The sequence below is a fragment of the Ascaphus truei genome, chromosome 6 (genome assembly GCF_040206685.1).
Source record: "Ascaphus truei isolate aAscTru1 chromosome 6, aAscTru1.hap1, whole genome shotgun sequence".
NCBI lineage: Eukaryota > Metazoa > Chordata > Amphibia > Anura > Ascaphidae > Ascaphus > Ascaphus truei.
In genome coordinates, this window is record NC_134488.1 from 111,181,287 (window position 1) to 111,726,296 (window position 545,010).

At 44.0% G+C, this 545,010-nt stretch overlaps 2 protein-coding genes across 6 annotated transcripts; both read right to left on the reverse strand.

The window, feature by feature from the left end:
- Nucleotides 1–100,179: 100,179 nt before the first annotated feature.
- Nucleotides 100,180–105,444, reverse strand: LOC142496624 (uncharacterized). The gene is made up of 3 exons (XM_075603286.1): nucleotides 105,309–105,444; nucleotides 101,541–101,618; nucleotides 100,180–101,177 (listed from the first exon to the last, which is right to left on the reverse strand). The coding sequence occupies exons 1-3, from the start codon at nucleotides 105,442–105,444 to the stop codon at nucleotides 100,180–100,182; spliced, it is 1,212 nt and encodes a 403-aa protein (XP_075459401.1).
- Nucleotides 105,445–170,943: 65,499 nt separating this feature from the next.
- Nucleotides 170,944–487,159, reverse strand: LRRC4B (leucine rich repeat containing 4B). 5 transcript variants are annotated; one of them, XM_075605780.1, is made up of 2 exons: nucleotides 486,566–487,159; nucleotides 170,944–174,264 (listed from the first exon to the last, which is right to left on the reverse strand). In XM_075605780.1, the coding sequence occupies exon 2, from the start codon at nucleotides 174,203–174,205 to the stop codon at nucleotides 172,283–172,285; it is 1,923 nt and encodes a 640-aa protein (XP_075461895.1). In that variant the 5' UTR covers nucleotides 174,206–174,264; nucleotides 486,566–487,159; the 3' UTR covers nucleotides 170,944–172,282. The 5 variants fall into 5 exon arrangements, with proteins under 5 accessions (XP_075461895.1, XP_075461897.1, XP_075461893.1 ...); XM_075605782.1 differs by lacking the exon at nucleotides 486,566–487,159 and adding an exon at nucleotides 315,249–315,434; XM_075605778.1 differs by lacking the exon at nucleotides 486,566–487,159 and adding an exon at nucleotides 266,288–267,755.
- Nucleotides 487,160–545,010: the final 57,851 nt, after the last annotated feature.

Sequence of the window (545,010 nt, forward strand, 5' to 3'; positions counted from 1 at the left end):
GTCAGGACGAGTCACATGTGCAGTAGAGAGATATCTTTATTCTGTTCCTGCTATAATTCAAACAGTAGGGTGTTTTTTTTCTTTAGACTCTATACCCAAGACCTATTTTTCTGCAGAAGCGCACAAAATAACAATATATCTAAAGTCAATCATGCTGCAATGAGCTTGCTGCTCATTACTTTCGATTGAGAAGAGAGGAAGACTTAGCAATATTCAGAGTTATTATTATTATCAATTATTTCCCACATATTTCACACACACTCCACGATGCCGTACAATGGGGTGTAGTCACTTCTACAGTAAGTAAGAAGGATACTGATCAAAGGAACTTTCAATCTAAAAAAGTAGTTAGGGATTGGAGGAGAGATATGAAAGGTGATACCTGCGAGGCACATGAGAAGGCTGGTTCAGAGAGAAAGAAGAGATGCTTTGCAGTGGGGCTCAAGACTCAGAGCGAAGACTGTTTTACTGAAAATAGGGTACACGTTCAGAAAGAGCAAACTTCGAGGCTAAGGACTCAATGGTGAGCGAATTCATGCATGTCCAACAAGGGCTGCCAGCTCTCTTATTATTATTTTAAGAAAACTGTATTACAAGGTCTATAATCACCATCTAGGGTGTATCGGGCAAAAGTGGACACTGCATTCTACAATAAAATGTTCTACTTTTAAAAGAAGATGTCATTTTGAAATACACAATTATTCACTTTTATTGAAGTGAACGTTACATAGTGGAACTTTCAGGAATTTAATTTCTTAAAAAGCTTTTTATATATATATATATATATATATATATATATACAGCTAAACCCCGTTATAACGCGCCTCGTTATACCGCGATTCGGTTATAACGCGGTTTTCCCGTGGCTCCCCTTTAAAAAAAAAAAAAAAAAAAAATTTAAATTTTTTTTTTTTCATTTTTTTTTTGCACACTGCACACACTGCACACACTGCACACACTCACTGCACACACACTGCTCATTGCTCACACTGCCACACTGCACACACACACTGCACACTGCACACACACTGCTCATTGCTCACACTGACACACTGCACACACACTGCACACTGCACACTGCACACACACTGCACACACACTGCACACACACTGCACACACACTGCACACACACTGCACACTGCACACACTGACACTGCACACACACTGCACACACACTGCTCATTGCTCACACTGCACACACTGACACACTGCACACACACTGCACACTGCACACACACACTGCTCATTGCTCACACTGCACACACTGACACACTGCACACACACTGCTCATTGCTCACACTGCACACACTGACACACTGCACACACACTGCTCATTGGACACACTGCACACACACTGCACACTGCACACACACTGCTCATTGCTCACACTGCACACACACTGCACACTGCACACACACTGCTCATTGCTCACACTGCACACACTGACACTGCACACACACTGCACACACACTGCACACTGCACACACACTGCTCATTGGACACACTGCACACACACTGCACACTGCACACACACTGCACACTGCACACACACTGCTCATTGCTCACACTGCACACACTGACACACTGCACACACACTGCTCATTGCTCACACTGCACACACTGACACACTGCACACACACTGTACACTGCACACACACTCCTCATTGCTCACACTGCACACACTGACACACTGCACACACACTGCACACACACTGCACACTGCACACACACTGCTCATTGCTCACACTGCACACACTGACACACTGCACACACACTGTACACTGCACACACTCCTCATTGCTCACACTGCACACACTGCACACACACTCACACACACTTACAGACACTCACAGACACTCACACACACGTACGCACACTCACGCACACTCACGCAAACTTACGCACACTCACGCACACTCACAGACACTCACAGACACTCACACACACTTACACACACTTAGACACACTTAGACACTCACAGACACTCACACACACTTACACACACTCACAGACACTTACACACACTCACACCCACATACACACACCCATATACACACACACACTTTCTCTCCCATATATACATACACACACACACACTCTCTCACTCTACACAGACGGGGGGTGGGGTCGGAGCAGAGGAAAGGCCGCGACCAGCACACCACCCGCTCCCCCCCCTCCTCCCGCGCAGGCAGCGGGAGCGCCAGGGACAGCGGTGGGGAGAAGAAACCCCCCGCTACCACCTCCATGCAGGCAGCGGGATCTGAGGTAAGCGGCGACCTGAGGGACATCCCCGCTCCCATCTCCTGCCCCGCAGCCTGTCCCGCGGTGACAGGGGGAAGCGGGGACAGGAGGGACATGCCCGCTCCCATCTCCTGCCCCGCGGGCTGTCCCGCGGTGACAGGGAGAAGCGGGGACAGGAGGGACATCCCCGCTCCCATCTCCTGCCCCGCGGCCTGTCCCGCGGTGACAGGGGGAAGCGGGGACAGGAGGGACATGCCCGCTCCCATCTCCTGCCCCGCGGGCTGTCCCACGGTGACAGGGGGAAGCGGGGACAGGAGGGACATGCCCGCTCCCATCTCCTGCCCCACGGGCTGTCCCGTGGTGACAGGGGGAAGCGGGGAGCGGAGGGACATGCCCGCTCCCATCTCCTGTCCCGCGGGATGAATATGCGCTAAAGCGCGGCGGCCATTTTTTTTTCTCGCGACCCCGTTAGTAACGCGGTGGTCTCGGGGTGGACCCCGAGACCCGCGTTATAACGGGGTTTAGCTGTGTATATATATATATATATATATATATATATATATATATATATATATATATATTCATGTAGAGGTATCAGTACTGTGTTAGCCGAGCTTCAATAATCAAAAAATAAATAGATGATACCGTTCTGTGGCTAACGAAATGCTTTTATTTGTGCGAGCTTTCGAGATACACTGATCTCTTCTTCCGGCGATGTTACAATGAATGAAGCAAGCAAAAGCTATACTATAAACAGTGTCTATTGGAATGTTATCTGTGCTAGTCCTTCCCCCGGTGTGGATGTGTTTTATGGCTGGAGGTGTCAAAAGGTTCCTGAAAGCAAGTGATGAAAGAGTGTGTATGTGTATCAGTGTGAATTAACATGAATGGAGAGCCCACAGTATATATAGTGCTTTACAAAAGGTGTGTGTGGAGTGGGAGCGGATATACATTGTGTGCGTGGGTGTGGAAATGTGAGAGTTAGTAGCATAACTAAAAGTGTGTGTGGATACTATGTGGTCCCTATATGATGCTACTAACTCTCACATTTCCACACCCACCCACACCATGTATATCCGCTCCCACTCCACACACACCTTTTGTAAAGCACTGTATATACTGTGGGCTCTCCATTCATGTTAATTCACACTGATACACATACACACTCTTTCATCACTTGCTTTCAGGAACCTTTTGACACCTCCAGCCATAAAACACATCCACACCGGGGGAAGGACCAGCACAGATAACATTCCAATAGACACTGTTTATAGTATAGCTTTTGCTTGCTTCATTCATTGTAACATCGCCGGAAGAAGAGATCAGTGTATCTCGAAAGCTCGCACAAATAAAAGCATTTCGTTAGCCACAGAACGGTATCATCTATTTATTTTTTGATTATATATATATATATATATATATATATATATATATACATACAAAATTACAAAATAGAATTTGCATTCACCACTTTTCTTTACTGTATGTCCTTTCTTGTGCTCTGGCCCGGTACCCTCACCTCTGAGTACATATACAGTACCTATACTAAGGGTCATGTCATGTAATCTATGTAAGGAAGGTGACTTTTATGCTTCTAGGCTTTACATATGTAGACAGGTCCTACTAATTCTCTGGCCCCTCTTGCACTGTATGTCCCAGTAAAGAGTGGGCAGTGTTGGGAGCAAACCCTGCAGGGCCTGAGTATGTTGTTATGTGTGTTACCTAATGCAGTTCAGGAGTAGCCTTTTACAAGGGGGCCTATGACTGATAGGAGGCCGGCTTACAAGCCACTCCCCTGGGAAGGAGGGGGTTTCCCTCTAGAGGTTATTGTAAGGGTTCTGGGAGTGCGTTCTGTGCTGCCCTCCTTGCTATGAGAACGCAGCAGTAAGGCCTCGGGCATGGTCAGCGCTTAGGCGCTAACCCGTGCTGAGGTGCGCTGCTGCTCGGCACTTAGCCCCTGCAGCCGCAATGAGAGCGGCTTTAGCAGGGGCTCGCGCACACTTCTGCACGCCTGCGGAAGCGTGTGTCGTACCAAATTTTTAGTTTCTGTGCTTGCCGGAGCGCCGGGCCGGTCACGTGAGCGGTTCGCCCAATGAAGGTGAACCAGCTCCGTGATGTCGCTGGCCCGCCCCCAGTCACGCCCACGGACGGCGCGCGCTCTAAGGCCAGGGAAAGCACCGCTTTCCCTGAGCCTAAGCGCGCCTCCGCACGGCTTCAGTCTCTATGGACTAAGCCTAAGTCTCTCCTGGACAGGAGTGGGCCAAGGCCTTGCCCTGTAAGGGGGTAAAGTATGCTGAGGAGGGGTGACTCAGGCCCGGGGTACTGCCTTCAGGGAATGGAAACTGCAATGATGTACTGAACCTAATAAACTCCCTCTCTGGTGTGATGTCTGGAGTATGAACACTAAGGCCTCGGACATGGTCAAAAAGACCGTTCTGAGGCGCGCTGAGCCGTGTTGAGGGGAAACATTATCCCTATCAGCACGGCTTTAGATGGCGCTTCCGCAGGCATGCAGTTGGGTGTGGAAATTCAGGAGACAGGCAAGTTTAAATTTTGCCGCTCATGCAAGCACAGGGCCGGTCACGTGATTGCCAGAAGCCAATGGCAGTCTGTGATGTCGGCGCCGTGACGTGGCATCCTAGCCCCGCCTCACGGCCCACCTCCATGCCCGCCTCCTGCCCGGCTCCCACCCTGCACACAAGCGCGCTTGCTGACGCTCATGCAGGGACAAGAATAATCTTCTGCATGAGCAGGTGAGCATGAGCGTCAGCACTGCCCAGCGCCGCTCCCTGCACCATGTCCCAGGCCTAAGAAGAGTTGCCTATGAGTTTCATCCTGGCTGCACCAGGATCCTCCTGGGCTGGAGGCGCTGCGCTGACTGAAGAACCATCACTGAGACCCTGTCCTGATGTCTCCTGACACCATCGCAGAGATCTCAGGCCTTCTGTTCTACCCAACAGGTTTGTACCAGCATCAGAATACATCGGAAACTATATTCCCACAGTCACGTGACGTGGGACATTTAAATGCATAGGAGATACCGGCACCCCCCCGGGGCCTGTATCTTGGGAAGCAAGGGGTCCCCGGACCTAAAATCAACGCAGTTCTGCTCTGGAGACCCCCTGTTCACCTGCACTAGTATTAAAATTAATATTAAAAAAGCTTCATTACCTTAGCGGCTAGGCTAAGGCAATGAAGGGGTTAAACCTCAGAAGCCTGTTTCTTGGAGCAGAGGGGGTAGATGAAGGTTTTAGTAGTCCCAGGGTGTGTGATTAGGCCTGCCTGGAAGGTTGCGGGAGGAGTTAACCCCTTCACTAACATAGCGGTGGAAACCGCTATGGTAATAAAGGGGTTAACCAGTCCCGCTACCCCCCGGAAGGCCTAAACATCCATCCTTGGGGCTACCACCCCCTTCACCTAATCCCTCTAACTCCAAGAAACAAAAATAAACACAACAACCCTACTACCCACCTCCTCTACCCCCAACAATCCCCCCCTCCCCCTACCCAAATACAGTACAGTAATGGGTAAAATTACTATTATCCACATATGGATAGTAGTGCCTTTGCCCATTATAAAATCAAACACCAGCCAGCACAAATAAAGTGAAAAAAAGTTTTCTTACCCCTGCCAACATGAAGGGCTTCCTTGTCGGCATACTGCAGGTCCATGTCCTCCGTTGCCAGAAAAAATACAATCTAATGGCCCCTAACCTCTTAATAACCTTAGCAGGTGATAACTGCTATAGTAATTAAGTGGTTAACCTCTGTGCCCCGCTTCCAACCCGGGAGGCCTAACCAGGGCCGCCAACAGAAATCTTTGGGCCCAGGACAAATGCAGGGAGCAGGAAAAATAGTGGCCACCCTACGACCCACTCCTTCTACCCCCAACAACCCCCCCCCCCCCAACACATATAGTACAGTAATGGGCAAAATCCCTATTATCTAGATCTGGACAATAGCGCATTTGCCCATTAAAAATAGAACCGTAGCCGGCCAGCATATCGTAAATTCAAGTTGTACTAACCCTGCCAGGATGAAGTCCACCTCTGTCCTCCGTGTCTTCCGTGGGCAGCAACATTACAATTTAAAAGCTAACTACTGGCCACCAACCCCTTAATTACCTTAGCGGTTATTAACCGCTATAGTAATTAATGGGTTAACCATGCCCCCTACCCACCCGGGAGGCCCAACCACCCTCCCTAGGGCAACTACACCCATCCCCTCTACCCCCATCAACAGATATACAAATGGGCAGAGGGCTAGTAGCCAAAAATGGCTAATAGCAGCATTGCCCATTTATTTGTAAAACAAAAGAAATACACAATAAAATAACATTGACATAACAGTACAATACATTACAGTTGAAAATAAGCCCATTTTGGTAAACCATAAAAAAAAACAAGCAATCAAAATACATGACATTTTAATAAAAACAACCTTTGCCAAAAAAATGCATTGAGTGTCAATGTGTTCATCTACAGTATACCCTGAAAGGGGCATAGATAAACACATTGCCAGTCAATAGGCAACCTAAAAAAATAAATACACAATTAAATAAAATCCAATCAATGTATTTCTTACCCTTGCCGGGATGACAATTCACCCTCCTCATTGAACTGCGGCACCAACTCTTGCCTCACGAAGCAATGATCCTCAACAGCAAGATGTGAAGAAGTTCATGATCCTCAGTTGCTTGAAGAATAGTCTCCGGTGAGTAATGTAGTTCTTTCTTTCTTTTCTTCTTAATCTTATCCTTTTCTTCTTTCTTCTCTTCTTTCTAATCCAACAGGTCCATGAGATTGGTGGATGTACCAAGTGATGTCTTTCCTTTTTGGTGGATGTACCTTGTTATGCCTTTCCTTTTTTGGAGTGTTGTGACGTCATCAAAAGGGGAGGGAGGCATGCTACTTGATTGGCTGGCTTTCCTCCCTTTTTGATGGTGTCACATCACTCCAAAAAAGGAAAGGCATCACATGGTACATCAAATCCGGGCTAATAGGAAGCCATGACACCCTCCCGTGTGGCTTCTTATTGACCCATATGCGCGCAAGCATTAAACCCCCAAAGCTGCTACCGGCGCTCCCTTGGAGGTATGCATTTCTGGAAGCAGGGGGTCCTTGGAGATGATTTGAATGCGATTCAGCTCCGGGGACACCCTGTTTTCCACCTATTACAAAAAAATCCCGTTCTGCTGCTTTAACGCACAATATTTATTACTAAGTTGTGAAACGGACACAGATATTGTTCATGTTTTTTCCCTGCACGTCACTGGAAATGAATATGTACATACACTACATTTTTATTGAGCGTAAATAAAAATGTATGTTTAACCCCTTTGTTGCCAGAAGGGCCTGCAACATATTGCGAAATAATGAGTTGCAGGCTCATATGGCAGCAAAGAGTTATTATGTAGTCAATCAAACTCCTGTATTACACGATAATTACAGTTACATGCACATCAAAGAATGATTTAGAATGGTACTTAGATGGGGGTTTCTTGGGTAGATTTCCAGTATCCACGAGACCTTCAAGGATCATGTATGCCTGGGAAATCAGTTCCGTCAGCCACTCATATGGAGTGACCTTTCATTCCACCTGTGGTCTCCTCCTGTATTGCGACTATCCCTGGAACGTTCTGCCGTCATCTGCTTTCATTACCTATTGCTCCCTGCCCATGTCTTTTTCAGCATTTCCATTGTACGGTGTTTATTTATAAAATGTTTTACCAGTAAATAATACATTGAGTTACCGCCTGTTTTTGAGTATGTCCTGGGCACAGAGTTATACCTTCAATTTACAGATATTTCATGGACAGTTAGAGATACCATATGTTATGGGCGTATGTAACGGTTACAGGCAAGATTAAAATATGAGACAGCTGAAGTCTTGAAATTACTTATACTGGAGACAGTTTGGAGAGTCTCTGGTAGGTTGTTCCAGTTACATAGTTACATAGTAGATGAGGTTGAAAAAAGACGTAGGTCCATCAAGTTCAACCTATGCTAAATTTAGACAACAGATACTTTATCTTATATCTATACTTACTTATTCAGTTAATATTGCACGGTAACAGAAGCAGGAACGTCCTTTCCAGTGTGTCTGCAATAAGATATGGGATGTGGCGTTTCTCCATGATTCCACCAACAGATTTATAGATATCTGGGAGCCCTGGTTCACACATTTTAATAAACAAATAAGATTTTAGATTATATATAGATCTGTTGATGTCCCGTCACTGAAACCGCAATACCAAGAATTTAAAAGAAAAATAAATGTATACATTTTGACAATATCATTTTATATCTCGGATTTATCTTATAACCCGCCTCTTCCCTTTTCCCTCCCCCCCCATCCTTCCCCAATATTATTTAACCCTCATTCTTTGTTCTGTAAAATGTGATATATGTTGACAATGTTGTGAAACTGTTTTAAAAATGCAAAATAAAAAGTAACAAAAAAAAAAGAGAGAGAAGGAGGAGCGACTGGATTTCTTGTTGAACCTTGGAACCGTGAACAGTCTTTTAGAGCCAGATCTCAGGTGATAAGTGTTGCGTGTGTTAGGGGTGAGGAGTTTGTTCATATAAGCGGGTGTGTATGCCCCAGGGAATTAATATCCTGGAGAATAGCATTTCAGATTCTGTTCTCTGCTGCGCTTCTTGTGCCATATTTAATAACCAGAGGCACTGGACGCTCAGCAGTAAAGAACTTTCTTAATGGTAATCTGTTTATTTTTTAAGTTTATTATAGCGCATGGGCGTAACATTCAGCTAAAGCACATGCATATTACATTTCTCATCACGCATGTGTGTTTTTTGTATGTCAATGACCACGTCTACTTTTTAATTTTAACACGCCTATGTGAAACTTTAAGCCTTTTCCTGTATGCAAATGAACTTCTGTACACTATGTTACTTTTGCATGGAATTATTAGAGGTAGGAGAACGTGTCAAAATTGGGGCCGCAGATTATTCGCAGGGTGTTTGTTAGTATTTGATTTGCGGCTGAATATTCTCATATTATTATTATTATTATTATTATTATTATTCCAGCAAATACTGTATATGCAATTCTGTCAGCAGTCACCATTTGCACATTCGATTCCCTCTCTGCCGCCCTCTCCCTCTCTCCCTCTCGGCATTAACCTGAAAGCAAATAATGTTAATCTCGGTAACTTCACATTATTTGCACTGATTTAATGAAGCTTAGTGAATGTGGGCCTTGATATATATGGCCTTAAATGTTCCTATTGCCCTTTTCAATACATAAATTGTATTCTGTCCTCTTTAAATCTGTATTTTAAGACTTAATGGGGGTTATTCAATAAACTGAAAGTGCTGATCGAGGCACTATTACATGGAAACCCCTATTGAGGACAATGGGAGTTTCCGTGTAGTAACGTCCCGATCTGCACTGTTGCAGTTTAACCCTTTGGAGTGCCCAAAGACGTAGCTACTAGATCATAGGGTCTGGCTCTCCAGGGACCCCATGAAACAGCAGCTAGGTCATAAAATAATTGCTCGTTGTTAGAGGGGAGATTGCGTTCTACGCATCTAGCGGGAAGAGAAGCAGTCACCTGATCAGGATACTATGTCATTGTGACAGGTGGCATAGAGGCATGTCTTCCATATAATAATTTTATTTACATGTTGCTATCGACATTTTTGAAGGGAGGTCCAACATAACGTCTAACGCTTTGATACGAGCATAGTGTCACAAAATAACATGTTTTTTCATTTCCGTTTTCCTTCATCAGCCTCTTATTTTCTATTGTGTGACTTTTAATAATAGAATCTAACTTCTTCTTCCCCCACAAAAGCAGCCTTCCAGCAAGCTCTGATTCTCTCTTATTACTCCCACAAGATCCAGCTGGTTCAGTCTTTTTTATTGGCATTTTTATGTTGCTCTTTTCTGTCTTACATTTCTGTAGTGTGACTAGCAATAGTATTCTTTTTTGGGGGGGATGAGGTTTGCTGAATTTTCTACAACAGGTTGATTGATCGTGCAATGTGTGTGCCTGTTCTATCCATCTTTGAACACAACACTTGACATACTCTACATGCTTTTATTCTCTGCAGATTTAATTAGTTTTAACAGTCCAAATGGCCAACATGACTTCTGAAGAACAGACTTGTGAGGTCTTGAAAGCTTACATACAAACTGTAGCTATGAAGAGCTTTAATGTTAGCTCATTAAACGGCTTCATAACCTGCCAAATTATCGACAGGGCATGAGGATCAAGCAAACTGCATTCAAACATTTTAGCATAAAGGTTTATTACTATTCAAATTTTAGAGCCTAGGGTTTAATCTAGTGTAAGAAACTTGTTTTTTGTTTGATGGATTTCATACATTGATCTATTTTGTCAAATATATCCATGGTTATCATCAGCTGGGAACTGGCAGTTTCCTTGGCTCACAAGAAGTGGAGGCAAATGATGGAAAGCAATGCTTTAATTCATGTATTTCCTATATATATGCATCAATTAACTCCTTCCTTAACTCTTCCTCTTGATCATTGTTTTTGCATTGAAAGTACATGATGGACTACCACTGAACTAAACCAAACAGGGTCCATCAAGATATGTGCCACCCTGAGGCTGTAATCTCGCCCTCATAACAAAGTTTGCTCACGCCATAATTTCAGTGGGACCATCTGCTTACTTGAAGAATCCTGCTTGTGTTAACACTTCCATGAGAAGTTGCAAATGCAACCACGTTTTCACCATTTGTGTATTGTAACATCGTTGTTGCCAAAGGGCAGCAACTGTATTAATTGTATTTTATGGAAATCTAACTTTAAAAATTAAGAACTATACCCTTTTTGGAACAAATGAACACAATATACAAAATGTTCACTGTGCTTAAAATGGTTCTCAATGTGAAAACTTCTTTAGAACTTTTACACAAATATGATTGTCACGGTAGCTCATGACAAGATATAATAAACACCAAATATCTGGGTTGAACTGAACGAGGCTTAGATATAATAAAATATATTTATTCCTTAAAAAAGGTGAACACAGCAATATAGTACAATTAACAGACAAGAAGGTAACACTTGCTTAGGGTTGGGGGATGGAGATGTATCAGCTAGCAATTGTCCAGCAATCCGGTGAGATTCCAGGTGGAAACAGAAGCACAACTAAAATCTGTAGGGTTGACACAGTCTATATAACTGTGTAACCCTATTCTTAACATTGAATACAGACTATTGGTGAACAATTATCTGTATCCAATCCCTAATGTGGAGACACAGATTAACCCATGCCCCCCAGCTAATTAGCCCATGTGTACTGGGACTCTATGGGTAGCCCCATAATTAAATCAGGGGCGACGACCAGTTTACCAAATTAATATCTGCATTGTTTGTAGGTGTAGACATAATACTTACAAACCACTCCAGTTTGATGATTCTCCACCCTCAGGTAACAATTAGAGTGGCAGAATCTGTTGGTTAGTACTTGGTCTGTTGATTAGTACTTAGTGTAAACAATCCGGGCAGTTAACTTTTGATCACAGTGCTTAGGCTCAATCAGCCGGCTGCCCTTCATGACCTATTAGCATAGCAGATGGTCTGCATTTTCAGAGCAGATCCAAAATACCATACATATATACTTTAATATCTACACATATTAATAAGTTCCATTCTGGTGGGCTCAGTGGGTCGAAATTTGCCAGTTCTTAATGCCTACAGTGACTCCACACATTGGCCAAATATCAACTCTCTGCGACCTCCAGAACTGGAGATACAGAAATGCACTTTAAAACATTAAAATACAGGATTATAATGAAACATGGGAACAGGGGAACATACATTTTTCATGACATGACAAGGTGTAAACCACATTCCTGGACCGTAGTCCAGTTAACCCCTTGCCTCCCTGGTGAGGTCAGGGGGTGCCCATATGGGGGGCAAACCCTTTAATTCCAGGCCAACCCCCCTCTCCCTCTACAATGATGCACAGTACTAGTGTAACTTATAGGCACAATAAATCCTGACCTCTAATTGTTAGCACTTGGTGCTTTGGGCATACGGTATTTAGATAAGGTGACTTGCCGAAGATAATGATGAACTTATAAAGGGACGTGAAGCAGCGTTTTCCATTTAAGTGCCAGATCTCTTTACTATGAGGCCACCCTCTACCTCTCTTTATAGTGACATTATATACTATTAGGGAGTTTAACCCTCATTCAGTCAAATCCAAGAGGAGCAATTATTTGACTCTAGAAAATCTCAACTGAACGTACAAAAAAACTTGAATGTCAGGTCAAACATCTGAAAATTCATGGATGTTATAAATTAGCTTTTTGTAAAAGGCACTTACAGTATTTTCAATTTTATCGAGATCCAAATGGAGTGCACAAACCAGCAACATCATTACTGTTTTAAACACAAATATACCATTATTTCCTATATCTGAGTAATGTTCAATAACCATTGTAAAGGCTGTTTTTTTTCTGTTTTGGATGCAAATGTCATTTTACAATGTTCTATTTTTTATTTACATTCTTTCTCTGTACATTTTAAAGACAGACATGTCTTGATGACTTTAAACATAAATAGTTAAAGGTACTGTATGTATCAACAGGGTCGTTGACAGTGGGAGGGACCTGGGGGAGTAAGTTGCACAAGTGAGCATGTAGACCACATGCCGAATTCTGGAATCTCCCCACTGCTCATCAACTCAGACAGTAATTCTGTTAGCAGGACTGTATATCAAAGTCTTCAAGTTGGAAAATGAGTGTAAAAACACAGCATCAAAATTGTGAAGGAAACATCTCATTGACTCCCATCCTTTCATCAGTCTGGTACTTATTTATTTATAAACTGTTTTTCCAGGAAGTAATACATTGAGAGTTAACTCACGTTTTCAAGTATGTCCAGGGCACAGAATTATGATGACAAATATATGGTTACATTAAGTGAACAGGGTTATACATTATATATAAAGACATTGCATGAACAGTTTAACATATTTTATCTTTTAGGCGTATGAAACAGTTACAGACCAGATTAAAATATGAGACTAGATTTTAAACTAATACAGCTGAACCTCATTATAACACAGTCCTTGGGGTCCACATATTGCCACTGCATTATAACCAGGATCGCAGACAAAAAATGGCTTCAGGGGGGATGGGGGAGGGAGGAGGGAGGCAGCGTTGGCAGCAGCATGGACGATCCCAGAATCCAGAGAGGTAGGAGATGTGTGTGTCCATGTCCGTGTCTGTTAGCAATAAAGCATTGCATTGATATGTTACAAAAAACAAAACAAAGGCAGCTTGCATGGTGGTGCCGGCCAGGGGAAAGAAAGGCAGGAGACGTTCGGGTGCCACGCTCAGACCGCGTTATGAGTGGATCCGCGTTGTAGCGGATCGCACTATAATGGGGTTGAGCTGTATTGTGAAAGTCGCAGCCCGGAGAATTTGATTCCCATAGAATCAGTTTTTCCCCATACATGATTGCACATACTTACAATTACTTCACTCCCTCCTATGTAAATCTGTTTTAGTTTCTCTTCTGCAGAAATCAAATCCCTCTCCTGACTTACCATTAAATCATTTATTACTTACAAAATTCTTCTTGTCTCTTTTAAGACTATACACTCTTAGAGATGGGCCCATTTTTTTGTGGATTTGGATCTGCCTCCTTTGGTCCGCAAATCACTGCCCAAAAGAGCAATCCATACATTTTGGATTTGACAGAGAGAAGCAAACAAAGGATTCTGCAAGCAACCAAGATTACTAAAGAATAAAAAAGCAATTAAGAAGGAAACCAAAACAGGCCCTGAAATACCAACAGAAACCCAGACAGAAGAGCAAATGGTAAGAATCTACCTATATTACTGCACTTACAGTACCACCAACACAGGAAAACACACAGAATAATACAGAAAATGTAGATACAAATATAGAGCTTTTGCACAAAAATAACAAAAATAGAAAACTTATCTTTAAAAAATCAAAAAGGAGGCGCATGCGCGAGGAGGTGCATGGAAACTTGAAGTTTGAGCTCCTGCCCGCCAGCGCAATTATTTGATTAAATACCGCCATTTTCAGCGCAAATCTCTGCAACAAAAGCAGCCTCACATATTCAAACAGCGGGGGATGCCGCTGACCACAAGGAGGGGCAGAAGAGTCACCTCGGTCACAAGTTTCTTCCATAAGACCCCTCACAAGACCCCTGCAACAATGGCGACAGGCGGGAAAGGAAAGGATAGCAGGAGCAGGGACATACCCCCCACTATGGTCAATGATACTGGCGACGAGGACACTTAAGTGGAAGCTAGCAGACCACCATCAGGGGCTGGAGACCAAGAATGGGCGAGGGTAAAAAACATTAAAGAACTATGCGGGGAAATGAGAAGGTTCTTTAAATCAGAGCTTTGGGCTCTGCGTAAGGACCTGGATGCCCTGGGGGAACGGACAAACACAGTAGAAGTGAAATCAGACGACAGCCTTACCCCAAACCAAAGACTAATTAGCCTCTCTGTCTGCCCAATTAAGAGATATGGGGGATAAGCTAGAAGACTCCGATAACAGAGATAGGAGAAATAACCTACGCATCAAAGAGGTTCTGGAGCTGTAACGGACCCAGAGGACTTTGTTACACGATGGGTAGAACACCTAATACCGGATGGTACTGACATGGACAGACCCCTAGATAGGTGCCATAGGGCCCTTCGCTCCCGCCCCAAACCCGGAGACCTTCCCAGGGATATCGTTGTCCAGTTCCATTTTTTAAAAACTAAGGAATCCATCTCCCAAAGCACCAGGAACCAAAAATATGTCAAATTTGACGAGGTCAAGTTTCAAGTCTTTCAAGACTTAGCCCCATCTACACTGGCCAGGAGGAGAAGCCGGTAACGAAAACACTGAGGGACAATAACCTCAAATACCGCTTGCTGTTCCCCTTCGCATTGCTAGTAATAAAAAATGGCAACTCACATACCTTACGCAGGCCTGAAGATGGGGACACATTCCTCTGCAAGCTTGAAGTAAGTGAGAAAAGAAATAAAGTGCGCAGCTACTAAAACGTGACGTGGTTGATAGTGACAAAAAAGTGAATAGAATAACTTAACTTAAATGGAGCGTCTGCAGCTGCGATGGAGGGGGGCTTAGGGACCCCCTAAAGCTAACAGATAAATACAAAAAAGACACAGCGCACAACGCTCATAGTGCATTAAAAATATTTTTTCATAAACAATACATAGGTGAGTAATGTGCGTACATCAATTGCAGTAATAACAAGCAGTTTCGGGATATGTTACCCAACGCCTCCGGAGACCGGATTAGGTGTCCTCACAAGGGTGGAAACGCTGGTCCCACTGGTGCAGGGTCCTATTGGGGTAGGTTCACAACCTCTGCTGGTTCTTGCTCCCTCGAGCACGAGTAGAACGGGAACTGCTGATCCTTGCAGTGCTTCAGCAAAGCGAATCTGGGCATCAGCTGGGCGCTGGCACTATCCTCCGTGTGGAGCACTTCCTGGTTGATAACGTCACCACGGGGATTCGGCGCCGTTCAGACTCGAACAACTCGCGCAGTAGGGTGCTAATAGAAGGATAGAGCACTTGTCCAGAATGTCCTACGCGTTTCGAAACCGAAGTTTCTTCATCAGGGACTCCGGAGGCGTTGGGTAACATATCCCGAAACTTCTTGTTATTACTGCAATTGATCTCTGCAAGCTTGGCCTGGGACAGTCTTCGGCGTCTCCCCAAGTCTCCCCACATGCCTCCCCGGGGAGGTCCCACCGCTACCTGGAGCAGAGCTGGATCCGCTGGGTCTGTGTCTGCCCCCTCTGGTGCCAAGATGTGATCCGTTACAGATCAGCCACGGCTGAGCCCTGTGGACCGGGTCGTGGGCTCCGGAGAGGCGGTACTTCCCCTGGCTCATCTAGTCGCACCATCCCTGTGGGTCCTGCTGAAGAAGCAGCGCTTTTGTAGCGCCATCTGGCGGTTGTCACATGGATTCCCCTTCTGATATACCTGTAATTTTGGAGCGGCCGCCATCTCCCAAATTTTAAGGTATGTGCCGGGACTCTCCCCGCTGTGCCCTCAACAGTGCGGAGAGTCGGCCGACCTGTTACATATGCTGTGGTCTTCCCCATGGATCGCCCTTCTGTGGGAAGAAAATTGAGATTGGACTCGGAGGATCTTGGGCCTCCCGATTCCCCTAGACCCGTTGCAATTCTTACTATACAGACCACTGGGGGGGCTCTCCAGAGCAAACAATACATTAATCGTGAACCTTGCCCTAGCAACCCGGTGCGAGATCGCAGCAGTATGGAAACTTAACGAGATTCCTTCCATCCCCAAGATTCAGAACAGGATTTGGTATGTCTGCCAGATGGAAAAACTAACAAGTCTGGTTAACGACACTGGCATCAATTATCTAAAGATCTGGGTACCTTGGTTGGCCCAAACTGACATCCACGGGGTGGAGCGTTCCACAATATGGCATTAATAGCTCTTGATGCATTCTCCTCTGGTTGGTCCAGAACACATCTCATTTTTACATTGAGACCACCGAAAATACAAACAACAGAGCTAGAAAGATCCTAGTTGGCAGAGAATCGAGAACAAGCTCAAATAGGCTGGTTCTTGAAGCTCCAACCAGAGAGGTACCTCCATTGGCCCCTCTCCTTTACTAGAGGCTTGCCCACCCGTACCAACTCCCTACTCCCCACCCCTATCCCCCACCCGGCAGTGCGTTATGTATGGTACTGTATGTATGTACGATAGTTGATGATCCACCGAGAGCTGGGTGTTGTCTATGTTCGTCTTGTCTTGTGTTGTCCTGTTGTCATACCTAGCACAGGGTAATATCTCTGTTGATTAATGGAATTATATTCTCACCACATATGTCAATGCTACGTTATAATTTGTATCTGTACATTACTTCAATAAAAATACAAGTTATAAAAAAAAAATCAAAAAGACAGCAAGACAAACACCCTAAGGAAACAGACCAGGCTACTAACCCTCTTCCCTGCGGGGGTCTAACTCTTCTGAAATGAGATACTCTGAGAAACAAAAGAGCCAACATGCCAAGAAAAGATTCAAGGAAAATGAAACAAGAGAACAATCAGAAACTCTGTTTGCTGATTTTACCTATATAGAGGAGAAAAAAGTAACAACAAACATATTTTTCTTTGCTGAATACTATAATACCCTAAAGTCTGGCACACTGCAATGTGCAAACACTATGCACACATACAGTATCACAAAGAGAGGAATTAATTCTGTCTTTTAATAAATGTAGAACTTTTTAACACACTTAGTTAGGTTAATACATAATGGATAAATTAATGCAATATAATGTATCCTCTCTTTTGCAGCTCTTTTGTGGTCCTTTCTCATTCTTTTTAATTGTATATGTATTAAAAGTTACTTTGTCTCATTTCCTATACATCTCTAAAAGGGTATTTTACCCACTTGAATATTTAGGAGTACACCTCATCTTAAGGATTGCCTTTCTCTCTTCATAGTCTAATAGAGATGAAATAAAACACGTTTTCTGACACACACAATTAAAAACAAGGTGAATCACAGCTAAGACAATGATGCTTGCCATCAGCTGGTTTGGCTCACATTGCTAGAGCTATGGCCTAGAAAAGCAGTGGTTGTGGGTTCTACTCCTGTTGGGATATACACCATTCTACTAGGTTGGCTCCTTAGGCTTATTATGAACTCCATATAGTTGGTATTGAAATTCTTTTATGAAGTGTGGGACAGCAGTCCTTTAAATATACTTTGCATAGGTATTAGCATATCCCCCATGCATTTACCTGAGGTGCACCTTTTACAGCACAGACATGTCTCCCAAACTTGTTTGGAGGGACGTTTGAGGGGTTATATGTACAACCAGCAACATGTCTAAAAAATTAGAAAGGTGTGTGTTCTCGTTCCTTTTTTAACAATCCACAACTTTTAAAAGTCCGGATTGTATTCAATGACGGATTTGAATGAATCCGTCCAGATTTTTAAGTACACTGGCGACACACTTTATTCGAGCTCGGCTAGTCCCACGAATTCGGGTATACCCGGGTGTATTGAGGTTTGTGACTGGTTTCTGCCCGAGTGCATTGGGTTATTTTCCAGGCAGGGATTGAAGCATTTTATTCCCACTGGCTGCAATACTGCACAGTATATATATATATACTGCATTACAATTCATGAATTTATGCCATCTGGTAGACACGCGAAGCACTGCAGCCTATTAAATCCTAATCATTATCATTTAACAGATCAGCCGCCCGTCAGCCAGGCATGAACCCAGGCTGGGAAGGCAAACGCAACGGGGCTTGTCAGAGGTGAGGAGCGGCGCATTCCAGGTATCTGCCAGGTACATACTGGGTATTTGCTCGAATAAAGTGTGTCGGTGCAGTATGTAATCCGCATGCGGATTTTAGTGTGCGGGACAGATTTTTTTTTCTAAATGATCCACGGAAACAGATTGAGACAGTTTCGTCCATCCCTATGCATGTCTCTGCCTGTTCTTACATCTTAGCCCTAATTTCTTGCTATACACCTGCTCATTTCTTACGTTCTGCTCAAAGAGTTCTTCTGTCTAACCCTTTTGTATCTAAAGCCCTCTCACCTAAAACTCTTCTCACTTACCGCCGCACACCCTTGGAATGCCCTTCCCGCCCTCAATATACAACAAGCACTATCGGAGTAGTCTCATTTACAACACAAATAACTCCCACGCTGTTGGCTGAGGGATATTTACAGAATGATCTATGTTTACATCCACTTAATAGTGAATTTGTTCTGAAATCTATTCAGTATATCCTCTCCCACAATTATTTTCTGTTCCTTTCGCAATGCTATTTATAGATTTGTGGGACAGCTATGGGAACACGCTTTGCCCCTAACAATGCAAATTTCTATATGGGTGCTTGGGAGCAGCACCATATTTGGTCCAATAATCCATTTGCTAACAGAGTCATGTTATGGCAACGCTTTATAGATGATATACTCTGCATATGGGAGGGTGATTCTAAGTCTTTGGAGCAATTTACATTATACCTTAACATCAATGAATATAATGTTATCTTTACTTAAGCCAATGATGTCTCTTCCATTGATTTTCTAGATTTACATCCGGAGATTCAGGGCAATGTAATAACCAAACTATAAAAGGGGTGAGCCCGCTCATCCCATTAGTATGTATAATGTAACACAAAATGTAAGCAGGTGCTTCTAAGGGTCAAGAAACTGCTACTTAGATCAATGCTTATACACCAGAAATTGAGCCAAGCCAAAGCCAAAGCCAAATGAAACAAGACAGAGGAGCTTGCTCACAGCTTGATCACGGCGGATCAAGTATTACACGAAAAATTCTGTGGTAGATACAAGCCTGACTCTTTCGGCATTCAATTACTGCACACGATCAGAGATGTCGCAACTTCTAATGACGTCAGCTAGTGACGTGTATTCCCGACGATCGTTTCGCATGTCAGCCCCGCTGAAGAAGCGGGGATGACACGCGAAACGATCGTCGGGAATACATGTCACTAGCTGACGTCATTAGAAGTGGCGACATCTCTGATCCTGTGCAGTAATTGAATGCCGAAAGAGTCAGGTTTGTATCTACCACAGAATTTTTCGTGTAATACTTGATCCGCCGTGATCAAGCTGTGAGCAAGCTACTCTGTCTTGTTTCATTTGGCTTTGGCTTGGCTCAATTTCGGGTGTATAAGCATTGATCTAAGTAGCATTGATATTTAAAGTGTTTCTGCAATTTATGCATACAGGCATTTATGACCTATGGCCACTACAACTCCACTGTAGAGATACCTATTGTGATATACACCTCTAGCATTGAGCATGGGTTCTTCGGACAAGTATATTTAGATACTATATGCCTTACTAAGTAAGAACTATACTATTTTCCAGGATCACACCACTGTTCCAGTCACCATTGTGTTTGAATTTGGAATTGATGTTTTTAGACAGCAGCTTTTTTCCATGACACATTAACACATTCCTTTGTGAAAGCTGTCTGTCTACAGCCACTTCAATATGGTTTTTTATAATGTTTGAATGAATTTATGTGTGTTTTTAATGAGTATTTGAACAAATAAAACTTTATTATTTTCTGATCTTTTCGGTGCCCAAAGGTCAATAGACCTAACAGCAATTACCTGTTGGATCACTGTTATCCACCTATTCTAATCCAGCATTGCGTGCTATACTTAGAGGGTACTCTTTTTGATCCCCTTTGGATCATTAACTGCTACTATGAATCTAATAACCACAAATACCTTTTAAAAAAAGGTGGATACAAATAATCTACTTCTTGCCTCCATTAATCATAAAAAATCATGCACCCACAATATACCCCGGGGTCAATTCAAGCAACTAAAGAGAAATTGTAGTTTAGAGACAGATTTTGACCTTCAGTTCCAAAACATGTTTGAAAAATGTGTTGAGTTGGGTTATAATACAGATTTGTTATTCGAAGCTCTGTAAAAGGTCAGGAAAATGGATAGAAAATCTTTATTATACAAAAAAGCTACAGATATAGGTACTTGATGATGGTACCATTAGGGTGACTTTTGTTACAAATGTTAATTCTGGTAGCCACAAAATATAAGATATCATCAAGAAAGACTGGAAAATACTATCTAATGACCCTATTTTAGGTCCACATTTAGATGTCAGACCTAAATGTATTTACTGCACCGACACACTTTATTCGAGCAAATACCCAGTATGTACCTGGCAGATACCTGGAATGCGCCGCTCCTCACCTCTGACAAGCCCCGTTGCATTTGCCTTCCCAGCCTGGGTTCATGCCTGGCTGACGGGCGGCTGATCTGTTAAATGATAATGATTAGGATTTAATAGGCTGCAATGCTTCGCGTGTCTACCAGATGGCATAAATTCATGAATTGTAATGCAGTATATATATATATACTGTGCAGTATTGCAGCCAGCGGGAATAAAATGCTTCAATCCCTGCCTGGAAAATAACCCAATGCACTCGGGCAGAAAACAGTCACAAACCTCAATACACCCGGGTATACCCGAATTCGTGGGACTAGCCGAGCTCGAATAAAGTGTGTCGCCAGTGTATAGGAGAGTGAAGAACCTTAGGAATTTCCTGGCCCCAAGCGATATAGGACCTAGCCTAAATCCATCACTAGGCAAGACGTGGTTAACTTCTAGACCCATGGGTAATTATGGATGTGGTAAATGTAGGTCATGTAATTTGCTTCATTCAGATAGAAAGTCCTTGACATCAAAAGTCACCAATGAAAATTTTCTAATAGACGACTGTATTTCATGCAAGACTACATATATAGTATATCGTTTGGAGTGTCCCTGTGGGCTTCAATACATTGGCCATACAAAACAATCCTGAAAACTAGGATTCTCTAACATGCAAGGAATATTAAAATAGGCTTTAACAAACATAACGTATCTCGTCATTACAAAATTCATCACCATAACGACCCAAACTTATTTAGGTATAAATGAATCCAAATTGTCCCCCCTAATAGGAGAGGAGGGGACAGAATACATTCTCTCTCTAAGCAGCAAAGCTTTTGGATCTATAAAATGAAAGCATTGGTCCCTATGGGACTAAATGAAGAAATAGACATTTGATCACTTTATTAGACTCAATTTAATATGTTCAATAAATATTCAACGTTACCACTGGCCTGTTGCCATTATTTATTTTTTATATGAAACTATTTTTTTTTATATATCCAGTATATTTTATCTAATATTACTAATATCAATATACAGTAGGTCTGAGCTGCAATATACAGCGCTATACCAATCAATTTCAGGCTACATTGCTGGTTTTGTCACTGTAGCTTGACTTTCATGGTTCTCACATCTTGGTTATTAATTGTACTTTTGTTCCAATCACAATGTTTATAACATTATGTTTTTAACATTATGTTTCTTTCGTTCCAGACTTTCTAAGATATATGATGGCATTTAGAATATATTTGTGCATACTTGTTACGCCGGTGCTGCGCTCAGACCAGACCCATCCCCTGTGCTGAGGTGGGACGTAGGGATACATGCACCCGCAGCAAAGGGAGCGTGTCCGGAGTGTGGTGTTAGTGTTGCCAGGCCAGGTATAGTAAGGAAGACAATACTTGCCGGTACCGGTAGTAGAGGAGGAGTAGTTATAGCCATTGCCAAGATCAGGGATTGGAGAGTTGCGGATGGTCGAAGGTATAAGCCGTGTTACAGGGATGCCAGAAGTCACGAAGTCCAAGTAGAGCCGAAGTCGAGAGCCAGAGGGGGTAGTCGTCCAATCCGTGTCAATACCTGAGGAGTCACTGAGAGAGTAGTCAAATGCTTCCCTACAGAACTATGTCGAGCGACAAGTGATGGGAAGCACAGGCATAATAAAGCTGGGCAGGCCAATGGGAAAAGGGGGCAGGCCTGGAGGACTGCAAGGAGTCCTCCCTGATAGGAGGGAGGTGTTACAGCCCAGCTGAGTGTAATCATTGATTTGCATGGAACTGTGTGATGCTTGGGGGCGACGCCTCACTGCAGGAGCAGTGGTTAAAAGTGCTCTGTTAGGCGTGTCCTCTGTAAGCTGGGACTGCATGCACATAACGTCTGGGGCTGGCGTGCGTGTGTGCGTGGATTCGGTGACTGACGCGCGTATGCGCATGGGGACAGAGACAGATGCACGTGTGCGCATAGAGCGCGGAGCTGGGGACACACGCAGAGGCTGCGGTTCAACAGGCACCTCTTCGGTTGGTGCAATCCTGTGATGGCGAGGAGCAAGAGTGCCAGTGGCAGACAACGGAGGTATGTGGGAATTGCGCTGCAGACGCTTGGACGCCTGAGTACCGACGGGAGGTGAGTAATGGTCGCGCTGACGGCGCTTAGACACCAGTTTCCTTACAGTACCCCCCCCTTCAGGAACGGCCTCAGGACGGTCCTTAAATGGTTTGTTTGGAAACTTCTTCCTGAAAGTCTTCAGAAGAACCGGAGCGTGGATATCACGAAGTGGAACCCAAGACCTTTCTTCTGGGCCGAAACCCTTCCAGTGCACGAGGAACTGCAGTTGACCCCTGGATATGCGAGAATCGAGCAGGGACTGGACCTCATATTCTTCCCTATTCTGGGTAATAACCAGATCAGGCCTACGGTTATGGTTGGGGAAGAAATGACTGGATACGAATGGCTTGAGTAGAGATGTGTGAAACACATTTGGTATCTTCATGCTGTCGGGAAGTTGAAGCCGGAATGCTACCGGATTAATCTGTTCAGTTATCGGAAAAGGGCCCAGGAACCTCGGCGCCAATTTTGGGGAAGGTACCTTCAAATAAATGTTTCTTGAGGACAGCCATAACCTATCACCTGGCTTGTATCTGGGTGCCGGACGGCGGTGGCGATCTGCCTGATGTTTGGCCCGTTGAGAGGCGGTAAGAAGAGCAGACTGAATCTTGGACCATGCTGATTGCAGAGATGTGACACGGTCGTCTACAGCCGGGACTCCGGAAGGAATGTTGGAGACGGGAAGACATGGGGGATGAAAACCGTAATGATGAAAAAAGGCGACTCTCGGGTGGACTCATTGGTAGCGGAGTTAAAAGCATATTCGGCCCATGGCAAAAGTTGTGCCCAATCATCCTGAGAATTGGAAATGAAACACCTCAGGTATTTTTCCAGGGACTGATTGACCCTTTCTGTTTGACCATTGGACTGAGGATGGTAAGCTGAGGAAAAAGAAGAAGAGATCCCTAGTCTTTTGGTAAAAGTTCTCCAAAATCTGGATACGAACTGTGACCCTCTGTCAGACACAATGGACGAAGGAATACCATGAATGCGAAAGATGTGATCAGTGAAGATATCAGCAAGGGCGGGTGAGGTGGGAAGTCCTTTGAGCGGGATAAAGTGAGCCATCTTAGAAAAACGATCCACCACTACTAAAATCGTATTCATCCCTTTGGACCTTGGCAACTCCACAATAAAATCCATTGATATGTGTGACCATGGAAGTTCTGGGATGGGCAGAGGAAGGAGAAGACCGTGAGGCCTTTGATGAATTGTCTTGTTTTGCGCACAGACCGGACAAGCGTGCGTATATTCGAAAATGTCTTTGGACAACTTGGGCCACCAAAAGTTGCGACGTATAAGGTCCAAAGTCTTTTTGTAGCCAGGATGACCAGCTGCTCTCGAGACATGTCCCCAATCCAGAACCTCGGGTATGAAATTAGGTCTCACGAAGAGCTTGCCCCTGGGGACCTTCAGGTTCTTTGGAATGGACCTTTGTGACTTGATGATCTTGTCAAAGCTTCTGAAGGAAGATGCGGCGAAAATCTTCTCGTGAGGTAAAATGGTCTCCATGGAATCTTCTGGTCTCTCTTTGGAAGAATGTTGTTTTGAGAGAGCATCGGCTTTGACATTTTTAGTCCCAGGAATATATGACAGTTGGAAATTAAATCTGGAAAAGAACAAAGACCAGCGGGCTTGCCGTGGACCCAGACGGCGAGCGTTCTCTATATATAATAAATTCTTATGGTCTGTGAGGATGGTGAACGGTACCCTCGACCCTTCCAGGAGATGTCTCCATTCTTGAAGTGCCATTTTAACGGCCAGTAACTCTCTGTTCCCCACATCATAGTTCCTCTCCGCTGAGGTAAATCTCTTCGAAAAGAATGCGCAGGGATGCAATTTTTCTTGGGGTGAAGGTCTCTGGGATAGAATGGCACCGGCGCCAGAATCAGAGGCGTCCACCTCCAAAACGAAAGGGATATCAGTGTTGGGGAGATGGAGAACCGGTGCGGACACAAAAGCCTCCTTAAGTATGTTGAAGGCGGTATTGGCCTCTGGTGACCAAACCGACGGATCGGCCCCCTTCTTCGTAAGGGCTGTGATAGGTGCAACAATTCTGGAGAAATCACGGATAAACTTGCGGTAGTAGTTCGCAAATCCCAGGAAGCGCTGGATGGATTTAAGAGAGTCGGGTCTAGGCCAGTTAGTAACGGCATTTAATTTGTCCGGATCCATCATGAAACCATCGCTGGAAATAATGTAGCCTAGAAACTGGGTCGAAGTCTGATGGAAGGTACATTTCTCCATCTTGGCATTTAAGCGATGTTCACGAAGGTGAGAGAGCACGTAAGATGTATGAAAGATGTGGTCCTGTAAATTCTTCGAAAAAATCAGATTATCATCCAGATAGACGATGACGAAGTCGTTGAGTACTTTGCGGAAGACATCGTTAATGAAATCTTGAAAAACGGCCGGAGAATTACACAGTCTGAAAGGCATCACAATGTATTCGTAGTGGCCACTACGCGTGTTGAAGGCCGTTTTCCATTCGTCGACAAGATTATAAACTCCCCTGAGGTCCAGCTTGGAGAAGACTTTGGCACCTTGCAACCTATCAAAAAGTTCAGTGATAAGGGGGAGTGGGTAGCGATTCTTTACGGTGATGCGGTTAAGCCCTCTATAATCAATACAAGGTCTTAAAGTTCCATCCTTCTTCTTTACGAAGAAGAACCCTGCTCCAGCTGGTGAAGTAGATGGACGAATAAAACCTTTCTTCAGGTTCTCCTGGATGTACTCGTCCATAGCCTTAGTTTTGGGGAGAGACAGAGGATAAGTCTTGGACTTAGGTAATGTGTAACCAGGAATCAGGTCAATAGGACAGTCATATGACCTGTGTGGGGGTAGAAGGTCAGATTGTACCTTATTAAATACGTCCAGAAACTGGTGGTAAACCGTAGGGAGGTTCGTCTCAGGAACGGTGGTATTCACTAGGAGTCGCTGTGGTTCGCCTGACCTTGGCTCCCAAGTGATGGGGTTGGTGGATGTCCAATTGATCCGTGGGTTGTGAAGTTGTAACCATGGCAAACCTAGGGTTATGGGTGTTCCCGGAGCCTGAATTACGTCGAGGGTCAGGGTTTCCTTGTGATTATCAGAGGAAAGTACAACCGGAACAGTCTCTAATGAGATAAATGCCGGCGTGAGTGGATGTCCATTAATTCCGACCAAGGCAATGGGGATCTTTTTCTCCACGAGCGGTATCTGGTAGTGTTTGGCGAACTCTTGATCCACGAAATTGCCTCCGGTTCCGGAGTCTATGAAGGCTACTGTGGAGACGCGGAACTTATGGCCTGAGAGGCACACGGGTATAGTGAGTTTCTTAGGGAATCCTTTATGTGGAAGGGGACGAGGAGACATAACACCCACGAAAAGCCCCTTCATACTCACTGGGTGTTCCCGTTTTCCAGAGATGGAGGACATTCTTGGGTCAGATGTTTTTGCAGGTCCGCAATAATAGCACAATTCCCCGGTGCAGCGGAATTGCCGTATTGGTGTGCGAACCCGTTGAACCCCCAACTGCATCGGTTCGGACGAGTCCAAGGAAGGACGGAGCGGTGAAGTGGACCTGGGGACTGTAGTATTGCTGAGAGAGAGAGAGACAAAGAGGTTACCGAGCGAGTGCGCTGGCGCTCCGTGCGGCGTACCTGAATACGTTGGTCCACTCTAATCACCAGAGTGATGAGATCCTCCAAAAGACCTGGCCTGGGTTGAAGAGCAAGTACATCCTTGATGCTGTCTGACAGTTCTTGCCAGAATACGGCGACGTAGGCCTCCTGTTCCCAGTTGGTCTCTGCTGCAAGGGTCCGGAACTCTATGGCATATTCAGTCACAAGTCTTCGCCCTTGAGTAATCTGTAAAAGAGAAGAAGACGCCACCTCCCGACGTGCAGGGGAATCAAACACTTGCCTGAATTCCGTCTTGAAGGCTGAGTAATTCTGGGTAAGGTCATCTCTCCGATCCCAGATGGGGGAGGCCCAAGCCAGTGCGCTACCCGTCAACAGATTATAAACGTAGGCCACCTTCTTTCGGCCAGTAGAAAACTGGTGGGGGGCCATTTCAAATTGTACCTCACATTGATTAATGAAGCCCCGAAAATCTTGAGATTCACCTGCGTAAGGTTTGGGGTTAGGAATCCTCATATCTTATTCAGTCTGGTCTGCGTCTTGTGGGCTCGACATAATGTTACTCCGGTGCTGCCCGCAGACCAGACCCGTCCCCTGTGCTGAGGTGGGACGTAGGGATACACGCACCCGCAGCAAGGGGAGCGCGTCCGGAGTGTGGTGTTAGTGTTGCCAGGCCAGGTATAGTAAGGAAGACAATACTTGCCGGTATCGGTAGTAGAGGAGGAGTAGTTATTGCCGTTGCCAAAATCAGGGATTGGAGAGTTGCGGATGGTCGAAGGTATAAGCCATGTTACAGGGATGCCAGAAGTCACGAAGTCCAAGTAGAGCCGAAGTCGAGAGCCAGAGGGGGTAGTCGTCCAATCCGCGCCAATACCTGAGGAGTCACTGAGAGAGTAGTCAAATGCTTCCATACAGAACTATGTCGAGCGACAAGTGATGGGAAGCACAGGCATAATAAAGCTGGGCAGACACATGGGAAAAGGGGGCAGGCCTGGAGTATTGTAAGGAGTCCTCCCTGATAGGAGGGAGGTGTTACAGCCCAGCTGAGTGTAATCATTGATTTGCATGGAACTGTGTGATGCTTGGGGGCGACGCCTCACTGCAGGAGCAGTGGTTAAAAGTGCTCTGTTAGGCGTGTCCTCTGTAAGCTGGGACTGCATGCACATAACGTCTGGGGCTGGCGTGCGTGTGTGCGTGGATTCGGTGACTGACGCGCGTATGCGCATGGGGACAGAGACAGATGCATGTGTGCGCATAGAGCGCGGAGCTGGGGACACATGCAGAGGCTGCGGTTTAACAGGCACCTCTTCGGTTGGTGCAATCCTGTGATGGCGAGGAGCCAGAGTGCCAGTGGCAGACAATAGAGGTATGTGGGAATTGCGCTTGGACGCTTGGACGCCTGAGTACCGACGGGAGGTGAGTAATGGTCTCGCTGACGGTGCTTAGACACCAGATTCCTTACAATACTGCATGCATTTTTTTTTAATATATATTTTTTAGTTAATCAACATTGTTAATAAACAATTTTTGTGTATGTGATTCTGATTTGAATTATGTTGGTATCTGTGAATGGTTGCGGCCAGGCAGCAATTAATCGAGCAAGCCCCCCTTTGAGTGGATGATCGTATGCAGGAGCAAGGTAAAAAAGCCATCTTTATTCTTGTACAATTTGTTCCCTGATTAAGTAGACTTGATCTAGGAAACACGTAGGACTGAACTGTATGTATCGGGGCACTTGCCTTATCACTCTGTGATCACTGTTAGCTTATACTGTGCCTGCGGTTTTCCCCATTGAGTTAGCACTGGTTGGTGACTTTCAGTGACGCGATCCAGTGATGTCATTGGTCAGTGCCAGATGCACTAGGAGCATTTTGGCTTACATTGAGGGTACTGAGTCCCTCAGCCGAAAATGTGGGAGTTATTTGTTTTGTAAATTAGACTACGAGTACTCCGGATCCCCACGAGCCAGGAAGAAAGCCACCGCTACACCATTTGATGACTTCCGGTAGCATATCACTGGATATGAGTACACCTGGACATGAGGACTCTTCACTCACTCGGTTTGGGAGAGAATGACGACGGCCGTTCATGAAGTGGGAGCCGGCTGTTTGCTGTAGTGGTAACATGTACCCTAAACATGCCATGTTTTAAAGATTTAAATTTTTATATGTTCAATACTTACCAATATCACCCTATCACAATTTATCAAACTTACTATTCTATGAGAGTTGTGCGCTGTCTCTTTTTCTTCTTTTGTTAGTCCCTGAGATGATGAGCCATCTTTATTGACGAGCAGCAGACACTCAGTTCATGTGTATGAGGTTATTCAGAATATAATCACAGTCACAATATGTACTATATCACAAATAGATACTTCGTATACTAGCTCTCATAGAAAGGTGTAATATCTTACCACAGATAGTCTCTCTGAGTTCATTAAGCACTTAACGTAATACTTATTATTTCTTTAATACTCTATACAATCTGGTGCACGTTTTTTTTTCTATATTCTAACTAAAAACACCACTTTAATTAAGTTTGAGTAACTCCAAAGTGCTTGTTCATTGCATACGACCCTTGTGATGAAGGGTGTACTTGCATACGGCCCAACAGTATCAAAACACACAACTTCTGCTATTCTGGGCAGCAGCTCTAGCATTGAACTAAATCAGACGCTGGGAAGCTCTCTGTCACAGCATATTTTTGTGCTCTACTACTTACACCTGTAACCCCCTCCCCCTGGCTTCCTTTAAAAGCAGACCACTTCCGGGTTGCCAGTTCAATGCGAGTTGTTTGAAGCGGAGATACTAGAATTTCATTGAGTTTGCAGAAATGCGAGTTTTATTCATTCCGCTCGGATTTGGTGGGCCGGAATGAAATTCCTTCTAAAAAGTATTTTCCTGCATGGTTTGGATATGCGAGAGGACTTACAGAATACCAAAAACTGCAAATCCAGACAGAAAGGGCTCTTTCTGCCCAGATATGTGCAACTTGCAGCAACTAGAATATGCCCCATAGACTGTGAGGGCATACTGTATGTATTATATGTCTGGAGAGCTTATTCTCATTATTTATCATATTATTTTGTGATGTGTGTCACTGCTTTGAAGCGCTATGTACATGGATGGTGCTACACAAATAAAGATACACATAAATACACATATTTCCTTTACCACAAAGAGCAAGGTACAGTCATTGAATAAAATAGTCTTAGTGGCATGAAATAATAACTTCTCTTTTCTTAACTTTTGAGTCAGTAACAATGCACACCTGAAATGGTTTATTGAGTGATATATACATACTGTATTTCAATCTAAAAAGAGGTATAGAGGTTGTAAATCCATCAATATAGTCACAAATGAACAAGATTTCAAATGATAAAGTGTTAGACACACATTCAGGAAACTGCTGTCCTATTTCTATAAATATAATCATTTTCTGCTCTAGCGACAGGACATTCTGTTTGAGAATTCACACCAACTGGTTCAGCATGATATAATTTGTCATATCCCATCGTTAGAAACACATCCCCCTCAGAAGTATTTATTATGAAAGTTACACTACCAGACTTACAGAATAGCAATGCAACCTATACTGCTATGACCAATATTAGGGTACAAGCTGTTCTTTGCTGGTAGGACCACTAATGAATTGCAAGCCGTGAAATGTTTATTAGGTATGCAAGGAAATTGTGTGAGTAGTCTGAACTTGCCATGCAAGCAGTTTCCCAGTGAAAATATGCTGGCATCATCAGTATGACATCAGCAGGAGCCATTGCCATTCAATTCAGTTTATTTGTATGTATTATAAATAGAAAGTCTGACCATTATGTTTTGATGGCATGACAAAAGTCAGTAGATGAGAGCAAAAAGTGGCACATCCACTGTTTGTCATGATGAGTATCACAAGAAAGGCCTTGTCTATCCCAGGGATGGCCAACTCCATTCCTCAATGGTCCGTAGTCGTTGACTAAGCCACTGATTTAGCCACCTGAGCTGAAGCAGGGATATCATTAAAACCTGACCTGTTGGTGGCCCTTGAGGACTGGAGATGGCCACTCCTGGTCTAGCCCATGAGTTTTAGGCACCTTTGTTAATAAGTACTGAATGGAATCATACCATCTAACTTTATGATAGAAGAAATTGAGTTTTGGTTACATTTGAAACAATATTTGTGGGGTTACTCATTCTTGTGATGGGCAAAGGTTTACTCCAGTCTTGACTTTTTTGGCTGCTTACCCATTGCATCATGGAACTTTTGTTATTCAAAACAAGAAAGCAAGTCTTAGAATATCTTGGGATGGGATTGAAGAAGCCTCTTGAAATTGGGCACATTGGATAATATATTATACCATACCATCCAAAAAGAGGAAAGAACTGTATTATTATTATTATTTTTAAGTCGTTTATGTCTTCCTAGAAATATATCATAGTTAACTACACAATTAGTTATATTGGCTGCAACACCATTACAATTATGAGAGGACACAGGTGCCATGTTTAAAAGTAGGTGAAGAAAGTGTCAGCAGCACACAGCCAAGGGAGCCAGGTAAGTTGGTATAAAAAATCAAGTACTCCTTGATAAAGCACCTTAAGGTGCGAAACATGTAGGAGGTTTTCACACCTTCTTAGTGATGTTTTGTTAATAAAGTAATTTGTTATACCAACTTACCTGGCTCTCTTGGCTGTGTGCTGCTAACACTTTCTTCACCTGCTTGGATCCACTTACCTGCGGCCAGTCACGCCACCATCGGACACCAAGGCAACTCCAGGTGTGGGTGAGGAACTTACAATTCATTTATTTATAAGGACATTCTCAAGACGGAAAATTGTGTGAGTTACCTTTGTCTTATTTGAACCATCATTGTTTCACCAGCAATGAGGCTGCAGCACTGCGGGACATCAACACTGGCTGCTACCTTCAGGAGGGAATATTATATTTGCAAGACTTCTCACATTCCTATTTTATAACCCACTCCAAATTCATGAGTTTGCCTTGTTCTTTGTCCATATATTACATGTTGGAAATTATTATTCCAAGGAAATATCATGTTACTGTTGGAGCACCCACTATCTCTTTCTTTAAATGTTTTAAGTACTGTGTACTGTAGAAGAAATATCTGCAGACTAAAATAAGAGAATCACTAGAATAATTGTTAATGTACATATTTTGTACCAAGCAACGATAATTTTTATTATACTGTTTGACTGAAATAATAAAAATTTTATGAAGCATGATAAAATGTCCTCCTGTTTATTGCTACCTGTCCCATGAATACTTTATTTACATAAACTATACTCTGTTGCATCATTGTCTCTTTCTCCTGCTCTCCATTGTGACAATGGCTAGTAATGCATGGTGCAGGCATCCTGATCTAGCACTGACCTAAAGGAAAAAGCTTTCCGGGCAATTGACTAGTGTTGGTGGCAATTATTCCCATTCATAGCTGGTAAACCTCTACGGTTGTGTGAACTGCAGATGATATGTGATGCTAAAATGACATTCATTGCTGTAATATTGTCATACAGTATAATACTGCACCGACACACTTTATTCGAGCAAATACCCGGTATGTACCTGGCAGATACCTGGAATGCGCCACTCCTCACCTCTGACAAGCCCCGTTGCATTTGCCTTCCCAGCCTGGGTTCATGCCTGGCTGATGGGTGGCTGATCTGTTAAATGATAATGATTAGGATTTAATAGGCTGCAATGCTTCGCGTGTCTACCAGATGGCATAAATTCATGAATTGTAATGCAGTATGTATATATATACTGTGCAGTATTGCAGCCAGCGGGAATAAAATGCTTTAATCCCTGCTTGGAAAATAACTCAATGCACTCGGGCAGAAAACAGTCACAAACCTCAATACACCCGGGTATACCCGAATTCGTGGGACTAGCCAAGCTCGAATAAAGTGTGTCGCCAGTGTATGCTTTCATTCTTTGGATGAGCTTGGTTATCATCAATCATACAAATGAGTCATCACAGGACATTCATCATAGAGCAAATCCTGCATGAAAAATCATTACCCCTTAAGGATGCAATGATTTTGATGATCTCATGATTTCCAAGATGAGGCAGGAATAGAACCAACACACCACTGTACACCAGCACTAACTTCTTGCCCAGTACAGCACACTTCTTCGCGTCCAAGGAAGTTTATCTACTATAGCATACAAACGGGTGAATCATCCGATTAACCCTCCAGGCGCTCAGAATATAGCATAGTCCTGCTGGTGCAAGATAAAGTAAATCTTCTAGACCCAGGCGATACACAACCTTAGTGTAATATGAAGACACATATAATCATTCCCCCCAACCGGCTCACCGCGAGCACTATGAGGTTGGGATATGGGACACTCACGTGTAAGTCTTTGTAGTGGTTAGTGAAGCCTGTGCGGGTCTTCTCAGTATAATATATCTGCTTCTCCTGGCTGAAGTCAGGGTGTCTCTGCTTGTGATCTTTGCTCTTCACCGCCAACCCAATACCCGCAGACGCGGAGGGCGGTCACCTGACCGGCGGCCTGAACGATACTTGCTGATAACGTCACGGCAGACTCAGTGAAGGAAACCGCAAGCCAGCAGGAACTCAGCGTGCAGACGCTTGATGCAGCAATGTAAAGGAACTTCTCAAGGAGAGAAAGATGCGTCGCACAGCACAAAAATAGATGAAGGCTGATGTGGGATAAAAAGAGGACTCGCTTGCACCTTGTGCAAATAAAGCTTATTTTTATCCCACATCAGCCTTCATCTATTTTTGTGCTGTGCGACGCATCTTTCTCTCCTTGAGAAGTTCCTTTACAAGTTTATCTACTAGGAGGACACATTTGTTCAGCAAATTAAAGGCTTTAGGACTTGGCCTACTGAAGAATTAATGCTATTCCCAGTAAGTAAGTCGTGAAAATGTTGCTTCCAATGAACAACTTGCTGGGTATCGTAGTTAGTTTTCGTACAGCAGGAGTGGCATGTCTCACATGCTCCTTTCTTGTTCACTCTTTAACTCACCCTTTTCATGCACCTGGATTCTCTCCATCACAAATAATACCTGCTTACAGTACATTAGATTTCTGCAGTTACAGCTGTTATAAGCACAAGCTTCTGGCTGAGATTTCTCTAGCAACACAATCCCACACAGCCTCATGTACCTTTTGTCCAAGCTACAGGTGTGATCTCCTCCATCAGTGCTCAATGCTGCAGAAGATTGGAAGCCAATCGGCAGTGACCATTAGGACATGATGGTCAGGGGTTAATACACATTGACAAATACATATTGAGGGAGGTTTACTGTATTAATTGAAAGATAATATTTAGCTGTTATTTTATTTTCTACTTGTTACTTAGTCAAATGCACTATATACTAAGTGTAACCCTCCTTGCCCGACTCTAAAGGAGTTTACATCAAATTGACTAAGTACATGACAGTGCTCAGTCTCTCATACTGTACTTGTTCAGGGTGCTGGGTCGTTGCAGGCTGGGCATGGATATGTAGATAGAATACAGATGGGTGCCAGGAACTTTTATAGTACAAAATGGTGCTTTATTCAACATTCGTTTGTAAGGCTCACCATAAGACAGACTTAACATTAGATATATGAACTGGTAACAAATCATCAAGTTATTCTGCTGCTTCTTCCCTGGTAGCTCTCACTCCTAAAATGGGGAGGTGCTCATGCTTGTTTCCCTTAGTATTGGTTAGATTAGCAATCGTCTACATAGTGTCAATAATGCCTCATCTCAAGCGAACCCCCGTTGGGAATACACTCTGATTTCTGGAATCAGTATCCCATTACTGTATATGGCATGCCTCGTCCATGCATATTGGATCGGAAGTTTACAAAGGACCTTCCGGTCGAACCGATCTGATTATGCTCCGGAGCTACTACTCTGAGAGCTCCTGCTAAGCAAATGTTTACTCCTCGTCCCTGTAATGCTTGCGCTGCCTACAAACAAGACAAGACCCCGGCACTGAGGTGGGAACGTATAACACCACACACCTGCAGCAGCGGAGGCGTGCCTGGAAGGCGGATAGTTTAGCGTTGCCGGGTCTGGGTTGGAGAGTGTAGGAGATACGGTATACTTGCCGAATTCTTGGATTGGAGAAGACAGGATAGTAGGGGTCCGTAAGCCGTGGTCTGGGGTTGTAGACAGCAGCGTAGTCTGAGTCTGTATGCCGTGTTCAAGGGTAGGAGAGATCGCCGTAGTCGAGGGTATGCCAAAGTCCAAAATCCAGAAGGGTCCACAAACAAGATGAGTCGGTACACAAGAGGTTAACTGCAAACGAGACTTAGAGCACTGCACAACAGAAGTGAGCTTCACGAGGCTATATAGGATTATGCTGAGCAAAGTATGGAAGGAAGCAGGAAGTATTTACAGACAGGGCAGACCAATGGGGACAGAGGGCGGAGCAGAGGCGCGGCCCCAGCAGAACTGGGTTAGGCTTCAGGCAACAAGGCAGGGAGCAGAGACTTGCCACGCAGCTGGGGATCAACGCACGTTATTGCGTGTGCGCGCCGTACGGGAGAGATGCGCGACGCATGCGGGAGGCGGGACCAGGTTCCGTGCGGCAGCTAGAAGAGCTGCGGGTGCGTGCGCGCTCTGTAATGAGAGCGGGAGAGCGCGCATGGGCAGGAACAGTGGCCGCGGCGTAAGCAGCAGCAGCAGGTAAGGAGGGAACACGCAGCAGGAGGACAAACTTGGGCCATTACTATAGGCAATAAATATATAGGGCACGTTCCTTAACTGAAAATAATATACATGGGCAGGACCTCTTAAAATACCTATCTATACAATGTAACATATTTACAGGACTCACGGTGAGGTCCTCTGCCAGAACTTTTTCTAGAACATTGGATGGAGCTATACTGTATATACCCTTTAATCTCCCTATGGTGACATCACTGGTCACAAGACATACAAGACAGTGGCAATCCCTTCTGCACAGTCATCCTACATCACATGATGGGGAGGGGCAATATCAGAGTGATCCCACCTGGTTATTCCATTAATGCCATTAACCCCTTACACTAATTAGTAGTTCCCAGAGGAGGGCTTCATAAGCTTTTTCATCTACAGTAGTTTTTTTTTTTTACATATGACATGTTAGCTGTAGCGGTTTGTGACACTTTAAACTTGACATGGGGAGACAATGATGAACTGAGATGCAAAATATGATGCAGTACAATCCAATATAGTATGCGGGTCATGTAATTTTCTAATTATAGTCCTCACATTGCCAGCTACAGGAGCACAAATTTGGCAACATTTTAACTAACTACCATACTAGACGAATGCTAAAAAATCCCTGGTGAAAATGCCTCATAGCATACATATTTCTCCAAAATTGCATTGATACATCACCCCACATAATAAAGGAATATTAATAATGAAATATTCATGCAGGAGAAAAAAAATACTATGAATGTCTTTTTAATAGTTCGCTATTTAGATATTATTGTAGGTATTTGCATACATTTTTCTGTACCACAGTGTATGACCCTATCAGTCAAGTGCCTGAAGATCTAGTGATATTTCAAATAATCGCTCACAAAGCCCAGTATAGATACCTGCAACATTCCACTGAGACAATGAGCAGTCCAGATAGATTACTGTTTGCCATGCGCAAGATTTGTACTAGTGCTATCAACTGATGTGTTTAGATTCGCATACTGCATGGTCATCTCCTAATGTTCAACATCTCCCGAATCAGAAGATTCCAAAAGATATGATCAAGGCTGACATACTGTAATTTAGGGCTGTTCACCTTAAGGCCTCGGTCCCGCTGCGCTCGTTGGCGCGGGCGGCAATGTAGCGAGTTCCCCACCAGCAGGGGAATCCTCGCGAGCTGGTCCCGGTCCCCACTGGCGGCACAGCTGACTACACGCTGTCGCGCGTCAGCCGCTGGAGACACCACAGAATGGTGTTTTCTAGCTTTGACGCGTGACGTGTGTGGCTGTGAGCCAATGGGGAGGGGAGGCTTCGGGAGGAGGAGAGGCTTCGGGGAGCGGGGAGGAGTGTGGAGTGAAAGCAGGTGAGTGCCTTTCTCTGTGTGTGTGTCTGTGTGTGTGTGTGCCTGTCTGTGTCTGTGTGTGTATGTGTGTGCCCGAGTGCGTGAGTGCCTGCCTCTGTCTGTGCGCGTGTGTGTGTATGAATGAGTGCCTGCGTGTGTGTGTGTGTGTGTGTGAGTGCGTGAGTGCGTGAGTGCCTGCCTGTGTGTGTGTGTGTGTGTGTGTATGTATGTATGATTGCCTGCGTGTGTGTGTGTTTACCTCAGAAGCTCCAGCTCCTCAGAAGCTCCAGCTCCAGCCCGAGTCCGTGGAGGGAGGGGGGGGGGGGAGAGTAGCGGGTCCCTCCGCTCAAGCCACGCCCCCCCTCCCTGTCAAACCGCCCACCACCCGCCCACCTCCCGCTCCGGCTCCCGCTCCCTACAGACCGCATATCGCGGTCTGTGTATCTCAGCGCACCGCCTGTCAGCAGTGCGGGTGCGCTGACTCTGGGAGCGGGGCCTTAGCCTAATTCTACTGAAGTACTGTAGAGCAGAAGGGACATTTGCTGCCTTAAGATTCACAGCTGTAGCATCTGACATCAGAGAACTCCCACATCAATACTTGGCCTTTCAGAAAAACAATGTAGGGACAAGTACCATGTCATTATCTGTGTCTCTACACATGTTCTGTTCCATGAAGTAGGTTGTGTAAATCTACTTTCACTGTCTATGCAGCTGTGAGCAGCCAAGCAATAGATGATTGCGCTGTAATAGATAACCATATTTTCTCTTTTACTGCATTAATGATTATTGGAAATATACATAATTGCAACTTGTGCGTTAGCTCACATATCATAAATATGACCTTGGCATATTTTTGCCGCAATATAGCCTCTTAATCTTATGAAAGACAGTGTAAATGTTGGGGTACTTAACATTCCCAACAAATAGGTCCCAAATGCCTGAACCAGCGGCAATGAACTGTCAGAATTAAACTGTGAATGTTTATGGCTGTAAGAAGAAAAGCCCAGTGATAACCATCTTAATTCCTTCTCCTCCGTCAACTTGAAAATAAATATTTGTTTATTGATGTTGTTTTGGAATATGCATGATGATGCTTTTTCCAGTGATTTTTTTTCCAGGCTAAGCACTCCAGAAATGTACAAGATGTTAACCATTTTTAAGGGCTGCCCCTGGGTATCATGAATGTGACCATTTTGATCAAATGGACCTTGATAATTTAAAATGGTAATTGGAAAGGAAGAAAAGAGAATGTTATATATTTTTTAACCGTTTCCATGTGTGGCCACCATGGATTTACCCATAGTAAGTTTACATCCCCTCCTTAAAAGGAATCAGTCAAGTTTAGGGGAGTGTTTTAAACTGGGATTACAAAAGGGAGCTCCTCCCCTATACAGGGCCATGGACAACAAAGAGTGAAACTGGAGCAGAAGCACCTTGTGTTTAGTGCCTATGGTAATAAGGCTGAGTGACCACCTGGCTTCCCACTGGGAGGACTGGATATCCAGGTAACCAGTGAGTGGAGGGGACCTGAAGCGAATTGCCCTCTGCCCACTAACAACTTCCCTCTTCTAGACCCAGTCATGTCTCCACCACCACAACACTCTTTAAAGTGGCAGACCAAGTAATATCCTACATCTGTGTTGTTTTTTTTTAATACATCAGTTCTGTACTATGAGAACATACTTGTAGCATTTAAATAACAAACAACAGCTCTAAAAGACTTATAGCATTTAAAAAAAATCTCAGACCGACATTTTTAATGTATTATAATGTAACAAGCATTTTTTGTTTCTATAGCAACCATTTACAAAGTCACATCCCCTTCCTCTTCTGAAACAGGCTCTGGCACACCCCTTTTTGAGCCCTGCCCTCTCTAGCAGTGCACCTCTTGTATCTAGTGACTGCCTGGTCACATGATCTTCCCCACAGAACTTTGCATTTCTTCTGCTGCACTGACAGACATTTAGTGAACCCCGGAGCCGAATCTTCGCCGATCGATTACAGGAGAACGGATCGATCTGCAAATTAGCTAATTACTTATCATTGTGTGGATTGTATTGATGCACATATTAAAGGGGAAGGGGGGGCGGGGGGACTGTGCATGCCAGGAGGAGTTGCATTGGACTTGTTAATATAAATCCCTTTTTATATAACTTGAATGTTACATTGAGCATCTTTTCTTCATGGTGGACTGGAACAGGTTAGTGACTCCAACCCTTCGCTCCTCTCCAAGGTTAAATTTTTTGTTTCACCCCCATTTTTTTAATATTGATTGTATCTTTAAAAATGTACAGTAGGTGCATTTTAAAACCCATATAACTATTTATACAGCTGCAAAGAGTTCTACAACGACCATTGGTACTAATGATAATTGTGATTCATAGTTTACAAATGTTAATAATGATGTTGGATGAAAGAACATTATAGGGGACAAATGTACGTACAGTATGTACTGTATCTATCAAAGTCTCAGGAGCTGGAAAGTATTGCACCTGTTTCATCTCAAATAAAAATTATGTGCCTTTCACATATGTCTCTCTTGCTTTTTGCTCCAGTTCTGTTTTGTGATCCCACAGCCATACATTTTCAAGTTGTGTTCGTAGAAGCAATCATCTCGTCAAATTGGATGTGTTTGTGTCACTTCTATTAGGAATTAGACATATTAAGCTAAGCAATGTATTTTGAAGCACACAGCATCAGTGTCCAGAGGGATTCAAGTATAACACATAATGATGCTGCTGTAAATTGAAATAATTAATATTGACAGTAAAGAAAGGTTAATTGGTGTGCTTATGGGTGGCTCTCAAGAGAGCATCTTCTGCCACTGGGGTTTGGTGTTCTTGTGTAATGATGTTCTGCTCTAGAAGTAACTGCACAGCCAGCATGTAGAACTTTATTAATTTGCAGACAGACATTCTGCTGAGGATTTATTCAACTTCACTCTAATTTTTGCACAGCATTAAAAAGACAGATTGATCAATTAAAACATCCCTTGATTTTCAGTGTGAACAAAACGCTAGTACAGGGGTTTCTCGATCTCATCAATAGTTAACTTCAGTGCTGTTCCTATAAAACAGGTTATAAATTAAAATGGAATACCTAATTACTAGTAAATTTGACATTTACAATTCCATTCACAATTACATTGTTCTCATTGTGAGTGTTCTTAAGTGTAAATGTGAATTTCCATTTTTCTATTATGTTAAATGTGATTTACAATCTTGAATCAACAGTATACTGCAATTGCATTATAATTTGTTTAGCCTTCAGGTTATGCTAAAGTACCACCAGTTGACATGGCACCTTTTTGCACTGTGCTCGCATACAACCGTACTGTAGATACTAACCTAGAAATATGTGAATGTCTGGGGAAGTCTTTTTCAACCAGAGTTCATAGGAACCCTTGGGTTCCCCGGGCATCCCTAAAGGGTTCCCTGCAATGTTCTGGTCATTTACAAATTGTATCAAATACAGAAGAATTTACAATGCATCTGATCACGTAGTTGGTTTTAGAGAGGGTTCGGGGTTCCTCAGAATTTCACTTAGGGTTCCTTAACAAAAAAATGGTTGGAAACTACTGGTCGGGGGGGCAAACCACAGGGGGATGGCACCTGTTGTCAGGGGTTGGAGGAGTGGCCTAATGCATAGAAAAAAACTAGGTTTTGGTTAGTTACGGGCCCATAGATCCAGGCTGCATTTGGTACAACATGAATCGAGAGAGTTCAGGGGGCCCCTCCAAACCTGCCCGTCTTTAACATGAACCCTTTAGCTGCCAGAAGGGTCAACAATGCAGTATCCAGCATTTCAGTGTGTGTGCCATGACACTGGAAGACTCAATGAAATTGTTTAACCTGTATCACACATGGCAGCGATCATATAAAAGCCACACCCCTCGCATGGGTGCTGGACTGGATAGGACTGGATACGAGGGAGCAGGAGATCCCATGAAGAAAAAAAGAATGATAAACGAAAAGAAGAAATTGAGAAAAGAAGACTAACCTTCAAGCAACAGAGGATCCATATCTGAGATCCACATTGAGGCTTGCACATTGGAGGAGCAGGATGTCGACAACTTAAAGAGCATCATTGGGCCCATGGACTAGGCTAGGGGTGCGCAAACTTTTTTTCCCTGCGCCCCCCTGCCTGCTTTCCCCCACTGCTCACATACCCCCACCCCCTTACCTTGTCTCAAGCATCAGATGACGCTGCAGGTTCATGTGACGTCACGTTAAGCGACACCCGCGGTGTCATTTGACGCTGCATTGCCATGGCGACACGTTGCCCGAAGCCGTCTGAGTCAAGGTAAGTGCGTTACAGAGGCCTTGTGCGGTCTCCCGGCATTTAATTTAAAAGTAAGTGCTGCACCCTCCAAAAAAAAATCTCACGCCCCCAAGTTTGTGCACCCCTGGACTAGGCCTTACTGGTGACCGAAGATTTAATTTATTGCTTTTTTTTTAAACATTTAATATTTGCATTTTTAAAGATTTTCTGGGAGGGGAGGGAGGGGTTAATATAAAGTTGCTGATTTGTTTCTCTTTTCTTGTAATCACCATGTAGCTTGTAAGCTTTTTAAATGGGTTTAAGTTGTGCCTGTTATTGTTAATGAACGCTGACAGGAATCATAATACATTATTGGCATGTATTTCATCTGTTTAGCACCAATGTCCTTTCCTGGCTCAGAACAATAAGTACTTAATAGATTAATTTAAGGATCACTGAAATTGACTCTGAGCACTGCTTAGCATTGACTGGTCTATAGTGGTGAACCCACCCCTTATATATTTATTCCTTTTATGTCATGACCAGTTGACTAGGAGCACTGCAATAGTCTTATTAAAAAAATCTACAACATTTATTCAAAAAGATCAACTTTTTCGCTCCAACCATGGACCTTTGTCTTGACAAAGGTCTATGATTTTACAGAAACATTGATGTTTTTAATAAATGCGATATATTTGGTGCATAAGACCATTGGAATGCTTATTTTTCTTTTCATGATGTGTACACATTTCCCTGGCTGGTTGACTTGATCTTGATATGCACCCTTTGCAGTATATTGTATGTCCAGTTGACAACAGAGGATTGAGCTTGGAAGTGCCCTTGCAGTTATTCTGCACTGTCATAAGGTGACCAAACTATCAACCAGTCCCTTTTTTCAACTTCTGTTTCATTGAGATGAGTGCAGTATCCTCGTAGAAAATCTGGGTGGTCATCCTACGAATACACCTATGCCAATATAATGAATGATGTGCACAAGGAACAAAAGGAAACCACACATATTCATAATGTGTGTACTGTATATGTATGTGTATCTTTATTTATATAGTGCCATTTATGTACATAGCACAGCAGTAATACACATGACATAATAGTATAACATAATTTGGAATAAGCGCTTCAGACATGACAGTAACAATTGGAAAGGAATCCCTGCCCTGAAGAGTTTACAATCTAAGTGGTCATTAGGGAGAACTTACCAAGACAGGAGGAGGGTGTTATGGTGAGTGAGTCTGCAAAGGGTCGGTGCATCTGAGATGTATAGCATCAGCCAGCGGAGCTACCCATAGGATTCGTTAAACTGGTGTGTTTTTCGATAGGTCTTAAAGGTGGATAGAGAAGGTGCCAGTCGGATATTGAGAGGAAGGGCATTCCAGAGGTGTGGGGCAGTGAGTGAGAAAAGATTTAGGCGGGAGAGGACTTAAGAAACAAAAAGGGGTAGATAGAAGACATCCTTGAGCAGAATCATTTATCAGCAGTCTCTTTCCTTTTACTGTGATGGCAATAATTGCATGATATGGTGGTGATGAGTCATAGCTTTATGAACAATTAATGAAACTGGACTGGCACTCAAAAATAAATAATAATGAAAATAAATTCACATTCTTGTCCGTTTTTTTATGCTTTTTTCTGTTTAATTTGGATATCTTTCAGAGTTTTTAGAATGTAGAAAAAAGTAGATATACGAGTGTAAAAAGTTCAGCAATGTTGAGGGCCCTTGCAACTTCCTCACCTAAAATATTGCTCTCTAAATAAGATTTTGATGTTTGGCAAAACTTGCTATGCGTGCAGCTTTCGTGTCAGCAATTTCATTGAATTTGTTTTTCATTTTTCACATTCACATCTCCAACCCTGCATTTCCCATTATCTCTTAGCATACAGTGCTTCCACTGCAAAGCCTGGAGGCCCGCACTCTTGGGGGGCCAGCTCTCCCCCCCCCTCTGTCGGCAGCACATTGCATGGCCCTAGATGTAGGAAGGAAGCACAGAGGGAAATCCCGTCCTCTGTAGGTGGGCGTGGCCTGGATCAGGGGGCGGGGTTGAGATGCAGTAGGAAGGACAGAGGGGAAATTCCTTCCTCTGCAGAGCTCCATAGGTGGGCAGGGCCTATGTCAGGGGGCGGGGCCTCAAGTAGTGCAGCGTGAGGCTGGAACTGCTGTCTGAGAGACAGGCTGGGAAAGGTAAGAGGGAGGGGAAAGGTTAAATCGCAGGGGTAAAAACAGACATGGAAAGGATACAGGAAGGAAGAGACACAAAGAGAAAATAAACTACAAGAGACAAATACATAAGAGAGAGCGGAGAGAAGAGAGAGCACAAAGAGAGAGCAAAGCAAGAGAGAGGAGAGAAGAGAGAGCAAAGAGAGAGAAAAAGAGAGGGAGAGCAAAGAGGGAGAGCAGAGAGAGCAAAGAGAGAGAGCACAGACAGCGAGCAGAGAGAGAGAGAGAGAGCAAAGAGAGAGAGAGAAAGAGACATGAGGGGGCCCTGAATTTTTTTTTGCCCAGGGGCCCGCACATATCTAGCTACACCACTTCATTAGCCCATTAAAAAATAAAATATTACCCAGTCTGCATATAGAAAATAAAAGTTATTGTACTTAACCCTGCCAGGATGATGGTCGTCCTCTTCCTCTTCACTGGGCACTGACAGTAAAATAAAAAAACTAACTGCTGACCTGTAACCTCTTAATGACCTTAGACATTATTTACCACTATGGTAATTAAGGGGTTACCTCCCCACCTACTACCCACCGGGGAGGCCTATCCACCCTCCTTGGGGCAACTAACCCCAAGCCCCACCCTATCTACCAATTGATTGTCACAGTTGTAAACCATGCCCACAATATGGGCATGGAATGCCACAATGGCAATGAATGGGCAACCTATAAATTAAAAAGAACCACAAAATAAAATACATCAAAAAGGGAGGGAAGCCAGCCAATCTGGTAGCATACCTCCCTCCCTTTTTGGTGATTTCATATCGCTCCAAAAAGGAAAGGCATCACATGGTACATCCACCAATCCAATTTGTGGATGTACCAGATGTACTGTAGCCATGCCACCTATGGCTACTAACCTGCCCTACTCCTGGCAGTAAGCCCTGGTAAAGCAGGCCTGCCAGTAGTTAATATGGTTTTTCCACACTCACTGGTGCTTCCCTTGAGTGACATCAGGCCTGAGCATGTCCAATCATGGGACAGACCGATGCCCTCTTCCTGGCTGTACTTAAGGGCAGTGCCACCCCAAATTTAGTAGTGCCTCTACCCCCTTGAGAGAGCCAGGTCACACAGCCAAGAGCTTGACTATTGGGCCTTCTCTAGTCCTCTTCCCTTCGGGGGAGAGTGAGTGTGGACCATATGTCTGCCTCTGCTAGAGGGACAGGAAAGTGCTGGGACTGCTGCGGATGCCCTTGGCCTCTAGTAAAAGTCCAAGGACCATCCTTCAGTGGGTAGCTGAGAATGGAGCTGCATTGGGCAGAAGATTGCTGTGTACTGCTGTTGGTGTACAGACAATAAACCGTTCTTGTTGTTATACCTCCAGCCAGGTTATCGGTTCTACCGTGGAAGATCATCTTCAGTTCCCTGGAGCCTACGCAGATGGAGGCACTGCACTGCTAAAGATATGTAGGGTATGAACCCCAGAAGCCTAGTCCTGTGTCCCCACAAACATCGGCGGACGACTCAGCCCTCCTGTTACCAGCAGGTATCATGCACCACACGACCAGTAATGGCAGAATCTCCCACAGGGTGGGGGGAAGCACCGTTACAGATTTAATGGCTTCCATTTTTCTTTGCTGAAGTGACATCATCTTAAAGGGAGGGAAGCATATAATACCTGATTGGCTGGCTTCCCTCCCTTTAAGATGGTGTCACATCAAAAAAAAAAAGGAAGTCATCACATGGTACATCCACCAATCATACTTGTGATGTACCATTTGTCACTCAAATGTGATGTCACAGGCCTTGTGATGCCTGTGTGATGCCACAGGTCTGTCACGTCTGTCAGGTCAAATGTGATGCCACAGGTCTGTCACGTCTCATTTGACCACAAGAACCTGTCATATCAACATCTCATGGACCTGTTTGATTAAAAAGAAAAGAAAAGAAGAAAGATAAAAAGAAAGTAAAGAATAAAGAACTCACCAGAGACTCCTCTGCAATCAACTAAGGTCATGAACAAAGTGCTGCTCCGCTCCCGATGGAATTAGAGAGTCAGCTCCTCGGTCAGTTACCTGTGATCTCAGGGTTCCCACTGGCAGGTTCAGGCCTTGGCTGTAATGGAGGGTAGTTGGTAGGTTGGAGGACAAGATAAGAAATAGGGCGCCAGGATCTTTTGCAACTCACAGGTATTTTATTGACAGGCACACACCAGCTCCAGGCTTGCACAGGATCAATTATTATCATATAGAGCACAATACCTCATTAGACAGGTTCCCTGTATAATACTCTCTTTAGGGCAAGTTCCCTCAGTGCCCCTTCCCATTCAGGTAAGTACTTCTGGATCTGTGTTGGCCTCTAGTCCACCACAAATCTTTTGAGCTTCCTAGCTTCTAGCACACTGCATCCCAAAATACTGCTTCAGCCTGAATATCACTCAGGAAGGGCTTACTTCTATTCTCTTGGTCTTGTTTGTGCCTCCCAAGAGCTGGGTTCCCAGGCAGTCTTCCCTTACCCCCTCCACCCCCAAGGGGAGGAATGAACCTGCACTTCCCTAGGTGAGGGAAAGACTCCTGCCTTTTGCAGAACCCACACTATAACATACAGCAGGAGAGGACAAAATATTATTTATTTATTTATTTTATTTATAAAATATTTTACCAGGAAGTAATACATTGAGAGTTACCTCTCGTTTTCAAGTATGTCCTGGGCACAGAGTAAAACAAATAATACATGGTTACAAGTACAGTTACATAAATGAACAGGGTATACATTATATACAAGACATTGCGTGCACAGTTAAAGAAAATATATATTATGAGCGTATGAAACAGTTACAGACCAGGTTAAAATGTGAGACAGCCTTAGATTTGAAAGAACTTAAACTGGTGGTGGATGTGAGAGTCTCTGGTAGGTTGTTCCAGTTTTGGGGTGCACGGAAGGAGAAGGAGGAACGTCCGGATACTTTGTTGAGCCTTGGGACCATGAATAGTCTTTTGGAGTCTGATCTCAGGTGATAAGTGCTGCAAGTGGTAGGGGTGAGGAGCTTGTTCAGGTAGCTGGGTAACTTGCCCATGAAGAATTTAAAGGCAAGACAGGAAAGGTGAACTTTGCGCCTAGACTCTAGTGTTGACCAATCTAGTTCTTTGAGCATTTCGCAGTGATGTGTGTTGTAGTTGCATTGGAGAACAAAACAACAAATTGAATTGTAGAGGGTGCCAAGTTTGCTAAGGTGGGTTTGAGGAGCCGAGCCATATACTATGTCTCCAGTCAATAATTGGCATTAGCATCTGCTGTGCGATACGCTTTCTGACCAGGAGACTTAGGGAGGATTTGTTCCTGTAAAGTACCCCTAGTTTGGCATAGGTCTTGGTTGTCAGGGTATCAATGTGCATCCTGAATGTTAAGTGGGAGTCAAACCATAAGCCCAGGTATTTAAAACTAGTGACATGTGTTAGGGTGGTGTTAGCGTTGGTTCTAATCAGGAGCTCAGTCACTGGAAGCTTTACAAATTTAGTCTTGGTCCCAAATACCATTGTTACAGTCTTGTCAGTGTTTAAAAACAGTTTGTTTTGGGAAATCCAGTTTTCGAGTCTCAAAAAGTCAGACTGAAGTATGTGTTGAAGGTCAGAGAGGCTATGGCTGTGTGCATATAGGATTGTGTCATCTGCATACATGTGTATTGAGGCTTCCTTACAAGCTGTGGGAAGATCATTAATGAACACTGAGAAGAGTAGGGGCCCCAGAACAGAGCCTTGCGGGACACCACAGGTGATATCCAGAGGGTTGGAGTTAGAGCCTGAGATGGACACATGTTGGGATCTTCCTGATAGGTAGGACTGAAACCAGTTTAAAGCATGTTTCCCTATTCCAGAGCTCTGGAGTTTGTTAAGCAGGATAGCATGATCAACTGTGTCAAAAGGCTTTGCAAAATCTAGGAATACTGCACCAGTGAGTTGTCCCCGTTCCATTCCACACTGGATTTCATTGCAAACTTTTAGCAGGGTAGTTACGGTGGAGTGTTTGGGACGAAACCCAGATTGGAATTGGCTAGGGAAATTTGTCTTGGTATAGAAATCGCTTAATTGGGTGTGGACACATTTTTCCACGTCTTTGGATAGAATTGGGAGAAGTGAAATTGGCCTGTAGTTTGAGACAGTGTTTTTGTCCCCACTTTTGAAGATTAGGACAACCTGGCAGTTTTCCAGGTCTTAGGGATATGGCCTGCAGACAGGATAGAGTTAACTATGGACGCAATTGGTTTGGCAATGGCTGGGGCACCAAGTCGTAGGAACCTAGATTATAGTAAGTCGGGCCCCCATTGGCTGCTTAGTTTTAGTTTGAGGAGCGCTTGTATAATCTCCTCTTCAGATACTGGGCCAAATTGAAAATTGTGGGCAGTGTTGGGAGGGGGTGGGACTGTAGGGTTACTCCCAGGATGAGATTCAGGTTTGTGGTTTGGGCTGCGTTTCACTAATAAGTTAGTGGCACACCCCACAAAGTAATCATTGAATGCATTTGCAATGTCAGTGGGGTTTGTCAGAGTAATATCCCCCTTAGTGATATTACTTGGTTGTTGATGGTTAAGAGGCTGGAATATTGTTGATAACCTTCCAGAAGTTAGCTGGGTTTGATGTATTTTGGTGGAGATTGTCAGAGTAATATTGTGCTTTTGCATGCCTTGTTTGCCTTGTGCACATGTTCCGCATGCATCTGTAGTGATTGAGATCCTTCGTAGTGCCAGTTACTTTGTAGCTTTTCCACAAGGCATCCCTGAACTGGTAGAGTGCTATAAGGTCAGGTGTAACCCATGGAAGGTGGGCCCCCGTACCCTTATTTTGCGTAGTGGAGCATGGGTATGGCAGAGTTTTAAGAACTCGGATTGGAAATAGTCGAGCGCAGAATCAGGGTCGGGAATTAAATCGATTCTGTGCCATGGGCAGTTGGTAAGGTCATCCAGAAACTGTTGTGGGTTACAGTTTTTAAATGTTCTAGTGAGGAGAACTTTAGGGCTTGAATGGGGCGGTTTAATTTTTCTTACAGAGTACACTATTGCATGGTCACTGAAAATATCAGGAAGGATGCCAGAGGATTGAATTCTGCTGGGGTTTGAGGAGAGAATCCAGTCTAGCAAGGAATGGTTATGCGATTTCAGGTTTATCCGTGTGGGTTGGGAAATGAGTTGCGATAGGTTAAGTGACTTGAGTTGTATCTGGATTTTGTGGTTTTTAGGGTCAAGCCAATTGACGTTGAAATCCCCAAGAGCTAGCAGCTCACTCTTCTCATTCAGAGAGGAAATGGAGCCAAGAAATTGGGTGATATCAGTCAGGGATTGTAGAGTGGCGTTAGGGGGGCGGTAGATGCCAGCAAGCAAGATGGGCTTAGAAAAGGGGAGGCAGATTTTGCCAACTAGAATTTCAAAAGAGGGTGGGCTCGGTTGGCAATTTAACAGTGTAAATTGTAATGTGTCTGCAATATAAAATAACACCCCTCCTCCTCTCTTTTACCTATCTCTCCTAAAAATGGAGTATCCCTGAATGGCAATATTTGCATCAGGGGTTTTAGGGGATAGCCATGTTTCTGTAAGAACGATGGCTTTGGGTTTATGCATAAGGCACCATGCCCTTAGTTCGTCCAGTTTGGGCAGCAGGCTCTGGAAATTTATATGGGCGACAGATAGCCCTTTTTGGAATTTAAAGGTGGAATTCTCAGTGGCATGGGACAGAGCTGAAATGGGAGGACCTGGGTTAGGTTCAATATCACCTGCTAAAGAGAGTAACAGTATGAGTAGAAATTTGGGTAGTTGTTTGCAAGTTGTAAATTTGTGGTGTTTGCCATTTGAGTGAGCAGTGGTTGGTGTGCTGGTTTTTAGAGTTCACCACCAACATTCAGTAGATAGTGCAAGGCTTCTGAGTAGTCCAGGGTATATGGTGATGTTGGGTGTGGGCCAGGATGGAGGAGTTTGTAGTGTGTAGAGGGAGTAACATCTCCATGAGGCCAGGAGAAAGAAAAAAGTTAAAATACATAGCAGGTTCATGATGCCAGAGGTAGGCAGTGCTGCAAGGAGCTGTTGTGAGCAGTGAGTGTGAGCAGACTTAACAGCAGGTGTGTGCCTGTTCCTTGTCAAATGTTTAGCTGTATTGCAATGCTAGAGTCAGTTCAGGGTTTCAGTGTATTGTGCAGTCAGTTTTGGGAGAGACTGCAGTAAATAAGTTGCAAAGTGGTGGGGGGTTGAAATAGGCAGGTTAGCAAGCTTGGGATCATAGTGTGATCTGAATAGCTTACCGTTTGTTGTCTTGAGTAAAAGAGTTTACAGTAGATCCAGTCCCCAGTCACCTCTAATCAAACTATAGTCTAACTGTATTTATCACTTAAAAAGCTCACTTTAAATGCCTCACTGTCTAATGCCTAATGCAGTTCCTGCAAAGATGCAGGAAAGGTGTTGGTATTATACAGATAAAGCAGTCACATGACCCTCCCCCTCCCCAATAAATCAGCTTGTTCCAGTTGGTCAATTAACAGCACAGAGTTAAGAGGGAGAAAAAAAAACACTTTTTAAATTCAAACATACTAACTTATATCAATTCTACAAGGCCAGTGTCACTCTTTTACACAGGATTTGCACATCAGGAACATACTTACAGTATATCAATTCTACAAGGCCAGAGTCAGTCTTTTACACAGGATTTGCACATCAGGAACATACTTATATCAATTCTACAAGGCCAGAGTCAGTCTTTTACACAGGATTTGCACATCAGGAACATACTTATATCAATTCTACAAGGCCAGAGTCAGTCTTTTACACAGGATTTGCACATCAGGAACATACCTGTGAAGAGAATGCAATTAGATCCATGTCATATCAGCTGAGGTTATTGGTCTTGCATGAACAAAGTGAGTATATTAACTATAGTCTAACTGTATTTATCACTTAAAAAGCTCACTTTAAATGCCTCACTGTCTAATGCCTAATGCAGTTCCTGCAAAGATGCAGGAAAGGTGTTGGTATTATACAGATAAAGCAGTCACATGACCCTCCCCCTCCCCAATAAATCAGCTTGTTCCAGTTGGTCAATTAACAGCACAGAGTTAAGAGGGAGAAAAAAAAACACTTTTTAAATTCAAACATACTAACTTATATCAATTCTACAAGACCAGTGTCAGTCTTTTACACAGGATTTGCACATCAGGAACATACTTACAGTATATCAATTCTACAAGGCCAGAGTCAGTCTTTTACACAGGATTTGCACATCAGTAACATACTTATATCAATTCTACAAGGCCAGAGTCAGTCTTTTACACAGGATTTGCACATCAGGAACATACTTATATCAATTCTACAAGGCCAGAGTCAGTCTTTTACACAGGATTTGCACATCAGGAACATACCTGTGAAGAGAATGCAATTAGATCCATGTCATATCAGCTGAGGTTATTGGTCTTGCATGAACAAAGTGAGTATATTAACTATAGTCTAACTGTATTTATCACTTAAAAAGCTCACTTTAAATGCCTCACTGTCTAATGCCTAATGCAGTTCCTGCCCTCCCCCTCACCTTGCAACTCCACAATCCCAAACTTTGTGCCTGTAAAACTGCTACACTTTAGCAACTGAGGGGAGGTGATCTCACAGTTAACTATTAACCCTAGCACTGCCTCCTCTTACCAGGACTTATGTGCCAGGCTGGGTGGAAATTATTGAGGGGGCTATATATATAATTTGTCAATTTAGATGTAGCACCGGCGCTTTCTTTCTTAATTAAAAAATGGTCCATGTACAGTAGCTGCCTGTGCATATAGTGGACTGCACAGATGGCTTGATCCTCCCTCTTGCTGTCAAGATACAGGAGGCAGATAATGAAAGAGCGGGACTCCATTAGTTCAATGTAGAATCGTGACTTTATAGACCAACGTTTCGGTCCCAATAGAGGACCTCTCTCGCTAACCTTTTTTTCCCCGTTTCTTAAAGACTGAAACATCGGTCAATAAAATCACTATCTTGCATTGAATTTATGGAGTGCTGCTGTTTCATCGTCTTCCGACACATGTGACCTCTTCCCCGGAGTTTTAGCACCTCGCAAGTATTTATTGCTACTATTTTACAGCGCTTGTATATCCCACTTACATAGCAAGACAGAGGAGGCAACATTTTACAGCTCTCGTTGGCAAATCATTCAATCCTCTGCACAGATGATTGAGAAAAGATTATGTTAAAATCTGTATCTATAATTAACGCGGTCACAGAGGGTAGACATGCACAGGAATTTTTTCTCTATATCCTAGTTTAATCTGGACATGATTAAGGCTGACTAAGAAGGCAGATATTTAATACTAGCAGACAGATTTGGCAACAGCATAGTTACTTTGGCTAACATTAACGCCCCCAATTCATCTAAGGAACCAATTTTTGATAGATTTTTCTCACACTTAAACAGCCTGAAGAGCGGCGTTTCTTGGAGTTGATTTTAACACCAACCTTAACAAAAACCTAGACAAATCTAACCCTTTTACTGATGGATCACGGCAGCATTCTATTTCTGAAGACTCAAACTATTTTCCAAACTGCAAAAGAGGTCAAGCTTTTAGTTTAGGGCAGTGGCGGATTTGCCATTAGGCCCAGGCCGGCAAAATTTTGGGGCGGCAAAAATGTCTGCCCGCATATACATTTGCCGCGCTCTCTGGTCTATCGGGCCTGATGGGAAGGCACTTACATGTGATGACCGCCTCTTTGTTGCCGCCCTCCTTCTCCATTCGAATCCCAGCGTCAAATGACTCCGCGGGTGTCACCAACGTGATGTAACACAGCGTCTCGTTGCCGTAGCAATGTGACGTCGCGAAGTCAAGTGACGTCACGCTACTATGGCAGCGCAGCGCCGTGCGCCGTCACGTTGGCGACATCCGCGGCGTTATTTGATGCTGGGATTTGAATGGAGAAGGAGGGCGGCAGCAAGGAGGAGCCGACCACGTGTAAGCGCCTAATGGCAGCGGATTTTCAAATCCGACGCTCGTTTAGGGGGTTCCTCTCAACAGAGACTATACATTTTACTCCTCAGGGTACAAATCTCATTAACTAACAGATTATTTCTTTATAAATGCAAAGAACAAGTGAAACAAGCTAATATTCACTCAATTATATGGTTATACAATGCAATGATAGATTTACAGTTTGAAAATGTACTCCCCCTCAAAATGTCAGCTTCTTATTAAAACAAAAAAGCAGACAAAAAAAAAATCACAGTTCTCTGCCCGCGCCTTGGAAAATGACAGAACCTCGATAAAAATAAACTTTTGATTAACCCTTTCAATAAAATAGTAAGTCAGTGGAAAGCTTAGCCAAAAAAATAAGAGCGGAGGTTGACAGCACAAATATTTATTCAAAAAAGAAATAAAGCAGACTGCATTTAGCCACAAGATTGAAAGAGAAACCATCTTCACACAACATACATTTAATGTTGCAAAAAACAGGTGTTTAAACTGTAACCCTCACTCCCCCCTTTTCCCAATCTCAGATAGGGTCTCCTAGGGAGTCTAATGCTCAGGCTACATGTCTCAGTGTGGTGCATACCTGCTGGCAACAGGGGGCCGAGTCTCCCGCGAAGACATGGGGGAGAACAGGACAGGCTTCTGGGGTTGTGCCTCCGTCTCTTCTACTGGTGCAGCGCCTCCATCTCCTGCAGCCCCCAGCTGTATGGGGTGAAGAACCTACAAGAGAGTTCTCTTTCCCCTCCTCCCGATACACTTCACTCTCAGGCAGGAGTATAGATAAAAGTGCAAGATCTTTATTGGTCTCTTCTCTATTCAGTAGATAGGTTCCACTGCAGGCTGTCTTCCCTCAGGATGTCCCTGACCTCACTCCCGGCCTAGGCACCAAGAGTGAGTCTAGCTCTTCCCCTACCCTCTAGGCAGGGTAGGAGGTATGGGGTGCGCACTCTCACTCCCCGGAGGGAGGCCTCAAGCCTGCCAGTCCTGGCAGCTCAGTCTGTGTCACGCTTGTCCCCTCCACTCCAGGGACAGACTCACCTAAATAGGAAATGGCATTACCCTAAGTAGCTCCAACAGGCACCTGTGTCTTCTGATTGGACACAGAGCCTGATGACCTGCCTTCACTGCCTCAGTGTACTGCCTGAAGTGGGGAAAACCCATGATTGATCCTGGCAAACCTGCCCTTACGCAGGGATTACTGCCAGGAGGAGGGCAGACCTATAGCCCAAACCACACAGGGCTACATAACTTTTGGTCCCAACTTATATTATTCTAAAATAAGAAGCTTTTCCTGAAAAACGTTCTGGTGGCAAAAAAGCTATTCATGCCGAAGACACTTAAAAGACATTACAGTACACACTTTTCTTAGTTCTTCTCATCTACATAAATGAAAGCAGCAAAACGTGAAAAATTCTATATGTTTCTTTTAATAAATCAGTTCTGTAGTATTAGATAACACACTCTGCATTTTTTTTAACTCTTAATGCAATTTTATATGATATTTTCCTTCCTCTTTTGAATCTGGCTCTCACACACACCTTTATGGGCTCTGCCATTTGGCAACAAAGTATCACAAACAGATCGGTTGCTGTGTTCCAAACAGCATACTGTTATTACTCTGAAAATTGTAACAATAATGTAATATAATGTTACATATCGGCTGCAGCATGTATGCGTAGCTGCTTATTGGAAGTCAGTGTGCAGGCCACATGATCCTATATTCAGATCACATGACTCTTTATATACAGTACTATCCCTTTTTCAACGTTCTTGCAAAACATGGTAAAATTCAAACAAAATGTATACAATTTTGAGCGTGTTGCCAGTTTGTGAAAATTTCCCCAAAACACAAGACATAAGGGAAACGTGAAAAATAATTTGGCAAACCGCATTGGAAGCCTTTCACAAATCTCTAGTACAGTATACAAATTATAGGGTCACCTGAATTGTGAGGAGGAGATTTGTCAAAATTAAGAACAAACTCTATCAGAAAGTGGGAGCTGTGCTGTATTTAAGATGGCGAATGTGTCAAAATTCGAGCTGCAAATTCTCTGCAGGGTTTTGAACAAAATTCAATTCACAGACGGATTCGTAGGCGGTTTGGATAGAAAAAAAAATTCAGTTTAATGCCATAATTTACCCATTGGGCAAATGTTTATACATTCGATTCGCCCAGAAGTTTCAGACTCTGAAGTATGAGAGAGAGATGGAGACAGATAGAGAGAGACAGATGAGGACAGATAGGGAGAGAGAGACAGATAGGGAGAGAGAGACAGAAAGGGAGAGAGAGACAGATAGGGAGAGAGAGACCCGTGCACTCTCACTCATTTTCTCCTGCAAAACCCATGTTTCAGGATCTGGAACTTCTGGGCCAATGTTATTACATTCACAATCAAAGGTGTGGTGGTGGCGGCCAGTGGTATAGCATATGTTTCCTGTTAAACCCAAGCCGCAAATATAAGAGGCCATAAAGAAACGCCATATTCACAGTGAATTCAAATGTCGGCGAATAATTTGCCTTTCTCCAGATGCATGCGGCCAGCTGTTTAGAAAAATTAATCTTAAATTGAAAACGAAATAACAATGACTATTTTGTACTTTCCTATTGTGCTGTGTGCAAATAGAAAAACAGATTACTGGAAGGATGGCTGGCCAGTCAGCATCTAAAATCCCAGCACTTGATTGCAATTACTTTATTGATCTGTTAAAAGTAAATAACACTCATGCTTTGTGCCTATTTTAAGTTAATTCCCAATATTTGTCTTGCTGACGTCTCAGAGCTCTGAAAAGGGAAGGGCTAAATTCTTGTAATCCAGGTGCATATATTTCTGCTGAGTCCAATTTGCTTTATTTTGTACAGTAACCTCGTGTGGAACCGTATCAAAAGCCTTTGCAAAATCTAAGTAGACCACATCAACTGCATTACCCTGGTCTAAATTCATAAATTCCTACTTACCCCCTCAAAGAAACAAAAATATGGTTAGTTTGCCATGATCTATTCCTCATTAATCCATTCTGGCTATTACTAATAATTTTCTTTTCCATTAGGTATTCTTGGATATTATCCCGTATTAAACCTTCAAGTAACTTCCCCACTATTGAAGTCAGGCTTACAGGTCTGTAATTCCCCTGTTGTGATCTACAGTAGCTCCCTTTTTTAAATATAGGCACCACATCTGCTTTACGCTAATCTTGTGGCACTGAGCAAGCCGCCGACATCAACATCACGGCGCCGTGACGTTGACGCTGATTCGCTCTGATTGGAGGTTTTCAGCTGACAGCGCGCTCAAAAACAGGTTCTGCTGTCGGCTGAAAATCCCTGCACCTCAGCATGCCTGCGGACGCTCGCGGGAGCCTCCTCTCAAGACATCCTCATTGAAGATGACTGGGCTCATCGCGGAGCGTCCGCATGGCTCAGCGCTGACTGTCCTTCTATGTCCTAACAGCCTTACACTGTTCAGATGTCTTTCAATAGTGCTCTTATCCGCTAATGTAAAACTCACCGAGCAGAATGCAGCATCACTCTTCTCAAGAATACAAGTGGTAGTGAATAACTCCAAACTAAGATTCACTTTTTATGAACAAATTGTTCTTCAACCCTCCTAAACCTTAAGTACTCAATCAGAAATTCTTGGGAGTTTGGATTGAAATAGATTAAAGTGAGCATGTTATTCTTGTTTTTGTTTAAAAGAAAATAGCATTCAAATGCAGCATTGAGCCTGCCTGCTGCTTTCTCAGTGGAGGCGGCTTTGCAGAAATCTCTGGAAATAAACGTTAAATTGAAATCCCCCTGTGAAGATCAGACCTTTACTTTTTTTTTTACTGTTCCTCTTTGGTACAATTTTCTCCCCGGCAACTCCTATGTCCACCATCTCCCCATCTTGTTCTGCCAATACAATTCTATAAAAAGTTCTGCATTGTAATTTGTTTCAGTTCTGAGGTTTGAAGAAAGTATGTCCATATACGCCCTGGTTGTTTCAGGTTATCATTATTTTGTTCACTCATTTTGTGAACTGTTTTCCACACAAAATGTTTTTTTTTAGAGAACCACGACTAAAATGACAAATTGATGTTAATCAGTCATAGAAAAGCACACTTATCAGTGTATACCCTTGGGTAATAAGTATAAAAGAAATAAGTCAAAACCAATGTGGCTAAATAAACAGGTAGGGGAGGAAATGGACAAGAAGAGGAAGGCGTTTAGATTCTTTAAGTCAGAAGGGACAGAGACAGCGTAGCAGAATTATAAGGAATGTAACAAAAATTGCAAAAGGGCAATCAAATTAGCAAAAATGGATAATGAAAAAAGGATTGCAATAGAAAGTAAGGTCAACCCTAAAAAGTTCTTTAAGTACCTTAATAACAAAAAAATGAGAAAAGAAAATATAGGACCCTTTCAGTCTGAGATGGGTAGGCAGATTATTGGAGATAAGGAAAAAGCTGAGGTATTAAACAAATTCTTTGCCTCTGTGTTTACCAGGGAAGAATCAAGTTCAATAGTAGTGCCGCAGGATGAAGCCACAACCTCCATATTAATGAACAATTGGTTAACTGAGGAAGAAGTTCATAAGCGACTTGAAAAAATTAAAGTAAATAAGGCACCTGGCCCCGATGGCATACATCCAAGAGTTCTCAAGGAGTTAAGCTCAGTAATAGCAAAACCATTATATTTAATATTCAAGGACTCCATTTCCACAGGCTCAGTACCACAAGATTGGCGTAAAGCAGATGTGGTGCCTATATTTAAAAAGGGAGCTAGATCACAACCGGGAAATTACAGACCTGTAAGCCTGACTTCAATAGTAGGGAAACTACTTGAAGGTTTAATACGGGATAATATTCAGGAATACCTAATGGAAAACAAAACTATTAGTAATAGTCAGCATGGATTTATGAAGGATAGATCATGCCAAACTAACCATATTTGTTTCTTTGAGGAGGTAAATAGGAATTTAGACCAGGGTAATGCAGTTGATGTGGTCTACTTAGATTTTGCAAAGGCTTTTGATACGGTTTCACACAAGAGGTTGGTGTACAAAATAAAGAAAATTGGACTCAGTAATAATATATGCACCTGGATTGAAAACTGGTTAAAGGACAGACAACAGAGGGATGTCATAAATGGAACTTTTTCAGGTTGGGCTAAAATCGTGAGTGGAGTACCTCAGGGATCGGTACTGGGACCCCTGCTTTTTAACTTGTTTATTAATGACCTTGAGGTTGGGATCGAGAGCAAAGTCTCCATCTTTGGTGATGATACTAAATTGTGTAAGGTAATAGAATCAGAGCAGGATGTAATTTCTCTTCAGAAGGACTTGGAGAGACTGGAAACGTGGGCAGGTAAATGGCAGATGAGGTTTAATACAGATAAATGTAAGGTTATGCATTTGGGATGCAAGAATAAAAAGGCGACTTACAAATTAAATGGAGATACATTGGGGGAATCCTTGATGGAGAAGGATTTAGGAGTGCTTGTAGACAGCAGGCTTAGCAATAGTGCCCAATGTCATGCAGTAGCTGCAAAGGCAAACAAGATCTTATCTTGCATCAAACGGGCAATGGATGGAAGGGAAGTAAACAGAATTATGCCCCTTTACAAAGCATTAGGAAGACCACACCTTGAATATGGAGTACAATTTTGGGCACCAATCCTAAGAAAGGACATTATGGAACTAGAGAGAGTGCAGAGAAGAGCCACCAAATTAATAAAGGGGACCCCTGCTGTTAATCCAATGGGCCATTAGTCTGTCTGCAGAAATGTCACTGAAATGTTGCAGCATGTACCCAGCATGTACCTGGGTCTTGTTGGTGATTGCCCCAGATTTGTTTTAGAATACTCGTCAACACTACAGTGCAGGACTATTTATCAAAGTCTTCCGGCTGAAGAAAAATGAGGCAGAACCAGTGCAAAAATACTGCACCGGATTTATTAAAGAAGAATATCCTATTGGTTTTAATGGGAATGCTTTACTTTGGTAAGCCACACTGATGCAACTGGGAGACTTATAAATGACCCCCAAAGAATCTAATCTTATTTTTTTGAAGGTCATACCGTAAGGGGCTAATTACTAAAGTACTGTATATCAGCTGTAAAACTGGGGCAATAACAGAGCAAAATAATTGCACAAACTTTTTTTAAAAGCCTCATGGCTTTCAATGGGATTTCTTTACTTTGAGCAAAAAACACAAGATCAATACACATCCAAATTCACTTCAACCTAAATGTCATCACTATTAACCATTTGTTATTACTTATATCATGCTGCATAATAGCCTGTACATTCTAAACTCTTTCTAACATTTAATTTAAATTAGGGTTTTAGTTATATAATTTGGTCAAAGTATTAGGCGGCGCTTATAGTGCCGTTGCCGGCGACAGCAACACGACGGCGATGTCACGCTGCTGTCGCTGGGAAAATTAAATTGAGATGACTTCAATCATACAAATCAATACATTTGTTTTGCCGCGACATCGCGTCGCTGTCACCGGCACTATAAGCGCAGCCTAAGTTTGCCCACCATGCCAATGCAGCCCCAGATCAGGCAAGTCCTAACTTCTAATTTCATTTATTTTTTTTATTTTTTATTATCTTGTACTCTGAGCTGGATTCCTTCTTCTTATCCCCTTCATTTTCATGGAGGAAGACGGACTTGCAAACTTAAATGTCTTTTATGCCCTGCCATTAGCAGATCATCTAGGAATAGAGAAGTACAGAGCTTAAACCATTACAAGGTTGTCACCATCCTCTCAAAAATACCAATTCAGTTCCATGTGTTGTGGTTAGCTAACATAATATAAACAGTGTTATAAGACACAGCATTACACACAGTGGGGCACAAAGTCATCCAAAACAGGGAATGCGGGGGGGAGGGAATCCAACCTCAACTAGGTGCCAGGTGCTGCTTCCAAGGCTTACATGGGCAGCTTCCCCTCTATGTCTGTTTTGGGTACTGTAGCAGTCCAAGGATGCGATTTGAACTATAGCAAGTTCAAATCGCCCGCTCGCTTCCACTGCGAGCCTCGCTTTGGCAAAAACCTTGGATGACACCTACTACGCTATGACCAGATGTGACAGGGCTGCTTGTACTATGGTATAAGTTAAATGAATGTTTGCTTTTTGGCATCAAGTGCACCACCTTTCTTTCTTTCTGTTTTGCTTTTTGCTGGGCCCAGCGATCTTTTTTGTTTCCTTTATCTGAAACTTTACTAACTTTTAATGTGGTGTTCTGAGGTCAGTCAGTATAATGCAGGTATAGTTAATGTTAAACACAGTTTGATGTTACACAGCCATGGGCGGTCTCTGTTAAAAAGGAAAAGGGTGTTTCCTTCCTGCATACCATTCAGGGTAGATTATACCATGGTATGGGGGGGAGGGGGTTAAAGTAAGTGATACTGAATGTCATTTATTTTGCAGAGTAAAGACATGCATGGGATGTTTGTGAAAGGTACTAATTGTTGGGGCTTGCTATAGAAAATTGTATGTTGTGTGAAGTGTATTATGTTTTCTAATTGTGTAAGTTTTGGGAGACAACTCCCCTGTGTGGTTTACTTTATTTGGTTTTGTCCTAATTAACCAGTAATAAAAGGGAGGGGGGTTTCTTTTCTTGGAGCCTTCTGCACTCCTTGTTGCTGCTATGTGATATGAGGTTGTTCCCTTCTGCACTCCTTGTTGCTGCTATGTGATATGAGGTTGTTCCCTTCTGCACTCCTTGTTGCTGCTATGTGATAGGAGGTTGTTCCCTTCTGCACTCCTTGTTGCTGCTATGTGATATGAGGTTGTTCCCTTCTGCACTCCTTGTTGCTGCTATGTGATAGGATGATGTCTGTGGAACTTCAGTGAAAGGATGCAAACTTTCTAATGTAGATATTGCTGGCTACTCTGTGGCTGGAGACATCACGCTGGGGGAACTGGTTGTTGTACACCTGAATGTGGAATATCTAATAAAAAGAAGGTTCAGAGAACAGCAAAAGCCTCTTTCATTCTTCCCAGGGTCTGATGCTGCTGCTTCTTTAAATAAAAAGGCTGAGACTCTACCTTTCACACCAGAATAGTCTGTTGAACTGGTCGGCAGCCCTATACATAGGCTACCCGTCTCCAGAGGAGGACATGGAAGACAGGGTGTCCACCAATAAGCGTGCGGATGCTGCGAAAGACCAATCACAGAACGGAGGCTTGTCTCTGATGGGCTAATCCAGGATGTATGGGGTGACCGTGCCCCCAAGCCGGCCAACAGAGGAGTGGAAAATTCACACCAGTCAATAGGAATCGTGCCTACAGGCTCATACCCAGCAACGGTTTGCTCAGCCAGATAGGTGCTTCAGAGTCTGGGCTGAACAAAGGCTCAGCTCAGAGAGGCATTGTTCCCCAGATCTGAGTCAGCACCCCTCCCCACTCCTAATAATGGCTGGAGCACTTCACCACCCACACCCTGGAGAACAGGACCTTATCTCTTTTTGTGCAGGCTGGTTGAGTAAATTACCAGCCCTGCACACAAAGAGAGCAGCAAAACAGATTAATCTACACCATAACATACACAAACCAAATTATGTTAGGACCAGGGATACTCATGGTTAACCCCTGAGTATCCCTTTAAACAGGTAGGGGCAATGGCCAGGCTTAACCTTTATTAATATGAGCCACATTGCCACTACTGTCACAAACAGAACTTACATTTTTTTTTTAAATCATTCCCTGCAGTGCTGTTGGTGTGAAAAAAGCTCAAATCACAATACACCTGATTAACGCACATCCAAATTCTCTCAAATCTAACATATTTTTAAGGTCATATTTTAGCAGGCTCTTTACTAACGTCTATCAGATTTATCAATCTCATTGCTCTGAATAAAATTAATTTTCTTTGATAAATCTGATGCTGCATTTCCCATTCGTTTAGCCCACGTTTTGCAGCCAGGTGATGCAAGTAGACCCCTGTGTCATTATATACACTAGAGTAGCATGGTTTATTTCAGGGAAAAACACTTCTCTGAACATGACATTTCCATATGATGCAGCAGTCAGTGTTACAATTAGGTTAATGAACAGACCACTGCATAGACCATCAAGTAAGAACCCGTTCCTAGAGTATATTCATATTAAAATTATAATGTAATCATTGAAACACCTTTAAAAAAGCAGTCTTGAAATGGGATTCCTTTTTTTAATTTCAATCTGGTGCTGTTTTGCCACCAGCAAGAAAGACAGGGATTCCCACATTCAGTCCCCCAAGAGCAACCAACACGTTAGGTTTTCAACATTTCTTTAACACTTAATTAACTAATACATTTTTAAGTGACTATAAGTAAGACAACTTGATTACTTTTATGTGTCACTTTGAGTGTTCTTGAGGGTTCTTCATTTCTGTGGGACAGAGACAGGAAAGGGAATTCCTATATCCTTTAATTGGTCTGATCCAGGCCAGGATTATAGAATTGCTGTAGAAAGAGGTTGGCAAAACTGCTTGCAGAAAGATCACATACAGTATAAATTACAGTAGATCACCAATCAATCCTAAAGCCTGTTAAAAAAAACCTACAGTACTTAACCCTAGGACGTCTCTCCTGTTATGCTGCTCTGATGTTTCATTGGCCACACAGGTTCTCTATGTAAAAGCTACTATATTATATTATAGGTCTGTGTTGTGAACAGATGAAAACTAAGAATTAAATATTCCTTCAGATACATTTGAGATTTTACTTGTGAGACGAAACGGGCAGTAAGGGCTATCCTCGGCTGTATTACTGTAGGCAACCAAAGGTTATTGTTGGGCACATGGGAGATGCCTAGATAATTTCATATGGTTTGAACTGCAAAAGCAGTGATACAGCTCTGTTTAGGAGATTGCGGACACTCAGGGGTTAACCCGACTTTTTTTTTATATAAGAAAGAGACAAGGTGTGCGCTAGTCCCAGAGAACTTAAAGTATTATCCCAGAATAAAATAGTGTTCCTCCTGCTGCTCAATATTCTCCTGTGATCAGTGGGGTCAACTGTGGCAACAAAAAATAAAAATAGAAGCGCAAAAAAATGAAAACACAATAAATATATATGGAAAAAATACATAAGTATAAAATTTACATATGCAATCAAGTCACAAAAAAGTCCTCCACCCCAGACGGGCGAGTATAAGCACAGCGGGACAGGCAGATGTTGGAGTTAAAGATGAACAAACTCACAGTCCCAAAGTAGAGTCCTCGGTATAAACAGGTAAAGGATCCTAGCCGGTCCTGGTGCCTGCACTGCCATCCTCGTGGGAGGGGGTGGAGGATTTGCAAGTCAGGCATCCGTCGTCGCAGCGTCTGACGTAGCAAAGGGCGTATTGACCTCCACGTGTTTCGCGTCGACTGTCGATTCATCAGGGGGTTGGTCTAGGGATTCGGGGGGAGGCATTTAAATACCCAGGAGGGGTTATCTCCTAAATTGAATCCAGAGCAGATCAAATAACCTTCCAATTATTATTCAAAAGCAAACTAAATAATTAGACTATGCACAAATGTACACACGCATAAAAAAAACATATTGCAAATACAAATATAGAATAAGCATCTGACAACATTGACAAACTACTATAAAACTTGCATAATCACATATCATAACCTATCACAAAAGCACGATAAAATACAAAAACAGACATACAAATTAAATAAAAGCAAACCAACTGGACATAAAAATAAGTGATAGCTCTAATGTGTCTTCATATGCCAATGAAAATTGAATCTAGAAAAAACAAAATATATAAAATAGGATATTAATTGAGATAATAATTTATTGTAAATGTAAAAAAAATGGCTTGATCCACTATATACATGTCAGTGCAGGATGCAATAACTATTAATTAGCGTTGAAATATATACAATGTTAATTATAGTTACTAATTATAGTTACATAAATTGCAGATAATTATCTTAAATTGGAAGATATTCTAATAATGGGTCCTATATAGTACACATCATATACATTACCACTAAGATATAGGTGGACCATATGAGTTCATATTCTAAAGTAAACAGCAAAAAGAATGTAAGGAATCATACTATAATAGATGTCCATGTTGGTACATGTATGGAACTTGCCTATACACTAATCTCTAATACCCTGTTTGACCCTTTTGGGACTTATTTATATGATTGACATGTGAGACAACCAATAAGATAGGTTTTATTATACCCCTTAGTATATACAGATACATTTTTTAACCATTTGGACATCTATGTGTGGGGTGGAGGACTATTTTGTGACTTGATTGCATATGTAAGTTTTACTTGTGTAACCCATGTCCCCCCCCCCCCCCGGTCACAGATTGTACCTCTAGGGTGTAGTGAGGGCTGGCTACATGTACTATGGTGGTGCATACCTGCTTGGAACAGGAGGGCCTGAGTCTCCTGCGTTGGTGTAGGGGATGACAGGACCAGGCTTCTGGGGTATATGCCTTCATCTGTAGTGGTGGTGGTGCAGCTCCTCCATTCTCTGGCGAAACCTAGGGGATAGGTTGGAATCTTCCCAGAGAAAGCCCTGGTCCCAGGGTGAGAGATTCCAATCTCATACACACTGTCTTTTGTATAAAAGCAGTAATGTCTTAATTGTCATTTTACCAGTGATACAGCACACAGCAGCAGTTCATATGCACCGCAGCAGTTCATATACAGCATGCTTCCAAATGTAACTGAACTATTTCTCCACTCCTCTCCTCCAGGCTGTACCCTAGCAAGATGGGCTGTTTGGGGTTTCAATACCCCTACCTCCACCCAAGGATAGGCCCTATGGGTGAGGTTAGATCTCCCCCCTCACCCCAATCTGCAGGGTGAGGGGCATTGATCCACCGCACTTAGTGCTATCAGCTCTACTCAGTATGGCTGAGTGTCTTCTCTTCTGTCTCCTTGAAACTCCCAGACCATGCTCTCTCTGCTCCAGCACTCTCCACTCTCACAACTCCAACAGAGTGACCACTCCAACAGACTTGTCCGGGATGGGAAGGGAGCGAAGATAGCAGGGATACACCATGAAAAATAAAAAATAAATGCATACAATAGTGTAATAAGTTCTTTTCAATCTGGATAAAACATGTATGTCTTGGCTCTATATATAAAACATACATGTTTTATCCAGATTGAAAAGAACTTATTACACTATTGTATGCATTTATTTTTTATTTTTCATGGTGTATCCCTGCTATCTTCGCTCCCTTCCCATCCCGGACAAGCTACTATTGAAAGGAATCTGTACACATTCCTGGAAGGTTGAGAATTTGATCAGTGATCACCTTGACACATTTTATTTTGAATTTTAATTTTGTGCACTATTTTATCACAGATTGGGTGTGGTTAGCGCCAGTAACAAATCACTTTAAGTTCACTCCAACAGACTGACAGACACACACAGGAGCAGCCCACTAAATAGATACAGCCCTGCCCCTTATGATGTCAGCAGGACCTCCCCTCTGTCTCAGGCCTGCCACAGAGTCAGGGGCCTACCTCTATCACAGCAAGGCAGGGCTTGGTGCGGGGAAAACCCATGATGACTACTGGCGCCTGCCCTTAACAGGGCTTACTCCAGTAGGAGAAGGATAGGTAGCCCACTATTGTTTACAGGGTCTACACTTGTTTATTTTTTCCATACATTTTTATTGATATACTGTACTGATGCAGCTACCAGTATTAGAACACTTACCTGAGAAATTCCTGGGAGATTCTGGGGCAGTCTCACAGTAAATGCCTCAATATTGCCTCAACATTTCTGTGAGATTCTTAATGGCCCATCAGATAAACACAGCAGGGGGTCCCTGCAGTCCCATTCAGTTTGCAGGGACCCCTGCTGTGTTGTGGGCCATTAAGAATCTCACAGAAATGTTGAGGCATTTACTGTGAGACTGCCCCAGAATCTACCCAGGCAGAATTCTAATACTCGTAGCTGCATCTGTATATTGATTGTTTTTTCCTCTTTGTGCTCTTCTTTTTTTAGTTTTTTTTTCTGATAAGGGGCTATTAATCACTGTTTGTGTGAATATCAGGGATTGTGTGCCTGGGGAGGGGAGCCCATTGTAGGGGCATGTAGCCTTATGTTGTCTGTATGTGTTTGGGTGTGTTACCAATGTGTGTACTGTTGTTGGTGTAACAAGATAGGTTGACCGCCTGCTGGGAGGACCGACAGCAAGTATCCAAAAACATCAGGGTGCCTGGAGCTCTGAACCGGCCTGATGCGGCTGAGAACGGACCTCGTAGGCCCTCCTTGTATTGGACAGATTCAAAGAGTCCAAGATCGCTAAACCTTGGCGGAATCATGTGGAAGTGACCAGGTCTTTATGTGAATAGTTGCTCGTTTGTGTTTTATTTTCTGGGGTGTATGATTAACGTTTTGTACCCTGCAAATAATAAATCCAAAATTCATTAGCTTCCTTTGTCTGGTTAGTTGTAACCTGTGTCCAGGGGCAGCTTCCTTTAGGGGAAAGTGTGGGGATAGTGAAGGGTTGAGCCTACCCTACAGGCTCTGGTGGCAGCGGATAGTGACCTGTGTAGGCACAGGACGGGGATCACTGGCAGTGAGGTACCCAGTGACGTGACATCCTGGGTTTAGAGTTTCCGTGACCACTCAAAATCTTCAGGTTTCTAGAAACAAAATCCTATATGAATGCAAATACATTGGCATTTGGATAAATAATATTTGAAAAGCTAATCCTTCTAATAGCATTATGCAGAACTAGATTCAAATGTACATTTAATATTTTTTGTATGTAACACTGAAAGGCAGTAGGAAAGGAATTAAGCTTTTCATCAACTTAACATTACAGTATTTAATTGGTTGTGATCCTCTTAAATACGTGTTGGCATTTTGGCCTTAAGTAGTAAAATGTCTTAGCAAAAGGTTTCTTTGGAAGACAGTGTGCAAGGCAGGGATAGCACATTGCAGTCCTAGGGGACTGCATCCACGCCAGTTCATCTCTGATATACATGTACAGTATGCATTTTATTTGCATATCATGAAAGCTTCTGATGCTAATGTGCTGGTTGGAGGGCCTGTTCTGATGTAAATGTTTGAGGCATACCCACACATCAAGAATTTCAGATAGCTATAATTTAAGTCTCTACTGGCATTAATTAATGTCAAGGCCCCAATACTTGGTATTCATAAATTAGCCACAGTAGCATGGGGGAAGCATTGAGTGGGGGTGGAAGAGGATGTCTTCCTTCATCCCAAAGTGAGGAGAGGGTTTTATTAAGGAATTAAATCAGCAATTTTAATATCATCCTTTTAGAACCTGCTTTCGTGTTTTTAAGCACGCGAGGGCAATTTGACTTGTGAAGCCCCTATTAGCTTTTCTGATGTCTTCAGTGTTCCATAGTGGAATGCAGGCCCATCTAAAACTACAAGGATTTAATTGGATTGGTGTTATTATGGTAACTTGGGTTGACAAGTCTAAGGCACCATAAGAATGGGGTATATTGTTTATAGTGAGGGCGAAACTGTCAAATTCCATTCCCTTGAACATTTTGACAAAATCCATCCTGCACACTAAAATTTTGCATGCGGATTACATATTTAAAAATTGAGGGAGAGAGAGGAGAGAGGGGAGAAAGAGGAGAGAGGGGTGAGAGAGGAGAGAGAGGAGAGAGAGGAGAGAGAGGAGAGAGAGGAGAGAGAGGAGAGAGAGGAGAGAGAGGAGACAGAGGAGAGAGGAGTGCGTGGAGAGACGGGAGAGAGACTTCTTCTAGCCCATTCCCACATCTTTGTGGTTCTTCCCTGATAAATTGTCCTCTGTGTCATATGTAGAAAATCATCTGTAGATAATCCAATGTACCTGGTGCACAGCTTTTTCTGCACAGGCATACTTCCCTCACTTATTTGGCAGGAAGTTTGAGGGGACATCTATACAATCGGCGACTACTAAATTGGAGCTCCCCTTCTCAATCTGCAGACAGATTTGGTCGGTCAAGTCCACGCATTGGATTTGATTATATACTCATAATTAAAATGTTGAATTTTGTGAATGACTGGTAGAGTGGGATACGTGACCCTTATGGTTATAGGATGACCAGCCACACAAATTAGCCTGCTCATTACTTAGGTTTCCCAGGAGTGGTTTAAAGATAATTATGACCCCCAATCTGATGGAGCTTTAGAAACTATAAACAATGGCACACTCAGGGGAGGTAGAAAGCTTGAAGTAAGCAGTCCTGCAAAGTACAAAGCTTGCTTGAGCACAGAGGGTTATGGTATAATCTGTAAAGCCTGTTCTAAATTTACATTTGTAAAATTCGCAGAGTGAGAGCATAAAGATGCCATTATTGTCTTTATCTTGTGTTCCTGTATGAGCATGATGGTTGAAGTGGTATTGATTGCAGGACAGTTCTTGATGAATGTGTTGAAATGGTATGCAAACAACCTTAATGATCTGCAGAAATAGTCTGTCAATCGCTTTCTGGTGGGGGAAGCAACAAAAGGTAGAAGGGGAAACATATGATGATCCTTTCTGTGCTTTCCTAATCTAATACAAAATGGAAATCCCGTGGATGATTGTGAGTTTCTGTCAGTGACCTTTTGAAGGGTGGCACATTTATTTCACTAACGTGTCTTTGTCTGGTATTCAGTGATTGAAAGCAGAAATATTGCAATGCCTTATAAAAGGAAGGTAGAAAAATAACTGCTAGAGACGGAAGACACAGTCACTACAGCACTAAACAAAGACTTTTAAACTATTAGCGCTTTCTATTCTGTAACGGAGTAACACGAACTATAAGAGGACATCCCAATCAAAGATGTTCATCAGTGGTTACCTATATAATGCCCATATTCCCTAAATCAAGTGAAATCAACGACAATTGTGATATGGGTGGGGAGAGCGGAGGCGTGCTAACGCTGAGGCTCGTCTGCTTCAGTCAGCGCGATTGCACGGACTTGCAGGCGAGCCAGCGTGCGCGAAGGGAGCCGGGGGGAGGTGGTTGGAGGCGGAGCAGTGACGTCGCTGGGCCAATCGCCCGCGACGCACTGACGTCAATGTCATGGTGCCGACGTCACGGCGCCGTGACATTGACGCTGCTGTGCTGTGATTGGAGGTTTTCAGCCGACAGCGCGCTGAAAAACAGCTTGGCGCTCGGCTGAAATCTCCATCTCGTCAGCACGCCTGCGGACGCTCGCGTGAGCCCCCTCTCAAGGCATCCTTATTGAGGATGCAGGGGCTCAGCGCGGAGCATCCGCACGCCTCAGCACGGCCTGTCCGTCTATGGACTCTGCCTTATCTTCAACTTCACCGCTACATACTTACAGTATGTACAAATATCAATTAAAAAAAACAGATTAGTCAAGATGTGCCAAGATTCCTTCGGGGGGTTTGAGAATATGCTTGTTTCTATAGAAATGTTAATAGTAATTCATGAAAAAGTGATAATGTAGTTCATGTAAACTTTTTGTTGATTCACAGCCACTAAACAAGTAAAAAAGCATTGAATGCCCTTGATGTCTTCCTAGCACTGTAGGATGTGCTAACAGATTGGGATATGTCAGATTGAAAGAAGACAAGATAAGAAATGTGTGAAACTATATAAAATGCTAAACGTTTTTGCCAAAACTCAAAGGGCTAATAATGTTGCGGAATGAGGTCTATCTTTCAACAAAATATTGCCAGACAGCGAGCAAAACATGGTACTGTATCTGTGCCCTACTCACTCTGTACTAACCTTAAGAGAATCTAGCGATTTTAGAGAAGTTACCATCTTAAGCAAAATTGCCATCCACATTCACGTAATGATTAATGAATCTCTTGCGAACGCTGACAAGCTTCTGATGAGTTTTTGCAGTTGAAACAATGGTAAATTTAGCCAGGTCTATTTTTTTGAGGAAAGTTTTACACATCTCTAGACAAGTCCCCATTATAGTAACACACTTAGTGCTATTGAGCCATGGAGGATGTACAGTATGTATGTACATCTTTATTTAAATAACTTAATTCCTTGTACGTAGCGCTTCCTAGCAGTAATAAATGTGACATCATAATATAAAAATAATAATGGGAAAAAGCGCTTCAGACATAAAAGTAACATTAGATAAAGGTCCCAGTTCCGAAGAGCTTACAATCTAAGTGGTAACAAAAATGCAAACGACCCAGGACGTGTAGAAAAAATATATAGAATGGTACAATACAGTAAAAAAACAATTACTGTTGGAGTCAAGTAATGTAAATATTCTACTCACATTTTCTGTGAAGACCTTAGGCAGTGAGGTTATCTAGAGTAACCAACTCTTATGGACATCCATGCATCCTCATCAGGCATCCATCAGAATACAAAGGAAATTCAGTGGTACAGTATTTGCTGTAGTTGGCAGTAGAGTTCGTTATACTAGATAACCTAACTGCCTAATTCCTTCACGGAAAAAGTGAATGAAATATTCACATTACTTGACTCCCACTTTATTTTTTTTACTGTATTGCACTAATCTATATATTTTTTATCAACATGTCCTTGGACTTATTTGCGCGCCGGAATCCATTTTTTCTACCACTCTTCTGGACTTGTATGAGTCCTATTTGGGAGCAGCACTATCTCCAGGGACCGTATATGCGCTCTATCTGCACTTGTGGGGAGCAAACTGTGTTACATATATATACATATATCTATATCTATATCTATATCATACAGAACACCTACAAGCTCATATTGAACCCCCAAAATACCCACAACATATATATAAGCATGGTTTGGAAAGGTACCCGGGCGCTATCTCAATAAGGCGTACATAAAATACGTCAAATAAAGAAATATAATACAGCCTGGAAGGAATGTTTCTCAAGTTGTCCTCTTGTGACTCTGAACCCCAGCAGGAACTATCCAGGATCCTTATTGACAATGTGATACAAAAAGAAGATGGGGGAGCACAGTTAGTGGTATGTCAAATATACTAATGATCAATATGATGGAACACACCTCTATTGTAGGCGCCAGTCTAGGTGGCAGACTCCATATAATGATGGTGTACAGACGGTAGTGTGTATAAGTGGGTGGGAAGAATATAAATAAATGGAAAACTTATCAAACAAAGAAAGTTGGATAAATAAAGAAGAAGAGAAGCGACGACCGCAGATGAAAAAACCCTACAAAGAAGAAAACCATTCCAAAGAAACCTTGATGGGATAGAACTTACACAAGGCCGTGTAAGGTTTCCATTTATTTATATTCTTCCCACCCACTTATACACAATACCGTCTGTACACCATCATTATATGGAGTCTGCCACCTAGACTGGCGCCTACAATAGAGGTGTGTTCCACCATATTGATCATTAGTATATTGGACATACCACTAACTGTGCTCTTCCATCTTCTTTTTGTATCATATATATAAGCATATAAGTTTCACAAAGGAGTGCTACTGAGCATGGCAATATATATATTTAAAACCAGAGACATAACATAAAATACAGACAAAGTTCAGTGCACATCCAGAAAATGCCATATGGTTAAAAGCTCACTCCATGGCATCTCTCACTATCAGGGAAACTTGCCTGCATGCAGTGTGATTGTGACAAATCTATTACAGAGTGCTTTTCCTGGTAATGTACAGGTTAATAAAAGCTTCAATCAGACTTAGAACTTTTGCAACCTATATTGACAGATTTATTATAAATCATTCTTCCTGGCAATGCACAGGTTATTAAGAATCTATATTAGTGTTAGGGACCTTTGAACGTGGTCTGCCGTGCAGTTGGCTCAAGGGCTTACAACAATTTGGCCAAAATGTTAAACTAAAAGACCATTTTATTTATTAGTTATTTATACATGTATATTTAGGCACTGTACCATATATAAGTTTTTCTGGATGTGCACTGAGCTTTGTCTGTGTTTTATGTTATGTCTCTGGTTTTAAATATATATATATATATATATATATGTAACACAGTTTGCTCCCCCCAATCGCAGATAGAGTGCATGTGAGTGGAATCTATATGTATTACCAGGTGTGGTGCTTTACCTGTCAGGTTCACAGGTGGCCTGAACCTCCGCCAGTGAGAGTCTGAGGGTGTATCCTCTGGAACGATCTACATAAACAGCGCTTCCACCTGTGTAGGATTCTAAGGGTAGAATGACCCCCTGACACAGGACCGCACATAGTAACCACATACACCAGAGTATATATATAAACAGTTTACTATAGGGGCAGATAACACAATACAGCATACATCAACAATAAGATAGTGTCCCTCTATAGCACTACTACGCACAACTACCCGGTCACCTCGCAGGGCTTTAACCCACACACCCTGTGTACTCAGGAGTGCCAACAGTCACCAATAGTCTTGCACCCCCACCCAAGTGTGGATCAGCGCTGCCCACTAAGATGAAGTGTATAGGTGGTGCACTTGGTGACTTGACTGTTACCTGCCAGGTGTGTCCATACCTGGGCACACAGATGCTTGCTTGGAATCCCTTGCTTCACGAGATGATCCAAGAAGCCTCCGCCTTTTCCTCAACAGTGGGTAGCTCCCGCATGGAGTGATCCACCTTTAGACAGTCTCTGCCTCTGCTCTTGCAGAGAATGCTTCACCATCACAGCAATAGCCAGGATATTTACGTTTCCTGACTGGACCCTCACTTGTTTAGCTCTACAGGACCCTGTCCCTATCTCAGGGGAGTCTCTGCAGCAACCACAAGCTGAGGTGAGTAGGACCTAGCTGGGCCTAAGGGGAAGACTTCTGGCCTAGTGCAGGAGGTTACTTTCCTCCCTGCACAAACACACCCTCCCCTCTCTGTGTCCCAACTCCTACTGACTTGCATGGTCTGTGCACATCAATGTATCCTTCTCCAGCAGGAGAATCTTGCAAGCCTTATTGGCTGCTGTGGCATCACCTGAGCTCCAGCCCTGGGGCTGCTGGGTGTTGCGCAGACATGAAAAACATGGCGGCGTCCTGCAACAGAGGCCGCTGGGAGCCCCGGGCAACGCGACTGCCCCCGCAGCTCCCCGACATACCACGGGGGTCCCCGTTCTCCTGCCGAGGTAAGGGGGGCCAGGGGGAAGCCTGCTACATATATTATCGTGACAGAGCAGCTAGCACATACATATACTTCTTAGAAATCCAGATGCTAGTCCCATAGAAAATAATAGAGGCAATTACAAGATTATAGTCCAGCAAGGAGAGGCAGCACACAAGGGGCAAACTTCAAAATGATGTACTGAAGCGATAGACACTCAAAAGACCAACGTTTTGGTTCCCTAACCTGAAGAAGGTTCCATTTGTGCAACCGAAAAGTTGGTGTTTTGAGTGTCTATCTCTTCAATACATCATTTTGAAGTTTACCACTTGTGTGCTGTCTCTCCTTGTTGGACTACAATCTGGTAATTATCTCTGTCTCTCTGTCTCTCTGCCATATATTTTTCTTAATCACAATTAATTGGTTCTTCATCATATTAGTGCCATTTGTGCTTCAATTTGTTTTTGGTTTGTAATCTAAGTGATAAGTAGGGAGAACTCACAGAGACAGTAGGATGGTGTTCTGGTAAGTGTGTCTGCAAGGGGTGAAGGTCAGTGCATATGAGATGTATTGTATCAGCAAGCTACCAATATACTTCATTAAAGAGGTGTGTTTTAAGAAAGGTCCTAAAGGTGGAGAAAGGCTGCCACTCAGATATTAAAGGGAAGGACATTTTAGAGGTGTGGGGCAGTGAGTGAGAAAGGTTTTAGGCATGAGAGGGCTTTAGATACATGTATGGCAAATCTTTTTTTAATGGTGGCAGTGATTATATGACCTTACTATACAGTATATCCCAGATAGCCCCATCCCTAATCAGTAAGTGAGAAATTATATTTATTAGAAGGGTTTATAAAAGGAGCAGAGCTCCTTCTTTTTTTTAATATCAAAATTTATAGAACATTTTTTGAAGTTCACATTGTAAAAAGCATGCGTGTTAAATTTATCTTTAAGGATTGATAAAAAATAAATTAAACATACAACCAGTAACATTTAACATTTTCCAAAAGTCTTGTAAAAATTGCCAAATATGGCAAATGCTGAAAAAATATTTGAAAAATGATATATAAACATTAGATCTCTCAGTAAGATACTGGTGTTCTTGTGTATTTGCTGATTTTCACCCATGTGCACACACTAGGAATTAACAACGGTAGACTTTAACGTGCAACCCATATATTATCATTCAGCCCTTGCATAACAATTACATCACATGCTACTGTATGCACATATAACTTGGACTATTAAAAAAAGTAGTTGCTTTGTGCCTTGTTGTTAGTTACATTAAACGTTATTGCATAGGAAATTAAACAAGCAGGTCTGCCAAATAATATAATTATGGTTGATTATTCTCTCTACAATGGTGCAGTAGTATAGTTCTGTATTCTTTATACAGTATATAATTATCTTTTCTGTTTGCCTCTCCTTTATCGCTGTATCGCTCCCAAGCACATCCAACCAGGTCACACTGCCAGTCTACAGAAGGTTAAAAAAAGCAATATCTTTTTAAGTGGTTCAGTTATCAAGGCAATTGGACTGAATACCCATCTTTGTATTAAATACTCATTTGTATCCTCATTTACATCTCCACAGATAAAAATCCCACCGTGACCATATCAGCATACAGTATGTTAACCACTAAAGCTGTTAGTGAATAAAAACAAGAATACAACAGGCGCTGATAAATTATAGTATCCAATCAAATTAAATGTGTAGCGGGAATGAATTGGGGAACTGTCACGGTTGTGCTCGCCACAAACCAGGACCGGACCGCGGGGCTGAGGTGGGGTTATATAATCACCGACCTGAGACCACGTAGTCGGATCCGGAATGCGCAGTTCGTAGTCCTACGTATCAGGGTCGGGACTGGAGAAGGCAGCATGGTCAGTGGACGAGCCAGGGTAAGGATTGGAGACATCAGGGAGAATGTTATCCAGGTGGAGTTTTGGCGACAGGTAGTCAAGTAGGTCCCGCTTCAGCGTAATAGCTGCAGGGCAGGAGCGGGTTCTGCCTTCAAGTAGTTTCCCCACTATTGAAGTCAGGCTTACAGGTCTGTTATTCCCTGGTTGTGATCTAGCTCCCTTTTAACTATAGGCACCATCTGCTTTACACCAATGTTGTGGTACTGAGCTTGTGGAAATGGAGTTCTTGAATATTAAATGTAATGGTTTGGCTATTACTAAACTTAACTCCTTGAGAACTCTTGGATGTATGCCATCGGGGCCAGGTGCCTTATTTACTTACATTTTTTCAAGCCGCCTATGAACTTCTTCCTCAGTTAACCAATTGTTCATTAATATGGAGGTTGTGGCTTCCTCGTGCGGCACTACATTTGAAATTGATTCTTTCCATGTAAATACAGAGGCAAATAATTTGTTTAATACCTCTGCTTTTTCCTTATCTCCAATAATCTGCCTTCCAATCTCATACTGAAAGGGTCCTATGTTTTGTTTTCCAATTTTTGGTTATTAAGGTACTTAAAGAACTTTTTAGGGTTGATCTTACTTTCTATTGCAATCCTTTTTTCATTATCCATTTTTGCTCTTTAGATTGCCCTTTTGCAATTTGTGTTACATTCCTTATAATTCTGATACGATGCCTCCATCTCTTCTGACTAAAATAATCTAAACACCTGCCCCTTCTTTTCAATTTCATCCCCTACCTGTTTATTTAGCCACCTTGGTTTGGACTTATTACTTTTATACTTATTACGCAAGGGTATACACTGATAAGTGTGTTTTTCTAAAAGTTTTAAAGACTGCCCGTTTATCTTCTACATTTTTCCCTGCAAAGACATCATCCAAATATATTACTTGTAGATTAGTCCTTAGTTTAAAATCTGCTGTTCTAAAGTTTAAGGTCTTTGTTGAACCCAAGTAATCTGTTTTTTGATCATTTATTTCAAATGAGACCACTGTTACCCAAATGTTCCAGGACTTGAATATTTGCTATTACTGCTACATTGTTTGATATTACCAAATCCAGTACTGCCCCTCTCCTGGTTGGTTCCTCAATAATTAAACATATAACAAATAAACATATAATTGTCCTTAAGCACCCCCAAAACCAGGTTTCCTTTTGTTGTAATGCTAATCTCATTGCCCCAGTCTATGTCTGGATAATTAAAATCCCTCATTATGCAAACATGTCCTAGTTTTGATGCCTTCTCCATTTGCAAAAGTATTTTAGCTTCCTCAAGCTCACCGATATTTGGTGGTTTATAGCATATCACTAAAAACATTTTCTTTATACTTTTACCTCCACTGTTTATTTCTATCCACAAGGTCTCTTCATTTTCATATACTCCTCATAAACATCTCCCTTATAATAGGTTTTAGATCTGGTTTAACACATGTAACCGTGTTTCCCCCATACGTTGGGAGATTTGTCCATTACAACGGTGTATGGTGCATACACCTGTGGTCTCTGCGGCATATAGATTAGCAGTTTATCAAGAGTAGGTTGTACCCCAGGCTAGCAAAGCTCCATCTCGATATGCTGCACACGATTTTAGTCCATCACAAGCACTCTGTGGTTCCACAGTCTGGCTACTGGCTAGTAGTGAATACAAAAAATACAAAAAAGAATGGGGGAGCACAGTTATAGGAAACGGGCAGCTAATATGTCCTACTGGACTGGTGATCAATATGGTAATTGACACATCTATTGAAGTGACAGTTCATGGAGCAGACTCCAAATGCAAAGGGTATACATACATTGATGTGTGTATGTGGGTGGAAAGGTAAGAGAATAAATAACTTATACGGCCTTGTGTAAGTTCTTTCACATCACAGTCAAGGTTTCTTTGGGTTTCTTGTCTTCTTAGGGTGATGTATTCTTCTGCGGTCAAGACTTTTCTCCTTGGTGTGTTTTCAGATTTCTTCGTTTGTTGGATATGTCCCTCCAGGGGGGTTTCCTCTCATGAAAATGAAAAAGGAGGCTAGATTAAGGCAAATATACAAAGGCTGCGATATTTGTATTCATTGCCAACAAGGGTCCCGGATAGATCCTGCTGGGAGTCACAGGAGGACATCACAAGAATACTATTTTCAGGCAGTATCATACCCCCCTTTTTTTTACATCTTTACATCTTTAATACGCCATATAGAGATAGCGCCCGGGTACCTTCTCAAACATACTGGCTAGTAGTACTTTGGGTTCTTCCCTTTTAGTACCCTTACGCCGCCCCTATGGCTGCCGACATCGCGGACCCTCTTCAGGGGGACTTAGAACAACAATAGCCCTCTTGTCTCCAGACCATTCACCCGATAGGGCCATCTAGGGCGTTCTTCACGAGGAACTATCCCCCTGACTACACCTAGCCTCCCTTCTTCATTAGCACTTGTTCTGGAAGCGTACCTTGTTACTTCCAGCTTTGTTTCGCTGAAAGCCTGTGCTGTTCAGATCTCAGCAGAGCCTCCAAATATAATGGTGTTTCCCCCACCCTGTGGGAGATTTGTCCATTACTACGGTGTATGGTGCATATACCTGCTGGCAACAGGAGGGCTGAGTCATCCGCCAAAGGTAGTGGAGACACAGTATCAGGCTTCTGGGGTTCATACCCCACATATATCCTTAGCAGTTCAGCGCCTCCATCTGCCGTAGGCTCCAGGAGCTGAAGTTGATCTGCCACGGTAGAACTTATTACCTCTCCCCCCAGTAAGTTCATGAACCAGGCAGGAGGTATATAACAACAGGAACGGTTTATTCAATCTGTACAGCACAGTTACATGGCAGGCTTCTGTCGAATGCAGTACTCTCAGCTCTCATTAAATGATGGTCCCCGGACAGTCACTACAGGCCAAGGGCACCCGCAGCCGTCCTAGCTCTTCCCCACCTCCCTTGCAGAAGCAGAGGAATGGTCTACACTCACTCTCCCCCAAGGGGACGGGAACTGGAGAAGGCCCAATCTCAGCCTTTCCACTGTGTGACCTGCCTTCCTCAAGTGGGGGAAGGCACTACTGAATTTAGGGCGGTACAGCCAGGAAGAGGGCACCCTGTTCGTCCCATGATTGGGCATACTCAGACAGGGTGTCACCGCCTCCCACTGTCACTCAAGTACAGCTCCTTCAAGGGGATTTCTTGGCACAACAGGCCGGTCACGTGAGCGGTTCGCCCAATGAGGGCGAACCAGCTTTGTGTCGCCCCTAGGAACTCCCCCACGGCCCGTCCACCATGGTCAGGGAAAGCACCTCACAGCCTCCGCGCAGGCGAAGGCACTATGGCCCCAGCCTTAGTAGTTCTGAAAGCTGCACTCTTTTTAACTGCTATTTAAATACTTCTATAGTAGCTTACTTTTGTTCTGTCTACTTTACGCGGTGACACAGTACATTCCTCTACCAGTGCTCCATACATTGAGGTCCTTTAGGCAAATCTCTGACCTTCTGCAAAAAGGAAGGGCACAATAACACAATCACAATGAACTCTTTTTATACTTTCCAGTTTCTACTCTATCAGAAATCCAGAATTCCCAAACCTGGCCCTGTTTACCATTGCCATGTATTTTAATGGACAATGGGGAACTGGAGATTGGACAATCTTATGGTAGCATTCGATGCATCCGGTAAGTAGCACTGCTGCTTTCACCCTTCAGTCCCAGCAGGCCTATCTAGGCTTAAAAGAGTTAATGCTTAGCACAGATACTCTGTATCTATATGTAAGTGCTTTTATAATATGGAATGATGAACTATGTAATTAAAAGTCAGAGGTTATAAGGGAAGTGCTCACCAGCTCAGCCCTTTATGTGAAGTGATGTAGTATTCTTGTCAGTTCACTTACTGTAAATACATAGAAATAAAAGTCAGCAAACAGGCTACAAGTGATACTGTTTTATAGCACTGATCAGAATCTCTTCACATACAAGCAACCACTGGAATGGACTTTATATACCCTTGAGAGCACTTACGGGCTGCTATAAAGTGGAAGCACTCTTAAACAGCCCTTGGTTGCAAAACAGGGCAACACATGTGCTGCAGTTTCTTGACTGTCACTGCAAACTGTTGGCTCCTTGCTGGAGCTGGATATCCGATTTTTTTTAGAAAACCAACGAGTCATTGTCACTTCATTAGCTACTGTTGGGTTGGTAGACTAGTGTTTTTCAACAGGGGTTCCTAGGAATCGGTGGGCATCCTTAAAGGGTTTCCTGTAATTTTCAGGTAATTTGAAAATTGTGCCAAATATAGAAGAATTTACAATGCATCTGATCTCAGGCTCACTATTAGACAGGCTTGGAGTTCCTTACAATGCATCTGATCTCAGATGCGCTATTAGAGAGGGCTGGGGATCCACAGAATTTCACAATATAATTATAGGGTTACTTAACCAAAACAAGTTTAAAAAGACTGAGGTAGACACTCGGTCAACTGTTCAGAACACTGCCATTCCAAAAATGGATATGCAGGTAAACTAAATGTTAATATTGCCAGCCTAAATTCCTAGTGGGAGGAGTTCCTTGCAAAACATACAATACACACACCACTGGCAAAATTGTCCCTTTACCAATATCCTGCCAGAACAAAAAGGGGAAACACCTGGGAGAGCGTAGCACAGGTCATTGCCCACTCCATACTTCCAGCACTAGGAGGGGTACTTAAAGCATGGAAGTGGCATTTGTGTCCATCTTTATAGTAGCTATTTGCAGAGTTTCCTTCCATAGATTTCAGTAGCTCTGTTCTACAGTTCTTTAAATAATGTGATTTGTTGCAACGACCATCAGTGCCAATATGTTGATTTTGCGCCGAGTAAAATAACGTTTCCGTTTATATTTGCCAGCTGATCATTTTAGCATTTATTCTCTGGTTCGTGTATTATGTGAGTTTGTGAATGTTTATTCCTTATTTATTCTCGCGGCACCATTTAAGATTGTGCAGAGCTCTACCATACAGTATGTCTGCATGTCTTCTTCTCATAACATTGAGGTAGGAGATGTGCTGTAACAGCCAATATCGGGCTATTCATTACACTGAGATAGTGCAGATCAGGGCAACATAGCACAACAATCCTCACTGACTTCTATTGGACTCATGGGAGTTGCTGTTCGATAGTGCCCCGATCGGCACTATCACAGTTCTATGAATAATGCACATGTGTTCATTTTGACAACACTAGTGACTGAACCACTCAATAACACAAGCTCATGAGGAGTGTGACCCCAACCTAAAAAAAAGAGACAGCTAAGCTGCTAAGGGAAGATACAGGTGTATAAAATGATGAATGCCAGGGAGAGAGGGATTATGGAACTGTTATTTACTAATTCCCTTTGTACAAGGATACCCACGGAAATGATCAGGTTGCATATATACAACAAATAATAGGAATACACTTTTTTTTTTACAATAAAAATGTTGAACTCATTACCCTTGAATATTGTGGCATCAATTTAAGGTAAGGGATTTAAGCGAAAACCATAAAGTCATGCATAATAAGTAACTGTACATACATTGTAGTTACAAGATGGACAAAACACATGTCAAACAAGGAGTTTACATATATGCTGTAACGCTTGGCGAAGTGTGTGGGTGACTAAGTGAAAATACAACTCTCTGCTAACAGTGTGTGTACAATGTAAAAATAAATATAATTTCTTATAGCAGAAAATGAATCGCTTTTAGTTTCCTTGATACATGGATACATTGTGTAACTTGAGTGTATGGTTTTAGCTACATATGGGTGCGTGTGAGTACATAATGCATACAGTAGCAGGACCCGTTGGCATTAAAAGTGTTACAGTATCCTCCCCCCAGGAGCTATTTATTAAAGCATATCTGCATACTGGGGCAAAACTCAACATTAAATGTGCATATATCAATAAAACATCCCATTGATTTTCTTTCTTTGATAAATGTGGTGCTGTTTCTTAACCAATAGTGGACGTTGCCTCCGTGCATCTCCGTTAGTTAAGGAGTTAATTTAGTTGGGACCCTGGATATGTCAGCACAGCAAAGCAGCTGTCTGCCAGTGCTTGACATTAAGGATCAGTTTTAATGACAGTTGTCTGCTGCTTAGCACAGTGATGATTACAGCTCAAAGTGGCTCAATGCGCACAAAGGTTAGAAATCTGGGAGAAAATACCTTGGCAATAAGACCATCAGCTGGTTTAGGTCAATGATAGAACTGCTGCCCTTGAATAACAGTGTGTGGGTTCTGATCCTGTTGGGCCTGACACTAAGTGCTCACAAAGTGCTTTAGGCTTATCAGTATATGTCTTAAGGAAATATTTTAGAAGGTGTAGTGTGCGATTTATACAAGACTTTACCATTAGCATATCTCCCAGTTATCAAAGGTGGGGTCCTTATTTTTAGCACAGTTGGCTCTCCATATGTTATTTGGAGGGAGGTTTGAGGAGATATATAAATAGTACAAATAGAACTCTACTAAAATAGGTCCCTCTCCCATTTACTTCGAATTAGCATTTCACTGATGAGATCCAAAAGGTCAAAACAGCTGTGAGGATCGCTTCCCGGCCTTTTGGCTAAGATCAAGTGTAGAGTCTGTCCTGTGAAGGATGGACGCGCATGGATACACTTGATTCTATGTTCATGGCCGGGAAGGCGGACACAAAGAAGCTCAAGCTTATTTAGTGTGGCGCACCCCAGGTCCTGTAAGCCTGGTGGAGGTCCAAGTCGCTGCAACTTCGAGTTGTGATGTGGCTTCAAACACATCACTAGAGCACTTGGCTCCGGCACAGATTAATTTGGCAAGACTTTTACGTTTCCTGCACTTGCACCTCCCATGGCTTTTGGCTGGGAGGAAGCTGAATATTTTTGTACCTGCCTGGCCTTTGTACCTGCCTGGCCACGCACAGAACTTGGTGTCCTGCTATGGTTGCTGTTGCAGTGCACCCCCTTTACACAGCACTTACTTTGTGTTTGTGTGTGGAGGAGATGCAGTTCTGCACGTCTTGTCACCATCTCCCTTCGGAGAGAAAACGACCTGGGTGAGTAGGCTCCGGTCGAAAACCAAAGTCTTTGACTTTCTTGCTGGCCTTCTGGCCGAAGAAAGGAAGAGTAAGATGTCCTGAACCCAGATGGAGGACGGCCGTAGTAGCCCTAGTAGCTTCCTGGCCATCAGGCTGAAGATCCTTGGGAGGAGTAACAGGACTTTGGGAGGACAGCCTCAAGAAAGAGCACCCAAGCCACTGAAGTGGCTTGAGTTCAAGGAGGGAATAAAAAAAAATTACTTCGAATTTGCATTTTTGAGACTGATTCTCAGAGTTTTGTGGAATGAAGAAACATTCAAAATTTTGGGGATTTGAATTTTGGGGGAAATTCTCTCACTCATCTCTACTTATTTCTAAATCAAAGCATCTACAGTACTTTTTTATTTTTAATAAAATGAGGACTTATGTACAAAATAACCTTCCCTAAAAACTTGAGAAAATTATGCTCAGAGTTTGACTCCCTAACTTAAGTGTTCTCTGGCACTCCCTGCTTACTAATTAATGATCCTAAAACCCCTACTGATTTCTTACACATTTTCCATCTGTTGTATATCTGTATTCTAAAGGCTGTCTTTCTACCCAAATATTCCCTTTGCGCTGTAACATTTGTGAGTTAAATGTTTGAGTATTTATTTTATCTTTAAGTGTTGGCAGTAGGGATGTGTTATATAAAGGGTAGGCAAAACATTCATTACATTTCCAGCTCACTGTCTGCAAATATCTCCTCCAGATATTTAATATCTACAACCAAAAGAATAGGTAACTTCCTCATGCATTAACCCTTTTCTGATCATGAACTGCAATGCATTGCTTTGTAGTGGTTGTTCCTTGTAAAGTATGTGCCTTGAGGATAAAGACAATGTTCTAATCCCAATTAGAAAAAAAAAGCAGTGGTACTCGGCGTGAAATACGTAGATGGTGGGCAACTTGCCTCCAATAAACAAAGCAGGGGAGCGGGGGACATGTATCGAGGAAAGAAGGAGAAAATCACATAGGGTAAATCACAGAAAAATAGCCAATAGCGACTGAAAAACTCAAATGGTTATAGCCACAAACCAGCAGAGTAGGAAGGCATTTCCCAAACTGTGGCAGCTGTTGACGACTGTACAATCACGTAACGGAGACCCAGAAAAGGAAGGGCAATAATAGTGCAGATGGTACTAAAAATGATTATGAACGGCACATAGCCAGCAAATAACCCTCCAGATTCGAGGCTTACATCAGTAAAAACCATAAAAGCAATGGTAGTGCTCAATCGGCGATTCCCGCAAGTGAGGTAAGTCGTGTTCTCACCACACACTGCGGAGCTTTGTCTTCCGATGACGTCACTTACTGGATCCGGTTACGGCCTCTCGGTTACCAAAATGACGCTCTCCTCTGCACTGCTTCTCCTGAGTCTCTGATGGGGACGTTGCAAACTCCAAACTCAACGCGTTTCTCTGTCAAGAAGCTTCGTCAGGAGTTCACGCTGGGCCACTTGCTTCCTTTTTACATTAGGATCCATTAAACTTTTAAAATATTTTTTATACCTAAGGGAATGCATAGCTCAACTTTTTTTTCAAAGCTAACATTTTGGTAGTGCTCTGCTTTTTTCCATATCTGCACACAAAAAAAAAACTGAACTTATTTTTGCAGACCACGCGTGTGCCACTGCTTTTTGTTTTCTGGATTGTCGGCGGTTGATGTTGCTGAGTACTGGGGCAGTTACACCGAGTACCGTGAGGGCGCAACTTTCTCAACTGGAATCATGATTAGAGCAGTTTTTTTATCTCATCATGAATTGATTCACATGGGAACAAGAGTTATTTCCTAATAACCTTTGTATTGGATGCACTTATAATCTGTTGCTCTATGGTGGACTTTGAAGGTGATTTATTAATACCTTAGTAGTGCCATGGATGCTGGAGTGATGCTATTTCTGAATATTTCCCGAAATGTGCACCTCTTCTGTTTGGCTGGTTTATGGACAAAAAACCCTAATGACAACGGCGATTTTTGTGCCAAAAATGGCCCAAACTGCAACTTCGGACGATATAGAATTTACCCCTTACTGTTATTTTTTAGGGGCGTTTAGACAATTTTATTGCTGTAGTGGCTTTATCTTAACACACTTTAGTTTAATTAATGATAATAACAATTCATTTAAAGTGTGTGCATGCACACAACACTGTGCATAGAAGAATTTACAAGAAGAGCTAGCAATCTAATATTGAATGCCTGAGGCACATAGGAATCAAATGAACAGCATTAGCAACACTTAATCAAAATGATGCGTCCACACATTTTGGAGCTAAATGAAGCATTGAAAATGTTAATGCACAGATGTATTTGGTTTCATGTCCTCTTTATCTCAGCAGGGTTACAGTTAACCCTCTGCATACTGCAGCATTCTAATATAACCATTGAGTTCTATGGAGTTGGAAACTCTGTGATATTCCGTGGCATGCCTGGGTATGCTGAGGATACGGGTATGGTTAGGGTGCAGGTACCTGGGGGAACAATGAAACCTGCTGCATCTTTGAATCCCATATACAGTAGGATAGTAGTTACATTTATAACACTAAAGGCACTTCAGTTTAGAGTCTACTTTCGCATATGAAAACAGCGTAGAAAAGCACAGAAGTTACAGTAGGCCAAAAAAGAACATTTCATAAAATGTACGTTTTATAAGACTGAACACTTTTTAAAAAGCGTGTGCAAACACCCAGCCATAGAAAAGGGGGCTCTGTATGGTTTTCGAGTGGTCATTTTAGCATGTATAACACTTCTGCAACTGAATCACCAACTAGCCAATGATTGTAATTATACAGTATATATCTTGTAAGAATAAGATGTCTCAAAAAGAACTCAGAAGGTTGAACGGGCAGCTCTGGAACTGTTTATCCCAAATATCCGAGCATTGGAATGTTTCTCTATTGCCACAAATGTCATAAGGCTGCATACCTCACAAAGCTGTAACAAAAGACAAAAGTATAAGTGGAAGGTATTTCAGCGACCTGAAGTAATGTCCTTTTCAATTCAAGTGTAAAATGACTGCCTGCCAGATTTATGTGAGCTGCTATAGCGTATGTTTAAATAGTAGCATTGCAGGCACTGTTGCCACTTAGCTGCAGCTATAAGGACTAGTGATTTCGCATTCTTTATCATTTTGCAGGGAGCCAATCATATCACGACAGATAAGGCGTAGATATATCTGTCCAACTGTCCCAAACATTAAACAATCTGTTGGAATATTAGCAACAGACTACAAGTTCCACATTTTGATGGCTCAAAGTACCTGGATTTAATTTTCCTCCAGAATCGGGCTGACCCACCCCACGTCTGCCAGTTACAATAGTTCTGCAGCAAGAATGTCAAAGGGACGCATTGTTTTATGGCGATGTAAACATCTTCATGAAACATTGATCTGCCTAAAACGAGATTTCCAGCAGTGATCACATTAGTGTGTCAGTCTGGTGTATATAAATCAGCATGGCGTAGCATCATTGCTCTCAGTTTAGACTTTGCTTTACCATCCCCCTAGCCCTGCATACCAGCAGAAGTTTGAAATAAAAAAAACATTACTGCTTGAATTGGTCATGCCAAACTGTATAGTATATTTCTGTAAGACGCATTAAGTATATATATTAAAAGTAGTACATACGGTATTATACCATATTATCCTTGCGTCACACATTCCTTTTATACTGACTTTGAGAATATGATAGTACTAGAGGTGCAAAATACTTCTATTAACAAATGCTGAGTATTTCCATAGAGTTTCAACCCACCTGATCTCTGAATAGGGAAATTGTTAGTAGCCAAAATTATTATAGGTAATTCTTGAGTTATTATAGAATGTCAGAGAAAATTGTCAGTCCTCCAGCAGTCTAAATCATTCCATTAATAGCCTACAACTGGACATACTGTATAATCAAAGTCCAGTAACGTAAGGGGTCCATGTTCTGTCAGATGGGCCAAGACAACTGGATCATACCACTATAGAAAGACAGCAGCACACCAAGGGTTTAGAGCAAAATAGAGTGTATTAAACAAATATGGCTACATTATACCAAGTTCCAACAGTCCTGTTCCGTTCACGGAGGAATGTCACAAGTCTCCCAACTGGGAACGAAATCTTGACAATCTGTATAAGTTAAGTGGTTTTGCTGAATGCTTGATCCTTATTTTGCTATAAGCCATTAGTGTCTTTCTATAATTTTCAGACAATGTATGTGAGACTTTAAGACCACAACAAGTCAGAACTATAGTAAGAGATCTGGAGAGTCCATGTAGAAAATACATCTCTGAAAACACTCATTACAAGATGGCAGTGAATCTGAGAAAGAAGCCCTGGGGGTTTGACGGTATGTACCCGTAGTGATACTCAATATTCTTATACACTGCAGCAGGCTCAATTTCCTTTGCGAGAGAGCCACTTTAAATTCTAGTGTGCTGACCCATCAGCGATATTCATTTTAATAAAAATTGCAGTTGAACGCTGCCTTCCCATTTATATACGTGTATGAGCAGAGCGGATACATGGCAAGCATCTGCACACTTGCCAATCTTCCAGCTTATGCCTGTCATCCCAAATGCGGCTGATAAATGAGAAAGTAACAGCCTCAGTCTCTCAATATCTATCCATCCTCGTTCCCTGTGATGGGGTCCAGTGACCACTTCTCATTGCTGCAGAGGGTTTGTGAGCCAATTGAATAGGTCTAAAATTCATTCAGCCGAGTCTGAATTTACTGCCCTCAAGGTGACCCTTGATAGTATAGAATTCGCCTTTAGTAAAATCATACAACTAAAGCTATAAAGGACAAAGTGCCTCTTTTAGTTGCTATCAGTAAATTCTCTGGCTCACTTCTTTCTCTCCGAAGGGCATGTGCAGTGGAAACTCTAGGAAAAAAAGGATTTAAATAGGTGTGATCTGAGCTGCTCCCATACAGCGGGACTGCAGAGGGCTGTCAGCTGAATGCAGATATATTTTTTACTCTTAATTTAAAGGTACAGGTTTAAAAAAAAAAAAAAAAAAAAAAAGACTGCATTGCTAGTGTTGCAAAAAAGCAGTGCCAAGGTAGAAGCAGTGTGGGACTATGTGATATATACAGGGGACCATGTTATATGGTTTGGAAGCAAAAGGTGGCACTGTGTGCTCATTTGCATGTCATTTCCCAGAATCCCTTGCTGAAGTGGAAGCACTGTGTGCTAGGTGATAATGGTGAAAGGCAGGGTTACAGACCTGTCTAAGACATGCAAATTAGCATACAGTAATATTTCCATTTGATATATATATATATATATATATATATATATATATATATATATATATATATATATATATATATGCCTATAGGAAACCATGTTAAAAATGGTTATTGAGGCAAAAAGTGACACTGTGTGCTCATTTGCATGTCATTTCCCAGAATCCCTTGCTGCAGTGGAAGTGCTGTATGCTGGGTGATAATGGGGAAACACAAACACAGAATGACTCGTCGCTCTCCTAGTAGTAAAGAGATAAAAACCTCGGTGCTTAGGGAAAGTTTAACAAATGAACACTTGGACAAGTGACTAGAAGAGGTCACTATAAGCCCTATTAATAGCACTCAGAGTCACCATACATAAATCTATATGGTGGAGATGGATACACAGTGAAATCACTAGGACCAATAAGGAGGTATATAACCTCCAGCCAACGGACTACAGACACCAATTAAAACCAAAAATAATAAAATTTTATTAAGTAAATGACCGACGCAAACTAAACAGCTATAGTGAACAAATATAAACACACACTGGATTTAAAATCCTCACGGACCGAAGGTTTGGTTTTAATTGGTGTCTGTAGTCCGTTGGCTGGAGGTTATATACCTCCTTATTGGTCCTAGTGATTTCACTGTGTATCCATCTCCACCATATAGATTTATGTATGGTGACTCTGAGTGCTATTAATAGGGCTTATAGTGACCTCTTCTAGTCACTTGTCCAAGTGTTCATTTGATAATGGGGAAAGGCGGGGTTGCAGACCTGCCTAAGACATGCAGATGAGCATACAGCTATATTTGCATATTTGCTTTCCTGTGGAGGGTTTTTGTCACTTTTTTTTACTCACCATAACTTAACTCAGTATTATGGTTTAGCCTATCCCATAGCCTCTCTTGCATTCCCAGTAAAATCAACCCCACACTGATGAGACCCATGCAGATGAGCATACAGCTATATTTGCATATATATATATATATATATATATATATATATAATATATATATAATCTTTATTTGAATAGTGTCATCCATGTACAGTACACATCACTTAATACAGTAGCAGTAATACATGTGACATAAAGTGCCTCTGCCCCAAAGAGCTTTCAGTCCAAGTGGGCAGTAGGGTAGGGTGAACATATTTTTCCCAGTACAAATGTCATGCAGGCGCAAATCACGAGTGCTCCATCGCGCATGTAGGAAAGGTGAGAGCTCGTTGAACATTCGCGAATGGTGAGCGCCCATTGTGCATTTGAGAATGGCACGATGCCAGCCGCTTGTGCACATGTACGATCGGCACTTGCCGGCAGCACAATGTGCGATCGGCACTAGCTGGCTGCACATGCACATGTGCGGCCAGCAAACGCTACAAAAACGGGACAGTTTAAAAAAAGTCGGTACCCGGGACAAACAGCAAAAAAACGGGACTATCCCGGCTAAATCGGGATGTCTGGTCACCCTAAAGCAGGTGGCACTTATAGAGACAGTAGAAGGGTGTTCTGGTGAGTGTGTATCCTTTGGAGCTACTCAAATATTTCATTAATTATGGTGTGTTTTAGGCCGAAATCCTTTGGGTGTTGGAAAAGCCTTGGGGTCAGAGTGCCATAGCCCCTCCAGCACTCGTGATCACATGACCGCTTCCCCAAAGTGGTCAAATGATCCCTCTAGCCCTGATGATGGAACGGAAGGTGAGGAGTCATCCCCTTTTATCTGTCACCATTGCAGACCATGCTGTGAGCTCTATAGGGGAGCAGGACGCGATCTCTCCTAAGAAAGAAAATAAGCATTTTTGGGGGATGTATGCAGGACCTATGATGTACTAGCTACGTCCTAGGGTATGCCAAGAGAAATAAAGTGGAGAAAGAAGGTGCTCGTCGGATATTGAGGAGAAGGGCATTCCAGAGGTTTTGGGAAGCAAGTGAGAAAGATTTTAAGCGGGAGAGGGATTTAGATATGAAAGGGGTAGACAGAAAACATCATTGAGCAGAAAGAGATGCAAGCAGGTGCATTGCCTTAAAAGAGAGAAGTTGCATTTTGTAGGTAATACAGAATTTAATGGGAAGGCAGGAGAGGGATTTCAGCAGGAGAGATGCTGAGACAGCTTTAGGAGAGAGTAAAGTGATTTTTGCAGCAGCCTTTAGAATAGATTGTAGGGGGGACATGTGAGAGGCAGGAAGGCCAGACAGTAGGATGTCACAATAGTCAAAATGGGAGAGAATAAGGGCAAGAGCTAGAGTTTTAGTAGTAGAATGACAGAGGAAAGGGCGTATCTTTGCAATGTTACAGACAAAAAATCAACAGGTGAATGTGAGAGGAGAATGTGAGGGACGAGTCAAATGTGACACCTAGAGAGCATTGATGCTGGATGTATGATAGTGTTGCTAATAGTAAGGGAGAAGGGGGCACCAGGGCCAGGCTTGGAAGGAAGCTCCATTTTCAACATGTTAAGTTTGAGTTGATGGAGGAATAACCAGGATGACATCAGGGAGACATTCAGAGACTTTGGTCTGGACAACAGGTGTAAGATCAGAGTTTGAAGAGTAAATTTGTGTGTCGTCAGCAAGAGTGGATATTTGAACACAAAATATGAGAGGTCGGCTAGAGCGACTGTGTAGAGAGAAAAGAGAAGCGGTCCCAGTACAGATCCCTGGGGTACACTCACAGAGACAGAGACATCGACAAAGAAGAAAGAGGTGAAGGTATGATAGGAGAGGTTCGAGGAAACCCGTGTTAGAGCTTTGTTACAGATACCAAGACTTTAGTGAATGTGAAGGAGAAGAGGATGATTCACAGTATCAATAGCTGCCGAGAGGTCGAGTAATATAAGCAGGGTATAGTGACCTAGGTCTTTGGCAGCCTCAAGTTCATTTGATACTTTGGTGAGGGATATTTCAGTGGAGTGAGCCGTGCAAGAGCCAGATTGTAGAGGAGAGAATAGGAGTTAAGAAAATGGATCAAGCAAAATAATACAATGCGTCCCAGGAGGGAGACAAAGCAATAGTTAGAGAGACAAGTATGGTCAATCTTTCTATTTTTTAGTATAGGCAGTGATTCTTTTCAGAGGGATGGAGTTCCTGTACCTTTTTTCAAAGACCACGTGGTAAATGTTACAAATGTTATAGCATTATTGTGGTAATCTAAATTGAAAAAAAAAACACATTTTTATATGTTTTATAAAACAATTAGAATGTAATAATTATTTATTATAATGTATTTTGAAATATGAATAAATGTGTATATTATTGCGCTTGTCCAAGACAATGTCTAGAAAAAAAAGCAAGAGGAGGTACTGTATAGAATTTGAGGGGGATACAGCATGGATGACTTGACACATGGAATTCAAAAATCAGTTTTCAAATAGTCAGCAAAGTCCTGAAGTGAAATGGAGGAAGAAAAACAGACGGTGATCTGAGTGTAGAGTCAAAAACAGAGAAGAGGTGGCATTGTTTAGACCTGTGAGTGTTGATTAGTGAAGAAAAGCAGCTTTATTTATCCTGGAAGAGAGCAGAGTTGAAACAAGTTACAGCAGAATACATTTGTAGTGGAGGAAACCAGCAAGAGTATGACATTTCCTCCAGAGGAGTTTAGAGAAACCAGTGCAGAAGCCGAGCATGCATTTATGGCAGTTTAACCAGGGACTAGTGTTAGAAAGGGGAGATCAGTGGACAAGAAGAGGGCCATGTACCTATAGTTCAAGAGAGAAGGATAGGACAGAGTTGTACTTTATAACAAGGTTTTCGGGGTCAGTAGAGGAACAGAGAGAGGAGAGGGTGGAGCACAAGGTAGAGTCAAGAGCCGGTAGGTTAATGGAATGTAGGTCTCTTTACAGTTTATTAGGCTATTTAGTTTTAAATGTATTATGTCAGGGGTGCGCAAACTTGGGGGTGCTAGGTTTTTGTGGGGGGGAGGCGGGCGCGGCAGTTATAGAGGCCCCACACTCTCCCCCCAGGCTTTTAAATTAAATACCGGGGGACCGCACAAGGCCTCTATAACACACTTACCTTCCTCCCTCCTAGCGACGCGTCGTCATGGTAACAACAACGTGATGTCACATGACCCCGTGCGTCATTTGACGCCAGGGCTGAGCAGGGGGGGGAAGGCGTGCGAGGCCCCAAAGAGAGCAGGCAGGGGTGCGCACGGGAAAAATTTGAGCACCCTTGCATTATGTAATGGAATCTGAATTTAGATCCAGTACTGTACATTTCCTGTCACTGTTTTTCTCCAATGTTCAAAAACTGTAACAAAAACTTATAATGTTTCTAGGTTTAATGGACACAACTTAGTCACAGACCCTACTGATAAAGTATTAGATTTGAATGTAAAAATCCCAGAATAAAGGAGTGTGATTTATCAATGAATGTGAAATTCCCTGTATACGCTGGATTTTACATTTACTGTATGTAGAGACTACTCAAAGAAGCACCGTAAGAGAATGTTATAAAGATGAAGGGGCAGCGACTCCTTATCATCAAGGGAAGTAATAAGGCAGCAGCTCGATACTGTACATAGATTCACTAAAATATGCCAGCGCTTTTTCCAAGTGTACCCCTGGGTAGTTTTGGGGTTACATGCCTTTCTCCTCCTGTGCAATAATCCCTGTTAAGGGCAGGTTGCCAGGAGTAATCACGGGGTTTGCCCTCACACTCCTGTGCTGTGTAGTATCTGGTGAAGGTAGTGTCATCAGGCTCTGTGTCCAATTACAGTGATATAGGGGTGGTGCCTATTGGAGCTATTTAGTGCACAGCATATCCTATATTTAGTTAGTGTCTCACCCCACCTGAGTAAGACTGGTCTGACCCAGCAAACTGTCAAGGCTTTGGCAGATTTTGTGGCCCTCCCTTAGGGGAGAGGTGTGGGCAGGCTATTCCCCTTACTCCATCAGGGAGTAAGGGAAGAGGAAGGACAGCTTCTAGGGCCCTGACTAGGAGTGAGTGTTCAGGGACTTCTTTTGGGTTGGCAACCTGAGATGAGCGGCTAGAAGACCGGCCGCTATGATGGGCAGTCCGTTAATGATGATGCTACTAAAGGATGCCAAAGATAAAGAACGCTTCTGTCCTGATTGTGGAGTCATTTGGGAAGAAGGTGCACAACGAGGTTCTCTTTCAGAGACTCCTCCCTACTACGCAGGGGGTCTGGAAGAGATGGAGGCGCTGTACCATGAGTGAGTATAACTCAGCACTACCTCATAAGCCTCTCCTGATGCCATCCCCCACACCATCGTGGGAGACTCAGGGATTCTGTAAGCCAGCAGGTGCACCACATTACACTTCATGTAACAGGGGTCAGTGTCCACAGAAGGGGGTCAATATGAGACGGGCCTGGGCAAACACCGTTACACAAGTACAGTACATTCAAGGTTCACTTAAACAGGAATTGCACTCACAAGAGCACTTATACGGTACACATTAGAGGATTTAGCCAAAGGTTCCCTATCTTATGGAAAACCATTGCTAGGGTATCCTAAACGGGAAGTATCCCCAAAACAGTATGTGAATGGAAAGGTCAGCTATTTTGTTGGCACTTTTACATACGAAACCAATTAGGATTACTTGATAATTTGGTGCATACTGTATGCAAGAGATATTTACACCGGGGTGCGCAAACTGAGATTGTCTGCGGGGGGCGCGGGGTGTACAGTGGCCCTGCGCGCTTCCCAAAGGCACTTAAATTAAATGCCGGGGAAGTGGCGAAGGCCACTGTAAACTAAACTAAACTTCACTTATCGTGGCTCAGACAGCTTCTGGAGCCACGTTGCCATGGCAACAGAGCATCAAATGACGCTGCAGGGTCATGTGACGTCACGTTACCATGGCAATATGATGTCATGGTGCCAAGAAAGCCAGAGCCGAGGTAAGGAAGGGGGGCATGCGGAGAGGGGGATAGCAGTAAGGAGGGCGCAGGGAAAAAAAGATTGTGCTCCCCTGATTTACACCACCCAAAAGTTGTCATTGCACATTGCAATTTCGTCTTACCTCAGTTCACCTCTGTCATTTAGGGCAAACTTTGAATGGGACTGAGCACTGTGTTCACCTAGGAGTTAATGAAGATTGCTTTCTAGTCCTGAGTAATGCACAAATAGGAACCAATGAAATTACAAGACTACCGGTATGCCCTTTCTAGGAATGTGCTAGTTATACCATCCTAATATCCGACTAGGGAATAGCCACATTTCAGCTATCCTTGATAGCAGTGCATGAAACAATTTTACTGCACACTTAGGATAAAATTACTAGAAAATGACTAGCCATTTCACAAATAAGAAAACCGTCCAAGATAATATTGATAGCTGACTTATTCATAGTTACGCATCCAGCTTTTCTTGTTACTTTCCCTGCTCACACACAATAAGAGCCGATCCAGAAATGGTTAAACAGAATATCAACTGATGTATCCCTAATCAACACAGTGGGCCTCATGCAGTAAGCGTTGATAAGGGAAATATGGCCATGTTATAGCCAAAATTGGGTTTGAGATTCAGTAAGCGCCGATAAGTGCTTCATATCGCCAGGTTTCGGAGCCGATAATTTGGTTATGGCCAGTCGCCTGCCGATAAGCCTGTTTTCGACACTGATCGCCACTTTTTTAAATCGGCTGGATTCAACAAAAAAAAACAGCTTATCGGGGCTGATCGGCACTACGAAATTGAGATGTTATGGCCGATTTCTCCCGCCAACTAAAGTTGGCAGTTTGGACGGGAGAACGATCGCTAAGGCTGCCGGAACGGCACTTAGAAAAAAAACATCTTCCGTACATCAATGGAAGTCAATGGAGCGGGGACGTATAACAGTATAGTACTGTTTACGTTTCATTGCTCACAATACAAGGGGGATTTGCATTACAGTGTGGGGGCATTCCCTGCATTGTGTCACAGCTGATGTGTCTTATTTGCATAACATTCGACTTTTACATGTTTTCAGCATTTGCGGGTCACATTACTCATCATGTGATGATGTGGCAAGGGAAAATACTATACTACACTCTTAAAGGAGAACCTCACATCATATCACACATTTTACTCAACTCAGCGACAATTATTTACATGATGTCACACATGTCACACATGTCACTCATACACAGTATATTCATCTTCCTTTACATTACACAATGCTTGTAATGTGACACGCATCTTTAAACGTTCATGTACATCTGTCTTCTCATGTTTACATATACTTTTGGGTCCTCCCTATTTTCATGACGTCACTTATTGGACGCTCAATCACATTGCATGTTTACATTGTAACCGTTGCATTACAAGCACTTCAACCTAACTTATACACACATGTACAGTAATTCAGCATTGGGACACCTTGTAAACTCATTCTATACCAACTATCCTCCTTACACAAATGCATGCATATGCACACGACTATTCATTGTTGCCAACATGTCACAATAACATGGATAATTACACATGTTACACAAAACTTTTCCCACGTCAATCTCAGCCTTTTTGTCTCATTACATGACTGACTCTTGCGTTCACAAGTGTTACATGCATTGCACATGCAACTATTTATTTGCAAGCAATCTTTGTACAAAGCTTCACGTCACATCATTGCCAAATATCATCATTCCCTGCAGAATACACACAACAAATACTTAGAACAACAAGTGCACACAGCTTGCCACAGAAGTACTTTATTATGTTAATGTAACACCTTGCATTTTACTATGTCACCTGACATCATCACATACCTATTTAAAGGACGCACATTACCTGCTCATTCACAGCTACTCATTTCAAAATGTTGCGAATGTTTAGGAGACGCAGGAACATTCTTTTCTATGACATGCTTGCTGATCAAGAGAATGATATAGGGCAAGGTAGGGACACACCGAGGGACAGTGACAGTGACGCGGATACGACAGGGACAGGGAGAGGGACAGGCCGAGGGACAGGTAGAGGGACAGGAGATCAGAGGAGAAGACAGAGGAGACAACTTGTGCCTCGTCCGCGTCTGTACAGGGAGAGAACCCTGTTAGATGGGATGAGTGAGGAGGAGATTGTAAGTCGCTATCGTTTGAGTTCAGCAGCAATCTTAGCTCTTTATGAGGAGATAAGGGGGGATTTAGATTTTTTCACAGCCAGAGGTCGTGCAGTCCCTGGGCTTGTTAAAATGCTGTGCTCATTACATTATCTTGCTTCCGCGTCATACCAGACAACTGTGGGCATAGTGGGCGGGGTCTCGCAATCTACATTCTCGCGGGCCTTGACCCAGTTTCTCTATGCACTCAATAGACGCGCTAGGAATTATATTCATTTTCCTACAGAGGCGACAGAGTGGCTGGAAGTCAGGACTGGCTTTTATAATATAGCAGGGATACCATCTGTGCTGGGTGCAATCGATTGCACACATGTTGCTTTGATTGCACCTAGTCAGAGTGAGCATGTGTACCGCAATCGGAAGCACTACCATTCACTCAATGTACAGGTGGTATGTGATGCCACGATGAGGATAATGCATGTGGTACCCAAGTTCCCTGGTTCCAGTCACGATTCCTCTATCCTGAGGAACTCTTCAGTCTTCCATGCGTTCGAAGAGGGACATTTTGAACCTGGTTGGCTGCTGGGTGAGTACATATTTACATGTTCTAACACAAAACACATGTTGATTTAGGAATGTTGGCATTGTACAATTTGATCACTAATGTCAGCTTATGTGTGCTCCATTCATTATAGGTGACTCAGGATACGGAATTAGGCCGTGGCTCTTGACTCCGGTGCTAAACCCTCAAACTGAAGCAGAGGACAGGTACAATGCAGCCCATATATCTACAAGATCTGTTATAGAGAGGACATTTGGCCTACTCAAGACCAGGTTTAGGTGTCTGGACAGAACTGGTGGGGCTCTTCTATACAAGCCTCAAAAAGTGTCTGATATTATCCTTGCCTGTTGCATTTTGCACAATGTTGCACTCAGGCACAATGTACAGTCAGACCTAGCTGAGGCTTTGGTAGACGAGCATCCCACCCATGTAGCTGCTGAAAATGAACAAACAGCCAGTGGTGGCCAGACACGACAGAATCTCATCAATTCATTTTTTTCTTGTAAGTACAAACTCATATGTTCCTAGTACTACTTTTATAGTTTAATTATGTTATATTAACAATAATGTTTCTTTATATAACCTTCTGTTAGGACACAGATGAATATGGGTTGCACACCTTTCTTTTCTCTGCTGTGTGCACAAAGGGATGTGGCACCGGTATGTTATTGTTGCACAGGTTATATAATCCCTCTTCAATTGTACTTTAGTTGTGTGTATGTGAATACAAATTGGGTAACAAAGCAATAATATTTTAGCATTGTGTTATTCCTTATGCTAAGACAAAACACATATTATGCCCATAATCATTCATGCTTCTAGTATGCTTACATACAATGTTATTGGTGCAGTGTAACATGTACATCCATATGATGTGTACACCAGGCTGATTTACATTTTGAATGTCATGAAATATACATGGTGTTGTACATTTAACACCAAATACACACTTTGCTGTGTTGTTTACGGTACTGAAGATGGCATGTCAATGTTTGCAATTTATATATTGTTCCTTTGCATTATAGGTATATCTCCAGTATGACTGATCATGGTATGTATATTTGCTGACATCTCTCATAAGATGTGGCTACCTCAATCTTCCTATAATTATTGGAACTAAAAACCCAACATATTGGTTTAAACACAAATGTTACATATATGTACTTTCTGTATCATGTATATGCATTTAGCTACTCTTGAGCTTTCATGTGCATTGTATTACAAAATGATTACTCACATTTCATCACATTTTATGTATGTTTCCTTATAATTTCCATTAATGTAATATAGAGGTGGTTGGAGAAAAGGGGATAACTGTACTTATTTGTTTACTTACGGGAGCACATTCATCACTAGCATAGACACACTTTTTAAGACAACTGTTTGTGTCTCTATCAATTGGTGTAGGATCCATGTATAACACCGACAAATGATAACACCAGCTTTATTATGGTAGCTTATATCATCATATTGACTATACTATGTATTTCTAAACGATTAATAAACACAGTAAACTATAGTTAGTTAGGTTAATGAAATATACACAGAAACGTACTTCATAACATGATGGTGATGTCATATTCAGAACATCATGCATTGGAGGGGACCATAACATCTGGCCACTAACATTATTTGCTACAGTCCCAAACCATTTTATCTACATACCCATGTAACAAGAGATTTTAAAAATAAATGGCTACTTGGTTGTAAGTGTCCTTTACATTGGGAGAAGGAGTGGCTCACTGAGTAAAGACACACACTGGCACTGATAGTTTGAAGCAGGGGAGTCTGGTTCAATTCCCGGTGTGGGCTCCTTGTGACCTTGGCCAAGTCACTTTATCTCCCTGTGCCTCATGCGGCAAAAAAACATTTGTACGTTCCACGGGCCAGGGACCTCAGGCTGAAACATGTGTCTGTAAATCGCTGCGTACAACTAGCAGCCCTATACATGAACATGCTCATATTATTATTATTATTGTTACATAGTTTCGACAGTCATACGTTCCATTACATATTAGAATACACAAATGTGTTAGCAGAGTGGGAATGGTTGTTATATATAAAACACACCATGTCATAAAATGTTAGTAGTCATTAAAGAACACTCAATAAAAATTCATGAGGCACTCTTTTGCAACATCATTATGTTAATTAAGTGCTTATGCAATATAGGCATAAGGGTATCACATTTTTAATTGTTTGTTAATAAGCGCTGCAAGCAATATAAAATTAGTTCCATATGTAGTATAGTAGTCGGTGGCTCCTCCTCACAATCATCTCATATAAAGGTAGACTCTTCTGAAATCATACATTGATCCGATTGTATCTTCCCCGACATCTCTGAAATACAGCAAACACATGATGGTCAAAGATGGCACCTTACTAGATATGCATCCGTGACAACGCGTTACGCAGCTCTATATGATTGTGTAGATACACACGTCACTCACTTATATGTTAGAAGTAAAACTGTTCATCAGTATGTAATGTTTCTTTAAATTTGTAGCAGGCATAACTATGTATAAGAAGTGAACGTTGCCTGTATACTGAAAGATGTGCGCGCACATCTTTGTGTGCGCACGCACTTCACGCTTGGCTCCACTAACTGTTAGCGCATGCGCAAAACAAAGCGTACGTTGTGCGTTCAATACATGTTGAAAATACCAGTAAACATAACATCTTTATTTCAAATACAATGAAGACGAAACTACATTCGTTCTAAACGAGTACATCTGTATTCTTTTTAAACAGACGTGTTTGAACAGAAAGCACGGCCGATAACACAATGCGCAAATGCAATACGTGTGACGTCATGTTAAGCCAGCGTGAAACGCACGCTAACACTCCTCCCACTCAATTAACATTCGGCTAACGCCCAGGGTACGCCTACAAACACTGAGCCGCACGCATCACACACTGCAGTTACCGTTACTATAACAAAACATGACAGCCAATAGGCTTTGAGGCGCGCACGTCGCTTGGGGGCGGGACTTACATCACTAATCCTTTTTAAGGACGCCTTGGCCCATGACAAGGGTCCCACGTCATACGTGGTGGACCCGGTTTTCAATGTTGTAGATGTTGCATGATAACAAAACAGGTATGTGTTAGAGTAATGGTAAAATGTTGCTAATATGTTTAAAGGGATAGGAAAGTACGTATATTTATTCCGTCAGCAATGTGTACTACTCTTTCAGGTCCTACTATATTGTATTAGGAAACAATTTGTTTGTGATCGCTACATGTTATGCAGTCTGCAATGTTACGCTGTATCCACGCATTGAAAGTGAAAATGGTGGTTACAAAAAAAAAAAAAATTTAAACGCAGAGTCAACGCATAACGATTGTTATATTTACCATTCTTCTAGAATTAACTCTTCGCCTGGCTGCAACTGGTCGCTCCAGAAATGCAAGCCATTTTCATCCACGCTTAACCCAACCGCTGAATCCAGTATGGCACATATCTCCTCCAGGATGCGCTCATAGGAATCGCCACTGCTTTCTTCAAATAATTGGTCGGGAGGTAGGTTCATTTCTTCCGGTTCCCATTCCAATGCAATTTCAGCTGAAAGGCTTGGTACATAATCATAGTACTTTTGTTCTTGTACAATGTGGGTTTCAGGAATGGAGGCTGCAGATATTGCAGCACGTATCGATTCAAACGGATCAGTAGTAGCGGATACATTGCTATTGCCATTAGGAATAAATATGCCTTTCACGACAATATAAGTGCCGTCTTTCAGGATAAATTGTTTTTCCGGGGCAATCTTCCAGAAACCATAGGTGTGTTGTAGCTTATCCTGGTCACGTTCAAAAAAGTCATTACTTGATAAAGTGAATCTTATTGAGGAATTAAAATTCCGTGCATGCTTACGGTCTTGGTAATAAGGATATTTTGCTCGAATGAAATCATCGATTTGGCGTGTGCTTGCTTTCTGTCCGCGACTGTTCAAGATGGCTTCACAGATCATGTACTTATACCCTAAAAGGGGATTAATATTGTTAACGAATTCATCAGCCATGTCTGAGTAGCACAAAAGCTGTGTGCAGGTCTGTGTTATTTGCTCATCAAAATGAATGTGCTGAATGGCTAACAAACTCCTGTTTTTCCTTGTCAAGGTCAACAAAAGTAACTACTTTGACTCCTTATTTCAAACGCCAATTGGATTTGTTTGTCTAATTGGGTTAACAGTTGTGGTTCGTGATATGGGACTGTGGGAGAAACATTTCTCCTTCTTTTATCTCGTTTGTGAAAAACATCCCTAGACTGTGAATGCGTTCACATAGTGTTTTTTTGAAAAATAACAAAGACCAGTGTGTGAAAATATTTCTTAGCCAGGCATATCAGTAAAAACACACCTGCAAAAAGAAATGTTTTTTCCCCGCTTACATTTCTGTGTGTATGTGAAAGTCTGGTTAACTCCCTGTCTGCATGAGTTTAAATACGTGTGTATATATATATATATATATATATATATATATATATATATATAAATATATCTCTTATAAAAATATATATATATTTATATATAATATTTTTTTTTTTTTTATATTGCAGGAGTACACACAACATTGATGGCATTAAGTATACCTTGTATGAAACCTATTTAAATGGTGAGAAACATGATTGAATTAAGTAATAAACATTTGTTTAAGCACAATACTGTTAGAGTCTCATACTTAGGATATTTCTCAAACATTAGGCCTGTATTATTAAAATAGTGTTTTCACAAGGAAGCATGAAGTGTATTAGTTTGTGTATACCAGTTTATATAGTACTATATATATATATATATATATATATATATATATATATATATATATATATATATATATATATATATATATATATATATACACACTCACACACTCACACTCACACTCACACTCACACTCAGTGTGTGTGTGTGTATATATATTATTATACATTCTGAGATGTTATAGAAACGAACACACAACTGATTAAAGGACAAAATTACAATGGCCAAGCAAGGCAAAGGTAAGTAATAATTTACACATAATCCTGCTGTACACGTACAAGAAAGATGTTTGCACTTACTTAGGTGTTTTAATAATTGCATGTGACTAATATGCATATGCAATTCTTACATCAATTAACACACCCAAATGCAATGTTTTGCTGCAAAGTCAATGGCAGCTTCTCTAAACTTAGCAACTGGCTCCTGGTGGACCATTACTGAACAGACGATTACAACATAAATATTTATAACACAATTAATTATGAGTGTTAACATTTCCAAAACTTCACGTGTACAAGAACATAGTTGAAAGTTTGGAAACAACACAGTCTTCAGCATACATACAATAGTAATTAGATAATCTGAAGTCAACAAAACAAGACCAAAGACATATTTTCTGAATTATAACATTTATTTTTTTTGTTCCTTTTGCGAGCGAGTAACAGGCCTGCTTGTTGTCTCTTGAATTTTCCTTTTTCTTTTGCCACCAACTTTAGGCACAACAGAGCCACTTTGAGTGGCCTCTGGCACTTCACGGGCAGGGCTTGTGGCCAGTGACTGTTCACCTACGGGGCTTGTGGCCAGTGACTCACCTACAGGGCTTGTGGCCAGTGACTCACCTACAGGGCTTTTGGGCAGTGATTCACCTACAGGGCTTTTGGGCAGCGATTCACCTACAGGGCTTTTGGGCAGCGATTCACCTACAGGGCTTTTGGGCAGCGACTCACCTACAGGGCTTTTGGGTAGTGACTGTTCACGGACAGGGCTTGTGCCCAGTGACACATGTGAGCAAGTTGGTAGACACTGCACAAGTGATGGTTGGTCTGTTTCATGTGTGTCTTGTTTTGTTTTTGTCGCCTCCTTTGTAGGTGTCTGCTGCTGAATTTGTACAGATGGCAGCGGTAGGATGTCATCAGGAACCTGCACAGCAATGTCTGCTACTTGACCGGTAACATTTGGGCCTGGTGAATGAATATCAGATGAATGTGGTGAAAACTGACCTGCATGAACAGATCCTGGCTGGGAGGTGTTGAATTGTGGTACATTAGTCATTCTCCAGTAATTAGCTTGTGTTTGCTGAACAACTAATGCTTCGAATGAGGTGTTGATTTTTTGCAACTGTTTAGGCACTTCAATGAAGACTCTGTGGAGATGTGCCAATTGTGATACTGTTTCTTCCTGCAGTCCAATCATCCTTTCCAGCACTGTCATCATGTCTGAATGGCGACGATTTTCTGCGTCCACTATTTTTCCCTCTGAAGCTACAATTGCATCGTATGTGGAAGTTGATGGACGATTTGGCGGTACAACAGTTTCTATTGGCACCTCTTCATGGTCACATGATTGTATTTCAGTCTCTTCTGTGGCGTCATCCTCATCATACTCATCATCCTCATCACCATGATGTTCTAAAAAGAAATGTACACATTATTAAATGGCATGTTAATGTATGCTGTGTTACTATGTAATTGTACTGTGTCCTAAGTAACACCTAACATGTTAGCATACGTTTTATAACCTCATTAAAAACTACCTTGACTTACGAATAATGTTTGGACTCAGTATGAAATATGAATGAATGAAAAGTTGCTCTAAACTCAGAAGTCCTACATGATAATTAACATCACTAACACAATACATGTTGCCTTACACTTAATTTTCACTGACACTAAGTAATCCTATTTAAAGAAGATGTGCAAAACAAATAATGCACATGACAACATAACATATAGAAGAGCACATATTATATGGCCAGCAAATGATACACTCACCTTCTAGTAGTGTTGAGCTGGCTGACCCAGGTGAAGACACTTGTTCCATCTCAGGTGACACATGTCCTCCAGGGGCAACTATATATAACAATAACATAAGTTTTACATTTACATGTGTAAATATTGAACAAACACTTATTGTATGTTCTGTATTTATGATTAACTAACAACATCAGTTCCTTAACCGAAAATGTGTGTGAAAGTGAACATAAATAGTTTTAATAACACTGTACATGCCTGTGTACTTAGAATTTTTGAGTTCCCTAACATACAACATACTATGTTTCTGCAGTAATGCGTGAGGATAAATAGATTAAATGAGTACATAAAAATCATATGTTGTGTAGTGATATCAGTATCATAATGTACATAACTATCATGAGATGACCATTCACAATGGTTATCATGAAGGTGGTCATATTGCAAAAAGTGTTGTTTTTGGTAGAGGATATGTGTGGTACATTAATCGAAGATGTGGCACACCTGAATGTGGCTGTGACTCAACAAGACAACACATGCAGTGTGTGATAATGTGTCTTTCATAGTAGTTCAACTATAGATATGAGTGAACTAATGTGTGACGTACGCTTTGATAAGTAATGAGTTGTTGGGGCATTTAGTAGCTAGAGTTAAGCTTTCAAATGAGTGTGATTAACTTCAGTTGTGCTATTCAGGTTGTAAGAAAGGTATTCCCTTCCCCAAAAAGCCTAATCAGCCACACCTTTCAATGACTTGAAACAGGTGCAAATGGTGTGAACTAAGTTGACCGTGAAATGAGGCTGTAATTAGTGTGTGTGCTGAACCCCACCCCCTCTGTTGAAGTGTATGCTGTGATGAGATATTAATTGCAGCTGCTTTAACACAATGGTAGATGAGCTAAGTAGTCATCTGCAGTGTTTAAGTTATGAAAACAATGACATAACATATGATACGTGTGCCTCATTATGCTGTCTGTATATGACATAAAGCAAAAATGGACCTTTTCATAAGCAACTATAGATGTGTTAGTGCCAGTGATGTTTGTAGGCCGTTACATGCAATTTCTTTGATGCATGCTTAAAATAGGCAGTAATGTCATGTTTGTCGGAGTAAAATCAATAAAATACACAATAATATGATACATATTTCTGTTCTGTACCTGTAGCTACTAATAATTTCTCATGAACATGTGTTACACATGTGTACTACCCTGTTGTTCCCCATCTTCGCCCACCATCAATTGCTTCCACTGCAGCTATGCATTTTGGGAATTCACATGTAAATGAGCACGCAATGGCACGTGCTATATTAGTTACTGCTTTTAGTAGGACTACTACATATATGTCTATTTTGAGATATATATATACAGAATCAGACATATACATATATAGATGCAGGTATGCTTATATTGTGAAGACAGTATAAAAAGCAGTGTAAATATGCAAAATAACTGTAAGCAACGACACGCCTAGTACAGTAATATTTATCACCTGCTGGAAATTGTGACGGATAAATTCCAATGTCACGGTCACCAGCCAAGCCTTCCACGACGACGGTAAGTAATTTTGGCCGAAGCAGCTCCTCCAATGGAGTCAATATGAGACGTTGTGGTGTGGGCCCACCTCCAGTGCCAGTAGCATGCACGCGTTGGTCTTGTATTTTCTTTTTCAATTTGGACCTAATATCATCAAATCTTTTCCGACAATGATACTTGTCCCTGACACTATTCCCACAGGCATTGACACCAATGACTATTGTGTCCCACATTTCTTTTTTGCTTGCTGCACTTGTCCGCCCTTGAAAAACATATAAAAGATATGAGGTAAATTAATAATAATATAAGCACCAGTTTCCTACACTGCTAGCTGTTCCAAGAGATAGCAAACATGCTGTTTTATGTGTAATATGTGCAGCACATGAGCATTCACTACTAAACCTATACATGTAAGCAAGGTTGCATTCATATTGTATGCAGTTCTGGCAAATTGACCGCCTGTGTTTATTTGTCCTTGTAAGGCATGATAAAAAGCTGTGTTTCCACACTAATGAACATAGAAAGATATTGTGTACCCATATTTGCATATGAACAAAACTCAGATGACCTAGGATCACATGTATTTGAATAATAAATGTAAAGTTACACTTACCTACTAAATGTCCATAGAGACTGTCATAGTGCTCCAGAATGCCAGTGACAAGAGCCCTATTTTCCTGGTCATTGAAGCGAGGATTACGTGGCTTCTCCACACGTTTTTTCCGAGCAGGTTTAGGGTCAGAGCTTGGCTGGTGCTGACTGGACTCTCCTTCTTCCAATGGAAGAGCCTCCAAAAGCTGGCCACCAGCAAGCACGCCACCACCAGACACCCCATCAGCAACTGCGCCACCAGCAGCACTCCCAGCACCAGCACTCCCACTCACAGCAACAGCACTCCCACTCCCAACAACAGCACTCCCACTCCCAACAACAGCACTCCCACTCCCAGCAACACCACTCGCAGCACCAGCACTCCCACTCCCAACAACAGCACTCCCACTCCCAGCAACACCACTCGCAGCACCAGCACTCCCACTCCCAACAACAGCACTCCCACTCCCAGCAACACCACTCGGTGCACCAGCAACATCACTCCCCTGAACAGAACGTTCACTCCGACGCGTACTCGCACGAGTAGCACTCCCACTCCCACCAGCATCACTCTTCCCACGCTTTGCGGGCATACTTCCAGCACTCACAAAAAACAGACAAGAAATGTACAGGCAATCACACGACCCACTTCCACATATAAAACAAGACAAAGATGTAAACAAAACAACAAAGGACAAAGCTCACCCAATACACAACAAGTCTCTCAGTCAATATGCAAATCTTCAATCGTCCAGCTCTGTGCGTCTCTCTCTCTCTCACTCCCAACAACACAGAGAATGATTAGCAGTACACGTTGCCTTTAAATATGGCGCGCAATCAAAAACATGCTTGTTTCGCCTGATTCAGCAAGATTTGTGATTGTGCAACCTAACAGCACCCCGCCACGCACGCCGATACACCTGTGTGTGATCGGCTCATCATCGTGAGAGTGGGCGGATTTGTTTTCTGGTTGATTTTGAATGTATTCGGCACTTACTGCATACGGAGAGGGAAAAACGCCAATAACATGACTAATCGATAAGCTTGCCGATTTCACATAATCGTCGCTTACTGCATGAGGCCCAGTGAGCATATCAGCATACATCTCTGGCAGACAGAAGGTCAGGCGTGTGTAGAAAGGTTAGAAAGGTTAACAGGGGAATCGACCATTCATCTGTTTTGTAACTGCAGGTTTCTCTTAGGAAGTGATCCTTTGCAGCAGCTGCACTGCCTCGAAGCTTGGGCAGTTGCCTACTTGATGCCATGGGATTTGTATAGCAAAAAGATCCCTCCCTTTGAGTCAGACTTACACAGACACGGTCTTGTTAGATATTTCTGGAGAGATGTTTTTTCTCTTCTTTCTTGAGCATTGCAAGCCAACAATTTGTTGGATACCTCTCTGTTTTCTACTTGTTCGGTTGATTTAACTAAAACCCAAAAGTAGCTCATGCTACAGCCCCAGAGACATTTATTAGGGCCTCTGTGGTCACCGTGTAACACATGGCTAAAGCTTACTGTGTTATTATTTGCTTCATGATATTACTGAAAACATTCCAAGCTAAGGGGCATCAGATTTCCTTGAGGTATGACTTCCTCTGGGAGGATAACTTCATGTGGCACTAAAAGGGTTAGCGCCACTACGCCCAGAGAAGCCAGCCACTCACACGCCCCATGTACTTGCAGACTTCTGACAATGAAGGCGTTAAAGGGGCAATTGATGGTCATACACACTGAGAGTATTTCTATATCATCACAGTGCACTTGTCCAAAGGCTAAAACAGCATTCCCTAGCAAATACATTTCTAGGTAAGATCATGGCAATGATGTAGCCTTGTTCCCCATGCATGTCACTTAACTCTTTTTTTTTAAATGTATATAGATGAAGAAATTATTGATATTTGTATTTTCTTTGGATTTCATTGGTTTTACGCTATGTCAGTTTCTGTCAGCTATTTGATTCTATGGAAGTTATTCATTAAACTGCTGCAGGGCATATCAGGGCACGAGTTTACATGATGACAATTTAATGAATAACCTATATGTCTTAGGATGAATATATGTCTAAGGTAAGTAACGTTTGTAACCACATACCTAAGTACCTTTTCATTTAGCTGTATTTCTAACTGCATCTTTAGTTCCCTATTAAATATGCAGTAGTATAGCCCTCCCCTTTGTGCACAACTTCTTTTTATCTCACTCCTCTTCAGCTCTTTGCTATAACCGAGACTTGGCTTACTCATTCTGACTCTGCACTGGAATCTGCCCTCTCTTATGATGGCCTTTCTTTCTCCTACACTCCGTGCACTGATGGCGGGGGTGGAGCCGTAGGGTCTCCACTCTTCTACCTGTCATTATCAAACCCTTCCTATTCCTCCCTCTATTTCCCTTCGAGGCTCACACTCTTCAGCTTTTTCTCCTCTCCTTCTCCAAGTGGCGGTCATCTATCGCCCACCCACCTCTACTCATCCCTCTTCTGTCTTTCTCTCACACTTTGAACCCTGGCTCTCCTTCTTTCTCTGCTCTGACTCCCCTGTTCTTCTCCTTGGGGACTTCAACTGCCATATTGATGACCCCTCTTTCCCTTGGGTTTCTCACTTTCTTTCTCTTACCTCTTCTTTTGGCCTTCACCAATGGACTGTGGCCATCATCTCATTTCATTATCTCTCCCTCACTTTATCCCTTATCCACCTGCATCGGACCCTCATTTCTGCAGAGACCTGCGCTCTATTAATCAGCATTTGATTCCACTTTATGCTCTTCCCTCACCTCTGCTCCAGACTGACAACCTGGTCAGGAACTACAACTCTGCCCTATCCTCCTCTCTTGATCTACATGCCCCTCTTTCTCTCTGCCGTTCTGGCCCCAGACTGAGGCTAAATTGCCACACATGCATGCCACATTCCTCTGAATGCCTCTGAAGGATATCTCTCACACTCACAGACTTCTTTCACTACAAATGTATCCTATCCAGTTTCAACTCTACCCTCTCCCAGGCTAAACAAACCTACTGTACTATTCTTCACTAATCAACATGCACAAGTCTAACCGACACTGACTCTTCTCTGTCTATGACCTGTTTTTCTTCCTTCATTTCACCTCAGGACTTTGCTTACTATTTCAAGATAAAGGTGGATTCCATACATCAAGATATCCCCTCTATATCCTCCTCACATTTTACACCTCTCCTAACTCTCCTCCTAACTTCCTCAACTCTTTTTCTGCTGTCACAGAATGACGCTACTGATCTTCTCTTCTCCCTCTATCACTTGCCCTCTTGACCCCATTACCTCAAACCTCTTGCACTCTAAACCCTACAGCAGCGGCAGCTCTTATTCGAGCAAATGCCGCTGGCTGTATGAGGCTGGGAAGCGGGTAGCCGCGGCGCGTGGCGGCGCACTGTGACGTCACAGTCACATGCGCGCCCGGCTTCCCCGGCTTCCCCGACACCCCTGGAGTTCAAATCTAGGTAAGCGGGGGTGCGGGGAAGCAGAGGGGCAGAGTAGAAGCCGGGTTCGGGGTGTCTTTGGGGGGGTAATTGCGCGCGATGTGGAGGGGGGGTGCGTGGGGGAAACGCGGCGGCGCGCGTTTGTGACTGGCGGCAGCTGGGGTAGATCCCGGCATGCCGCCGGCATTTACTTCAATAAAGTATGTCGCTACTGTACGTTCACACATATTTTCAACTCTTCCCTCTACTCGGGTACTTTTCCCTCCTCCTTCAAATATGCAACAGTTGTAGCATTTATTCCTAACTATCATCCTGTCTCCCTTCTGTCTTTTGCCTCTAAACTCCTTGAACGTCTTGTATTCTCTCGATTGCTCCCTTTTCTTACTATTCTCTCCTAGATCCTCTACAATCTGGCTTCTGCACTGCTCACTCCACAGAAACAACCCTCACTAAAATAATGAATGACCTCTATGCTGCCAAAGACAAAAGGTCATTACACTCTTCTCATGTTGCTCAGCCTCTCTGCAGACTTTGATACTGTGGATTCTCCTTCACATTCTCCATACTCTTGGTATCCGAAACAAAGTTCTATCCTGAATTTCCTCTTACCTCTTCCATCATACTTTCAGTGTCTAATTTACAAACACCTCCTCCTCTATCGATCTGTCTGTTGGGGACACCAGGGGTCTGTCCTGGGACCTCTATTTTCTCTTTACACACTCTAGGTTACTGTAGACAGACATTCACAGATGTACACAATTTGTAGACGTTTATAATGTGAAATTATAATAGGCTTTATTGTGCCTTTTCCTTTTTATCAGGAAATTATCCAAACACAGGGGGGGGAACAAAGCTTCCATTCACTTTGGAGTATTTCTAGTGAAATCCTTGCAATTAGTTCACATCTCCATTAGTTAAGCATTTCTCCCATCCCAAACACATAACATGAAAATAAGCAGATATAAGCAGTCTCTTAATAAGGAAAGTCTTATCTGTTTAGTTGCTGTAGAGTAAGCTTCTCTGCTCTCCTGGAACCGCACCCGTGCGTGCACAGAAAAATATCAGCATTAAGGTTTAGAAGTCTTATTTGGTGTCTTGCAATCAGCTATGCTGTGTGGCTGGCAGAGCTCAAGACTGGTCAGCTCCAGAGATCTGGGTTTCTTTTGGTCAGTCTCTCCTGGGACTCAAGAACCTCTGCTCTGTCTCTCCAAAGGTCAGCTCTCAGTCAGAGCTAAAGAGAGTCACTTCCTGTCTCAAAGGCAGGCTTTTTGTAAACAATCTAATCAGGCAGGTGGTGTTTAGTAATTAACTACCACACTGCTAGATTAAAGGAACATTACTGAACAGGGATAAGTCCCCTGTTACAGTTACTTTATCACATCTCTTGGGTTTAAATATCACCTCTATGCTGATGACACACCATTTTACCTTTCAACCCCATGGCATACCTTTAACCTGCTGTACAGACCAAAGTCTCTGAATGACTCTCTGTAACAGGGGAGTTATCCCTGCTCAGGAAATGTGCCTCTTATCCGGCAGTGTGGTGGTTAACTGCTGGTAGTCAATTATCCAGCACCACCTGCCTGATTAGCTTCTTAGAAAAGCCTGTCTTTTGAGACAGGAAGAGAGATTGTGCCTGAGTCTCACAACTTGTGAGACTGACCATGGGGACAGATGTCTTGAGCCTGCCAGAAGAAACAGCAGTGCTGCTTTCAAGACACAGGGGAAACTTCTAAACCGTTATGCTGACAAAACCTGAGGAAAAGGTAGCAACCCAGGAACAGAGAAGATTTTCCCTCCAACTACAAGGAACAGATAAGACTTTCCTTTATAAGACTTTTATATCTGCTCATTTCATGATATATGTTTGGGTGCTGGGAGACATGCTTATCTAAAGGGAGTTGTGGACTGCATAGTTTTCCCTATAAATACTCCCAAGTGAATAGAAGCTTTGTTTATCCCTTGTTTGGATGGTTTCCTGATGTTAAGGAAACAGGTGCAATAAAGCCTTATTTAATTTCACCACAACAAGTCTCCCTTGCATACCTCTGTGAGCGTCCTCCTACACTCTCCCTATATCATCCTGATGGCCCTCCATGGACTCAAACTCAACATGTCAAAAACAGAACTCCTCATACTCCTCCCAATCCTGGACCTCCTGCCTCCTTCTACATTACTGTTGGCAGCACTATTATACACCCAGTATCACAAGTACGCTGCCTAGATGTCACATTTGACTCCTCGCTCACATTCAAAATTGAGCTAAAACCTGTCTTTTTTCTTCCACAACATTGCAAAGATACGCCGTTCCTCTGTTGCTCTACTGCTAAAACTCATTCTCTCCCATCTTGACTATTGCAAACTTCTGCTGTCCGGCCTTCCTGCCTCTCACCTGTCTCCCCTTCAATCTATCGTAACGCTGTTGCTAGAATCACTTTTTATTCTCCTAAATCTTTCTCAGCATCTCTACTGCTGAAATCCCTCTCCTGGCTTCCTATCAAATCCTGTATCACAAACAAAATTCACCTCCTCACTTTTAAGGCTATACACGCTTCTGCCCCTCCTTAAATTTCAGCCTTAATTTCTCGCTATACACCATCCCAACTCTTGCGTTCTGGTCACTAAAGCCCTCTCCCGCCTTAAACCTTTCTCACCGACTGCCGCACACCTCTGGAATGCCTTTCCCCTCAATATCCAAATAGCACCCTCTCTATCCACCTTTAAGACCCATCTTAAAACCCACCTCCTTAATGAAGCATATGGGTAGCTCCATGGCTGATACTATACACCTCATACATCAAAATCATTAAAGTGGTGGTGCAGAGTTCCAGATTTTTACCCTGCTAACTATAGAAAGTAACATTCCCGCTGCACTCACAGCTAATAAAAATGAGAACAAATAGATGTATAGCCAAAGAAACGCCTGCTTTTTAATGGGATTGCAGTCAATACAGGTATGCCCAGAACATAATCTAAAGACAGCAGCTGCTTATCAAGGGCATACAGATAATTGAAGGATTTCATAGGTAACAGGGTATGTCTTTTCTGCCTGTCTTTCCCCGCCCTGTTATCCTTGTTATTTTAGTCCTGTTAACTGCAGGCAGTAACAGGTTACATCTGTGGGCTCTTGACCCCCCTCATTCTCCTCTTATGAGTGATAGAAGGTGGTGACTCATGGCCTGTGTAAGCCTATCTGGTATAAGTATAGACCATGAGCCTGCCCCTTCTTGTTCCTCCTAGGAAGGTGTGGCTAATTTAGTTTAGTCCTGCTCCTGCTCTTGAAGAGAGAGGAAGTCCTGTTTCTACTCTGGAAGAGAGAGGTGGCAGAGAGCTGTCAGTCTCTCCTATAGCAGGATGAGCATGCTCACCCTCAGTCTTTGGAGTGAGGAAACATCAGATTCAGCCACAGTGGCCCTGTAAGACCAGCGGCCTTCACCATCCAGTCTGGGACCTCCGAGACTCTGCATCAATGTATGGAGATCTGCAGTGGATACCTGCCGTGCTGAATAAAGACCCTTGTTATGACACTCCTGTCTAGTATCAGTCCTTGGGCAGGAGGGAGAGAATACAGTAGTGGGGGCTGACTTCTGGATACCCTGGAACCCACTACAGCTGAAGGCGCTGAACACCAAGAGAACGAACCTAAGCCTGTCCTAATCTCCATTACATCGCAGATCAGTCTCAGCTCTCCTGACCCTAACAGGTATTGCACTATACACAAGGTAGCATAGGCTGTGTATCTCCCACTGGGTGAAGGGGGGGATGGGGGAAACAGTGCTACACATATATATATTTATACAGGGCACTACAAATGCACTCGCTTAGGGCCAGGTCTCCAGAATTTGGACACTGTCCAGTAAAAAAGAAACGGTGAGTGCCACGCGCATATTAAGTGAAACTTTGTCTTTTGTCACTGTTTTGTCACAGAAATTGTGTTTGTGATGTAGATGTATTTGTGATGGTGATGTTTTTAATTAAAAATCAAAACGCAAAGAAGTTTGACTTAGAACGTGTGTTTTAGCTATTTGCACTTCTATATTAAGTAACTGTGAATTCCTTGTGTGTGTCAGTGTGTCAATCAGTGTGTGTGTCAGTGTGTCCGTCTGCCTGTGTGTGTGCGTCAGGTAGTGTGTGTATGTGTGTGTGTGTGTGTTAGGGTTATCAGGTGTCCGCTTTTGAACCGGACCGCCCGGTATTTTGCCCCAGTGTCTGGTATAAAATGAAAGGTAATACCGGACACGGGAGAGAGAAGCCTGCAGCAGGGGAGAGCCGTGGCAACTGCTCTGACCAGCCGCTGGCCCCCCTCTGCATCCCCTGTCCCCACCTCTGCATCCCCTATCCCCACCTCTGCATCCGCTGCCCCACCCTCTACATCCGCTGTCCCCACCTCAGCATCCCCTGTCCCACCCTCCGCATCCACTGTCCCCCTCCGCATCCACTGTCCCCCCTCCGCATCCACTGTCCCCCTCCGCATCCACTGTCCCCCCTCCGCATCCACTGTCCCCCCTCCGCATCCACTGTCCCCCACTCCACATCCACTGCCCCCCCTCCGCATCCACTGTCCCCCACTCCACATCCACTGTCCCTTCCACTGCAGTCAACGCCCCCCCCTCCCTGCAGCCACTGCCCCCCCCCTCCACCCTTCTACAGCCACCGGCCCCCCCGCAACCACCGGGCCCGACATGACACCACCCCCAAGGTACCGTATGACTGGATTTTATTGGGGAGGTGGGGATATTTTGTATATGTCTTGGGGAGGTGGGGTATTTTATATGTATTGGGGAGGTGGGGTATTTTATATATGTATGTGGTGGGCGTGGAGATATTTTTTTATATGTATTCGTGGGGTGTGGGGGTATATTTTTATATGTATTGGGGGGGTCACATCTTTTACCATTGTGTCCAGTATTTAAGCCACTTGATAACCCGAGTGTGTGTGTGTGTGGTGTGTCATTCAGTGTATGTGTGTGTGTCAGTCAGTGTGTGTGTGTGTGTGTGTGTGTATGTGTCAGTGTGTGTGTGTGTGTCAGTCAATGTGTGTGTGTCATTCAGTCAGTGTGTGTGGTCTCCGTGTCCTGCTGCAGGTGTGCTGGTGCCTTTTGCGCAGACGCACCAAGCTGGAGCCAGCCCCACCCCGCCCTCTCTCTCTCTTCCCCCCGGCAGAGGTGCGTGGACATGGCGGACTGATCTCCCGGCCAGACCCACCGCCTCCCTCTTCACCGGACAGGGAGGGTGATCTGTCCCTGTCTGTTCCCCTGCCTGGAGCAGCCCCCACTCTCCCCCCCTGACAGTGGTGGGGACACAGCGGCCGGATTGTGTGTGTGTCCCCGCTCTCTTCCCCATGGATCCAGCGCTGCCTTCATCCTCACTGGTGCAAGCTGGCAACACAGCTGCGGGGACTTGGCAGGCAGGTGGTGTGTGTGTCTTTCCTTCCTCTCCCTCCCCCAATGTCGCTGATGGCCTCTTCTGCCAGCAGTGACATCACTTCCATCATGGGATTTTTTTACAACACCATCGATTTTTTTTTCTTCAAAATTCTATAGATTCCAGCAAAGAAGTTTCACTTAAAAAATTAGAGGTAATATTGGACATGTACTGTATGTGTCCGGTATTACCTCTCTGTACATAGTGACCTGACCCGGCTTGGGGGACCACGGGATTTCCCTGAGCAGGGTGAGAGCAGGGCTGTTGCTAGGTGGCTGGGCAGCTTCCTCAACACTGATTGCCATCCTGATTGGCTGCATTACCCAGCAGCAGCCAATCATGAGGAGGTTTCAGGAGCCTGGGGGTAGGGCCAAGGAGAGGAGGAAACAGCATGGAGCGAAGAGGGGTGTGTGTGTGTCTCGAGAGTGTCGCACCTTTCACCATTGTGTCCAGTATTGTTGGAGAAGCCACCTGGCTACCCTAGTTGTGTTGTGTTAACGTGATACAGTATTAAGGGTATAAGTGTGTGTGTTGTGTAATTAATCGTACAGTGTGATACAATATTGTGGGTCTGGATGTGTTGTGTATGTAACAGTGTTTCCCCCACCCGATGGGAGATTCTGCCATTGCAGCGTGGGTGGTTCATGCTACCTGTTGGTAAGCAGGAGGGTTGAGTCACGCCAATGTTTGTGGGGACACAGGACAAGCTTCTGGGGTACATACCCGACATAGATCTCTAGTGGTACAGTGCCTCCATTTGCCGCAGGCTCCAGATGTATGGAGGCGATCTTCTACGGTAGATCACAATCTCCTCTCGTTTCCCAGAACGATCGCCGACCAGGCACGAGGTACAGTATAATAACTAGAACGGTTTATTCTTTTCAGCTCAATGTAGTCACAGCAGGCCTCTGCCCGATGCAGTCTCTGGTGTTATATCCAACTGTAGGATGGTCCTTGGACCTGCACTACGAGTCAAGGGCCCCCGCAGCAGTCCTTGCTCTTTCCTGATCCTCTATCAGGATCAGGGGAAAGGTGCAAACTCACTTTCCCCCCAAGGGGAAGAGGAACAGGGAAGGCCAGTATTCAGGCAACCTGTGTGTGACCTGCCTCTCTCAAGTGGGGAGAGGCACTGACTACATTTGGAAAGCAATCCCCTTAAGTACAGCCAGGAGGAGGGTACCAGGTCTGACCCAGGATTGGGTGAACCCAGCCTGGTTTCACCTCTTCACCTGTCACTCAAGTGCACTGCTGGGAGTGGGGAAAACCAATGATAAGTACTGGCAGGCCTGCTCTTAACAGGGCTTACTGCCAGTGAAGGCAGACTGGTAGCCAAGAACCAGTCCTGGCTACATGTAATTAATCGCATTGTGGGATACAGGACATACTTGAAAACGAGAGGTAGCTCTCAATGTATTACTTCCTAGTGGATGTGTTGTGTATTGAATAGCAGTGTGTGATACACTATTGTGGGTCTGGGTGTGTTGTGTGATGTAGTTTTGAGGGTCAGGATGTGTAAGCCTTGGAGTTTACAAAAGAATATATTTTTAATATAAATAATATATTGTTTTATTCTTTATGTATATACTTAATTTCATTGTGTACAGTAATAATATTTTTTTTTTTTTTATAACTTGTATTTTATTATACATAAATGCATGATATACATAAAAAAAAAAATACATCAGGTGCATATTTAGCATATCATATACAATAACAAAAGCATAATAAACTCACGTAGTTTTTCGAGCCCTACTTAACCACGTGAGTGGGAATCGTCATGTGTAAGGTACTGGGGTAAATAATAATAATAAAAAAAAAAAAAAAAGGGGGGTGGGGGGGGGGGAGGAGGTAAAGGAGGGGGTGGGGGGGGAGGGGAGAGGGAAGGTGTATCCAAGGATAACAATACATCTGCCTCCGGGGAACACCTGGACTATGTATCAACTAGTGAGGCCTTTCGGTAGAGTAAGTGATTGGGCGTAAGGAGTATGAGGTTCTAGGTGTGGGGTTGGTTCTTATGTCCCCAAAGGAGAACGCATTTATTACTATTATAGCCAAATTGTGTTACGCTCTACCCCAGGGATGTCTGTTTGGGCAAGCCAGGGAGCCCAAACTTTTAGATAATTGTCGCCAGTGTCATTAACTAAGCTCGTTAACTTTTCCATCTGGCAGATAAACCAAATACGATTCCGAATCTTTGGGATAATTGGAATATCGGGGCGTTTCCATAGTGCTGCGATCTCGCACCGCGTAGCTAGAGCAAAATGTGCAATTAGTTTATTGTGTGATTTTGATAGGCCCTTTAGGGGTCTGTTCATGAGAAACAGCCACGGGTCTGGGGGAATAGTGAGATCAAATATTCTCTGAATCCAATTTCTGATCTTTTCCCATAGCGGGTATATCAGCGGGCAAGACCACAGCATATGTAACAGGTCAGCTGTTCCTCCACACTGTTTAGGGAACAATGGGGAGGACCCTGGTACAAACTTAGATAATTTGAGTGGGGTGAGGTACCATCTCATAAGAACTTTATATGCGTTCTCCTTCAGTGTGGTGCATATAGAACTTTTGCGGCTCCTAGGAATATAGCATTCCACTCTTCGTCGTCCAAGGTCTCCCCTAGGTCTCTTTCCCATTGGGTACGAAATGTAGGTGATTGGTGCTTTGAGATTGCAGGCTCGACTACCTCTCTGTATATCGTAGATATGAGTCCCTTAGTGTCGGTTTCAGCCCGACAGAGCTTTTCAAAATTCGTTAATGGGGGGTATGGGGCAAATTTATTATAAAATGATCTGAGCTGGAGGTATTTATGGAATTCAGCGTGGGGAATGTCTTTTTCTAGTCTGAGATGGTCAAAAGATTTACATTTTAGATCATGACCCTCCAGATCTTTGAGTCTAGTATAGCTTTTTTGTTTCCAAATTGAGTGATTATGACCAATAAGACCCGGTGCAAAGCTAGGATTATTCCAAATGGGTGACATCAGGGAATTTGCTGAAGTAAGTGAGTTTTTTTAATTTTGATGCTTCCCAAACAGATAAGGAGTTAGTCATTGAGGTGAGCGGTAGAGTAGTGTTTTTCCTTGATGTTTTAGGTAGCCAAATCAAATTGTTAAGCTCTAAAGGGGAGCAAGCCGCATGTTCGAGCTCTACCCATCTTTTTAATTTGGGGTCGGAATGCCATTGTATGACCTGGCTTAATTGAGCCGCTTTAAAATATGACAACAGGCAGGGTACCGCTAGGCCACTCGCTAAGATAGGTCTCTTCATAGATAATTTATTTACTCTCGGTTTTTTACCTCCCCAGATAAAATTAGATATTCCAGACTGAAGTGAGAGTATGTCCTTCAGTTTGAGTGGCACAGGTAGTGTCTGGAAGAGGTATAGGATACGGGGAAGTAGATTCATCTTAACGCAGTAATAATATTTTGATGTCATTTTTAATTTTATTATTTTGGTTTTAAACTGCTGATTCAATTAGTCATTAGACTGCCCAAGATTTATCCTATTTGAAGGGGCCACTGTAGTCCTGCTTATTGCTTACATATGTATTGAGTGCATAATTGGGGTTCTTTGATCCTTCTTCGGATCAATACCAAGATAGTTTATATAGATCTGCTACCCCCCTCCCCCCCTGTGAGATTTTGCCTCGGCTACAGGTCCATGTGGTGCTGGTTACCTGTGAGGGTCCAGAAGAGATGAGCTTCCGTGATGTTGTGGGGAACAGGACAGGCTTTAGGTGATCCTCAGGTTCTTTTCATTGGTGACAGCGCCTCCAGTCACAGTAGGCTCAAACAGAGCTGAAGGCCATCCCTACCATGACAGTCTTTTCTCCTATACTTCTGTCCAATAGACTGCGGCTTAGTCAGAAGTATATAAAAAGGATCTTTATTTGGTGCAGCCACTGGGGGGGAAGAGAGAGAGGGGGGGGTGGGGCCAGCAGATAATGTTGAGGCCTTGTGCTATGTAAAGATCTTGGTTCACTCAGCCCCAGGAGGAGAAGAGCAGGACTTCACTCCTTACCCCAGGAGTGGAAGGGATTGACTGACTATAATTTGGAATGCATACTCCCTAATGCAGCAAAGGGAAGGGCACAGGGTCTGCACCATGATTGGCTGCAACACAGACCCAGTGTCACCTCCTCTCCTGCCACTCAGGGAGGCTGCGTAAGGGGGGAAAGGGCGGGTAAAGCACACAGGGTAGCCTGTCACTGTCTGTAGCTATCAGAACTTACGTAACAGGAGGGCAGAAAGATAGTCTGGACCAGCCTTGGCTATATTTACAAAAGAAAGATAATTAATCGCCAGACAACATTTTCTTATCATTTAATTTATTTTCCAAGTTAATAAAAAGCACCCCCCTGCTCCCCACACAGAGCCCCTCTGGGATTTAACACTGAGCAGAGTTGCAACGTGCTTTATCAGACCCCTGACCCTGCATTCTGCCTGCCCCAAATACCACACTCTCACAACATGTTTGTGGGACCTAATAAAGGGTTAATAAATGGGGAAAGTGCAATAACATGTAGCGGTCATGTAAAATGCCTACAGTCATCTCTCCTGCTGGCAGTAAGGCCTGGTAAGTGTGGGCATGCCAGCAGTAATCATGGAGGTTTTCCCTCACACCCTGGTGGGGTGCTCTGTGTATGGCTGGGACTGGTCACATGCTCTGACTCCATGGTTAGTGATGTCAGAGGTGTGTCAGCCTCAGAAGCTTACATAAGGCACAGCACTGTGTTCTAAAAGTTAGTTGCTGTGGAGTTAGTTGCTGTGGAGTTAGTTGCTGTGGAGTTGATGGAAAGTTCTACCTGAGTGCTGAAAGAGTTCTGTCAGTTATGTTATAGTAACTCCATGGGAGGCTGTGTCCAGGGACCTGGCACAGGACAGTGATTCCTGCGGGAATAGTGAATCCCTGATCTAGGTGATATACCTATCAAAAGGGAGCACTGGCGAGATGAGCGGCTGAAGATACTCCTTGTGGAGGGCAGTTGCCCTGCCGTGTCAATAAAGATGAGTTCAGCCAGAAACCCTCTCGTGTATCTATCTGGAATGAGTGTACAGAGAGGAGCACCACGGAGGAGTTCCTCGCCAGGATCATCCCCATGCGGACGCAGGGACCCTGGTGAGGTGGAGGCGCTGCACTGGAACTAGGTGAGACTCAGCACACTACCTCAGCTGCCTGTCTGACGGGTCCTCCCCACACACCATCATGCGGGAGACTCAGGAGTCCTGTAGCCAACAGGTGCACCATCAGGCATATCTACACTGTAATGGGGTCCGGTTAGACCACAGGGGCCAATGTGAGATTGGGTGGGTCAGGCCGGGCCAGAAATACCGTTACATTTGGAGGCGAGCTGCTGAGATCAGATCCGTCAACAGGACAGGCTTTTAGCTAGGTCACTTGGAAACAGGGAGAGTGTCTGCTGCCACTTTGTGCTGAGTAGGGACGGACCTAGGGGTGGTAAGGGGGCTGACGGGATATTGTCAGTTCGCAGGGACAACCTAGGGGCCTGAAGGGAGTGAGGGGTCTGGAGCGGGCTATAGCTGACCGAGTCACCTTGAGGCAGTGCTAGTTGGTAGGATGCCAGAAGGGACAGCCTGTTAACTTGGTCAGGAGTCCTGGAGAGGGTCTGCGCTAGGCTGACCAAGACAGGTAGACGCCCCAAGTACTGCATGGCAGAGCCAGCCAGAGTACCTAGCCATTCCAGACACTCACCGTAGGGAGCACAGACTGGGAGGAAGGAGTCACAGCAGACACTGAGAGAGTGAGCCTAGCCTGAGGTAGTGCAACACTGGGTCACACCTAGATAAGGTACACATGTGGTGGTGCATCTGAGCTAATCTTTATTGTACCGGTGTGGTGGCTGCCCCGCAGAGTGGAGCCTCATGTACGACAACTGTTATGAGAGAGTGGAGGATTCGCGTGGCGCGGAGAACGTAAAATGGCGGACAGAGGCTGATGGGGAGGGCACCCGTGGCGTGCAACCCACTGAAGAGCAGACTGTCGCTGAATTGTCCTTAACGAGTTTGCTCTGGAGCGGAGCAAAGGCCGTGGCTGCCCCGTTTTTATCCTGCCTGGGACAGCGAGGGGCCACCTTTGAAGAGTGTGAGGACATTGCAATAATTGGGGGAGAACCCCGTGAGGAGAGCGAACGAATGGACTTTTTGGGCGCCAAAACCAACCAAAATGGCGGTTCCCGCTTGCTAGGGAAACCGCATGGGCCAGGCGCAGAAAAAATGGCTGCTGCAGGACTTGCACAGAGCTGGCCGGGAATGGCGCGAACAGCAGAGCCCCGCCCTGATGGGGGGCATGGCGCGAAAGCTATGGCTGCGCCGGGATGGACAGTGACTAATTCAGCCCCTGTGCTGAGTCAACCGTTGAGTTTATGGGACCCTCCCCTGATTTCTACCAGGGGGAGTGACTTTCAACTATGGCCTGTGGGAATGCACCCACTGGGCCCAGGGACTGATATTCAGACGGCGCCACTACAGAAAGTAGTTCCGGCCGTGGAGGTGATTTGCAAGAAAGAAGGGTACCTTGCACAAAAAGCTGCTGCAAGGAGAAGGCGGGAACTAGCCGCGGGAAAAGACTCCAGCTCTGAGGAGGAAACTGGCGCGAAAACGCAGACCGCGCCCACCAGGATTGTATTAAGGCCACTGAGGTGGAGGTGTACTTTTGTGATCGAGTTGTCTGAGGGAGGAGCTGGGTGTGAGCTTCCTGTCCCACAGTTGCGAGCTGGTGAACAGGAGAGACCCTTGTGCAAAGTGTCTCCCGTAACCAGCACAACAAAGAGCGAGATGGACATTGGGGTATATCCCTATTTATTGCCAGGAGGCTCCCTGGTAGTCAAGGCGGGAGCGGACACAGCCATGCTGACGGCTGAAGCCCCGCGTGCGGCCTGCACCGAACCAGTTGATCCCGGAGAATGGGGATCGCTCCTAACGAGCAGAACGGAGCCTGAAGAGAAAGGGGTCTACAACCGCGGTGAGAACCCGGAACCTCACCGTCGGTCCCCTGCGGCAGTGCCACTCCCCGAGTCGGAGTTCGGCTCCTTGAAAGAGGAACAAGCGATCCTAACGACGGTGGTGATGCGCCTACCGGCGGACCACTACAGCGGTGCTGGAAAAGAACCGGCACTTACCTGTGTCGCGGCGGAGCGGAGTCTCGTGTCGCCGGTGCAGAATCAACCCGAGAGGCGGAGTCCCACGGCCGTGGTGACTTGCAGCGCGGAAGGAGGAGAGGATTCCATCCCGAGCCGACGGAGCGGTGAGATGCATCCTTACCCTTCCCAGGCGCCGGTGGTGGCAACGGCGGAGGAAGGCCTAGCCCAGGCCCGAGCGGAGCGGAGAGCAGACCCATCACTTCCGGCGGCGGATGTCGTTGTGGAGGAAGAGATCCCGCTTGGGGATCCATCGCAAGATGGCGGAGTATCCGGTTCCGGTGATGACGTCACTTCCGGCGGAGGTAGCGGAACGACCAGAGAGAGAACCACAACGCCTCGGCGATCGGGCAGTGCTTCCCGATCACCTGTGTCAACACAGAGCTGGCAGGCTGCGAAGAGAGCTGAGACGGGTGAGACCCAACCAGCGGCACGTCCGCACAATGATACGGGACTATCCGAAGGCAGAGAGCGGGTTGGAACCCCGCGGGTGCCCATTCCCTGTCCCTATGCCCAACCCCACGCCCTAGCTAATGCCCCTGTCCCAGTCACCTGTTCCCGGGGATCATCATCCAGTTTGGGGGTGTCGGAAGGATCTTTGGGGGTTGGTGAGAACCGGACTGGGGAAAGACTGAGCAGTTTTGATTCCGGGGAGGGCTCAAGGGAAGGAGGACAATTGGGACAGGTATCTAAGTCCCGGTGGGTGCCGGAAGAGGAGGATATACCTTCTGGTGAGGCCCCGAAACACGAGAGGTGGTCCAGGTCCCGTTTTGCAGGGACTTCCGGGGTATCTTCTTGGGGGGATACAGAGGAGGGGGACTCACTAGAGTGGGGGTCTGAGGAACGTAAGGAGACCCGATGGTGGGCGGTGGGGGAATTTACACCGGCCCAGAAGAAGAGGAAGATGCAGGAACGATGGTTTCAGCTATGTCAGCATAATATAGAGCCTATGGGGCCTGGGATATTATCTGACCCCGTGGACACAGACGAGCCCCTGTCATGGGTGTTGCCAGGAAGGGCAGGGAATGCCGAGTTAACCAGGAGCAGCCGGGCCGAGAGGGCTATTATAGCTAAGTACAAAGCGCCCCACAGGTTGGAGTACCTGTATGTCCCTGAACCCCTCATGGAAGGAGAAATTGAGTTTAAAATGGGTTCCACTGGTGAGGATAGGGGATATGGCACTGATGAGGAGGAAGGATCAGGGGAAGAAGATTGGGATCCTGGCGGGTTACATGAGAAGTGTCACCCAGAGGGTTACAGCATTGCTGCTCTAAGCCCGGTGGGCCATGCTGTGCGCAAGCCACCGTAAGAGGGTATGGTAGTACCACTAATGGATACTCCATAAGGGAGTAACCCTGGTTGTTATACATCTATGTTAGGATGTATCTGTAATGTTTATGATGGAGATATGACTGTATTCATGTGTACTGTATTATGAGGAAATTTGTGTGATGTTAATTATGTTTTCTGTTGCAGTGCTTCCTGGAAAGAGGTATGCAAATTTAGGTCCCAGCGAGGACGATGGGATTCACCAGGGGGAGAATGTAGCGGTCATGTAAAATGCCTACAGTCATCTCTCCTGCTGGCAGTAAGGCCTGGTAAGTGTGGGCATGCCAGCAGTAATCATGGAGGTTTTCCCTCACACCCTGGTGGGGTGCTCTGTGTATGGCTGGGACTGGTCACATGCTCTGACTCCATGGTTAGTGATGTCAGAGGTGTGTCAGCCTCAGAAGCTTACATAAGGCACAGCACTGTGTTCTAAAAGTTAGTTGCTGTGGAGTTAGTTGCTGTGGAGTTAGTTGCTGTGGAGTTGATGGAAAGTTCTACCTGAGTGCTGAAAGAGTTCTGTCAGTTATGTTATAGTAACTCCATGGGAGGCTGTGTCCAGGGACCTGGCACAGGACAGTGATTCCTGCGGGAATAGTGAATCCCTGATCTAGGTGATATACCTATCAAAAGGGAGCACTGGCGAGATGAGCGGCTGAAGATACTCCTTGTGGAGGGCAGTTGCCCTGCCGTGTCAATAAAGATGAGTTCAGCCAGAAACCCTCTCGTGTATCTATCTGGAATGAGTGTACAGAGAGGAGCACCACGGAGGAGTTCCTCGCCAGGATCATCCCCATGCGGACGCAGGGACCCTGGTGAGGTGGAGGCGCTGCACTGGAACTAGGTGAGACTCAGCACACTACCTCAGCTGCCTGTCTGACGGGTCCTCCCCACACACCATCATGCGGGAGACTCAGGAGTCCTGTAGCCAACAGGTGCACCATCAGGCATATCTACACTGTAATGGGGTCCGGTTAGACCACAGGGGCCAATGTGAGATTGGGTGGGTCAGGCCGGGCCAGAAATACCGTTACAAACATATCAGGGAGAAAAAGAAATTATGATTGGTCTTTTTTTTAGATCTTATTAGGAATGTATTCAATTTCTTTTTAATTGGGGGCGGGGCCAGGGTTGAGTAGCTTTTTTGGTCGGCGAGTAGCTTTTTTTGTAATTTGTCAAGATATATATATACAGCTCAACCCCGTTATAGCGCAAACCGCTATAACGCGGATCCGCATATAACGCGGTTTGAGCGTGGACCCCGAATTAAAAAAAATTAAAAATTACGGGTTTTTTTGCACACACACTGCACACACTCACTGCACACTGCATACATTCACAGCACACTGCATACACTCACAGCACACTGCACACACTCAGCACACTGCATACATTCACAGCACACTGCACACACTCACAGCACACTGCATACATTCACAGCACACTGCATACACTCACAGCACACTGCACACACTCAGCACACTGCATACATTCACAGCACACTGCACACACAGACAGCACACTGCACACACTCACAGCACACTGCACACACTCACAGCACACTGCATACACTCACAGCACACTGCATACACTCACAGCACACTGCACACACTCACAGCACACTACGCACACACACACTCACAGCACACTGCACACACGCACACTGACACACACACAGCACACTGCACAGCACACTACATACACTCATAGCACACTGCATACATTCACAGCACACTGCATACACTCACAGCACACTGCACACACTCAGCACACACTCACAGCACACTGCACAGACTCACAGCACACTGCACACACTCACAGCACACTGCACATACTCACAGCACACTGCATACACTCACAGCACACTGCATACACTCACAGAACACTGCACACACTCACAGCACACTACACACACACACGCACACTGACACACACACAGCACACTGCACAGCACACTGCATACACTCATAGCACACACTCATAGCACACTGCATACATTCACAGCACACTGCATACACTCACAGCACACTGCACACTCACAGCACACTGCACACACTCAGCACACACTCACAGCACACTGCATACACTCACAGCAGACTGCATACACTCACAGCACACTACATACACTCACAGCACTGCACACACTCACAGCACACTGCACACACACACACTGACACACACACACACAGTCAAATACACACACACACACAGAGACACACTGTCTCTTTAAGGGAACTTGCTCTCGCAAAACGGAAGCAGAAGCAGGAAGCACAGACAGGGAGAAGAGTTTGCCAGATGCCGCGTAAGTGCTGTGTGCTGTTGCCGCTGCCCCACCGGGTCTGGGAATGCTGGGAGAGTGCTCAGCTTTCCCCTCCGGCGGACACGGTACCACCACCACAAAAAAAAAAATTTGGCGGCCATTTTTTTCCGCGACCCCGTTTATAATGCGGTGGTCGCGGGTGGCACCCGAGGACAGCGCTATAACGGGGTTAAGCTGTATATATCTATATCTATCTATATATCTCTTCTATGTCTCCCCATATGGATTTTTCCTTATGCTGACAAGACTTTAAATTCTACTTTAATGTGAAGGTCTTTGCCTTGATACATTACACTCTTCATAGACTTTAGTAACATAACCCTCTTAAAATTAAGTATTACTGTATTGTGTATATCAGCTTTTCCCCATAGTGGGGAAAGATCACCCTCTTAAAAATAAACAATCGGGGTCATTATTACGGCTTACAAAAAATGCACCAATGCAGAGGCCCAAGGCATGGTCCCTGCTCTTAGCATCCCATGTTTTCTAAGCAGCCAGCCAACGTCAGAACATGATGTGATTGGTGATTTATAACCTTTCAGTTTAAGCAGCCGCGTAGCGACACAAAGAGTTTGGGTTTTATTTATTGCCTTCTCAACCGTGGGCAGCTGATATTATGGACTGACATTACGTCTGACAGAAGGTCTTCTGTCTGGCAAGCTGACAGAACCAATTGTGGAGATGTGGTGCCCCAACCTTCCCGAGGCTTTGGAAGCAACCACCTCTTCATTTTGTCAATGTCATTTCCAAGGCACTGCAGTCTGTAATTTATTCGCAGGATAGTGCCACAGTGTGAAGCAAAACGATTTAACTTTTGGTTCTTCTTCTTTTTTTTTTTATTATTTCAGGTCTATGGTAATGTGCCTACGACTGGCCCATAACAATGATGAGGAAGAAAATGCTTATCTGTATTCATGCTCCTCGAGAAGAGACAGCCAAGAAAGTCGTGTGTCTCCTCTTAGAAATCTGCTCTCCTTTAGGGAGGCAACTCCAAAGGCGATTTAAGGTGCTTCACTCAGTCCTTCTGTGCAGTTTACAGAGGAGCTGTCAAAGCAGACTGCATACAAGAGAGAGAGCGGACATGGTGGTCAGAGGATGCTCAGTACTGCAATCTCTCTTAGCAGAGTACACGAGCATTGGACTTGTGAGAGCGCTCACCTCTTCAACATATTGTCTCTTTTTATTTTGGTTTTACAATTCACCGATGGAACATCAGTTAGTAGTATAATAAAGTACCATGCTTAGACGTGTAATCGTTTCTCTACTACTGATGTTTCTTAAGTTAACCGTTTTGCTGCCAATTATGGCATTAGGATATGTAACAGCCTTTCCCTTTTGGGCTCAAATTCAGAAAGAGAACCCAGGAGACATAGTATGGTGGAGGGCAGCATGACTGTGCTTAGGTGTGAAGTAGAACAGCGTGGGCTAAGTGTGCAGAGAACATCTCATCCACCCAAAGATGATAAATAAAAAAAGATGGGGTTTGTCCCAGCATGGCGGTGGACCTCTGGGTGGGAGTGTGTAGTTAGTAGTATTGTTAAGGGTGATACTCGAGGTCGTGGTTAGTGTTATGGTTAAATGGGTACTCATCGGGCTGGGGGGCAGCTGGTGACTCACATGGTGTGACATAAAATGTTGTGGTTACAATTTGGCGGCGGCAATCAGTTCTGAAGATGTAATCTAAGTGTTAACAAATTGTAAAAATAATAAAATTGCTTGGCCTTTTTTTACACAAGGACGATATGGTCTGTGTGTTTGTGATACCATCACTGTCCTCTAGGGGCTGGAACAGTGCAGTAAGTGTGCTTTCCAGTCCACAGAGAGTTAATTCCGCAAAGAGAAGCCAGCAGCAGCTGCCAACTAATGGAGTTAATCAGACTCCTTGAGTGAACAAGGAAGTGGTTTAAAACAGGGGGGCGCAAACTTTTTTCCCTGCGCCCCCCTGCCGGCGGTCCCCTCACTCCCGCGCCCCCCTAATCCCCACTTACCTGCGCTCCGGCGTCATGATGTCACGTTGCCATAGCAACGTGACGTCACGCGCGTTGCCATGGCGACGCAGGAAGGAAGCCGCCGGAGCCTAGGTAAGTAAAGGTTTACAGAGGCCCTGCAGCTCCCCCGGCACTTAATTTAAGTGCCTGCGGGAAGCTCGCGGGGCCTCTGTAAACCCCGCGCCCCCCCGCCGGCAGTCTCGCGCCCCCCCTGGGGGTCGCACCCCACTGTTTGCGCACCGCTGCTTTAAAAGACAGACTGAAAGCTGCTATGGTGAGAGACTGTTTTCCCAAGAGAAGGGGGAGATAGAAGTGCTCCCCAGCTGCGGAGAGGAGAGTTTCTCTGGGCTCAAGTGGGGCTGAGTTCCCCTAAGAAGGAAAGGACAACAAGGCTGTGCTGAAGCAGCGACTTCTGCTCCAGAGGACTTACAAACAGATAAGACAAAAAAAAACCTTTGTTATTGCCGTGTGCAAAGACTGTGTAGATTGTTGCATATGCCAGGGCATGTTTTGAGGGTGGGAACCAGCATAGCTGGCCATCCAACTAGTGAGGGCGAAAGCTATGGTGTAGTTAGCTTTCCCTAAAGGGAAGAGGTGTTTATTTTCTATTATTTGTTTTTTCTTAAAGGGACGGTGGGCCTGTTCCCATATGATTTAATCCTGTAAATAAACCCCTGCATAGAAAATACAGTGTTTCCGGCCTTAAATTGGGATAAAAGAGACTGCAACGTTGTGTGGACATCACAGTGTTTATTTGTGGGAAGGGGTGTTAAAAGGAAAAAGCAGGGTAATGCACTCAATGCTGCAAAAGTCTATCAGACCTGTCAAATCTCACTGACTTCCCATGAGTCTCACTGATTTGGAGGCAGTCTCATTGATTTATGGCATAAGATCTCTCAAAGACTTTAAGGCTCAATTATACTTTTCCATTAAAATGCCATTATAACCCCAACATCTCTCTAATTTCAGTCGTTGATATCATGGCGGCACTAATGTCACAGACAATGTAGTACTGGCTGGGTTTGTTAGGGGCTATTTAGGAGGTTATAACTACTAGAAGAAAGAATGCAGCAATAATGCCAAAGTTGAAGGGCTGGGTTATAATCAGATTGCAGTCATATACAAAAATGTGTATTAATGTTAATCTATATGTATCCAAAATAGAAAACTACTGGATAATTCCACAGTGAAATACTTGGTGGGGATGAAAAATGGAACATTAAGGTAATTTTCAGTGGTTGAAGTGCCTTAAAAAAAAGTCTGCTGTGCCGATTATTAAGAAATTATAAACCTAATCAACAGGAACAAAGCACTTTGCAGTCACGTTTCCTGGTTTTCTGGAAATCTACCAGATTTAGAGGCACAGTCACCGATTTTTAGCATCAGCCATCTCATCAAGTCAAATGGTTCTCACTGATAACACACAATCACACTTGATCTTTGGTAATTTGTAAAGAAAGCATATCTCCAAGATCTGTTGAATAGCTTTTCTAACCTTGACACGTGAGTTAAAGTGACTTAATCAACACCCTACAATGTTGGGTACTGAACTGTGATCTTACTACGCACTGTACTGTTATCCCTCCTTTCTTGTTTGACGTTCTTCCATTTCAGTCCCTTAAGGAGTATAGGGCACGATCTGTGGATATTCCGCAAACAAAAAGGTGCCTTATTGTCTTTTTTTTGCATTCTTAAAGATGTATTATACGTTTTTTTTATTATTATTACTCATTATAATACATTGATGTCCAGGGCGTGGCTCATTGGTTAATGTCATGGCCTTTGAAGTGGGTGTAACTGGTTCAAATCCCGGTGTCAGTTGTTCTTGTGACCTTGGGCAAGTTACTTTATCTCCCTGTGCTTCAGGCACCTACATTAGATTATAAGCTCTGCAGGAGGACAAGGAGTCAGGGCTCATTGCATCTGCAGAATTGTATGTACAGCGCTGCATTCACTAGCAGCGCTATATAAAAAAATATATTATTAATAATGTTGATGGGCATGATATCTGACCGCTCCAAATATCTGACAAGCGCTCCCTTTATTATATAAAGCACTGTATCCTACATCACCTGCTGTAGCTCTGATATCCTCTAATTGTAAAACTGACATGCTGCCTCACTGTTAAAGGAAAGCATAATACACTGCTGGTTTTTAAATTGGGATGGGAGATCTTTAAAAGAACCTGCTGGCTTAATCTGCCCTTGGAGCCATTATCCATATTTAAACAGAAGCCTTAGCATGCTCAGGTTTTAAAATACCACATCCTAATTTAAAAAATAAAAAACCCAGCAGGGGGGCTCAATTTCAGTCATCAAGCTCCCCCCACCCCCCCCCCCCCCCAACAGGTCAGGTTTTCAGGGTACCCTGCTTCAGAGCAGGTGGCTCAATCAGAGGCTCAAAGACTGAGCCTCTGATTGAACCACCTGTGCATGAGCAGGGACTGATTGAACCACCTGTGCTGAAGCAGGGACTGTTTGAGCCACCTGTGCTGATGCAGGAATATCCTGAAAACCTGACCTGTTGGGGGGGGGGTGGTGGGGGCTTGAGGACTGGAGTTGAGCACCCCTGTTCTATGTATGGGGAAGTAGCCAGCTAGAGACCACTGCCAGCCCAACACTTTATCTGCGGCGACAACGTGGTCCTTCTGGCAGTGAGCAGGTTAATTAAAACGGTATTGATGCACATGACCTTTCTGCACCATCTCCTTCCCCTGTACAAGAGTTTCCAGTTTTTTTTTTTTGTTCCACGTTGAATAATTAAAATTGCAGGGTTGGCTGTTGCTATGGAGATGAGCACGGGGGTGTTGATGCAGCAACTCTTATTTAGAGCGCGCAGCTGCACAGAGGAGAGAAGGAGTGGAGGGGGGACCCCCAGACAGATGGGAAGACGTATCAATCACTTGAGTCATCCACAAAAAAAAAAGACTCCGATAACCTCCATGAAAATGCTCGTTTTTCTTTTCCTTCTTTGTAATGGCAGATGGGGAGGTACGGAGGATGCAGAACACAGCCAGAGGGAGGTGGCTACAGAGGCAGATCCATAGCTGTGCAGTGAATGTGTTGCTGACTGAATGAACGTGGAACAACTTTGCAATAAGAATTAGGGAGCTGCACTCATAACTAATCACAAGACCCAAATATGAGACAAGGGAAATAAGCTGCGCTTTACAATATAATTACCTCACTGCCAGAGGGGTTAATTGGAAGAAAACACTCTAAACATTGCTAATAAAATTAATGGAGCTTCCCCCCATTCTTTCTAATTATCTGCCGACATTCTGCCTATTCTTGCTACTAGGATAGAAATGAGAGATGTGCCAAGTTGCCTAAATTCGCAAATTTGCCTACAGCAAGGTCTGGTTGAACTCTCAAAAAAAAAGTAAAAAAAAAAAAAAAAAAACATGTGTTGACCTAAAAAGTTTGGTCGGAAATGGAGACAGCCAAAGCAAAATTCGACATTTTTCAATCGAACTTCGAAAGTCGCCAGAGTGGAATCGACCCTGAAATATGGGTTTTCTGCAAAGGAGAGTGAAGAAAGGGGGGGGGGTTAGAAACAGGAGACAGAGATCTCTCTCTTCACTCTTTCCCACTCCCCTCTTTCAGTACCTTTCTACCCATCATCTCCCCTTTCCCCTTCCCACTAAGCTATGTGCAAATCTTCTGCACGCTGTCGAAATTGTGGAATATCACCTATTTTGATTCGGTACAAAAGTTTGTGGCAGATTTGTTTACCGCTGAAAACTCAATGGAACTTTAATTGAACCTGTAAAAAAACATTTTTAAGTTGCGGGGCTCCTATTTTGATACTTTAGAGAGGTGAAATTGTGAATTTTCACAAGCTCGGTAGAGCTTTTGGCAAGGAAAGTTCAATTTAATTGTTCACAGATTTTCATTTATTTTTTTCCCCTTCAATTTTACTTGTAAGCGCAGTGTAGAGAATCTCGTCAGGTTCACACATCTCTACTTTGCACCTCTCCCTCCCTATCTCCTGCAAACCCCATATTTCTTGATTGGAAATTTGCACTCGGTTAACTCTTAACTTTTAGAAGTTAAATTTAAACAAAAGCCAATTTTGCCAGGGCTGCGAACTTAGGCGAAAAATTTGCACATCAAGAACCACAAGGTGCACAAAGTAATGCAAAAGCAATCAAAGTAACAGCATCCAGAAGCAGAAGGGAATATCAATAAAAAATATATACTTTATATAAACCACAACATTAAAAAATGTCATGCATGCAGGAGTGAAGAAGAAAATAAGATGGGCACACAGACTTGCTAATAATCAAAATCTATTGTGCCCAGAACTCCAACGTTTCGGCTGCGTGAACCAGCCTTTCTCAAGGTGAAGGCAGCCATGTGTCATTGCTGATCTTTTGGGACCTTGGATGCCCCTGTGGATTGGAGTTCCGGCAGATAAGAGTATTTTTGCAATTTTACTGTGTACCCGCATTTTCCCTAGTGTCTGTATATGCAAGGCAGGAGCCCATGACGCGTTTCATGGGAAACACAGAGTACTTTCTAAAAGGATTCTTAACATGCATGGCAGTAACAAGTTGGGTTCTACAATTTCATCAAATTTGAACACATAGGGCCCCATTGACTAGAAAGGCAGTCCTGGTTAAATATAGCTGATCAAAAATTACCTTAAAAAATCAGCTAAATGTTTTTAAACCTTTAATTTTGTCATGATAAACAAAAATTCTTTTGGGAGTTTTTACAATCTATTTATAATGTATTTTGGTGATTAACTCTAAAGCCCCTCTACAATCCCTGACTGATATCACCCAATTTCTTGGCTCCATTTCCTCTGAATGAGAAGAGTGAGCTGCTAGTTCTTGGAGATTTCAACTTCAATTGGCTTGACCCTAAAAACCACAAAATCCAGATACAACTCAAGTCACTTAACCTATCGCAACTCATTTCCCAACCCACACGGATAAACCTGAAATCGCATAACCATTCCTTGCTAGACTGGATTCTCTCCTCAAACCCCAGCAGAATCCAATCCTCTGGCATCCTTCCTGACATTTTCAGTGACCATGCAATAGTGTACTGTGTAAGGAAAATTAAAACGCCCCAATCAAGCCCTAAAGTTCTCCTCACTAGAACATTTAAAAACTTTAACCCACAACAGTTTCTGGATGACCTTACCAACTGCCCATGGCACAGAATCGATTTAATTCCCGACCCTGATTCTGCGCTTGACTATTTCCAATCAGAGTTCTTAAAACTCTGCGATACCCATGCTCCACTACGCAAAATAAGGGTACGGGGGGCCCACCTTCCATGGGTTACAACTGACCTTATTGCACTCTACCAGCTCAGGGATACCTTGTGGAAAAGTTACAAAGTAACTGGCACTACCAAGGATCTCAATCACTACAGATGCATGCGGAACATGTGCACAAGGCAAACAAGGCATGCAAAAGCACAATATTACTCTGACAATCTCCACCAAAATACAACAAACCCAGCTAACTTCTGGAAGGTTATCAACAACATATTCCAGCCTCCTAACCATCAACAACCAAGTAATATCACTAAGGGGGATATTACTGTGACAGACCCCACTGACATTGCAAATGCATTCAATGATTACTTTGTGGGGTGCGCCACTAACTTATTAGCAAAACTCAGCCCAAACTACAAACCTGAATCTCATCCTGGGAGTACCCCTATAGTCACACCCCCTCCCAACACTGCCCACAATTTTCAATTTGGCCCAGTATCTGAAGAGGAGATTATACAAGCGCTCCTCAAACTAAAACTAAGCAGCCAATGTGGACCTGACTTACTACAATCTAGGTTCCTACGACTTGGTGCCCCGGCCATTGCCAAACCAATTGCGTCCATAGTCAACTCTATCCTGTCTGCAGGCCATATGCCTAAGACCTGGAAAACTGCCAGAGTTGTCCCAATCTTCAAAAGTGGGGACAAAAACACTGTCTCAAACTACAGGCCAATCTCACTTCTCCCAATTCTATCCAAAGTCATGGAAAAATGTGTCCACTCCCAATTAAGCGATTTCTATACCAAGACAAATTTCCCTAGCCAATTCCAATCTGGGTTTCGTCCCAAACACTCCACCGTAACTACCCTGCTAAAAGTTTGCAATGAAATCCAGTGTGGAATGGAACAGGGACAACTCACTGGTACAGTATTCCTAGATTTTGCGAAGGCTTTTGACACAGTTGATCATGCTATCCTGCTCAACAAACTCCAGAGCTCTGGAATAGGGAAGCTTGCTTTAAACTGGTTTCAGTCCTACCTATCAGGAAGATCCCAACATGTGTCCATCTCAGGCTCTAACTCCAACCCCCTGGATATCACCTGTGGTGTCCCGCAAGGCTCTGTTCTGGGGCCCCTACTCTTCTCAGTGTTCATTAATGATCTTCCCACAGCTTGTAAGGAAGCCTCAATACACATGTATGCAGACGACACAATCCTATATGCACACAGCCATAGCCTCTCTAACCTTCAACACATACTTCAGTCTGACTTTTTGAGACTCGAAAACTGGATTTCCCAAAACAAACTGTTTTTAAACACTGACAAGACTGTAACAATGGTATTCGGGACCAAGACTAAATTTTTAAAGCTTCCAGTGACGGAGCTCCTGATTAGAACCAACGCTAACACCACCCTAACCCCTGTCACTAGTTTTAAATACCTGGGCTTATGGTTTGACTCCCACTTAACATTCGGGATGCACATTGATATCCTGACAACAAGACCTATGCCAAACTAGGGGCACTTTACAGGAACAAATCCTCCCTAAGTCTCCTGGTCAGAAAGTGTATCGCACAGCAGATGCTAATGCCAATTATTGACTATGGAGACATAGTATATGGCTCGGCACCTCAAACCCACCTTAGCAAACCTGACACCCTCTACAATTCAATTTGTCGTTTTGTTCTCCAATGCAACTACAACACACATCACTGCGATATGCTCAAAGAACTAGATTGGTCATCACTAGAGTCTAGGCGCAAAGTTCACCTTTCCTGTCTTGCCTTTAAATTCTTCATGGGCAAGCTACCCAGCTACCTGAACAAGCTCCTCACCCCTACCACATGCAGCACTTATCACCTGAGATCAGACTCCAAAAGACTGTTCATGGTCCCAAGGCTCAACAAAGTATCCGGACGTTCCTCCTCCTACCGTGCACCCCAAAACTGGAACAACCTACCAGAGACTCTCACATCCACCACCAGTTTAAGTTCTTTCAAAACCAAAGCTGTCTCACATTTTAACCTGGTCTGTAACTGTTTCATACGCCCATAATATATATTTTCTTTAACTGTGCACGCAATGTCTTGTACTGTATATAATGTATACCCTGTTCATTTATGTAACTGTATTTGTAACCATGTATTATTTGTTTTACTCTGTGCCCAGGACATACTTGAAAACGAGAGGTAACTCTCAATGCATTACTTCCTGGTAAAACATTTTATAAATAAATAAATAAATAATAAATATTTCAGTCTTCACAGGTCTGTTTGAAAAGTACTTACGAAGGCATCAGAAGTCTAATAGAAAAACCATAAGTAACTGACATGCTTGAATACAGTGTTCCTAGAAAAATTTGATGAAATTGGGGAATTTGCACTTGTAACATAATCTCCTAGCTGCAAAACCCAGGGCATTGATATTTTGCAACAGTTTTCCCCAAGTTTTACTGCTAGTAAACTTCAATGAACCTCACTGTGGTACAGTATGTATAGTATGAAGCATGAAGTTGTACTAATGCCATGTATGTCCTTAATTCATTACTATCCTGGTACATGCAAGATACTTTCGGCACGTTTTGCACACTTGATAAAATTGCACTAGGATAAAGAAAGACTGTAGCCTATTGGTGGAGGGAGGCATGACTTCATGCCGAGGGTCCCCACTTGAAAGGGTAAGAGGTTAATCGTAGTGGGATAGCGACAGAAAGTTAAGAGATGGGCTTAGGGGCTTTCTTTTGTAGCAAAGTCTTTGGCGGCCCTACATCTTTTCCTGGATGTCGCTGAAGAAGCTCCGCCTTCCCTCCCTTTCGATTAGTTGGGTGGGGAAGGGGACTGATGAGGTCAATGGTGGTTGAGGTTAGGATTCAGGAGGGGTAATGTTGATTTATATGGATATAAGCAAGGTATTGCTGGAAATATTGCGTGAGAGGTGGGGGGGGGTGTTATAGGGCAGAACTTCCCAGTAATCGGGTGTTGCTAATATTTTAGCGCAGCTTGGCAGGGTGGTGTGTTGATATGGGGTGGGGTCCTTGTTAGGTTTGCTCCATTTGATGAGGTTGGTGGATCTCGCCAGATGTGTCATGGGGGAGGCGGTGTCATAATTAGCTGGGGTGGCTGGTTTGGAAGTTTCCTCCCAGGTTCTGCGTGTGTTATTTTTGTCCATCGGGCTTGAGGTAGCAGATGACAATTTGGGGTTCAGCTGTGGACATCCATGGGCACTGTGGTTTTTGTGTGGTGGAGCAAACTGGCAAGGTCAGGAATGTTATGTTATTATGTATCAACAAAGCTGTGACCATGTTTCTCCCATGCAGTAGTCAGGTGTGTTTATTGGGGGTATGGTATAAAGGAGGAGACAACATCGAGGCTGGGAAAGTCATCTCATCTCAGACCTAGAAAATATATAATTGCATAGAAAATGTAACACAGATACTTAGCATGAGAGTAATTACCTTTTTCATTAACAATTTCTCTCCATCACGTTCATCCTGCATGTATTACTAATTTATAGGGAAAAAATGTGAGACTACCTTCAGAAGTCACAGTTAATTCACCATCAGGAATTATAAAACCATTTCAATGCAATGCAGTACTGACACTTCAGCACTAGGGTACAGATTGTGACTTTGGAAATGTCACTTTGTTTCCTTGTGCCTCAGGCACCAAATGTAGAGCTCTTCAGGCAGGAATTTATTATGCCTGTAAAATTCAGTGATACATGCACATTGTCATTGCTATAAAAAAGAAACAACTAGTATTAATATTATGAAGTTTAGTAGTGTTAGATGCATGGCGGGGGTGAGGGTGGATGGGAAGGTATCATAAATGGAGCCGAAGGAGAGCTATCCCTGATAAGTTAACCCCTTGTCTAATGTAACTCCAAAGTGTGTTCCACAATGTACAACAATGTCCAACCCCTAGTATCTACTCGTCTGCGTCAGTCATCTGGTCTACTGGCACAGAAAGCGAGTTAAATCAGTCTACAGCAGGGAGACTCCAGTCCTCAAGCCCCCCACCCCCCCCTACAGGACAGGTTTTCAGGGTATCCCTACTTCAGCACGGGTGGTGCAATCAGTCCCTACTTCAGCACAGGTGGCTCAATCAGAGGCTCAGGACTGACCTGTTGGGGGAGCTTGAGGACTGGAGTTGAGCACCCATGGTCTACAGTCTACAGCCTCAATTGTGTTATTAAAATGTTCCTATTGGGTCCAACTCTGATTGCCTGCCGTCATTGATTGTGTCTGTTCCTACTTTTGGACGTGTCTCTTGACTACTTGTGTATGCACTTTGTGTGATTTACTTTTATGTCTCACTCGCTCACTCACTCTGTCACACTTCCTCACTCACCCTCTCAATCAAAACACCTGTCACACTATGTGGGTTGTCTCAGTTGTCACTAATATTTCTCTAGATCTATCTATATGCGTGTATGTGTGTGCGTATATATATATATATATATATATATATATATATATATATATATGATCTATTTGTATATAATTATCCACATACTGTATACATTTCTCTAAGGATGTCTGCACATCACTCTTTGATAGGCTGAACTGCCTGTCACTCACCCAGATACAGCCAGTGCGGTTGCACATCCTTCCCCCCACCCTGTAATAGGCTGATCGGCCTGTCACTCACCCAGGGATAGCGAATGAAACTGCACATCCTGTGTAATGAGACTACATTGGCTGTATCACATTTTAAGTGTAACATATGAAGTGTCTGTGGAGTTCAAATTGGAGTTGAATTGGAGGTGAAGAATACAAGAAGGACTTGACGCTACACTTCATCATCAACCCTGCAACAGTGAAAACTTGGCTTTCTAAATGTTCTAACAATTTTTTCACATCTAAAGACTAACTTTGTAAGCTGGTGTGTAACCTTCAGTGCTACACTGCCCTCCCAGACCTGACTTATACACCTACACTTTCATATCCTACTCCTTATCTCCTCCAATACCTGGGAACTCTCTCCTCCTACCTCTCTCCCTGCATCTCATTATGCCCTCCTTATTGCTTTTCCTATTTGCAGTTTCCTCACTCCTTTGTTAACGTTTCTATTCTCCCCAACTTCCCCACTCTCCTCCTATCCACATTTTTAATCTCTCCTTCACTACAGCTATGCTTGTGCCCTTACACTGCTGCACTACTATGTACACACCTTTCCCTTCTTCACCCCCCAATAAAAAGCATCCCCACAAATCCTCTTCTCACCTCCTCTCTCTCTCTCTACTCCTTCTCTTTGCTGCTGGGGATATCTCTCCTAATCCTTGACCCAACCATATACACAGCTGCTCTCGCACATACCTCCCTGTCACCCTTTTCCCTGCCAATGGTGTTAATCTATCTAATTTAATACCGACCAACTTTAAAACTCGCCTCTCTAAAGAAGCATCCCAATAGCTTTTACAATAGAGTGCAAAGAGGAGCAGGGCATGGTGGAGGGCAGGAGACAGCAAGGAGGAGAGAGAAGACAGAGTGAGACAGCAGGGAGAGGAGGAGACAGAGACAGTAAGGAGCAGAGAGAGAGAGAGAGAGACAGCAAGGCGGGAGGAGAAAGATGCGATAAATTGAAGAGGGAGTGTAGTGTGCACAGTAAGGAGCAGACAGTAAGGCTGCGATTATACAGAGGAACTGCAAAGCACGTGCGCATCTGTGATGTCACATTTGGAGACCGAGGGACCAGTATCTGAAGAGCACCTCAACACCGGAAGTGACGTAGGACGCCGGATGGAACGGCGATGGGAGTCGCGGTTACCGGAGGAAGAGAAAAGTGCTCATGTTGGTCCCTCAATAAAAGTATACTCTGTTTATGTGTGTTACTCTGATCTTTTACATATAAAGTTGGATATTTTAAGAAGAGGGTTCAGAATCCTTCTGTTATCCATTGTGGGCGCGGAGAAGTAAATAAACCTTTTAGTGCCTGGGCTCAGGCACTTTGATGTAAGTACATACCTTTCCATTCAAACTGCTGAAGTTTTTTGTGAACATGCTTCACAATTTTTTTCTTTTCCTCTTTCTCTTTCCTATTTTTGGTGCGCTGATTCTCCCGGACACACAATCTCCAAATACCGTAGTTGCACTGGATAAGTGATGCGTATGCGCACAAACGTTGAGTTAGCCTCATCATCTCAGCTCGCTGCTCTGGATTAATGGAGATATCTGTGCAGTTTTCTCTCTAATTGATCACTCGGGTAAATACTATGTTCTGGGCCCCATGATAGCTACCTGTGGGCCTGATCAGTGCACTTCAGCCAACACAAATAAAAAATGGCTGCCTCTTGAATCTTATACAGAAAATGTGGATACAGTATCTCAGTTATGTTACTTTAGATTTCATTTTGTGTATCTCTTGCAGTGTGCATCCTTTTAACAATTTGAGGCTCACCCTTAAATCAACCTGGCAGCAAAATGGTTAGAAAGTATGTAGCCTGCCTTATTAAAGCATAGGGAACACAGACAAGAGGATAACAACACAATGGGCATGCATGACTTGGGAGGCTGCGAGGAAGCCCCCCCCCCCTCTTTTCCCAGTACCCACATAAATACATACAAATAACTCGGTCTGGAGGTATAAAAAAGGCCGCAGCTTTCGTATATTATATATTAATAGCGTAACTGCTAGTCCCTGCCAGAATGCTCATTTAATAGGTTAAGTACAGGATCAGACGGGCCTTGACCCGCTGGCCCCATCAACCGTAGTCGTATCCATGTGCGCCGGCCATTGTCGCGAGTGGGCGGTCGGAAATTACTTCCATCCACTCGCCTCTACCCCCGGGTTTTATCAGCCCCGAGCCCTGTCTGGCAAGGACAAGGGCTAACACCCAACTGCCGCCACAGACGGGTCTATTTAATTCCCTTTAAACTAGGCCCTTACCGCCAGACACGCGATGACCCTCTCCACACCCTCGTGTAGCTCATTGCTAAACATATAATAAAGTCCCCCCCCCAATCTTGTTAACCTGAATGCGTGTTCCCGGGACCCGTGCATCCCCTCCCCCCCAATCTATCCTGCAGAGTCAAGTTTAATGTCTAGAAAACTAAGGATGGTTGTTGGACGCAGGTGTGCCGGAAATGGCAGTTGTCGTACTTAGACCTGGACTCGTTAAATGCCCAACATACGCCCAACATACGCCTGGTTGTTTGCCGGTCGTATGACCCCAACCCGGTGTGTGTATGGGTGCTAGATCACCATACTTCGCTACTTTCGCTACTCGCCCCTCCACCAGAAATATGCACTAAATAGAGGTCTACATCCTTAACGTCCCACAATATTTTCCCTTTGTTAGATTCCATACCCCAAATTCTTCATCATATTTCCACCAACCCATGCCCCCGTGTTTTTGATATCCGTCGCCAATCATGCCCTGGTATTTAAAGAGTGCTGAACATAAATGTGGTTATTTTTCCCCCATTACACCTGCAGTATGCGGGGAAAGAATCGACTCTCTACGTCTTCCTTCCTAGCTCCCCTTTTCTGTTTGACATTGCCAAAGCTTCCCTATAGCCTGGAAGCAATGATAAAACCTCCACATTCTCCCCTTCCCAAATATTATCATTTATCTCCTTCAGCATATGTGTGCCCAATGACCTACTGTAGCAATGGTTGTGTATGAATCTCCATATACCACGTCAGACAACCTGTTAACCTCTGGTGTTGTTGTTGACGTGGCTGCTATCATGTTATCAATTAAGGTTTTGGTGGGCAAAGCTGCCGGCAGTGTAGACGATGTGGATGTGCTTGAATTCTCTACTAAAACCTGGCTGGGCAATGATGGAGGCTGTGTTGGGGCTGATGTGGATGGACCCGAGTTCTCACTTAAAATTTGGCTAGGCAAAGGTGCAGGCAGTGCTTCAGCCTCCGCGGGCCGCACCACCTATCACCGCATTTCCCAGTCCTTGCTGGGACCCTCTGACTCTCAGACGCTGTTGTCCCTTGAGAATCACTTGCAACTCCTGGGTTTCCTATCTGTTGTGTAGTTAAAAGTGCTGCCAATGTTGTCAGCACCTGTCTTACACCCTTTATTATTGATTCCAACATTTGTGCCCCCACAACACTGGCTGACTCAGTTTCCCTGACCTGAGTGACCTGAGTGACCTGAGTTGCCAGGGTTCTGGCAAGCCTCTTGGGGGTTACGCTCTTGACCCTTGTGGCTGTATCAGATATTATCTTCCGCTTACCCTTTGACGTTTTCTTTGTTGGCATCTGTGATACTCCGGGCGATGTTGGAAACCGCCTTTCGGTATCCACCCCAGCAAACTCCTCGCCCTGCCTTGTAGCAGAAGGTCTCCCCTGGTATCCGGAGCATCTCTGAGCTGTTGACGACGTACCACGAACACCGGGTGGTGATGTCGACCGCATCTCAGCTGTTTCCAGCCTACCTAAAATTACAGAGTGATGTCGAACCAATCTGGATCAATAAGTAAGTATAGATATAGAATAATGTATCTGTTGTCTCAATTTAGCATAGGTTGAACTTGATGGACGTACGTCTTTTTTCAACCTCATCTACTATGTAACTATGTAACTATGAACCCCCACTGGCTTGTCCGTGACAGCCAATGGCCTTAAATATCTACACGTTGACATGCCACCCTGGTTCACCCTGGAGCTCCCTGCCACCTCCAGCCCCCCTTACATTACAGAAGGAGGCTGGACCCCCACTGGCTTGCGAGCGACAGCCGATGGCCTTAAAAATCTACGCATTGAAATGTCCCCTTGCAACGCTAAAGCAGGTTGCATCTCCTGGCTATGGTCGCCCTCATTATTGATGAGGGCCACGCGTCTGCGCATGTTGCGACATAACAACCTTGTCTGCTCACTCTCCCTTGTCCGCCTATTCGGCCTTGTTCTCCCGCCTGGCCTTGTCCGCTCTCCGCTCTGTGCATGAGTATATATATGCTGCTGGAACCATCCATCCTCGTGGTTCTGCGCCTCTGCAAGTAGTTGAATGGTTCTACTTTCAAAAGACATCACTGCTGGTAATATATGAGAGGTGTTTGCGTGGTAGCAGTTATATTGCTATTGAAGATGAACACTGTATGTGTGATACTAGTTATTGTATTGTAAAGCGTGTGCAATGATTATAGCGCCGTCGATAGAGATGGTCATGAATCCGGGGAAAATTGAATTGATCTTGAACAAGGTAAAATTAAAACTGCAATAAACACGAAATATTATGTTACCATTGGTCCACCTTGTCTCTCATATCAACAAAACCCAATATACCAGATAACCTCTGTAAAGCAATATCACACCCATTTTGTTAGTGCCGGCCTGCATTAAAATGAGAAGCCATGCAGTGATACTATTTTTTTTTGTGTGCGTGTCCAGCCGTGTAAAATTCACAATGAATTAGTAATAATGTTTTGCAATATATAAGGTTTTCCTCCTCACATGGTTTATGATTAACACAATGAATGCCTTGCAATCCTGTATTTGCTCGCTCCTGCATTTGCACCATGCATAACATTCCCTATCTATAGGGGGGGAAGGGATAGATATATATATATATATGTAACCCTTATTCCCCCCCCCCCCCCCCAGACTCATCGGTGGTGTCTAGGGTGTGTGAGGGCAGATTACATGCGTCATGGTGGTGCATACCTGTGAGGAACAGGAGGGCCTGAGCTTCCCGCGATGTTATTGGGGAGACAGGACCAGGCTTCTGGGGTGGTAGTCTCCATGATCTCTTAGTGGTGCAGCGCCTCCATCTTCTATACTCCCAGGAATATGGGATAGAACCTGTATAGAAGAACCCCTTTGGTCCCAGGGTGAATGCTCGTAACTCACACACAGTCTTTGGATAAAAGGATTGTCTCTTTATTGTTCAGAGCAGCAACTCCAAATGTAGTGGTGACCAGCAGCCACAACAACAAGAGCAATGCCTTGCTAATTACTCCGCGCTCCTCGCTTCATATGTCTTTCCTCCTCTCCTTCCCTCCAAGTCTCACCGGCAGGATGGTCTGGGCTGGGGCGTCAATACCCCGCGGCCCACCTCCGAGGTTATCCTCGGGGTGGGGAATGGATTCTCCCCATCACCCCAGACAGGGGGTGAGGGGCATTATTCCACGGAGTCTATAATTTTATCAGCTCTACTCAAAGTGGCTGAGTCTCTCCACTCCTCTCTTTGCTCCTGCACGGCATGCAAAAGTGAGACCACATTGTCTCCTTCCACTCAACCCGACTCTAGAACAACTCCCAACGAACTCGTCACTTACAGGAGTTGGCTGCTAAATATAGAGTTAGCCCCACCTCTCGTGATGTCAGCAGAACCTCCCCTCTTGCTCACGCCTGCCACAGAGTCCAGGCCTGCCGCTACCACTCAGGACAGGGCTATGAAGGGGGAAAACCCATGATGATTACTGGTGCCTGATCTTAACAGGACTTACCACAGTAGAAGGAAGATAGGTATAGCCTGTGCTGTTTACAGGGGGCTACATATATTTATATATAATATATATATATATATATATATATATATATATATATATATATATATATATATATATACATACCCCACAGCTAGTGTACTTAAAGTGAGTGTCCTTAAAACGGGGTATGCCTGTATACCACAATTATTAAGGTTATGGTGGGTAAAAAAAGAGACAAAAGCCCTCCACAGTAAAGCATAAAGCAACTGTAAATATTACTGTATGTTCATTTGCATGTCTTAGACAGGTCTGCAACACTATCTGTCCCCATTATTGCCCAGCACACAGCCTTTCCACTGCAGCAAGGGATTCTGGGAAATGACATGCAAATGAGCACACAGTGCCACCTTTTGTCTCAAGCTCGTATTACACAAGCAAATCCTCAAGCCAATGCATACTGTTTTAAACACAGCTTTTAGACAGAGGCTGGGATGAGATGCAAAGCCAGTAAACCCACTCACATATATATATATATATATATATATATATATATATATATATATATATATATATATATATATATATATATATATATATATATATATATATATATATATATATATATATATATATATATATATATATATGAAACCTATGTGCAGTAATAGCTGCATCTGTTAATGCAACTTTTACTTTCTTGTTGGCGGGCAAGCCATGCTAGCCCAGCACCCAGAGTGCTCCCTTAAGTTAACCAAACAGAAGCACACCAAAACAAGCACAAGTCTCTAGGTTATCAAAGGGAAGTATGGTTTCAAACATTAACGCTGGGTTACCACCTGGCCATATTCTCCATTGTATGCGTGCTAACCAATGTAAAACAACGAAACAATGTTAACTTTTGTAGACTTATACTGTATAAGGCCTGCATTCATACAGGGGTTATTGGAGAGAAATCCTTGTAGTCCTGTATTTATTCCCTGCATAACGCCCCTGCTGTGTGAGAAGAAGAGGGGGAGGGCCACCACGCGGCCGTTGACTCCTAACCTTTTTCGCACTTTGTAAACAATGGAAACGTGGCTATCTGTTGCCCAGCATATGCATTCATTCCCTTCACCTATTTGAACTCATTTGTGTGATAATAAAATCGTTAAATAACCAAGTGTATTAATGCAGTGTCTATTATCGTTTGGGAATGATTTATGACATGCATATGATAGCATTAAGTTTTTTTTATTTAAACACTTAATGTACCGGACAGGACATGCAGTGCGGATCATTGATGTACATATATTTTCCACCAGGCCACGTCCTCTATTGTATGTATGCTAACAAATGATCGGTTACGAACGTTGTCCGTTACTGGAATAACATTTGTTGAATGACATGAGGTGTATACCCTCACAGGGGTTTATGTTAAATAAAAACCTTGTTGTTCAATATTTATTTCTTGTCATACCACCCGTGGTATATGATAGGGAGAGCCTGCATTTTCTATTGATTCTCATGGGTTCCCCCCTCATGATAAATAATTAATTTCCATGTTACTAGTAGACCAACGGAGGGAACCCCCCATCCTCTGCCGACAGCATTCCCGAGCTCTCTTTGCATCGTGCTCCCTTGCCTGTGTGTGCTAATAACAACTTCCCCCCACGAAGGCCACGTGTGTGAAGAGCAGCAGCAGCGCGTGCAGCGGAATGTGCTACACTTACCCCACGTCGTCACTCCTGCCTCCAAACGTAGGGGTCTTCTGCCAAACGGCGGGGGGTGGGGGGGCGGGGGATTACAGCAACTGGGCGACAGCAGGGGAAGATGGGAAGCCCAGGCAATAGAAGGGAACTGTTGCTGTCCGGTATGTGCATCATGCGTTGGAGGCCCATCGCCCACATTATAATGGTTTACCATTGAGAATTTACCAGTTGTCTAAGACCCAGGGCCATTTTATCCATTAGGCACAATAGGCACAGTGTCTCGTGCCTACGAGTCTTTCAAGGGCCTACAAAAAAGTTTGAGACCTGGAAAAAAAATGTATTGACCCAAAAATAGAAAAAGGAAACTGCAAAATCAAAATGAATAACTTTTTAATTAAATGTCCTTACAAAACTTAACATGTTGCAATTCTCAAACTTCTAAGTCAAAAATAATAACTTTTTAGTTACATGTTTATTCACTAAATTAAATTAACAAATCTTTACAAAACCTGAATTACGTTAACTTTGCGGCTCTTTTTGTTAGCACACTGACATATAACAGCTTCAGTTGTAATTTCCCGTATTATATCATTTCCAATTGAAAGTAGTGAAAAGGACGATAGTCATTTCTGCTCAATGGTTGACTGAAGAAAATTCCTTATAAGTTTGAGTTTTCAAAAAGAACGCTCTCCTTTCAAAACTTGTTCCAAAAATGGAAAGATATACAGTATTCTAAAAGCAATATTTACATTTGGAAAACTTGTAACCAGCTTATCCTCTATTTGTGCACTGATCATTTCGGCCACAGATTTCTAGTCTGCATATATTCGCTTCAACAATAGAAACTTGCATGCGCGTCCGACATGACGCGGCATGGGGGCCGACGAATGCAAGAGTGCCTTGGGCCTATGAAGTTTTTAGAATGGCCGTCCTAAGATCAACAAGTCTACAGTATGTGGTCACTTAGTGCAGAGGTGTCTGGACCTGTCAACATTCTCTTAGCCGCTGTTTCGATCAAACTCTTCAAAAAGTTCGAAAAAACAGCAAAAAAAATCTGTCAAACTTTTGGCTACAAAAAGACAGGCCAAATTGTTCAAAATTTGCTTTTATTTTTATTTGTTTTTTAAAGTGGCGAAACAGCAGCCCAGCTACTCTATTTTAAAAAAAAAACAAGTTGGATTGAGTTTTGAAAGCGAAAGTAGTTTAAATTTATCGACTTTTAGCGGTAAGCGCACTTTTTCGCCAAACCAAAAAGAGTTACATTTGCAAAGTTTGCTAATGTATGCGACAAATTCGCACATCTTGGGAACAGCATGTCACAAATGCTATGTAATGTGACACAGAGGTTTCACGCAGTTGTACTGTAATTTCAGTTGCTTAGCACATCTGCCTTCTAATAAAAAGAGCAAGATCTGACTGTTCCCTGTTTAAATATTATATGCAAACATGACTTGGAAAAAATTGATTTTGGTCTATCAAAATATACTTAACCAAATATATTCAGCTCACTGACCTGACCTGTCTAGGAAACAGAAATCTTTGTAATGAGATACCAGACAACTTTGAAATTGCATATAACTTACAGCCTTCTCACGCATGATAGAAATGTGTGCCAACGACTGTGATATATTTTGATATATTGTGAAAAGAGTTGTTTGAAATGTGTGAGAACTGGAACCCACAATATGATATGATATTACACAGTTGTGACTAATATAACATGTATATTACCAACAGTCAAGTAGACTGGAGCTAGTATATGTATGTACGTATGTATGTACAGGGCTATTATTATATGTTTTATTGGGGGAAAGGGGTGTGAATTCATAAGGAAAACATTGTGGCACCTTTCTTTTAGTTCTGGAACCTTTTTATGGATCAAAAAGAGTCTATGAGATTTTTTTTTAGCAATGGGGGTGGAATACTAACTGAGAACAGATCAACTATTTCTCTGCCTGTTGATTTAAGGGTAAATTATTTATTATAGTTTATATATAAATCATTTTTTCTTAGCTTAGGATTCCTGCACTTTATCCCTAGCACCACTATCCACGTGTGTTTTTTTTGTGCGGCTTGTATCTCACGTGAAAGCTTTGAGTGCCCCTTGACCTAGCAACCACGTGATGGGGTCTGGCACTCCTGGGCCCCGATAACGTAGTCGCTACATCATATGCTATTTGCTCCTCTGGAGGAGATCACATTCTGCGCTGAACACGATCTGGCGGGCTGAGAAACGGAAGGACAAGGAGGCTTCCGTTCCGTTATCACTGATGCTGCTATCTCAGTGCCGGAAGGGCTATGGCACTCTAGTGCTGCTGGCCCTCCGGCATGCAAAGAATTAAAGCTTCATTTCTGCTTAATTGACTAAAATTAAACATATAATAAAAATGTCATATAATTGAACTGTAGTATACAGACAGTATGCATTTCCACGTATAGTAATCTCATTGTGTCTGTCTCTCAAAATACTTTTTTTTTTTTTAATTTTTTATCTCAGTGGTTCAAAGGATATCTACCAGTGACAGAGAAGATGTCTGGGGCACTCAAAACAATCCAAGAAATAAAAAGCTAAAAAATACTGTACTTAATATGGTGCAGGCAGGTGAGCCAGGATCACCACCCCAGCCCAGAATGGCATGTATAGAAAAAGGAAAACCCACAGCACTCACTTAGTATAAATAAAAAGATACATTTATTCCATCAAAATACAAAACTTATTAAAAATGGGCGTCGTTTCCGACCAACGATCCTTTGTGATAAATTATTATGTATGGTGTTGAGGGGGGAGGGAGTGTGAGTGGCATGGGGAGAGAAGAGAGTGGCATGGGGAGAGAAGAGAGTAGCATGGGAAGAGAAGAGAGTGACATGAGGGACAAGAAAGTGACATCTTGGGTAGAGTGATATGGAGGGACAAGAAAGTGACAGGGGAACCAGGAGTGCAGGAACAATTTTTGGGAGATGGTGCTGAATATACTAACTCAGTAATATACATACATGACCATCATTTAAAAATGTATAAACCCAGGGGGGGGTGCGGCGGGGGAGCTACAGCGCCTCCCGGCTCCCTTACTTCCAGCCTCCATGTGGGGGAGAAGAAAGTGGCATGAGGGAGTGTGACATGTGTCCCTAACACCTCCATTGCTGCTGTAGAGTTTGCAGGGGTTAACTGCCGCTACAGTACATACTGTATCCCGCCTCTTCTGCTGATTAGATCCCGTGTTAGAAGAGGCAGGGTCAACACCACACAGGAAACATCAGACAGAGCTACAGTATAATTACTAGTTTACTATTAGTATAATTAATCTATAATACAATGTATAAATTGTCATAAATATGTACATGTTTTATATTTTGAAGCAGGTATGCAACATTATTATTATTATTATTATTATTATTATTATTATTATTATTATTATTATTGTTATTATTATTCTCTTTTATCATCAGTTTATCTTAATCAATGGGATAAAAAATAAAAACCATTGTTGGAACCAAATGACTTTCCCTATTTGTTTCCATGTGTACAGTACACTGAAAGTGAAATGACTGGGTATTGAAAATATGGCTTCCATTGTGAAGCAGATTGTGCATTATATAAGACTGACCAACACACTTATTATCAGATGCATTTTTTATGCTTGATTAAAACATTTTTAATATGCTTTAAAATGTGTCTATGTGATGGACAAAAAAATGAAATAAGCACAGATGGGAATCCCTCACCTTGTATATCTTCATATGCCTCAGATGTACAGTACCACTTGGGCTAGTTGCCATATCCTTCTGACCAGGACATACAAGAAAGGTGCTCTTAAAACATGGCACTCCCTGTGTTGTATACATAACTTGTGAGATACCGCTCACCATAATATAGGTATAATCATAGGGTACAGTATAATTCCTGCTGGTGCAAAGAGGATAATGCTGACAAACATAAACACATAAGGAGACAGAGTCCTCCTGAAAGATCCTCATTAGCTGCACAGCAAAGCTAGGAATAGTCTGCCGGGTTTAAATACCCACTATATGAGTAACTTAATTGGCTGTAAGGGTACTGGTAAGCAATCGCTCCCAGCACTGTAGGAGGGCAATTGCCACTAAAAGCCGAATGGCAAAAATAATAAATATTTTATTAATAAACCAAAGTGACACATAGTACATACCACATACTCAAAACTATCATAAAAACAATTAAAACATATATGTAACGGGTGACAACCAGTGCAGGGATAACAGTGGATAAATCCAAATTATTATTAATATCGATCCCTGTACCAGGTGAGTTGATCGTAGTAAATGAGACAAACTCAGTGAATTGATGTCAGGATACAAATACCTATCACGTCTCTTTAACTCAGGGTGGAGTACAATGCAATATAAGCAGATCTATGCCGTCAGGCAAACCATCAGGTCAAAGTTCTCATCGGTATGCTCAAAGATAGATTACAGGGCAGACACAAACAGCATATAATAAGCTGCGCCCAATATAAGCATATATCTCCTTCAATAAGCAAACAATGACTACCACCACATATAGAACGATCTCACCCGTTACTTCCTCCTCCACGACGTCAACGCGATGACGTCATGCTGACGTACGTTTCGCGCATAGGGGGCTGGCGCTTTCTCCAGCCCCCTATGCGCGAAACGTACGTCGGCATGACGTCATCGCTTTGACGTCGTGGAGGAGGAAGTAACGGGTGAGATCGTTCTATATGTGATGGTAGTCATTGGTTGCTTATTGAAGGAGATATGTGCTTATATTGGGCGCAGCTTATTATATGCTGTTTGTATCTGCCCTGTAATCTATCTTTGAGCATACCGATGAGAACTTTGACCTGATGGTTTGCCTTACAGCATTGATCTGCTAATATTGCATTGTACTCCACCCTGAGTTAAAGAGACGTGATAGGTATTTTTATCCTGACATCAATTCACTGACTTTGTCTCATTTACTACGATCAACTCACCTTGTTCAGGGATCGATATTAATAATAATTTGGATTTATCCACTGTTATCCCTGCACTGGTTGTCACCCGTTACATATATGTTTTAATTGTTTTTATGATAGTTTTGAGTATGTGGTATGTACTATGTATCACTTTGGTTTATTAATAAAATATTTATTATTTTTGCCATTCGGCTTTTAGTGGCAATTGCCCTCCTACAGTGCTGGGAGTGATTGCTTACCTGTACCCTTACAGCCAATTAAGTTACTCATATAGTGGGTATTTAAACCCTGCAGACTATTCCTAGCTTTGCAGTGCAGCTAATGAGGATCTTTAAGGAGGACTCTTTGTCTCCTTATGTGTTTACACTCCCTTTTGTTGACAGCTATATACAGTGGTTGACAAATCACCAAAAAATCTACTCGCCACACAAAAAAATCTACTCGCCACCTAGTACCAAACGTGTGCTGCTTGGGCCAATCTTTACTCGCCCGGGGGTTAAATCCACTCGCCCGGGGCGAGCAAATGTATAGGTTTGTCGAACACTGGCTATATACACTCATTTAAATTGTACTCATAGACTGTAAGTACAGGTTTGGGGTTAACAGAAAAAAAAAATCTAACTTCTATGAGTTTTAAGTTGTTCTTAAATGTGGGTGTTGTGGAACAATATTTTTTTTTATCAGTATTATTCACGGATCTGATTGCTGCAGAGACGGCTTCCAACAAGAGGTTCAACAATTGTTCACCTGCATAATGAGAGGTGAGACTTTGGAGTTCAATGCGTGCTTGTAAAATCAGTGAATATCAGACCTTTGTTTCCCAGGAAAAATGTCACGAGACATGTCAACATTAACAAAAAACTTCACGCGCCTCCACCTTATTCAGAATAACAAATGTGCACCAAAATGTGCTTTCTGTGTCATATTGACACTAGATTTTCTTACTCCAGAGCAGTGGTTTTCAATCTTTTTTCTTTTGAGGTACCCCTAATCACAGTGCTCAGTTGCTGAGGCACCCCTACAACTGTACAGGGTCACAGAAAACACAGGACAGGGAGACAGAGTCTCAGGCGACCGAGACAGACAGAGAGTCAGAGGGGGCAGAGTCACAGAAAATACACACACACTGTAAGAGATGTGTGCAGAGGTACGCAATGGAGACCGTTTTAAGGTGAAACTAAAATGAGGCTTTATTGCGCCTGTTCCTTTAACATGGAAAAAACACTAAACATAAACAAAATAAAGGCCTACTCCACTTTGGAGAATATCTACACCTTTTCTCCGTCCCTTTCTAACAGGGTGGGTAGCTAAGCTAGTTACTACCCCCAAACTAATATACATATAGATATACAACAGTCCAACAAGAAAGTCTCTTATCTGTTGGTTGTAGCTGTAGGGGAAGGCCTCTCTGCTCTCCTGAGTTGTCAACCTGGTGTGCTATGGCAATGTCTCGGTCCAGGTATAGATGTCTGGTCCCCTTGTCTTGCTATCGGCATACAGTCCTTCTGCAGCTCAAGACATCTGTTCCTATGGTTAGCCCTAGTTGTGGGCTAAGGAAATCTTCCTGTTTCTCACAACAGGCTTTTTCTACCACAGTCTTAATCAGCTAGGTGGAGTCTGGTTGATTGCCTGTGCAATTAACCAGCACACTGCTGGATTTAGAGACAGTTTTTCTCAACAGTGATAAGTCCCTGTTGCATACCTCCCATTTGTGGGAAGCTCGGGCTTACCATGGCCAAAGCCCATCCTTCCACTTTCACTTGAGATATCTCTGCTGCTCGAATGAGAGTGGCTGAGTACAAAAACCCTCAGCCCCACTGGGATTGGTGCCCTTTCTCCAGGTTATTAGTGTTTCCTCCAGAAGGTGTTTGAGATCAGCACTCCTCAGTTGCTCGAGGAGGACTTTTTCCAAATACAGATATCTTTAAAACCTGACCTGTTGGTGGCCCTTGAGGACTTTAGTTGACCACTCCTGGTCCAGACTCTAAGCTATCACGAGCAGGGCGCTCAGTACCTTTTTGTATCTATGTGTGCATGTTTGCCCTCTCTTGTATGTAGCTGTTCTTGTAATATACATACCCCTGTTCCCTATTGTACCGCGCTTCATAATATGCTGGCGCTTTACAAATAAACGATAATAATGGCAATCCTGGCAAGGGCCAAAATGGCGCTTGTAAGCCGTGTTTCTTTACATTTCATACTTCAAAGTTTTATTTTCAATGGTTACAAATGGGTATTTTGATGACTAATTGGTGATGCTTCGGTGGTTGTTTTATTTTGGGCTTTTACTAAAGTAACTTGGGAGCAAAACTAATAGGAAAACTCAAATTACTGTCAATAGTATTCCTTCTCCTTGTTAAATGTGCTGCTGAGTTTTCCCAGGTTTGGTAGCCTGGAGACTTGGTAAATACCCCCATGCGAGTCCACTTCATGTTGCATTCCTTTGTACAGTATGTATAGTAAAACAAATGGGAAATCAGCAACACCAAGCTGTACAACGTAGTGTTAGAGTATGTGTGAAGTGGTGCATGGAAACCTGAGGGACCCCTAAGTCCCTAAAAGGTATTAATAGGAGAAATAATATATTATTTATCTTGTTTATCCTTTGTCTGTATGCTTTAGGGACTTTATTCTTATCATACATGGAGCAGTGCAACGTGACCTGAACGTGTTTTAAGAAGTTACACGCTCTGAATTTATTTGAAACATTATGGACACGCACAGAAACCATAACTGTGACTCCAGTAGCAATACATGGTACTTTGAGAAGTGTATATATTTAACCAATATAATGGGTCTGTAAACTAAAAAGGTTAAAAGTACAGGACTTTCTTTCGCTCTCGCTCTGTCATACTTCCTTCTCCCCTTCTTTTCCTCTATCTCTTCTTTCAACCTATCATCTTCTATCTATACAAAAAAGGATTGTATTAATCAAGTGTTATGTATTAAAAGTTTTACATTCACTACTATATGTAGTGAATTTTTTTCTGTTATATACTGTATATTTTGTATAAAAATGTATGTTTGTATATACATTATCATTATATACACTTATATAATAGAAATATGTATGTATATAAAACCCTATTGAATAAAAAGATGGGGGGGGGGAAAGAACAGTTAAGGCAATAGGAAAAATAAATAAATAATTTTTTTTTAAAAAGTACAGGACATCAGTTCAAGCACACATGAAACTCTGAATGCAGCCTCAAAGAGGTTACACACAAATCTGATACAACTAGGGATGAGCGAAACTTCCAAAATCCATCCCGCCCACTAAAATCCATGTGCGGAGGGCGCACTTCCTCTCTACGTATTCATGCTACAGGGCTTGGTCCCATGACACAGGCAGCCTCTTCTCAAGATCGAGCACCTCCCCCTGGAGCGCCTCGATCCCCTCATCGTGCTGTCTGTTCATTGCTCACCCTTGTAAACAATCCAAGCCGTCCAGAACTCCTGGACTGACCTCGCAAAGCCCTGGTTCTCCAACAAGGATTTATTGAAGTGCCAAAAGTTGTCCGAGAGTGCTGATGCCATGAGCGCCACCGTTACGGACGCAAAGTTATGGTCTGTGAATGGCTCCAACCTAATGGCACTGGACGGGGCTCCCTACATGTGGCTAGATATATAAAGCCAGTCAATCCGGGAATGGGACACCAGACCATGTCACACCCTAACGTATGGATGCCCCTGGATGTTGTTCCCGTGAGATGTCAACTAAGGAGAAGCGAGTGATAAGCTCCCGCAAGGCTGAGAGAGAGAGGGAGTACGACTGTCCCTCCTCGGTCTAGAGCCTCAAGGGTGCAATTAAAGTCACCCCCAAGTACCACACACACAGACACATCGGCAGGTATGTCAACAGCCTGGCAAAAAACCTCCCTCACTCAGGGACCGCCTGTGGGAACATACATGTTCATTAGGTTAAATGGGTCAGCCAGATGACGGACCCAGAGATGGAGTATATGGCCTGGGATAACATCTTTAACAAACAGCATCTCTGGCTGGAAAGACTCAGAGAACAGGGTCACCATCCCACATGATGATGAAGTGAGGTGGCTGAAGAAGACCCTGCCTGCCACTCAAGGGACCAGCTTGCTTCAACGCTGTAGTAATATAGATCTCCTGCAGGAAACTCACAGAGTACCCTCCCTTTAGCAGATAGGAGAGTACCTGGAACCTGCAGAGAAATATAGCACCGCACCCCATGCGAAAGAAGAAATGCACACGAGTAATAACTGGAAGCCTTTTCCTTGCTACATCTGGTGCAGTGTTTTTGCATATGGGAGGATTTGGGAGGATTTGGGAGGATTTGATTCACAGCCCCTACTACTGTATGTCAGGAATACCTACAATGTGCATATTTGGACTATTTCAATTATTAGGCTAAAACCTACAGTATGTTTATTGAGGTAGGTAAAGCCTTTTGCCCCTTCATACTGTAGATTTTTCCTTCATTATCTAACCCGTGAAATCCACAGGCCAAGTCTCTAAGCATAAATAAAACTGCCCTATTAAAGTCTCTGAACGATCTGTAATACCCTGGTGGTCAGTGGTCTGCTATCTCTCCTAGGAGGCATGAGGAGAGAGAGTCAGTGCCTTCTTTGAAGCTTCGGGTCACTAATTTTGTTCAACTCCCAAACTCATGCAAGCTAACGCAGCCACGCCACCCTTCTCTAGAAGAAGCGCCGTCAAAATGTTATTATTCAAAGCGCATGATAACATGATAAAAGATTTCAAGTGAACCATGTAAACAATAGGTTGCTATGCTTCAGCTGTTTGGCAGTAGTAATGAATCGCTCCCAGCAAGACAATGGATAGCGTAAAGAAAAGAATTAATAATACCTCAGTATTATGTCTAGCGCTAAACCATTCATTCTTAGACCCCATAGTTATGGGTCGCTGAGCCATTTCATGTTAAACCATGATATTCACACACTCATAACTGTGGAAAAAACAAATTCAGAATGGGATGGAACTTGGCGGGTTGGTAGTTTTTTGATTGTTTTTTTTCCAGATATTGATGACATTTTCATTCTGTACGCTTACAGATTTATAAACATAACAGAATTAAACTTTCACACGATTGACCAACTATCAGGAGACAATGAAGATTCCAACATGGGGTACAGAGAAGATGCAGCAGCACGATTTATTTTTTATTGAAAGAGAAGTGTTTTTTACTTCTCATCTTGTTTAAGGTCAAATGTTTAAAGTTATCTCTTACTTGCAGATTCCTAATTATGCCCCGGAATGGTTACGGTCCAAGGACACATATTAGTGGAAGTCGGGGATTCTGATCAGTGTCCCAACCTTCAGCTAATCCCGTCAGTCCCAGAGGTGGCCAGCAATGCATCAGAAGACAATACAAATTCTGCCAGGGAAGAGGATTAGCTTTAATAAAATACATTTAGCTAACTAGTATATAACTCGTCCCCTAAATCTGTTTGTCTCTAAGCAATTGTTGTGCTCTGATGCTACTCTGGAGAAAACCCTCACAAATTGGAGGGTTTTATCTTTACTTTTCTGCAATGATTCAAAGCCATTAAAGCCACATATAATAAATTGCAATTATATCAAAATAATGTACCTGCATTTTATATGTACTGTACTATAGTACAGAAGCTTATTCCTGTAAATTAGCTCCAGCCTTTTATTTAACCATAGTTAAGTCTTCAGGATGTGGTCTTTAACCGATGATTATGTGTAACATAATTTAAATTGTCAGTAAACTCATCTTCTAGATTTTAGCAAACATATTTATCAGAGATCAGTGCTTTTGCTAGTCCTGTCAGTTGGGTTAATGGAGTGTTACCATCCTCAGGTGTACAGTAGGGTTGCCAGGTATTCAACCGGACTGTCCTGTATTTGGACACTGTCCAGGAAAAAATTAGAGGTAATACTGGACATGTATGTGTATACTGGTATTACCTCTCTGGACATAGTGACCTGACCGACTTGGGTGGCAGCGGGATGTCCCCGAGCAGGGCGAGAGCAGGGCTATTGCTGGGGGGCTGAGCAGCTCCTCCATTGTGATTGGCTGCTGCTGGTTAATGCCGCCAATCAGAAGTAGGTGTCAGGAGTTTGGGGGTGAGGCCAAGGAGTGGAGGAAATAGCACGTAGAGGGAAGGTGTGTGCGTGCCTCAAGTGCGTTTCATCATTGAGTGCAGTATTTTTGGAAAAGCCACCTGGCAACCATGTGTACAGTACACATTGGGGGAAATGTATCAAGGTAAACACATTTTGTGTTTGCATTGTGCTGTTTTTGCCTTGCAGCTATGTCAAGCGAGCTATAGGGAGCTTGTCTTTCACACTTCTCACAGTTGACGCAGATTTTTAGCCAGACATCAGACCTAGCAGGGACATAACTGGACCGAAATCTCTTAACTAGAGATGGGCATATTTCTTTTATGGATTTGGATCCGCCTCGGAACGTCCGGTTCCTTTGATCTGCAGATTTCTGAAGATGACTCTCTAAAAAAGAAATCCAGATTTTTGATTTTTTTTTTTCTCTCAGAGGCAAAGAACAATTAGTTCCCGGATGAATTTTAGACAATCCGCATATGGATTCTTAATCCGTTTGCTAAAAAGGAAAGCACGCCTAATGTTATTTGCATTTATATCCCCTCAAACATCCCTCCAAAAAAATTAGGGAGACATGCCAGTTAAGAAACAAAGCACACCTGAGGTACCTGACTGGGAGCTATGCTAAGGGCTATGCAAAGTATATGTAAATAAGTCCCGTCCCACACTTCCTAAAAGGAGTCCCATGCCAACTATATAGAATTTATAATAAGCCTACGGCACCAATCTAATGGCTGGAATGGTGTCAGATGCAACAGGACTAGAGACACAGCAGGACTAGAACCCACAAGCACCACTTTTCTAGACCAAATCTCTACCAGTGTGAGCTAAACCATTACTGTCACATCCTACTTTTGAGCTGCTCACACATGTAACTAATCTAGCTATTAGCATATCTCACATGTATTTCGTGTGTCCTACACAAGGAACTTTAAAATGTCAACTATGAAGTGAAAGTCGGCTGCTTTTAAAGGAAATCAGGGGGAGGGAGCTACTACAGGTATATGCACTAATTTTTGTGCTACATGATGTAAATGTACAAAAATGGCTACGGTATTACAGAACATGGCCAAAAATATTCACTGTGCCATCTGCCAGAGTGCCAGACACATACTGAATGGGAAGTTTATTTTACAATAAATACAACTCTACAAACTGTAGAAAGTGATTCCACTTGCATCCCATAGCACACAAAGTATTATTGGGTTGACAAGTTTACAGCACCTTAGAAATGGTGTATGGAGTCTGACCCAACAGGATCAGAAGTTGAACCCACACAATCTGTGTTATTTAGAACAGCTCTAGCAGTGTGAGCTGATGGGTCATAGAGCACACTGCCTACTAACAGCATACCTCCAAGGGATATCTATTTTCTTGATTATATTTGTAACCTTGAAAGCACTTCAAGCACAAAGTAATAATATGTACTGAGAGCTATGAGTTACTGAGCCTATGTGAGATTAAATAAAACAGAACAGAACATTGGCAACCTCACTCTACTGAGTTAGAATAAAATGGGTGCCACCTCTGCTACTCTAGGGATTACAAGTTATAACTTCAGTTTGACAAGCAAGCAAGCACTATTATTATCTGTACACAAATATTCTTGGTACTATCTGGATGTTATACATTTTCATCTTATTGACCAGATCTGTGCAATTGTTTATATAGATTGTACAAGGGGCATTAAATCCCTTTTATGTACCCATCTATTTAAGCAGATACAGTAGGTTCTCTTTCAGGGAGACTGCACCTCTGAAGAAGCCAACGTGTGATCGAACGCATTTTTATTTTTCAATCTGCATTATCACACAAGCTCTAAATCTGGATTTGTTTTGTTCTGCAAATATAAGTATACAGGCTTCGTTCATTGCTCATCATATTGCTTAAATTACCACTAAGTATTAGGTCTCACTTCTTGGACCAGTACACATTGTGATCTGATCCCCCTCAGATCTTTTGCTTTTTATAACTACTTGTTCTTTTATTATTCACTTCATTCTGTCTCTTAATAAACGTATAACTTTTTAACTCAGTTAGGTTAATACACCACGATACATTGTATTACGTTAATGTATCCTTTATTTAGCAGCTCTTTGGAGGTCCTTTCTCATTCTTTTTAATTGTAAATGTATTAAACGTTACTTTGTCCAGGACTCTATACATCTTTAAAGGGTATTTCTCCCACTTGGAGTATTTAGAAGTACTGTACACCTCATCGGTCCTAGATGCAGCATAACATTTTCAAAATGGGTTGAAAACAGGTATATGACCATGTTTAAAAGATTTGCTCCCTCCAGAAATGTACCACTACATTAATGTTATTATACAGGGGTCAGAGGGGTCTGACTATCTGCTGGCTATAAAACGTGGGCCTCATCTGGTGCAGAAACAGAGCTCCATATTTATAAGAGATAAACAATTCCCATACAAATCAGATAAATCCTTGCACTGGTGCTATACTTACACAGCCGAGAGAACTCTGATAAATAAGCATCATAGATTTTCAGAACTGGACTGAAAAATATGAATGCAGCTTCTTGGTTACATTTCATTAGCAAACGAGGAGGTGTGATATGCACGGTTTAAATATTTCTGTTGATATCAGCCATGCATGCTTATAGTGTCCTAAGTGTATCTTAGTGGCATTTCAAGTTGTGCTTGATTTACAGTTGTAAATTGTTAGTTATGTATCAGTTAATCCATCACGACAGACCTGTACTGAAATTTCATAGCATGTGATTTTTTTGTGTGCTATTGTAGGAAGTCGAGCTTACAAATGACCTACATTAGACAACCTTTTTAGCATCACAAGTAATAAGAAGAACAGAGTGACAAATTGATTTCAAGGTATGTTAGCTTCAGGAGAGGAATGGGACATAGAGGGGGGGGAGGCAGGGAGTAATCATACATGCTTCACATTCATTTGTAACTTTCACAGAAGAGGGTCTATTTATCAAAAATTCTCCAACTACTAAACTGGGGCAAAACAAGTATAAAAATAGAACTGCAACAGGTTTACCAAAAGGGAAAAAAACATTGCTTTTAATGGGACTCTTTTCCTTTTATTAATCTGGTGCTGTTTTTAAATCAGGTTTGACGGCCAGAGACTGATATAGTGCAGGGGTGGCCAACTGCAGTCTTCAAGGGCCACCAGCAGGTCAGGTTTTCAGGATATCCCTGCTTCACTGAACTGGTGGCTCAATCCGTGTCTCAGTCAAAGGCTGAGCCTCTAATTGAACCGTCTGTACTGAAGCAGGGACTGATTGAGCCACCTGTGCTGAAGCTGGGATATCCTGAAAACCAGACCTGCTGGTGGCCCTTGAAGACTGCAGTTGACCACCCCTGATATAGAGGGATGGCATGGTGTTTGCTACTCATTCGACCCATCGGTGTATTCAGACATTCAATAAGTTAAGAACAGAAATACATGGGGGGAAAACCTTCTGCATTATTATAGGAAAAAGATGCAATAGCCAGTGTCAGCGTATGGATGTAGTAGGCATTAATGCTTCTGCTGGCACGTGCCAGCGGGACACACACAACCAAGCATTGTTTCGGCATTAGTCGCATGTGACAGTAGAAATATAAAGGCTGAACATAGCGATCTGGATCAACAATTTAAAGGGTACCAAGAAAAAGCAAAGTGTATGTCTATCAGCACAATCAATCAATGTCCTATTTCCTAAAGCTGCAAACTGCGCCAACTGGATTTTTTTTGGGTGGATGGTGATCTTATGAATTGCTTAGTGCCAAGGGTGACTGACAAGTGAGATGGGGAAACGGCATATGAACATGAATGTTACACATGCACAGTGATGATGATACACTTGTAACCAGGTCCCCGGTCCTCCGGTTTCCCTCCCCTTACCTCCGCGGCCACGGGGGATGTTGCGGGGAGGTGCAGGTGGCGACGGGCTCGTTAGTGGATCCCTCCGCAGGGTGCCGCCATGTTGTGTGTGCTCGCGTATGCGCAGAAGAGTCAGTGGCGGCAATAACACTTAGCGCCTGCGCAGTTGAGTGCCAGAAGAGTAGCGGCGGCCATTACCGGCTCGCACATGCGCAGTACCCTAGGTGCACGCGGTGGCAATAGGGGAAGGCTCTGCAAGGGACTACAACTCCCAGCAGGCATAGGGGCAATACATCACGTGGCGCGCGATGGCCAATAGGGCTGCCAGGATCACGGGCAGCTAGGAGATACATTTGGTGCTCAGGGCTTGCTGTCAGTCGGAGCTGGGACGCAGATATGGGAGGTTGTAGGTGCAGGGCATCTGTGGCCCCTGCACTAGGCCAGGTTTCCCCCTAGGCCCTAACTCACTTGGGAAGCATGTGGCTGCTACAGGGATAGGCCCTTAGGTAGGGACCCTGCTCCATTAGCTGTTTGTTAAGTTCAGGGACACAGCTGCGACGCTGCGCAGCCCTGATAATTGGGGTCTGGGACCAGACCCCCTACATACAAGATACAGAAACTGTCTTCACGGTGGGACCATCCAGTGGGATACCACACCATGCAGAGGCGGACTCATCGCGGGATCAGCGGTTCCACTCTGTCCATGTCGGCGCACCCGGGTGTGGACACACCCGGCAGGTACTTCACCACAACACGTGCACCAACCAACAACTCAAATTAGTGGGCAGCGCTGTTTCACACATTGGGGTTGGGTGTGGGAATCTTGGGACACGGTGATGGGTACGGCTTTGCGAGGCATGGTGGGCAGTTGTACCATCTTAGCAATTAGTAGTACGTACTGTATATATATATATATATATGTGCAAATATAGCTGTATGCTATATATATAGCAAATACTCCTGTATGCTCTCTCTATATATGTAATCTGTTGCCAGTACAGGTTATTTTTGTTTTACCCAGTGTGTGGTTATTATCATTGGGTCCTGTGAGGGGCTTCTCTCACTATGCTGGGACCCCTCACAGGTGGAGGCGCTGCACCGAAACTATCATTATGTCCCCCCAGGCTCCCCGTGGCGGAGGCTTGGGAACTCCATGAGCCAGCAGGTAAAGGCAGCACTGGTAGAATATTTACAGAGTACACCCCCAATCTCACTTAAGGGAAGGGGGGGGGGGTACAAGGGCTACACACTCATGACAATCCGAGCCGCAAAGCTGCAGATTTTTTTTTAACAAAATTCAATTCGCAGATGGAAATTCATAGGCAGGTTGGACAGGTAAAATGCGGACAAATGCTCCTAAATCCACCAATGTTACAACATTCAATTCCAGACCCCTAAAATATAGGTTGGAGAGAGAGAAACTCCTGAGAGATATACAATGTATGTTTAAATGACTCACACTCCACAAAAGGTCAATCCTGACAAGCCAGCTCCTAACGCACCTTGTGAACTAGGAAATACTGTCAGACCCCATGGGGTCAGATCCACAACCTCTGCAGCTCGAACCATGAGCTAAACCAGCTGCTACAGTAGGTCTGCTGTGTTGCAGCATGCTGTACTTTTGAGCTGTAATGCTCACACCTGTAGCTAATCATACTCATGGACAGTATTGCCCCTGGCTTCCTTCCTGTACTTTGCATATCCTATAAGCATATCTCTCAGGTATCTCAGCTGTGCTCCTTTCTATGCGCAAGGCACATTGAACTGGCAATCAGGAAGTGGAAGTGATCTGCTTTTTAAGGAAGCCAGGAGAGTCCATGAGTATGATTAGATACAGGTGTGAGCAGTGGAGCTAACATGTATGCTGCTACGGTTACTGTATCTAGCAGCTGGTTCAGCTCAGTGCTAGAGCTGCTCTCTTGCGTAGTAGAGGTTGTGAGTTCTGATTCTGTTAGGGCTGACAGTACCCCTGGCTCACAATCCTTTAGGAGGTATGGTCAGTGAATAATTTAAATCTCTCTCTTGTCTCCTCTCCTGCAAACCCCACATTTCAGGGTCTGGTGTTAATGTTGTAACATTCGTTTGTGGATATGTGCAAATAGTTCCGGCCAGCAAATTAAAAAAATATTAGACTCATCTGCAGATATCCGCAGCTAAAAGGAACTTGAAATCGAGGTGGATTCAAATTTCAGCTAAAAATGTGTCCATCTCTACTCATGGCATCTGTATAAAACATTACCTTCTGTGAAACTGGTCAACAACTGGAACATTTGTAAAGAAGATATTTAGCCTTTATCTTCCATTTACAATACATGCATTAGGTTGAGCAATCCTTTTCAGGAGGAAAGTAAAGAAAAATGCACATTTTGGATTGAGTCATAAGGGAGTTCCCTAAATATGGACTGACTTTCATTATGTAGTCTTACGTCACACTGCTGAAACTTTTTCTCCTGGCAGAATCCAAGAACGGTGGCTCGTTGTTGGTCATCCAATCTATAATCATCATTGTGGAAAATTGGAGGGAGAAGGAAGGAATCTTATGCTAAAATTTTGCTTATCAGAGCCTTCACTACAGTTATTTATTTTATCATGTTTGCTATAATGTTTTTTTTTTTATATATAGGGCAGGTCTTTTTAGAGCAAGGTAATTTAATCGTCTGTAGGTACTAGCATTTCCAAGAGATTATAACGGCCAACGACAAGTCACTTGTAAGTGGCCAAATTGGAAAAGGTGAAATGCCTTTTATTTCATTGTTATTTAAACATGAACATTTCTGCAGAACTGGAGTCTCCCAGTACAGGGCCACCATAGTCCCGCACTAGGATACGCCTCTGTCTCAGTTCCCGCCGCCAAATAGTGGGAGTTACCAGTTGTTGAAGTGGTTTATAAAATTTCTAGAGATCCCAAACCTGCAAACCCTTTCCCTGTAAATCTTTTTTTCTAGGAAAAGTTGGAAATAGTCCTGCTGCAAAGAAACAAGTATTTCTAAAGTAAATCCATGTTTCTTTACAAAGAAAGTGGGACGCTAAGCGTAACTAAAATAATAGTTGTACACTTAGTAAATAAAGCAGCGGTGCAACATACCCCTAACACATTCACACGTTCACCCCTGAATATACTATAAATTGCTGTAAACCCATATTAGCATACACTCTTCACATATAAAAAGTACATAGTAAGGATCTTCACATAGAAACAATAAAGTGAAATTATCAAAAAAAAAACAGGGAGCACTTAGAGCAGGGTTGGGCAACTTCAGTCCTCAAGGGCCACCAACAGGTGAGGTTATAATGATATCCCTGCTTCAGCACAGGCGGCTCAATCAGTGGCTCAGTCTTTGACAGTGCTGAAACAGTGATACAATTACAACCTCACCTGTTGGTGGCCCTTGAGAACTGGAATTGCCCACCCCTGATTTAGAGAGAAAACAAATAAGAAGAGGCATTTAATATCAAAACTGGTAGAGAAATAAATAAAAAGGTCTGGTTGGTGAGTGCTTTGCCCCCTCTCTCTGTATATCCTTTGTCTGAGAGGATGGCATGCAGCTCTTTTATTAAAACAGGAAAGCATTGGTCTGCATCTACCACGGCCCTGGCTCCCTTTGATACCCATGTCTGTTTCAAAATGGCTATGTTTGACAGTAAGTGAAATTAGTGAGCAATAAAATGGCAGGATTTTAACATACGCCTTGTGGTGCTGCCAATTTCATGTCTTTAACGCTGTGGAAGTGCAACAAAATCGTTGAATGAATACCTGGAGTGTGTTATTTGCCTTGAACATTTTCTGAAAGGGGGAAAAAATGGTTTTGCTTTAAAAAATAAAAAAAAGCAAAAATGAACTTTGAAGCGTTTATCTCTGGATGTTTGACTGTTGATATGTTTGTCCAGCAGAGCCCCCGTGCAGAGCCCCCGTGCAGAGCCCCCGTGCAGAGATCCTGTGCTCAGTCAAAGAGGAACGGGGCAAAAGAGAAAGACACAGGTCATAGAAGAAACAGACGGGGTTATTCACTTTGTGAGCCGTTAGAGGTCTTCATCATTACCTACCTAGTGGCATCTACTGAATGCCTTCCAGATATCCCTCAAACCCGCTTCTTTCATCCCTACAGCTTTAGTCAGCCACAAAGCATAACCTTTAGAGCTAATGAGGGCAGCATGTGTTAACTTTCTGACATAATACGGTATGTGAGGGAAAAAAGTGACAAAAAACTACAACTATCCACAAGGGTTTAAGCTGTGTTCTTTGGGTGAGGTTTCTGGTTCTATGTTCCATTATCCTCATTGTTGCTATATAAGGCCACATTTACAGTGCCGGCGATGGCGACACAACCGATGATGTCACCCGTTGCCACTAGCAAAATGTATCATTTAACTTTCAGCGACGTTGCTGGCAACAGGGTTATTGATTGGCTCCGTCAATTGTTTTAGAGCGACGTCGCATTGCCGGCACTATAAGCGCAGCCTAAGCCGTACATAGCAACAGACTAAAGCTCTGGAAGGTACCAAGGTTGCCACCTCTCCGGATTTGACCCAGAGACTCCAGGTTTCGGGCACTTGCCTCCCGGCTACGGGTTACCGTTGTCAATTTACGGATGGCGGCGGGGTGCGGCAGCGTCGCCGGCATTCTCCGCTATTTTCCTGCAATTCCCCCTTCAACTGCAGTTAGCATGGCCTCGCAGCATCAAATGACACGTTGCCATGGCAATGGGACGCTACGCGACATCACACGGCGTCCCGTTGCCATGGCAATGCAGTGTAGTGTCATGACTTCACGTAGCGCCAGTTGCCATGGCAACGCAGCGTCATTTGTTGGAGGGGGAATTGCAGCAAGATGCCGGGAGAGACGCCTCTGCACCACGCTGCCAAGTAAGGTTTTTTTTCCCCTTGCTCCGTGTTGGCCTTCAGTAGAAGGTGGCAACCCTGGAAGGTACTGTAGCCATGTCCTAAATGGATAATGACACTCTCAGGGCGTGTTATCACCCAAAATCCTGGTCTGCAGTTTTAAATGCTGAATGACATTACAATTGGGTGACGCGTGGAAGACTTATAAATGCTGAATGACTTTGTTATATTTGTTGTACCTTGTGCAATGGATGATTGTCTTATTTTATTTTTTTGTTGCTCATCATTACCTTAATGTGTTTAGTTTCTTGCCACCTTAGAATGCAGGATTGGTAACCAAGTTGAAAGAACTAAATCCTCAACAATGGATATGGAAATGGGGGGGGGGAGGGGCACACACACACGCACGCACATATATATACAGCTCAACCCTGTTATAGCGCGATCCGCTATAACGCGGATCGCTTATAACGCGGTTTGAGCGTGGACCCCGAATTAAAAAAAAAAAAAAATGTAAGTTTTTTTTTTGCACACACACTGCACACACTCACTGCACACTGCATACATTCACAGCACAATGCATACACTCAGCACACTGCACACACTCACAGCACACTGCACACACTCACAGCACACTGCATACACTCACAGCACACTGCACACACTCACAGCACACTGCATATACTCACAGCACACTGCACACACTCACAGCACACTGCACACACACACACACACACACACACACACACACACACACACACACACACACACACACACACACACACACACACACACACACACACACCACACTGTACACACACTGACACACACACAGCACACTGCACAGCACACTGCATACACTCATAGCACACTGCATACATTCACAGCACACTGCACACACTCAGCACAGATTCACAGCACACTGCATACACTCACAGCACACTGTACACACACAGCACAATGCACACACACACACACAGTCTCACACAATCAAATACACACACACACACACACACACACACAGACACACTGTCTCTTTAAGGGAGCTTGCTCTCGCAAGATGGAAGCAGAAGCAGGAAGCAGAGACAGGGAGAAGAGCTGCCAGATGCCGGGAAAGTGCTGTGTGCGGTTGCCGCTGCCCCACCGGGTCTGGGAATGCTGGGAGAGTTCTCAGCTTTCCCCCTCCGGCGGACACGGTACCACCACAAAAAAAAAAATACGGCGGCCATTTTTTTTCCGCGTCCCCGTTTATAACGCGGTGGTCGTGGGTGGCCCCCGAGGACTGCGCTATAACGGGGTTAAACTGTATATATATATGTAGCCAGGTCCCCCAGACTGACCCTCACCTCCGTTGAGGTGAGAGAGTCAGGGAAGTGCTCCGGTGCACCGGAGGCACCGCGGCGGCCCGAGCGTCCAGGGTGCGGCCATTTCTGTATTGCGCATGTGCAGTAGTCCAGTAGGCAACGGCGACGCCAGAGAGGTCGCGCATGCGCAGCAAGTGGTTGCGCGAGCGCGCGAAGCACTGACCAACCAGAGGAGGTTTAGAGTTGGGGACTACAAGTCCCATGAGCCTCAGCAGGACCAGGTGACGGCCGGGAGCCAATAGGGCGAGGAGACTGAATAGGGAGAGGTTAGGAGGTTGTGCAGGGGAGCACGTTGGGCAGAGATCGGGAGGGGGACGAGGAAGGAGCTCAGTGTGTAGAGAGGCAAGTAGCCTCTACACTAGGCCCGTATACCCCCAGTCCCAGATAGGCCCTGAGTCACAGTCAGTCAGAGTTAATGTAGGGACAGGCCCTAGAATAGGAACCTGTCACATTAGTAGTGAAGCTGCTAAAGACACAGAGACTGTCACAGCACCATCCCAGAGGTTTGGGACCAGACCTTTTCAGGCACATCATCAGCCATTCGGGTGGGATCGCCCCGGAAGGTATCACCGGCAGCTCCGCGTCGTCGGATCCTTTGTGAAGTCTGTTTGCGGGCCCATGCGCAGGAGCGCTCGTCAGGTAACATCCATTAAGTGCACCAACTATAATATCATTCATACCAGTGGCTGCGCAGTCACACACATACACTCACTTTGGGGTATTGGACACGGTGTGGGAACACGGTGAAGGGTCGCGTCCTGTGAGACGCGGTAATTATTGTGTCTCATTGAAGAGTAGCACTGATAGGAATGATACATGCATGGTTATGGTTACCGCTAGTAAAGCTACTATTTCTTTTACATGCTGTGTGAGTAGTATTGTATTATTGTCCTGCGAGGAACAACTCCCGCTCTGCTGGGAGCCATCGCAGGTGGAGGAGCTGCATCTGGTAAGAGATAATCCATACATATACATTACCCCAGGCTCTCCATGGCAGAGGCTTAGGACCTGCGAGCCAACAGGTTATACAGCATTGGTAGTTATACTGTATTCAGAAGGAAACAGGGCTACACATATATGAGGGAGGGAGAGAGAATTGTTGTTTGGTTACTGCACATGGTGTGAATAAATACCTTTTTTGTCTTGGTATGTGCTGCAGATTTTTCTCTTTTCTATATTGTTTTGGACTGGTTTGGGATCCCAGTCTTTCTTCTGGCACCCAATATTAGCCCTTCTATACCATTTTTTTGTTTTTGGAGTGCACCAGGCATCATTGTATTTTTGCGTGTGTGTGTGTGTGTGTGTGTGTGTGTATATATATATATATATATATATATATATATATATATATATATATATATAGTGACACTGTGTGCTCATTTGCATGTCATTTCCCAGAATCCCTTGCTGCAGTGGAAGTGCTGTATGCTGGGTGATAATGGGGAAAGGCGGGGTTGCAGACCTGCCTAAGACATGCAGATGAGCATACAGTTATATTTGTATATATATATATACACACACACATACACACATACACACACACACACCATAAAGAGTTATCAGGATTAGTCATGTCAGGCTGAACTATTAACCCATTGGCGACCCATCCAACAACCAAAAAAAGGTTGTGTGTGTGCCGAGCACATGCGTTCCAAATTAAACTTCTTTGTGTTTTGTCACTGAAATAGTTTTGTTTTTTATGTTTTTCATTGAATGAAAGACTTTTGAGAGTATAAATACAATTTCAGTGACAAAACAGAAGTTTCACTTTAAACGCGCGTGCTCACCACACACACCCTTTTTTCCGAATTTCCTCAATTTAGGCTTTTCTGTGCAGATAATGCAAAGATCAAACATTTCTACAACTGTATATCCCTGCTGTGGTGCTACAGCCTGTCCAGCTACATACACCAATCATATCAATGATAAGTAAAGGGCATAGCAAACGCAAGAAAAACTAAATAATGAAGAAAAAAAATGTACTTATTTATTTATCAAAAAATCAACGTTTTAGTCTGGTACTGAAAAAACATGTTTGCTATCCTGATAAAAGTCTCAGTAGTCAGTATAAGACTGATATGTCGATTGTTGCTAAATACAGGCATACCCCGGTTTAAGGACACTCACTTTAAGTACACTCGCGAGTAAGGACATATCGTCCAATAGGCAAACTGCAGCTCGCGCATGCGCCTGTCAGCAAGTCCTCAACAGCAATACCAGCTCTCTACCTGTACCGAAGCTGTGCGCAAGCGGGGAGACTATAGAGCCTGTTACAAATGTGTTGTTTACATCAGTTATGCACGTATATGATGATTGCAGTACAGTACATGCATCGATAAGTGGATAAAAGGTAGTGCTTCACTTTAAGTACATTTTCGCTTTACATACTGTACATGCTCTGGTCCCATTGCGTACGTTAATGCGGGGTATGCCTGTAAAGCTGTACATGTTTTCTGTTAATTATTTTCTTTTTATTGGGTGTGTTTTGCCCTTCACTTATCACAGATTATGCAAAGCACCAGGCTTAAATTCTAGGGAAATAACTGTTTAAAATGAATGGAGAACTAAAAAGTGAAACCCTCAGTGCTCTCGTATCCATATCACGTACCCAGCACTCGTGCCTGCAGTTTATCCAATGTAAACTATGTGACAATGAATAGATAACTAAGGTAGGTTTGGGGGACAAGTGTTTTTTTGTCTTTGACATGGTTTGAAGAAAAATAAATTTAGTTTCATCTGTTTGAAATATATGGTAAAGAAAAAAGGGATACCTGGCGCTTAAAATTACACTGTGTCCATAAGAACCAAAAAACAGTCTCTTGAAAATCCCTCAGAGTCCAAGTCTTGAAGTTGATGTCTGGAGATTTTCTTCACTGCTGCAACATCCCAATCTACCTGGAAAGGATAAAGAGGCACGCCATTGCGCAGTACTCCTGATCTTTAATGGCTTCCCCTTATATGATAGTTCCCAATGCCGACTGTGCCTACTTACAGGAATGTCTCTTTCTGGATACAGTTGAGACAATCTGTGCTTTAACCTCTTGCGTGTCCACTTGTATCACGAATCCCCCGAAGTTCCGTGATTTAAAGGTCTCCCATGTAACACGGACCCCCAGAGAAAGAGAATGGACAATAGCAAAAATTGCACAAGATTTAATAAAAAACGGCTATAGCAATCCTATAAATGACACTTACATGTACTCACATAAATACATGCGGTTTAAAACATCACGAGAATGCCGTCCGCAGCTTGTAATGCTACTCCCTTGACTGCACCGGTTGAGGTCCGCCCTCTCACTGCTTTACCTCAGCCGGTCAGATGCGCCTGCGTCTCCCACTTGTTTGGCTGCGTTCCGGTACACGGCCCCCCAGTGTAACACACTGCGCACCCCTGAAGTCTCTGGGAGTCTCCTGCCGACAGCAACTCCAAGCTCCTCCCACCCTAACGCGTTTCGTGACGTGGGGACGTCACTTTCTCAAAGGGATGTGGAGCTACTTCCGATCTCTCAACTTATACCCCCCAATGAGTAATTAACCCCTTAAGTGTTAACTACATTGTTAATCCATCTATAAACAATCCTGTTGGTTACAAATCATTGTGTCTGAGGGTGCTGACACCCTGGGATTCAGAGGCATATCAATTGTGTATTAACCTGCAAATATAATGGTGCTTTATCACAACAGATGCATAAATGTATATTAAATCAACATTAAGCAATACATGATGATAATTGGGCTTGGGGCAATCTATCCCTTTTCAAATTTGTAAGTGCATTCAGATGTGCGCAGTGTGTTACACTGGGGGGCCGTGTACCAGAACGCAGCCAAACAAGTGGGAGACGCAGGCGCATCTGACCGGCTGAGGTAAAGCAGTGAGAGGGCGGAACTCAACCGGTGCAGTCAAGGGAGTAGCATTACAAGCTGCGGACGGCATTCTCGTGATGTTTTAAACCGCATGTATTTATGTGAGTACATGTAAGTGTCATTTATAGGATTGCTATAGCCGTTTTTTTAATTAAATCTTGTGCAATTTTTGCTATTGTCCATTCTCTTTCTCTGGGGGTCCGTGTTACATGGGAGACCTTTAAATCACGGAACTTCAAGGGATAGAGGAAGTATTCGGGGGATTCGTGATACAAGTGGACACGCAAGAGGTTAAAGCACAGATTGTCTCAACTGTATCCAGAAAGAGACATTCCTGTAAGTAGGCACAGTCTGCATTGGGAACTATCATATAAGGGGAAGCCATTAAAGATCAGGAGTACTGCGCAATGGCGTGCCTCTTTATCCTTTCCAGGTAGATTGGGATGTTGCAGCAGTGAAGAAAATCTCCAGACATCAACTTCAAGACTTGGACTCTGAGGGATTTTCAAGAGACTGTTTTTTGGTTCTTATGGACACAGTGTAATTTTAAGCGCCAGATATCTCTTTTTTCTTTACCATATCATTGTATGCAGGTTGGAGATAACTTGCATTGTGGGAAGCCTGTGGCAGCGCATTCCTTTTGTTAACACATTTGTTTTTTTCACAATTTGTATATGCACAGTATTATAGTATTTGTTGCACGTGTAATCACACATTATAGGTTAAGCGCTGTTTAGTTAGGGTTAATTCCAATTTATTATTATAAATGTTTGAAATATATAATTTCTATATCTAGATAATATTGCTGTAGATAATGTCTGTATTGCAGCACAGATGCCTCCGGTACTGAAGTGCTAGGACTGGATGTAATGTACTGATAACAGTGTATGTTCTACAGCCAGACTAAAAATAGGGTAACAACCTGGCCCTGTGTTAAAACTGCAGTTCAGTCTTTTTTTTTCTTCTTTTTTTAATTAATTTTTTTACTTTAATATTTTCATGTGTGCAATCTCTAATTACCTAAGGAACTGTATAGCTGCAGGTCAATTCGTTCTCCATGTATTGATAAGCGAAATTTGGTGACATAATTAGTTAAGGGATCTGTTTTTCTTCTGCTTCTGTCTCTCAGTGGAAGCTCATGAATATTCGTGAGCACTCCTGCACTGACATGTGCTAGAGGGAGGGCAGGGCTGACAAAGGGGTGTGCCAGGGCTTGTGACAGGACATGAATGGGCAGTGCCTTAGCAAATGGCTGTTAAAATAGAATACAAGAAAATTGGTCTTTCAAAGTTGTTTTTTTAAAAACAGAAAATGCTAAAAGTATTTTTTCTTACTACAGAACTGATTTATTAAAAAAAAAACACATGCAGGATATTGACTGAACTGCAGCTTTAAGAGGATAGCAATACCTAGACCTCTTTTTTTTCTCTTTGGAATCATAGATTTTAAATTCCAAACTGCTTCAAGGTGAATCAAAATGATGGCAGTATTTGACCTAAAATGTTCTATGTTCTAACCTAAACAGCCTTATATAGCATATGGAATCATAGTGCATAGTGCAACTCGTTCCTTACCTGCAATTCAACATTGCCATAGTCTATGGTAGGGGTGCTCAAGCCCCTCCCCCCCCCCCAAAAGGTTAGGTTTGCAGGATATCCCTGTTTCAGTACACTCAATCAGTGGCTTAGTCAAAGACTGAGCCTCTGATTGAGCCGTCTGTGCTGAAGCAGGGACAGGTTGAGCCACCTGTGCTGAAGCATGGATATCCTGCATACCTCACTTGTTGGGGGGGTCGTGAGGACTGGAGTTGAGCACCACTGGTCTATAGCACTCCGACTCATCCAAGGTAAAAAAAAAAATAAGAACACTCTATAAGTATTCTGTAAGTGCCATCCATACTATTCTTCTCCCTAAATACCATCCCATCCATACTATTCTTCTCCCTAAATGCCATCCCATCCATACTATTCTTCCCCTAAATACCATCCCATCCATACTATTCTTCTCCCTAAATACCACCCCATCCATACTATTCTTCTCCCTAAATACCATCCCATCAATACTATTCTTCTCCCTAAATACCATCCCATCCATACTATTCTTCCCCGAAATACCATCCCATCCATACTATTCTTCTCCCTAAATACCATCCCATCCATACTATTCTTCCCCTAAATACCATCCAATCCATACTATTCTTCTCCCTAAATACCATCCCATCCATACTATTCTTTTCCCTAAATACCATCCATACTATTCTTCCCCTAAATACTATCCCATCCATACTATTCTTCCCCTAAATACCACCCCATCCATACTATTCTTCTCCCTAAATACCATCCCATCCATACTATTCTTCCCCGAAATACCATCCCATCCATACTATTCTTCTCCCTAAATACCATCCCATCCATACTATTCTTCCCCTAAATACCATCCAATCCATACTATTCTTCTCCCTAAATACCATCCCATCCATACTATTCTTTTCCCTAAATACCATCCATACTATTCTTCCCCTAAATACTATCCCATCCATACTATTCTTCCCCTAAATACCACCCCATCCATACTATTCTTCTCCCTAAATACCATCCCATCCATACTATTCTTCCCCTAAATACCATCCCATCCATACTAATCTTCCCCCTAAATACCATCCCATCCATACTAATCTCCCCCCTAAATACTATCCCATCCATACTATTCTTTTCCCTAAATACCATCCATACTATTCTTCCCCTAAATACCATCCCATCCATACTATTCTTCCCCTAAATACCATCCCATCCATACTATTCTTCTCCCTAAATACCATCCCATCCATACTATTCTTCCCCTAAATACCATCCCATCCATACTATTCTTCTCCCTAAATACCATCCCATCCATACTATTCTTCTCTCTAAATACCATCCCATACATACTACTCTTCCCCTAAATACCATCCCGGCCATACTATTCTTCCCCTAAATACCATCCCACCCATACTAATCTTCCCCCTAAATACCATCCCATCCATACTATTCTTCCCCTAAATACCATCCCATCCAAATTATTCTTCGCCTGAATACCATCCCATCCATACTATTCTTCCCTTAAATACCATCCCATCCATACTAATCTCCCCCCTAAATACCATCCCATCCATACTATTCTTTTCCCTAAATACCATCCCAGCCATACTATTGTTCTCTCTAAATACCATCCCATCCATACTATTCTTCTCCCTAAATGTAATTAGAGTCCTGTAATGCATTACAAAACAGAACAGTGCATTGCAGCAACATGTACAATGTGTTTCAATCCCCATGGTGGTTAAATGTCAACCCTCCCTTTTTATTATCTGAACATTAACAGCCATTAAAATCATTCATCAAACAGGACGTCTTTTTGATATTTTTATTATTCTTTTTGTCGTAGACTCTTGGCGAAGTCACCTCCTTTGGGCCAATCTTGATAGAAGGCCATAGGCGTCTTATAATCTCTCTTCCTCCTGTCACAAGAATACCTTCCCCACCTATCCAAAATCGCCAAATAAAAATTCAAATCAACTAAAAACCCAACAAAAAAAAACCAAAAAAAAACTGGAAAAGTTCATATCAATTTCATGATTTCACACACCTTACACTTTTAGATAGAAATCCAGAGAAAAATAACTGGCCCATAATATTCCTGTGGCAGAGGTTTCAAAATGTCAAAGTCCTCCGTGCCTCCATCCCCAAAAACTAAAATATTTTGTAAAAACGTTTTTATTTTTTTTCCGTTTTTTTTTTCCCCCCATACAGTTATCTTTTTCTGTAAAGTTCTGAAGATAATTGGCACATTTGTAAAGGATTATATGGCACAGTATCTTTGAAAATAAAGTTCTTTTCTCAAAGGTTGTAAACACCTTTTATGATATTTTTGTTATTTAAAAAACAAAAAACAAAAAAAAACTTAAAAAGGAAAATCCCAGGAGCAGGATGATACAATGAGGCAACACTCCCCCCCCCCACAATTTCCTCCCCACTGTATACAGTACTTCTTCATTTTACCATTGTTCCGACAATTCTAATGTCCCAAACTATTACAAATCACCCTCAATGTCAAAGGGGTCTGTACCGCATTGCTTTGCAATGTTATGGCAGGCACCCCAGGCAATGGAAGGATTAAAAAAAAAAAAAAAAAGACCTCTTTTATACTGATCTAAGTGAAGAAAGCTTATCAATGCTTCTTTGTCACAGACCAGAATTACTCAACAGAAACTCCTTAGTAATACTATTAATAAAAAATGCAATTTTCTGCCTCAGTAATCCCTTGATTGATTTTCCTGTTCCATAACACCTTTCCTTGATGAAAATAGATCTGAAATAGAATGTACACATAAAGAGCTGTACCACAAAATAAGCTTTTTTTTTTTCTTACATTTTCTTTTCGTGACATTTTTTTTTTCCGCTTCTTTTTTTCATTTTTTTTATTATTTTTTTTTTTTAGTAATACATCAGGTAGTCGGAGAGTGAAATATCCCTTTGAAATTATCAAAAGATTCTTGTGTCAGTGCTTTGTTTTTCAGTGGATTTGTCTATTTGTATGAGGACTTCGAAACTGGAAAAGCAATACTGAGTAAAAGGTTAACCCAGAGAGACGCTCATTGTATTACATGGTTGTATGTGTAGTTCTTTCTTCAACCGTGGAAAAGGATTTTGTCTCTGGAATTGCCCGTGTCACACTGTCAGTTTGATGGGCTAAATTTGCGTCTCTTGCACATTTTCCTTTGAGCTGCTCTTAAACAAAAGGGGTTCGTGGATGGAGTTGAGCATTGGGTTTTTGGCACAGTTAAGGGTACCTGTATTGTTGTTATAGTGGGCCTTAAATGCGGTGTAGTGGTTGAGATGGTCATGCTCAATAGCTGGTAGTACCATGTGGTTATCTCCTGGGGCAGAAGCAGGAATCTCATCTTCCACGTTAATGATTTCGATAGTCCGTGTTGGCCCATGGTGCTTATGAAGCTGGTGCTGCTTCCGTAGCTTGTAGAATGCAATCAGCATAACAGCTGCCATGAAGGTGATGGCCACAAAGCAGCCAATTATGATCTTGGTGGTCTTCATTACATCATCTAGATCCTTCATGATGTTCCCCGTCACATCCGTGATTGGGATTGTGAAGGTCTTTTCTGTGGAACGCGTACTACGTGGAGTGAGTGATGTAGTAGAATAGGTTGTTCCCCATCGTACAGTCGGTGTTGGGCCAGGCTCCTTCTCTGTGGGTTTTAACTCCTCTTGAGATGAATCCATGGTCTCCACGGTCACAGTAGTGAAATATGTGTAACCAGTGGTAGCTGGATCAACAGCAGAGACATTAAGTGTTGCAGTTGCGGTAGTATTCCCTGCTGAGTTTGTGACCATACACGTGTACTGGCCTGTGTCTTGTACCGTTACATTTGTAAAATTAAGTGTGCCATCATGGAGGACTGAGATACGGACCCTGTAAGAACCATGAGTCATCAAGGTCCCATTTGGTGTCAACCAGTTAACAGAAGTCATGGATGTGCCCGTTCGGCACTTAAGCTCAGCTGCCATGCCCTCAGTGACATTGAGGTCAGTTGGAGGCTCCACTATAACTGGGGCAAAGCAAGTGAAATGGCTCTGATCTAGCTCCCCAATATACCTGGTTTTCAAGTTTGGAGGCGAATGGCAACGAGCACAACATGTTGTATTGTTGGGTACCGTCTCTTTTAACCACCAGCTCAACCACAACACATCACAGTTGCAGCGCCAGGGATTATGGTTGAGGTGTACCCGTTCCAGGCGGTGGAGAGGTGTAAAAAGGTCATGGGGTAGAGACATCAAGTTGTTGTGGGAAAGATTCAGTTCCTCCAAAGATTTTAAGTCATCAAAGGCATTGCGTTCTATGATGGTAACATGAGCATGCATCAGCCAGAGCTTTCTTAGACTGGTCAATCCTTGAAAGGAGCCTGGGCGGATCATTTCAAGACGGTTTCCAGACAGCTCCAGTTCTTCCAGCCTCACCAGGGCTGTAAGGTTGGGGATATCCTTTAAATTGCACATCCCTAAGTTTAGATATCTTAAGTTTACAAGTCCCTCAAAGGCAGCTTCAGAGATGTATTCCAACTTTTTTAGTTCCCCCAAGTCCAGCCTCCGCAAAGAAGGAACTCTGTTGAAAGCGTAGGAGGGGATGCTTTCAATAGGGTTATTTCTCAACCACAGCTCCCGCAGCTTGGACAGGTACTCAAAGGCTTGAGTAGGTACAGTGGTCAAGCGGTTATCAAAAAGCTCCAAAGTGCTCAGGTTGGGGAGGCCATTGAAAGCTCCCACCTCAATCTTACGTATGAGGTTTTTGCTGAGCTGCAAGATCTCCAAGTGGCGAAGATGCTTGAAAGTGTCTGTCTTAATGACCTGAATGATATTCTCCTGCAGGTTCAGATATCGCGTATTGACAGAGATGCTCTCTGGCACCTCCACTAGTTCCTTGCGGGTGCATGCTACACGACTGACCTGATTGCTGCAGAGACAGGCTGCCGGGCAGAAAGTAGGAGATGTACCACCCAGGGCTAGTGATGTTACCCATGAGATAAGTAAAACTTGCTTCCAAACCATTCTAAAGATCTTCAGACCAAGCATCCTGCGGGTGCAACGGTGGGTAACCATTTTCAATGTTCATACTTTAGTGATAACTCTTGCAGGAAGTTATTTTCAGTGACAAGTATCTAAAGGGGGAAAAGGAGAAATAGACAGAAATACATGTGAGAATATTGATTAGGAGTTTAAAACACTTAAACAAGCACTATCATTCAACTTGTACTCAAGTGGGAAGCAGGATGTTATGCAGCAATTGTGTTATGTGCTTTAACTCTTTTTGACCCAAATTTCGCATGACCGGATTTCCACCCATTAGTTTGTAATACTCACATGATGATAAAGCTTTGGATTAGTGAGGTTATCAATCGATAATTCTCTCAAAAGCTCGTGAGTTTATTTGTGCTATATGACCTGAAAACTGCATGGTGGCAGGTTAAAATATTGAAGTGACACTGCCTAATTAGGCAAGTAACACTTAGGAGTAAGCGTGTATTAAAAGAGGCACAATAATGCAGAAATGCTATGTGTTAACTTAACAGGGCTTCAAATGTGCTATACTGTAGTTCAGCTCTGATAAAGCATCATACTTGTCTCCCTATCACCATCATTTTCAGGATTTTCTTGCTCTTTCTCCCTCCCCCTGTCATTCCATAATATTTTCACTTTGCTCATCTGTCAGTATCTCTTTTATCCAGAAACTTTGAGTCTTACATACATTTTTATCCAAGTCTGCCGCAGTCTCCACTAGAGCCATGTATGAAAAATTAATTCTCTAGGATTTGGGCTGTATTTCCTACTGTATATGTTTTTGGAATTGCAAGTATGCACTGTAGGGTTCCTAAAAGGGAGTGCTCTTATGCAATACCCTTTACCCTATAATGTACCGTGGCTATCAGAACAAAAGGAGAATAGGTCAAAATGTAGTTTGGCTTTAGAAGTGCAACTCATCTTGCTAACACATTTCCATTTAAGACTAATGTGAATTGCAGTATTAAGTAAATTATACCAGTCACATCAATTTGAACAGCCCATTGCACAAAGCTTCATGTCAGATTAATCTACAATTGTACCTTTTCCCAATAATGTATTTTATCATTAATCAGAATTTCAAAATTCTAATTATAGTCTGCTTTTCAGTATTGCATTGAGTCTGTTTCTAGTAATAGCAGTGCATACAATGGCGAGATTGTACTCTTTTAGGGTACTTCAAGCTCTGTTTCATTATTAAATGATCATTTTGATATGTGTAAATTCCAAGAAAGGCGTCAGGTATGGAGGTACGTGCAGTGGTCTTAAAATCACCAAAGTAATTACATCACACACTGCTGCTTCTTAGAAAAATGTCATTCAGTATTAAGAGGAGTTCCTCACCCGCTTTAAATTAGACATACTGCTCTCGTCTATATAATTCACAGGAGACTATTTACTCAAATCTCCTGGCTGGAAACTTGGTCAAAACCAGTGTATAAAACAGCACCATATTTATTAAAGTAAATTAATTATAATGAAAGCAATGGGGGCTTTTTCTTTAATAATTCTAGAACAATTGTGTGTTTTCCCTACTTTTGCAGCCGGGAAAATGTAGTAAAGAGACCCCACTGAGAATTGCGATACATTTCTAGTCCCTACAGTAATAAAATAATAAACAAGTATACAGGGCTTGCTGCTGAATATCTTTGAGTATTTTAGTTTGTTTTATGTTTTTTAAACCCACAGTGGCATAACAAAATTATTTGGTCCCCACCGCAAAAAATTATCAAGGGCCCCCTAAATAAATAAAAAAAATCAGAGCACCTCCCCCCCTCTCACAGACCCTGCTCTCACAACCTCACTCCCCCCATGTATTTATCTTCCTCCCTTACACTCTCCCCCATGTATTTCTCTCCCTCCATCACACCCCCCCCCCATGTATTTCTCTCCCTCCCTCACACTCCCCCCCATGTATTTCTCTCCCTCCCCCACACTCCCCCCCATGTATTTCTCTCCCTCCCTCACACTCCCCCCCATGTATTTCTCTCCCTCCCTCACACTCCCCCCCCCCATGTATTTCTCTCCCTCCCTCACACTCCCCCATGTATTTCTCTCCCTCCCTCACACTTCCCCCCATGTATTTCTCTCCCTCCCTCACACTTCCCCCCCCATGTATTTCTCTCCCTCCCCCACACCCCCCCCATGTATTTCTCTCCCTTCCTCACTCCCCCCCATGTATTTCTCTCCCTCCCCCACACTCCCCCCATGTATTTATCTCCCTCCCTCAAACTTCCCCCCCATGTATTTCTCTCCCTCCCTCACACTCCCCCCTATGTATTTCTCTCCCTCCCTCACTCCCCCCCATGTATTTCTCTCCCTCCCTCATTCCCCCCATGTATTTCTCTCCCTCCCTCACTCCCCCCATGTATTTCCCTCCCTCCCCCACACTCCCCCCATGTATTTCTCTCCCTCACTCCCCCCCATGTATTTCTCTCCCTCCCCCACACTCCCCCCATGTATTTCTCTCCCTCACTCCCCCCCATGTATTTCTCTCCCTCCCTCACACTCCCCCCCATGTATTTCTCTCCTTCCCCCACACTCCCCCCATGTATTTATCTCCCTCCCTCACACTCCCCCCATGTATTTCCCTCCCTCCCCCACACTCCCCCCATGTATTTCTCTCCCTCCCTCACACTTCCCCCCATGCATTTCTCTCCCCCCCGCCCCCCCCTTGTGCTATTGGGTCCCACCGCATTGCGGGGTTTAGCGGCACGGTGGTTACTCCACCGTTAACCCATTTGCTGCTACAGAAGACAGGGGTCAGTCATTTATTGTCCTCATAATGCTTTGGCTTCCTGCATTCTCATTTCTTTGGGCTTTATTCCTTCATGTGTAACAGTCTCTGGCGTCTCTGGCGTCGTATTTCACAACAAGCCCTCTAAACACTGCACTGATTTGATTCTTCGTTTTCATTTCCTCCTCATTATTCCACACTCACTTCATCAGCAGCATTTTTCAAAAGGCTTCGTCACATGAAGGCAGCCCCATCCCCAGCACACAGAACATCTTTTCAGGCAACTGTTTTGTTTTCTAACTAGAATCCCTTCCCTGAAAATAAACATACAGTACTGCAGCAGAAAGCAGCGTGAAGAGTACCCACTTCAAACCTTCTAATGTCTACAGTCTGTAATTATAAGTACTAACAGTGACATGTGATGGGGAGCTGCAAAAAAAAATTAAAGCTCTCAGCCACACTGCACCTTTACAGTTACCATTTGTAAAGCAGCAATTCTGCTTTCCTTTTGATTAAAAAAAAATATATATATACAGGTGCGCAGACGAGTATTCTAGAACTTGCCTTAAACTTGCCTTGGACATTAACACAGCAGGGTTCCCTGGCAGTCCCATTCAGTTTGAATGGGACTGCCAGGGACCTCCGCTGTTAATCCGATGGGCCATTAGTCTCTGCAGAAATGTCACTGAAATGTTGCAGTATGTACCCAGCATGTACCTGGGTCTTGTTGGTGATTGCCCCAGATTTGTATTAGAATACTTGTCGGCACTACAGTATGTATATGCTCAAAGCTGTGACCATGCAGCAAGCTTAAGCCTATAGGGAACCATGTTTAAAATGGTTTTTGAAGCAAAAAGTGGCACTGTGTGCTCATTTGCATGTCATTTCCCAGAATCCCTTGCTGCAGTGGAAGTGCTGTGTGCTGGGTGATAATGGTGAAAGACAGGGTTGCAGACCTGCCTAAGACATGTAAATGAGCATACAGTATGTTTCCATTTGCTATATGCTTTGCTGTGGTGGGTTTTTGTCACTTTTTTACTCGCCATAATCTTAACTAAGTATGGTAAACCCCATCCTCATTGCTTCATTGCATAGCAAGTTAACCAACCCCACACTGATGAGACCCATTAAGGTCGAAACAGCTGTCTGTGGGTGGGTTTTCTGGCTATGCATCTTAACCCTGGCTGTGCTCAAAGCTGTGACCATGCAGCAAGCTTAAGCCTATAGGGAACCATGTTTAAAATGGTTTTTGAAGCAAAAAGTGGCACTGTGTGCTCATTTGCATGTCATTTCCCAGAATCCCTTGCTGCAGTGGAAGTGCTGTGTGCTGGGTGATAATGGTGAAAGGCGGGGTTACAGACCTGTCTAAGACATGCAAATGGGCATACAGTATATTTCCATTTGCTATATATATATATATATATATATGATTAAAGCAGGGGGGCTCTAGAGCTGAACTGTGTTCATTTCAGCTCCATGGACCCCCTGCTTCCAGAGATACTTACCTCTATAGGTTTGCCAGTAGCAGCTCCGGATGGGCTATGTGGGGCTATTTAAATGGCGTATTTAAAGCTCTTGCGTCACGTGGGTCAATAGGATCTGTAACGTCATCCCTTGGGGCTTCCTATTGGCCCGTGTGACCAGGTGAATTAAACCTGTGGAGCTGCTACTGGGAGCACCCAAGGTTGTTATGTATATCGGGGAGCAGGGGTCCCTGGAGCTGAAATAAACACGGTTCAGATCTGAAGACCACCTGTTTGCCACCTAGGGGCAAATCAATTTTTTTGGGTGAGCGCATTGGCTCCTTTAATGATGAGATAATTAAGGAAATATTTAATAACTTCCTTAATTTGTTACCAGAACAAAAAAACACCTCCCATAAATAGGCATTGCTGAGCCAAGGCACATATAATAAGAATGCAACTCAGAGAGTGATCGGACTACATTTTAGTAAATGTAATACATGTATCAGCTTTTCCTGAGCTACTGTAAACAAACATTTTTTGAAAACCATATTAAACCATTTTGAAAACCATATTAAGGCAGGTGATCTGGATTTAAAAAAAAGACTAAATAAAGTATATTTTGTTGTTTTCAAAAACGGAACTTTCAACATTGTTTTATTACAACCACTTAAGAGTGCCATATGATAGCTAGACATGTTCAGGCCCCCGGGCAACAAAAAAAATAAGCGCCCCATTAATACTAACTGATCCTCTCTCTCATCATCCTTCCTCATCATCATCTCCCCCTCCTCCTCCTCTTCACCATCTCTCCCCCTCATCATCATCTCTCCCCCTCATCACCATCTCTCCCCACCATCACCATCTCTCACCCCTCATCACCATTACTGACCCTCATCACCATCACCATCTCTCCCCCTCATCAACATCACCATCTCTCCCCCTCATCACCATCTCTCCCCTCATCACCATCTCTCTCCTTCATCATCATCACCATGTCTCACCCTTATCAGCTCTCTCTCTGCCCCTCAGCACTCTCTCTGCCCTCATGAACTCTCTCTCTCTGCCCCTCATGTCTCTCTCTCAGCTCTCTGAGGGGCAAAGAGAGAGAGCTGTGGGGCAGAGAGATCTGCCCCTCGGCTTGCTCTCTCTGCCCCTCGGCTCACTCTCTCTGCCCCTCGGCTCACTCTCTCCCCCTCGGCTCTCTCTCTCTTTCTGCCCCTCAGCTCTCTCTCTTCCCCTCAGCTCTCTCTCTCTCTCTTCCCCTCAGCTCTCTCTCTCTCTCTCTCTTCCCCTCCGCTTTCTCTCTCTCTCTCTCTCTCTTCCCCTCAGCGCTCTCTCTCTCTCTCTCTCTCTCTCTCTCTTCCCTTCAGCTCTCTCTCTCTCTTCCCCTCAGCTCTCTCTCTCTCTCTCTTTCCCTCAGCTCTCTCTCTCTTCCCCTCAGCTCTCTCTCCCATGCCTACCTTTGGCGGGAGGAGATGATGATCAGAGGAGCAGCCAGTAGAGGAGTGTTGGAGTTGCGCTCTGGCTGCAGTAAACTTCCGGGTCAGACTGCTAGAGGGCGCTCCTCCCCTGCCGGCTCTAGCTGTGCTGATTCCTCCACCGGCTTATCATTTCATGCCGGGGGCCCGCTGCCGCATACAATCTCCCCCCGCCTGTCTCTAGGGGCGGGGGGGGGGGGGAGAAGACGGGCCCCCGGGCTGCCTGGGCTATAGCTACACCCCTGCATATGATAATATAATATAAGTAATTACAAATGTTAATAACAATGATACTAAGAAGTATTATATCATTACTATGTATTAAGATCCTGGAAGTATTTGAACACATGTGTCAACCTTCCCTAGGTAAAATCTGCGATTAATGACCCATTACTGGTTCTCATTTGCTGGTCATTTAGCATCTTTGGTGTAATAGAGAAATAACGCTTTCACTTAGGGCTGGAGCCACTGATTGAGCCACCTGTGCTGAAGCTGGGATATCCTTAAAATCTGACCTGTTGGGGGGTCTTGAGGACTAGAGTTGAGCACCACTGATTTAAGGAATCATTTAATATTGTCAGAATAAGCCGTTCAGGATATTATCAAACAAAATCTCCTCTTGAAGTGAATAGGGTGTTTCGCAAGAAAACGCAGAAGAGCTGCAATGGACTATATTGAATAATCCCCTTAGAGATCGCTTTTGCCACAAATAAAGTAAGCAAATGTTCATGGCCCCAAACCATACCTGCCAACTGACCCAATTATTGCAGAACAGGGGTCCCTGTGAAGCTCTGCACTGAGGTTAAAAGAGATGATAAGAGAAGCAGCCACAAGCTTTGAGTGTTTGCCTTCAAATGCACCACATGGGTCCAAGAGACAGAAACACCCTAACAGGCAATTATTGATCTCTATCTAGGAATCCCCTTAAAAAAAAGAACAGACAAAAAAAAAAAAAAAAAAATATAACATTTGTTTCTTCAGCTCTTTCACCCAGTGCCAGAACACAGCGACATATATTAATTATATGTATTATATATTAAACTGAATTAGTGTAAATCTGGGCACTATCTCACAGCACCCCCCACTGCAGTCGTCTCAGCTTAATGAATAACCCCCACTGACTGTAAGCTCAGAAGGCAAAAACGTATACGCCTAAAATAAAGATTCAGAGACGTCAACCTCCATCTATATATATAAAATTGAATTTTGTGAGGTTGGTGCTAGATGTGGTGAACCTGATTGGTCCTCAGCCTCTGGCCAATCAGATTGGTAGCTCTATGACGTCACCCAACTGCCACTCTCCTCTTCTCCTCACCCGCAGCTCACCTTCCCCCTCGGCCTCACCCAACTGACACACACACACACACTTCTCTTCACCCAGCTCACCTCCCCGCCGGTTCTCACCCGCATCAACCCCCAGCTCACCTCCACCCAGGGAATCCACGAGGCCCCGGACAGCAGCAGCATGCGGGTAGTGTCGCCGTCGACACAGCACCGCGCGGAGGGGGGGGGAACCACCGCCGCCGCCTCCAGCCGCCGCCTCTCCCCCACCACACCGTTTCTCAGCAGCGCCTCACCTCTCCACCCGCCGCCAACACAGCTCCGCATGGGGGAGGGGGAATCACCGCCACCGACGACACCCGCTTTTACCCCACCACCCCCCACCCTCTCTCAGCAGCGCCTCACCTACTCCCCACCCGCTGCCGACACAGATGCGGGGGGAGGGGGAAGGACAAAACCACTGCAGCCGCCTCTGAGCCCACCACCACTATCCCCCCTCTCAGCAGCGCCTCATCTGTCCACTCGCCGCCGACACTAGCGCGCCACCGCCAGTCAGCAGGGGGGGGGGAGGGAGTCAGGAGAGAGAGGGGGGGAGAGGGAGTCAGGAGAGAGGGGGGGAGAGGGAGTCAGGAAAAGGAGGGTGGGGAGGGAGTCAGGAGAGAAGGAGGGTAAGCCCACACATAAATACATACTGACTGACACACACTGACTGACTGACTGACTGACACACACACTCACTGACTGACACACACACTCACTGACTGACACACACACTCACTGACTGACACACACACTCACTGACTGACACACACACTCACTGACTGACACACACACTCACTGACTGACACACACACTCACTGACTGACACACACACTCACTCACTGACACACACACTCACTCACACAGACACTCACTGACTGACTGACTGACACACACTAACTGACTGACACACACTGACTGACACACACTCACTGACTGACTGACACACACTCACTGACTGACTGACACACACTCACTGACTGACTGACACACACTCACTGACTGACTGACACACACTCACTGACTGACTGACACACACTCACTGACTGATACACACTCACTGACTGACTGACACACACTCACTGACTGACTGACACACACTCACTGACTGACTGACACACACTCACTGACTGACTGACACACACTCACTGACTGACACACACTCACTGACTGACACACACTTCCCCCTCAGTCAGCTCAGCTGCCAAACACATGGGGGGCACGGAGCTGTGAACAAGGGGGGGGGAACGGAGCTGTGAACGGGGGGTGGGGGGAAACAAAGCATTGAATGGGGGGGAATCGGAGCTGTGAACAGTGGGGGGAGGGGGGCGCAGTTCTGAACAGCTGTGAAGAGGGGGGGAAGGGAGTTGAGAGGGAGGATGGGGGAGCCAGAACATTACATCACGGGCAACGCCGGGTATATCAGCTAGTAGACAGATATCAGTGAAATATGGGCAACCTGAATCATAAAGTGGCCCTAGTGCAAAAAGTGACTTCACTGAAATCTGACTCCAAATCAGTCAGCGTTGACATGTCTATAGATTCTATATTTGATTTTTTTTTCTCATTTATTGTTATCAATAATTGATTACAGAAACATTGACAGGGAAACCTGCCCTCTGGCGGCAAATTGCAAGCAATCCCTGAAAGGCCACATTAGGACTTACTTCTCATAAACAATGTTTGTTTATGCAGACCTTCTGGTAGAGGCAATAGAACTCTGCAGGTGTTGGTTTCAATCAAGTGACCAATGAGGCTATCAAAACGCTGATGACAATAGGGCTAAATCCCCATCCCTAACTTCTTTGATATTGGATTCTATGCAAACTGGCTAAGCAATTGGGTGATCCTCTTCTGTTGTAAAGTTCAATGCAGACTGCCAATTTTTCAAAACCTTTGACCATCTCACTGATGAAGAAACCAGGAGGATATTAAAGAGTGTAATGGGTTGCTAAACTTCTCAACAAGAATTTACTGCAGAATGTATCACCTTCCGTGATCATAATATAATGATAATAATTACTTTTTTTCCCAAAATGCGTAAAGTTGAAGGAATTATTGAGATTTTTAGCTACTATAGCATCTTTTTTTTGTACATGTCCTATAACAATCACAGGCTATAATTAGGGGGTTATGTTCTGAAGTCTTATTTACTAAAGTCTCTTGAATGCAAAACTGGGTAAAAACCAGTGCAGGGGACAGAATTATCAAACAAAAACCTAAATAGCTTTCCAGGGGATTCCTTCTATACATGATGCTGTTCCAAACCCTGGATGTTCACAAACAGCAGAAAAAGATTAGTAATGAACTCTCTCTATACAGTATCTCCAGAAAATAGCACTAGAATAAAGATTGCAGTTCTCAAGGGTACAACAATATATAATTTGGAGATGACTTGAGAGAATGAGGGCTTTGATATACTTTTTCACTATATGTACCTTGCTCATAGATTTTTGAATGAGGTAGAAGTATCTGTAACGTGTTAGCCGAACTTAATAATCAAACAAATAGTCGATACAGTTCGGTGACTAACGAATTGCTTATATTTGTGCGAGCTTTCGCGATACACTGATCTCTTCTTGGGCGATGTTACAATGGATAAAGCAAGAACATTTTTACGTTCAAACAGGGCAGCCTGTAATGTACCCAAGATCGCCAGGGAACTACAACCCATTCTCCAGGAAGATACAAGACTACAACAGGTCTTCCCTGAAAAACCCTTATTATCATACAGATAATCCCATAATCTCAAGGAAATTATGGTCAGGAGTAAAGTATTCAATAATACAACTGAATGCGGGACAAGACCATTTCAGGACGCCAGATGCAAAACCTGCGCAATGCTCCACACAGCGGGCACAATACAAATACCACACAGGAATCTGGAGTACAAAATCAGAGGAAGGTTCACCTGTTCCTCCAGCAATGTCGTGTACCTTATCATGTGCATGAAATACCCAGGGGTCTGCTACTACATAGGTGAGACGGGACAGGGGCTAAAGAAGAGAATGAATCTGCATCGCCACATCATCACACGAGGAACAAGAGGCAGTCCGGTCGGTGAACATTTCTCTGACTCTTGACATAAGATGAACAATCTGAAGGTGGCCATACTCAAAGGTAATCTTAGAACACCGAAAGAGAGACGTTGCATGAATACAAATTTATAAAACTGTTCGGGACACTTAGCGTGGCCTAAACCGAGACAGCAGCTTCATGAGCTACTCCGCAAGAGAACTCTCTTCCCATGAATGCTAAAGCCCATGTCTATAAATACTGCGCTATATGAATGCCCACACAGTTGTCTTTTACACATACATATGTACAATGTAATTCTATCCCTATATACCAATAGGGACTACGTAGTATCCAAACACATTAATAGTAATGCTATTGATGCAGCGGCCGTTATTCGAACATATCACGGCGATTTTGAGTTCTCTGCTGTTCCCCACCCAGGCACTCGCTCTTATTGCGGATGTTTTGTTTGAATTTCATGGATTCTGTTTCTTCGTTTGCTATAAACTGGATGAATTGTAATGTGGACAGAGGATGAGACACGCACTCAATATCAAGGGTAATAGAGGTGGGGTACTTAGCTGCCGGTGCGCTGGTCCTGGGGAGCTCCTGTAGTCCCAAATGTTCCAGTACAAAGGAGAAGAAGCAGGCACACGGTCTTACTCAAAAGGAGGTTTAATATGCCATAAAGTCTTTATGGCATTTTAAACCTCCTTTAGAGTAAGACCGTGTGCCTGCTTCTTCTTCTTTGTACTGAATTGTAATGTGTACAGTACTGTGCTACTGTGTCAATTTCATGTTTTTAATAGCCAGAACACTAAAATTCGTTTTTCTGCACTCGCCGCGCTCGCATCTTAGTGCGGGAAGGCTGGAATTCATCCCGCGGTTTCAAATCGAGTTTCCGATGTACATGACGCGTGAAGTGTTCGAATAACGGCCGCTGCATCAGTACACCCTCTTACATTTCAACACCTATCCACACCACTGGTATACACTCCCCCGCCTTTTGTAAAGCGGTGTATACCCTGTGGGTGTTTTATACATTTATATTTGCACACATTCCCACACACATACACACACACACACTCTTTCAGCACAAACATTTAATACCTAAAGTCATAAATCGCATACTGCACAGGGGGAGGGAAGTAAAAAATGTTCTTGCTTGAAAAGTGAACAATTTTTTTTTTTTTTAATAGAATTTGCTATACCAACTACAAATACATAATTATTTCATCTTGACGTCTGGCTAACTACTTATATAAATATTAGATTTATGTTAGAGGTTCTGCAAACAGCATTGACAGATAGTCTGTCCTGGATTTCTGAATAATATGATGTATTTTTGTTTTCTCCCTTAATGGCCACTATTCAATATGCTTTCAAGCTTATTCTCCATGTCAGCAAAGCCTCTGAGCCCTATTATCATAAGTGGAGCTTAGAGTCTTCCGTGACATAGAGAGATCCTTCATCAAACTTTCCCAGAACATGGGATTTAACTGTGTAGCAGGCTTCCCCCTGGCCCCACTTACCTCCGCAGGAGAACGGGGACCCCCGTGGTTTGTCGGGGATGCTGCAGGGGCGAGCGCGTCGCTGGGGGCTCCCGGCGACATCAGTGACAGGGCGCAGCCATCTTTATTGTGTCCGCGCATGTGCGGAGGCTTGCGCATGCACAGAAGCGACACGGTGGCCATCTTGCATTTGGCATTAGGCTCACGCATGTGCAGATGTGATGCGTTGTCCATTACAGGGAGTGAGAAGAGACGCACCATAGTCAGGGACATCCCCAAGTTCGCATATGCGCAGTTAGTAGCGGCGGCAGCCATTACAGTTCGCGCACGCGGTCCCAATGCTAAAGAGGCCCATGGGAAACTACAACTCCCAGCAGCCACAGGGGCTGGAGCTCAGGTGATGCCACAGCAGCCATAAGGGCTTGCAAGATTCTCCTGCTGGAGAAAGATACATTGTTGTGCTAAGACCATGCAAGTCAGTAGGAGCTGGGACACAGAGAGGGGAGGGTGTGTTTGTGCAGGGAGGAATTCAGCCTTCTGCACTAGGCCAGAAGTCTTCCTCTTAGGTCCCAGCTAGGCCCTACTCACTCTCAGTTTGTGGTTGCTGCAGGGACTCCCCTGAGATAGGGACAGGGTCCTGTAGAACCTAGACAAGTGAGGGAAACGTAAATATCCTGGCCATTGCTGTGAAGGTGAAGCATCCTCTGCAGTAACAGAGGCAGATACATTCTTAAGGTGGATCGCTCCATGCGGGAGCCACCCACCGTTGGGGCGGAGGCATCTTGGATCATCTCCTGGAGCAAGGGATTCCAAGTCAAGCATCTGCGTGCTCGGTTGTGGACACATCCGGCAGGTACAGTCAAGTCACAAAGTGCACCACCATACCGGTTTACATAGGCATTGATCACGCCTATAGTTGTGGGACTCTTGGTACACGGTGTGGGGTTAAAGCCCGGCGATATGACGGGTAGTTGTGCCAATTAGTGTCATAGAAGGAGACTGTCATATTGTTTATGTATGTTTTATTGTTGTTATACGCCCCTATAGTAAACTGGTTATATATACTCCGTTGTATGTGGTTACTATATGCAGGTCCTGTGTTACGGGTAGTTCTACCCTTAGAATCCTACACAGGTGGAGGCGCTGTTTATGTAAGATCGTTCCAGAGGATACTCCCCAGGCTCTCACTGGTGGAGGTTCAGGCCTCATGTGAACCTGACAGGTAAAGCACCACACCTGGTAATACATATATATTCCCCTCACATGCACCTTATCTGCGATTGGGGGGGGGGGGGGCAAAATGTGTTACAACTGTAAAGCCAAAGAGGCATATTTTTGAGGATTCACATCTCTGCTTTTCCAAGTGTTTGCCACCTTTGAGAGAGACTCAACATAGTCTTCGTTTGAGGCAATTGTTGTATAATGAAAATATTATAGTAGATAATGTGTAGGTGATGCCCACATAGGTTGAAATGCAGTATGTGTGATGGTAAGCTGCAGTCAGATGAAACGAGAGAAAAAAAAACCTTATTTAGATAGAGGAGATATTAATTAACACTGTTAATGAATTGTGACAGGGTGTGCATTTGTATTTTGTTATCATTGCATTTTCAAATATGGTCACACCTCAACATAACTTCTGTAAATATTCTAAACCTATGACAGAGTATAATCAGAGGAGGAACTAGGTATTTATGCACCCCGGGGGGAGATCCACAAACTGCACAACACCCCCCCACCCCACCCTTGCAGGGCAAGGCAAAACAATCCTGTAATTTTTAAGTGAGTGTATTTGTGAATATGTTGTATGTTCTATCTCTTCACCCATTTTTCTCTCTCTGCATTTTTCTCTCTCTGCATTTTCCCCTTTCTTTCTCTCTTCCGCCTATTCTCTCTGCCTCATCACCTCCCCAAGTCCCTCTCAATTCCTCTCTCGCCCCCAAGTTTCTCACTCCCCCAAAGTCTCTTTTACTCCTCCGAAGTCTATCACTCCCCCCCTTCTCCCTAAGGCTTTGTCCCTGCAGGCTGCTGCAGCGCCCGCTATGGTGGGTGCTGCGGGGACAAGAGCCGCCCCTCAATGGGGCCGGGGCCGCTGCACGGTGCGTTTTTCAGGCAGACATTAAAATTGTGATTAGAACTAGCGACGGAGCGCTAGGCCACGCCCCGTCGGCGGTTCAGCCAATTAGGGTGAACCTGCCGGGTGACGTCATGGCCGCGCCCCGTCACACCGCCCCCCCCCCCCCATCCCGTCTTTCCCCCTGCAGCTCGCTGCAGACCGGGGAACTCAGCCTGGCAGACGCGCGTGCAGCGCAGACACTGCGGCCGTAGCCTAAGTTTCTCTCTCCCCATGTCTCTCTCACTCCCCCTCCCTCTCCGCAAGTCTCACTCCCCCAAGTCCCTACCTGCGGAGCAGAGGCAGCAGCAGACACTGGAAGTCGTGACTGACCTCCAATTTGGAAGTCAGTCAGTGTTGACATGTCTATAGATTCTATATTGGATTTTTTTTTTCTCATTTATTGTTATCAATAATTGATTACAGAAACATTGACAGGGAAACCTGCCCTCTGGCAGCAAAAGGGTTAATTGCAAGCAATCCCTGAAAGGCCACATTAGGACTTACTTTTCATAAACAGTGTTTGTTTATACAGATGTTCTGGCAGAGGGGGCAGAACTCTGCAGGTGTTGGGTTCAAGCAAGTGACCAATGAGGCTATCAAAACGCTGATGACAATATGGCTAAATCCCCATCCCTAACTTCTTTGATATTGGATTCTATGCAAACTGGCTAAGCAATTGGGTGATCCTCTTCTGTTGTTAAGTTCAATGCAGGCTGCCCATTTTTCAAAACCGTTGACCATTTCACTGTTGAAGAAACCAGGAGGATATTAAAGAGTGTAACCTTAAGACACACTTGCTTAAAGAAGCATATGAGTAGCTCAGTGGCTAATACTATACACATGATACATAAAGCTTGGACCCCTGCAGACGCACTTACCAGAACGCCCTCCCTCTATCTCTGTACGTTCTTCCTACCTCCCAATTAGATTGTAAACTCCTCGGAGCAGGGACTCCTCTTCCTAAATGTTACTTTTATATCTGAAGCACTTATTCCCATGCCCTGTTATTTATATTATTTGTTATTTATGATTGTCGCGTATTACTACTGTGAAGCTCTATGTACATTAATGGCGCTATAGATAAAGATATACAATACAATGGGTTGCTACACTTCTCAACAAGAATTTACTGCAGAATTTACTGAAGAATTTATCCCCTTCCATTATCATAATATAATGCAACTATATCCCCTCAAAATGACCCTTATTTTTCTGTTCCCAAAATGCGTAAACATGAAGGAATTATTGCAATTTTTAGCTAGCATCTTTTTTTATACATGTCCTATAACAATCACAGGCTATAATTAGGGGGTTATGTTCTGAAGTCTTATTTACTAAAGTCTCTTGAATGCAAAACTGGGTAAAAACCAGTGCAGGGGACAGAATTATCAAACAAAAACCTAAATAGCTTTCCAGGGGATTCCTTCTATACATGATGCTGTTCCATACCCTGGATTTTTCCAAACTGCGAAAAAAAATTAGTGATGAACTCTCTCTATAGCTCCATAAAACTAGAATAAAGATGGTAGTTTCAAGGGTACAAAAATATATAGTTTGGAGATGACTTGAGAGAATCAGGGCTTTTATATAATCTTTCACTATATGTACACTTGCTCATAGATTTTTGTATGAGATAGAAGTATCTGTAACATGTTACCCGAGCTTAATAATCAAATAAATAGTCGATACAATTCTGTGGCTAACAAATTGCTTTTATTTGTGCGAGCTTTCGCGATACACTGATCTCTTCTTGGGCGATGTTACAGTGGATAAAGCAAGAACATTTTTTACTTTCAAACAGGGCAGCCTGTAATGTACGCAAGATCGCCAGGGAACTACAACCCATTTTCCAGGAAGATACAAAACTGCAACAGGTCTTCCCTGAAACACCCTTATTATCGTACAGATAACCCCATAATCTCAAGGAAATGATGGTGAGGAGTAAAGTATTCAATAATACAACTGAATGCGGGACAAGACCATGCCAGGACGCAAGATGCAAAACCTGTACAATGCTCCACACAGCGGGCACAATACAAATACCACACAGGAATCGGGAATACAAAATCAGAGGAAGGTTCACCTGTTCCTCCATCAATGTCGTGTACCTCATCATGTGCAAGAAATGCCATGGGGGCTGCTACTACATAGGTAAGGCGAGACGGGCTAAACAAAAGAATTAATCTGCATTGCCACAGCATCACACGAGGAACAAGAGGCAGTCCTGTCAGCGAGCATTTCTCTGACTCTGGCCATAAGATGAACGATCTGAAGGTGGCCATACTCAAAGGTAATCTTAGAACACTGAAAGAGAGACGGTTGTATGAATACAAATGTATAAAACTGTTCGGGAAACTTAGCGTGGCCTAAACCGAGACAGCAGCTTCATGAGCCACTCCCCAAGAGAACTCTCTTCCCATGAATGCTAAAGCCCATGTCTATATGTCTATAAATACTGCGCTATATGAATGCACACACAGCTGTCTTTTACACATACAAATGTACAATGTAATTCTATCCCTATATACCAATAGGCACTACATAGTATCCACACACTTTAATAGTAATGCTACACCTCTTACATTTCAACACCTACCCACAGCACTGGTATACACTCTCCCACCTTTTGTAAAGTGGTGTATACACTGTGGGCGCATTATAAATCTATATTTACACACATACACACACACCCACTCTTACAGCACAAACATTCAGGGACCATTTAACACCAAAAGTCATAAATCGCATACTGCACAGGGGGAGGGATAGGCTTCACCCACAGATAACATTACAGGCTGTCCTGTTTGAAAGTAAAAAATGTTCTTGCTTGAAAAGTGAACAATTTTTTTTTTTTTTAATAGAATTTGCTATACCAACTACAAATACATAATTATTTCATCTTGACGTCTGGCTAACTACTTATATAAATATTAGATTTATAAGTTAGAGGTTCCGCAAACACCATTGACAGAGAGTCTGTCCTGGATTTGTGAATAATATGATGTATTTTTGTTTTCTCCCTTAATGGAAACTATTCAATATGCTTTCAAGCTTATTCTCCATGTCAGCAAAGCCTCTGAGTCCTATTATCATAAGTGGAGCTTAGAGTCTTCCGTGACATAGAGAGATCCTTCATCAGGACTTAGAGAGATCCTTCATCAGGACTTAGAGAGATCCTTCATCCGGACTTAGAGAGATCCTTCATCAAACTTTCCCAGAACATGGGATTTAACTGTAAATCCAAAGAGGCATATTTTTGAGGATTCACATCTCTGCTTTTCCAAATGTTTGCCACCTTTGAGAGAGACTCAACATAGAAACGTTTGAGGCAATTGTTGTATAATGAAAATATTATAGTAGATAATGTGTAGGTGATGCCCACATAGGTTGAAATTCAGTATGTGTGATGGTAAGCTGCAGTCAGATGAAACGAGGAAAAAAAAACCTTATTTAGAAAGAGGAGATATTAATTAACACTGTTAATGAATTGTACCAGGATGTGCGTTTGTATTGTGTTATCATTGCATTTTCAAATATGGTCACACCTCAACAAAACTTCTGGAAATATTTCAAAACTATTACGCAGTATAATCAGAGGAGGAACTAGATATTTATGCACCACGGGGAAAGATCCACAAACTGCCCCCCCCACCCCCTCCCCTGCAGGGAAAGGCAAAACAATCCTGTAATTTTTAAGTGTATTTGTGAATATGTTATATGTTATATGTTCTATCTCTACACCCATTTTTTTTGCTTGCTGCCTTTCCCTCTCTCCCCCTATTTTATCTCTCCCCTACACACACATCCCTTTCCCCTTTTTTTCTCTCTTCCCCCCATCCCCTCCCTAAGTCCCTCTCACCTCCTCTCCTCCCCCAAGTTTCTCACTCCCCCAAAGTCTCTCTTACTCCTCCCAAGTCTATCACTCCCCCCTCTCCATAAGTGTCTCTCCCATGTCTCTCTCACTCCCCCCTCCCTCTCCACAAGTCTCACTCCCCCAAGTCCCTACCTGCGGAGGAGAGGGCGGTCCATCCTTGCAGCAGACACTGGAAGTTGTGACTGACCTCCAAGTTGGACCGCCGGGGCGGGCTCAGTCCAGGCCCTCTTCTGCAGCCGCTACTGCATTCCCTCCTCCCCCACCCTTCCCCTGCATGCTTGCCTCTGCTCCCTCCTGCACTGCTCACCTCCGCACGCCCATCCAACCTGCACCCCCTACACGGCTATGACTCACTCGTCCCCCCCACCCCTTGTTCCGCCTCTGAGTATAGTGTATGTTGAGTAATATTGCAAAAAGTAAAGGTTATGGATCAGTAGCATTGTCAATGCATACTGCATGAAGCAAATAGTTCAGGTACAGACTGTGTGAGTGGAATCTGGAATCTACCAGCTTGTGCAGTCAATATTTCTGATTCCTGCTCCACAGCTTGCATCACGAGTGTTGTACGTGTTCTGACCTCATAAAAAGAAGTTGTGAATCTGATGCCTGACATTTTCTCATGATGTGCAGTGCACCAAAGGGTTATAGTTATAGTGCATGAAGGAATCCATGCACTGAAAATATTATCTTCAGGAGATTAACTTGAGTGCAACTGAGAGGATGGGGAGAGCAAAGAGCACATCTCATGTCTACTGGGTGAGATCTAGTGTAAAGAGCAAGAGACATCATGGAAACCAGAGCAGGTAATGATCTGCCACAGATTGAAGCTTAGAACAGGGTGTCAAGAAATTATTGGCTTCTCTGTGGGCTGCGACCATTGATTGGGCTCCCAGTAAAATGCAATCACCTGCAGGTGACTCTTCCGTGCAGGATGGGGTTTTAATCCCTTTTACTTGTGAGAATAATGTGTAACACCCGGGTTTCTGTTGTAATCCTTTCCATGCTAGAGAGGACTGGAACTGAAGGCAATTTCAGCCACTCCAGTACAAGAGGGTTTCAATAGCAAAACCTTGAAAAAAAAAAAAAATTATTGTAAACGATATAGTGGTAAAAAATAGTTAAGAAAAACTAGTGTAAAAAATAACTGCTTTCTGTCTGCTTTATAAATCTGCTTGCGTTTTTTGCATCAGTTTTTCAGTCAAGAGACATTGATAAACAGTTGCCATTGTCTTCTCTAAGCTGATCAAAATGCCAATAGGTCTTCTTACAGGTAAGGCATGTCTGCCCCTCGCTGGCATTCTTATTTCATATGAATTTCAGTCGCTTCTTCAAGTGGACAAGCCTCACTATCCTTTTAATACCCCCGTAGGGAAGATATCTAGAGATTGCTATACTAAAAATCAAAAGGCAGAAATCTCTAGAGAGCTACACCATAAAGAAAGGTTAGAACCACATAACAAAACATAGAAAGGTCTCTTATTATCTGAGTTATTTTAAAAGTGAATTTAAAAATAAAGTCTACAGGCTGCGGGTTCACATGGATTTTAACAGACTCACTTGAAGAATTCCAGCTATTGTCATCCACAGAATTTTTTGTTTTTAGGAAGGTGGAGATGGAGAGCTTCAACCATTAGAAGGTGGTCACCATCCTTCCCAAAATATAAATCCAGTTCCATGTGTCAAGGTAAAATCGAATGAAATTAGAAGTTTGGACTTGCCTGATCTGGGGCTACCTTGGTATTATTTATTTATAAAATATTTTACCAGGAAGTAATACATTGAGAGTTACCTCTCGCTTTCAAGTATGTCCTGGGCACAGAGTTAAGACAAATAATACATGTTTACAAATACAGTTACATAAATGAACAGAGTAAACATTATATACAAGACATTGCATGCACAGTTAAAGAAAATATATATTATGGGCGTATGAAACAGTTACAGACCAGATTAAAATGTGAGACAGCCTTAGATTTGAAAGAACTTAAACTGGTGGTGGATAAACTGGTATGGTGGGCAAACTTGATCATTTTTTAGCCAAATGATGTAACTAAGACCACAATTTACATGAAATATTATTCAAAAAAGAAGAAGATAAAGATGTTCAGGCATTTATTCAGTGTGTTAAAAGTAATAAGATATGGTTTATATTACATAGCTGACATTTTGGGTTTTGGGGTATTTGTGCATTTTTGGAACTTGTGATTTTTCCTTTTAGTATTTTGTAGATAACTAACACTTAATAATATATAGAGTACAGTATGTAAACTAAATGCATTCTCGTGTTTGTTAGTCGATACTTCTAGTATGGTGTGGTTGTGGTTTCCTAAGAAGAGGGTAGGAAAATGACGAATGCGAGAGATCAAGGTGAAAAGTTTGTACATTCAATTTCAATCATTAACACACAAAATATTCCATATCACTGTTCCCTTTCTCTACCCTCACGCTGTATTTATGTATATCTTTATTTGTATAGAGCCATTGATGTACGTAGAGCTTTACAGCAGTAATACACGTGACACAATAATATGAGACATAATGGGAATAAGCGCTACAGACATAAAAGTAAACATTAGTAAAGGGAGTCCCTGACACAAAGAGCTGACAATCTAAGTACTACATTGTTAGTGTGACTTCCTTCTGTTAATCGCCCTTATTAGAAACATCGATAGCGGCGATCCAGCGCTATTGCAGGGAAAGCCCAATTGAAGTCAATGAGGCTTTCTGTGTGATAGGTTTATAGAATAATGTGTCTTTTGTTTGTTTTTCCTGTTCCCTGCAGGATTCCCTGGAGGCAAAGTCTATTATAATTCACTGGAAGTTTGTATGGTATAAATTACCCATCACAATGTATTTCTGTTAGAGGAAACTTCAGTGGGCTATTTGAGATCAGGAACTGCTAGCGTAGGACTGTAGAGCCTCTCTATCAACCGTAGCAGCCACTAATGGTTAACAAATTAAATCATTAACCCTGTACTTTATTTGCAAGGATTTGCACTTGACCTAAAATTAATAAAAACCGTAGGCTTTTAAGAAGCTTTTAATGCATTATGCATGGATCTAATTATATTAAGGCATTGAAGGAGTTTAAGTACCATAAATGAACCAAAGCTAAAAAAAAAAAAAAAAAAATAGAAAATAAAACAGAAATGACTGAGTATTCTGCAGAATGAGTCTTGGTGGATCTGGTAAATAGAGGATAAAAGAACAGCTTCATCTAGTAATGTTTTTCAACTGTTTTGGGATCTTCAAATTAGTAGTAGTTACATACAGTAGAAACATAGAATGTGACAGTAGTTAAGATTCACTTGGCCCATCTACAATAGCCTGCCCATTTTCCAATTTGCCATTAAGCCTCAAACCCTATTTGATCCTTGGCTTTCTTTTATAAATAGGATAATATTATGTCTATATCAAGCATGTTTTAATTCCATTACTGCATTAGCCACTAGCACTTCTGTTTGGAGTCTTTTCCTTTAATCCACCACCTTTGCAAGGGAAGAGGTACTTTCTCATATTTCCCCTGAGTCTGCCACCCTCCGGTGTCAGAGCGTGACCTCTTGCTCTAGCACTTCTCTTTCTCTGAAAGATGCTTCCCTCCTGTAGTATGCTGAAACTTTTAATGTATTGGCAAGTTTCTATTATATCGACTCTCTCCACTGTCTTCTCCAAGCTGTGTATATTAAGGTCCTCTCCTGATAAGTACTGTCATGGGAGACCAGGACTCTTTCACGGGATCAAGAACCAGGCAGGACACAGAAATTAAATAAATGGGTGTTTAATTCGGCTGGAGCCAAGTGACACAACACAATATCACCAATGGAGCTATACTCACACCAAACCGGGGATACAGGAGGAATCCTAGCAGTTCTTGGTGCTCGGTGCCACTGAAATGACTTGCCTGTGGGGGATTGGGAACTCCAGGCAGAGTTGGATGCAAGATGCAAGCATGCAAGTTTAAATCTCCCACTACAGAAAGGCATGCAGCCTCGTCTTGGGTGTCTCTGGCACAACCTCAGAGAACACCATTTACTACATCTCCATGCCAGTCCAGGAATGATCTGTGGAATTGAGATCAGCCGTCCCTTTTCTAGATTCCTATCTCCATAGGAAATCATAGAGAAAGGGTGGATGCTGCGTGTGGGACCAGTCAGAGGCCCGATTCTACGTGGGCCAATCGCAGAGTGAGCTACATATACCTCAGGGCTGTGGGAAATTCAAACTAACTAACCACTGAGACCTGAGTCAGTTGTGTCTTAAAACCTCAGGGTCCACTTTCAGCTGGATACCTCCCGTGGAGATGGATGCCTCAGAGTCTGAGCTGAACAATGGCCCTGCCCAGAGTCACAGTTCCCCTGGACTGAGTACACATCCCTTCCTCTCCAGTCATGGCAATAGCCATTTCTCCAGACATGTGGGATGAACAAAGGCTTTCTCAGCCTACATGTCCAGAGGCCTTGGCTATGCTTTAAAACACATGTGTATGCATATTAACTTGCAGTTACATTACACACAGAAAGTAAAGGTTTATGCATGCATTCACACACATTCCCAGCTAGCTCAAACTCCTTCACCTACCACATCATGAATATATATTTATGTCAAAAAGAGTGCTACTGAGTATGGCAAATGTATACAACAAAAGACAGGGGTGAACAATGCTACATCCAATTGACAAAACATATATGGTAATAAGTCTAAAGTTTAAATACTTAAATAATAATAATAATTACTTGGAGTTTGAGCTATCTGGGAATTGTGTGTTAATCAATTTCTGACTGGCAACAGTTGTATGGAGGTAGGTGGCACCTCCCCCCAGAGCTCACTCCTCCCCACCTTTTTAACTTGGGAGGTCTTTTCACTTTGCTGCAAGAACAGGATCTACTATGGTTCTTTCCCCTCATACAGAGGTAAAGGGAAGGGTTTACAGTGTAGTGTAGGACCTGAATTAATTTGGTTATACCTTGACGTTGGTATGCAGGCTTATGATGCTTTGGCCAAAAGGGCTAAACTAAATAATCAAGTAATTATTATTATTATTTAAGTATTTAAACTTTATACGTATTACCATATGTTTTGTCAATTGGATGTAGCATTGGGCACCCCTGTCTGGTTTTACACATGCATTCACACAATATATTTGGCCAGATATGATGTATACAGACAACCCTGTATATTCATCCAGACGATAGGGCAATGACTGGGCTTCACCTTTATTATAAGAGCCTCATTGCCCATATCATCACACCTCCCTTTTTAAGCCGAGAGCTCTGGAGCGACACCCCTACCGTGTTGAGCCCGACGATTGAGGCCAAATGTGGATCTCTGGCCTGTACAATAGGCAATCCTTCCCACCCCCAAAAGTACATAGTCTAGAGGGGGTAGCAAACTATTCACATAGGGCTGAAGGGTCAAACTGGGTATGGATGCCGGAGAGGTCAACCATGCGGTTATGCAATCTCAAGGGAGCCGGGGAGGGGGTAAGTCAGTCGGGGGTCAGCCATTGTGATGGTCTTCCCTCAACTTACCTCTTGGGGGGAGGCTCCAAGGTCCTGGGAGCGAGGGGTCTCAAATCTGTCGCTGAAATATCTGGGGTTTCTGCGCTGTTAATCCCTCGGCTCTGGTGGTGGGACACGGCTGTGATTGGGGCAGCCTCTGGGTCTGCATAGCTGCAGAAAAATCTGCCCAGATCACAGACCAATAAAAGATCCACATCACGTTCTGGGAGGATCCACACATCCCGGATCCCTCTGCCCACTCCCCAATCAAGGTGCACATGGGCCACTTGCAGGGATCAGGCTTCTCCATCTATTAATTGCACCTGGATCGTCACAGGGAAAAGATTCTCCGGCCCAATCATATCAGATCGAACCAGAGTTACAGAGGCTCCGGTACTCATCCACCCGGTAGTCTTCTTGGTTCAAATCATCACTGGCGCAGGCATGGTTGCCTGGCATCAGGGGGCACCTGTCAGATCGGGTCCACTTAGGGTGTGGCTGTACCCCTTGGGTGCTCGGGGGCTGGAGTCAACAGAGAGATGGTCTGGATTGCTAGGCACTGCTCACAAGTTGGAGCTAGCCAAACACAGGGGATCTGATTGGTTCTCGGGAACGTAGCCCCAGAATAGGAGGAGCAGTTGGGCAATCCATTCATAGGTGACCCGGCTAATTGCAGCCATAGCATCGGCGCTGCGGGCCACACTTGGCCGGCCAGAATTGGAAGTGGGGAAAAGTTGGAGCACTCCTCCAGGAGAGCACATCAGACCTTCTCACGACTGTGGGCTGGGGGACTCTGCTGGCAGGGACTGAAATGGTCGGTTGGGGTCAGGCCGCAATAAAATCCTCTGCCCTCTTGGCAGCCTGTCGGTTAAGATCCAGATCATGGACCGCGATCCATTCCTTCACCTCAGGGATGCAGTACAGCAAGTACTGCTTGTCATGGGAGACCAGGACAATTTACACCAGGGATCAGTACTCTAGACAGAACTGCAGAGTTGAACAAAACTGAATTTATTGGAAAACGTTTGCAGAAACTTCCAGTATATAAAACACACACAAACTCACCCAACTGGGGAAACTTGGGGGACAACCTAAAGTCCTAGGTGCGGGGACCTCCGTTCAGAAGCTTAACCCGATACACGCTCCTATTGTGCGCCACTGTCCTCTGTAGTATGGACAGCACTGCCTTGCTCTCTGCTGGCTAGCTGTTTTAAATTCCCCACCGTAGATTCAATCCAAACAGCTCCGGACAATTCTGCACACACAGACTGCAGCAACACTGGATGTCCTAGACCCCTGCACTAGGTCTCCTCAGTTCTCTTCAGCTGACTCCCTGTCAGCTCTTCCTCTACAGGGGCTCTGCCAATCCCTTGTCAGCACACAGCCTTCACCAAGAATATCCAGTCCGGAACGGCTCTCTTGGGACTGGGGAGAAGGCGTATTTATACCCCTGTCCCAATCATGGAGATGTCAGCTAGTTTGAATAGGAACAATATTCCTAGTCTCTGCACACAGCCCTAGACTGGTTGATGAGATTACTGGTGTTGAAGTTGGGCTAGGACAATGCTGATACAATCCCTTCCTACAGACAAACCATACAGATAAGCCCCCAGGTCTTACAGCTTTATATTGCAGAGCAAGTCCACTCAGCAGGTGGCCGACCTCTCCTAGTTCCTCAACAATGGGCCTAATCCATCAGTATCAAGGCCTACAATACCAAATTTGGATGTGATTACAGCTCAGTTTGAAAGAGGTCCCCACTCTTGAATAGAGCTTTACATCACTGTTTCACATACGTTAAGAGGAACATATATAGGACTGCTACAATAAACTGTACATACATAAATGACTACATTATATCACTGACAGGTAGGGATAATGGCGGACTTAACCTTTATTTAAAAGCAGCCAAATCTACTCCTACCGTCTCGCTGCTCTTTTAGGTCTATGTCCAAAAGGTCCTTAAAAGTGGCCACCTCACCATGACTAGTTCTCTGGTTCAAGCAGAGTACCATGATGCCATGGTCTGAATTGGGTTGTCTGCACTCTATGATGACTGCTGGGAGGGGGGGGGGGAGATGAGGTGAGCTGTGAGGGTGAATGGAGTGTCCATCACTCGTTGTCCTGCAGTCTCAAGGATTGAGACCCACTCAGTCCAAACTAATTTCGAGTAGTTCAGCCCGGAGCCTGGCAATCCCACCAACAGACGCAACACAATATCACCAACAGAGCTATACTCAAACCAAACTGGGAATACAGGGGGAATCCTAGAAGGTCTAGGTGCTCGGTGCTACCAAAATGGCTTGCCCGGTGCAGTTTCACTCCTGTGGGGGATAAGTAACTCCAGGCAGCGCTGGCTGCAAGATGCAAGCAGACAAGTTTAAATCTCCCACTTCAGAATGGCACGCAGCCTCGACTTGGATGTCTCTGACACAACCTCAGAGAACACAATTTAGTTAATCTCCATGCCAGTCCAGGAATAATCTGTGGAAAAGGGATCGGCCACCCCTTTTCTAGATTCCTGTCTCCTTAGGAAATCATGATGGTGGCGACCAATCACAGAGTGGCTGCTGCTTATGGAACCAACTCTAGTCCTGGGCCCGGGGAAATCTATTGACGGCCCTGTCTCCACCATACACTATTGCTTTAATCCGTGTGCTGCCAGTGAGCTTGCAATGATTTCAGGACACTCAGTGAGCACTGAAGAAGTTTAATAAATAAATAGTATGGGGTAGCGCTGAGCTGTCCCAGGCCCAGTGGATTTAGTGGCCTGGCCCTCTTCTTGCACGTCATTGTTTTGCAGGGGCTTCCTTGAGCTGCAGGAAGCACTGAGAGGGGGCCACTTTCCTCTCTGATGAGCAGTTGGCAGGGCCTCAGGGAGAAGGGGGAGAGCAATGCTGGGCTGCTGCATGTGGCAGAGACAGATTGAGAGGGAGGTCAGATCAGGGGGTGAAACAGACATGAAAGGGGAAAAGAGATATAGACAAGAAGAGAAAAAATAAATAAGAAAGAGACGTGAGAAGGGAAAAGAGATGACATGGGGGGGGGGAAAAGGGATACAGAGTGAGAAAGATGTGAAGGGGAAGGAAAAGAGAAAACGATGCTGTGGAGGGGGGTGGGAAGAGAACATTTGGGATTAAATAAAAGAGAACACTAATGTATGGTTGGGGAAAGAAGAGAGACTGAGAGGATGGGGTGTTAAAGAATAGAAAATAGACCTGGAGGGGAGAAAGAGAGGCTTTGGGGGGGGGAGAAAGAGAGGCTTTGGGGTGGGAGAAAGAGAGGCTTTGGGAGGGACGAAAAATGGGGAAATACATGAGTATAAGAAAGAGAGAATGATATGGGTGTAAGAAAAGGAAGACATGCTGTGGGGAGGAGAAATACATGCTGGGGGAGGCAGAGAGACATGCTAGGGGGAGGAAAGAAAGACATGCTGGGGGAGGAGAGAAAGAAATGCTGGGGGAGGAGAGAGAAATGCTGGGGGAGGTGAGAGAGACATGCTGGGTGGAGGCGAGAAAAACATGCTGGGGGGGAAGGAAAGAAAGACATGCTGGGGGAGGAGAGAAAGAAATGCTGGGGGAGGAGAGAAAGAAATGCTGGGAGAGGAGAGAAAGAAATGCTGGGGGGAGGAGGGAGAGACATGCTGTGGGGAGGAGAGAGAGAGACATGCTGGGGGGAGGAGAGAGAGAGAGACATGCTGGGGAGAGGAGCGAGAAAGACATGCTGGGAAGAGGGGATAGAAAGACATGCTGGGGAGAGGGGCTAGAAAGACATGCTGGGGGGGAAGAGAAATAAATGGTGGGGAGAGGAGAGCAAAAGACATGCTAGGGGAGAAGGAAGAGAAAGAAATGCTGAGGTGAAACAGAAACATGAACATTAAAGAAAATTACATGAAGACAAAAATAAGACAGAGTCACGTGGGCAGAGAGAAAAACTTTGGAGGAAAGGTAGATAAGGGGATAAAGAAATTGAGAAACACAGGAAGAAAAGAAGAACAAGACATTGGGAGAAGGAAAAGAGTGAGAGACATGAGGGGGAAAAGAAGAGAATACATGAGGAGGGTACAACAGAGAGCAACACAAGGGGGAAAGATTGAATGAAATAAAGGGTGTGGGAAAAGGCACTAGAGGGGAAGGTGAGAGAAATGAATAAGGGGGGTAGGAGAAATAAAGAAACATGACTGGAAAAAGTAGTCAGAAATATAATTATGTCGTAACTGTCGACGAGAAAATCCCCATTCTTCACACGTGTCCTGTTGGCGGCCCTGATTAGAGGTAAGAAGTGAGGTAGTGGGTATGGATTGTGCATAGCAAAAATAGAAAGAAAAAAAGGGCTGGAGGTAATGAAAGTGTTGACGATTATTTAATGGGCATAACAGCCAAAAATAGATAAAAAAAAAACAGAAAGGTCCTCTGACACGTTTCTCTCCGTAGGGGAGTTTTTTCAAAGAGTTTGAAAAACACTCTTTGAAAAAGCTCCCCCACGGAGAGAAACGCGTTAGAGGACCTTCCTTTTTCTGTTTTTTTGGTCTATTTTTTGCTATTTCCATGAAATAACAGTCAAAGTTTTTATCGTCTCCAGTCCTTTTTATCTTTCTATTTTTGCTGTGCACAATCCATACCTACTACCTTACTTCATACCTCGGATCAGGACTGAAGCATCTTCATCGGAACCAGACGGGATCACCTGTATCGTGAGTAAAGTCACAAGCCACGGCTTACAGCTGACTTTTATTTTTCACAGCCAGTGTGGTCACGGCAGTTAGCTTACATACACGGAGCAGCTGGGAGAGTGTTCTGCATCATGGGAGGGGTCACCGTTCACACCGGGATCACTCGGGAGTAGCTGGAGCTCACATTACCTCCTCCTCAGTTATACACAGTCTCCGTAGTTCTCATCTGTTACTGACCCATATTCCACACTTACTTGGCTAAATTTGGATCATTATGTATTATTGACTGCCCATTGATTAAGGTTCCACTTTATTCTACTGTATGTTTGCACAAGTGCATTACTACCCATTGGATTTACCAAGTTTTTGTAGCACCGCTAGCCCAACTTCCATAATTATCGCCTGGGTGGGCATCAGCTGCGCTGTTGTCTCCTCTGCTTCCGAACTACTGTTGCCCCCTCCACCACCGCGCTGCCTCTGAAGCTGCCTCCGTCGTCTGCACTACAAGTAGGGACTGGGGGGAGAGGGAGTTGGGGAGAGATAGAGGACAGTAAGAGAGCGAGTGAGGGAAAAGGGAGTGAGTGAGATGAGAGAGGAAGGGGAGTGCGTGAGGGAGAAGGGAGAGTGAGTAAGGAGAAGTGAGGGAGAAGGGAGAGTGAGTGAAAAGAGAGGAAGGGAAGGGAGTGAGTGAGAAGGGAGAATGAGTGAGGAGAAGAGAGGAAGGCGAGTGAGGGAAGAAGAAGGTGAGTGGGAGGGAGGGGGAGAATTAAAAGAGAAGGGGGAGAGTGAGTGAGAAAGGGACGCAGAGAGTAAGGGGGATAGGGGAGATGTATTTGGGGAGATGCTGGTGAGGAGGTGAGCTATAGTAAGCTTCGTGGGCCACAGACTTAATGTAGATTCTACATTATGTGGCCCGTGAAGCTTTCCCTCCAGCCAAAATAATTGCTCACGTCTGTTATAACCTGTGCATTATATAACTCCTCCGTAACTACTCCTATTGTTGCTTCCCAAATCGCAAGCTGACACACATGGAGCAAAGATCTGGATACATTCACACAAGATGAAAGTGACGCAATTTTCATAAATTTTGCTTCCAATTTGCATTGATTCATCACCCCCAATGACCCCTCAGGGCCTGGCAGGGAGTGAGCATCACACGATGACATAAAAGTTCTGAACACCCTGTTGTCTAAACAAGCTCTTGAATCCTTGGTGCCGCTCAGTTTCTTCAGCATGCACACAGTTATTGCAACCCTTACACTTCTCAAACGCTTGCACACAATTAATGGCATGATAGATTACTATACGTGCATAGCCGCCAGAGTGGCTACCAGGTACTAGAGGGGTTAAGCTAATCAACAATATGACCAAAGTACGTCAATTGCACCTAATGTTGGTGTTTAAAGAAAAAAAAAGTGACTAATCCTTTCCAAAGTGAGGAAACACCATCAAATCTGTGAAGAAAGGTGATTAACTCACTCATTAGCCACTTAAACCTACATAAGCACACATGCGCTTTATGGCTCTGCCCCGTGTGATACCAGACGTGTGACCAGCATCCTATAACACTAAAATCAAATCTCCAGCTTTTTGCAGGGTTTAGCTAAATATATATATATATATATATATATATATATATATATATATATATATATATATATATATATATATATATATACAGTATATATATATATATATATATATATACAGGCATACCCCGGTTTAAGATTAGTCACTTTTTTTTTCATTGTAACATCGCCGGAAGAAGAGATCAGTGTATCACGAAAGCTCGCACAAATAAAAGCATTTCGTTAGCCACAGAACGGTATCATCTATTTATTTTTTGATTATATATATAGCCCCTGTAAACAGCACAGGCTATACCTATCTTCCTTCTGCTGTGGTAAGTCCTGTTAAGATCAGGCACCAGTAATCATCCTGGGTTTTCCCCGCCTTATAGCCCTATCCTGAATGATAGACGCAGGCCTGGACTCTGCTGCGGGCGTGAGCACGAGGGGAGGTCCTGTTGACATCACGAGGGGCGGGGCTAGCTCTATATTTAGTAGCCAACTCCGGTGAATAGTGGTTCTTCGTGCGAGAGTAGCTCTCTTCGTTCGAGAGTAGCCAGAGTCTGGAGTTGCCGGTTAGTTATGCCGGGAGTATGCAGTGCCGCTAACGAGCCATGAGTCAAGAAATCCTGCGGATTGGTCCGAGGATTTGGAGGGGCCTACAAGTTCCCCGGCGCAGAGTGCCGGAGAAAGCAGAGCGGAAAGAATCAGCGTCCTTTAGTAGAGCTGATAGAGTTATAGACTTGGTGAAACAATGCCCTCACCCCCCTGCCAGGGGTGATGGGGAGAATCAAAGACCCACCGCGAGACTAACCTCGGGGGTGGGCCATGGGGTATTGAAGCCCTAGCTCAGACCATCCTGCCGGAAGAATGACTTGGAGGGAAGGAGAGGAGGAATTGTGTTGGCGAAGGCGAGTGGCGTATAACCCGTCCTGGCTATTGTGTTGCGGCTGTTGGAAGCCTTGTCGTTGGGATATTGTTGCTTTGTCATATAAAGAGACTATTCTTCATCCGTAAAGACTGTGTGTGACTTGGAAAGTATTACCCTGGGACCCAAGGGGTTCTTCTGTACCGGTCCTGTACCATATTTCTGGGAGTATAGAAGATGGAGGCGCTGCACCATTAAGAGATCTTGGAGGCTACCACCCCAGAAGCCCGGTCCTGGCTCCCCCACAACATCGCGGGAAGCTCAGGCCCTCCTGTTCCTCACAGGTACGCACCACACCGCATGTAATCTGCCCTCATGCACCCTAGACACCACCGTAGAGTCTGGGGGAGGGGGGGAAAGATGGGTTACACATATATATATATATAAAACACACAATAGAAAAGGACAAAGACAATCCACTAAAATAGCACTCTAAAATATACCACCAAAATAAGTAAATAGAATATAGCAAAAAGACCCGGATGCTCTGCCAAAGTAGAAAAATGAACAAGATTTTATTTATGCAACAGCAAGACACACTAACTTAAAAACATGAACATGCTAATGACAGCTAAGAATATATGGGCAGTGACTCTCTAAAATACTATTAATTGAACCAAAAACTAAAATGAGTCTAAATAATAAAGAATATAATATGAATTGACACAAAAAAGCTAAATGGGACAAAATGGAAAAGATATAACCCTTAAAGCAAAAAAACCTTGCTACAAAATATAAAGTGTAACTAAAGGCATAAGGAAAAGTATGCAATCAATAACCTTATATACATCAAAGTGTATATAAGCAAAAATATAACTTATAGCCAAGGGAAAAACACAGGGGAGAAAAAAGAAATAACCAAACTCATACCCTGAACAGCAAATCCAAAAAAATTAATAATTAATACTCAGGCAGCATGAAAACATGGAATGACTATAGTATTAGTACAGGAGCAAACAGGAACATAATTACACGAAATTGAAAGGTGCCAATGCTGGAGAGTAGCATAAATACACATAAGTGCAAAGACCACGAGGACCAATGATGCCAAACAGCAGGGGAGATAATACTCAGCTGTCACTAGATAGCGAAAGGGATCAGTCCTCAGTAGTTAGGTTCCAATGTATGCTTGTAAAAAGTCAGAGAGAGTCCATAGTTGCTGCATCGAGCAGTTAGGAGTCACACCAGGAAAGTCACATTTAGCTGTCTATTGCAGACACTCTACGCGTTTCACCCGTCGGTGGGCTTCTTCCCGGAGTGATAAAAAACAAGTGAAGGCAAGCTAGTCTTTGTAGAGAATCAGATAAGTATATTTTGCTTATATACACTTTGATGTATATAAGGTTATTGATTGCATACTTTTCCTTATGCCTTTAGTTACACTTTATATTTTGTAGCAAGTTTTTTTTGCTTTAAGAGTTATATCTTTTCCATTTTGTCCCATTTAGCTTTTTTTGTGTCAATTCATATTATATTCTTTATTATTTAGACACATTTTAGTTTTTGGTTCAATTAATAGTATTTTAGAAAGTCACTGCCCATATATTCTTAGCTGTCATTAGCATGTTCATGTTTTTAAGTTAGTGTGTCTTGCTGTTGCATAAATAAAATCTTGTTAATTTTTCTACTTTGGCAGAGCATCCGGGTCTTTTTGCTATATTCTATTTACTTATTTTGGTGGTATATTTTAGAGTGCTATTTTAGGGGATTGTCTTTGTCCTTTTCTATTGTGTGTTTTATATTTGTATCTATCCCCCAGCACCATCAGGTTACCCTTATTTTATTCCTGCCTTTTTGGGTGCATATTTCTTTATACCCAATCAGTCAGTGTTATTTTGGGCCTGATTTAACCACTTACATTTAGTGTAGAGCAACATACTTTTTTGTGTGCTTGACAATATGCAAATATAGCTGTATGCATATATATATATATATATATATATATATATATATATATATATAGCTTTTCCTATGACATAAATTGTTAGTCCAATAAAAAAGGTATCACCTAATACTGAAGAGCATATATATATATATATATATATATATATATATATATATATATATATATATATATAGTATATATATATATATAATTTTTATTTTATTTATACCTTACAGCCCTGAATATGTATTCAGCATTGTAAAATACAGGGGAGTACTCGGGTAACACAAGGATAAAAGCACCAGACTTAAAAGTCAAAGTCAACAAGCAAGATAAGGGATTCCATTCTACTAAGATCATAGAATCAATGTTTGCAGATGGATATGTTCATGTCGATATGAAGGGCTTTAAAGGGGGTTTGTTTTATTAGCGAGACTACAGACATGGACTTACAGTACAAGGATGCATGTCCATATCCTACAGTAGCTGGTAGTATTTACATTGAACAACTCTGCATAGGCTACGATAGCTAATAAAAATGACATGTTGTACACAAAATAAGATATAGTGAGCCACTCACAGCGTCACATTGGATAGCCAATAAACCATCCTCGCAATGATGAGACCCAAAAGGCCAAAACAGCTGTCTGTGAGTAGGGTTACTGGCTGTGCATTTCTTTAACTCGGGCTGTGCTTGCAAAGTTGTGTGATATGGCAGGCAAAAGCTTACAATGGATAAGAAGCAAAAACTGACACACCGTGAGTGCTGATTTGCATGTCATTACCCAGAATCCCTGGCCGCAGCAGATGCATTGTATGCTAAGATAACAGGGAAAGGCAGGTTTACGGAAATGTGTGAATGTGCTCATAAGGGGTATTTTTATTTGATGTGTTATATACATACTATTGCAATACGGAACTGTGGTTACAATCATGTCATCCTAAGTGTTTCATTTACAATATGGAAAAAATAGGGTAACCCCAATTATCGAGGCCACTACCAGGCACTATGGAGTGTGTTTAGGAAAGAAGGTTTGACGCCGGTATATAGGTGATGCAGGTAATAAGGCAATATGGTGATTGCCTGATGGCAGGGGTGGAGGCGTGGGGCTCCTGCTCTCCTCTCTCTGCCGTTACAGAACAGTTTCTATTCCCCCCTCTCTTGCTTTTCCCTCCTTCGAGGCTCACACAGTCCAGATCTTCTCTCCTCTCCCGGTCCATGTGGCGGTCATCTATCGCCCACCTTCCTCTACTCATCCCCCTTCTGCCTTTCTCTCTCACTTTGAATCCTGCCTCTCTTTCTTTCTCTCCTCAGACTCCCCTGTTCTTCTCCTTGGGGACTTCAATTGCCACATTGATGACCCCTCTCTCCCTTGGGCTTCCCGCTTTCTTTCTCTAACCTCTTCTTTTGGCCTTCAACAGTGGACTGCAGCCAGCACCCACAAGGATGGCCACTACTTAGACCTGGTTTTCACTAAAAACTTCTCTCTCTCCGACTTCTCCATTTCCCCTTTTCCTCTCTCTGACCATCACCTCATCTCATTTTCTCTCTCTCGCTTCTCTCCATCTCCATCTCCATCTAGCCCTCGTTTTTGCAGAAACCTGCACTCTATTAACCTACCAGCTCTTGATTCCACATTACGCTCCTCCCTCTCCTCTCTCAGTTCCGCTTCAGACCCTGACAACCTGGTCAGGAACTACAACTCTGCCTTATCTTCCTCTCTTGATCTTCATGCCCCACTTTCTCTCTGCCGTCCTCGCCCTTCTAACCCCAGACCCTGGCTAAACTCCCACACACGCATGCTGCGTTCCTCCACTCGTTCCTCTGAACGCCTCTGGAGGAAATCTCATACGCTCGCAGACTTCATTCACTACAAATTTATGCTATCCTGTTTCAACTCTGCCCTCTTTCAGGCTAAACAAACCTACTTTTCATCACTAATCAACACACACAAGTCTAACCCACGCCGTCTCTTTTCTGTCTTTGACTCTCTACTCAGACCACCCTCAGCTGCCTCCTCTTCTTCATCCATCTCACCTCAGGACTTTGCTGATTTTTTTAAGAAAAAGGTGGAGTCCATACGGCAGAACATCCCATCTGTTGCCTCCTCCCATCCCACAATGCTTCCCAACTCTCCTCCTGTCTTTCTTGACTCTTTTTCTGCTATCTCGGAGGAGGATGTATCACTGCTGATCTCCTCTTCGCCCTCTACCACTTGCCCACTTGACCCCATTCCCTCCCATCTCCTAAAACCTCTTGCTCCTTCTATAATCCCTATGCTCACACAGATCTTTAACTCTTCCCTCTACTCTGGTACCTTTCCTTCATCCTTCAAGCATGCAACCGTTATACCATTACTCAAAAACAGCAAGCTTGACCCTACCTGTCCTTCTAACTATCGACCTGTCTCCCTCCTGCCTTTTGCCTCCAAACTCCTTGAACGTCTTGTATTCTCTCGATTGCTACACTTTCTCAACACCTATTCTGTACTAGACCCTCTACAATCTGGCTTCCGCACTGCTCACTCTACTGAAACAGCTCTCACTAAAATAACTGACGACCTCCACGCTGCCAAAGACAGAGGTCATTACACTCTGCTCATATTACTCGACCTCTCTGCAGCATTCGACACCGTGGACCACCCTCTTCTCCTTCACATTCTCCATACTCTTGGTATTCGGAACAAAGCTTTATCCTGGATCTCCTCTTACCTCTCCCATCGTACCTTCAGTGTCTCTTTTGCTAACACCTCCTCCTCCTCTATTGATCTCTCTGTGGGGGTACCCCAGGGCTCTGTCCTGGGACCCCTTCTCTTTTCTCTCTACACACTTTCTCTAGGTGACCTAATCACATCTTTTGGGTTTAAATATCACCTCTATGCTGACGACACACAAATTTACCTTTCAACCCCTGACCTCACACCTGCTATACAGACCAAAGTTTCTGAATGCCTCTCTGGAATATCATCCTGGATGGCCATCTGCCGACTGAAACTTAACATGGCAAAAACAGAGCTCCTTATACTACCTCCCAAACCTGGCCCTACTACATCCTTCCACATTGCTATTGGAAATACGATCATTCACCCAGTAGCCCAAGCACGCTGCCTAGGGGTCACACTTGATTCCTCTCTCTCATTCTCCTCTCATATTCAAAACGTTTCTAAAACTTGTCGCTTTTTCCTCCGCAATATCACAAAGATACGCCCTTTCCTCTGTTACTCAACTGCTAAAACTCTGACTCAGGCCCTCATTCTCTCACGTCTCGATTACTGCAACCTCCTGCTGTCCGGCCTTCCTACCTCTCACCTGTCTCCCCTACAATCTATCCTAAACACTGCTGCCAGAATCACTCTACTCTTTCCTAAATCTGTCTCAGCGTCTCCCCTGCTGAAATCCCTCTCCTGGCTTCCGATTAAATCGCGTATCTCACACTCAATTCTACTGCTCACTTTTAAAGCTTTACATTCTTCTGCCCCTCATTACATCTCAGCCCTAATTTCTCGCTATGCACCATCACGACTCTTGCGTTCTTCTCAAGGATGTCTTCTTTCTACCCCCTTTGTATCTAAAGCTCTCTCCCGCCTTAAACCTTTCTCACTTTCTGCCCCACACCTCTGGAATGCTCTTCCCCTCAATACCCGACTAGCCCCCTCGCTATCCACCTTTAAGACCCACCTTAAGACACATCTGCTTAAAGAAGCATATGAGTAGCACTGGATAATCATGGACACATGACACAAAGCTTGGCCTCCTGCAGACGCACTTACTAGTATTCCCTCCTACTGTCTCTGTACGTTCTCCCTACCTACCAATTAGATTGTAAGCTCCTCGGAGCAGGGACTCCTTCCTTAATGTTACTTTTACAGTATGTCTGAAGCACTTATTCCCATGATGTGTTATTTATATTTGTTATTTATATGACATGTATTACTACTGTGAAGCGCTATGTACATTTTATGGCGCTATACAAATAAAGACATACATACATACAATATATGGGTATCTCCGATACTAACAAGGGGAGTGGGGTACTGGAAAACCGGTTACAGGTACAAGGGGACACCTCCCAAGGGGGCGCCCCCAAGTAAATCACGGCCCGGCTACCAATATATCCTCACCTGTCTCCCCTGTGTATCGCGTGGAGGTCCCTTGAAAGCAGTTCCTGTTTGCGGCTGCAAGCTTGATCCTGGAGGTCCCTTGAAAGCCGTTCCTGTTTGCGGCTGCAAGCTTGATCCTGGAGGCTCTGTGTGCTGGGATTCTGCTTGCTGGCGTCTGCGTGCCCCAACCGGATATGACGTCACAGATGAAAAAAATAGAGATTGCTTCCGAGGTTCACAGCACCTTCACTCAGCCAGTTGTATGAATATAAAAAAGTTTATTAGTAACCAGCAATGTACAACAGCATGAACACTCCTACGCGTCTCGTCCTTTTTCTTTATAAAAGTCCTGGCTTGGACGAAACGCGTAAGAGTGTTCATGCTGTTGTACATTGCTGGTTACTAATAAACTTTTTTATATTCATACAACTGGCTGAGTGAAGGTGCTGTGAACCTCGGAAGTAATCTCTATTTTTTTCATTTACAATAACCCACCTCTTGTGTGTTTTGAAACTATAGAGGGCCCTTTATATGTGTATATTGTAACCCAGTTTTCAGAGTCTTAATGGTGTCAGTCCCCATCCGTGGGGGCATTTATGTGATACTAACTCCACCCCTTTGTGTCGTTCTGTTTGAATGATTTCCTTTTGTGGCGAATGTATCCTTTGGTAGCCCAGCCTATGATTGCCCAATTACTCTATTTCTGTGAAGGAAGGTTATTTAACGACAAACCAACTCCCCTAAGTATCTTTTACTTTAACTGTCAGCGTTTGTGGGTAAAGCTATTTCATGATAACCTGAGAGTATTTGTTGTTATAAAGTGGGTGGATGAATGAAGTAATCATCACATCATCAACTCAGTATGTGTAATTCATGGCCTGTATTAAGACATTTTATTTGAGGCTTTAGTGTAAAGGACTCCCTGTGTGTTCAATGTTGGAGCTATGTATAAAGAAATGGTACCTGGCACATTCAGGGGACACATTACTATGGTTACAATCTGACTGTGGCTTTGTGCATGTCTCTACTGGGAACAGGAGTCTTGGGTTCTGCATGAATCTAGTACTACTGTCAAATTGATAAAGGCAGCTGCCATCCTCAAAATGCATTGCACAATGGCCTGTGACAATACAGTACTGTATATCTGGTCCCGAGGAGGGGGTTCATGTAATAACTCCCATCAGTACTGAAGAGGACTGCAAAGAACTGCATTGCAAGCTCTCAACTGATATTTTGAGTAGTGCATCATGGTACAAAATGCATTTGTGTTATTTTTGCATAAAAAAACCACTACATGTACTGTATAATGCTGTTACATTGATCAAGCAAAACCCTGGGGAAATGGGAGACCTCTGCTACATACATAATTTGCATGCTGAAATTGTAGAAATGGAATGATTTTTACATGCACGCTAGCACAACACTGGTGTTGTGCGACCTGCTCAATCTCTCTTCCCCTGCAGACCTGGAGTAGAAAGGATATGAAAATGAATTGCAGACAGCTGAATTTTTTGTATTGAATGCACAGTGTAGAAAGTTGATTGATCATGCAGACCCAAACAGAAGTTCTGTCTTGCAGATGTATTTGGGGAGATAACAACATATTGAAGCATCCCTGCATTGCAGTACTTGGTTTACAGTTGTTGCTGGAAGAGAAATCAGTGACCACTTCAATCTGAACAGTCTTCAGATCTCGGAGGACTACAGCTAGCCAGCCTTGCAGTAGGGTGTTATCTACAATGATACACCTTGGCCTTATTAACATAGCCACACTTCTGCAGTTTTAAGCCCATTGAGAAACTGGGCATACCACTGCTAAAGCGGCCATGTGCATAAGCCCCCACGATAGCTGTTTAAATAACGGTTGCCTATTTGAAATAATAGAGGTTTTTACAAGAAGCCAGTAGCCACATGGACATTGAAGTAGATTAATACTGTATATTACAGGAATTGATGTGTTGGACTGAAACGTTGATTCCTGTAATCAAGAGATCCTCTCCAATGTCACGTGAGTTCTGGCCTCTTCTATAAAGCTGTGTTGATGTGATGCATCCTGCTGTGCATTCATCAGCTAACACATTATCAGTGAGTGCTCCTTTACCTATTGACAGTATTTGAAATGATGCATTTGATATGTGGATAAACTAAGCAGGAGTGTGTGACAGGGGGCACAATTATTTGCAGTTCTAGTAATATTTAGCTCTTGGTGAAAAAACAATCACAGTTTTTTCATATTTGTGTGTAAAACAGTAATATGAATACAGGTTCACCACGTATGCTGTTTGGTCTTAGAGTTGGGAAAAAGGGATGGTTACTTCACTCTCTTCTAGAGGAGCATTGAATATTGGTTGAGTCCATGAATAGCTGAGTATGCTATTAATGGCTGGCAGACTCTCTGAAACTTGGAGCATGAATAAGAGTCATTCATTAGACAATCAATTTTTCCATTTAGCAAAGGAACCATTTTATTACGGATTTTGGCCAGTGATATAATATCATTTTGTTTCCATAATGCTGCTATCTCTAGTCTGGTTGTGATGGCAATGTTGGCTAGTTTGTTTTCAGACCTTGACAGATCTTTGTGGGGCATGCTTATAAGAAACACCCAGGGATGTGGTGGGATATCTACATGCAATATTCTTTATAACAAGTCTCTGATTTCCCCCCAAAGATTTGCTATCCTTGGCCAAGACCACCACATGTAAAGAAAGGAAGCTTGCCTTCCATAGCCATTGGGCCATAAAGGAGAGTGATCTGGGAAAATCTAGGACAGCTTCAGAGGAGTAAGGTACCACCTCACCTCATCATAATCTTGTAGGCATTCTCTTTTATAGTAGTAAAAATAGAGCTCTTAGCTGTGCCTTAAAAATGTATTCCCAGTCCACTCCGTCAAGCTCCTTATTGAAATCCGCTTCCCATTGAGATATAAATGTGGGCCTGAAATCTGTCTCGTTCCCTGGAGCCGAGATATGTGCAGATAGTTGGGAGTTGAGTTTCTGTGCGTCTGCTTCGCCTAAGCAAAGTTTTCAAAATGAATTAATGGAGGGAGGGGGGGGGAGAGGGGAATAGCTAGAGTTAAACTAAACAATTCTCTGAGTGCAAATAGTCAAATTGCCTGTGGCTAGATTCCCCGTTTAACTCACATAATCTTGCAATTCCTGCGTTGCGCCGGGGAGAAAGGCCGGACTAGGTAGCCCCGACTGGAAGCTCAGGTTATCCTATAGGGGGGTTATTGGGGAAAGTTTAGCTTTTATCCGAATGGGGATTGGAAGTGTTTGGAATAAATACAATAAGCACGTTCATATTAATTAATTGGATTCTTCCAATCCATGAGATTTTAATATTTGTAATATCAGTGAGTAGTAATTATGGCGCAGAGCCAATAAGTGTCAAATATATTAGCTGTACAGATTCCACACCAGAGGTGGTTGTTTTTATAGCTGTAATGCTCTTGGGAATGATTGAGAGAAAGGCTAATTGGTGAAGTGGCACAAAAGGAGTTACAGAGGATATTGTGGAAAAATAATTTCAGGTATGAGAGGTCATACATAGGTCATACATAGGTCATACATACAGATAGATAGATCAGACAGGAGGTACAGTAGCAGAGAAAATGCTTCAAGCTGTCTGTGGCAGGACGGCCTGTAGCCGAGGTCAGGGAACAGTCCACACGTGTAGTTTCAGGATAAATGAAAACGTTCAGTGGCTTTATTTCTCCACAGCAACATAACATGCGGGTACACTGTCCCTTTAAGCAAATAAATCCTGCTCCACGTTGGGAGAAAACTGACTAACACAGCAGTCCTAGCTAGCAGGCTGGCTGGCTAAACCATACCCAAACCGTAAGAGTCTTTTTAAGCAGTCATGCAAACAAATGAAAGAAATCTTACTTTGGCTGCAGTAAGTAGTGTGCTGTATCCTTCTGGCTAGCAGCACATCTATCCATGTGCTCTCATCTGAGACAGGCAGCTACTGCTGGTAACAAGATCCTTATCTACCTTGCTGGCTCTCAGGTGTCAGCTTACATCATGATTAGCTAGCTTCCACCTGAGTTAACCCTTATGAGTGCTGGATGAAGCACTCAGACATATGTTTCCCAGGCATAACTGATAGGGGTTGACTTCACCCTGTCACACTGTCACAACTAGAACATACATTATTTGGGGCATGAGTTTGTGTAGGTAATCTAGTATTCTATATTATATGTTACCTTCTATGTATTTATAGCACCAACAGTGTACACAGCACTTTCCAAAAGAGATAATACAATACAGGGAATTATAATAGCAGAAGTGCAACAAACATAGAATCAGACAGTAGGAAAGGAAATCTTGCCCTGAAGAGCTTACAATCAAACTTGGATAGCCCTGTATGAAAATAACATAGAAAATGAACTTTTTTATGTTCTGCCATACAGGGAAAAATTTAATGGATGTGAAAATGTGTAGGTTTCTTAACAACAAAAAACACACATATGTGTTACATTCATTTACCTGGTACCAGTCGGCTATTCTACAGTTCAGTTATTACGGTAGCTGGAAAAAACACAATATCGGTTTCAAGTGCTGACCCCTCAATTCTGTATCCAACACAAGAATTCATTCAACCTTCAACCCTTTCCTGTTGCTCAATACATCAAGGAGAAGTATTTGGCCAAAAAAATGAAACGCCTTTTGTGACTACAAGTTGAACCCCAGTTTGCTACTGCATACCATTCTGTTATTACCCTTAGTGAAGGCAAAGAGAACCATTGACACAATCTTAAATGGATCTATTGTATGCATCCATCAGTTTTACATATTTGAGGAACAGGAAGTACTTTTATGCTTGTGTCCATTGGCTGCTGTACAGTGGTTTTTGTTCCTATAAATCAGCATCAAAGATTAAATGGGGCAGGAACCCAGAAGAACTTAATGGACCTGGAGATCTGTTTCTATTCTAGCATTTACTATGTTAAATGAAAAAAAATATCAAAATCTAATCAATGATCCTTTGGGAAATGTATACTGTATCATTTTCTTAGAGACTGTGTCTATTCCTTCCTTCCATGTATAGTCTTCTTAAAATCAAGCTAATAGATATATAGTTGTTGTTCCATCCAGTGGGCAATGAAAATACAAGCAGTCGTAAAACATGCCTGCATGTCCACAGGAGATTTTTTTCCCCCATCAAAAGTACTGTTCTGTCTGAAAGATTCGGAATTTATCTCCAATAAAAAAGTATCCAACCAGTATAATAACTCAACTTTACAGCATGGCCTACTGTCATCTGCAGAGTAATAGCAGAATATGACATTGTGTTCATGACATTTAACCTCTCTGCTGCAGAATGAACTTACAACATATTGCAAATCCCTTTATAACTGTAAAGAAGATGCTCACATCCAAAAGGTATTTTACTCTGCCCAGACACAATGCCACGGACAGCTGCTAATTGGACAATAGTGCCAGATCAATGCACAATAATATATTCAGAGTTTTAAAAGCCTCATTCACTCTGCAGCTGTTGTACACGAAGCGTTCTCTTTGAGGTGTTGCATGCTACCTTTTTATTATTTTGTCACCTATAGAGTTTAGTATTGAGCATAAAGCTGTAGAATTTAAATATAGTTAACAGTGGGATAAAGCGGATGGAATTTAAGAAGCATTCATGCCAATTGGGATTGGAGTTTTATAGCTTGAATTGAGTGCAAATTCAGACAATTTAATTATTTTTGTTTTAATCAAAGTTTTGAAAATTGGGTAGAATGTTCCAACACTCACAGTGAGTTCCTGGTTCACAGACCCATATAGTGAGGACTTGCAGGTTTGCAAAGTTATAATTGTCTGTGAACCAAGTACAACTGCAATATGGCACGTTGTGCAAGGCACAAATTTACAAAGCTATCAGACATACCTTATGTATAAAACACACTGATAATCATTAAAGATGTTGTTACATGGCTACATTTCATTTTATTGCAGCTCCAGTATCTGATACGTGGGACTGCATTAACTAACAATATATCACCTAAAAAAGATACAGGTTGAAGGCAACTAAGCACACCCCTTATCGTGGAATTTACTTGAGTGACTTCCTTACGGTGCTGTCTGGCCAGCGATCATCCTCACATTAGTCGTATGGCAAGAAGACGGGATCACAGAATTATTTATACAGGTAAACCCCGTTATAGCGCGGGCCTCCGGGTCCACCGTGTTAGTAACGGGGGCGCGCTAATTTAAAAAAAAATGCCCGCCGCGCACCTGATCGGGAGGGAGTGAGGAAGGAAGAGGTGTCCGGAAGCCCTACACCAGGCCTGCACAACATGCGGGCCGCATGCGACCCGTCTGGCCTCTCTGTGCGGCGATGACTCTGGCCGGGCGCCAGTTAATTAAATACATTTTTAAAATGGCTGTGTGTGTGTGTGTGTGTGTGTGTGTGTGTGTGTGTGTGTGTGTGTGTGTGTGTGTGTGTGTGTGTGTGTGTGTGTGTGAAAAACGGGCTGGTGGGAGGTGGGTGTGAAAAACTGGGCTGGTGGGGGGTGGGTGTGAAAAACTGGGCTGGTGGGGGGTGGGTGTGAAAAACAGGCTGGTGGGGGGTGGGGGGTGGGTGTGAAAAACGGGCTGGTGGGGGGTGGGGGGTGGGTGTGAAAAGCGGGCTGGTGGGGGGTGGGTGTGAAAAATAGGCTGGTGGGGGGTGGGTGTGAAAAACGGGCTGGCGGTGGGTGGGTGTGAAAAACGGGCTGGTGGGGGGGTGGCCTGCTGACATGTGAGGGGGGGTGGGCTGCTGACATGTGAGGGGGGGGCTGCTGACATGTGAGGGGGGGTGGGCTGCTGACATGTGAGGGGGGGTGGGCTGCTGACATGTGAGGGGGGGGCTGCTGACATGTGAGTGTGCTGTGAGAGCTGTGTGCTATGAGAGTGTGCTGTGAGCAGTGTGCAGTGAGAGTGTTTGCTGTGAGCAGTGTGCAGTGAGAGTGTGTGCAATGTGCAGTGGGAGTGTTTGCTGTGAGCAGTGTGCAGTGAGAGTGTGTGCAGTGTGCAGTGGGAGTGTGTGTGTGCAGTGGGAGTGTGTGTGTGCAGTGGGAGTGTGTGCGTGCAGTGGGAGTGTGTGCGTGCAGTGGGAGTGTGTGCAGTGTGTGCAGTGTAGAGTGTGTGCAGTGTAGAGTGTGTGCAGTGTAGAGTGTGTGCAGTGTGTGCAGTGTAGAGTGTGTGCAGTGTGTGCAGTGTAGAGTGTGTGCGCAGTGTGTGCAGTGTAGTGTGTGCGCAGTGAGTGCTGGGAGTGTGTGCAGTGTGCTGTGAGCAGTGTGTGTGCAGTGAGAGTGTGTGCAGTGTAGAGTGTGTGCAGTGAGAGTGTGTGCAGTGGTGCAGTGAGAGTGAGTGCTGGGAGTGTGCAGTGTAGAGTGTGTAGAGTGTGTGCAGTGTAGAGTGTGTGCAGTGTGGAGTGTGTGCAGTGTAGAGTGTGTGCAGTGTAGAGTGTGTGCAGTGTAGAGTGTGTGCAGTGAGTGCTGGGAGTGTGTGCCGTGTGCAAAAAAAAAAAAATTTTTTTTTTAATTTATTTTTTTTAAACGGGAGCCACGTGAAAACCGCGTTATAACCGTTTCGCGGTATAACGGGGCGCGTTATAACAGGGTTTACCTGTATATACTGTACCAACATAGCATTATATTGATGAATCCTTCAGGTTTTGTTTTTGCTATATTAGCATCCCACAGATAATGAAAGGATATATGCTACTGTACTTGAGTGATGGTTGATCATATTATTATCTGGATGTATAAATCACCATAAGCTATTTAATTACAGTTCAGGAGGACAAAATCCAAACCCCCACCTAACTCCTGTGTCGGAACAATGTGTCTGTTTCTGCTTCTAACACAGGCTCCAGTGCCCTCCTCATACCCTTGACCATTCGATGTCGGTTGCTTGGGCAGTATGGGAAAACCCTTGCTTTTAAAAAATGTCCTCCTCACATTCACCTTGTGGGTCCCTGCCTCCACTGGTGCTCTTGTAGGGTTCGTAGGGTGTTAACTGCAGGTTGGAGTCTCCTGGAATGCTCCTACAGACCCTACCAGAGCACCAGAGGAGGAAGGGGGGGAAGGGACCATTCACTCCCTCTCAGATAATATACATACTGTATAAACATATGCAGATTGTAGTAGATTTATATTTAACCCTTTGTGCGTGTATATATATATATATATATATATATATATATATATATATGTATGTATGTATGTATGTATGTATGTATGTATGTATGTATATATATATATATATATATATATATATAAATATATATAAATATGTGATTAAATATATACAAATATTGTAGCTTGCATAATATAGACAGACAAACAGATACAGTAGATAGATAGATACAGTAGATACAGTAGCTACAGTAGATAGATAAGAAAAAGAATATAGTATTAAAAAGGCGCCTGCAGGTAAAGGATATATTCACCAACAGGAAGAAACCGATGTGGATTCCAGACGGTAAAGATGTGCTTAAAAAAGATATAAAAAAACACAAAACATAGTGTAATACTGCAAATAAAAATTAAATAACATATAATATAAACACTAATACCAAATAACTATATTTCAGCTGAGATCAAGGGTGATTGGAATGATAAAAAACATTTAATAAAAATAGGTTAAAAAACACTGGACAAAAAAACATATACAAATAATAATATATACAAATTATTATATAGTTATTTGATATTAGTGTTTATATTATATGTTATTTAATTTTTATTTGCAGTATTACACTATGTTTTGTGTTTTTTTATATCTTTTTTAAGCACATCTTTACCGTCTGGAATCCACATCGGTTTCTTCCTGTTGGTGAATATATCCTTTATCTGCCGGCGCCTTTTTAATACTATATTCTTTTTCTTGTTTTGCATCTGACCAGGGGGTCAGTTTTAGTATTTAGGCAGCCCCCTATGTGAGGTTATTCCTCATATCAGGGTTTATTCATTTATATAGTTAGCGCTACCTACCCTGTGTTTGCATCTACAGTAGATAGATAGATAGATAGATAGATAGATAGATAGATAGATAGATAGATAGATAGATAGATAGATAGATAGATAGATAGATAGATAGATAGATAGATAGATAAATAGATAGATAGATAGATAGATGCACAAACGGTCAAATTGAAAAATAATAAAAATTCCCAGCTTATTTTGATTTTTTCCCCCCAATTTATTTACAAATCCAAAACAACAACCAGTCGAGTTCTGGCAAAATCAACACAAATTATTTGTATAATCAAAACATCAATTAAAGTGCCCACCCTTAGTATATGTGGACTCTGGGATTTTTTTGGATGATCATTATCTTCCGGCTATGATTGGGTTAATATCCTTCGATGTGTGTATGCCTTCAGTTCTTCCTGGGTAACGATGGTCAGGTGTATGTCTGCCCTTGTGGATTATTTAAGGGAAGCAGGATTGTTTATTATATTACACCCGACAAAGAGGGTGGGAGGGCAAGATCCGCTCGAAACACAGCATTTAATAGGACTCTCCCTAATAAATATGAATTGATGGCCAGTATGCATGAAATGTTCCGAAAAGGGATAGTTGCCCTGTCCATCATTACAATACATGTATGTCGCGTGATAATGTTTATTTTATGTGATCAGGCAGAAGGAACGACTCTGAATCGACAGTGATTGTGAAACAGGAAACCTGTGCCATGGTATCTTAGAAACATGACTTTCTTGGATGACTGTCTCTCATGATCCATAATGCCATTCTGAATGTAAGGGTTTGTGAGAAGGAGTGTTTCAGCGAGTAACGACATTGACTCTGAAAGCTAACAACACTGGCTTTGAATCAGTGGAACCAGGTTCAATTCCTGATGTAAGCACCTTTTTACCTGTGGTAAGTCACCTTATCTCTGTGTGTCTAAAGGCACATTATACTGTAATTGTGAAGAACTTTGAGAAAAGTAAATTTGTTGTTATTAAGAGTAGGTTTGCTTTATGTACCTGCAGGGGCATTAGATTGATTCCAGAAATCTTATTTTCTCTTGCCATTCCTAAATCATAAAAATATACGGGTCTAATACGGGTAGTGTGGCATTCCAGATCTATCCACTGTGCATTCATCACATGCACAAAGTGATAGTGTCAAATGTAAAAAATAAAACACAGTAGAAGCAGCAGCTGTTTCTTCCTCACAAAGGGTGAATTTGCTCAACTTTAAACCCATGTGACCAAACAGTCTAATTGCGCCGATAATCCAAAAGGATTAATTAGAAAATTAACACCACATCAGCATCCAGTACAGAATTCACTGCTGGTATCAAAAGAGTCCTTGTGAAATAAATCCCTGTATCAAATTAAACATATTAAACCAATCCATTTGCTTTGCTGTGCCTGTCTGCCTGCAGCTTTCAGGGCATCTCATACTGCAGTTGTTTCTAATGCTGCAGCACTGGACGTCTGTGTTGGCGTGTTTTTTTTTCTAATATATCAGTTGCCAAGATTTCACTGTCTGTAGCATTGCTGGGGGAAAAAAAAAGATATGTGCCCTTTCTAACAAAGGAGGCGTTCAGTTAAAGAGAGAGGATTATCAGGATTGACTGATAGTTCCTAGTGGCCGCGTGTCCCACCCCATGGTTCTGCTTCCTTTGGCACTGCAGAAGTTTGGTTACTACATATAAAATGATTTCACCTTTTCGGCACAGATTTTTTTTTTCCCATTGTATATCATTTGCAAATACTGCCACGACAAAAAGATGCATTGAGCACGAAATCCTCTCGTGAGAAAAATAAATAAATGCTGCAATATAAAGTCTTACTGAACACTTCAAATTATCTAGTGATATAAGGGTGAGAATCAGCCATGGAAAAATAGTCAAGCTGAATAGGAGGTGCTTGGAACACACAAGGGCCCCAGAGTCCCTAGAGATAATAGTAATACAGTACAATAAAAATAAAAGGGAGCCCGCACACTCATGGAAAGAGACACTGCACAAAATGTATGGATCACAATGGGAGGAGCAGCTCAAAAATGGAGAGGAAAAAACACTGTACAGGCTGCAGTTTGGACTGACTTCATCCCATACAGGAAATACTTTGCTTCTCTCTGATTTTTGCTGAATTCTTTGCTAATTAAGGTATTTGGTAATACTGAGGATTTTTTGTGGAGCATCACACAGACAATTCTGAGGGAAGTACTGTGGTGGATTAGAACCAACAGGAACGGGCCTGAAGATGGGTTTTTCCCGAAACATTACCCCCCTCTGTCCACCCCCCCCCTTTTATTGTTTCCACCCCTCGTTCACCTTCCTTCCTTCCCCTCCCTTCACCCCATTTTGGTGTTTTTTCCTCTCCATTTTTGAGGTGCTCCCCCCAGTGTGATCCCCCCCTTTACCAACACACACTTTACATTGACCTTGCTGCTGCGTCCTGCAGCTACTCATACGCGCTCAAGCTAAGTATTTATTGCTCTCATTTTCTTTAGATTTTCGCTACCATTATGAGCTCACTATGTGTATAGATCTACTTGATATAGTGTCATTATATTTATATTCATATTTTGAGTAAATATTCCATTTTGATTTACATTTTGTGCAGTGTCTCTTTCTACGAGTGTGCGGGTTCCCTTTTATGTTTAGTGTATGTAGCCTGGAGCTCCAGTGGCTTCTGGGGACCCCCCTCCCTTGTCACAGCGCGATCGCGGGTGCCAAAAGACCCGACGGCTGTTTCCAAGGGTGGGGGCTGGAGCAGGGAGCAGCGCGGCTTCCCCTGCCTGCGGCCGGTTGCCGGGGACGCGATCGGGCCGTTGCTAAGGCCGCGATCGCGTCTCTAAGGTTCCGGCGGCCGGTGAAGCAGGGCGCCGCCATTGGGATGCGGGTTGCGCATGCGCAGGGACGCGTAGGCACAGGGAGAGCCCCAGAGACAGGGCAAAGTCGCGCGAGCATAGGGACACCTCAGGGAAGGTTGAGACAGCCCGGGAAAGCTTGCGCAAGTGCAGTGCAGGGTAGGAAAAGCCAGCGAACCCCTAGCCTACCAGGGAAGGCTCTGAGCTGGGACTACATATCCCATGAGCCTCTGTATGCCCCACGTGACACCAGGGAGCCAATAGGGCTTAGAGAGCACCTGGGAAAGAGATACCTTTGGCGGGCTTACAGCAAGTTAGCCGCAGTCAGAGACCGGAGAAGCCCAAGGAAGGAGGTAGGGTATAGGAGTCCAGGACTCGCTGTACTAGGCCAGCACCCCCAGGGTCTGAGGTAGCTAAGTACTCTGATAGAGAGAGTGTTGCCAGGGACTGCTCTAGAGAGAGGGACCCTGTCACTCAGGAGTTACAGTTGGCGCAGGGGAGCTGTGAGGGAAGGCAGGGCGCGGGGAGCTAGTACAGCTCCTGCGGCCCTATAGGTACCCGCACCCCAGATAGGCCCCAAACCCCCCACTAGGGTAGTGGGTTAATTACTGAGGTAGGCCCAAGATAGGGACGCTGCCCTTAGTTTAGAGTGCTGCCTTGTCAGGGTCACAGCGGACAGTGCTGTGAGGTCTGGCAGGCAGGCACCTTGTTGCGCAGCACGTTGGCTGGCAGCATTTAGTGAGGCTGAAGGGACTTGGGTGGTTAGGGGAGTGGGACAGGTCCTTAACCCCTTTAGGCCCATAGGAGTTCCCCAAGCCACTACAGGTTGCTGTACTATAGGCGCGGCCTATAGTGTAGCACGTGCCCCTTAGGAAGATAGGGACACAGTGAAGATTGCTGTTCCCGTGAAGCGGTTGGACCCACGTTGGGGTCCACAGAGACTGTTCCGGAGTAGGACCGCTCTAGCGGTCCACGTGCAGAAGTTCGGTTGGAGGGTTGAAGGAGTCATCGCCAACTGAGCCTTTGCGAAGATTGCTGACCCGAGCACCGGAGTGCTCGGCAGGTATCTGATACATAAGTGCACCACCGGGCCCTTAGCGTAATTAGTGACTGCGCAGTCACCCATTGACTATCTCTGTAGGAGTACGGGACATTGGGTGGGGTTCTTTGGACACTGGGTGGGATCACCTGGTGTTGGGGAATCGTCCTGCGAGACGTCACAGTTAGTGTCTCCTCTAGAGAGGGACACAGGTTATATTACGCATGTGATATGTTATTCTTGCATGTAGTAAAGTCCTTAGTTATTATACTTCTCGTGTATATCATTATTGTGATTGTCCTGCGAGGAACCACTCCCCCTCTGGTGGGAGCCATCGCAGGTGGAGGCGCTGCATCGTTATAAGTAAGTTGTCCATAGTATAAGTGCCCCAGGTTCCCCGTGCGGAAGCTCAGCCCTCCTGTGAGCCAACAGGTCATGCACCACACCGTGTAACAATATATGTTTCCTGCACCCACACAGTAGAATCTGCGATTGGGGGGGGGGAAAACCCGTTACATGTATTACTTCAATTTATCTAGATCTTATGTTTAGGATGTGGACCGCAAGTGGAAAGTGATTTCGCCCTCCCCCCCACCAATAATTCATGTGGTCAGACCGGTTATGATCTTCAAGCATCTGAAACCTTGGGCGGAAAACAGAAAATAGAGTGGAGAAGGACCTTCCTGCTAATTAATATAGCAGAGAAGACAGGGATCACACAAAGTTAGGCTTGTTCTATAGTAGGTGCGGGCGCATGTCCGCGTGCATCTGCGAACGCGCGTGCACGTGACACACACTTTTTGTGTGTACGGTCCGTGCTGCCGGGAGCAACAGGCTGGGAAGGTACTGTGTGTGTGTGTCACTGGGTAACTGTGTGTGTGTGTGTATATGTGTGTGTGTGTGTGTGTGTGTGTGTTTGTGTGTGTGTGTGTATCTATATGTGTATAGATTGTGTGTTAATAATTTATTAAATAATATTTAAAAAATGTATGAATAAAAATTATTTTTATTGTGCAATGTTGATAAATATATACACATACATATACGCATAAATATACATACATACATGCACACACACATGCATACATACATACATTACAGCGACGGTAGCAGTGCAAAAACACTTTTCCCTGTCTTCTCCCCGATCACCCGGCTCCACGCTCACTGCCGTGCGCGCGCACGGCCCTAATATAGAAAGGCTGATAAACCACAGCCAATTATAAGTGCCACGCGCACGCACGGCGGAGGTCGCGCACGCACGGCGGAGCGCACGCATCCACTATATTACGGGTCTAAGAGTCATTGCAAAGGCGTGGAGTTTTTTTTCTACTCTAATACCTTTTCTGCCCGTGGGCCAGCAACGCATAACTTTGCTTTGCGTTTCTGGCTCCTCTGGCATTGAAGGGGTTAAGACAAAGTGTTTTTCCCCCCTTGAAAACGTATAAATACACATAGAAGACTTATTCTGTAAGCTGCAGTAGCGTCATTCCGGCACTGTCGTACGGAAAGCCCTATTGAAATCAATGGGGCGGGCTTTCCGTACGATATCACCACATCTTACAGAATACGTCACCCTATAGCATCATTACACAGGGCAACATGTATATTTTTAAAGTGTAGGGCAAAAAGTCTAATGATTATGTTCGCTTTAAATCCTGTATATACTGTATAACTCAGATGTATAATTAATGTGAATGTTGTGTGGTGGCCATGCAGACCCAGTTCTAAGTCTAGGGTGGACAGAATGTGAGAAGATCAGTTTGGGGGGTCAGGACCCTCAACCCACTCACTCAAGCAAATACCCTTCCCCGCAGACACACAGCTATGTTTTTCCCGTGCTTTGTGTTCTTTCGTGTAATCTGTGGCCATCACATGCTCCCCACTTCGCCCCCGCCTGGCTACAGCTGGGGGATGTCAGTGGGTAGATATCAGCCTAGGGTTCCCGATGCCTCGCAGAATGTACTTGCTTGCAGTCCCACAGCTGCTTTTTTGTTTTATAAGAGTCCAAGATGTCGGAAAGCATCAGAAAGCTGGAAGCTGATCTGCCTTTCCCACTAGTTTCCGAGGCGTAACATTTCTGCTACCAGAACAAGGGGTTATTAAAAATCAACAGGGAAAGAACAACTGTACGTTTTCATTTGATTGTGAATAGTCCTTGATGTACAAAGTATTTTGGACCATATTTACTAAGCGCTGCTATTTCAAAAGCCGCCAAAAGACACCTTACGGACCAATTACTTAAATAATTCATCCTGTTATAGACCACTCACAAACTGTGGATCAGTGAAGAAAATATATGTACAGGTAACGTTTTTTTTAGAATAAAATAGATGGAATAGGTAAATATACTAGCTCCTCCACTGATGAAAGGGTTAATGTCCGTGCATCAGAGGATAAGAGCTGGGCACAGTGAATTAATTTATTTACTGAATAACCAATTGGTGCATACAGTACATAGTCATTTCATAGAAATGCTTTTATGGGAAGCTTTTTCTTCGAATTCCCAATCCACGAACATTCTTCAGCTTCTAAGAACCGCCATTAAAAGAACTCTAAATACGCAAATAATGTAGCTTCAGATTATCTATAACTCATGGTGTAACAAAGTGGAGAGAACCGTAATTCTTTCTCAGACATAGTGGGCCACTGCAGCATGTGCAAAACATATTCATCTCCACCCCCAGCAAGCACTGGAGTTCCATCTGTCTGGGTCTGTCTCTTTTACTTGGGCATTTTGACTCTCAGCACCAGGAGTTGCAACTGCTTTGGGTCTACGAGAATCAGAAGTTACAGCTCATATGGTAGTTTTCTGAGAGCATTCAGGGCCATATTTACTAAGTGATGTAAAGTCACATGCAAGATATCTCCCTGTGCCGTTAAACACCGTACAGCCCAATCAAGTGAATGGCCCATAGTGTTATGGCTTAGCGCACTTAGTAAATGTGGCCTTCAATGTCAAGACTTATATTTTAGTGCAGGGGTGCGCAAAGTGGGGGGCGCGTCCCCCAAGGGGTGCGGGAGATTTTCATGGGGGGGTGGTGCTACAGAGGTCCTGCGTTCTCCCCCAAGGCATTTAAATTAAATGCCGGGGGGCCTCTGGTTTTCTGCGACGCGTCGCATGGTAATCCGGCGTCAAATGATGCCGCTGGGTCACGTGACGTCCCATGACCCAGCAATATCTTTTGGCGCTGGATCCAAGCGGGGGGGGGGGGGTGGGCACGCGAGCCGGGAGATGAGCAGGCAGGGGAGTGCAAGATCAAAACATTGCACACCCCTGTTTTAGATCCCCGGTGCCTGCTGCAGCGTGGCAGGGACAAGAACCGCCTCTCAATGGAGCTGAGCCCGCTAGCTCTCTTGGCCGCCGCGTTGCACGACCAGTTTTTCCTGAAGACAGTCAAATTGTCTTCAGTACTGTGCGACGAGTGCGGTGGCCACGCCCCCCCCGGCGTTTCAGCCAATGAGGACGAACCTGCCGGATAACGTCATGGCCGCCTCGCCCCCTCCCCCCTCTGCACAGACCAAGGAACAAAGCCGCACCCGCCGCCGCGTGCAGCACCGGGGCCGCGCAGTGTCATGTCACTTTGTGAGGATAGCTCATATGTGTTTTATGGTAGAAAAAGTGTATTCAATAATGCAAAAGTAACAAGGAGATTAATGAACATTGAGACCTAGAATTTGACGGCAGATCAGAACCACTTGGCCCACCTAGTCTGCCCATTTCCTATATGCTGTAAAACGTTACCCGCTATTTGATCCTTGGCTTTATGTTGTGTTCAGGATCACCGTATGTCCATCCCAAGCATTTTTGTATTCAATTATTGCGTTAGCCCCTACCACATCTGTTTGGAAGTTATTCCATGTATCCACCACCCTTTCAGTAAGAACTTCCTCACATTTCTACTGAGCCTGCCCCCCTTAAGCTTCAGTCCATGACCTCTTCTTCTCTGAAATATGCTTCCCTCCTGTACTTAGTTGAAACCCTTTATTTATTTGAATGGTTCAATCATATCCCCCCTCTCCCTTCTATCCTCTAAGTCAGAGGTGCGCAAACTCTTCCCCGCTGCGTTCCCTTGCCTAATCTCCCCCTCTGCTCGCGCCCCCCTCCTTACTTTGTCTTAGAGGTCAAAAGACGCTGTGGGGTAACATTGTTATGGCAGCGTAGTCGCCGCAGACGAGGTAAGGGAAGTTGCAGAGGCCTCAGGTGATACCCCGGTATTTAAATGAAATGCCTTGGGGAAGAGCGCGGGGCCTCTGCAACCGCCGCGCACACCCCGGGAAAATCTCGCACCGCCCCCCAGTTTGCGCACCCCTGCTCTAAGTTGTCATTTTTGAGGTCATTTAGTCTTTCCTGAAAACTCTTCATTACAAATAAACTTTCTTTCTCAAGCAAGACAACGGGGCTAAACACGAAATGTTGCATGATAAATACTATATCGTACACAAAGACTTGCTTTGACGTGTGCTAAATGATTGTACTTCCATAAGGTATTCTTACATTTCTACAAGTTCTAGTATTATTCTCCCGTATCGTCCAGGAATACGCTGAAAAACTTGAGCAAATAAAATGAATCACTACAATATTATGTAAATAACCCAGAGGAATAGAATGTACCTGTATGGTGTCCTCAAAGATTATATTAAATGGGGATTGTTTTTCTCCGGTTTTATTCTTGGATGCCATGGGTGTCCAACTCCATTCCTCCAGGACCACCCACAGGTCAGGTTTTCTGAATAACCCTACTTCAGCACAGGTTGGCTCAATCAGTGGCTCGGCCACTGATTGAGCCACCTGTGCTGAAGCAGGGATATCCTGGAAACCTGGCCTGTTGGTGGCCCTTGATGACTGGAGTTGGCCCTCCCTGTTGTATATAGTTCAGCCTATGTTTAAATTGCAGCATGGTGAGTTTTAGAGCCAGTAGTATTTTAGAGCCAGTGATGGCTCGATGTGATAAAGCTTTGAGGGGGTAATGAACTATGTACCGAAGTGGCAGCACGCACACCATTAAAGGCCAAAAACACCTATTGACTTGAAGGGGGGGGGGGGGGGTCGTCCAATCACGCTGCGATCGGCCGCTTCTGAGTATATTGAACTACCCTCTAAGAAACCGCAGGGTTGCATTGACAGCCCTATTTCTTTCAGATCCCCATTTGCCATTTAACCTTTATTCCTTTACATGACAGCAACCTTCTCAGCAAAATCACACCACATGTGTGTTATACACAATGACTACATCTAAATACCAGTCAACAACAGTACAGGGCCTACGTTGGTTCTTTAAACCCTTCAATGTCAGAGGCGCTGCAATGCATCGCATTCCCCTCTGGCAGAGTAAAGGTTAATTTAATGTGCCTGAAATGATATATCACAGACAATATTGCTCAATTCCAGTATATTTCTTAGCATTCATTTAGTCGCGGCTCCAAAAATTGCAAACAGAACAGTATTTTGTATAAAATCTGTTGTGTGTAGAACGCGTGTTGCTGAACCTCGCAGTGCTAATTACGCCTGGAACATGAGCATGGAATCTTTGCTCTCTCCTGCGGCGGCGGCGGCTGCCATGCACATTGTATTAAATGATACGCGTCCCTTTGCAGTACTCAGAGAGGAGTGCAAGCTGAGATCTGCCAGGGACTCACGATTCTGGTAGAGGGACATTGATTTTTTTTTCTTCCTTCAGCTGTGTTTTTGTACCTCTGCCAAGTTGACAGTCAGACATTAAGTGCAAGTCAGGTACAAAATATCCGCCAGACCTTCTCCTGAGTCCTTAGGAATTAAGGGGGGGGGGGGGAAATAAATCCTCCTAGGAGAGGTTGCCCAACTCTTTCTCATTCCATTTTAGATTTCATTAGGCAGGACCTCAATCAATGCATTCTGTCTCACACTATAAGCAATGGAGTTGCTACAGAAGACCCGCAGCATGGCATGATTTCATCATGTGACTATAGGTGAAGATGGAAGGGGCATCTGTCTGCTCCTTTTTGAATTCAGCTAAAGACAAGGGTTTTGTGCGACTTCCTTTCACCAGACGGGCTCAACACAGGACAATAAATCTTGATGTGACTGTAGGGTGTTATTAATTATAATGTGCGGCCTTTAATCATTATGATGAGAAATATAGACATTTTTACGATTGCAAAAATGAATACAATATAGAAACAAAAGTCATTCTGAATGCAACTGTAAATGTAATATTTAGCAGTAATTAGGACAGCAATTTCCAATGGCCGATCATGTTGGTTTTTTTTTTTTTTTTACATTTACTGTTACCAAGGCGTCTGTCAAAACCACCCCCACTTTAGGATATCTCCCAGCTGGCAACACATAACATTGCAATGAAGTGAAAGGTTTACTCATAGTCATTCACTATGTTATTTAATACAATTCTTATTGGAATGTAACTTCCTGGAGTCCTGGGAGAATAACACCCCTCTCCCTGCCTTTTTGGGCAATGCAATGAAGTGAAAGCCATTCAATACTTTGACTATAGTCATATAGTTCTTTTTTTTTATTCCTATAATGGTAATTTTTAAAGGTCAAAAAAACCTTTTCCAGTTTCATAAATAAAACAAGACACTGAATAATATTTATATATCTATACATACACACACACACACACACATATGCACCCAAAGATAGATAGATAGATAGATAGATAGATAGATAGATAGATAGATAGATAGATAGATAGATAGATAGATAGATAAATAGCAGTGAGTTCCTCATGCCCTTTATTCCAACCAATGCTTATAACACTAGCCTGCATTGATGCCATTATCCTGAGAAAGGTAACTCAACCACTCTTAGCACTTATGGCTAAATCACACTTCCCTGACGTAACACTCCTTTGGGCCGGGCATGGAGGGGTTACACAGACATACAGTAAATGCCACTACGTTGAGTTCTCTTGAAGTAGACAGTTTGGGGCTATTCACCAATGTGTCCAGGCTGCAGAACCCATCCAAAAGAACAGCGATTAAAATGGCGCTAAATGGACATAAATGCAGGACAGGCTCTATTTAAAAGGGGTACGCACATGTAGAAATCATTTAAATAAATTGCAAATAGACACGCCTACACACTACCTGTTTTTTCTCACCCACATGTAAAATGCCATTTGAGTTAACTTGTTATTTTTCCAAGTCATGAATCTCCCATCTCTCAGTTGCACCTGTGTAATAAATAAGCCCTACAACTCAACTGTCGATAGCCAGCTCTAAATCAAACTCGAATTCCTTTAAATTGACAATTATGGTGCTGTTATTTGCATTGATTTTGCCCCAGTTTGCACCCAGGAGACTATAGTAAATAAGCCACTTAGGGGTTTATTCTATATCAGTCGAAGCGCTGATCAGACCGTTTTCAGCAGATAATTCCCCATTTAAGTCAATATCAATTTGAAATTACCTTCAGGAAAGATCCCAGTGAAAAATCCATTCATACAGAGGTAATTGCACATTATAGCCTAAGGTTTGCATATTCAGTATCTCCTACGGGACCTGCGGCACCTTTCGTCTGTGTAATATTGTATAATATGACTGAAATCTGTTTAGATGTATAGAATACTATGTATTAAATGATTTAATTTATGCCTGTTTCAAATTGATATATAACACATTGGCTTCTCCTTCAGACGCCGGGGATCGTCTGTGGGCTGCATCTGGTCCCTGGAGTAGTATAGGTCACTCTTTCTTGTTACTTTATGAAAAAGCATTGAGTGGCAGCTAGTGATGGGCAGAACAGTCCAAATCCATTCCACGGAACTCTGCAGATTTTCTTTTACTAAATCCACCCCCTCCCCCTAAAATCCGTCTTCGGATTGGGTACTAAAAGAGCGAAGCGAGATTCATTCAAATCTGTCAATTAATACAATCCGGACGGATTTCTAAGAATCCAAAATACGTTGAGGGATCGGGAGCGGTTCAAATGTAGTATTGTCTTCAGAAATATCGAGATATATACAGTATATCCCTCCAAATAAATTAGGGAGTCATGCCTGAGCTGAAAAAGAAGCACACCTGAGGTACCTGAATGGGGGATATGCTAATGCCTATGCAAAGTATATTTAAATGAGTCCCGTCCCTCACTTCCTAAAATTATTTCCATACCAACTATATAGAGTCAGTAAGCCTATGGCTTCTGCCTAATAACTGGAATGGTGTCAGAGCCAACAGGAGTAGAACCCACAAGCACTACTTTTCTAGACCGTTGCTCTAACAGTGTGAACTAAACCAGCTGATGGGTAGCATCACTTCTCACATCCTACTTTTGAGCTGCCTCCCATCGCGAGCAATCTGAGTCCACAGATCGCTCAGGCGCACAACGCCATCCGCTCCATCCCATTACATCCGAGGCCTTACAGAACATGGACAAACATATTCACTGTGCCATCTGCCAGAGTACCAGACACATACCGAATTGAAATAATTTATTTCAAAATAAATAAAATTCTACAAACAGCAGGAAGTGATTCCACTTGCTTTCCACATCACACACACAAAGTGTTATTGGGTAGACAAGTCTAAAGCACCTTAGAAATGGGGTATGGTGTCAGACCCAACAGGATCAGAAATTGAACCCATACAACCTCTGTTATTTAGGACAACAGCTCTAGCAGTGTTAGTTAAAGCAGCTGATGACTAGCACCACTGTCACAGTACAGGAAGTTGTCAGTTATTCGCCGTAATCCATCCCGCAAACCGCCGTCGGATAGCGGAACGCCAGATCGCGGATCCAATGTTACTCCGCAGTGGTGAGTGTCAGATAATCCGTTCCAACGTCGGATAATGCGTTCAGTGGAATGCATCATCTGGCGTCGGATAATCCGTTCGATGGCTAACAGACCGCCAGTTAGCGAGGACCACCTGTATACTTAGGTTTGAGCTCTACTTCTCTTTGAGTGCTCTTACCTACACAAAGCACTTTACCCTCTTCAGGGATAGAGATGCATATCTTCTGCCATGAGACACCTTCTGGTGCGGGAAGACACCTTACAGTCCATTTATTTGAACAAGTTGTAATGTATTCCAGCACTGAAGGTGTTTTAATGTATGTCAGAACACTGCTTAGTAAATATGGCCCATTGTCTTTATCCTTTAGTAGATTAGAAGTACTAACTCAAGTCACCAGTTCACTTTGTTATTTTACTTTCTCTGCATCTTCTTTATTTGCTGCGCTTCACCTTGTTTTACTTGTGTGTGTCAGAAAATGTGTTTTATTTAATCTCACCTGTCCTCAGTAACTCATAGCCCTCAGTACATATTATTACTTTGTGTTGAAAGTGCTTTCAAGGTTACAATCAACAAAATAGATATCCCTTGGAGGTATGCTGTTAGTAGACAGTGTGGCACTGCTAGCCGTCAGCTGGTTTAGCTCACACTGCTAGGGCTGCAATCTAGAATAGCAGTGGTGGTGGGTTCTATCCCTGTTGGGTCATACACCATTCCAATCATTAAGTTGTTGCTTTACACTTATCAAATTTTGGGTGGGACTAATTTAATATACTTTGCATATCTCCAAGCCAGTTACTTCAGTAGTGCTACTTTTTCAGCATAAGAATGTCTCCCTAATTTGTTTAAAGGGATATATATACTGGAGATACAACTAAATTTGAAAGTCTCTCTCTTTCGCCCAACAGTAGTGGCAGCCAACAGCAATATGATAAAGAGTGTTCCTCCTGCTGGTCACACACAGTACAGGCAGTCCTCGGTTATCCAAGGGAATCCGTTCTGGAAGTACCGTTGGATAGTGAAACTATTGTAAAGTGAGTCCCATGTTAATCAGTGGCGGTGACCATTGGATAACGCATTTCGGCATCGAAAAACGGCCCATAGGTTTGCATTGTAAAGCGTTGGATATGCCATTTGTTGTAAAGTGAAATGTTGGATAACGAGGACTACCTGTACTGATGCTTTCAAAGTTGTCACACTTGATAATGCATAGCACGTTATAGACCCCTTTCATTTGAGGAAAAACCTCTGTTCGGAACAAGCAGGAGTGAATTTGTTGGCAAATGTGGGAACAAGCAACTACCCAATAGTATTTATTGATAGCTAAAATTAAGATGATCAATGTTTCTGCAATAATTTTTGTACATATAAAAATCATTAAAAATAAATAAATAAAAGAATAATTTATTTAGCCCTTAGAATGCCAGACTGGTTGCAGATGGGCCCTCTAGCAAAGTGCAGTCACGTGACAACTTTCAATAGAGGTCAAGTGACCGCGATGGCCATTTTGCAGGGAAACAGAAAAGGAGGAATCCTCCTCCTCTTCTGTTTCTTCACTGGTCAGATTGTGACCTGACCTCCATGGGAACAGAGGACAAGACTGTAGTGTACTGTAAGCGGCAACAAAAACAAACATTGCCATTGGGCTAAAGCAGCAATCTCACCTGGGATTTTTGTTATTGATGTTTTAAAGTATGTAAATCAGGTAGTCTTCACCCCCTTCTCCAACCACCCTTCCCCTCCCTCCCTTTTTCCTCCTTTGAATTCCATGCCTTCTACTAGTCCTAAAATGGGCTATTTTCAGCACCGGGGACCCGTTTCAGGTTACAACTGTGTAAAAAAGATTTATGTCTTTCTGGGATTGCTGCTTTATCCTTTACAGTCAAGTGGCACCAAACCTCCAGCCTCTGTGGTCGTGATTGCTTCAGCAGCGTTCACATGAGCACCACCGCCCCTTGGTTGGTGGAAGCAGAAGTTGGGCCCGACTTCTGGCACAAGAGAGAGGCACACAGCAGCTGTCAGTGGTACTGCAGCAAGCTTCTCACTAGCAGCCAGCGAGCTACCGGTAGCTCACGATCGATGTGATGGAGACCCCTGATCTACGCCGTATAATCAACTGGTTGGCCAGACAGTCTCAGCCACCGACAAAAGGCTTGGAGGATACCGACATTTTATAGATGAACCCCTTTAGTGATAAAGGACATGCAATGAAGGGGTTAGACTTGTTTCTCTTTGTGGCAGCGCAAATAAAAACAATGCGTTAATGCAGCATAAACAAGTAGGGTAAGTAAAAGATAAGCGGAGGTGATATAAAAAAGTATTCTTTAGAAATGTAGTGGAACTACTAAACAGTACTGTATAGTGGCAATTGGCTTCAAAACTGGAGCACAATATGTGCAAAAACGACCATATTTACAAAATAAATAAATTGTGATTTTTTCTTTGTTAAATCAGCAGCAACGTAATTTCCCATGAATTGTTTCAATTGTGCTTTGATACATTCTGTAGATCTCTTGGAGTTTATCCTTTTTAATATGGCTGTTTAACCGAATAGCTGCACTAAGGCGAGGCTCCACAACCCAAGTGCTAAATCACATCACCATCCACCAGATATGATCACAAACTGCTATAAAAACAGCAGAATCATTGAGTGGATCATCAGAAACAATTTAATAATAATATTCTGCTAACATTTTATCAACCTGTGGTCTATCTTAAATTTACATTTGAGTACTAACTGCTGACCTAACGTGAGTTTTACTGAGATTTAGGACCACCCAGAAAGGCTATCCCTCCTGTATTACATCAGGTGTATGACAGTTTGTAGTTTTTGTTGGAGTGACCACCGGAATTGTGCAGAGTGTGTGGACCGGCGAGCAGTTCAAGAGCAGGATTCAGCGGAGATGAGGAAGTTAGCTAGGCACCTTATGTTATGTAAATAATTATATCTAGACGTTTATTCATACCCCGGAATGTGCACTTCATGCACCTAGGAGGTGGACTAACGTGAGGTTTGTCAAATCTACATCCATCAAGAGGACTATGTGACCTGTATTACATTATCACTCACTTCACCCACCAATACAGTGGAAATATATAGCGCAATTAGTTCGACTGCTTCCTGTCTTCACTCTCAGCTAAATAAATGTCGACAAGAAACAGGGATTCTCTTGTGTGATGCACACTCTCCCCCTCTTCCAACCCCCTTGTCGTCTTTGTGACTTTAACCTTCACCTCGACAACCCCACCGCTGCCTCGGTCTTCATCTCCCCTTATATGCTCCTTTGGTTCCTCTCTCACTGAATCTCCCCCACCCATGTACATGGAGGCACCATCGACATGCTCACAGCAAGATGCTATGCCGAGTCCCCTTCCACACTCCTGTCCCACCTGCCAATCACCTCCTCCTCTCCACCATTCTTTGCATCACCCTCCCTTATGAGCCTCCCTCCTCACCCCCACCCGATCCCATCTTTTGCTGAAACGTCAAATCTAGTGATCCATCCTCCCTTATCTCCTCTACCCAATAATTTTCTCTCTCCCACTAAACTCTGCCCTATCCACCCTCAACGCTCCATTATCCTCCACCCTTGATTCAATTGCACCACTCCACCCTGTGTGTCCCACCACAAAGCCACCTCAACCCTGGATCACCTGCCAACTCAAAACACTCCGTCTCTCCCTTGGTACAGCTGAGAGATCATATAAATCTTTCTGTTCCCCATCCTCACTTGCCATCTTTCAATTTCTCCTCCACCAAAATACCTCAACTTGCAAATGGTAATAACAAATATACTATAACACCGTCATCACCGCACTATCACCTCATCCACGCCAACTGTTTTCCACACTAAACAATGTGCTGCGACCCTCCCCATCTCTCTCGCTTAAGCCACCCTCCCCCTCTCAGCCACGGACCTTGCCTCCTTCTCACAAAAAATTAACAACATCCGTGCTTCCTTCCCCACTGCTGCCCCATCCCAATTAATCCAAGATCCCTACCCACTCCTTCTGCCCAACCTCTGACGATGATCAAATCATCAAACGCTCTGATCCAACCACATCCCCTTTTGACCCCATTCCACACTCCCTCCTCCCTCCATTCCTCCCACTCCTCCTCCCCTATCGCTCCTCCTTCAACCTCTCCCTATTCAGCAGACAATATCCAGACTGCTTCAAAACTGCGGTCATCACCCCTGCCTTCAAAAAAACATCTTTTGACCCTGGCCACTCCTCCAACTTTTGCCCTATTTTACTCCTTCCATACTTCTCCAAACTCCTCGAGCGCATTGTTCACAACAAACTCCCTACCTTCATCCACACCCATTCCTTCACTACAAATTTATGCTATCCTGTTTCAACTCTGCCCTCTCGCATGCTAAACAAGCCTACTTTTCTTCACTAATCAACATGCACAAGTCTAACCCACACCGACTGTTCTCTGTCTTTGATACTCTACTCAAACCACCCTCAGCTGCCTCTCCTTCCTCCCTCTCCGCTCAGGACTTTCCTGACTATTTTAAGGAAAAGGTGGAATCCATACGTCAGAGCATCCCCTCTGTTTCTTCCTCCCATCCTACACCTCTTCCTAACTCTCCTCCTGCCTTCCTTGACTCTTTTTCCACTGTCTCAGTGGAGGATGTGTCACTGTTGATCGCCTCTTCTCCCTCTACCACTTGCCCTCTTGACCCATTCCCTCCCATCTCCTAAAACCTCTTGCTCCTTCTATAATCCCTACACTCACACACATTTTTAACTCCTCCCTCTGCTCTGGAACCTTTCCATCCTCCTTCAAACATGCAACAGTCATACCATTACTCAAAAACAGCAAGCTTGACCCTACCTGTCTTTCTAACTATCGACCTGTCTCCCTCCTGCCTTTTGCCTCTAAACTCCTTGAACATCTTGTATTCTCTCGCTTGCTCCATTTTCTCATCACCTATTCTCTCCTAGACCCTCTACAATCTGGCTTCCGCACTGCTCACTCCACCGAAACAGCCCTCACTAAAATAACTGACGACCTCCATGCTGCCAAAGACAGAGGTCATTACACTCTGTTCATATTACTCGACCTCTCTGCAGCATTTGACACCGTGGACCACCCTCTTCTCCTTCACATTCTCTATACTCTTAGTATTCGGAACAAAGCTCTATCCTGGATCTCATCCTACCTCTCCCATCGTACTTTCAGTGTCTCTTCTGCTAACACCTCCTCCTCTATTGATCTCTCTGTGGGGGTACCCCAGGGCTCTGTCCTGGGACCTCTTCTCTTTTCTCTGTACATACTCTCTCTAAGTGACCTAATAACATCTTTTGGGTTTAATTATCACCTCTATACTGACGACACACAAATATACTTTTCAACACCCGACCTTACACCTGCTGTACAAACAAAAGTTTCTGAATGTCTCTCTGCTATATCATCCTGGATGGCCCTCCGCCGCCTTAAACTCAAGATGTCTAAAACAGAGCTCCTTATACTTCCTCCCAAACCTGGCCCTACTACCTCCTTCCACATTACTGTTGGAACTACTGTACAATCATTCACCCAGTAGCCCAAGCACGCTGCCTAGGGGTCACACTCGACTCCTCTCTCGCATTCGCCTCTCACATTCAAAACATTTCTAAAACCTATCGCTTTTTCCTCCGCAATATAACAAAGATACGCCCTTTCCTCTGTTGCTCGACTGCTAAATCTCTGACTCAGGCCCTCATTCTCTCCCGTCGTGATTACTGTAACCTCCTGCTTTCCGGCCTTCCTGCCTCTCACCTGTCTCCCCTACAATCTATCCTAAACGCTGCTGCCAGAGTCACGCTACTCTTTCCTAGATCTGTCTCAGCATCTCCCCTCATGAAATCCCTCTCCTGGCTTCCGATCAAATCCCGCATCTCACACTCCATTCTTCTCCTCACTTTTAAAGCTTTACACTCTTCTGTCCCATCTTACATCTCAGCCCTAATTTCTCGTTATGCACATCCAGACTCTTGCGTTCTTCTCAAGGATGTCTTCTTTCTACCCCTTTTGTATCTAAAGCCCTCTCTCGCCTTAAACCTTTTTCACTGACTGCCCCACACCTCTGGAATGCCCTTCCCCTCAGTACCCGACTACCACCCTCTCTATCCACCTTTAAGGCCCACCTTAAGACACACTTGCTCAAAGAAGCATATAAATAGCACTGTGGATATTCTGAACACATGATACATAAAGCTTGGCCCCCTGCAGACGCACTTACCAGAACTCCCTCCTACTGTCTCTGTACGTTCTCCCTATCTACCAATTAGACTGTAAGCTCCTCGGGGCAGGGACTACTCTTCCTTAATGTTACTTTTATGTCTAAAGCACTTAATCCCATGATCTGTTATTTATATTATCTGTTATTTATTTGATTACCACATGTATTACTACTGTGAAGCGCTATGTACATTAATGGCGCTATATAAATAAAGACATACAATACAATACAATTCCCTCCTTCCCATTGTCCTGTTTGGCTTCTGTCCCTCAGACTCTACTGAATCTGCCCTCTTCACCATCCACAACTTTCTCTCCCAAGCTCGCCGCTCCAAACTTTCCTCCATCCCCATCCTCCTCGACAGCTCTTCAGCCTTTGACACTGTTGATCACCTTACTCTCATCTCCAACCTCACCAACCTTGGCATCACTGACACCGCCCTCTCATGGCTCTTATCCTATGTCTCCCACCACTCCAACTCTGTCACCTTCAACAATTCATGCTCTCCGCTCACCAGCCTCCAAGTGGGAATACCCCAAGGCTCCGTCCTTGGTCCTCTCCTTTTTTTCCCTCACACTGCACCCTCTTTGACCTAATCTCTTCCCATGGATTCAACATCCATTTTTTTGCAGACAACATCCAAATCTATTTCTCCCCACTATTCTCATCTGAACTTTCCACCTCTATCTCTGCCTGCCTTGCTGCCATTTTCACCTGGGTGTCCACCCACTTCCTACAAATTAACCCAGGTAAGACTGTAGTCCTTTACTTTCCTGCTTCCTCCTCACTTTCCTCCTCCCCAATTCCTAACATCTCCTTTCCCCTTAACATCTCCTTTCCCCCGTCCCCATCTCCCACTCCCCTTGTGCTCACAACCTTGGAGTCACCTTTGAACCTTCCCACCTCTTCACCCAACACATCATCTTTACCAGTACTACCTGTCACTACCACCTATACAACATAAGAAAAATGTGTCCGCTCATTTCTCTCTCCTCGGGCAAAATTCTCATCCATGCCCTCATCTTTACCCATCTCGACTACTGTAACTCCCTTGTCCTTAGTCTCCCGCTCTACTCCTCCATACCCCTCCAACAAACCTAAAACGCTGCAGCTCATAGTCTTCTCAATCTCCCCATCTCTGCACACGCCACCCCACTCCTAACTCCACTGGTTACCCATCCAACAACATTCTCTCTTCAAATTCCTCACAATGGTCTATAAATCTCTCCATGGTCTTGCCCCCTTAGCTTTCAGCACTCTTCTCTTGCTACACCCTTTCCCATCCTCTTCACTCCCTGATTGCCGCAATCCTAACTACCCCCCCACCCCCAAGCCTTATGTGCTTCTTCTCGATTCTGATCATTTGCCTTACTTGCTCCCCTCCACTGGAGCAAGCTCAGATACCACATCCATATCTGCCCCCTCCCTAACGAGCTTCAGAAGCCAACTCAAAACTCATATCTTCTCCATCCCATTCCATGATCCCCTATTAACCGCCTATCCCATTCCCTCCCTCACCCCAACCTCCACAATGCCCATGATCTCCCCTACCCTCACCCCTTCCTAAAGTCTCTCCAAAGTCACACACCTCACTGATTCAATTGCCTTTACTGTCCCCACTGCCAGATTCATCACCATGCCAGCAACAAGCCTAAATCCAGAGACATGACCCCAACCCCTGCCCACCAACCAAGCAAGCTCTCAATACAGCTAACCCATAGTCTGACCATAATGTTCCCACCCTTACCTAATCTTAACAATTACTCTATAATCTAATATATATTTAACTACACCTTTGTTTTACTAACTAATTAATATACAGCACCCTCGATAAAAGCACTATATAAATGTTGTTATAAATTAATTAATTAATGAATGCAAATCTTTTGCACTGGTTTTTCCGCTGGAAGACTTTAGTAAATGTAACCCCTCTCTGGGGAGTTCCAAATCTCTAAGGAGTTAACGGCCTTAATGGGTTAACCGCATAGGCTCACTTAAGTTATCTTTTCCTTCCATTATGTGCTGTAGGATGACTTTGCAGAAGGGATTGACTTTCCCACATATGTCATGTGACCAGTGATGTCACCATAAGTAGATAGAATAGTATAACTCCATCCGATGTTCTAGAAGCAGGTTCCTCAGAGTTCTGGCAGAGGGACTCATTGTGAGTCCTGTAAACATGTTAAAGTGTATAGATAAGTATATTAAAAGTGTTGTTTCCCTGTTTATCATTTTCAGTTAAGGAACATGCCCAAATTTAGTTAGCGCCTGTAGTAATGGGTAATGATTGTTCTGATGCTGGGGAAGGAAGAAGCATATGCTTAAGAAGAGTTATCCGAGTAGTAGCTCCAGAACACCATCAGAACGGCTCCACCGGAAGGTCCTTAGCAAAATCCTGATCCAGTACCCATAGACGAGTATGCAGTACACAGTAAGGGGATACTGATCACAGAGAGAGTATAGTGTATTCCCAGCAGTGGCCACTTTAGATGGGGCATTAGGCTGCATCCCCGCTGGCGCTGAGTATGCTGAGCGTGCGGTGCTTGCCGCTTTTACTTACATATGTCTATAAGAGGAAGTCCCTGCTCACGCGGTGCACACACGCTCACCCAAGCTTGGCGCTTGAGTAAACAAAAAAAAATGACCTTTAAGCGCGCTTAACTTGCCCGCAACGCCCCCCGTCCGCGCTTGCAAAATAGACAGGACATGCTTAGAGAGTTGGTGATGTCACCGCTCTCAAGCATGAGCGCGGTCAGCACTAGCGGGGCCGCGGCCTTATGGATGCTATGCAGGAGATTGCTAATCAAATCAATACTAAGGTAAGCAAGCATAAGTACCTCCCCACCGTAAGAGCGAGAGCTACTAGGGGAGGAAGCACAGAGTAACTTTCTGATTTGCCACCAGTTAGTGTCTAAAGTATACAGGCATACCCCGCTTTAATTACACTCACTTTAAATACACTCGCGAGTAAGTACATGTTGCCCAATAGGCAAACAGCAGCTCACGCATGCGCCTGTCATCACGTCCTGAACAGCAATCCCTACCTGTACCGAAGCTGCGCACAAGCGGGGAGACTATAGAGCCTGTTACAAATGCATTATTTACATCAGTTATGCACGTATATAACGATTGCAGTACAGTACATGCATCGATAAGTGGGAAAAGGGGAGTGCTTCACTTTAAGTACATTTTCGCTTTACATACATGCTCCGGTCCCATTGCGTACGTTAATGCGGGGTATGCCTGTAGTATGTCTTTTGGAGAGCTTTATCAAAGAATGTGAATAAAGGTCCTTTTGTACTATTAAAGTTCCTGGCGCCTATACTTATTCTATCTGCATATCCACGCCAAGCCTGCACCGACCCAGCACCCTCAACAGGTAGGAGAGACTGAGCACTGCCATGTACTGTATACAGTATAGTTCATCTGATGTAAACACCTTTAGAGCTGGGTGAGGAAGATTACACAGATTACTTCTTAGGTTCATGGATCGTAGCTTTATTTAATAGCTCCACCAGTTGGATTTAAAAAAAAAATATATATATATATATATTATTTGGACGAGTGAACTTGTAATAAGCAAGAGTTAGTAATTATGCTTTCATTTTATTTTGCCCAAATGAAACAAGCTGCTGTTTATCGTATATGAAAAGATTAAAGATCTTTAGCGCTTGGGCCATTTTACAAGGAGCAAACTGTAGTATTTTGTTTGTAAGTATTAATAAAATAATTAATAAGAATAAATCAAACAAGAGGACAAACTATAAGAAATACAGTCAAACTATTATATTGCACTCTCTAAATCTATATACCTAAACAACAAAATATATTAATATCTAATCTTTGTTCACAGATGAAAAAAATATATGTACAATATGAAGATATATATATATATATATATATATATATATATATATATATATATACGTTACCATCCAGACGAACGATAAGGCAGAGACAGCACTCAGAATGTACTGTGTATATATATATATATATATATATATATATATATATATATATATATATATATATATATATAGTGAAGGAATTGGTGCACACAATTAAATGATATAGACCAGATTGCTGCAGAGAGTGCTGGTATCAGAGTACCTACTGTCTAAGGTACTGTATAAAAATAACAAGTATTTTATTAAAATGTATCACTTTCACATTTTCCAATTATTATCCAAATCCAATCGTAAGTAAAGTATATCACTCAAGTGAAATTAGTTTTTCAAATTTATAAAAAATTTTATGGTAATATACTGTACCTGTATTCACTTGCTATAGTCACTTAATTGACAATATCAAAAATCAAGAATCAATATTCACACTTGTCACAATTGATTATTTTCATATGTATCGATACACTGAGATTGCTTAATCGGCGCCAGTGTTTTTTTTTTTTGTGTGTGAATATATATATATACATACACATACACACACACATATAGATCATGTATAAATATACACAAGACTTGCCAATGAGCTGTGCCCAAAGAACGGAATTATATTAAAATATAAAGATTTATTCTATATATTTTAAAATAATCATATCACTAGAGAAAAAATACATCTGTAAAAGTATACAAAACGTGACCAATGTATGTAACTATTTTCCCCACTAAAGGACATATGTATCCAAAGGACAATTATGCATATTGTGTCCTTTTGGGGGCTTCGGTCTCCTGACTGCAAAAGTGGGTCAAAAAAGAACTCTCCATTTATTTCTTGTTTTCAAGAAATTTGTTGCTATTTTTGCCCCACATGTTCCCCCAGTTTTGCAGCCAGAATAAATGTGAAATTGCCTCTTTTGGCTTTGTATCCCTTTGCATTTTTTGTCCATGAATCACACCAGATTTCTAATGATCTCTGCTTCTAGGAGATCAGCGGCAAGTGTAAGAGACGTAATTAGCAGGTTTAATATGCTGTATAGCTACGGTGCAGGATTACACAAAGAAATCGTTTTTTTTTGGTCCTCGCAATGGAGCAAATTGCGACAGGTGCCATGTGATGTGCAGATTCAATCAGAAATAGAGAAATCGGAGCGCTCAATACTTAGATTAAATTAATTTTGACGTTTTGTGCATAATTACCAGTGCTCCTATTACTTAGGCTAGTCCTGCTTCCGTTCGCTGTGTAAGGGTTGAATATCCAGGTATGAAAGGCACTTAGTTCACACAATATTTATTCAGTCATCATATTGATCCGATATTCAATCCAAAGACTGAATAAATATTTTATCAGAGTGCCCACTTCCTTTCAAACCTGGATGTATAAATTCAAGACAGCTGTTTTTGTGCAGCTTCAAACAGACAGAAGTACATATTTAAGGTAGGCCAGTAAAAAGCTATTCTGGTAGTGTAAAATAAATATTGATGAAATCTGCAATGCTGTGTTAAGACATCTCCCTGTGAATGGGAAAACCCTGGCTGAAGATCACTGGCATGTTTCTGTCTGCAAAGGTACAGTGCATGTACTGTAACAAAGTGTGATTGCCTGCTCTTTAGGTTCAGAATGAATGCTGCGGAAACAGCTAACACAACATAGAACACAAATAAAAGAATATAGCAGACTTGCACATTTTACAGCTTGTTGACAATGATGTTCTTTCTTTCCTGCTACCCTTGCCTTGTGGATGATGGGTTGCCATGGTGATCGCCATAGTTACAAGCATGTTAGAGATCACAGCAGGGGCTCTTTTCAATAGGCTTCCATTTAAAACAAGGCTAGAAGCAGCGAGGGGGGATGGGAGGGAAGTAAAATAAACCCAGTCAACAGCCCTGCACAAGATCAGAGCTTCTGACAGTGTGATGTAAATGCCTTTGGCTGTGGGATCTATGAGGATCTCGACAGAGCTATTTGTCACTGAGAAGATATAGAACATTCCTGGCTTTGTAACTACAACCTACCATGTCTGCTTGTTCAAAAGTGTATTTTTATGCAAGCGCTACCTTGCTCTTGGGGAAATGACGTATACAAACAAACATTTATTTTCATGAAGGTGACACCGGGACCTGTTTACTAATGTCTGAGGCAAACGAGGGTTGTACAAATACAAAACAGTGTTGTATTATCAATGAAAAAGTATCCTATTGAAAGCAATTAGGGGCATATGTACCATGGCAAAACTGATGCAAATCTTGGGCAAAGAAATGCACCGTACAGTATGTATCAAACGAAAAACACAAATCTATTGAGATCTTTGGGTAAGCGCTACGTATAACTATCAGCGCTATACAAAAACATGCTATTATTATTATTATTATTATCTTTTCTTTCATTGCATTGCTCCCTTTCTACATCTGGGGCAGTTCTTTTGCTCTTGATTTGCACCAGACTTTAGTGAATAAACCCCATTGTGTCTTGGTCTTTGGATTGAGTCTCCCATACTGGACATGTCTCTAAAGCATCAGTCCAAGCTGCTGGTTCCCCCCCCCCCCCCTTTAATATGTGCATCAATACGATCCACACTTTGATAAGTAAGTAGCTAACTTGACGATCGATTGCCAAGATTCGTTTCGGGGGTTCACTAAATGGCTGTCAGTGCAGCAGAAGAGAACCAAAGATGCAAAGTTCTGTGGGGAAGATCATGTGACCATGCAGTCACTAGATACAATTGGTGAACTGCTAGAGAGAGGGCAGGGCTCAAAAAAGGTTGTGCCAGAGCGTGCTTCAGAAGAGGAAAGGGATGTGACTTTGTAAATGGTTGCTATAGAAACAAAAAATGCTTGTTACATTATAAAATTTAAAAAATGTAATTCAGAGTGGTTTAAAAAGAAAAAAAATGCTACATGTATTTTCTCATAGTACAGAACTGATTTCTTAAAAAAACAAAAAAAAACACACGTAGGATATTGCTTGATCTGCAGCTTTAAACAAACCTAATTTTCATTCCACTTACCCCTGTACAAATGTCCTCTGCATACACAGACTTCAATAACACCACCATTTCAAAAGGTTAAATCACCACTTTAAGTGCATTAGTTATTTCCATAGTTTGGTGTTTTGGTGACCAATATTTCATCTTTTGCGAGCCTTAGGGGCCCCGGCACCATAGCGTCAAAGACCACTCAGCCCATTGCAGTCACGTGACCGCTCCTTAGAGTGATCGCGACAATGCGGATACTGTTAAAGGAAGATGAGGAATCCTCCCTTCCCATTGCTCTGCTGGCTAGATCACGTTCAGTGCTCCACCGGAGCGCAGATCTTGATCTCACCTACAAAATTAGCAGAAAGCCCATGACGTAGCCACTATGTCATTTGGCCCCTGGAGTGCCCCCCCCCCATGAATTTGTGGCTATGTCATAAGGCTTCTGAGCCACTGATTGAGCCACCTGTACAGAAACAGGGATATCTTAAAACCTGACCTCCTGGTAGGGCCACCAACAGAAATCATGGGGCCCGGGACAAATGAAAGGAGCAGGCCACCCCCCCACGAACCCATAGCGCACCCCCCCCCCCGAACCCAAAGCACACCTACCACGAAAAAATATCTTTTAGCGCGCAACTTTTACTTAACTGTTTTCTTATTGTGATACAGAAAAAAACATTACAATGCAACCTGTTTATTTTTATATTTTCAACAAAAGACATGTGACTGCTTGTCTGGGTGACTGGTGGGTGGGTGAATAACGATGGGTGGGTGAATGACGATTGGGTGAATGACGGTTGACAGTGACTGGGAGACAGTGACTGTGTGGGTGACTGGGAGACAGTGACTGAGTGGGTGACTGGGAGACATTGACTGAGTGGGTGATAGTGACTGGGTGGGTGACAGTGACTGGGTGGGTGGGCGACAGTGACTGGGTGGGCGACAGTGACTGGGTGGGCGACAGTGACTGGGTGGGTGACAGTGACATTTGAGTGACTGGATGGGTGCTGGTTCCTTCTTCCTTGCCCCCCAGTCGCTTCCCCCCAAGCCCCCGATATCCCCGCGGCAGCTGCCCGGGGTGTGATGTGGGCTCAGGAGGCACGCGAAAGATGTGGGCTCAGGGGGCACGCGAGAGGTGGGCGGCTGGGGGGGGGGGGAGGTGGCCGAGACTGGCGGGCTAATCCCGTGGCTGTTGCCCGGGGCAGGTGAAGTTGGGTTGGGGCGCGCACGTGAGGGAAGTTAGGTTGGCGGCGCAGGGCCATCTTAACAACATTAGGGGCCCCCGAGCAAAGCAGTGCACGGGGCCCTGCCTACACAATCACTCACATGAATACAAATGTAAATTAACGTTTTGTTAACGAATAGTTAATATCCCCTGAATATCTAGTTTACAATTTATTCTGACATCTTACTGTTACAGTGTTATTCATAAAACAATCTTTTATATAACTTTTACAATACCTCACAAGAGAAACATCACTTTGCTATAACTGCAGTACAGTGAAACAACTCAACCTGTACCCCCTTTTTTATCTGATTTAATATCACAATAAAGACACAGTCACTGGTATATACTTCTAACCTATGCAGACTGTCGCTCCCAGCCTCCCACGCGCTCACTAGCAGCAGGCACCAGAAGTGCTGCACTGCTAGGCTGCGAGCGGTGGTGACGCGTACCGGGCGAGCGGAGAGCGAGCGAGCGGAGCCAGGGTTCCACTTCTGGGCGGGAGAGAGTGAGGGGAGCCGGGGTGCCGGGCGGGGTGAGAGCGAGCTAGGCGCCGCGGCGGGGGGAGAGCGAGCCCTCCTAGCTAGACTTAGAATGGAGATTTTACATTTTTAGCATTGGTGGGTAGGGTTGCCAGATGGCTGCTCCAAAAATACTGGATACAATAGTAAAAATTGTGACGCCCCCAATACATATAATAAAAAAAACCACCTCCCAATACATATAAAAAATAGCCCCACCACATCCATATATATTAAATATACCCCTACCACCTCCATATATATTAAATATACTCCTACCACCCCCATATATATATTAAATATATTCCCACCACCCCTATATATATTAAATATATCCCCACCACCACCATATATATTAAATATATCCCCACCTCCACAATACATATAATATATACCCCCACCACCCCAATACATATAAAATATACCCCCACTACCCCATATATATTAAATATATCCCCACCGCCCCCATACATATTAAATATATCCCCACCACCCCCATACATATTAAATATATCCCCACCACCCCCATACATATTAAATATATCCCCACCACCCCCATACATATTAAATATATCCCCACCGCCCCCATACATATTAAATATATCCCCACCGCCCCCATACATATAAATATATCCCCACCACCCCCATACATATAAAATATACCCCCACCTCACCCCACATTGTCCTTACCATATCTCCTGCAGGACATAGACAGCACAGAACATGTCCCTGGCCCGCCAGGGTGTGGGCTCCGCCCCTGCTGTCCTCTGGTTGGCTGTCCTCTCCTCCAATCAGGGACAGCACACCAGTCCTCCTTGCTATGCCCAGCCACCGTCCCGGCCCGCTCTCTCACTGCCTCCGCCCTCTCAGCACTTAACACTCGCCGGACACCTGGCAACCCTATGGTGGGCACGCATGGGCCGGGTGCGTGGGGCCCCCCTTTTCTGTGGGGCCCCTGGTTGGTACGCACGGGGGAAGTTAGGTTGGCGCGCGCAGGGGAATCCCATGGCACATTCCCTCCGTCCCACATTGGGAGCCGAGGGGTGGGAGCGGGGGCGGGGGGAGAGGCGGGGGGCACAGGAAGCAGGATAAAAAAATCGCCGCCATTTTTAATTTAAATTTTTTTTTTTTTTTTTACTTTAAAGGGCATGGCCGGGCCCCCCCTGACTCACGGGGCCCGGGACGACAGTGCTCTCTGTCCCCACCTGTTGGTGGCCCTGCCTGCTGGTGTCCCTTGAGGACTGGAGTTGGCCACCTCTGATCTACTGTAGATTAGGATTAACTGGAGTATAATGAACAATGATAAAAAGTAATGCTAAGGACTGTGTCCCTGTTTTGAACTGACCAGACACTAGAATGAGGACATTATCTTATCCATAATTCTCATATTGGCTAATCAGGTCTCAAATTAACATTGTTACTCCAAATGTTTTTAACTGTAACTAGATGTATACAGATCTATTCTTCTCCACTATCCACTATCCAGACGGTTAAACCTTTCACCCCTGATTTTATAGCCACATTGTCCCCATGCCGTATATAGAACAAGGGTTTTAACTCATAGGACATCAATAGCTATTGAATTAAATCAAGTTAAATGGATGGTTTAAAAAAAAAAAGAAGCCATTAAAAGGTCAAAATGCAATCATGAGTTGGGTTATCATCACTTGATGTCATACTTTGGCAAACAGTAGATACTTTTGCATAACTGTCTTTTTCAATACACAGAGATAAGATTCACAAGATTGGTTTAGCTAAAAATGTTGAAACGGTTTAAGGATTGATTAGATCATTAGGACTAAAGCAACAAAAGAACATTATGGTCAGCTGCTGCCATGAAAGCCACATAAATGGTAGGGCAATTTTGGTATCTGAGTTGGAGATTTCATGGCAATCTGTATTAAGGCAAAAGTTGCGCAATTCTGGACCAGAAATATTACCCCAGATGTACAGTTTCAAATAATAAAATTCAGTTGAAATCAATGGGATTTTTTCTTTTGATGCACATGGTTACATTGTTTTGCCCCAGAATTGCACCACTTTTGCCTTAATACATACAGTAGACTCATTCAGCTTGTGATTCAGTGCAGTGGCAGAATTACCATATGTGCAGCCAGCAGGGCCGGTGCAACCACTAGGGGACATAGGCAGTCGCCCAGGGCGACACATTTTAGGGGGTGGCAGGAGTGGAGGAGGAAGATGGACGACGGGTAGTGGGCACGGAGCTGTGAGATTGGCGGCTGTATAGACGGGTGGCAGGAGAGGAAGACGGAGGACCACGGGAACGGAGCAGGATGGCAGAAGAGGAGAACGGCCGGTAGGAGCTCACCCAGCTGTCCGACCCAGAAGTTTTCACTGACTTCAGGTGTCTGCCGCTGGTACAGCACAAGTCCTCTTAGCTGTCCTCCTCTCCTGCCCTGCTCTACTCGTGCGGTCCTCCGGTTTCCTCTTCTATTACCGCTTCTATCACTGCCTGTCTCTATCGCTGACCTCCATCCTCATCTCCCACTGTTGCCACCCTACTCTGTGCCCTCCACCCATCTCTACCGTCGCTCCGGCTGGCCTGTGTCCTCCACAGACCACAGAAAGACAAATTCAGCAAGATGTCACAAAGTTTTTTACATTCTCTTATATATTTACACCCAATAACTCCTCCCGTAACCACCTGAAAAACTGACTTGTGAAGCACCTTTATATGTGGGTGCCTATTTGTTGGTGTTTTTGAATTTTTATTTATTTAGTAAAATATAACATGACATAAAAGTATAACAACAAGAAAAAAAAATTCAATGTGCAGACGATGGAAGGCGCAGTGCACAACACCTCATTATTTTATTATTGTAATAAAAGAAGAAACTGCACGGAAAGAACAAATAACAAAGGAAAATAACTGAGAGAAAGGCAAGAAGGGGAGGGAGGGAGATGAGCCTGTGGAGGCTTCTTGTTATGTTGTCTCAAAATTGTTGCATTGAAATGTAACATCATATCTGTCCCCTACTTACTTCCCCTTTGTCCTCCTCTCTGTCCCTGTGTGTCCTCCTCTCTTGATTCCCTTCTGTCGCTGTGTATCCTCTCTCTAGTAGGCATTAATAGGGTGAGAGAAGAGGAGGAGGGGCTGAGAGAAGAGGAGGGGGATAGAAGGATGACGGGGTGAGAGAAGAGGAGGAGAAGGATGGGTGAGAGAAGAGGAGGGGGGTGAGAGAGAAGGAGGGGAGGTTAAAGAGGAGGAGGGGGAGAGAAGAGGAGGAGAAGGGGTTAGAAGAGGAGGAGGGGTGAAAAGAGGAGGGAGGAGAAGGGGTGAGAGAAGAGGAGGAGGGGGTGAGAGGAGGAGTGAGAGAAGAGGAGGAGAAGGATGGGTGAGAGAAGAGGAGCAGGGGGTGAAAGAGAAGGAGGAGGGGGTGAGAGAAATGGGGGGAGAGAAGAGAAGGAGGAGGGTGGTGGGAGAAGGCAGAGGTGAGAGTAGAGATGAAGGGGGTAAGAGAAGAGGAAGAGGAGGGAGTAAGAGAAGTAAGGAAGAGGGGGTAAGAGAAGTGAGGAGGAGGGGGTGAGAGAGGAGGAGGAAGGGTGAGGGAAGAGGAGGGGATAAAAGGAGGAGGCGGGTGGGAGAAGCAGAGGTGAGCGTAGAGGAGAAGGGGTAAGAGAAGAGGAGGAGGAGGGAGTAAGAGAAGTGAGGAGAGGTAAGAGAAGTGGAGGAGGTAAGAGAAGAGGGGATAAGAGGAGAAGGAAGAAGAGGGGGTGAGAAGAGGAGGAAATGGGTGAGGGAGGAGGGGGTGAGAAGAGGAGGAGAGGGTGAGAGAAGAGGAGGAGGATGTGTGAGAAGAGAAGGAATGGAAGAGTGAGAGAAGACGAGGAGGGATAAGAGAAGAGGAGGAGGAAGGGGGGAGAAGAGGAGTAGGGTGAGAGAGGAGGAGGAGCATGAGATAAGAGGAGGGATGAGAAGAGGAGGGGGCAAGTAGATAATGTATACCCTGTTCATTTATGTAACTATTTGTAACCATGTATAATTTGTCATCTTAACTCTGTGCCCAGGACATACTTGAAAACGAGAGGAAACTCTCAATGTATTACTTCCTGGGAAAAAATGTTTATAAATAAAATAAAAAAAATAAGAGGAGGGATGGGGTGAGAAGAGGAGGGGGTGAGAGAAGAGGAGGAGGGGTGAGAGAAGAGGAGGAGGGGGATGAGAGGAGGTGGAGGGGGGTGAGAGGATGTGAGAAAGGAGGAGGGGGTACAAAAGAGGGGCTACTGTGTAATGTTTTTTAAAAATACAAAAGTTGGGGGGGGGGGGGCGCAGGGCTGAAGGTTCGACTAGGGTGCCAGGATACCCTTGCACCAGCCAGTATGCAAGGCCGGCTCGGATGTGTGCGGGGCTCGTGCAGAGACATGTGCGGGACCTGGGCTCTTACCTTCTCCATCAGTATCTCCTCCACGTCCCATCATCATGGCCCCACAACGTCAAATGGCGTGACATTGCCATGACGACGTGACATCACAGCGTCACGTTATGGCAATGCGGCGCCACAGGACTTCCCATTGTCATGGCATGCGACGTCATCTGACATCTCGTTGTCATGGCTTCATGGACTTTGCTTGAGGAGATGCCACTGGAGAAAGTAAGAGAGTTACTGCACTCTGCTCCTGCGCTCTCCCCCGGCAATCAGATTAATTGTTGTGGGATTGAGTGCGGGGCCTCTGTAAGCACGGGTCTCGGTACACAGGCACTGACGGCATTGCCATCAAGCCGGCCCTGCCAGTTTGGCTGCTCTAGGGCCCACCACCTGTAGGGGCCCAGTGTCCATGCGCTAAAAACGCTATTCCTGCACTTATTTTAGTAGCATTCTGGCATTTCTAAAGGCTCCCCTCTCACACACCCCCTCCCTAGACCCTATCTGTGGTACAGGGCCTTACCTGGCGGCGGTCCTAACATGGACATTAGGCCCCAACAGAAGTTGGGCCCACAACATAAGGACCCACACCACAGGTAGTGCCCCGGGAACTAGTTCCACCCCTGAACCAGTGCCAACTTGTAACCATGTTACCTCAGACATGCTACCTTATCCCTGTCGCATTAGTTATTAGAAAACAGATTGTAAATAAATGTAGATGTTTCACGATTAATGTTATAATGCAGATTTCTTTAAAAAAAAATTGGTAAACAAATTGGCTACAATAAGTACACCATAATTGAATAATGTTATCTAGGTGATTAAACGTTGTAACACTATCTATATATCTAACATTAAGCTTGCAACAACAACAAATGACACTAAACGATTTACTGGCAATTTCCAAGTACTCAGGAGCAAAATGCCACTGATTTTATCCGCAAATTAATTTGTGGTTTAAATGGGAAAAAATTGAAAACTGTTTCCAAAGTGAGCTAAGCTTTTTCTACGTCTCACAGTTAAAGTATAGCAGGAAACAGGATGCAGAAAGCAAAAGCAGTTGGGCTCATCCCAGCATCGGGCCTCCCTCACTATCCCATGCAGGACCTCTCTCTGAGGCCCACACAGCTAGGGAGAGCGGGGGCAACAGAGGCCTGAGACCATCCCCATGGTTGGTGAGTCTATAGGTCTTTTTGTGTATGTATTTGGGGTATGAGGAGTTGAATGTATTTGGGTGTGTTGTTTTATGTATTTGGGGGAGTATGTATTTGGGGGGGTGTTTTTTTTGTATGTATTTGGTGGGTGGGGTTTTTTGTATGTTTTGGGGGGGTGGTTTTCTTTGTATGTATTTAGGGGATTTTTTTTTTTATGTATTTGAGGGACGGGGGGTTTGTATGTATTTTTGGGGGTGGGTTTGTATGTATTTGGAGGGGGGGTAGGTTGTATTTTTGGGGAGGTGGTGGGCGTTTTGTATGTATTTGGGGGGGTAATTGTTGTGGCTGGGATTGCATGGCCGTGGGGAGGGAGGGAATGAGTGTGAGGAGCGGGGATTGAGGAAGCAGGATGGAGTGAGAGTAAGGTAATTGATGGAAGGGGGGAGAGTGAGAGGAGAGAGGCGGTAAGAGTCAGACGTGGGGAGAGAAATACATGGGAACAGGGGGGAAATAGAGAAGGAAGCTCGCAAGGTGTGAAATGGGGGGGGTTCAGGGGCCCCAGTCATAACTCTAGTCCTGAGCCCCAGGAAAGCTGTTGGCAGCCCTGGGAACCATAAGCAGGGTTCTGGCGGTGGATCTAAGAAGGTAAGTGCTAACAAGATAAGTACGTTACAGAGACATTCATTGTGTGCAGCTTGACACCTACTCGGGGGTAATCAAGGCTTTTTTTGACGTGCAGACCCCCTGCCCCCCACAATCTGATTCCAAACTTATTTTTTTCCCTTGACGTTCTTGATCTTACTTTAATTTATATTTATAAAGGCCCAAAGCCTGTGTAAGAGTGTTCACAACTCCTGCTGTTTATTCTCACGTTCTTCATTCCACCAGCAAGCACTGGACTGAGTCTCATGCAAAGGATCTTATCAGAACAAAATGTCATCTTAATCTTCTCAGATAAAATTCTTTGAGGTCTTATAATGTCTGTACAGTACGTGAGAGGGGCTTACGAGCCGTATCATGAAGGTTTGGGGTTCGTTTTGGGGGGAATAAATTACACAGTTTCAAAATATCAGTGAGCAGTAAAAAAATTAGAGGTGGAAACAGACAGCTTACTGTATAGTATTGTGAAGAAATCGTTAAACAAAACAAAAACTAAAGATACTGGCGGTAACGCTCTTTTTACCGCTTCATTCTCAGCTCTCTAACATGTTTCATCAACTGCCTTAAAAGTCACCAACATATTCTAGACAACCATGCAGAACTCGCATTGTGTTTCATCTTGAGGTTGAGATATTACGGCCTCGGACATGGTCAAAAAGACCCTGCTGAGGCACGCTGAGCCGCGCTGAGGGGAAACATTATCCCTATCAGCGCGGCTTTAGACGGCGCTTCCACACGCTTCCGCAGGCGTGCGGAGGCGTGTGGAACTTCAGCCGACAAGCCAATTTTAGTTTTTCCGCTGAGGGAAGCGCAGGGCCGGTCACGTGACTGCCAGAAGCCAATGGCAGTCCGTGACGTTGGCGCCGTGACGTGGCGTGCTAGCCTTGCCTCCCGCTCCGCCTCCATGCTCGCCTCCCGAAAGCCTCCCACCCGCACCACACAAGCGCGCTCGCTCAAGAAAAATCTCCTGCTTGAGCAGGAGAGCATGAGCGTTAGCGCTGCCCAGGGCTGCTCCCTGCACCATGTCCCAGGCCTAACATGCAATGCCTCAGCAAAGGTGCTGAAACATTGGGCATCTCCCCACATGCTGGCTCTTTTCAAATAATTTGTATATCCCCCGATTTACCCTGTGCCCAATAAGTAACTATATATGGGTGTCTGTGCATTGAACACAGAGATACAGACAGGTAGTTGCTCACATATAGAGCTGCACAGACTGCCACATAAACACCCATGGAGTCTGGAAGTCTGCAGAATAGCTAATGTCTTTTGTTTTATTACATTGGAGAGGCGCAGTACTCGTTTTGTCTTTGATATGGTTGGTACCTAGGGCATTATAGACTCTAGATAATGGTTCTGCGAGCTTGGAGCCCCGAGGCCTCACTCAGCCTCCTCACTCTTGGTGTCCCAAAACACTGATGGAAACCGAGATTTGTTGTGTTTTGGCACCGGCACGATCCCTTATGTGTAATGCAAATGAATTACAATCTACACAGAATCCAATTCTTTTTCCAGTTCCAAAGCTTCTCCCATAATTCTTCGCTGCCCGTGTCCTTGTGGAATTCTTCTAATTAAGAATCCAGCCATGATTAAGAAACCAGTGATTAAGAATGGCCTTTCTAGCTCAGGTGTAAGCACAATAGATTCAGTGTTTTTCTGACCCTCTAAGAACAACATTGTTTCCTATAATGAGTTTTAGCCATAATGGGTTACATTTTCAAAGATACACATCATTATTGTCTAATTAATTACAACTGGAATGAAGCACTGAGTGGATCCTCTTGGAATTTGAATGAATTCATGAATCTGTGTTGTGAACAGTTTTGATTGACTGGTCTCTTATACCAGGGGTGCACAGACTTTTTGTCTGCGCCCCCCTGCCTGCTCTCCCACCTGCTCGCGCCTCCCTCCCCCCCTTACCTTTTCTCCGGCATCATGTGACGCCATGCCAAACGCATAGCCATTTGAACCCGTTGTGCCATTTAACTCCGCGTTGCCATGACGACGCGTCACCAGAAGCCGCTGGAGACAAGGTAATGGATATACAGAGGCCTTGCACACTCCCCCGGCATTTAATTTTAATGTTGTGGGGAAGAGCGTGGGGCCTCTGTAAGCGCCGCACCCCCCCTCGCCCAGAAATTGTTGCACCACCCCAGTTGTGCACACCTGTCTTATACATCAGAGCTACAGATATATCAATATATGCCACCTAGCTGACCAAGGATGGTATGACTTGCACAAATAAAAGCTTGTATCAGGTATAAAATTGTAACTTCGATCATACTCTGGCGACACGTTTTATTGCAGTGCGGCCAGTTCCGCAAGCCGGGAGATTTTCCGGCTTGCTAGTGGCATCCCCTCGGCGTGCCGCGCGTCACCGATGCGCGGTCACGCGTCATCGGGTGCCTGCGCCCCCTGCACGCGCGTCCAGGGCTCCCCGAGGGAGCCCTGGTGTCCCGCGATGTGGGGGACGGCGGCAGGGGGTTCCGGCGGACCCGGCAGCGGGAGGAAGAAAGCCCCGATCGGAGGGCGCTCCTCCGCTGCTTCGGCGCGTGCCCGGCACCCTCCGGCGCGCGCCAGGTTACTGCTGCGGCCGAGAACGGGCAAATGCTCGAATAAACTCGGCCGCAGCAGTATGGTGGGTTTTAATTCCCTATAATAATAGTAATAATAGGTTTTTCTTGTATAGCGCTAAGGCTGCGCTTATAGTGCCTTGCGACGGCGACGCGACGGCGCTCCAAAACAAATCAATTGACTATAGTAAGCGCGGCGGCGCGAAGGAGCGACGGTGCATCTGAAAATTTGGTAGCCAAGTCTATTTGATTTTTTAGAGGCAGTCGCCACATGTGACTGTCTCTAAACCAATCAGAGACCGCGGCCCGCCCCCTTTGGTGACGTCGCAGGTGATAGTCGCTTCAAATCCAATTACAACTTTCGCTGGTGGCGACGGCGGATGTCATTGGTCGCGTCGCCGTCGCCAGCACTATAAGCGCGGCCTAAGGGTGCTACAACACTGCATTGTACATAGAATTTGTGCAGGCACAAATCCCTGTCCCGTAGAGCTTACAATCTATGTTTTTGGTGCCTGAGGCACAGGGAGATAAAGTGACTTGCCCAAGGTCACAAGAAGCTGACCCCGGGACTTGAAACAGACTCGCCTGCTTCAAAGTCAGTGTCATTAGTTTCCGAGACAGTGTCTTTAATCACTGAACCGCTCCTTCAGCCCTATCTGTGCCTTATCTCCCACTTTCCTAATTGGCTGTCAGGGAGTCTAAATAAATCTGATGATGCATGTGCATTAACCTTAAAGCGGCAAAACATGAAATCTTATGGGTTTTTTTTGTTTGTTTTTGAAATAAATGAGGTCTGTAGTATTAGATAATAGTGACAGTTTGTTTTGTTTTGGTTTTTATTCAACTGTTAATGCCATTTTAATGAGTTTTAATATACTGAGCATCCTTTGATTTCTATCGCAGGTTTTAGCATCACTCCCCAGCAGTGCAAGATCTTTGTAACGCTTTCCTGTTTGTGATCATTTGTTGCCAATGTTCCCAGCCGTTTGAGCTGCAAACTGTAACAATAGATTTATAACGGGAGCACCAAATGATTGCGAGCTTAGGTAAGAATGTAGAATTACATATTGTCACATGCTTTACATATACACATAAGAAAAAAAAAGTTGGAAAGTAGTATTGCTGATTTAAAGAACACAAGCTGAATTAATGATATGATTAAAACACGCATCACTTTTCAGTGGTGAGATGGAAAGGCCCTTGAACATGGAACAGAAAGCCGTATGCTGTACGTAAAAGGATCATAGAAGAAATTAGAACATATTACTGGCTATACAGTACAGTCGTCTATCACAGGCCACGATCACGAAACCAAAGAACCCCTATCTCATAATGATGATGCTGTAGTGATTACAGATGCAAACATGGATTTTCAGGCAAATCTGATATGTAAACATCTGTAACAAGAAACACTAGCTGAGAGCACTGCAATTAGTTCTTTCTCTTGCTCATGGCAAATACAGTATAATACAAGTTATACCACGTATTTGAAACACTTAAGATGCATTCTCCGGGAGTCATCTACTGTACTGTATACGATGGCAGCCATCTTCATGGATGTTCCCTTTCTCCATAGACATTTAGGGGAAGATTCCCTAAGCGCTAACTAACGGTATCACACCCGATCCGGCCTTCACTGCAAGCGAACCCTGGGCCTTGGTATCACCAGTCTAATTGGTGCATGTGCTTTTAGAAATGGACACTCACAGAAAAGAAGCGAGAGAACATATGTGGATGACGGTTTAGACCCAGTCACAGACATGCCATACGAAGGTTAGACCCAGTCACAGACATGCCATAGAAAGGTTAGACCCAGTCACAGACATGCCATAGAAAGGTTAGACCCAGTCACAGACATGCCATACGAAGGTTAGACCCAGTCACAGACATGCCATAGAAAGGTTAGACCCAGTCACAGACATGCCATAGAAAGGTTAGACCCAGTCACAGACATGCCATACGAAGGTTAGACCCAGTCACAGACATGCCATACGAAGGTTAGACCCAGTCACAGACATGCCATACGAAGGTTAGACCCAGTCACAGACATGTCATACGAAGGTTAGACCCAGTCACAGACATGCCATAGAAAGGTTAGACCCAGTCACAGACATGCCATAAAAAGGTTAGACCCAGTCACAGACATGCCATAGAAAGGTTAGACCCAGTCACAGACATGCCATATGAAGGTTAGACCCAGTCACAGACATGCCATATGATGGTTAGACCCAGTCACAGACATGCCATAGAAAGGTTAGACCCAGTCAAAGACATGCCATACGAAGGTTAGACCCAGTCACAGACATGCCACAGAAAGGTTAGACCCAGTCACAGACATGCCATAGAAAGGTTAGACCCAGTCACAGACATGCCATAGAAAGGTTAGACCCAGTCACAGACATGCCATACGAAGGTTAGACCCAGTCACAGACATGCCATATGAAGGTTAGACCCAGTCACAGACATGCCATACGAAGGTTAGACCCAGTCACAGACATGCCATATGAAGGTTAGACCCAGTCACAGACATGCCATATGAAGGTTAGACCCAGTCACAGACATGTCATACGAAGGTTAGACCCAGTCACAGACATGCCATATGAAGGTTAGACCCAGTCACAGACATGTCATACGAAGGTTAGACCCAGTCACAGACATGCCATATGAAGGTTAGACCCAGTCACAGACATGCCATATGAAGGTTAGACCCAGTCACAGACATGACATACGAAGGTTAGACCCAGTCACAGACATGCCATATGAAGGTTAGACCCAGTCACAGACATGCCATACGAAGGTTAGACCCAGTCACAGACATGCCATAAAAAGGTTAGACCCAGTCACAGACATGCCATACGAAGGTTAGACCCAGTCACAGACATGCCATAGAAAGGTTAGACCCAGTCACAGACATGCCATACGAAGGTTAGACCCAGTCACAGACATGCCATACGAAGGTTAGACCCAGTCACAGACATGCCATACGAAGATTAGACCCAGTCACAGACATGCCATACGAAGGTTAGACCCAGTCACAGACATGCCATATGAAGGTTAGACCCAGTCACAGACATGCCATACGAAGGTTAGACCCAGTCACAGACATGCCATAAAAAGGTTAGACCCAGTCACAGACATGCCATACGAAGGTTAGACCCAGTCACAGACATGCCATAGAAAGGTTAGACCCAGTCACAGACATGCCATACGAAGGTTAGACCCAGTCACAGACATGCCATACGAAGGTTAGACCCAGTCACAGACATGCCATACGAAGATTAGACCCAGTCACAGACATGCCATACGAAGGTTAGACCCAGTCACAGACATGCCATACGAAGGTTAGACCCAGTCACAGACATGCCATAGAAAGGTTAGACCCAGTCACAGACATGCCATAGAAAGGTTAGACCCAGTCACAGACATACCATACGAAGGTTAGACTCAGTCACAGACATGCCATACGAAGGTTAGACCCAGTCACAGACATGCCATATGAAGGTTAGACCCAGTCACAGACATGCCATATGAAGGTTAGACCCAGTCACAGACATGCCATACGAAGGTTAGACCCAGTCACAGACATGCCATATGAAGGTTAGACCCAGTCACAGACATGCCATATGAAGGTTAGACCCAGTCACAGACATGTCATACGAAGGTTAGACCCAGTCACAGACATGCCATATGAAGGTTAGACCCAGTCACAGACATGCCATATGAAGGTTAGACCCAGTCACAGACATGTCATACGAAGGTTAGACCCAGTCACAGACATGCCATAGAAAGGTTAGACCCAGTCACAGACATGCCATACGAAGGTTAGACCCAGTCACAGACATGCCATAAAAAGGTTAGACCCAGTCACAGACATGCCATAGAAAGGTTAGACCCAGTCACAGACATGCCATATGAAGGTTAGACCCAGTCACAGACATGCCATATGAAGGTTAGACCCAGTCACAGACATGCCATATGAAGGTTAGACCCAGTCACAGACATGCCATAGAAAGGTTAGACCCAGTCAAAGACATGCCATACGAAGGTTAGACCCAGTCACAGACATGCCATAGAAAGGTTAGACCCAGTCACAGACATGCCATACGAAGGTTAGACCCAGTCACAGACATGCCATACGAAGGTTAGACCCAGTCACAGACATGCCATACGAAGGTTAGACCCAGTCACAGACATGCCATATGAAGGTTAGACCCAGTCACAGACATGCCATAGAAAGGTTAGACCCAGTCACAAACATGCCATAGAAAGGTTAGACCCAGTCACAGACATGCCATATGAAGGTTAGACCCAGTCACAGACATGCCATAGAAAGGTTAGACCCAGTCACAGACATGCCATACGAAGGTTAGATCCAGTCACAGACATGCAATATGAAGGTTAGACCCAGTCACAGACATGCCATATGAAGGTTAAATCCAGTCACAGACATGCCATGGAAAAGTTAGACCCAGTCACAGACATGCCATAGAAAGGTTAGACCCAGTCACAGACATGCCATACGAAGGTTAGACCCAGTCACAGACATGCCATAGAAAGGTTAGACCCAGTCACAGACATGCCATGAAAAGGTTAGACCCAGTCACAGACATGCCATAGAAAGGTTAGACCCAGTCACAGACATGCCATAGAAAGGTTAAGACACAGACATTGACATGTCACAGGAAGATTTTGAGATAGCCATAGACATTCCTCAGTTAAGGCTTCAGGGCTTGGTTTACCAAACGTTAACTGCAGGCAATAGTCAACAAAATAAGACTAAGAAGGAAACAACAAATGTACAACAGGAAAACCTTGTAGGATGTTTTGTATTTGTAGCAGTGAATGCACAAAACAAATCTTAAAGATGGCAATGTTCAATGGTATTTTCCAGCCATACAGTTGTATTACACTGAATTGCTATAGTTTGCAGGTGAATGTATGGTCCTTATTTCCTCACCACATGTTTGAAGGCCTCAATATGTAAAAAATCGGTGCGTATTGGGTGTTCGAGCTGGAAAATAGCATTCTGTCAGTGAGACGCCATTAAAGTCTATGAAACTGCATGCGCTAAAAAAATCAGTGAGTCTTGTTTAGAGGCCTCTCGAATTTTACAGTTTTTACAGCAAAGAAGGGTGGGTAGCCATGTTGGTCCTTTCTTCTATATAGTAGTAAACGAGGGAGTGGGAGTAGAGGGTATGATACCTTTTATTGGACCAACAAGTAGTTGATATGTTTCAAGCTTTCAAACCTTTCCGGGTCCTTCATCAGGTCATACCCTACTGAGAGGTTCTGTAGCTTGTAACATCTCAACTACTTGTTGGTCCAATAAAAGGTATAATAACCCCTACTCCCTCTCCCTCCTTTGTTATTACAGTATTAACAGCAAATTTATGCATCTGACTAAACCAGGGGTAGTCAACTCAGTCCTCCTAAAGGGCCCCAACCGGTCAGGTATTAGGAATATCCCTGCTTCAGCACATTGTTAGAAGGTTTAGTAATTCTGACTGAGCTACTAATTGAGCCACCTGTGCTAAAGGTGTACCCCTGTTCACTTATGTAGCTATGTATTTGTAACCATGTATTATTTGTCATCATGACTCTATGCCCAGTACGTACTTGAAAACGAGAGGCAACTCGCAATGTATTACTGTACTTCCTGGTAAAACATTTGATAAATAAATAAAGCAGAGATAGCCTGAAAACCTCACCTGTTGGTGGCCCGTAAGGACTGGAGTTAGCCACCTCTGTACTAAACCTTCTAACACTAGCCCATTTCTCTGCAGTAACATTGTCATCAACTCCTTCAATACTGTGCTTCAGGGTCCAACTGCACAGTAAGAATTAAATAAGATGGCATCCCTGCTTACCTTTGATACTGTATACTATATGTAGCAAAATAGGATCTAGTGGGGTAATCCTAGGGTTGCCACGTGGCTCCTCCAACAATACTGGACATAATTGTGAAAGTGTCGAGAGACACACACACACCTCTCCATGCTGTTTCCTCCTCTTCTTGGCCCCACCCCCAGGCTCCTGACACCTAATAGGTTGCATTACCCAGCAGCAGCCAATCAGAATGGAGGAAGCTGCCCAGCCCCCTAGCAACAGTCAGGGAAATCCTTGCTCGGGGAAATCCTGCTGCCCCCCAAGCCGATCAAGTCACTTTGTCCAGAGAGGTAATACCAGACACATACATGTCCAGTATTACCTTTCATTTTTTATTGTGTCCAAATACAGGACAGTCCAGTTCATACTGAACACCTGGCAACCCTAGGTGTTCCTAGTCCATCCAACGCGCACCTCTTAGAGATAGGTAAACTATTTAATTACTCTAACTGTTGGCTTTTTATTTTGAGTGTCACAGACAGATGTAAGTATGTAAGTATCTAGGTATGTATATAATGTACATATATATTACACATATGCACAAATATATAAAGACACAAAACAAGTTATGGTGAGTAAAAAAGTGACAAAACCCCTTAATTAAGGAGTGACACACCGTGAGTGCTCATTTGCATGTCTTTACCCAGAATCCCTGGTTGCAGTGGAAGCATTGCATGCTAAGAGATAATGGGGAAAGGCAGGGTTGCATACCGGTCTGCGGAAAATATACCCACAAGAGGTATTTTTATTATATATATATATTTCAATGGGATTTGGGCCTTTTGTTACATATGGTGCATATTATTTGCCCCAGAATTGCCCCCACTTCTGCCTTGATGCATATTTCCCATTAGGTAAGCAGAAATGACTGCTTTTTCAAATGTCACTATATGTCTTCTTCAAAACCCGTTCAGGACTTTGAGGCTGTGAAATAAGGGTTTGAGGGATATATATATTTGATGATTTATAAATAGATTTGAGAAATAACGCAACATATTAGTGTAGCCCCGGTCTTAAATCTGCTCCAGAGACCCCCTCTGTAGCGTGCCGAGCGATCACGGGCGCCACCGCAGCTTCTGACGGACCCGCTGGCTCAACGCGAGGGTGGGGGCTAGTGCAGGGAGCCGTGCGCTGTTCCCTGATGCGGACGGTTGCCGGGGACGCGAGCGGCCCGTTGTTAGGGCCGCGATCGCGTTGCCGAGGTCCGGGCGGCTCAGAGAACAGGGCGCCGCCATTGCGCGTTAGTTCGCGCATGCGCAGTGACAGGCAGGCGCAGGGAAGGCCCCAGATAGATCGCGCATGCGCAGATAGGAGCCGGGAGTTAAGGCAGCCCTTAGGGAGTCGCGCGAGGGCAGGAAAGTGGAGAGAGAGGTTGCGGCGGCCATTAGGCGTTCGTGCATGCGCGGGAGAAGCGCGCACTCGGCCCCAATGCTGTAGCAGCCTCCTGGGAACTACATCTCCCAGGAGGCATAGGGAGACAGGCACCAGGTGCCTCATAGCGGCCAATGAGGGCTCAGGATTCTCTGGAAGAGATATAGATACTTTTCGCGGGCTTTGCAGCAGGCAGTTGGAGCTGGGAGCAGGAAGGGGAAGGAAGGGTGCAGGGAGCAAGTGGCTCCTGCACCAGGTAAGGATCCCCAAGTCCCAGGCAGGCCCCAATCCCCACCGGGGTAGAGGGTAGGTTCTGAGGGGGAGCCCATAGGTTAGGGACTCTGCCTTTAGGTGTGTGAGAGTGCCGGTTTGGCAGTGCCACCGCTGGTAGCGCTGTGAGCACTGACAAGTAGGCACAGTGTGTGCAGCATTTGCTGAATGTTGTGGCTGCATGTTGTTGCTGCATGTGCCGGGTGATTGCAGACACAGTGTATGTAGCGTGTGCCGTGGGTTGCTGCCGGCTGACTGAGTGTGTGCAGTGGGTTATTGCTGCGGGTTCCATGTGCAGTGTGCTGTTGCGGCAGGTGCTGCTAGTTGTCAGTACAGTTAGGGACTTGGGTAGTTAGGGGAGTGGGACAGGTCATTACCCCGGCAGGCCCATAGGAGTTCCCCAAGCCACTACAGGTTGCGGTACTACAGGGACAGGCCCTAGGTTAGGGTTCCTGTCATGTTAGTGCCCCTTAGATAGATAGGGACACAGCGGCGGTTGCTGTTCCCGTAAGGCGGTTGCTGTTTCCGTGAAGCGGTTGGACCCACGTTGGGGTCCACAGAGACTGTGTTCCAGAGTGGGACCGCCCTAGCGGTCCGCACGTGCAGGAGTTCGGTTGAAGGAGTCATCGCCGACTGAGCCTTTGCGAAGACTGCTGACCCGAGCATCGGAGTGCTCGGCAGGTATCAAATATATAAGTGAACCACCGGGCCCTTAGCGTAATTAGTGACTGCGCAGTCACCCATGGACTCTCTGTAAGAGTACGGGACATTCTAAGGGGTTCTTTGGACACTGGGTGGGATTCACCGGGTGTTGGGAAAACGTCCTGCGGGACGTCACGGTGAGTGTCTCCTCGTGAGAGGGACACAGGTTATTATGCATGTGTTATGTTTCTATGTACGTTAGTAAAGTATTAGTTCTTATCTATATGGTGTACTGTATGTGTGTTGTTGTGTTTCTTGCCCAGGGGAATCTTACGTCATGGGGATCCTGGGTAAGTGGAGGCGCTGCGCTGTGTAAATGTGTGAGTATTACCCCAGGCTCCCAGCTAGCGGAGGCTCATATCTCCTGGAGCCGCAGGTTGCGAACAGTACCAGTAGTCCCTTTGGAAAGGCGTCAGAAAAAGGGCTACATTAGATATTCCCACACACTTTTTCAGGGCGTGCATGCATTAGATCTGCCTGCTAAGCTTCTCTCTCTTTTCCACCATTACTGCTGTAATAACACAACATTGATTTATTTATCTGCATCTCACTTTATTTCCCTCCTTTCAGGATAATTCAGACCTACATAGCAAGGAGTGAAAATAATCTGCCAAATTCTCTCAAACCTTCACTAGCAGAAAGATCCTACGGCTCCCTGGAGACACAGCATAAATCCTTCCCTTTCAGTGCAATGCTTCTGTTCTGCTCAGTGCATTGATACTGTACCAGAACTGAACATTTTAAATGGTAAGTGGCCTTGAGTAGCCAGATCTGCCAGGGCTCTATTCCTTATCTTCCAACCCTCCCATTGCATTTGTATTGTGTTTCTGACGCTGGTAGTTTTCAAAGATCTCTATGTTGCAGTGTAGCTGATATTAATACCATGGAGGTCTCCTACTAATTCAAACACTGTAGCAGTTTCTCAATGTACCTAGTATTAACCCCTTAGCTGCCGGAGGGGCCTACTGTGTGCTGCAGGCCACCATGGCAGTAGAGGGGTTAAAATACATCAGTGTGACATTGGTTTTACTTCAAATCCTGCCATTCACGCTGCAGTTGCCCCTCAGGTATACTCTTAACTTCCCCCCTTTTATACCATTTAAACCTTAAGATCAATAACTCCAAGAGAGGTAGCATCCTTGTTTTCAATGACATATTGTATTTTACTTTACCATTGTAACGCAAACAATCCATCCATTCAGTTGCATCCAATAACATAACCTTCTCTACATCCTTCTCGTCACACCAGAAAAAGCACCCGTACTCTCTCGCTAAAAACGCTTCAGTTCTGCAGTGTGTCACATCGGATTATTGTTCGTTTTTATTTCATTACTCACGTTCGGATTCAATGATCCAACTTAATTTCCCATGTGCGCACACATGCCATTTAAAAACCTTGAAGTGTCAAAACACCCAAATTCCCATGTTCCCTGCACCCACCTCCTAACATAAACAGTCACATATTTAATTTTTCAACTGTCAACTCGCTAGATTAACCCCTTCTGTTGCTTTGAGGGGCTTGTAGTGCATTACTAGGCCTTCCAGCAAACAAAAAGGGGTACAACAACTGATGCCAAAACCCTGGCTGCTTTGGAGTATTCCGTTTAACTGTTTGTTGCAGTGCAGAAGTGGGATGTTGGCTTTGCTTGGGGCAGAGGACAAAATAGCTGACCCTGTCTCACCATTGATTTTTTGCTGAGCAAAGTGAGCATAAATCTTCGTCAGTCCTCAGCCCCCTTTCCCCCTCCCTGTTTTCCTGGATTGCTTTGTGCTCCCTTGATTTCCTAATCACATCTGGAACTCTGCTAGCGATAAATGGCTTTTCCACAGATGTGACCTGAGCCACAGACTATTATAACATGATATATATTATGATGCGCTTCAACAAGGCATCCAGTTGAATAATCGGTGAAATATCATGTTAGCCTGCAGTATACTGTGAGAGCAAAACCATTCGATCCTATAGAAACTTTATAGTGTGCGGTATTGTAATATACAGCACTAGATGTAAGAATTACTATTCCTATGGGAAATCTGTGATATAATATGCATTATATAATGATGTACACATGAATTTCTATTGCACCCGATGCAAAATGTATTTTGTGGCCGGTTAAAGCCTAACGTGCACTGAATCCTATTCCAGATCTGTGACATATTGGGTTATATTGTATGGTACTGACACAATATTGTATTTCCATTGAAGCCTATGCAAAATCTGTGACACATTGCTATATTGAATTGTTCTATGCACACACTCCCATTGAATCCTATGCAAAATCTATTCAACGTCGTGTAAAACCGTTATAAGCACTGTGGTCAATGACACAGGTCACACCAAGAGCAGATTGCATTTGGAAGCAAAGAGCAGAGTGACCAGGATTTCTAATGCAGTAAAAGGAGTAAAAAAAAAAAACTAAAAGAAAGAGCAAAAGAAGAAAAGAGTTATCCCTGCTGCCTCCTTTTCTGTTCTCTCCACTGGAACCATTTCTATGGTTACCACACTCACCCATCTCCTAGGTCTGGCTCACATCCTTTGAAATGCTTTTCTCGCCGTCCTCCTCCTTCTCCTCCGCCTCTTCCCTTTCGCATCTCTTTGGGGATTGAATCTCAAAACAAGACTCCCCCTTCGCCCCCGCAGAAAATGTAATATATATGTGTGTATATATACAGTATATATATATATATATATTTCAAATTATATTTGAGAGAGCTGGAAGGGGGGGCCGGGGGAGCAGAACCATGAACAATCTGCCTCTTGCCTTTAATTCCTCAGTCCAGGATGGGGGGGGGGGGAGAGGGGGGAGAGAGGGAAAAAAATTGTAAATGAGAAAAGCAGCAATTTCCACTAAAAACTGCAGGGCCTGGAGCTGAGCGATGCAGATCTGCTTTCTCCCATTGCCTTCCTCTTTCTCCAAGAAGCACGCCCGACAGAGGCACTGGATGGACACACACTTGACAGGTGTGTCGGGCTCATCGTCTGTCCAGAGTGTGCCAAAGAAAGGTCCCCCCACCCACCCACCACAATTTCTTTTTTTTTTCTTTTTTCAGTTGCCGGTTCCCATGTTAAAAAAAAAAAAAAAAAGATAATACAAACTATGCTTCTCTTCTCTTCCTTGGGCTCCTTCTCCTGCTTTGCAAGCCTGCAGGCGATCCTCCCCCCCCCTCCCCTTTCTTGATTTGCAGGCGCTGTATATGTGTGTGTGTATGTGTGTGTGTGTGTGTGTGTGTGCGTGAGTGCGTGGGTTTTTCCCCCCTCTCTCTCGGCTCTGTGTTCCGAGTGAAATAATTTCTCCTTTGTGATGTAATTATGGTTTCTAGTCACACAGCAGTGCAGGGAACCTCTCGCAGCTTATTTCCCCCTCGATCCTTTCCTCTGCTTCTCCAGTGTCCTCCTGGGTTGTTTTTTTCCGCCACCTTCTGTCAGAGCCATTTGTCTCTGCAGCAGCAGCAGCAGCACCTAGATTCCATCTTGTCGGAGAAGCATAGCGTCCCCTTCTCTGCAAATCCTTGCACTTTAGTCTTTTTTCTCCACCACACCAAGATGTGCTTTTGAGCAAGATGAATAGAAGATGCCTTTCTACAAATCGACACGACCCTGGCTGACGTCCCCACAGCTCTACTCGATCGTTCAGTCCTGAAGCCAAAAGTAACCGAGCCACATGTTTCAGGAAATCCAGAGTCTTGTCTGTGAATCTCTGATAACGTTTATCTGCAGTATGCCCCAGTATCTGCAAGCAAAGGCCTGGAGGAATCGAAGGTTTCCATCTTTCTCAAAGACTGTTCAATGAAATGTGCTATTTATTCCTCTTTTTTTTTTCCCCTTCTTTTTCTCTCCCTCTGTCCACTTGAATGAACAAATAAAATCCAATTATCTAATTACCAATCCTCTAGTAAGCCACAAAGCTGATTGGTTCTTGCTTTAGCTGGAGATGAGGTGCAAATCTGAGGCTGGGCTAGAATAGACAAGTTACAGTCCCCCTTTTCTGTGGTATAGCACCACCCGCTAGATTTCGATCCCTCCTATCTGGGAGGAGGAGGGAGAAGCAAGGGATGGAGATGGTTTGTGGGAGATCTGTGTATGGTAAAAGAGAGAGAGAGGGGGAAACACAGAAGAGAGGTATATAAGGAGTAATATGAGGATGACGTAGGGGGAGACGAAATCAGGTCATATAATGTATTGGACGGAAGGTGGAAAATATAAGGTTGCATGGAAGATAAGAGACAAACCTGATGAGATTAACTAAAATCAGAAGTCCCCCCCATCTCAATTTAAAAAAAAGAATAAATTTCTTGTGAATATGATCTGTTTACCCTTCTCCTGACAGAGACACCAGTAGTACACTGCAAAGCAATGCGCTGCAGCACATGTATTTATTTATAAAATGTTTTACCAGGAAGTAATACAGTGAGAGTTACCTCTCGTTTTCAAGTATGTCCTGGGCACAGAGTTAAGACAAATAATACATGGTTACAAATACAGTTACATAAGCGAACAGGGTATACATTATATACAAGACATTGCATGCACAGTTACAGATAATATATATTATAGGCGTATGTAACAGACCAGATTAAAATGTGAGACAGCTTTACTTTTGACATTCCAACAGCTAAGGGTTAATACAGTTTTCTCTTCTTGGAAATAGCACTCTAGAGATTTCTGCTTATTAGTGAATATGCCATTAACCACTTTAAAAATGTCCAACATATTCGGTTATATTTGTAACAGGCATATGGCCGCGTCCATGCTAAATGTGACGGCGCGGGCGCAAACAAAACACAGGCAGTCAATGCAGACGTCCACAGAGCGCGCGCACGTGAGCAAAGGCGTGGCTGTTTTTTCGCTAGACAATGAGGGCAGACCAGCTCCGTGATGTCACGGCCACGCCCCCCCATCACATCTCCCCGATGACCACAAATCGCCTCTGCTGCAGGCGTGTGCAACGCCACACGTTCCGTCGCGCGCGTGCGCACCCCTAGCATGGCCTCAGACTAATGTCTACGTGAGCAGATACTCAGTTTGAGGTTTCTAGCAAGAAATTGAAAAGAGAAAAAAACCGATGCGTATTTATGCTGTGCGCTTAGATTTTGTCCAAATATATACTAGGGAGGTGGCTATTTGAAAGAATTGCTAGACAAAACAGGATACAAAAATAGCCGCACAGTCAATTTAGTTCATATTTCTCAGAGCCTATTGCATTGAGCAATTATAGGTAGTGGATATGGTATATAATGCAATGGAAGAGGCTGGGGAAGGAAATACATAGTTACTGTAAATAGTAGATAATATTTTTTTAAATAGTTATCCTATCCCCTCTGAGCTGCCGCTTTTCCAAGGGAGGAGTGGCTCCGCAAGTAAAGACACTGACTATGTAAACAATGACACTGGTTTAAATCATGGTGTCAGCTCCTTGTGACCTTTGGTAAGCCACTTTATCTCAGGCATCAAGAACATACTGTAGATTGTAAATGCACCTGGATAGGACTGTCTATAAAAATCCTATCAGCTCTGTACCACGCGCTACTGTTCTTGTGAAGTGCTTGGAGTTATTATTATTGTAATGTAAACAATCGTAACTTGGATAGCTTGCCTTCAATTCTTTTGGTTTGTGGATTTCCGTAAATCAATCTCACAAAGGGTGATTCTGATTTTTTTTTACCACTGACAATCCAATCTGCAATCCGCTGGTGAATTGTAAGAATCCAATATGTGGCTTGGATTCTTAAAATACACGAGCAGATTGTGGCATTCGCATATTGGATTTGTAAAATCCCTTGATGGATTTTACACCGCCAAATGGATTTTGAATGGAAAGCTCGGGAAATTCCAGTTTCGCACATCTCGACTCATAATTCAGACCTTCCCTCCCCTTTATTAATTTGGTAGCTCTTCACTGCTCTTTATCTACTTCCATAATGTATTTTTTATGGACTGGTGCCACAAACTATACTCCATATGCACGGTGTGGCCTTACTACTGCTTTATACAGTAGCAAAATGGTCCTTACTTCCCTTCCACCCATACCCTGTTGTGTGCAAGATAATATCCTATTTGCCTTTGCAGCTACTGCCTGACATTACTAGATGCAATTGTAATACTGTATGAGACATATCAAATTCTACCACTGTTACGTTAACCCCTTTGCTGCCACATACATAGATGTGGTCAGTGGGATACTTTTGGTCAAGCTATGGTAGAATATATACCATATAAATAATGCCTTCTTCTAAATGCCTAAATGAATGTGATTTCAGCAAGGGAATCCATCCGTCTGGAAGGAGACTTTTATGAAGGAAACTGAAAGCTTTCCACATATTTATTAATACGGAATTTGACCCTGTAAATCAGGGGGGAGGGGGGTGGGGGGGTGGAGAAGGACTTCTTTATCAAAATGTGGCAAATAAGGCTGTGACAGAAAAGGGCCAGAGGACCAGTATAATAAAGGTTATGTCCGGTCCCTGGTCGTCCTTTCCTTGGGCTCTTCTGGCTACCAGACCCCAGAGCTACCCCATTGTAATGTACACGGTTGCCCTTTGCATACCCTGTAACTGTGAATCCATTATTCCAGTACCTTATAATAAAAATGTAATTGTTGGTGAGTGTAAGCTCTGTTGGTGAGTGTAAGCTCTGTCGGTGAGTGTAAGCTCCTTTGGTGAGTGTAAGCTCTGTTGGTGAGTGTAAGCTCTGTCGGTGAGTGTAAGCTCTGTTGGTGAGTGTAAGCTCTGTTGGTGATGTTTGGCTATGTCTGCTCGCTCCGGTCAGAATAAAATTGCTATATTGAACTGCTTTGTCCTGTCTGGTGCCTCCATCCCGTGAAAAGTTCTGGACTCCTGTGACAAAGGCAACTTTTATGCAAGAGGGAACAGTAACTGCAAAGCAATGCAATGTATTGCCTGCAACTTTGGCAGCAAAGAGTTAAAGGCAGTTCATTTCAGAATAAAAGCACAAGTCTACTTGCACCATGCCCAGTTGTCACCAAGTCATACAGTATGCTTCTCATATCTGCTGAGTTAGCTGAATATTTCAATCTAGCCCTGGTTTTCTTCTGACGTCTGATTTAACTGAATTTTGCAGTCCTTTTTTCCCCATGCAGGAAATGCATGTTTGAAACCTATTCCAGCTTCACATTGCAAAGCCAGTATAACCAGTCTCACACTGCTGAGACCCAAAATGTTGAAACGTCTGTCTGTGAGCAGGTTTACTGGCTGTGCCCTTCTTTAACCCAGGCAGTGCTGAAAAGCTGTGTAATACGGCTGGCATAAGCTTATAGGGGTCCATGTTAAAATGGACATGAAGCAAAAGGTGACACTGTGACATAATTGCATGTCATTTTCAACAATCCCTGGCTGCAGTGGAATCATTGTATGTAGGGTTGCCAGATGGTGTCTCCAAAAACACTGGACACAATGGTGAACGGTGCAACATGCTCGAGACACACACAGGCACACACACCTCTCAACTCTCTCCACTCCATGCTGTTTCCTCCTCTCCTTGGCCTCACCCCCAGGCTCTTGACACCTCCTCATGATTGGCTGCATTACCCAGCAGCAGCCAGTCAGGATGGAGGAAGCTTCCCAGCCTCCTAGCAGCAGCCCTGCTCTCTCCCTGCTCAGGGAAATCCTGCAGCCCCACCACCCCCCAAGCCGGTCAGGTCACTATGTCCAGAGAGGTAATACACACGTCCAGTATTACTTCTATTTTTTTACTGGACAGAGTGTCAAAATACAGGACAGTCCGGTTCAATACTGGACACCTGGTAACCCTAATGCTAAGAGATAATGGGGAAAGGCAGAGTGGCAGTCCTGTCTGAGACGTGTTAATGTGCTCACTAGTGATATTTTTATTTGCCGAGAAAAAATGGGAAACGCGTAACATACTTGAGAGAGACATGAAAACAGACTGATTTAAGTTCAAAAGTATTTGCTGATCACACAAAAGACCCCACTGAAACATCCCAAACCATATTACTTGCTACCCAGTTTACGATATGACATGATGATAGGGTGACATTCTAATTTATTTTGCCTGCCAACCGCTTTAACCATTTCTGGTTTTGTATCCATCCTCCCAGCAGATTTAACCTTATAATAGCAGTAATGAGTTCTGTAAGTAACACAAGCTGCAAAGCCTGGGCCTGTCCTTGGAAATCAGAATAAGGTGGTCAGCCGACTGTACATAATAGATACTGGTTTAAGTAGAAAAAACAAACATTTTAGACCAAAATCAAGTAGCGTACACAAGCAGTTAGAGAAATTTAACAGGGGCAGGGATCTATTAACCACTTTAGTGCCAGAGAGACAGGTAATGCATTGTAGCAATGAGATTTGTCTGGCAGCGAATGTGTTAAACAGCAGTTCTCATTTAGATGTTCTGTACCCCTGAAAATTGACATTCATATAACAGTACAACATAAAAATACACTTCAAAGAATACAGATACAGTATAAAGCTGCATCTGCTTTGAAAACATATAGTATGCCAGGATTCAACACAACAGAGGAGAACTTTCCTGGTATTACTGTACTTGTTAGTAGGCAACTGAGGCCGTCACAACACAGTATCCGCATGGCACACTCGCAAAGGTCTGTGTGCAGGGAAACACAAAGAGAAGGTTTATAGGGGGTATCAATTAGAATGCAGCATTGATGGGTGAATTTCCCTTACCTGCACTGCTGCTTCAACTATTTTTGTGTCAAGACAACAAGCAACATATTCCCTCCAGCAATGATGGCGTTAACTAGAATTAGATATAACATTCCACGTTAAGGGGGCTGTTGGCTGGTAGAATGGTTTGTCTTGTTATAACTACTGTACTGTGCTTACTGTACGTAGGTGTACAGGACAATTTTGTCCATTAAGTCCACCCTTTCAGTAAAAGGCATTCCAATCTCTCATTGCATTAATATCTCACATGGCTTACATTTTTACCAACTCTCCACAGATCTTGATACATAAATAATATAAAAGAATCTAATGCCTCTCACTTCCCACCAACACTCCTTTCTCCTGTCTCCTTTATCTGTATACATCTCTATCGCTACTTTACATTTATATAGGATACATTGGATCAAGGTGTAAGCCTGTGGAGACCTAATCAAAGTATCGTCTTAGCTAGTTCAGATGTTGTCTAGATATAGGCAAAGCCGGGTGTGTGAAATCAGAACTTACCAGAACCTTACAGTTGTTATTTTAGTTTACTAATTGCTTTTATCATTTTATATTTATGTAGCGGGGTATCCCCTGGCTACTATTCTACCCAATGGGCTGGCAGTAAACCCTGGTATTTACAGGCTTGCCAGTAGTTGGCATGGGGTTTTCCCCTTCGCCTTTGGTACTGCACTTGAGTGTGATCTTACCTCTGCCTTTAGGGAGGTGGGGAAGAGTTAGGACGGCTGCGGGTGCCCTTGGACTGTAGTGACAGTCCAGGGACCATCTCCAGTGATAGCTGAGAGTAAAGAGACTGTATCCGGCAGAAGACTGCTGAGTAGCTGTGTGTTACTGCAAAGACTGTAGTAATAAACCATTCCTGTTTGCAATTTACCTCCGGCCTGGTTTGTAATCTAACTGGGGGGAAAGTACAAGTTCTACCGTTGGAGATAATTATAGAGGGAGAGGGGGGTTGGCCCTGTATTAAAGGGGTTGCACCCCATATGGCCACCCCCTGACCTCACCAGGGAGGCAAGGGGTTCATTGGACTGCGGTCCAGGAATGTGGCTTACACCTTGTCATGTCATGAAAAATGTATGTTCCCCTGTTCCCACGTTTCATTATAATCCTGTATTTAAATGTTTTAAAGTGCATTTCTGTATCTCCAGTTCTGGAGACCGCAGAGAGTTGATATTTGGCCAATGTGTGGAGTCACTGTAGGCATTAAGAACTGGCAAATTTCGACCCACTGAGCCCACCAGAATGGAACTTATTAATATGTGTAGATATTAAAGTATATATGTATGGTATTTTGGATCTGCTCTGACAATGCAGACTCCATCTGCTATGCTAATAGGTCATGAAGGGCAGCCGGCTGATTGAGCCTAAGCACTGTGATCAAAAGTTAACTGCCTGATTGTTTACACTAAGTACTAATCAACCGACCAAGTACTAATCAACAGACTCTGCCACTCTAATTGTTACCCGAGGGTGGAGAATCATCAAACTGGAGTGGTTTGTAAGTGTTATGTCTACACCTACAAACAATGCAGATACATCCTTTGGTAGACTGGTCGTTGCCCCTGATTTAATTATGGGGCTACCCATAGAGTCCCAGTACACATGGGCTAATTAGCTGAGGGGCATGGGTTAATCTGTGTCTCCACGTTAGGGATCGGATACAGATAATTGTTCACCAAAAGTCTGTATTCAATGTTAAGAATAGGGTTACACAGGTATATAAACTGTGTCAACCCTACAGTTTTTAGCTGTGCTTCTGATTCCACCTGGAATGTCACCGAATTGCTGGAGAATTGCTAGCTTATACTTCTCCATCCCCCAACCCTAAGTAAGTGTTACCTTCTTGCCTGTTAATTGTACTATATTGCTGTGTTCACCTTTTTTAAGGAATAAATATATTTTATTATATCTAAGCCTCGTTCAGTTCAACGCAGATATTTTGTGTTTATTATATCTTGTCATAAGTTACTGTGACAATAATCTCCATATCCCTGGAGCCTACGGCAGATGGACGCGCTGCACTGCTAAGTATTATCTGGGGTATGGAACCCAGAAGCCTGATCCTGTGTCCCAAAGTCATAACAGACGACTCAGCCCTTCTGTTATCAGCAGGTAAGCACCACACACACACCCTGTAATGGCCCCTATCTGTGAATAGGGGGGGGGACACTGTTACATTTATGTCAATAATGTGTCATGCTGTAGTATGCTGTTTTAGCCTTTTCCTGCTTTTTTAAACATTTTGTTTGCATAATTTGGTAAAAAATTAAGAACCAAACAAATTAAATTTTGCAAAACTTGCACCAAAACAGGGAAAATATTTTAAACCAAAAACCAATACATGAGTGAATGTGGGCACCCTTAATCCTTCGAGTGCCGGAGGAGCCAAGGCACCAGCGTGCAACAACCCAACCGATCTGCCGATTCCTTCAACGGATCAATCTCAAAAAGGCCGATTCATGTTTTGTGGATTTTTTTTTATTATTATTGCCAATACACTCCACAGATTCTGCAACCCATTGACGGATTTGTAGTATCCGCTGATTCAGCAATCCCTTGACAGATTTTTATGAAAACCGCCAACGAGTTGCTGGGTCCGCAGATTGGATACTACAAATCCGTCAAGAGATTGTATCCAAAGGTGGTTTTGGATGAATCCGTGTGGATTAAAACCGACCAAATCTGTTTGCGGATTTTACACTGCGAAACGGATTTTGGGGGAGAAAATGTGAGAATATCCAGGAAATATTTGGGCACATCTCTAGTCATAATCATGTGGTCGCTCCCCTGGGAGACAGCTTTAAGTTATCATTTAAAATCTCTGGAACGAGTGGGAGCTCTCTGTCTGTCAAATACTTGGTGACGACCCCTTGCTTATTATTAAGAAACAAAGTATCCATTTTGAACACCAGTGCTGCTGAAATTACGATAGAATAGCCGTAGCATTTATGCTTGGGGTTACATGACTGGTGGGACATGTCATTCCTCTCCTCCTGCTATTGGTTTTGGGGCATCTAAAGGTTAAGTGTGTGGTGGAGCCAGGGTATGTGGTCAGGGAGGAAAGGAAAATGGGTCACTTACCACGTGACTGCAGAGATGATATGTCTAACACTCCCACTGTGATCTTTGCATTGTGTTATATTATTATGTTTCTTATGTGTATGATTATATATAATTATATATATATATATATATATATATATATATATATATATATATATATATATATAAGAAAGAATAATTAAAAATAAAATAAAAGACGAAGTGAGCAAATGAGTGGATCAAAAACGATGGGTTTATTAAGTATTCAGTTACATCTTCGGGAGGATGCAATGATGGGTGTTCTTGACACGGTATGGTCCAGTCTGGGCTACCTGGGTTATGGTTAATAACTGATGCTTGTTGTAAAATAAAAGCTGGTATGAACAATTTATTAGATTCTTGTGAACCCAGTTTTAATCTTAGTGTCACCTCTGCTTGTGACCTTGGGCAAGTCATTGTATCTCCCTGTGCCTCAGGTTCCAAAATTAGATTTAAGCTATTTGTGCCAGGGACTCTGTGCTACATTAGAAAATATTAATATTATTACTAAGATAAAACCAATGTATTTTTGCTTTGTAATATTAGGAATAGAAGTTTATACAGGGAATGTCGAACCATCTAATCCTAGCAAAACATCCTAGATGCCCTACAGCCATCAGCTCTGGGAAGTGCTCATTCCCAGCATGGTCCACCACTGCTCTAACTTCTTATTAAAATTGGTGTAGTTTTACATCCAGTTTAATATTTTTGTTGTTGTTCTAAATGATATCTGCTGGGTTGCCTGTTGCTGCAAATAACCAACATACAGTAGAAGACATTTACCACACTGCGGGCAGCAGAGGTTGGAGGAAGAAATTCTGTTTCATGGGTTACATTTGCAGTTCCAACTAGAGGATTTTCTAGAGCAAATCTCACCTGTGCTTTACGAAACCGTGACTGATGTTATGTGGCCTTATACAGTACTTATTCTGCCAGTATAACTATGAGGTTAATACATATGTAGCAGACATGCTCCTGTTAACACAATGTATTCTAAGTGCTTTCAAGACTTGAGCGTCTCACATTTTAATCTTGTCTGTAACTGTTACATATGCCCATAACTTACATTATCTTTAACTGTTCATTAAATATAATGTAACCACTCTGTTCATTTAAAGTAACAATGTATTGTTATCATGACTATGCCCAGGACATACTTGATAACGAGAGGTAACTCCATGTATTACTTCCTGCTAAAACATTTTTATAAATAGATTTATAAATAAAATAATGCTGGCACATTAAGAAGATAACGTGTTATTTAACGTGTTATTCTCTGCGCTATTTCACGTCAACAGTGATAACAACGTCTGCCAGCAGGCCAATTAATAATAACAGTGTTGCTAAAATGAGCGACATCCCCGTTACTTATTTTCTTGGGCTGTGCTATCCAGTTTAGCGTGCCAGGATCTATGAGAGCCAATGCAACAGTTTCATGGGGGGGAAAGTTATGTTCAATGAGAGCGCCTCATTTTAAGGGATTGCTATTATAATAAGATGTTTCTGACTACACTGAATTTAGTTAGATTGTGCCTTAATATCCTGTACAACGTATTGTTTGTTTTGCACTTGGCATGAGTAATTGCCAATTTAGTTCCCTTCCATACTCATAATGCGTGATGTGGGTTTGCTTTCGATTTCTAACATTCAGCCTTATGTATGTACATGTTAAGGGAGCAAATTAGACAGTGTGTCGTTTCAAGTAAGCATTGCACCTGGAGGTCTATTTTCCCACATCTGTTTTCCCTGCCACCTATATTCTGTTTTGTAACAACAAACAATCGGTTTTATTGTTGTGAAATTACCTTTTGCATTGTCCTCTTATTACCTTTTCATGAGTCCCCAGGAAATTTGCGAGCAGAATTTGGAATTTGCACATAGATGTGTCTGTATCTTTATACAACAGGAGGTAATGTAAATGGTTACATTTCTGGTTTCAGATTGTTTAAAAAAGAGACCACCAAAATAAGACAAGGAATGCAAATTACAATTAACCCTTTTGCTGAGATAGAGGGGCATGGAAGTGGGTTAAAAGGTGCAGTCTGACCTAAAAATATAGTCATGCAACATTAAACATATTTTCTACCATCTTCAAAGGAGCAACCACTTTTTTTTTTAGCCAGGGACCCCTAGTGGTGAATTGTCAAACTCTGGGATTCCCCCCAATTGCTGAGAAATCTTTTTATTCTTGTTGCTTTCTTCTTAGTTTTCTATTGGCTATTGGAGCAACCCTGACCGCTAAATAGGACTTCTGCACTAATAATCTTACCCAGGAGATTTAAACGGGCAAATTTTCTGCACATTTTTTTTTCTCCCAAAAAACATTACTTCACCATGCTGTACAATAGGGTCCAGTAGTTAAAGACCATGTACTACTAGGGACTAGCAGTTAAGGGGTTAATGACCCTGGAGGGTTAACTGTGTGCGCCTATCACCTGTCATAGAGTGACATGGCAGAATAGAGGCAACTCGCACCATTGGTATAGTGACCTGTGACAATATATAATAATAATAATAATAATAATAATAGGATACTAGCTAGGGGTCCCCCGCAGCTGTCGATAGATATAATGTGATAGTGATGTAGGTGATCCCTAGGTAAGTATTAGTGAACAACAAACAGAGAAAAGAAACCTAGTTTGGGCGCTCTAGTACATCAAGTGGGTGAGGTATGGAGGATTTAAAACAACTTTAATAAATCATTAAATAAAATATTGGGGATTAAAATGAGTATAAAATGCTGTGATCCTAAGGTCTGAACCCGTGATAACAAATTCTGGATCGGTAATGCGGATGGCAGAAACACTCTAAAGGGAGTGTCCTGCAATCAGAAAGGTGAGTAAAATACAAACACCTGTGTGAATAACCAGAGGTGTATGACTCAACTGTTTAGGTAGGTCTCAGTGCACATATCCTGAATATATAATATATGAAAAAAAAAAAATATTAACCATAAAAAATGACCCTAGCTTGGTCTGCCGATAGCCAAGAACAGTGATTGAGGCACTGCGACTCCACAGTAGCTAGATAAATGTTACTGGAGGTAAGGTCAGTAATTATGCGGTGTAATGATGTGTCAGGGTAATGTAGTTAGACCAGGTTCCTAAAACGATAATATATCTTAGGTAAATTCAAAACTGGGTATGTGGGGGTTAATGTATTCCCCAGCCAAAAAATGTTAGGCAAGTAAAGCACGGATACCTACTTAAGCTACACTAATAACACAACAGGCACAGCTCAATGTGCGGTATGCCTGTGACCCTCACATCTAAAGTATACCTTTGAACTTAATACAATGTATAGCATAATTCATAGTGGTAACCAGGGTAAACGGCACTGACCCAACACCTGCTCTGTTAGTCAGAGCTGATCAATAAAGGGTCAGTGCTAATGAGGGTAGGTAAATATAAGATCATAAGTAGAGTGCACTGATGTGCATTTATCTTGTGAGTGTAGACTAACAGAGTTACAACCTACAGGTTAGAAGGCTCCCTTGGACAATCCATTATAGGAGCCACTGCATAAGAAAACACGCTGCAAATGCTGGAAGGCAATGCTGCCAGCTGACTCACGTGTAGGTGTCTGAGTCATGCGCGTGCCCCTTAGTGCCGACACGCGCGTTTCGCGTGACAGCGCTTCCTCAAGGAAGGTGGGAGGGACCCACTGGTTCTGTGAGTACCTTTATACCCATAGCATTCAAGAGATTCCCATTCCATTAACTCATTTCTGCCCCCTTTGCGTGACATGAGAGAATCCCTGACTGCACGGCTGATTGAAGATCGGGGGGCGTGTCCCTCACAGATTGTAATTGACAGTGCCTGCAGTATCAATAGAGATGCCAGAGTGAAGGCTGATGCTATGATAGTTTATGTTTGTGCAGGCATTGCGTACCTATTTCATGTCCCTAATGGAGTGTAGGAGAGTAATGGTAGATAGCAATATTGTAGTGTTAACAATTAATAGGTGTAAGTATATATCCACCCTTGGTATGATCAATAATTAATAATAATAGTAGTAGTAGTAATGACAGTGATCCTTGGGTACTAACCTAAACCAGAGACTGGGCTAGCAGGGAGAGTAGACTAACTCACAAAGGATGGTGAATAAACATGTTCTTATTTGTTCAGAGATACCAGAGAACGTAATGGGATATCAAATAAAAGGTGAGAACATAAACCCCTTGTTTAGTCCTCTAGGTGACAGTGTCCCCAGGGTATATATCCACCTTGCTTCTTTTTTCAAAAGGTCTGTGTCCCAATTTCCTTTCCTAATGCCAGGTGAGTATTTGTCAATGCCAACAAATTTAAATTTAATAATAATAATAGTTTGTTCTTGTATAGCGCTGCTAGTTTTAACGTAGCGCTTTACAGAGACATTTTTGCAGACACAGTCCCTTCCCGGTAGAGCTTACAATCTTTGTTTTTTGGTGCCTGAAGCACAGGGAGATAAAGTAACTTGCCCAAGGTCACAAGGAGCAGACACCGGGAATTGTTCCCCTGCTTCAAGCTCAGTGCCAGATTGCCCTGAATGTTCTAGAACTAGGTTCCTTGAGGAGTAGCAGTTGGAGGAGCTTCACAGTGTATATTGTAGATATCTCTATGTGTATAGAATTCAGGCAAGAAGAATCTGTCACATTTATTATGTTGTAGTCAGGACAAGTGTCTCTTCAGATAGTACTTACAGATATTGCAAAGGTGAACACAGTAGTTCACAACAGAGGAGGCATACTGTACACCCTACAGAGGTTTCCAAGAGAGGGATTCCAGGGTGCAAGAGAAATGGCCCAACTGGCAGGTTCATATTGGCCTCGGCACTTGCGTGCCTAGAAGTGGCCACCAGAATACAGAACAGAGACAAGGATCCCTTAAGAGTACACAGTCAGCCAATGTCCCGCAAGGGGCTTCAGAGCAATTGGGCATTACGAACATTATGCGTAACAGGGACAATTCCGTTAAACCAAGTCGTGTTAGTATCCTCCTAGGATGTTAAGATGAGGGCACCATGGGAAGCAAACAAGGTAACAGAGACTGAGCACAGCCGTGTAAATACTTAGCACATGTAACCTCCTTAAGTGCCGGGCAAGGAGGGTTACATACACATGCATTGTAGTATACATATACTTCAACGAGAAATTGCACAAGAACACAGATAACAAAGGAAAAATCAAGATGAAGAGCAAGAAGAAACCATCACTAATGAGCTATGTATCCTTCCAGAAGAAGTAGCAAAGGCAATAACATCCATGAAGAATGTAAATGGCCCCAGGGGGAGAATAACTGGAATAACTACAGAAATCGTGAAGGAAACTGGCTAAGAAGTAGAGAAAATCTTTACAGACAATCTTTCAAGGGAAAGTGTTTGATCCGTATATTCTGCCTGTGCTCAATTATAGATGGGAAACTTGGACCCTAAATGTGAAGACAATTCAGAAGCTTCAGACAACTCAAAGAAGTATGGAGAGATGCATACTGTGTATTAAGTGAGGAGATAGGGAAAATAATGAATGGGTTTGGAAGAAAACAAAAGTCAGTGGCATCACAAGGGTGAAGAAATTAAAATGGCAGCGGGCCGTTCATCACGGAAAAATAAATTACCATCGGATAAATATAGTAATTGATTGTATTCCAATAGTTATTAAAAGACCAGGATGACAACCAAAAAATAGAACAGATAAGAGGATAAAATTATGAAATGTGCTGAAGCAACCACAGTACCTGGAAGATCACTTCATCCATCAGTGTTTTGGCAAGGGCTAAAAAGGATGTTATCTATCTAGATATATGTATATATGTATAGTATATATGGGATGCTCTTTAATGGTGTTAGGTATGTAGAGAGAAAAGAAAGTCTTGTATAAATGTACAATGTATAGTCTAGAATAGAGTCAAAAATTTACTTTTAGTGTTGTCAGAATGCAGTTTCTTGTGGGAGGGACCCTCTTTGTCACCTCGAATTTGAAGAAATTATATCATAGAAAACAAGCTCAATAGACAAACACCTTAAAATATAACAAGTTTTAATGACAATAGATAAATAAAATGTAGAGCAAAAAGTAGTAAAATGCACCTAATTAGGAGTGTCTTAAACTATACTTTTATTGGATTAGGTCCAGCTGTAGATCTTTAATCGTAGTGAGTTTTGCTGGCTTGGGTAGTTCCCCTGGTTGGTAGTGGAAACGTCTTTCAATCTTTGTGTAGGAGGTTTTCTCCACTTTAGCTGGCATTGCCTGTGTTAAAGCCTGGTGTCCGTCTGCTCCACAAATACTTTCCCTCTGCAGTGTGGCGGCACTTCCTCACCCTCCGGTGCCGGCATCCCTCTGCGCTGCGTGGCTCTGTTCAGGTAGAAGGCTGGCGATGTGGCTACGGAAGCCTCAAGATTCAAAATAAAAATTTCTCCCAAGAAAACCAACAAAAAAACCAGCAGGTCCATTGTACAGCATCTCAGCATCACAACCAATGTTAGCTTGTCAGCTTGGTATACATGTACATACTCGACACGTTTCGCAGACTCTCTTCTGCTTCATCAGAAGTTCAATAGTTGCAGTCCCTGTCTGATATACTGGTTCCCAGTTGATCTAATAAAGTCTAATTAATTAATTAATATTTGAAAACGAGAGGTAACTCTCAATGTATTACTTCCTGGTAAAATAGTTTATAAATAAATAATTGTGATTACTGATCTCTCTGAAGGTAGTAGTGAGGTTAATTGTGTATAAATATATTATGAGGAGCAATGAGTACATATTTATAGTATATTTTCTATTAAAAATGCTAGTGATTAACTACATGAAGATATGGAAAACATGAATAACAACAATAAACTGGTGAAACCTGATCTTATGTCCCTAAATATTTGGTAAATCTAAAGAAGCAATGTGCTGTGCTTAAATGGAACTAAGTTTAGAAATGCACACTGGAGAAAGAATGACTATGTGGATAAAGGGCATGATTCAAACAGAATGGCCACACAGGGAAATTGGCAGCAACTCTTTAAAGATTATGAGACCATTACAAACAAACTGGGGAAAGCAACAAATTACTGTAGAACCTATACTTCTTTGTTTTAAACAGACTCACAACGGATACCCCAATCCTAGTCGTAACCATATATTGAGCAATGTTAATCATTTTAACGGCCAATGCTAAATGTCTACACCCTATTGCCGACATAGAAAAAGCAAGATTTGAGTCATCCACAAGTAACACAGAAAGGAGGAACTTCAATAAGGAAGCGGCCATACCTGGATCTAGAGATGACAATAGAGAGAACCATAGGGAACATTGCAACATTATTTTTTAAGGGAATGGTATGAAACCCCAGGGGATAAACCCATGGAAAGTGGGGCAAACAAGAAGACATTATAAAACAAAGATGATGTTCTGCCGCTCAACCTTAATATCAAATAGGTATATAACAATAGTAAGATCGCTGAGGTGCATAGGAAAATAAGATCAGACAGATTACATATACAGTATGTGTCCCCTAGGGGCCACAAAAAGATTCCCATATATTGCACTCGTTCAGTGTATCATATAATGGGACGAGGACTCAGTGGTCTCTAGGTACAATACTAGATGAAAAGGTCAGCAATGGTAACACAACTCCCAGAGGTACTCCAAAAACAAAATAATAACATTTTATTAAAATATATGCCAACAAAATGAACTATTATTTACACAGTAAGTGTTATATACTCAGTGGTAGGTATTGAATCAATATGAAGGCAGTAAGTCCAAAGGATGTGAACACTGTCCTCACAAGAAACAAGAAAACAACAAGAAAAAACAAAACATCAGGGGTAGAAGAAACAGAGGCAAATGAAGTTGGAAAAAACACAATAATACAACTGAACACATTTTTAACCTATCCGATCCCCCTCTTTCTACCATTCAGAATAATCTTTTAAGAAAGGGACTATTATTGTTCGCCCCCATTACGAAACCAAATCAATTTGATCTTTTTATCGATTTGAATAAGTTTGTCCGAACACTATCACTTAAGAGACATTTTACTAAAACTGATTTTAATCGACAGTCAACAACGACCAGTAGGAACATCTGTCTACCACTGAGAATTGCGGCCATGGATACAGTAAACAATGTATCAAACAATTCCCTAGAAACTATTCCCAATACTCTAGGGGACTTGATGGATCTAGGGAGTGAGTCCAATAGCCTTCCTTGTACAAATAGAGGGTTTAAAAACAAATCTAAATGTTATCCAATACACAACAGAAGAAAATCAATTGAAAATGTTCTTCACTGTGTCAAAGACTTTACAACAATGTGTAAAAAAGATATCCACATAATGGAAAATCGTCCAGAACTGAAAAAAAGATTCTCAAGGAATTAGTGGAAAACAAAGATATTGTTTTAGGCAAGCAGACAAGGGTGGAGGTTTTGTTTCCAAAACAGAACTGATGATCTACGAGAAGCGAGCAGAATATTGGGGAACCCAAATACAAACCACACATATAATCAGAAGACTATAAACAGACCCCTATGATTGCACTCAAGGTAGGTGACAGGTGAAGTATAATGTCAACCAGTAAATAGCTTGATATGAGCCAAATCCTAAACATGGGCTATATAGCTAAAAGGTCACACTCAAATAGAAGATAAAAAAGACTTTAATAGTTATGCTGTAAAACACGACGAAACACAATAAAAATGCACAACAGTGCATAAATAAAATCACCTAATGTGTAAGGTAACGGTAACTATATGGACAAAATATTGTACCAAATAATAAGCTTGTATAAAGTCAAAAGCTAAATCCAAAGCTGCATTGTAGCATACACATGAAATGCAAATAAAGTATAAACTTGCAAATGAATCAGAAGCTATGTCCAAAGCTGCATTGTTGCATACACCGGAAATGCAAATAATGGGTGTAAATTTGCAATATGGAGGGAAGGTAAATAGACAGTGTGTAACTAGTAACCACTGTGTCCACAGTATTATATTCAACAATCCCTCTGCATTACACGAGAAACAAATGAGCCCCGTTTAATACTCGTATGATACAGGCGTTGTAAATAAGGGTAGCGCACACCACAAAGGTGCGCAGTAGCAAGTCCCTACAGAGGGTGTACAACGCAGGACCCAGTATGTGGCATACAACCTGATATCCGTGTAGCAGCCAGAGAGCTCCGTGTGCAGGTAGGAGCTACCGTTACTCAATCCACAAGCCGCGCATACGTCAACGTGATGACGTCACGGCGGACCCAAATACATACAGAAAAATGATGAAGTATCCCATGGCTTCATTTGTTGAGGATCGACGAATCATGCTAAACCAAGCCAAAAAGAAGGCATCATTACCCAACAAGAGTATGACTTTAATTATAAAACATTTAATCATTTTGGTTGTTTCAAAGATAAACAAATCTATACACTCTCCACTGGGCAGACCTAAAATTTCAGGGGTTGGTTCAGTTTCAAGCAACCTATAGACTATGAACATAGACCATAGACCATGTACATAGTTCATTTCTTGCAACCTACGGTCTCTTAGCTTTGATCTAATCTCAGAGACACGATACATTTACTACCGTTGACTAAAGACATCAAATGGGAACCTATATACATTTGGGCTACATTTGATGTCCAAGCATTATAGACGTGAATACACCACAAACTAGGCATGGAAGCAACAATATATAATATAGAAAGGCATGGGTTTCTACCTGAAAACAAGGAAACTTTATTATGTTTATCTTAAGCAACAATTACTTTTTATTTGAAAAATATTTTTTCTGACAACTGTGTCCAGAGGCAATAGGTATTTATCAAATTTGCCAGAGCATATGCCAATCTATTCATGGGATATTGGGAGGACTTGTATATCTTGCAGAACAATCCATTAAGAGAAAACATCAAATTGTAGTGGAGATTCATTGATCAATGGTGAGAAATTAAAGCACAAATCACACTTCAAATTGAAAAAGGTAAATACGCAACCTCAGCGACAAGTGAAAAACAAAAAAATATAAAATAGAATTTGTCACAAACGATATAAACATAAGAGATAATGCAGCTCCAATGAAAAATGCTTCTCCCAATCATCTTAAAGGATAGAGGCACGGGATATGGAGTGCCAATAACCCAGGTTTATGCAAGAAAAAGGCGGAAAATACACAGTAGTGCAACAGCCTGTGGTAAAAAAATTATTAGAGGGAAAAAACTTTTTTTCTCCAACTCACATGGTATGATATGAATACAGGCAGTATGGGGTTAAAAAAACTCAGATTAGTAGCAGGATATGCAGTGTTGTAGATCTAAGCAGTTGTAGAAATCAGAGACCTAATGGTCAGAGACCAGGTCCAGAAGCAGACAGCAAGTTTCTCCACTCAAAAGAAGATAAAGCAGACCATAGTACAGACCTGCAATTTATTAAAATAACTTACATAGAATAACAATGTAGCACTCACAAACAATGCTATATTGCAAGCATTTAGATCCCTGATGAAGCCACAGTTAAGTGGAGGAAACGCGTTGGAGTGTGCAGCAGCAGCAGCAGCAGCACAGATACAGTCTGTGCAGCAGTTTTAACTGCCTGATGGAGAACGGAGCAGCCGCAGCAAAGCTGAACACCTTAGCGTCTGAGGGGAATCCCTGCTTCCGGGAGAGGACGTCACTACCGGTTCCGTCACGGACGACTGGGACGCAGCTAAGGAGACTGGGAGCAGAAACGGAGGACAGAAACGACCCCTGTGGATGAACAGGGGCCGTTGCACGCACCACTAAGCTACCACCGTGACAAACATCAAAGTGCGACTCAGAGGTCACAGACGCATAGGAGGTGACTGTAAGCAGAGTATTAGCAGCAGGTTTCTGCCATTCAGGCTAATAAGGACTCCAGTTGCAGTCAATCAAAACATTAAAAACAACACTTATGTAAGTGAACATTCATTCATTTTGTTTTAATAAATTGAGAATTTATTTTCTTTGTCTGCCCCTAAGATGTTGTTTCTTTACATTTGGCAGCATTTTGACCACCCTGGCTCCAGGAGCCAGCACGAGGCATCTGCCGCGGTCCTTCCCCCGCACAGGGACATGTATACAGTAGATCTCCCAGCATCTCACATCCAATGCTGCTCCACTGCCCTTCGCTAACCCCTGAGGAAGTTCTTGCAGAATGAAACGCGTAGGGCAGTAGAGCCGCATTAGATGCGAGATGCTGGGAGTTCTATACCCGTCCCCATCGTTTCCTGTTGACGGTGCTTCTGGAAGGGACGTCATAGTCCATGTGCAGAGAAAGGACCGTGACGGATGCACGGCCCTCATGCTGGCTCCTGGACCCAGGGTGGTCAAAACGCTTGCAATATAGCGTTGTTTCTGAGTGCTATATTGTTACATAATGCAGAACCTCTAAATGAGGAATAAGTGAGATTGAATTTAGAAAATACAATTGTATAAAAAAATAAGATATATAAATATAAAATCAGTCCATACAGATTCACTGAAGTCGTTCAAAGTTCAAATGAAATCTCTGTGGGATATTATCTAACTATTCCGGAGTCTAGGGCACCTTCTCAGGTGATAAACCGCATCAATGAATCTCTAAAACAAAAAGAGAAGTGCACGCTCTATAGCATAATACTGTAAAATAAGGTAATTACTTTAATAAATAACCGCAGACAAATGCTCATTCACAATGTATAACAATATAAATCGCAGTGGGTATAAAATAGCAGGGATGTTACCGGAGATCCAGCTGACCTGATCAGTCCTCTGACAGAGAACCACAGTGGACTGTTTGGACCGGAAACAAACTTTGTTGACTGGGGGTTCCCCAATTTGAGCTGACAGTTTTGTTAACATCAGATGATCTATGGCTGTGAGAGTGGACCTGCCTCCGTACAGAAGCTGTGCGGGTTAACAGCTGATGAGAGAGGACTAATTTCACATTTCCTTTACCTCTGACCTATCAGGTCAGCTGGGTCTCCGGTAACATCCCTGCTATTTTATACCCACAGGGATTTATATTGTTATACAATCTGTGAATGAGCATTTGTCTGCGGTTATTTATTAAAGTAATTATCTTATTTTGCAATATTTTGCTATGAAGCCTGCGCTTCCCTTTTTTTGTTGCTATGTGTATATATATATATATATATATATATATATATATATATATATATAATATGTGTGTGGACACCATTTTGGATCCAGGTGATAGTGGTGATGTCACACGCCAAACGTCACGGAACCAGCCAACTACTTCCAGTGGTTCCCTGAGACAGAACCATCGGAGTGAAGACTGAGGCAAATGCCAACTGGAGCAAGGCACGGAGACCCCGCAAATTCCAGCGATGCATCTTTGCACTTAAGGCGTTATACAAAGGAAACAGATTGTGAGTGCAAACTTTATATATTTCAATCTTGTTTGTACATATGATATTTTTTTGCGCTATGTTCTTGGGTGTTTCTCACGCTTGTTTTACAGATGATATGTTATATTGTGTGTTAATTAATTGAGCTTTATTGAAACTTAAAATGTTTTTTTATTAAACGAAAACATTATGTGAAAAAAGTACATAAATAAATAAATGAATACAAAAATGAAATAAATTGTCCCAAAAAACTGAAACAAATGTCCTGCGTGTCTAATTGGTGTTAATCCATACAACCCGTCTTCGTATCATGTCCAAGTCGAAAGAAAATGTCAACGTGCACAGCTTCTTCAATGGGGAGCTTCGGAAGAAGTGGTTGCGAAACATAAGTCAAAGTTTCCAGTTCCTGTTGGTCTCCATGTCTGAATAGATGCTACACTACTTCATAAACGCGCCTATCTCCATACACCATGCTTCCTCTAAATTTGCTGTTTTACTCACAGATTTATGGATTTTGGTGATATACTCAGGGCCGTCGACATGGGGAGAGACAGGATAACTGTCCCGGGTCCGGCCAGCGCTGGAAGTTGGCCTCCCGAGCCAGAGAACAACGTCTGTGTCTGGGTGCCAGGCCGCTGATTGCTTCTAGGCACCATGTCTTCCTAGCTGCTGCTGCTGTGACCGGTCTTCTTTCCGCCGGACCACGTCTACCTCCTTCCCATGGCAGATTGGAAGTAGGTCCTGTCCGTAAATTGGGCCCAACTTCCGCATATGGGACCAGCGTATTACCGGAGGCCTTCCAGCCCCAAGGTTAATTTTTGTCTGTATACAGTATGTATATTTTGTGGGTATTGTGGGGGTGGGGGGAAAGGGTGTAGTGTGTTTAGGGGGAGGGGGGTGGGGAGGTGTGCATGGGTGGGGTGGGTGGAAGAATTATGTGTGTCTAGCCAGTGGGGAGGGGGGAGTTAGAGAGAAAGAAAGGGTGGGGTGAGAGAGAGAAGGGGCATTGAGAGAGAGGAAGAGTGTAAAACATCTAGGGGTGTAAGAGAGGGGAGGTGGGGGAGTGAGAGGAAGACTCTGATGGAGTGAGAGGAGAGAATGAGAGGGGGGATAGAGGTGAGAGAGTGACTAGGTGTGCAAGAGTATGCAAGGATTCCTGGGCTCCGGGAAAGCGGTCAGTGGCCCAGGATATACAGTCCTTGCTTTATATCTATTTTATCATGATGATTTCTGCATGACACGTTTATTATTATGCTCTATTCAACTGCCTTGTACTTGTTCAGTATGTGCTACTGTATATTATATATTATTTGACTGGCCGGTCTAGTGCAAATATATTTTTTGCACCTGTATATCCATCTTGGCACCTTACAGTTACAATATTGCAGGGAGTGTTCTTGTAGTTCTTGTGTTCTTGTAGTTCGGGAGTATCAGATAATAAAGCATACAATATAAAAACAGAACCCTATTATTGTTCATGTTTGTGAGTAACATTTTTGATATATACACTTGTTAAATTCGAGTGCTTTTGTGAAGGCTCTTTATCTTTTTGTTGCGCTCTGTTATTTACCCCTAAGCACCGCTGAGGTAACCGTCTATTCTATAATTATGAAGTAACAATAGAGATCTATTATTATATTTTGGTCTACTAGAGCTGTGCTATTTTCATGCATTGATTAACACCTGATATGTGTTTATGAAAACATTAATTATTTGAAAAAGGTATATAAATAAATGATTAAAATAGAATAAATTGCAACAAAAACAAAAGTCCTTTATGTCTAATTGGTGCTAATTCATACAAACAGTCTCCGTGTTGTATCCAAATCTAAAGAAACATTCAGTGCTTGCAGCTTCTTCAATGAGGGGTGTCAGTCTTCTATTTGGCACAACAGATATAAGAAAAAGAGGAACAGCACAAAAACCGCTGATGCTGAAGTACAGTTTTTTATAGATCAATATTATCAGCTTTAGTATTACACTCACAGATTTTCCAGCTCATGATAAGCTCATGATATGAGAGACGTTATCGCTCCACCTCTAAATCCCAGGCCACGCGCTGTTATCGTCGGCGCCAAACAGACTCTGTTGAGTTCACTCTGCGTCCCTAACGTTATTTTTGTCACAAAGGCAAGGACTCACCGAGGGATAAAAGATAATAGGAGCTCCACCTAAACGTCTCGAATAGTGCGCCCAACGCAGTGAATCACTTCCTCAGGGTAATCACTTTTTTCCCCATGGGGAAGAGTTTCACGAAACGCATTGGGCGGATACTGTATACTGACTGTATACTGGTAGAGACTAAAAGAGTAGACACAGGTCAGATGGTGCTATTTCATTCTCTATGCATTATGCATACCTATATAAAATAAATATAAAAAATATATATTTATTATTTAGGCCAACATTAAGGGTGTTAACTTGAATAAAAAGAAGATAAGGGCGCAAAGAAAACCAACCAAGGTGAATATACAGTAGTGTTAAGGATAATGGCTTACACAATAGGTACATTTTCATGAGATTATTATTTTACCTTAGCCTAATTGGTAGGAGCGCAGGAATCGTTCTTTTTGTTTTTATATATGTAAGGCCTATCTTTTTACCTGCAGCAAACTTCTATAGGGAGGAGCGCGGTAATATGTACAGTTTCTCACTAAATATTAGGCAATCCTTTTCCTTGCTGCATACTCCCATAGGGCATTTAAAATATAGTATCTCTGAAACGTCATAGGAGTAGGTTTATTGGCTCATCTGCTTTACATAGCAGTTACTGAGCCCCTACCAATTTTCCAATTAGTGCAGGTATAATGCACCCCAGTGTCAGTCTGGACATCACCCTCCATTGAATGGTAGGTGAATGTGTAAGGCTGACACTATATGTGTAAGTTTTATTATATTCACACCAGGGATTTGTGCACCCAGTTTACCTCTATAGTAAAGGTAAGTATGATACTTCATTTAGCTGAAGAAATGCATAGGGTTGCTGCTTTTAGCCCACAATCATCACAGCCACAGAAGGGAGTTGTAATCTGTTGTTTGGACTCCGCAGAGACAGAGAAGGACCAAACAACCGACTACAACTCCCTTCTGTCGACACACATTTCAAAACTCTACCTGGGACCAACTCTTGACAAGGAGGTTGTCAGCTGATTCAAACGAGTAGCCTGGAGGTGGAACTAATCTCTAACCGCTTGGATTGACGATTTGGAAGGAGGCAGAGCCAGCGGAGTTCCCCAGGAAGCTGTAGAGGACACCAGATCCGGCAGAGCCACGTCCTTGGAGCATGAGTTTTACTCATAAACTGCCTGATTTAAACGGATGTTTGTGAGTGTGCCTTTGTTATACTTGGAGCCGGCGCTTTTTCTTTTTTCTTAGAATGAAGATTTGGTTGAATCCGTGGATCAAGCAGCCAGTCTACGGAGTAGGACCTGGGGTAGAATCATATGATTCATCTGACCATATCCGGCATTTATGCTACGTTTTCTGGACATTTTATTTTTATAGTGTATTGATTTTGTAATGTTTTCAAGTCTATTGGCATAGCAGTAGATTTATTTTAATTTATGTATTGTTTTAATATCAATAGCTATAGTTCTGTTTCTAGCTCAGCACACCTTTTCACAGGGTTAATAGATCTCCCAATTTAGTTACCATCTATAATTAATAGGATTAATAATACAGTATTGGCATTTAAGATTTATCTGACCTAGGTGCAGTCCTATTTTTGCTGTTGTTGGTATATATATATATATATACCTGTAAGACCACAGGTGAGCTAACAGCACCAGAGCACACCAGGTAGCTTCCATATATATATATACACACACACATATATATATATATATATATATATATATATATATATATATATATATATATATATATATATATATATATATATATATATATATATATATATATATATATATATATATACACACACATATATATACAGTTGTGTGAAAAAGAAAGTACACCCTCTTTGAATTCTATTGTTTTACAAATCAGGACATAATAACAAATCATCTGTTCCTTAGCAGGTCTTAAAATTAGGTAAATGCAACCTCAGATGAACAACAACACATGACATATTACACTGTGTCATGATTTATTTAACAAAAATAAAGCCAAAATGGAGAAGCTATGTGTGAAAAACTAAGTACACCCTTACTTCTTCCATAGGAATTAAGATGCTAAGTAGCAGACAGGTGCTGCTAATCAAATGCCCTTGATTAATTGATCATCAGCAAGTGTGACCACCTCTATAAAAGCCAAAGTTTTAGCAGTTTGCTGGTCTGGAGCATTCAGGTGTGTGTTAACACAATACCAAGGAGGAAAGACATCAGCATTGACCTTAGAGAAGCAATTGTTGCTGCCCATCAATCTGGGAAGGGTTATAAGGCCATTTCCAAACAATTTAAAGTCCATCATTCAACAGTACAGTGAGAAAGATTATTCAAAAGTGGAAAACATTCAAGACAGTTGTCAATCTTCCCAGGAGTGGACGTCCAAGCAAATTCAAACCATGGTCAGACCGTGCAATGCTCAGAGAAATTGCATAAAAAACAAGAGTTACATCTCAGACTCTACAGGCTTCAGTTAGCATGTTAAATGTTAAAGTTCATGACAGTACAATTAGAAAAAGACTGAACAAGTATGGTTTGTTTGGAAGGGTTGTCAGGAGAAAGCCTCTTCTCTTTAAAAGGAACATGGCAGCATGGCTTAGGTTTGCAAAGTTGCATCAGAACAAACCACAGACTTCTGGAACAATCTCCTTTGGACAGACGAGACCAAAGTGGAGATGTTTGGCCATAATGCACAGCTCCACGTTTGGCGAAAACCAAAACACAGCATATCAGCACAAACACCTCATACCAACTGTCAAGCACGGTGGTGGAGGGGTGATGATTTGGGCTTGTTTTGTAGCCACAGGACCTGGGAAACTTGCAGTCATTGAGTCGACCATGAATTCCTCAGTATACCAAAGTATTTTAGAGTCAAATGTGAGACCATCTGTCCGACAGCTAAAGCTTGGCCAAAATTGGGTCATGCAACAGGACAATGATCCCAAGCACACCAGCAAACCTACAACAGAATGGCTGAAAATTATTGTGGAGGAATTTTGGCCCACTCTTCTTTACAACGTTGCTTCAGTTCATTGAGGTTTGTGGGCATTTGTTTATGCACAGTTCTCTTAAGGTCCAGCCACAGCATTTAAATCGGATTGAGGTCTGGACTTTTACTGGGCCATTGCAAGACCTTGATTCATCTTAATAATCTTATCCCCCCCCCCGCATCATCATCTCATCCTGGCCCCCCATCATCATCTCAATCTCATCTCCCCAGGCTGGCCCCCATCATCATCTTATCCCCCCATCATTATCATCTCATCTCCCCAGGCTGGCCCCCATGCCCCATCATCATCACCTTATCCCTCACCATCATTATCATCTCATCTCCCCAGGCCCCTATGCCCAATTATCTTATCCCCCCCCCCCCCCCCCAAATGTTGTCCTTACCTTATTTCCAGCCTTCCAGGCAGGACACAGACGTCTCTGAATCTGTCTCCGCTGTCCTCTCCTTCACTAGACAGCAAATGACACGTACGAGTGCAGGATGACTGCGCCCAGCCTCAGCACAAGGCCAGCTCTTCCAGCCGCGCTTGCTGCATCCACCGCGCTCGCTACCACATCCGCCCATGTGCTCGCCACTGCATCTGACGCCCATGCTCTTGCCGATGCATCCGCCGCAATGTTGGTGTCCGGTATTACCTCCAATTTTGTACCGGACAGGCATCAGAATTACCGGCCTGTCTGGTTGAAAACCGGACACCTGGCAACCATAGATGTACAGCATACATTGGCTATATATGTAGCCTAGTGCCCATGGCTATAGCCTTTCCACTGGCCTCAACACTATAAGTCCTGATAGAAACAGGCAGTGTTGGGTTTAAACTCCTGCACAGGGCCTAGCCTGCAGTTGCATCTTGGATGGTTACAATGTTGTTATATCCAGGGGTAGGTCTACTGGCAGATGGTGCCTGGACCTGACCTGTTATGGGGCAGGGTTACAAGCCCCTCCCCCGGGTATTAAAGCTGGCACTTCACCAAATTGTATGTGGTTGGTGTGTGTCTTCCCTTCCTCAGTGGAGTGGGAGTGATTCCCTTTGCCCCGTCAGGGGTCGAAGGAGCAGAGGAGGGACTCTTTGGGCCTCAGTTCCCTGGAGTCTGCTCCAGGAAAATTGAGGAGGAATAAAGACCAGTTGCACCATGATGAGTCTCCGTGTCTGTCCTGGAGAGAGTCTGTGCCTGTGGGGACCAATCTGCCTCTGCCAGGATCCTCATGGGATGGAGGCGCTGCACCACCTTAAGAAGGAAAACCCTGTCCTGTTGCTGCTCCCATATACTACCAGTGGAGCACTCAGACCACCTGTAAGACCACAGGTGAGCTAACAGCACCAGAGCACACCAGGTAGCTTCCATATCTTCTGTAGGGGGGAGGAGGGGAGGTTCTACATGTACATGGTAATTTTGCAGGGTGGAGGGAGGGCTTGGTAGTCTATCTGTATCCATGTGGGCTTCCATGGATCATTCTGAGTTACTAGACGTCGAATGTCTGGCTACTAATCATGGCCAGGATTATTACACACGGGGCACTGCAGGCCAAGTAATCAGGTGCTGTGGCTACTTGCGATGTAAAATTAATAAACTCAACATATTGAGGCAATAAAAAGCTAATATCTAGCTGATTACCCGGCAGGATTTCAGCCGATGATATGTTTAGTTCCTAAAATCCCTTTTTATGTTGTCGTTGATAATCAGAAACAGTTGTAAAACTTGGCAGGGTCTGGGTGCTGCTTCCATAGAACAGCTTGCAGAACTCTTTAACTCTTTCACTGCTGGGCAGATAGATTGTAGATTGTATGGATAGTTTTTGTAAATACTTTTTCTTCTCATATAGTGAAATTCACCCCCCCCCCCCCAAAAAAAAAATCCACAAATTCAACACTTTTGACTTGTTTATAGGACCTGGGAATTAAGTGACTTTAGAGCAGGGATAACCAACTCTAGTCCTCAAGAGCTACCAACAGGTCAGGTGTAACGGGTATTCCCCCACCCAAGAGCATATGGTATATGTGTGCGGGGAACCTAATGTTACCAGGTGTGGTGTTTTACCTGTTAGGCTCACAGGGGGCCTAAGCCTCCGCCACGGGGAGCCGGGGGCACGTATAATAATGATAGGAGTAACCTCGTACTCGGTGCAGCGCCTCCACCTGCGATGGCTCCCACCAGAGGGGGAGGGATCCTCGCAGGACAATATATAGATATCACACAACAGCATGTAAACAACCAATAACTTTACTTGTGAGCATAGGAACGTACTTTTGCATATAACATCAACAGGTGTCCCTCCCTAGAGGAGACACTAACTACTGTGTCTCGCAGGACGCTATCCCCCTTTCACCGGGTGATCCCACCCCGTGTCCAGTAACCCCACACAATATGTCCTCGACCAGCAGGTGAGATAAATATGTGTGACTGCGTAGCCACTATGTCTTATAATAATAATATAGGATCGTTGGTGCACTTGATGATGGTTACCTGCCGAGCACTCCAGTGCCCGGGTCTGCCAAGGAGCTTCACAAAGGATCCGGAGGCTGACGACCACAGGAACTACCGTCCGGGGCGATCCCACCCGGATGGCTGCTGCAGCCGCAGCGGAGGTCTGAGCCCAAACCTCTGAATGGAAACGCAGCGTCCGCTGTGTCCCTAACTTTCTCCGGATAATAAAAGGGGCAGGGTCCCTAACCTGGGGCCTGTCCCTACAACACTCCGCTACTGATGAGTCAAGGCTATCTGGGGCCTAGGGGGCTGCTGGCCTAGTGCAGGGAGTCACTGACTCCTGCACCCTACCTTCTTCCCCTAGCTGCTCCGGTCACCAACTGACAAACGTGCTGCAAGCCCGCGAAATGTATCAATTCTCCCTTGCAGGGAGATGCTATGGCCCTATTGGCTCCCTGGAGTCATGTGGGGCGCTCCTAGGCTCATGGGATATGTAGTCCCTTCTCTAGAGCCCTATTCCTATTGGCCAGCGTTCGCGTGGTCTATCTGCGCATGCGCAATGTCCCTGGCTGGCCGCCGCATGCGGGGACTCACTGCGCATGCGCGAAGTTGCGCAACATGGCGGCGCCCTGCTCGGGAGCCGCCGAGGACATCCGGAGCACCGGAGTGCTCCCTGCTCGGCCCCCACCCTCCAGAAGTGCCGGCGGGTCTATCGAGTGACCCCCGGCAGCGGAGGTAAGAGGAGGAGGGTCGCTACACAAAAGGGAACCTGGCTACACAGGTTTTCAGGATATCCCTGCTTCAGCACAGGTGGCTCAATCAGTCCCTGCTTCAGCACAGGTGACTCAATCAGTCCCCAGCTTTAGCACAGATGGCTCAATCAGTCCCTGCTTCAGCACAGGTGACTCAATCGGTCCCCAGCTTTAGCACAGATGGCTCAATCTTTGACTGAGCCTCTGATTGAGCCACGTGCTGAAGCTGGGATATCATGAAAGCCTGACCTGTTGGTAGCTCTTGGGGACTGGAGTTGGCTACCCTTGCTTTTTAGAGTAACTTTCATGTGAACTGCAACTTTTGGGGCATTTGTATTAAAGTTAGTGTGGCCTGCTTGATTTTGTTGTTGTAAGTGATGCTGTTTTTCACAAGGCAGATATACAGTATGTCAAATTCTTACCATATTTGTCAATCTGAGCGGATTTTTTGTACGCGTCCTAGTTTGGTTCTGCTTTGCAATGTGTAGAATGTACAAAAATGAGGGGCTTCAAAGATGCTATTATCCTTTGCATTTCACAGTCTATTGTAGGCTTCATATATGTAAAAAGGTCATGAAATGACACCATTGTACAACCAGTGGGGCACTAATAAGGTCTCCAGGCAAGATATGGCGATTCTACAGTAGCCGTATTCAAGCAAAACAAATCATTGCACTTTTGCAGATAAATGAGTAATTTTAAAGATGCATCTGGTATTGTAAATGTATAAGTCCCTAATTATACTGAGCGCGTATACAAAAATGGGGAATGTGTTTTGGAATACAGGCAGTCCTCGGTTATCCAACACAATGCGTTACTCAAAATGACGTTGGATAGCGAAACGTCTTAAAGCGAAACACGTTTTCCCATAGGAACACTGTTTAAATGAAAGGTTCCGTTCCTGAAGGCATTTTTAATGCTAAAATACACAAAATATTTTACTCAGGCATAAAAATATGCAGCACACACATCTACTATATATTTCTGAAAGCATTGTATGTCTGCGTCCCTAGCGGCAATCTCATTGGTCCCTTGGCCCGCCCGCCCCCGCACACCTCTCATTGGGCTCACACACTCACACCACCCCCTTGGCCCGCCACCCACACCTCTCATTGGCCTGAGGCGGAGTGACGGGCCTAAGGTCCAAAAAAAAAAAAAAAAAAACCACACACACACACACACACACACCTCTGTCCTCTCCCCCCCCATCACACTCACCTCCCCCCCTCCCCGGTGCTCACCTCCCTCCCGCTCCACTCCCTTCCCGGTGGGGGACACGCGCCCACCTAAGACGCGCCCGAAAGCCGCTCCACTCCCTCCCGCTCCACTCCCGCACTCACATCCCAACCGCTCCACTCCCGCACTCACCTCCCGCTCCACTCCCACTCACCTCCCTCCCGCTCCCTCCCGCTCCACTCCCGCACTCACCTCCCTCCCGCTCCACTCCCGCACTCACCTCCCGCTCCACTCCCGCACTCACCTCCCTCCCGCAACACTCCCGCACTCACCTCCCTCCCGCTCCACACCACTCCCTCCCGCTACACACCACTCCCTCCCGCTCCACTCCCGCACTCACCTCCCGCTCCACTCACCTCCCTCCCGCTACACACCACTCCCTCCCGCTACACACCACTCCCTCCCGCTACACACCACTCCCTCCCGCTCAACTCCCGCACTCACCTCCCGCTCCACTCCCGCATTCAACCCCCGCTCCACTCTCTCCCTCCCGCTCCACTCACCTCCCTCCCGCTACACACCACTCCCTCCCGCTCCACTCCCTCCCGCTCCACTCACCTCCCTCCCGCTATACTCACCTCCCTCCCGCTACACACCACTCCCTCCCGCTCCATTCCCTCCCCGGCGGGGAACAGGCAGGCTTCCACGCGGCGCGTAAGATGGCGGACCCCCTTCCTCCCTCGCGCTCCATTCCCTCCCGCTCCACTCCCTCGCGCTCCACTCCCTCCCGCTCCACTCCCTCCCGCTCCACTCACCTCCCGCTCCACTCCCTCCCCGGCGGGGGAACATGCTGCCACGCGGCGCGTAAGATGGCGGACCCCCTTCCTCCCTCGCGGCGCCGAGTGAGAAGATGGCGGCGGCCGGAAGTACAGGTAGGTGTCGCGTGTGTCGCTCCCCCACCTCCCCCCCACCTGCGGCGCCGCACGGAACTGAGAAAGGGCGCATCACAGGACTGAGACATGTGTGTGTGTGTGACTTTGTGTGTGTGTGTGACTGTGACTGTGACTGTGTGTGTGTGTGTGTGACTGTGTGTGACTGAGTGTGTGCGACACTGCCCCCCTCCTGTCCACTGCCCCCCCCTCCTGTCCACTGCCCCCCCTCTTGTACACAGCCCCCCCCTCCTGTACACAGCCCCCCTCTCCTGTCCACTGCCCCCCTCTCCTGTCCACTGCCCCCCCTCTCCTGTCCACTGCCCCCCCTCCTGTCCACTGCCCCCCCTCCTGTCCACTGTCCCCCCCTCCTGTCTACTGTCCCCCCTCCTGTCCACTGTCCCCCCTCCTGTCCACTGTCCACTGCCCCCCCCTCCTGTCCACTGCCCCCCTCCTGTCCACTGCCCCCCCCTCCTGTCCACTGCCCCCCCTCTCCTGTCCACTGCCCCCCCTCCTGTCCACTGCCCCCCCTCCTGTCCACTGCCCCCCTCCTGTTCACTGCCCCCCCCTCCTGTCCACTGCCCCCCCTCCTGTCCACTGCCCCCCCTCCTGTCCACTGCCCCCCCCCTCCTGTCCACTGCCCCCCCTCCTGTCCACTGCCCCCACCCTCCTGTCCACTGCCCCCCCCCTCCTGTCCACTGCCCCCCCCTCCTGTCCACTGCCCCCCCCCTCCTGTCCACTGCCCCCCCCTCCTGTCCACTGCCCCCCCTCCTGTCCACTGCCCCCCCTCCTGTCCATTGCCCCCCCTCCTGTCCACTGCCCCCCCTCCTGTCCACTGCCCCCCCTCCTGTCCACTGCCCCCCCCTCCTGTCCACTGCCCCCCCCTTCCTGTCCACTGCCCCCCCTCCTATCCACTGTCCCCCCCTCCTGTCCACTGTCCCCCCCCCCTCCTGTCCACTGTCCCACCCCTCCTGTCCACTGTCCCACCACTCCTGTCTCCTGTCCACTGTCCCCCCCTCCTGTCCACTGTCCCCCCCCCTCCTGTCCACTGTCCGTCCCCCCCCTCCTGTCCACTGTCTGTCCCCACCCTCCTGTCCACTGTCTGTCCCCCCCCTCCTGTCTACTGTCCGTCCCCCCCTCTGTCTACTGTCCGTCCCCCCCTTCTGTCTACTGTCCGTCCCCCCCTTCTGTCTACTGTCCGTCCCCCCCCTCCTGTCTACTGTCCCCCCCACCCCTGTCCACTGTTCGTCCCCCCCTCCTGTCCATTGTTCGTCCCCCCCCTCCTGTCCACTGTTCGTCCCCCCCTCCTGTCCACTGTTCGTCCCCCCCTCCTGTCCACTGTTCGTCCCCCCCCTCCTGTCAACTGTTCGTCAGCCCCCCTCCTGTCCACTGTTCGTCCCCCCCCCTCCTGTCCACTGTTCATCCCCCCCCTCCTGTCCACTGTTCGTCCCCCCCTCCTGTCCACTGTTCGTCCCTCCCCTCTGGGGAGAACGGAGAAAGAGGGAGAGAGAAGGGAGCGGGAAATTTAACTCACGGGCAACGCCGGGTCTCTCTCCAACTCACCTCTCCCCCTCGGCGCTCCAACTCACCTCTCTCCCTCCCCGCCGGCGCTCCAACTCACCTCCCTCCCCGGCAGGGGAACAGACAGGCTGCCTCGCGGCGCCTAAGATGGCGGCGCCCGGAAGGACCCCCTTCCTCCCTCGCGGCGCCGAGTGAGAAGATGGCGGCGCCCGGAAGTACAGGTAGGTGTCGCGTGTGTGTCGCTCCCCCATTTCCACCCCCCACTTCTCCCCCCCCCTACTTCTCCCCCTCCCCCACTTCTTTCCCCCCCACCTCCCAGAGCACGCTCTCTACGGCTCAACATCCCCGAGGAGCAGGAGGAGGGCGGCAGGGAGTTAATACCTCCTTTGTGCCACCGGGAGTCGGCGGAGGCCACGAGGGGGGAGAGAACCAGTGGCAGCCCAAGGAGCGCAGCATGCTGCCAGGTGAGGAAATGCAGGGGGAGGAATCCATGCCTTTGACGCCCCCCCCCTGCCTTTGACGCCCCCCCCCTGCCTTTGACGCCCCCCCCTGCCTTTGACGGCCCCCCCACCTGCCTTTGACGCCCCCCCCCTGCCTTTGACGCCCCCCTGCCTTTGACGCCCCCCCCCCTGCCTCCGGCCAACGCCGGGTATACACACACACACCTCTCCTCCTCCCCATCACACTCCCCTCCCCGGCGCTCACTCCCCCTGCCTTTCACGCCCCGCCTCCGGCCAACGCCGAGTATACACACACACACACTGACTGACACACGTACTGACGCACGCACACAACCATTGGCAGCCACACGCACACAACCCCTGACAGCCACATGCACACACACCCTGACGCACGCACACACACTGACTGACACACACACTTACTGACACACGCACGCATGCACACTGCACACTGCACACTGCACACTGACTGACGCACACACACACACGCACACTAACTGATGCGCACACACACACACACACACTGACTGACACACACACACACACACACACACACACACACACACACTGACTGACACACACACTGACTGACACACACACTGACTGACACACACACTGACTGACACACACACTGACTGACACACACACTGACTGACACACACACACACACTGACTGACACACACACACACTGACTGACACACACACACACACACACTGACTGACACACACACACACACACACTGACACACACACACACACTGACTGACACACACTGACTGACACACACTGACTCACACACACACACACTGACTCACACACACACACACTGACTCACACACACTGACACACACACACACACACTGACTCACACACACACACTGACTCACACACACACACACACACACTGACTGACACACACACTGACTGACTGACACACACACTGACTGACTGACACACACACTGACTGACTGACACACACACTGACTGACTGACACACACACTGACAGACTGACACACACACTGACTGACGCGCGCACACACTAACTGACTGACACACACACTGACTGCGCACACACACACTGACTGCGCACACACACACACACACCGACTGACACACACACACCGACTGACGCGCACGCACACACCCCCACACACACTGACTGACGCACGCACACACACACTGACTGACGCACGCACACACACACACACACCCTGACTGAGGCACACACACACGCACACACTGACTGTGTGTGCGTCAGTCACTCAGTTTGTGTGTGTTTGTGTTTCTGCGTCAGACTCACTGGCGCGCGCGCACACACACACTGCATAAAGCTGTAAAGGAGGGAGGGGGGAGACTGGATTGATGTGAATGGGGGACAAACAGAGAGAGGGGGGAAGAGAGAGAGAGAGGAGCGGGAACATTACATCCCGGGCAACGCCGGGTCTCTCAGCTAGTACATTATATAGTGTATATACTGTATTATATATAATATAACATAATATATCATGTAATTTAATAATATAATATATTATATAGTATAATATATTATATTATATGATGTATATATATATTATATACACATAAACAACTTTGCAAAGCGTCGTAAGAGCGTTGGATAAGCCGTTTTGGCGTTGTAAAAATGAATATAGGTATGCATTGCATAGCGTTGGATAAGCCATTCGTTGTAAAGCGAAGCGTTGTAAAACGAGGACTGCCTGTACATTTTTTCCCTATGTCCTGATAAAAGGGGTTTAATGCAGTCTAACACACCTGTGTTAACGTAGCTTCAAATTCTTTTAAATTTGTTGTAGATATACAGTAGCAATTTTCTTCTGCTGATGTCGTTTACAGTACTTGCACATCGTATATAGGCGTACGGTATATAGCCCCAACTCAGACTGAAACCCTCTTTTTCAAGCCATTCTGCTCAATACTGTACAGTGGCGGCCGCCTTTAGCCTCGTGCGGGCGTTTCAGCGCAACTTTTACAACTGCGGGCAGATGCAGTGTTTGATGCGGCATGTTCCGGTATTTAAAGCCGCGGCCGCGTGCATTGTATTAGCGCTGGCTCGGCATGAACGCGGTGAAGTGCGTGGCATTCGAAAAAAATACCCAAACAAAATCGGAGATGTTGGAGAATAAAAGGGGCCGTGACAGTATGTTGTAACATATTTTCTTTGGCATTAACAAAATCAGGGGCTTCCAGAAGCTGAACTGCATTCCTCTGGCGCCTGGGGGCGCCCCAGTTTCTGAAATACTGTATCAGCCGTTGTGTCCCTCAGACAAGAATACTTGTGGGGGTTAGCACAATATGGCTGATGCATTTGCCGGCATCTTTAAGGAGGGCCACCTCAAGAATGGGGTGGTCCCTGAAGACAGAAGAGCAGAGGTACAGCTCCCTTGGTGCAGTTAATGTATAAAAAGAAAGTGTCATGTTATTTGGGGTGGATGTCTCCTGTAAAGTAGCTGTAGCATAAGGCTAAGCTCCCGCTGCCTCAGACCACTGGCCCGCACTGCAGACAGGCGGCGCGATATGCGGTCTGTAGGGAGCGGGAGGGGGGCGGGAGCAGAAGCGAGAGGGGGGGCGGGGAGTGGTAAAACGGGGGCAAGAGGGGGAGGCGGCGCCGTGCGGGAGCATTAGTGATCGGGAGCAGGAGGACACCTCCCCGCGCCACCCTCTGAACCACCAATGCAGCGCCAGCCACTTCCAGCCACCAACTCGAGCCCTCCAGCCACCTCTCTCCGTCAGTCCCTCCCCAACATTCCCCCTGCACGCTCAACACGCCCAGAGCGGGCAAGTATGGGGCCAGCCACGCTCCCGCCGCACGCCAACCCCCCCACTCCCCCATGCCTACCTCCAGCCCGCGCAGCAGCCACAGGGATCAGAGGTAGAGGGGGGGGGGGGAGCCAAAACAACCAACGATTGACCCTGCTCTCACCTCCCTGCCAGCAGCAGCCGCGGGGATCGGGTGAAGGGGGGCACGCGGGGACCTTCTGACCTTTTTTGTCAATCGGCTAGCGGGCAGCGAAAACAGACAATACATATATACACACATACATACAGATACATACACATACATACATACATATACACACACACACTCCCCTCCTACCTTTTGGAGGCGGGGGAAGCTCTGACAGCTCCAGTCCCCGGTGCTGGTAGGCTCCCCAGCGCACCACGTGACGCGTCAACGCTAGGGATCTCAATTCTCTTGCATCCCCTGGCGGCTGACGCATCATAGCGCATTGTGAGCCGTGCAGCGAGGGGGGACTGGGACCGGCTCAGAAGGATACCCCTGCTGGTGAGGAACGCGCACGCCGCCGCGCGCTCCGCCAGACGCAGCGGGACTTAAACCTAAGAGGTATGTTTTTGCTAACAAGAAATGATTTGTTGTGCAACTCCCTCCTTTATAACAAACATAGTTATGTTTGTGATAATATACAGAAGCATTGAAGCATAGAGATGCATAGCAGGCGTTATTGTTCCCACTGATGCGTTGTGAAAAGGGGGCGGGGCCAACACATTATTTCATCCGCCGACGCGTGCCAACCTCTGCCATAGCCTCAGCTACATTATTGTTTCAGTGCTTTACACAAGCCATCCCCGCAATCAGATGTAGTCTGGAATGCACTAAACTGGACTAATTACTTGTGCAAGAACAGCAGGCTTCCTTGTTCCCCCAGATTACAAGATATATCCCGTTATAATGCCGAATATCACAGAGTTTCCATACGATTCATTGACAGTGATGATGCAGAATCACAACATATCCCATCATATTCCCCCAGAAGGGAACAATGCCGCCTGTTACATCTGCGTAGTGACCTCCGCGTGTAGTAAATTGTGTGGATGCTCGAATTACTGTGTAACAAGCATTTTATTTTATTATAAGGATTTATTCTGATACATGACTGGCAGTGTTAGCAGAGCTGCAGCAGAATAATGCAGATTTAATGAGTTCCTGCCACAAACGATAGTAGAAACTGTTGTTTTTGGTATTTCGTGTGTAGCCCTGGTTCCTGTCGAACACAGGCCACTACCATGTGCTGTATAACCTGTAGGCTCACAGGGCCTAAGCCTCTGCCACGGAGAGCCTGGGGTGCTCACAATACTGATAACTTGGTGCAGCGCCTCCACCTGCGACAGCTTCCGCCCTAGGGGAAGTGGGTCTTCGCAGGAACTTATTTACATGAACACACACACAGCGATATACCTTAACCAATATGCTTTACTTGTAGCAACCAACAGTTTAGCCAACAGGTGTCCCTCCCTAGAGGAGACACTACTACCAGTGTCCTGCGGAAAGCTCACTCTCCCTCTCCCTTCACCGGGTGATCCCACCCCGTGTCCAGTTCCCTCTTGTAATACGTTCCCCCACCCTTTGTGAGTCAGTGGATGTATAAGTCTGTGACTGCGCAGCCACCGTGTCCCGGAGTGAATAATTGTACTGTTGGTGCACTTGGAGTTTACCTGCCGGGCACTCCTGTATCCGGTTCTGCAACTATCTTCACAAAGGATCGGCGAGGGCGTAGATGACATCACCCGTAAGTGTCCAGGGCGATCCCACCCAGACACGCTGCGACTTAGTAGCGGGGCCTGATCCCAGGCCTCCCGCTGATTTAGAACTGTCCCGGTAGTGATCGTGTCACAGTAAGGGGGTCCGGAACCTGACTATGGCCAGTCCCTAGCTCAGCTGCACACTACTGGGGCTCAGGGCCTAACTGGGCCAGGGGCATGCGGCCTAGGTAGGGGCGGACTGCCTCCCTACACCGGAGCTCCTTCTCCTTCCTCCGACAGCTAGCTCTGACTCCTCGTGCGCCCCACCACTTCCTTTTCCTCCCTCTATGCGTACCTGATTGGTTCTCGCGCGTCACGGGGGACCGCGGGGGTGCTGGGACCCGTAGTCCCCTATCTCCCCTCCTCCCCGAGCTCTCCTCCTTCGCGGGCTTTGTTACCCTGCTCTGCGCATGCGCAACCTCCTGCCGGACCAAGTCTGCGCCGGCGCCAACCTAAACATGGCGGCTCCCTCTACGCGGAACCTCCGTTATCGGAGCGTTCCCTAGGTGCAACATCTCCCACCCCACAACAACCATTGGGGAAGAAAACGTGGTCCCGGCTACACATGCGCAAAGTTTTAGAGGGCGATCCAATAAAGCATGATAGGGAAGACTGTATGGCAGTTATCCCACAGTCATGAGATGATTCATCTGTAACCGTCCACCCCCCCTCCCCAATCGCAGATAGGGCCTATCATGGGAAATTCTATGCCGGTTTCTTGGAGTAGTGTGGTGCATACCTGCTGATGAACAGTAGCCCTGAGTCTACCGCATGATGGTTGGGGATAGCAACAGGATAGGCTTCTGGGGTATAACCTGACTCGTACTCACGGTGACAGCGCCTTCATCTCTTGCAGCCCACAGGATAAGGGGAGATATTCCTGCTTGAGAGTCTCTTTCTCCTTCTTCCCAATAAATTTAAATCTCAGGACAGAAGTATATTAAACAGTATTTATTCACTATGCACACAGAACAGCAGTCACTCTGCAGCTCTTAGGGCCTACACCCTCAGGATGTCCCTGGACTACACTCCCAGCCAGCGGGCACCAGGAGCAGTCCTAGCTCTTCCCTTACTCTCTGATAGACTAAGGGGAACAGTCTACCACCGCTCCACTAAGGGAGGGTACACAGTGTGCAGAGCGGTGTACACTGCTCTCGGGTAGACCAGCCTCTCTCATCGTAGAGACAACAGACTAAATTCAGGAAGTGCAACTCCTTAAGTATAGATCCAGCAGGAACCATCCCCTTGCCCCTGATTGGACACCAGGCCTGATTATACTACTTTCTCTGTGACTCACTGAGCTGCAGAGCTGTGGGGAAAACCCATGATTACTAATGGCAAACTTGCCCTTACCAGGGATTACTGCCAGGAGGAGGGCAGACTGATAGCCCAAACCAGCCAGGGCTACACATCATAATACATTTCCCTCTAAAAGTGACTTGTATTAAGTCACAAGTAATGGGTCATGAGTCTCGTAAAAGGACTACCCAAAGAACAACTCAGAAGGTATCTTGCGGATATTTACTGTGATAGTATAATCAAGTATGGGTATACATAGCAACTACGTGAAATCGAAGTATATAAATAAACGCAATGATATGATAAGGTACAGTAGTCTGCATAGAGGTGCGGTGCGCATACACCTCGAACTCGCGGTATCTCAAATGTAACAAAGAGCCAGAACACTGGTACATTACACAGCTGCACACAAATGCATTCCTAAGGATAAAGTCCATATAAATCAAGACTCCAAAGTAAGTTGTCAGGTGACACTGCTACTGTGGTGCACTCAATCAGTCACAACAACTTTAACCTCAAGGATTAACTGCCAGGGCACTGCCGGACGGAAACTCCCATTGGCGTCAATGGGAGATTCTGCACGATAGTACCCCGATCGGCACTATCAGTTTCATTTATAACTCCCACTGTCTCCTGGAGACTGAAGATGCAGCAAGAATAACACAAGATGGAAAGCTCATGAGAGAAATTGGGTCAATGGGACAAAATGGAGCCAGCCATAGCAGTAGTCACATTTACAACAACTTGCCATACTCTCCCACTTCAGAGGTCATTGCTGCACTTATTTTGTATTTGTCTGTGGTAGTGTAGTAATGGTACAGGACTGTATTTATTTTTGTTAGCCACACTGATGTAACACATGTCCCCCCCCTCTCTGGAAGATGTTGCTGTTACAACTAATGTTTGTAGTGCTTGCATACCTGTGAGGGTCCAGTAGAGCTGAGTGGTCCGCGATGGTGTGGGGGAACAGGACAGGCTTTTGGTGATACTGATGTTCAGCTCAGGGTGTCAGTGCCTCCAGCTTCAGTGGGCTCCAGGATTCCAGATACAGTCCCCACTAAAGCAGACTTCTTTCCCACCCCTGCCCAATATACTGAGAACTCAGGTAGGGGTATATAAAACAAAAAGGCTTTATTCGCAGTCACTGCAGATGGTACACACAGCGGATGCAGGGTCAGAGAGGATTCCAGGCCTCTGGATGGTGCTTGGCTCACTACTATTCTTGAGGCCTCTGATCTTGCAGAGCCCAGCCAGCCCAGGAGAACTGGCTTTCCTGGCTCACTCCCAACCGGGAGGAGCTTGACTCCACAAATCTCACCCCTAGGAGGGGAAGACCTGGACTCACTACAATTTGGCACTTCCTCTCTGATCACGAGAAGGGGAGGGCACAAGGTCTGTACCACTATTGGCTGTACACAGACCCTTGCGGCACCACCTCTTCTGTCACTCAGAGAGTCCGCATGAGGGGGCAATGCCCCAGGATTACCTGCCATAGCCTGTAGCTATCAGGGCTTACATGACAGGAGGCAGAGAGGCAATCTAGGTTACACTGAGAAAGAACTACATTTGCTACTGTGCATATAGCAGTAATCTTCTCAACCCGACAGGGTACATATTTTTTTTTCTACCCCACATGAACTGGCGTCTCCAAGGGATAAGAAATCACGCATTCTGCTTCAATGAGACACCCTAGTTCAAGTAACATGAAATAAAATGTACAAACATGAAATCCCTGGCGCAAGAGGCTTGCTGCTTAAACTAGATTTAGAATTACAAGAAAGGGATATTGCATATAACATTATTCAGGGATAACTGTAAGTCGCAAATTATTCTCTGAAGGACAAATGTCTTGGCTTGGCTCAGCTGTGAGAGCACAGAATTAAACAGATAGCATGTCTGGAAAGACAATGTATAAAGGAGCAAATCAAGAGGGTAATTTGGGGAATTAAACATTTATAGAGCAAAAAACTGGCCTCAGCAGAAACTTGAGGTCCATTAGACTCTGTAGTCTCTTCTGTATGATGTCATGGACTGGTGCCTAGAGTAGGATCTGTGCTTCTCTGCAACAGGAAAACTGCTCTTCTCATTATTGTTCATGTAGGGCACTAATTAGGGCCACCAACAGAAATCATGGGGCCCAGGACAAATGAAAAGAGCAGGGCCCCCTCCATCCTCCGGCCCCCAAACCCATAGCGCACCTACCACGAAAAAATATTTTTTAGCGCGCAACTTTTACTTTAACTGTTTTCTTCTTATTGTCATACGGAAAAAAACATTACAATGCAATTTGTTTATTTTTAGATGTTAAACAAAATACAGGTGACTGCCTGCCTAGGTAGGTGGGTGACTGACTGCCTGGGTGGGTTGGTGACTGCCTGCCTAGGTAGGTGGGTGACTGCGTGGGTGACTGACTGCCTGGGTGGGTTGGTGACTGACTGACTGCGTGGGTGGGTGACTGACACTTGACTAACTGCCTGGGTTGACTGACTGTCTGGGTGGGTGACTTACTGACTGCCTGGATGGGTGGGTGACTGAGTGCCTGGGTGGGTGACTGACTGCCTTGGTTGACTGACTGGGTGGGTGACTGACTGCCTGGGTTGACTGACTTGGCTGACTGCCAGCCTGTGTGGGTGGGTGGGTGACTGACTGCCTTGACTTCCTGGGTGGGTGACTGTCTGCCTGTGGGTGACTGCCTTTGACTGACTGCCTGGGTGGGTGGGTGACTGCCCCTGAGTGACTGCCTGTGTGGGTGGGTGAGTGACTGCCTGGGTGGGTGAGTGACTGCCTGGGTGGGTGGGTGAGTGACTGCCTGGGTGGGTGAGTGAGTGAATGCCTGGGTGGATGAGTGACTCTCTGGGTGAGTGACTGCCTATACCGGGTGGGTGCTGCTTCCTTGCCAGCCTGACGCTTTCCCCCTTGCCCCCACGGTGGGAGGTGGGCTTGGGGGGCAGGGTTGCGTGTGGTAGGCGGCTAGGGGGGGGCGAGACTGGCGGGCTAATTCTGCGACTGCTGCCCGGGGCAGGAGGCGGGCGCGGGGAAGCTGGAGAGGGGCTCGCACGGCACTTCCCCTCCATCCCGCGGGGGGAGCGGGCCCACAAGCAGCAGGCCGGACACCATGCTTTCCCTGCGCATGCGTGCCGAGACCTCAGCTCTGCGCGTGCGAACGGGAATCAACGTTTTTTTTTTTCCCCGCGGATTACATTTTTTTTTTTTTAAATAAAATGGGCACGGCGGGCCCCCTGACTCACGGGGCCCGGGATGCCAACTCCGGCAGACCCTCTCTGTTGGCGGGCTTGGCCTAATTATGTACCAGGTACATCATAGCCACTTGCTCCTTTTCTAGGGGGTGATCAGTCTGGCTGCTCCATCAGAATCCCCTCCCCTTCTGTTTCTGGCATCCGGAGCCTGTCGCTGTCATGTGATCGGCAATGAGGGATGACATGACCCGAAAGTGATGGAGGTCCAATGGCACTCTGGTGCCTCTGAACCCCCGGCACTCTAAAGGTTAATTCTCTTATAAGACTGGGACTTGCAGGGTAGAGGTGGAATCAAACAGGGCCAATTGTTTTGTAAGAACACATGTTAACCTCTTCACTGCCAGAGTGACAGCAATGCATTGCAAAGCGTTTTACTCCCTTGACTATACCAACTCTGAGATTTTAAAGATTAATTTCCAAGGCAAGAACAGCACTCGTGAAAGCTGTGCTTGAAATGAAGGGGTTAATAATGTCATTATATCTGTTAACCCCTGAGGCAATCCCAATGACACAAAGTTGGGCACAGAATAACACACATACAGACACAGTAACCCACACACTGTACACACAAATACACGGGTGATATACATTTATTTGCATTTCATTACCCAGAATCCTTGTCTGCAGTGTGAAACAGTGTATGCTGGGTGATTGTGGGGTAAGGCATATTTTGGCTCGAGACCTGTCCGAGACGTGAATGTGTTCATAAATGTTCTTTATCGTCACAACAAAGCAAGAAAGTGTCATTTTTGCTTTACGGATCAGTACATCTATTTAAGGAATCCAAATAAATTATTCAACCGTACAGTGTACAGCAGGGCTGTCAAACGTGTGGGCCGCGGGCAGCCCACAAGGTGTTGCCCACAAGGAGCTGGGACATGAGTCCCGTTAACTGTAGTTATGGAGATGGGGGATGGGGGAGAGAGAGAAGGCGGATGGGGGGAGAGAGAGAAGGGATGGGGGAGAGAGAAGGGATGGGGAAAGAGAGAAAGAGAGAAAGAGAAGGGATGGGGGAGAGAGAGAGGGGGTGTGGGAGAGAAAAAGAGAGGGGATGGGGGAACGGAAGGAGATGGAGGGAGAGGTGGGACAGGGAGAGAGGGGATGGGGGGGGGGGAGGCGGAAGGGAGCGCGATACCAGCAATGTTTATGTATTTTTAATAAGGAAAACGTAAGAAAAAGGTGTACGCTCAGGTACTGTTTATAAAAAAGAAATTCTGGGGTATCTTGAGTCTTGCAGTCGGACTTAAGAATCGCTCCCCCCCCCCCCCTCCCAAGCTATTCTGAGTTTGACGGGCCTGGTGTACAGCAAATAAAAATATCACGTGTGAGCACAGTCACATGTCTCAGACAGGTCTGCAACCCTGCTTTCCCCTATGATCTCGTAGGCCGTGCCTACGAAATCCAATGCAGTTGCACATAATTCGCACGCGGCGCGAGCTCTGTAGAGCGACCGCGCAAGCTTTCCCGAGCAGATTTCCAATTTTAGTGCGGGCGGCCGCGTCACGTGAGCGGTTCAGGCAATGAGGGCAAACCGCTCACGGCTAAGCCTCCGCCACGCCTCCCTGTCGCCTCCCAATGCCTCCTGCTTGTAGTGAACGTTTCGGGCGTGCGCATCGCCCTTGTGACGTCACGAGGGAGCGCGCGCGCGCACTGCCAAACCGGGTATAATCAAGGCCTTAGCATACAATGCTTCCACTGCCGCCCGGGATTGTGGGATTCGACTTTCAAATGAGCACTCACAGTGTCACCTTTTGCTTCTTATTTTAATATTCACTGTATACAAAGAGATAATGGGGAAAGGCAGGGTTACAGACCTGTCTGAGACGTGAATGTGCTCACGAGTGGTATTTTTATTTGCTGTATGCTATACAGTGGAGGGTTTTGGCACTTTTTCACCCACCATAACTTATGGTGTGTTTAAAACCTATCCCAGCTTTATAATGCAAAGCCAATATACTGATGAGACCCACAAGTTTGAAACCTGTGTAAAGTGGCAGGCATAAACTTATAGGGGTTCCATGTTAAAATGGATTAGAAACAAAAAGTGACACTACGTGCTCATTTGCATGTTATTTCCCAGAATCCCTGGCTGCAGGGGAAGAATTGTGCGTTAACAGATAATGGTGAAACGCAGGGTTGCAGACCTGTCTATGACATGAGTGTGCTCACAAGGGATATTTTTTATCTGCGGTCAGTTAACAAAACTTTTTTCGGACTAAGTATTACTGCTCCTTTAAGAGTGGACCATTTTTCCCACCTGAGATCAATAATAATCGGAATCTTTACATCCACATTTTTTTACGAAAGCCAAGCAACAACTGCCCTACTGTATATAAAACATGTAGGATTGTGATGCTTCTAGTTAATTAAAACGGTTCTGTTTAGTGGTGGATTTACTTTAACTAATGTGTATATTTAATGGACTTATTCAAAAGGCATCAGAGTACTGTAGCTGTACCATGAGAGGTAAACCCATTCACTTAAATGGGATTACTGGCCAAGTTAAGCTACGGTGACTTTGTGAATAAACCCCTTATACTGTATCCCTTATCTCAGCGTAACCATGCATTTTATTTGATGCTTATGCTCCTACTGGAAAACTCTGCATGTATAGCCTATTAAGTGCACAAAATAAAATTAAAAGAAACACAAAAAGGTTGTATGAATTAAATTATCATCCTACATTTTTTTGCAGTGATAAATAAAATGGTTCAAAACCATAAACGGAAAAAATAAAAAACGTGTGCGTTAATACAACCGCATACTTACTGTAACTAATTCAGGACTAAGGCATACGTGGAAGTAATATAGAGCACTGGATTTAAAAGCAACCGTAGTGATCGAAGTGACTTACCATTTTATATGCATTTAATTCACAATGCACTTAAAATGTTTACTAGACTGTAAGGTTCTTGGATGTCAGCTATATGAAGCATAAGGATACACAGCCTACCATGTGAGTAGTGGTGAGCAGGAACACATGAAATCCCAAGAGATGTCTATAAAGTCACTGCCATTGTTACTCCCCTGATAATACTCTGTATAAATTCAGTTCCAAGGCAAAGACATAATTCTATTCCAATGAACAGAGTAGCCCCTGGGGTCCAGCCTTTTTCGCTTTCCATTTTCAAGGTATCTGAAGATGCATGAACTCAAATAAGTATTTCTGTGGCCTTTCCATCGTCTGTAACCACTAAATCGCTCTCTTTGTTATATCAAACTTAATTAGGTACTTATGTAAAGATTTCTGCAAGGTATAATCCCAAAGCAGCACTGGGTTGCAGAATAGGGCTTTGGTAGTAATGTACTGTAGTCCTATTGTGCAATGCAGAGCTGCTGCATACAGGGAACTAAGCAGCAAGCCCTCGTTTTTTTCTGTGCATTTAGTTTTACACAATTCAAACCAGGGGACCCTGCTGAGATCAACCACACTTAGGCCCGGGTCATGGTGCCTTCGCCTGCGCGGAGGCTGGTTAGTGAGCAGGTGCTTACCTGGCAATGGTGGACGGGCCGTAGGGGCGTGCCTGGGGGCGTGCTGAGTGGCGTCACAGAGCTGGTTCGCTCTCATTGGGCGAACCGCTCACGTGACCGGCCTGTCGCGCCAAGAAATTAGTTTGAACTGATTTATTTTGCAACGCGCGCCCCCTCCAGCTTCTGCGGGCATGCGCCGGCACGCCACATGGACGCGAACACTGCCTTAAGGCTGTCTGTTCGCTACGCGTCCGCACGGTCTGCGGCACCGTGGGGCCATCCTTAGCCTCCAAGTTGCCTGTGTTTTTGCTCCCATTCAGGAAATCAAAATACTAACGTTATCTTCACTCAGATTACTATCTTTTAAAATGAATCTAAACGCCTTCTTGGAAAGTATTACCCATACTTGATTGAATATTGATTAAGTAGCTGCAGAGCTGCTTTTAGGTGGAGGTATATTCAACATAAATGTAAATTCACTGCAAGAGGGACTAGCAATGCATTGTGGGACACTGCAGAAGATTAAGCCCTGCATTGGGCAAGGAGAGGTGAGCAGGGAGAGCTTTCCTACTTCAATCACATTGGTGCTCTTAAAGGTGCAAGAAAAAAAACCAAACACATTTGTTTATTAAAGTTCCCTGAATTTAGGTCCAAACTAAATATTGCACCAGATTTATTAATAGAAAGGAATCCTTGAGAAATCAATGCAATGTTTGCTTTTGACAGCCTGGTGCTGTCAAAAGCAAAACACTTCATGCCAAACCACTAAGTTCACCCCGGTTTTGAACCCAAGACAATTTGATAAAAAATAAAAATAAAAGACCTCTAAGAATCAAGGTAAAAAAAAAGTTTACTTTAAAGGAGCAATCAAAGCTCTTTTTTTTTTAACATTACAATTTTTTTTACCCAGGATTGAAGCAGGGGGTCTCCGGAGCTGAACCCCATTAATTTCAGCTTCGGAGACCCCTGTTTCAGAGATAGTCGCTTCAGCTGAGTAAGCTGGGGCAAAAGGTTAAAGCTCCCGCGTCACATCTCCCCGCAGGGCATGGGAGTTTTGAACAGAGGCCATTACATAATCCCTGGTAGCCTAGCAGAGTGGCTACCGGCACCTACTACTGAGGATAGTGTCTCCAAAAGCAGGCGGTCACCACAGTCTAAGAAGCCGCCGGAGTCAAGGTAAGTGCAGTTTACAGAGGCCTTCGCCGCTTCCCCGGCACTTAATTTAAGTGCCTTCGGGAAATGAGCTGGGCCTCTGTAAACCCCGCGCCCTCCGCAGACAATCTCGGGGGGCGCGCCCCCAGTTTGCGCACCGCTGCCCTAAGGAGCAGGCTACACTGGAACTCACACTAAATTTGGAAGGAAGCCATGTTTTATAACAGGGGAGGGTCCCACTCCTAAGCTCCGGTAACCGGGCAGCACTCCTCCAGTGAGCCCCCCCCCCCCCGGCATATTCTCCAACGGTTTCCAGACTAGGCACCTGAAAACCGCAACAAATTAACTCTCGGATGGGGAAACTCACATGCTGGCCCATGTGAGAGGAGTTTAACCCCAACACTACCTGCTTTTACCAGGACTTATAATGTCAGGGCCAGGAAACACATAGCCAGGGGCACTGGGCTACATCTGTTTCTTATATAGCACTGAAGTTTACACATGCTCTGTCTGAACATACCACTGGGACATAAAGTGACTTGGCCAAGATCACAAAGAGAGATGAGATGACACTGAGATTCAAACTGGGCTCAAGCGCATTAAAAATGTTACCAAATGTAATGGGTTCCCCCCCCCCCCCCCGATCGCAGATTATACGGTGGGAGCGGAGAAACATACGGTGTTACCATAGGTGTGTGTGGAGCATTACCTGTTGGCTCACAGGAGGGCTGAGCTTCCGCCACGGGGAACCTGGGGCAATTACAATACTATGTACAACCACTTACAATAGGTGCAGCGCCTCCACCTGCGATGGCTCCCACCAGAGGGGGAGTGGTTCCTCGCAGGACAATCAATAACCACGTACAACGGAATTGATAATGACTAATACCTTTACTAACATGCATAGAAGACATATAACATCAACACATAACAACAGGTGTCCCTCGCTAAGGGCAACCTGACTACGGCGTCTCCTATGCATCACGGCGGACGCTAACCTTATGCGTCACGGCGTACGCTAACCTTATGCGTCACGGCGGATGCTAACCTTATGCGTCACGGCGGACGCTAACCTTATGCGTCACGGCGGACGCTAACCTTCCAAAGAGTGATCCCACCCCGTGTCCAGTAACCCCAACCCAATGTCTCGCACTCCCAAGTCATATACCAATGTGTGTGTGTGACTGCGCAGCCACTATGTCTGGTGATAGGCCTTGTTGGTGCACGTGAGTTTGTGGGTTACCTGCCCTGGCTCCAGCCACTGGGGTTGAGTCGCCGGGATATCCTCCTACGCGTGGGGTGAATTCCGGCGTGGATAATATCACCGCAGCTCTGCACCGTCTGTACCTTGGCTAGGGTCTGTCTGCTGCCAGCAGGCCGCAGTCACTGCTAGCTTGGTCTCCGTGGAGATAGTCCAGCTCCCTTTCAGCAACAATCAATATACTTTACTCATTAACTAATAAATAGATAATGGGGTAGAGTCCCTAACCTAAGGCCTGTCCCTACAATACTCAGCTAGGATGACTCAGGGCTATCTGGGGCCTAGGGGATTGCTGGCCTAGTGCAGAGAGTCACTGACTCCTGCACCCTACCTCCTTCCCCTAGCTGCTCCAGTCACCAACTGACAATGTGCTCTCTGCCCGCGAAATGTATCCATTCCCTGCAAGCAGGGAGCTCCTGCAGCCCTATTGGCTCCCTGGCGTCACATGTGGTGCTGTTGGGGCTCATGCGACTTGTAGTCCTCTCAAGAGCCTTCCCTGGTAGGCTAGGGCTTCGCGGGCTTTTCTCATCCCCCCCTCGCGCATGCGCGATCTCCCTGCAGTCCTCCCGGCTCTCCTACGCCCTGCACATGCGCAACGCATCTATTATGGCGGTGCCCTGCGCCGCGAACCGTCGAGACCGCAGCAACGCGATTGCGGCCTTAACAACGGCCCGATCGCGTCCCCGGCAACCGGCCCGACCGCGTCCCTGGCAACCGGCCCGATCGCGTCCCTAGCAACCGACCGCAATTCCAAGCCACACGCGGCTCGCGCACCAGAAGGAGGGGGGGAAGAAGGAGGGGGGTCAGTACGCAAGGGGGACCTGGCTACATCAACATTACCTAAGAAATAGAGATGTGTGAAACTGCCCAAAATGCATTCACAATGTTTAAAGCGTTTCCCCCCCAAATTGGATTCCCTGCAAAACTTTTTGCCAAGCCTCAATGGGCTAATAAATGTCTCCAAATGTGTAAGCTTTCAGCAACATATCGGCAGACAGGAAATGAAACATGGTGTGTGTATCTTATTTATAGCGCCAGCGTTAAGCAAATCAAGCGGTTTTAGAGAATTTAGCAAATTACCTTTTTAAATGAAATTGTAATGCCCATTGCCTCAATAGGCTTTTATTGGCGATTCAAAAAAGACAAATATTGCATGGTTTACAACTTAGTGTGAAAGTTTTGCACATCTCTGCTAGGAAAGTATTAGCATTTGGGGACTTGTGAATAAAAGAGTCTTACATTTGACATACTGTAGGAAGGTGGAGGAATTTTTGCCATCTCAGACATGGCGAGTGTCTTACAATATACAAATACAATATTAAAGCTTGGAAAAGGTGCAGGGAACCCAAAGTGACCCCTCAATCCCTCAGAGATTGAATCAGAATAAGTCATTTACTATGGATAAGCAATATTTAGATACCATACATACATAGTATAGGCATACCCTGTATTAACGTACGCAATGGGTCAAGAGCATGTATGTAAAGCGAAAATGAACTTAAAGTGAAGCACTACCTTTTCCCCACTTATCGAGGCTCCGGTACAGGTAGGGAGCCGGTATTGCTGTTCAGGACGTGCTGACAGGCACATGTGCGAGCTGCCGTTTGCCTATTGGGCGATAGTCCTTACTCGCGAGTGTACTTAAAGTGAGTGTCCTTAAACCGGGGTATGCCTGTATATACAAACACACAGGTGAGAAGTGTAAGATCAAATAGCCAAAGATAACACAGATATACAGTATATAGCAACATGAAATAAGTAGCGAGTATGAGAAATCGAATACTTAGCAATAGTTATGGTGTGAGCTGATATAAAAGACAATAGCAACAAAAAAGCACTATGTACATACAGTATGGGGTCTATTATTATTGCTTATCCATAGTTAATAACTTATTCTGATTCAATCTCTCATTTACTTGTGTTTGAGTGTGGGTTCCCTACTCCATCTTCTGTTCCTTATGTAGCCCCCTGTAAACAGCACAGGCTATACATATCTTTCTGCTACTGAGGTAAGTCCTGTTAAAGCTGCAGTTCAGTCTTTTTTTTTTTTTTTTTTTTACATTTATTTTTTTACTTCAATAGTTTCATGTGTGCAATCTCTAATTAGCTAAAGAACAGTATAGCTGCAGCTCAATTCGTTTTCCATGTATTGATAGGTCGAAATTTGGTGACATATTAAAAGCTGGCATTTGTTTATAATCTGCTTGACTGGCAGTGGAAGCTCATGAATATTCATGAGCATTCCTGCACTGACAAGTGCTAGAGGGAGGGCAGGGCTGACAAAGGGGTGTGCCAGAGCTTGTGACAGGACATGAAGGGGCAGTGCCTTAGCAAATGGCTGTTAAAATAGAATACAAGAAAATTGGTCTTTCAAAGTTGTTTTTTTAAAAACAGAAAATGCTAAAAGTATTTTTTCTTACTACAGAACTGATTTATTAAAAAAAACAAACATGCAGGATATTGACTGAACTGTAGCTTTAAGGGCAGGCACCAGTAGTAATCATGGGTTTTCCCCCCTTCAAGCCCTGCCCTGAGTGATAGATGCAGGCCCCTGACTCTGCTGCAGGCATGAGACAGTGGTGAGGTCCTGCTGACATCATGAGGGGTGGGGCTGAGACTATTTAGCAGCCAGCTCCTGTACGTGACAGTTAGTCTACTTGGGAGTCTATCCGAGTCTGTCCTGGGAGTTGGAAGAGAGCGGAGTAGGTCGAGCTCTCTCCTGGGAGCAGGAGAGATACTAAGAGGACTCTGGCCTATGATAGTCAGCGAGTGAGCAGAGCTCCGGTGGAACCAATGCCCCTCACCCTGACGAGGGGGTGATGGTGAGGATCTACCCCCGCCCAGAGGGGACCCTCTGAGGTGGGCACTGGGGTATTGAGGCCCCTCACAGACCATCCTGTGGAGTACCTCTTGGAGGAAAGGAGAGGAGAGGAGAAAGGCTGTACACCTTGGGATCTCTGTGTGTGCTGCTACTGCTATTGATGTTGTTGTTGCGGCTGTATGCTGCAAGGCTGCTGTGTGACATCTAGATACAATAAAGAGAGACATTGCTGATCTTACTAAAGACTGTTGTGTGATTCCGGAGCATCCACCCTGGGACCAGGGGTCACTTCTTCTATACGGGTCCTACCCCATACCCTGGGAAGGTATAGAGGATGGAGGCGCTGCACCACCACTAAAAGAATGAGGCAACTACCCCAGAAGCCTGGTCCTGTCTCCCCAACATTGTGGAAAGCTCAGGCCCTCCTGTTACCGGCAGGTATGCACCACTCGAGCACATGTAACCATCCCTCACACACCCTAGATATGGCATATGTGTCTGGGTGGGGGGGGGGGGAACAAGGGTTACACTTACAATATGCGTGTCATAAAACTTAGTTCCGCCATGACTCACCCTTCTCACACTCTTCAAATCACAGACTGTCTTAGGTGCAAAATACATCATACAATCACAGGAAGGCGCCTGTTCAACACACAGTTAAAACGGTCTTCAAATGAATGGAGCGTGTCTTACCGAGCAAGGGGAAGACAGCTTCACAGCATATAGAGATGGGGCATAAGTGCTAAACCAATGCTACCAATGTGCTCTAGTCATTATAGCAACAGATAATAGCAAAAATAAGTACAATCCAAGGATTTATATAGCAGATTATCAATATGCATTAGTGTAAAGCAGTAGGTGAACATGGAGCAGGGGGAGTTTATTGACTGAAGAATAATGATATGACACATTATGTCTTGTTTTCTCTTTTTCATGGCATATAGTGACTTCATTTATAACACCGTAAACATTTCAATATCCCCACTGTTTCCCAGGGAAGATTTCCTATCTTCCTGATCAAAATAGGAGTTAAGTAGAAATAGCCGTGTTAGTCCAGTTGCCATAGTGCAGAGAAAAAGAGTACTTCGGTATTAGGTGATACCTTTTTTATTTGTACTAACAATAGATATAAGACCAGCATTTCAAAGTTCTCTCTCTTCCTCAGGTCCGGAATACTGATTTACAAAATATTCCATGAGTTTAACACAGATGTAAAAAGCAAGATCACAATCTAAGACAATGTAGAGAAGGAATTGGTAAATAAACAGACAGGGGAATACATGGATCAAAGGGACCGTGAGAATAAGGACCAAGCATTAGATTATTTGGCTAACCTAGTGAACTTTTTGGATACAACAGTAACACTGAAGAATGGCAAACTAGACACATCTGTATACAAGAAACCCACATGGTTATGTAGTTACCTCCAGAACTCCAACTTCCATCCCACTCATACAAAACGAGAAATCATACACAGCCAGCCTATAAGATATCCCTGCATATGCTCTGACACTAAAGACCGGAACAGACATATCACAACCCTGGCTGAATCATTCAGGCTGAAGGGATACAAGCCAAAGACTATTGCCAAAACAATCACATTTGCACTAAAAGCCCCACGAGAACACCTGCTCCAATATAAAAGGAAAGAAACAACCACACGCGTACCACTAGTGGCCACATACAAAGCTGCCCTAGAGGGAATGCAAAAAATAATCAAAGATCTGCAACCTATGTTTAATATGCCCAATTAAATTGACTTCCGAATCACTATGTTCACAATATTGTGAATACACTTCCGATATCTCCTTTTTTAAATTGCCTACAAAATTATTCCACTCAATCTTTTCCTAATTGATTCAAAACCTATTGGGAAACTTTGAGTTTAAATCCCAATATAGGAGACAACTTTCTCCGACCTCTATTATATTATTTTTTCTTGAAATTTCTGATGTATAAATTGTGCAAAAAATAATTTGAAGCTTCTCATCTCAGTTCACTTCTTTGTATATGGAATAGACTGATATTAGAATGTGACCTTTTAGATGTACTATATTGAAATGTTCAGGAAAGGGTTACAATCTAATAGTATTTAAAGAAACTGATACCCCTGAGGAAGCCTGAAGGCGAAACGCTTTGGGTTGGATGAGTGAAGCTTCTGTAGGTGATCTCCACACACTACGCCCTCACATATGTGACTTGTTTCATACGCTCACAGAGGAGACGCGGGCTCATCGCATTGTCTGTTCACGGGTGCCCGGTGAATGGGACGACGTTAAATTCTTCACGGAGTTGACGAGGGAGGACCTCTACCCACAGAGCGCACCCCAGAAAGTGAGGAGGCAGAAGATGAGCTGTTCTCACCACCAGCTCCGTACAGATCCTGGGCTCACAGGTGGGACAAGCAAGGATTTGTGGGACATCTAACTTCTGGAAAGCATGATATTCAATCTGCATAATGCCCAAAATAGGTGTTTGTGAGTGCAATAACCTATTTAACTTTTTTCACTTTTAATAAACTGTATTATGCTATGGCATTTACTGTCTTTCTATAATAAGGTCCATATACTTTGAAACAGAAACTGCGAAAGAGACGTCTTTGATAGATGCCACACGAAAGAAAGCACAAAGATTTCCCAGATTTAAGATCTGTTGATTAAGGAAACCAATGTGAGTGAAACTCCATTTCTCTCTGTGTTTTATCTGGTTCTCAAACAATATCACACTATTGTTTTCACTTTTTTTCACTTCTCCCCTGATCCAAGGGGATCAGGACTTCTTTTTCTGCATCGTTACTCTATGTGAGCCCACCCGGTTAACTGTTTAAGGCCCTTGTAATCCAAAAGGTGGGTTATATTTTCCCCTATCAAAATATGACCCCAAAATCCAGTAAATATACCATGGATACATCAGGATATTTAACGGTATACATCCCCATGACAGGGATTATACATTCTTTTCAATACATATAATGATAGTAACACTTCTAAGAACATCCTGGCATAGTATCTAGTACATAGTAATTAATATTGTACATAGTCGGTGGGCAACCCCTCTTACCATTATACTGTACCTGCGCCATATATATTCTGGGCATTTAGCAGTTACATAATTGGCTAGAACACACATAATTTATCTCTAGCATTTTAGAATCTCTAGAAGATTGACCAAACATAACACTAGCAACCAGCGCCACCTGGGAGTTTGGCGGGGCTCACTGATGGGGAGAGAACAGGACCTTTTACCTTCTCTGGCATCTCCTCCAACTCATCTCCGGTATCTCATAACGTTGTGGCTTCATGTGATGTAGCGTAGTCATGGCAACACATCACCACGTGACGTTGCGACAGCACGTTATCATGATAATGTGCCGATACCGTATATGAAGAACAGGAGGAGATGCTGGAGCTTACAGAGGCCCCACGCTCTTCCCGGGCAATCAGTTTACATGTTGTGGGCAAGAGTGGGTCGCCGCTAAGTGCGGCCAACACATACATCTGCAAAGAATTCTCTGGGACATGGCAATTTTATCCTTTCATGTACACTTCTGGCTACAGTTCAGAAACTTGACGTGCAACTATGCTCATCGGCAGGAACAGTCCCATGTACTCATACAAAATCCACTTTAGCGAAGATTTGGGCCCACTACAATTCTGCAAACTTCTTCGGTTCTGAACTGGTGCTATATAAGGTTGAGCCCGGGGTGCACTAACCTTGAACTACAGTCCCGAGGCATCGAACGTTCCACTGTCATGAGCAACATTTTCTCTTTCTCTGAGAAACTCTAGTAGTCGGCTGCTCACAATCCATAGCTAACACATAATCTCTCATCTCTGTGATGTAGCAAGCTTAGCTTTCCGAGCGGGACAACCTTGTACTGTATGTCGCCACTCACACTGGTATCTTGATAACTAGCTCACTTTGTCAGCTTGTGGTGTACAAACTTTAATTCACAGTCTCTGATATATACCACATGCACACATACCATCCCTCTGACAGGGTACGACAATTGTCTTAGGTTGCAAAGCTTATATTTGGCTGCTGCCATTTTAACTTTGGTCCCCACATCTGGGACCATTGCAATATTCGTTTTCAAGGATAATCGGGAAAACTTTGCAATTCAGTACTTTACACTGTTACTTTTAAGAAAAAACATCAGTTCACAATCTTTTGCAGCAAGCAGAGTTTCCAAAGTGTGAAACACAAAGACTGAGAAATCTTAAAACACATTTTCTTCACACTGACCAATCAGAAAACCGTAACCTCGCAGAGACAGACTCTTAGCTCCACCATGAGCAACACACAAAAACTTTTATTTATTTTTCTGCATGCCCAGCCCCACGTTGGGCACCATATATAGCCCTCCTTGCCCGACTCCTAAGGAGTTTACAATGTGTGTCTATTTAGAGGGCGTGCTCATACTGTGTTACCTTGTCAGGGTGCTGGATCTGTGCAGGACGTCATTTATAAGGCAATGATGGATGCCAGGAAATGTATTCATACCGTACAAATAGGAACTTTATTAACCACCGTCGATAAATGCTCAGCCTCAACATACACTTCACTTTATATACAGTCTCTGGTATATTCACAGGTTGTACTGTGTGTATGCTCTTCCCTAGCTTCCCCAATCGCAACCCACTGGGGATGTACTAAGGCTTGGCTCATAATGGGTTACTTAAGTGATCCCTCTCTGGAATGTCATCAGTATCACCATCTTGGGTACTGAATCCCACCCTGTGGCCTTCTGTGTTAGAGTTAGCTAAGAACCTTCCAGTTGGGCCAATCCTGCTCTGCCTTGAAGTTTCGGCTTGGGGAACCACATCTAGGCATTGGCTTACCCTACGTGAAAAAGGAGAGTAGAGAGAGGCCATTCCTATGGATACTATATAGTCCGGACACTGTCTCTGACTACAAAACAAGAAAGTGGGTCACAACACTGTTATTAGCGTCTATACACCAAACATATTTACACTATAAATAGTGGCTCCTCCACTGTTACTCCTCCAGGAACCTAAGTTCTAGCACCTTCTCCCCCACTTTATATATCCTAATGTCACATAATTGTCACCAGGCAGAAGTGGGTGGGAGTTGCTCTCTGCCAAGCCACCCACCATGTGATGGGAGGGAAGCGTTACGCTGTGTGAGCCCACCCGGTTAGCCCTCAAAGGCCCGAGTAACGCCAAACAGAGGTTACACATAGAGTACATACATACAGTGGGACATCACTTCTCACAGGCAGATCATTCCATAAATGATTTAAAAATCTAAATCCTCAACGAAATGCACTCAAGAATGCAAAACAGCTGAAATCAAATGATAATGCTCTTTGACACAAAAAAGAGGACTTAATGCTGATATGGGATTTCTTACACACACCATTGTTTGTAATGCTTCTCCCTGCCGCTGTTAATTTTATGTAAGGGGGTCACCCCCGGTTTCCCTGATCTTCCTTTGCCCCCTGCCTTACCCCTGTGTCAGTGGGGGAAGGGGACGGCGACTTCTCCCGGCGGGCACCGCCATCTTGGTTGCGGCGCGAGGTTCGCGCAATGCGCAGAGGTTGGCCAGGGTAGCGGTGGCCATCGCCAGTGTGCCGTAGCTCTGGGAGGTTGCGCAGGCGCAGTTAAGCGTAGCGGCGGTCATTACAGCGTCGCACAGGCGCATTAAAGATCGCGCACGCGGTCCCCATAGGAAAGAGCTGTGCCAAGGACTACAATTCCCAGCAGCCTCTGGGGACTGCACTTTCACCCTGGTCACAGGCAGCATTGAAGCCAATAGAGCTGGCAGCTTCTCATGCTGCAAAGTTGCAACAATGTTGTGTGCAGACAGGGTTTTGTCAGTTGAATCCAGGAAGAGATTGGGGAAGGTAGTGTACACAGAGCAGGGCTCTGCTGTACTAGGCCAGAGAAACCCCAGGCCCAGGTAGGCCCCACTCCCCACTAGTTAGTGGGTAATTGATAAGGGACGGCCCCAGTTAGGGACTCTGCCCTTAGTGTGAGTGCTGTCTTGTCAGAGTCACGGCTGTCAGTGCTGTGAGGTCTGACAGGCAGGCACAGTGTTGTGGACCACGTTTGCTGTGCGTACCAAGTAGGTGGCAGTGCGTTACTGCAAGTACTAGGTACTAGGTAGTTAGAGTTTGGACCGGGAAGAGCTAGGGGGACGGGATAGGCTAGTTAACCCCTTAGGTCCCAGGTAGGTCCTCACTCCCCAGCTTGTGGTGCTACAGGGACAGGCCCTATGTTAGGGACCCTGTCACGTAGTGCCAGTGATAGATAGGGACACAGCGGACGCTGCGCTTCCTGAAAGGAGACTTGGGCTCAAGTCTGTGCCCAGAGAGAAAGACTATCTTCAGGGTGGGATCGCCCCTGGCGGACCCCAAGCAAGGATTCACCCCAGGCTCTCACTAGCGGAGGCTCAGGCCTCCTGTGAGCCTGCAGGTATACGCACCACACCTGGTAACACCGTATGTTCCCTGCACCCACACTATATCTGCGATTGGGGGGGGGGGAATACCCGTTACATTTACAATTCAGCTCCTTCACTCCCCCTGCACATCAACCCCCCTTCACACTGCTGATGGATACTTGGTCCTAATTCTCACTGTCCCTTTATCCATTTATTGCCCTATCTGTTTATTTACCATATCATTCTCTACATCATCTGCCTTAGGCTACGCTTATAGTGCCGGCAACGGCGACACGACGGTCGCTGGAAAATCAAATAGAGATGACTTCCAGCGAGCGCGACCAATCCATCGCTCCGTCGCGTTCGCTTACTATAAGCGCACGTGACGCCGACAATGCATTTGTTTTGCCGCGGCGCTGTCGCCGGCAATATAAGCACAGCCTTAGATTGTTATCTTGCTTTTTAAATCTGTGTTAAGCTCATGGAATCTTTGTAAATCATTATTTTTGACCTGAGGAAGGGAGGAGAACGCTCGAAAGTTCGTCTTATAATATCTATTGTTAGTTCAAATTAAAAAGGTATCACCTAATACTGAAGTACTCATTTACTTTGTATGAACAAAATAGGGAATTGAAATATTAAAAACAAAACTACATTACATGTGCATTTGGCCATGAAGGGTTGATCCATGAACAAAATGCTCTACTTCATTGTAATTTACTTATTTTAACATAACAAGCTGTTATAAGATCAGGCTTTTAAAAAAAACATTTGGCTGCAATGACAAGGCTCGTCAGAATTAGGATTGGGATTGCACACAAAGTAAACTATCTCTCCATGTACAAATCTGTGCAGTACGGCATAAACTTGTGTGTAGGATACAATACGGTTCAAACAAATATAATTTTAAAGCTATATGTACGAATAATAGACTGAAAGGAAATATGATGTACCAGAAAAATAAGTTTGAAGGTGAAACTGAAGAAAATAGGGCTTTTGTGGGATGATCTAAGTGACCTTGTTTAAAGAGAGGGCTACCATCATTCTGCCTCCTTAATTACTACTATGGCAGCTTCAAGAGTTCCTATCGATCCCATGTCTGCTTGTGAGACACGCTGAACATCCCCAATGAGGCTGTTTCTCTTTCCCACAGCTCATGGTAATAATCATTAAACGTCACCAACAAGTGGGCTTAAACCTTTCTCTCAGCAAGGATAGTCACTGATGTGGCTGATATTTATTGCAATGGACAGCGGATGCGCCCAGTCCTTGTACGGCAGTTCACTTTCACTATAGGCTTAGTGCTGTCATTTTACTCTCCACAAGTGTACTGATCTGGGAGGCATCACAACAGGGCTGGCCACCCTTTCCCATTGTTCTTTGCCACAGCGTGTATGGTCAAAATACAAACCATACACTCACGAGGGACACCAGGCTTCTAACATAACGTTGCACTGGCAAACTTGCTGCACCTACACATTTACGCATTCTAGAAGAGTAGAGCAGGTTACAGTAATGTTTTATTTTCTTCTTTTGCCTTTATTCAGGACCTCCTTGTTGATCATTACAGCTAAGACAGAGATGACTAACAAGCAGATGGTAACAATAAGAGAGCACTGTGCTCGAACACTAGGAGAATGTTAAAGATGCCCATATCCTCTTGTTTGCAATGGTTCTTTATAAATTGCAGAAGATATTTGAAACAATGACTTCCAACCTCCATTATTCACTTTAAGCCTTGATAGAATACTCCTGCAACCGGAACTGCATTTCTATGCTTCCAAAGTTAACTGTTGAATGATCTGGAGACAGATCATTAATCCACAGCCTGTATCTAAACGGTGAGCACTTTCTCTGTGTTTTGGTTTTAGTTCTAATTTTTTTTTTTTATATTTTGGTTTATGTTTTGGTGAAATAATTGGTTAAGGTTTTGGATTTTTTTTAGATTATGGGTAGGGGGGGGACTCAAAATATGCAAACTTTTTTGAACATGTATTTTCATTCTCATTCTTAAAAGAAAGAAAGTGTGTGCCGATCACGCGCATTTTAAGTGAAACTTCTTTGTCTTTTGTCACTGTTTTGTCACAGAAATTGTAATTGTAATGGTGATGTTTTTAATTTAAAATCAAAAGACAATTTCAGTGCCAAAACGCAAAGACGTTTGAATTAGAACGTGTTTTAGCTATTTGCACTTCTATATTTATAGTAACTGAATTCCTTGTGTGTGTCTGTGTTTCAGTCAGTGTGTATCTGTCAGTGTGTGTGTGTGTGTGTGTCAGTGTGTGTGTCAGTGTGTGTATCTGTGTGTTCCAGTCAGTGTGTGTGTGTGTGTCAGTCCGTGTGTCTGTTATTCTTAGGGTCCTGCCCCCCTCTCTCCTGACTCTCCCCCCCACACGAGCAGCCCCTCTCCCCCCCCCCCCCCCCAAGCAAAGGTACAGAGAAACGAGGGTTCTGCCTGAGTCCCCCACAAGCTGCCCCCAGTCTCTCCCCCGGCAGAGCTGTGTCCTGCTGCTGGTGCCAGCCCTTCAGCGGAGGCACAGGGACACAGACGCCACTCACTGGGGGGGTGTAGGAGGGGGAAGGTGTACTCGGCGGCTCACGAGTGGGGGTTCGGCGACTCATGGGGGGGTGCTCGGCGGCTCACGAGGGGGGTGCCCGGTGGCTCACGGGGGGGGTGCTCGGAAGCTCACAGGGGGATTGCTTGGCGGCTCACTGGGGGGTGCTTGGCGGCTCATGGGGGGTGCTAGGCGGCTCACGAGGGGGTGCTCGGCGGCTCATTGGGGGGTTACTCGGCAGCTCACGGGGACTGCTCGGCGGCTCACAGGGGAGGGAGAGGGTGTGCTCGGCGGCTCACTCGGCTGGTATGTGTGTTTCTGCAGCTGCTGGAAGCTGGCAAAATTCAGTGGCAGTGAATGTTGCTGATGGCCTCTTCTGCCAGCAGTGACGTGACTTCCGTCCCCACCAACTCCGTTTACTGCCACTGAATTTTGTTCAAGTGGTAGGTGCTGATAAAGAAGTTTCCCTTCAAAAAGAAAAAAGCGGCTGTTCCTAGTGGGCAGACGGCCCCAGGAAGTGTCCAAGGCGACACACAAACTGGTCGCAAATTTTGCAACCGCCACGCGGTGCGAGATTGCAGCATTGTGGAAACAACAAGAATTACCAGTTATACCCAAAATCAGGAATAGAATTTGGCATGTCTGCCAGATGGAACAGTTGACGAGTTGGGTTAACGACTCTGACTCCAAATTTCTAAAAAATATGGGCCCCATGGTTAGCCCAAATAGACATCCCGGGGGTAGACACCGACACAATTTTGCACTAATAATAGCATATGCGTTCTCCTTTGATGGAGCAGACCAGACGAAGACATAGAGACGGATAGAGTAGGGCCCTCCAGGTGGTCAACAAAAATCAGCAGGTCCACGTAACGAGGTGCAGCGCTTCCCCTTCAAAGCCGCAGTCTCCAGTGCTACCTCACCCCCCCCTTCGACTCCCCACAGGCCCGCCCAAATACCCATATGTGTCTCGCCCCAGTCCGGTAAGTCAGGTTTGTCCCAATGGTGTGTCTTTACATGTAGTTTGTCTAGTCTGTCTATCGCCATGTTGAAATGTTATGGTTTTCCCGACAAAAATGGGTATATAGTAATGTATGCTAATGGGTGGTGATGCACTGTATTACCAAATAAAAATAAAAGTTATAAAAAAAGCTCAAACGCCAGAATCAGAAGTTGAGCCTTTTTCAGAACAAAGCTTCGATATGTAATGTGCAAATAAAATACAATTTGTTTCACTGCCAAGTCTCTGATTGCTGTCCTGTTATTTTTTTCCACTTCTACAATTGTACCTGACCTGGCACCAGGACATTATCACTCATCCACCTGGAGCAGGGCCGCCGACAGGTGGGGACAGTCGGGACAAATATCCTGGGCCCAGTGGCTGCAGAGGCCCTGGCATCCAGTCAAATCAGTTGGGCCCAACCTCCCATGGCGACCGGGCCCCGGCTCTCCCCAGCTGTGGGTCTCTCCCTCACTCTGTCCCACATTTCTGACATCTGCATGTCACCGGGCCACCCTTATGCCAATGTGTGTCAGAAGCTCAACCCAGCCTACTTCCGGCATGTGCTGACATCAGAGTCCCGGCGCGCGCCTGTAGCTCGGTGTGGGACAGAGTGAGGGAGGCCCATAGCTGGGGAGAGCTGGGCCCGGCAGCAACTAGAGGACCAGCAGCAGGGCCCCCTGCAGCCACCGGGCCCAGCCAGAGACTTGAAACCAGCACCAAGGTAAGGATTTATATGTTTTGTGAAGTTTATATGTATTTGGTTTTTGATTTTTTTTTTTTATATATGTATTGTTTTTTTTTATATGTATTGGGGTCTTTTTTATATGCAGTTGGTTTTTTTATATGTCATTTTTTATGTGTATTTGTTTTTTTATATGTATTGTTTTTTTCTATGTATTGGGGGGGGTTTCTATGTATTTTTTTTTATATGTATTTGTTTTTTTATATTTATTGGGGGGTTATATGAATGGGGTGGTTATATATATATATATAATCAAAAGGGACATATATAGTAGCCCCAAACTCAATATTTGAAAAATAAATTTAATTAATTGAAAATGTGATAAGTGAAGTGACTATAATAACATGTTCTTAAATTTAGAACTAGAACAATATATAACATACAAATACTAAACATCTATACAACAATACAAATAAGTGATTAAAGAAAGGAAAATATAAGAACCAGTCCTTTAAAGAAAAGTCCATCCGGTGTAAACAATAGATTCCGCTAAGGGGGTCTGCGGCAGCTCTCTAGAGGATTAACCACATCCACATTAAGACCTAGAGGAAAAAGAGAAGAGAGAGCGCACGCCTCATAGCGTAAAAAAGTACATTTATTGATGGGAAAGGGAAGGGAAGAATATCACTCACAAGGGTAGAATAAAAATAAGCGATTTGTGAATCAATATCACCGCCAACTGGATAATTCAGCGCCTAGGATCCACAGTCAGAGTCTTGCTTCTTGGACTGGGAAGAACAGCGGTCCGCTAAGACACTGAAAACGCCTGTGAAACATCCATACCGTCATCACGCGTTGACATTACGTCATCACGCATGTACGCGATCAGCCGGGTCACCCACGGAGCAGATTCGTGGCTTTACAATACAGGAGACTTTATTTCTGCTACAAACAGAACCTTTGTGGATGTTTCAGAGACGTTTTCAGTGTCAGCGGACCGCTGTTCTTCCCAGTCCTAGAAGCAAGACTCTGACTGTGGACCCCAGGCACTGAATTATCCAGTTGGCGATAATATTGATTCACAAATCTCTTATTTTTATTCTATCCTTATGAGTGATATTCTTCCCTTTCTTTTCCCATCAATAAATGTACTTTTTTACGCTATGGGGCATGCGCTCTCTCCTCTTTTTCACACACGCACACACACACACATATATATATATATATATATATATATATAGTTTTTTTTTAATATGTATTGGTGTTTTTTATATGTATTGGGGAGGTGGTGTTTTCTTATGTATTTGTTGGGGGTTGTATATATTTGGGGGCGTGGGGGGTTTGTATATATTTGGGGGGTGGGAATTTTTTTTGTATGTATTTGGGGGTGGGAAGTTTTTTGTATTGGGGTGGTTTTTTTTGGTATATATTTTGTGGGGGGATTGTGTGAGGGGGAAGGAATGAGTGTGAGGAGGGGGATTGAGTGAGAGTGTGGTAATTGACGGAGGTGGGAGGTGAGAAGAGAGAGGGGGTGAGTGAGGAAAAGAGGGAGTATGAGTGAGATGCATGGGAGAGAAATACATGATGCAGGGGGCAGGGTTTGAGTGAGAGTGGGGTAATTGATGGATATGCCCTTTCCTCTGTTGCTCAACTGCAAAAACTCTGGTGCAGACCCTCATTCTCTCCCGTCTCGCCTACGGTAACCTCCTTCTGTCTGGGCTTTCTGCCTCCCTGCCTCTCACCTGTCTCCCCTACAATCTATCATGCATACTGCAGCCAGAAACACTCTACTATTTCCGAAATCTGTGTCAGCGTCTCCCCTGCTTAAATCCCTCTCCTGGCTTCCTATCAAATCCTGTAGCACACACTCAATTCTCCTCACTTTTAAAGCTTTACACTCTTCTGCTCCTCCTTACATCTCAGCCGTAATTTCTCGCTATACATCATCCCGACTCTTGCGTTTTGCTCAAGGATGTCTTCTCTCTACCCCTTTTGTATCTAAAGCACTTTCAGGCTTTAAACCCTTCTCATTGAATGCCACACACCTCTGGAATGCCCTTCCCCTCAATATCCGACTAGCACCCTCTCTATCCACATTTAAGACCCACCTCAAAACACAACTGCTTAAGGAAGCATATGAGTAGCTCAATGGCTGATAATTAACACCTCAAACATAAACCTTGCCCTCTTGCAGACGCACCTACCAGAACGCCCTCCTACTGTCTCTGTACATTCTTCCTACCTGCCAATTAGATTGTAAGCACTTCGGAGCAGGTACTCCTTTTCCTAAATGTTACTTTTATGTCTGAAGCACTCCTCCCCTTTATGTGTTATTTATATTATTTGTTATTTATATGATTGTCACGTATATTACTGCTCTGAAGCGCTACAGTATGTACATTAATGGCACTATATAAATAAAGACATACGTACATACATACATACAGTACATACATACATACAGAGGTGAGACGGAGAGGAGAAAAACATGGGAAGAGGGAGGGAAATAGAGGGGACTCGCGAGGTGTGAAATGGGGGGGTGAAATGGGGACTCGCAAAATGTGAAATGGGGCTCGCAACACTGCCAACGGGGGGAGGGTATGCCCGGTCAGAACTTTAGTCCCGGCCCCGGGAAATCTTTCTGCGCCCTTGACCTGAAGTGTCCATTTGCCTTTCCTACATATTCCTACATATTCTTAAAGAATTATCTGAAGCCCTGTGCTGGTTTTCAGGCTGGGTGCAGCTCGAATTCATTTATTTATAGTGTGTATTTTCTTTATAATTGAGAGTATAGCATTTGGCAGAATTAACAGCTTATATCTGGAATTTTTCCCATTGATGTTACTGTAGAAATCCTCACACTGCTTCCGCCGTGACATCACTGGCAGCAGTTCCAACCATAACGTTTCTGTAGATTCAATTCCTGCCATGTTGCAGTTAAAATAAAAATATGTGTGGGCTGAAATTCTATATTATCCACATTAACAACTACACCCAATCTCAAAATAGTATTGAAACATGTTTAATGTACAGCAACAATACCTCAATTCTGTTGCAGCCAGAAGGGCTTGCAAAGCATTGTAACACAATAGGATACACAAACTGGTCGCAGCAAAAGGGTTAAGGTAGAGATTGCCAACTCCAGTCCTCAAGAGTAGAAATTGGCACATTTTTGTTTGTGGATCTGGATCCGCCTCGGATCCGGTGGTTTCTTTGGCCAATCTCAAAAAGGGTGATTTGTCTTTCTGGATTTTTTTTGTTATCACTGTCAATCCAATCCGCGGATTCCGCAATCCGATTAAGAATCTTAACAAATCTGTGCGGATTGTATCCAATTGCGGTTTTGGATTCATAAGCACAGATTGAAACTGGAACAATCCGTCTAGGGTCTTGCTAGGGGGCTGAGCAGCTTCCTCCATCCTGATTGGCTCCTGCTGGGTAATGCAGCCAATCAGGAGGAACTGTCAGGAGCCTGAGGGTGGGGACAAGAAGAGAAGGAAACAGCATGGAGCGGGGAGGTGAGAGGGGTGTGTGTGTGTGTCTCGAGCACATTGCACCTTTCACCATTGTGTCCAGTATTTTTGGAGAAGCCACCTGGCAACCCTTTGTACTTCATCAGGTTGTATTGAGCATTAATCTAACTGGTTATTATTTATACAATGATCTCAAAGCTCATTTGCTATTGAATTTGCTACAAGCTAGTTCTTAATTAAAAACAATATAACTATGTCATATTGTTATTAGAGACAACGAATTTCAATGAATATAATTTCATTTCAAGTTTAAATGTCAAAATACAGCTGAACCCTGTTATAACGCGGTACTCAAGGTCCACATAATGAGACCGCGTTTTAACCGGCATCGCGTTATTTAAAAAAATAAAATGGCCACCGCGATCAGGGGTTCCGTGAGGACTTACCCGCATCTGCAGCTTTCTCCCTGCTTCATCAGCTTCGGGCAAGTGTGTGTGTGTGTTTTGTTGTGTTTAAATAGTGCTCTTGTTGCCTGTCATTTCCCTTTAATAAAAAATCACGAGGCTCTGTCAGGCAGCGAGCATGCTGGGAGATGTAGTCTTTGGGTGTCAAAAGCCATAGGGGAAAGGACAGGTAAGAGCCCTATTTAAACAAAACACACACACACACTCGCCCAAAGCTGATGAAGTAGTGTGAGAACTGCAGATGCGGTAAATCCTCGCGGAACCCCTGATCGCGGTGGCCATTTTGTTTTTTTTTAAAAACACTTTTTTTTAAATGGGAGCCACGCTGAGGCCGCGTTATACGCGGATCTGCGTTGTAGCAGATCGCGCTATAATGGGGTTGAGCTGTAACTTGTTTTTTGTTTTATTTCAGTTGTCGTCCAGCTGATTGATGAAAAGGGGTGAGATGAAAACACGCCCAAAAGGGACGACATATGTTGTTTTCAATTAAAGAGTTTTAGTATATAATTTCTGGATTTGAATTATGAATTAGAATTCAGAGGTGTATCTTGGGGATCAAACACGTGAATCCTATTACGTGTTCTGTGGTAACGTATAGGATTTCTTTGCTTATCCTTTTTATTTGAAGAAACTATCTGCACTTTATGGGTAGATCATTTTTTGGGTAGCTTTGTGGCTGATACTGTAGACTTCATACATCTGCATTGGCCCCTTTCAGACCACTTACCAGAACATCTTCCTACTGTCTCTTACGTTCTTCCTACTTACCACTTAGATTGTAAACTCTTTGGGACAAAGACTCATTTTCCTAATGTTATTTTTATGTCTGAAGTGTCCAGTCCCATTATGTGTTATATTATTATTATTATTATGTCACATGTATTACTGCTGTGAAGCGCTATATACATAAATAGTGCCATATAAATAAAGATATACATACATACATTTTATACTGTATGTTTCCTGTAAAAAAAATATTTTTCTGTGACCCAAGCACTGTACTTTTTGTATATTAAAGCTAAACTTTAATAAAGTAATACTTTGGGATCTGATTGAACTGTTGCACACTTTGTAGAGAGTAATTTAAATTTTCGGGCACATTTTGCTATATCAGATTTGTGTGTTAAGTGCAAAATGTTCTTAATTAACAGGGGCCAAAGACTCTGCAAATTAATATTTTTTATATTTGTTCGATGGTGGTGGCGGAAGCGGCGGCGGATTAAAGATCGATATTGTGATGGATTGAGGGTATATATTATTCATTCAATGGACATGTGCGCAGGTGAAGGTGAGTTAGCTGGGTGCATTAAACCTTGTCACATATATAAGTCACATGCTCACAAGTGTGCCGTTCATGACAGATGGTATATTGGGACGGATTGAGGGTATATGTTAGCCATTTGAGGGTCCTGTGCAGAAAGTAAAAAGTGGGTCAGCTAGTTAGCTGTATTATGACCCTTGTCACATATACAAGTGACGTGCTCACAGGTGTGCCGTATGTGACACTGTGCTACATTGTTGAAATTTGAGCATGAATCTTATCTTAATAATACATATGATTCTGTAAAGAGCAGAAGAGGATGAATATTTGTTATGTGCCATGGAATAATTTACATGGCTCTCTGATAGACACATGTAGACCTGGCGACTGGCGAGATTTGTTTCAACACTGTTTTGAAATTTCCACAAACTACAAATAATTCACAAAAATGATCGAAATGGACCAAATTGTTCAAAGCCAGCTTGTTCACTTTTATAAAGTGGCAAAATAGCAAACCTCACAACTTGAATTTACAAAAAATACATATATTTTTTATTATTTTATTCCCAAAAAAGGGTGAAAATTGGCAAAGGTTCGCTTTTGCGTACAAATAATTTTGCACATCTTCAGCTTACTATTCATTCAACGCACCTTGCTAAAGGATACTGGTGCTCAAAAATACTAGTCTAAGACCCTTATTCTATAAATTGAAATATCACCGAACTTGCTCTAGCAACACGGAAAGCCCCATGCAAGTCAATGGGGCTTTATATGCAGTAGTGCTGGATCGTTGCTAAGTATCAACCTGCTGATATTTGCACCTTGATGTGAAGTAACACATTTGTCATGCACCTATTTATGCAGGCATCATAAAGTATGTAAGAATGTGGCTAATCACATTTCTTACATCTGATGTTGACTTCATAGAAGCAGAAGTTAATGCCACATCAGACCTGGCAGATTTACCAATTGCAAACAATCTGGAAAACAGAATAGATCAGAGATGCAAACTATAATGCATCTTTTTTATAATGTTGAATCAAGTTACTCCTGCTCAAGCCTAATAAATTCATTAATGCACTTAATGCAAGCGGCACTACAGCAATGCTTGGTGCTGTTAAACAGTGAGTCTGAGATGCAACTTGAAATTGGCTATATTCCATTACTTTAATGGTATATGCAGCTATTCGTGAAGCACGAATAGCCCTTATTGTGTTTCATTGTAGTCCTATTTTAACACTGTCTGTGCTGCAGAGGTCGGTAACAGATTTCTTTGTAATGCGCTGTAGGTTTACATGGCATTGGAAAGCTTCAAGGATCTTTAACTGCCTGAAATAACTAAAAATAATAGAGTAGCGTGGGCTACGTGACACGGCTGTTCCCAACCCACTGGTTGTTCCCAGCCCACCCCGCATAACGAAAGAGTAATCAGGCCAGCCTTGGGTTTTCCCATTCATACTCTATTGAATACGTGAAAGCTGTGCTGCTTTGTTGATCTTGTGAAAAAAAGAGCTGTAACATTTAGTGATTGGTGTTTAGAAACTAGTACCACTAAGAGTATGATTATACTGTGGTTGACAATATGCGTTGCCAAATAGGAAACTCAGATTCTCACCGTAGGCTTCTATAATGTTGCACAGTGATAAAGGCACAATAAGGTGTTTCTGATGGATAATCATGCTAAACATAAGTCAAGTCCCTACACATGCCGTGTCTTAAAACCTACTAAAGTCTACCCATATACTGTTTCACAAAAGAATGTAGATTTTTGATATCAGATACTTGGAAGTACTTGAAGCTCATGTGTGTCTGAAAGATTACAGGCATAATCCTTACATCCCTGACAGATGCTTTTGTGTTTTGGGCTGCACATGTTTGCAGTGTTAGTTATGCAGTATCTTGCAGGTTGCTGAATTAAGGGAACAGGTGCAGCCAGTCCTGTTTTTTTTTTTAAATTGGATGTTACCCTTTTGAAAAGTCCTACAAAAATATGTGGAAACTGAGTTATCATAGTCCATAGTTGCATCACATGCAACCATGGTTACCCCATTTGCGGTAAGACAAATGTACAGGTTAATTCCAGAATTGGATATATAAATAGTGCTGGAGGCTTCCATTTGCATGTAGAAATACCAAGGATTGTTCAGGATTTAAAATTCCCCATTCCAATTTAAAATCTTATTAAAGGAAGTATAGGCTGATTTGGATGAAATTGAAATATTACACATGTTCGTGAATGTGTGCTACTAATCAGCGTGGCTTCATCTTGTGGAATGTTCACCTACGGGAGATACAGTAGCTTCCAAACCTTCTCCAGGGAGAAAGCACAGTGATCCACAATGCAGGAGACGTTGGTTAAAGGCCAAACAATGTGATCTTAAGTAAGTCATGCCAAAGGCACTAATTTATATTGCAAGCAATTACTGTGCCAGTTTCACAGCTGAGGGATAAAGCCTCTATATATGGCTTCATATTACACAGACACTAGTTAACCTACTCAACTCATGGTGATATCTATTTAAATAAGAATTATATATGCCCCCCCCAAAATGTGCAAGTCTGTGAGATGTGACAGCACACAACAAAGGACCAAAACTTGTTTTTTTTTTCATATGTTGTATTTATATGTTATGGTTTAACTATGAGAACCAAATCATGCAGAACCCGCAATAAACTTGTGACCTACAACTGTAAGTTGTAGAAGTGAAATCCACAAAGGGCAAATGTAGCCGTAAAGGTTAGTTCCTAATGGAATACCATTCCTCCAAAAAGTATAATATAATACAACAATAAACTGGCCAGTGCACTCAATTCAAACACATATGTTATTATTCAATAACATAGGTTTCATCCCTTGTTCAGCAGGCCAACTAGAGTCGATGTTCTAAAAGGAGATAGGGCAATTAATTTAATATGGAGTCTCCTCAAGTTGTGCCTCTCATCGCACATTTATTGTCTCTGTTGCTAACATGTCTCCTGTTGGTGTACCTCAGGGCTCTGTTCTGAGACCTCTCACTTTCTCTCGCTACACACTATCACTTGGTGACCTCATCATCTCTATGTAAATGATCCGCAGATATATCTGTCTACTCCTTCTCTCACAGCTGCAATCCAGTCCCAAGTCTCGGATTGCCACCTGGCTATATCTGTGTGGGTGATGCTCCGACACCTTAAACTTAATATGGCTAAAACTAAGCTCTCATATTCCCCCTAAAACTGGCCTAATATCCCCACTGTCCTGTTTCCAAAGCACGTTGCCTAGGAGTGACATTTGATTTGTCCCTTTCCTTTGACATTCACATTCCCGACATGGGTAACAAATTGTAGCTTCTTCCTCTGTAATACATAGATATAATATAATATAAGACCCGCTGTATCCTCTGTCAATCTACTGCTAAAACTTTAGTGTATGCTCTTATGCTCTCCCACCTTGATTATTCCAGCTCTGCAGCTCTCTCGCCTTAAAACTTTTGTCCTCACTGCCCTTACCTATGGAACTTCCTCACACTAAGCACCTTCTCTCCGCACCTTTAAGTTAAGACTTAAAACATTTTAATAGCCTAGACCTATGGCTACTATCCCACACCCAGTCGTTCTTACCAACCATTGTGACCAAGAACTGCCATATTTTACACTTAGTTCTCATCTGCAAGTCTCCCCACATACCACTTAGATTGTAAGCTCTCTGGGACAGGGATTTTCTTTCCTATTGTCTGATTTTGTTTGTTGTACTTATTGTATTTAGAATTCCCTGTACTGTATGGTCTCTTTGGTAAAGCACTGAGTACACTGTGGATACCATATAAACAAATATATACTGTACAGTACATACTGAACATACACATTTCTTTACAGGACCATTTTTGCTTCTTTAAATATTTTGTTCAATTTTTAGATTTTTGGGGGATGTAAGAATGTACACCAACATCTTCCTGGCCTGTGAGCCAATCAGTGCTGGTGAGACCATGGTGACATGTTAGTCAATCTTGTTGGCTATCTTGACAAAGGTGCGTTTGCACTGAAATGTTGAACAGATTTCAATAAATATTTTATTACCAAGGAGTCTCTCAGTGTATCTCTTATTCATCGGTGTGCAAGACGAATCCATAGCTGATAGCACCGGAGATAACTTTCAAAGTACTTGCATGGAGTGCGTTTGTACCCCTTTTTCCAGTGACATGTTGGTCAAACACCAGTAGTACCTCACCGCAACACAAGACACACACCCAAAACCCCCACAAAGTTCCCCTTCACTACCAAATCGTACCTCCTAAAATGAAACATTGTGCCAGAGACCTTGCACTTTATTTTGCTACCATCAGGGTTGGCACCTTCTACTGATAGCCAACCCGGAGACAAAATTAAAAAATATCGCACTTACCTTCGGCGGCGGTGGCGCCTCCCTGGTGTCCTCTGGCATCGTTCCAACATCCTCCCGGCATCTCCCGCTGCAATTCGTCAATATGGCCGCATGGCGTTACATGGCGCCACATTGCCATGGCAATGAAATGCTAAATGACGCCACGGCGTCAAGTTGCCATGACAACGGGATGCACCGCATGACATCACGGAGCCTATTGTTGTCATGACAACGGCCGTTACGTAGCGTTCCCATTGCCATGGCAATGTGGCTCCATTTGATACCGCACGGCCATATTGAAAGGAATTATTAGCAGGGGTAGATGCCGGGAGGACTCCGAGGACGCAAGGAGACGCCGCAGAACGACACCATCCAGAAGTTTACTAGGTAAACCTGGAGCCCAGAGATACGAGGTCAAAACCCGGAGTGGTGCAACCCTGGCTACAATTTTGTTTAGTGTAGGTGCTCAGCTGCTACAAACTTCTTATAATGGGGAGTGCACGCGCAGCTGCAGCACTGACAAGTTCAATTAAAGCTTTTATGCTCACGATAGCAATAATACTACATTACTGAGAAGCATGCTGTGAATTTCCTTTCTCACTGTTTCATTCAAAACCAATTGTTACCATTTTTGCTCCCCCCTCGAAGATTTATTAACACAAATTGAGCTTTATTAATGAAGTAACACTAGCCCAGACACATAACAGAAGTAATGATAAATGACAGGACTTGTATTACGTGCAAAGATAACAAAAGGTAAAGCTCATGTTCTATCAATAATGACATGATGGAATGTAGATTATTAAAAAATGTTGTATAGCCATGGCTGCTCCAGACTATCTTTCTGCCTTCCTGCCACGTAAGTTCTGATAGCTACAGACAGTGACAGGCTATCGTGTGGGTTTACACCCCTCCCCAGAGCTGCTTCTCTGAGTGACAGAGGTGGAGGTGAACTGAATCTGTGTACAGCCAATCATGGTGCAGACTCTGTGCCTTCCCCTTTTGTGCCTAAGTCTACGCTTATAGTGCCGGCGACGCGACGGTGACAGTGACGTCAGGCTGCGGTCGCTGGAAAAATCAAATTGAGATGACTTCCAGCGATCGCGATCAAGCCATCCTTACTATAAGCACACGCGACAATGCATTTGTTTTGACGCGGCATCGCCGGCACTATAAGCGCATCCTTAGGTAGGAAGTGTTCCAAATTGTATTCAGTCCAGGTTCACGCTTCAGGGGGTAGAGACCTATGCCTCCAGTCCTGTTATGGGCTTTGGAAGAGTTAAGGCACCTGGCCGGGCCTCCAGCCTACCAATATGGCCTAGGGTCATCCTAAGACTTGGATCCTGCTAGTTACATCCTGCATCCGCTGTAACAAGAACAACAGTGGCTGCACCAATAAAGTATCCCATTTTTTATACCCCTGCCTGAGTCTACAGTTTATCGTGTAGAGTTATGTTCAGAGGACTGTCACAGGAGAGACTGTCTCCAGAACTCCGGAGCCCACTGTGACTGGAGGCGCAGCACCATGAGAAGAACTACTGCCTGAAACCACCTAAAAATTGTCCTGTTTTCCCACAACATCACGGAAGCTCAGCCACTCCTGAACCAAACAGGTATCTAGCACCACACAGACCTGTAGCCAGAGGAAATCTCCCAGAGGAGAGGGGGGGGGGGGGAGAAGCAGCGCTACAGTTGCATACTCTTCTTGGCTGGGCTTTAATAAAAAGCTGCATACTTGTTTCACTGCCTAATGTTATAGCCAATCAAGCGTTTTATATAACATTTTAATTAATTTTTCTTCAGACCAGTGCTATGGTATGTATTGCTTTGCAAGATATAACAATACGAAAACATTACAGCTTGCTTCAGTCTGGTTTTACAAGACACCTACAATCAGACCTTATATACAGAGCAAGTCACAGTTTTCTCTTTTCTCTGCGGAGCAGATGCATATTTCCATGGATAAATAACACATAGTGGCTGGTAATGCAGTGCGGGCCTCTCCGCCTTTACAATGGGTTAATTAGTGAGCAAGATAATCAACCTATGTAGAGGTCCACGAGGGTTATGTATCAAAGTATCTCATCTGCAAAACACGGGGGCACAAATATACTGTATAACATTTAGTAAAGAAAAAGGTCCCATTGGAAGTAATTGTATTTTATTGCAGTGAGAAATATGGTGCAGTTATGTGCAGCAGGAAGACTTTGACAAATAAACTTTTACCAGGGTTATTTAGAAGTCTCTTGGCTATTTACAGTAGCCGGGGGCAAAACCAGTACAAAAACAGCAGCATACCGTAATTATCAAAGAAAAGACTCTGATGGCTTTCAGTGCAATTCATTTTCACTGATACATACTGTATGCTTCTAGTTTTTGTATTGTTTTTTCCCCCCCTCTAGGTAACTAGTGGAGTAATTCTAGGGCAAAAACTGCACTCCCTGTATGTGTTTAAAGAAATGGATCTTGTTTGATGATACTTTAAATTATTTTTGGCCGTCAGATTGCCCTATTTTTGCATTGATACTGTACAGTGGAAAAAAACTAAGCTTGGACATGGCTTATCTCACAGTTAACTGTCATTGACTTGGATGGCAGTAAATGTGGTATCGCTGTGTGATAACCTGTATTGGAGATCCAGGATTATCCCCCATTGGGTGCCCCAATGAATCAAGGCAAAAGTGGTGCAATTCTGTGACAAAAACTGTAAGGATATTTCACAGAACAAAATCCCACTGAAATCGATAGGATTGTTTTCTTGAATACATACTGTATTGTACAATTGTTTTGCCCCGAAACATAGATCCCATAAACCCCCTAGGGTAAGGGTGTAAAACATAAGGCCCGCCAAATGAGAGAGGGGTCTGCGCTGCCTCCGCGCGGTCCCACACTGTTGCTGCACTCGACTGCAGCAGGAACTATCGCGAGGCTTGTGGAGGGTTTTACGTAGCGCTTTACAGAGACATTTTTTTGGTGCCTGAGGCACAGGGAGATAAAGTGACTTGCCCAAGGTCACAAGGAGCTGACACCAGGAATTGAACCAGGTTCCCCTGCTTCAAACTCGGTGCCAGTCAGTGTCTTTACACACTGAGCCACTCCTTCGTGAAGGGGAAGAACATGTAGAGGAGAAGCTGTAGAGGATTGGAGCATGTGGGGGAGAAGCTGATGAGGAGGGGAGCAAGTGGGGAGAAGCTGGAGAGGAAGGAAGCATGTGGGGGAGAAGCTGGAGAGGAGGGGAGCATGTGCAGAGAATCTGGAGAGGAGGGGAGCATGTGGGGAAGCCTGGTGAGGAGGGGAGCATGTGGGGAAGACACTGGTGAGGAGGGGAGCATGTGAGGGAGAAGCTGGAGAAGAGGGGAGCATGTGCAGAGAATCTGGAGAGGAGGGGAGCATGTGGGGAAGACTGGTGAGGTGGGGAGAAGCTGGAGAGGAAGGAAGCATGTGGGGGAGAAGCTGGAGAGGAGGGGAGCATGTGCAGAGAATCTGGAGAGGAGGGGAGCATGTGGGGAAGCCTGGTGAGGAGGGGAGCATGTGGGGAAGACACTGGTGAGGAGGGGAGCATGTGAGGGAGAAGCTGGAGAAGAGGGGAGCATGTGCAGAGAATCTGGAGAGGAGGGGAGCATGTGGGGAAGACTGGTGAGGAGGGGAGCGTGTGGGGAGAAGCTGGAGAGGAAGGAAGCATGTGGGGGAAAAGCTGGAGAGGAGGGGAGCATGTGCAGAGAATCTGGAGAGGAGGGGAGCATGTGGGGAAGACTGGCGAGGAAGGGAGCATGTGGGGAAGACACTGGTGAGGAGGGGAGCATGTGAGGGAGAAGCTGGAGAAGAGGGGAGCGTGTGGGGAGAAGCTGATGAGGTGGGGAGCTTGTGGGGAGAAGCTGTGAGGAGGGGAGCTTGTGGGGAGAAGCTGGTGAGGCACGGTGCATGTGGGGGAGAAGCTGGTGAGGCGGGGTGCATGTGGGGAGAATCTGGTAAGGAGGGGAGCATGTGAGGGAGAAGCTGGTGAGGAGGGGAGCTTGTGGGGAGAAGCTGGTGAGGAGAGGAGCTTGTGGGGAGAAGCTGGAGAAGAGGGGAGCTTGTGGGGAGAAGCTGGTGAGGAGGGGAGCTTGTGGGGAGAAGCTGGTGAGGAGAGGAGCTTGTGGGGAGAAGCTGGAGAAGAGGGGAGCTTGTGGGGAGAAGCTGGTGAGGCAGGGAGCTTGTGGGGAGAAGATGGTGAGGCGGGGAGCTTGTAGGGAGAAGCTGTTGAGGCAGGGTGCATATGGGGAGAAGCTGGTGTATTCTGATATTTTATGGTACGAATTGCCCGAATGAAGTACAATTAATTCTGATCAGGCCCCTCATATGAAGGGAGTTGGACACCCCTGCCCTAGTGTGTGTGTGTGTGTGGGGGGGTGGGGGGGAGGGTTATATACTATATATACGACGAAGAAGCCAGGAGGCCTGGAAACGTTGCTCTTGTCCAGTGCACATATAACTGTGTGTCGCTGCTAACTTTCCTCTCCCTGTGTGTTCTGATTCTTTCTGTATTGCAGCTTTTTTGATACATTAAAGAAGAAACTTGGTGAGATCAAAAGCAAAACGTACTGTAAGTCTTTCATTATTATTTTTGAGGGCTGATCCAGTTTGTTTTTTGTATAGGTGTATGCATCTTTCGGTGTGGATGCAGGATCATAGCACCTACTGTATGGCTGAATTGTGTTAGACAGGGTGAGTGCTTGTTCATTCCATTTTTATAGGGTTATATACTATATACATGGCCTATCACATTATTTTACTTGTGTCTGCTGTCTTTATCTGTTAAATGTCCTTGCCATTCTAGGTATCCAATATATTATCATGTCTAAGCTAACCCTAAAACTTATTAGTGATTTTTGGCCAAAAAAAAATGCAAATTCTTCAAAGGGTACTCTGTGTTGTGCCTAACATGTGCTCGATTAGTTTTGGAGACATTGAGACATCTTTTTTTATTTCCATGCAATACAGAAGTATTTTTCTCCTCAAAATAGTAAAAAAAAAGTCAACATTTTGCAAAATCCATGAAACAATCACCAAATGTAAAATGTCTGTAAGTATTTGCACATTTGAACTTAAAAAAAAAAAATCAAGTTTGAAACTCAACCCTCAAGCCTCTGACACACAAGTAAGACTGAGGACTAACTGTGAATGATATGACTAAAGAATGAAGTGATCCTTATTATTACGTTTATTGTAGGATACATTTGTGTTAATGCGAACACAATTATTTTAATGTTAACATCTGTTACCGAGACATTTCTGGGCATTCCAAGCCCAGTAAAGCCCAGTATTATGAACATTTAGAAAGCCTGATTTCTGAACATTACAATGTTTTATCATAAAATGTTTGATTTACAACCCCTCTCCTGCCCTCCCCCCAACTCAGCCACAGCCACCGCAGAGATCATAACCCTCTATAGGCCAATTGGGATCTTCTGAATTCTTGGTCACGTGACCATGATCTGCCCACGTCGGAAACAAGAGTTTCTCATATTCCTCCATTCCGATCACAATCTCGGCTCAGTGAGAGCTGACATAGACTAGCAATCTCCCCTAGAAACTAATGAAGTGAATTGGCTGTCACGGAAGACCAGAATTTAACCCAGGGATCAAGGCAGCAGACAGGACAAAGCCATTCAATAAAGGCTTTTTATTCCAGCCGGAGCCAGCAAGCACAACACAAAGCACAGCTCAGAGCTATACTCACTAAAACAGGGCATACGAGGGGGAATCCTAGCTGGCTAGGTGCTAAGTGCCACATTGAAGGCTTACCCGGGGTTTGCCGCCACACTCTATAGAGGTAGGAACCGTCCAGAATTCTCTGGTGCAATTCACGGCAGAGCACTTTCAAATCTGCTGCTTAAAAGTCCTGCTCTCCGCTTCTCAGGCAACGCACAGTCCGGTAGCACAAATGCACTTTTAAATCTCCCGCTCGAATAGGCTCCCAGCCTCGTTTTCAGGTATCTCCGGCAATGCCCTGGAGCACACCGCTTAGTTCCCCTCCACGTCAGGATCCAAAGGAACTGTGGAGTGCAGATCAGGTTCTCCCTATCTAGGAAAGCATGGTAGAGGGGCTGGCGACCAATCACAGCGCAGATGCTGTTCACAGACCAATCAGGAGCCAAGGGCTAATCTGCATTGTCCAATAAGGGTTAGAGGCTGGTTTAAGGAGAGCTTCTGGAGGGAAGTTTAATTGGGCCAATGGGAGCAGTGCCTATCAGAGGGATTTGGCAACGACTTCCCCCAGGTGACAAGGATATCTCACGCTGGGCTGCCGCTGCTCTGGCTGGGGAGGCAGCCATTTGTTCGCTTTTCAGGTGGATGACTCCCCGGCCCGATCTCCGCCCCTGGACACCATCTCTTTTCTCTGGACATGCGGGCTGCAGAAACGGTTTCTCAGCCCTGCATGTCCAGAGACTTTAGTATAAGAATGAAGCATAGCCAAACACATTTTAAGTCAACGTTACAGGGTATACAAGGGGCTACATAGTACATTAAAAGGAGTCTACCTTGACGAGGTTGGAAGGTTTGAATCATGTTTTGATCAACTGATACAACCAAATGACTCCTTTTTTACATAGACTCTAGTTCTAAATGTAAAAATGTCACTAGTTAATTTAGCCCAATTGGTAGGAGCGCAGGAATTATTCTTTGTTGTCCATATATGTAGGCCAATCCTTTACCAGCTGCATACTCCACAAAGGGAGGAGCGCAGGTAATATGTTTAGTATTTGTTTTCCATAGTACATTAAAACCAGTGGCCAAAATGGTGGCCAGATGAACCCCAGGGAAGGATGGATAGGGGCCAGGGACCCGGCTTAATCTTTATTTTACTGGTCCCTGGGCCCCTGGCCTTTTTTTCCAACATCATAGGGCACTCAATGGGTCAGGCTTCTCCTTAACTTCTGCAGCAAAATAGGGATAAGACAATATAACGTAGATGCAATCGATTCTGGTCATACATATGCACATAAATACATGACGTGTCCATTAAGCTTCTAAAATCCCTGCAGCCATATTTCTCTAGAATTACGCTTGCTGTCTGTACCCTTACTGCTAGGGCTGGTTTTACAATTTTCCCGTCCATAAACACTTACCTTTTTGCCGCCCTTGCCTCCTCCTCTTGCAGCGCCCTGGTGACGCTTTTCCGTGACAACACGATGCCATGTGATACCTCGTTGTCATTTCCAGATGTTGGCAAGACGCTGCAGAAGGAGGAGGGAGACGTGCAGTAGGATGTAGGAGACCCTTACCGAGGCCCCACGCACTCCCCCAGCAATCAGTTTAATTGTTGTTGGGAACTGAGCTGGGCCTCTGTAACTGCCGCACACCCCTTCCCCTCTGAAATTTGCTACCCCCCTGAAATTTGCTGCAGTAGGCACAGGCCTAGTAGGCCTATGCCTAAATATGGGCCTGGTTACTGAAGCATAATCACAATAGAGGAAAATACCAAGAAAATCCATTTATCTACAGGTCTCGCTTGCAATGGAAAGTCAACACTCACTGATTTTCTGTGAATCTCCCTGATTTTTAGCACAATTGGATTTCAATGGAGTCTGAGACAAAAATCCATACAATTCCATTAAAATGCCATTTTGTTTTGTTCGAGAGTCCCCAAATGTCTGATTTTGGTTCTTTCAGGTTCACATCGCCGGAAAAAATAATTGAAGAGTTTTTAGGGTTTAGATATCAAAATCTTGCAGCTGCAAAACTGGGGCAAAAAAAACAGCACTAAACTGAAATCTATTGGATTATTCTCTTTGAGGCATGCAGTGCTGGTGTAGTATTTTGTACTAATTTCGCTGCTTGAATACTTTGGAACACAGTCACATAGCTTAGTCAATTTGAATTAGGTGCACATCTGAATGATCTATGTTTGTATGGACCATGGCCAGCTCCCCCCTCCCCCCAATTAAAGATGAACCACAGTATTTTGTTTTGTGGTGGACAGTTGCCTATTTGAAACCTGAGTCACTCACTGCTAAACAGGTTTGTTGGTGTAAGTATTTGTTCTTCTTAACAGATATTATGTTGTTGCCAATGAATTCAAGGACTGGAAAAACACAGGAAAAAAAGAACTTCAGCCTACCATCTAAATAACTAGCCTCAGTGTTGCTAGGTAACACATGATCTCAGCATGGAAAGCTTGGTTTAGAGAAGGATGGAGGCCGGGCTGCTTTGGCTGCCACCTGTTTTGTTATTCAACTTGATATTGTGCATATTATAGATACACAATGTGGTGAGATGCTAGATTTCTGGCCTTCTAAAGGCACTTTGCAGCACATGTATCAATGGATTGAACTGATCTGTTAAAATACAGTACATGCTATATATATTTTTTTTAACAAGTGACAATGGTCTAAGATGTACAGAACACTCACTTGAATTGTGTGTGTGTGGGGGGGTATAGGTGGCTAGATGTCAATACTTGCATTTAATTCCTCATTCTGTGAACCGTAACCTATTGCCATTATGTAAAGGATAATGGTGTGCAATGGTGTGCATTAATGCCATTAACTTTAATGGCCTTACCAATGAGGTGTTTAATCTTTCTTCACTACTGTGTAAAAGCCTAATGTTGTATATTTTAGTAAGCAAAATCAAGGGCCTACTATAATTGAGGCCTTCATGTAGCTGGTGTGGATAAAAATGTGTTGTCCATTTGTCCCTGATGAAAGTTTTATTTTAAATGTACAGGTATAACATTCATTATAAAAACCAGCATGGGAGAACCAGCCCTTATCCGGTTCCCGGAATTTCCCGGATTATTTACGACAAATCCGTCCCCCATACTAAAATCTGTCTGCGGATTGAGCACTAAAATATCTGTACGGAATAATCCAAATCCGCGATTGGACACAATCCGGATGGATTTTTAAGAATCTGATCCACAGATTCCACAATCCGTAGCCGGACTGTTAAAAATGCACATGGATTAATCCGCAGAAAGTGAGAAATCCCCCCCCTCCCCCCTCCACCCACCCGAGTTGGATTCATCCGTATCCAAATTTTTAACAATTCGGGCGCCAATTTCAGATTGCTCTCTAAAATAAAAATCCGAAACGGCTGAGGCTGATCCGCGGGCCAAAGGAACCGGCCGACCCAAACCCACAAAAATAAAAAAATAAACAGATCAACCATAATACACAACTATACGTACTGGACATGACAAATGTTTGGAAAGGCAGAGCCTCTGAAATTCCCTTTAAAAAACAATAGAAATGTGCCAGGCTGCCTTGGAAAAGTTCTGAATAATTCTCCAACTGAAAATACTAAAAAGGTAACATCTGGGTACATCAATATAAAAATAATACATCATTCCAATGCACTGCTCAATTTTTGCATCTCTCAAAGACTATTTGAGTTTCCAGAAGTGGATCAAAATGTAAGTGTCTTAAATTAGCGATCTTATTTCAACCCTTCACCAACCTGTAGCCAGAACTACAGAATTTCTTTGCAGCTGCAGAGGTAATAGGAAATGTAGCGCACTTTCCCCACCCCCTGGGAGATGTGTAGCTACGGTGGGTAGGGTGCAATACATGTGGCTGACGGGCGGCCTGATCCTCCACTACTGGGAGCCTGGGGTGTATCCTGGAACGATGCTCGGTAGCGCCTCTACCAGGTGCGGGATTCTATGTGTAGAATGACACCATTTTCTCAAACATCCAGGGGGAGCATAAAGGGAAAAAAACACAAATTTAAGTGCAGACGTTTCTGTAAAGTGGAATGATTGTGTCTTGGCTCGTATAAATGTATTACTCACAAGATATATGAGTTATTCAGGCAGTTGGCAAATTGGGTTGCCACCCATATAGATGGCTGCGATCTGGACCCCCCTTGTTAGAGATACCGTCAGCAGGATGATGTATGTAAAATAGAGAGAGAAAATGTGCCAGTAAAAATCAAGCATGTATCTCACAAATGGAGAAAGTAGAAGCTCCCCGAACTGCTCACCGCCTCCCTCGGGTGTTTGGCTGGCTTTCTCCCACGGATCTGTATGCCGGTTCAGAGCCTCCCTCAAGGCGCCCGTCCAGGAAGATGACGTCACGGCTGCAGAGTTGGTCAGCTACGGGTCGCGTCTGAGCCCAAAATTGGTCCACTCAACGCGTTTCGCCCAGCTTGCTGTAGCTGTTGTCGGCTTCGTCAGGAGTGTCTCCTGACGAAGCCGACAACAGCTACAGCAAGCTGGGCGAAACGCGTTGAGTGGACCAATTTTGGGCTCAGACGCGACCCGTAGCTGACCAACTCTGCAGCCGTGACGTCATCTTCCTGGACGGGCGCCTTGAGGGAGGCTCTGAACCGGCATACAGATCCGTGGGAGAAAGCCAGCCAAACACCCGAGGGAGGCGGTGAGCAGTTCGGGGAGCTTCTACTTTCTCCATTTGTGAGATACATGCTTGATTTTTACTGGCACATTTTCTCTCTCTATTTTACATACATCATCCTGCTGACGGTATCTCTAACAAGGGGGGTCCAGATCGCAGCCATCTATATGGGTGGCAACCCAATTTGCCAACTGCCTGAATAACTCATATATCTTGTGAGTAATACATTTATACGAGCCAAGACACAATCATTCCACTTTACAGAAACGTCTGCACTTAAATTTGTGTTTTTTTCCCCTTATGCTCCCCCTGGATGTTTGAGAAAATTACTTGAATCTTTGGAACCCGTGAAACAGGTCCCACCAGTGAGGTTTGAGCTGGGTGGTTGGAATATTATCATCATACATCACTTTTCTAATATATATTCACTATTGTTATTATTTATAGTTGTTTGCGCCTTATATCACTTATTTCACAATAGAATGACACCATCACAGGACACAATAAGAATACACACATTGTAAAGCAGAACATTTACTATATACCACTAATATAGTACAGGCTACCCACCAGGCCTCGCACGGCCATACCTCCCAAAATACCTAGGTGACCACCCAACCAACCCGGTGTCCACAAAGTAAAATCCCCCCATCCAATGTGTGGTACAGCGCTGCCCACTAATGTATGAAGGTGAGTTGGTGTACTTAGTTGGGTACCTGCCGGGTGTGTCCACACCCGGGCACGCTGATGCTGTACTGATGATGGGATCCACGAGATCCGTTGCCGTAACCCGCGACGCCTCCGCCTCTACGTGGGGGGAGGGGGGGTCCCGCTGGGATTGTACCACCTTTGATAGTCTCTGCAGTAGATGGGTATCTGGTCCCAGAGCACCTGAGGCTAGGATGCAGCCGCGTCCTGGCTGTGTCCCTCACTTTAATACTACAGGGGCAGCATCCCTATCTGTGGGCCTGTCCCTGCAGCAACCACAAGCTGAGGGGAGTCTGGGCATAGCTGGGGCCTAATAGGGGGTATCTGGCATAGTGCAGGTGCCACAGACAACTGCATACATAACCTGCCCCTTCCTTGTCCCAGCTCCGACTGGCATGGTCATCAGTGCGCGAATAGTATCAATCTTTGGGCACAGGGAATCCTGGAGCCCTATTGGCTCTGCTGCAGCATGTGGTGCCTTGCCCCATTGCATTATGGGGCTTGTAGCCCCTATCTGAGCCCTTCCTAGGGGCCGCCGCTTCGCGCGCTTGCACTGCGCATGTGCGACTTCCTGCGCATGCGCAACTTTCCCCAAGACTGCAACGCAGTCGCCCGCCGCAACAGCCGACAGCATTCCGCACTACAGCGGAGGTAAGGGGAAGGGAAAGGGGAACCAGAGGGGAACCTAGATACACTCAATAGCAGGAAAGGCCAAAGAAAGCATTAAAAACTGAAGAAGTAGCCAACAGTCATTGTTTTCAATCAAGCACGTGTGAGAAGGGTGTGGGACTGTCACACTATTCCACATGTGGGAGCGCGCCACAGATTGCAATAACGTTGTCTACATCTGCATAAATCCGTTTATGTTGAATATTTTACTGGGTGTATTTATTTGTGTAACACCCCTATCCCCCCCCTAAGGGATATTTGCAGGTAATGAGGTGTTACGGTGCTAACCTGTGTGGTAACAGAAGGCCTCAGCCTCTGCGCATAGGAAGCTTGGGGTGCAAGGTGCATCGCCTCCTCCTGTGAGGATCCCGCCACGGACACGATGAACCCCTCACAGGAAACTATACTCATGGTGAATAACCACTCACACAATAACGTGAACTATAATCAATTTTACCAACAAGGCATAAACACAACATACATAGGAACAACAGTCGTAATCAGTAATAATAACACATTAGTAATGATAACCCACAGTTAATCCCTTCTCCCTCCTTCCAATCCTATCCCATTTAGCCTGGTGTGTGAAAAGTAGCGCTACCCTACCTAGTGTTGTTAGTGCACAGTTAGGTACATTCTGATGCTCGGGCATCGTAGGCCTCACTCCCTGAATTGAGGCAGACGCAGCTTCTCACGATGCGGGGCTTCCGACACAACTCCCCTCTCTTCTTACCACCGGCAGGCGAGAGGAGGGCTCTGAAGAGTGAGGAGTTCCTCACAGTAGTCCGTCCAGCACCGCTTGGTCCCAAGAGCTATCATTAATAGGAAGGGTCTATGATTATGGGCTGCTCCGGAATACTCCGCTACGGGGGTTGGGGCATAGCTTGGGCATCGGGAAAACTCTGTCCTAGTCCCAGGACAGTCTATGCGCTCTGCGTGCTCCTCCAGCACTGACTGTGATTTGTTACAGTTCAAGTATATGTAGCTCCTTGCTCTGCCCCATCCAACATGGCCGCCACAGTCCTTTCAGAGCAAGAAAGAGGAGTTTTATAGGCGACCCAGTGGCATGCAGGTATACCCTGCTATATTTGGGCTATTTAATAACACATTTACATTTGTTTTCCTTTTTATTCTCTATTCTGTATTTTTGATGTATTTGGTTTGCATTTGTTTAAACAAGCAAAGAAATATCAACAAACATTTAAGAGGAAAAAATAGCAAATTTCCCCATGTATATGAGCAGAGCAGTTCACAAAGTAGTCAAGGACTCAAATCAGTCAGTTAACAGGAAGGAGCAGCTCAGTGAGTAAAGACACTGACTTTGTAAAAGATTCAATACCCGATGTCGGGTCCTTCTCACCTTGGGCAAGTCACTTTATCTCCCTGTGCCTCAGTCACCAAAAACATAGATTGTAAGCTCATCTGGGCAGGGACCTGTGCTTGTAACATTCCTATGTGCTGCGTACCGCGCGCTATACTGTAATTGTGCACACTTTGAGTCCCACTGGGAGAAAAGTGCTATATTAAATAAAGTTATTATTACAGCTCAACCCCCTTATAAGGGCTGTTATATAGTGCGCGCGCGCGGAATTTTAGTTGGCTGATGTCAGTCAGCCTTTCTATAATGGCGCCGCGCGTGCGCACGGCAGGGAGCCGACAGACAGCGGCGAAGACGGGGAAATTCATCTTTTCGCGCCGCTACCGGCGCTGAATGTATGTATATGTGTGTGTGTATATATATGTATGCGTGTGTGTGTATATATGTATGCGTGTGTGTGTATATATGTATGCGTGTGTGTATATATGTATGCGTGTGTGCGTGCATGCGTGCTTGTGTGCGTGCGTGCACAAATTTAATAAATATTTTATTTTTACCAATGTTTTTTTTTTAATAAATAATAAATTACACATACATACACATACATACACACACACACATAAACACACACAAGCACTGTACCTTCACAGCTTCTATAGTATACATACAAAAAGCATGCGCACATGCACGCGCGTTCACATAGGCACGGGCGGCCGCACGGCTGCATGCTGTATAGAACGGCCCTAACGCTGTGCTTGGTGTCCAAAGAATCACGTTAGAAATAATGTACAATTTTATGCATTGTACAATAAAGTATTTAAGATACCAATAATCGTGTTGTAAAGCGCTATGTACATTTTTGGCGCTATATAAATAAAGACATACAATACAATACAAAGTATTCATAAATACGAAAATTCGGAGCCACGCTTGCATTGCGTTATAAGCGGATTCGTGTTGTAACGGATCGTGTTATAACAGGGTTGAGCTGAATTTGCAGTTTCTGGACTCATTTATGACATTTTAATGAATCCGTTGGGATTTCAGTCCATGCTAAAAATGAGTAAAGCTAACTCCAAATCAGCGTTACAGAATATCAGTGAGCGTTAACAGGTCTAAATCCGACACACCAACATTCTCCTCTCCACAGCAAAAAAAAAGGGGGCTAAATTGAATGTTTATACACTACTGGTACTCTGGGGATTGACTTCTAGGGGAACAATAGCTTTCCTTCGCTATGCTTACTTTAATAGTAGGGTTTGCTAATTGAATTCAGAGAAGAATAAAATGGTTTGAATTTATTGAAATGTGTGTTCACAGATAAAGTACTCCTCAGATATATTTATAGAACGTGGGATATATCAGTGGAGCACTTTTGAATACTGCCATGTGTAAGTGTATTTGATGATCACAGAGAATGCAAAGGGAGTGTGGGATCCACTTTTAACAATAATGTGACGAGATTATGAGCACAAATCCTTGCATAGTAAAACTTGTAGACAAATGCAGGTTTGCACTTTCACCTTCTGAATTGCAAATGCAATTCTCCTGGTCTTAAACGTTACCATTTTTAGTATATTGGTGTAACCCTCCTTACCCGGCTCCAAAGGAGTTTACATTAAGGGGCCGATTCACAGAGCAATGATAATATCAGTGCATTTGCGTCCGACAATGCATTTTCTTAATCACGCGTCTAGACATGGAGGCCAAAAGCGGGATTCACTAAGAAGTGAAGGCCATTTTTTTAAGGCCGATAAAAAAAATGCACTATCGCCCGACTTGTTTTTTGTATCAGTGCTATCGTGCTATAAATTCTATAGTAGGATTTCAGGGTTCTAGGTAGGGGGCAATTGATGAAACATACCACGCTATTGGCGTGCCCTGCTGTTTTTTCTGTGATTTCAGAGACAGCAGCACATCATTTAAAGACAACACCCCTGTCTGGCCAACAACTATCAAGGCCATCAATCTGACCTAGGAAGCCTGTACTAAAGACTGCCTAGTTGGTTCACGGTATTTGGGTTCATTGGACTATTTTCACAGCGCCTGGAACGATTAATTTGTATGTTTATTATGGCCCCTAACCCTTTAATCAACTTAGCGGTTAGTAACTGAAATAGTCATTAAGGGGTTAACCCACCCTCCCCCGCTACCCACCCAGGAGGCCTAACTACCCTACCCGGGGACACCACCCCTGCTACCCATTGATTGGCACAGTGTTAAAGCATGCCCATATAATATGGCCATGCTTTAACATTATAGCAATAATTGGGGAAGCAAAAAAGAAAAACCCGGACCAAAATAAAGCAACAATAAACCAATTGATTGGCAAAGTGGTACATCATGCACATATAATATGGGCATGATTTAACACTATTGCAGTCAATGGTCAATCTAAAAAATAAACACCCACAATATCCAATTAAATCAAAACAATTACCAAATAAACAACAATAAACAAGTAACCAAAATAAAATAACCTTCCCCATCCCTCCCCTTTCCCCCCCCCCTCCCCTTTCCCCCCCCTCCCCTCCACTCCCCTTCCCCCCCCCTCTCCCCCTCTCTGATCCCCTTTCCCCCCCCTCATCGTATTACATTTTATTTCATCTTTTCAACATTATTATCCAACCTTTACAACAAATACTCACCTATTGTTCCACCATTTATACATAATACTACCTATTACGCACTTACATCCCGGGCAACGCCGGGTCTCTCAGCTAGTAATAAATATAAATATACAACAGGACTGGCAGATAGGTAGGAATCCAGCATGTGATCCAAGTGGTGATTTCATATACATGGAATATAAAAACAAACAAAATACATAGCGTAATACTACAAAACTGAGTAGGTTTTACTAAAGACCAAAGACAAAAAAACAGAACAAACAATGATATCGAATGGAAGCTAAAACGTGCAACAGGTGGACTGCAATATATAAAAAACATTTATTAAAACAACACTTAAAAAGGTAATCACTGAAATAGTGTAATTAATCGCTATGGAATAAGTCCCACAATAGCCTCCACTGCTGTAGATGAAGTGCCCACTTACCAGATGGGTAGTGGTAGTAGGCAGTGGATAAATCAGAGAGTATCCCCTTTCATCCCCTCATGAGCCTGGAACATCTGTGCCACGGATGAGAGGGGATACTCTGGATTCCTATCCATCTGCCAGTCCTGGTTGAATATTTATGTTTATTATTTATTTTATTTTGCTATGCTACATATATTGTATATGTAATCGGCGCCAGAGATTATTTCTTTTTCACCATTCTACTTAATAACCTGCAATCTTGACCAACGTGTGTCCCATCATGCTCTTAAAATCAGAAAGGTACTTTTTGAGATTGATGGCCCTATTCACTTCAGTCTCATTGTGATTGCCAAGTGTTAATGGCCATTAACTTGATTGCTAAAGATTGACAACAGCGATCACATGACTCCTTAATGTAAAGCCCTTTCCTAAAACTGGGATTGCAGTTTTAAATTCCATAATTTCAAAAAGCATGTCACCTGGAACAAAAATCTCACCAGTCAAAGTTTTAGGTCAAAACCTGCCGCTCGACTGTGATTATTATATCAACTTTTTGAGTTACTTTGTATCTTGCACATATACTGTATCAAAGAAATATTGATCCTTTAACACAAATGGTAACCTGAACTACTAAATAGGTTTGTATTACAGCCAAGGTTTGGATAAGGTCCGTATAATTCACTCTGGTATCTGGTTGCTAGTGTTAGGTTATTAGCCTCATCACCCTTCCTAGGGATTTGAATTTGCTGAAAGCAGTTCTAAAATAAAGGGCTGGGAGGTATTAATTTAAAATGTAATTTAAGCTGTTAATTTATTATTCATATTAATTTGCAGGAATTTATAGCTTTAGCGAGTTGGTTTCATTTAGCCCATTGCCTTGACTCAGTAAGGCTGTCATCCCTCCAATTGTGCCAATGCATTAAGGTGCTAAGGACAGTGCTGTCCTTCAAAACTGCATTGAAGGGCAATAGAGAGATCTGTTGTGTCTTCAGTTTTAAAAACAGTTCTAATTAAAACTCCTGTCCCACTAAAGGTAATAACTTCAGTAGCACAATCAATCAGCTTTCACCATTTCTACTGCAAATTATAGGTTAATTTACTATATATATATAAAGAAAGAAGAGAGAGCGCACGCCCCATAGCATAATACTGTAGGAGGGATTCCTATTGCGCAATTGCATCATTACGACGTTGCGCACGCGCACGAGGCAGTTCGGAAGCGCGAGATTCACTCTGTAGCCATCCAAGTGGAAGAGGCGATCTAAGGAATCATAAGGACTGCATTTTTCTTGACGAACTACACCACTGGCCTCCTGTGAACATTACCATCTCCACGCAGCCCTGAGGGAGCCAAGATCTGTGGACGTTTGCAGTGTAGAGACCGGATGGTGGTGAATTATTCACACAATGTTTTAATTGAATTTTACTCTTGTGAATGTATTTCTTCCCCCCCCCCCCCCTTTCCTGCCCCTTTTAATATTAAATCAACCGTATTATGCTATGGGGCGTGCGCTCTCTCTTCTTTCTTTTTTCTAGGTATCTTGGATGTGCTTCATCCAATTTGAGAGCAGCCGAAGACCCCCACACCAGCATCTATTATCTACAATTTTTCATGGACTGATCTAAAAAGGACTGGTTGGACTCTTTTCCTTTTCTTTTTACACTTAATTGCACTTTCCACATTTTTTATATATATTCTGTGGTGTATTGTGTTATGTATTTCTGTTGATAATTTAATTATATTTTTTAGAAATAGATACACCTGCACTCATTACACAGCTCAGTTTATTCAAATTAATTAACACTTTAGTCACTATTAAGTATATCACTATTAATACTTTGGCGCTACATTCTTTGTTTTTATATATATATATATATATAAAGGCATACCCCACATTAACGTACGCAATGGGACCGGAGCATGTATGTAAAGCGAAAATGTACTTAAAGTGAAGCACTCCCTTTTTCTCCACTTATCGATGCATGTACTGTACTGCAATCGTCATATACGTGCATAACTGATGTAAATAACGCATTTGTAACAGGCTCTATAGTGTCCCCGCTTGCGCACAGCTAGGGAGCTGATATTGCTGTTCAGGACGTGCTGACAGGCACATGCGTGAGCTGCTGTTTGCCTACTGTGCGATATGTCCTTACTCGCGAGTGTACTTAAAGTGAGTGTCCTTAAAGCGGGGTATGCCTGTATATATATATATTGTTTTTTATATCTGTATCTTTCCCCCAGCACCATCAGCTTACCCCTTTATACATATATTTTTTCTGCCTCTTTGGGTGTATATATTTTCTGTGTACCCTATTAGGCAGTACTTATTTTGGGGTCTGATTTATCTACTTATATATAGTGTTGATCAACATACTTCTTTGTGTGTTTGATATATATATATATATATATATATATATATATATATATATATATATATATATATATATATATGTAGCAGTGTTTCCCCCACCCTATGGGAGATTTGCCCTGCTACCAGGTGTGTAGTGCTATACCTGCTGGCTAACAGGATACTGAGTCGTCCGTCGGGGGTAGTGGGGACATCAAGACAGGATTCTGGGATATATATATATATATACATACACACACACACATATATATATATATATATATATATATATATATATATATATATATATATATGCAAACTCACAGTAGGGTAACCAAGGGGGGTGCAAGGGTGCATTTGCACCCCCCAATAATTGGTATTGCACTTAGGCTGTGGCCAGGCTGGGAGTGTGCGCTCTGGCGCTCAAGCGCCGTGATGACATACACTCTGCTCAGCCGGGCGATTTCTGGCCAGCTAGTTGTACACGCGGTGGGGGGGGGGGAAGGTCATGTAGTGGGGGCACGGCAATGATATCACGGAGCTGGTTCACTCTCATTGGGCGAACCGTTCACGTGACGCATCAGCGAGCAGCCATGTCTGGCTGACTCGCCAAGCAGCAAGCACACGGCCACGTGCACACACCCTGGCCGAGCACATTCAGAGCAATCATTCTGATCGCGCTGAGCATGATCGCGCGCTTTGCTTCACCCTGGCCGCAGCCTTACAGAGGCCCCGCGCTTTCCCCCACGTCAATAAAAAACTGATTTCAGGAGGGAGCAGGGCCTCCATAAGAGAGCAGCCCTCCTCATCGACGTCGCAAAATCATTGCCATGACAATGCGCCATCACAGAACACAGTCACGTCACGATGATGCCGCGTCACATGGCGTTGTGACGTGGATGGGCGGGCTGGTAAAAACTGCACCCCCCAATCAGAATTTCTGATTGCCCCCCTGTATATATACACATTGTATATTAAACTCAGTGAAATTAAGGCACTCGTATAATGCACAAGTGCCAAGGTGTCATGGAAGTGAGGGTATGTAAAGGATAAGAGCAAAATAGATCTAGCGCACTTGGACTTTCCCAATAAGTAGACAGTGATAGAAACGGAGACTGAAATGTTGCTCACTGTCTAAATAAATTCTACTTATTGGGTCTGTCTGAGGGTCCCAGATAGTACTTGCTTTAGAAGCTGAATGACCTGAGGTGGTGCAAACTCCATCCCCAGTCTGACTTATTGGTTTTGCTCTCTGAGACAGACCCTTAATTCAGGCTGTAGATGTACAGTAACTTGCAATGCCAATCTCGTCACTCTTTAGATGGTGGTATGAAAACGCTAGTTTTTAGAAGCGGTTTGAATAACGGAGCTAAGAGAATAGCAGTTGTGGGCAAAAAATGCGAGTTGTGGGTTATTTTGACAAACCGATTGGATTGCCAGAGCAAGAGTGAAACCGCGTCTAAAAAAAAAGTCATTTATACGCGGTTTGAACCCTGATGTCATAAGGGCTTACAGAATAGCAAAGCATGCCAATCCTTGTCACCCATCGGAGCTACTATAATAAGCCCCTAAGTGTGCTGGTGCTGGATCTATTTTACGCTTATGCTAGTGTGTCATGTATATATGCTCTTACTTTTAATTTCATCCTCAACTGACACTTCAATGTCAAAATCCTAATACAATTTTCAGTGCCACTTTTTTAGAGATTTGTCCAAGGTAATTCTATATTCTCTGAAGTGACCGTCCAGGCTGCTTTTGGCCCAAAATCCAAATTGACTTGAAATAAGAGTTCTAGCCCAAACAGAAGCTTTGAACAATATAGAATTATCCCCTAATAACTGCAAAATCACTGAAACATTCTTGCTTCCAGTACATGTAAATTAGTTACACTATAATCCCTAAGTAGCCCCTAAACAGAGTAGTTAGCGTTGAGCACTCTACTGTGGAATTAGTCACTGAGTTTTGAAAAGCTATTTCTCCCCGCAATCACAGTTGCACTTACCCCCCACTGAGCACTTACATGTTCTCCCACTGTTTATGCACGGTAAGTCTCCCCCCAATTTACAATGTTGATGATAAAGTCTCGAGAGCAGAGATTCCTCTTCCATCCATGTAAGGTGCACGTATTGAGTTACAACTCCCTCTGCTATCATTTTGGGAAGGGTTGGGTACATGTTTAGTGCTTGATAAATACAAACATATGCACGCCCATAATTAAAGTGAAAACACTTTTTTTAAATGGAGAATGTGTTACCCTGCTGAGTGCTTTCACCACAGTAAAATTAAATATATGCTGCAAAGTGGAGATTTGTTCGTTTTACAGTAATTGGCCACAATTTGACATGATGAACTTCGCTAAACATGATTTTGGATGTAATTTTATTGTGTTTTCTACTGTGATCATAAAAAAATGCCGTGGTTTCCACTTGTAAAGAGTCATTTATTAAATTGCAATAGTGCCCATCGGGACACTATAACAGGGAAATTTTGAGTCTGTGCAAAAATTCAATAGACAAATCCGCCTATTTCTCAGGTATGTAAGTCCTGATCCTCTATTAAATGGGACCTCTCTCGCTCTGGTACCAGAGGGGCCCCGGATAGCTGATCCCAGAAGCTGAGCATCGACCTCTATCCCTCCACCCTGCACTAGTCAGGATCGCCTTTGAACCACCCTCCCTCCCCCTCAACAACCTGCTTGCACCTCCCCTCCCCCCCACTCCCCCACCAGCTCAACAACCCAGGGCCCATGTCAAGACTATACTTTATTCGTCAAACTTCTTGGGAAAAAAAACGTTGCTTGATTTTTCGTAAACGGAAAGAAGGCAAACGTGTGAGAAAAACGTGCACATCTCTATGCCTTACATTAGTAAATATCTGTGTCAACGGTACCAAACATTATATTACAAATGTTGGCTGGATTAAAAGACGTCCTGTGCAGAGAAAATGTGGTAAAACAAGTGCATGTTCAGTTCTCTATTACTATTATTCTGAATGTGTCCCCTTTATGTTACACTGACCCGCTCTTCACTCCAGTCTATTGTGCAACTGTGGCATCTTCCCTATGCCTGAGGAATAACTCCGGGGACGTGTGAGTTAGTGTGAAAAGAAGACTGTAAAACTTCTTCATATGGAGAGCATTACTGTTAATTAATGAGCAATCTTTCCACCCCTATTAAAGGAAGTTTAGGCTCATTTTTAGTAGCGATTTTTCATCTGCCATTTTTTTTTTCTAACAGAAGACTGGACGGCAAAGGACTGGAATGAGAATTCATGCCATTTTTAGGAGAAGCCTAAGGCCTGGGACCCGCTGCGCCCGGCGGCGCGGGGCGGCTGCACGAGCTTTCCCCACCAGCAGGGGAATCCTCCCGAGCCGGTCCCGGCCCCCCCTCACGGCACAGCTCATTACACGCTGTGACGCGTCAGCCGCCAGGGGATTCAAGAGAATTGTAATTCCTAGCGTCGACGCGTCACGTGGTGTGGCTGTGAGCCAATGAGGAGGGGAGGCTTCGGGAGGAGGAAGGCTTCGGGGAGCGGGGAGGAGAGTGTGGAGGGAAAGCAGCGAGTGCCTGTCTGTGCCTGTGTGTGTGTGTGTATGTGTGTCTGTCTGTGTTTGTGTATGTGTGTGCCTGCCTGTGTGTGTGTGTGTGTGTGTGTGTGTGTCTGCCTGTGTGTGTGTGTGTGTGTGTGTGTGCATGAGTGTGTGTGTGTGTGTGTGTGCATGAGTGTCAGCGTGTGAGTTAGTCTCCTGCTGCAGCCGGATACAGTGTCCCTCTCCCAGTGCTGTCTGTACAAGCCCAGCCGATCACACACCTAGGGCAGCCCGCAGCAGCTCCCTGGAGGGGAGGGAGGGAGGCGGGGGGTAGTGGGTCCCTCCGCTTAAACCACGCCCCCCTCCCTCCCACTCCACCTCCCGCTCCCTACAGACCGCATATCACGGTCTGTGTCTGTCAGCGCCCCGCCTGTCTGCAGTGCTGGCGCGCTGACGGAGGGAGCGGGGCCTTAGCCTAATGGTAAGGATACTGAATGCCTGTGCTATCTTTTTGTGATCTTGTGCAAATCAGCCCACACCTCTGGAATGCCCTTTCCCTCAATACCCGACTAGCACCCTCTCTATCAACCTTTAAGACCCACCTAAAACCACACCTGCTTAACGAAGCATACAGTATGAGTAGCACCATGGCTGATACTATACACATGATACATAAAGCTTGGCCCCTTGCAGACGCACTTACCAGAATGCCCTCCTACTGTCTCTGTACGTACTTCCTACCTACCAATTCAATTGTAAGCTCTTCGGAGTAGGGACTCCTCTTCCTAAATGTACATTTTTATGTCTGAAGCACTTATTCCCATGTTGTATTATTTGTTATTTATATGATTGTCACGTGTATTACTACCGTGAAGCGCTATTTATATTAATGGCGCTATATAAATAAAGACATACATACATACATAACCTACCATGTTACTGTAGCTCTGGTGCTTTGCTAATTACAATCCCTCAAAAAAGTGTCATACAAAAAACACTTCTCGCTAATATCAACACATAAATACATACATACTGTACATACATATTGTGAGGGACTGAAGGGTTAACACCCTCACTCTGCAGGCAGGCAGACCACACCTTAGAAGATGCTGTGCATGATGTGAACAATTAGCTCTGGTGTGGCTTTAAAAGGCAGGAAGTGGGTCTTTGTTGTTACCTGTTCCATGACCTGCAGAGACAGGTCAAGAGGCTATGGGGACTGCCCAGAAGGGTGTACCTGGGAGCTGCAGGACTGCAGCCATGAACGAGGTTAGCCAGGAGGAAGGTAAGCTGCCCAGACTATAGGTTGTGCCTGGCACAGGAGATGGACTTTCCTCAGGAGCCTAAAGTAAAGACAATGTTGTACTGCCTGTGATTCAATTATCCTGAGTTTTGTTTAACAGGTAAGCGGTGTAGCCTTAGGCCTCGGACATAGTAAGCGCTTAGGTGCTGCTGCACGCTCTTGCTTGCTGCCGCTCGCTCTACAGGAGCTTTTTGCTGTCCTGGCAGAGGAGACAGCAAGCGCTTGGGAGGCGGGTATCACTGTGTGTATGTGTCACTTTGAAGTGGTCTGTGTGTTTGTGTGTCACTGGGGAACCTGTGTGTATATATGTGTGTGTGTGTGTGTGTGTGTGTGTGTGTGTGTGTGTGTGTGTGTGTGTGTGTGTGTGTGTGTGTGTGTGTGTGTGTATATATTATATAATATTTTAAAAATTAAAAAAAAGACATGCGAGAATAAATTATTTATTAACATTGTGCAACTTTGATAAATATATTCGCGCACACACATCACACACCACACAGACACATACACATGCGCACACACACACATACACATGCGCACACACACACACACGTACACACACACACATACACATGCACACACACGCACATATGCACACACATACTCACACACACACACACATACACACATGCACATGCACACACGCACACATACATGCACACACACACATGCACACACACACGCACATATACACACACACACACATATACATGCACACACACACATGCGCACACACACACACACACACACACACACATGCACACGCACACATACATGCACACACACACATACATGCACACGCACACATGCACACACACACACACACACACACACACATGCATATGCATGCACACACACACACATACATGCACACACACACAGACACACGGGGCAGAAGGGGGCACATCACCCACACCCGCTCCCCCCCCCCCCCCCGGCAGCGCAAGCCCCCTCCATCTCCCGCAGGCTGACAGCCACGGGAATCGGGCAGATGGAGGCACATCACCCGCTCCCCCCCCCTCCCGGCAGCGCAAGCCCCCTCCATATCCCACAGGCTGACAGCACCACACATCAACACACGCACGAACACGCACATCAACACACTCACACACACACACACTCTCACTCACTCCGCTGGCGCCAGACAATAAGTACCACATTCACATTTCCCTGCTCTCCTTCCATTGGTTGCTGAGGCGTCACGTGAGCGGAGTCAGCGCGTGAATTTAAAATTTCACTGTCGGCTCTGTTCAAGCGCGCCTCAGCAAGCAAGGGAAAGCATGCGCGAGCCCCTACTAAAGCCGCTTTAATTGCGGCTGTAGGGGTTGAGTGACAAGCAGCAGCAAGCGAGAGCAAGCGAGAGCAAGCAAGCACTAACCATGGCCTGGGCCTAACGCGATCATTAGGGGCAAGATGTATACTGTGTACTTAGAGCTCAGAGAGGAGCTAGGCATTTAGTTTTACTGTTGCTTTGTTTTACGCCTTTAAGAATAACCCTGCTAACAGATCCTTACACTTCCTGCCTTTAATGTGAGAGCACAGATCCTGCAACGTGGCAGAGTTGTGACAATATACAATTGTTCCGAATTTTGGAAACCTCACATTTATCGTCATCATGTGTGTAGAACTTTTGTTGGGCAGTTAAAAAGTATTGCAAGCCATTCACAAACTACTCTGCATGAGGACCGATAGGGCTATTAAAACTTTGTACTGCTTTATATCTATGTATTGGGGAAGTTTTTTTTTTTATATGTATTGGGGTTAGTCTTTTTTATGTGTACTGTATTGGGTGGAGTGGGGGTCTTTTTTATGTATATTGGGGGGGAGTGTGGGTCTTTTTTATGTATATTGGGGGGGAGTGTGGGTCTTTTTATATGTATTGGGGGAGTGGGAGTCTTTTTAAGATGTATTGGGGGGTGGGTGTCTTTATTATGTATTGGGGGGTGGGTTTTTTTGTTCTGTATTTTGTGGGGGGAATTGAGTGAGAGTGGGGTAATTGACGTAAGGTGGGGCGAGTGAGATGTGAGGGAGTGAGTGAGGAAAAGAGGGAGTTAGAGTGAGACACATGTGAGATAAATACATGCGAGGGGGGTGAGAGAGGAAGAGGGAGTGAGATGGAGCGGAGAGAAATACATGGGAAGAGGGGGGGGAAATAGAGGGTACTTGTGAGGTGTGAAATGGGAAGGGGGGGATTGCAATACCGCTGACACAGGGGGGAGAGGGTGCCAAATGTAACTAGTCCTCAGCCCTGGGAAATCTGTCTGAAGCCCTGCTCTCACCTCAGAGGTGTGCAACTTCAAGGATGCTGATGGAGAGATGCTGATTAATTTAGAAACTGTACAAAGAGAAAATACAAGTCTGAAAAAGGAAGTTTCAGATTTGGCTGACCGGGTCATTCAAAGGAATGAGAAGCTTCATGAGCTAGAAAAGTGAAGAAACTATTTGACCAAGAAAAGTCAAGGATGCAGTTAGCACTGGAAGAAGCAGAGGGCGCCTTGGATCAGGAACGAGGCAAGTCCCTATGTTTCCATTTAGAACTCTCAGATCAGAACAGACTCTGAAAGAAGAGAAGTATTTGAACAATTCAGAATTACTATAGAGCTCTTATCCAAGGAAGGATTGAGAGAGAGTTATCTCCGCAAACTCTCGGCAACTGTGCTAATACAGGCTGCCAACTGAGGGATGAAAGCTTGTCAGCTTTACAACTGAAATAAAACACCCTGCGTTCTTCAGTCAGTTTGGGGGATGAAGTATGGACATTTGAAGCAATGTGTGATTGTACTCCAGTCGTGTTACCAGGCCCACGTGGTCCAAAACAGATTCTGTAGGTCACATACATAGTGCAGGATACGGTAGCTTGCGCCAAATCAAACACTAGGACGCCAATGCATATGTGCATAGTGTGCTAGCACGTGCACATGCGCTACAGGAACAGCGGCGCTTTGCAATGCAAACAAGTTTGTTTTGCAAGTGCGACACCGGGAGGAGGAGGAAGCACGGTAGCTAGCGTGTTCCACTATGCACGCGGCCTTACTGTGAAAGCAGCCGCTGTAAAGACTCAGTCTGTGACTAGAATGAGACAGAACATATCCACTATCTTATGCTGAGAAGGGTGTCACTGTATGTCCAGCAGTACAAACAAAAAAACGGCGCCTCCAAATGGAAATAATAAAATCTGACCAAATATAAAGTCCAATATGAATGGAGAGGAATCCTGGGAGGGATCTTCAATGAAGTCTCATGGAAGGACAAACAGACATGTAAGACAAAAACAAAAAAGACAAAAGAAAAAGATCATAGTGCAACTCAAATAACAAAACAAATACAAACAAATAAACACTGAAAAGATTGGCAAAGAAATCATTACAGATTTAATGCAAGTGAATAAAAATATATTAGTAAAACAACAAACACATGTATGTTGGGCTAAAGACGCTAATAAAGCTGAGTCATCCGGTAGGAGTAAAATTGAAATCCTACTTACAGCAATGCTGAATGATATAAACCCGTAGAACAACTGTCCTTGAATTCAGACCGGAGCCTCTGCAATGAATGGAAACAGCACAGCCTCCAAGGATCCACACTGCCGGGACGACCACTGCTGCCACACACGCAGACCTTTAAGGTGGGTGAGGGGTGCCACAGGGAGGGACCGGGGCTACACGCTGTTGGAGGAATCACTGGCGCCGTTCACACAGACCCACTGGTCGCGTGATATGAGGGTGACGTCACACCACAGCGCGAGCGCAGTGGGAGCGCCCAGGAAGGCAATGGAGCTCAGAGAGCTGAGGCAAAGTCTGAAGGGGACAATGCGCAAACGGGGGAGGATGATCCAAGTCTCAGCCAAAAAGAAACCACCCTACGCGTTTCGTGACGTCAGAGATAAACCCCTGATGAAGACTTTGCAGTGGAAATACGTGTTGGGTGATATCAGTGACTACTGAGGAGCCCTTGTTGATGACATCTAGAGTGGAGGACAACTTTAATCAGCCCAGTACCTGCTGTGACGGCCGTGGAGCGGATGCTGTTGCTGTGAATATCTTGTCTGACCCTATGACCCAGGGTGGTCTGAATGCTCATAAACAAAGGCACTTATGTAAGTGGAATACTTTGTGTTTTTAATATTAAAAACAGTACTATACTATTTTGCTTTCCCTTCTTTTGTATATGGAATTTCCCCCCCTCTATGTGGATCTGGAGTACCTGTGTGGCCCCTGACGAAGTGACTGACGTCACGAAACGCGTAGGGTGGTTTCTTTTTGGCTGAGACTTGGATCATCCTCCCCCATTTGCGCATTGTCCCCTTCAGACTTTGCCTCAGCTCTCTGAGCTCCATTGCCTTCCTAGGCGCTCCCCCTGCGCTCGCGCTGTGGTGTGACGTCACCGGCATATCACGCGACCAGTGGGTCTGTATGAACGGCGCCGGTGATTCCTCCAACAGCGTGTAGTCCCGGTCCCTCCCTGTGGCACACCTCACCCACCTTAAAGGTCTGCGTGTGTGGCAGCAGTGGTCGTCCCGGCAGTGTGGATCCTTGGAGGCTGTGCTGTTTCCATTCATTGCAGAGGCTTCGGTCTGAATTCAAGGACAGTTGTTCTACGGGTTTATATCATTCAGCATTGCTGTAAGTAGGATTTCAATTTTACTCCTACCGGATGACTCAGCACTATGATCTTTCTCTTTTGTCTTTTTGTTTTTGTCTTACATGTCTGTTTGTCCTTTCCTGAGACTTCATTGAAGATCCCTCCCAGGATTCCTTTCCATTCATATTGGACTTTATATTTGGTCAGATTTTATTATTTCCATTTGGAGGCGCCGTTTTTTTGTTTGTATTGTTTGTATTGGTCCGTGTTAACCTTTTCTACCTAGGCAGCCCCCATTTTAAGTTTAAAGTGTATTATATTTATGTTTGTCACTTATAGTGTCACTAGTTTACATTTATCGCATTAGCGCTGATTTCACTGCTCTTCTCTTTTATCTGTTTGTCCAGCAGTGCTTCCATCTGAATAAATTAACTAATTGAGAAAGAGAGGCCCAAGACTACAAGTCTGTCGATTGCAAAGGATAGGTTCCACGAGGTACAGTAAGAGTTGATGAGAACTCCCTCAAAAGGTAGTGAACACTAAAGGTGGGGTACACTAATGGGTGTACACCGTAGTTCACCCCAGCAGGTTTGAGCTGGGGGGGCGGATATGTGAGGGACTGAAGGGTTAACTCCCTCACTATGCAGGCAGACCACACCCTAGTCGTACAGTGTATATATATATATATATATATATATATATATATATATATATATATATATATATATATATATATACACACACACACACACGTTCTATTAAATTAATTTAAAATTATACGGAGATCTGGATTATATTGATTAACAAGCTATTTTACTTCAGGAAAATAATTTCCCCTTTCTGTGAATCTTTAAAGATTTTACCTTTAGATTACAAACTAACACCTATGGAATATTCCTTCCTAAAAACTTAAATACTTTCCAATATTTCAATTCCAAAAAATAGTGGACTTCTTTGCCTATATTTGTACATTAACCCTTTCGAGGCCCGGAAAATCCTGCCACCTCCGTAGCTACAGACCTTTCAGCACTAGCGCTCACGCGATCTCTTCCAGCTTCTGATCATGTAAACAGAAGGAGACATGGGAAAGGGAAGGCACCTTCTGTTCAGTGTGCGCTCTGCGAACGCCCCCTAGAAAACATGGAAAAGCGAGTGCATACTTCACAAGGGCCCGTAGGGCGTCACCCTTCATGAGGACATCTATAGGGCCTTGATGAGGGTTAGATAAATAGGTTGCTGAGTTAATCAGTAAGATTTTCTGTAACAGTATGAAGTAGTTCAAAAAATGTTTTCGAAGCAGTTCTTCAATTATTCCCTAAAGTCGCTGTTTTTCACTGGTGTTAAACACAGTTTCAGCTAGTCAGAGTTTAGGTATAATAGGTATAATAGCGCCTACTTACTATGTGTGATCAATTTTGTTTAAAGGTATCCTCTAAGTATTATGTGGCCCTTGAAGCCCACATGCAGAAAGCTTTTATATTGAAGCAGTGTTGGTATTTGTTGATGTTGGCTGCAGACCGATTTAACTTTATCTGACAGCAGCCCAGAGAAGGATGGTTATGGAATTATGGTCCTTATTGATGGAGTATGGTTCCCCTGACACCACCATGCACAATACACTGCCACCACACAGCCACTGTGAAGCAGTTTCTCCTTTCTCATCCGATCCGGCTTAGCCAAGCAGTCAGTCTATTTTTGTTTTTTCTGTCAATAAATGTTCTTACTTGTGTAAAGTCGGTATGCCAAGCATCTGGGAAACGTGACCGTCTATTTTAGTCTCTCAGTCTCTCTCTCTCTCAGTCTCTCTCTCAGTCTCTCTCTCAGTCTCTCTCTCAGTCTCTCTCTCTCTCTCTCTCTCTCTCTCTCTCAGTCTCTCTCTCTCAGTCTCTGTCTGTCTGTCTGTGTATCTCTCTCTCTCTCTCTGTCTCTCTCTTTGTCTCTCTCTCTTTGTCTCTCTGTCTCTCTCTCTTTGTCTCTCTGTCTCTCTCTCTTTGTCTCTCTGTCTCTCTCTCTTTGTGACTCTCTCTCTTTGTCTCTCTGTCTCTCTCTCTTTGTGTCTCTCTCTTTGTCTCTCTGTCTCTCTGTCTCTCTCTCTCTCTCTCTCTCTCTCTCTCTCTCTCTTTGCTATATATATATATATATATATATATATATAATACACATGTTTCTTTATATCTAACTGTATATACAGATGTAGCACAACTTATTATTTACGGCACCGGAGCAAGCTGCGTGACCGCGGTTTTCCCGGTGCCGGAGGATTATTGTTGTGGGGGGGAGGGGGTTTGGTCCGCACTGGACCATCGCCCCCACAGCGATGTCGCAGCAGCACTATCTCCAGAGTCACGTCCTTCAGCTTTTTCAGGCATGACTCCAGAGACTGTAAGTTGAGTTACTCTTCTGGAGCACGCCCTGACTGCCCTAGGGGGATACTAAACTGGGGCATTCCACCCACATAAATCATATTGGTTTGCTGTGTGTTAGCTTAAAGAAAATAGCAGTAGGGACCGTACTGGGCTGTGTTGATGAAGGTACCTTCTCAATGCTATTAGAAGATGGAAAGTAGATATCAGGAATCCTCAATCAATATGATGGAAAAAGATTTGCTGGAAAAGCAAGAGGACCATTCATTTCAATGGCGCTGAACTGGTCTTTAGCACTGAAAAACATTCTCACAGCACACTGAGTAAAGACCTATACATCAACACAAATAAAAGCTTGATTCAACAAAGGTAATAGTTTTTTCAGACATTGATAAGTCTCATTACAATGTCTGTGTGTCCCCTAACTCCAGTTGACACTTATTTCTCCAGCTGACAAATTGCAAGTTGGCGCTGACAGGGGAACCTAAGTCACGGCTTCCTAAATATTTGCAGCAGAAGGAATGGAAACTCGAAGAGAAGGTATTTGTGTGGGTCCACACTAATTAGATGGCTACCACTGATTGAAAAGAGGCTGAACATCCTTTCTTAGAATGTAATGGTTTGTGCAACTCAAACTGCAAATGAAGGAGATTGTAATTATCAGCTCAGAATCCAACAACATAAAATTGGATGATTCTGCTTTCTACAGTTATATCAGATTAAAAAACAAAACTGCATTTCAATGTAAGTGTGAAAGGAGATAAAAGGATAGTAGAAGATTAGAAATATGCACTAACAGCATCATTAGTCCTATGATACCTATCAGCAGATACAGCACATGTTTTAATCTCTTTGCCTACTGGTAAATGTACAAGATTATAACCTACAATCCTAACGGTGCCTCTCATTGCTGTGCTATGCATTGTCTCTCCAACACCTTTTCATATCATTTTTTGGGCTAGATTCCCTGGCGTTCTCAGGAGATTAGGTCATTAAGAAAAATGGTCTATTTCACTAAAGCCATATCGCCAGCGGTAAAGCAGTGGCAAGAGGCTTCTTAGGCTACGTCCCCAGTGGTCACGGCTGCAGGCGCGCTGGAATGTCTGGCGGCGCGTGCACCCGTTTCAGCCGCGACCGGTGGTCTGCGGTTGTGCTTTCAGTGGAGAGCAGGAGATCCGGCGAAGCGGGGGGGGGTGGAGGTGGGGGGTCGCGGCCAGGACGTCAGTCAGCTGGTTCGCACTCATTGGCTGAACCGCCGCCATGACAAATCTTGTCTTTTAGCCAAGGCGGTCGCGCATCCTGCCTTGTTTGTGCACCGACACACCCTGACTGGGGCCTGCCCCATAGAGGGCTGTGCTCCGGTGTGTGGCGCACACGCTGGACCATGTGCAGCAGCGGCCAATGGGGACCTGGCCTTATAGTGGGCCCCCTACTTGTTGCTACCCATTTGAGATTCAACAGGGTGTAGCTCACCACCTACCATTATAAACCCCACCTACTGTCACTCAACAGTGTGAAGCTGGGACCTACGGAGCAACAGCTACTATGAAGAAAAGAAAGAAGATGGCAGATTACTGACTTCAAGTAACAGATGGTTTATTGGGGGACAAGGCTGGATGTGGATTTAAGAAGGACATGGATGAGAACTCATTGGAGGGGTGGGTTGTGATGTTAATTTTATTTTGAGGTTTGCATTTGTATGGGCCTTCTAGGGGTGAAGATGCTGCCGATTGAGAAATTTGGTCAAACATTGTGTCTTTGTTTTTAAAGTTGCAGTCCAAGCAGCTTAAAACATTTTTTTAAATATATATTTTTCGTTTTAATATATGCAGCCTTTGATTACCTTTATTAAAAAAGGCATTTAGAGTTGGAAAAAACACATGTAGGATATGGATTGGATTGCTCCTTTAACACCATGTGGATGCTCATGCCAATTCAAAGGGGGTTCGTGGAGGCCTTGTAGAGGGAGTGAGAGAAATTGGAATTAATATATACTTTTAACCCCTTCAGCAGCATGATGCCAACTGGGCCCTCAATGGAAGGGTCTAGTAATGCAGTATGTATGTATGTATTTATATAGCACCATTAAGGTACATTGCGCTTCACAGCAGTAATACACGTGACAATCATATAAATAACAAATAATATAAATAACAGAAAGGGGAGAAGTGCTTCAGACATAAAAGTAACATTTAGGAAAAGGAGTCCCTGCTCCTAAGAGCTTACAATCTAATTGGTTGGTATTAAAAACGTACAGACACATTAGGAGGGTGTTCTGGTAAGTGCGTCTGCAAGTGGCCAAAGTTTATGTATGAGGTGTTAATTATCAGCCATAGAGCTACTCATATGCTTCCTTAAGCAGGTGTGTTTTTGAGGTGGGTCTTAAAAGTGGATAGAGAGGGTGCTAGTCGGATATTGAGGGGAAGGGCATTCCAGAGGTGTGGGCAGTTAGTGAGAAAGGTTTAAGGTGAGAGAGGGCTTTAGCGACAAAAGGGGTAGAGAGAAGACATCCTTGAGCAGAACACAAGAGTCGGGATGGTGTAAAGAGATACGTGTAACGATGGTGATACTGAAGGGGTAAAAACACAATCTAATTTTGTGTAGTATCATTTATCTAGTTAATTTGCAATGTATTGCATATAGGACGTGATTTTTGTTTAATTCATAGGTACCTGTATACTACAGAGATGCCATGCTTTACAGGCACGTATGGTTTGTCCACATTAGTGGTTGGCATGTTAGAGTTGGTACTCTATTAACCCCTTAGCCAGAGGGGCCAGCTAAGTAGCCCCTCAGGCATCAAGGTGGTTCAATCTCTTTATTACATTGGGTTACCGTAATGGTTATTTCATTACCGTATGGTAGAAAAGATATCTACATGCATGTGAGTTTTGGGCATTCAGGGAATAAACTAAGTCTATAACAAATCTCTTTTTTACGCCCAAACACCTATATGCAAATTAGCTCAACATCACATGGTTATTATGGATATACAATTCCTAGTGATTTTTTTCCCCACAGCACCAATTATTATCGCCTTTTACCAACCTTTAGGGAATCCTGGCCGGTGCAGTTTATAAAGTTATTACGTGCTTTGCAAGGACAATGGCCAGGCTAGGCTTAAAACAAAAGAGCACAGTATTCCAAGCAGTTTTCCATCATGACTCCACATACCATTTGGATGGTGTAGGTATATTTTTGTTTATATAGCGCTAATATGTGCAGCGCTTTACATAGTAAAAAATAGAATACAGGAAATGATAGCACAGGAAGTAAAAAAAAAAACCCATAAAAGCACAAGATTGGAAAAGGAAAAATCACTGCTCCGGGGTAGAGCTTACAATGTGAAAGTGGTACATGTTGACAGATTTACAGAGTAGTGAGAGCAGAGACTATTTAACAAATACATTTATCTCTAAGCATTTTAATTACAATATACATGTGAAATAAAGATATAATGGTTAAGATAACATTGTTTACAGATAAGTCACATGATGAAAAGTTAGGCTATGTTGATTCCAGTAGATTAGCAGTTTTGGCCTTATACTACTAATGAACATGACTAATTTTAATCTTGTTATGATTTGCCCTGATTAGGGGGTACTAAACACAGCAAATCTGATTTAGATGCTAAATGCCTGATGGTAAAAACACCCGCTCTTAATTGAATTCTCTACATTGTGGGTGAAAGGTTCAATTGCCTGCAGCAGTCTGCTGAGATTTCCTTTACTATTCGCAAACTACTTTATAACATGCATTAAGAATGTGCTATATAGAAAGGCAGCATAATACAAATTCACCATATGCCCATCTCTTGGTTGTCCCTTCATGGTCCTCTACAACGTCACTTCCAAGAATTATAATGGGTAGGGGCTATAAGGCCCTTGTTCAGTCTTAATTAAACAGGCAGCTGGATAATTAGGGGAACCCATACCCCAACTCTAATATGCCTGACTAACCTTAATCCTAATCAGCACTGTCTGAGTCCTAATAACCAGGGAGAAAATCAAGAGAGGGAGGAGGTTATAGAGCCAGATTTTTGGGTAAATAAAAATGTTCTTTATAATTTGCAACATAAGCCCAACCCTTGACTGAAATATAGACTTGCTGTATATTGCTGCCACACCATGAGCTAAACAAGCCAGTGGCAGATTAAGACCCGCTGGGGCCCCTAGGCACCAAGACTTTGGGATCATTCCTCGAGGCGGCCCTACTCCTGCAGGGTCGCGGCATCTTGTGATGTTGCATTTTCATGGCCACACATCACCATGTGACATCTCTGTGTCATTGGACGTTGAGTCTCCAAGACAACGCAATGCTGAAGGAGGAGGGCCGCTAGTGGGTAATCCGGTACTGAATGAAGCACGTACAGTACAACATAAGAGACTACGATACGATGAAACCTTATTGTATACACACATGATTCCCAGTACTCTGTGAAAATGCCAGGCATTTCCACAGCAACACTGAGAGATCCCAGCGACACTGATACTGCTCTCGTGGATACCGTTTTGTGTCTTAATTAGGCGGAACTTTTGTGGAACAGTTCTGGTTGCCCCTTCCATGTTTGGGAGCACACTATTACGTGTGAAGAATACTACAGGCATTTGTCCTGTGGGAAATGTCCTGCGGAAGGGGATCCTGCCCCAAAACGCTGCCCCCCTTATTTGACTTTTCTGTTCTCCCTCCTTTTGTTTCGATTTTCCTTGTTTTTCCCTTCCTTTGTGTTTTTTTGCACTCCTCCCCTGCCTTGGTTTTTTCCAATCCCCATGTGCTTATAATCTCCCTGTAACAGGGGAGTTATCCCTGTTCAGGATATGTGCCTCTAATCCAGCAGTGTGGTGGTTAACTGCTGGTAGTCAATTATCCAACACCACCTGCCTGATTAGCTTCTTAGAAAAGCCTGTCTTTTGAGACAGGAAGGGAGATTTTCCTGAGTCTCACAACTTGTGAGACTGACCATGGGGACAGATGTCTTGAGCCTGCCGGAAGAATAGCAGAGCTGCTTGCAAGACAGAGGGGAAAACACCTCTAAACCTGAATGCTGACAAAACCTGAGGAAAAAGGCAGCAACCCAGGAAGAGAGAAGACTTTCCCTCCAACCACTACAAAAAGACGAGACTTTCCTTTTATAAGACTTTTGGTATACCTGCTTATATCAAGATGTATGTTTGGGGCTGGGAGACATGCTTATCTAAAGGGAGTTGTGGACCATAGGTTTAACTAGAAATACTCCCAAGTGAATAGAAGCTTTGTTTGACCCCTTGTTTGGATGGTTTTCTGATGTTAAGGAAACAGGCGCAATAAAAGCCTTATTTAATTTCACCATAACCAGTCTCCCTTGCATACCTCTGTGCACGTTCGTCCTACACTCCCCAATATATTTATTCTGTTCTCCACCATTCTGCCTCCAGATAAGTATCATTTGTTCTTCTTTTCTTGAGCAGTGTTGGCTTTTATATTCACTATTTGCTGTTCTATATTTGCTATTGTATATTGCACTGATACTATTAGTCTATGTGGCTGTATTACTGTGCCTTATACAGGAAAATTGATGGTGTTACTTCAGCTCATTCACTATATGCGTAAAATGCTTTTTGCTTCCAATATCTCTCTTGTTTAATCATTTTCTCTGAGTGCTGGGAACCATCGTTTATTTTGGTTATAGTTTTGTGGGATTTGGGGCCCTCTCTGTTCCTGCTGCCCACTACCTTTCTAGATGATCTTTTCCTAGAGCAGATTATTATAGTGCTGTCTATACATTATACTTTTAACAACCTTACTGTATGTAGCAGCAACATGTTTTTTTCAATGAAAGATGCAAAGTCAAGATATTCCACATTGAGTTGTAAAGCCCTCGGGTCTCTTACTTATGCTGCATGGGGAGGAAGCAACATGTACTGTAGCATCTACAGTTAGCACAGAGAACGGAGCTTGGGTTACATTGAGCAGCATTCTAATTCAATCCCTTTGTGATACAAAGGGCCTGATTCAATATTCTCGGAAGCGGCGGGTGGCGGAAATGTGCCATTGACTTGATTGGCAGTTTTCAACTGATGTGATCAGCCTCTTTGGAGAACAGTGAACCGGGTCCAAAGACTTTTTTTTTTTAAATAAAAAAAAATGTTAAGGACTAGCAGTTTTATTTACAGTATTGTCTTTAGATGGGTCCTGCATCTCTTCGTCTGCCATGGCCAGTGGCACTTCTTACCACAATTAGGACAAAGGGTGTGAATAGTGAAGAACTGCCACAAGTATAATTCTTCCTAAAGTAATCCTAAGTATTTTAAGTAAGTATTACACCTATTTTTGCAATACCAAAAAATCCTGTATAGGAGCACCCATTTACGAGTTCAATAGTTAGAGGGTTAATTACATAAATACTCCAGATCCAAAGGGTTGTCTTGCTGCTATCCCTATGGTAAGTTGATCCAAAGAAGAAAACAAGGAAATGGGTACTGCGGGCTGATCTTCAGAAAATGTATTACATGTCAGACATAGCAAAAAAAAGACGGTGCAAAACAGCGCTACAGAACAAATGTGAAATGTTAACCTAATTAATTATAAGGTGAAAATAAAAATACTGGCAGCCAGACAATAACTAACAGTACAGTTAGTCAAAATGCATACAGAAAAAAAGAATATCGGCGCCAATAATAAATTGTCATTGAAAGAAAGTCCAAACCATGACAGTGTGCAGTCCAACTGAAGTCCTTCTTTTAACTTGCTCCTTTTCAGCTTTAACCCCTTCGTTTTGGCAGAAATATCATAGAAAGGGCTCCTGTGTGCTTCCCCCACCACTTTATTTCCTCCGGATTGGTGTGTGTCAGCCATCCTCCCACACCCAGCTACAGTAGTTGTTTAATAAATAGCTTTTTTAATCATTATTCAGCCTTGCTAGTGTTGTTTTTATCTGTTTTGTTTGTCATGTGTTGTTAGTCTGTTTATGGTTTTAAGTTTGCATTGACATACTGCACCATAATTAGTTTTTTTCTTTCTCCCTTTTATATTGCACTGCATTCTGATGAGATTTGTCAGCTCAATTCCTTACCATCAACTCTATTAAGGACTTCAGTTGGACTGCACACTGTCATGGTTTGGACTTTCTTTCAATGACAATTTATTATTGGCGCCGATATTCTTTTTTTTTTCTACATGTCAGACATAGCCAAACGTTTCAGCTCTACCTCCAGCCTTTCTCAAGGATATAACCGACAAAATACACAGAAGGTGAACTTTATATGCCCTAGGAAGCACTCACCCTCACAGATGCCACCTATTACACATCAACATCTTGCCCGAGCAAGCGGGACTGAGCAAAACTCCTCCCCCAGCTCCGTTCTGATTTAACCCCCTAAGTGCCAACTAAAAGTGAATGAGAAGGTTACTTTAAAAACATCAGTGTTTCTTCCTTAAAGTAATCGAAAGTATTTTAAGAAAGTATTAAACCAAGTTTTGTCAAACAATAATAAGACTGCTTGCACGCCAAAGACTCGCCTCAAAAGGCAGATCCTACACTAACATGAAATATTTACCTCCGTTCATGAGCGGACCGTCCTCCACTCCTCTCTTATAAGGCGGTGCACCAGGATCGTGCAGTTTGGAAACATTTGCATTGTGCTAAATAGTGAGTCGGCTGTGGGTAGTTCTCCAAAGTCTTATTACAAATCCTAAATTTGCAAAGAGTACATGAATTACGTATAATTAGAGATTTAAAAAGTTATGGTGAGTGAAAAAAAGTGACAAAAAACCCCTACAGTGTACAGCAAATACAAATATCACTTGTGAGCACATTCACATGTCTCAGACTGGTCTGCAAACCTGCTTTTCACCATTATCTCCCAGCATCCAGTGCTTCCACTGCAGCAAGGGATTCTGGGAAATGACATGCAAATTGAAATGAGTATTCAGTGTTTCACCTCTTGCTTCTTTTTCATTTTAACATGGACCCCAAGAAACGTATGCCTGTCGTACTTACACATCTCTTCAGCACACCCTGGGATAAAGAAGCGCATTAATTAAGTATGGAGACCTGAAATTTTGCCCAGCACACCTCAAACATGTTGATAGATACTGAAGCACACAATCTGATCACTTCTCAATCATCCTGGCACAATTTGTAAGATTTATTTAGCCGCTTAGGAGCTTCCGTGCTCCCAAAACAAGTACAATTTGTCTGCATTTCTGGTAGAATATATTTCCAAAACTTCAGTGCGAAAATAATGTTACAAATATTTCGAGAACCCAAACTGTGAGCTTGTTTCCTGAAGCATGTCCTATAATCTTTTACAGTTAAATACTCTTCTGAAACCGTAATATGATGAGGGCTGCTGCACTAGACTTGATATCATTTCCATTTCCCCTGTCTAAAAGTATCACATGACAATAAAAATTCCAAGGGCACTCAAAAGAGGGCAAGTGTTATCACATCTATCATTATTAGGTTTTCCCCAACTGGGATAATAGGAATTTTGCTGGTTAGTAAAGGAGAGTACAACAGGTATAGAAATTGGATAGAACACAGTGTTTGGGAAAGCAGGACTGTACATGCCACATACTGTGAATGCTTCATTTCTAGTCTGAGCTAAATGAGTTTGTATCTGCATCGGCTGTATTTGAATTGTGGACCACTGGGAAATCACAGTACAATGAGAGTTGTGGGATTTGGCATTTGTATGACAGAAGTGGCCATCTTAAACGATAGGATTTGGTATGTGAATTAAAGAATTTAGAATATGTATTTAGTATAGAATCTAGGATATTAACTTCATAATTTACAATGTGAATATTTTAATTAGGCTAATAAATTCATCCAATATGTGAATGGTTGCGTCAAATATATAAATTACAATGTGAATTGTTTAATGAGGGTTAACAATTGCCAGAGTCTAAAATAGTAATTGTGGAAATTAGGATATTAGGAATTAAATAATTTATTAGGGGGGGGGGGGGTGGATTTTAGTTATGAATGAAAGAATTTGCCAAGTACATTTTTTGAGTGCATGAATCCCACATTTTGTGGTCAGTGTATTTAGTAAATGTACAAGAGAATTTGCAAAATAAATTATACTGCTGTTTTGGCTCTAAAATGTATTTCTGATTTTTAGTTGGTCTTAGTTTGCCGGAACAAGATTGAATTTGGTTTTGGATTCTTAGAAAATTATGGAAGAAAACTCAAAATAAGTAGTAATTTTTTTCCCCTCAATTTTATTTGTTGTGCATAAAAAAAAATGTGAGTTTTGAAATTGGGTTTTGGCCCGTATTATAAATCGGATTTGAAAATTTGTTCAGAAGTCCAACTTCAGACATCGGATCGAACTTCTGTGTTCGCAAACCTCATTTTCCAAACCCGCCCTTTCTTAAAAAACATGAATTATGTTTTGTTTTTTTAACCCAGATGATTCATAAATCAGTTACAATGGAGATTGAAGTAAAACCAAACAGAAGAAAAATATTTGTTAAAACAGATAATGATACGTTATCAATGTGAGCACCACCTTGTTGTTCAGTGCCCTGACATATACTGTACAGTATTTGAAGATCACAGAGCATGTCTATATTCAGAACTTCTGCCTGTGGTGTGGATTATATATGGCCTATCATAGCGAGCGAGTGACATTTTTTTGAAGGTGAAATTCAGTCTACTCTAAACATTGTTTGTCTTACCTTTTAAAAAGGGTAGCCTACTTCATTTCAGCTGTGCTTCCCTAAACTTCATAACTCCTTTCCAATGGAAGAAAATCTCTACTCCATGGGTCAGAGCTACGTGGCACAATACAACCAAAGGAAACTGATTCTAACCAGATGAGGTGGCTGACCTTACTGTACTTGGAATGAAGTCTCAATAGAAAGTGAGGATGGGACAAGCAGAGCTTTCTTAAAGCAAAGGATAGCCTTCATATTAAAGTGGCAATTCTTACCATTGTAAATCAGTGAACTGAGATTTTTTTTAACGAGAGGTAGTGTTTGGACTGGGCTGCTTTTATTATATGAAGTGTTTAGTTCAACGTTGATTTTAGGAGGGATTGTACATTGAAGATGCTGAACTCTGCAATAAAAGATTCTACAGTTATTCAAGATGCAAGTTTTCTTTCGATTGTACCTTAGGTTGCAAAACAAAACGATATGTTAAGGAGACATTGGACCATATTTAACGTTAGTTTGGGGTTTCTGGCCCTATTGTTTTGGTGTTTGTAAAATAAGGCAAAGGGCAAAATAATATTAATAAAATAATAAAAAGAAAAGGCATTGCACACACTGAAGCTCCCTTCACTCTTAGGCCTCGGGCATGGTCAGCGCCGCGCTTGTACTTACCTGTGAGCCCCTATAGCCGCAATGAGAGCGCTTGCGGAAGCGTAGGTCTTAGCAGAATTTTAAATTTCAGCGCTCGCCAGGTCCGGTCACGTGAGCAGTTCGCCCAATGAGGGTGAACCAGCTCCGTGATGTCACTGGCCCGCCCGCCCGCACGCCCCAGACACATCCCCGGACGGCGCGCTATCTAAGGCCTCCGCACACCAGCAGGAACCCTGGCCAAGGCCTAACTTTGAATGCAAATTCAGTTCAAAACAGTTGCACTATAGCTGAATGGAAAAACAATATTTCCTGGATGAAAATGTTAACATAATGTAGGCAGTTGATACCTGTCGAAGGATGTGTCTCACTTCATCCTATGATAGCATAACAAGACAGATTTGGGATGTGTATGGACCATAAGAGTTTTCTACAACATACTGGTCTCCCTGTGAAATATATCCTTACTTATATCTATTTTTTTTCTACAGTCGGCTGTGTTCCTCGCTCACTACGCTGTCCATACCTCCATCTGATCATCGCTGGGATGCCCACATATTGGGGTGCAGACAATCTTGTATATACCACTGGTATCTCCTCATCTAAATATTCAGAGCCTTTATGGAATTGAACCCTTTCTACATTAACTAATTGTGTGTAGTATAGTAGTGCATGTTTCTGTGAAGTTGTTTATCTATTAGTGCTTTCACTGAGCTTTTAGCAGAGCTCTTTATTATGATTATTCAATGCAAACTGATATTGAAAGTACTTCTAGTGAATGTGCTGGAATAATTGAGACAATCTCTGTAAGCTCAATAGGTAGCACTCTAATACTGGCATCCTTGCAAATACACGGCAGGCGGCTGTATAACCTATAGACAAGTTATTTGTACTGTACATGGTTTTCAGAAATCGCTAAAATACTGCTATTTCGTTTGTTCAATAACTTGAGAGTTGAGTTAAAAATTACAAAAAAAATTGTGGCTCATGGTGCAGATAGATCGAGGTATATTGTATCTGTGTAGCCCTTTCCTGTTAAAATGTCACCTGGATATTTTTATATATTTGTATTTTTATATGTTCTATGATTAGCACACATTGTGATTGCTGATAGGATACAATACAATGGACCACATCCAAGTTGTAGAAGAAGGGATTTAAAAAAAGTAATTAATACAATCTACCACTCATCTTAATATTCATATGAAAAAGCATTTGATTTGGACTACACCTCAGCCGTTTTAAATGCATTAAGAACACAAAGTGTTGAAGTTATTGTAAAGAACATTTACGAGTACCACATCAACCATTAGGTTACATGAAGATTCAATCAAGAAAAGGATCAGAAAGGGAGTGGGACAGGGAGATACCATTTCATCAAAACCTTTCACAGCAATACTTGAAGAATAGATCAATACATTGAATTGGGAAGAAAAAGGAGTCAAAAATCAAATGGTGAAAACTTGAGTCACGGACGATTTGCAGACGACTGTTATTTTTGCCACAAGTTGAGAAGACCTTCGGCAACAAATTAGAGAACTCGCCGAATCAGGTTAAGAAAGTGGGCCTTCATATGAATCTCAGAGAAACCAAAGTGATATTCAACAAATGTGTCAACTCTGTAAAGATTGAAATAAATGTAATAGCACTAGAAGTCAAAAACTGTCAACGTACCTTGGCCGGCAAGTAACAATGGATGGGAACGTTTGGAATCAAATCAATAGGAAAATAAAGATTGGATAGAGCGCATTTCGAAGAATTAAAACAATCTTTCAAGTGAACCGTACATTGTGCCTCAAGAGGAAAGTGTTCGACCAGTGTATTCTGTCTGTGCTCATGTATGGCTCTGAAATTTGGACCATAAATGTGAAGATAATTCACATATATGGAGATTATATGCTGGGTAAAACCTGAACAGAAATAAACATTCATGCATTTATTTGAACGCAAACAATAGTCAGTGGCATCTCACATGGGCGAAACAATTAAAAGTCAGAGGGTCAGACATATTGCACAAAGAAATGAACATCGATGGACGAAGATGGTGTTCCACTAGATTCCAAAGTGATATCAAAAGACCAAGATGATGATCAAAAGTAATGAGGATCAGAAAAGTTGTTGGAGCAACATGGAAAAGAGAAAGTTACTACCACCACACCTGGAAGATTATTGAAGAGGCCTCCAACAAGCAATGGATCGACAAGGGCTGAATATGATGATAATTATATATATATATATATAATCATGTAATTGTCTCGTTTAACAGTATTAAATACTTGAGATTATGTTGACTGTAAGAATGAGCAATTGATAGACAGCCTTGAGAACTATATGTGAAAATAATGTTAATTGTAAATTTCTGTGAAAGCGAGCATTACAGTATGTCACTGACTAATTTTATGTAATGTTGTGTCAGATAAGAAGTGCCTGATGTACTACTATTTAAAGGAATGAAAGTGATGAATTGCATATGTTAGAAGTAATGAAATAGAAATGTGCAGAAAAATGTTTCTCTTGTGTATTATATGAACTAGGTTATAGTATGCAAAAAGATGTTCTAACTACATTAGATAATTGAATAAGGATATGCAATTTTACATATGTAATAAGAAAGTCAAGTGATTCTATAAATAAGGCATGTTGATTTAACAAGCAAAAAAGTATGTTTCTGCTCTGGTGGCTTACAGAAGACTTTGTTTTGTTGTTACAGCCCCTCTGGAACTGAAGTGACTAATGTGCAAATTGTACAGCATCCAAATATTGGAATGGGAACACATTTGGTAAAAGCGTCTATGACCCTTGTCGTATCTGTGCATATTCCCATCACTGCATACTTATGAACCAATTATAAAAAGCGAGAAAGAAAGAGAAATGTACCATCAAACATAGAAGAGGAATTACCAGTGACATCAACAGTGTCTATGCAGCAATAAACAGTGTGACTGCTACATCTCTCTGTCATGGCCTGCTAGTGTTATTTTTAACCATTTTGTGTCTAAGGGCCTCATGCAGTAAGCCCCGATAAGGCTTTTTCGGCATTTTATAGCCGTTTTTTGCCCTCCTGATTCAGTAAGCCCCGATAAGTGGGAATTATCGGCAACTTTTCTTGCGAAAAAAAATTTTTCGCCACCCGGCTGCCGATAAGCCACTTATCGGGACTTTTTTTTCCCGCCTGAATTCAGTAAGCCCCGATCAGCTTTTTGGTGCTGATCGGCAGGCCAGATTGGAGATTTTATGGCCAATCCAGCCCGCCAACTAAAGTTGGCAACTTGCTGAAGGAGAAGCATCGGCAAGGGCGACACTTAGGAAAAATCAGCCCTTTTTCCTGTCTGTGATTGATGCCGGGGGTCTCCGGAGCTGATACCCGCACCGGAGCCCCCCGGCATGCATCCGAGGCAGGAAAAAGGCATTTAAAAGCCACTTCATTACCTTAGCGGCTAACCGCTAAGGCAATGAAGGGGTTAACCCACCGTGCCAGCGTTATTGTGGGTAGCGGGGATGGGTGAGGGGGGTATTTGGCCCTGGGTGTGAGTGTAGGACTTGCGGGGGGGTTGCGAGGGCACTTAACCCCTTCACGACCGTAGCAGTTAATACCGCTACGGTCCTGAAGGGGTTAAGGCCTCCCGCTACCCACCCGCAAGCCCTAAACTACCACCGTTGGGGCTAATACCCCTTTCACCCACCCCCACTAGCCACAATATTAAAAAAATACACACCCCAGCCCCACAATAACTACATAAATAAATAATTATATTATATATATATATATATATATATATATATATATATATATACCCAACAACACCTATACCCCCCTAACATACTGTATAGTAATGGGTACAATGACTATTATCCACAAAAGGATAATAGTGCAGTTGTCCATTTACAATACATACACAACAATAAAGACTTTAAATACATATAGCACTCACCCATGTCCCACTGCCACGATGAAGGCCATCCTCATCTTCATCCTGCCCATGCCCCATCCGCTTCTGCAAAACAAACACAAGAATTACAACATCCAAATTAATGTCCCCTAACCCCTTAATCACCATAGCGGTTATTAACCGCTACAGTTATTAAGGGGTTAAGCCACCATCACCCACATACCCTCCCCCACAAAGCCCCCCAACCACCCTCACCCAATACCCACAGGGGAGTCCTACCAAATACCCTTGGGCCTAATACCCCCTCCCCCAGCACATACAGTACAATAATGTGCCAAATAACTATTATCCACATAGGGATAATACATTATTTGGCCATTATTAAACACATTCAATAACGTTAAAATGTAAAGAAACTTGTACTAACCTCATCAATAAGAAGTCTCCGTCGCCAGCATCATCCTTGGGGTCCGTTGCCAACATTAGAAATAGCCACAACATTTCAATATCATTAACATAACACTGAACCCCTTAATCACCTTATCGGGTACTAACCTGAAAGGTAATTAAGGGGTGAAGCCATCCTGCAATGCCTACAACAGTTATGCATAACATCTTCAGTGAAATAAAAACCAATTGCCTAACCAAATTCCATTTAATCATTCAATCTGTAGGCTCACATGCCTCATAAAACATTGCATTTACAGTGTATACATGTAGCATAACATGTAAACTGCATGTACACGCTGCAAATCAATGTTAACAATACAATAATGCCACTCAAATCGCCATACATCACAAGAAGTATATTATTTAATACAATAAACTCACCATCAATGAATTACCACACATCAATTACATCCCTAAACAATTAAAATACCATCCATACCAATTACACAATGAACTAAAGCTATCCTAACAGAGAACCACTTCAAAACATAGAAAAAAGTACACCAACAAATACAATATACTAAAGCAAGGCTTTCCATATCCTATTGTACGGCCTGGAAGCCCAAAACTTACATCTGTCTAAAAATAAAATACATTTAGCACACATCAATGCATAGCCACAATGATTAACAATACAGAATTAGAAGCTTTAACAACACTATCATTTCTTACCCTGTATATATATCTGTACACATACATACAGACATACATACAGTGGGAAGAAATGATATGCATTATAAAAAATGAAAACATGAAAAAGCAACACAAAAAACAGTTACATTAAGTACATTTCTTTATTTAACTTACCATTACTTGCCCCCACCGACTCCCGTTGATCAGCTTACTCACGAACCAATCCACGACACCATCCACGACACCATCCAGGAACAAATCCACGACACCATCCAGGAACAAATCCACGACACCATCCAGGAACCAATCCAAGAACAAGTGCAGGAACCAATCCAGGAAGCAAGCCACGAAGAAATCCAAGAAACAATCCACGACACGATCCAGGAACAGGAACCCATAAAAGAAAAGAAAAAAACAAATTAAACATTAAAATAATAAAACATGACAATCAAGGGTTGTACTAGTTTTATTCTTAGTGAATCTGTATTACAATACCTTGTTCCGGGGTCTTCTTGACATCCGGTGCCACGCCCTGGTCTTCAATCTTCAGGAGGAGGTCCGTCCTCCTCGGCATCTGCCTTCAAAATGAGACGACATAGGCTTTTATAGGCCTATGACGTCACATTTGTCGTCATATGGTTCCCACGGCCCTGATTGGGCCGTGAAAACCATGTGTTTTGGCCGATGTAAAAAAATTGATGACGTCACTTAAAGGCAATGCCAGCACAGCCAATCAGAATGGCTTTGCTGCTATTGCCTTTAAGAAAACGTCATGAAATGACACATGGCCGGACTCACATGGTAAGCCAGCCAATCAGAGCGTGGGAACTCCATCCCTACTCTGATTGGTTCAAGTACCATGTGAGTCCGGCCATGTGTCATTTCATGACGTTTTCTTAAAGGCAATAGCAGCAAAGCCATTCTGATTGGCTGTGCTGGCATTGCCTTTAAGTGACGTCATCAATTTTTTTACATCGGCCAAAACACATGGTTTTCACGGCCCAATCAGGGCCGTGGGAACCATATGACGACAAATGTGACGTCATAGGCCTATAAAAGCCTATGTCGTCTCATTTTGAAGGCAGATGCCGAGGAGGACGGACCTCCTCCTGAAGATTGAAGACCAGGGCGTGGCACCGGATGTCAAGAAGACCCCGGAACAAGGTATTGTAATACAGATTCACTAAGAATAAAACTAGTACAACCCTTGATTGTCATGTTTTATTATTTTAATGTTTAATTTGTTTTTTTCTTTTCTTTTATGGGTTCCTGTTCCTGGATCGTGTCGTGGATTGTTTCTTGGATTTCTTCGTGGCTTGCTTCCTGGATTGGTTCCTGCACTTGTTCTTGGATTGGTTCCTGGATGGTGTCGTGGATTTGTTCCTGGATGGTGTCGTGGATTTGTTCCTGGATGGTGTCGTGGATGGTGTCGTGGATTGGTTCGTGAGTAAGCTGATCAACGGGAGTCGGTGGGGGCAAGTAATGGTAAGTTAAATAAAGAAATGTACTTAATGTAACTGTTTTTTGTGTTGCTTTTTCATGTTTTCATTTTTTATAATGCATATCATTTCTTCCCACTGTATGTATGTCTGTATGTATGTGTACAGATATATATACAGGGTAAGAAATGATAGTGTTGTTAAAGCTTCTAATTCTGTATTGTTAATCATTGTGGCTATGCATTGATGTGTGCTAAATGTATTTTATTTTTAGACAGATGTAAGTTTTGGGCTTCCAGGCCGTACAATAGGATATGGAAAGCCTTGCTTTAGTATATTGTATTTGTTGGTGTACTTTTTTCTATGTTTTGAAGTGGTTCTCTGTTAGGATAGCTTTAGTTCATTGTGTAATTGGTATGGATGGTATTTTAATTGTTTAGGGATGTAATTGATGTGTGGTAATTCATTGATGGTGAGTTTATTGTATTAAATAATATACTTCTTGTGATGTATGGCGATTTGAGTGGCATTATTGTATTGTTAACATTGATTTGCAGCGTGTACATGCAGTTTACATGTTATGCTACATGTATACACTGTAAATGCAATGTTTTATGAGGCATGTGAGCCTACAGATTGAATGATTAAATGGAATTTGGTTAGGCAATTGGTTTTTATTTCACTGAAGATGTTATGCATAACTGTTGTAGGCATTGCAGGATGGCTTCACCCCTTAATTACCTTTCAGGTTAGTACCCGATAAGGTGATTAAGGGGTTCAGTGTTATGTTAATGATATTGAAATGTTGTGGCTATTTCTAATGTTGGCAACGGACCCCAAGGATGATGCTGGCGACGGAGACTTCTTATTGATGAGGTTAGTACAAGTTTCTTTACATTTTAACGTTATTGAATGTGTTTAATAATGGCCAAATAATGTATTATCCCTATGTGGATAATAGTTATTTGGCACATTATTGTACTGTATGTGCTGGGGGAGGGGGTATTAGGCCCAAGGGTATTTGGTAGGACTCCCCTGTGGGTATTGGGTGAGGGTGGTTGGGGGGCTTTGTGGGGGAGGGTATGTGGGTGATGGTGGCTTAACCCCTTAATAACTGTAGCGGTTAATAACCGCTATGGTGATTAAGGGGTTAGGGGACATTAATTTGGATGTTGTAATTCTTGTGTTTGTTTTGCAGAAGCGGATGGGGCATGGGCAGGATGAAGATGAGGATGGCCTTCATCGTGGCAGTGGGACATGGGTGAGTGCTATATGTATTTAAAGTCTTTATTGTTGTGTAAGTATTGTAAATGGACAACTGCACTATTATCCATTTGTGGATAATAGTCATTCTGCCCATTACTATACTGTATGTTGTGTATTGCTGCTATGTTTATTGGGGGCATTTGTCCCCAATAAACATGCTACTATGCGTTAACCCCTTCATTGCCTTAGCGGCTATCCGCTATGGTAATGAAGCAGCATTAATGTATTTTAATAATATTGTGCGGAAGCAGGAGGCCCCCTGAGCTGAAGCGCATTTATTTGTGGCTCAGAGACCCCCTGCCTCCCGAGTTACAGGCCCCGGTTTGGGCCATCGGTTACAGTGTGGACGCCATGTTTATTGCGGGGACGCTATAAACATGGCGGCGACACTGCCACCCGATGACACATACCGGGGCCTGTAACTCGGGAAGCAGGGGGTCCCTGGTCCACAAAGCAATGCGGTTCAGCTCAGGGGACCCCCTGCTCACTGTACAGTATAATTAAAAAGACATTCATGCTGCTTCATTACCGTTGCACATAGCCGCCAAGGTAAGGAACGAGTCTTTATTGATGTGTGTGTGTTTTATTTATACTATACATGTGCAGAGGGTCTCCGGAGCAGAACAGCGTTGGTTTGAGGTCCGGGGACCCCCTGCCCCCCGAGATACAGGCCCCTTTATGGGGTGCCGGTATCCCTCTGGTTTGTTTACAGGCCGCGGTCACGTGATCGGGACCTTTAAACGCCGAGGGATACCGGCACCTCATAAAGGGGCCTGTATCTCGGGGGGCAGGGGGTCCCCGGACCTCAAACCAACGCGGTTCAGCTCCGAAGACCCCCTGCACATGTAGAGTATAAATAAAAGTTGTTTTTAAATACTTTTTTTGGTGCCGAAGTTTGCGCTGAGAGAGCGGCTTGTCTCTCTCAGCTGCAAACATCTATCGGCACCAAAGGCTTATCGGGAGCCTTATCGGGAGCCAGGCTGTATCGCCACAGCTCATCGGCAGCTTTGCTTTCGCAGTGCTTCAGCAGGGATCGGAAGGATTCGGCCCTTACTGAATACTGCGAGGGCAAATCGCCCAAAAAATACATTTTCGCAATTCGTGCCGAAAATTTTGTATCGGGGCTTACTGCATGAGGCCCTAAGTCTTCAAACCATTTTGTATTGATTCCTGCTCTAAGATTCCCTCCCAGGGAACAAGAATATTATTCAGAGACTAGGTTTAGGGTGAAAATGTTTGACTTTGTACTAAAGACTGCAGAGTTGCTCACAACCACTGGTCTTGAACCATAAGTAATAAGCAAGAAGAGTTCCTCCACATAGTATGGATTTCTCTGTTGGTGTTTGGAGTGAGTTAGAGGCGGGCAGTAAGGTTCAGCAGCTGTTATTATTGACAGGAGTCAATTTCAAGGCTACAGACTATATTTATTATGTGGGGAAACAGCTCCCCTTCCTGAATTCAGGTCATCTTCTCTAATTGACTTTCTCAGTTAATAATAGGATGTAGCTGTCCAGGCAACCACACCCTCCGCTTATATACTCAAGGTCTTACTTTCAGTCCTTGTCTGTGGTACAGAGAAGCAGCCCCTTCTCATTTGTGTGATACTCTTCTCTTCCTAACCACAGCACAGTCCTTCTCTTTGGTAGAAGGATGGCAACAGACAAAGCTAATTAAATCCTATGCCAGGCATTTCTACCTTATTAGTTTGTGAAGAGATGGACACACACAATAATAATAATGCTTTGTGTGTTTCCATCTGTGTTAAGCAGAAAAGGCATTGGACGGCTGTTTCTAATAATAATTTACATAAGGGGAGCACAAACTTTTGTAGCTGTGCCCCCCTGCCTACTCCCCCTCGCTCTCGCGCCCCTCTACCTGGTTTGGCGGCGTCAAATGGCACGCGCGTTGCCATGGAGACGGACGTGTGACGTCACTCCGCATGACACCGAGGCGTCATTTGACACCGCGTTGCCATGGCAAGGCATCACAGCAACACGTCTAAACCCCGGTAAGTGAGTTGCAGAGACCTCACGCGATCCCCGGCATTTAATTAAATCCCCCGGCAACCGCCCGCTCCCCCCCAACCAAAAAAAATCCCCCCCCCCAATTTGCGCACCGCTGCTTTACATTACACTACAGTTTATTCATTTTCAGAGAATGGTTGATCCTGCATGTGTACTGCTAAATAATTGGGAACTAATCTGCATCAGTGCCTTACTGAATTACAGTCGTACGTAACATATCTACCCAGGAATGTCATAACAGATCATGCGTAAATGGCAGCCAATGAATTGCCTCGAGACTGAAAAGGTTAAATTAGCAAACTCCACCTCGTTTACATATACTTGTCATTTAAATGTTTATTGCAGTGTGCTCAGAGACCATAAAGAACAATGATGTATTGTACATGGGACTAGGAAAGCTTCGGAATCCAGCCAGAGTTAGGACATTGCAGTGATTATGTGAGGAAGGATGGCAGACTACAGAGCAAAATCCCCAAATGGCCCTGCGTGAGTGCGGAAAACAATTGTTAGCTGTGCATTGAGGGGACATTACCACCATTATCATTTATTTATAACGCACCAACATATTCCATAACGCTGTACAATGGGCAGAAAGCAATATCAATAAAATGACAACATTGACAAACAGTAGTACAGAAGGCAAGCAGGGAATACTCCTATAATGCATTAGCTTCTGGAGGGTCAAGTAAAGTATTGCAGAGAATTATCAGTAGTGTTGCTCATGTCAGCCATTCTCCCTTTTCCAGAAATCTCCCACATAAAGCAGCATTGAATGGAAATGGAACCAGCTCCTAGAAGACGGAAATCTGAGTATGGCTATGCACTTCTAAGTGCCTAAGAATAATTCTTTGTAGAGAACAAAGACCCAGTGGGGGCACCCTTTATAATTACAGCTTCTGAGCATACTGCCTGAACCTAATGTCCTTTGACCCTCTTCAAACACCTATAAGAAAACCCTGCTGTGGGAAAAACTCTTCTGAAGCTCACTGCACAAAGTCGGAATTTTAGCATGGGGAAATGACTAACATAACACAATGCAAAGGTGCAAATAAAGATGGGAAATTATGGAGTTAGGGCATGTCCTGGAACAGGATTTTCTATCTCTGCTCCCCCCATTCCCCCCCTCCTTCTTTGCAGCTCTGCCTGCTAGCCCTTTATTTAGAAGTACTTTTCCTGCAGTTATAATTCCCAGTGCAGGTGGAAATGGATACTGTTAGATATTTTCTCTATCACCTAGCTTGCTGGAGTTGGTTGCTATGACAAACTCTTTAATTCCCCTGGCATAGTGGACTGTTCCATTGCCCCCTGCCTGTATTCAGAGTAGCCCAGTCTCTCTTCCTGTGAGATACCCTCCATTATCTTTCTTTCTACCTCAGCAGGCTAAGTAAGCACTACTCATGCCTTCCACCTCTTGGTAAGAGTATCGTTTTTTACTTTTTCCCCACTATAAGCACCCTCACTGTAGAGAAGCCCTCTCTCACTACACCACGCAAGTAACTTTGTATATCTGCTACTTTCCAATAAAGTGAAGAAAAGACAAAGAACTTGTGGTGCTTGTAAAAGGAACTAGTTAAGCTGTCTGGCCATACTTTACCCAGCGTAAACCCTTTGACTCCAGAATAGGGCACGAGGGAACAGTTCGAAGACAATGAATCATAGCATCCATGATGTTTGGGATCCATGTCATGACATATATTTCACAAGAAGTTCGATCCAAAATGCAAAAGAGGGCAATTTTATAACCAAGGCAGAAAAGTGGGGATTTATTATACTACACATATTATACTGTCTATATGGGCATATATATGTTATGGGTATATATATATGTTGTTGGTGGAATAAGATGCTTTAAGGGGTTAAAGTTGCATCAACTTTTCCCAAGTACCTTTCAGTCCCCTTCTTGCTCCTTGAGTTGCAAGAGTAGCGGAATGCCAGGTAGGGAAGATGGAAAGGACGTTGAGGTGACAGGATTATCAATACAGGTTTCCCAAATGAAATTAATCCGTTAGAAGGCAAGCACTTGGAATCAATTTCACATCACACAGTCGCTTCAACACTAATTACTTTCATATAAACACTTACAGCGGGGGCACTTGAGGCAGTGTCAGGGGGGTGACTTTTCAGAGGAAGAAGAAGAACCAAAAATAAGTAGGAGTGTGAGAGAGAGAAAATGGGATTGGAGAGAAAAGGAGGTAACTAAGCAAAACAAAAATCTAGCAAAGTTCGAAATTGAGGCCGTAAGAATTGAAGGAGTCGTTTAATAATACTACACACACCTTTATTGAAGCCGGTGAACCAGGTTCAAATGCCAGTGTCAGCTGCCCTTGTGACCTTGGGCAAGCTCATATTTACTAAGCATGCTTTTACCATACAATACCTTCTGATGTTGGAAGATACAGCTCAACCTCCTTATAACGCTGTGCTTGGGGTCCAAAGAATCACATCACGTTATAAGCAGATTGCGTTAGAAATAATGTACAATTGTATGCATTGTACAATAAAGTATTTAAGATACCAATAATCGTGTTATAAAGTATTCATAACACCGAAAATTGGGACCCACGCTTGCATCGCGTTATAAGTGGATTCGCGTTGTAACGGATCGCGTTATAACGGGGTTGAGCTGTACCTTATAGCCAATTGACTTGAATGTGCTATAAAGTGTGTTCCAGCTCCTGAAAGTGCCTTATGGCAAAAGAAATGCTAAGTAAATATGGACTGTTATCTCGTTACAAAAATTGTAAGCTCTTTAAGGCAGGGACTTTTAGCGCCTGCATACATTTTTTTTAAACAGTGCTACAGTATGTATATATCACCAGCACTCTACAGAAAGATAAAAATATATGACTGCATTTCTTATTACCCTTAGCTCTCTCTGCTCACTGAAATAACAGGAATGGATGTGCTGATGATGTACTTTTTTTAATGCATGTGATATCTTCTGTTGCCAACTGGCTTTTCGGTTTGTATTATATATTGTTCCTTTTGTGACACTTCTCTAGGTAAAAATAGGGTCACAAAGGATAGAATGCTAAGGGGGAAAAAATAAAACAGAACTAGCTCAGTCTGCACCAATGGACCACAGTCATGGGTAGCCTTTATTTTAAGGTGCACCTTCTCTAGCCACACCCATGCTGGGGTCCTTACAGAGCTACTGCAGTATAGGGGCACATGTTATCAGAGGGGGTGGCCCGAAATATGTCAAGATGCTGTAAATAAACATTGACAGTAGCAATAACATCACTCATTTGAAGATATTGGAAATTGGAGTGGGAAAACCTTGTTTAAAACCAAGTGCTAGCTACCGTGAATGTGAAGTTGGCTGTGTGTATAGTATAGTGCTGCCTATAATACTAGTGTAACAGGGTATGTCTCTTTCTACCTGTCTTTTCCCCTGTTATGCAAGTCCCTGCTAGCTGCAGGCAGTAACAGGTTAAATCTGTGGGCTTGTGACCCCCTTGTGCTCCTCTTTGATGGACAGGAGTGCGGTGGTGACTCATGGCCTTGGAAGCCTATCAGGGATAGGTATAGACCATGAGCCCGCCCTTTCTGCTTCCTGAATGAGAGGCAAAGCCAAAACTAATTAGTCCTGTCCTGGTTCTGAGGAGAACGGAAGCAGAGAGCTGTGAGTCTCTCCCATGGTGGGATGAGCGTGCTCACCCTCAACCCTTGAGGCTGAGGGAACATCTGACTGGAAGATGACCCCATACTATCAGGGTCAAGCACCATCCAGAAGCCTGGAATCATCTGAACCCTTGCACCGCTGTAAAGATCTGCTGCATTGACTGATAAATAAAGCCCATTTGTTAATCATACACCAGCTTGGATTGAGTCAGTGCATGGTGTGTATGACTGGTGTGCTTCAGAGAGGACTGTCTCTGGTACTACCAGAGCCCCCTGAAGCTGGAGGCGGTGAACATCAAAAGGAAAGAACTACAGATGATTTCCAAAAGCTTGTCCTGGTCTCCAAATCACTGCAGACAGCTCAGATCTCCTGAACCTAACAGGTATGCCTCAGCACCACACGGTAGCAATAGAGTTGATTTCCCAGAGGGTGGGGTAAACTGTGCTACACTAGTGTTTTGAAAATATAATTGCAGCAAAAAGTATGACATATAGCTAAAATGTCAAGGGCACGTGGCTAATTAAAAAAAAAACAATCATTCCTTCTTCATATGTCAATCGGTTATAGAGGATGGACACAATCTCTGAAAAGTCAAATATTTAGCAGAAGTAAATTGTTATGAGTATCCTGAACAAGGTCATTTTTCATATACTGAAAAATGTAATGGCTCAATATCAATTTCCAAGAGTATTTTATTTGCTGTAAAGAAGCATGATGAAAAACAGTGATTCTCAACACAGGTTTATTGACACCAGTGCTACAAGATGGGTGTGTCCATACAACGTTTCGGGCAAAACTCAATTTAGAAGAAGATACGGAAACATTTAACCCTAAACTTTTAAAGAACATTCAAAATTGAAACGTGTTTGAATGAAAACTGAACAACATTTGTAAAAGTATAATTTAGCATAGCTCATACATTTGGAAAACTATGACATAACAGAAAAAAGAGTGTCATCATGCAAAAAGACTTTAGAATTTCTGCTTTAGAGTATGTATGTATGTACAGTATATCTTTATTTATATAGCGCCCACAGCTGTACTTAACACTTTACAAGAGAGGTAATACAGTACAGGGAATTCTAGCACAATAAGTGCAACAAATAAGATCACACAATAGGAAAGGAAATCCCTGCCTCAGAGAGCTTCAATCGAAGTGGTATGATGGAATACTTACAGAGATAGCAGGTGAGGAAATGTGCAGTAGATGGCAGCCATTGGTAGGAATGATTGTGGGTGTGGGACAGTAACCATGAGTCCAGGCTATTGGAGCACTTCATTTAAGAGGTGAGTTTTAAGCTTTGTCTTAAAGATGGGGAGAGAAGGTGCTTGGTGTACACTGTGTGAGGGAATCCCATATGAAAGGGGTAGTTATTGCCATTACATCACTGTACTGTACTTTGCATCAATTTGATTGCTTGCCTTGCTTGCATGGGGAGACTACAGTACAGTATATAAAGAGTGTTTATATGATGCACAAATGATAAGTATATCTATACATTTTCCCATTCCTCTATTTTATGAGTGTCTTTTAAATTGGCACTAATAAAAGTTCATTTGGGGCCATATCTACTAAGTGGCACTAAGCCATAGGGCACCTTATGGTCTGTTTACTATAATGAGCTGTAAGATACTTTATGGTTGGAGACCACTAAACAAATATGGCACTAAATATATCAGAGTTGAATAAAACCCTAATTACTGTATATTGGGTGTGATTTTAAAGGATACAGTAGAGAACACTGTTCGGCATTATTACTGCTGCAAATCCAAATTCCTGACACATAAGGGCCAATTCTAGTAGCTTTTAAATGTGAAGTAACGAATCTAAAATAATCTTTACAAGCAAATTTGCTTGTTTTGCTATTCTGTAAGCCGTTTTCACATATCCAAACCTTGCAAAAAAGGCTTTGCAAATCTTGGAGGAATGACCAAAATCAAATTTTTTTGCAAACTCGCTGTATTCTGGTAGCTCTGAAAACTGCAAAAGGCGAAATTGCTTGTAAAGAACTCGCATTTCTTTTTCGCTACCTCAAAGCAGGCAAGATAGGAATTGCGAATTCCCTCCATAATAGGGCTGTGGTGGAGGTAGGAGGAGGGACTTGCTAACTTAACAGTATCTCCAGTTATACAGTATATACTGTATATCCCCTCAAACCTCCCTCCAAATAAATTAGGGAGAGATGCCTGTGCTGAAAAAGGAACATCCCTGCAGTACCCTGGGAGATATGCTAATATCTATACAAAGTATATTTAAATGAGTCACACATCCTAAAATATATCCTCCTCCTTCTCATCATCATCATCATCATCATCATCATCATCATCATCATCCTCCTCCTCCTCCTCCTCCTCCACCACCATGCAAAAACCCTATTTTAGGTTCGGCAGGGAGTTAGCAGGTCATTTTGCTTTTAAAGCAAGTACAAATCAGGCAGTTTGTCACATTTTATAGATGCGGTTTAGAAAATGCGATTTGCAATAGAGAAAACCATTTTTTCACACATTTCATATCGCAACTTCTGAGCACGCCAAAACGTGCAATTTGGAACTGACACATTTGGAGCTACTAGAATAGGCCCCATGGCCTCAAAGTTCTTCTATGCTGTATATGAAAGCAAGCTCAGTTAACAGACTGTAAATAAATAAAAAGCCTTTCTTCATGATAGATGGCCATTCTGCAGTTCTTCACAAACAAAGACAATAATCTATTGTCTATCATCTATTTTTCAAACGCCCCATTCATTCTGCAAGTACAGTACAGCTCAACCCTGTTATAGTGCGATCCACTACAATGTGGATCTGCTTATAACGCGGTGTTAGTATGGCTCCCGTTTTTTAAAAGCTAAGCTGCATTTTTTTAATACATATATTCAATGCTTTATTGCTAAGAGACACACATGGGGAGAGACACACACGCACACGAGCAACACAAGAGCTACCCTGCTACAGCTAATAAAGTGATGAGTGAGGTGCTTACTAGATAGAACTACAAAGATACTGGTAAGAAGCGTGGCCAGAGTGCTCAAGTACCAGGCTGTTTTTAATAGTGTAATAAATCCTGAACCATAGGTATGTGAGTCAAGTTTCATCATAAGCAAGTGAGTGTATCCATAAAGTAGTCACATAAGCAATACTCCCTGACAACAGGGAGTAAATGGAATGCCCACCCACTCTCAATTTAATTGGGAATGTCCATAAGGCATGAAATTATGGTTGTTGTTACTCACGATCACCTCCTTGGTCTAGGTAGACGTGCTGCTGATGAAATCCAGATAGATGCAAAAAAAGTAGAGCACAGCCAAACAGGAGCAGGGAGAGGATCCAGTAATACAACAATCTTAATTGGAGTAGGCAAAGCATAGAGGAAAACCTCCTACGCATTTTGAATGATAGGTTCTTTATCAAGGAGAAAAAAATGGTTTTAGGAGGAGGAGATTTTCTTCTGTGCTTTGCATACTCCAATAAAGATTTTGTATTACTGGATCCTCTCTCTGCTCCTGTTTGTCTGTGCTCTACTTTTTTTGCATCTTTCAGAACTACAAAGATACACAAGAACAGGAAACCTAGTTTTTAAGCACTTGATATTGATATGATATTAATATACTGTGTATTGTATGTCTTTATTTGATATTTAATCCCTGATAATGATAAATTATCAACTCAGATGCAGGAAAGTACCATCTACTACTGTTTTAAGCACTTTTCCATTGACATCAGCGATCATATCACATTATATGATCAACGCAGATGCAGGAAAGTACAGTACCATATACTGTACTATACTCATATCGGATAGCAATATTGACTCTATTTACCTATTGTGGTGCCAAAGTACAACTGTGTACTGATATCTGCATTCAGGGATTTGGATAACTATTGCAGATGCCAAATACAGTACAGTATATGTGCTGCAGGATCAATGTGGACTGCGAATTAAATGGATACTCTAGATCAATTGCTGTGATCTCATAGACAGACAAACACACACTCATCCTGAAGCTGACAGCTGAAGTCACTTGAGAAAGACCTATTGGTCGAAACGTTGTGTGGCACAATAAATTTACTTTATTTAGAAAACCGCTGGATCCTTCTTTCCTGAGTATACTTTGGAAATTGCCTGGCAGGTACTTCCTTGAACCAGCAGCACCGGTAAACTGTATGCTTAATTTATTTTGTGGAGTGCAGCCTAACCCCCCTTTACATTGCAGCTGAAGTGGAGAGACATAGAGCTGGTACAGTAGCTGTCAGGTGCCAAGCAGAGGATGAGAGCTGCCAGATGCCAGGTGGGTAAATTGTGCGTGGGGTTGCCGCTGTGCCGCCGGGTCTGGGAACACTGGGAGAGTGATCCCAGCTCTCCCCCTCCAACAGAAGTGGAACCCCTGATCGCGGCCACCATTTTGTTTGTTTTTTGAGATCCCGGTTATAACGCGGTCTCATTATGTGGACCCAAGCACGGGTATAACGGGGTTCAGCTATATGTACAGTAGCAAAAACAAAACAAAAACAATCAAAAAGTGTTTGGTTACTTTTAAACCGGAACAGGAGTGGCCACCACCAGGTCAGGTTTTAAGGATATCCCTGCTTCAGCATAGGTGGCTCAATCAGTGGCTCAGTGACTGAGATGCTGATTGAGCCACCTGTGCTGAAGCAGGATGTCCTCAAATCCTGACCTGTTGGTGGTCCTTGAGGACTGGAGCTGGCCACCCCTGTACTAGAGATAATTTAGAAATTGACCCATTCCTCTGATTTTACAACCTTCCATTATTTCAATCATTTAGTGAATCTGCCCATGCTCCATCGTTGTCTGGAAAAAAGACCTCCTCCCAGTGTCATAGAGATATATATGCAAGCCCCTGGGCAAAAACCTTTCAGGGTCCCATTAATATTAATACTGACAGCAATTTTTTCTCCCTCCCCCATCCTCTCCCTGATCATCACCAGCTCTCCTCTTCATCATCATCATCATCATCATCACCATCATCATCATCATCATCATCATCATCACCACAATCACCATTTGCTCTCCCTCACCATCAGCTCTCTTCCTCCTCCATGCCTACCTGTGGGTGGTAAATGAGACAGGAGGGGGATGGTATGCGGCGGTGGACCTCCGGTGTTTAACAGGATATGTCGGCAGAAGAATTAGCAGTTGCTATAGACACAGAGCAGGATGGCCAGGGATGAGTGCGCTCTAGCGGTCTGACCCAGATGTCTGTCTTACTTCCAGTGTCTGCTGCTAGATCTCGCGCCTACCCTGCCGTCCTGCTCTGCATCAACTGCTAATTCCTCTCTCGCTTATCCTCTGTTGCTGGGTTGGGGGCCCACCGCTGCATACCATCTCCCCCTGCCTGTCTCTATCTGAAGATGGGGTGGTAAAGCGGGCCCCCAAAGAGCACGGGCACACAGGCTGCACGGGCTATAGCTACACCCCTGCCTCTTCTACTTCCCTACCATTTAGCACATGAAAAATATACACTTCAGGTTCGACGTCAATGTGGGATATACAGTACATTCTGGGCTTCCAAGCGACTGTGCAGCTCTTATCAAGGTACTTACTGTACAAATGTGCAATTTATTACATAGTAGAGATCCGTTTGCAAAATAAATATTTGGATTTTATGTATTTATTCGCATAGAAATGGTGATAAATTTCCTTTAACATGCTGATAAGCACTTTTTTTAATATACTTATTTTTTGCTTTGTTTTAAAAGTAGTAAATAAGGCTAAATAGATACAGTTGGGGTAAAACCAAGACTGAAAAGTGATAATGGCCACTAAGCATATGGCTCTAGTTTAGCAGACTAAGCAAATGCTTTCCTGGCCTCCCTTGCAACCTAGGGGTTAACAATTATACCCCCTAAAGCTTCAACCTGTTGTATTATGCAGCTTGTACAGCCAAGTCTGGGTTATAGAAGCACAGCACAACACACTCAAGCTTAGACTCTGTTGCTGGCACTACATTGTGGAGCTAAACGCTTCCTTACTATAACCATCCACATTCTTTAAGCCCCCAGCCCTAGTTAGATCCCACTGAGCGTGAGAGGAGGAAACACAAGTCGAAGCTGAGTCAGTGTTACAGCCTTGCTCATTTGGGAGTCTCACTCATTAGAAGGAAATCTTACTCATTCCCAGCATTGGATATGTATACAGTACTGTACTTCAGTGGGGTGATCTTCACTTTAAGATCACAGTTATTGCAGTAAAATGAACATTTCTGCTCAAGATTTCTCAAATCTCACTCATTTTGATCTTGAGCATTGACAGCAGTGAGGGTCTGAGGAGACACCTCGATCAATGATTCAGGGGACCTGCTCTTTAAAACAAAAATAAAGTACAGACGTTAAGGTGGAAAAGGTTACATTAGTACTGCTGCAGACATTTTTTTTCTTCATAAGATTAAATGAACCTTTAGGTTTTGCAATACCTTATTGATCCCCCAGTATTGCACTCAGAATATTAGATATATTTTATATGACTGGGCCACTGTTATTTATTTACATTTTATTAGCAGAGTAAAAGCAGTTGATTTATCACATAGTTTGCAAGCAGGTTCTGTGTTCCAGCTATTAAACATGGGCATACAGCAGCCTCTAGTAAATATGGCCACAGCATCTAGTAGATTTTGTCCAAGCCTTATTATTTTGGCTGGCTGACAGCATGCTGTTCATCTGTGTTGTTACCTTGGCATATTTCCTGTGTCGGGGTCTCCTCCTAACTGTGAACACCAATTCCAGTCCCAGTGTAAGCAGGACAGCCAAAGCGTCCCCTCCTACCTTTGTGACATGTCTTCAGTCAATCCTTTTATTCTTATAAAGATCCATGATGTGTTAGTTTCACACCGTGGAAGCGGTCATCTTTCACCTCACACTGTTCACATGCTTTTTTGACAACGTGCATAAAACCTGGCAAGGTTGTCATATTTAGTGCATATATTTGTCATTCCTTCAGCATTTCTTGTGTAAGGGGGTCACCCCCGGTTCCCCTGATCTTCCTTTGCCCCCTGCCTTACCCCTGTGGCAGTGGGGGAAGGGGACGGTGACTTCTCCCGGTGGGCACCGCCATCTTGGTTGTGGCGCGAGGTTCGCGCAATGCGCAGAGGTTGGCCAGGGTAGCGGTGGCCATCGCCAGTGTGCCGGAGCTCTGGGAGGTTGCGCAGGCGCAGTTAAGCGTAGCGGCGGCCATTACAGCGTCGCACATGCGCAGTAAAGATCGTGCACGCGGTCCCCATAGGAAAGAGCTGTGCCAAGGACTACAATTCCCAGCAGCCTCTGGGGACTGCACTTTCACCCTGGTCACAGGCAGCATTGAAGCCAATAGAGCTGGCAGATTCTCATGCTGCAGAGTTGCAACAATGTTGTGTGCAGACAGGGTTTTTGTCAGTTGCCGCACGTTGGGCAGTCAGAGACCGGAGCAGCCCAGGGAAGGAGGTAGGGTACAGGAGTCAGGGACTCCCTGTACTAGGCCAGCACACCCAGGGCCCGAGATAGCTCAGCTCCCCAGTAAGGTGAGTGTTGCCAGGGACAGCTCTCAGGTTAGGGACCCTGCCACTTACATTAGTGGGAGCTGGGAAAGAAAGGTTACAGAGAGTTGGAGTCAGGGAGCTGTGAGGGAATGAAGGGTGCGGGGAGCGAGTGCAGCTCCTGCCCCATATAGGTACCTACACCCCAGGTAGGCCCCAACTCCCCACTAGTTTAGTGGGTAAATGCTTAGGGAGGACCAAGATAGGGACGCTGCCCTTAGTGTAGAGTGCTGCCTTGTCAGAGTCACGGCTGTTAGTGCTGTGAGGTCTGACAGGCAGGCACCTTGTTGCGCAGCACGTTGGCTGCAGCATCCAGTGAGCTACAGCTTGCTGCTGTAGGCGCTGGGACTCGTTAGGTCTTAGTAAGTACAGTCAAGGCTGGGAAGAGTTAGGGGAGTGGGGCAGGTTATTAACCCCGGTAGGCCCCTAGTAGTTTTCCCCAAAGCCACTTTAGGTTGCGGTACCACAGGGACAGGCCCTAGGTTAGGGTTCCTGTCACGTTAGTACCAAGTGTTAGTTAGGGACTCAGCGGACGCTGCGGTTCCGGTGAAGCGGTTCGGACCCACGTTGGGGTCCGCAGAGATTATTCCAGAGGGAGACCGCCCTGGCGGTCTGCGTACAAAGGAGTTCGGTTGGAGGATCAGACGGATTCATCACACGTCTGACCCTTTGCGAAGCCAGTTGCTGATCCGAGTACCGGAGTGCTTGGCAGGTACCATACAGTCATAAGTGCACCAACGGGCCCCTTAGTGTAACTGCGACTGCGCAGTCACCCACGTTCTCTCCAAGAGTGCGGGACATTGGGTGGGATTCTCGGGACACTGGGTGGGATCACCTGGTGTTGGGGAAGCGTCCTGCGCGACGCCGTACTGTAGGTGTCTCCTCTAGAGAGGGACACAGGTTATATAAAGGTATTGCGTGATATGTTATATTGCTTGTTAGTAAAGTCACTCGTTAATATATATATTCCCGTGTATGTGATTATTGTATTGTCCTGCGAGGAACCACTCCCCCTCTGGTGGGAGCCATCGCAGGTGGAGGCGCTGAATTGAGTAAGTGGTTACCCCTAGTATAATTGCCCCAGGTTCCCCGTGGCGGAAACTCAGCCCTCCTGTGAGCCAACAGGTAATGCACCACACCTATGGTAACACTGTATGTTCCTTACACCCACATCATATCTGCGATTGGGGGGGGGGGGGGAATACCCGTTACACTTGTCATCAATGATATAGATTCCATATTTAAAAAAAATATGCATATATTTGTTGATATTAACTTGACACAAAATGTGAAAATACCTTTAACAGTAATTCTTACTTTTCTTTTTAATGCTGTTTCACACCTGAGTATTTTATGATATTTCCACGTAAAGAAAAAATGTAATTGAAAAACTAAAAAAATGGGGAGTATTTTGCTTTTCTTTATTATGCTAATTTGTTTTTGCAAACGATTGTATTTGAAGATGAACCCAGTGCTATTCCAATGTGAGGTTAACTAGATGTTGTTGAGAAATGTATTGCAGTCTCTCGCCCATGTAATGAATGAGTTAATTAGAATATTAGAACTAATTCCAAAGGATAACCCCTGGAACTCTAAAATTCCTAATATTCCTTTAAAAGTAGGAACTATTCCAACCATGATTTAAAGGAGCAATACAAGCACCTGTTTTTTTAAATTACATATTGATTTTTTTTACCCATGATTGAAGCAACGGGTCTCTAGAGCTGAACCCCATTAACTCCTTGTTTCCAAAGATACCTCCGTTGCAGGTGCCAGTAGCCGCTCCGACTGACTTTAAAGTTTAAAGCTCCTGCATCACGTGGGCCAATGGAGCCGAACCTGATGACACCACAGCTCCCTATTGGCCCACAGGGCTTTGGAACGTCACCATGACATGAACACTGGTAGCCGAGCAGTGCGGCTATGGGCACCTACTAGGGCAGTAAGTATCTCTGGAAGCCAGGGGTCGCCGGAGCTGAAATGAATGGGGTTCAGCTCTGGAGATCCTTTTCTTCAATCATGGGTAAAATTAATAAAATAATAATAAAAAAAAGAAGAGCATGGATTTCTGCTTTAAGGAAGTATCTACTGTGCAGACCCTGACGCATTTCATAGTGGTGATTTAACGATTGGTGGTTCATGTTTGGTCTGCCTGTTGCCATTGGAAGTGCTCTGGCAATCCATCTTTTATAGCAACTACGATACCTCACATTGAAAGTCTGAATGCTCCTTTCTCTCCTCATTTGTACCATCAATTCCTTAACACAGATTTTCATTAATTTTTCTATATTGTTTAGGACAATGGACACTTGACAAGGTTGCAGCAAGAAGCAGAACTGGACTGCACAATAAGGCCCAGACTGCATATGCAATTCTAGACTTCTTATGTAGCGCAGAGCATTCATTGTATGCCCAATTTTAAATCCCAGCCATTATCAATTGAGAAACATTTGCCTGATGAGACAAAAATAACCCTTTTCCTCAACTATAATCTACTTTACCCAGCTCTTTAGAAAAAGGATTTCTATCCAGATAATAGTTTTAAAATTATGTTCTTTTTTTGCTGAAGAAGAGACTCCTGACTGGAATATGTTGCCGAAAAAGTACTGGGAATGCCACTGATTCTCTGCCTGATTGGTGTAGCAGGCTTTGTTTGATCTCACTTAGGTGCCCTGTAAGGGACATTCAAGCCTCTACTCCACATATTCAGAAACCTAGTAGAGAAATAATTTATGTGTTGTCTGCCATTACCTACCACATTACTGGGGAAGCCACCACACTTTTACCTAGCAAACCTTTCTCCAAAAACAAATGTAGGTAGAGCAAACAGACAACATTTGTAGATAACATATCATGCAATTGACAACCTTCAGCCTTGCTGGGCTCCCACATATTTACAATTTGATAATCTTCAGCCACTCTGATTTAGAGTTGAACTTAAAAAGTTTTAGAACCTCCTCAAATTGGACAGTGCCCACGTTTAGTCTCAGTTAGTGTATGCTGCTAACCTATGATCAACTTACTCAACCAGAGGCTTTATAATGGGCTCACCCAGAAAGACAATCGTTCTGTATATATGATCTCTTGCAGCTCAGCTTTTGCCACACAATGGATTTGATATTTTGCAGTTCAGCTCTGCCACATTTCCAGCTCCTCACCCTGGCATTCATCAAAGGACTTTGTAACTTAAATACCATGCCCTTCCCCGAGGCCTTCTGCGCACTTAAACCCCTCCCAACCTGGGACTGGGCCTATGTTTATAAGCAACATTTTATATTTGAATGTCCCCTGCTCATTGCTTTTAACACAGTAGTGTTTTTTTTTGTGTTAATGTTTAGATGGCATTAGAGGTTTCCAATATGGCACTTTAGGTCTCTGTCTTCCAAGTAGGGTTGTCAGGAGGGTTCTCCAAAAATACTGGAAACAATGGTGAATGGTGTGACGTGCTCTAGAAAAGTCAGTGGGGAGGTGTGATATTTATAAATAATCTGACCGTTATATCATTATTCAAAATTCCACTCCAGATATGCACCAGTTTGCACCATTTCATATTCTATTTCGTAAAAAATTCTGATGACGGACCGCCCTACCCCGAATTTTTTTAAACAAAATAAAAGATGAAATGGTGCACATTGGTGCATACCTGGAGAGAAATGTAGAAAAAAAATGATGTAACAGTCAGATGATGTAAAAATAACATACCTGCAGTGATACTCACCACCAACCTCATCCTCTCTCACCCCCCCCCCCATCCTCTCTCACCCCTCCATCCTTTCACCCCCCCTAAATATCTCCCCCCCCCCCCGATAGGACTACCAGAGAAAAACACACACAGGAACAAATACACAGACAGACTGTGTCAGGCAGAAACAGAGACACACGCAGGGACAGACTTACACAGAGAAACAGTCACACACAGTCACTCACCGAGACAAAGACACACACACAGAGACACACACCTCTCTCTGCTTTACACTATTTCCTCCACCTTGGCTCCACCCCAAGTTTCTGACACCTCCTCCTAATTGGTTGCATTACACAGCAGCAGCCAATCAGAATGGAGGAAACTGATCAGCCCCTTGCCACAGCCCTGCTCTCTCCCTGCTCGGGGAAATCCCACAGCCCCCCGAGCCGGTCAGATCACTATGTCCAGAGAGGTAATACCGGACACATACATGTCCTAGTATTACCTCTAATTTGTTATCGGACAGTGTCCAAATACAGGACAGTCTGGTTTAATGCGGGCACCAAGTATAGGTACAAAGTATTTAGCTTCATTCAGCATAGCTTTACTTCAGGGTGTTCATTTCTAGGGCAGGCCCAAAATTTAAAATGCTGCTTTAAAATGTCGTAAAAAGAATGTAAGATGTAATCAATACATATAATACCATCAAGACTCAAAGTACACTCCCTTTAGCCTTCAAATCAGAAAAAAAACTTTCTTCCGATGATTACTTCGGGGACACAGAAAACCATTGAAAGGGAGAAAAAAAAAAAGTAAAACTTCTTGCAGGCAGGAAATCCAAACACAACAGCACCAGGGTGTGAGGAGGAAATCCTGCCAATACTGTACATCAAGAAAAACACGCAAGAACAAGGATATTGAGAGCTCGGAACCAGAAGCAGCTTCAATTATAAAACTCCTATAAACCAGCACTTTTGGGTTACCCAAAAGCAAAGCAGCATACAGATCATCTTCTATGAACACATACTGTAGTGATGAGAACGAGTCTATGATCACTTGATTCTATACCTCAAGGACATGTGCTGTAGTTTCGTGATCTCCACACCAAACACAAAAAGACCATAAGATTAGCATTCAAATATGTGCACTTTTACTCCATAAGAGAACAACAGTGCCTTGCAGTATACAGTAGTTACAGATGAAGTCAGCACTTTTGATGTGGAGCGCAGGTCGAGGCATAACATTACATTGGCCTTGCAAAGATTGATCATTAACTAAGCAGAAGTAGAAGGGACCCATGGTCCATCAATTTTGTCCTTCTCACTACATTGTGCAATTTACAGTAATCCTGTTGAATGGGTTCATCAGAAATATACCTTCTAAAAATATTGTCAGACACCACACCTCTTGGCTCCAACCCACAATACTACTACTACCAACATATACTGTAGTTCATAAACTTTACCTACCTGTATTGTGTTCAAAACATTGTCAAGCTGTGATACTTTTTATTTGGCCAACATCCAAGTTATTTTTAAGATACTATTACATATGAGGCACAGAAGTTTCTTTACATTTAATTACAGACTAAAGCAGTAAAATTTGGGGCATTACTGAAATTCCTGCTGTCTGATTGCTTAGAATTCCAGGCATTATTCATTCAGTAATGCCCAGAATTTTTGGCTACTTGCCAACTCACCTTTCAGAGATGCAGGGAGAGCGCAGCATCTGTTCTTCTCTCACAGCATGTGCAGGCTCTCCCTCACAGCACATGCAGGCTCTCTCTCACAACTGCTAGTGCTGTCAAAAGTTGGTGGGTCCCAAATAATAACTTTGTTACTTGCAACAAGGTAATATTTCTTCCACCACTTGTATAGCTTCTGCTAAGGTAATTTATATCTGTTTTTTTTTAGTTTGTAGTTAAAATCACTGCCCCCCAACTTCTCTTCCCATTCTTCCCTTCACCCACCTATCCCCCTTCCCTCTTCTTCCCCTCCCCTCTTCTCCCCCCCACTACTCATCCTTTCCCCCCTCAACACTCCCCCTACCCTCAACCCTTACCTCTCTCTCCCTTCTCATCTCTCTCCCCCCTCACCTCTCTCCTCACTTCTCCCCCCGCCTCTCTCTCCCCCTTACCTCTCTCTCTCCTCCCTTCTATCTCCCCTCACCTCTCTCTCCCCCTCACCTCTCTCTCTCCCCCCTCACCTCTCTCTGACCCCCCTCACCGCTCTCTCTCCCCTCCTCACCTCTCTCCCCGCCTCACCTCTCTCTCCCCATCACCTCTCCTCACCTCTCTCCCCCCACACCTCTTTCTCTCCCCCCTTATCTCTCTCTCCTCCCACCCCTCACCTCGCTCCCCCCCTCACCTCGCTCCCCCCCTCACCTCACTCCACACTCTCTCTCTTCTCCCCTTCTCCACCTCTCTCAATCCACCTAATCTATCTCTTCTCCCCCACCCTTGCCTCTCTCCTCCCTTGCCCCCTCATCTCTCTCTTCTCCCCTCCTCACCTCTCTCCCCCCCCCCCACCTCTCTCCCTTCTCATTTGCTACTTTACTTCTTTTTCCTACACAGGTGCATCAGCGTAGTTCCGAGTTATATATCTTTACAAAAGTGTCTATTATTTTATGAAAAAAGCCTTGCTGGGTTAAAGTTCCTCGGCTTCGCCTCGGGCCTTCAACTCTTCCAGCCAGGGCATTATTGTCCAGTAATGCCCTGTCCTTCGGGGATTATTACTTAAATAAAACCAAATACAGTAGCTATCGCACCCTGCACACATTTCTAGTCTTTCCATGTTTTCTCTAAACTTCAGAAACTAGAAATACTGAAGCATAATATTCAAGGAGAATTAAATATCTTCTTATTGATGAGAACCCTAAAGAATTTTCTGATTAGAGAAAATTTAACTCCTTGATGGGTTTATTCAATACTAGCTTATATACCCGGTGTTGCCTGGGATTTCATGTTTTATATGTTGATAAATATCCGCCCCCTCTCTCTCTCCGCACCCCCCTCTCTCCGCTCCCCCCTCTCTCTCCACTCCCCCTCTCTCTCCGCTCTCCCTCTCTCTCCGCACCCCCCTCTCTCCGCTCCCCCCTCTCTCTCCACTCCCCCTCTCTCTCCGCTCTCCCTCTCTCTCCGCTCCCCCCTCTCTCTCTCTCTGCTCCCCCCTCTCTCTCTCTGCCCCCCTCCCTCTCTCTCCGCTCCCCCTCTCTCTCTCCGCTCCCCCCCTCTCTCTCTCCGCTCCCCCTCTCTCTCCGCTCCCTCCTCTCTCTCCGCTCCCCCATCTCTCTCCGCTCCCCCATCTCTCTCCGCTCCCCCATCTCTCTCTCCGCTCCCCCCTCTCTCTCTCCGCTCCCCCCTCTCTCTCTCCGCTCCCCCCTCTCTCTCTCCGCTCCCTCTATCCGCTCCCCCCTCTCTCTGCTCCCCCCTCTCTCTCTGTCCCTATTCCCCTCTCTCTCCCCCATCCTCTTCCTCCCCCGTTCACATAAATCTGGTCCCCTCCTGCACATGGATCCGGTCCCCCCCGTTCATAGGTTCACAGCTCTGTTCCCCCCCCCTCATAGCTATGCCCCCCCCCCCGTTCACAGCTCCGGTCCCCCCACAGTTCACAACTCCCGCCCCCCTGAGTCCCCTGGAGTACCCTTCACTCTCTCCCCCGGCGGTCCTCCAGAGCTGAACTAAGGCATTTTAAGCTCTTGGCACACGCCGATCGCAAATATATTCGTCGCTAATAATTAATATTTGCAAGTACGTGCATGGAAAAACAGAGATGGCTACGGGGCCATCCAATCGGAAGCTGCAATGACACCTCACAATGGTTTCACAGCTTTCTGTCGCAGGGTGAGGCTGACCCCTCAGGCCACATAGTATATCCCGGACAATAATTTTTGTAAGGGAATTTCAAAATGAGATATCAGGAACCAGGCTGTGTCTGTTGTTTGAAATGCCACGGTTCAACTCATGGGAATCCTTATTTTAAACCAGGTTAAAAATATATACATGTACAAAAATGAGCAACGTCAATTGCTTCTGTAAGTGTGTTTCAAAAATGTTAAGGAAGATAATTACACTGTTAGGTTGTTTACCAAATATAATTTTTTTTGGCATCCTTAAAGGTATAGGCAGGGCTGCCGACAGGGGGGGGGGGGGGGAGAGGTGGTACTCCTGACCGGACCCATGAGTAAAGGGGTCTGGCCCCTGCTGGCAAACCCCAGAAAGGAGGCCTCCTGGAAGGTGTTGCCAAAGGGGGCCTGCTGGAAGGTGTAACCTGGTGGTGCCTGTTGAGGAAGCATGCTCTAAGCCAGGGGTCTGCAAACCTATCCTCAAGAGCCGCACACAGGCCAGCTTTTATGGATGTCCCTGTTTCAGCACAGGTGGCTCAATCAGTGGCCCAGTCAAGCACTGAGGCACTGATTGAGCCACCTGTGCTGAAACAGGGATATCCATAAAAGCTGGCCTGTGTGCGGCTCTTGAGGACAGGTTTGCAGACCCCTGCTCTAAGCTGGTGGAAGGGAGGCTTCCATGACAGGCACCTCCATGGGAACACTCCAGCAGGCAACTCTGTGGACCCATCCAGATGTCCCTGACAGGCCCCCTCACTCTTCCAAGGCAGCAGGTAGACACTGGGTACACTCTGCTCCTCTTCCTACAGTATATTCCTGTATCCTCTATTCCCCATTTCTCTCCCCCCTTTTCTCTCACCCTCCATCTCTCCCCCATCCCCTCTCCCCCATCCCCTCTCTACCCCTTCAATTCTCCTCCCATCCCCCTCACTTTCTCCTCCCCGGTCCCCCCACACTTATTCCTCCCCTGTCCCTCCACACTTTCGCCTCCCCTGTTCCCCCTCACTTTCTCCCCCAGCCCCTTCCCCCTCTCTCTCCCCTGCCCCCTCTCTCTCCCCCTGCCCTTCCCCCTCTCTCTCCCCCCTCACTTTCTTCTCCCACCCCCTCAATTTCTACTGCCACCTCCCCCTGCCCTCTCCCCACCATGCCCTCTCCCCCTTTCCTCGAAGCCCATAACTACCAACCCCCACACCCTTACCTTCTACTGTCCCAGTGCCATATCTCATTCCCCCTCCCCCCACCCCTCAAGGACTAGCAGTATGCCATGGGCGGCCACGGGGATAAGAGCTTTAAATAAATGGGTGATCAACCCTTTCAAACACCAGACTTCTTCTTTACTGGGGAATCAATGAAGCCCACAGCGTTATGTTGACAGTTGTTACATACAAACTCTTATTATTTCTTACTTCAAATGAAAGATTCTTTCGTTCCATAATTTAGTTATGAAAGGTTCGAACGGAGGAGGACTACATATATATCAGGCGTAAGGACTAAGAAAGTTGTACACAAGGAGGTAGAGGATCTATGTGAACAGGAAATCTTCACTACCTAATGCTCCATATATCAGCAGCGTTACTGCGGTAACAGCATTTCCCACACACAGTACTTTGATTAATAAAGGCCTCTGCCTTAGTATCTTGCTCAGCTCTGGGTGCACCTGACAAGCTTACAAATCTTTTTCAGCTGCCCCAGATTCCTAAAACCAGATCTGACTTTATCCCCACACATGTTACACACTCGCAGGTCCTGTGAGACAAGACAATCTCAGGAGGGGAAGTGAGGCAGCTGCTCAACCGGGAGAAGAAAATCGTATGAAAAATCATTCATGTCCATTTATCTCTCCACTGCCCCAAGGAGATGAGGCTGATAGGAAATAAGAAAAGAAGAAACAGATAATAGAAGGGAGGAGATACTCCAGGCAGACAGCAGCTTCTTTTTCATTCCTGCTCTTGGGCATTATTTCAATAAAATGAATACAGTTCCGTTGCCCTTTGTTGGTGCATTACAATTCTCCACTTATTGGTTTTAACCCATTTGATGCGTGAATTCAGGCACAGCTCTGATTGCGAAGGCTCTTTCCTATGGTAACTGCTGATACCCCCCATGTCTTTTTCATATAAACACTGCACCACAGGAGTTGGGATTCAATCAGATTATGCCATGATAACCCAGCTGTTGGAGTGCCATTTTCAACAGAACTCAAGAGCAAAGGGATTAATATATCACAATGCTTTGCTCATCTTCAATTCCATTCCAATAAACAGCCCCATAAATTAGCATTACAGCAATAGATATATTTGGAATAGAGGAACTATCGACTGCACATGCTGGCTGCGCCTCTAAATCTCTAGACACAGAAAGCATTGAAATGACTTTCCATCACGGAGCAAATGCCATTGTAGTGAAACCAATGTCATGTTAAAGTAGCATTGCTAGGGTAATAGCAATTGAGTTAACTCTACTATTTAATGGATTTTGACTTATCTACAATGGATATACAGTACACTTTGATTCTCGATTGTCCCATTGTGTGTGCATGTGTGTTTATATATGTATGTGGGACATACATATATATATATATATATCTATCTATAGATATATATGAGTTCTTCAGTATTAGTTGATACCTTTTTTATTTGGACTAACAATTTATGTCATAGGACAAGCTTTCGAGAGTTCTCCTCTGATATTAGGTATCACCTAATACTGAATAACTCATTTATTCTGCACTATCGCAACTGGACTAACACGGCTATTTCCGATATATATGTGTGTGTGTGTGTGTGTGTGTTTCTATGCTTTCACACAAGTTTCTTAATATTGAACTATGCTATGCATTAGGGAGGTAGTAGAGATGTACATTCTTCTATTCACCTACATTATTTATATCTATTCTCTTCACTCTCTTAGAAAAAAAGACCTGAATCGCCACAAAGGTGGCCCCCTAAGAATCTCCACAATATGCATCACCTTCACTTCACTGCTAAGCCAGCGTGGACAGGGTTAACATCATGGGGAAAAGAGAGGCACAACTTCAAAGAGCTGGAGATCATCACCTTCTCCTCCCCCCTGTATTTCTGCTGTGGGGGTCTGTTTGCTGTGCAGCTGATTTCACTTCACCTCAGACTCTCTTAGAAAAAACACCTGAGTCTGAGCAAAGTGGGCCAGCAGTTTGCTGATGTTACAGCTGCTCTGTTATTGGTCTTGCGTGAAGTATTTCAGCTGTATCTTGAAGCATTTCCATCTTCACATACTGTATTAGCCTGCTCTCACTCCATTACCTCTGCACAGTCCCACTTACTTCTTCCCCAACTCCTTCAAATAACAAGCAGCTATCTGAAACACGTCAGCCTTCTTATCCCCCTGTACTCTGTGTCCACTTACCCTGTCTTATAGATTCTAAGCCCCTTGGGGGAGGAACCTCCTTACCTACAGTACTGGAACAATGTATGTTATTGTTTTTGTCCTCCGTCCCTATTGTACTTATTACAATTTAGCAACATTTTGAAATCTTACTTTACATTTCTTTTCGTTTTCACTGCGAGCCAATTTTTGCTGCATTTTCAAACTTGGTCTAGTATTACTGCAGCATCGGAGGCAGCCCTTTTTTTTACTGCTTTAAGACAAAATCAGGAGGAGCAGGGACTCCTCTTCCTTAATGTTACTTTTATGTCTGAAGCACTTCTTTCCATGATCTGTTATTTATATTATCTGTTATTTATTTGATTACCACGTGTATTACTACTGTGAAGCGCTATGTACATAAATGGCGCTATATAAATAAAGACATACAATACAATACAAAATGGTGGAAGCAATATCCAGCCCAGGACCTAGATAAATAGTCCCCATGTTATTATTTCAAATGATGCAGCTGTCAGCTCCGATGTGCTGTACAATTATATTGTAGAAGAGAAATACATGTAGCCACTGGGATGAAATTTTGGCAGCACTTTCAATTAATACCCAACTACAGGTAGGGAATGGAAGCATAGACACTTGGAGAAAAATGGGATAGTTCAGTGATCAAACAGTGTTGGTAACAGAGACATGAATTAAGTTCAAGTCAAAGACTGAGCCTCTGAGCCACCTGTGCTGAAGATGAAATATCCTGAAAACCTGACCTGTTGGGGGGGGGACTTGAGGACCGGAGTTGAGAACCCCTGTTCTAACCAATACTGTACTTCTGTTACTTTATTCCCTTAACTCATCCAGTGACAGATGAATATGTGACATGATAGAAAACATTTTCTGGTTGTGCTCTGTGAAAGCACCAACATGCACTTCTACAAAAGCTTGTTTCCATTATTTATTGTGATTTCATTTTCCCTACAGTTTGTCTCATAAATGTAATATCTGAGAGTAAAATTAGCACATGCATGGTCAAAAAGAAGGAAAAGCAAAGCTTTTAACAGTTTTTCCTTGTCAAGTTCTTAACTGGTTCCCTGCAGAAGTGACCTTCTTTGCATTGCATTGCCAGCATTGGGTAGCGGGTCTCTCCAGTAGAGAAGGGTTAACTGGAAATCTTCTGTGATATTAGTGGTTCTGCCATGTGCAGTTTGGGAAGAAGAGGGTTGACCTATTTAAAGTGGGACTCTGGCGATAAAAGTCACTGCTAAAATAATAACTCTGAGTTGCCTAGGTGTTGCTGCTCTTTAGCTTCTTGTCATATCTAATCAGTATACAGGCTAAACTCACTTTTTATATGTGCATAGAAAATAGAATGAAAAAAAAAACACAAATTATGTGCGTTCTGGCCTAAATGGCACAATAAGGCAATATTTTGGATACCACTGCCAGTACACACAGAAATGTAACCATTAGAACAATATAGGCACATTCAATCCGTGGTTTGTAGAACTTACAATCTAATGCTGAATGCCACATAGAGCTACTGAATTTGGAATTCACATTTAGAGGCCAGGATTTAACCATACCTATACTGCTCCAGTCTAGATGTCCAGAGATGACAAGGATGTCTGGTTATGTCAGAAGTGGTGAACAGTGACACATTTAGGTGCATCACTGGTAAAAAAAAAAATATATATATAAAATCAAAAAGAGCATCACACCTGGACTTTGCATGTTGTGTGGTCTCTTAGTATACCAGTGTTTTCATCTGTAATGGACATTTTGTTTATCTGCAGATGATTCACCTACCCATTGGTTTTAAGTTACGTACGTCATCTTGTGATTAGTTTTGGTCTGTTGAATTTTGCTGTGCAGTGTTATTGTCTCTTCATTTGGTCGAATATTAAATAGTCACATATTCATTAAAAAAACCTCCGGATATTTTAGTCTCATGGGACATTCATTTGTGACTGAGATCTCAATTCCTGAATACATATTCATATAAGGCCCTACATAAATTTTCAGTGACATGCATGGATTTATTTATCTTTGCTTCACAGGTTCAGCAGAGGCTTGGTGCTTTGCACTTTATTTTGTTTGGCACTCTATTTCTGCTTGGAGACCTATTATTTCAGTGTGTGGTACATGTATGTACAAATCCTTTTGAATGTTTTTAATTTTAAAATCAAAACATCCTGGGGTTCATATTCTGTTTTTACTTAGACCATTGTAGTAGACTTTAATGGGAGGTTTCTATGAGATAGTGCCAAGAGCGGCACTGAATAACCCCCAATGTGTTTAACATCAAGAAGATGAGTATCAGAGTTCTTCAAGGATTTTGTTGTGTCAGCTATCTTGACCCAAGAAGTTTATTCTTTAGATTTACTGGCATTTTTTAACAGTGATGAATACAATTGGGGTAATGGGAATAAGTTACAATTTTCGCAGTTGATGAATATCAAATTAGCACAGGTGAATCACAAGTGATACGAATATCTAGTGAACGACCTGTTCTGTAGAATTTTATAGTGATTAAGGATCTGTTTTAAACTATATGCTTTGAAGTAAGGCTTTTTGAGGGGGGGAGGGGGGACACACGGAATAAACAGAGCCCGGTGACGGGAGAGTTGAGAATAAAACAGTTTTGATGTAATTTTAAGGCACATATTTTAAAAGTTCAAAAACGCCAGCAATGTTCTTGGAAATGATTATGTAATTATTAAATAGATTTCCATCAATGTATAACATGACAGGGTAGTAACTTATAGAGAGACACACTGTATAAATGAGAGAGACTTCTAAATTGACATACAGTACCTATTTTGTCTCATCTAATAAATGAATAAACATTGTGGAATATTGGTGTATTCCCTAGGTGATCCTCTTTTATCTCCCACTATCTGCAGAGGAATCTAAAGGAATGTTACTGTGTGTCAGTATCATGTGTTGGATTTTCATGGGCCACTTAAATGCTTTAATAGTTATTGCAATCAGTCTAATTGACTGAGCGAGGCAAATGTTGTATTTCACCTTTGCTTTGATTACTTGGGGAAAAAACACATTTTCAATTCTAAAGAGATAAACAAGCAGTGCAGATGCAGTTGACTCTAGATTTATTAATCCAATTTCACTACCGATTAAGTTCACCTTTGGAAACTAATCCAGGCATAAATATGGATTAATATACTGTTTTGACTTGTTCATTTGGGTGTAGCGACATAAACAAGCATTTATATGTTAAGGTTGTGCAATGAGAACTCTGATGCAGGTAATAATTACATTTTTATTTATACCACAATAGAGCAAAAGAAAATGTTAATTCACATGATCTTACAAAAAGAATCAGTAAGTAATATAACAAAGTATTATACACTTTGTTCAGAAAAATGGGACCCCTTTTATTTTTAGTCATATGTTACCGAAAAAGCACAACATTTTCATGAAATATTTGAGCAATTATAGGTCTATCACAGTAGATTATTACATTTAAGAATTATTTGATAATTTAATAAATATTCTTTGACACTGGTGAGGGCGTGATGATCTCATCAAGTGGATAGTTACAAACGGGGTTTAGCGAAGAAGATAAGCACGTTATAAAGTGCTCAAGACAGCAAGAATTAAGATTCAAAACGCTTACATAAAATGTTTCCTATAATGGATGGTCATTAGGAGGACTGAAAAAACAAATTCGTAAAAGAACGCATCATTTGGGACTCAGGAATGGGAGCAGCTGGATCAACCAGATATCGATTATACATTCAGACAGTGGTGTTCTCTTCTTCGGGCATGCGTTTCAGCAGAAGAAGGATATTTTGAACACACATTTTGAACCATACTTTGAACTCAAACTTTCAAGTAATTTTAGTGTTTCAGATTAGATTACTACCCATCTAGGAGCTACGAAGGAAAAACTCCTATTTCTCGTTTAATAAACATGAACCTACCTCGTGTATATGATGCTTGTTGACATAATAGAGGGACATCAATTTAGTTAACATCAGTTCATTGTCTACATTGTGCTTCTTATATTGTTTCTTTGAAGATGTAAGTAGGAATTTAGACCAGGGTAATACAGTTGATGTGGTCTACTTAGATTTTAGTTCTTGATACAGTTGTACACGAGGTTGGTGTACAAAATAAAGCAAATTAGACTGAAAACTTGTTGAAGGATAGACAACAGAGGGTTGTCATTAATGGAGCTTTTTCAGGTTGGGCTAAAGTTGTGAGTGGGGTAAATCAGGGATCGGTACTGGTACACCTGCTTTTTAACTTGTTTATTAATGACCTTTAGGTTGGCATCAAGAGCAAAGTCTCCATCTTTGCTGATGACACTAAATTGTGTAACTGCTGCGGCAGAGTTTATTCGAGCATTTGCCCGTTCTCTGCCGCAGCAGTAGCCTGGCGCGCGCCCGAGAGTGACGGGCGCGCGCCGAAGCAGCAGAAGAGCGCCCTCCGATCGGGGCGCTCTCCCTACCGCTGCCGGGTCCGCCGGGTCCCCCGGAACCCCCTGCCGCTGTCCCGCGATCGCGGGACACCAGGGCTCCCTCGGGGAGCCCCTGGACGCGCGTGCAGGGGGTGCACGCTCCCGAAGACGCGTGACCGCGCATCTATGACGCGCGGCACGCCGAGGGGCGGCCACTAGCAAGCCGGGAGATTTCCCGGCTTGCAGTACCGACCACACTCGAATAAAGTGTGTCGGTACTGTAAGGTAGTAGAATCAGAGCAGGATGTAATTTCTCTCCAGAAAGACTTGGAGAGACTGGAATCTTGGGCAGGTAAATGGCAGATGAGGTTTAATACAGATAAATGTAAGGTTATGCATTTGGGAAGCAAGAATAAACAGGCAACTTACAAATTAAAAGGGGACAAATTAGGGGAATCCTTGATGGAGAAGGATTTACAGTAGAAGTACTTGTAGACAGCAGACTTAGCAATAGTGCCTAAAGTCATGTAGAAGCTGCAAAAGAAAACACGATCTTATCTTGCATTAAATGGGCAATGGATGGAAGGGAATTAAACATAATTATGCCCCTTTATAATGTATTAGTAAGACCACGCCTTGACTATGGAGTACAATTTTGGGCAGCACTCCTTAGAAAAGACATTATGGAACTAGAGAGTGCAGAGAAGAGCCACCAAATTAATAGATGGGATGGGCAATCTAACTTATGATGAGAGGCCAGCTAAATTAGATTTATTTACATTAGAAAAGAGTCATCTAAGAGGGGATATGATAACTATATACAAATATTTTCGGGGCCAGTACAATGAGCTTTCAAAAGAACTATTCATCCCAGGGGCAGTACAAAGAACTCTGGGTTATCCCTTAAGGTTGGATGAAAGGAGATTTCACCAGCAACAAATAAAAGGGTTCTTTACAGTAAGGGCAGTTAAAATGTGGAATTCAATTCCTATGGAGACTGTGATGGCAGATACAATAGATTTGTTAAAAAAAATGTTGGTCATGTTTTTAGAAAAGAAAGGTATACAGGGATATACCAAATAAGTAAGCATGGGAAGGATGTTGATCCAGTGAGTAATCTGATTGCCAATTCTTGGCATCAGGAAGGAATTTATTTTCCCCCTTATGAGATATCATTGGATGATATGTTACTGGGGTTTTTGTTTGCCTTTCTCTGGATCAATATACTGTAAGTATGGATATAGGATAAAGTATCTGTCGTCTAAAGTTAGCATAGGTTGAGCTTTGATGGACGTATGTCTTTTTCAACCTCATCTACTATGTAACTATAGTGTTAATCTACAGAACAGACCTACAATTGTGCACATTATCATGGGGTTTGAGCAAGAAATATTTGATATGATGAAAAATTAAAGGGGTCCTTTTTTTCCCGGTGTATAATTGTGAAAGCAATCACTGACTATAATCAGACTGATTCACTTTATGTTCTGGCATTTTCATATTTGCAATATTTTTAAATAATACCCCAAAAAGCAAAACCATGAGGGATTCAAAGTCGAATCTCAGTCCAGCAATGTGTTCTGCAGCATAAGGCCTCGTCCCCACTGCTCGCTACTGCGCGTGCTATGGTGAGCACAGAGCGAACAAGATACGGCCGTCTATGGGGCCGGCCCCAGTCACTGCGCGCCTACACAAAGCGCCACGTCACAGCGGCGGTTCAGGCAATGAGGGCGAACCAGCCATGTGATGTCATGGCCGCGCCCCCATCACACCCCTGCTGCGATCTCTCTTCTCCGGACGTGCAACCACAGGTCGCGGCTGAAACTGGTTCACGCGCCGCCAGGCGCTCTGACGCACGCATGAATGCAGTGACTGGGGCCGTAGCCTAATGCTTGCAGAGTCAACAATGACATAATTATTCACTTCACTGCCTCTGGTAACATAGGTATTAAGAGAAGCTTCGGCCTTCTCAAGGTCTTAGAATAAAATATATATACTGTATTAAATATATATATATTTTCTTACATTCATTTTTTGTTTAGATTTTAAGTATACAAATCAAATTAGTAAACATGTCATAGTTATGCTGTAATAACACTAAATGCTTTCTGTGTCTTATAGCCATTGTTATAAAAATATAAGGAAATGAATGATGAGATGTGTAGCCCTGGTCCCCCGTTCGTCACCTCTCCTCTGCCGGAGCTGCGGAGGGAAGTGCGGGGAGGTGAGGAGCAGTGACTGTGTCGCTGGAGGTTCCCGGCGGCCCCCTTTTCAGGGTGCTACCATCTTCATGTGGTCATGCTTGCACTGTACAGGCACCATATCTTGTACTCCCATGTGCATGCGCAGGACAATAATAGCGGCAGCCATTACAAGAAAGGGGCTCTGTGGGGACTGCAGCCCCAGAATGCTGCTAACCACGAGGTGCTGCACAGCCAATAGGGCTGCCTGGGTTCCCTGGTGAGGAGGACGGATTCATTTGGTGCGCTGCAGTCGGAGCTGGGACACATGTGCAGGGTGTCAGTGGCCCCTGCACTAGGCCACAGCTAGGCCCCGACTCACCTCAATTTGTGGTTCCTGCAGGGACAGGCCCCTCAGTTAGGGACCCTGCCCCTGTAGTACAAGTGTGAGGGACACGGCCAGTACGCGGCCGCATCCTGGCCTCTGGTGGTCTGGGGCCAGACCACCCACGAAAGGACAGAGACTATCTTCATGGTGGGACACCCCACCCGGATACCACCCCACATGGATGCGGACGCCATTATGGACAACGTCGCTGGATCAGCGGATCCCTTCAGTTGGTGCTACCGGGTGTTAGAGCACCCGGCAGGTATACCTCACCTCGACAAGTGCGCCAACAGTACACACATTAGTGGGGCAGCGCTGTCTCACACATTGGGTGGGTTGCTGCTTGTGGACACCAGGGTGGTTAGGTGCCCAAGGCCCCTCAGTACTTTGGGGACTGTGTTATCAGGTGTTGACAGAGAGTTGAAGGGTACAGCCGTGCGTGGCCTAGTTGGTGGGACTGGTACCATTGTTATTGTATACCTGCAGTAAACTTTTATCTTATACCAAATGTGTATTTCTTATATTGTCCTGTGACGGGGTTATCCAACACAGTTAGGATCCCGTCCTGGTGGAGGCGCTGTCACCAGATGGATCAGATACACCCAAGGCTCCCAGCTGCAGAGGTTCAGGCCTCCTGTGAGCCTCAGGTAATGCAACACACACACAGTAGCCGCCATATCTCCAATAGGGTGGGGGAAAGTGCGCTACAGATGGATGTTGAGTTAACTTCAACGGTCACTATCATAGAATTAGATGTCAGCAGATGATCAGCTATGAGTCACAGACTACAATATTTTAATATGATGACATGATAAAGTATAAAACTACAATGAATAATGTAAGTAACTGACCCCCCACAATCTTTTTGACTGCAAACGATGATGTTAACCTAAACCCTTGCCTGCAAGTCACACACATACAAAATATACAGGAGGGTGCCAAGATTGTAGCTGATTATTCATCACATTAACCCATTTAATGCTGTAATAATCAGCAACATGGTGCATCTCACGTTATATAGAAACATCCCATTTCTCGATTTCAATGATGGCAGTCACCTGAAGCAGCCTACCTCTGATAAGTGTATTAATGCATGTCTTGTGTAGTGATTTTGTGCAAGATAATACAAAGAGTTAGTAACCTTTGGTAAGAACTGAACCAAATAGCCTGTGTACTCAATGTAGGACAAGCCTATTACCAACAGCACCCTTGCATCCAGGACCTATCTGCAATGATGTAGTCTGATTGAGCAAGGGAAAGGGATGGTCTAATGCAGGGCTCTTCAACTAGCTTGCCAAAGGAACCGGATATGAACAAATGTATGAATAGAAGGGCCACAGGATTATGGTAGTATCATTTAAGATACAGTTACAGACGTATATGACTATAATTAAACATTTTGCAAGAATTTGTGACACATGTAATGCATATATTTACATTAACCAAGCTTAAAGGTAAATTTCAGTGTGAAAAATTGCACTTACAGTTGCTGACTGGACAACTACTGTACAATTCAAATAGCAGAAGCAGACAGTGTAATGGCCACTCCAAGGCCATTTTCTGGGCTGCATACAGTATGGCTTACGACATTAGGAGCCCAGGTCTAATGCAAAAGCCAATGACTTTTTTTAATATAATTGACCCATGCTACTGTATATGCACAGTCAGAATGTGATTGAGTATGTTCGCACCCCTGTTAACCTGTTAAGTGTCTGAGAGAAATAGAAAGAACACAGCTGCCAAAATGGTTATTGTGCTGTAGCTGGAATAGCACGTGATTTCTGGAGGCTTCTAGGGACCACATGGCCCTGGATTTTAAATGTAATTGGCACCAGAGGTTTAAAATTAAGCAGTTCCCCCCCCCCCCCCCCTCTGACAATTAAAATAATGTCTACACTTACAGTGAACATTTCGTTCCAATTTTAGTCATGTGGTTGTACCTCTGCCTAGATCTTACGTGAATTGTGCAAGTGAAGGTCAGAGCAGATCCACGATTCCCACATGTCAATTCATGGCATTGTCTGTTGATTTACTCAAACCTACTGAAACTGTCAGTATCAATTGTTGCCTGCCTTAATATTGGACGCGAGAGAGAGAGACACACACACACACATGAACTAGATAAAGTGTTCTTTTTATATATATGATATCCCTATTGTTGGAAGCCATTCTGCAGTGCTCAATTCCATTTAATAACACAATCTTTCACCACTGCTCAGAACTCACACCTGACTATTATTTGTCTGCCAGGGGAAGACAATAATGATTGGGCAGGTTGGGGAGAGAAGGCATCGAGTGCTAAAAGCAGAATTATCGCCAGCCAAAAAGCTGTATAGCATCCTGTCAAATGGCTGCATTGTGATTAGATTGTCTGATGAAGCGCTTATGGGGCCCTTAAAGGGGCATTACGTAAGTTCATAAAAAACATCGTAAAAATCTTAACAATGTAGCTTAAGCAAATTGAATAGCTTTCATTAAAGGACTAGTCAGGAGCACATACAGTAGGTGATTGATTTTTTTTTAAAAATGCTGCGCTAATGTATAGGAAACCTATACTTATATATACACATACAATATAGGGAACGTGCAAAAATCCTTTTTGGGTCTATATGTTCCAAAACAAAACACTACCGGAATATGAGACAATCAGGACAGCATAATTTGGAAAAGTACATTTTTATTAGGATTTCACTGCTGCTTTGATGACCAGTAAAAGGCTTAGGGGCTTTTTCTATATCCACCGAAGCAGCTGATCAGGTAATATGTGGCCGAAATGCCATATTGAAGACAATGGGGTGTTTCGGCCAAATGGTGGATAGGGAAGAAACCCCTTAAACTTGTAATTGTAATGTGGGGGACTAGTGGTTCTGGTTCAATTTTTTCATCCTCCCTGATGTAGAAAGCTAATTATATGCACTTGATTCTCTCTACATACATATGTAGCAGACGGTATTGCTCCCATTGATGTGATGGCTGTGTCAAAGCTGGCAGCAAGATTTGATGCATCTCTATTGAAACACATGGTGAATCTTTCATCATTTTCTTATGCACGTGTAGCCATGCCAGTGTTGGCTACTGTCTGCCCTGCCTGACATATCAGTCTTGGTAAGTACAAGCATTGTCAGGCATAATCCTGGGTTATCCCCACCCTCAGGCAGCCTCACCTGTGTGACAGGGGTCGAGGTGGAACTTGGTCTGTGTGCAGCCAATACAGGTGCAGACTTTGTGCCCTCCCCCTCTGTGCTAGGGAGGAAGCATGACAAATTATAGTCAGTTCTAAGTCTATCCCTCTTGGGAGTGGGGCGTGCCCTCAGCCCCTTAGGGGCTGAAGAGAAACACCACGCCTCAAACCTGATAGCTGGCCTAGGTACATCCAGAAGTTTGGGGGCCTGAGAAAGACTAAATGTACTCGCTGTATGAAGATCTGCATTGGCTACAATAAAGAAGGCCTTGCTTTATATATGAAAAAAAGAAAAAAGGCTGGGGCGCTCCCTATTTATTCAAGCTTGTAATACTGCCTGTGAGGTAATGTATAACCAAAGAAAGGGTAGTGTATACTTGCCCTTGTTGTTTTCTGCAGCTCGACCAGTAGAGAAGATAAAGCCCGGAATCTTCTTGTAGCAGCATATCCCTGCCTAAATCTACAGTCTATTGGGCAGGGGTATGCTTGATGTTTTCCACTGCGGGGACAGGCTTCAGCTACTGTATGCTGGAGCCTACAGTGGATGGAAGCTCTTACACCAAGAATAAGATTGAAGCCTGAGACAACCCAAAGCCTGTCCTGTTATCCCCACAACATCGCAGACCCTCAGATCGCCTGCAGCCTATAGTTACAATGCACCAACTCACACATGGAAGCCAGCCAATCTCCCAGAGGGGGGGGGGGGGGATATCGGGGAGCAGTGCTACAATTGGAGGTACTGCTGAGATCAGCAACAGGTCAGGTTTTCAGCAGCAAGATACAGCAGTAAGGAAGGGGGGAATCTCTCTCTGAGGCATCACCAGAGAGGAGGTTAACTAGAACCTTGCCGAAATTAAAGGCTATGCTGGGGCATACCCTGAGGTTACTCCATGGAGCGTGGATACCCATATATTAGAGACTGCTTTGTTGCGGCGTACCCTGAGACTACACCAGGCAACGTGAAATTCTCTACAGAAGCAAAATTTCTGGGGCATACTCTGGGGCTTTGCTCAGGGAATATGGTTAGTCGCAACCTTTATTCAATTCAACACAAGGGACAGGCCCATGAGGTGTTGCCACGGACCCTGTGTACCTTTCCTCCCAATTGACTGTACTGTCTGTTCACTCAAAACGGTGGCTCCAGCATCAGGGGGCACCCCACATGGATCGGACAAACAGGATCGCATGGGCTTGCTGCAAAGTGCAAAATATTTCCAGCAAAAAGTTGCAAGCTTTCGGCGCCAAGCCGAAACCGCGCCCACCACTGTGACTAGTTCAGCCGGAGCCAAGTCACACCCTGCTCTTTCATGCACCTGCTCTAAATTCCATCAAAGGTAGAAGGCACGACAGAGATGGCCAATCAGATACTGTTCCTATTCTGGGACGAGCCAAACACATCCTGCTCTACTTCAGTTCCACGGAGCTGAGCTACACATAAGAGCTGCCAAATACCTCTGATCTATCCTGCTCGATTCCTGCATAAGAGGACAAGATGTCTATTCTTAACATTACATCATTCTGCCTGCCAAGAGGCTACCTGGTGGTGGAGGTGGATGGAAGGTACCATCTGTGGTGCCTTTGTCCCTAATGCTGGCTCCCTGGGGTCGAAGACAGCCCTATCGCCATGTGCCCACACTGCGGGGTGTATTATATGCGGCCTTCAAGCCCTGTGTCAGCGTTATCTACCCAGGCCGATGATCGGGCCTTCGCACTCATTGGTGCGCTTATCCTGTCCTTTGCAGAACGGAAACCTTCTTGGGCCTGTGTGCCCTAATCCCCGTGACCGGAGGCCCCCAGTATACTGGTGCCTACTGTGGTACCAGCTGTGGTGCCTGCGACGGACTGGAGTGCTCTGTGACCACCCTGCAGGGTAAGCGGACTGCCCCGGAAGAGTTGGGTGCGCTTCCCCTGGCGGCACAGGATAGCTTTGTGCCAATTGCCGCCCGGGAATGTGGGGGGCCCAACACCGTTCCCTGGAGGATGTGTCCTTACCCCCATCTGAGAAAGATGCCAGCAGTCAGGAGAATGTGGAGGGCTGCCTGATGGACACCTGCTTCAAAGATCTTGCGGATGAGAGATTGCCTACCTGGAGCATGCTGCGGAGGAGCACTGATCCCGAGATGTCCCTGCGGCAGGCGCTGGTGCGTCCAGAGCCTCGGAGGAGTCCCACGACAGTGGAGACTCCCAGCAAGGAGAAGGAACCATCTGCGGAGGATCAGGAGAAACCGTCTGCTTTTCCAGACCATTGTAGCAGTGAGGCACCACCCCCTTACCTTCTCCAGGCTTCTGCTGCAGCCTACCACGAGGAGGTGCCGGGTGGCGCCTTATTCAACATGAGGAGCCATGGCGCACTTCCGAATGTGGCTTTACTTCTGGCGCAGGACCAGCTCACCTACTTAGATCTCACCAGTATAGCGACTGGAGCGACCCTGGGAAGCAGTGAGGGACTTCCGATCATGAGTACCTCTCTGTTCCCCGCCGACCAACATGAGTATCTGTCCCAATATGCAGGAAGGGGTCGCCGGCCCCTTGCGGCCACTGATGCCACCCCTATACTACCACTCTGGGGCTGTGGTAAGCCCAAACTCTTGGGACTGGAGCAGGACGCTGTTAGGCTTGGTCCCTGCTGGCTGCTGCAGTGCTCGCTATGGCGGGTGCTGCGGGGACAAGAGCCAACCCTCAATGGGACCGGGACCGCTGTGAGGGGCGGCCGCTGTGCTGCGCGGCGAGTTTTTAAGACCTACATAAATTGTGATTAGACCTAGCGATGGAGCGCTAGGCCACGCCCCCTGGCGGTTCAGCCAATGATGGTGAACTTCCGGGTGATGTCATGGTTGCGCCCCCGTCACACTCTCCCCTGTCTTTTCCCCTGCAGTTCACCAGCATCGCAGGTGTGCAGTGCAGGCACTGAGGCCGTAGCCTAAGGCTAAGGCCCCACTCCATCAGTCAGCGCGCCTGCACTGCAGATAGGCGGGGCGCTGACAGACACAGACCGCGATATGCGGTCTGTAGGGAGCCGGGAGCCGGAGAGGGAGTGGGTGGGAGTGGGAGGGAGGGGGTTGGGAGTGGGAGGGAGGGGGGTGGGAGTGGGAGGGAGGGGGGCGGGCTCCGATCGTGGTGCTGTCCACCCCCCACACACATACATACTGTATTTATATATACACACACACACACTTTAATAACACGCAGCTCCTTCCCTGCTCCCTGCCCAAGGCGCTTCCCACCTAGCTCCTTCCCTCCCCTCCTCCCCATTGGCTGACTCACGTACCACGTGACGCGTCAACGCCGAAATTCACAAGATTCTTGCAACATCGGCCGGCTGACGCGTCACAGTACGTAGTCAGCCCTGTCAGAAGGAGGCAGCGGGGGCAGGGACCACTCGGGCAAGGGTCAGGTGGTTCGCGGCCATGCGGCCGCGCACCCCGCCGGCCGCAGCGGGTTCGCAGCCTTAGGCTTATGACACTAGCCTCAACCACTGGCCTCAACCACATATGTCCCTGCTGAGGCCTGCCCTGTTCAGGACAGTGCTTCTCGACCCTCCCAGCAGTGAAGACCTGCACTTCTGGCCATTCTTTTTGTTGATCCCGGTTATAACGCGGTCTCATCATGTGGACCCCGAACACCACATTACAACGGTGTTCAGCTGTACTATGCACCACGCAAGGGCCGAATCTCCCAGAGGGGGAGGGGTAAGCAGCGCTACACATGGATCATTTGTCACATTATTTGTGCAATGCTGACACATTAATGCACCTGATAATGACTACTGCATGTATCCTACTATTTTCTCTCTATACCTGCTGGCCTGAATTGCAACCACCATCTTTCCTCTCTCCTCCTTCTCTGGCACTACAATCTCCACCATATTGGCCTCCACAAACTATGACGGGAAGGCCAAAATAATCCTAATTTTGATGTAAGCTGTATCATATCCCTTCATTTGTCTTATGTTTGTACATTGAGTTACAGATATAGTGAATAAATGCCCATATTAACTTGCTACAGTAGCTTTCAGTGGCATTAGGAGAAAAGTGACTTACTCAGGGTCACGAAGGTAAATCAGGTTCTATCCCTCCAAGGCCTATTTTTTGTCCTTCTTCCTTTATTAAGATTCTGGAGAACAGTACTTTTTTTTGAGGATGCCAAAAGTCACAGAATGGAGGCTTGCTCTATGCCCCAGCCTGTAATATTGAGTCTTTACACGGTTCGCAAGGGCACAGTGTGCCCAATCCTAATCTACACTCACTATGAGATAGCGCTACCAGGCTATGATGGAGAACCCACCCAAGAGCTTCTTGCTTGTATACAGGGGCAACCTTCCCACCCTTCCCAGTAACCACAGACTCACACAGGGAGTCAAACCCACTTCAAAGACCAGCATGCAAACTTTGGAGGCAATGAGACCTCTGCACACTCTGAGGGCACAAGGCTCCCAGAGATCCAGCTGGCACAGAAAGGATTAACACAAATACAATACACTATGTGGATCACATGGACTACAATCAGTCAGGCAAGCAAGCTATTCATCTAAAGCAGCAGGGCGCCAACTGGAGGGGCGGGAGAATTTCTAGGGGAGGCGCGGCGGTTACAGAGGCCCCGCGCTCTTCCCCACGGCATTTAAATTAAATGCCGGGGGAGGCGTGAGGCCTCTCTAACTCACTTACCTGCTGCCAGCCGGGTCTTCGGGGACGCTTCGCCATGGCAACGCGTGTCAAATGACGCGATGGGGTCACGTGACGTCACATGACCCAGACGTCATTTGACGCTGTGCCATTGGGAGAGGGAGGGCGTGAACGCTGCAGATCCTGGGAAGGGGGCCACAACTCAAGAAGTTTGTGCACCCATGATCTAAAGGATTAATAGGAAACGTACAAAAAAGGGGAATACAATACACACAACAATGAGTTAAAAAAAAGGGAGAAACACACAAAAAACCTAGCACTTACAAGTATATGAGAACTGGACAAGGGCTAGTCCATGGAGAGCGGATACATAAAAATCCGGACGGATTCATTCAAATCCGTCACTGAATACAGTGAGAAAGAGAGAGAAAGAGAGAGATACAGCTGCCCTGCAGGATTGAGGGGGCCAGTAATAGAGGCCTGGGAAGGGGGCATGCAGTTGCCTGCTGGAGCGTGCCTACGGAGGTACCTGTCGGGGGAGCCTCCCTTCCATCGGCTTACAGCATGCTTCCTCATAAAGGCACCTCTATGGACACCTTCCAGCAACCCATTTTTTAATGTGCAACATGTTGGAGAGTCTGAAAAGGCAGTAGCTACAGAAAATCACCATATATTAAAACTAAGTTTTAAAGATGATTTTTAAAATATATACACATTTGGTATCGAGAGAGATTTCTAATTTAATAAGTGTCCCCTCAGAAGACACTCCAAATACATTAGGGGGACATGCCTGTGCTGAAATAGGAGCACCTGGCTGGGAGATATGCTAATGTCTAGGCAAACTGTATTTAAATGAGTCCCATCCCACACTTCTTAAAAGGATTTCCACACCAACTATAAGGTACAAACCTAATGACTGGAATGGTGTCAGACCCAACAGGACTACAACCCACAGCCAAGGCTTTTATAGGCCGCAGCTCTAGCAAGGTGAGCTAAACCAGCTGATGGGTTGCAGTGCGCACTGTCTACTAACAGCATACCTCCAAGGGATATCTATTGTGTTGATTGTAACCTTGAAAGCACTTCAAGCACAAAGAAATAATATATGCTGCGGGCTATGAGTTACTGAGGCCAAGTAACATTAAATAAAAAAAAACATAGGCTACCTTGCTCTACTGGGTTAGAGGAAAATGGGAGCCATCTCTGCTGCTCTAGGGATTACACAGTTACAACTGTGGTACGAGAAGCAAGCACTATTATTAGTTGTAATAAGAATATTCTTAAAAATACGCCTGGAAACGGATTGCTCTCTGTGTCTGAAGGAAAAAGAAATTGTGGATTGGCCTTTTTGAGAATGATCGGTGGAAATCCGCAGACCAAAGTAACCGATGGATCTCAGGTGGATCCAAATCCACATAAAAATGTCGCCCATGTCTTGTCCTGTGCCTGAAAGAGGGTAGACAGCGAGTACATGCATTGGTCAATCAAGATGGGTTCCTGGAAAGCTTAATGCATAGCAACCTGGATAGTGCTATGTTCTTTAGATTGCCTGAAGGTTTCTCTATGTGCAGGTACTTTTAAATCTCCCGCCTCCATTGAGAAACGTTGAGATTTTGTTTTAGACAATCAGAAAAGCTGGATCGTAATTGGACCAATCAAAGCGTTTTGGGGGATATTGAATTTGTACAATAAAATTTGGGGATGGCCCCTACTGACTACAATTTAAACTGCCCCACATGGAGGAGGCTGGGGGCGTTTTAACCAAGCAGCCAATCAGAATGCAATGCACTCGACGGATGCTGGGTTGATTGGGCCAATCAGAGAGGCGCTAACCTATGCCAATTTTAAAGGGCCTTCAGCTGCGCTGAGCTGCACAGACTCACATGGGGAAGCGCAAGAGCTCCAGGATCCCAACGTAGGGACTAGCAGACACCAAAAGGGACATTGGCTGCTGGTATATATGGTGGCCATGGAGAGAGCGGCCGACCAGTGAGCAGGTGCCTTCGCATGTTGTCCCCAGTGGCAGCCAACAGCCAATCACAAAATAACTCATAAAACCACCACAACGCCACTACTGCGACATATAACGCCACAAATAACCCCATGAGCAAGAGGAACAGAGAGGCTACGAGGCTGGGGCTAAGCCTTTTTATTTGATAGAGTCCTGTTGACCTTCCATCACACCTAGGGATGCAGATGTCCCATATATACAAGATTGTCCCTTATTTCATTGACTTGTTCCGTTGTTCCTGAAAGGTCGGTTGGGACGCATACAGTAATTGTCCTGTATTTATTCCTTGACATGAAAAGCCTGAACTTAAAATTACCGTAATAAAATCAGTCATACAAATGTAATTGATTTCTACTTGAGTATAATTGTTACCTTTTCTGATAGATGTTGCCTTACTAAATTATTAAAATTATACAGTTAGGACACTGCCTGGTCATCTCATAACTTTTTTAGAGCAGTCCAGAGGGAGCATATAGGAGAAAAAAACAACACCAACAACTCTAAGTGCAGATGATAGTGCTAAAAATGGTGTAGCAGTTTAAATCTTGGCTCTTACAGTATATACACTGTGAAATTATACTAATTAATTCAATAAGAGTTTTTTAATTGGTATAATTGCATAGTATATATATATATAGTAGGTAATACCATGTAGGCGGTACACTCCTGACGAAGTCGCGACCCTCGTTTTGGCGAAACGTGTAGAGTGGGGGTAATCGGCCTAGCATAGAGCACCGGGCAGACGTGCTCTTGACTGCCAGCTGATCACCAAAAGAACTCCGGAAGTGACATGCACCACGAGGACGTGACAGAGCTGAGACCGCTAACACTATCAGGGGGGAGGCTTCAGATCGTGTAGGGTTCCCGAGAGTGACGGAGCGTCCGAACGGAGGTTAATGCGGAGAGCGGCAGTATCCAATGGTGCATGCCAAACACACATGACAGTGTTACGTGCCTTTTTAACTTTGCATTATTATAAGTGCAAATTTTTATTTTCTTAAACATAAATTTTTTTTTATCGTATTGATCTGTGCTATCGCTATTTTTCTTTTATATTGCTGAGGTTCATCTCTCCTGATACTCCTGTCTGGGGACATTTTCATCTGTTACACATTCTGACCTGGTATAAAGACACAGTATTGCCACAGTTTTGGAGTCGCTTTAGTACTATTGACATCCTGTGAGTAGGCTGCACATTAGAGCCTGCACTTAGAGTTGTTTGTGTTGTTTTTTCTCCTATATGCTCCCCCTAGACTGCGCTAAAATTGTTCTACTTCTGGGACCCGTGAAGAGGGCCCTACAGAGGATTTCTGAGCAGGGAGTGAGAACTTTATTTATTATACTTATATTGGTCATCTCATAACACCATGATACCCACACCATGGCGTTACTTTATATCCCACTGCTACTTGTTAGTTCAGTGCGTGTCTTTCCCTGCCCAGCCAAGAGCAGAGACGATAAAAAATGAAGAATAAAGTGGTCAAGCTGGAGATACCATTCAGCTCGAAGCATTTGCAAATCATTCATCACTCATTATGATGTCACACTTTCATACTGTATTTAAATGTGAAAACCACACCAGGTTAAATACTATTTGATTTTATTGAGACTGGAACAGGCTGAGGAAAATATATAAGATGTAAATGCACTCTGGGGGGGGGAATCTATCTTTATTGATTAGAACATATACAGTATGTATTGATTATTGACAATTAATTGTATCCCCTTTGTCATTAAAGGTGCAAAGAAAACATTGCGTCCACTTATAGGAAACCATTAGGGCTAGGGATCTGGGTTCCCCCTGTATGTTTTTTGTTAACTCTTTAAATATTTATTCACAATACTGTACAGCAAGGTGTCTGTTTTAACCTCTCTAGTTTTTTCCCTGCTCAACGATTTTCTAAACTGCGCATTCCTTAAAAAAAACAAAAAAAAACAGGGTGGGCACTTTTAGTTGTGTTTTGGTTTTAAAATGTTTTTTTTTTTTTGTGTTTTGGTTTTTGAAGTGGTTTTGCTCGCTTTTTTTAGTTGATTGGATGTTGGATTACATATGGATCTCTAAGTGGGTCAAAGAGAGCCCACTATTTCCACCTGCTTTCATAATTGTATGAAACTATTGGAAATATTTGTGAAAGTGGAAGGTTTAGTGTAATGCTAAAGTTTCAAAATGGACCTCAGAGTTAGATATAAAGTGTTAAGGGGCACTTATGGTGCATATATTCAGATGAAGATTCTTAACTAAGGACCATGTTAGCTTAATAGGTTTATGGTTTTAGGATAGATAGTGAACAGGGACGATTCAGCAAGGCTAGTGGCAGAAAGTTTGCAAACGATTAACAAACCGGTGACTTGGGTATCCTAACTGTCCCTTTCAATCTATTGATTTTAGTGGAGTAGTTGGGGGTATTAGTGAAAGGAGATGTTGCTGGGTCAAGGTTTAGACGGTTGGAAGTGTGAAGTAACAATCACAGCATATTCCTTTTAATGGAGATGGTCTAAAACGATCTATTTTAGTAGCACTGAAACAATATTTTTCCAGGAAATATAGGTAAACTACGAAATTGCTCTCTGTACTGTAGCTTATTTTAATTCATCATTATGCACAACAAAGAGGCTGTGAAGAGGTTTGCTGAAGTACTTCACTAATTCATTTATCCCCTCCTCGTCACTTCTATCGGTGAAAAGAATGGTTTTGAAGGAAATCATCTATTGCAATGTATTGCTACAGATGCAGCCACCAGTATCCGATAACTTGCCTGGGTAAAAACTAAGGCATCTCACAGTAAATGCCTCAACATGCCTCAACATTTCTGTGAGATTACTAATGGCCCATCGTATTAACACAGCAGGGGTCCCTGCAGTCCCATTCAGTTTGAATGGGACTGCAGCGAGCTCTCACTGTGTTAATCCGATGGGCCATTAGTCTGGCTGCAGTAATCTCACTGAAATGTTGCAGTTTATTGGGCTATTTCCCCAGATTTTCCAAGGCAAGTGATCTAATACTGGTGGCTGCATCTGTATATCATGCATGTCTGTAGACAAACAGTGTAGCAAAAATGTTGTAAATAATCAGTGAGAATCCATTGAAATCTTTGAGATTTAGTCCAAATCAGCAACTCACAGAAAACCGTTGTTGTGACAACACAACCATGAAAACCGACACCAAGAAGGTTAGTGACCAGTGAACCAAGTTCTGATAAGCACCTTGGTTCTCAGAATTCAATGCTGGCTACACCAAAAAAGGTAGTGTGCTACCACACAGGAAGCCTTTAAGGTCACCCAAGTGTACCTCTCAGACCTCCTCCGTCTGAATAGGCACCTGATCCTTCTGCAATGTACTTCACCTATTACTGGGACCACACAGACACTTGTAAGAGCTGTGACTTTCTACAAAATTATATCTTGGTTTCTGGGGGGGGCAATTGGGCCTACTATAAGGTTTCCAAAAAGTACAGTACACCAAAAACAAATAGAACCCTAAAAAATGAGTAACATTATACAGAGCATGTGAGCTTCTAGTGCAGTCGAGAGAGCTATTACACGTTAAAATAAAAAGGTACAGTATAAAAAAAAAGGAATAGCAATACTGAAAAGAAACAGGTACCAAGGTAGTAGGAAACCCAAAACTTACAGCACGGCTGGTTGCAGTAAGTTTGGTTGCGTCGGAGCACAGGTTGAAAGCCCCTGGGATCATGGGAACAAAGTCATTTGAGAAGAGTGAGTTCTTAGTTACAGAGCCCAGGATTCAAGGTTACAGCACACAGTGCATGTCAAGCAATTCAATGGCACCAAGTGTGATGCTTGTGGTAACGCTAAACCTACCTACCATTCAAAACCAGAATGCAGCTTCAGGTTGGGATAGACATACAGGGTAATCCTTTGTTTTGTAAATGCCAGAGCTTGTGGAACCAACCAATTAAGTTAGAAGTGTGAGTGCCAGATTGCAAACAAGCCAATCAGGTTGACCACAGGGTTGGGAGACAGCTAATCAGTGTTGGAGGTGTGCATAGGACCTCAGACAAAGCGGAGCCAGGAACTAGTGTAGCTGGCTAACAATGGGATAGAGGCAGGTATGCACAACAAAGGACAGAGACAAGATTGCCTCCTCAGACAGAGCCACACCAGCCTTTTGGCCTCAGAGTGTCTGGCAGGAAATGGATGATCATCCAAAAATCCCCCCCCCTCCCCTGGGGGTATAATATAATGGCAAGAGTTACTATATAATACAATGTAGAAAATATACACCGTTTATTACAATGTCTACATCACACACGTCACAATATAACGAGAAAAATGTCAGAGTAAAGCGGAATAATCGGACTATGCCGGCAGTAGGATGAGCTGTGGCTGAAACCTTTATTTGGAAGTCCTGGTGTCTCCCACCATCATAGCTGACATGTCTGTAGGCAGCATCACTCAACCCATTAGTATTATTTAAGTCACAAGATAAAATATCAGAACTGTAATTAATGGTGATTCCTCTACAATGCATCATAAATGCAAGATTTAACATTAACACTATAACTCCCATATATATATATACCCTTTGTTGCCAGTGGAAATCTGCTCGTGGCAAATGGCTTACAAGTTAACTGTTTTCTAACTGGTTGATAATTGTGTACATTTCTAGCAGCTGTAGTAGTACTGTATGTGTATCATTGGTTCTGATATCTTTTAAAGGATTAACAAGAGATTTCGCAGGCGGGAACTGGGGTTAAAAGCTACCCCCTTATACAATGTATCTGCATTTATGACTAGATCTAAATTTTACTCTCAAATAAAATCTTCTGAGTTTTGACAATATTATTCTTTAATGAAAAACTCTGTCTGTTTTCAAAATGAATTCCACAGCTGCATTGTGAGATAGCAAAAAGTATTTTGGTTTAGAATTGACTGCACTTTCCAATAGAATATTTGAATGCAACAACACTGGCACAAAAGTGAATGTAACTGCTTATACAAGCTACGACGCTACAAGGACATCTGACTGTAGAAACTGTGATGTTGTTATGATTCATGTCCTTCCCTCTTTCATAGCTCTCTTATCCTTTTCATTCCCGTAGGCTGGAGATTGTAGCACACACTGGATGTTTAGATGGGGAATCCCATGCAACTCTGTTGACGTGAATCATGTCTTGAAGTGGGGGATTCGGTCCCATTGAAACTAGTGAATCAGGTGAGATGTGTAGGAGGATGAGATTAATTAGAATAAAAGGCACCCCCCCCTCCCCCACAGTAAGGAAAATGTAATAACAATACACATACTGTAGCAATACCCAGTAGTTCGATTCCACCGACATCTTAGTCTATAAACAGTATGAGACCAAGTACTGTTAGCATATCTGGATAACAAATTTGTTAATGAGATTATACTCATGGTACAGACTACCACTATTGATTTTTCTTAGTTAGAAGCCTTCAAAATATCTTTAAAATTACATTTTAAGTGCAGTAAGTCTTCTTTTGCTCATAGTATAAATAAGTACTTAAGTATTAGGTGATGCCTTTTTTATTTGGACTAACAATTGATATTATAAGACACAATTTCCATTCTTCTTCAAGTCAAGCAATTCTAATTTACAAAATATTGTAATAGTATTCTTATAGTATAAATACAACATTTTAAATCAGCAATCTTTTTAATCGAATGTGAGCCAGGTTGTGCCATGGAGCGGTCTTCTTGTCGGGAGACCACATGTTCAGGACATATTTAGTTATGAGGAACATTGTTAAGATGTGTAGTATTCCCTTTACTGATTGGTTCCTGTGGACAGCGCCCATTAGTTCCACGATTGTTTAAAAAGTCAGGGCTAGAGATGGGCAAATTGTTTTGGATGAATTTGGATCCACAGCAGGTTGTCCGGTTTGGTTCACGGATTTCAGCGGATCAATGTCAAAAAGGGCGATTTGTGCTTTGCGGATTTTTTAATTATTATTACCATTACACTCCGCGGATTCTACAACCCGTGGCTGGATTTGTACAACAACGGATTGCTGAATCTGCGGCATTGGATTCTACAGATCCGTAGATCCATCCACAATTTTTTTGGGATGGCGGGGGGGTGGGGGGGTTAACATCAGCGATAATCCGGGAAACGAATTTGGGCGGATTTGCCAAAAGATTTTTTGCTCATTTGTTTGGCAAATTTCTCTTAACTTTAACAGTTTCTGAAAAGGTCAAATTGCTAAATAATGTTGCCACTTTTTGACAGACTAGCAGCATATAGAGGGTCATGTGATCTACACATTTTTTGTTAAAAAAAAATATAGGAATACAGAAAAAAAAGAAGGGAGGATGAAAACATATATTACATCAGAATGACAATTGCTTTTTCGATGACAAAGTGTATGATATCAAATATATCTTACTGAATACAGATTACAAGAGATAGCATAGCAGATAAGGTAAATGAACCCATTAATCAATCCCATAGAGGTATACACAAAAGACAGTAAAAACTCAGGAAGCATCGGTAAACAAGTATGGACAGTGACTTTCAATACTTGCCATTTTTTTGTTTTGTAAACTTGACAATTCTCTTTGAAAGTATATATTTATTTCTAACAACATTTATATTGCACCCTTATCCAGGGTGCTGTACATTATTTAGTAAAATAATAGCAGGGTTGCATATGGAAAATGTTATGTGATGGGCAGAGAGTCATTGTTAAAATGTCTTTGTGGTGAGCAGGTGTGGGAACATTAAGGTCAGGCTATGAGTTAGGTGTAGTGAGAGCTTGCTTGGTTGGTGGGCGATGGTTGGGGTCAGGTCTCTGGATTTAGTCTTGTCGGTGGCATGGAGATGAGTCTGACAGTGTGGACAGTGGCGGCGATTGGAGCGGTGAGTTGGGTGATTTTGTAGGGGTTTGGAGAGACTTTAGGAAGGGGTGAGGGTAGAAGAGATCATGGGCTTGGGGAGGGTGGGATAAGGAAAGGGAAATAAGGAGGTTAACTGGGATCATGGAATGTGATGGAGAAGAGATATGTTTTGAGTTGGTTTCTGAAGATAGTTAAGGAGGGGACAGATTGGATGTGGTGGGGGAGATTGTTCCAGTGGAGGGGAGTGAGTAAGGCAAATGATTTGAATCGAGAGGAGGCACAGGCGGCTAGGGGTGGGGAGTGAGGGTTGTATATATATATATATATATATATATATATATATATATATATATATACACAGTATATGTTGGGTATATACCATCTCCTGCCTCTATGCTTGTTTGTTATTGTTTTGTATGATACAACTGTGGAATTGATGAGGGCATTAACATTTCTAGCAGGGGGAGAGTGTAACACACCTTAGTATATATTTATGTATACACGCTGCCCCCCGGTGGATCGAAGGAGTTAACCTGCTCTGCATACCACAGTGCCAAGTGTATTGATGGACATACTCTCCGGCCAATGACTGAGAGCAGAAGAAAGGAATAAGCCCATTGGCCCCTGAGGAGATGAGACGTCATGGCAATGGGAGTGTGGGAATACAAAGGCAGGAAGGAGTGAGCTGAGAGAGACCTTCAAGAGAGGAGAGAGGACCTCTCCTGAGGAGCCAGTAGGGAAGACAGCGAGGTGGCAGAGCATAAAAGACCAGCAGGATGGTAGGAGAGAACCTGTGCAAGCTGTGGTTCAAAGTTGTGAGTTATAAAGCTATATCTCAGCTGGGAGATCGCTGCTACAAAACACATCAGTAACCTTTCTAAGTACCCCGAGTACGACACCCCATGTAAAGTAGGAGACCTGCAACTACATAACACTACACAATCGCCAACACTGTGCCAGCATCTACCTTTTAGTTAGCACACGGGACAACGGGATTGAACAAGTGACTCTGTGGGACATTTTCACAGCGAGGTTTGTTATTACACTGTATGTATATAGCCTTAAGTGTTGTCTGTGGTCTCCTGACATTGAATGCCACTGCATATGATTCCTGTGTTCCCTACCTATAAAGTACCATTATTTATAAGCTACGGGTCCCGCTGTGTTGTTTGACTCCAGACTGGTTATTTGCAGGCTGAATACTCTCTCTCAGGTACAGGGGTGATGCTCAGGCTCCTGCCCGAGTACAGTATATTCATATTAATACATATAGGAAAATATAGAGGGGTTACATCTTTAAAAAAAACTGGTTAAATACCCGTTTAATCTTTGTGTACTTTGTAAAACTTACAGTTCGCTATTGACGCTACTGTAAGTGAAAAAAAGAACAATGGCAAAACACACAAAGGAGTACTATTTTAAGAAGCTTTTTATTTCTTAGGCAGAGAATGCTATTGACACACAATGCCCTTTCTTTTCTTTTTAACTCAATTGCTGCCAGAAGAGGATCGCTGTCGCCTCTGGCAGCAATATAATGAACAATTTTTGCCGTCTGAACGTGTGAAAGGCATTGGGTTGTAGGCACTGGCAACATAAAAAAGGGGTTAATCTCTAGTTATATTTAGAATACTGGTTGGCATGAGTTACAGCATCTAATTCATAGACACCATCAATATGTCTAGTCTCAATCCCAGTGCTGCAGAGGGGATTGCAAAGCTATATGCTGCAGGCCTCCATGGCAAGGAAGACGGTTATCAGTAGTGTTCAAAAATGAGTTGGTAAGTGGGACAAAGATCTGAAAATTAAGTCAATGAACCTCTCCAGCAGCTCATGAGATGACAAGACATTGCATTGCACAGAGAGAAGTGCAAAACTGTCTAAAATGCATTTGTGAACTGTAAGTTTTTGTTTTATATCCTAAATTTGATTAATTATTATTATTGTTATTAATAGTATCGTTTGTAAAAAGCCAACATATTCCGTGGAGTGGTACAATGGGGATACAGAGTGATATAAATTACATATACAGAATGACATTCCAAGTAAGACAAAAAAGCACAAACAGATACAAAAAGTAAGGAGGGCCCTACTCCTAATAGTTTACAGTCTACAGGGAATAAGGGGCAATGTTGAAACAAACAGTATTTCCTGCTGTATATCTGAGCAGAAGTAGGAGACAAACAGGTCAAATAAGTAGGAGAGGTAATCCACTGGAAGAGACCAGAGGAGAAGGTTTAGAAGAGAAATTGGGAGGCTGGAGTAGCATTGGAATTGTAAATAGGTAAAATAAAGTCTCCCAGAATGACAGTAGGTGTGCCACAAGTGAGGAAGCCAAATGGCAAAATTGCCAAGAAATGTAGAGGTCGGTCACTGGGGGTAGTAGATGACAGTAACATGGAGAGAAAGGGGGGGAAAGAGACAAAGAGAGTGGTTTCAAGGTTAAGAAAGAGAGGGAGGGAACAGGAGGTATGATGTTAAAAATGTACAGCGTGGGGAAAATATTGGCTCACTGCGCCACCCTATCTGTTCCTAGGTCTGGGGGTGAGGCTGATGGAAGGAAAATCTTGGTGTGCTAAATCAGCTCTGCGCAATCTTTTTCAGCTGCGGCCCCCTTCCTGGGAGCCGCAGCGCTCGTGCCTCCCTCCCCAGAAGGCTGCGGGTGGGTAGAGGTGGGTGAATTCGTCCAAATCCGTTTCCCGGATTTTGTCGCATTTCCCCCCCAAAATCCGTTTCACTGTATAAAATCCGTGGTCGGTTTTAATCTGTTCAAATTCATCAAGAACCGCCATTGGATACAATCCGTGGACGGATTTGTAGATTCTTAAGACTCCACCAACAGATTGCTGAATCTGCAGATTGGATTCTAAAAATCCGTCCACGGGTTGCAGAATCCGCAGAGTGTATTGGTAATAATAATAATACAAAATCTGCAAAACGTGAATCGCCTTGTTTAGAGATTGATCCGCTCTGAAATCTGCGGACCAAAGGAAGCGGACAATCTGCTGCGGATCCAAATTCGCCCCAAACATTCGCCCATCTCTAGTTATGGTGATGTGATGGGAGAAGCAGATGGAGTTGATGGCTGAAAATAGAGGGAGATGTCAGTAGAGAATTTGAAATTAGGAAGGAGGGTTTAAGGGAGAAAGTGTGAGAGCTAGGGGTGAGACAAAACTCAAAGTGAGAGAATGGAGGTAAGTAAGGAAGAGCAAAGTAACAGTATTCCAGAGCTGACAGGGGGCTGAAGTCATTACTCAACATGAAGCTTTAGTATTTCCAGTTCGAGGTGTTAGCGGGTGCAGTGCACAAACAGCAGTGAACGGCAGCAAACGACTGCAGCCCTTTGACAAATAATATTCATATAATATGAACTTAATAGTAAGGACTAATTATGGGGCCAAAATAAGCACAGTAAGTTTGAGACAGTGAAAGAAACATGGTGCATGGGCCCTATTTATAGTCTCAACACTTTCCGACCTTGCGATTTTAGTTAATTTTGCAAATTAGCATTTTAAATGAAATTGCCGTGCATATTGACTTAATGCTTGGCAAATCACTTGCAAACTCTCACGGAGTCACTGTTTTTTTCGCAACTGAATAAGGACAATTTTGCCTGGTTTGCGACCTCATGAAAAAGTTTTGTACACCTCTTCTTGTGATAGTTGGAAATTCCTGGGGCAAGTTGTAACAATTACATGGAAAGAAGATGTATTTTATTTTCAATGAAGCATAAACCGATGGAGCCACTCCAGAGATATAAAAGTAAAAAAAACCTTTTTATGAAACATAGATGCAACACAAGAAGCAAGTAAGAGTTGGTCCTACAAAATGCCAACGCGTTCCGTGATCTACGTCACTTCAGTAAGTAGGTTGTTAAGAGTGATTTTCAGTGTGAAAACCTACCATAGCTGTCTGAACAACCACACTGAAATTAGCAGGAGCAAACAGTCCAAGGGTCACCCCAAGCCTCTGCAGGCCACAGGTTTCATGTCCTCATATATGGACTCTAGGTTCCTAACTTTTACAGTGCCCTATTGACGTTCCTTGCACCTCATGAGGGCTGGCACGCCAAGGGAGCTTTGATGTTCCAGGTACACCGTGCCTATTTTGCTCATTTACTAAGGAAGGACACAAACTCCATCAGAGCAATATGCAGTAAAAACAGAAATGGAGAGCACTCCACTGTATTTTTGTTCTCATGGAACCAAACACAACTATGTGATTGCTACCACGGTGATCACATGGCCCACAAATCATTGAGGTTTGGTGGCACACGGTTGGTGCTGGACCAACGGCACCAAAATGGTTAAAGCAGCAGTTCCCTCTGAGCTCCCCTTTAAAAAATTATGTATATGAAGCAGTGGGTCTCCGGAGCTGAACCACGTTAATTTCAGCTCCAGGGTCCCCCTGCTTCCTGAGATACTTACCGGAGAACATGACACTGGTACTTGTTTAAATTCCTCGCAACATGCGGATCAATAGGAAGCCGTCACAACTTCCTAAGGGCCAACGTCACGTGGGAGATTTAAACCTAGACCTTCCACGGTCAGGAAGCAGGGGGTCCTGGAGTTGACATTTATGTGGTTCAGCTTCGTAGACCCGCTGCTTCCATGCTTTACATGTAACAAAAAAAAAAGGGGGTGGGGAGGAGACGGGTAAATAAAACACAGTACAGAGAATGGCTCCTTTAAGATATAAAAATTGCAGTAACCAAACTGCTGATCAACAATTATGCAACTGGCAACCTAAATTGTATTGTATTGTATGTCTTTATTTATATAGCACCAAAAGTGTACTCAGCGCTTCACAAAGAATACAGTACAGGGAATTAAAATGATACAATAAGTGCAGCAAAAACAGACAATAAGAAAGGAAATCCCTGCCCCGAAGAGCTTACAATCGAAGAACCCTTTCTCTGCCGCAGGAGGCTGCAATGCAAAGTGATGCAGGCCTCTCTGACAAAGAAAGGGATAAGGTTGTGTAACCACAAAAGAACACTCTTCCATCACCATACACGGGCATCCTATGGATTATTCTCTCCTAACTAGTTGGGAGCACTGTTGTTGACCTTTGTGATGCTACATCTGAACTGTGAGATCAATGGCGATCAATGGATATGGGGGATTGGGGCTGTTGCAAGCTCACGGCAACTGCTGCTCGCCTGTGAGGAAGGATGTGAGGCGCATATCAATGAAATGATGCAGAGGAGATGGACTCTGCCTGCAGCCAAACCAGGGGGCCTTTCACGCAAGATGAAGTAGGGCTGCCCTGTGGTCTGCCTGCATTAAACTGTACAACTCCCATCTTGTTGGAATTCACCTACATATAGACATCTGCCATATGTACCTTTGACCTCTTTGAGGGTAAGAGACTGGTAGTTTCATTTGGATAATTTACAGCAGGTTGCTATATAACACATCATTATTGCATCCAACTGTACTTGTTAAGCAGGTGCACTGAACCTATTAAAGGTTAAAACACTGTTTTCATTGAATCAACGTTTCGTTCCTCCATGGGAGCTTTTTCAAGATACAATTAGGACCGAAATATTGATTCAATAATACTGTACTATGTTTTAACCTTTTAATAAGGGCTTGAGTGCCTGTTATCCCCACCATCCTGCCAGCTCCCTACAAGAACACCTGGACATCTTACAGTAAAGTTGAACTGTAATATTCTAGTGGCATTTTGTGTCCTCTAGTTTCATCACACTTCCACATCCAATTATTAGGTAGTATAACCCTTATTTCCCAATAGAAGCAAATGACAGGCATTTTTACCATCCAAAAAAATGGAAAATTATCTATATATATATTATATATATATATATAGATATATATATATATATATATATATATATATATATATATATATAGAGAGAGAGAGAGAGAGAGAGAGAGAGAGAGAGAGAGAGAGAGAGAGAGAGAGAGAGAGAGAGAGAGAGAGAGAGAGAGAGAGAGAGAGAGAGAGAGAGAGAGAGAGAGAGAGAGAGAGAGAGAGAGAGAGAGAGAGAGAGAGAGAGAGAGAGAGAGAGAGAGAGAGAGAGAGAGAGAGAGAGAGAGAGAGAGAGAGAGAGACAGACAAAAGAATTCGGGAGTTTCATTGCATAGGCAAAAGGTGAATATTCATAAAGACTTCATGAAACATCTGTTTACCAGTTTGTTTAATAGAATATATATATATATATATATATATAATAGAATATGTATATTGCAAAGTCTTGAATAATCGTCAGTACTCAGATATACCAAATGTTCCACATCTATCAGGGAAGCATCCTGATGTTTGTCTGAAAAATATATAATTTGTTGACTTTCTCCTTAAAAAAAAAAAAAAAAAAATGTTCTCTCCTCCCAAGCAACAGAAAGATTAAGAACTTCCGACATTCACATGAAAGGTCAAGAACTGGTCATTTTAAACCTCTACTTAACATAACATTACAAGGTATTATTTGGCTAAAACAACAGCAATGGAAGAAACTGTATCCTCAGTTTGAGGTTACAAAGCTACATCAAGTTATTTATGTCACCTACTTGAAATAAGTGACAGATGCAGGCAGCACAATCATGGTAACTCAATGTGGTGTAGTAGTATCACATATTACCTATTTTTGTGCCGGCTAAATCACTATCACTATATTTGTAAGAGGCATCTGCCAAAATTAGTATTGTTTCAAAGCTAATTTTGGCAGAATCCCCTTCCGTACCTTTCGATATTAAAAGTTCTATTCCAAAATAGATAAATCGAAGCCTACTAAATTTAGCATCAGAGCTCCCTGTCAAACCTTGGTCTGGTTCTTAAAGGATCTTAGAATTGCTACCCCAGGACAAGAAAACTGAACGAATATCTCCACCTGGTATCTATTGCTTTCCAATAAAAATGTACTGAAGTATCCCCGATTGAATTCTGGCTGGCTAGCGAACAAAGGAAAATGAAACATATACCTGTGCCTGTCTTACAGCCGTGCTACAAATTCAAACCATAGATCTCACCGGGTGAAATATTGTATCATTTTAACATTGTATCTGTCTTTTATCCAGTAGTTTGTTTTATAACCTTTAATGCATATTACTTTTAACCTGCGACGGCACATTGTAGAATATGTTTTATCATCAGTTTTTAAGTGAATGTTGTATTTTTAAAAGTGATAAATGAAATGACTTTCCTCTATTAATGGCTTAGTGACATGTACAGTCTGGACACCAGGAGGTATTTCCATAACGATACAGGTCAGCTCTAAATGTATGAATAAGAATATACAGGGGTGGAGGATGCAGAACACTAATCAGGGGAAGATCCATTATTTCTAGTTATCCAAGTTGTGCTTTAATTTGGGGTTCCTTCTATAGGTTTTTAATAATCCCTTATAGGAAACTTTCAACCAAGGGGACTTAAGTGACATAGTGAGTGAAGTAAAATTAGCTAAGAGAATGACAGATGGAACAAAAGTTCCTGGACACGGGTTACAATTTAGAAACTGTTAGGGCATTCACCTTGTCTGTTAAAACTCTATCACAGATATAACTATTACATACAAAGACTAAGGTTAGGGCAAGGAAAAAAAGCATCCCATTTGTCCACACATATAACTGCCAGGCAAAAAAGATCCGGAAAATTATTCTTAAAGATTTGTTTATCCTGCAGGGGGATCCCAATGTTGGGCATATATTCCAGGAAAGCCTGATTTTTGCCCAGATAATGGCAAGGAGTATCACAGTCTCTGTAATACATGAATATACCATCACTAGATTAAAACAAAGGTTTCTCACAACAGCTTCATGTAGGCTATAGCCCTGCCTAAAATGCGCAGAATTATCAGGGGAGAACATTTTAAACATCCACATACGGGTAAACAATTCCTACACTTGTTTATGCACCTACTGCATGTGGTGTATCTCCTGAAATGCCAGTTAGAAGTGTTAAAGAGACAGTAGCACAACATAAAACCAACATTGGGAGCAAAGAAAGTGACACCTCTGTCGCACGCCATTTTAGATCCATAGGTCATAATGCAGCACAGCGCCGCTACCAGGTGTGGCATCAGCACCCAAGGGCGGTGATGCAGAAAGATCACTGTTACAGCTGGAGGTTAAATGGACATTTATTTTAGATACAGTAGCCCCTCATGGTCACAAAAAGAGAGTAGTCCTGCATTGGTTTCTATATGGCCCATAACCACTACTGATGTCTCCTGTGAATTTGGAGGTGGGTCATGGGATGGGGTCTGATGGGCTTTTTTTAATAGATGCCCCTCCCCCCCCCTTTGCCCCTTCCCCCCACCACCCTATGACTGCTAGAGATTGTTCGGTGGTAACCCATGGGTCAATTCTCTGGTCACTGAGAATCTTGGTAGCCTGGTCAAACAGCTGTCTGCTGACCCATGGTATACAGGACACTTGATGTTAATATTAACAATACATGTTATTAAGCTCTCTGCTCTATGCATTGTACTAACCTGTTCCCTCTACTTGGCTACAAATGGTATAAAGATAATACTAACAGTATATAGCAGAATGTCCCTACATTACAATTTTTTTCTATATGTATGCTATTCTGAAAGGGATTATTAACACTTTAGTTTTCCATTACATTATAGAATGATAATTTATATACCCACTAACAGCCCCTGAATGGACTGACACTGTTATACACACACCTATAACACATACTATTATTGAGTTGGGATAACATAAAGTCAGTGTCCCAGCTATTTTTTTTTGTTCCTTTCATTTTTTTCTACTTTATCTTTTAATTGAAAATAGCTCTGAGTGTATAGACTATAGCGAGCAATTTGCAATTTATTCAGGATGGATCTGGCATTCCTCCATTGTATTTTTGCATTCATGACTGTTGTAGGCAACAGGAATGCTATGTTTGATTCAGCCGTGTGATGATGTCGCCGCGCTCTCAGCGTGATGACGACACCACTGGCAGGCACGTGTTGATGCATTTTAGACTGTTACTAGGCAACAGAACATTACTGGTGTTGCTGCCGCATGATAACATTACCGCACCGTCTGCGCGATGATGTCATCACCTACTTATGCACCAGACCATGAGGCCTACCCCTCTGCATCCAGAAAGGCAATTATGTTGGCTGATTCTGGTGGTGAGTTACCTTGTTTTTGTATTTAAAGGTTTATTCTGGGTATAGTTATTAGATTGGTGGGCTTATCTGAAGAATGGACCCAAAGCGTCACATTACCCCAAAGCGTCACATTTGTCTGCTCATACAGGTAGTCCTCGCTATCCAACGTTTCACTTTACAACAAACGGCATATCCAACGCTTTACAATGCAACCCTATGGGCTGTTTTTCTAAGCCGGAATGCGTTATCCGACACCTGAATGCGTTATCCATCGCTCACCGCCACTGATAAACATGGGACTCCCTTTACAACGGTTTCACTATCCAACGCTACTTCCAGAACGGATTCCGTTGGATAACCGAGGACTGCCTGTATTGTAACTATGCAATAAATAGACAACAGTATTTATTGCAATCAAGACCTGTGTGCCTCCTTCATATGTATATTGTAAGTGCCCAAAATAGGAGGATGCTGGTGGCGTCTAGACCGTCGGTGGTTACTCGTCTACTGATAACCTTGACATTTAGATGTCACATTTGACTGGCATTATCATAGCATCTTGGTGTTTCACAACTAGTTATGAGAAACACATGGGTAAAATGCAAACTGATACAAAATAAAACAAACTTTTCAAATGACTGTAGCTACTGTATGTATCCTCTTGGCTACTAATCTACCATGCCTAATACATTAACCCTGGTACCAGCGCAGGTAGTGTTAGGGTTAATCCGGGGTTTCCCTTGCAGTAAAAAGCTCCTTTGGGTGACAGGGAGGGTGGGACTAGGCTTGTGTTCTGCCCAATCAGGGGCTCAGACCTAAGACTTTCCCCCTGAGTACATAAGTAGCTGCAGAGTCTAAATTTAGTGGTTGTTCTGGGAGCTCCCCAGAGTGGTTCTCTGTGTTGGAAGTGTGGAGCCAGGACTCTGGCTTCCTTCCCTCCCCTCCCTCATGGGAGTGGGACAACTACCCCTTATTCCACCAAGGAATAAGGAAGGAGATGAGGATAGACCCTCGGGGCCTTAAGCTCCCTGAGTTGAGTCCAGGGACCCATCCATGTGTACCAGTTGTATGCTGTATTCTGCTGCTGAAGAATAAAGACCATTCCTGTGTTTATATACTCCTGCCTGAGAGTGCAGTTATTCAGGGGGAGTACCCGAGATCTTACCTGCAGGGACTGCACCCACTTCTGCTGGGGCCTGCAGGGAATGGAGGTACTGCACCAAGTAAAGAAGTGAGAAAGAACCCCAAAAGCCTGTCCTGTTTGTCCCCAGTACCATCGGCGGATGCTCAGTATTCTGTTAGCCAGCAGGTGAGCAGCACAAAACACTGTAATAGTGAGATCTCCCTAGAGGGTGGGGAAAAACCTGTTACATGACTTTGAGAAGTTACAACTATTGAGTGTCATGCAGAAGAATAATTGTGTTATGATCCCTGATATACTGGGTCTCAATTATAATTAAACAGATTCTTCATTCATTCTGCTGTTGGTGGCAAATTGGCAGTGGAGACAAAAACATATAAAAGAAAAGAAACACTGGTATTACTTTTTTTATGTGGGTTTTCTATCTCTAATGTGTAATGAGGATGTTCAAGCTCACAGTACAGAATATTAACACCTCCACTTCTGGAAGGCACAAGTTTAGGAAGAAAAATGTTAGGCTAGCAGTAATATAAACAAGGGTTGTAACGCTGAGGCCCAGATGATCCACCAAGGTCCATTAACTTAGTGCTAAAACTGTACTGTTATCAAAATCATTAACGGAAGTTATTTTCCCTGGTGAGAGAGATAGATGTATATGTCAGGTAGACAGATACAGTACACATACATACAAATAGATAGATAATAACATATCTAGATCTGAGCGAAAAAAAGAGAGTGAGATAAGAAAGGGGAAAGTGAGTAAGGATAAAGGGAAGGAGGGTATAACTGACAACGCTAACAAAGTGCATTCAGACACTACAGTATTTAGCCACCCACAAAAATAGAGACAGTCAATTTTCACTGATGCTCGGCACACTGAGATGATTCACAATATCTGTACTATGATACATAGGTTATTATTACATTGTTTGTAAGTAAAACTAGATATAACTGTATGAATACAGTATGTAGACTTTTATTACTACAGCTCCAACAATGTATGCAGCAGCGTTTTACAAAATAAACAATATAAGATATTACCTTTTAATACAAGAAGTGCAATAGAAAGTGGAATACCAGCCCCAATATAGACATTTTATAATGTACTGTAAGTGGTAGTTGTGAAATGTACAGAGACAGACGGGGAAGACGTAAGTGCGGTGGATGGCAGTGCCTGACCACGATGGTTGGCAAGTAGAGATGGGCGGATCCGCCCAAATCCGTTTCCCATAATTTCTCGCATTTTCTCCCAAAGTCGGTTTTGCGGTGCAAAATCCGCAAACGAAATTTAGTCGGTTTTAATCCACGTGGATTGATAAAAAAAACGCCATTGGATACAACCCGTGGACGGATTTGTAGAAACCAACTCACAGATTCAGCAATCCGTTGGCGGGTTTGCTGAATCAGCGGATTGGATTCTACAAATCCATCCACGGGTTGCGGATACTGTGGAGTATATTTTTAATACGTGGACCAAAGGAATCTGCTGCAGATCTAAATTTGTCAAAAAAAATTGGCCCATCTCTATTGGTAAGTCCTTTTGTGCTTCGTTCAGAAGATGTGTTCTCGGATTTGATTTCAAGGTAAGACAGAAGTTGCCCTGTGTAAGCGAGTGCCAGAGGTAGGGAGGGGGCAGTGAATACAAAAGGTTGCAGGCCAAAAAGAGCAGTACAGATGCAAGGGATAGAAATGAGACAGTTATGAACAGAGAGCAGGAGATGAGCAGTACTGTAGTGAAAAATCAAAGCTTCGATGTGCGGATGAGCATACAAGTATAGACTTTGAAGGTAAGTAGGAGAACGTTGTAGGTGACTTGGAATTTGATAGGAAGCCAGGAGAGGAAATAAGGAGGACAGGATCAGACACTGTTCTGGTATGAAGTGAACGTATCCCAGCTGCTGCATTTTGGATAGGTTGCCAAGGAGAAATTTGTGGGGCAGGGAGAACAAATAGCTTAGAATAGTCAAGACAGAATAAAATAATGGCATGCATTACAGTTTGGGCAGTAGAGTGACAGAGGAAAGGGTGAGTGTTAAAAATATTAAAAAGAAAAAAGTGATACATTTTTAACCTGAGCATGAATGGGAATAGAGTAGAGATGGGCGAATCAGATTTTCACGGATTTTTCTATAAAAAATTGTTCTGTGGTGTAAAAACTGTTGTTGAATTGTTTCAGTTTCGAGCCATGCAGATTAATCCAAAACTGCCATTGGATACAGTCCAAATGGATTGTGACAATCCAATCCGCGGATTCTGCAAACCGTTGGAGGCTTCTAAGAGTACTATCCCTGGATTTCTGCAAGCCAACGGAAGAATTTAAGAGTGATATCCACGGATTCTGCAATCCATTGGAGGATTTTTTTTTAAATCCTCCAACGAATTGCGGAATCCACTGATATCATTCTTAAAATTCTCCATTGGGTTGCAGAAATCCGCGGATTGTACTCTTCGATAGTTTGCGGATTGTACTCCTCCAACAGTTCGCGGAATCTGCAGATGGATTGCCAGTGATAAAAAAATCGCCCTTTTTGAGACTGATTCGCAGAAATCTGTGGACCAAAGGAACCACCCAATTATTGGAGAATCTAAATCTGCAAAAACAATCTCCCATCTCTAAGTAGGAGATGGAAGAGTCAAATGCTACACCTAGGGAACATGCTTTGGTGACTGGATAGGGGGTGGTTCCGTGTACTGTGATTGAAAGAGGGGCTATTAGACCAGGTTCAGGAGGAAATATGAGGATCTCACTTTTAGACATTAAGATTGAGACCACAAGTGCTGTCCACAAGGATATAGCCAAGAAGCAATCAGAGACTTGGTATTTGACTGCAGGTGTGAGGTTAGGGGTTGTTAGATATATTGGAGTATCCTCTGTATAGAAGTGATACCTTAAACCAAAGGAGTTGATGAAGTCACTATCTAGGAGAGGTCCTAAGTCCTGAAGTACACTAACAGAAATATCAATGGGATGAAGGCGTTATCAAAAAATACAGAAAAGACTTGGTGGAAGAGGTACTGTATGAGGAGAACCAGGATATGGCATTGTTATGGATACCAAAAGAGTATACAATCTATAGAAGAAATGGGTGATCAACAGCATCAGAAACACCTGAGAGATCAATCGGGGGATAAATGACAAGGAGACAGTATATGGAGATCATTGGTTACTTTTGCAAGGGCAGTTTCAGTCAAGTGAACTGTAAGAAAATAAGTGTGCAGAGACTAGGAGGGCATAGGAATTAAGAAAGTTGTGCATGCAGGCGATGACCAGACAGTTCAAGCCGCTTGGAAGCTGATGTTCGTACAATACAGAAGAAAGCATAATATTAGAAAAGTTCAATAGTGATTCATTGACAGCTGCTGATGCATTGCACATTCATGAGCTTTAATGTTTTCCTCATCTGCTTGTGAAGAGGAAATAGTTTGGAAACATCTTAACAAAGCAGAGAGAAGACATTATTTCACTCACATGAAAATGGTTGATGGGCAAAATTTTGATAATGAAAGGCTGTATTCATATGTTGATTAGAAGAACCATTTAGAGTTAATTAAACACTTCCGCCCCTTTATTACTGAAGGCATTTTAAATGCAATGCTCTGCAAAAAGAGGGGTAACATGATGACAACAGATGATGATATACAGGCTAACACTGGAAAGGATCCACGCAGCCTGCCGGCCCCCCTGTTGATTTAATTTAGCAGGCTGGTTTAGGGCAGCGATTTTGAATAGAAACAAATACCCGGGGATAGATTATTATGGGCCATGCAAAAAGTCTTTTAATCCGCATTCATCCTGCTTTACTTCCTGATAGAGTTCCGATTTTAAGAATAATTAGATCTTGAATCTTTGTTCAGATTCCCGAAAATAAAAGGGCTTTTGGAACAAAGCGTACTTACCCTATGCCTAGTGGAGCTTTTGTAGTTCCTTACACCTTCCTGAGCACAATTAAGGCTCTTTAAACCACGGCCTTGTTTATGCCAATGCCAGGAGCTTTGATTTCAGAGCTTCCTGGATTGTACAGTAGCAAAGATTTTACTTTGACTTCCAGTTCTTGCGGAAACTGAGGGATTCAAAGTATTTCACTGTTTCTTTGTCATTGGTTGAAGGTTTCATTAAAAAATAGCGGTGCTGAGTTTGATTGTTAAAAGAGCATAATCCTATTAAATAAGTGGGGGAGAAATTTTGGAATGCATTTTCATGCTACAGGAGCATTAAACAAAGAAAGTTTGTTTAAATACTTTTTCTATTGAGGAAGAAGTACTGCAGTATTGCATACACACCAAACATGCACACGTCCACAGAACAGTGTTACTTAGTGCAGTGGTACAGTAAGTGTGTAGGAGGCCGGTCTCTGCTCTGACATTAATGTTAAAGCAGAAGTTCCCCCATCTCATTTCATTTTTACCCATCCTCCCCTTTTTTTTGCATAGGTGGGAAGCGGGGGTCTCAAGACCTGAAAGGTGTTAATTTCAGCTCGGTTAAAACCCCCCCTTGGTTCCTGAGATACACAAACAGCGTGGTTTCATCCGCTGGTGAAAACAAATGGCGGTTTACATCTCTTGAGTTACGCGGGCCAATAGGAAACGGTAATGTCATCCGTTGCGGCTTCCTATTGGTCCACATGATGCAGGGGATTTAATCTACCAGGAAGTACCTGCGCTAGTATTTCCAATACGCCCCAACAGGTCAGTTTTTCAGGATATCCCTTCTTAAGCACAGGTGGCTCAATCAGTGGCTCAGTCAGGGACTGAGCCACCTGTGCTGAAGCTGGCTCTTCAACGGAGCCACTGATTGAGCCAAAAGTGCTGAAGCCGGGATATCCTTAAAACCTGACCTGTTGGGGGGTCTTGAGGACTGGAGTTGAGAACCCCTGCTGTACTGGATGACTAAGCGGCCTCTACTTTTATAAGAAGCTTAAGCCATTTTATTTTCATCATAAAATAAAGCATTACAAGGAGAAATTATACACGTGATAACAAGAGAGAAAATAGTGATCACTTCTTATTGAAATTATTTTCTCATAGTGTGCTACAAAAATCCCCATCTCCTTATCTACTGCTTCCTGCCCCTAAGCATTCACATTGTATCAACCCAGTTTGTGTCAACAGTCACCAACAGTATTACAATACGTATGTTTAATAACGTGTTGGCTAAGATGAAAGACCATGGAAATGATAGCTATAGTGTGGCAATGATTTCACAATCATGCATAGATGCTTAAATGATCAGAAATCACAGCGATATCATGAGCGTTCTCTTTAACCCATAGTATACAATAGGGGAACGGGGGAAAGGGAATGGTAACCTCTGCTCAGCTGATTGTCATTAGAGATAGGTGGGTAAGTAATGGTGCTGAGAAATATACTGATAATGCACCTAAGAAAAATAACTTTTTATGTACACAGATTTATTTTAAAACAATATTAATAAAGTATTTTTAATCACTACATTCTACCTACTCTGAGTCATAGAGTGCTATCAGCTGAGTTTTTTTTCTTAGGTGCATTCTCTTCAACCCAATTAGTGCCGAAGGTGCTAACATTGCAAGTGCAAAATCGTCTTAGATACTGTACACATTGACTAAGCTAGATAAATTCAGACAGTTATGACCAGTGCATTTGCCATCATGATAAATACAGTGCTGTCTACAACGTAGCTCATCCTGTTGGTCAGAGAACTGCAGGAGATTAAGGAGTAAATTCTATATAGTTCAAAGCGGACGTTCAAGCTGTTTTCAGATGAAAATCTCCAAAGATTTCAATGGTGATTCTCAGCAAAAAAAAAAAAAAACAGGCCAAGTGGCCACTTCAGCATATATAGAATTACCCCCTAAGGGTGAGGGGCATTAAAGTTGAAGTAAATAACTGCAAATAAATCCATCATTTATGATGGAAGAAAATAGTTATGGTATGATCAGCATTGCTCAGGCAAAAAAATAATAATACCTTTCTATTCAAAATAAATATTATTGGTGAGTTCAGAAATAGCTCTTTTCCTTTTATTTTAAAGCTAAATGTTGTACCAACACTGTTTAGATTGACTGCACCTATTTGCACAAAAATTGGTATATCTGTCGAGCTACAGATTACAGTGACAGGGCAAGATGTTACAAAGTAACTCAGGATAGCACAGTCTTTATAGAGAATTAAATGGTAAAACGTGTTATTGCACAGTATATTGCAATATATTACGACATGATGGCCAGGCCAGGATTTACCTACATAAACTAATGTCCCAATTGCAAAACCAGGGCAACAAAATAGCATCACATACAGTACATTATAGATTTTTTTTTAACATTTTCATTACAAAACAAATCTTGCAAAATGTGGTACTATTTTGTGCGACTTTTGCACACAGGATACTCTAACACAGCGCTACGCAATCTTTCCTGCTCGCGCTCCCCATCCTGCTTCCCTCCCTGCTAGCGCCCCCTCTCCCTTACCTCCTCTCCGGCTCCCGGCGTCAAATGATGTTGCGGGGTCACGTGACGTCACATTGCCATGCCAACGTGATGTCACATGACCCCACCCCGTTGCCATGGCGCCGCGCCGACGAAGAGAAGGTAAGTGAAGTTGCAGAGGCCTCACGCAATCCCCCGGCATTAATTTAAATGCATTGGGGGAGGAGCGCGTGGCCCCTGCAACTGCCTCCCCCCCCTGAATAATCTTGCACCCCCCTGTTTGTGCACTGCTGCAGACAGTATTTTCACAGTAAATACACGGTATTATAGTGTGATCATTTTTAACAGAAGTAAAAAGTTAATGGTTGAGGTTATGATGAGGTACGCGACATTGCTGGGGCAACAGGACAAGACCATGCAGGACGCAAGATGCAAAACCTGCGCAATGCTCCACACAGCGGGTACAAAACAAATACCAGTGAAACAAAAAACTTAAAGCGCAACAAATATAGTGATAAAGTCAAGCTGCTGCCTGAACACCAGCGGTTTCCCCAAACCGCAGCTTAACAACCTAAACCAGAAGGCATGACCCCAGATGAAGTATTTTTGACGAAACATGTTGGGCCTTTTGATCCTTTGAGGCCACCGTATCAACCCTCTAAGGAATCCTGATTGAGAGACACCAACTGAGGAGACTACAGCCTGTTCCTGCTTTTGCATGCTGAGTAGCTGAGCAGCTGAGCAGCTGATTGAGGAGCAGTCACCACGGGAGGAGGGTTGAAGTGCGCCGAAAGTCACTTCTTGCTCATATACCAGCAGGGAGAGTGTGAGTTTGTTACCATTCCCCTCTGTGTTGTTTGTCTTCATGAGTAAGTGTTAATACACTATACCCTCTGCATTTGTGTTTTGTCTTCATATGAGGTCAACTAGGAGTCCGCAGACCTGAGTATTTCACTATATGGAGCAACAGTATTTTGTGTATTTCAGTGCTATTTATCACTGGGTTTATTTGCACATTTAACTGTACACTTTTTGTCACTTTGCACCACGAGCAGTTTCTCGTTTAGACAATACAAATACCACACAGGATCTGGAGTACAAAATCAGAGGAAGGTTCACCTGTCCCTCCAGCAATGTCGTGTACCTCATCATGTGCATGAAATGCCCAGGGGGCTGCTACTAAATAGGTGAGACGGGACAGGGGCTAAACAAGAGAATTAATCTGCATCACCACAGCATCACAAGCAAAACAAGAGACAGCCCTGTCGACGAACATTTCTCTGATTCTGGCCACAAGATGAACGATCTGAAGGTGGCCATACTCAAAGGTAATCTTAGAACACCGAAAGAGAGATGGTTGCATGAATACAAAATGTATGCAACTGTTCGGAACACATAGCGATGGCCTAAACCAAAACCGAAGTCAATACTGACATGAGAGAACGCTCTTCCCATGAGTGCTAAAGGCCATGTCTATACATACTACGCTATATGTATACAGACACAGCTGTCTATTACACATACAAATACTCTATGTAATTCCATCCCTATATACCAATAGGGACCACTTAGTATCTACACACACTTTTAGTAATGCTCAGCCTCTTACATTTCCACACCTAGCCACACCATTGATATACACTCCCACTCCACACACACCTTTTGTAAAGCGCTGTATACACTGTGGGCTCTTTACAAATTTATATTTACATACATACATACATACATACATACATACACACACACTCTTACATCACTAACATTCAGGGACTATTTAGCACCTCACGTCATAAATCGCATACTACACAGGGGGGTGTTAGGTTTCAGTCACAGATAACATTCTTATATGCACTGTTTTTAAGTTAAACCTTGCTTGCTTTATTCAATGTACCATCGCCGGAAGAAGAGATCAGTGTATCTCGAAAGCTCGCACAAATAAAAGCATTTCGTTAGCCACAGAACGGTATCGTCGGGGGCCACCCGATCCGACCGCGCTATAACCGTGGTCGCGATAATTTAAAAAAAAAATGGCCAACGCATGCCCGATTGGGAGGAGGGAGGAGGGGGAGTAGATGGAGTGAGGCACTGGCAGCCACCGTACTTCCCCAAGCAATCCCCCATCAGCCGCACTTCCCCCAGAAGCTCCGCACCAATCCCCGCCAGCATCCCCACAATGCCCCCAGCAGGCCTGTACCGATCCCCCCCAGCAGCCACCATACTTCCCACCATACTTCCCCCAGCAATCCCACATCAGCTGCACTTCCCCCAGCAGCTCCGCACCAATCCCCGCCAGCAGCCCCACACTGCCCCCAGCAGCCCCGCACCGATCCCCCCCAGCAGCCACCATAATTCCCCCAGCAATCCCCCATCAGCTGCACTTCCCCCAGCAGCCCCGCACCATTCCCCCCCAGCAGCTCCACACCAATCCCCCCCCAGCAGCTCCACACCAATCCCCCCAGCAGCCCCGCACCAATCCCCGCCAACAGCCCAACGATGCCCCCAGCAGCCCCGCACCGACCTCCCCCAGCAGCTCCGCATTGATCGCCCCCAGCAGCCATGACACCAGAGGTAGGGGGTAGTGGCTGTGTGTGTGTGCAGTGTGTGCTGGTGCTGTGTGCAGTGTGTGCGTGCAGTGTGAGTGTGCAGTGTGTGCTGTGTGCAGTGTGTGCTGGATGCAGTGTATGTAGTGTGCAGTGTGAGCTGTGTGTGCAGTGTGCAGTGTGCAGTGTGCAGTGTGTGTGTGCCAAAACAAATGTTTTTTTTTAATATTCGGGGTCCACGCTCAAACCGCGTTCTAGCGGATCGCGCTATAACGGGGTGAGCTGTGTGTATATATATATATATATATATATATATATATATATATATATATATATATGTATGTATAATATATATATATATATATATATGTATGTATATATATATATATATATATATGTGTATATATATATATGTATATATATAAGTGTATATATATATATATATATATAAGTGTATATATATATATATATAAGTATATATATATATATATATATATATATATATATATATATATATATATATATATATATATATATATATATATATATATATATATATATATATATATATATATATATATATGTGTATATATATATATATATATCCTGTCATGCAAGAAAACATGCCTTAAAAAAAATAATAATGATAATTATAAAATGTGATGCATTGAAATAAGCATTGTACACTACAAATAAAAATTATAGAATGTGATGGATTGAAATAAGCGTTGTACACTACAAAAAAAAATAACAATTATATACAAGTAACGGACAAAATTTCTCTCCATAAATTACCATTGATATTTCTGTCATGGTATGAATTAAAGGTTCATGTTTGTAAACCTCAGAAATCAAATTTTCAATAATTGAGTTGTCCATATTCTCACAGCAAGCACAACTCCACTGATAGAAAGTAATTTGAACAGTATCCAGGCAGAATAGCTTACTAAATTTTCATTGGCTGTTAGCCGCTCACATGACCAGGCTTTCTCGCTGCAATAGCAAAAAGTTTGTCTCCTCTGCTTTTGGTATCCTTGTATCTCACGTGCAAGCTCACGTTTGTTTGTAGCGCGAGCTATGTAGCTCACCCGTATCTTGCACTATGGACGAGGCCTAACTGCTGCAGATTTACAGTAGCAAGCTCAGACTTACATCACACACCCAGGCACCCGCAGAAGGACACTCAGAAACACACAGCCACTGGAAGCTCTCCTTCCCCCTCACCTCTGGCCTTTCACACTGTGGAATTCATGACACATAACTCAGGCCACAGCAAGAGAGATTTTGCAGCCAACAGTTTTCTTAAAAAAGTGTGTGTGCTAAATCAGCATGTCAGATCAAATTGATCGCTAAACGTTTAAGGACCAATGTTCAACTATTCCTTTTGATAAACGAATGGTTTATGCAATATTTAACCCTGGTTTTTATTATATTTGTCTCCCCTCCTGGCATTGTGACTGTAAATCAGGACAGCCTTTCTAAGCCAGTGACTGGAAATGCTGTTTTCTTGTCTCAGTTACAGTATTGGCAGTTTACCTGCTTTAATCTTTTAGGAGCCATTTGTTATACTTCTGTATAGTTTTGCCTTTTTGTCACATGGATACTTTAGCATTTTGATAGTATAGAGAATCTCAACATTTCTATGATTTTCAGATGATGAAGTTTGTGAAATATTATTGTGTATGGGTATTGTGGAACAAACTTTGATCTTACCTAGTTACATAGTAGATGATGGTGAAAACGACATACTTCCATCAAGTTGATCCTATGCTAAATTTAGACGACAGGAACTCTATCCTATATTTGTTCTTACAGTATATTGACCCAGAAGAAGACAAACAAAAACCCCAGTGAAAATAAATAAAGGGGAAAAATAAATTCCTTCCTGGTTCCAAATATTGACAATCTGATTACTCCCTTGATCACATCCTTCCCTGCGAGAGGGAGTGGCTCAGTGAGTAAAAGCTAGCAGCGCTATTCAAGAACATGCTATTATTATAAGTTTACTAATTAGGTATATCCCTGTATACCTTTCCTTTCTAAAAAGCTTTTTTGAAGATATCTATTGTATCTGCCATCACAGTCTCCATGGGTAATGAATTTCACATTTTAACTACCCTTACTGTAAAGAACCCTTTCCTTTCTTGCTAGTGAAATCTCCTTTCTTCCAACCCCAAGGGATGAATGGCCCCGTATCGTTTGTACTTTCATTCGGATGAATAGTTCTTTTCAAAGCTCCTTGTATTGTCCCCAAATATATTTGTATATAGTTATCCTATCCCATTTTGGACGCCTGTTGTCTAATGTAAATAAATCTAATTTAGCTAGCCTCTTATCATAAATCAGATTATACATTCCCTTATTAATTTGGTGGCTCTTCTCTGCCCTTTCTCTAGTTCCATAATGTATTTTCTATGGGGTGGTGCCCAAAATTGTACTCCATATTCAAGGTGTGGTCTTACTAATGCATTATAAAGGGTCATCATTATGTTTATGTCCCTTCCATCCATTGCCCATTTAATGTAAGATAAGATCTTGTTTGCCTTTGCAGCTACTACATGACTTTGGGCACTATTGCTAAGATTGCTGTCTACTAGCACTCCTAAATCCTTCTCCATCAAGCATTCTCCTTATTTATCCCCATTTAATTTGTACATTGCCTGTTTATTCTTGTTCCCAAAATGCATAATCTTACTTTTATCTGTATTAAACCTCATCTGCCATGAACCTGCCCAGTATATCCAAGTCCTCCTAGACAGAAATTGCATCCTGCACTGATTCCGCATAATTTAGTGCCATCAGCAAAGATGGAGACTTTGCTATCAATGCCAAACTCAAGGTCATTAATAAAAAAGTTAAAAAGCAGTGGTCCTAGTACCGATCCTTGAGGCACTCCACTCACAACTTTAGCCCAACCTGAAAAAGTTCAATTTATTACAACTCTCTGTTGTCTATCCTTCAACCAGTATTCAATCCAGGTGCATATATGTTATGGAGTTCCATTTTTTTTATTTTGTACACTAACCTCGTGTGGAACCGTTTCAAAGGTCTTTCCAAATTATAAGTAGACCACATCAATTGCATTACCCTGGTCTACTGTAAATCCCTACTTACCTCCTCAAAGAAATTATTAAAGCTTAGTTTGGCATGACCTATCCTTCATAAATTCATGCTGACTATAACTAATAATTTTGTATTCCATTAAGTATTCCTGAATATTATCTCGTACTAAACCTTGAAGTAGGTTCCCCGCTATTGATGTCAGGCTTACAGGTCTGTAATTCCCTGGGTGTGATCTAACTTCCTTTTTAAATATAGGCTCTACGTCTGCTTTACACCAATCTTGTTGTACTGAGCCTGTGTAAATGGAGTCCTTGAATATTAAATGTAATGGTTTGACAAAAACTGAACTTAACTCCTTAAAAACTTTTAGATGTATGCCATCGGGGCCAGGTGCCTTTTAACTTTAATTTTATCAAGCCCCCTAAGAACTACTTCCTCAGTTAGCCAATTGTTCGTTAATTTAGAGGTTGTGGCTTCCTCCTGCGGCATTACTATTGCAATTGATTCTTCCCTGGTAAACACAGAGGCAAAGAATGAGTTTAATACCTTTGCATTTTCCTTATCTCTAATAATTTGCCTGCACATCTCACACTGAAAGGGTCCTATATTTTCTTTAAAAAATGTTTTGTTATTAAGGTACTTAAAGAACTTTTTAGGCTTCATCATACTTTCTATTGCAATACTTTCTACATTATCCATTTTTGCTAATTTGATTGCCCTTTTGCAAGTTTTGTTATATTCCTTATAATCCTGATATGATGACTCTATCCCTTCAAAGTTTAAGAATCTAAATGTCTGTCTCTTCTTTTCCATTTCCTCCCCTACCTGTTTATTTAGCACATTGGTTTAGACTTGTTTCTTTTATATTTATTACCCAAGGGCATACTCTGATAAGTGTGCTTTTTAGTGATGAGCTGAGCACTGGGTAATTACCCGGTACCCGGCACTTTTCCAGCTACCGGCAGCAGGGGGCTGGGACCGGCACCGGCACCGGGTCGGAACCGGCACCGGGTAATTTCAGAGCAACTGAAAATACTTCATCACTTACCTGCAGCCGGCGACGGAAGGTGAGGAAGACCGCTGCACCATCTGGGAGCAGCAGCAGAGGTCCTGGTGGCAGTGGCAGCAGCAGAAGTCCGTGATCAGCCGGCGGGAGCAGCAAGAATACAGCACACAGATGATGCCGGTGGGAGCCGGGGAACCATGTGACTGGAGTAGGAGCGTTCCTATTAGACAGCCGGCTCCTCTCCGGCTGTCCAATAGGAATGCTCCTGCTCTGGTCACATGGTTCCCCAGCTCCCATCGGTATCAGCTGTGGGCTGCATTCCTGCTGCTCCCGCTGGCTTAACACAGACTTCTGCTGCTGCCATTGCCACCAGGACGTCTTCTGCTGCTCCCACGATGTCGCTACAGTCCTCCTCACCCTCCACACTGGTCTTCCTCATCCTGCAGGTAAGTGCCGTCCGGGTAGCCGGTACCAGGCCAGGTAAAATTATGCATTTTGTACCCGTTACCCATTTTTTGGGAAAATTTAGGACAACACTGGTGCTTTTCTAACAATGTTTTAAAGACTGCCCACTTGTCTTCCACATTTTTTCGCTACAAAAACATCATTCCAATGTATTCCTTGTAGGTGAATCCTTAGTTTATTAAAATCTGCCTTTCTAAAGTTTAAGGTCTTTGTTGAACCCAAGTAATATGGTTTTTGATCATTTATTTCAAATGACACTGTTACCCAAGTGTTCCCGGACTTAAATATTTGTTATTACTTCTACATTGTTTATTACCATAATCCAGTATTGCTCCTCTTCTGGTTGGTTCCTCAATAATTTAGGTCATATAATTATATTTAAGCACTCCCAAAAACCTGTTTTCTTTTGTTGTAATGCTAACCTCATTGCCCCAGTCCATGTCTGGATAATTAAAATCATTCATAATGCAAACATTACCTAGTTTTGATGCCTTCTCCATTTGAAAAAGTATTTTGTCTTCCTCAATCTCACAGATATTTTGTGGTTTATAATATATGTCTACAAACATTTTCCTTGTACTTTTACATCTACTGCTAATTTCTATCCACATTTTCATCATTCCCTTCATAAACATTTTCCCTTATAGTAGGTTTTAGATCCGATTTAACATATAAACATACTCCACCTCCTCTTCTTCACTGGCGACACACTTTATTCGAGCTTGGCTAGTCCCACGAATTCGGGTATACCCAGGTGTATTGAGGTTTGTGACTGTTTTCTGCCCGAGTGCATTGAGTTATTTTCCAAGCAGGGATTGAAGCATTTTATTCCCGCTGGCTGCAATACTGCACAGTATATACATATATACTGCATTACAATTCATGAATTTATGCCATCTGGTAGACACGCGAAGCATTGCAGCCTATTAAATCCTAATCATTATCATTTAACAGATCAGCCGCCCATCAGCCAGGCATGAACCCAGGCTGGGAAGGCAAATGCAACGGGGCTTGTCAGAGGTGAGGAGCGGCGCATTCCAGGTATCTGCCAGGTACATACCGGGTATTTGCTCGAATAAAGTGTGTCGGTGCAGTATTTGCTTGATCCTTCCATAAAAGGGAGTAACCCTCTGAATTAACTGCCCAGCCATGAGTTTCATCCCACCATGTTTCAGTAAGCCTATGATTTCACACTGCTCACTTGTAGCTATAAATTCAAGATCACCAATTTTTCTGTCAGGCTTCTTGCATTAGCAAGCATGCATTTACGGTTTCTTTCAGTCTGTACTACTATCCTGCCTTTCTACTCCAATTGGATTTAGTCTTTAGAAGTTTTCTAGTATTATCTGCATCTAATATTGGTGTCTCTCTGCTTGCCAAACTCCCACTTGCCCCATTCTACCTCCATGACCCCTTGCTATTTCCACATCCCTATCTATTCTATCTAGTTCGGTATCTGTTTCTTTCCCCTCCCCCTCCATCCTAGCTTAAAATCTCCTCCAACCTTTTTAACATTCTCCACTCTAGCACAGAAGATGCCTCTTCATTGAGGTGCGAGCCATCGCTACCATAAAGATAGCACCTCTCAGAAATGGAGTCCCGGTGCTCTAAAAACCCTAAACTCTCTTTTTTCTACACCACTTTCCTAGTCATGCATTAACCTCCCTAATCTCTGACTGTCTCCCAGGGGTAGCGCATTGCACTGGTGTCACGGGAGACTCCTGTGGCGGGTAGGATCTCGGTGGCCGGAACAGCACGAGCGTAGTAGGGGTCACAAGCAGAGGTCCGAGGCAGGCGGCAGGCAGCGAAGTCAGGTACAAGCAGGGGTCCGAGGCAGGCGGCAGGCAGCGAAGTTAGGTACAAGCAGAGGTCGGCAACGAGGAGACTGGAACAGGACAGGCGGGGCAGGACAGGGACTAAGAACAGGGAGCAGGGACTGAGACCGGGGAGCAGGAATAACCAGGGACAAGCCAGATTACTAGCAAGGACCTTTACTGTGAGCAGACTACAATACAGGTACAGGTACAGGAAACAGGTCAGGATCAAAGACAGGCATGAGCATACTGTAGAAGTCTGACTAGCAAGCAAAGGCAAAAGCAACAGACAGGAAGCAAGCTATAAAGGACAGAGACAGGAGCAACAAGAAGACAGACAGAGGAACCAAGAGCCAACAGAAGACAGCAGCACACCCAGTGGACAAGGAAGCTATGGCTAGGCAGGAGGTCTAGGCAATCCTGACATTACTCCCCCCTCTCAAGAGCGTTCTCCGGACGATCCTCCAGGCTCTTCCCGGAGGCCTTGATGAAATGGCGACTCAAGGTGACCCACCTCTGGTGGCTTGTCAGTGGGCAGAGGGTACTCCACAGGTACATTTGGTGCAGCAAGGAACCTCCAAATGGGTGCGTTCAACCCAAAAGCAGGGGCAGAGAAGCCAGTAGATCCTCCTGACAACCCTCCTGGTTTAGCAAGGTGTCCCTGATGGAAGGCCGACTCACGATGGCCTTCGGACAACACTCCAAGTTTTGCAGGAACATAGGGATCAGCAACAACTCCGGACAACCTTCCAGGCTCTTCAGGGAAATATTGATGGAAGGCCAACTTAATGTGTACGTCAAGTGCTGATGGGAAATCTGTGAGAGGTGCATTTATCCTTATCGCAAGAGCGTTGGCATCAGCATCAAGAATATTAGGCATAGCAAGGAACTTCACCAGGGATCCGTCTAACGTCATAGCAGGGGCATCGGACACAGATACATCAGGCTCTTCACATGCGGCAGAGGGGACATATTCACTTTCCGTGGTCTCTTTTTGTGACCAATATATCTCTTTTAGTTTTGGAATCTGGAACTTCCCAATGGATACGTTCAACTCCATTGCAGAGGCATGGACATCAGGAATGTGGGCATCAATGACGGGTGCAGACTTTTCACATGTGTAAGTGGGAACATAGAATTCACGCTCCATGGTCTCCTTTTGTGACTGCCGTTTTGTGGTATCACCTAAAGTCTCATTAAGACCAGCTATTTGATTTTTCAGCTCTTGAAGCTGTCCTTCTGCACTTCTTTTCCCACTCAATGCAGTTGTCAGTTCGGCTTCTTTGGAGTTGAGTCGCGACTCCATATCTCCCAGCTGACTCAGAGTAAAGCTTAAATATGTTTCATCTTCTTCATTTCTGATCTGCAGCTGCCGGTACTCCTTCCGGGCATTGTCCAGCTCCAGCTGCAGCCGGACCTTATCACGGGCTGTGTGGTCCAATAATTTGCAGGCATCGGCCATTTTGACCTCATAGCGCTGTGTCAGGCCAGCCACTTGACAGACGGAAACCTTCTCTCTCTCCTCCTTTTTGGCAAGCTGTATCTTGAGCTCAGCGATCTGCGCCTGCAGCGCTGTGAGCTGCTGAGATGTGTGTTCAGCTGCTAGCTTTAGCTCTTCCTCCAGCGAGGCTCTGGTTATGCTCAGTGTGGCCTTCAGCTCCTCATGCTGTTCTTTGGGGACACACTGGGTACTCAAATAATCTTGCATCATACTTATTTTGTAGGCAGTCTGGAAACTTTCTTCCTGCAGAACTCGCTGCTTTTCTTCAGCATTTACCCATTTCTCTTTGGTGTCCTGCAGATGTGTACGCAGTTCTCGCAGCTGACTCTGCAGCATATTTTCTGCTTGTGTGCGCCGCTCCAGGGAGACACGTTCTTCTTGCAGCACTCTCTCTGCATTCTGCAGTGCTGTCTGCACGTCTAACTTTTCCTGGGCCAACTGTTTCTTCTCCTCTCCTAATTCATGGAGCTTCTTATCTCCTTCACTGACTTGGACATAGAGATTCTTGCACTCCTGGGTTACCATTTCAAAACTGCTATTTAACCCTTCGAAGATCTCTCTCAAAGAACGTAGTTCTGTGTTGAAGTGGCAATTCTTCTCCTCAGAGACTTCCAATTTTGTGCCAACTTGAGCCATGAAACTCTGGTACTGCGCATTATCAGCATAGGCCTTCTCCAGCTTACTTGACAGGATTACCCTGTCCCTCTCCAACTGCTCTCTTTCTTTCTCCTGGAGAACACACTTAGCAATTGCTGAAGATAGACAGCTTTGTAGTGCAGTCTTGGCCTCTTGCTCCTTATCTAAACGTTCATAAAGACAATCAATCGCTTTCTGTGCAGCTTGCAGCGTCTGAGTAGGGGCATCTTTCTTTTCTTCCACTATTCTTGGGATACGTCTGTGAGTTGCCTTAAGCTGCAGCATATCTCTTTCATCAAATGCAGACTCTGAGGTTAATTTTTCATTCTTAATTCCTTCTGCAACTTCCACAGTAATGCCTCCCTTCTTTTTCTTCTTCCTTGCTTTGAGAAGTTCTGAAGAATCAGTGGTACTGTGTTCACATTTACTGCTCAAGACTGTTTGAGTGGGAGCCATAATTAAACCACACTTCCTAAGACACCAGTAAAGAGGAAATGTGTTTTTAAAGCAGAAGCATTAGAATGAACAACAGGAATATTAGACACAGAGAGACACAAGATAGGAGAGCTGACCCTTTGAGACTTTAACATCAGTCACAGAGATTATAAATGCAAGGAAAAAACATAGACAGAGAAACCTGCAGTTATATCTGAATCTTTATGCGTCAGGCGTAGGGATATCATATAGACAAAGAAAACCTGCAGTTGAATCTGAAACTTTTGATATCAGGCATAGAAATATCATAGACGGCAGGAAACTAATCCAGAGAAAACTTGTAGTTAGATCTGAAACTTTTGACATAGGAATATCAGACAGAGAACCCTGCAGTCAAATCTGAAACCTTTGATATCAGGCGTAGGGATATCATAAGTTGCAGAGAAACAAACTTTAGGGGAACTTGCAGGTAAACCTGAAACCTTAGAACCAATCATTTGAAAAACTATAGATGCAAGAAAATCAAAGCATGTAGCAACAAAATAATGGGAGCACTTTTGTCTTTTGAAATGAAGACCCTGTGAACAGCAGTAAATCAAGGTAACCGTCTTAAATAGAAATGTGAGTCTGAAAATCTGCAGTGGCCCACCCACAATGCAGAGACAATTCTTGTCCAGGTAATGAAAGTCTGAAAATGGCAAAAACAGGTACTGCAGGGAGGGTTTTTTTTTTTTGTAAAAGGGAATTCTTCTCAGGGAGAAAGTGGCACAAAAAACCCTGCAGAAACCTTTGCAAAAATAAACATCTCAAAGAAAGCTGCAATAGTCGGTAGCAACAGTTCTAGTCTCAGAAAAAATGTTTTTTCGTTATGAACGCAATAATTCTTGCAGAACACTTAGCAGCAACAAAAAAAAACCTTTCAAAATCCCAACATGGATTTCCAAAAAAGAAACGAAAGTACTTATCTTCAACCATGCGGATGTGGTCTGCTGCAGCAGGCAGGAAAGGGTGCAGGCAGAAGAAGAATCTGTTCCAGCGAGATCCAGAAGTGGCCTTTGCTTTCTGTCACGGGAGACTCCTGTGGCGGGTAGGATCTCGGTGGCCGGAACAGCACGAGCGTAGTAGGGGTCACAAGCAGAGGTCCGAGGCAGGCGGCAGGCGGCAGGCAGCGAAGTCAGGTACAAGCAGGGGTCCGAGGCAGGCGGCAGGCAGCGAAGTTAGGTACAAGCAGAGGTCGGCAACGAGGAGACTGGAACAGGACAGGCGGGGCAGGACAGGGACTAAGAACAGGGAGCAGGGACTGAGACCGGGGAGCAGGAATAACCAGGGACAAGCCAGATTACTAGCAAGGACCTTTACTGTGAGCAGACTACAATACAGGTACAGGTACAGGTACAGGAAACAGGTCAGGATCAAAGACAGGCATGAGCATACTGTAGAAGTCTGACTAGCAAGCAAAGGCAAAAGCAACAGACAGGAAGCAAGCTATAAAGTACAGAGACAGGAGCAACAAGAAGACAGACAGACAGAGGAACCAAGAGCCAACAGAAGACAGCAGCACACCCAGTGGACAAGGAAGCTATGGCTAGGCAGGAGGTCTAGGCAATCCTGACAACTGGTAATATTTCAGAAAATACTACCTTGGAGGTCCTTGCCTTAAGCTTGCAGCCTACTGTAGATCCCTGAAATCATTTTTTAGGACCCTCCATCTTCCTCTAACTTTGCCTATGTACAGTGAGTTAATTTATTTTAAAATTGTGTGGTAATTGAAAGTCTGTAACAATTTTTTCCCCCCTCTCCTGCCTGATTGAGCTTGAAATGGGTCTGGTTAGTTGATGGCTAACCTTACACACCTGGTTGGTGTGTGTGTGTGTGTCTATTTAAAATAGAGGCTTGTAACAAATCCTGATCTTGTGTGTCCTAATCTGTGTTACTTTATTACTGTTTGATTTCAAGTGCTGTTTGTATCAAGTGTGGAGTTAGAACCAGATCTATTTTTATCATGGTTTAACTGATTGGTCGGCAAAGCTGGCCAATCAGGAGAACTGGAAATCCATTAGTCCAGTTAAAGACTTCAGGGAGAAGAGAAACCCGATAAACACATAGGGCCTCATTCTGTAAGCGTCGATAAGGCACTTATAGACCACTTATCGGCCAAAATGCCTACTCGTATTCAGTAAGCCTCGATAGGTGGCCGATAATGGCCTGTATCGCCGCAAAATCTTATGACCAAAATAAAATCGCCGATTGGGTGGCGATCAGCCACTTATCGACCATTTTCGGAATGATCATAAACTCGCGCGATTCTAGTAGCCGCGCTTTGCCTATCGCAGCCCTAAAAAGGCGATCTTCTCCACAATTCAATACGCCTCAAAATTTGGGCAGATTGGTGGGGAGATGCGTCGATGAGCTGCGATAAGTGGGGACTCCGGAGCTGATAGCCAATAAAGAAGATCAAGAAATGGTGACAGATGAAGATAGAAGAAGGTGATTAAAGAAAGAAAAAATAAGATTTTGGTACCTGATCCGGATCTTCATGGCGGATGGTATCGGATGCTGTTGGAGGCCTTCAAGGTACGTAAGTTTCCTGTTTCCCCGGGAGTCGGAGGGCCGGTGCTTCTAATGGTAAGTAATATATTGAATGTTTGTAAATGTCTTTTTTTACAGGTTTTTTCATTGGATGTGTTTTTTTATTTTTGGGGGGAGGCACATTGACTGATAATATATTAATCTGTACCACTTTAGGGTACCGAATAATACATTATTATGACAATATTTGGGGGGCATTTCTGGTTTGGTATTGCTGTTGTTTTTTTTAATTACAGTTTATTATGTGGGTGTCATTGTTTGTTTTTTTCCTGCTTGATGGAAATCAAATGTTTGCGATTGTTGTTCGTTTTTACTTAATGTTGTATTATGTTAGCTAATGCGTTTAATGGTTATTTTAGATATTTTGAATGTATTTCTTTGTAGTTTAATGTTTCAATTAATTCATTAATGTTGTAGAAATTAATTGGTTTGATTGGTTAATGTGACTATTAATTTTGAGTTGGTTTAGTAATTAATTGGTTTGATTTGTTACTGTTTAAAATAATTCAGAGTTGTTTTAGGAATTAATTGTTTTGTATCGGGGCAGGGTGGGTTAACCCCTTAATTACTTTAGCGGTTGTTAACAGCTAAGGTGATTAAGGGGTTAGGGGCAATTACAATAGAATGTCTTTATTATGTACACTACCGACACACTTTATTGAAGTGTGGTCGGTACCGCAAGCCGGGAAATCTCCCGGCTTGCTAGTGGCCGCCCCTCGGCGTGCCGCGCATCATAGACGCGCGGTCACGCGTCATCGGGAGCGTGCGCCCGCTGCACGCGTGTCCAGGGGCTCCCCGAGGGAGCCCTGGTGTCCCGCGATCGCGGGACAGCGGCAGGGGGTTCCGGGGGACCCGGCGGACCCGGCAGCGGTAGGGAGAGCGCCCCGATCGGAGGGCGCTCTTCCGCTGCTTCGGCGTGCGCCCGTCACACTCGGGCGCGCGCCAGGCTACTGCTGCGGCACAGAACGGGCAAATGCTCGAATAAACTGTGCCGCAGCAGTATATATGCTTTCTCGCAACGAAGGACAGAGGGACATGCTGGTGTGGTAAGTAGAACTGTATTTATTTACTTTATTGATGCATGCTAATGTTGTGTTTAATAATGGGCAAATAGTCTATTATCCATATCTGGATAATAGTTATTTTGCCCATTACTGTGTGTGTTTGGGCGGAGGGGGGCGTGTATTGATGTGTATTAAATATTTTTTAATTTACATTTCTTTCATAGTGTAGATGTGCAGGTGGTCCCCGGAGCTGAACAGTGTTGGTTTTATGTCCGGGGACCCCCTGCTTCCCAAGATACAGGCCCCATTATGGGGTGCCGTTATCCCTCTGCATTGAAATGTCCCACGTCACGTGACCAGGACATTTCAAAGCATAGGAGATACCAGCACCCCATAAAGGTGCCTGTATCTCTGGAAGCAGGGGGTCCGCGGACATAAAACCAACGCGGTTCAGCTTCGGAGACCCCCTGCACATCTACACTATGAAACACATGTATATTAAAAAAACATAATTTGTGGGCGACATTTTCGCTGTGAGAGGCGGCTCTCTCAGAGCCGCTCTCTCTGCAGCAGAAATGTATCACCGGGTTAAGCCTTTTCAGAGGCTCTATGCTATCGCTGGCCGCAAATCGCTCGTTTTAGGAATTTTGCTATGAACGGTAATGAAGGCTTGCTGAATACCGTGATAGCAACACCCAAAAAAACAGTGATTTAAATGCCCTGGCGATAATTTTTATCAAACTTTACTGCATGAGGCCCATAGTCAACAAAAACTATTAGTGCACTGTAACTAAACTAAAAGAGGAGGTGTAATTGAAAGGAAACCCGATGGGGGGGATACCGAGCAGAGCACCCCACTTAAGGCCCATTGGGAGGTAAATGCAGGTACCTGCCCAGTAGCCACAGCGTGGGTGAATTCTGCTCGGATATGGGATACCTCCCCAGCCAAATGCTGCTTCCTGGACTTATATATAGCCATCTTGACTAATGCCACGAGCAGGTTGGTGAGGAGGTCCCTGGCACTATTGTTCCGGGAAACTGGGCGCCCAAAAAATAAAAAGATGCGGGGAGAAGTGCAACCAGAACTGCAGGAGGAGGCCCCTCAAGAGTGACAAGAGGGGCTGCAGTCTGGCGCAAGTAAAATAAATGTGAAACACGGACTCCCCAGAGGGAGTGCTGTTTGTATCAAATGTGGAGTTAGAACCAGAAGAAGTTGGAACAAGGAAGGGGTGAAACGAGGTATAGTACATTATATTGTTAGCACCTATAACTCCATAGTTGCAACAATGAGCAGGATTGAAAATGCCAGTACAGTAAATGCACATCTTGCAACATGTACTGTATGTGCACTTGGAGTAGCTGTTCCAGGGAGCATACCGCTGTGAGAAGTGTGAGCAAGTGGTCTCTTTACAGTCTCAGATTGCTGATCTGAAAAGGAAACTTGCAGTATTGTGTGACATTGACAATCTTGAAAGGAGTTTAGTGCTCACTGAGCAGGCCCTGGCTGGGACTAGTGGTGCAGATGGTGGAGCTGTGAGTGAAATATATATATTACATTCCAAAGTTCGGGGAAACAGTTTCAGGCGAGGAGAATCCTGCTTGTACAGCCAACACATCACAGACAAACAATTTCTTCATAGTGCAGGTGTCCTCTAAGACAAAGATACAAAGTAGAGCTCTACTCACAAGTTCATAATGAAGTTCTCCATTTAAAAACAACCAAGAACAGTGGAATAACAATGTTACAGGTCCCATAAGGACCTTTCATCAGGTCACTTGAAACATTGTTATTCCACTGTTCTTGGCTGTCACATAAAATGGAGAACTTCATTATGAACTTGTGAGTAGAACTCTACTTTGTATCTCTGTCTTTGATGAGACCTGCACTTTGTAAAGAAATTGGAACTGTGAGGGAGGAAAAGGCAGGGGTAGGTGGCTGGGTAACAGTTAGAAGGGGAAGAAGGGGGAAGAGGAAGAGGCAGCCCATGCTGAGCTGACCCATCCCAATAGATTTTCCATATTAAGTGAAGATATTGGGAGTGTCAGGACAGGAATGGCAAGGCTGGAGGAAACTGATCCTCTAGCAGCCAGGGGAATAGCTCCTACAGCACAGAGGGGACTTGGGATACAATTCAACGTCAAACCTGAATTCTATTTAGACTTTCCAAAACATTTGAGCCGTAACACATACAGGGCTTATTCTATATGCTCCCAAGCGGCCGATCGAGTCATATTGGGCTGAAATTCCCCATTGTAGTCGATTGGCCGTTTCGCAGGAGATAGTATAAGCCCCTTAGCATTCTTAAACAGGTGTGTCCACATACAGTATTCAGTAATACATTTATGTACAATAGGGCTAGTGCTCTATAGTATTGTAATGAATGAAATGGTCAATGATCAGTTTGTTAACCACTTTGCATGGCAATGCGTTGCATCGCCCTCTACAGAAAAGGGCCATAATATGAACCCACTCAATGGCAATGAAGCCATTGACAAAATGTCATTCAGGCATCAATGGCACCAAAGTAGTCTAATTATATTTTTACAGAGTTATGTTACTGAAAAGGCTTGGCTTTAATTTGCGAAGATTTGCAACAAGTTTACTTAATGTTAAAAAGTAAATGGTCATTGTATGTTCGATTCATTTTGATTACGTTCAATCAAATTTTGATTGAACTTAAAAAAAAAAAGTATTTCTAGGTTTGCTTTTTCACCGCCAGTGAAATAGCAAATGTTTAAGAATTGGGCCATTTCGATAGAGCTTTTGGCTCCAGTGGTTTAGCGGATTTTTAGAACGTTTTGGATAGTTTGTTCAGTGAAGCAAATCTCGGCAGGTTCATACATGTATAAGTATTATCCCCAATAGTTTGAAAATAAAACTGTGTATTGAAGTTGTAAAGTAAAAACTAATGTGCAGAGATGAAGAAATTCAACAGTTTCAGAACCAAAAATGTTGGTATTTTTGGGTGAAAATGTGACATGGTTCGAGAATATTTCTGCATATATTATTGTGTTTTTTATGGTTACATATTTATAGCACCTTCACACTATATTCTCACAAATAATTATCGATATGGCAAGGCTGTTTTGTTCTAGGTTGCAAACTCGAGGCGGATTCCAATGTCAGCGACAAAATCACCCATCAAGGTCATACAGTATTTGAGATGTAGATTGTAAAATGGGTTCAATGGTTAATTCCTGCAAATGTCACATGCAAATGGGGGTTTACATTTGTGTATAAAATGGCCAACCACACTCAGTGTTCCCCTCCAAACACACAACTGAGCAGAGCGCTCGCATACAGACTCTCTATACAATGTAAACGGATTGCTCACCAAACACATAGTGACAGAGTGGCAAATTAAATGCTAAGAAATACATTTAAATGGGCTGCCAAATGATACAGAGCTAAATTACTCTCTGTGAGCTATTGTAAGTCTGTGGAGCTGGTCAGGACCCACCCCACACACACGTGTATTTCTTGTGACCTCTTAATTTATGTAACTTAATGTAATCATCCAGGCAGGTCACCGTCAGACCACATCGCGCCAATCATTCCAACTTGTTGCCATCATTGACTTGAACTATGAAGGTGTCAGAACCCAGAATTTGTAGTGACAAGTACATATTAAGGAGGAGTGGCTCAGTGAGTAAAGTAACTGACTCTTAAAATTACGACACTGAGTTTGAAGCAGGGGAGCCTGGTTCAATTCCCAGTGTCAGCTGATTGTGACCTTGGGCAAGTCACCTTAACTCCCTGTGCCTCAGGCACCAAAATCATAGATTGTGTCTGTACTAACTAACGTACAGCGCCCTGGATAAGGACGCTATATAAATGTTGTTATAAATAAATATTCTTAACCATTTTGCCATTATACAATTTTAAGTACATATAACGGTGTTTCCCCCACCCGGTGGGACATTTGGCCATTACTATGAATGTGGCGCATGATACCTGCTGGTAACAGGAGGGCTGAGTCGTCCGCCGGTGGTAGTGGGGACACAAGACCAGGCTTCTGGTGTTCATACCCTATATATCTTTAGCAGTGCAACGCCTCCATCTGCCGTAGGCTCCAGGGAGCTGAAGGTGATCTCCCACGATAGAACGATTACCTCTCCCCCCCAGTAAGGTCACGCACCGGGCAGGAAGTATAACAACAGGAACGGTTTATTGTCCTCACTGTACAGCACAGTAAGGCTACTCTTATAGTGCCGGCGACGTCAGGCTACGGTCGCTGGAAAAATCAAATTGAGATGACTTCCAGCGATCGTGACCAAGCCATCGCTTTGTCGCGTCGCGCTTATTATAAGCACACGTGACGGCGGCAATGCATTTGTTTGTACGTGGCACCACGTCGCTGTCGCCGGCACAATAAGCACAGCCTAACAATGCAGAGTTCTGCCCGATGCACTCTCACAGCTACCACTGAAGGATGGTCCCTGGACCTTCACTACAGACCAAAGGTACCCGCAGCAGTCCCAGCTCTTCCCTGCCCCTCTAACAGAGGCAGAGTTATGGTACACACTCACTCTCCCCAGAGTGTAAGAGGACCAGAGAAGGCCCAATAGTCAGGCTCTTGGCTGTGTGACCTGCCCCTCTCAAGTGGGTAGAGGCACTAGTGAATTTGGGGCAGCACCGCCCTTAAGTACAGACAGGAGGAGGGCACCAGGTCTGTGTCATGATTGGTCAAGCCCAAGCCGGATGTCACCGCCTCCCGCTGTCACTCAAGTGCAGCTTCTCGGAGGGGGAAAACCCCATATCAACTACTGGCAACCTGATTGTACCAGGGCTTACTGCCAGTACAGGGCAGAATAGTAGCCATTAGTGACCTGGCTACATACAAAATAGGCGTATTGGGGGAGAGAGGAAAGAACCCTATGTGATGCACTCAACCCTACTAGATGAAAATAATAAACTTTTATTAATGTAATTGAAAGAAGCAAACAGAACAAATATATTTAAAACCTAAATAGTGTACTGTGCAGTTCTGATGTGAAATCACTCTAGATGACCAGGTGGTGTCATAACTTGTGTGATACACAGTAGAATAGAGTTACTGTTGATTCTCACAATACTTGTATGGAAATAGTTCAGTAGATGAACAGAAAATATAACCCTGTCAGGGAAGTAATGGGTGTACAATCTACACATTACTTCCCTGACAGGGTTATATTTTCTGTTCATCTACTGAACTATTTCCATACAAGTATTGTGAGAATCAACAGTAACTCTATTCTACTGTGTATCACACTAGTTATGACACCACCTGGTCATCTAGAGTGATTTCACATCAGAACTGCACAGTACACTATTTAGGTTTTAAATATATTTGTTCTGTTTGCTTCTTTCAATTACATTAATAAAAGTTTATTATTTTCATCTAGTAGGGTTGAGTGCATCACATAGGGTTCTTTCCTCTCTCCCCCAATACGCTTATGTTTCACCCTGATAGCACCTCCCTAGAAAGTCTATTTTGAGCTGAGCAGGATTTTCCCCTCCCCACCCTTCCCCCCCTCCCCTCTCCCCCACTGATTACATACAAAATAGACTTAATACAACATGGGAATGTTTCAGAGAATTTTCTTTTAACCCATCCTGACAATTAAGGATTTTACTCATGCTGAGACTTATAGACAACCTGGAAGTAGATGGCATGAAGTCCGTGGTAGGAACTATTATTTCATGATGGTATGGTTTCCAAATAACCTCTGAAAGGGATTTGTGTAGCAGGGTGATACTGTATTTGTTTGAATCAGTGACACCTTCTCCATGAGTTAGAGAAGGTCAGGGTTCCATGTTGGCTGTTATGGAAGAACTGCCCTGATTATGACCTAAGTCAGGGGGGCGCAAACTTTTTTCCCTGCGCCCCCCTGCCGGCTGTCCCCTCACTCCCGCGCCCCCCCCAACCCCAACTTACCCTCGCACCGGCGTAATGACGTCACGTTGCCATAGCAACGTGACGTCACATGACCTCGCAGCGTCATTTTGACGCCGCGTTGCCATGGCGACGCCGGGAGGAAGCCGCCGGAGCCACGGGTAAGTATGGTTTACAGAGACCCTGCAGCTCCCCCGGCACTTAATTTAAGTGCCTTCGGGAAGCGCGCGGGGCCTCTGTAAACCCCGCGCCCCCCGTTGGCAGTCTCGCGCCCCCCCTGGGGGTCGCGCCCCACAGATTGCGCACCGCTGACCTAAGTCACAAGATATATGGATACAAAAAAACAACAGTGGATACTGTACATACATACATTCAAGATTGCTGCCTGACCCCCTCCTATTTTTTTTCATTCTGCTGTGATAACCTTCAGTCCCGGTAAAAAGATGTCACACCTATCTCTCCCTCTCTCCCTATTCCTGCTGCTATTCATTTTCACATGGAACTTTCCTGCGCTCGCTGCTGTCGTCATGGCAACAACTTCTCACATCCACTTCCTGTGCTGTCATTTGAAGCTTTTTTTAATACAGTGTTTCCCCGTCCTCTCTGCTTCGTGGTAAAAGGTCCTTGTTGTCTGTAAGAATTACCAGCTGATGCAGGGCCTGAGGACGAAGCATGCTGATTATGCTGACTGTATGTCTATTTTGTAATGAAAGGCCCAGTGCTTCAGTGAAGGCAGCACTTTATGATTAAATGCAGCGTTGATAAGCCCAGTGCCTGTCAGTGGAACAATCAGCGCATGCTCTTGCAGCTGCTTAGAAACTCCAATCCGGCAGACATTGCAGAATGAGACTGCTGATAGAATACATGTAATTGTTTATGCATAGGTACCAACAATAGCATATGGAAAAGCGGTTATTTAAAAAAACAAAACAAAAAAACCTTTAATACCAAAAAGATGTAAAACAACCCCATCAAGAACAAAGATGTTTAAAAACAACACAATTATTAGAGAAGGAGAAGGAGTGGCTCAGTGAGTAAATACACTGACTGGCACTGAGCCTGGTTCAATTCCCAGTGTCGGCTCCTTGTGACCTTGGGCAAGTCACTTTATCTCCCTGTGCCTGAGGCACCAAAAATATAGATTGTAAGCTCTACTGGGCAGGGACCTGTGCCTGCAAAATGTCTCTGTAAAGCGCTACGTAAAACTAGCAGCGTTATACAAGAAAATGCTATTATTATTATTATTATTATTAATAAATGCACCAGTATAATGATTTTGAGGACCAAAACACTGTTTTTACTACTGTATTAATTCTTTTTTTGTACCTTATTGTCTCTGTTTGCTATATATTTTTACCTATGTTGTTGCCTCAATAAATTATTTTTTTGAGGAGATCCGTAGTGCTCTGACTCGCCTCCTTATCTGTATGTTTTCACCAAACATCATAAAGTGACTCCAGCAGTGGAAGAGGAATACGAGCTCAATGACATAGGCATTTCTATCATCTTTAGACAACTCTACTATAACTCAAAGAACCTGATCTATAAAGTTGTCATCCCATCTAGCCCTTGCCTTCACAGCTAGAGGGGCTGAACTCTCTTTGATTCACATATCAGATCCCTGGTTAGTTCAAACTCCAGAAGGATTCCACATAATTCTTCAGGGGAGAACAAAAACAGGTTCCTTGCACAAATCACCAGTAGAGCTAGATTTTGCTATGGAGAAAAAAAGACCCCTCCCTTTGCATTGTTAACTGTATTTGAACCCATCTGGACAGAACCACTAATCTTAAACAGGTCACTACACCATTAATAATAACTTTCTGGAAACCATTTAGGCCGGCAAAGATTAACAGCATTAGAGGTTGGATGCTCTTTGCAATGAGCCAATCGGGCATAGACATAACACAATTTGAAGGGCATTCCATTACCGGGGCATAGGCAACAAAGCTGCAGCCTGAGGTATTTCATTACCAATTATTATGCGAGCGGCCCACAGGGCATCTACTAACATTTTTGTGAGGCATTATTGGTAGGGTGACCAGATGTCCCGGTTTAGCTGGGACAGTCCTGTTTATTAGGGCTCTATCCTGACTTTTTGGGGTGCTGTCCCAGTTCTCTATCCCACTGGCGAGCTCCAACGGTGCATGCGTGATCGGCATTTGCTGGCTGCTCGTGTGCATGCACGATCGGCACTTGCCGACGGCAAGTGCAATCAGCACTTGCCGGCTGCTCGTGCGCGACTAGCAAGCTCCGATCGCGCATGTGCATGAGAGACCGGCAAATGCAGTTCGCGCATGCACAGTCAGCAAATGTCGATCGCGCATGCGCATGAGTAGCCGGCAAGTGGCGTACGCGTGGTCGGCATGCGCTCTTCGTGCGTGCGTTGGTAGCCGTTCATCCATGCGAAGTCGGTGATTGCTGACTGTGCATGCGTTACTTTTCTCCCTGTTTTGGCGGATCAAATATAGTCACCCTAATTATTGGAGACTTACTGAGTCAGACAGAGTTAAATTTGCCAGGGCAACCATCAGGTGAGGGATATTTTCCCATCAGCTGTTGCTAAGTCGAAAGCCTCCCGAAAAACAAACATACTGTAATTTGCAGGAATCTATAATCTGCAAATTTACTTTATTCTAGGGGAAAGGATCTCCACCTATGTACAGCTGCCTATCCTGCCCCGCACCCCCCAAGGTATATTGTGTCTTATTATAGCTTTAGTAGATAATATGATCAGGGTTTTTTTTACTTTTCATTAGTAGAGTAAGAGTGAGGATTATCATCAGTTCATTAAGCTTCCGGAAAAATCTGGTGCTGTGTGGCACGTGCATGCGTGTCATGTGCATGCTCTTGCTTATGTGTTAGGCAAGCTGTGAGTAGCATGGATTTTTTATTCATAAGCAGAATTCTTCCAGTGGCTTTTGTTCCCCCTAGCTGGTAAATTTGCAGATCATAGATTCCTTGATAACGATCCTTGTGTGGACCGAAATGTCGAACGATGTTGAATAAACTTTATATTTTTGCATCCCAGACCACTGAAGTGTTATAGCTGTTTTTCACCTGATATTATTGGTAGGGTTTACACCTTGTATGTTAACCTGTGTGGTGCCTGAGGGCATGAAATAAGAGAGGGGAATTAGAGAAAGTGGATAGAGAGAGAGGGGAGGGGGGCGAGAGGGAGAGGGTGAGACAGAGGGGGGGGGGATAAGAGAGAGAGGAAGGGAATGAGAGAGAGGGAATGGAATGAGAGAGAGAGGGGGTAAATGAGAGAGTGGTAAATGAGTGAGAGGGGGGAGTGAGAGAGAGGGGAGTAAGAGAGAAAGGGGAAATGAGAGAGTGATGGGGGGTTGAGAAAGAGAGAGGGGATGAGAGAGACAGAGAAGAAATACAGGTGGGAGATAGAGGGGAGACTCACAGGGATGCTAATGGGAGGAGCAGACTCCCTGCCCCGTCAACAGTTATGGCACAGAAACCATACCCACACTCAATGACCCGGGCCTGGTGGAGGCTCTAGTCCTGGGCCCTGGCAAAGCTGTTGACAGCCCTGATATTGATTAAAAGTTGTGGGTTCTCTTTAGGCATCTGGAGGCAGGGACACGGTTTTAAGGACTGTTGTAGAGTTCAGCAAATGTAATTATTGGCGACCCTACTAATATCTGTGTTTTCCTAGTGACCAAAATGAGAAAGTTCCTATCAGGGAGATTCGGGAGGCAACCCTTTTCTACCAGAGGAGCCAGCAGTGCATTGAAAAGTTGCAGATTGAGTTGTACTGGAAAGAGGACAGTTTTATCAGAGAGATACCGTGGTAAGAAAATGATACAAAGTAAAAAAAAAAGTATCAGATTTTCCTGAAAAAGGGAAGGCTGGCCACTATGTTTTTTTAGTATCTGTTTTCTTATTGTCAAAAATATGTAGGCAGTTAATCTTTACAGTGGTGGGGGTTCAGATCTCTCCCCTTGCTAGAGCGATTACAAGAGGCAGCTGGTGACCGGGTGCCTGAAACAGAAGTGGAGGGGGCCAGACTTCCATTTTGACCAGGCTGGCCACTCCACTGTAAATGTTAATATTGCTTCATGTGGCAGCATGCTCATTTGAACAGCTCTCAAACATGAAATACTACTTTAAAGTAAGGTATACTCTGCAGCTGAAATGGCCGTTGTATTTGTGTTAACTTCGGCGCCCCCTTTTTTCTTCTTTTGAGCGCCCTACTCTCCGCCCACTGGTGTCAACTAGTGCAGTATAGTATAATTAAAAAGAAGAAAAAAAGCAAAGATTTATTATGTTTTAATACAGAAGAGGGTACCTCTTATCTTTTAATAGAGGTGCCGTGCTTGTGTTAGCTGGTCCGAGAACTACTCGGGCTCTTTTTTCGACTGGCACCTCTATTAAAAGATAAGAGGTACCCCTCGCTGTCCATATTAATATACAGGAGCCGTTCTGAAGAGGCTGTAAGGATGAGATGTTTCTGATAACAGTGATAGCCAAAAGAAGAGGCTCGGAGTTTAAGGTTTCTCGTTAGAACTTTAGAGTCAAAGGCACAACCAATCCGAAGTTTGAAGTTCCAGTTACACCAAACATGTTAACCAAACAAACAAGGTAAAGCAAAATAACTGGTCCCTTTAAGAATCCTTGTGTATTTTTTTTACAATTGTGAGTTCTTTGCATTTAACCCATTCACTGCCGGTGTAGCCTAGGAAGCATTAAAACAAGCAAAAGGATTAAAAGCAGTAGTTAATATCAGATATTCAGGCGTATGAAAAAGAACACTATATTAATACTGAACATGATTATGCATGGCAAATCATATATTAAAAAATATATATGATACAGCTAAACCCCGTTATAACGCGGTCCTCGGGGTCCACCCCGAGACCACCGCGTTACTAACGGGGTCGCGCTAATTTAAAAAAAAAAAAATGGCCGCCGCATCAGTGCATATTTACCCCGCGGTCCCGGCTTCCCCCTGTCACCGCGTGACAGGAGATGGGAGGGGGGATTCCCCTCCGGCTTCAGCTTCCCCTGTCACCGCGGGACAGGAGATGGGAGGGGGGATGCCCCTCCGGCTTCCGCTTCCCCTGTCACGGCGTGACAGGAGATGGGAGGGGGGATTCCCCTCTGGTCCGGCTCCCCCCCGCCGCAGCACAGGGCCCTCGCGCCGCAATACAGGGCCCCCTGGCCCTGCCGTAGCGCAGGGTCGTCCTGCCCCCCCCCCCATGCCCCCCCGCACTGCACCGGGCTATCCCACCAGCCCCCGCAGCATCGGGGGCCCCCGCAGCCATCATCCCCCTCCACCGCAGCACCACCCCCACCGGCACGCCCCCCCCCCTGCAGCCACATGCCTCACCAATCATCCCCAAGGTAAGGCTGATTTATGTATATGTGTAGTGTGTGTGTGTGTGTGTGTGTGTGTAGTGTGTGTCAGTGTGAGCAGTGTGAGCAATGAGCAGTGTGTCAGTGTGTGCAGTGTGAGCAATGAGCAGTGTGTGTGCAGTGTGCAGTGTGTGTCAGTGTGAGCAGTGTGTGTGCAGTGTGAGCAATGAGCAGTGTGTCAGTGTGTGCAGTGTGAGCAATGAGCAGTGTGTGTGCAGTGTGTCAGTGTGAGCAGTGTGTGTGCAGTGTGAGCAATGAGCAGTGTGTCAGTGTGTGCAGTGTGAGCAATGAGCAGTGTGTGTGCAGTGTGCAGTGTGTGTCAGTGTGAGCAGTGTGTGTGCAGTGTGAGCAATGAGCAGTGTGTGTGTGCAGTGTGCAGTGTGTGTGCAGTGTGTCAGTGTGTGCAGTGTGAGCAATGAGCAGTGTGCAGTGTGTGTGCAGTGTGTGTGCAGTGTGTCAGTGTGTGCAATGAGCAGTGTGTGTGCAGTGTGTGTGCAGTGTGCAGTGTGTGTGCAGTGTGAGCAATGAGCAGTGTGTGTGCAGTGAGTGTGTGCAGTGTGTGCAGTTTTAAAAACGGGAGCCACGGGAAAACCGCGTTATAACCGAATCGCGGTATAGCGAGGCGCGTTATAACGGGGTTTAGCTGTATTTTGTATTTAGAGGCAATAAATAAATATTATTGTGTGTATCTTTGGTTTGACAATGTAATATGGTAGGAATGGGAATACAGTAATTTATTTTGCCTAACTTATTGCCACCCTGTGTTAAGACGTCTGAGCTACAGAATAGTTAGAAAGCAGGCCCTCTTGGAATCAGAGTGTAAGAGAAGCAGGAGCTGAGAGGAGTTTGTAACTGACTAAGTAAATCAGAAAATATGATTTGCATTTTAGTGAGAGAGCCCTTCTCTTACAAAAAGAAATATAAATCGTATTCATTAACTTGGTAACATTGCAACTCCTTGAAAGATTAAAGATGATTGCAGCCAGAATTATGTGTCATTGAAGAGCATGGGCACCATTTGTTGGATTGGCAATTTACAATACCCGACATTGGTTTTGCTGATACTGTACTGGACGTGCTGTTCATTGCAGTCTTCGAGCTTTACAATACTGTATGGATTGGTACAGTAACAAGGACATAGCAAACAAGTATAAATAGAAGGTGATATTTTAAAAGTGGGTAATTTAGGCTGTAGTTAATCAAGCATTGCAACTGATTTATCATATGGAAGCTATCCATTGTAAGCTTAGTCACTTAACCTGAGGTTAACCTACCGTAACATAACATCCTGTTAAGACAAACGGTGTATCTTCAAAGGACAATAGCATACTGTTAAGTCAAGTTCACTTGTGAAGTGCATTGCGTTAACTATAATATTTAGTAGTGATAATGACATGCAAATAAGGGGTTATCATTACATTTTATATCTACCAAAGTCTGTTAAGGTTAAAATGGGGACTTAACATTACATTAGTTAGGTCATACCTAAACATGGCGTTAGTCACATCCAGGCATTCACGTCAAGTAATAGTAAGATAACACACACATTCCCAGCAAGATCAAACCCCAACACCCACCACATCATATATATAGTTATGTCAAAAGGAGTGCTACTGAGTGTGGCAAATGTATACAACAAAAGTCCAGATCAAGGTAACCCTAAAACATACTTCACGTCAACTAATAGTAAGATAACACAACATTTTGCTACAATAATGTGACGTTGCGCCTATGCCAATGAGATGTGGACTGGCCATTGTTTTTGCATATACTGTCATTAGCTTTGAGGACACGTTAACCTCCGGGAGCATAACGCCTGTTCCTGTTTTAGGTAACGTCACTTTTTGAGCCCTGAGTTCATGGGGTTTTGTGGATCTGGGCCTTAATGTTACCACTAGAGCTAAATATACAGTAAATGAGCATGTGTTGGGGGGTTCTATAATTACAACCCCCACAACGGAGCCACTGATGGAAGTTTCCCATCTACAAAACTGGTGTATAAAGTGATGCAAAAAATATAAAGCATTTCCTTTCAGTATTGCACCAGCGTTCAGGAGATTTTTTTTGGAGGCAGGTGTAGAGTTACATATGCTAAATTCTTTGGACTTACTGTTCAAGACATTTGACATGGTAGCGGTTATCCCCCAATGTGGGTCCTTAAACTGTGCAGACATTATTGCATGTTCAGAGCTACCGTACTGCACTACAGAGAATGAATTCCAAAATAAGTTCAGATATGAAAGAGGCTGCAAACAACTACCCTGATTTTGAAGCGGAAGAGCCAGTTTGAAATCCAACTAGCAGCTCTTTGTGACCCTGGGAAAGTCACCTTATCTTCCTGTGACTCAGGCACCAGCTTTAGATTGTATGCTCTGTGTGGTAGATACCTGTTGTGTCTGCAAAATTCTATGTACAACACTGCATACATTGGTAGCATTATATAAATAGGGAAAAGTGGGGGAGAATATTTGGCAGTTATAAGTTGGTAAGAACCTCAATTTTTTTAGTAAAAAGCAGCACGCGTTTAAGAACTCATCATTCTTACAAAAAAGCCTGTTGTTTACCTTTATTCTACTGCTTTCACTGGAACATACCATGCGAAATGCTCCCTTTCAGCAATTACATTTTAATAGTCTATTTCTATCCCCTTTTGTCAGGTGCCAGAAAGTATCTCTTTAGTTCTGACATGGGCAGTGAGCCACAGTAAATAGCTCCATTGTTTTCTATATTTTTCTGTTAACACCATCAATAGAATTCCAAGAACTACTGTGCATTGCTATATCAGGTTTAGATTCTGGAGGATGCAGCTGAAGTCAGAGCTGTTCAATCACAGTGATGGTAGCACACAGCAAAATAAGCTGTGCTTATTGTCTCTGACAACATGTTTGTTAGAAGATTAAACTACATATTACAACAAGATCTACATACAACCCAAAAGCTTTCGGCACAACTGTTCAACAATTCCTTATGACCTAATGGCATACAGTAAGCATTAAAGCTTCACTGTCCCGCAGAAGCATTTTACATCTGATTCACCTTTGTCACTCTCATCATATTGCATTAGATGTCCATGATGAATAATGTCTATGCATGCAGGTGTAGCCAGACGCAATGTTCAGTCGGGGGGAACCTGCAGAATCCTGACTGCGGAAATCATGGCAGAGGGAAATCTCTCTAAGGCAGGTCTGATTCGGAAGGATGCCCTTCCCGCTCTGCAGGCAGCCATGGATTTAACTCTCCCCGGAGATGCAGTGTTTTGCTTTACATTCCGCTACCCCGGAGACAGTAAATCTGCATGTGGACCTGTCATAAATATACTAATGGGGTTATTCATGAAAGCAGCAATTGTCACCCCAAAATTTTATTTCTTTAAAACTTACCTAAACTGGGGTGTCCCTTGGAGATGATCCATGGTCCATCAATCTCTGTGGATCTCCTGGTTCCTGAGATATTTTTATTTTTTGTGTGTGACAGTTTTGACACTGTATTTCTACAAATACTGTTGCAGGGTCGCACATATTGCATAGAAAGTTGCAACATAATTTCCTGAGCTCTCGGCTATGGACAAACATATACCTTGATTGGGAATCGGGGGGGCCCCTTAGTCAGAGAACCATGCATCTCCTCTGGGTAATGCAAACACATGTAAGTAGGCGGGGCTGCTGCTTTAAACTGCAATCGTGCAGATCGGGCCACTCAAGTGAATGGGAGCATCAGCACTATTGCAGTTTAATACATAACCCCCTGAGGGGAAAAAAACAAGTGTTACATACTGTATCGTGTCTCCATGAATTTACAAAGAAATTAAGATAGTTTGTATTAATGCTTGTTTGTTAGTTGGAAAAAGAAGACTGTTTCCAAAATTACATGACAATTACCTAATTCTCTGTGAATTTATATTAAAGCCTTAAATACTTTAGATCATTGCTGATCTCCTCTTCTCCCTCTACCATGCCCTCTTGACCCCATTCCCTCCCTTCTCCGAAAACCTTTTGCTCCTACTATAATCCCTACACTCACACACATTAACTCCTCCCTCTACTCTGGTACCTTTCCCTCCTCCTTCAAACATGCAACAGTTATACCATTACTCAAAAACAGCAAGCTTGACACTACAACTATCGACCTGTCTCCCTCCTGCCTTTTGCCTCTAAACTCCTTGAATGTCTTGTATTGTCTTGCTTGCTCCATTTTCTCAACACCTATTCTCTCCTAGACCCTCTACAATCTGGCTTCCGCACTGCTCACTCGACTGAAACAGCCCTCACTAAAATAACTAGTGACCTCCATGCTGCCAAAGACAGAGGTCATTACACTCTGCTCATATTACTTGAATTCTCTGCAGCATTTGACACCGTGGACCACCCTCTTCTCCTTCACATTCTCCATACTCTTGGTATTTGTAACAAAGCTCTTTCCTGGATCTCCTCTTACCTCTCCCATCGTACTTTCAGTGTCTCTTCTGCCAACACCTCCTCCTCTATTGATCTCTCTGTGGGCGTACCCCAGGGCTCTGTCTTGGGACCTCTTCTCTTTTCTCTGTACACACTTTATCTAGGTGACCTAATCACATCTCTTGGGTTTAAATATCACCTCTATGCTGATGACACTCAAATTTACTTTGCAACCCCTGATCTTACACCTGCTGTACAGACCAAAGTTTCTGAATGTTTCTCTGCGATATCATCCTGGATGGCACTCCGCCGACTTAAACTTAACAAGGCAAAAACAGAGCTCCTCATACTTCCTTCCAAACCTGGCCCTACTACCTCCTTCCACATTTCTGTTGGAAGTACTATCATTCACCCAGTAGCCCAAGCATGCTGCCTAGGGGTCACACTCAATTCCTCTCTCACATTCTCCTCTCGCATTCAAAACGTATCTAAACCTGTCGCTTTTTCCTCCACAATATTACAAAGATACGCCCTTTCCTCTGTTGCTCGACTGCTAAAACTCTGACTCAGGCCCTCATTCTCTCCCGTCTCGATTACTGTAACCTCCTGCTGTCTGGCCTTCCTGCCTCTCACCTGTCTCCCGTACAATCTATCCCAAATGCTGCTGCCAGAATCACTTTACTCTTTTCTAAATCTGTCTCAGAGACTCCTCTGCTGAAATCCCTCTCCTGGCTTCCTATTAAATCCCACATCTTGCACTCAATTCTCCTCCTCCCTTTTAAAGCTTTACACTCTTCTGCCCCTCCTTACATCTCTGCCCTAATTTCTCACTATGTACCATCCCAATTCTTGCGTTCTGCTCAAGGATGTCTTCTCTCTATCCCCTTTGTATCAAATGCCCTCTCCTGCCTTAAACCTTTCTCACTGCTGCCCCACACCTCTGGAATGCCCTTCCCCTCAGTACCCGACTAACACCCTCTCTATCCTCCTTTAAGCCCCAACTTAAGACACACTTGCATAAATAAGCAAATGAATAGCACTGTGGCTAATACTATTCACATGATACACAAAGCTTGGCCCCCTGCAGACGCACTTACCAGAATGCCCTCCCACTGTCTCTGTACGTTCCTCCTACCAATTAGATTGGAAGCTCTTCAGAGCAGGGGCACTTCCGAAATGTTTCTATAATGTCTGAATCACTTATTCCCATGATCTGTTATTTGTATTATTTGTTATTTATATGACGGTCACATGTATTACTTCTGTGAAGCGCTATGTAAATTAATGGCGCTATATAAATAAAGACATACATACATACATACTTGACGCATAGTTACTGAGCTTTGAAGATCCCCATTAGCACTTAAAGATATGTTAATTGATGTTAATATATTGTAAAGTATTTAACAGAGTTCTGAGGATCTACCCATTAGCGCAGGTGTGGGCAACTCCAGTCCTCAAGACCCAGACACAGGTAAGGTTTTAAGGATATCCCTGCTTCAGCACAAGTTGTTCAATCAGTGGCTCTGTCGAAGACGGGGCCACTGATTGAGCCACATGTGTGGAAGCAGAGATATCATGAAAACCTGACCTGTTGATGGCCCTTGAGGACTGATTGTCCACCCCTGCCTTAAAGTGCTGAAAATTTGTAGTAATAACTAATATTTTATGATTTTGTTTATCGCAGAAATATCTTGTCATTGAAAAAATCTGAACATAAAAGGGTACATTCAAATCATGAGTGCAAAATCATGGCACCAACTTTAACGGCAATTAAAGCCTTAGGCATTTCTTCCTTCACCCAACTTTAGATCTCGCTTATAGAAGCAATGCAATCCCTGTCCATGGCGTTAGTGCTTTACTGCATTTAGAACCACATACAGTACCTGCTGTACAGACCAAAGTTTCTGAATGTCTCTGATATATCATCCTGGGTGTCTCTCCACCAACTTAACATGTCAAAACAGAGCTTTTCATATTTCATCCCAAACCTGGCCTACTACCTCCCACATTACTGCTGGAAGTACTATCATTCACCCAGTAGCACAAGCACGCTGCCTAGGGGTCACACTCGACTCCTCTCTGACATTGTCCTCTCACATTCAAAAGGTAGTTAAAACCTGTTGCTTTTTCCTCCGCAATATCACTAAGATACGCCCTTTCCTCTGTAGCTCGACTGCTAAAACTCTGACTCAGGCCCTCATTCTCTTCCGTCTCGAGTACTGTAACCTCCTGCTATCCGTCTCGAGTACTGTAACCTCCTGCCTGCCTCTCACCTGTCTCCCCTACAATGTATCCTAAACGCTGCTGCCAGAATCACTCTACTATTTCCTAAATCTGTCTCAGTGTCTCCCCTACTGAAATCCCTCTCCTGGTTTCCTATCAAATCCCACATCTCACTCTCAATTCTCCTCCTCACTTTTAAAGCTTTACACTTTTCTGCTCCTCCTTACTCAGCACTAATTTGTCACTATGCACCATCCTGACTCTTGCGTTCCGCTCAAGGATATCTTCTGTCTACCCCCTTTGTATCTAAAACCCTCTCCCGCCTTAAACCTTTCTCACTGACTGCCGCACACCTCTGGAATGCCCTTCCCCATAATATCCGACTAGCACCCTCTTTCTATCCACCTTTACGACCAACCTTAAAACACACCTGCTTAACAAACCATATGTGTAGCTCCGTGGCTGATACTATACACCACATACCTTGCAGATGTAATTACTAGAACACCCTTATACTGTCGTTGTATGTTCTTCCTACCTACCAATTAGATTGTTAGCTCTCCGGAGCAAGGACTCATTTTCCTAAATGTTACTTTTATGTCTGAAGCACTTATTCCCATGGTCTGTTATTTGTATTATTATTTATGTAAATGATTGTCACGTGTATTGCTGTTGTGAAGCGCTATGTACATTAATGGCGCTACATAAATAAAGACATACATACAGTAAAATCCATAGAATATTCAGCTTCTCCTATGTATGGAGAGCCTAAACTAGCATGCTATTACCAACACCCTTTTACCCCTTAGTCGCTCCTCCAAAAAGCATACTGTATGAGGAAGGCACAGTACTTAGATGTCTAAAAAAATCAGTCTGCCACTGTTTTTTGTTGAAATGGATGTGCTTTCCGAAACCAAAATGCATATAAAACAAAATGGATAACGTTTGGCATAGAATGCTACTGTATGTAATGGTCCTGCTTGACCTTTTCTTATAAACTCTTTTAATCCCATGAGGCACTTCTGTGGCAGGATCTGCACATGGTCTATGATTACGATGTTGGCCTTTTATAGATTTTTACATGACTTTAACGCTAATAAGGCGTTGGAAAGGTTGACTTGTCATCAGATAATTCTTTCCCATTAGGCCTCCTGGAGTTGATTTTCTTATGTCAATGCAAGTCCTGCAATGCTCCCATGATAAAGAAGCTCAGGACTGCAAGGTTAAAATAGGGTAAATAGTACAATTACATAGAGATGTGACTTGCACCATTGCCCCTAATATCATTATTTATTTTGATACATTGTAACATGCAATGTAACCATTAACACGGAATCCCTTGGGCAATCTGTTTTATAGTGTGTTATAATATGTTGCAATATTATTGCAGAGAATGGCAAGGTACATCTGGATAAGGGAAATAGAAGGGACGAGGTTGATCTGTCAATCGGCTTCTTTAGAGCTTGTGTGCTTGTGAGTACAATTCTTTTACTGTGTTTGCTCACAGAGTCCTTGGAATGTAATTGCCTATTCTGTGTGTGTGTGAGAAATTATAGTGAATGCTGTCACTGCATAGAGCCCCTCAGATTCTCATTCTGTATTCTATGCGAGTAATATTCAGACTGTGCTGAAACTATACAGGGTCACTGGAAGCCCATTCTGTTTCCGTGAGATTGATTGCATGGACTTTGACTGCACAGGGCCTGTCTTTCTGTAAGACTGTAGCTTTTCAGCCCAGGTGGCGATTGGGAGGAACTTTAAGAGAATAGCGCCATTGTCTCCCATAGGAACAGAACTGGAGAAAGAGTTAGACTGGGGATGCACTTTTGGAGGCACTGCTGAAAATTTCTCTTAATGTAATGTAACACCTCTGATTTTTGTGGATGGTCGGTCATGTGTTCATTACTAAACATCTCTGCCTCTGTACCTGCTCAACTGATAAATATTTTTCAAATATCTGAGGGCTGTAGCTTTTTATATAGCATTATGTACAGTATATTATATTTGGGTATACATGTATAGATAATAATAATATTTTTATTATATTGTGTTTTTTATGAAAATGAGGCACTGCATGAGTGAATGCCATGCTGCACACACTGTCAGTGCTACACAAGAAAAAACTATTATTATAGCACACCACCCCCATGCTTCCAAAATTGTAGTTCAAATAAGCCTGAGAGATAGTGTTATCCACTCTGCGTTTTACAGCAGAGTACATGGCACATATGTTTTACCTTTACAATTTTAAACATAGCGTATGAGGGCAGATGTGACAGTACTAAGGGTACAAGAGAGCAATACAGAGCTTTTTAGGTAATGACACCTAAAGACAGACCTCTGGTAACCCTAACATGACATCATTCTTAGACACTCCTTCCAAAGGCCTAACTCAACACTATTACAAGATCACAAAGACTCTCTGTTAAACCTCAATACAATTATTCCCGACCCTTCAAGTGAAGAAAAACGTTTATCATAATGATGCCATATTTTACACTTTCAGAAAATCAAGATACATCCTGAAATTGTAACCTCTGGAAAGAGGCAAGAGTGTTCGTCTTTAAACTCACACTTTTCCCCTGGGCGATTGCTCTCCTGATTTATATAGAACAGGGTGAGCAGGTTGATGCCATAGCTTTTTATCGTCCCTGTGTTATACAAAGGTTGTCGCGAATATAGCAAGACACTTTTCCCATTGCCATCTTAACAAATCTTATCACTTCTTTATACAGACCACTGGAGAATATCATCTCATTCTACATTTACATGACATATAATATTCCCTCTTGACTTCCAACACACTGATGTGAATGCTGGAGCATTCCCACCCTTCTTGTCAAAGTGCATATGTCATAATAGGACATGAAAAGCTACTTACGGTTTTGCTGAGGCTCAGGCTGCTACCAGTCCAAGGGTAACACACCATCACCTGGTTTGCTCTGCAATTTTTGTTTCAGTCAGTTTAACAGATTCAGCACTGCCTGGCTGTCCTTAGGCTTTTGTCTGCTGGTTCTTAAGAGTTTACAGGATGACAAACAGACTGCAGACCAGGGGACTTTAGCAAGCAGACAGGGATAGAGAAAGGGAGAAAGAATTCTAATGCTTTTGCACCTCCTGTTCTGATCCCTTCCTCTTTTGATAACTGCTCGCCTTCAGACAAAGAAAAAGGATCTGACTCAACGGCAGAGAGTTATAAAAAAAAAATAAACATTCTTAATTAGCACATGGTCTTTATTTCAAACAGGGCTGGAGGTGTAAGCAACTGCAAGCAAGCATCCACCCTCTCGCGTTTTTTCCATCCCTTGTGATGGTGCATAGCATTTGTAAAGCTGGGATGGACACGAGCGGAATACTAATACATCAACAGCCAGTGAGGAATTAATGTGGAAGGCAGAAATCTGGAGCAGCAGAAAGGATGGAATACAGCGAAATAGAGAGAAGCAGAGATCCAAAGCAAGTGGAATGGGATAGAGGAGAGGTTGCATAAAGGCAGAGATGGGGGAGAAGGAAGGAGAGGGGGGGTAAAGAAAGAGCAAGATCTAACTAGAAAGGGAGAGACTGGGAAGCAAAGGGAGAAGAGGACATCTGATTATGGAAGGAGTGAGAGGGAGAGAGAACGGGGTGCTTGAGAGAGAAATAAATTAAGACAGCCTTACGCTTCCAGAAATTCCAATGGCCAGTCCACTTCGGAGCCCCAGGAATGCAGATGTGGCAAATTGTGGCATTGATTAATTGAGCTCCTGGATTACATCTGCATTGTAATTAAGGTGGCTAGTTTGAAAGTGTATGTTCCTTATGAGCATGTGCACATGTGTTAGCATTTTGTAGGAGGAGACAGACACTTGGAAGGGAGAAGGGGGCCCTTCGTATACTGCTCACACATTTTCTACTAGTGGATTCTTCTCTCATTCGAGGGACTTGCAGGTTCATTCAGGATTTAAGGAGTTAATTGGTTGTAGTTTTTTTTGAAAAATATATCCATGTCAGTAGTCTGCAATCCTCTGTAATAAAGTGTTTAAGAGTGTGAATAGCAACTTCCCCTATTCTCTTAACCTATCATCCACAAATATATGGTCGGATGTTTTACATGTGAATAGAATCCTGCATTCTGTAGTTTGATTTGCATACATGGATGTAAAGGTAATAAGTCATTGCAAGAGATTGATTACCAAGTATATTCCTTCCTAAAGTTATGTCAGAGCTTTATAGAGGCAATCAAAGTGGGCAATTTGTTTTTATTTTTGAATATACTGTAGGTTTGAAGCAGGGGTCTCTGGAGCTGAACACGTTTAATTTCATCCACAGGGGGGTGCTGGTAGCCATTCCACTCAGCTAGCAGGGATCACCTATTAGCCACTTTTCAAAGCTCCCGAGCTCTGCGGGCCAATAGGAAGCCGTGATGTCATCCGGTGCGGCCTCCTACCACGTGACACAGGAGTTTAAACTTGCAGGAGATACCAGCGCCCCCTTTCGGAAAGGAGTATCTCCAAAACCAGGGTGTCCCCGGAGATGAAATGAATGGGGTTCAGCTCGAGACCCCCTGTTTCAATCCTGTGTTGAAAAGTAAAACAAATTTGAAACAACATCGCCCACATCGGTTGCTCCTTTGAAGGCGTGCTACACATTGCTCAGCAACATTTGTGGACTCCTTGGCACCACGTACGTTTAATGCAGAATGGGCACCTGTTTGGAAATATGTAGTTCTATTAGATTAGCCCAATTTGTGTAGTCAAAAACAGTACTCACATTGGCTATGTAAAAATGCTGTGCAGATGGACTGCATCATATTTGCATCAAATATAAGAAACATGATAGCCTGGTGCCTTTCATTGTATTCTGGTGGTGGCAAAATAAATTGCACAGCAAATCATAACAGTTGAATACTGTTTCTGAAAGCACTATTGTTTAGTGTTTTAGTGTTGCCATTACAATCATACAACAGCCTTGAGCCCTCCGGGAAGAGCATCATGACCAGGGCACCATTCTCCCTCTTACCTCTTGGGTAGCGTCCTCTCTGGCCTCCCTCTCTCTCCAGTCCTCAGGGAGGCAGGGTGATGTGCTCAGGGGGAGGGGCCAGGGAGGTTACTTAGAGCAGAGGTAGGAGCACGTGGTCAGTCGCGACTTGCCAGCAATTAGAGATGTCAGTAGTCTAGCTTATTGACCGGCTATAGGCTGAAGCACTAAGCCAAGATGAGGGGTGGCTTCAGCGCTAACAATCCGGGCTGCTGGGTGCAGTGGTTCCAAAGAAGGAGAGTGGAGCGGGCTGTCGCACAACTGCCAGTTCGCTGGCGGTAGCAGAGGAGGCAGCGGGGCCTAGCCAATAGTGGCATCCGCCTGTACAGATGGGTACAGGCAGTGGAGGAGCGTGACAGGCCTCAGGAGGAGTGTAGAACAGCTGGGGTAAGAGGGATTTTCTCCGTGTCTCCCCCAGCTCCCGGAGGTTCCCCATGGAGCTGTGACTGGGTGTTGGGTCTGGGCTAAATCCACTCACAGTAGGGGAGGAATGGGGGGTGCAGGTCAAAGAAGGAGCCAAATGGCGCAGGCTGTAGCATCACAGCTGCAGGTGGCCCCTGATGTGGTGGGCCCTGGAGGTATGCACAGGTCCAGCGGTGCAGCATGCTGAGGTTAATGTGGCAGGGGCTTTGAGCTTGGCCTCAATTCTGAGGGACGTGCTTCTAGCCCTCGAGGTGCAAGGTTTCGGAGCTCCATAAGCTATGATCAGTGACATCACTCAGAGAGGCCAGCGGCGAACGCGACCGGAGAGGAGAAGCTGAGCAGCTGATAGAGCACATCCACAGCAAAAGGAATAATAATTATTATAATTATTATTATAATAAGCCAGCCGGGATCCACAAACACACCAAGACCATCTGCATACCAGGCGCATGTTCTAGCTATTTCTAGTGAGTAGATTTTCAATTTTACCCATCGTCGCTGAAGCCAAGAAAATAAGTTTTAGCCAACATGAAATGTTTGGTTTTCTAAACCTTGTTCATTCAATTGTTTTTTTTTTTTTACTCTTTTTAAAAGTTTTATTAAATAGTGTTCATCATGATCAAAAGTCCTATTCTGGTTTATATCAAGGAAACCCATTCATTTTCATCTCAAGTAATGCCAAATCACCTGGGATAATGCATTATTTTTGCACTTTTGTCTTGTTTCCATTTCTCTGCATGTATAATGGAACTGCAAAATCACTGAGGATTTCCAATCAGCAGTGCTAATTTCCAGAGATACCCACGTAACACGGGTTTGATTTCACAGACTAAGGGGCCTATTTTATAAGGCTTCATAAAAACAATCGCTGGGCCGTTTATGCCGCCAGTTTTTTTGAGCGTTGCTATCACGGTATTCAGAAAGGCTTGAATACCTGCAATAGCAAAACGCCCCAAACTGGCGAGTAGCCAGCGACGTGTTGTTCGCCTCTCTCAAAAGGGCTCTCCCGGCGATCCGTCCCAGCTCCATAGAGAGCTGCACAAAGAGAGAGCCGCCTCTCCCTGCCCATATCTCACCGGCGATAGCAGTGTTTTAATAAAAAATGTAATATGTGTACGTGAGCATGGGGTCTCCGGAGCAGAACCGTGTTGATTTCAGGTCTGAGGACCCCCAGTTTAAAGGATGTGACATCCTCCCTTAAAGTGATGTCACATCCTTTTGAACTAATATGACATATCACATGTTACATGAACCAATGGGATTGTCTTCAATATTAATATTGCAATACCATGTGATATGAGACACGTGGTTTTAAGGATGTGACATACCTCCCTTGGAGATAACGTCACATCCATAAAAAAAAAAAAAGAGAGACGGGCACATGATACGGCATCCAATCAGATTGGAGCTGTACCATTTGACCCTAAAATGTGATGTCACAGGCCCTATATAAAGCCTGTTTCGTCTCATTTTAGCTCAAGAAGACGACGGGACAACATCCGTTGTGGATTTAACATGGGGTACTTTGGATTGAAAGAAAGAAGAAAGAAAATGAAAGAAAAGAAGAAAATAATGACAGATGAAGATAGAAGAAGGTGAAAGAAGATCAAAGAATGAAGATTTTTTTTTACCTGATGCAGATCTTCAAGGAGGATGGAGACGGATTGCGGGTGATGACCTCGTGAGTCGAGAGCTTGCAGATACGCCGGGATTCGGAGGGTGAAGACTTCTAAAAGTAAGAAAATATTGAATATATGTAAATGTCTTTTTTCATTTTTTTAATTGTATTTATTTATTTTTATGTTTTTGATTGCCCATTGACTGTTAATGTATTAATCTGGGCCCCTTTAGGGTACAGATAAATACAGTGACAGGCAATGCGTTTTTTGGCAAATGCTTGAATTGATTGTCATTTTTTGTATTTATGTTTACTGTTCGGATGTAACGCTGTGCTCTTCACAAAAAAGACGGGACCCCGATACTGAGGTGGGAATGGGTAGAAACGCCACCCACAGCCACGGGAGCACATCTAGAGAGTGGATGGTCAGGCAGCCGGGTCAGGATTGGAGAGTTTAGATTAATCTTGATACTTGCCATGGTCTTAAGTAGGAGCCAGTAGAATAGTCAGAGTCCAATAGTAGTAGTCAGGGGTTAGAGCCAGTTGGATAGTAGAGGTCCGTAAGCCGTGGTCAGGTTTGGAGAGATGCGGAAGGTCAGAGGTAAGCTGGGGTCAGTAAGCCAGAAGTGCGGAGTCCAAGGGTCAAGCTGGGTGGGTACACAGGAGATCAATCTGGAAAGCAAGGCAAAGGACACGGAAAAAGGTAAGACAAGGAACCAGGAAGTGGGAGAACAAGGCTACCGGGAACTATGCACACCCAAAGTGCAAGTGGCACAGCTGAGCATATATAGTCTCCCCACTTATGCTCTGTCTTATTTAAATACCAAGATATGATTGGTTTTGCATACAGGAATCATAGCGGTATGGCATGGTGGGCCTATGATAAACAGTTCCGGGATAAGATACAGATGTCAAGTGGGACATGAAGGACACGGATCTATGGATTGAGATCCAGCGTCTTTTCGAGTAGGGGCTGTTGGTGGGGCTAGCACCAGCGCGCCGGTCGGTAGCAAAAAAGGAGCTTATTGGGCCTTAAATGAAGGCCAGTGTACATTTTGAGGGATGCTGATTTCGGCATGACTGCTCCTCCTGTGTGGGTGCTCAATCTGCATCCAGGTGTTTCCAGAAGACTGGGTTTGGGGCTGGGAGAGCTGCACATCAGACTGATCAGAAGGGCGGCTTCTCTGGTGAGCGTAGAAAATATAGCGTCTTGGCTGGTAAAGTACCCCAATAAGGAGGTGGCCCAGCTGCTGGAGGCCGGGTTCTTGGAGGGGTTCCAGATTCCATTTGAGGTACAGGTGGGATCAAAGGGTGTCTTGTTTCCAAAAAAGAGACAGACCTTTCAGATTGGAAGAGCACTTGTCCTACCCTGATGGTTCACCAGTGAACGACGGAGTTGAGAGACAGCACTGCTTGGTCACTTATGCAAACTTTGATCAGGCAGCAGCATTGGTTAGCAGGATGGGGCGAGGGGCATTGCCGGCGAAATCGGATATTAAATCTGCCTTACGGTTGTTGCCAGTGCACCCACAGTACTTTCACCTGTTAGGTTGCATGTTAGGCAGGCAATATTTTGTCGACCTATGTCTGCTTATGTGTTGTACCTTGTCTTGTTACTATTTCAAGACATTTACCACTTTTCTTGAGTGGGTGGTGAGCAAGAGGGTGCAGACTGTGGGAGTTATGCATTACCTGGAGGACTTCCTGTTTGTGAAACCAGGTTTCTTGGATTTGTGCACCAGATGGCTGATTGAATATTCAGAGAAAAACGTGGGTCCGACAATGGTCCTCAGAATCCTGGCGATCAAGAACGACTCTTTGCAAAGAGGATTATGCTGGTAGAGCGGGTGTTTTCTAGATGATTGGCATCGGTAAAAGCAGGGGTTAGGTGCCCGACCATTTAATTCGGGTCACCGCTGAAATCCATAAGGATTTGGCCGTCTGTCTTGTATTTCTAAAAACATAGCAGCTTTGTACTGACTTGCCTTAAGCTAAATAAAGCATTTAAAGCGAGTCATGTTCTGGATGTTGTTAATACCATTGCCGATGATTTGTCCCGGTTACAGTTGGTGGAATTCCGGACGTTGGCACCGGAGGTGGAGCTGATCCGCCTGTGTTGCCCGGTAGAGTTGTTGAACTTGGGGACGGTCCCGTGATGGACTTGGTGCGAGCTTCCGTGGCTCCAGGTACAGTATGTGGGGCGTCTATGCGGCTGCTTGGCGCCAGTATCAGGAGTTCTGTGGGGAGCTGGGGATAGCTGTTTCAGAGGTAGGGGCTTTATTAGAATATGTCCTTACTTTAAAAGAAAAAGGCTTAGCGGGCGGGTCATTGAGTAGGAAACTAGTGGGCATTTTCATGAAGTTTTTAGGGAGGGAGTTAGGTGGGTTGTGATGGGACTAACAAAGGTGCAGCGGTTAAAGATAACTGGAAGCCAGTTACACCACTAATTCTAGAGAGGTGGTACAGGTCACAGGGAGTGTTTGCTACCTGCAGTTCAAGGCCAAACTCTTTTATTTTGGCCTTTATCGTGGCTTTATTGGGAGCGCTGCGGGTAGGGGAGTTGGTCAGCATGATCTAGCGGGGAGGAGAAGGTTTGCAGGTTGAGGATGTGATGCAGGGTCCAGGGTCAATAAAATTGCTAATAAGCCGGTCAAAGAGTGATCTTGTGGGACGGGGGGCTTGGGTCTCCCTTTTAGGTGTAGCTGGGAGGGCAAATTGCCCAGTGGTGACTTTGGGCAAGAACTTGGGGTCAAAGCCCCATCTCCCATGTCCCGGGCCCACTACTGGTACATGCGGACAGGGAATCATTGTCGAAGTTTCAGTATCAGCAGATGTTTGGGGCATGCCTTAGACCAGTGGTTTTCAACCGGGGTTCCGCAAGCACTCCTCAGGGGTTCCGTGGCCGCCAGAGTGGGAGAGCCGCGACAACTCTCCCAGCTGTCCCAGGACCGGTGACATAGCAGCACCCCAAGCAGCAGTGACCTGTGGCTCCAGAGCTAAGCAGCAGCAGCCGGCAGCTCACTGCTATTCTTTTCTCTGCCTGCTCCGGTCAGTGTATGCTCTTGCAGGGAGGGAGAGGAGGGAGAGGAGGAGAACACATTCCAAGTGCTTCACTCCTGAACGGGTCCAGACAGGAGGTCAGTGTGTGTGTGTAAGTGTGTAAGTGGGAGAGTGTGTGTAAGAGGGAGAGTGTGTGCATGTGTGCAAGGGGGAGAGTGAGGGGGAGAAGGAGGTAAGGAGGAGAGTGAGGGGGAGAAAGACAGGGTTGACAGGAGGGGGAGAGAGATGGGGGTGATGGGGGGAGAGAGACGCGGGTGACGAGAGGGGGGAAGAGAGACAGGGCGATGGGAGGGGAGGAGAAATGAGGGCGATAGGAGGGGAGGAGAAATGGGGGCAACAGGCGGAGAGACGGGACAACGTGGGGATGAGAGACAGGGGATGAGGGTTGGTGTTCCCCAGAATTTCAAAATCGAATTCTTGTGTTCCCTAACCACTGCCTTAGGCAGATGAGCTTGGATGGGACTCAGCACACATTCCTTCTGAATTTGGACGGCGACAGAAAAAGCGAGTGTGGGGCTTGGGCCAAGGTAATACATAAGATTGGGTGCTGGGAGTTGGACTGTTATCGGTCCTACGTCAGGCCCGCATTGGTGTACGGGGCGTAGGCTAGGTTTTGCGGCTAGGGACGTAGGGATCGTCAAGGATTTGCTTGTTCACTCGGCGGAGGAGCAGGCGTCCATGCGTCCGTATGGGAGAAACCTTGGATTGTGTGGAGATCAGGTAGAGTTTTTTTGGTGGGCTGGCAGAGATTTGCAGTGGGTTCAACTGCTTCCCCAGTTGCTCATTTTCGCAAGGGACAGGAAATTTTGATCCTCCACGTCGGAGGTAATGACCTGGTGATGGTGTGTTCGGTGGATCTGGTGTGGGCAATGAAGAGTGATTTGACAAAAATCCATGGGGTTTGGCGAGGGGTGCAGATCGTGTGTTCTGACATCGTTCACAGTGAAGTATGGGGGGGGAGGCCCGGGTTGCATGGGCCGTTGAGTGCACGCATAAGAAGGTTAATATGGTGATCGGAAGATTCATGTCACAGTTCGGGGGTTGGGTTCTAAATCATCCTGACTGATTCCGTTACTAGCGGTTTGTTTAGGGTGACGGGATACATTTGTTTGACATTGGGTCTGATTTATTTAATAATACCATGCAGGAAGGGCTTGAGAGGGTCCTGGCAGCTCTGGCGGTACAGAACTAGTGCAAGAGGGATTAAATAGCCCAGTAGGTGGTAGCATTTGGGGGGGTAAGTGTCATTAGCCTTGTCAGACGGGGCTCTGTGCTTGGTAAAGCCCAGTGGGACTGGGAGTGGCACGTGGGCAGGGCTCATTTAAATTTCGGTCCAGAAGGTCCACTCGCGTCAAGGAACGGGCCAAGTGGGTCCGGCTTGGGTGTCACAGCTCATCGACTCAAGGACCTTTGGCCTTTACTCAATGAGCAAGAACTCTGCAAGGGGGTAACACTTACCAAGTTATTTAATGTTTAATTAAAAAAGCTGCAGCTTTGTACCTCCAGATCTTGTCTTGTTGTTATTTATGTATTATTTATGTTGAAATTATTTTACTGGAGAAGAGGGGGTGTGGACGGGAGCTCCCTGACAGTCTCACAGGTCATGTATGTGAGATCCCAAAGAGGCATATGCAGGAGCAGGGCCGCTGACAGATTTCACGGGGCCTAGGACTAGATTTTCCACAGGCCCCACCCCCCATGACGACAGTCTTGCAAGGCCCTCTCTTTCTATTACACTCCCTCCACACATCTCCTCACTCTCACACCCCCATATTTCACTCACCTTCTCCTCTTCCTCCCCCCACATATTCTCCCTCCCTCTCACTCATCTCCCCCCCCTCCTCCGTCTTCACTACTCCTCCCCCTCTCACTCCTCCCCTCTCTCACTCTTCCACCCCTCTAACTCCTCCCTCACTTTCGCTCTTCCCTCCCACCTTCACCCCCCAGCTCTTCCCCTCCTCTTACACCCCTTCCTCGATCACTCTCTCCCCTCCTTTCTCTCACTCAATGCCCCCCTCATACCTTTCCAGCACGAACTGGGTTCGCTTTAGATGCGGCACATATCCGCAAGCTGAGCCAATGTCGCCTACCCCACTCAGATGCCTTAATGTCCTTCACAGCACTTTCCTTGAGTCTCAAAGTTTGATTCAATCCAGGTTAGTACCAACTCCCACCTCTATTGGGCCTAAGCCCACTCACCCTTCCCTGCCACTCTGCACTCGATTTTGGCTGTTCACCTCACATGGCACTTCTCTGTTTTTCCCAGGTCGCTGCCAGCCTCATAGTACAAGCTCTTCTCTTAAATGGATCTCCCCCACCACTCACCCCACAAGCCATCAAATGGGGGCCACAAGGGTGTTCCTCGTTATTTCAGGTGTAAAACAAAACATGTCCAACAGGAACTGATGAGACAGGGAGACAGGGTGGTCCCTCTGGCCAGAGATTGTCCGGTAGCCCCCAGCTCCCTACTTAAGGAGCCTGCCATCAATGGAGGGTCTCTCCCGAATCTCCTTAGGTCCTCGGCTGGTTCAGATCTTTCCTCCTTTCTCTCTCTGTCTCCTCTCTCTGGTCTCTCATCTTGGGTCTGTCTTTGTTGTCCTGCTCTGCTTTTAGGCCCAGTCCCAATTTAGCAAGGAATGCTTCTGACGCCTCCAGGTAATGAATTGAGGTTTGTTTCCCCCCGTTGCCAGCAATTAGGCAAAATGGGAAGGCCCACCTCTTGCGTATCCCATTTTCCTGTAGGATCGTTGTCACGAGTATTAGTCCTATCCTTCTTGTAATAGTCAGTCTGGGGAGATCTTGAATGATCTGAATGTGAGAGCTCTCACATTCAATAGAGTTCCTGTTCCTGCACCCTTTTATTATCCTTTCTTTTGTTGTATAGTGGTACAATTGTAACACCATATCCCTGTTCTTTTTAGGGTCTTCAAACCTGGGGCCCAGTGCCTGATGGTCTCTGTCCATTTGCAAGTCATTGTCTTGCAATTTGGAATCAATTGTTAGGAACATTTTTTTTAAGGTAGGGCTGCAGTGCCTCTGCTCTTACTATTTCTGGAACATTTCCGAATCTGGAGATTCTGCCTCCTCTCCCCATTCTCCATGCCATCCATTCTGTCTTTCATGGCTCTTACTTCTCCATTAAGCCTCATGACTTCATCATCAGTATTGATGCATCCATTTTGTTTTCCAGCTCTGTGGTCCGTTTTGCAAGTGAGGGTATTCTGACTTAAACTCCACCACTGCCGTGTCCAGGGATACTTGAAAAGCATCCTGCGTTTCTTTAAACATCCCTCTCAGGACTTTTTTGGTGAAAGCTGTGTTCTCTTCCCCCTCCGGCTCCGATTCAGATGATGCACGCGCCCACTGGCTGCCATTTTGGGTCTCCTCTATCAGCACAGGTGTTTTGTGAAAAAACTGGGAGATTGGGAGCGGAGCCTTTCGCTTTTCTTCAGAGGCATCTTATGGTACCCCCCCGCAGACTAAGGTGCTTTTATAACAGGTTTGCTCAGTTTTGGAGGGTTATATTGAAGTTCTATTTGTGGGTTGCACGGAGCTGCCTTAGCAGGTGTCCATGCGCTTCTAAATCATGTGCGTGCCCCATGACAGTTGTGTTTAAGGAATATATGAACGTATCATATGGGGGCACTAGTGCACAGACTTCAATGGAAGTATCCATGCAAAACTCTCCGATCACAATTCAATGAATCATTTTCATTGGGTAAAAAAAATACCTACTTTGCAATTGTTATTTCTATGAAATGTATTATTTATGTGTAAATCACCAATTTATAAAGATTTTACGCATATTTAAAAAAAATAAGGTCAAAGGTACTCTCTAAGTAAGATATTGTGGGTTGGTAGATTTTGGTGAAACTTCACATAATTGCAACTTTTTCTCCAGTAGCGAATTTCCAAACCTTGCCCCATCCTTCACTTTTAAAGGTGACCAGAACTGAGCCTCTGACATGATTATCAGGACTGCAGCCATGACTCGCGCCCCGGCAGATGTGTTGACCAGGGGGGATGCTGCCGGCAGGCCAAAGTGTTAAACAATGGCGGAAGTTTGGAGCAGTTGTAGTGTAGTTGTAGACGATGTTCTGTCGGGCCCACTGAAACCCCAGAAGTTCATGGACAAGCGGAGCACCAATTGGTGCAATTGTCCAGGCCCCCTTCTCTACCGGGCCTGAGACAACAGGCCACTTGTCTCCCCCTGTTGGCGTCCATGAACCTGAATAACCACTTTTTTAGGGAAGCCTGTGCAACATCTTACGATCTTCAATCCTCTTTCTCTTTCCTATCTTCATCTATCAAGGATAGAGTGACCCAGCTGCTTCCTTCAAGGCAGGTAGCAATTAGAAAAATACAAGCTTCTTTCTCCACTCTACCTTTCAACTCGGAGCAGGGTGCTTCTTACCTAGTATACCTGTGTAAATGTTGTAATTGTATAGTTCTTGACTTCACACCCCATTGTATTGCATATATATCGGCGTATTATACAAAAAATGATAAATAAATATTACAGTACACTTCTACACTGAATGAAAATTAATATATTGAGTTTAAGTGCAAATCAGGGACATGACTCGATAAACATTATTATTTCAGAAGGAAACTCTTGTAATCTCTGCTAGCAGATGTAGTGCCTATTATTGCAAACCTTATTGTTTTAGCTACAATACAGGTTATATTCTATGTATACAATATAATTGTTTTAGTTACAATATAGATTATAAAGTGCTATGGTTAAACGGAATAAATACAAATTAGCCTGGTTAATTTTGCCAGCATCATTCAGACTTTGGACCAGATTTGCAAGTGGGAGACTTTGATAATTCTGTGACTAAAGTTCCCAATGCGTTTCAAGCTCAATAAAAATAACTTTATTTCATATATTGTGCTTCACAATTACAGAATAGTGCACAGTACGCAGCACATTGTCCCTGCCCAGATGAGCTTACAATCTGATTTTTTTGTGTCTCAGGCACAGGGACATAAAGTGACTGGCCCAACGTCACAATGAGCCGACACCGGGAATTGAACTGTCAGTGTTTGCAGTCTTTACTCACTGAGCCACTCCTTCTCCCTGCATACAGTATACATAGTGTACATAATGTACATGTGTTCCAAGGGCACAAGTGCAGATGCTTGTAACAGCAGTTTCATATTGCCACTTATTCACCTCAATGTACACTGTACATTTGCCCCAATTAGCAGGAAAAAAATGTACATGCAATGACTCATACATTACAAGAACAAATGGTTGTGTACCTGCGTGCTTTGTTTTCCCAGCTAACAACGTGTTAGCCGGTGCAGCAACGATCGCTACATCTGAAGATCGACATTGTGCCGGCTGTACTTTTGACCTTTTGCTGCAGGACCAAGAGCCAACAGTGGTAACAGCAGTTAAAGAAAGCAGAGCTTCAAACTTTCTTCAATGGCTATAGCACTGTTTTTATTTGATACATTTTTTAATATGATTTATCTTCAATCATAACTATTTCTTGCAGGTCACGTGATGTCCATTGTCGCCAAAAAGATGAGGATATTCAGAACTGAGGGATGACAATGTAATTTATTTAAACCGGGCTAGTTTTATGACTACACAATGCATTAAGCAGAATGAATCCCTGCAATCAAGTTTTAATGTTCCCATTTAATGTCTCCCGTCCCTGGGAAACAGATATATTTTAATTATTGTTACTTGAAGCGCAGCTGTACAGTAATATACTGGGTGAGGGAGCGACGCGTTTCAAAGAAAAACTGCTTGAAAAGCTATAGTCATACCAAATACTTTATGACAAGCATCCAGAAAAGGCACTATGAAGCAGGACCATTTAATCAGAATTACAAAAGAAAAGCAGTCGAGTGTTTGGATAAGAAGTAACAGAATATAACATGGAGACCAAATGTTTATTTAATGAAAGTCATTGTTGCAGAACTAGACGAAGAAATATTATAAAGGTATACCGGTATCGATGTATATTAGATCAGTAAATATTGCCAAGTATGCACACTATTGTACAACTGGAATAGGAGGTAGATCCATGTATATATATATATATATATATATATATATATATATATATATATACATATATATATATTATATGTATATGTATATATATACTTTATATATATATATAGTGTATATACTATACACATTTTAGTTATGGTGGGTGAAAAAGGCGACAAAAAACCTTCACCGTCGCGTCAGCATATAGCCAATAAAGAAAATCACTTGTGAGCACATTCACATTTTTTAGACAGGTCTGCAACCCTGTCTTTCACCATTGTCACCTAGCATACAGTGCTTCTCCTGCAGCAAAGGATTCTGGGAAAAGACATGTAAATAGGCACACAATGTGTCATCTTCTGCAGTGGAAGCACTGTATGCTAGGTGATAATGGTGAAAGGCAAGGTTGCAGACCTGTATAAGACATGTGAATGAGCTCACAAGTGATATTCTTTGTTGACTATATGCTAACGGTGGAGGTTTTTTCCCAGAATCCCTTGCTGCAGTGGAAGCACTGTATGATAGGTGATAATGGTGAAATAATATAATGGTTATAATCGTGTCACTGCTTCCAAACATCACCATAACATGCACCTTGCTTGCTGAGTGGAGCAGCTTCCGACACCTAGGGAAGTAGGAGGTCCCCAGAGCTAAAATTAATGGGGTTCAGCTTCGGAGACACGCTGCTTCCATCCTGTGTATAATTTTTTTTTTCCCAAAAAACAAAAGAGCTTGGATTGCCGCTTTAACCTTATGCCTTGTAAGGAATCCGCTCCTGGCTTTGATTATAGCTTTTGCAGACTTCTGCATTTGCAAAAGCTTCCTCTGGTAATCAATGGCACATGTGCTGCCTCTCATTGCAGCTTCTGCCATGTGCTTCATCATTGGAGGAATACTCACACACCCTCCTCCTGTGATTGGATCTCCGCCCTTTATATCCTGGGCTTTGGCACTGAAACAGTGCCGAGCATAAATTCCTACCCTGGATGTTACTGTCTCTGCCACAAGCCACCCTGGCTTGTATCCTGGTGTACTAACCTTTCTGGTTCTTGCCCCTAGTTCCTGAGGCCTGCTGCTAGTTCCATGCGGGGGCCCATTCCTGAATTCTCTGCTGAAGCGTTGTTTCCTGAGGCCGCCTGCTAGTTCCATGCGGGGGCCCGTTCCTGACTTCTGTGCTGAAGCGTTGGTTTCCCGACGCTGCCCTGCGGTGTACTTCGGCCAGCTTGCTGTCTCCCCTTGCTGAGACCGGCGTCATGGGCCGAGGCCGTTCCTCACGAAGAGGCCACTCCCACGCTCACGCTCCTAAGCTGAAGCGGGGAACTCCTGACTACCTGTTGCCGAACTCCTGCTTGAATAACGACGATGCTGCCTTCTCCAATCCTGACCCTGCTACGTACGACTATGAACTGCGCACTCCGGATCAGTCTGCGCGGACTAAGGTCGGTAATTTTATAACCCCACCTCAGCCCCGCGGTCCGGTCCCGGTTTGTGGCGAGCACAATCGTAACAGTATGCTCGGCCCCACAAAACCGGACCGCGCCGTGGCGGGGGTGGGTACAATTTTTACTGTACCTATGTCCCAGGCTGCAGACCAGTCCCTGTTTGGAAGACCATACCTGTTTGAGAGACTGCCTCCGCCTGAGAGTGCGTTCTTGTATGAAGGTTTAACCCCTCAGGAAAGACTGATTCGTAAGGAACTCCTTACTAGATCTCAGCAATTTAATGAGGAAAGAAAGTCTCAACAGTCCCTTCTCTCCCAACGGTCCTGGGTTTTGTCCTCTTCAGAACAAAAGACTCTAGATCAGATTCTAGATGCCACCTGTGTGTTATGCCAAGATCTTGACTTAATCATAAGTGAGCGGGACCCTCTTCTCGCTGCCTACGCACTTTCTAATCACAATTTCAATGCTGCCAGTCCTGTTACTAAACCTGTGGGGTTACCACCCTCTCCTAAGAAAGGCCAAACCATCTCCCTGTCACTCCCCGCTAAGGAAGAGGCTGCCACGGTCTCTAGTCCTGAGTTAACCTCCCTGGGTTCTTTCCCCGAGGTTATTACTGTCTTAACCCCTGCTAGTCAGGCCTATGAGTCCCCCACTCTAAATCCCTCCATCCCCCAGGTCAGTGTGTCTTCCCTGGCACCAGAAAATGAATCCTGTTTGCCCTCTCTTTCTAAACCAGAATTTCTAAGCTCTGTTCCCGAGGTTGTTTCGGTTTTAACCCCTGCTAGTCTGCTATTTGAGGTCTCCATTGTTAACCCTTGTATCCCGCAGACTAAGCTGAGGTCTCTAGGGCAAGAAGCTGAAAACCCTATGTCCCCACTCTCGGAGACTAGCGTATCTTTTCCTGATTCTCAGGTACAGCCTAACTTAACCCTTGAGGTTTTTCCTATGTTAACCCCTGCAGGTCAGCCCTATGAACCTCCCATGGTAAATCCCTGTAGTCCGCCAGACAAGGACACCTCCTTAGCTTCAGAGGATGAACCCCTTATGTCCCCTGACTCAGCTAAAATTCTCGGGAATACGCCCCCTGAACTTTCGGCAATAATACTGGCTCCAGTTAAAAGTATTCTGGAACCGTTTGTTTCCCTAAGCCTGTGCGCAGAATCCCCACTCCTAGGTATGTCGCTGACCATGTCTGTCACTCAGAGAGCTGAAATCCCTGCTTCTGAAGATAGACCCCTTTTCGTGGAATCTGTAGTTGTTTCTGATGTCCCAGACACTCTTTCCCAAATACCCACTTCAGAGACCAGCACAGTTGTGGTTGCCCCCCTTGTACTGACTGTGTTCTCCTCTTCTCAAATCCTAAGGTTAAAAGCGAACAGTATATTATGCCCCTTTCCAAGTGACCCCTTGTGAGATCAGTGCATCTGCTGTTGCTCCCTTAGTACAATTACAGCTAGGGCCCTTCTTTTTGAAGGATCAGGTTTTCAAATTTAAAACTCCCTTTTCCCTTGATTTTGTAAACCTGCAGTCCCTTCTCACTGTAGTTATACGTTTTCCAGCAGCCGCTCAGTTAAGCTCTGCCGCTGCTAAAACTTCTGTTGTAGAAGCAACCTTCCCTAGTTCACTTCCGTTTGTCCTATCTGTTATTCCTGTCCTTGACTCTAAGTCTGTCTCCTTGGGACCGGTGACAGCTATTAGCCTCCTTTCTACGATCCCTCAGGCTATCACTTCAGAGATCAGCTTATCTGTCCCTGATCCCTTACTACGCTCTGAGTCTCCCCTTATAGCCCCTTGGCTTCTCTCTGACTCCTGAGGTAGAGCCTGACTGCCTGCTCTCCACCTCTGTGGTAGTCTGTGAGATGCCTATCACCTTTTCTAAGATTCCTGTTTTGCAAGGTATTTCTCCTATTAAGTCTGTGATACCTGCAATTCCTGTAATGGGTTCTAAGACCCCTATCACTGAGTCTCCTATGGAGTCTGATGCCCTCACTAGGGATTCTCAGGGACCCAATTCAGAAACAAGCACAATGTTCTCTGATCTTATTACAGTAGCTAGTTCAGTTCCTGCTGGTTCTCAATCACCCACTTCAGTGACAAGCAAGATGTTCCTTGTTTCTATTGGAAAGTCTACCCAGTTTCTTTCACGGATCATGCCACAGCCTCCGGGATGATTAAAGATGACTTTAAGTCTGGGATGCCCACTCCTTTAATAATACTGTTTCACGCTGATTCGCCCACAGTATTTGGGGTATCCACTACTGACTGTATGTCTACTACCACGAACTCAGGGGTATCGCATTGGGAACTTTCAGTAATACCCGCTGTGTCCCTTTTTTCAAAAAACCCTGTCTTTAAGATGGACTTGTATTTCTCTGTGTCTCCCACAAGACTTGGGGTACTTATTATTGACTGTCCTGTCGCAAAACTAGGGTTACCTCTCAGGAAGGTGCCTGGAACTACCGATGTTAAGAACCCTATGTTTAAAACAGTAATATTTCGCATTGCTTCTCCCACAATATCATGCGAGACCTGGGTACCTGGGACCTCCACTCCTAAGCCAAGCTCTTGTTCTCTGTTTTCCTTCTCTGTGTTGGAGGTACCCAGCATTAACCCCAAGACTTCTATTCCTAAGCCTGTTGCACCGCTTACCTGGCTTCCTGCTTTCTCGGATAAGATCTGTTTTCTCACCTTTCAAACAGAGTCTTTACTCGCAGGTTTCTGTGCGGTGTCTGAAGTGCCCTTTCTGGATTGCATGTCTTCATTCTCTAGGACGAAGACACTCATGCTGGACCTCGTTGCTTTGCCTGAGGCGTCCATCCCTGTTCTTGATGGCCCCACTATGGGTTTGGACGTGCTGTCCCCTACTGTCTCCGTGATGCTTTCTATGCCCTTCGCCAAGACCATAACTTTGGATTTGATTCCCCCCAAATTTCAGAGGCCAAAGGAGGTGGATCCTGCAACTGCATGTACCACAACCAACATTTACGTAAACACTACTACCAGCTCCCTCAAATTGCTTGGGATTACAAGCCTGGTTCGTATCAAGACTACTGCTCCAATATCTTGCAGTGAACCCGCCCGCCCTATACCCTCGCTAACCACCACCCTGAATTCCTTGGGAGCTAAAGACTCTCGCAACTTCTTACATGCTGATTCCACCAAGGCCATTGTCTGCCCCGGATTCCCCAATGTAATTTTTGTCCGACAATCAGTGTCCTGTGTCCCGTATTCTTGGATTATTACTATGCACCGGACACCTGGCTGCTGCCCTTCTGATGTCCCTATTCCGGAGTCCCCTGGTCCCATTGCCCATGTAACAAAAACCGCAGTGCCACCACTGTTCCTTGCAGCACTCGCCAATGTACACCTGGATTTTGGACCTAAATCTCGCCTGAGACACTTCAGGAACAAACCATGGGCTTTCAACGCCACCTCTCGCCTAAGGAGGTTTAGAAACAACTCCATGTCCCCCAAATCTGTGATGGACCCTGTTCGTCCGGAGGTCTCATCTGAAGGGGGGGGGGGTACTGTAAGAAATCCGCTCCTGGCTTTGATTATAGCTTTTCGCAGACTTCTGCATTTGCAAAAGCTTCCTCTGGCAATCAATGGCACATGTGCTGCCTCTCATTGCAGCTTCTGCCATGTGCTTCATCATTGGAGGAATACTCACACACCCTCCTCCTGTGATTGGATCTCCGCCCTTTATATCCTGGGCTTTGGCACTGAAACAGTGCCGAGCATAAATTCCTACCCTGGACGTTATTGTGTCTGCCACAAGCCACCCTGGCTTGTATCCTGGTGTACTAACCTTTCTGGTTCTTGCCCCTAGTTCCTGAGGCCTGCTGCTAGTTCCATGCGGGGGCCCGTTCCTGACTTCTCTGCTGAAGCGTTGTTTCCTGAGGCCGCCTGCTAGTTCCAAGCAGGGGCCCGTTCCTGACTTCTCTGCTGAAGCGTTGTTTCCTGAGGCCACCTGCTAGTTCCATGCAGGGGCCCGTTCCTGACTTCTCTGCTGACGCATTGTTTCCTGAGGCCGCCTGCTAGTTCCATGCGGGGGCCCGTTCCTGACTTCTGTGCTGAAGCGTTGGTTTCCTGACGCTGCCCTGCGGTGTACTTCTGCCAGCCTGCTGTCTCCCCTTGCTGAGACCGGCGTCATGGGCTGAGGCCATTCCTCACGAAGAGGCCACTCCCGCGCTCACGCTCCTAAGCTGAAGCGGGGAACTCCTGACTACCTGTTGCCGAACTCCTGCTTGAATAACGACGATGCTGCCTTCTCCAATCCTGACCCTGCTACGTACGACTACGAACTGCGCACTCCGGATCAGTCTGCGCGGACCAAGGTCGGTGATTATATAACCCCACCTCAGCCCCGCGGTCCGGTCCCGGTTTGTGGCGAGCACAATCGTAACATGCCTGCTGTTTTATAGGACATACATATTGTAAAGCAAAGCCTAGGTTTATAAGTGCATGGCCAACAAACTTACTCACAGAAAGCTGTTTCAAACGTTCATTAGTGTGAGGATGGCTACAAACGATGCAGATTCCAATCGTCTGACAGGACCTGCCACTTTGTTTCTTCTGGCGATGTTACATTGAATAAAGCAGGCAAGGGGTTTACTCAATAACAGTGCATCTTGGAATGTGACTAGAGCTCATCCCTCCCCCTGTGTAGTGTGTGATTTATGACTAAAGGTGTTAAATAGTCCCTGAATGTGAGGGATGTAAGCGCATGTGTGCGTGTGTGTGTGTGTGTGAGTGTGTGTGTGTATGTAAGTATGTAAATATAAATAAATAAAGAGCCCACAGCGCTTTATAAAAGGTGTGTGTGGAGTGGGAGTGTATATCAATGGTGTGGGTAGGTGTGGAAATGTGAGAGGGTGTTGCATTACTAAAAGTGTGTGTAGATACTACAGTATGTGGTCTCTATTGGTATATAGGGTTGGAATTACATAGAGTATATGTACTATGTGTAAGAGACAACTGTGTGCATACATATAGCGCAGTATGTATAGACATGGCCTTTAGCGCTCATGGGAAGAGAGTTCTCTCATGTCAGTAGTGACATAAAACTTTGGTCTCGGTTTAGGCCACCGCTAAGTGTCCCGAACAGTTTTATACATTTGTATTCATGCAACTGTCTCTCTTTCAGTGTTCTAAGATTGTCTTTGAGTATGGCCACCTTCAGATCGTTCATCTTATGGCCAGAGTCAGAGAAATGTTCGCCAACCGGACTGTCTCTTGTTTCGCTAGTGATGCTGTGGTGATGCAGATTCATTCTTTTGTTTAGCCCCTGTCCTTCTCACCTATGTAGTAGAAGCCTCCTGGGCATTTCATGCACATGATGAGGTACATCATTGCTGGAAGAACAAGTGAACCTTCCTCTGATTTTGTACTCCAGATTCCTGTGTGGTATTTGTATTGTGCCCGCTGTGTGGAGCATTGCGCAGGTTTTGCATCTTGTGTCCTGGCATGGTCTTGTCCCACATTCAGTTGTACTGTTGAATACTTTACTCCTCACCATAATATTCTTGAGATTATGAGGTTGTCTGTATGATAATAAGGGTGCTTCAGGGAAGACCTGTTGCAGTCTTGTATATTCCTGGAGGATGGGTTGTAGTTCCCTGGCGATCTTGCGTAGGGCTCCTAGGTGTGGGTTATATGTGACCACCAAAGTTACCAAAGCGCTTGTCTCTTTCTGTCTGTATTCAAGTAGATCACTTCTTGGTATTTTGGTGGATTTGCTGGTCTGCAATTCTGTAGTTATATCCACGGTTTATGAAATCTGATCTCAAGGCTGTAATCCGCTGGCCTCTGAGCATATCTGGTTTTACTGTATGGCTTGACTGAAGATGGTTGCATGCTTGGTGTGTGTGTTGTGAAAGCTGTTGTCCCTCAAATAGCTGGCTCTGTCTGTAGGTTTGCGGTATCCAGAAATTGGTTGTTCTTTATAGTAATGGTTGTGACTAGGAAATATACTTCGTCCGGGGAATGGGTGAGTTAGAGGTTGATGGTAGGGAGGAACGTATTGAAGTTCTCATGGAACTGTAGGAGGTCCTGTTCGCCCCAGGTCCAAATCAGGAGGATGTCATCGATGGTCAGAATAAATTTGATACATTTAGTCACTGTCTGTGAGTGGCTCCTGCGGTCCCAGAGAGTATCTGCAGGCTGAAATCCCATCTTTGTGGGTGATGTTAGTGTAAAGAGTCTCTCTCTCTCTTCTCTCTTCTCTCTTCTCTCCTTAAATCATACAGTATTTATCACTTACATTGGAAGATGGGAGAGATTTTGTAAATGAAATCCCTTTAAAAAATAAAATCAAATGGGAGTTTGTAAGTTTGTGAATAAAACAAAGTGGAACTCTGTGTGGGAAAACAAAAAAGTGACGTGGTTACTCTGTGCCATTATAGAATTCACATATTGTACCTATACTGGTATATGTGTAGAGGCTTATTCATTTTCCAACCGCAGTGCTAGCTGATCTTTTTATGTGTTCAAAAATATGCAGTGTATAAGGCAGGCATAGCCAACACCAGTCCTCAAGCACCACCAACAGGTCAGGTTTTAAGGATATCCCTGCTTCAGCACAGGTGGCTCAATCAGTGGTTCAGTCAACCTCAATATCAATTTGTCACATACCATCTACAGCCGTGCCATTTATCCTTACCTGTTCTCTTTTACTCTTAGCCCGATTCTTATCTCCCTTTTCTACTGTATGTGGATACATGTGGGGATCTATTTGCACAAACATACAGTAGTATAAACCAGAGGTAGCCAACTCCAGTCCTCAAGAGCTACCAACAGGTCAGGTTTAAAGGATATCCCTGAAGCAGGGATATCCTTAAAACCTGACCTACTGGTGGCCCTTGAGGACTGGAGCTGGCCCCTCCTGGAAGCCCTCACTTTGACAAAGGCTGCTTGGCAGCCGAAACGTTGGTTTCTATGGCTGATTAAATATTCATTTTGCATCGGTCCGTGTGCCCTGATTTTTCTTGTATTCTTCCATGGCTTTCTGGGATTAACAGGACTTCCCTTATGTCTAGAAGCACCGGCATTTTTCTTGTTCCTAACCAACAGGACGTGTTCCTGCAGAACACAATTCCGCAGTCCTGGTATAAGGCTAGTTGCATTCTGCTTTGCAGCATCACCACAAATGTCACATGAGTTAGTTCCCCCCCAATGAGAAGTAAAATCATGAGTCACTTGTAGCAGCACAGCTCTAATTCATGAGTGCATTCCTAAGAGAAGACTTTGTTTGTTACATTGAACTGCAACTGAGAAGACACACATTGACTCACTTTTATTAAAAACAGGAAAATGCTAAAAGTCAACTGAGTTCTCATGACTGATGTTAAAACATTAAAAATAAGATGAGGAAGGAGCAAAGCGTTGTTCTTTGCTCTCATTACTTATGGGGTTTTGAAGAACTTTATTAATTTTCTCTGATTCTCCTTCTTCCTCATTATAAATATTTGTATTACCTCCCATCACAACTCTTTTTCTTCATCTAATTTTCCAGTCTCTAGAATGTCTCACCCACTCAATCCTACCCACAACCTGCCAGCCTTTGCCTGGATTTCCTGGATAAAGGGGCTAAATTTCAACCATCCATAATTTTTAGGGTGAATCCGAGGGACTAATTATCTTCAGCTCAAACTGAAAAGGTCAAGAAGAAACATTTGATGTTTTTATTTAATTGATCGTTACTGCAGGTTCGTTAACCTGAACTCATAGATGCAAGTAATGAGGAGTAAAAAAAAAAGTGCTGCCTTATTTTACAATTAATTAAAAGCAAAACGACAAAGGGAGAGCATGAATTTAACCCCTCAAGCGAAAGCGGAGCTTATTTAAATTGAGCTTCACTCATTCATTGCCTGAAAATGTAATACAATTAATCCCAGAAATAAGGAGCTGCAGCTTCCAAAACCCATCTTACCATATACTATGGTACCAGTGCTCACCACACCTGTTTATACTGCCACACTTCTGTCCTAGTGGTAGCATGACCATTCTGTCCTGTCATTCTTCTATGCTACTATATGACTGCTGATTTGTAAGAGGTAAGTCGGCCTGACAGGTGAGCTGCAGTGTCCCTTCCAACATCCAGAGGGCACTGTGCTTTGCTGGCAGCTGCATAGTGCCAATGAAGAACACATTGGTAAAATTGTCCCTTGATGGAAAAATCAAAGCAAGGTAGATTCAAGATAGTTGAATAAGTGTAAGAAAAAAAAAAATATTGCTCACAGTTCCTCTGCTTTTAACTCGGATATATATTCAGGGTGGTCCAAGTGAAGTGAGAACATCACAGATTATTGCTATAGTAAAATATTTCTGTTAATTTATCTCACGAATAAAAGCTGTCTAAGTCGACCTATAAGACGTATTATTAAATGACTCTCCTTGGTTCGATATCTCATCTGAGAGTACAGTTCATAGTTGAAAGGTCACCAGTGACACTGAATACAACTCATTTTATAATTTACTAGCGCACACAACGTTTGTTTCCTCTTTTTATTGTTTAAAAGAAAAGGATCCATTAAAAAAAATTAAAAAATCAACATTTTCATTTCCCTTTCCATAACATTACCATGCTCGCCTTCTTTCAAGCAGCAAATCGTGTGCACTGTTGTGGCAATGAGTTTGACTTCCACATTGCCAGGCCCTGTGGCAACGAAAAGGTCAACACAACAGCAATATGCAAAAGTTGCTTGAGGTAATATTTTGATGTCACTTCTGTTTACTGTGCATAGTTCTTTCTATGTGTCCTTTAAAGATAAGCATTGCATTTTTGGGACTTTGTGTCTGTGCAGTTTCTTTTGAAATACAAAACAAAAGTCTTGGCTAGAAGGGATTCCTATTTATACTATATGAATTGTTAGGAATTCTTTCTGAGAGCACAGTTAGTGGAGCTATTGTATGCATGTGTTCCACATAAGATTTTATCAAACTGTAGTGTAGACACATGGAAGTGTGCGTATCTGATTCAAAAGCTGGCCTGGGAAGCTGAAGGTTTCAAGCATCGACCAATAAGAATGGTACAAAGACAATTGAGAGAGCGATTCGCTGCTGATAACATGGAAAGAAAAACATCTGAATGTATAATAACTTAAAGGTGCAGGCCAAGTTTAATGCATGGGCAGGAATAGGTAATGGAGCGCAAATATCCTCAGGTGAAATCAAATAAATAAAGGGGAATATGGTGCAATCATGAACGATACAAAGACTGGATAGTGATATAATTAAGGATAAGTGTATTTTTACCTGCTGTTTCTAAGTGTATTTTCACTTCCATTTTGCTATAGTAAAAACGTATTGCATTATATTTCTCTCTCATCATTCTATATGAGCGAGGATTTGGTCCACTCACTTGACATCTGGAGGATGTGTTGCTGCTTGGTTGCAGAGGTGTTTTTTCCCTAAATTGCTTGAATTAATTGGATACCATGTGAGTTGGATTATCCTTATTCCTATCTATATCCAGTCTCTGTATCATACATCATTACACTGTACAGTTGGTCCTCGGTTAACCAACGGAATCCGTTCTGGAAAGTAGCATTGCGTAGTGAAAGTGCTGTAAAGTGAGTCCCATGCTTATCAGCGGCGGTGAGCATCAGATAAGGCGTTCTGGCGTTGGAAAATGTCCCCATAGGCTTGCATTGTGACGCGTTGGATATGCCGTCCGTCGTAAACTGAAAGACGAATAACGAGGACCGCCTGTGTTCCCCTTTCTTTATATAATTTCACCTGAGGATATTTGCGCCCCGTTACCTATTCCTGCCCATGTTTATAGATACCCGGAATGTCTTTTTTGTTCGGAGCTGCACTATGCTGCATGGTTGTATTTTTTTATATTGTCACTGTGTTGTGCACTGCACAATTTTTCACTTACAGTTTGATTTGCGCTTGTTTTTCTCTGTTCACTCGAGATGGGCGAATCCGCCCAAATCCGTTTCTCGCATTTTCCCCTTAAAATCCATTTTGCGGTGTAAAATGTGCAAACGGTTGCGGTCAGGTTTTAACCCGCGTGGATTCATCAAAAACCGCCATTGGATATAACCCGTGGACGGATTTGTAGAATCCAATCCGCGTATTCTGCAATCCGTTGGCGGATTCTTAACCATCCGCTGGTTGGATTCTACGAATCCGTCCACGGGTGGCAGAATCCGCGTAGTGTATTGGTGATAATAATCATATAAAATCTGCAAACCACAAATCCCCCTTTTTGAGATTGATCCGCTGAAATCCGTGGACCAAAGGAACGGGCCGATCCGCTGCGGATCCAAATTAGCCCCAAAAATGTGCCCATCTCTACTGTTCACAAGTTTAATGCATACCTTATTTTTAACATTGGCGGGAAGTTAACAGGTGGCTCAATCAGTAGCTCAGTTAGAATGAAGCAAGGATGTCCTTAAAGCCTGACCTGTTGGTGGTCTGTAGTTGGCCACCCCTGAACTAGGAAGTATCCCTGGCCCCTTCCCTGGCAAGTATCTCTGGGACAAAGGGGTCCCCGGAGATGAAATTAACGCAATTCAGCTCCGTGGATCCTCTGCTTCCCACCCATGCTAAAAATAGGGGAAGGTAACCTTCCGTAGGAGGAACTACGCCTTTAAAAGAAATAATGTGGGGCCTATGCAGAGAGGTCCAAAAAATTGTATTCGCCAGGGTTTCAATTCGCCAGGTTTTTGGCGTGTTAACCTCGCTGTATGCAGGAAGGGCCGAATCCCTGGCGAATGAATGCGCCACCTCCATTTGATAAAATGGCTAGTAACCGGTGGCGGGACGGCTGCCTGGCGAGAAACTGCAGAGAAGCCGTCCCCTGGCGAGATATGTCTGCAGCAGAGAGAGATCCGCTGCTCTCTCTGCGCAAACATCGGCATATTATAAAGTACTTAAAATACATTTTTATTCATAGTGTACATGTGCAGGGGGTCTCCGGAGCTGAACCGCATTGGTTTCAGGTCCGGGGACCCCTGCTTCCCGAGATACAGGCCCCTTTATGAGGTGCCGGTATCCCTCTGCATTTAAAGGTCCCAATCACGTGACCGCGGAATGTAAACAAAGCAGAGGGATACCGGCACCCCATAAAGGGGCCTGTATCTCGGGAAGTAGGGGGTCCCCGGACCTAGAACCAAAGCGGTTCAGCGCCGGAGACCCTCTGCACATGTACACTATGAGTAAAACACCCATATCAATAAAAACTCGTTCCTTACCTTTGCGGCTATGTGCTACGGTAACGAAGCAGCATGAATGTATTTTTTATAATAGTGTACTGTGAGCAGGGGGTCTCTGAGCCACAAATCAATGTGGTTCAGCTCAGGGGACCCCCTGCTCCCGCACAATATTATTAAAATACAGAAATGCTGCTTCATTACCATAGCATATAGCCGCTAAGGCAATGAAGGGTTAAGGCAGAATAGCATGTTTATTGGGGACAATTGCCCCCAATAAACATTGCAATAAACAACATACACCCCCTGTGTATTTAAAATACATAAACAACAATAAATATATTAAATACATATAGCACTTACCCATTACCGGTTGCCACGATGAAGGCCATCCTCATCTTCATCCTGCCCATGTCCCCTCTGCTGCTGCAAAACAGACACAAGAATGAAAACATCCAAAGTAATGTCCCCTAACCCCTTAATCACCATAGCGGTTATTAACCGCTACAGTCATTAAGGGGTTAACCCACCCTCACCACCACTCGGGACGCCTACATACCCTCCCACACTAACCCCCCATCCCGTGAGGCCTAACCACCCTCACCCACTACCCACAAGGGAGGCCTACCCACATACCATTGGGGAACCCCCCCCCCAGTACCCACAATAAAAACAATACAGTGACCCACAATAAACTTCATTCTATTTACATTACCCACCCCCTGTGCCCCCCCATAATTACAAGATTTATCCTTTTACAAACAGGGTTCATAACACAGCCCCACGCGAGTCCCCGGTGGGCTGGCGGGCACCTGACAGACCTACAGGGTACCAGCAGCCCTTTTCAAATAGGTTCTGCAGACCTGTTGGTGGTTCCGCCAAGTGCCATGGCCCCCAGGTGGTCTCCTTGGGTCACCGTGGGCCACAATTGGGTCCCCACGGTAGGCCCAAGGATGTCTGGGAGCCCCGGGTCAGACCCATAGGTGTCTGCGGGGCCTCGGGTGGTTCCCACGGGGGTCTGGGGAACTCACGAGTGCTCACTATGGGTCCGCTGTGCCCCCACGGATGTGGGACCACCGCTTCATCCCCGCACCTATGAGTCAGCGGTGCCCCCACGGATGTGGGACCACCGCTTCATCCCCGCAGACTACGGGTCCGCGGTGCCCCCACAGATGTGAGGCCACCTCTTCATCCCCGCATGTGTCACCGTGGAACCACCAGCCTGAAACCCGTGAGATACCCGAGGAAACAACAGGTGTTCTCCATAGGTCTCACGCAGAACCACGGAACAAACCCTGAATGTAAAAAAAATAAACCTGCCCTATACATTCAATACATACCCCCCCACCCCTACCACCTACAGTACAATAATGTGCAAAATAACTATTATCCAGATAGGGATAATAGATTATTTGCCCATTATTAAAAACATTAACTAGCATAATCAAATAAATAAAGTACTACTGACCTCATCAATAAGAAGTCTCTGTCGCCAGCAACATCCTTGTTTTGCCCACAAAAAACATAGCCAATACAAAGCCAAATACATTGCAATTACATTCCGATATCAATTAACCCCTTAAACACCTTATCGGATAATAATTGCAAAGGTAATTAAGGGTTTAAGCCACACTGGCCCGATACCCACCCTTCACCTATGAATTTGTACATTGGCTTCATCATGCAAATATATTATATATATATATATATACACACACAGTGGTCGACAAATCACCAAAAAATCTACTCGCCAAACAAAAAAATCTACTCGCCACCTAGTACCACACGTGTGCTGCTTGGGCCAATAGGAGCTCGCCACGACGTTAAATCCACTCGCCCGGGGCGTGCAAATGTATAGGTTTGTCGAACACTGTATATATATATATATATACACACACGATGAACCAATATACAAATAAATGTAGAAGGGTTTTCAAAAACATGCTGTACTAAAAATAACACTTCTCTATAAAGACACACTACAATAAAATTAATTTCCTTTCATAATCCTAACTGATCTTACAATCAAAAACAGCAAATGCCAATCAAAAACCTCAAATGACAATCAACACATTGCATTTACATTGTATATATGATGCATACAATCTAAGCACCATATACATTCTGCAAATGAATGTTAACAATAACATTGCAAGCAAACTACAGATACCTCCAAACAAGTATACTATTTTAACCAATCCAGTAAACATAAATCAATTAGCAGTCATTAATGACATCCCTAAACAATTTACATTCCATCACTAACAATTAAACAATTAACTAATTCAAACCTGGAACTGAACAATTTAGCCTGAGAAAAAATATAAGTACCAACAAGTATAGAAAATTGAAAACCAAGGCTAACCCTGACCTCAAGTACAACATAGAATAGCAACAATTACATCTATCTAATTTTAAAATAATTTAAACACACATTTAAGCATAGCTGCATAGTCAAATGAATTTAAAACACATCAAATCAAGCTTTTAAAACAACATCATTTCGTACTCTGTATGTATATATCTCTCTAGACATACATACATACATACATACAGTGGCAAGAAATGATATACCACAAAAAAATAAATACACATGTAAAAAAACATTTAAAACAATTAACAAGTTCAATTAAATACATTTCTTTAGTTCACTTACCATTACTTGCCCCCACCGACACCCGTTGTACAGCTTACTCACGAACAAAACCACCAGGCACAGGAACCCATAAAATAAAAAACCATAAAAAATAATCATTAAACTAAAAATCCAAATCAATCCACGGGTCTTCCAATTTTAATCCATCTTCATCTGTATTCTTCTTTCTTCTATCTTCTTCCGGGGTCTTCTTCCCGTCTTCGGCCACGCCCTGTCCTTCTTCTTCTGTAGGAGGTCCTTCCTCCTCGGCGTCTTGCTTCAAAATGAGACGACATAGGCTTTTAAAAGCCTATGACGTCACATTTTTGTCATGGTTCCCACGGTCTTGATTGGGCCGTGAAAACCATGTGTTTTGGCCGATAAAAAAAAAAAAGATGACGTCACTTAAAGGCAATGAAAGCACAACCAATCAGAATGGCTTTGCTTCAATTGCCTTTAAGATGACGTCATTAAAAGAATCATGACCGTCCACACATGGTACAGAAGCCAATCAGAGCGTGGGAAGTCCATCCCTACTCTGATTGGCTCTAGTATACCAAGTGACAGAGGCTTGGGGGAGAACGGATGTGACGTCATTGAAAGCCTGTCACATGGTACTAGAGCCAATCAGAGTAGGGATGGAGTTCCCATGCTCTGATTGGCTACCGTACCATGTGTGGATGGCCATGTTTCATTTAATGACGTCATCTTTAAGGCAATTGAAGCAAAGCCATTCTGATTGGCTGTGCTTTCATTGCCTTTAAGTGACGTCATCTTTTTTTTTTATCGGCAAAAACACATGGTTTTCACGGCCCAATCAGGACCCTGGGAACCATGATCAAAATGTGACGTCATATATCTCTGTGACATAAATTGTTAGTCCAATAAAAAAGGTATCACCTAATACTGAAGAACTCATTTATTCTGCACTAACTGAACTGGAACTAACAAGGCTATTTTCTGCTTTATATATATATATATATATATATATATATATATATATATATATATATATATATAGGGAACCTATGGGGAACCATGTTAAAAATGGTTATTGAGGCAAAAAGTGACACTGTGTGCTCATTTGCATGTCATTTCCCAGAATCCCTTGCTGCAGTGGAAGTGCTGTATGCTGGGTGATAATGGGGAAAGGCGGGGTTGCAGACCTACCTAAGACATGCAGATGAGCATACAGCTATATTTGCATATTTGCTTTCCTGTGGAGGGTTTTTGTCACTTTTTTTACTCACCATAACTTAACTCAGTATTATGGTTTGGCATATCCCATAAGCCTCTCTTGCATTCCCAGTAAAATCAACCCCACACTGATGAGACCCATCAAGGTCGAAACAGCTGTCTGTGGGTGGTTTTCTGGGTATGCACCTTAACCCTGGCTGTGCTCAAAGCTGTGACCATGCAGCAAGCTTAAGCCTATAGGGAACCATGTTAAAAATGGTTATTGAGGCAAAAAGTGACACTGTGTGCTCATTTGCATGTCATTTCCCAGAATCCCTTGCTGCAGTGGAAGTGCTGTATGCTGGGTGATAATGGGGAAAGGCGGGGTTGCAGACCTGCCTAAGACATGCAGATGAGCATACAGCTATATTTGCATATATATATATATATATATATATATATATATATATATATATATATATATATATATATATATATATTTGCATGATGAAGCCAATGTACAAATTCATGGGTGAAGAGTGGGTATCGGGCCAGGGTGGCATAACCCCTTAATTACCTTTGCGGTTATTATCTGATAAGGTGTTTAAGGGGTTTATTGATATCTGAATGTAATTGCAATGTATTTGGCTTTGTATTGGCTATGTTTTTTGTGGGCAAGACAAGGATGTTGCTGGCGACGGAGACTTCTTATTGATGAGGTCAGTAGTACTTTATTTATTTGATTATGCTAGTTAATGTTTTTAATAATGGGCAAATAATCTATTATCCCTATCTGGATAATAGTTATTTTGCACATTATTGTACTGTAGGTGTTGGGGGGGGGGGGTATGTATTGAATGTATAGGTCAGGTTTATTTTTTTTACATTCAGGGTTTGTTCCGTGGTTTCTGCTTGAGACCTATGGAGACCACCTTGGGTATCTCACAGGTATCAGGCTGGTGGTTCCATAGGTGACACATGCGGGGATGAAGCGGTGGCCTAACATCTGTGGGGGCACCGCGGACCCATAGTCTGTGGGGATGAAGCGGTGGTCCCACATCCGTGGGGGCACCGCCGACCCATAGGTGCGGGGATGAAGCGGTGGTCCCACATCCGTGGGGGCACTGCGGACCCATAGTGAGCACTCGTGAGTTCCCCAGACCCCCGTGGGAACCACCCGAGGCCCCTCAGACACCTGTGGGTCTGACCCGGGGCTCCCAGACATCCTTGGGCCTACCGTGGGGACCCAATTGTGGCCCACGGTGACCCAAGGAGACCACCTGGGGGCCATGGCACTTGGCGGGACACACCAACAGGCCTCCAGAACCTGTTTGAAAAGGACTGCTGGTACCCTGTAGGTCTGTCAGGTGCCCCGCCAGCCCAACAGGCACTCGCGTGGGGCTGTGTTATGAACCCTGTTTGTGAAAGGATAAATCTTGTAATTATGGGGGGGCACAGGGGGTGGGTAATGTATTTAATAAATAGAATGAAGTTTATTGTGGGTCACTGTATTGTTTTTATTGTGGGTACTGGGGTGGGGGGGTTCCCCAACGGTATGTGGGTAGGCCTCCCTTGTGGGTAGTGGGTGAGGGTGGTTAGGCCTCACGGGGTGGGGGGTTAGTGTGGGAGGGTATGTAGGCGTCCCGAGTGGTGGGTGAGGGTGGGTTAACCCCTTAATGACTGTAGCGGTTAATAACTGCTATGGTGATTAAAGGGTTAGACGATATTACTTTGGATGTTTTCATTCTTGTGTCTGTTTCGCAGCAGCGGAGGGGACATAGGCAGGATGAAGAGGAGGATGGCCTTCATCGTGGCAGCCGGACATGGGTGAGTACTATATGTATTTAATGTAGTTATTGCTGTTTATGTATTTAAAATGGGCATATTCACTATTATCCCTTTGTGGATAATAGTAATTGTGACCATAACTGTACTGTATGTGTTAGGGGGGGGGGGTTATTTCTTTCAAAGTATGTATGTATTTATTCATTAATTTGGGGGGGGGCACATAATTGGTACTGCAGGCCTGCGGGTAACACCCGAGGGCCCCCGCCGGCCTATAGTATCATTGATGTGCATATATGTGTATGTTAGGGGTTATAGGGGTTGTTGTTATATATATATATATATATATATATATATTTATATTCATGTATTTATTTAGATTTATTTATTTATTGTGGGGCTGCTGTGTGTGATTTCTTTTTATTGTGGGTAGCGGGGGTGGGTGAAGGGGGTATTAGCCGCAATGGTGGTTGTTTAGGGCTTGCGGGGGGGTAGCGGGAGGTGTTAACCCCTTTATAACCCTAGCGGTATTAACTGCTACGGTCGTGAAGGGGTTAAGTGCACTCGCAACGCCCCCGCAAGCCCTAAACTCACACCACGGGCCAAATACCCCCTTCACCCACACCCGCTACTCACAATAAAGCTGGCACGGTGGGTTAATCCCTTCATTGGCTTAGCGGTTAGCCGCTAAGGTAATGAAGTGGGCTGTACATGCATTTTTCCTGCCTCGGATGCATGCCGGGGGCCTCCGGTGCTGGTATTAATGGGTATCAGCTCCGGAACCCCCCAGCATCAATCCGAGGCAGGAAAAGGGCCTGATTTTTTTTTTATGTCCCCTATCGCCACTCAGCTCCAGCTTTTTGCCAACTTTTGTTGGCGGAGCGATTTGGAGAAAATCTCTCCATTTTATTGACGCAATCAGCAGCGAGATACTGATCGGGGCTACTTGAATACGGCGGGTTTTAAAACTGGCGAGATATTGCTTCTCGCCACCCGCGCGGCGAGTTTTTTTTCCAAGAAAAAAAAACTGGCGGATTTTCCTCGTCTCGCCAGTTTTTCGCCATATACTAAATTGCTATAGGCATATTTGGCAAAAACCTGGCGAGATTCAGTTTCTCGCAGCTCTCTGCATTGGCCCCTGTATCTCAAGTATGGAAAACCCTCAAGTATTGGGAGCCCGAGATGAAAGATGCATACATTGTTTATACATTAGCCCATCATTGCAAACATTTGGAAATATACCCTGCGTGTACAAATATTAAATATATATCTCCTTACATGTGTGGGTATATGTACATGTATAAAAAAAAATCACTATAGCAATTCAGAGAAAGATGTTTTTTTCCTATAAAGTGGAGTTTAAAAACCAAATACAGCAGAGATATTATATGCCATTAATGCACAGTGCATAGTGCAGATGTACTGTATATACGCCTTTAGTGCCTTTGTACATATGTTAGCAGAGCCTAAATCCTGCTTCATTTACCCATTGACGTAAGTGTTTAAACTGCATACAAGGATGCTGGGTAAAAAGTAGACAAATTAGGGCAGTACAAGTGCATTACATTTTAGCTTCTTTGTTATTTTAAACAGTATATCACCGTACAATTTTTACATGCTGAATTACACAGCAATGTCTATGTTAAGGAACAACAGTACTTAAAATCCAGCTGTTTCATTCTATTACAGCCATATATCATAAAGTTGGCAGTGGTTTCAAATTAGACACTATACTGTGGTGAACAATTACTGTAAGTTACATGAAAATGTATAGCAAAGATAAGAAAATGCATATCAACTGTACCATTGGTTCTCCAAACCTGCTTCAACATCATTACATGTCATAGAATGGTTAAACTGCAGCAATCTGGGTAATGTCATGGAAATGTGGTCACTGAGTGTGTGACTTTATAGCTTTCTATCCATTCTCACACGGACATTTCCATGAAGCTTGTCTAATGCGGTACACAGTGACAGTCAGGCAGGCTTTGGGGATTTGTAGGAGACAAACAAATGTACTCATGAGATTCCTACATTTGCAATACCTTGTATGGTGAAGGGTTTTGTCCCGCCTCCCATACACCTGAACATTATTGTGTCTGTAAACAGGGCCGCAAACGGGGGTGTCTGCCGGGGTTGGTGTCCCAGGCCTGCTGGCTGGAGGGGAGGGGCCCGGCCGGGGCTGCAAATTCTCACCCCCCCCCCTTGGCCAAGCCCTGCTGCCGGTCACTCCCTGCAGGGCCTTTTTTTTGCCAGGCTTCTTCCTGTCTGACGCGCCGGGTCCTCTGAAGTCAGTGCCGGAAGTTAGCTGGGCTTCCGATGTGCGCCGGCATGAGAGGGGGGCCCGGCGTGCATCACCCTCAGACACCTCAGCCACTGCCCCCCCATCTCTCTGCAGCACCCATTGGCTCCCCTCCTCTCTGCAGCCACCGGCAACCCTCCTCTCTGCAGCCACCGGCCCCCATCCCCTCTGCAGTGAAAGTATGATGGGAGAGTTAAGAGGAAATCCAGTATAGGGCTCCATTATGGTTACCAAGAGTATGGAGAATGTGAAGGAGAAGAGGATAGTCCATAGTATCAAGAGCTGTAGACAGATTGAGTCATCTAATCTTTGGATAATTTGAATGATAACTGAAAAAAAGCTGGTTTGGGGGACTTTAGGAAGTGGTACAGAGTGACCCACTGATGAGATTCTTACCTATACTATACCTTGTACAGCTAATTACTCTTGATAGTTTTTTGTCCACACCACAATCTTATGTAACAGTGTTTTCCCCCACACAATCGCATATAGTGTGCATGTGAGGGGGAACCTATATGTTACCAGGTGTGGTGCAGTACCTGTTAGGCTCACAGGAGGCCGAGCCTGGGTTGAATCCTCTGGAACGATCTTACAATATACAGTGCCTCCACCTGTGCAGGATTCTAAGAGTGTAGAATGTACCCCACACAGGACCCACATACACAGGAAGCACATGCACCAAAATATATGAGAACAGTTTACTGTATATGAAACATAACCATAACATCACATCAACAATACTTCAGTGTCACCCTGTAACGCTGTTCCTCATGGGGAATAACCCCACGCCTTATACCAAAGTCCCAAGTGTCATTCACTCCCACCTAGGAGTGTATACCTCGTGCCCACCACCGTGTACCCCCACACCGTGTCAACAGTATAACCCTTGTCCCGTGGTCAGCGCTGCCACTATGTGTGAGTACTCTGTAGTTGGTGCACTTAATTAACTATACCTGCCCAGTGCGGCTGCACATGGGCATTCAAGGGTCTTCAAAAAGGATCCGACGACCTCCTGGGCGATGTCCGGTTCCACCAGCGCGGTGCTCGGGCAGAGCTGTCCACCAGGATATGATTCCGCTCTCTCTGCGGAGTATGCCTGATCCCAAGCCTCGGAATGGGAAGCGCAGCATCCGCTGTGTCCCTAACTGTACTGCTGACACTAAAAGGGGCAGGGTCCCTAACCTAGGGCCTGTCCCTGGGTGACATGCTACTGAGTGGCTCAGGGCTAACTAGGGCCTAGGGGGCTGCTGGCCTAGTGCAGTTTGTCACTGACCCCTGCACCCTCACCTCCTTCCCCTAGACTGTCCTGGCGCTGACTGCCATGTCTCCAGCGCCCAAAAATGTATCAATCCCTGAGAGCAGGGAGATACTCCAGCCCTTTTGGCTCCCTGGCATCATGTGGGGCGATCCTGAGGCTCATGGGACTTGTAGTCCCTTCCAAGAGCCTTCCCTGGTTGGCTAGCCCTTTGCGCGATTGTCTTCGCGCATGCGCAACTGGTAAGGGCCGTCAGAGTTCCAACTGCGCATGCGTGAACTCGCGCAAGATGGCGCCACCCTGCAATACCACTGCCGTTCCCCACACTTTCCCGGCAGCCGCCGGACACTGCCGCTGCTCCAGCCGAGACGCGCGTACGGCGCACACACGTGCCCGCACCTTCGCGACCCCGCACCCGGCCGCGCAGACCTGGAGGGGCCCAGAGATGGGCACAGTGAGGGGGGGGGGTCAGACACCCAGAGGGGGACCTGGCTACATCCTCCCCCTGGTAAAACCCCAACGACCTCGCTTGGGCCGATACAACATATACAACTATATACATGAGTTATATAATAAAAATGCATATCAATAAGAATACAACTTAACACATCGAATTGCTTTAAACGATGTTACACAATTCTGTGAGCATTACAATTACAGATTGTATTTTGCTACGAGACCACTGCTGAGCCTCATAGTGGGGTGCCCCAAATTGATCATAGGTTACCCGATTTGGAGGGCACCTAATTCTTTGGCTCCTTCGGAGCTGTTCTTCAGCAACTCCCTCTGGGGAGTAATAGGTACAGTCCTAAGGCTCCGCCTCTTCCCTTGAGGGGAGAAATGTCTCTGAACAGTCTCTGTTTGGCACAAAGCACGGGCTTTGTGGATCCAAAGGCTGGCCCGCTGGGAAGCATTGGCCTACGGGGCCCTTTACCCGTAGCTCCTCCGGGAGATGCCCCTTCAGTAGGAGGATCCCTTTGATAGGGTCCTTCCATAGGATCTTCAGGAGTTTGAGTTGGTATGATTATCTACAGTCTCTTGATCAATCTCCGATGAATCTGGCTCACCGTTCAGCGGTGTGGCCAGTATTTCTGCTTCCTCGTCTCCCACTTGTGGAATGGGGAGAAGATGATTACGATGCCAGATCTTTACCCGGCCTTCAGTGTCTTTGATGCGGTAGACTGGGAGGCCAGGCATCCGTGACTCTACCTCATATACACCATCTCTCCATCGTCTTTTATTGTTCGCATTCAGTTTAGCTGTAGACTTCTCAGCCTGTTGGTAAGCCTGTTGCAAATTGTTCTTAAGTCTTTGCACATATTTGAAATGGGTAGCATTGTGTATCCCATCTGTTTAAACTCGAAGACGTACATCTACTGGCAGTCTCGCCTCTCGTCCAAACATAAGGAAGTATGGGGAGAATCCAGTTGACTCGTGGCGGGTACAGTTGTACGTGTGGACCAGGGTCTCTACGTGTCGACTCCATTCAGTCTTCTGAGCACCCTTTAGGGTTCCGAGCATGTCCAATAAGGTCCTATTAAATCATTCTGGCAAAGCGTCTCCTTCGAGATGGTACGGAGTCGTCCGCGATTTAGCGCTGTTCAGCATTTTGAGCAATTCCCGGATCAGAGTGCTCTCAAAATCTCGACCTCGGTCTGAGTGAAGCCGGTTTGGAAGACCGTAGTGAACAAAGTATTTCTCCCATAGTATTTTTGCCACAGTGATGGCTTTCTGGTCTTTAGTGGGGAAAGCCTGAGCAGACCAGCACGTTGCATATTCCTTGGGTATCCGGCTCAATGCACAGAAAGTCCATACACACTAGGTCCATTGAGCCAGAACTCTTCAAATGGCCCATGGGAGCGGCTCTGGTAGGCAGGGTCTTGCTTTGTATACATCGGGAACAACGACGACAGTGTTGTTCCACCGCTTCTCGCATCTTGGGCTAGAAGAAACGGTCTCTGACCAATCGAAAGGTCTTCTCTACACCGAGATGTCCATGTTCATCATGTAGAGACTTCAATACCATATATCTTAAGTTCTGGGGTAGGACCAATTGTCGCCTAAGGGTGGTTGTGATATTGTACTACCCGATAGAGTAAGCAATTGTCAATTTCAAACTTGTCCACCTCACGCATTAGCAAAGCAATAGGGTCTCTAGGAGCATGCTTCAGTAGAGCCGGATTCTTTCTTTGAACAGCTTGCCGAATGATGCTGATTACCGGATCTCTCACTTGGTAGCCCACCAGGTCTTTCCATCGTATCACCTTGTCGTGAGTTATATTCATCCCCCTTGGATCGCAGTAGGCGCTGGAATAGCCTGCGACTGGCATCCTAAAGAGTCTGCGACCCGTAGTTCTGAGAAGTCCACTTGATCGTTGATGATGGAGGCTGTGCTACACATAGCTCGCATCCCTGGTCCCGGAATTTCTTCCCACTCATCATCATCTGGAGTAGCACTTAGTCCTGGTCGTCGAGATATGGCGTCAGCTCGATGTTCAAAGGCCCCGGCTTATACTTCAGAGAGAATTGGTAATTGTATAGGGCTGCCAGCCATCGGTGACCTGATGCATCCAATTTGGCGGAGGTCTGAATGTACGTGAGGGGATTGTTGTCCGTCCTTACCTCAAACGTTACACCGTAAAGATAATCCGATAACCCGTTTTTCCGTGATCGCCCATTTGAGAGCCAGAAACTCTAATTTGTGTACAGGGTATTTTTGTTCACTGGGTGTCAGACTGCGGCTGACGTAGGTTTCGGGCCGAAGACCCTCTGGGTGCTTCTGATGTAAGACTGCGCCCAGTCCATTGAGACTGGCATCTACATGCAGAACATAGGGTTGTTCTGGATCAGAGTATGCAAGCACCGGGGCCTCCGTCAGACTTTTCTTCAGATTCAGGAAGGCCCGTTAACACTCGGACATCCACTTATCACCGAGCGGCTGACGGGCCAAAGTGGCCTTCCGTCCCGTATCTTCGGGATATATCTTCAAAAGATTGTTGAGGGGTTTCGCCCGACTGGAGTACCCCTCCACGAAGCGACGGTAATATCCACAGAAGCCCAGGAACGATCGTAGCATAGCTCCATGACATTCTCCGGGCGAGGCCAGTTCACTACCGCTTCTACTTTGGCAGGGTCGGTGGCAATTCCTTGTGCAGACACGATGTGTCCCACGTAAGTCACTGAGGTGTGACAACTTCAACCTTTCTTTACCAAGACGGTCTATCACCTTAAGCAACCGCTCTTCATGCTCTTCCAGGGTCTTTCCAAAGACAATGGTGTCGTCCAGGTAGACTAGAAATTCCCGAGGGTTCATGTCTCCGATAGTCTTCTCCATCAGTCGCTGGAAGGTAGCAGGGGCCCCACATATGCCTTGGGGCATACGCATAAATTAGTAGAAACCCAGGGGGCAGACGAAGGCCAGTCTTTTACTAGTCCTCTGCACTCATAGGTACCTAGTAGTACCCAGATCGTAAGTCGAGAACACTGAACCATTGGCTCCCGTTTAGAGCATTCAGAATCTCCTCAATGCGAGGATATTGTATTGGTCGGGTACCGTACGATTGTTCAGGGTTCGATAGTCGACACACAGTCTTACGGATCTGTTCTTCTTCCTTACCACCACTAAGGCGTAAGGACTCCGAAACTCCGTAAAAATCCCAGCGGTCTCCATTTCTTTCAGGACGTTCCTTACATCGTCCACATCCCTGGGAGTGATGCGACGAGAGCGTTCACGGAACGGAGTGGCATCACTCAATCTAATGGTGTGTTGGGCGCTGCGACTGCAACCCACATCCATCTCACTTGTGGAAAATACAGTCCATCGTTCCTTCATCTTGGCTGTCAGTCGACCTTTCCACTCAGTTGGCAGTGTTGAATCTCCGAAGTTGAAGTCCAGGTCGACTAACTGCTCACCCACTGCAGCGACATTCACCTGTGGCACTGTTTACACAGGGCTGACCGGATATATGCGGCCCAAACTTTGTCCCGCATCAAGGTCCATTGGGAATGGGGAGATGTTCTGAACATATACACAGGTTCGTAGCGGAATTTTAGTCGTCCATTCTCTCACTTTGGGTATTAACCTATACCCTCTCTGAACGTCCTCTTCAGGGGTACTCTTCAGAGAGAAAAGATAATTGGTGTCATCTCGATTAGGATAGCAGCACCAGACGGCCATACGTTGCACTCCCCCTGGTAAAATAGACGTCAGTCCGGCTTGATGGTTGTAGAGGTCCCCGTGACGCTCCAAGACATATACCCTGTTGCACTCCTAGGATGGGGTCGAGGAGCAGATTGGCCATCGGTAACTCGTTGGTCTCTTTCAGGTATGCTCTGATTACAGCTCGCACTATATCAGTATTCGTTCCCAAGATGATCGGATACTTGCACTGTTCTTGGGGCTCAGGGCATACCATTGCTTCTACATGCATGAGGTGTTTCTTGCCGATGTTTAGTTGGAGTATCTCCAGTCGAACCCTTACAATCCCATCGATGGATTAATCTTCGTTACTTAACCCACTCACCTTCATATGGTCTGCCGACCGCAAGGGGCAGTGTTTGAGGTGCTGGTCATAGAATTTTCGGTATATTATGGTCACTTGGGATCCGGTGTCCAGTAGAGCAGTGGCATAGATCCCTTCTAGTACAACACTCATGATGGCCGATGGGCCTACATGACTATAAGCATCCCATGGTTAGGCGTCATCACTTGGGCTGGGATCAGGAGGGGCCTCATCGGACCCAGTAGGGGTTTTTGGTTCAGACTCTGCTATCTGTACGTGACATTGACCGGGCTGAATTTCCTCTATTGGGGTTTTTTCCTCTGGGAGGTCTTCCCTCTCTGGACAGTCGCTGGAGAAGTGGCCCTTCTTACCACAGTTATAGCAAACGACCTCACCGCGTTCAGGCCGCACCTTGTATGTGGGAGATGTTATTCCTGAGGCTTTTGGCTTGTACCCCTTGGACGGGGTGGCAGATTCCTCCTTCTTCTCAATAGGCCCCTTGCCCTTCGGTATAGATGACCCCTTGGGTTTCGCGGGAGAGTGTAACATGGCATGTGCTTCATGTACTTTCACCTAGCGCAACAATCCGGTGAACGTAGGAGACTCACTTCCATTAGTTTGCTGCGGATCACATTGGCTATGGGGTGAGTGGGGCTTGATCCCCGCAGATACTGTTTACGAAGTGCCTCATCCATCCCAGAGGCGGGGATCAACTTACAATTGAGTAGGATTCCTAAGACCAGTTACAGACGGTTTATGAATGCCGACAAATCTTCCCCCTCTTTCTGATAGAGATTATAGTACCTCATCCAGATAGCTCCTTTATCTTCCGCCAACCGTATGCTTCCAGCAGAAATTCCACCATTTTCAGCGGCGTCAGATTTGGGTGTAGTTCCATATGAATGGTTGCAATGGTAGAAGCTGGTGGCCTGACATTCCATGATGCGCTGTCTTTTCACTGCGTCAGTGCATGACCATTCCTCTTCTACTTTTAAAGTATTCTCCCTCCAAGAGTCTATCCCTTCTTCCCCCTGTGGTGTCGGAAGTACTCCAGAGAAGGCTTTGAGTTTACGGTAGTTTAGTGACTGGGATGCCATGGTAATGGCCTTTACGAATTGCGGCATGGTCACCCCCATTTCTGAGCCTTTGTTAGTTACACGACTGTCCCTGATAGGCCGGAGGTTCATCCCACTGGGAGTGGGGGCTGGTGAAGGGGGTGGACTTTCAGCCCAACTAGTAGCTCCAGTGAGAGCACTTGGAGTAAAGGAGACTTTGGGCGGATGAGGGTCTACCCTGTATGGGGTACTGGACACCAGTGCGGTAGGTGACCAGGTACTGGTGGACGGTTCATCTGGAACCTGGGGGGTCTGGGTAGCGTCCACTGATGAAAACATTGCCCGTATTTTTTGGTAAGCCCGAGTATATAATGGGGTAGCCTTCTGGCGGGGCCTCGGGGCTGATAGAGTGACCGGAGCCGTCTCCTGGCATATGTCCTGTCCCACAGTGAATAGTATGGTGCTCCAATGGAAAGTAGAGTCGTACACTCTGCCCCGGTACCTTAATTTATCTAGGCCCAGGAGCTGCCTCAGGGAGTCCACTGCAGTTCCCCACACTCTCTCGGCAGCCGCCGGACACCGCCACTGCTCCAGCCGAGGCGCGCACACGTGCCCGCACCTTCGCGACCACGCACCCGGCCGCCGCAGACCTGGAGAGGCCCAGAGGTGGGCACAGTGAGGGGGGGGGTCAGACATCCAGAGGGGGACCTGGCTACACTTGGAAACCGGATACTAACCTAGTTTCTATTAACCCAGCTCCAATGGAAATTGATTTCTGTAATTCGTAAAGAAATGGAGTTATCAAGACTTGAAATGTCCTAGTGGTTATTATACTGATGTTGAAGTACAATTTAGTTCAAGACCCAGTACCAACTCCATGTGACCTTAAGTAAGATGCCATTCTTTTCAATGTTAAATGGTAAGCTTTTTGTAGGAAAGAACGCTTTGTGCTTGTACAGGAAGTTGTACTATTTACTATACTGTTTCAATTGTCAGTTAAGAGTGCAATATGTTTATGTATAATTACTAGAGATGTGCGCATGACCCCATGTTTTGATTTTGGTTCTAAAATGTTTTTGTGTTTTGATTTTGCCAAAACTCTTCAAAAGGTTATGTTTAAGGAGAAAATGTGAATATTTGATGCAAAAAAAATCTTAACGTCTGGAGTAGGAGATGGGCATTTTTTTTTGGCGAATTTGGATCCACAGAGGATCGGCCAGTTCCTTTGGTCCACAGATTTCAGCAGATCAATGTCAAAAAGAGAGATTCGCGTTTCGCAGATTTTAAAAGTGAAACTTCTCTGCTGGCACATACCTACAAAAATTATGCTTGGGCAAATCTGCTTCATGGTGATGGATGTCTGTAGCGGACGTGACGTCTTCCTCCCCACGCATTCGCAGAAGCCGGTAGCACCTTCCTCTCCAAGTTTATTCCCTGCGCATGCACAGAGGCGGCCGTCTTAGCATGCATGCGCAGAGGCGGCCGGCACCACCAGCGCATGCGCAGAAATGTCCGGCACATCCAGCGCATGCACAGAGACATCCGGCACCTCCAGCGCACGCGCAGAGGTGGCCAATACCCCCATCACATGCGCAGAGGTCGCGCACATGCACACAGGCTGCCATCTCCTCATGCGCATGCGCAGAAGCGGATAACACCGCTGGCGCATGCGCAGAGGCGCAGACGTGAACACACACACACTTCTTCCAACATAATGAATCTTCAGAATTTCACATACAGTATGCAACCCCCCGAGGCAACGGGGTCCAAACTCATTTGATAAGCAACAAAAAAAAACTTGTGTGTAATTAGGGGAAAAGCATATGGCTCAGATCAAGCGGGGTTTGTGTCATGGATGTCATTATCTGCTGCACTTCATTGCTCAGCATATATTTTATTCTGGCATGTCAATACCCCACAATTGTAAAAACACTATCCCAGGGGTGGCCCACTCAAGTCTTCAAGGGCTACCAACAGGTCACGTTTTCAGGATATCCCTGCTTCTGAACAGGTAGCTCAATCAGTGGCCTTTGAGAACTGGAATTAAGCACCCCTGGACTATCCCATAGATGCAATCCTAAAATTGGAGTAAACCAAAAAATAAAAAAGTGAATGTGTGGCTAACACGTGCATTCTAAGTGAAACGTCTTTGTGTTTTATCACTGAAATTGTATTTTGATTTTGATGTTTTTGGTAGATTTAAAGACTTTTGAGAGGATAATTACAATTTCAGTGACAAAACAAAAATGACATTTAACTTAAAATGCGCGTGCTCGCCAAACACACCCATTTTAAAAATTATTATTATGAATACACTCCGCGGATTCCACAACCCGCGGACAGATTTGTAGAATCCAATCCACGGATTCAGCAATCCATTGGTGGATTCCTAAGAACCTGCCAACGAATCGCTAAATCCGCTAATTTGATTCTACAAATCCGTCCACGAGTTGTGGAATCCGCGGAGTGTATTCATAATAATAATTTTGTATCCTAATGGTGTTTTTTTTTACTAATCGGCATGGATTAAAATTGACCAAATCTGTTGGCGGATTTTACACAGCGAATTGGATTTGGGAGGAAATGCAAGAAAATCCAGGAAACTGATCTGGGCAGATTCGCTCATCTCTAATCTGGAGTGTTTTTGCTTCTGTATAAATATTTATGCCATTTGCAAAACAATATACTGTAGCGCAAAAAAAATATAATCCTAGTATATAAAATATATATAAAATTATTATATAAACCTACTTATACAGGTGTTAACAGTTAACGCAACTGAAAATTATTTGAATTGGTTCAGTTAAGGATAGAGAGAGTAGCAGACAGGTCCAAGATGCAGAAGTATATCTCACTTTGATCACCTGTACAGTTACAGGCGGTTCTCACTATCCGTTGTTTCACTTTATGATGGGCGGCATATTTGGCACGTCACAATGGAATCCTATGGGGCCGTTTTCCAAAACCGGAACACCTTATCCGACGCTCACCGCCACTCATTAACATGGGACTCGCTTTACGACGCTTTCCCTATCCAACGCTACTTTCCAGAAGTGATTCCCGTTGGATAACCGAGGTCCTCAGGTACTCAACAAGAAAACTTAGGGGAAGGATTAAGTGCAACTGGTTGACTGATATATAATTAAAATAATGACTATTTATTATACAGTATGATAGTAGTGTCTTTTACACGGGTAGAGAGTTGAGACAGGTCAGATGGTGGTATCACTGCCTACCTATCAAAAAAAGAACTAACGCAGATAAGTGTGACACTGATGGACTGGGGATATATATATATAATATTATATCCAAGTTATACAATAAGTAGTTTCCCGAAGTAATGACTACAATGTACCACTCAGTTAAGGATTTATAGATTACGAAAAAAAGATTTGATTCTGTCTACACCTCAGCAGTTTATCTTTTGAATGCATTTTAAAGTGTTGAAGACGCGTACATTGATATTATAAGTAACATTTATGAGAATGCCACATTAGATTACATAAAGATACCATCAAGATGAGGATCAGCAAGGGAGTGCCACAGGGAGTCACCATGGGGCCTATTCTAGTAGCTTCGATAAGTGATTTAACGCATGTAAAGTGCACTTTACAAGCGATTTTGCAGGTGTAGCTATTCAATAAGCCGTTATCGCATCTCACCATCACCTGTAAACGGCTCTAACAATCCGAGCGGTAGCTCAAAAAAGGATGAAACTCAAATGTTTTGGCAATAACTGCTGTTCAAGTACTGTAGCTCTGTATTGCAAATCGCAGCTGAAATACTCGAGTTTGCTTTTTAACACCACCGAAAGGGTAACGTGCTAGGATTTGTGCTTTGCATCAGATGGAGTATCATTTATTTTTACTACATAGGATTGAATCAGGGGGTCTCCAGAGCTTAACCACATTAATTTCAAGCCCAGGGACCCCCTGCTTCAATCCCATGCAATACAAATAAAATAACAGACAAGCTTCACTACCTTAGTGGCTAACTGTTAAGGTAATGAAGGGGTTAAACAGCAGTACCCGGTTTGTTGGTGATAGAGGGGGTGGGTGAAGATTGTAATGATGGTGGGTGGTTAGGTCTCCCGGGAGGGTTGCAGGAGGAACTAATCCCTTCATTACCATAGTGGTTACTTCATCCACCCCTCTGCAACCAACACCACATACAGAAATGGGCAATAGCCTATTTGCCAAATATGGCTTATAGTGCTTTTTCCCATTCAAATATACAGTACAGTGCAATAAAATTAAATTCAAATTACAATACAATAAAAATAAACACTAACCATTTAATCCATTGATAATCAATGTAGTTATCTGTACCGCAATGACAATCAATAGGAACCCTACTACCCACCCCCTCCCCTACCCCCAAAATCCCTCTACCAAACTTGATAGAATCACATGGTACATCCACCAATCCGATTTGTGGAAGTTCTATGTGATGCCTTACCTTTCTTGGATGATGTGACATCAACTTAAAGGGAGCGAAGCATATGGTACCTGATTGGATGTGCTTTCCTCCCGTTAAGGTGATGTCACATCACCCAAAAAAGTGAAGACATCACATGGTACATCCACCAATCAGATTGGTGAATGTACCATGGGATTCTATCAAATTTAGTCCCTGACAAACTTGATGCCTAGACACATGGTACATTCGGTTTGGTGGATATACCATGTCTCTGTCAAATGTGACATCACAGGCCTTATATAAGGCCTGTCATGTCTCATTTAACAGGAAGAAGACGGCAACGCAAGATCTACTCATCGGTGACTTCTCTTCAAGCAATGGAGGAACCTGTACTTCTGTGCATCAACCTGGACTTCGAGCTGAGGATCATTGCTTTGTGTGTCAAGAGTAGATTAGTGCCGCAGATGGATGAGGAGGATGAGCCTTTTTCTCAGCAAAGGTAAGATACACATTTATTAACTATAGGGTGCCATTTGATTGTCAATGTGGCTATCGTTGAGGGCATTAGTAACCACAGTGACAACCAATAGATTTATTGTCTAGTGTTTGTTTTTATTGTATTGTAATTTGTATTTTATGTAATTGTGTTTTTTTTTTATGTAACAGAAATGGGCAAAAGCACTATTAGCTATGTTTGATTGAGCCATTTTAGATTTTGCCCAATTAGCCATGTTTGGCTAATAGGGCTATTGCCCATTTGTGTGTCAGGTGATGGGGTAGAGGGGAGGGGTCATGGGGGTAGTTCCCCCGGGGAGAGTGATTAGTACATCCGGGTGGGTAGTGGGAGGGGTTAACCCCTTCATTACCTTAGTGGTTACTACCCGCTAAGGTAATTATGGGGTTACTGGACAATAGCTAGTGTTTTTTAATACTAAAGAAAAAAATGTCCTCCTCTGCACTGTTCTTCCTCAATCAGTGCTCAGTGTTTTGTATAAAAACAAGAGAAAAGAAAACAGTGTCTAGTAGTAAACTGTGCACTTAATCAATATTATGCTCGGGTAAATGCCCCACCAATTGTACAAGAAAATAATGGTAGACAGATACCATATATCTCAGACCACAATTCATCTTGCCCCTGAGGAAGAAAGCCGCAGCTTACGTAATGCGTAGGGTGTTTGATGTTCTACATCCTATATTCGGTTGAGAGCCTCATGTTGCTGGACGTTATTGCCGTGTATATTGCCTTACGGTTTTCTGCTTGCTTTGCTCTCTGGAAGAGCTGTTATTCTGTAGAGCGCTGTGCTGATGCATGGAAAGGTGGTATCTCTGAGAGCGGGTGGGGAAGGACAAGAAACCGTGCATGTGATGTCATCACGTGAAGTACAGAGAAGGAGAATCAGGAAGAACTTTCTCCTGCTAAACGCTGTGCAATACAAAAAACACGTGGACTGTGACAACACCTGGATTTACAGATAAGCTAAACCCTTATTTGCTGTATACAGTGATTTTATATGCTGAGCAACAATAATATCTGTTTGGGGTGGAACTAACATAGCTGTCCATCCGGGTTAGTGAGGGTTTAAAGCTGAATGTACAGTTAGTCTCAAAGAGGAGTAGGAGTTTATTTTATGATTTGTTTGGACTTAAAGGGACGGTGGGCCTGTTAATATGATTTAATCCCTATAAATAATCCCCATGTAAGAGAAGTACGATATTTCCTGCCTTTATCTGGGACTAAAAGATACTACAAAGTGGTGTGGGCATCACAATGTGTTGATTTGATATTACTAGTGTTGTATTACTGCAGTGCCCATGATTATTCTAACACAAACCAGTGGCAATCGCCAAAAAGACCCAGGTATACCCAGGTACATGCTGGATACATGCCTTAAATTTGCCTTAAACTAGACCCAGCATTTCTGCATTGATTAATGGCCCATCAGATTCACAGCGGGGGTCCCTGGCAGTCCCAGTCAAACTGAATGGGACTGCCAGGGACCCCTGCTGTGTTAATCCTATGGGTCATTAGTCAATGCAAAAATGCCTTAAATGTGCCTTAAACTAGCCAGGTTACACCCAGCACATATCCAGAATGTAACCGGGCTAGTTTAAGGCAAGCTTTAGAATACTTGTGGTCTCGTCTGTATATGCACATTGTATCACATGTTTGGGGTATAGTGCTGAGGTTGTGCTTTTTTCCATGGTGTTTTTTAATGTAATTTGGTGTCACTGAAGAGGAGGACAAGGATGGCCTTCATTCTGGCAGGGGTAAGTACTACTTTTATTTACTATAGGGTGGCTGGCTTTTGATTGCTTTTGAATTGGCAAAAGCTCCAGATCTGGCTAATAGGGCTTTTGCCCATTTCTGTGTGTAGTGGGGCTGGGGGGATTGTTGGGGGTAGAGAGGGTGGGTAATAGGGTGCCCATTGATTGCCAATGTGGCTATCTGTGTCCCCGTTGAAGGCATAGAAACACAGTGACAATCAATGGATTAAATGGCTAGTTTTTTTATATTGTATTGTAATTCGTATTTTATTTCACTGTATACAGTACAGTATATTTAATTAAGAAAAAGCGCTACAAGCCATATTTGGTAATAGGGCTATTGCCCATTGCTGTGTGTGGTATTGGTGATAGAGAGGGTGGGTGAAGGTGTTTGTTGCTCATGGGGTGGGTGGTTAGGCCTCCCAGGTGGGCAGTGGGAGGGATTAACCCCTTAATTATCTTATTGGTAGTAACGGCTACGGTAATTAAGGGATTAACCCATCCAGCAACTCTCTCGGGAGGCCTAACCCCCCACCCTGGGGTGATTACAACCTTCACTCACCCCCTCTACCACCAACAAACTGGGTACTGGTGGGTAACACCTTTCATTACCTTAGCGGTAAGTCAGTAAGGTAATGAAGCTCTGCTTTTACTTTTATTGCATAGGATTGAAGCAGGGTGTCTCCGGAGCTGAACCGCATGACTTTCAGGTCCAGGGACCCCCTGTTTTCCGAGGTACAGTCCCCAGTATATAGTGCCAGTATCTCCTGCAAGTTTAAATGTCCCGGTCACGTGACGCGGAAGATTTAAACTTGCAGGAGATACCGGCAGCCGATACGAAGGTCTGTACCTCGGAAAGCAGGAGGTCCCCGGACCTGAAATTAATGAGGTTCAGCTCCGGAGATCCCCTTCTTCAATCCGATGTACTACAAATTTTAATAAAAACAGTGCGATCGCATGGAAGTGCTGTGCAGAGTGATGCATCTTATCTCTGCTTTTTCTATGCAGCTCTTCCAGACTGGTGGAGGGAAATAATACCTAAGGCCATTTCGCTTGTAAAGCAACTATAAACTAGTGCAGTATGTCTTTTTTTTTTAACAAACAATATATAACAGTATATAAAATGCTATTTACAATAGTGAATACAGTTTTATCACAAATTTCATACCGTGAGCTATGTTGCAATTACCGTGAGCGATGGTGCAATTAAAATTTCGAAGCTACTAGAATAGGCCCCCATGTCACCAAAGTTTTTCTCAGCAACAATTGAAGACTTGTTCAAGTGTCTATGCAATTGGGAAGAAAAGGGTATCCAATCAATGGTGGTTAAAAATCCATTATAGTACGATACTGCAGTGTTATCACTGCTTTGTGAATAGCAAAGGAGGCTGTATCACGCTATAAGGGCATTTATCGACCATTAAACCACGTATCACAGCTTTGTGAATCGGCCCCTATGTCTATGAGTAAATGATGCTCAGATTAGCGATGTTCGATGGGGGAGAGGTGCATATTTCTAGAATACGGACGCGCTGATCTTTAATAATCATTGTTAAGTAGATGCGTATTATTATTGAGTCATCAGTGCAGTGTAACTCATAAGTCAAGAAGCTATAAGCTGAGGCATCCTAGGAAACAAATAAGTGACAGAAACGTTGTAAAATTGCATTACTTATTGGAATTTAGTTAATAGAACCCTTCATGTATCTGTCTGTGCTTCTCTGCACAGTTTCACATCAGCAACGTAAGGCTGTACTATTCTTAAACACCAAAATGTAATTTCCATGGCGCAATGGACTGAACTGTTTAGTGTAGCATTGTGGGCTGCCCAGGCTGGGACACTGCATAATATGTGTGTGTATGTGTGTTCACCTGGGTGTGAATATGTGCATATTTTCAGGATGCAATAACAGGGGAAGATATAAAACTGTACTCAGATTATGTTTGCTCACGCACAGCTTGGTGTATTTAAATATTTCATTTACTGTATTGTCTGAAAAAGCAAGGCAATCTAATTAAAAAATGTTTGCCGTATTATAAAAACAAGGATTGCCTATCATGGCGGCATAAAAAAAAAGCCCAGTTCTGTTAATCTGCAATTTATAATGATGACCATGGGAATGTTTCCATGTGTATCTGTCTACATCAATATATGCGCATATTTATTTGGCTGAATAATGAGTTGGATATGATTTGCTGATGTAATAGCTTGTTACGCACACGCGATTAATTACAGATCTGTAGGTGGATAGATGTAAGTGTGTACATAGATATGTTTATATACTCTTGCATATCTTTATAAAAGAATAGCTTGTTTAAAACATATGATTGAGTCATAGCTTTAAACTAAGGCTCTGACTCACAGGGCACATACTCTTAAATACACTATTGATGAGTGGCCAGGCAGAGACAATAAACATGAATTGATTAGAAAGATTGATGAAGATGATAATGCTGCATAGATAAACAGTGTGGATTGATGGATATGAAGGACGGATAAACCGCAAGAAAAATATGACAAGGCCAGATTGATCAGTGAAGACATTATGTAGAATATGTACAAATAAAGCTATGAAACGGAAGCAGACTGGTATGCACATACTAAGATTATTTAGTTACCTCTGTTAGATCACCAGTATTTTATACTAAATCATTTCCATTTTCTTTAGTTGTACAACAGTTAGGAAAAAAATATCCAGACACTCCATTGGACTTGGTAAAATGTGTTTTTTTTTTAAATTTGAACAGGATCAACATTTCGGCCCATTGTCTTCACCACTGGAGTGCCTGGATATTTTCTACTACAGTACATACAGCTTTACCCTATTACTAGAGCCTGCCCTCTTCTGCTGTATTGTTCCTAGTTGAGACATTAAACACTATGCACAGCACAAGCAAGAATGCCTGGTCTAGTGGGGCGTTTAATGGAGACGTCCCATTTTTTTGTACCAAACCATGTCATCGCTAAGGCAATGTTTACCGCAAGATTTAACGCAACTTTATTGAAAATAATGGTAATGCATGCAATATTTATTGTTTTATTTTGTGCATTAACCCGCATTAGTGGGGGTAATAATGCCTGCTACAGTACTTCTGTAATTATTTTTTAATGCCTCTGTGTTCTGCAAAGCAGATTTATTGTACTATTCCCTATATTCCTTTGATTCCACAAGATTACTTTTGATTCTTTATTCACTTTTCCAATCAATGCCTGTTAATACCGGTGTATGTAGATTCAATATGCAGAACTTATATACCACTGTCAGTCTGTTGAATGGATACTTTGATTGTTAGTCACAAATACAATGAATCTAGGGTTTTCCATTCACCAGTCATATATTCCTAGCTACACTGTAGCCCATTTTTGATAATATCTAAGTTTTTAATTGCGTTGCTCACAAGGATTATCTGAAATTGTCACTTTTTCTGAATAGAATGTGAATACAATAAATCAGGCAACATTCAGCCTAAAGTATTTACTCTATCAGGCTGCACTAAGTACATTTGGTTGGAATACTATTCTTGTATTAGAACCTAATCACCGCCTATCAGTGGGGTGCTTTTTGCTACCGCACCCTCCACTGTTTTCTTTTGCAGCTCGCTTACAACATTTTTTCTGAGTGACAATCTAATCAGGAGTGGTTTGGATGGTGTGAGGTTGCTATTTACAATACACATACACCACACTTTCCGGACCTATATAAATTCACCACCCTGAGGCATCTTCTATATTAGGACCAAAAAAAAAAAATTCTAAGGTGCCAGTCCCCACTAGTCCCTCTGTTTACCACCCCAACTACTGTGTTTTCTGATTTGGAGGTGGTTAGTTTAATACTTGTTTTAACTATTTATGTCACTAGCTGTCTTAAGTGTTGTGTGTCTGTGTTTTAGTGTTTATCCTTATTTTATATATTATTTCATAAGCCATTAAAGGTTAAGTTTTATTCCGTACACATTATATAATTACCCAATGAGTGCTAGTTATATAGGGGTCTTTTCACTTGTCTAGGCAAGTGTAGCTTTGCCCATTATCTCTTTACCCCTGGCACCATCTCATAGACTGTAGCAAGAGCGAGCTTTCTTTCCTCTCTCCCCCATCTTTTCCACTCTCTCCCAATACTCTTGATCTAGTACCTCACACTTTCCTTACTGCTAATTCTGATTTCCGTGATCATATCTTCACATACAGTGAAGGAACGTCTGCTTATCCCAATACATGTCCACAATAAGACTGAAGGGACCAAAGACCCTAAGGTTTAGGTGGAAACGTAACTCTGTACTGTCACAGTACAAGCATTTAGTCTCGCTTTCCCGCTGAGAGCTGCTGAGTTCAGTTCTTCATAAATGAATTCCTTTGAGTACACCACCACCCATTATTTGGTTTCAACTCGAATTGCCTTGGTCCCTAAATCAGCGGTGCGCAAACTGGAGGGGAGATTTTTTGGGGAGGTGCGGGTGGTTGCAGAGGTCCTGCGCTCTTCCCTACGGCATTTAAATGAAATGCCGTGGGACCGCGCGAGGCCTCTGCAACCTCTACTTACAGGACGGCTTGAGGACGTGATCATGGCAACGTGGCGTCAATGACGCCGCGGGGTCATGTGACATCACGGTTGCCCTGGTAACATGACGTCAAATGATGCCACGGGTCACGTGAAGTAACACAACCCCGCGGCGTCATTTCACGCCTCACGAGGTAAGGTGGGAAACGGAAGAGGTAAGGCTGGGTGGGTGGGGAGGAGGCGCCACATAAAAAGTTTGCGCGCCCCTGCTCTAAATCATTACAGAGATATGTTCATGCACATACTTCAGGCTGTCATTGAAACATTTCCCATTGAACTGTCAGCAGTCTGGCTCTCAGCCTTGTCTCTCTACCAAGACGCTATTACTTTCAGTTCATTACAAGGTTGCAACTGTCTAAAATGATGAATAGTCAGCTGACTTTATCTTTATACTGTAGACCTCTCAGCACTTGTTATTTTAGACAATAAAGCCCATGTAGCCATGGCTGGTCAAGACTGCCTCTCTGCCCCCTGTCACGTAAGTCCTTAGTAGCTACAGGCTGTGGCAGGCTATCCTAGGGGCATTGACCCCCTCATGCAGACTCTCTGAGTGACAGGAGTGGTGGTGACACAGGGTCTGTGTATAGCCAATAATGGGGCAGACCTTGTGCCCTCCCCTTTTGATGTCAGAGAGGAAGTGCTAAATTATAGAGAGTCCTCGTCCACCCCTCCTAGGGAGAGGAGGTGGGTGTTGTTTCCTGCCAGCTGGGGTGAGGCATGCCAGTCAGTCCCTCCTGGGCTGACTGAGAGAGAGAGAAAGGAGAACTGAGAGCATGGCCTCAATATTATCAGAGTGCCAAGCAACATCCAGAGACCTGGGATCCATCTCAATCTTTCCTGCATCCACTGTATGGCAATTACAATGGATATCCAAATAAAGCTTCCCTTTTATATACCCCTGCCTGTGTCAACAGTCTATTGGGTTGGGGTATACTCTGAAGTCGGCCCTGGTGGGGACTGTCTCCGGGAACCCTGGAGCCAGCTGCGGCTGGAGGCGCTGACACCCTGAGTGAGCTATAAAGATCGCTGAAAGCCTGTCCTGTTACCCCACAACACCGCGGACACTCAGCTCTCCTGGACACTCACAGGTATGACCCCACCACAGACAGCAGTAGCCAGCAGTACATCTTCCAGAGAGGGGGGGAAACAGGGCTACACCCATATTTACAAAGCAGCGCTATTCTATGACACATCTAGCCCATTCAACTGAAGGGCTCGGAAGGTGTCTTATGGAATAGTGCTGCTTAGACAATCTGGCCCTATGTATTGTCATGTTTTATAGTTATCTCTCTTATTTTTTTCCTTCCCCTCTATATCATTTTGTGTTAAATGGGATGATTTAGCAAAAAAAAAGGATTTGGTGTTCACATGACATGCTTTTCAGCAGTACAAGAGTAGTACTTGTCTTAGCCATGTACTGTAATTGGGGTAATTTGAGATGCTACAATATTACGATTTACATACTTTTTGCTTAGTACATACAGTATTAGTATGTGTATAATATTTTCTACCACACTGTTCTCCTTTTAAAGTTCCACCTCTCCTGTGTAATATACATGTTTTACCAACTCATATCCACTCCCATTTCAATAGCCTGGTACAGTAGTTATTTGTAGACCTTACATCTCTTTCTGTCTTTGCGAATGGTTACATCCCTCTATCATGCCAGCAAATACCATACTGTACAATATATGGTAACTGCATTGGTTGTGAGTGCAGACCCTTTCACTTAGCCACCACTAATGGTATTATCTTCTGTTGTACTGTACAGTACGTGTTCAACTTCCACCATTCTAGTTTATGTAACGGTGTTTCCCCCCAATCGCATATTGGGGCTATTACTTGTATTTGTGGTGCATACCTGCTGGTAACAAGAGGGCTGAGTCGTCCGCGGTAATTTTGGGACACAGGAACATGCTTCTGGGGTCCATACCCCATGTAATACTTAGCAGTGCAGCGCCTCCATCTGCCGCAGGCTCCAGGGATATGGAGGCGATCTCCCACGGTAGAACTGTAACTCTCCCCCCAATTAGATCACATACCAGGCAGGAGGTATATTGCAAAACAGGAGCGGGTTTATTACTACTCTTATTGCAGTAAAACAGGTACTCAGCAGTCACCTGCCGGATCACAGTCTCTTCTCTCAGATATCACCGGAGATAGTCCCTGGACAGTCACTACGGGCCTAGGGCACCCGCAGCCGTCCTAGCTCTTCCCCACCTCCCTAGCAGAGGCAGAGGTATAGTCACTCTAAATCCTCCCCGGAGGGAAGAGCAAATGGGAAGGCCCCAATCTCAAGCTCCCAGTCATGACCTGCCTTCCTCATGGGAAAGACAACAACAACTTTAGGGCGGTCCTGCCCTTAAGTACAGCCAGAGGGCGGACATCCTGTTGGCCCAGCCACAACAGGATATGCCACCCCCTGCTGTCACTCAAGTGCAGCACCAAAGGATGAAGGGGGAAAATCACATGATAACTACTGGCAAACCTGTGAACACCAGGGTTTACTGCCAGCCCATTGGGTTGATTAGTAGCCAGGGGGTACCCTGCTACATGTACATTTGTAGTTCTGCTGCAGACCTCTCAAGGCTACATAATGTGACCGACATTGCACAGATAGCCTAAGGCTGATTTTCTTTGCAATTCTGCAACAGCTGAATCCATAAAAAGCTATATGTTACTTTTTGTTAATTTTCCTAATGGTTTTGCTATTTATCAGACTCCACCATCTCTGGTTTATTTCTACCACGGATTGTAACTATTGCATTACATCTGTAATTTCAAGCACATAGAATGGGCAGAATAAGTGGGCCAAGTTGTTCTTATCTTCCAACAAAAGTCTATGGGGGCTATGCACTAACCTCCGTTAAGTCACTTTTAGAGCGCAAAGTGCTCTTAGAACGTGCTTTTGCGCTCAACCCGATGCACTAAGCAACGCAAACAGGCACTTTGCGCTCTAAAAATGACTTTTTACAGGAATTTTTTCTAAGTCCAACTTTGCTCGTTCGCAACCCTGTTTGCGTTAAATTCTGCCCTTAAGCGGGATGCACTAAGCAACGCAACCTTAGCGTACGCGAAAGTTGCGTTGATCAGAACATGTCAGGTCAGAGTAGACGCAAAGAAATCTGGACTTAGAAAAAATTGTTGCTTTTCATCTTTGCATGCGCAACACCCATACAACAGGCCGGCGGGTGTCCCCGGCTGACCCCGCGGGGGTCCCCGAGGGAGCACGTGGGTCACGCGGGTGTCCCCGGCTAACTAAGCGGGGGTCCCCATGGGAGTGCAGGGGTCCCCATGGGAGTCTGGGGGTCCCCGCAGCCGTCCCGGGGTACCCGCGGGCCTGCAGTACCAATGTTGCACATCCAAAAATAATAAACAATATCTATTACTAAATACACCCCCCTAACACATACTATACAGTAATGGGCAAAATTACTATTATCCACATATGGATAATAATGCATTTGCCCATTTAAAATACATATAACTTTCAATAAATACAGTAAAAACATATTCCACTTACCTTTTACAAGCACCCACGATGAAGGCCGTCTTCATCCTCATCTTCATCCTGCCCATGCCCCCTCCGATGCTGCAAGACATACACAAGAATAAAAACATCCACTATAATGTCCCCTAACCCCTTAATCACCATAGCGGTTAATAACCGCTACAGGCATTAAGGGGTTAACCCACCCTCACCCACCACTCGGGAGGCCTACATACCCTCCCCCACTAACCCCCACACCCCCATGAGGCCTAACCACCCTCACCCACTACCCACAAGGGAGGCCTACCCACATACCCTTGGGGCCAATGTACCATGTGACAGGCTTTCAATGACGTCACATCCGTTCTCCCCATGCCTCTGTCACATGGTCTACTAGAGCCAATCAGAGTAGGGATGTAGTTCCCACGCTCTGATTGGCTACCATACCATGTGAGGCCGGCCATGTTTCTTTTCATGACGTCATCTTAAAGGTAATTGAAGCACAGCCATTCTGATTGGCTGTGCTCTCATTGCCTTTAAATGACGTCATCATTTTTTTTGTTCGGCCAAATCACATGTTTTTCACAGCCCAATCAGGACCGTGGGAAACATTTGAGCAAAATGTGACATCATAGGCCTATAAAAGCCTATGTCGCCTCATTTTGAAGCTAGTCGCCGAGGAGGGAACATCTCCCCTCCTAAGAAGAGAAGAAGGGCGTGGCGTAAGAAGATGGAAGAAGCCGGAGAAGACCCCAAAGAAGAAAAGAAGACCCCAAGACAGACGGGAAGGATTACAAATAGAAGAACAAGACACAGACGTGGATTTGTAAGGGTTTATTATTTTATGGTTTACCTGTGGATTGGTTCCTGTGCTTCTGGGTCGCCTGGATTTCGGTGAGTGGGCATCTAATGGTGAGTAAACAAAAGAAAAGTTTTTTATTTTTTGATTTGTCATTCATGTCTTTTATTTTTTCTGTCCCATTTAATGCCCGTGAATGTAGCTATGTACCTATGTATATACATACATTTACGGACACTGCATGAGTGTATTCTATGTGAATTTTGTATGGAAATGCATTGTTTTTTATGCTGTATTATTGCCCCTGTATTTTATGTATATCTATCTATATGGATAGACATACAGGGATAATAATTGATTGTTTTGCTAATGTTTATGTTCTTTTCATGTATTGCTATGTATTTATCAGCGTTATTTTGTCATTATTGTGAATAATGTAATTTGTATTTAGTTACAGGTTAATTGTAATGGTTCTTTATGGTACTTCGATTAGAATGATGGTGGTTACTTTAAATTAGAATTGTTTTGCCAATGGTTTGGCTTTAGGAATTGAATAGGGAATTGTATAATTGATTTGTATTGTATTGCAATTGTTTTAGGAAATGGATTCATTGATGCTAATTGTATTGATGTTGCTTAGTTTATATGTGATTTTCATGATGGCATTGCTGGTTAGGGGACATTGTTCATATTGTATTTTATTGTTACATATATTTTGCATAGTGTTACATGATGTACAGATTAATTGCATCATGTACACACTCAATGCAATTGTGTGACATTTCATATACATTTGTGTAGCTGCTGGTTTCTTGGGTTATATTTACAATGGCTGCTGGATTTATTTTAACACTAGCTGAGAAACCCGGCGTTGCCCGGGATGTGAAGTGTGAATAAGTATGTGTAAATGTTGTATGTGAAAGTTGTAAAGTTGTAATGTGATGCCAATGTACAATGTACAATTGTACAATGTACAATGTAAATTGATAAAGTGTGACAGTATTGAGGGGTATTTATTTGTGTTTGGTGTGCGTTTGTGTAGGTGTTGAAATGTTGTGTGTGTTTTTGTTTTGTGTTAATGTTGGCTGTGTGTGTGGCAGAATAGTGTGTGTGATTGTTGATTGTGTGGGGTGTGTGTGTGGATGAGTGAGTGTGTGATGTGATAGTGAGTGTGTGGTGTGTGAGTGTGTGTGTCAGTGTTGGTTAGTTGAGTGTTTGTGTGCAATAAATTAGACAGATGTGTAAATAGTAATGTTTTGTGTAAAATATGTTATTGAAAGGAAGAGGTGATTTATTGTGCTAGGTGTGTTAGTAGCGGAGGTGTTGTGTTGTTGTATATGTTTGTGTGTGGTGTAATGTTGATGTGCAATGGGAGTGGGTGGTGAGACGTGTAAATGTGCATTGTATTCAGTGTAGTGTGTATGGTGAAGGGTAGGTAATTGGAACAGTGGGTTGGGTGTGTGTGTTTGTTTAGTGGTGGTTGTGTTGTGTGTGGTAGTTAAGGTTATGTTGAAGTGTTGTTTTGTGTGTTGTATCAGCAGAGGAGGTTGGTGTGTGTGTGTGAGTACGTGTGTTGCGTGGTTGAGGGCGTGTGGCGTTGCTGAGTGCGTGTGTGTGTGCATGTGTTTGTGTATTTGTGTGTGTGTTGTGTGTGATGGTGTGTGGTGTGTGTGAGAGCATGTGTGTATGTGGCGTGTGTGATGGCATGTGTGTGTGTATGACGCATGTTGTGTGTGTGACGTGTGTGAGTGCGTGTTGTTGGTCATAGACATGTTGTAAATTGCATGTTTTTGAGTGTAGTGTGTGTATTATGAGGGTGAAGGTGAGGTGTGATTTGTTGTTATGTGTGGCATAGAATGACAGGATGTTTGCGTGTGTGTGTGTGTGTGTGTGTGTGTGTGTGTGTGTGTGTGTGTGTGTGTATGAGGGGGTTTTGTGTGGGTGAGTTTTGTGTGTGAGTGGTGGTGTGAGAAGTGTTTTAGAATAAATTATACAGACAGTGAAATTGTTAGGAAAACATATTTTATTGTAAGGAACAGCTGAGTTTCAGTGGTAGGTGTTGTCATACAGTGTGTGAGGTAGCGGGAGTGACATTGGTGGCATGCTGTTTGACTGTAGTCCACGGCGTCGCGGTCCGGTTGCGGAGGGAGATGTGTGAGGTGCAGGAGATGTCAGGCCTGCTGGTTGTTCCGCGGGAGGTAGAGTGTGTGTGAGGTAGCGGGATAGCGGGAGTGACATCGGTGGCATGGTGTGTGGTGTGTGTGAGAGCATGTGTGTGTGTTGCTGGTGTGTGATGGCGTGTGTGTGTGTATGAGGCATGTTGTGTGTGTGACATGTGTGAGTGCGTGTT

Bases quoted from the DNA above. Each gene is read 5' to 3' on its own strand.
- LOC142496624 (XM_075603286.1), bottom strand. From the start codon at position 105,444: ATGTATTTGCTAGGGAATGCTGTTTTAGCCTTTGGACAAGTGCACTGT. The intron at 101,619-105,308 runs GTGAGTGGCTGG...TGTTATATATAG, and splicing joins TCTGCAAGTACATGGGGCGT to TTGCCCCTGGAGGACATGTG. The intron at 101,178-101,540 runs GTGAGTGTATCA...ATTTCTTTTTAG, and splicing joins CAGCTCAACACTACTAGAAG to AACATCATGGTGATGAGGAT.
- LRRC4B (XM_075605780.1), bottom strand. From the start codon at position 174,205: ATGGTTACCCACCGTTGCACCCGCAGGATGCTTGGTCTGAAGATCTTT.